The 475,813-nt window shown below is 45.9% G+C and overlaps 1 protein-coding gene across 1 annotated transcript; it reads right to left on the bottom strand.

The window, feature by feature from the left end:
* Positions 1–114,190: 114,190 nt before the first annotated feature.
* Positions 114,191–443,394, bottom strand: LOC138467755 (neuroblast differentiation-associated protein AHNAK-like). Its single transcript, XM_069607984.1, has 6 exons — positions 443,298–443,394; positions 280,357–280,475; positions 217,348–217,403; positions 206,860–207,013; positions 124,252–124,430; positions 114,191–124,161 (listed from the first exon to the last, which is right to left on the bottom strand). The coding sequence occupies exons 3-6, from the start codon at positions 217,360–217,362 to the stop codon at positions 116,368–116,370; spliced, it is 8,142 nt and encodes a 2,713-aa protein (XP_069464085.1). The 5' UTR covers positions 217,363–217,403; positions 280,357–280,475; positions 443,298–443,394; the 3' UTR covers positions 114,191–116,367.
* Positions 443,395–475,813: the final 32,419 nt, after the last annotated feature.

Raw genomic sequence — 475,813 nt, 5'->3', positions numbered from 1 at the left:
AAATCAAACCCTTCATTCAGCCGCAGGACTTCCAGAACATAGTACAGGCCATTGTGGTCTCACACATCGATGGGGGAAATGCCCTCATGACGCTCACTTGACTCCCCTAAAAGCAGTCCACCACGATGCAGCACGTCTTAATGTGGGTGTATGGAAATTTGACTTAATCACCACTGTCTGAAGCAAACTACATTTGATTCCTCTCCAGGCCAGGATACTGTTCAAGACTACATGTATCATCTACAAAGCAGTCACAAGTAGCACACCAGCATACCTGGCGACTAAGCTCTACATATCTGATGGCACATGCTCCTTGTAGAGCAAATCGACCAACCGACTTGAATCACAACGTGTCTGCAGAGAGATGACCTGCAAACAATCCTTCTCTTGTCACACACCCACTCTCTGGAACTCGATCTGTTGTCGACTCTGAATGCCCTCACAATTCTCCAATTTCACAAATCTCTCAAAACATGTATTTTTCAACAACACCTGACCAAGGACTAATCCAGTGGATGCAAATAGCAACTCACAGACCTCAGCTCACAGTACTGGGCTCCTATTTAAAGATGCCAGCCCAAATGCTGGCTATCCACACTCTGTACAGCGTTCCGCTGCTCTCGAGCTAGGTCCGTACTTTAAACAATGAAATATAAAATAAATGTGACGTTACCCACAGTGCTCCTACCTGCTTGATTAGCTTCACCTCTGTGAATGTGATGAGCGTGTGCTGTGATTGGAGCAGTCGCCATGCAAATACTAATTTCCCATCTGTCAGATGGTGGGCAGACCTGTGTGTATCTTCATGATCAGAGATTATTTCTACACAGTCTTCCATCCTGGATTTGCAATCTTTGGCGTGGAAGCCAAGTTTGCTCTGCAGCTTTGGAGATCCTCTTTGGTTGTGATGATAAGGAGTGAATTCTTGCAGTCTGCAGGGAGGTGAGCCTGCTCAGCACAACCCTCCCTAGTGGTGTAGGAAAAGGGGATCTCACTGGGAGTGACTCCCTTCAAGGGGACAAGGACTCCCGTTCCCATGGGGAACTCCCTATAACTAAGGCTTTATCTGTATACATGGGAATCCGAGAAGATGAAGTTACATTCAAAGTAATGCTGAAAATGCCTTTGGAGGTGTGCTTCAAGAGCTAAACATAGACAACATGCCCCTTTTTGGTCCCAGAGCGAGAATAAAGGCACGATCACCCTTGAATGAATGAGACAAAGCAATATTCAGAGGCGAGCCTCTGATGTGAGCACGTCACTGAGGGGCGGAGCCGCCCTGCACAGCTTAGCTGGCTGTTGCACAGAGAGAAGTAGGAGAAGGAGAGAGAACCTGCCGACCCGGCACAGAGCTGTGCAGAGTCGGCTAGGCCAGAGCAGAGCAGAGCCGGCCTTATGTGAAGGGATGTCCATGCAGAGGACGCATTAGGCCCGGGGCCCGCGAAACAACGCTGAACCCAGAACGCGAGGGAGGAACAAATCCTCTGCTCGCAACTATGGAGCTGAGGAGCAGATAAACGCTGAGACGAGCGATACAACATTTGCTCATGTCCAGATGGGAATGCCAGAAAGCGGTGGAGAATGCCACTGCTATATAGCAGTCGCCACCTCACTGGAGCAAACCCTGCGGCAAAGAAGGTACCCGGGTTGCTCATAGTGCAGGGGGGCGGAGAGACCAGAGAGCGAAAGGGGAAGAAATTCAGCCAAAAGGCTCACTGAAACTATTGTGAACCAAGAGAGACATATGGAAAGAAGGGTTATGAATGACCCTGGGAGATATGTGAGACATTGGGACAGAGAAACCCAACGGAGCCAGAGGGGCCCAATAAGACAAGTGAAGAACACATTCAAGAGGGACACAGAGGCTACCAAGAGGTGAGCCCAGTGGGGAGAAACCCACCCAAGTTGTGGAGAGGGTTTAAGGAGGTATCACTCCACCTACGACAACTTGGGCACTTGATCTTTTTACAGGAACTTGATACTTTATTTTGTAAACTTACTTTTGCCACTTTGACAATTGGTTGGGAACTGTTAAACAAAGGAGAATTGTACGGATAAGCACTGGATCCGAAACCAGGAGGGCTTCCTGGAAGCCAAGAGAGATTGTGGTGAATAATTCTGAAGGCAGGACACTCTGCCTAGTTTTCTTTTCATATTACTTCTGAGTGGTAGGGCCAGTTTAGAGGATAGGTTTGGACAGAGGCCCATTTTTGTATTTCAAATATTGACGAGCACCTTAGTATAGTTTGCTAGGAACGGAATCCCCCTTAAAGGCGTTTTCTTTGGGTTCTGGTCAGAGTCCTTCTTCTGGCTTGCCACAGAAGGCACCCTCGAATGCTGACTGGTCGGGTTTGGGCAGGTGTGTGCAATCAAAGGAAGCGCTGATATGTGTCTCCCATGTAGCCATTCCTGCATAACATTGTTCTTTACTCTGCAGACACCCACGATTATGAGTTGTAGGCCCGCTGGGGTCAGTGTATCAAAGTTCCTTTGTATAGCAAACATGTAATTCTCTCCATGGGAAAATGCAAGGTCTCTTTGACCTGGACCAGATTCCTTCTCAATAGTGAATCCACCACTTAAAGCATACATGGATTTTTTGTTTGCTAGTGGGAGAAGTGCTTGCCAAGTTGCTCAAAGTGGTTTAGCTCTTTCCCTGCTGAAAGCTGCACTACGGCTGACCTACACACTTCCTGGGGTTTCATAGGGAGTCAGCACATGCCACGTAAACTACCTGCTGGCCCGGGGTCATAACATTCTCTCTTCCCTGTAGTTTGGCCCCTATAGATACCGTCTTTTTATCCTTTTGAGGACCATTTTTTTGGCATATCCTCTTTGCCCTATTGGCCACCCTTCTAAGTGTATCCCTACATATTATCCCCACCAAAAATATCGCCGTACATATGGTCGTTTGTCTCGCCATAGGCGATATTTCTTGGGGGGATCATTTGTAGGAGCGGGGTTGCAGGGTTGTCGCCCACACATTTAAAAATAATGCAGGTGTTGCAGGGGTGTCCCGCGCAGGGTCCATGGCTCAATATCGCCGCAAAAATATGGCAATATTTTTACAGGGATGTTAACACATGGAACCCTTCTAAGCTCAGGCAGGGGTCATTAATTGTAATTGGTTATTTATAACGCACTTAATACTCAAAGCGCAGACCTGGGATCGAACCTGTGTTGCCCCCTGTCGTCTTGCTTCCAAGGCGAACGCATTGCCCCTGAGCTATCCTCCTGGTCCAAGGTTCTTGGGGAGCATTATAAACATAAGTCCGTGGTGGCATGGGAGCTTGGGATATCCTCCATGTGCTGCCAGTACCCAGTCATTTTACCAAAAATAAAACAGGGTGATAAGTTTTACCGAAAGACAAAATACCCAGAAAATGTGGAAGATTTTAATTAAATATATATGATAGTGGGCGAGAGGTTAAAATGGGCGGGGATGGGGTTGGGTGTGGTGAAAAGGATAGAAAAACTAGGGGGTTGGGGGAAAACAATTCAGTATTCTTTCGGTATTTTGACCACTCTGAAATGTACCACTCTGATTTTACCTTTGGTAAAATCACATATATCTGTGCTGCCTCTAGGGACTGTATCGAGGTGCGGGTGGTGGCTCCCGGCCCCCAAGTTCTTTCTGTCCTCTGCTATGAGACTTTATCACAGTGTCCCAAAGGCTAGTTGCTCCATTAAACAGAGCATAAACCTTGTTTCATTGTACTTCTGGGTGGCGATGCTAACTGCCCAAAATATATGTGTCTGCTTTCATTAGCAGGACACTAATGCAATGCTGTATTTGCTTTGGAGTAAGAGTACAAAAGATTATAGTTCATGGTCTCGTTGCGAGCCCCCCTATCATCCCATTCGGCAGTAACCTGACTTCAGGTTAATACAAAAATGTTGCCCTTCCAAACCTAGCCCTCATTGGGGTGGGAGGCTGTGTCATCATATCCAAAATCTATTTTTCACCACTCTTACCTCCTTCACTGACTATTCCTTATTCTTTAATTTATTCATGTTCTTGAATTGCATTTTTTGGGAACTTACTCTTAAAATGCAAATTGGTAACATGAAATTTGGATAAGGCCTGCATCCTGTAGCGGGCCTGCCACTTTAACTCTAGCATATAAAAGAATATGATTATTGGACTTAGAAAAAGAGTACTCAATTGTGTAATAAAGGTCAGGTGGCATTGATGGCAAATATGCATAGGAAGACAGGACCTGGTTTGGGGTAGTCTACAGCTCACCAGTATATAGAGTGTGCAGTACATGTGTATTTTTTCTATCATAGTCCTCGGTCTTGAAATACCCCTGGGATTCATATATATTTAGGAATCTTTTATTTCCTTTTCCAATTGAGAATTGGAAGGAAAGAGCCTGGAGAAAAGTGAGAATAGAGAGGTGATCGGCTACTAACAAGTTTCTTCCAACATAACTGTAGTTTGCTCCATGATTAATAGTCTTTATGGATCAGTACCTAATGACTCTTGTAGTGAAAGGATCGCTGCACTGTGCAGCATACAAAATACAGCACAGACCATACCATTTTGATTATGCTTCAAACTCAAAGTAACATAAAACCAGTACCACCACAGCTCAGTGTTGGGCTATGACAAAATCCGTTTCTGGGGACATCTAGTGGGTTGACCACAGGGACCGGTAGCTAGTGGATGATAGAACCAGAACAGGTACATGGGGTAACCCCTGGTCACCCTCACTTAGCCCCTCTGGTATGTTAAGGATTTCAATCAAACACACACACGGGTCTCGCCTAGCATGAAATGCACAAATCAAATACTTCTTTATTATGTCTTTAGGTTCAATATTCTGAGTGATATACCACTCATATCACACCCGTCTCAAAATACCCCTCAGGTCACACTGGACCAGGAATCAGGCTAGTTGGTCAAAGTAAATATTTATTTATTTATTTAATATTCAAATCAAACACAAATTTTGATATATATATATTTCTGAGGCTTGTGGAATCTGCTTAGATCACATGCTGTGCATAGGCCGACATCTAGTGGAAGCTGCGGAGTATTACAGTTTGTTTTTCGAAAGTCGAAAATGGGCGTCGACACAGGCGTGCCAGTAATACTATCCCTAGTGTGACGTCCACTGTACCCAAGATCCCTCACGCGTGTAGGATCCTCAGATTGTTTTTTTCCGCCATACTGGTCGGAAGCATCTTGCGGAGTTCCCTGGCCTTAGCCATACTTTTGCTGTTATTATAATTTTAATTCTTATTCATTCCCTTCCCCACCCCAACGTCGACCCTCAACCTCGACGACGGCTGGAGAAGTCATCGACCGTCGACTGCTGCACGACGGATCTGGGCCTCGGTAGGCCGCTGGCCTCGGCCCGGGCCTAGTAGGCCGCTGGCCTCGGCCCTTACAAGTAGGGAGAGTGGGGGGTGGTACATACTCTTCACTCTTGATATATAGTTACATTTATATATATTCCTACACTTAGCAGCCCGCTGCCTTAAGGTGCGTATGGAGGGTACCCCTTTTCAATTCTGCCCCAAGTGCAATCGCAAATACCCTTGGGTCGACAGGCACGCCACGTGCAATCTCTGCTTGCCGAGGGATCACCCCGAAGCGAACTGCAGAGCGTGTAGTAGGTTTAAACCTAAGACACTTAAGGACCGTTCGACAAAGCGTTGGGCCCACCACGCCAGGCAGGAGGCCATGGCAGCGGAGGGCGCCTTCAGCGATGGCAGCGACGCCGTACTTTCGGACGGCGAGGGCATTACGGCGTCGAAAGACAGCCGACGAGCGCAGGTCCCCGACCTCGGAAGGTCGTCCGGCAGGGCGGCTATGGGGAAGACCCCCGGCGACGCAAGCGCTACACACCTAACACACACTAAACACACTAAGACCAACCGGACCTCGACGACGTCGACTTCCCGGAAAGAGGCACAAAAAGAACGGTCCGACTCGGTGTCCTCTGGGCGCTCTCGATCGAGATCGCCTCACGACGCAAGGCAATCATCCACTCTTGCCAAGAGTGCCTCGCTACACACACTAACGGAAGTTCGATCGTCGGGAGACGAAGACGACTTCCACCCCCAGGCCGCGCTCCAAGATACCGAGACCGCGGTTAACATCAGTGAGGCCCCACGCCCGAAGCACACAGATACCTCTCCAGACCCTCGACGCCAGGCGTCGAAAGTCTCTGGGGCCCCCAAGGGACAGGGAAAACATTTTTCCACGCACGGAGAAGGGGGGAAACAGCGGAAAGCACAGCCTTCCACCCCTGTAAAGCCTAAGCAGACAAGCAAACACAAGTCTACCCTTGAAAATAAATCACCTGCTAAAGTAATACCCTGTTCCAGGGAATGGTCCAGTGAGGACATAGACAGGGTTATGTCTAGGATGTCTTCCTTGGCTGATTTTTATGATAAGAACCCAGAACACTTTCTTTCATATAACCCTCAAGGGGCCACACCCTCAGGCTCCTCCGATCCTATCCCGCTAAGTAAAGAGCCCCGGGTCGAAAGACCTGAACCCTTCAAGGTTCAGCCTTACTCCACTCCATATTCTACTCCACTCCCCAGTTATCAGGGACAAGTTTTCCCTGAAGAGGACCAGGAGTTTGCATTTATGGAAGAACAAACCGGGACAGATTACTATGCAGAGGATGAGGACCTGGAGGAGGGAGAAGATGAGCAGGAAATTTACAGAGTAGATTCCCCAGTACAAAGCGAAGCCCCAGTTACTGACTCTCCAGTTGATAACCAGCCCCTCCTTAACGAGGTTCTCGCTCGAGCAGCGGAACACTTCCACATCGACACCCACGGTGTACAGGAGGAAAGGGACTTCGCGGAGGAGTTTGTAGGAGAGAGAAGACCGGTCGCTCAGACCATCCCTATCCTCAAATCCATCCAACGAAGAATAGATCCTTCCCTGGTGAATCCTAACCTCACCAGAGCTGTCAACCCCAGAATTGAAAAGATTTTCCGGGCAGCCCAGTCTGACCCTCTGTATATAAAGGGACATCTTAAACCAGATTCCCTAGTGGTGACCAACACTAGAAAGAGGGCTGGCACGCCCTTATCTTCATCAGAAGCTCCTCCCGACAAGGAGAGCAAAAAACTTTACGGGTTTGGCAGAAAGGTAGCCTCAACGTCCGCCTACCAAGCAAGGATTGCGAATTCCACCACCCTGTTGGCTAGTTACAATTGCCATCAATGGGAAGAAGTCGCGGCGCTCATTGCCTCTGCTCCAGAACCGCTAAAGGGCCAGCTGGCTCGGATCTCGGCAGAGGGGAGAGCCGTGTCTGGTTGCATTTTAAAAGCAACTTTCGACGCCGCTGACAACGCAGGGAGATTGATAGCAGAAGGTACTGTTATCAAGAGACATGCGTGGTTACGGCAGTCGGGATTCAAGACAGAAACCCAGGCTTCTTTAATAGACAAGCCAGTGGAACCCGACCTATTGTTTGGGAAAGCGGTCGAAGACGCACTTAAAAATGCCAAAGATGAATATGAGACTCTCAAATCCCTTGGCCAGCTTACCAACAAACCCCCTAACCAGAGGGGGAACAATAATTTTCGTCGCCCACGCGGCCAAAATTCACAAAGAGGCAACTATGCCCAGGGACAAGGTACACAATGGAATAACAACCAGCAGTCTACCCAGAGTTACGGCAGGGGTAACAAGAGAGGTCGTGGAAGAGGCAGAGGCAGCCCCAACAAGGGCGGGGGCACGCCTCCACCAAAACAGTGACGCTCAGTTCAGGGTCCCTTGCCACGCAACCCCAGTAGGGGGACGCATTTCCACCTTCACCCAGGCTTGGGAAGGGATCACCTCAGACAGATGGGTGCTGTCAACAGTATCCGCAGGATATTGTATAGAACTACTGCAGCGTCCCCGGAATCATCCTCCACGACAAAGAGTGCACTCCCTAGAACATCAAAGGATCCTTCTCGAGGAGATCGCCATTCTGCTAGAAAAGGACGCGATAGAACTCGTCCCAGGACACCAGGTAAACAAGGGTATCTATTCAACTTACTTCCTTGTGCCAAAGAAAGATTTGACAATGCGCCCAGTATTGGACTTACGGCCTGCCAACAAATATGTCAAGCCCCAAAAATTCCGTATGACCACGCTACAAGAGGTAATCCCCCTCCTAAAAAAGGGGGATTACATGGCAACCTTGGATATGAAAGATGCTTATTTTCATATTTCCATGCTCCCAGCGCACAAAAAGTACTTGCGCTTCAAGGTGGACAGTCGCCACTACCAATTCAAGGTACTGCCCTTCGGGATAGCTTCAGCACCAAGGGTATTCACCAAGGTACTGGCGGTGGCGGCTGCACACCTACGCAGGGAAGCAATCCCGGTGTACCCTTATCTGGACGACTGGCTCATAACGGGGGAAACCCCAGGAATTTGCAGGTCAAACATTCAGAGGACTATCGACCTCCTCCACGAATTAGGCTTCTCCATCAACGAGAAAAAGTCAAGTCTGGTGCCAAGCACCTCAAAACAGTTTCTAGGAGCTATCCTAGATACTCAGAAAGGATTGACCTTCCCTTCGGAAGAGAGAATTCGGAATATACTTCTGCAAATTCCGCATTATCAGTCAGGTCAACAGATAACAGTACGCAAAGCTATGCGGTTACTGGGCATGATGGCGTCATGCATTTACCTGGTCCCCCACGCGCGTCTGCGCATGCGTCCCATGCAGGAATGGTTGGCGAAACAGTGGTCTCAGGCAAGTGGTCATTGGGACGATCTAGTGGTCGTTTCGCCAACACTCGTACAGAGCCTACACTGGTGGACAAGAGAGAATCTCGCAAAGGGGAAACCCTTTTACGATCCCGAAGTACAAGCCGTGGTGACTACAGATGCATGCCTGACTGGGTGGGGAGCTCACCATCTCCACCACACAGCTCAGGGTCTCTGGTCTCACTCAGTAGCCAAGAACCACATCAATCTGCTAGAGCTTCTGGCAGTATTCCGAGCGCTAAGGGCGTTCGAGCCCCATCTACTGAACTTGTCGGTGCAGATCAGGACGGACAGCACGACAGCCATGTTCTATCTGAACAAGCAAGGGGGGACTCGTTCGCCAAATCTGTCCAAGCTTGCCCAGAAAATATGGATATGGGCACTCAGACGGAACATCTTCCTGTCATCGCAACATGTTCCAGGGGAGCTCAATTCCCTAGCGGATGCTCTAAGCAGAAACTCCCTCCCGGAAGAACACGAATGGGTCCTTCACAGAGACGTAGTAGAAGATCTCTTCTCTCAGTGGGGTTTCCCCACTATAGACCTATTCGCCACAAGCGAAAACAAACAATGCCCAGGATTTGCATCCAGGTTCCCCCAGCCGGACTCCCAAGGGAATGCCCTGTGGATGAACTGGTCAGGGATGTTTGCGTACGCTTTTCCACCAACTCCTCTCATCAGGAAGGTGGTGTACAAGATGAACAAGGAATCTATGACGCTCATCCTAGTTGCTCCCATGTGGGCGAGACAACCATGGTTTCCACACCTACGCAGGATGGCGGTGTGCGAACCCATCAGACTCCCAGCCTGGTACAACCTACTGTCCCAGCAACAGGGTCAAACAGTGCATCAGGAACCCAACTCTATGAACCTAGCAGCATGGCTCCTGAAGTCATAGAGTTTGGACATCTCAAATTACCACAGAGGTGTATGGACATTCTAAAGGAGTCCAGGAAACCAAATACAAGGCACTGTTACTTTGATAAGTGGAAAAGATTCGTTATCTGGTGCCAGAATAAACAAATCAACCCGGTTGATTGCACTCCTTCCAACGTTGTGACATACATGCTCCACCTGCTGGATGCAGGGTTGGTTTTTAACTCGCTGAAAGTACACCTGGCAGCCCTCTCGGCTTACACCACATCCCATAACAAGGTCTCGTGGTGGAAAGTACCAGTGGTTAAAGCCTTCATGGAAGGAGTAAAGAGACTTCACCCTCCTATTTCGAACCCACCGCCAGGATGGGACCTCAACGTGGTGCTAGCTAAGCTCATGGGACCCCCATTCGAACCCATGCATAAAAGTAGTCTCAAACACCTGACTTATAAAACGGCCTTCTTAGTAGCCATTACCTCCATAAGAAGGGTCAGTGAAATTCAGGCTCTGTCAGTGCAGGATCCTTTCTTTACTATCCACAAGGACAAACTGGTTTTACGCACACACCCTAGGTTCTCACCTAAATTCATATCCAAGTTCCATGTAAACCAGTCCATCGAGCTTCCGGCTTTCTTCCAGAACCCGCAAAGCTCGGCTGAGGTGAAACTACACACCCTAGATGTGCGTAGGGCGGTCCTATACTATGTAAATAAAACCAGACCGCTAAGGAAAACAGATCAACTGTTTGTCTCCGTAGCTACAGGCAGAGAGGGGGATCGCGTCTCTAAGGGCGCTATCTCGAAGTGGATTATCAACTGTATACAGCTGTGTTACTCTCTTTCTGACAAGACTCTGCCTTTTACGCCAAGGGCCCACTCTACTAGAGGCATTGGTGCCACTCTGGCTTTCATTGCAAATGTTCCCCTCGACACCATTTGCAAAGCGGCTACTTGGAGCTCTATTCACACTTTTACTCAGCATTACTGCATTGACACTCATTCCAAGACAGATACACAAGTGGGACAAGCGGTTCTAAGACACCTGTTTGCTCATGACCCTTCTCACATCCCACCTCCTTCTTCTGGTACTGCTCGCTAATCTATGCACAGCATGTGATCTAAGCAGATTCCACAAGCCTCAGAAGGGATACATTACTCACCGTAATCGTATTTCTGATGCTTGTATCTGCTTAGATTCACATGCGACCCACCCTTCCTCCCCTCCGAGAGAAGGCGCATGATTGCTTGTAGTCTTACCTTTTCTGTCTATCTGCTTGGATTATCTGTACTCACGCTACTCCTCATGCTTCCTCATGTCAGAAAAAATACAATCTGAGGATCCTACACGCGTGAGGGATCTTGGGTACAGTGGACGTCACACTAGGGATATATTACTGGCACGCCTGTGTCGACGCCCATTTTCGACTTTCGAAAAACAAACTGTAATACTCCGCAGCTTCCACTAGATGTCGGCCTATGCACAGCATGTGAATCTAAGCAGATACAAGCATCAGAAATACGATTACGGTGAGTAATGTATCCCATATATACAGGGCAGCAATCACCAAATGGTAATAATACAATTCAGAAAATAAGTAAAGCAATTGAATTCACTTATAGTAATGTAGAATAGAAAATACAGGAAAAAGAACAGTTTTAGTTGGTGAACAGATAGCGTTTAGGTTAAGGTCTCCCCCTGCAAAGTTCTTAATGCACAAATGAGCAATTCTACACAGATGTAAGTAAGCAGCAGGTATTCAGGAATGAAAGAACAATGTCTAGAGTTTGAATGCAATCCTCCCTCCCTAAACAAGAGAAAAAAGCTGTTTTGGAAATTGACACTTTTTAAACTGACAGGTGAAAATAGCTTTGTGAAAAAATGAAAAGTGTGCAAAAATGCATACATTGATAAAAATTCTTATGAGAGCAACACTAAACAGGTCCTAACAAACATGAGCTACAAGATGAACAACAGGACACACTTTAGATCGGAATGGAAGTTAAGAAACAGTTTGAATGGGAAAAAGACACGTGGGAAACTTGCAAATGCGAATTCGCGGCAAACTTTCACTATGCAATTTTTTAATAAAAATAGGTCAAATACACTGTTCCCCAATGCGGTATTTAGTTGTGGACGTAGCTACAGATCTTAGGTTTAACTGAGAGTTGAAATTAGGTTTCTATTTATAAAATTGAAGAAGTAATGTACGTTTTAATAAGAGGCGTTTTTGAAAAAATAGGTGCAAAAATGAAAACAGAAATCAGTTTCTACAATGACAATTATGCTCTAAACTAGGGTATTCAGGCTGGTTACCAGTTTGAAACACAGTAAGCCCCAGAGTGGTCCGCGGAAACCAACCCCAGCACCTCCGTTTCCGCCTTGGAGGACTCAGTCCGATTACCTGTGGGATGATACTAAGGGTTTGGGATTTTCAAAAGACAAAAGGATTTTCAAGAAATGATTACTATTACAAGAAATCAAAGCAAGGTTTCAGACCGGTGTGACACTACTACAAGTTCTTAAATTAAAGAGAGGATGAGTTGAGATTGGGATAGGACCAGGCAATATACTATGGGTTACTATTATTCCTGTTGATACTTACAGTCCACTGTAATTAAGATTGGACTATCAGGGTTCTGGTAATCGGATCAGGTCTACTGACAGCAGGGTACCTCAGGTGGAATTGGATCAGTTGTGCGGTTGTGGTCAATTTGGACTGCACCTCAGACTGGATTTGGATTGGCCCTTCTGGTCACTAGACACGGTAGATTAGCGGGATGGTAAGTTCAGTAGGGAAGTATTAATGGTAGCAAGCCAGACTGGATCAGAATGAATTTCCCTTAAGTCTGGGATGGTTGGATCTGGGCCTAGCTGCAAAGAGTTCAGCAGTTGCTGAGGGCTGGGTTTTGCAAAGAAGTCTGGAATCAGCTGCAAGATGAAGAGTTCTAGAACAAGGGGCTGCATGAAAATCAGGATGTGGTCAGGAAGCAGTGTGTCTATGTGTGGTGAAGTTCTTATATTTATCCTACCAAGTGACATCACAAAGCTTATTGTAGGGGCAGAATTTCAAACCACACCCCTACGGCTGTGAGTGGTCAAAGGCACTTGCATTGTTCTGGTTGGAAGTCAGAAAAAAGCTGTCATCTTTATGATATAATTTGGGAACTCCCACATTGATTTGAACCACAATTTAACTTTTGCACAAATGTACATTTTTAAAATTATGTCCCCTAATAAAATTGGACACATACATTGCATATTTGATGGGCTAATTTTACATTCAATTCCCATCTCTGTGAGAGCTGTCTTTGTTATTCTGTGGAATTTTATCAATTTTAATCATAACAGTTTGGCCTAATAATTTCTAATTCAGGACATATCTGGGTGATTATCACTAAAGCATGAGTATACAATATTAGACTTGCAGCATTAATAGTTTTGCTACAATTAGGGTTCTCCTGTAACTTTGGTTCCTTATGTAGTACAGGGTTCATTAACATCTTCAAAGCAAGGGCCTAAAATTAGATTAACAACTACCAATTTTTAGATTTGTCCTCCTTCATGTTGCAAAGTTAAAGAGTTTCAAAACATAATCACAAATAGGTATTTAAACAGCAAAAGTTCTGGCCAGTTTTTTTTCTTTGTAACTTTCCTTTCAACAGGCAACAGCTGTCACATTCCTTTGATCAGAGAGGGGTATCCTCTTCCTTGAGGGGGAAGCTCCCCTATAGAGATCAGTAGGCAACCTGCCATTGTCCTTGGCTGACCAGAGACGAAAGTCTGATGATCTCATTGTTGTCAATATGCGAGAACCTCCAGCATCCATTAAGCCTTCCTGTAGCAGGGGAGTGTCAACCTGAAGTGTCATCTTTCCCAGGCTCAGCACTGTGAAGTCAGAATTAACCAATTAACTCCAAACTGGGTTACTTTAAAATTCACTTCAAGGTCTTTCATTTAAAACATATAAAACTGAACACAGTTTATAAGGGATTTGGACATTTAAAGAATTTCTGTCCTTGAGTGCCGGAATTTGTTTGCAGCCTGGAAATAAGCATTCAGCCTATGCTTGGAGTTTTCTCTGCACAGCTGAAATTGTTGCATGTTGTCACTTTTATCCGCATTGTTCCCGTGTAACTGAAAACAGACTGTTGCTGGACTGGTTTTTCATAAAATACATTTCTTAGCTACTGTCAGTCAGTGAGGCCCGGTTGCTCTGACCTTTAGGAGATCCGGGGTGAGTCAACATACTTAGGATGTATGGCAACCACGGAACGCCAGAGGTAGCATTTTTACCCTGACCTCCTCCAAGCCCATTAAATGATTAGTTCTCACATTGTTTATCTTTTTCATTAAATGCATGTTATTATTACTAGTTGCCTTAAAATGTCCAGGAAGGAAACACGCAATACTAAAAGGGGATTTATTATTTATTCTTTCCTCTTTGGTTTTTGTAACAGGGGCTGTTTTTTCACCCTGAAGAAGGCGGCCACCATGAACAGCTAGGAATCATTTTGATTCGGTTGAAATGATTATGGAATTGCTGCCGAAACGTAATTCTCTGCAAGGGGGAACACTGAGCCCAACATTAGCGTTTACAGACTGGCACTCGTAAGGTGATCCATGTTCACCTGTTGGTTGCACTTGAATCCTACTCCCTGCAACCTCGGCATATGTTGATCAGTATTTTCACTGCAATAGATACTTAGCATCTGTTTTTCAGAATTTTGCCATTTGTTTATTAGAATTTTCACTGCAATAGATACGGCATCTGTCTATCAGAATTTTGGCATATGTTTTCTGAATTTTCACTGCAATAGAGACTTGGTATCAGTCTATGAGAAGTTTGGCATATGTCTATCAGAATTTTCATTGCAATAAATACATTGAGTGAGATACATGTAGCACTATTTTCTCAAAATATAGGTTTTAAATTATCATTAATATATGTGTGCATTGAATCTTCTTGTTTTCTGCTTTTATGTTACTTTTTTGTTTCCATAGAGAACCAAACTAGTTTAGGAACTATTGTATTTCCTCTGCTTCTCGGTTTATGACAATAATATATTTTTTTGTTCAAGCAAAAACTTAGTTAAATGTGCAAGTGTATATAAAATAACCCTTTTTTCATTTCAATTAATTATATTCACTATGCAGCCCCTCTATGTGTGTTTCTTTCTGGACAATACTATGGGCTATATACCTTGGGATGTGTTCCACTAGTAATAGAAAGGGTTCCCAAATTTAAGACTTTCTTAGAACAAAACCTATATGGGAAGAACCCTTGTGTAGCAGTACTTCCTTCTTTTTGTTTAGGGTTATGATTGCCCGAGTCTGCTACCAGTCACTATGGGCAAACCGAACTTTTGTTGCTGGTTGCTCTGAGCCACCTGGAGGATCTGTGATTTCAGTACACTTTTAATTTCAATGGTTCACTTGAAAAATGACTGAATTTAGTGCCAGAATAGCACTTTGAAGGTTGCAATTGATTGGGGAAGCTGCATTTTAAAGGGCATTTTTGCTTTTTAGCCCACTTCTGTGGACTTGCTTCATGTAAAGCACCCAGTGGCATTCTTCTGCAGTGAGTTCTGTTATTACACCAACTTTGACTGTGTGTTGCAGTGGTATGCAGCCTTTGATGATGGTGGAATATGCACAGTTTTGCAGCTTTTCTGCACTCACATGGGTTAGCGCGTCCATTCATGTCTGTTTGTTTCCCCATTGGCAAAGGGGTGTAGTGGGGCGCATCGGCATGGGTAAAAATATCCCACAAACCACCCCCCCCTATATCGGCTTGACTTCCAGTAATGGGGAAGTCGGGCATGTGGGATTTTTCTTTTTGTCCATGTGAAGAAATCCGGTTGTGCTTCTCCGGTCAGCGATTGATGCGACACGCTCTCTTCGCCGGTTCTGGTTGGAATGGGAAGATACTCTCGTCTTCTCCCCTGCTTTCTTTTCCAGTGTGGAACGACACTCCGGATCTCCTGGGTTTTTCCTCCCGGGTCAACGAGGAGGTCCTCATAGGTGCTTAGGTGTAGTTGGTGCAGTACTAGAAAACAGAACATAACGCAGTTATGAAAATGTTCCCACTACTGTTCCCAGGGGGATTTCAGCAGTGGGATAGACGCATGCATTTTAAACAATTGACAATATTCCCTGCATGTATTAAATGACCATCTTAACAATGTCCTCGCATGTAATCAATAATAATTTAATAATTTCCCTAGGTGTCCGGATTCTCACCCTCTGGGTTTCTGCTAGGCTCTTCTATTTGCCGCAAAGTATGCCTGGGATGGCAACTCTATAGCTGGTTTATGTGGACCCACTTGCCTTCCCCATCTGTCAAATTTCCCCTGGGAATGCGGATTCTGTAGGTGACTGGTGAGATTCTGTCCACAATTTCAAAAGGACCCCGCCAGCTTAGCAGGAATTTGCGCTCCTTGGATTGGTTCCTTTGGAAATTGTACAAGTAGACCCTGTATCCTACTTGATATTCCTTTTTGGTTGTCTTAAGGTCATGGTGGGTCTTCATACTGTCTGCAGATCTTTCTAGATTACGCTGAGCATACGCAAAAGCATGTTGAAGGTGTCTTCTCAGATTCTCAGCATACTCATGAGTTGTGGAGGCATTTATCAAGGTCTGCTCCTGGGTTCTATAGAGCAGATGCTGGGGTAGCACCATCCTTCGTCCAGTCATCAGCTCAAATGGAGACATATTAGTTGCAGAAGAAGGGGTAGATCTGATGGCCATAAGGACAAGGGGTAATCGAATATCCTAACTTGGCCCAGAGCCTGCCACAAACTTTTTTAATATGCTCACAATGGTTTTATTGTACCTCTCAACTCCACCACTAGAGGAATGGCGGTATGCAATGTGTAATTTCCTTTTTACCCCGAGTATCTCCCACATCTTTGTCATCACTTCGCTGGTGAAGTGACTATCTCTGTCTGACTGAATCCTTTGGGGTAGTCCAAAGCACGAGAAGATGTGATTTAACATCAGGGCAGCTGCTGTTTCTGCCTTGCAATTTGGGGCCGGAGACATTCCACCCATTTAGTAAACAAGCATGTTACGGTTAAGATGTACTTGTTCCCCCTAGAGGAGCGAATCACAGGCCCGATGAAATCGACTTGCAAATCTGACCAAGGCAGTGTCATCCCCCTCTTTTGGAGGGGGCATGGTGTGTGAGTGATGTTGGCTGAAATTGTGCACACACAAGACACCCCTTCAGCTATTGGTCGAGGTCCTGCACCATGTGTGGCCAGTATGAAACCTCTCGCAAGATTTCTAATGTCATAGGAAATCACTGATGAACCGCTTTGGCTGCATCATGGGTGTGACTTAGCATCAGGCTTCGGAATGAGGTAGGGACCACCCACTGGTCACAGCCAGATATGGATCTCCTCACCAACAAACCGCCTTGGATTCGGAACATTTTTGGACATTTCATCAACACTCTGAGGTCCTCTTTCCCAATGCAATTGTTATCCGTCAGGGGAAAGTTCTTAGGGTCCTCAATGTGTTGATAAAACTTACCAATTTTTGGAGTGTAAACAAGTGTGAGTAACCCCTGATGGCCCATAGAATCAGAGCTCGCTCTCAAATACTTTAAGACAAGATAGCTGCACCTTGAGGTGGATGGGGGTGCAGGTTTCTTACTCCAACACCAATCAATAAGGGCAACTCAATGGTTTGGCAAAGAGGAGTCAGTTTAATGACAAGTACAAAAAACGGGGAAACATGGAGATCAACAATGGTGCGATGGCCCGTCTCGCCTCAACTCCCAACAATCTTCATTCAAACAGTAACAGTTATACTCAAAATTCATCATCATTGACGTGTAACACTCATACGTTTGTCATACAATTCTATTGGTTGGAAAAGGTAACTTAAGTATAGGTGCTATATCTGTATATGGTAATGGAGTGTGGGGACTGGATAACTCTTATCGGGTAGGCGTCTACGCCCTTCCCTCTAACATTACTCATGTAAACGTCACTAAAAGTACAACGTCTCATTGGTTCTACTAGCTATAGGACCCTAGATTATGTAGTCCACTGTGATTGGGTTAGCTATAATCCCAAGCATAAATCTCCACTTTAATTAGCAGCTTGCATAACGGACACACAGATACAGGATGCCCCAAGATTCACCCAGCCACCCTTTCATCAATCAGTACTCAGATGGCTATGTGTCAATTAGTTAGCTGAGGTTGGCCTAGAAACTGTAGCTTCTTGTCAGGAAACATTATGGTATCTTCTGCTTTGGGTGACATCAGACGTTGGTACCTCTTCGCGCTTGTCTGGTCACGTGTTACCACACAGTGAATTTGCTTCTCTTTCCTTTTATTTGCGCATTTAATTCTCATTTTCGGCCGCCACCTGCCTGGGCTTCCTTATCTCGACCTTCACGGGGCATGCTGCTCTGCTCCTTAAGTTTCGATTCTCCGAAGTTACCATCCGCCTCCCATTCTTGGTTTGACCTTGATTTCCCAGCCACGGCCTGCTTCTCGCTGAGTTTCGATTCAGCCCTCTCTTCTTGCTTTGAGCTGGAATACGAATCCTGGCCGGTTTGACCCTTAGTAACCTGGGTTAGTTCTGCTTTTGTATAAAGTGGACTCGCACTTATATAATGTGCTTCGTTGAGATAGATATATAGTTGGCGCTTGCTGCTCTATTCTTCTACTAAGCATAGCAAGCCGCACTGTTTTCTTAGCTTCTTGCGTTAGAAGCATATGTACAGGCGTTAGCTTTTTGAATATATTCATCCTGCGTTACAGTTTAAATTTCCATCTGGTTCAGCATCGCCTCTCCTTCTAAGTTCCTTACATCCTTATTCATAACATTTTATCTTTGTGTGTCATCTTTTGGTTGTCATCTCTTTCATCTGTGAGTCTGTCCGGGCCTTTGCGACGTCACCATTCGTCTTCAATTAAGGCCTTTTGAGTTTCTTCTGGGACAGTGTTTAAGCAATCTTCATTTCGTGTCATTTGCTGGTATGGTTGTTTCAATGGATACCTTACTGGACATGGTTGTCTGGTTATTGGCACTTCAATAGGTACTGCTCTTCTGATGGGCACTGGGCAGAGCCCTAGTGTGGCTCTCTGCTGGTTTATTTGTTCATCATACGTCACATATCTCGGTGTGAATGTTCCTGGTACTTCAAAATGGGCAACTGGAGTGCAGGGTACATTTGGGTGCTCCTCTACACTCCCCCCTCTGGTCAGTTTATCCTTGGGATTCATTTTACTTGGTTCTTCTGTATTCATCTTTTCTTCATCTTCTGGGTTTGTACATGATGGGTTGAAGGAATGTCTCTTTGGAGTCCATATTTTTATCACTCCTTTTAGGCTTCCTGCTGTCTTTATGTGTTCATCCTTGTTCCACGTCATTAGTTGACATTGTCCATTTGGGCTGCAATATATCAATTTTCCTTCATAATTTCTGTGTTTCCTGGGATACAGAAACTTTGTTCCTTCTGGCGCATATTCGCTGGCCTTCACAAAGTCTCTTATTTCGTCATCAGTTAGGACTCTGGGCTTCCATCCTGGTTTGACATCAATCATGATCTTAATCCCTATGGCTTTCTTTGCAGTTTTCTGGCATTGCGAGATTATTATCTTGATAACACAAAATCCTAGTAGTATCATCACTAGCAGGGCTCCCAGGATCTTGAATGCGTCTGCCATCCATTGTGGGACCCATGAAAACAGTGATCCAAACCAGCTGTCATCATCAACTTCGTCAGCTTCATCGATCATCTGGTTCTGTAGCTTTGTAAGCATATCTATGGCCTCTGTCAAGGTTCCATTTTCCTTGTCGTGAGATGGTATGAATGTGCAACATGATTCTCCGATGTTTGCACAAACTCCTCCATCCATAGCTGTAATGTCAAGTACATATCTGTTCTGGAGAGTCATCAGCCGGATTGCTCTTAACTCTTCTTTAATCACATTGAATCCTTTTATGGTCGTCTTGATGGTCTGCAGTAACTCCCATCTGGTTATCTGCAACCATTTAATATTTACTCCAACTTGGATCCTTGGCATGAAAATCGTTGTGAATACTGATGAGGTTAGGCTGAACAGCCTATTTTCATATGGGATTGCGTGAAATGCTTCTTCTGATTTAGCAGAGAAGTAATTTTCTCTCTTCATTCGCGTCAGCAGCTCCACAGATCTCTTCTTCGTCAGGTGAGCATCTGCTTTCGGGAAACTGTCAATGTTCAGGTCATTCTTTGGGATCACTAATGCTGGAACGTAGACATTCAATATCATGCATATGCCTCCCCAGTTCTTTGGCAGTCTGATGTATGCTTTGGATCCACATGCCCAATAATGATCCATAATTACTGCAGTCGCATGCGTCATTCCTGGAGCCTCAAAAATCTGTCCGCAGTTCTGATTCTCTCCCATCTTCCTCGTGCCATTGTTCCTGAAGCACAATTTTGGGTTTTCCAGTGGCACTATCTGCAGGGGTCCTCCTGTGTCAGTAATTTTGTGAGTTTCGGCCATAGAGGTCTGCACAATCTTTGTGAGTTTTCTATTTCTTCCTTACAGGCTCAAAGGACCATCCATGCTCGGAAGATCACCACTCCTTCTTCCCATCCATTTGGTGAAAGCACTGTTCCCCAAATCTGCATTTGGCCTCTGTTTTTCGAAATTCAAGCCTCTTCCGGGGTTTTCCCTTGGACATTCAGTCTCGGGTTTATTTCCCATCTTGTTCCTGCTCCTTTAACTTCAGGCTTTTCATACCTGATCACGTGATTCCTAGTATGAGCTCTATTTCTCGTCTAAATGTCCTGAAAAATAGTCATCTTCATCAGGGTAATCTGTTTCAGTTGCCCATATCAATGAGGCATCCCTCCCCATGAACTGGCCTCTGGTGTTGCACATTGCTACATGTGACAGACAATGTACTGTTGGGACATCAATTTCTACAGCCACGAAGATCTTGGATTTCCCCATGCTGCATGGTAGAAGTGCACAATCGAAGCATTCTCTTTCTGAAGGTCACCTTCCAACTTCTTTCATGTGCTGGTACCAGATTTTGTTCCCTAGATGTGCTGTGCTGTCTAGGTAGTCATTGAGTTCATTATTATCTTCATGCATGCTTCTCTTGATTCTTAAGGTTTTCCTGTAGTTTGCTATAACTACATCCCTAAATGCATCTGTATGGCTTTTCCTTGTGGGAAGGTTCTCAGGTATTCTGGTCCATGGTGCAGGCTTCTTCATCTGCGCCATTTGAGTAGACAAGTGTCTGGCATCTCTTTCCTGATCCTTCTGCATTTTATCTCTACTGCGTGCATGTGCCCATTCCAACCAGCCTAGCACTGGTCTGGTATATGGTTGTATTGTAGGCCTGGTACTTGTCCCTTGTGTTGGAATATGCGTGCTGGGTAATACAATTTCTGTTGTTCTGTTCTTCAGTTCCTCTTGTCGTTTTATCGCTCTGCTCAGGTGTGGAAATAAAAGGTCTACTAACATTTGTGCCCTTGCAGAGAGTCTTTCTGCGACCGCTTCTGTTTTCTTTAGGGCTTCTGACACAACTGCTTCTGTTGGCTCTCTGCTTAATTCTTCTCGTTTCTTCTCACTATCTCCTGTGAGCGTTCTTTCGGTCGGCAGTCTCGTCTTTTCTGCTGCTTTCGTTTGAGGTTCTGTGATTCTTGCCATCTGGCCGGGTTCATCTGCATTCAGTGTGTGTGTGCGTGTAGTTGTCAGTGCTATGTTTTCATTCATCTCGTTCTGACCCTGTCTCCAGCTTTTCTCTTCATTCATTACCTCATGTGTGTGTGTATCACTGCTAATTACATTCATTTCCAGTTAATTTACTTTACCATCAGATTTTCTCAGGACTGGAATTACTATATACGGTCTGGGTGCTTTTGTGGGTTTCATGCGTACATCATCAGGTGGATGCACTGAAATTGGAACGCTTGTGCACCAATAAAGAATGCAGTTCTGATCGTCAATGACAGCAAAATAATGATAAACACAATGCATAAGTACATTATAGTTTGATATGTAAGGCAACAGCATTTTCATCCATAGAAGCGAGGGTGCCCCTCTGCTTGTGGGAGGACCAGGTTACTGCTCTGGTCCCCCATATTGATCATTCGCCAAATGTCACTGTTATCCCCCTCCCCAAATATCGTTCTTTAGACAGTTTTAGTGTCAGAAAGTATCAAGTGCTTCACACGTGTCCCCCTCTTGCATAAGCTAATTGTCTCTCGATACAGGATTCAGTTCCTTTGCTACTATGGGAAAAAATAGATTAAAATAACACTTCAGTGAGATACCTTCTCTGTGCAAGTTCAAAGTGTGCGAGTTCTCGGTTCACTCCTTTAATCTGTTTCAGTCCTGAGGACGTGTTGGACACTGGTCAGTATGGAGAAATATGGGAAAGATGCCAACAAATATAACAAATAGCGTTCTTGACTCCGCTCCCTTGATCTGTCCCTCGGCGGAATGTTTCTTCAGAATCTCCCCAGATAATCTCTATGGTGATTTGAAAGTTCCACTTCGAGGATTATTCCATGCAGGAGCATTCCCAATTGTGCGATATTAGCTGGATCTCGGATGAATGTGGGGATGTCAATTTTGATAGGTCTCCCCACTAATTCAGGAAAATCAGCAACTATGCGAAAAAAGACACTGTGCACTAATCTGCTGTCTTCTAGTTATAGGGACATTTGTCCAGTCTTTATTGAGATTCGGGATGATGTGTTCTTTCCTTGACGTGAACAATGTTTGCACTGCAAAGTCACATGGAGTGCGACCAAGATACTGATTTTGTTTAACAGGTGACTCAACTTTTCAGTGTTTGCTGGATCTCAAAGAAAGGTCAACGTGTCTGTGGTTCTTCCGACAATAGATGGACACTCTTCGATTATGTGAAAGAAAAGTGTATTGATGAGTTAATCTAGTATCACCTGTGGTGGAAGCATTTGTGTCCTTATCACTGTACTCCGGGAGTACGATGAAGGCTTCCTCAATGACAGTAAGCAGGTGTCTGATCACTTTTTCGTTGTCAGGATCTTGAAGAAAGTCTGTGACACTGGTGACCCTCCCTACCAGCGACGGATAGGATATTAACACTATGTGGAAGTATGTAACCACGTCCTTTATGATGTCTCTACTGTGGGACACCATAAGTGCTGCCAAACAAAGTCTTGGTTCTGGATAAATTGAGATGCTGTATTTGTTTCCACTTTGGCTATATTTGATCAAAAGTTTGTTATAGTCTTTTCCTCATCAAGACTTGAGTGTGACTTGGTTCAAATGTTTGCATCATCAAACGTAGTGTGGCTTATGTGCTCAATTGTCTTCTTCACCCTGCAACTAGGATGCATAGAGTGTCAGTTTTTTATGTCCTTATCCCCTTTTTTCCTTAGAGGAAGTTTCCAAGTTAAGCCACAACTTGTAAAAGGGTTCTTTGTCTTTGCTTTGCCGGTCATGCGTCCTTCTTCCTCGACATGGATCTCATCTGCACGTGCTGTGGTTCTTCCCCGTTGTCTGTAGATTCTTCGCGGTGGGGTGCAGGCAGGGGGCTTTCTCCAATATAGGGCTTAATATCATTTAGGAAAATCCATGCTCTCCTACCCTTTAGCTTCACTGCTGACGGAGTGCAGTCCTCCACAATGAAACGACCATTGAATTTTGGCTCGTCCCACCTTTTCCTCGTGTGATTCTTCACCAACACAGTATCTCCAGGGAAGACGAGTGGAACATGTAGACCTTGAACTGAGTCTGTTGCAATGTCTCCTTCTGTGTTCTGTGCTGCGCTGCACCCTTTTTGTCGTTGTAGCAGCTGTTCTGAAACTACAGTAAGGCTGGATGTCATGCAGTTCAGGTACTTTTGCATTTCGGATCCTAGGACCTCTCGGGTTGACTGGGCATCACATCTAGCTCTGTCTCGAGGGGTTAGGGCGGTCCTCATTCTTCTTCCTGTGACTATCTCGTGTGGCGTAAGATGATGGAGCCGGGTTGGTTCCGAAGAGCATACAATGCCAGTGGAAGGCAGTGCAACCATCCCCTCTTTAGAGTGAGCTTCAACTTGGCTATCCTTTCTTTTAACAAGCCGTTGAGCCTCTCACCAACCTGTTACCTTCTGGAGGATATGCTGACGAGAACTTGTGCTTTATACCAAGCAACAAGCTAATCTGATCAAAGACTGCATTTACAAAATGAGCCCCATTATCTGATCTCATTACTTCACACACCCCACCTAGGGAACACTTCCCCAACTAGGAATTTGGCCGCACAGGTAGAGTTTGGGTGTGTACATGGACCTGCTTCTATCCATCTAGATAATGGACACACCACAACAATTAAGTATCTGTACCCGTTGAATACTTGAATTATGTCGACTTAATTGCCATGCAGATGCTGAAAGGGCCCATTTGGCCTGGGGATGACTCCTCTCATTACTTTTAATGTGTGCCCAGCAGTGAACTGCTGGCGGATTATGCAGTTCACTATAAAAAATGCAACATGCTCAGGTAAATTTGGTATGAACCAGTCTTCCGCAAGTGTTGCTGCTAGATTATCCTTTGTCATGTGCATCGGGAAATGTAATTGCTCCAACACTATTTTTAGTAGGGCTACAGGCATTACGGGTTTACCAGTGCTGTCTTGTCGCCACATGCTGTCAGAGGGGTTTAAAGAACACCCTCGACGTTTCCACAGGTTTCTCTCTTCCTGCGGTGCCTCCCCTTGGAGCTCCATTAGTTGCATTTTCCCAAGATTGTTATAGGCTTCCGGTGTGGTTCGTGCGACCATCATTCTCTCATGGGTGCATGCCACTTTCACTTCCATAACTGTCTGATTTTTGGACGCTTGGCTTCTGTGTCTGCTGCGTGGTTTCCGCGTGACACAAAATCCGTCCCTTTTGTGTGGGCGGCGCATTTCACGACTGCTATGCCCACTGGGAGCTGTAGTGCCTTTATCAGCCTGTCCAATAAGGCTGCGTGCTGTGCTGGCGTACCGTCTGCTCGGAGGTAGCCCCTCCTTTTCCAGTGCGCTAAGCCTGCATGCACTGTTGACGTCACATAGGCGGAGTCACAATACACCATTACTTCCTGGTCTGCGTGATTCTCAATCGCGAGTATCAATGCCAATAATTTTGCAGCCTATGCTGAATAATGAGATTGTATTCATGCACTGACGAGTACTCGAAATGTTCTGTTTGCTATGTGTTTCATCACAGCGATGCCTGTGTATCTTTGTCTGTCATCTTGATCGATTCTCGATGAACCGCCAATAAAGACGATCTCCCTTCTTGCCAGGGCATTTTCCTTGACCCTGGGGATTTCGTCATAGAATTCTTCATCATTTGCACAGTCATGTATTGGCTCTCCTTCAGTGACTGGCTCTGCTATGAACGTAGCTGTGTTCACTATTTTACATCAGACTATTTTAATCGATGGATTAGATATGATCACTTCATACGCAGAAGCTCTCTGAGATGTCAATGTCCCCTTTGGTTTCTCTAGAATGGCAAACAATGAGTGCTCGACATACAAAGTCATGGAGCATCCCATTCCAATGGTTGTCGCCTTCTCTATGGTGAACGCTGCGGCAACTAAACTTTGTTCGCATGGGAAGTGTCCCTTCATTACTGGGTCCAGATTCCCACTATAATATGCTAGGGGCTTGTACCCGAATCAAGTTTTTTAAGCGAGCACTGCCATCATAACGCTGCCATCCATGTGTGAAAAAAGGTAAAATTCCTCTGCATAGTTAGGAATCCCGAGAACTGAAGCCTTACAAATCGCTCCCTTGAGTTCGGAAAACCCTTTCTCCATCGTCTCAGACCATTCAATTCTTTACTTTGTCACTTGGGCCTTCTTTAGGGCCTGAAGTAAAGGCTTAGTATACTAGCTGTAATCGAACATGCATGCCCTAACATAGTTGCACACGCCTAGAAAGCTCTGCATTTGCTTTATCGTATGTGGTTTAGCCGTGTTCAATATGTCTTCAGCCCTTTCTGGGGTCACCTTCTTGCCTTCATGTGAGATCAGTTGGCCTATGTATAGCACTTTCTGTTGACAATATTGTAACTTTTCCTTGTCTACTTTATAACCTTTTTCAGCCAGTATAGTCAGTAGCTGAACAGAATCATGCCTGCATTGTTCTACTGTGGTGCTGCAAATTAGGATGTCATCCACATACTGCAAGACTACACTTTCTAATGCAATATTGCTTAGGTCCATCTGTAGGACTCTATTGAAAATGGATGGGGACTCACAGTACCCCTGTGGCAGCCTCGTGCTTTTCAGACGCATTTGTCTGGATGTAAATGACGTCCAATCTTGTGAGTCACGGTGCAACGGGATTGAGAAAAAAGCATTTTTCAAGTCAATCACTGTGAAATATTTTGCCTCAACAGGTATATTACATAGGATAGTAGCCGGGTTAGGGACTAAAGGGAACTCGGCCTCAACAATATTGTTTAATGCTCGTAAATCCTGGATTAAACGCCAAGACCCTCCCTTTGATTTCTTGACAGGATACACCGCCGTATTACATGGTGACTCTGATGTCACTAAGATGCCCTGGTCCATCATGGCAGAGATTGTCTTGAAAATCCCTTCGTCTGCCTCTCTGGACATGGGATATTGTCAGACTCTTGGCAAAATTGCTCCTGGCTTTAGTTTAACTTTCACTTCTCCCACGCCCTTCAAGAGGCCATACGTCATAGGGTCCTATAGTCCAGACTGAGACAGGCGCTTTAGCTATATCTTCATCAAAATATTCTGGACGCTTCAGCGCCAACATCATTCTCTAGGGCACTTCTCTTTTGATAATTTTTATACAAAAGATGAGACTCACTTCCACCCTTGTCTCTTCTGTGTCTGATTGTTCTTCAAACAGATCATCACCGGTGACATCAGTCACTCGATATCCCTCTTCGATGGTGATAATCGTGCACCATCGTCTGCCTTCATCATCGTATCCGTCAATCAATGCTACTTTCCCTCGCACTGCTGCAGTGTGTATCATAAAGGGAAATACGTGTCCCTCCTCCTCATGCATGGGTATTCTTAGTCTGAATAAAAACTCATCAGGGGTTCTCATAGTTCTATCTGCAAGGCCTGACAATCCTGCCATAAGCACACCCATGCCATATGCGAAAATGTCTGGCTCCAATGGTATGGCCCTCATGGCCATGTGTCCTGAGTATGCTCTAATCATTTTGCAAACATCTGAATAATGCATTCCTGGAGTGGAGCATATTATGCCATTCTCCGTGAACGAAATCGTAATGTTCATTTTTGTCATTAAGTTTCGACCGAAAATGTTTACTGGGGTCTGACGTGAATATAATAGAGGTACATTCATTTCGCACTCTCCTATGGAGACTGGGAGTGCGTCTGTAAAGGGAACTCGACTGTGAGCTCCTGTAAAACTCTGAGTATCTATGGCCTCGCCGGACAAGGAAAAGTTGCCTTCACGTATGCACGAGCGTGTTGCACCCGTGTCCACTAGAAAGGAATATTCTTTACCCCCTATAACAACATCCACCCTAGGTTCCCTATGAGGGTCTGGTGACACCGATAGGATAGAACACATCAGGGTTTTCAGTGAGCTGTCCTAGTTTATGGCAGTTGTGGTGGAGCCTGTTGGGATTGTCCTTGTGGAAAATTCCCCATGTTCTGTGGTTGCAGCCTTTGTTGCGCCCCTTGCTGCACGCCTGGCGCTTGCCGCTGCTCTGTGTGTTTCTGTGCAACGCCCTGTTGTGAGACTGCAGGTGGATTCGCTGGGCCTGCTCCTACTCCTTGGCTATTCTGCCACATGCCTTGGCTTCTGCCCGTGCGCACCAAATGCCCTGTCATTCCACACAGCCAACATACTGGCGGTGGTCGGATTATTTGTCCATCTGACATATCCGAGTTACCATTCTGCACGTTTTGAAAGCCTCCTTGATTACTTTGGAAACCTCCCTGATTGCTCTGCCATCCTCTTCCTCTAAATCCTCTTCCCCGTGGGTAAAACCCTACGTTACCCTGGTTGTTCAGTTGTGGGTTAGCCACTTGCTGCACGTGTTTTTCAGCTGCGTTAGTTAGCATGGCTTCCTCAAGAGCATACTTTCATAATTTCTTTTGCACCAGCTTCGCTTCCTCACCCTTTCAAGTTGCCTGCTTTTTTCGATTCTTTTCTTGCAACAATCTACAATAATGTGCGATAGTTAACTGTATTTCAGCCCAAGGTTTAGCCTCTACTCCTACCAATTTCTTGAGCTGTTTCTGCACTGGTTCTGGCAATCCTTGGCACAATATGTGTTAGAATACGGGTATAGATTTTGTCCAAGATTCATGCATTTTGAGCACCCACACATCTTGGAAATTCTGGATATAAATTAACAGATCTTCCGGCTCCTTCATTTTTTGAGTCATCATAGCTCCCATATCAGAGGTGTCTGGGTAAAGCACTCGTAGCGCCTACCATACTGCTGCTCTGCAATTATTAAATGGCGCGCCGTCATGTGCAGTGTTAATTGTGGTTATCCCAGGGTAGCCTACCCGTGTCCACACATTGTCTGCTCTCTCACCAAGTATGGTGATCAGGAGACCTTTAATGTCCCCTATAGCTAGCGTGTTTTCTCCTGTCATTTTTTCTAACTCATGCACCATTTTCCGGCTCCCGACGTCAGCATTGGAAGCTTGTTCTTCAGGTTTTCTCGATCCATGTGTGGCCATAGACTATACTGTGGTCTTGCTCCCCCGTTTTCTAGTAGCGGGAATTGGAATGCGCAGCCTTCTTTCTCTTCTCTCATAGCTCTCCTCTCTATCGCAGGGGTAATATTCCTGCATCGCCGTCTACCTGGCAATGTCCTTAGTCTGTCTACATAGGGCGGTGATGACACCCCCCTCTGACCATGGGGTGTTTCTTCGTGCCGGTCAGACTGTGCGGCAGACTCTGATGCCCTCTGTGCGGACTCGCTAGCATCTGACCATCATACCCCTCTTGCCCTTGGGAGGCATCTTTCACGCCCTCTCCCTTCTTCATTTGCCTCACGCGCCTCCTGTTCGGAGTCGGACATTGATTGTTCCCAATTCACGCAACTCCTTGTGTCATCATCATTTCTACTGATTTCTAATCTATCCAGAGACAGTTTCCTACCCCCACTACTTCGGGTGACATCCTCCGTGTCATATAGCTGAGTCCTCTCCAGGCGCTCATCCTCTCCCTCTCCTTGGGGTGTTTGTTCTAGCCCCATTTCTTCATATATTTTGTCGATCCTTTCTCTGATTCTTCTGGTGTTGAAGTCATCATCAGTATTTGCCCTAGGTGTACCTGGTACTGAATCGTGTTCAGGGAAGAATTCTTCAATGTCTTCCCAGTCTACAACTGGATCGGGTGTTTTGACTTCCCTCTCCAAATATTCGCGATCGCGTGCCCTCTGTCTACGCTTAGGTTCAATATCATCATCAAATTCCTTGTGCTTCCTCGCCTCTTCTCTGACCCTATCTTCTTCCCTTCCCTTCTCTTTTCATTTCTATGTTCATCTACCTTTCGTATTTCCTCATCTCTTCGTCTCCTTATCCTTTTTTGCCGTACCCTTTGCTCTTCTTCGAACCTTTGCTGTTTCTGTCTGTCTTAGTCATAGGCTGCTCTCTGTTTGCGATCAAGCTGCTTCTCTTGCTCTTCGCGATATAGCTGTTCTCGCCTCAGCCTATCTTTCCTTCTTATCCTTTCATCCCTTAAATCCTTTTCTTTCTCCTTTCTCAGTGCCTCACCTAACCTCTCCTCACATCATCACTTCCTTTCCCATCGAGTTTCAATAAGATTTGTCCTCCCATCCATTTGTCTTTTGCGAATGCTATCTCATCAGTTCTTCACTTCCTTTCCACTTCTTTCCCTCTCTCCCCTTGTTGAGAGATGCTCTTGTCTGTGCCTGATCCTTTCTTTCATCAACACGTCTCCCCTTGTCCCTCGGGACTGCAGAGGTAAGATTCTTGTCCTTATCCTTCCCTTGATTTTTGTCACTACTGTATGTAGGTGACTCATAAGTGGGGTAGCTGTACCCTGTGGCTGCTTTAAGCTCTCTTAATGGGTAGAGTCCCTCAGCCTTACTTTCTTCTATTTCCAGTTCAGGTGGCGCGGTAGGCGTCTCACCCCCCTATGTGCATACATTTAATATCCAACCTGCAGGTGGCTCTTACTCCATTTTCCAGAGTTCTAGAACAGCAAGCCGTTTCTCTAGCTTCTTGCCTGTATATGTGGCATTCACATATGTCGTCACATGTTTTAAGATGGCTTTGGATAAAGACCCATTTTGTGGCCATGGCATTAACATCTTGTTGGCGGTACCCTTAACCCACTCGGTGCTATATTTCTTAAGCTTGGGTGCGTGTTTCAGTAGTTGCTTACATAAGTGTGCTAATGGAGTAATGTCCTCCATGCTTAAATCTGTTCTCTTTCTTCTTATACAACACTTTTCAATGCTTTCATGCAACTTTAACACATCCAACAATATGAGCAAGCACCAAACACCACAAGCTCCAATCCAATTTTTCCCGCCAAAATCTTTTATATCACCAATTTACTCACAAACATCAATTTGTGTGTGATTCTATCTCAACTATCGAATCATGCAAAATCTTAATCAAAAACAAAAGAAATTTCCTTCACATGTGATGGTACAACAGAACATGTAAGACAGACACTTAACAGACTAAGCAGACACCAGCTGGACACAAATATCTCTGCCTCTACTCATTACCCCTACATGGAGTTTAAATGAACCCTGTTCACAACGTCTTTAAACGTGGTGGTAGCCTAATCGTTCCCTATTATGTGGGACTCTGAGTTCACGTTTCTTCTGACCGCCATATTAAAGCGCAGGAAAAGGGCAAATCCTTTCACTTCTCAGGTGTCCGCCCTGGTATCCTCTCTCTTCTCAGGTGTCAACCCTATTATCCTATATTTATTCAATTATTCTCGAGTCATTATCCATATATATATATACGCGGCTGTGAAATCCAAGGTAAAGAAAACAAATTTTTTAAAAACCTGCTGGGGTTACCGACCAGCGCCCCCGGAATAGCTATTCACAGAGAACTGGGGGCAGAGTTCTGGGAGGATCAGTGGGCGATGGCACCTTTACTCTTTTGGATTCGGCTGTGGGTTAATGAACACGCAACTCTGTGCCATTTTATTTTACGTACTGTGTTGGGCAGATCAGGATGGAAAAAAATCCCATGGTTAGCCTATGTTTCTGCTAAATTGGGGGAAGTTAACCTAAGTGCCCTGTTTCCGCCTGAATCTTTAATCACTAAGCCTGAGGGGGCAGCCTACAAGGTTAAACTGGGAGAAATTGTAGCTAGGAAAAAAACTCTCCTGGGATACACTCAAAATGTGATTCTTTTCACTTTAGCATCAGCAATCTCTCTGGAATTCAACCATATCTGATTAGGAGCACTTTTAAAACAGACAGGTGGCTGATTACGAGGGCCCGCTTTGACTGTCTTCGGCTACAGGGAAACACGTGCAACTGGAAAAGTTTTCCAAGTGATGCCGGCTGCCCAGTCTGTGGCCACAAGCGTGAGGACCTTTTGCATTTGTTGTTCTTTTGCATAGGTTATGCGGGTATCCGCAGAATGACCTTGGTCCCCGCCCTCAAGAAAACGGAGATTCGTTCACACAAGGTCGCACTTGAGTTTCTTCTGAGTGCCGAGTCAGTTTTTACATCCTGGGCTCTGTTGACCTTTTTAAAAAGAGCGATGTATTTTAGAAAGAACTTATTAAATTTGCAAGGTGGGGTTAGTTAGTGCCACTAATTTCTACAATGAACTGTGCATGGGGAAAAGTGGTTGAGTTTTGTCTTATGCTTGATTATAATGTATAATTTTTTTTTTATTTTTTTTTTTAAATATCCCCCCCCCGATTGGCAAGCAAGTGCCAGTTATTTTTTTTATTGTAGATTGTGATTTGTAATTTTCGGTATCTACTTTTATCTGTCTTTGATATAATTGGTGTCTTTGCAATGTTGAAAACATGTAATTTATCTCTTTTTGTCGTTTAATGGAATTTTTTATACTTCCGAATAAACTTGTTTGATTGATTGATATATATATATGTACACAGTCTTCTCTATTTCTGACCACTTTGTTTTTTCCACCTCCCTCCATTACCTTTTCCCTTTACCCTTTCCCTTTACTTGTTCTAAAGCCTATTAAATTTGCCAAAACACTAAATTTTTTGCTTCACTCAGCGTTCCCATTGTTCCTCTCTGGACCCTCGGGATCACCGCCTCCGTTACCGCCTCCTTCAGTTTTTTCATCTGATCAGCTGCCCGTAGGAATGGGAAGGGATATGGCTTTTTAAAACGGGTCCCTTCAGTCCCCACTGCAGTTTTGGATCAATTATACTACCATTGTTCACGGGAAGCTTCACAGTCTACTCAGCCGAATGGCGAAGCACTTGTGATGTTGCTGAAGACCTAGAGTTACTTTGTGTCGACGGTCAATAGGTGTCTTATCTTAATCAATAATCAATAATCAATGGTTTCCAACCTTCCTCTGCTACCACGAGTGCGAATAACCCCTGACTGGCCCATAGAATCAGAGCTCGCTCTCGAATACTTTAAGACGAGATAGCTGCACCTTGAGGTGGATGGGGGTGCAGGTTTCTTACTCCAACACCAATCAATAAGGACAACTCAATGGTTTGGCAAAGGGGAGTCCGTTTAATGACAAGTACAAAAAAAGGGGAAACATGGAGATCAACAATGGTGCGATGGCCCGTTTCGCCTCAACTCCCAACAATCTTCATTCAAACAGTAACAGTTATACTCAAAATTCATCATCATTGACGTGTAACACTCATAAGTTTGTCATACAATTATATTGGTTGGAAAAGGTAACTTAAGTATAGGTGCTATATCTGTATATGGTAATGGAGTGTGGGGATTGGATAACTCTTATTGGGTGGGCGTCTATGCCCTTCCCTCTAACATTACTCATGTAAACATCACTAAAAGTATGACGTCTCATTGGTTGTACTAGCTATAGGACGCTAGATTATTTAGTCCACTGTGATTGGGTTAGCTATAACCCCAAGCATAAATCTCCACTTTAATTAGCAGCATGCAGAACAGACACCCAGATACAGGTTGCCCCAAGATTCGCCCAGCCTCCCTTTCATCAATCAATACTCAGATGGCTATGTGTCAATTAGTTGGCTGAGGTTGGCCTCGAAACTGTTGCTTCTTGTCAGGAAAAGCTATGGCATCTTCTGCTTTGGGTGACATCAGACGTTGGTACCTCTTCGCGCTTGGCTGGTCACGTGTTAGCGCACAGTTAATTTGCTTCGCTTTCCTTCTATTTGCGCATTTAATTCTCATTTTCAGCTGCCACCTGCCTGGCCCTCCTTATCTCGACCTTCACGGGGCAGGCTGCTCTGCTCCTTAAGTTTCGATTCTCCGAAGTTACCGTCCACCTCCCATTCTTGGTTTGACTTTGATTTCCCAGGCACGGCCTGCTTCTCGCTGAGTTTTGATTCAGCTCTCTCTTCTTGCTTTGTGCTGGAATACGAATCCTTGCCTGTTTGTATAAAGTGGACTCACACTTAAATAATGTGATTAGTTGAGGTAGCTATATAGTTGGTGTTTGCCGCTCTATTCTTCTACTAAGCATAGCAAGCTGCACTGTTTTCTTAGCTTCTTGCGTTACAAGCATATGTACAGGCTTTAGCTGGTTGAATATTTTCATCCTGCGTTACAGTTTAAATTTCTATCTGGTTCAACATCGCCTCTCCTTCTAAGTTCTTTTCATCCTTATTCATAACATTTCATCTTTGTGTGTCATCTTTTGGTTGTCGTTTTGTTCATCTGTGAGTCTGTCCGGGCCCTTGCGACGTCACCATTCGTCTTCAATTAAGGCCTTTTGAGTTTCTTCTGGGACAGTGTTTAAGCAATCTTAATTTCGTGTCATTTGCTGGTATGGTTGTCTCAATGGATACCTTACTGGACATGGTTGTCTGGTTATTGGCACTTCAATAGATATTGCTCTTCTGATGGGCACTGGGCAGAGCCCCAGTGTGTCTCTCTGCTGGTTTATTTGTTCATCATACGTCACATATGTCGGTGTGAATGTTCCTGGTACTTCAAAATGGGCGACTGGAGTGCAGGTTACATTTGGGACCTCCTCTACAGGATCCCCTTTTTGAGCCATGATTAAATCAGCATCTGGCGTCTCCTTGCTCCACTGGGCAGTTGAGAGTTCATTGTGAGCATTTTTCTGGGACCTAGTGATAGGAGTGACCTGGATTTCCCCCAACAGGGACTTAATCTCAAGTAGATCCCCTTGGATGGCTCCGGTTTTGGCCAGCTGATCAGCTAAGTCATTTCCAGTTTTGTCTGGTCACCTCTACTTTAGAATGACCCTTGATCTTTTTTGAGTAGATGGTCATCCCACAAGAGGTGACCAGATCATCAATATTCTATATTCGTTTTCCATGTTTTAGTGGTTTATTGTTAGCACATAGCATGCCTCTGGTTTTCCAATTAACCAGGTGCTCCACGAACCCGTTCCAGACATAATCTGAATCAGTGATTATGATCAATTCGTGGAGTTGGTGTTGGACAGCAGTGATGATGGCTTGATGCACAGCCATCAGCTCTGCTACTTGACTACTATGGGGACCCATTTTATACCCAGCGGAGGGTTCTGGGGCATCATTCACCCAGGCATTCACCACGCCGGCCACTAGTTCCTTTTCCCCGTTGTTGTCAACATGGTAGGAGCACTCCTGCACATAAACCGTGGGCATTCCCTCACACTTGTCTTCTTCATAGACTTTGTGTGGGGAATTGAGGTACACCTCCATGTTGTCCTTGATTTTAAGACTTTCGTCCTCACGACAGTTTTCTCTGGCACAATCATGCAAGTCAGCCAGACCTTGCGCGAGGGGACTCTTCTTGTTTTGGCAATATCTGACCTCCACAGGAAAGCCTTGCATTGACAGAATCCAGGAAGTAATTCTGGAATTACTCACATTTCCAGCCCGTATTCTGTCACTTTGAAGATATTGCAGAGGCTGGTGTGGCGTCTCCACTATGATGTGTTCCCCCTGGATGAACGGGCGGTAATTCTTCAATGCCCACACCGTTGCCAGGAGTGCCTTCTCACAATCGTTGAATTTTTCCTCCACAGAGGATAAAGTCTTACTCGCATAGGAGATGACTTTATTGACCTTGTCATGCTTTTGGTATAATACTGCGGTCAAACATGTATTTGAAAACCCTGTCTCCAAGAAGAACTCCTTGTTTTTGACAGGGTAAGCTAGGCAAGGCGCTTGTGAGAGGCTTCTTTTGAGTTGTCTTACTGCCTTGGCTTGTTCTGCACCCCACTCCCACTTGACCCCCCCTTCAACAGATGGATCAGGGGTCTCGTGATCTCTGCGTAATCCTCAATTAACTTTCTACTGTAATCTGTCCGGCAAAGGAGGCTCCTTAGCTTATGCAGATTTGTGGGGTATTTTAGTTTCAGGAGTGCTTTTACTTTCTTTTCCTGGGGACAGAGACCCTCAGGAGTTATCTCATGCCCCAAGAAATTGACACGGGCCGTGCACCACTGTGCCTTTTGGAAAGATAGTTTTGCTCCGGCAGCCCTCAACTGTGTCAGAGCATAACGGATCTCTGCTATGTGTTCCTCCACAGTTGAGCTTTTGGTCAGAACATCATCTACATAGGCCAGTTTACCCCTTTCACCCAAGTCGGGCATGGCCTTGTGCAAGAAGATATTAAATTTAATTGCAGGAGTTGATGTATCCGGAGGGAGTCCGGGTCCAAGTGTACTGCTGCCCCCTGAAGGTAAAGGCCAGCTTGTATTGGTCCTCCCTACTGACAGATACGGTCCAGTACCCATTGGTCAGGTCAATGGCAGTGTATACCTTTGACCCCTGGATCTGGGCCAGCCCTTGGTCAATGTAAGGAAGAGTTCTATCGGGAAGTGTGGACCTGTTTGTTTTGTTTAGCTCCCTTAGGTCAGCACAGAGTCTCCACTGGCTGTTTGGTTTTAAAATCCCCAGTACTGGATTATTAAAGGTGCTGTTGACTGGATGAATTATCCCACGGGACTCAAGGTTTTTAATTATTTCTGTGAGGGACTCCATGGATGCGAGAGGCAAGCGGTATTGCTTCACAAACACTGGAGTCATACCAGGGTCCGTGGGAATTGTTGTAGTATGGATTTAGGTGCGACCACAGTCATATGAGTCCACCGCAAAGAGATCCTGAAAATCTAAGAAAACTTGTTTCAACTTTAGCTTTTGCTCCAGAGTCTCACAGGCATCAGCTAGGTTGACTCTCTCTTCAACCATTTGCCTGAAGCCCGGAAAGACTTCTGGTTTGGCTATCTCAGCGGCCTCCTTCAGCTGGGTGAAGTCCCTGGTTAAAATACAGACTTGGACAGATGGCTTCAGGTGGGGAAGGCAGTCCTGGTGGAATTGAAAGATCACCCCATCCCTCCTGAAGTCACAGGTCACCTCTTCCTTACCGTAAGGGCAGGAAGAGTACACCAGGAAATTCCCCCCATGCCGGGTGAAGATCCTGTCTGGTGTTGTCTCATTGTCGCTATCACTATCAAAGCAGTCATTGGGGATTGGTCCTATCAGTTCATTACCTAAATCTATGGAAAAATGTCGGTCATCAACCGCCATTTAAATAATGGTGTCTGCGCCCAGAGTGATACTCCTAAGGTCGCTGTTATCCACCACTATTTGAATGGTGTCGTGTTCTGTATTGACTAGTGGTGTTGGGTTTACCCCCAACCCTTGCTGTTGGAGATGGGTGTTGAGGTGAACATATGCATCAGGATTTTGCAGTTTCCGGCCTCTTTTAATTTTTACTTTAAGTGGGAATAGCCGGGTCTGTTCTGGGATGGTGACTTCCTCTTCAATCGGAACTTCAACTCATATGGCAGCAGTTGAGCTGACAAAAATACTTTCTCTGGATCATCAAAGTCCATTGGATTACCCGCTAATCGGGACCAGGCTTCGAATTTTATCAGGTCCAAACAAATGGCAAAGCGATTGAGAATGTCACTGCCTAAATAAAATGCAGCAGGGACATCTCGCACGACCCAACAATTATGGACTATGCTCTTGTTGCCTATGGAAATTTTGAGCAAATCACCTGCTAGGCAGGAGATGTTTGGAATTGGGAGTTTCCAGATCCATTTCCCATTCGTCTATCAATTTAAAGGTGGGAATGGCTGGATCTTTTGGGAGTTTTCGGATCATGGCTTCGCTGATGAAGCTCTTACTGTTGTTCATGCACACTCGGGTGAGAACAGAGTCCTTCCCCTCATTTAACTGAATAGGGATGAACAACTGTTCTCCAATTTTCTGAATGTCAGCTAAACTTTGAGCTGGTTTCTCATCATTTTGGACCACGGAAGTGGGATTTTCTGATTGTGAATTGGTATAGAATTTCAGAGTATTTCCTTCCAGTGTGGAATGCCACTTGAGACTGGAAGGAAGGTTGATTTTCAGAAATAGAGAGGAATTCCCATCACCAGTTTGTTGTCCTACTGCAATTACTGTCACGTCAGGGATTTGATTGTTTTGAAAATGGAATTCAATATAATCCTGTTTTTGTTCAACCATGTGGCATGTGCCTTTTAAACTAACATGGTTGACACTATGTTTTAATTTTATTTGTCGGTTAGTCTGGGTCCAGAGGACCTTGTTTACACAATCTATTAGGGAATTGTGCCGCTGGGCTGATGAGAGACAGAGACGAGTGAGGTTGTGCCAACACAAGCCGGACAGAGCTCTGTTTGGGGCTTTTTGGACTCTTGATCCAGTGCCTGAGGCAGAAGACGTTCTATCTATCCTCGCTGCTTTCCATCGTGGCAACTATCGGAGAGCGGGGGCGCGGAGGACACGTGTGGTTTACTGCATGGTTTGCTGCTATCAGAACCCCTGCTGGAACCCCCCCCCCGACTCCACTGCAAGACTTCATTCCATAGACCTCTAGGTACGAACCTGTTGTGCCTTTTATCGCTCATAGATATTATCCACACAACTTTGTTTTACACACTAACGGCGCCCCTCCCTTGTGACTCGCTTTTCGTTGGCATGAGGGCAGTTACTATATAAAGTGTGGTGAGGGGTTGGATGCTTCTCTGATTTCCAGGGGGTTCGAGTGACGACTGCAGATACTTGGATTGGCTCCTGGCTGCCATTTCTGCTCATTGTCTTTACCTGGGTTAGTTTCTGGAATCTGACGGCTGAACGCCCCCCCCCCCCCTCTCTTCTGCTCAGAGTTACAACAAGGAAAGGATCTGTGAGCTGCAGGAAAATCACAGCTCAGCGAGGATGGTCCCAGCGCCCTCTGATCAGAGTTTGGACAGTCTACAGCAGTCTACTCTGCCATTTCCTACAGAGCAGTCTTTCTACCTTGTTACTGGCTAGAGGCGGAGCCCTCATATCCCTCATATCCCAGGACTCCATGCGAAGCGGTACGCAGAGTTTGTACTGCCATCTCCAACGGTCCCACCTGCTTGATACGGCAAAGAGGGCCGACTCGACCACGGAGTCGGTCTTTGACATAAGCTTGAGCCCAATGAATCATCCTGCTGCGACCGAGCCCAGCCGACTCCAATACCATCTAGCCTGCTCTGGGGCCCCGCAACCAACCACGTCAAGCACAGGAGTCTCCGTCTTTGAGGACCAATCATGCGCAGTCCACGGAACTTCAATCTACCAAGAGCTACTCCCACTGGAAGTCCAAACTATATCGGACCAGGATGGCAGCGAAGAGATGTCCCCCGGCCGGCGGACCGCCGCCGAGGCAAGTGGTGCCCTGTACGCGGGTGCCATAGGGCACCCCCAGGAGGAATCCAGTTCACCGGTGGGGGGACAAGTCTCGCCGGACAATTCGCCCGGGACCGCGGTGCGAGATTTGCCTCAAAATGTCACAGCAAAATACAAGGACATGACCCCGAAAATCCCGCTGCCAACAACCAGCAACGAGCGGGAGCTGGCTCCTCATGGTGCAGCTATTCAGGTGCAGATTCACGACGAACCTGCCCGACAAGGCTACAGCTCCCCTGCAGACGGGCCCACCACAAAACGACCATCTGACCTGGAGACCTTTCCCGGTCTGGACATCGAGACCCCCGACATCCTTGCCCATCGACCCTCTTGGGTCGCGGACCCCTGGATTAGTAATGGTGGACCCAAACCTACCCCAGGCTCACGCTATTGCCCCCCAAATAGACCTGTACCAGCACAAAAGAGAGAAGGCACTAGCTATTTATAAAAAGAAAGTCCTGCACAAAAAAAGAGGAAAGGACACAGCAGAAGCCACGAACACAATGGTGCAATTAAAAAAACAATAGACCTCAAGTAAACTAACAGACTTGGGGAAAGTCCCCTTCCCAAACCCGCTAATGTCAATCGCCTTGAAGGACTTTTTCATGAAACAATTTAAAAGAAAATTGGAGACTGAGGTAGAACTCTCTGATGCGGAGACCCAGTTCACAACATCTCGCCTGCACCCAAACAACGGAAAACGGGGACTCAAGAAACTGACAGCGGTCATAGCGACCTAGAAGCCAGCAAACCATCACAACTAGCCGAAAGCGACACCATCGACAAACCTTCTAACAAGGACCCTAATGCAGAGCAGGGGCATAACTGGCAGAAAAAATCACCAACTCGAGGGACCACGAGGCCAAGAGACCCACGACCTCTCCCTTTGCAACACCCCCAAACAAGTCAGCTCAACCTCAAACAGTCTCTTTCAAGGATCGGCATAGCAACCGCCCTCAATCAGACAGACTCTTACTTAAACAAATATCCTGTGACCAACTTCAAGCCCCGTGTCTGCACGACACGGACCTGAAGGCATCAGATACCACAGATGCAGCTAACTCAGGTCCAACTGAGCAGCAGGAAAAATCCTACTCATCTCCGTAGCAGTCGCTATCTACAATAGATCCAAAGAAACTGAAAGACCAAGTAACCGGGTGTGACAGGCCAAGAGCTCACCAAGAACACCGTAAAGAGGACCACACTCCGAACAAAAATAGAAGAGCGAGAGAAATACTCACAAATGTACACAAAGATTCACCTACAAAAAAGCCAGACATGCTGTCAATAATGTCCGCAATCACCATCGCTCTGGCGCCTTTTGGAAAATTATACGAGTCCATAAACAACTCCATGAAGGACTCATTAACAGTAACAGCAATAATGCACACTAAATTAATCTTCCTGGAGGGTTTTATCACAGCGTTAGAACGAAAATCTGCAGAGCGTGAACGACACTGGGACTTCAGACTCATGACTTTGGAAGACAAGCTCAAGCTCGCCCCGGCAACCTGTCCACCCAAAATACACCAAACAAACTTAGTGAAAGGAAGGCAACCTACTACCCAAGACACATTCGCACTAGAAAAAAGGGTCACAACAAAAAACACCAAATCCCCACCACCACCCACAGTGTTTTCTGAAACTCAAACTTCCAACTTACTGAAAAATAAGTTTGTAACACCTACAGTAAGCGCAGAGCCAGAACTCCAGAAGAAGACAACCATAAGAACGCCAGCCATCTTCAAACTAGCAAGGACCTCAGCAATACCTCAAAGCACATCAGTGAAAATAAACCCAACAAAGCCAACAAATAGTTTGAAAACTCAATATCATAAAGACCAAGACGTGATCGAACTTGACAAATCACTAGGAACACTGAACGCGTCCACAAACAACTCGTCCCTAATGAACTTGACAGTTCATTTAGACTACGTGGAAGAGGTGGCAGTGTACACCGACCAAACACAAGGAGTAGATACCCCAGAAAGCCATGAGTCACACTCAGCCGAGCCTAAAACCTCGAACCAACCTTCAGTAATTTGAAACCAGTCAGACCTTCACCAGCAAAATCAAAAAATTCAAGAAAAGAAGAATCCGATCACTCAATAAGTGCAAATGAGCTGTCACCTAATAAGAACCATGCAAAACAAGCGATAAAGAGACCTCAAACGACATTCAATGAACAAAGAGACCAAGCAAGAGAAACAAAGTCATCAAAAGTGCAAACGGACCACACCTCCTCACCGAATCCCTTGAAGACAAACCATACTCGTACTTTTAAGATGGAACAGCTAGCACCCGGTAGAAACTACATGGTGCTAAACAGGAAATCAGTGCTGGAAATACTGGGAAAAGTGGGAAAGCTAAGCACACTAAAAACTGAAGATTCCGTCCTGATTGAGCCCTATCATAACGACAAAAAATCCAAAGCCTACCTCCATATAAAAACGTCAGCTCTCCAGGACATCAAAAAAGAAATATATTCCGACTTGGAACACCTAGGCTTCAAAATATCAGAAGTCCCACGTGATTCATCTTCAAACAGTAAAAGATCCTCTAACACACAAAGCAGACAAGGTGTAACAATCCGTTACAGGTCCAAGACAGAGGCTTACCACAATAATAAAAAAAGGAGGACTTTCGGGGAACATGGAGTCGACCATACACAAACCGAAACTACTCCGATTATCACGGTCAGGACCGCCTCCACCATTATCGAAACGAAAATGACGAAAACAACAGAAGAGGCAGATTGAGGTCTGACAGACTATTCAGTTAGAAGGACCAGACAAACAAGAAGACGCCAGACGCTCGGAGAGCGCACTGCGCAGAAGGCCCAACTTCACCTCGCAAAACGTTAGTCCGACACGAAAACATCTCGGACAAGAGATCTGACATCGACCAAGACCAAACCGGTCCATGGAACTGGTTGAAAGGTGTCTTAAAACCAAACTCGACAAAATAGCAGCTAAGGCACAAGGCGAAGAACAACGTAAAAAACTCTGTTTTTGACAGCGACTGGAAGCCCACAAAACCGTAACCATGTGCTCTTGGAACACACGAGGACAGGAACACCTAGCCAATCCCGAGACACAAGACCTGGAAACTCTGGACATAATATGCCTCCAAGAGACTTGGCTGCAGGAAAAACTGGCCCTCGACAGCTACGAAATACAGATATCACCAGCCACAAAAGGAATACTACGACGACCATCATCGGGTCTACTGACGGCAGTACGTTCCGGCTCAGGAATAACTATCGGAAAAAAATAGTCAAGGCATACGCCATTTTGGCGATCTCAGCCTCTTGGAACATATCAATCACAAAGAAGACGACAAAAACCGCAACAAAGCTGGGAATAACAAACCTATACTGGAACCTGCAAAAAACTACGAGCGAGAACTTCTTTAGAGAAGTAGCAGACACACTGGATAAATTCCAAATTGAACTGGAAATTAACCACATAATCATCTGCGGGGACCTAAATGCAAACTGTGACACATCCTCCGAGACGACAAACCAGATGCTCCCAAGCTCTAACGTGGGGGTAAGAGGAAAGAAGTGGCTGAATCTTATGAAGCAAAGAAACATCTACAATGTAGCAGCATCCTGTGGAAGTCACCCATGCCTCCCAACCTGGGAAAGGGCAAACTCGGCAGCAACTTTAGATTATATCTTTGTGACCAACAACTCATTACCTTACATCGACCAATTCGAGGTCCATCGTACGAAAGAAAGTGATCATAACCTGCTTCACATCACCTTAAACACCACCTGTCCCCAAAAACTACTCTACAAGTCAAACGTAGAACAAGGGGGACACCAGATACGCCTCAAATTAACAGCGGCAGACATAAGACATATCACAAACAAGTACAACGTCGAACAAGACCCGAGAAAAGGCACAGAAACTAAAACCAAAGGACTTCACGAATGTGACAAAAAGAAGAGAACTAAGAAAACTACAACGATCTAACTTTTGAAGGACTCCGAGGATGGGAGAAGGACGCTGAAGGCCTTAAATAAGAGCTACAAAACCTGGTTAAGAGGACACAGAGCGACCCTATACCAAAACGATGTGGATCATATGCTAACAACTCTAAACAACAAAAACTGAAGAGACTTCTGGGCACTGATAAAGACAAAAGACCCCCTATCCAACAACCGGCTAATTAACGCCGTCCCGGAAACAGACTGGATAGTCCACTTTCCCACCCTCTTCGCCCCATTAACAACGGATGCAACGAAGATACCCTTTCCGGCTGAAAACAAATGGGCAGACGTGACGGACATTGAAGACATCAGAGCACAAATATCGAAACTTAAAAGATCAAGAGCCCCGGGCCCGGATGGTCTTACCAACATCGACCTCAAGTGTAACCCGGACGAGTGGGTGTGCTTTATAAGTAACATTTTTCAGCATTGTAAAACATCAAAGCAAATCCCGACATCATGGATGGACGCAGTAGTCGTACCGATTTTCAAAAAAGGAAAGAGAGAGGACCCGCTAAACTACAGACCAATCGCGCTGATGGACATAATTGGTAACATTTTTGCCACGCTACTACTAGTCAGATTCCAAAAGTGGGCCAGAACATCTCCAAGCGTAGACTATCTTCAAACCGACTTTCTGAGAAACGCTAGCAGTAGCATTAACATCCTCCTACTCAACATACTAAAAGATCATATCAAGTCGGGTGAGCCACGAGTATTTCTAGCATTCATCGACATGTCGTAGGCCTTTGACAAAATCGACCGCAACAAACTCTGGGCTAAACTCAGCACATGGAATTTTCCACCAGATATCCTAGAACCAGTTATCGCCCTACACACCAACAAAAAGATAAGAGTACGTCTCAGCCAACAGGGCCAACTCTCGGAAGAAATTAGATCAGAATGAGGAGTCAAACAGGGATGCCCTCTGGATCCCTCTCTATTCATTGCATACATTGGTGACTTCCAATATTCATAAAAATCTGTTAGATCTTCCCCCCCAAATAGGCGGCCAACCAATATCTCGTATTTTATAAGCTGATGGCTTAATTCTCCTAGACCAAACTCAAATTGGTCTACAATGCCAGATATCCAACTTGGAGAAATATACCTAAGAACACAACTTAGAAATCAACACAGCCAAGACCAAAGTCCTAATTCTGGAGAAAAAAACAATCGCAAAAGAAAAAAAGAGCAAATGCCATTGGTTTGTCAACAACACAAAAATAGAAGTAGTAACAGACTTCAAATATTTAGGAATAATGGTGGACTCAACAAACAACGAGATAGCAATGACACAAGCACTTTGGAGCAAAACAAAATCTCTGACCAGTCAAACCAGACTCGTCGATAGAAGATACGGCACATTTTCGTTATCACCAGCAGTCCTCTTTTACAAATCCAAAGTGGTCCCCGCACTCATCTATGGGATGGAGGCAGCACTCAGAATCCCACCATCGCTCTGGCTAAAGATTGAAGGATACGTATGGCAATCAGTCTTGGGACTCTCGAAATCTACCTCAATGGCAGCGATCAGGCGAGAACTGGTTCTACAGTCATTGGGAGCCTTAGTGGAACAATGCCAAATGCAATTGTTACGGAAAATCTTAAGCCCCGATAACTTGGCCATTTACAAAATCATCTGAAGTGAACTCCAAAGTGGTAGATCAAAAGCGCTCAACCAATGGATGCAAAACTTAGACAGTAAGCTGAAAGAAATCGCCTGTTCCCAAGAAGATGTGAATACAAACCCAGAAAGAATAAAGACAAAACTGGGGCTTAACGACTGGATAGCAACTTGCGAAAAAGCAACTGCAAACAGGTTATTGAAGCATTTGCCACCAATAACTAACAAACTGCAAGTGCCATTAGCTTACTGTTCTAAATTCCCAAACAAAGCTTTACAGAGATCATTTATGAGAATGCAACTGAACTTGGAACCCACACAAGAAATCCACGCAATTTGCGCCCTCTCAAAGTCAGACAAATGTAGACTCTGCAAAGATAAAACAGAACCGGAAACGGTAAAACACTTACTAATGAACTGCCAAAAGACTATTCACCTCTGGAACGCCTAGCTAACCCCACTGTTTGGGGACGCCACGATTAGAGAAAAGGAAATCTGGTGGTGCCGTTTGATAGCAGGGGAAGCAACTAGATTCACTATAGTGGCAGTGAAAATGTTTGAAGCCGCCCTGAAATTGATTACAGCCAAAGTGCCAATTGCTTAATCGCCACACCAAGCTTCCGCCCCCCCTTCACTACTTTTTGTTCAACCTAACTAAACAGAAAAACCAGGAGGAATCTTCATTGCTTGGCTGTTCCCGGGAACAGAACATTCTCAATTTGACTGTGTTTGTGACCTTTTTTCCTTTTCTCTATCCTACGCAACTGTTTTTACAAAGACATTGCACAAACAAAAACACGTCCTTGTAAAAAAAAATTTTAGATTATAAACAAACAAAAGAAATGTTAAAGAAATTAGGGGAGAAAATGTACGCAGGATGTAATTTCCTAGTAAACATGGTGTGCCCTCTGGAGTCACAACTAAGACCGGGTGTTTCACCTTGTGTCGCCCAATTTAAATTTCCAAATCCACAGTCCCCTCAACAGGAATTTCATTCCCATCGAAGTTCTGAAGTTGTCCAGGAAGTTGGGTGAGAGGGATCTGCTATCTCTCCCCCTTCCTGAATTCATCTGATCAAAGGCCCTCTTTGACAGAAGAATTGCTTGAGATCCAGTGATCCACTTTTAATTTCAATGGTTCACTTGAAAAATTACTGAATTTAACACCAAAACAGCACTTTGAAAGTTGCAATTGATTGGGGAAGCTGCATTATAAAGGACATTTTTGGTTTTTAGCCCACTTCTGTGGCATTGCTTCATATACAGCACCCACTGGCCTTCTTCTGCAGTGAGTTCTGTTTTTACACTCACTTTGACTGTGTGTGTGGCAGGGGTGTGCAGCCTTGGGTGATGGTGGATCATGCACAGTTTTGCAGATTTTCTGCGTGCACATGGGTTAGCGCGTCCATTTTTGGCTGTTTCTTTCCCCATTGGCAAAGGGATGCAGTGGGACGCATCGGCCTGGGTCGAAATATCCCAGAGGTATGGCTGAGGACAGTCACAGTGGCAAACATACTCAGACGTTTGTCCCTGAAAGAGAAATCACTATATACCCTCTGGTGTACCCCATGGAATTCACTCCTCTCAGCCACCAGTCCCGCCCCCTCAGAGTCCAGAAGAACCTCCCTACCGAGCAGACGTATGGTGATGACGCTGTCCCTTTTTAAGAAACCAGGACAAGCAATAGGGATGTACATAGAAGTATAGTGATGACACTGCCCCTTTAGAAGACTGAGATAGTAAGATATGCAGACACCCTCCTGATATTAAAGAGCCTGAAACTCCCAGTATCCAGACCCTAATTGACAGAATAAAATACACTCAGACCGCTTCAACAGCATTCAGCTTTACAACAAAGGAGCCATCAAATTGCCACTGTTTCTGTAGACGAGAGCTCTGAAAAAGATAAAACCCTACTTCAAGGGTTGAGAGATATTGCACCTGAGACATGCTTTTCCACAAGTGATACAATGTTGCCAAATCATTCTTTACCTGCAGCTTTACTACTCGTGTGAATGACACAAAGTTGAAATTTCACCAAAGGAAAGCACTTCTTTAACACACACAGACAAGAATGACATAGCAGCCTGAACAGGCCATTGTGCTGTAGCCCTCTTAGGTAGTGGTCTGCACCAACCAGGGAGTGCAAGTTAATTTTAAAATGGCAGACAGACCAAATAAAGACTTTGAGGCCCCATAAGCTTAGACCATGCTCAAGTGAGCCAATTAATGGCAGCCTATCACACCCCCTCACCAGTCCCAGGTCCCAGCCGCAAATGCTACATGAAGCCCAGTGCAGGGGAGGAGACATCGCTGTATCAAAGCAAACATGCACAGTCTGTCAGTGGGGGTGTTTGGAGCATCTGGAGGGTGATTGGAGAAGAGCTACAGATTGTAGTTTGGAGGCAATCAGTGAGAGAAAGAAGGTTAGACAGGAGAACACTGGAAGAAAAACAGCTTTGACTAGAGAATGTAGTTTGAGTCCAGAGGAGGAGGTAGTTGTAGAGGTAAGGGAAGAGGTTGGAGGCTAGGGAAAATCAGGAGGAGGTGGATAGAGAGCTAAGGAAGGATGTCAGAGAACATTGTTTGGAGAATGTCAGGAGGTAGAGGCGGGACAGATAATGGAGGAGGTTGAAACATGAGAAGCATCAACAAAGGAGGTTAATGGACCACAAGAGGAGGTGGAGGCTGAAACACGTGTATGGGGTTGCTGTTGGTACTCTTGTTCAGAGAGGAATTGCCATAGCATTTCGGTGCTGGACTGCCCGTGTGGGCGGGACAAAGACTGATCTGCAAATGGATATTTCCCATCTGTGAAAGGTACAGTGAGCAAAAAGCAGATAGCTGCCCACTCTCAATGTGGTTAACAACCACTGAACAGGTTATCACGCCTTGTTCTTCCGAGAGAGGGGCGCCTGCTACCTTTGTTGAATTCTTTGAAGGAACTTGGGGTTGGTCTCCCTAGGTTACCTGGGGGCAACCAGACGTGGACTCCCTGCTCACTGTGCTTAGAGAGGCTCAGCTTCACCTCACTGATGATGCCCAACAAGGCTGAAACACGTCTATGGGGTTGCTGTTGGTACTCTTGTTCAGAGAGGAATTGCCATAGCATTTCGGTGCTGGGCTGCCCATGTGGGCGGGACAAAGACTGATATGCAAATGGGTATTTCCCTTCTGTCAAAGGTACAGTGAGCAAAAGGCAGATGGCTGCGAACTCTCAATGTCGTTAAAAACCACTGAACAGGTTATCATGCCTTGTTCTTCCGAGAGAGGGGCGCCTGCTACCTTTGTTGAACAGTAAGAAATGTCCTACATACAGTAGTAAAAGAAGAATGAAAATAAACAGGGAACCTTAAGTGTATAACTCACTGAAAACATACCAAATGTCCGAATATTTACCTGCTTTTTTCATGACTTGATAAGTTACCCTCACTCTACAAGAAAGAATCGACTGGTCATGTAGCTAGTCGTCTACTGAGGGGCCAAGGTCACCCTTCCAGCATTTTAAAATCTGTTTCTTGGGCACCAGTAGTGCTCTTTACGCCCAGAAGAGTAGGCCAACTGACAGATGAAAACCTAACTGAAACAACCCCAGCAGGCGCAAGACAAAGGAATACGGGAAAGACCTAACACAAGGTTCATACTCTGTGAGACATCTTCCCAGAAACGTCTGATAGGTCTGATGGGTCTGAAATTAACTGGTGTGGTCAGTCTAATGCTGGGTTTTTTAGCAGCTAGCATTAGTTGGTTAAGTGATGCATCTGGAAAGAAAAAGGCCCAGAATTTGGGTCAAAATTCAGCCACAGGCAGGATCCATATCTGAATTGATCGGTTTCAGGTTTGTTACGCAAATGTCAATCTCGGAGGAATCAACTGAGGATAACAAGAAGCCTGATGGAAATGAGAAGAACAGAAAAACGAAGGGAAGGTAATGCCATCTGGGTGCCTATAAATCACGGCCAGATACTGTTTCTTTTTTTAAATCATTCTTTAGTGGAAATCGGTTCAGAGTGACACAAAGCCAAAGAAGGGGTAATGTCAGGTAAATAAATAGAAGGTTTGGTGAGAGAGTTGCCAGGATTAAAGAGAGCTTTACTTTTATTTGCTTCATCATTCATTTTCTTGCCAAGAAGGAGTTTGTTGCTGCTAAAATGGCTTTGTTTTAAAACAAGCTATGGCTGCAACATATAAGAGTTTATTTTCAGGGTTTTGTTTTTAATCCAATAATGTTCCACTCTTCTCTTTGCTTGAAATCTATTTTGTTTTTTTGAAAGGCTCTATCAGTTTTTAAAAATGACCTTAACACAATGAAATAATAAACAAACACAACAAAAACAGAGTGCCACACAGGAGGAACACAATAATAGAGGATGCATATCATATCAGACTTGGAGAGGAATTTATAGCAAATTCGAAGAACTCATCCCTACCCTCCGCCCACTCCCTCCTCCAGGAGCACTTGATCTGACGGACCTATATCAAGGACAAATAACGTAACAATTTGTGGTTTGACTGGACATGCAGGATTTCTCACAAAATTTGTGCAAAGGAAGCCATGTGGCGACATGTCTGGAATATTTGTCTTGAAGCTACAGCCCCACCTTCTCAGCTGCTGCAACACCCCAGATCTTATACCACCAAACGTTAACTTCTGGTCCCTCCTTGTTCTTCCAAGATTTGGCCAGAGCTATGCAGGCCGCAAGTAACAGCTGCGAGATCAAGGTCGCTCTATGGACACTCATCAGGTAGGTCGACTCCACGAGTATCACCCCCGGGTATCACCCCCAGGTCTGAGCCTTTGATCTGCGATATGAAATCAATCACATCACTCCAGATGACTTGAGCTGTCCTGCAAGACAACCACATGTGGAAATAGTCCCCTTCCTGACCGCACACCCCTCCAACAACCCAGAGATACTACAGCATCAAATTTATGAAGGCGAGCAGGAAACAAATACCAACGATATAACACCATACAGACATTTTCTTTATTGGTGCTGCAATGTGACGAGGTTGCAGCCCTCTTCCAGTTTCACCCCCAGGACTCCAGTCCCGCTACCAATGGTCCATGCAAGCAAACCTAGAGCAAGAGTCGGATCTGTCCAACTGTCTTAAAAGTTTAGATATTTTCTTAAACGCACAGCCGTCTTGCAAGGTAAGTTTCCAAGCAGATCTCGTTTCCGGGCCGCGCATGTCTGCGGATTGGTGATCCAATGACAGAGTTGACAGTGCCTAAAGCGCTTCATCTCAGGGAGATAAAATGTGGCCTTGCACTCCTCGATTATCAAGGGGCACCTCCCAATATAAATGGTCTAAGCGCTCCAAGCAGCCCCTCTTCCACTGCGTAAAGATGCCAGGCTCCATACGCGGAGCAAAATGGGGATTACCAATTTCCGGGGAAGGGGACCCAGACCACCCCTGGCTTCTTGTTGCCTCATCTCATTATCCCAAAAAGATAGAAAGGTCCTAGTGGAGGACACGAGAAGACCCCTGAATGGTCTGTCCGCTACAGCCATATGTGGAAGAGCCAGTAATGGGAAATCTGTCACTGCCTGCTGCATTCCCACCCAGAGCGCAGCCCCTTCCTCCCTTTTCCAGGAAAATAACTTAGAGACATTAGCCGCAGCTATATAATTCTGTACTTATTAGCCTGAAGAACATGCTTGCTAACCCGAGGATTGCAACACCCCCGACGCCCCACCAAATGAATCTCATCACGTCCTGGTGAAGTGTCTGAAGTGATGCTCTGGGATTGGGAATCGGAAGGGCCGAGGCATAATACAGCAATCTGGATGTATTTTCATTTTGACAGCGCTGCTCTGCCCCATGTAGGGAAGGCATGGTATCACAAGTATGACACTGACACAATGGATACAATTTGTAAAACCTTAGTTGAAAATGTTGGGGTCGCAGAAACTACTATTTTGCCCTATAACTAAGATAGTAGTCTCGACCATCAAACGAAAACAAAACAGTCCTAGTGGAGTCCGTCAAATCAAAATGGCCTTTGCTAACAAAAACCCAATGCTTGCCCTATCTCTTGTACAAAATGTGTAAAAAGGAGAAATGCATGCAAAGGAAAAATCAGTGTTCAAAAGAATGAAGGTAGTTCAGCCAGATCTCCTCCTCACTTTAAATCTCACGGAGTAAGGCTGTCCTTGCAGGCAGGATGACAAAGTCTGACTCGGTTTCTAATGCTATAAGCAGTTCCAAACTGTTTATTGAGGCCCACCTGGCCTTCCACATTAAAGTCTCTTTCTTGACTTTCAGAATTGTATTCCAATGTAAAGTTCACAAAAGTCCCCCTCTGCCGGGCTCAGACCTTACAGCACACAGTTCACGTAGGTCCCCCTCTGCCGGGCTCAGACATCTTACTTCACAGTTCAAAAAAAACTTGCCGGGGGCTCTCTTGCCCAAGCTTATTGTACTTTGGGTCTCCCTCAATCGGGCCCGGGCCCCTTTCGGATGTTGAAGACATTTGAATGTGCGTGGCTGTCTTTACAGACCACCGCAGGACCACTTCGACTCAAAGGTCACGTTTACTCTTGCTTAATTCACTTTTGCTGTTCGTTCGCTTTAAAACTTCAAACAATGTATCTTTCACAGAGACGTTCGAATGGGCTGCTTCCTTTCTCCGGACCACTCCGTTACTTAGTATCGCTGATCTCACAGCTGCCTTTTACTTCAAAGTTCATTCACAGGTCTTCCTTTCTCCACGTCTCATCCACACGTGTGCAGCCTTCACTTGTGATATAATGTTACTACTTCATTCGGTTTAACACACACCGGTCTCTCAGGTCGCTTGCCAACACACTGGCTGTGTGCGCTTCTTTCTTGTTTTGCTATTTCCAATTCACGAGTCAAGGTAAGTGCCACAGGCTTGGCATCACCTCCCCAACTCTGCCGTTCACCCGGGAGGGTCGCTGGCGTCCTAGAAACACAATGCTATTTTCACTTGTGGGATCTGGCCTTCTCCACGTGTCTTTTGCAGTCTGTCAGAGGCAATGACCTCCAGTAGGGAACGCTTGGGGTTCACGACCGGCTGCTCTCATCCCTTGGTCTGTTGCACTGCTCCAGTAGGTGTGCCTTCGTCCTGGAATTTCTGCTCGTACTCGTGTTCTGCCTCGCTCAGAGTGTGTCTTTAGGTGTTGGCTTTTATTCGTGTGAGGAGAGCTAACTGGTATCAGGTGGATGCACTTAGTGTAAAGTGCCTGACTTTGCCTGACCCGATTAACGGGACATGTCCAGTACGATGTGAGAGAGTTAGTCTGCTTACTCTCAGTCACCCTCTTCCTCGGCCCAGTGGTTGTATAAAAAAGGGGGAGGGGGAGTTGGGACTTTGGTAAATCCTACAAAATAGGATGGGATAGATGAACAAAAAGGGTGGAATACCACATCTCACCATCGGATGTCTCACCCCCACTCCCTGAAGACCCCTCACCGAGGTGATCCTCCCCCACTGGCCCACCCCCAGGGTCTGCATCCAAAGGCGATGGCTGTGCCCTGGCCACCTGGGAGAGAGATCCCCGGTGACTAGTGGGTGAGACACCCTCTGGTTTCTCACACCCAACCAGGAAATCTCCTGTGAAACCCATCTGGACAGGTTGCCGGCCAATGCTCTGAAAAGTGGTGCAAAATTAACTTTGTATCTTCTGTCACTGCTGTAGTCAATGTTATCCCTAAGTCATGTCGTATGAGGGCCACATTTCTCTTAGACCCTGATATATTTAATCCTTTAGATTTCTCCATGTTAACCGTAAAGCCCGACATGGCTTTGAATTTATCTAGCACCCCCATGAATGCTCAAAGAGTTTCCTGTGTGTCTGAAATTATTAACAAGATATCAGCATATGGGGCAGCCTTATGTTTCAGCCCCCCAATGTGTATAGCTCTGATTCATGTATCTGCCCAGATGTTAGTCGCCAAAGGCTCCATTACCAGCATGAAGATTATAAAGGAGAGAGGGGACACCGCTGGCAGGTTCCCTCAAGAATTAGGTTGAAGCGTGAGTAGCGGCCGTTGATGGTGATTCTGGTCCTAAGAGAGCAGTAGCAAGCCATCAACCTATCGACAAAATTGGGGCCAAACCCCAATCTTTGTCAAGTCAACCTGATAAAACTCCAGTACACCGTGTCAAAGGCCTTGTTGGCATCTAGCGTCAACAAGGTCAACAGGGTTGCATGCGGCCGACCAAGCTCAGTCGCGTTAATGGCCTATCGGATATTATTGTGCACACTGCGTCCTTCTATAAATCCTGTCTTATCAAGGTGGATCAGGGAGAGAAGAGACCCCATCAGGCTCGAGAGTAGGACCTTTGCATAAATCTTTGTGTGCGTATGAAGAAGGGATATCGGTCAGTACGAGACACGAAGAATGGCCTCCTTTCCCGGCTTCAGCATTAAGGAAAGATAAGATTCACCCACTGTTGGTGTAACCACCTGTGAGTCCAGTAACGTGTTGAACAGGGAGGTGAGGGGACCCAACAGTTGTGCCCGGAAGGTTTTGTAGAAGACAGGGGAGAAACTGACGGGACCAGGGGCCTTCCGATTGCGAAGAGAGCCAATGGCCCTTCCCACCTTTTCCTGTGTTATAGGGGCCTCTAGTAAGGCGCGTTGATCCTCCGGAAGGCAAGGAAGCGTGGACCTAGCTAACAATTCTGGCACTAAGTATCCATTTTACTCGGTGAAGGACGCACATTTCTCCCACTATGAATATGTAAGTGCTCTATTATCATCCCTAATCACTTGGACACTGTTCCTAGTTTTCTGGTTCTTCAATTTATATGCTAGATATCTGTTAGCCTTATTTGAGTGGGAATAGTACGATTGTCTAATGCAAAGCAGTGAAATGGCAGTCTCTGAGGCCTTAACGGGTTCCAGGTTAGATCTGACGAGCTTCAGCTCCTGCAATGCCTTCCCTGATGGAACGCGAGCATGAGTTATCTCACACTCACTCACCTGAGCCTCCAATAAGTCCTTGTTGCAATTCTTAGCGGCAAAATTCGCTGATGAGTGACTAATGAATTCCGCTCTGGCCACCACCTTCATCGCATCCCATACCGTCTACGTTCTAGTGCCCTTATTTCTCCTTAAAGTAATTAGATATCACCTCTGCCATTTGAAGCAGAATGTCCTGAAGGAGTGGGTCATAAAGTCGCCACTCACACCTGATCATTTGTTGGGAACTCGTGAGGCGTAGGTCTAGAGAAACCTGAGAGTGATCTGAGAATAACTTAGGACCAATGGTTGTGTTAGACGTGCATTGAACTAGTGAAGAAGAAACCAACTAAAGGTCGATTCAGGAGGACCCTTTATTGACATGTGAATAAAAAGTAAACTCTTCCTCTCCTTCATGAAGGAGCCTCCTGATGTCCACCACATCCAGCTCTCCTAAAAACCACATCATGGCCAAGGAGCATCTATAATCGCCCGTGGCCGGGGGCCAAAACTTGCCCATTACTGGGTCTGGGGTCAGGTTGAAATTGCCCCTCCCCAAGAGTAGGTCCCCTTCTGCAAATCCCACTAGAACCAGAAGCAGGGAAATCAAGTAATCATGCTGGTTGTCATAAGGCAGGTATTATGAAACCATGGTTACAGAAGTGGACCTCAAATTGCCTTTCACCAGCAAGTATCTCCCTTCCAGATCCCTCAGTATCCTCCAGAAGAAATGGGACATCTCTAATGCTCAATATATCCACCACCCTCAGTTTAACCCCAGAAGATGCATAGTACTGCTTAGGAAAGGATCTATACTTCATGCGGAACTCATCCGTGGGAAGCAGGTGGGGCGCCTGAAGCAGTCTCAGACATCTGGAGCCTCCATAGCATCGCCCCCACCCCCTGTTTGTCCGGAGAATTCAAGCCCTGAACGTTTAGTGTTGCTATCTTGTACACTTCAATCCCCACCATAGACCAAAATTGAAAGCATCATCTCTCCTGCAGCAACCAAAATGTATACAGATTTAAGTTCCTTGTAGCAAATGTAAAGCACAAAGAACCTCCCCACTTAACTACCCAAAATTGAACCTCAAACCAGACATCCTCACCTCCCTCTCCCCCCCAAAGTGAACCCACCCCTCGTTGCCACCGGGCCATGTGGAGACAGTGGCAAGGGGCTTGTCGGGATGGAACCCATGCAACCATAACATAGAACATTGCATCTGTCGAGCATCAGCACTGCCCAGATTATAGTCAGAAGAGCTGATGAAGTCTCTTGCTTACGGTCTCATGCCGTCCATGGCTCCTTGATCTCGCAGCCTTCACCCAAGCTGTAGCGCCCCTCGGACAAGCCTATGTCAGCCCACCATCACCAGTCGAACCAGATGGCGAGGGCGGACGAGAGGGGGGATTCATGATAGACATAGCATCTTGCATTGTGGAAACCGCTCACCTTCCGACGTGAAGAACACTCCAAATGGGAACCCCCACCGATATTTGATGTTTTTACTCTTCAGCCATTGGGCAAAGTCCCAGAGTGAGCGTCTTTTGACCAGGGTGGAGGGAGCCAATTCCTGTAGGAGCACAATCCCAGATCCCCTAAATTCAAAAACTGGATGAGCACAAGCAGTCTTCATAATATCCTCCTTAAGCCTATAAAAATGAATTCTGGACAATACATTGGGTGACCAGTTATTCCGGATCTGAACAGAAGAATAGACCCTGTGAGTCCTGTCAAGTTCCTTCTCCTCAGACCAATGGAGTAACTCCTTGAACAGAGCCTCGACATGGGCTGCCAGGTCAGGATCCTGGATCTGTGTCGGGATCCCCCGGAGCCGTCTGCTGTTCCTTTAGAGTAGTTCTCTCTGTCCTCCAGTCATAGCTGTATGCGTTCGTTTGTAGATTACAGCTCCTCAACCCTGCCTATTAATTGTGATAGATCATAGGAGTACTCGCAGGCACCAGTTTTGAGCTCCTCGATGCGAGGTTCAGTAGCTCTAACTCGTTTGTCAATTTTTGTCACCTTCTGGGGGAATTCCCCAACAGCCCCTTGAATCTCCTTTTCAATATCCATTTGCATTTGACATAGGGTAGCCCTGATAGCCACAACTAAAGGGACAAACTTAGCCTCTCCAAGACCCGCTGCATGCACCTCCGCTTCCATCAGGATTTCACGAGATTTGGCCTTCTCCTGATTATGCATAAGTGACAGCAGAGTTGGCAGCAGAGTTGAGTAGCTGCAGTCTGTGGCAGTCTACCCTGTCAGCCTCTACAGAGACCCGAGTCTCTCTTCAGTTGCAGTTTCCAGTGTGTGTGGGAGGTCCATAAAACCCCACTCTAACCGCAGAGCGGCGGCGGAGTTGGCAGCAGAGTTGAGTAACTGCAGTCTGTGGCAGTCCGTGGGCAGGACGAGCAGCCCCCCAACTATGGTACTGAAACCTCCGTCGGACCAGGAGGAAGACTGGCGCTGGTTGCGGAGTACCAGCATATCCCATAACAGATCAGAGCCAACCAGGGGCTCTTCGACCCGACTAACCCCAGGCTCTCGAGGTTGCCCGCCTCTGATTCTATCCCTCACCAATGAGCCCAAGGGTGTTAGTACCTCAGGAACAATCAGCGGGCTATCACCAGCAGAAACATCGATCGTCCAAGCGGGGTCTCCTACCCCCTTTGTCCAGTCCACATCTGTTCCAGAAATCTCAGCCTTGGACTCTACCAAGTCGGGTACCCCGACGAAGATCGAAGTTACATCGAGCGGCATATTGACCCCTGCAAAGGACGGGCCTCCACAGCCGGTGCAACCCGTTGCGGTGCAAACTCCCGGCTCGCCCCCAGTGCAGCCTGCCGAAGAGTGGACTGCGAGGGACTCGCCTGCCGGTCTGAGTTGCTCCGCCGGGGCTGCGCACGAGCTGCGTCAGGGTCACGTCATGGAGCCCACAAACCGACCTCCACTCCCCGTTTCTTCGCCGCCATCAACGGGTGCTCGTGATTCGCTGTCTGAATCCACGGAGGCCCCGGACAGAGTCCCGGGCTTCGACTTCACCGTCGCGCCAGTGGTGCTGGAGGGAGCGGAGGGGCAGGGATCATCATCGGAACGAAGGCGGACGGCGGCTTTATTCCACGCCTCCGAAAATGCAACTCCGCCTCCAAGTGAAGGCGGAGTCAAGTGGGGCCCAGAAGAAAACAAGCTGGCAACGTCGGAAGGGCGAAGGCCACGCGCTCCGATCTCGGAATCTAGTGTCCTAATAGACGACTCCAATGTAAATTGGGACATTATGGAGTCTTCCATCTCGCCTTCTGCGACTCCCCCTCCAAAAAAAAACTATAAATCAAGATCTGGACATAAGGCGGCACACTCAGCAGTGTACCATCCAGCAAAACGCCCAGAAAAAAAAAAAAATCATCTGCTCTGAAGACTTTGTCTAAAACAGTGATAAGCAATTCCCTGAAGGAATACTTTGTGAGCCCAGGGAAAAGAAAATACGACGTCCTAAATGAACTCACGGACGCAGAGATACTAGAAGTCACCATTGAGCACTCAACAGCTCCAATTCAAAGCATGCCTGCCTTAACTGACTTCAGTAATTACAACAAAGTAAAATGTGCGCCTAATCTTCCGTGTGCAGGAGGGGCAAATCAGTCGCCCTTGCGCCCGATAACTTCACCAGCCCCCGAAAATCCATCATCTCCAATTAATTCTACGGACCACACAATCTGTAAAGCCCTGGGGCTAGTCACCCCCAACTTTCTTATACAGAACCCTTTTCCATTGCCTACTCTGGCTGCATCGTTGCTGCCGCAATTTCTCTCGCCTAATATGGCACAAGCAGAGAGCGGGAGGGAACTTCTATCTCCAACAGAACACCCCTCCGCGTCCTTAAATCAGGGAAACGCAAAGGGAAACCAGTCCAGCTCCCCCAAAAGCCTCTCCCCACAACAAGTGAATTTATCTCCAATCGCTAAGGACTCAAGTTGGAGAGAAAGGAAAAAAAGAGTCGGGAGCAACCCCCCCCTCTTGACACTGCCCCTAGCGACACCAAGAAGAAAAAGTAAACCAGGGGAGCGGGAACAGGATGAATCTCAGAAAGAATCACTGCCTAAGCGCCTAGACATAGAAACTCTAATGTCGGCAATTACCATCGCCCTTGCCCCGTTTGGCAAACTATACGAGGCAATAAGTGACTCACTCAAAGATCAAACAACCTTGCTTGCAATGACTAATACGAAACTGATCTACCTGGAAGGTTATATTGCAGCAAAAGAAAAACTGGACTCCGAACTTTTCAATAAAATTCTGCTCACGTCCACTAGATCGACCCCCATATTGAAGCAGTCAACCCAGAGACCCATTGAGATCAAAGATTCCATAGATCAAGGCTCCCAAACAGAAACCGCCTTCCCATCTGGGCAACAGTTGACATCCAACCAACGACTGGCGGCCAACAAGTTGTCTTCTGTCAACTCTCCTGTTCTTCAGAACAAACAAAAAAGAGCCTGTCCTTCCCAGCTCTCCCGGTCTTAACTAACTTACCTTTGACGGAAACTGGGTTACGGGGGACCACTACCTCGCACCTACAATCAAAAGGGCAACCTGCTAAGCTGCACAAATCCCAGAACCACAGGAAAACTGTGGATGGTGTGTCAACATCTCCAAAGAAAGTGGAGACAGCAAAGTTGTCGCTACAGTCCGACAAAACCACAGAGTACCGTGAACGTAAGGATTCAAATCCCCAGTCGCTTCAAACGGGCCCTTCAGTCAGGCCTAAAATGAAAGTCCACAAGGAGGACGAACTTCCGAGACCAGTACCATCTGGTGTTTCTCAAGAAGAAACCTCTAACCAGGCAAACCAAAGAAAGTCCCCAATCACAACAGAGAACTTTATGAGAGATGATAACCTTATGAACCTAACCATCCACTCATCGCCGACGAGTGTAGTCGAACCACAGAACTGGCACTTTGAAAAGCAAAAAACAGCATCAAAAAGCAACAAGCCCGTCTCTCCTCTCCCGAAAAAACGTAGACGACAGAGTGGCCCCCGCAAGGAACAGTCCCAAGCTAACACCCCCAGAAACCCGAGAGGCCTGCAAGAAATGAGAAACCGCCTATCTCCAACAAAATACCGCCAAAAAGAAGCGGAATCAATGGATAACGACTACCACAAGCAAAGAAGCAGAAGAAGTCCTGATAGTCCAAGAAGACGTTACAGCCCAAAAAAACAAAATAGTCCCAATAGACCAAAATTTTCCTCACGAGTCCACAGACCTCAGCAAAACTTCCCTCCGTCCATCATTTTCAAGATTGAACAGATCCCACAAAACTCAGAAGCAATAACATTGAACAGAGGAACGGTCTTAAAAATTCGGAAACACTCTAAAAACTTAAAACACTTGACAACAGCAGACCTAACGCTAGTGGAACCTTACCACAAAGGACACAGGGCTAAGGCCTTCCTCCACGTCAAAATCCACGCGGTGAGGAGTGGTTCAAGAGACGACTCCAGCGACCTCCGCAAATGCGGGTACACCATCACAGAATAGACAAGTACAGCAGAAAAAGAAACCAATCCTGCGCTGAATTCGCGGTCCACTCAAAATCAATCCGCAACAGAAACCAACTGGAGCACCCGCGATCATGTCAAGCCTACAAGCCAACGGACGGCCTCCTCACTTGACTTCGGCAAAGAGGGCTCAGGTCCGAAAAGAAAACCAAAATCCCGTGGCGATGGAAAGAGAAGAAAGAAACACAAGCCCAGTTCCACAAGGTTTATCTAAAACATTAAGAAATGACACAAACGTCATCTCAAATGAAGAGACGAGCGTGAGGTCACCCCCAGAATCCTCAAACACTTCGTCATCATTTGCTCCCATAAAACAACTGCTAGCATGGTTGCCCAAAGCGCTGAAGTCCTCGATGAAAAAATAGCAGTCAACACCAGTGAGTCTGCTAAACAAAGAAACGATCCAATTTCCAATTTCAGCAGCTTCACAACACACAACGACTCAAGATCGCTCTGAGATTACAATGATGTCCTGGAACACAAGAGGATTCAACCACCTTACAAAACCAGGTGAAGTCAACCTTGCGGAATACGACATTATAATGCTACAAGAAACATGGCTCCTTGACAAACCAGGAATCAATGGCTTTTCTGTCATGGTTGCGCCTGCCAGCAAGGGTCGTCTGGGACGTCCGTCCTCCGGCCTTTTGGTAGCAGTCCGGAATGGAGTTCATCTTACAATCAAGAAACGACTGGTCGCTTCCCAAAACTACCTAGCAGTGCTTGTTGAATGGGCTCCCTCTTCTGATGCAAAGACCGAGAAACACATGAACAGAAATTAAAAACAAAAGGAGACCCAATGGCTGGCCATAATCACTACGTATTGGAACCCGCAGTCTATCATGGATGAGAAATGTCTTAATATCATCGAAACAGAGATCGATGGAATTCTAGCAGCCCAAGAAGAGGCACAAATTATAATAAGTGGTGACCTAAACGCGATGTGCCCAAAAAAGGGACAAAAAACTATCCGCCTGAGAGAAAAAATCAAAGCCGAGTCCCGAGGGGAGAAATGGCAGACACTAATGAATACCAGAAACCTTCATAACATCGAGGAGGCCCTCCACCCAGCAAACCTTATCCCGTTTTGGGAAAGAGGCGCGCAAAAGGGGACTATAGACTACATCTTTACATCAGAGGGCATGTTAACCCGGATGGCTTCATTCGAAATATTGCGGACCACTGCTAGCGACCATAACATCCTGAAAGTCCGCTGGCCGTCGGAGCATAGCACAAGAGTATTCCTGTCTGAAGCCCCGGAACCTACAGCTCAAGGAAACCCACTCAGATTTACGAGGGAAAGGATCAGAGAACTGACGAGAAACTACGAAATGCAACAGTACAGAGAATCTGGGCCTTTAAATTATTTAGCAGACTACCAACCTCTGCTAATTCCATACTACTCAAATACACAAAAAAAGCAGGGTTTTTAGCCAACCCGCTGCACGAGTACAACTTAGAGCTAGTACTCAAAAGGCGAGAACTCCGGAAATTGAAGCGACAAGCGGCAAATTTAAAAACAAGTGACGCAGTGAAAACCTACTTGCTAGAGCAAAAAAGCTACAAATCCTGGCTAAGATTCCACCGATCAGCCTTATACCAACAAGACGCTGAAGAAATGCTAAAGAAATTGGCAGATAGAAATTCGGGAGCCTTTTGGCAATTGATAAAAAAGAACGACAACCACATGCCCACTTCAACATCAAACTGTTTCGCAGAGGTTGCCTGGACAACTAATTTCTCCTCTATTTTCAAACCCCCCGAGGCGAATGCTCTCAATACAGTCCCGCCATTGGATCATACTGTTTGGGAGGACTACTCCGACATTGAAGACATCATGTCAGCTATAAAAAGGCTAAAATCATCAAGAGCTCCGGGACCCGACGGAATTACCAACATCGACTTGAAAATCCACCCGTCAGAATGGGCCTCCTTCATTAGTCAAGTCTTTAAGAACTGTACCCTATCCAGAGCAATTCCAGCCTCTTGGTCCACCTTAGTTGTCGCCCCCATATACAAGAAAGGAGACAGGTCGGCTCCTGTAAACTACCGCCCGATTGCTTTGCTGGACGCCATCGGTAAGATCTATGGCTCGTTTCTACAAAGGAGCTTCCAAACTTGGGCTAAATCGGCTGAATGCAATGACCCTTTCCAAGCGGGCTTCATGAAAAACTGCAGAACTCAAGTCAACATTCCGATCCTCAGCATTTTGAAGAGCAAACTCATGGAAGGTTCTGGGATGGTCTTCTTAGCCTTCATAGATCTTACCCAGGCTTTCGACCAAGTGGACAGAGAGATGCTATGGTCCAAATTGTCCTCCTGGAATTGCCCGACATCACTACTGGAACCCATCAAAGCTCTTCACACAGAAACCTCCATGAGAGTTAAACTGAACCACCAAGGCTTACTCTCTGAAGTTATGCCAACATTCCGAGGGGTCAAGCAGGGATGCCCCCTGGCCCCGGCCTTGTTCATCTCTTTTCTGGGGGACTACAAAGAAAGTGCAAACCGAATAAGATCTTTCCCACCAAAAATCGGCCAAACACCATTAGCACGACTTCTTTACGCCAATGACATTATCCTCCTTGACCAGACAGAAATAGGTCTCCAAAGACAACTAGATAATCTGGCCTCCTATATATCCGCAAATAATCTGGAGATTAACAAGGAAAAGACGAAAATCTTGATAATGGAAAAACCACCTGGGAAGAAGTCCAAAAAAAAAATCGAGTTGGCATATCGAAAAAGCAGCCTTGGAGGTCATCAAAAACTTCAAATACCTCAGTGTGATGATTGATAGCTCCAAATCAGAAGTCGCAATGCAGAAACACCTGTGGGAAAAAACACGAAAGTTAACTACACAGGCGCGGATCATCGACAGGAAGTACGGGCGGTTTTCTCTGTTACCGGTCCTGAAATTCTACAAAGGAAAGGTGGTCCCCTGCCTGGTCTACGGAGGTGAAGCCCTGCCCACTCTTCCAACGTCGATATGGGGAAAATTGGAGGGTTACTTCTGGCGGAGGGTCCTCCAATTCCCGAACTCGACATCGATCGCAGGCATCAGACGAGAACTAGGCCTCCGATCCCTGAAAGCAGCTAAAGAGGCTGGAGAAACATCACTCTTCAGGAAAATACTTATGCCTGAATCGCCCCAGCGTTATAACCTGATAAATACAGAAATGAACAACGACACCTGCAAGATGCTGACCACATGGGCATCCAAACAAAGAACTACCCTAGATAACATCCCATGCACAGAAGAGACACTGATCAGTAATCCAACCAAAGTAAAAAAGAAAATGGACCAGGATGACTGGATTGAAACCCAAACAACTGCGGAAAAAAACAAACTTCTAAAACACCTGTCCTCTCAACCAAAAAAATTGGATGCTACGCACGAAATAATCAAAAGATTTCCGGACAGAGCTCTACGTTCAACCCTCCTCAGGGCTAGGCTGAACTTACTGCCAACCAACGAATTCCGGGCCATAAGGGGCCTTTCTGCCACAAACCATTGTCGTCTGTGTAAAATTCAATCTGAAAAGGAGTCAGTGAAACATCTCCTCTTGAACTGCCCAACGACCATCAAATGGAGAAGAGCTTTTCTCTGCCATCTACTGGAACCTTTCCCTCAGTATGACGAAGAAGTGTGGTGGTCCCGCTTAATGAGTGGGTCAAGGACTTCGTGGTCCATAGCCACAGCAAAAATACTAAAAGCCGCCCTGGACGAATGCGAAAATAAGGAGACAGAACTCCTAACAGCAAACTCGACCGCCTAAAGTAATGAGGGCGAAATGTTAAACTGAAACTAAAAGAACACAGAATTAAAGAGAAATGAAATGAAGTAAACCACTTTGCAAAATCATAAAATTGATAAAAGCAAAAAAAAAAAAAAAAAAAAAAAATAAGTGACAGTACATCACTCCTTTTGCCCCCCTTGGAGGCCTTTCCAGCCATGTTGAAATAGAATGGCCAAGCAAGCCTGCTGCGCACCAAGTTTGCTGAGCTTGAAGGGCCCTTGCTGGTGGAATTCCACAGCCCTCATCAGGATGCTGGCGCGGGGGCCCCCAACTAAGTAATTCCTCACAGCAGGGCTAACACTTGTCATCGAAAGTCAAAATCAGCTCTCGAATCCTGCTCCACCCGCCCCCCGGTAAAGTCTTCCGGTGCAGAAATAGATTAAATTTAAATTTAGCTTCTCCCAGTGGCTAGGCCATTCGCACCAGTAAGCCACCTGCCACGTGTTCTTTGCTGGATCAAACACAGCAAATGCTGTTCACTCACCCGCCACTTGCTGATCTCCACAACGGATTCCCAGCTCTGCATAGGCCGTCAACAACTGAGAAGCAACCTGCCATGAGAAAGGCCACCAGAGGCCCCCATCAGCTTCATTCCGCTTGCCAGTGCAGCGGACGCAGGAACGGCTGCATGTAAGGCTCACTGCATGCTCCCAGCCAGGGGAAGAGTGATGAGTCAACCTGAGCGAATCCCTGCGCATTAGGGCAGTACCGACCCCAGTGGTGATGATGCCACGGTATGGAACACCTGATAGAGAGAGGATCTCACAGTTACGGCACGCTGCAGCTCTCCCATCCGTTTTGGCCGTCAGCCATTTAGAGGCACCAATGCAGGCTCAGCATTCACTTTCATCCCTTTCTACCAGCGTGCAGTTTCTCTCACCGGACCACAGGGTAGCGGCATTGAGCTGGGACAAACCCCAAGCCATCTTCAGCTCACAGAGCCATCAGGAGTTGTGACCGCTCCAGCGCTCGGCCAAGCCATGCCCCCGGCTTGAGATTTGTAAGAGTGGAATTAAAAGGGGGAAACACATATTTATTTCCCTATTGACTTTGTTAGGGCAACAGCCCATTCTCATGGTACCTAAAAACCTCTTTACAACAATTAAGATGTGATTGTGCATGATTTGCATGGGAAAAAGTGAATCAATCACTGGTCTAATTACAGATTATGTAACCCTCACCTTGAAGTCTAAAGGAAAGATGAATCTCTTCTTCTAAGAAAGCCAGAACAAGGGAGTGGAAGAGAAAAGGAACATGGAATTAAGAAAATGGTGTTCCGATCAAATGGCAGGCATTGGGATAGACACATTGATGTTACCAATCAGGGATTAGATACACTCTAGAGCCAGGTTCTCCAACCAGTGGATTGTGAGCTACTGGTAGCTCACATGAGGCTTCTGTGATAAACCAGAAGGAGTCTCACCCACTAGTCCCCAGGGATCTGTCATCCAGGTGGCCAGGACACGGGCATCGCTTTTGGATCCAGTTCCTGGGGGTGGACCAGTGCGGGAGGATCACCTGGGTGAGGGGTCTTCGGGGAGTGGGAGTGGGACACTGGATGGTGAGACGCGTTATCCCCTTCCCTGTAACATCTTTATCCCATCCTACCAGGTAGGAGATTTAGGAAATCTACCCACCCGGCCCGCCCCTTTTACAACACAAACACTTTCTCACAGGCACCTGGCTATGAGAGATAACAGACTAACACCTGAGAAGTGGCAAAAAAGAAAGTGAGAAAACGGTTATATCAAGAAGAGAACGAGTAATTGTGAATCGAAGTGGTCCTGCGACAGGTCGAGCAAAATCCCACGCACAGTTGAAAGTCTTTGATTTTAATTAAGTAGAGAAAGTTTGGAAAAACAGATAAATCTGGTCCAAGAACGGCAGAGGGAGACCAATTTAAGGTTTTGTTTTAAAGTGAGTCTGAGCCCGGCGGAGAGGGACCCGAGTTGAACAGTAAATCACCTGAGTAGTTGTATATGTGAAATACTAAGAAGAAAGGAACTTTAATGTTTGTCGTGTTGCATCAGGCCCTCTGAAATAAGAGACTTTGAATGTCAAAGAGACTGGCACAGAAGGCTCTGATGATGAGGTTTTGAACTACATCCTTGTGCTAGAGAAGCCAGAGAGCGTGCTAAGCTTGAGTGTGCTGCCTTGTCCCGTGCTGAAAACGTGGGGAAGGGAAGCCAATGGCTTGAATATCCTGACATATCATTTCTTCAACACTTTTCTTTTGTATAACATTGCTTCCCATACTATTTTGTATTTAGAAGTAAGGATTGGCAATACGTTTATTAGTACAGGCCCTTTTATTTTGACAGAGTCAAATAAGACTTTGTTATTATAATTTGATGGTCATAGCTTGCTCCCATCTTTAGGTTTAGGATTAGGTAGGCGTTTTTTCAAACCCAATTGAAGTTCAATAAACACCCTTGAACTGTGATCACTTGTGTCTGTCTTACTGTTTGATACCATGCCTTCCTTATGCAAGTGATTTCAATCTGGCACTTCACCTAAATCAATGCCTAGCGTGTAATGCACAACTGAGATCCTTATTTATTTTGTGTCTAAAAGTTCTTTTATTCTGAACGATGTACCACTTATATCACGTCCCTCTCTTGGAACTCCCCTGGTCACACTGAACCAGGAATCAGGCTGGTTTGCAAAGTTAACATATTTATTTATGTATTCACAATATAATCACACTAGGTTGAATGGGTATACAATAATCACCAATGGGGTGATGTCACACTAAGCAATCTCTTTAATCACTAGGAGTAATAATGAGCAAAAACAATGCAGCACAGCCATAATACTTTTGTGGGTGTGTGTTCAAATCAAATAGCAATGTGGTTACTCTTTCCCCCTGCACACCCCTCAACCCCGCAATGTGCAATGTAGAGAGATAGGAGGAGAGAGAACAGGTTTCAGGAATACAGAATCCAAGCAGATGTCAATACCAATTCCTCCCCCAGCAAACACAAGAGAGAAACAGAATTGATTGGCAAACTGTCAAAATGGTTTTAAAGTTGTCTTTGAATGGAATGGGTAAACACTAAATATGGGCTAAATTGCTGAAATTGTTGAAATTCTAATGGGAGCCACTTTATATGGTTGCAGGCAAACACTAGCAATGATTTGACACTAATAAGCAATGTGAAAACTGAAAAGTGAGGTCGGGTGCAATTGAATGCTGTTTTACACGTTATAGAAATTTCCTAAGACAAAATTTGTGGCAAAGTTTTCCCTGCACGGTAATCGCAATTGCGGGAAAACTATCATGGATTTGAGATGGTTCTTGGCTCTATGGAAAGCTGTGGATGTTAGCTACAAGCAGATATTTAGATTTTGTTTCTAGCATGAAATTTGAGGAAGTTACGGATGTTTTACTGGCGGCGTGAGGATGGAAAAACAGGGATGCACTTTCAAAAGACAAACAGGATTTCTTTACACTAGGGAATGACTATGAAGAAGCAAATACCACACGGAAGCACAGCCACTAGACCAGGGCGCCACTGGATCAGGGCGATTGCCTGCTTACGAGCTTGCCTTCTTCAGATGAAATATATCAGCGCAAAGATATTTTTAACAATGCTAGTACAGAAGGAAGATAATAGGGATAAAATGGAGAGTTCAGGCAATTCAAAAATACTTCTAACAATGCAGGTTCTGAAGACAAGATAGGATGGATCTAGACAGGGATAGACTATGGATGGTGTTAGGGAGAATTCTCTCTTTAGGCTGAATTTCCTAACCTAGTGAGTCCCCCAGCAGCTTTGCTGGATTTCTGGAGTTTGTTTTTTTCTCCTGCCAAGAGTGAGACTCTTTTTCTCCCACTCTTGGACATGATTTATGGTGTTCCTTTGACTGTTAATGTGTTTTATGGGCTATGGGGTCCTTTACTCCATAGGGTCTCATGTGTTTTTACTATGTGTGTTACACAGCACCCTCCGTGCAGTAACACAGGGGTGTCATAGTGACACCCCACCATAGACTCCATACCCTGGGACTGACTACTATCTCCCAGGGCATGTAATGTCACCATTGGCTTTACTAGTCCCAAATTATTAACAGAAACCAGTACAAACCATCATATTGTGGACGTACTGGTCGGGGCAATTCGATTGCCCCGGGGTCTGTTAGTCGAGGGGGAACGTCTCCGTCCCCCCTGATCGAGTTTTGGCTGGTGGCAGTGGAAACTACTTTTTATATTCGACCGCGAATATTTCCCTATGGGATTTTCCCATTGTTCGAGGCTACCAACTTTAATTATTTAATTCTCATAGCCTCGAACATACCGCCGGTTTATTTAATTAATATTAATTCGCCGGTTGGTATTTTTTGCCAAGACTCGATTCTAGAATGGCGTTTGTGTTCACTTCTGTGACTCCAACCCAAGTCGAGCCCTTTGTTCCACTTTTTGGCGGGCTTCTCCACAGAGGCCTCCAAAAGTGGTGCCACTCTGTCTGGGTACCACAGGGGGCGTGGGAGGGGGTTTAGGCACCCTGGACTGAGTTACCTTGGTAACTCAAGTAGCACTCTTGTGTGATTGGCCCAAGTGGTGAGCCGGCCGGCTCACCACTTAGCATGTTTGATTGACAGCTAGGCAGAGTGAATGGGGGTATGCTGCATAAAAGCAGGGCTTTGGGAACTGGAACTTCAGAAGTCACCACAGGACCTGAGAATCCGATGAGGGAGAAGCTGAGCCGACCTACCACGACGACACCACCGGTGGACTCCTGCGGAGCCGACTCACCACTTCCCGACGACAGAGAAGATCTCCCGGCTGGAGAGGCTTCTTCCCCTGACTGGTGGGCACAACCAGTTTACCTTCTTCTCTTCGCACCCCAGACCGGTTTGTGGTCGAATTGCCAGTGCCAAGCACCCCGGCAGCCGGATAGCCACTTACAACTGGACCGCAAATCAACGGACCGCTCCTTGTACCTGAGAAACTCCGTGGCTGGTTTCTTCCCTGGCAGTGCAACGGACTCCTGTCTTCCTCCCCGACAAGATCCTCTCTTCCCCCGGACAAAGCACTGACTTGCATCCGCTGCCAGGAACAGCTGCCCCCGCTGGAGTATTCTCACCACTTTAAGGTACCGTGTCCGCCAGGCCTCCCTTTCTAAAGATTGCTACAAGGTAATAATAACCCCTTAACCTTCTGGACTGGGCTGGCCGCCTTGACCCTCTAACTGGTCCCTTTCTTTGGTCCAACTCCTTTTTGAACCGTTTCAAGACTTTTGTGCACTGCAAACGTGTGACCTTGGACACATTTCGTTTTGATCCTCTTAAAGCGGATCCGGCCTACTGACTCTGAATTCAGGTTGTTACTTTGCCTTCCTCTCTTGTGTTCATGAAAAAGTGTTGGGATCTGTTTCAATTTATTCTCTGCTTTTCTCTCCCTTTTTAAAACAAATTATTAGAGTGCCATCTACGTTAAGCGCTCACCGCTGTCTGAAAATAAGTGGGGCTTTACTTAAGACTTGTCTAATATTCTTTTAAGGGAGTGTATATCTTTTAGTGACCTCGTTTTTGAATTGCTTACTATTAGTGCCTGCGTGTTTTTCTAGATGTGGTTTTAAATAAATAATTATATCTCTTTTACACCAAGCCCTGGTCAGTGTTTATTTGTTCTATTGTGTTCTCTTGACCTATTGTGAATACTCTGTATACTGCCTAACTCTTCTTGAGGGAAGTCTGACTGCTCAGCCACAGCTACCAAGTGAATCTGTGTGGTACAGACTGCTACCAAGTGGGTTTACTGCCAAATTCTTGTAGTCCTAAATCTTTTGCCGTGGTCCCAGAGGGAACTGCACAGGTTTCCGCCTAACACTGGTGTACAGCGGTGGGATTTGTATTGAGTATACACTTTAGAGTGCTTGTTGAACACTTTAGGACAACTAACCACAGAGCTTAGCACTAAAAAGCTGATTTTCTAACTATGTCTGCTATAGAGAGTTATACCCAAGAATCATTGTCTGCCAAAACTGCTGATTGCTTAAAAGTATTGTGTAGACATAAGAATCTCTCTGAGAAGGGCAAGAAAATGGAACTTGTAGAAAGATTGTTAGAAAACCAAAGTCTGGGTGGTACAGAGGAATCTTCCCCCCAGAAAATGTAGAAAACAGTGATGGTATTGATCTGAATCAAAGTCTTGATAATGAGTCAGAAGAGGAAAGTGAACCTAATGAAGTTAGCCACCCTGAGCCTCTGTCTGTCTTACCTACTGTACCTAATGGGCCTATACCAGGTCCTACATGTAACCCTGCTTATTTTGAACTTGAAAAAAAGAAGCTTGAATTAGAGTACAAACGTTTTATTGCTCAATCTGAAAGAAACCAAGAGCTAGAGTTAAGAAGAATGAATGCCCAGGCTGAGCAGAAGCAAGCTGAGTTAAGACTCAGAGAAATAGAGCTTAATCATGAACTAGAAATGAAAAAGTTATCTGTGGAAAATGCTTCTCTCTCCTCTGGTTCTTCTAAGAGTTCCAGTCCCAAAAGACCCTGGATGCCTAAGTAATTAGTGGGTATGTATGATCCTAGGTTGGATGTGTTGGATTGGTTAAAAATGTTTGAGTATAATCATGGGCTCCAGGACATCACAGGGATGAGTTACTTCCCTGGTTGTTCTCTAGGCTTCCCCCTGTTGCAACTGATTGGTAATGGAGTTGAGGGAGGTGGATAAGAAGGATTATGAATGTGTGAAACTAGCTTTGATAGCTAGATTTGGGAAGACCCCTTCCCAGTACCTTAAGAGGTTTAGGACCCTCAAAAAGCATGATGGTACCCCTTGGGCTACCTGGGTGAGTGAAAGTTTGAAAAACTTAGAGGGATGTATTAAGGGTTACAGAGTTAACACTTATGAAGGAATGAAGAATCTTGTAATGTTGGAGTCAATTTATGATGCCTGCTCTCCTGAGCTCTGACAGCACTTGGCTTATTCAAAGGAATTAGATTCCAGGAAGTTAGCTAAGGCTGCTGACTTGTGGGTTGCCAACAGGGCAACTCACAAGGATTCTGGGGCTACTCAGAAAAAGGATGAGGGAAAACAACCAAAGAAGGACTCCAAAGAGAATTCTAATAATTCCAATTCCAAAGAGGGCCCCAAACAGACCCAAAAGTGTAAGCCACCAGGGAAACCAAATCAGGCTAGTGTACCTCCTGGTGCCAAACCAGAAGGAGGTCAAAACAAGCCACCATTCCAGAAAGCATTTGGTAAATGCTTTGTTTGTGGCTCTACTGACCACGTGAAAGGAGATCCCAGATGTAAGGGTAAATCCTCAGGGGTCCAGCTTGTCTCCTTAGCCTTCGCTCCAGAGGAGGAAGTAGAAATGGCAAGTGGAAACTTCCTATTACTGGCTGATGAACCCATTGGAGTCTCAGCCAGTGTTTCTTTAGTGTCTCTGGGTCTGTGGGAACAACAGAACTTAGATGTCTATAATTCTATATCAGATAATACTAAAGAGTATTATAAGGACAGTGTCCAGGTGAATGGTCTGGAGACTCCTGCCATTAGGGACACTGGGGCCAGCATAACTGTGGTGGACAAATCATTTTTTCAGGCTGAGGATGTTGCTAAGGCACCCAAACGCCTCACCAAGTTAGCTGGAGGGCCTGTGCGGATGCTTCCCCCATTACCAGTTCTCATTCAGTGTAATGACATGACTGTGAAGATACCTGTCAGCATACAAAGTGAGGTACCAGGAAGGGTTCTGCTGGGTAATGACCTGAAAACTCTTGGAGTAGTGTCACATACCCCCAGACCTCCTAGTAAAAGGTTACAGGAGCTTGCCAGACCTGCAAGGGAGAGAACCATGAGAGGTACTCCCAAGGAGATGATGAAGAAAGCGATCACTCCTGCTCCACTGGAGATGTCAGCTGGTGTCTCTAAGCAACAAGAAGCAAAGGGGAAACCTAAGACTTCTAACAAGAAACCAGCAGTCAGCACTCCAGTTCAGCCAACACGGAATTCCCCTAGGTTGTCCAAAGTTACACCAGTAACTCCCCCTCCAGCTGAGGCTGAGAGGGGTACAACCCTGTGTGGTTGAACTAGACTCTGAAGAAGAGCTAGTGGAAGGCCAGGAACTCATTGGAGATCTGGATCCTGTTGACCATCCTGAGCTTCAGTCTTTACTGGCAGAAGGTGGACCCAATAGGGCAGACATCAGTAAGGGACAGAGAGAATGTCCAACTCTGGAAGGTCTTCGCCACCAGGCAGATGCTCAGGCTGAAGGGCAAGAGCCTGGAAAATATAGGTTACACTGGGAAGATGGCCTCTTCTACAGTGAACCAACAGAGTCTGCACCTGGGGACAACAAACGACTTGTAGTACCCCAAGAGAACATACCACAGTTCTTGCAGTTAGCCCATGAGATTCCTTTGGCTGGTCACTTGAGTTTCAAGAAGACTAAGGAAAGGCTCTCACTCTACTTTTATTGGCCAAAGATGGGGGCTGAAGTAGATAAATACTGCAGGAGCTGCCACACCTGCCAGACTTCTGGTAAGGTTGGCTCCAAGAATGTGGCACCTTTAGTGCCTCTCCCAGTTGTGCGAGTCCCATTTGAGAGAGTAGGGATTGACATTGTTGGTCCCCTTGATCCTCCAACCTCCTCAGGCAACAGGTTTATACTTGTTGTAGTAGACCATGCTACTAGGTACCCTGAGGCAATTCCTATGAGGACTGTTACAGCTCCGGCTGTGGCTAAGGCCCTCCTTGGTATTTTTACCAGGGTTGGGTTTCCTAAGGAAGTAATCTCTGACAGGGGGTCAAATTTTATGTCCCACTACATGAAAGCCATGTGGAATACCTGCGGGGTTACTTACAAGTTCTCAACCGCATACCACCCTCAGATAAATTGGCTGGTTGAAAGGTCCAACAGAACCATGAAGAGCATGATAGGTGCTTTAGAGGACCCCCTTAAAAGAAAGTGGGACCTTCTACTGCCATGCCTTCTCTTTGCTTATAGAGAAGTCCCTCAGGAGGGAGTAGGTTATTCTCCCTTTGAACTTCTTTATGGTCATCCGGTCAGAGGTCCATTGGCCCTGATCAAGGAGGGGTTGGAGAGTGCTCCTTCCCCCAAGCCAGTCAGAGTGACTGACTATGTGATAGGTCTCTGAAGGAGAATGTCACAAATGATGGCAGAAGCAAATGATAACTTGAAAGCTGGACAAGCATTGGTCAAGCACTGGCATGACCAAAAGGCTAACATGGTTGAGTTTACTCAGGACCAGCTAGTTCTCGTTATGATTCCAACAAGGCAGAGGGCCTTGCAAGACAAATGGATGGGACCCTTCAAAGTTGCGGGTAAACTTGGAGAGGTCAACTATCTGTTGGACTTGGGAAACCCCAAGGAGGTTGCAACAGTCTTCCACACCAACAGACTAAAAGCATATGTCTCCAGACCTGATGTAGGAGCTTTGCTTCTAGCATCATCAGGGTAAGAAGAAGAGAGTGAAGCTCTTCCTGATCTCCTCAGAGGCGTACCTTTAGACGAAAAGATTGAAGGAGTAAATCTCTCTTCAAATCTGACACCTGAGCAACAGGAAGAGTGCAAATCTATGTTGAATCAGTTTGCCTCGCTGTTCTCACTTTCACCAGGCTTGACCCCTTGGGGACAGCATGACATACTCACTGGTGACTGTCTGCCAGTCAAAAGTAGAGGATATCGAATGTCAGAAAATGTAAGAACCCACATCAAAGGTGAGGTCAACAAGATGCTTGATCTCTGGGTAATAGAGCCCTCTACTAGTCCATGGTCTAGCCCAGTTGTGTTAGTACCAAAGGCAGGATCTAAAGAACTTAGATTCTGTGTGGATTACAGAGCTCTTAATGCAGTCACTAAGACTGATGCCCACCCTTTGCCAAGGACAGATGAGTTGGTGGATAGACTTGGTGCAGCCAAGTTCCTCGGCACATTTGACTTGACGTCAGGCTATTGGCAAATAGCCCTGACAGCCCATGCCAAGGAGAAAACTGCATTTTCTACCCCAGTTGGCTTATACCAGTTTAAGGTTATGCCTTTTGGATTGAAAAATGCACCTGCTACATTTCAAAGGATGGCAAACCAGGTTCTGAATGGGATGGGGGACTTCTGCATGGCATACTTGGATGACATAGCAGTGTTCAGCAACTCCTGGGAAGAACATGTGGACCACCTGAGGTATGTTTCGCAGGCTCTTGGAAAGTCCAATCTGACCATAAAGGCAAGTAAATGCCAGATTGGACAGAGTAAAGTGGTCTACCTTGGACATGAGGTAGGAGGTGGAGAAATAAGGCCTTTGCCCAGTAAGATTGAAGCTGTGGAAAATTGGACAACACCTACTACTCAGACCCAGGTGAGAGCCTTCTTAGGTCTCACTGGGTATTACAGGAATTTCATTGAGAACTATGGGTCCATAGCTTCTCCACTGAATGTCATCTCCTCTCCTAAATTCCCTAAAAAGGTTAGGTGGAATGAGGAATGCAATCAGGCCTTTGAAACCCTGAAAAAGGCTCTTTGCCAAGCCCCAGTACTCAGAGCTCCTGACTACCACCAAACGTTCATTGTGCAAACAGATGCTTCAAATGTAGGAATAGGTGCAGTCCTCAGTCAACTGGATGGGTAAGGTAGGAAGCACCCCATTTGCTTCATCAGTAGAAAACTGAAGGATCCTGAAACAAGGTGTGCAACCATTGAACGAGAGTGTTTGCCATTGTGTGGGCTCTGAAGAAGTTTAGGCCATACTTGTATGGTTCTACTTTTGTCATTCAGACTGACCACCAACCCTTGAGATGGTTAATGCAAATGAAAGGGGAAAACCCAAAACTATTGAGATGGTCAATCTGCCTGCAAGGGTTTGATTTCACCATTGAGCACAAGTCAGGGTGTCACCACCAAAATGCTGGTGGTCTCTCTAGGATGTATGTCATCAACTAGAGGTATGAGATTCATCCAGGAGTGGATTAAATCCTCCTGTCCCTTAGTCTGGGGGGGGGCGAGTGTTAGGGAGAATTCTCTCTTTAGGCTGAATTTCCTAACCTAGTGAATCCCCCAGCAGCTTTGCTGGATTTCTGGAGGTTTTTTTTTTTCTCCTGCCGAGAGTGAGACTCTTTTTCTCCCACTCGTGGACATGATTTATGGTGTTCCTTTGACTGTTAATGTGTTTTATGGGCTATGGGGTCCTTTACTCCATAGGGTCTCATGTGTTTTTACTACGTGTGTTACACAGCACCCTCCGTGCAGTAACACAGGGGTGTCATAGTGACACCCCACCATAGACTCCATACCCTGGGACTGACTACTGTCTCCCAGGGCATGTAAAGTCACCATTGGCTTTACTAGTCCCAAATTATTAACAGAAACCAGTACAAACCATCATATTGTGGACGTACTTTTCGGGGCAATTCGATTGCCCCGGGGTCTGTTAGTGGAGGGGGCACCTCTCCGTCCCCCCTGATCGAGTTTTGGCTGGTGGCAGTGGAAACTACTTTTTATATTCGACCGCGAATATTTCCCTATGGGATTTTCCCATTGTTCGAGGCTACCAACTTTAATTATTTAATTCTCATAGCCTCGAACATACCGCCGGTTTATTTAATTAATATTAATTCGCCGGTTGGTATTTTTTGCCAAGACTCGATTCTAAAATGGCATTTGTGTTCACTTCTGTGACTCCAACCCAAGTCGAGCCCTTTGTTCCACTTTTTGGCGGGCTTCTCCACAGAAACCTCCAAAAGTGGTGCCACTCTGTCTGGGTACCATAGGGGGTGTGGGAGGGGGTTTAGGCACCCTGGACTTAGTTACCTTGGTAACTCAAGTCGCACTCTTGTGTGATTGGCCCAAGTGATGAGCCGGCCGGCTCACCACTTAGCATGTTTGATTGACAGCTAGGCTGAGTGAATGGGGGTATGCTGCATAAAAGCAGGGCTTTGGGGACTGGAACTTCAGAAGTCGCCACAGGACCTGAGAATCCGATGAGGGAGAAGCCGAGCCGACCTACCACGACGACACCACCGGTGGACTCCTGCGGAGCCGACTCACCACTTCCCGACGACAGAGAATATCTCCCGGCTGGAGAGGCTTCTTCCCCTGACTGGTGGGCACAACCAGTTTACCTTCTTCTCGTCGCACCCCAGACTGGTTTGTGGTCGAATTGCCCGTGCCAAGCACCCCGGCAGCCAGATAGCCACTTACCACTGGACCGCGAATCAACGGACCGCTCCTTGTACCTGAGAAACTCTGCGGCTGGTTTCTTCCCTGGCAGTGCAACGGACTCCTGTCTTCCTCCCCGACGAGATCCTCTCTTCCCCCAGATGAAGCACCGACTTGCATCCGCTGCCAGGAACAACTGCCCCCGCTGGAGTATTCTCACCACTTTAAGGTACCGTGTCCGCCAGGCCTCCCTTTCTAAAGATTGCTACAAGGTAATAATAACCCCTTAACCTTCTGGACTGGGCTGGCCGACTTGACCCTCTAACTGGTCCCTTTCTTTGGTCCAACTCCTTTTTGAATCGTTACAAGACTTTTGTGCACTGCAACCGTGTGACCTTAGACACATTTCTTTTTTGACCCTCATAAAGCGGATCCGGCCTTCTGACTCTGAATTCACGGTGTTACTTTGCCTTCCTCTCTTGTTGTGTTCGTGAAAAAGTGTTGGGATCTGTTTCAATTTATTCTCTGCTTTTCTCTCCCTTTTTAAAACGAATTATTAGAGTGCCATCTACGTTAAGCGCTCACCGCTGTCTGAAAATAAGTGGGGCTTTACTTAAGACTTGTCTAATATTCTTTTAAGGGAGTGTATATCTTTTAGTGACAGTGTTTTTGAATTGCTTACTATTAGTGCCTGCATGTTTTTCTAGATGTGGTTTTAAATAATTATATCTCTTTTACACCAAGCCTTGGTCAGTGTTTACTTGTTCTATTGTGTTCTCTTGACCTATTGTGAATACTCTGTATACTGCCTAACTCTTCTTGAGGGAAGCCTGAGTGCTCAGCCACAGCTAACAAGTGAATCTGTGTGGTACAGACTGCTACCAAGTGGGTTTACTGCCAAACACCTGTAGTCCTAAATCTTTTGCAGTGGTCCCAGAGGGAACTGCACAGGTTTCCGCCTAACAGATGGTACATATGCTAGTGACACAGTCATATACTATGGATACTCACTATATATGTTTGAACAGAACCGTCAGGAATTCTGGTCCGTCAAGATCAGGGATTATGCTCAGAAATTCTGCTGGGTACACTGGACTGGGACAGGCTGCTGGGCACACCGGACTGGACTTGATCGGCAATGGCTCTGGTTACAGCTATCTTGTCACAGCACGGCACAGCACAGCACAACTGGATTGGGTCTTTTGATTAAGGTAACCATTATTTTAGCAGGAAAGCAGTTACAGCACAGCCCGGCTGTTTCTTTTGTTCCCCTTAGATTTTGTGGGATTCTTTGTGGTTTTTGAAATTCAAGACCTAGTTGAAAATGGTTCAATTATAGAATGGGCCTTTCTGCTTGCCAAGTTTCTGGAATCTGGAGCAAGGAAGATGTAGGGTCCTCTCGCAGGGTGCTCTTCCCGCAATCGGTTAGTGGGTGAATCTGTGTGTCCTTCTAAGTCCTCAGCTGTCTCTTTTTATGCATTTAGTAAAGGGGTGTGTATGCTGGCTTATCTTAAGTGCGCCCCCTAGGTAGGCTATTGGCTAGAGTCTCCTCTCTCCCTTGATTGGAGGAGAAAACAGGGTGTCACATGATGATGTGGGTTTATGAGTCAGAAAATCCTCCCCTTGCCTCTTTGAACATAAAATCCACTTTTAGTACAAAGCATATTTACATGTGTGCAATCTTTATAACAATAACATATATAAATCACATATGTTGTGTGGCAGATGTTCTTCCAATCCCCATCGTTGTAGGATCTTGTGTTGGCTTTTGACAGAATTCTGCCCTTTTTGGCCGGAACACAATATCTAGTTTATCCAAAAATGTGTACAACTGTGTGCATTGCATATGGGCATAAGCGTGTGAAGTTTCATGCTTTAGACATAAATACATTTGGAGTAAGACCATAATTTCCACTACTACTTCCCAGAACATCTCACCGAGTTCTGGCGTCTCTTAAAATGTGCATCCAAAAATCACATTCATAAATCTGTTGTTGACATATTTTTCACAATTATATACAGTAATTTATCAGTCTTTTTAGAAATGTGCTTTTTGTCCTTGTGAATCAACAACTGGTTGTCTGTCCCCACCTCCTTCCTCTTCTTGCAGCTCAGAAGCAAGCTTCGCCCCTTCCTTCTGGCAGAGGCCATTTACGATCCTTCCTGATTAGCATCTCCTTGAGTTGGAGGAGGTCCATTGTGCTCTTCCCACAGCAGCCCAAGTTCTCCTCCCACCCCTTAATCATAACATGTGTGTGTGTTCCTTGGGAAGAGAGAGGCCTGGCCTCTTGGGGGAAGGTTGTTATACTGGTTTAGTGGCTTTGAGTCCAGCTTAAATTCAATGTCCTTTTGTTACATTTTTTGCTTGGTTTAAACAAACTTGCAATTTCCAAACAAGCAGCTAGACCACTTATTCCAGCTTCTAAACCATGGGATTTAAATAGTTACAACCTAGGTTACTCTTAATAACAGGCCACTTAGTTTTCAGAGATTAGATTTCAATGGTACAAGTTTACAGTTTTAATGCAGGGATTTGAAAACAGTCATTCAGGTGGCTGAGGTTTCTGCACCGATTTTGACAGATCCCACAGGCAGGCACTCTGGCTGTTGATGTTTTTATGACAAATTCAGCTTTTCAGGATACTGCAATTTCACAAGGATTTCTTGTACTCAGTGAATTGTGACACCCAGCAAGAATATTGGATGTTGGTGGGTGTTTTGTACTGGCATTCTGCAGTTTCAGCAACCAAGAAAAAGGATTTAAATGCAAGATTTCGGATTTCTTTCAGTAAAGCATTGCTTCAGTGCTCCATTTTTACTGGTTGGGCCGCCCAATGACATGTTTCAGGAGTGAGCTCTCCATTCCACCACTGACAACATGCAAGGTAGATTTGGCAGCCATCTTTTTGTGCTTTGTAGAGCGCTGTTTTCATAAGGTTTTGGCACGGCCAGGGGTTTTGCAGCCATTTTGATAATTCTGGCACCATCAGCACACAGGGATGCCGCAGGGCAGAGCATAAGTGGGTTAATACATCACACACTTATATATGGTGTCCGGGGTGGGATGTGACTCAATTGAGACAAATTGGGAAACCCTAAAATTCCCGAAACATAGTCATAGAGCCTCAGATCCCTTTATTGCCACAAATGAATCCTCAGGCTTTGATATCTGTAGCAGCAGAGAAGCTACTATCCCTCCAGGGAAAAGAGGAATGATTCCCACAGCCTTAGTCACAATAGCCCCTCCTGGGTGTTATGAAAGATTGGCTCCAAAATCTGGCATGGCCTGGAAGTTCGGTCTGGGTGTTTTAGCGGGTGTCATAGATCCCGACTTCTGGGGAGACAAAGGTTCTCCTACAGAACCCTGGCGAAACTCCATTTGAAGTACATCGTGGGACAACATTGCACAGGGAATTCTTGAAAGGGCTCTATTACCCTGTTTTATAAAGAGTGAACCAGAAGAAACTGAGAGAGGTACCTTAGGCTTTGGGGAAGCTGATGAACCATCTACCACTGAGGCAAAGAGGGAAAAAGACCCTACCATTCTTCCCAATCTAGCCTTCACCCAGCGAAAATATCCAGCACTCGCAGAGGTTTTCTTGCAGGTGATTCCCTTTGTCTTCCTAAGGCAAGGATTGTTGTATAGAAAGGAAATCTCCAGAGAAGGCCTAAGTAAGTAATCCCAAAACCCATCAGAAGATCGTGCTAGAAATTGCACATTTCTCATTTAACAGGGGGACGCTTAGGACCATCTAATAGCCTAGTGCACTTTGTGGGAAAGTTTAGAGGCCAGCTATCTATGTTGATATAAAGAACTTCATACAGACAAGTGAAATATGTCAGAAAACCAGTACGCATATTCCCTTGCCTGCCCCTCTGAACCCTTATATCATTGGTCCGTTGAAAACTTCTAGACTGGGTAGCAAATATGTCCTTGTGATCGTTGATTACGATACCTGATACCCAGAGGCGTTCCCCATGCAGAACAACGCAACCCAACATTTTTTAAAATATCTATTGCCATATTTTTCCTTGGTTGCTTTCCCCAAGGAAATTCTAACGGGACAGGGATCCAATTTTATGAGCAAACTCATCGGTGAAGTCAAGGAATTGCTCCATATTTCCACCTAAGAACCTCAGTTTACTACCCCCAAACGGGCAGATTGGTAGAAAGATATAACAAAACACTTAAGATGATCCTAAGAAAGTTGTTAGACAAGGACCAGAAAGACTGGGATCGCATAATTCCCTGGGCCCTATTTGCAGTAAGAAAGACACCTCAGACGGCCACCGGATTCGCTATTTTCGAACTGCTTTATAGTAGAGAACCAAGAGATGTCCTAGACATGCTCTGGGGGACCTGGGAAGAAAGAGAAGAGCCACCTATTCCCCTCTCACACAGCTATCCGATTGCGAGAGCATATGAAACTTGTTAGGAATCTAGTTTATACTCACATGGAAAAAGCCCAAGCACAACAAAAGTCCACCTACTACAAGAAGATAAACTTATTTATTTATTTTTTTAAAGCAATTTTTTGTTACGCTCACCTGGCTGCCACAGGGGCGTCGATCGGACCCGGACAGCTGCGACCTCCTCCAACGTGAAGCGTAGTGCAGAGATGACAGACTGGACTGGACCGCCTAATCTCGTCTGCTTAACCCGTAGAAGTATTCTCCTGCAACTGGAGAAAGGGATTTAGCCACCCGTGGATTCTAGTAATGGCACCCCACTGTTCTCCCCACTAATCACCACCAATATTCACTTTCAGTAAGCTCACCTTATGTTTTTAAATGATGAGCTCTCCATCCTGCGTGGAATGCAGGGGCGCGTAGAAGGAAGAGTTCCGGATGAATATTGACTCCGAGGTTCCAGGCAAGAACCCGTAAGTATAAAGTTCAAAGAGATCAATATGTCCGATGTTCAGTCTTGTGCATTCATTTCTTGTGTTGCAGCTGGGTCCAAGGGAAGATTGTCTTGTGGCAGCTGATGGTGTTCAGGTAAGAGTCTGTATTACCCAACACTGTCCGGTAAAAGATGCGTGTATTAAAATTGCTGGTTTCTGTCTCCTTACAGGTGCGGCGTAAGAAGTTGCAGTTTGTTACAGAATAATGCCTCCGGTTGTTAATCAGGTAAGTCTATGGTGGAAAGGTTGTATTTGTTGGCTCTCTCGGCTCACCTTATGTTTCTTTTGTCCCCTAGATGGTGGAATTCGGCGAAGAAAATGTTGGAGGCTGCGCCGGATCGATCGAAAAATGCTGTGAGGACTGGCGAGTATGGCGCAGCGCTGCAGCTGGCAATGCAACGCGAGTAGAATAATGTACTTTTCAAGTTTGAAGACGTGATGGATCCGGAATTCAGGTAAGGAGTGAAATAGTATCTGTATTCTAACCTTTCCTTCCTCTTTCTTCTATTGCTAGAAGCTCTGGATTCGAGACGGGCGTGGCTGAAGACTGGATGCTGACTGCAGGCACGGTGAGCGTTACGCTGCTGGATGCAGAATAACGCGAAGCATGTGCTGCTGTTCGGGTGTGGTTTAAATAGCCTCCAAAGTAGTTCCAGGTAAGAAGTCCCTAGAACCACACCCAAGTAAAAAATAGTCCCTGTAGTAAAATAGTCCCATCCAGGCCTCACGTTGGCTTGGATTCATTTGCAGCATGGTCTGCATGAGGTAAGTAAAGTCTATGAGCCTGGCGCCTATGGCGCCAGGACTGATTTCTATTATGAGCCGGGCGCCTAAGGCACCAGGACTGAACCCAGACAGCCCCCAGCCAGGGCTGTTGGGGTTTTATTAAATATCTGGATGCCTGCTCCCGGGGCTGATGGGCTTGATCCGGATGCCCGGGGGTAGGCATCATGACAGCACTCCCCCCCAAGGCCCCTCCTAAAGTTGCTCTTCCCCTTGGTCCTTGTTTTTCTGGGAAGTTCCGATGGAATTTCTTCATCAACCGAGGTCCATGAACGTGGTCACTAGGCTCCCATGACCTTTCTTGTGGTCCGTAACCCTTCCAGTCAATTAAATTAAAAAGTCTTGATTTAACCATCTTAGAGTCCAGGATATTTTTTACCTCGAATTCAGGTTCTCCATCAATTAGGATGGGGTCAGGTGGTTTGGTTAACCTTGTCCCAGGTTGAACTGGTTTTAGAAATAAAACATGAAAGACAGGATGAATCCGCATATTAGATGTAATTCCAATTTGACGGCCACTGGGTTGATAATGGGCTTAATGGTGTAAGGTCCCAAATATCTAGGATTGAAAGTTCGAGTTCCCTTTAGAGGTATATGTTTTGTCGCCAGCCAAACCTGATCTCCAATCTGGTATTGTGGAGTTTCACTTCTATGTCGATCAGCATTTTCTTGTATTTCTCCTTTGCTTGTTTCAAGTGTTCTATTGCTTTCTTAAAGGCTTGTGTAATAGTAGAGTGCAGATGAGTCACTGCAGGCATTTCTAAGTGCTGAGGCGAATCGAGTTCTGTGGTTCGAGGATGATGTCCATATATGTTATAAAAGGGGCTTTGTCCGGTTCCTGAATGTACGGAGTTACTGTATGCGTATTCGGAAATCCATAAAATATCTTTCCAATTGCTTTCGGTTTGGTGTAGCATACAACGTAGGTATTGTTCAAGAGTCTGGTTGGTCCTCTCCGTCTGACCATCAGTTTGGGGTGGTGACTGGTTGATAGCCTTACGTCGATTTGCGCCAATTGACAGCATTTCTTCCAAAATTGCGAAATGAATTGACTACCTCGGTCAGAGACCAATACGGAAGGAAATCCATGGATTCGAACAATGTTTGAGAAATTCCTTGGCCAAAATCGAAGCGGAAGGTAATCCTTTTAAAGGAATAAAATGGGCCATTTTGGAAAAAAGATCGACAATAACTAGAATGGTGTTAAATCCATTACACGGAGGTAGATCTGTAATGAAGTCTAAAGACAAGGTGTGCCATGGTGTAGGTGGAATATCCAAAAGGTTGTAAAAGGCTAGCTGGTTTCTTCTTCTGACTTGTTTTGGGCGCAGATACCACAAGACATCACAAATGACTTTACGTCCTTTCGCCAGGTGGGCCACCAGAATTGTCTTTTAATTTTAGCTTCAATTTTTGCGATACCTGGGTATCCTTCCATAAGGGCGTCATGATAATTGGAGATAACTAGTTCTTGTAGTTCCTTGTGTGGTAGAAATAGACGTTCTTGATAGTAAGGTAGGTCATTGATGACTGAATAATCTTGGCCTTTCTTTACCCAGTCCTGCAGGGCTGCTGGATCGAAACGTTGTTGGATTTTTAAATGAATGTCTTCTAGAGTCTGTAGAGTAGTTATGCCAAGGATTCTTTGTTCTGAAATTATAGGCACAGGTTCCGGGTTCGAATATACTTCTCCCATCCCTATTCGGGATAAGGCATCTGCCTTGCCGTTTTTACAACCTGGTCGATAAGTGATCACGACATCGAATTTGGCAAAGAATAATGCCCACCGAAGTTGACGCGATGATTGGGCCTTGGCTGTTTTCAAATACTGCAGATTCCTGTGATCGGTGATTACAGTGATGGTATGCCTGGCACCGAGAAGATAATGCCGCCACGCCTTGAAGGCGTTCTTGATGGCTAATAACTCCTTATCAGTAACCGCATAGTTTAATTCGGGTGCTGAGAACTTTCTTGACTAGAATGCTACTGGATGAAGTTGACCGGTTTTGGGATCCTTCTGGGACAGGACAGCTCCCATGGCTAAACTGGATGCATCGGTTTCAACTATGTGTGAATGCTTTAAAACAGGTGCAGATGTGAATTTCGATTTTAGCTCTTGGAAGGCCCTTTCTGCCTCTTCTGTCCACAAAAAACGTTTGTTTTGTCGCAAAAGTGCTGTGGTGGGGTATACAATATGTGAGAATTCAGGAATAAATCTGCGATAGAAATTAGCAAATCCAAGCATGCTTTGTACCCCTTTAACTGAACTGGGTGATGGCCACTTGAGGATTGCGTCCACCTTACGAGAGTCCATTCAAACTCCTTTTGGAGTCAGGATAAATCCAAGGAATTCAACGTCTGTAGAATGAAAAACACATTTCTCCAATTTTGCGTATAACTTGTGCTGGCGTAGTTTCTCAAGGACTGCACGAATGTGCTTCACATGGTCTGATTCGGAGGAGGAGTACACTATAATATCGTCTATGTATACGACAACACAGACGTCAATGAGTTCACGAAGGACATTGTTCATAAAATACTGGAAGGCTGTAGTAAAATAGTCCCATCCAGGCCTCACGTTGGCTTGGATTCATTTGCAGCATGGTCTGCATGAGGTAAGTAAAGTCCATGAGCCTGACGCCTATGGCGCCAGGACTGATTTCTATTATGAGCCTGGCGCCTAAGGCGCCAGGACTGAACCCAGACAGCCCCCAGCCGGGGCTGTTGGGGTTTTATTAAATATCTGGATGCCTGCTCCCGGGGCTGATGGGCTTGATCCGGATGCCCGGGGGTAGGCATCATGACATTTTTATTATTTTAAAACATCACACCAAACATTACTTTTTTAAACGTCCATAATCAATGTTAAATCAACACATTATACATTTCCTGTCCTCCTCCCTCCCCACAAACTCGAGCCGTTTCATCAGAGTCATCCTCGTAAGCATTTTAGGGGATCTCAGTGCTTATTGACTTGTCTGAGTTCTCTGTTTCGTGGCTGGCCTGGTGGGGGGTGGCCAATGAGGCCACCAGTTGCCTCCAGGCCATAAGGGGACGCACTTCCCCTCCTCCTCCTCTGGTGATGGCTTCAAACCAGACCGCAGTTTCTGCCTCTGCCCATCTCAGGAGGTCCGCCCACCATGTCTCCACTCTAGGCCTGTGGGCCGCCTTCCAACACATTGCAATCCTACGCTTGGCCAGAACATATGCCAGATCTTTCATTTTATTAACATGCTTTAGATCACATGGCCTGGGGAAATTCCTGTGCATGAATGCCCCCGCAGCCCCCACATCCAACACCACACCCACCTTGGCCATTTTCATCTTTATTTCCTCCCAGAATCTATGCACCTCTGGGCAAGCCCAGAACATATGCACCAACCCTGCCTCCTCCTCTCCACACCTGGGGCACTTCTGTATGCCTGAGCACCCAAACCTGGTTATTCTTCCTGGGGTCAGATAGGCTCTGTGGGTAATGTACAGCTGGATCTGCTGGAGTCTCGCATTCCACAAGAAGATAAACTTAAGATCTTTTTCAATAGGACATAAGGTATTAGTCCTCTTACCTACCTCTGAAAATAAACTTGTCTCAAAGTGCCATGGGCCATATGAAGTACTAGAGCAAACAGGGACCTGTACCTATAAAATAATCCAACCTGACAGGAAACAAAAGACCAACCTCTACCACGTGAATCTCTTAAAAGAGTGGAAAGAAAATCCTTCCACAGCCACCGCCTTGATATTGTCTTGTTTTGTGCCGAAGGAAATAGATAATTTTGAATTAATTCCCCAAGAGCTATCTAGTCAACAACAAGAAGACTTAAAAGATTTAGTGACGACATTCCCTGATGTATTCTGCCAGAAACCAGAGAGAGTGCAAGGGACTTATCATTATATCAGAACGCCAAAGGGAAAAGTGGTTCATTTGAAAACATATAGAGTCCCGGAAACCTGTAGACAGATAGTGATTGAGGAAGTGAACTAAATGCTAAGGGCAAATATTATCGAACCCTGTTCAAGCCCATGGCCTTCCCATATTGTTTTGGTCACAAAACCTGATAATTCCTGGAGGTTTTGAATAGACTTCCGACAGGTCATCGCGACCTCCAACTTCGATGCCTATACTATGCCGCGCATTGACGAATTGAATGATAAATTCGGAAATGCCACCTTCCTACCCAGCCTAGATTTAACCAAGGGGTACTGGCAAGTCCCAGTATATGGGCCTGATAGGAAAAAGACTTCTTTCACGATGGCCCTGGAACTATTCCAGTTCAAAGTCCTCCCTTTTGGCCTCCACGGGGCCCCCGGTACCTTCCAGCAGCTTATGGGCAGGATATTACAGCCCTACTGCGATTTCTCTGGGGCTTATATTGACGACATAGTCATTTATAGTAAGTCTTAGGAAGACCCTCTTTTCCATCTCTTTACTTTTAAGAGAGCCCTCAGATAAGCCAGCTTAACTGCCAATCCATCCAAATGTAAGCTGGCTCAATCAGCTGTGAAATACCTCGCCTTCTTTGTAGGGAATGGCAGTGTTGCCTCAATGAGAAAAAGTGAAAGCCGTCCTAGATACCCCCACGCCTAAGACCAAGAGAGACCTCAGCCTTCTTAGAATTAATCGGTTATTACCGTAGGTTTATCCCTAATTTCTCGGACAGAACAGCTAGGTTGACAGACAAATTAAAGAAAGCCGAACCCCAGAAGATTCATTGGATTGATGAGGACGATGTATGTTACAATAGCTTAAAACACACCCTGTGCCAGAACCCGACCCTTAAGGTAGTAGATTATTCGAAAGAGTTTGTGTTATAAACGGATGCCTCTCTTACAGGGTTAGGAGCAGTTTTGTCACAAGTTTGTGATGGATTAGAACATCCTATCCTAGTCAATATTCGAAAACTATTCCCATGTGAAAAAAACGACTCAGTGTTAGAATTGGAGGCCCTTGCCATCAAATGGGCCATCACCCATCTAAGATACTATCTCCTAGGAAGGAAGTTCACACTCGTCACATATCAATGTCCATTAGTGTGGATAAGCCAACGAAAGGACTCTAACCCTCGAGTTATGCAATGGGTTTTAGACTTGCAACGCTACTGTTTCACTGTGGAGCACCGGAAAGGTAAAGACCAGGGGAACGTTGATTTCCTTTCTCGGTTTCCCTTTGAAACAGATGCAGCTACATCGCATAGGGGAAGGTCATGTGATAAACCAGAAGGTGTCTCACCCACTAGTCCCTGGGGATCTGTCCTCCAGGTGGCCAGGACACGGCCATCGCTTTTGGATCCAGTTCCTGGGGGTGGACCCGTCCGGGAGGATCACCTTTGTGAAGGGCCTTCGGGGAGTGGGACACCGGATGGTGAGATGCGGTATCCCCTTACCTGTAAACATCTTTACCCTATCCTACCAGGTGGGATAGTTAGGAAATCTACCCCCACGCCCCTTTTATAACACAAAAACGTTCTCACGGAGAGCCCGCTATGAGAGAAAACAGACTAACACCCGAGCCGTACACATGACGTGTCCCAATACAATGGTCAGGTGAGGTTTGGCAATTACGGACCATCACACACACCTGACTTCCATTAAGCTTCCCCACTCGGATAAAAGGCGGAGCATGAAAGTACACTCTGAGCGAGGCAAAGCACACGAGGAAACATCAGTTTCGAGACGGCAGCTGAATGACAGAAGAAAGAGGGCAAAACAGAAGGGGATTGCAAGGAAGGAAGTTCCCTTGACCTTTTCGACAAGGAACCGTTACTTTCCAGAAACCTCAAGAATAGGTAATGCAGTGGTAATTTTAAAAAAAATTCTGTTGCATTGATAGCAAAGTTACTACTGCACTTTTTGCCACACCGCCGTACGTAATGAGGCCTGTCCGGCTCCTTAGCTCTCTGTGCGGATTCGTTCCTAGTTTTACCCTGCTCTTCTCCCCTGTTTTCCTGTTGTTGATTAGGTGTAGAGTGGGTTTCATGTGTTTCTTTGCAGCAGTATGAATGCCTCTATTTTCCCCTTTTCCCTGAGAACACTACTCCTATTTGTTTGTGGGCATTTACTCCTCAAGACTGTCGTTAGGGTTCCTTACACAATGCAGTCCAAGATGTCAGGCCACATACTCTATCACTACCGGTCCAATTACTGGACATAGCACAGGCAGTACCAGTGTCACCCGCAGGCGTTCCGACTGGCGGTTTCTTCCGCGCTGGGTTTTGGGACGTAGGTACGGGAGGTACTAGTCCCTCCTTTGTGTTCGTTACTTTTTCCTCCTTGTAGCGCGGGGCCGCTGGGAGTATATCTTCTCTCCCGGCCCAGCGGTCCCTGCGTTGCAACTATCCTTTGGAAGCTCTCGCTCTTCCGGGTTTCTTCGCTCCTGCCTCGCTCTGTCCAGGCTTCAGTCACTCGCGCCCTCCTGCGAGTGTTCTTCTTACCTTTTCTCCCCTCCAGTTTTCTCTGCTGCCGCCGCGCCTCGGCGGTTTCTGTTTCTCTTTTCTTGCGGCCCCGCCCCCACAGATAGGCGCCGCCCCTTTCCCTGCGCTTTTCTTTTCTCTCTCCGCCACTGGCCTGGCGCCTTTCTCCTTTGCTTACCTCTCCTCCGGTCCTTGCCCCGCTTGCGGCCTTGGCTGGTGGGTGTTCCGGCTCCCACGACAGGACTCCCCTGTTCCGCTGCAGTGTTGCCTTCAGTTACGCATACGGATCCAGTCTACTATCTACCTCCTACCCATCTTAAAGTCTATCTTCTGCTGAAACTACGCCTTCCAGGCTACAGACCAGAGGAGTCCAAGGGTTTTTCCCCATTCAGGGTTTTTTCCCCTATTTCGGCTTGGTTCCGGAAGGGAGGTCCTCGGACAGCTGTTCTCTTCAGCGGTCATGGTGGCCTCCCTCTGTGACAAGCAAGCTCATCGGAAAAAGGAGAAGGATTATCTACTTCGACGGCGTCTGCAGGACCCCGACAGCGATTCTGGCAGTTCAGGTGAGGAGAGTTCGACAGAAGGGGGAGAAAAGGGAGACCAGGCATTTAAGCTGTTACAGATTGCAACGCCAAAGAAAGACACCATGTCAGCCGAAGGGCAAGTGCAAGAACTTTGGAAGGCAATTCAAGCTATGTCTCAGGAACTTCAGGGAGTCAAAGCTGAGAACGCCCTCCTTAGACAAATGGTATCCGCCCGGTAACCTCCTCCTCCAGAACTACCGCCTACAACACTATCCTCGGGTAAATTTGATGGTGCCCCCAAGAAAGTGAAGGAATTCCTAGAGGCGTGTACCGTCTACTTTACTTTCCGACCCCGCACTTTCTCTACAGACCAAGCGAAGGTCGGCTTCCTAATCTCGAACATGGCAGGCAACGCTCTGACCTGGGCCACTCCCCTAGTCACAAGCAACAATGCCATTCTCCAAGATTACGCAGCATTCCAAAATTCTCTGAGACAGACTTTCGAACGCCCAGAGTTGTCATTTACTGCTTCTGAAGAGTTGTTGGATGTAAAGCAAGGTTCTTTGGACGTCCTGTCGTATATCTCTGCTTTCAAAACAGTAGCTTCTGGCACAGGCTGGCCAGAACCGGCACAGTATGCCATTTTCAGGAGGGGTCTAAAAGAGGAGATTAAGGATGAGTTAGCCAGATCGACACGCTCACCTACTTTCTCGGACCTGCTAACTGCTGCACTACATATCGAGTATCGCCTACAGGAAAGGAAGATGGAAAGACGCAAACAACAAGGCTCAGGATTTCTCCCGGATTCTCGGACGCACTCTCCCCCTCCTAGTCGTTCTCCCGCTGCCGCTTCAGAGGAACCGATGTAGATTGGCTTCACAAGAGCACCTCTGACTGCTGCCGAAAGACGGCAAAGAAGAGAAAAAGGACTTTGCGCTTACTGTGGGTCGGATCAACACCTTCTAAAAGACTGCACAGAACTGCCTAACAAGAGGCAGGGAAACGATCACCCTCGGCATTAATAGGGACTAGTGTCCGGGGGTTTCCAGTTCTGTCTACTCGTCCCTATGTTTCTCTAACAGTTTCTTCTTCTGACTCCAAGGAAGATTCCAGACTCATGGTAGTTTCAGCTGTCATCATGATAGAAGGCGAGAAGGTGGAGACTCTCGCATTACTGGACTGCGGAGCAGCAGGAAACTTTGTTGATACCCTATGGGCCGATAAGGTCGGTCTACGCAGGATACCCCGGAAGGAAGGTCAGAAGATAGAAGGAGTTGACGGCTCTCCACTATCATCCGGACTCATCACCCATACCACTGAAGAGCTATCCTTAACAGTTTTTCAGCACTCGGAAGTGATAAGGTTCAACATCATCCGGGCTGCACATTTTCCAATAATTTTGGGAATCACATGGCTTTGCAGATACAATCCCCAAATCGATTGGACAAATAACCAGCTGAGTTTCTGTTCTGCATACTGCACCGAACACTGTCTTCCACCGAAGAGTCAGAAGGGCTTTCAATCTATTACGGCTCACACCTCCAACTGTGTGGGGGTTTTAGCACTACCCAATTTTTGTTTGAAATACTCCGAAGTATTCCAAGAAAGCCTTCACTCCAAACTGCCACCCCACCGGCCCGAAGATTGTACCATAGATCTGGTACCCAATGCACTAGTTCCCTTCGGCAGAATGTTCTCTTTAACACTTTCGGAGAAGCTTGCGTTACGTAACTATTTGGACACAAATATGACGAATGGGCTGATTCAGCCTTCAAAATCCCCTGCAGGGGCTCCCTTATTTTTTCATCAAGAAAAGGGATTCCACAGAACTTAGACCCTGTATAGACTACAGAGGTCTAAATAAGGTGACTATCCGAGATCGTTATCCCATGCCATTGATCTCCGATATTATCGAGGCTGTACAAGGAGCCAGAATTTTTACCAAACTCGACCTCAGAAACGCATACCATCTGCTCAGAATCTCCAAGGGTGACGAATGGAAGACGGCATTTCGCACTCCATTCGGCCTGTACGAGTATAAGGTGATGCCATTTGGACTGGTTAACGCTCCTGCAGCGTTTCAAAGATTTATGGACAGAATTTTTTCCGACATGCTTTCCACTTCTGTCATCATCTATTTGGATGATATCTTGGTCTACTCCTCAAACTTACAGGAACACATTGTTCATGCCACTCAAGTTCTTGAACGTCTACAGAAGAACGAGCTATTGGTTAAAGCCGAGAAGTGCAAATTTGCGGTACCTTCTGTGCAGTATCTGGGTTACAAGTTATCAGAAGAAGGAATAGACATGGATCAAAGGAAGGTTCAGGCCATTCTCGAATGGCCCGCCCCCACTTCTGTCCGAGAGGTGCAGAGGTTCCTGGGACTCTCCAACTATTACCGAAGGTTCATCCCCAACTTCTCGGAAGTGGTGTACCCCATCACTCGCCTACTCAAGAAGGAGGCCTCTCTGTTCCGCTGGTCAACCAATACCGAGAACAGTTTCAAGTTGCTCAAACATCTCTTCTGCTCAGCTCCGATTCTCCGACACCCGGACCAAACTCAGCCCTTCATCCTGGAGACCGATGCCTCTGCAATTGCCATCGGAGCGGTACTACTTCAGGCTGTCGGTGGAGTGGAACATCCGGTAGCTTACTTATCCAAGACACTCTCACCCAGTCAATTGAATTATTCTGTCCTAGAAAAGGAGCTGTTGGCAATGAAATTGGCTTGCGACGAATGGCGCCATCTGCTCATGGGGGCCCGACATCCCTTCCTTATCAGGACTGACCACAAGAACCTGAAAGCCCTCCAGGAAATGGAGTGTTCTAATTCCAGGCAAGCACGTTGGGGTTATCTTTTCTCGCAATATGATTACCAGATTTCTTACATTCCTGGGTCACTAAACCGTCTGGCAGACGCCCTATCCCGCAAGGACTCCAGCAAGGAAAGGGCTTCATTATCCGCCGAACCCATGTTTCATCGCAACCGGATATTAGCCCTTGTTAGCTCTTTCCTACAAGAGGTTAAAGCCGCTGTGGTTCAGGAACTTTCCCAATTACCGCTACGCTCCGACTCTCCTTACCAGGAGAAGGACGGCTGGCTGTTCTTCAAGAAATTACTATATGTTCCGGAAGGCATGCTGCGGAAGAAGATTCTGGATTGGTGTCACACTTCTCGCCTTGCAGGTCACCGCGGGGGAATCAACACCCTGGAGCTCATCTCGAGGAATTTTTCCTGGCCCACCGTGAGAAGAGATACCCTGGACTTTGTGAAGACCTGTCCTATTTGTGCTCGGTCTAAATATCCCACAGGGAAACCGTTGGGGTTACTCACCCAAGTTGAGATGCCTACTCGCCCCTGGGGGTTGGTTTCTACGGATTTCATTGTAGATCTACCGGTATCTGAATCCTGTACCTGCATCATGGTCACGGTAGATGCGTTCTCCAGGATGGCACATTTCTCTCCTCTTTCTGGTGTTCCTACAGCCACCATGATGGCTGAGGTGTTTGCACGAGACATCTCCAGATTTCACGGTTTACCTGACAAGATCATCTCTGATCGGGGTAGTGAGTACACCTCGAGATTCTGGACAGCCCTGTGTAACCGATTGGGGATTGAGAGAGTACTCTCTTCGGGATTCCATCCCCAATCCAACGGGATGACGGAACGTCTGAACGCTACTCTCGAACTATATCTGAGATGTTATGTCACTCAGCATCAAGACAATTGGGTTTCTCTACTGCCTACTGCAGAATTCTCGTATAACAATACCAGGCACGCTGCCATTGGTCTCTCGCCATTCTTTTGTACTTATGGGGTCCACCCTAAGTCCATTCTTCCTGAGGTTCCCAGTTTCACCAACTCCCCAGCGGCCGAAGAGGTATTGGATCAGATTAAGGATGCCCATGCCACGGCATTGCGGAGTTTAGAGAACAGCAGGAGACGATCGAAGATCGGAGCAGATAAACACTGCAAAGAATGTCCAGATTGGAAGCCAGGCGACAAGGTGTGGTTGTCCACTCGGTTTTTACCCAGATGGACAAGGCCCTCTAAACTCTCCCCTCGCTTTCTGGGTCCCTTTCCCATTCTTCTCAAGATCAATCCTGTGGCTTACCGTCTTCGGCTGCCTCCTTCTCTGAATCGCATTCACCCTGTATTTCATTCGTCTCTCCTTAAACCTTTCTATCCCGATTCTCATCACAGACCAGTGCCCAGACACACTCCCTCACAGACACCCAATCAAGCTGAATTTGAGGTCTCCAACATTAGAGACTCTAGGTTCTACCAAGGGAGGTTGAAATACCTTTTGTCCTGGAAGGGTTATCTGGAGTCAGAGGACTCTTGGGAACCTGCTTCTCAGGTGCATGCTCCTCGCTTGCTCGCCAGGTTCCACCGCCTGCACCCGGGGAAGCCTGGAGTGGTGCGGACTGGAAGGGGGCATACTGTCACCCGCAGGCTTTCCGACTGGTGGTTTCTTCCGCGCTGGGTTTTGGGACGTAGGCACGGGAGGTACTAGTCCCTCCTTTGTGTTCGTTACTTTTTCCTTCTTGTAGCGCGGGGCCGCTGGGAGTATATCTTCTCTCCCGGCCCAGCGGTCCCTGCGTTGCAACTATTCTTTGGAAGCTCTCGCTCTTCCGGGTTTCTTCGCTCCTGCCTCGCTCTGTCCAGGGTTCAGTCACTCGCGCCCTCCTGCGAGTGTTCTTCTTACCTTTTCTCCCCTCCAGTTTTCTCTGCTGCCGCCGCGCCTCGGCGGTTTCTGTTTCTCTTTTCTTGCGGCCCCGTCCCCGCGGATAGGCGCCGCCCTTTTCCCTGCGCTTTTCTTTTCTCTCTCCGCCACTGGCCTGGCGCCTTTCTCCTTTGCTTACCTCTCCTCTGGTCTTTGCCCCGCTTGCGGCCTTGGCTGGTGGGTGTTCCGGCTCCCGAGACAGGACTCCCCGGTTCCGCTGCAGTGTTGCCTTCAGTTACGCATACGGATCCAGTCTACTATCTACCTCCTACCCATCTGAAAGTCTACTTTCTGCTGAAACTACGCCTTCCAGGCTACAGACCAGAGGAGTCCAAGGGTTTTTACCCATTCGGGGTTTTTTCCCCTATTTCGGCTTGGTTCCGGAAGGGAGGTCCTCGGACAGCTGTTCTCTTCAGCGGTCACGGTGGCCTCCCTCCGTGACAAGCAAGCTCATCGGAAAAAGGAGAAGGATTATCTACTTCGACGGCGTCTGCAGGACCCCGACAGCGATTCTGGCGGTTCAGGTGAGGAGAGTTCGACAGAAGGGGGAGAAAAGGGAGACCAGGCATTTAAGCTGTTACAACCAGTAACAGAATTGAGAGTGAAGAGCTTACTGAATTTCTGTGAAACCATAAGAAGCTTCTGAATTTTTACAGCACACCCCCATTTAATATTACTGTTATAACTGTTTGTGTTGAGTACCTAGGTGTTCCTGCATATGGGCCTTGGTTCCTGAGTGCATGCTGGTTAGTATTACTTCCTGTGTAATGTTTGGGGCATTTACCATGACAATATCCTCACTGTCTGCCTCCGCTTGAAAAAAGCTGCCTGCTTTAATTTCCTCCAGGTCATTGTGTACTTGGAAATAAGGCCTAACAATCGTATCATATAGCTGAACTACAGATAAGGATTGCCTGTGTTAATATAAGGTAAGGTAAGATAACGATATACTACTATTCAATACATGCCTTGCCACGAACAGTGCCAGGTAGGGCCAGATGCGAAAGACACACTGGAACAATGTCTTCAAAAGAGGAGATCAAGAGAAGGTGTGGTCCTGATCTGGGAAACTGATCCTCCACAATGCTCTCACAACCAGCAAAAAAGATATGTTCTATACAAAACAAGAAGCTGTGTTGCTGTAAATCACAAACAGAATGTTTCAATTGTAAGTCATGAAGGCTGGATTAAAGACACGTATCATTAACAATTCCTGCACTGCCTGACCTTCTGTGGCCATACAACCAGAAACCCGAATCCACCACTTGCTCCTTCACACCTCTTTGAACCCCCTTCTTGTCCAGTAGGAAGTCAATTTCTCGAAATCCTAAATCTTGCAATCCTGAACCGTGAGCCCTTGTACAGCGCTTTGTCAGCAGGATTTGTCATTTCTTCCAATGCATGATTACCCTTTTGCCTTTTGACAAGACCCATTGGGCCTTATTCATGGTAGTGTTTTATAATGATGCAATACCATAGGAAAACGTTGCATGAATCACGCCCATTGTTTCATTGCGTTACCCCGGTTGATTTATTTGTTTTCCCCATCATCGATATACCTAAAGAAAGATTGATACCACCGCTCCACCCTCTCGAGTCTGTGGCGCTAAAGCAAAAACCCTGCTGCCCCTGTTCAACTCTATAGCCTATATGGGCATGTGTCAATGCTTAGCTAAGCTTCCATGGGCTTCATGTGTGCAGTATTAGATTGTGAAGTGGTTAGGTCAAAAGCATGAGAAGCAGTTTGTGAAACCTTGGTTCAAATACCATCTCCACGAAAGCCTTTTTAATGGGTCTTTCATTTCTTCATTTGATTGTATTTTATTTTGTTTTTGTTTAGTCGTTCACAAATTAAACAGAAAAAAGTGCTGTTGGCAATGCAAGGCAATAAAGTCCTGTAGGGTCATCCAGCTCCATGGTTGATGGACCCTGCTTACTCACTGTTTTTCTGACGAAAGCCACTTCTTTTGCCCGCCCTCCACCCTCAACTCTAACCTCCCATCAACTGTAACCGCAGGCGTTATCTCAGACCAGATCTATTAGGCAGTAGATTGGAGATGACTAGCAACCATTGGCAACCACAGCAACTGTGATGCCTTTGGGGACAGGGGCTGGGCAATGGTAGAAATGGTAACGATCGCCTTAATGGGAGACCAGATTAAATGTGCTGGTCTGATAGCAGCCGGAGCCAGAGGGGCGGGGCTTAGTCTTTCGCATCTGGCCCACCATTGTCCACCACTAATGGCACGTTAAAGGGACATTAGTAAAGTAGATGTCAGGGGGGGCGGTGTAAAGTAAGATCAGTTGTAGGTGAAGAAGGATTAAGAGTGGGGACTAGGGGTGTGGGTGGGGATAACAAGAGTCAAAATGGGTGTGCCCCCTCCTCCTCCATGCTGTAACTAAGTACCGTGATAATGCATAAAATGGCGTTGAATGTGTTGCTTATAGGGGCATATCTGGGGAGTACCATAACATTGAGCACTGAAAAAAACGGTGCTATTATTATTATACATATTACAAGTACCACTTTACATATATTTTACTTGTCAATATCAGCCATCACATGATGCATCCTTTGCCTCAAAGCCAGACTCTTTCGGAGAATAACCACTGGTTTGGGGCCAGGGCCAGGCATGGTGGTGGAAACTGCAGTGGCACGGAAGGTTTTGCCTGTGCCAAGGTTTGCGTTGCTTTTGTAATAGTATAAACAGAAACAGACAGGAACGGTGTAAAACCCGGAACAGGCCGGAACGAAACAGACATGTTTGGAGTGGTAGTGAGACCTGCATACTATAGTACAGTGGGGAACGTATTGAAATGTCGCACTCATTTGTGCGCCCCCGCAGTCACTGCGACTTTGGGGGCAAACAAGATAATGACTGCCATTACTACGCCCAAGCAGAGCGGAGGTTGTGGGTGTGTCTCCTGCTGTACTCGGGTGCAGTAACGGGAGTCGGCGGTTGCGGGAATGTCCCCCGCTTACCACCATTGTGGTAAGCGAGGGACATGAAACTAAAAAACAAAAAGAAAAGCACCCTGCGGCGTCAGCTCTAACCCAAGTTAGTGGGAGGATCTGACGCCACAGGGATAGCAGGGTGTAGGAGGCACACAAAGAAGTGTGCCGCGGGAAAAGGTAAGTGGGGTGTGGTGATGGGGGGTCGGGAAGGGAAATGCGGCCTGGGGGATGCAGGCAAAGTGATCTATCTGATCACTGCGCCGCGCCGTAGACATTTTCATCTGCGCGGTTACAGGCGGCACAGTGATCGCATAGATTCGTACAGTGCAATGTTATTGTCACTTTGTGACTGGCACATTGTGATGCTCTTCTATGCTTCTCCAGTCTTCACCTTCTTGGCCTCAATTGTAAAGCAATGAGAGTGTTCACCTCTGGTGGAAAGAACTCAGCAGAGCTTGGTTTGACTCTTGCCTCCTCCAACCACTTTCGGAGTTGTAATTTTCCTTCATTTTTGATATATCCCGAAACCCAGAGCGACTGCTGTGAACCACACCTGAAAAGAGACAATATCTGGTACCATTGGCACATTGAGAGGCAACGTATTGTGCTAATAGGCCAATTTATTTATTGGATATTTGTAAGGAGCCTATAAAACAAATGGTGTTTCAATAATAAAAAAAAAACCTTAATTCTGAGTGTAAATTGAATAGTTCCATTTTATCTAATATGTTGCAGTGATTTGTATTATGCAGTACAAATCTTGCAATTCAATTTGCTATACAGTTCTCCATCCTATTGCATCAGTACCTTCAAGGAAACTTTGTCGTCTAGCGAATTTTCACCGCATTCACTTACCTGACAGGCCGCTTCCGCAAAACAGCGGCCTGGTGGGGAACAGTGCATCCAGGAAGTGGGGCTGGCTGTTGCCGCATGAAAAATGAGGCAAGGAGGTGGTTTGGGAAGGAGAAGGGGTATGCATGTAAATGTGTATGTATGTGGGAGGGTGGGTGGCAGCTGGCGGGGTTATCCCCCTCGGAATACGTCATGGTGGGGTGGAGGGTGGGAGTGGAGAAAGGGGGTTGCAGGGTTTTCCCCTGTATAGGGAAGTAAAAGGGAAGGGTGCACTGAGAGGGTGAACTTTTCCCCACAGTGCCATAACGGAACCCAGCAAAACGAGTTTAGTCAAAAACGGTCTGTGGGGAAAGTTCATACAACCAACTTTATTCCCCGGATTACAAACATTTTTAAAACATTGCAACACTTTACTTTACATTTCTTCTTCAGGGCCTCTTTTCACCCTTAGCTGGTCACTAACAGAAACCCCTCCTTCTAAATACTTAAGAGGTAAAGCCATAATTGCACATCCTTCTCTATGACAACATATGCTAGCCTCTGAACCACATGACTGTTTGCAACAAATAACCGTAAAATGTATTTTGCAACATTCTACCACCTTTGTCATATATCTGATCTGGAGCCTCCAAACCCCCAAATAGTTTCCTTCTTAATTAACAATCTCTCTGTGCACCCACAGGAGATCTCCAAGCTAATCTCCAAAATCATTGTTCTTCGTGACTTCAGTATCTGGGCAGATAAAATCAACAATACGTTTTCCAGTGAAGTGTTATCCACACTTGGCAACCTCAACTTCCACCACAATTCAATTGCCCCTACCCACTTCAAAGACTTTTTCTAGATCAAATCGTTTCACTGAAAATCGAAATCCACAATGTTGATTAAACTTCTTCTCTAGTGACCGTGGCATTTTCTTTCTACTTCTTCTACTACAAACCAATTAACAGCATTTCTTACAAATAACTCCTTTGCATCCCAGTCACAGTGTATCTCTGGAATCTTTTGTAATCTGCTTCACATCCATCAGTCTTCAACACGAAGGTCTCATGAGTCACGGCCATCTACCTACTCGAATCACACCTATCAGAAGTCAATAAAGACCTCATATCCAGGCCTCACTTAAGCCAGAAGAATCTGTAGGAATGCTGATGTAGAAATCAGGTTCTGTGTGTGACAAAGGTTCCCATTGCATTCAACAAAGGGGCCTCAAATGAGCACATAATCAGGCTAATCACACAAGTTACAATCAGGCCATAGAGAAAACACCAAACAAAATTACCAAGCTTTTCAAAACATATTACTCAATTGTTATACCCAAATGGGCCACCCATCAAATTGCTGCTTCATGAAACCTCTGTAACGAATGCCCAATTATGTTCATTATATATTGTAAAATCTGATCCAAAATATAAAGCTTTCAACTCTTAGCTGGCAAGGAATCAAGACCCTCCCACTAACCCATCAATCTTTGACCAACCGTGGCCTTTTTTGCGACGTAGGCATCCAGAAAGGTATCAAGCCAGCATCACTGACTTAACAGATATTGTTCCACTTTGTATGATGTATTCTTTCCACAAGTAGCGTCTCAAATGAATCAGGAATATCATGTCTGGTTGGGAGCTGAATTTGATTCTGAGGTTTGAGGTTTGGTTTTGGATGTTTGAAGTGTTGATAAGAGTATTGTTGGATTCAATCATAGTGGTTTTGCCGACACGTAACTGCTAATAATGTCTTAATTGGTCATTGGTAAAATGCTAATGCAAGATCTGAAATCGGTCCAGAGCGTGCAAGGCAAGTGCCCAGCTGAAAGGAAAGCATTTGGAGTGGAAGGGGGGCGACAGGGGAACTGATAATGTGAGACATATCTTGTAACGTAAAAGGTATATGAATGATGTAGACTGAGAAGTGGAACAACTCTCTTCTAGGATTTGTCTCTGAAAATTGAGTAGGCATCTCCATTTCCGAGATGGGGAGATAGTTCCAGATGACATAAATCAACTTCGGATGCTTTGATAGAGTTTCCTTGATATGTTGTGGAGCAGAAAATTGGAATATCAGATGGGTCCATGATGTCTGTAATTTCATGGAGATTTAGAGTAGGTAGAACCTTTGTAGTGAATTGGTCTGTGAGTGAAGCAACAGGTCTTCACCATAATGTTTGGAAAGATCTCAAGATATTGACATGTTTGCTAGGCCTGTGTGGCATGATCACACAGGTTCAGGTTGAAAATGAGTCTTGCAGTTCTTTTTGAGACTGACAAATCTAATACAGTCAGCAAAAAAGTAAGTATCATCACATCACATAGTCACTGGGTGCTAAATAGCCTTCATTAAACCTTCCACAGTCTGAGCTTCTATCTGGAATGGTGAAAGCAACAAACACCACCCAGTTCTATCAGATCTTTCTTTCATATACCAAAGAAGATGTAATGACAACAGGAGAAAGTGACAGTCAAATTAAGTAGGAAAACAAGTCACAGGTTGCATGCTTTAAGATCATGTTCTTTTACAAATATCTTACCCCAAAAAACTACAAAGTTCAGCAATGTGTATCCAAATTTACTTAATATCACGGACCCAGCAAAGCACACAAAATTTACTTTAGGGCTAAATCATGCTTCACCCAATCCAAACAAAGCAGTACCATTTCTATACACTAGCTGTTCCTGGCATAAAATACGCCATTCTAGCATATCGTAAAAGTCAATATCGGTCAGTAATTCATAGTCACTTCTGTCCCCTTCTTAAATATTGGAATTACCACTGATCGCTTCCAGAAAGGGGGCGTAAGTCCCTGTGACTTATTAATGGTCATTGAAAAGGCTAAACGTAAAGGCAGCCGCCAAGGAAACTGTTTTCTTTTGAATTTGAAAGGCATATTTGTATTAGATGGAGTGAGAGGTATGTGCCGTATATGATGTTTCTTTGTAGATACACAGTTGGCAACATTATTCCATTGCTGAGTCCCCGTGATGGCATAAGATTGCGTAGTAGCATAATTACAGCACCTACTTTCAGTTTTAGCTCCTGAGTAGGAATTTGTCCTACAGCGATTCGCTCTTTAGAGACAGAAACGTTGAGCTTGTAATTAACTGTTCATTGACACGGGAACCACCGTGCCCTGTGTGGAGAGAAGTAGGGGTGGAAAGAAGTAACTTGAAATTATTTTGAATATTTGTGACAGTGGAAATTGGAGGTGACCGAGTAGAACTGTGTTAATTGTTTTTGTCAAAATGATATCTGCTGTTGAAGTGGAAGGGGACACAGACGTGCACTTTGCCATTCTGGACTGCTGAGGGCAACCCAATACTGATAAATGGTATCAGCTGTTTGTTAAAATGATGGCTGTTGTGGAAGGGCACACAGAGCTGCTCTTTGCCATTTGGACAGAAGAGGGCAACCTAACAGTGATAAATTGCATCAGCTGAGCATGGAAACATACCTAAGCATTTGATATATGTAGACATGTTTACAAGCTACAAGGCTATATAAGGTTACGTCATTGGACTGCGATTTGCATAGTCCCTTGGTGCAATGTGATCCGCCTAAAAAAGAAGGTAGGTTTTGGTTAGTAGGACAGAGCGGACAATGCACGATTTGTTTGCTATTGTGTTGATGCACACAGATCAAAAGCAAACAGTTTCTGAGCACATGTTATTTTCATAGATAGTTTGTGTTGAGTGGACTTGAGGTATGTGTATCGAGAAGAGAGCATTACATGGTTTTATGGGCTGGGCCTGTGTTATAGAACTATGCTGGGAGGGATGGACATTTCTGATGGTGTTTAATTGCCATATCCCAATGGGTAAGTGGATGCGCATAGTATGTGAGGGAAAGTAGTCATTTTCAGTGGGTTAAAGAGGGGGACAGACAGCCGGGCCCAGTGGGCACTCAAGGTATCATAGCAATATCACTCTGCAAACATCTGTCACACGTGGTATGTCCTGGCACTTATAGAACAGATGGCAATAACACTGTCGCGTTCCGAGGGATGTGGGAAGGAACCACAGGCCCTAGGAGACAGGTTGCTCAGGGGGTGTCCGGGGTCAGGGAAACCAATGACAAAAAGACTTTCCCCCCAAGAGCGCAGCCTGCAGGACTGTAGAACACCTGACAGGCTAGGGCCTTGAGTGAAAAGGCAGATGCAGCAACAGAGCTAAAGAAAGATACAATACAATGAATACAATGAGTATCAACAGCAAACAAGAGGTCCCAGCCGCACTACCCTCAGCAACCCCACTCTTACCTGCTAGGTAGTGTGGATAGTCCAGAAACCTACTTGATGCCAAAAGGTAGTTCACCACAATTGATGAATGTAGTGCCAGAAGACCCAAGTCCCAAGAAGAGTGTTTGTTTGAGTGAAGCCTGACCCGAACGGCATGATGGCGCAAGCTAAGGGAATCCAGAAGTCCTGAAGAAAGCAGCAGAGCTTCTCAAAGAAAGTCGAACAAATAATCCAAAGTAGTGACCTGTGTTTGATCACAGCAGAGCGTCCAACAGGGCCCTAGGAGTGGGAGTGAAGAGCAGCAGAGCGTCCATAAAGAAAACAGTGTTTGGATCTGTTGGTTAAACCCGTGTGGATGTGCAGAAAAGCGTCCTTGAAACAAAACCAGTGATGCGAGGAGCGATAAAGGTAGGAAAAGAACTCTTAATATCTGCAAGGTAGATGTGGCGTTCGGAGCAGTGCCCAGCGTCGGAATGCAGCGCTGACACTGGAGCAGAACTTGAGGCGGGGATACGGGATCTGGGATGAGGCGTCGTAAACGTAGGACAAGACTGAAGAATAAGCACTGGACTTTGCCAAGGGTCGAATAGCCAGGGGGAGGCAGTCAGAGGGAACCAAAAGTCAGACGCCAAAAAGGATAAGCCAGGGGCAATGTCTGTGAAAACAGTCCTAAGTTCAGTAACCATGATAAATCCAGGAAACCAGCAAAACACGAGAGGCAACTTTCCAAGCTCATAAGCAGCAACGGTTAAGGAGCACCGAACCGTGGCTGTCAGCTGTGTCAAAAGCCATGGCACTGGGAGGCACGGTGTGCACGTTGCAGACGCACCACGTGACTAGGTGGTATTGGGCCTACTGGGAACTGTAGTTCGTCTACAACCGCTGTCAATCGATGCTGTAAAAGGTGCCAGGGCAACCTCCAGGAACTTGTAGAGGAACCCAGGGCATGACAATCACTCTGCAAACATCTGTCACATGCGGTATGTCCTGGCGCTTATTGAACAGATGGTCACTCCGCCATTGAACCAGCACATCACGTTAGCTTGGAACGTGATGTGCCGGTCTAGTCGTTTTCAAGATGGCCACCGCAGCTTCTGATCTAATCATTCTGAATCTGGAAGCCGGTGTGTTGCAACCCATGCTTTCTTGCCTTATAGATAAGATGCTGTCCTAGGTTCCTTCGCTCCCTCTTTGCTTGCCGCTTTGCCCTGGCTTTGTTTCTGCTTTTTCGCTCATCCTTCTTGCTTGTCCTTGCAGATAGCAAAGTCGGTGCTCATTTCTCTCTCTCCGTACCTCCACTCTCTCTGCCTTTGCTCCCAGGCTGTTCTGCTCATTCCAACAGCGCTCGACCGGAGCCCTCGGCTGCGGTTCTTCCCCCTGCTTGGCTTCCCTTTCCTTGGGCTTTTGTTTAGTCCTTTGGATCCCTGGCTCTTTGGACTCTCCACTCCATTTTGGGCTCCCATTGGATATCCCTTCCCAAGGATTTCCTTTGATCACTCATGGTTTAGTGAATCCTAGAACTTCCGTTTCGCCTGTGCATCACTCTCATGGGGTTTTCTGCCTGCCCAGGCTATTCCCCTACTTGGCTACCTCGGGGAAGGGGCCACTAGCCTGCCAGTTCACCAGGCAGTGGCTTCCCTTTGAGGTACGCCATATCTCTTCAAATAGAAAGAATCTACTGGAAAGAAGAAAGGAAGGAATATGGAGTCTGCCTCAAGTCCAGAAGTATCAGATAAGGAAAGAGGATTCCTGTCTGATTTGAGTGACGAAACTGACAGCGTTGACAACATCACAATGGACTGCCTTTGGGTGTAGATATTACAGTAATGGTTATTACAATGGGAGTATCACAATGGAACTCCCTGGAGCACACATTAACAATACCCCTTTAACAAGACCGCACCTAAGAGCACAAATCACAATGCGAAATTTAGAGATGACACCTCCCAGGAGCAAACAACCTTGTTTAGATATCTAACAGCAGGATACCTCTTGGCTCCCACTGGACCCGGTGCAGATGTTCAAAACTAAATTAATATAAGACTAATTTCTACACGCACATTTCATTTGTTTCCAGTAAATATATATTTAGGAGAACAAACTGTAATTTAAGATTGACGACTCAAAACAGTAAAACTCACCTGAGGTAAGTAAATTATATTTATAGCCATGATTACTGGTAGACTGTTGAGTTCAGGGTTTGGCCACAAATGACTCTGACACTCCAGTGAACTGTTAACTTATTTACTTAGGTTCAGGTTCATCAAATACAGTTCTTAGAGTCAGGTAAGTAAAAGGGAACATAGGACACCCACTGGCATTTTCTCTCAGGGCTTACATCCTTGCAACTGACAAACCTGGAACACACTCATAGATAAACATTCTAAGCCCTGCATTCCATCTCAAAATTCGAGTCACTTGCACCAGATGTATGCAAAGTTAATCACAACATAGACTGATGTTTGATTGATTGTGACAATGAGCTATCATCTGGGATGGGAAGCTCCAACACTGTAAAAATTGATTAATTTTGGAGATCATATTGAAATGAATGGATTAGCAGCTACCTGTGTGAGCGTCTTTCATACTTTGTCAACTATTCCTGTTGATTCATAATTGTTTATGTTGCATTCATTTATTTTGTATGCCGCACTAGGTGCTTCTTGGTCATATTTGTGTATTTATGATATGAATCCTTTTATGTTTTACGCTTGTATTTTTTCAGGAACTGAAAGGAGCTAGTTGCTTTGAAATATTTTGTTGATCTTGGAGTTCCAATGTGCATGTCTTAGAAAGGAGAGCAGGCTCTCCTACCTTTGTACAATATGCATGCAAGTGCCCCTTCCTATCAGTAGGAAGTATAATATAAACGAAACATCAATGTTGTGTGATTACTTGTACATTTCTACCTTTAGCAAATAAGACCAGGTAGGGAGACGTAAGCTCGGCTATTTGGCCAGAACATTACATTTTCACCATGCAGAGTCCCTCACATTTTGGACATTTCTCACAACCTGTTTTTCATAATTAATGTCCCCCTACTTATCAGTTAACCTTTTCAACACTGATCCCCCACACGAAAAGCTGATTACATCCACTTCAAATATCTTTTTCAATGCTCTTGAAGTCAACTGTCTGGCATGTTGAAACAACACACATACTTTAAATCACTCACTCACTCATTTCACTGTTGTGTGGTTTTAACCTGTGATTCACCTCATGTGACTTTCTACAATTCCAACTTCTTTCCTACATAGGTGAAATGAAAAATGTGATTTGTCAAGTTTGGTTGTGCTTAACGAACATTTCACCAGAAAGATGATTCCAACACTAACCCACCCATTCCCCTGTGATACCCCACTATGTGCTGTTCATTAGTACTTCCCTACTAGGGACAAGGATGAAAAAGCAGGTGACGTGATGTCAGGTTAGAGCCCTGGAAAATAGAGACAAAAAGCAACATCAGTAAAACACCAAGAACGTTGCCTAACGCTTACTAGATAATTGAGAAACCCTCTCCAGCTATCATCTAGTTCAATGTTAATAGACTTCTTCAACCAACTGGTAGCCTCCCACTCTGGTAAATGGAAAGAACACAGCCAAAAATTGCAGAAAGAATCTCTCCCTCAAGTGATAGGAAAAGGCAACAGCGTCTTTGTAAATTAAATGGATTTTTATAAGGCATCATTACATACCACAAGTTTCATGAAATAATGAGTCCTTAATAAATTGGGATCAGTCTAGATGTACCATAGCCATTAAATGTAACATACACACAAATGAATGCCAGAAAGACCAAAGGTAAGGAGAGTCTTGTGTGCTGGAGAGCCCCTCAGGAGAACATGCTACGTAGGGGTGCATGCAGAAAGGAGAATAATTAGAACAAGGAAATACTGAGCGTTTAGAGAGCAATGCGGCCCAGAAGAGAGGAGTAACTGGCAATAGGGAGAAAGAGAGGAACTACTCCAACCAGAGGAAAACATTGGTAGAGCGAGACAAACTCAGCGCAGCCCAGAGGCGAGGCGGTTGAGTCTACCCAAGAGCAGTAGACAAACAAATGAGAGCGATGAAAGGCAGGGGTAAGGAATATAGCAATCACACCTGCGTACGGAGGCGTCCAGGTCTGGCAATGACCTGCCAGTCTGAACTTACACAGACCCAAGTGAAGCAGGGGCAAGGGGGTGAAAGCTATTTGCACTCCAGGGTGCCCTCCGGGGTGTGAATGGTGTAAATATTTGTTTTTAAGGATGGGACGTATTTTGCGATTCTTATCCCCATCAAAAAAAGAGAAACAAAGGTGGTCACTGCCACAGTACACAGAAAAGAGGCCAAGTCCCTTTTCTATTTCTATGGTGGGCACAGCAAAGACAAGGAAGGAGCGGGGAGCCCTGGCTCAGCGGGGAAGTTGGTGGGGCATGGAAGGGGGAGTGCATGGATGGTTGGTATGACATGGGGGCTGAGAGGGTGAATAGGGGGGCGTGGGTCTGGGCTCTGGGGCCAAGACACCGAATAAAACATGACAGCACCTGGGGAAGGAGCTTGGGTGACTGGTGGACGGCGAGTGCACACTGGCAGCTTTTGCGAATATTTCCAGCAACCTGATTGGCTGAGCACTCTTTCCTGGGTGGGAATGAGGGGTAACCAGTGGCAGTATCAGTTGAGATGGGAACGAAACTACCAGGGAGACAGCCAAACAAGTATGTCTGAAACAATGAGCGCGGGGAGATGTATGAGTTAAGGGGGAGGAAATGCTTACTTAAAAATCAGCAATCAAGTAACAAAGGTCCAGACAAGTTAACAGGAAAGGTTGTAAGGCGACCAGATCTACTTTACTGCTGCTTATAAAAGGAAGTTGTGACACGGAAGTGCTGGTAATGCTAGACTCCAACTATTAGCCTGTGCCCCTGTATGACATCTTGGGAAGGAATTCGAAGGTGCAATATGATACCCTAGATGTGTTATTTTGTTGCCAATGGGGGTCATTATAGGTTTGGCGATGCAATAGAAATGCTGATAAAAGTGCTGATAAATCTGTTACCGGCACTTTTACCACGCTGCCAAACCACAAGTTTGCCAGTGGAGGGTCACTGATTTACTTCGAGCCAAGAGCCGGAGGTAAATCAGGATCCCACTGGCAACAAAATGCCAGTATTACCGGCACTGATATTACCGGTGCCGTTAATACCGGCAGTCCCCTCCATAGAGTCCATCGAATGGGGATTTACTGCCCTTTCTGCCTCCTGTAATATCCCGGCAGTACCGGGATATCAGGCAGCGGAAAAGGTAGGTCAGTTTGCCAGTATCCCGGCGGTATTACTGGTGGGATACCGGCAAAATTATCCCCCATTGTATCCACCGATCCTACAACATCCAAGTCTTTCATTGTATTGTCTCATTGATTTTCCTGATTCTTTGTTGTGTGTTATTTTGTGTCATAACATAAGTTCAAAGGTAAACTTTTAGCAACGTTTTCTGTTGCAAAATAGTACCAAAGATGTTTTTTAACCTGTATCTTGGGTTATAGGGAGAGTAATCTTTTGGTAGTAGTGTTTAAGAAGTGTTTTACTCACTTGATCCAACTCCTGTTGATACAAAGGAAATACTTGTGAAAAAAGTTTATCTTTTCAGTTGCTGATTTAAATTAATATTTTTTCGGCATAAAACCAAAATATTGTTGATCAGAAAGCTGTTTAATAAATGTAAATACATTTGCCAGTAAATTTGCCTTTGTGTAGCATTTATTGAGAGTGTATTACAATATCAATGTTAATGTTAATGTTAAAGGATATTTATACCACGCCCTATCACCACCGGAGTGGTCCCCTGGCGCTCTGGCGGCTCTGAAAGAGGGAGGGGGGGAGTGAGTTAGTGGGAATAAGCTGGAAAAGTGCCAGAGAGCAGTGATTTGCTGTTGGCAGCCTCAGCCCAGTGGGTCCGTTGGTTGGGCTTGGGGTGTTCGCAGTCCTTAGTCATCGTGTGAGGTTGTGCAAGTCTATGTGCGGTTTGTTTTGTTGTTGCAGTGTAGTGAAGTTTGTGCGGATTGCTGCGTATTAGAGTTGTGGTTGTGTTTGGTTAGAGTTTGAGCGGTGTATGCAGAGAGAAGATATTGTTAGTGGATTGGTTAGTTGGCCATTCAGTCCTTGCAATTGTGTCTAGGTGTGATGTTTGCTATCATTCACTATTCCTTCTGAGTGTGTGGCACTTGCTAATTTCAAAATTCTGTCTAGATGTGAGGAAGGCTAGTGATCATGATCGTCATCATTCACAGTTTCATCTAAGTGTGGCGCATGCTAGCCTTCATAGTCCTGTCTAGATGCGGCCAAAGCAAGGGTGCATGTGTATGTCTAAGCCTCTCTCTCTCTGCCCCTGGAACACTGGACCAACACCTGAATGGCCAGGGGTCCATTGGCTCCATCCTAGAAACAGAAGCGCAAGCCTCTTCTCCCCAAGCCTTTCAACATGTTTGCAGTGACGCCTTTCAGGAAGACAGAGCTGAGAGAGAGCCCCTTCCCATAACCTAAAACCCCTGTGCCATTGACACCAATGGTGGTGGCGAGGTCACCTGATACCCTGGTGGACCCAGGCAGATGCCTGCAGGCTTACGATCTGTGAGTCAAGCTGAAGCGCTTCGCCTGGAGCACAACTCACTCCCCCCTGGCCCGATGAGTCGGAGATGATGCGAAATTCTACCTTGGCAGAACCAGACAACCTTAGGAAAAAGGGTTTTGATATTAAACCACATCAGCAGCTGGGAAATATGGAAGAAGTAGCCTTGCTGCAAACACAAGGGGACTACCAACATCCCTATCCTCAGTTGCAAATATGTATGGATGTAAGATTGGATCTGCCGAGACAAGTCCATGCCTGTGACCTGGGTAACCCAGGTGCGGATTGGACCTGGCTGCCTGGCTGGTTTGAAAAAGGAGGTTCCCATGAAGGGTGTAGCAGACCCGGCTTCCAGTAAGATCAAGCCCTTAAAGATTCTTTCCTGGAACCCTTGTTGTCATAAACAACTCTTGCAGAATGTGCAGCTAGGTGCTAAATTCCAGAAGGCCGGTATCATTTGCTGGAAACTTTGTCGACAACACCGTTGATGATGGATGTTTTAAGATATATTTTGGGGTTATACCTATCACTTTGTGGTATTTTTATTATGGTGATAAAGAGTGGTATTTTTGGTGGTAGTATATTTTGGTAATTCATTGGGGTATTTCTATCGTAGTAAGATTATCTTCAGATTATTACCTGACAATTGTTTTTACCAGAGTCACTCACCATAACAGTATACTGGACTTGATACAATGTGGGTAGAAAACATATACCTCCTTCTCATGGTATTTTAAATACAATACTGCAATATGCCCCTCTGGCTGAGTTTCAAAACATTGATCATTTCACAACCAAATAGTTATACACACACACACTTAGCACTTCTGAAAACTCAATTCACAGGAAAACAATGTATCTTATGTTTTAACACATGTGGTAATATGAATTACCGCCTGCAGTAAAATACGCTTACCACGTGCTGGACCTCAGTCTATGTGCTAACAACAATTCAGAAAGTATCCAAACAGTTGCATTATGCTGTGTCATTTTACAGTGGCTTATACCTGGATATGGATAAAATGCATTTCATTAGCGAACTTGCATGCATTAAACGTCTTTTCTAAGAATAAGCTTCAATTACACATTTGTCATTGGCTGGCCTGTGCACAATCTGAAGTAACCTCGAATGTTTCACAATCTTTAGCAGTTAGGAGCCTGTCATTTAACAAAGGCTCAATTCATAAATGGAAATCCCTGTAGAATATAAATCGTTAATTACTTTAAAAAAAACATGTTTCTATCACAAAACCTGTAAGTATTTCTCAAGCACACTACAGACATCTCAATTACTGCATAATTACCTACATATGTTGGCGATATTTCTGTCCCAACTTGGCATGGAAAAATTCCACAGCCTGCTCGCCAGTTGCACCCCATGGTCGCGTAGATAAGCACTCGCTCCACTCTAAACGGCCCCAGGCACTGGAGTCTGTCTGCCTTCCAGCTAGCTGTTACCTCGTCCCAGCCTGATGATGCTGGCACCTCCCAGCTCTCGAAGGTGTCTGACTTGACAACACCCACTCACAGCCTTTTTAATAGGTTCTCCTGTCAGTCAAGGCAACACCTCCCCCTCTAGATCCACCCACATCACCCGATCTGCTCTGTGTATTTTCCCCATTGTGCTAACTGCATTTCGGAAAAATAAATGTTACATGTATTTTTCTCCTTCCTGATTCCACAAGCTTCACCTCAGCAGAGCGGAACTTCATATTTGTTCAACTTACTGCACCAACTCAGTCTGCACAAAACTCCATTTTACAAAGCACCATGCATTTTCCAAAACTTTCCAGGTTATTTCCACATAGACTAATTTGCACTGAATGTTATTAAGGGACATGTTACATGTTACTGGGATTGGATTAGTATGTTACTATATTAGTATTAGTGCAATTCAGTCAATTGAAATATCATCCTGAAATAATATGCACTTTTAAGCTTGTGATCTGCATTTCTGTGCTCTGTGCATTTTCCATCCTGCGTGCACCTTATGCACTGGCAACCATGTGCCTTGCGCATTTCTGCATTTCTGTCTGCAACTCACACTACAGCTACATAAGCTACATGTGCACTACTACAATGATATGCCCCTGCAATTCCAAGCCCTCCAATTCCGAGCCCCGATTCCTACAATGGATTTCTTTGTATTTCCCAAAATGCAGTTAAATCATCTTGTGGGAGACCAACATGAGGTTTATTAATTGCAGTAAAGAACGTAGGGACTATGAAAATACGGAAATATATGGAAACAGTAGAAGGGCTGTCCTGAAAATAAATGTATATTGGGACCATGTAAAAATGTAACTGGCTTCCTTTCTTGATCAGCTTGAGCAGATGCTGAGTAATTGGCAAGGGGAATTTGATTCAGCCAGTTTGTTAATCATGGGGGATCTTAACTCTAATTGTTTTGGGGGAAAAAGAAGTGTTAAAGGGTACGATACGGCCCTAATCTGTGTACCTGCTCAAGCAGATCAGGAGGGGAAAACAATGGATGAGAATTCTGGAAGACTGGGCTATGGTAAGGTTCAATTGAAATGTGGAAGGAGCTTTGAGAGGGGAGTTTACTTGAGGGCAGGGACGTCACCATTCCCGGATCGACTACATCTTTGCGGATGAAGTGTTGTTCCAACTCTGTATAGCATTTGACATTACCCCTATGGAGCTAAGTCATCAAAGTATGCTTAGTGCAGTTTTTAGTATCTGGGCTGGTTCGGAGAACGATCTCCAGGATAGAAGATTCCATAGGGGGATGGTAAATGATAAAAAGAACCAAGTCAGCTGGCACCCCAAAGCCATAGCACGGTTTAATGATAACGTCCTACGGCAGCTAAATATGCAAGAGCGGGCCTTTGTTGATATTCAACTTTGTCCAGACCTCTTTCCATCTTTTCTACGTAGCTGCTCTAGAGCATCACAGTTGAAGTGGAAGAACCAGGGACCCTTCCAAGTGGGATTTGAGAAAGCTATCCAACAACTCAAAAGGGAGAAGAGGGTGGCTATTAGAGGTATTAAAAGAGCTGACTGCCCAGCAACGAAGAACCAAAAAGCCACAAGATGGCATTGCCAACCATTTAAGAGTAGGGTAAAACAGGCAAATAATCGCCCAATACCAGCTCAATGGGGAAGAAATGCTAAAAAGTGTGACCAAAAAGTCAGGGGTTAATTATTGGAAGTTGTTGAAAGATCAGGAAAACTTCCAAGCTGAAGTACAGCGAAATCCAATTCAGGCAGCAACCTGGGAGAATCACTTCCACACCATATACCGTCACATTTCGAGTGAAAGCTTCTCAGGTAGCTTTCCCCAGTGTGCCCTGGGTGATTTATTTTGACCAGGATGATGTGTACCTGATCATAATGAAAAACAATAACTCCCAGTATCGTTGTGCAATATCGTTTTTTAAAGCAGCCCCCAAGCAATGGGCAACATTTCTGTTTTGTCTCTTTAAGAACATTCTAAGAGAGCAAATATTTCCATGCGCATGGCATCAGGGGCACATGGTTACCAGCTTTAAGAAGGGGGACCGTTTGGAACCTCTGAACTATCGGCCCATAACGCTATTAGATGCTGATCAAAAAATCTTTGCAGCACTGATATTAAGGTACCTAACAAAGTGGGCTGAGAGCAACTCCATTCTGAAAGACTCCCAGGTTGGTTTTAGACGTAGTGTGGGAACGACCCTGCCTGGAGTAATAATGGATATGCTCCAGCACGGAGAAGGTTACGAGGGAGGATCGATACTACATGCTGTAAGCATTGACCATTCACTTGCGTTTGACACCACATGCTGTGATAGACTAAGGTGGAAATTACAACAGCTAGGAGTCCCGCCAGTTCAGCTAAGCATCCTGATTCAGCTTCATGAGGATTCTTCCATTATGGTTTGGTTGAATACGCGAGGCAACCTTACAAATCCCATAAAACCAGAGAGGGGTTTATGGCAGTGGTGAATTTTGGCACCCCTGCTGTTTAAGCTCTATATGGTTGATTTGGGAGATTCCCTACCGAAGTCTTCACTGATTCCCCAGCACGTTTTTGGACAAAATATCCCCTTGATCCTGTATGCTATCCTGTATCTTACTATCTTAACGGACCGCTCTAGATTTGGTCTCCCGAGATTTTGCAGACTATGCCAGACAGAATCACCTAATCATTAATGAAAAGAAGACGAAAGTAGTATCTTTTCTGGGGAATAACAAAAGGAAGCCCATGGTGTGGCAATTGGCTGGGAAAATATTGGAAAACAGAAGATTTGACATACGTAGGATTCAAACTACTGATTCTTCCAAATCGCCAAACATTGGTGGATATGCTGAAGGCAAAGGCTAGAGCATTTGGATTCCAGATGAGCCACTTTTTAGAAGGTTTGCGAAATTCACTGTAATCTCAGTACGAAAAGTCTATTTGGCTAAGGTACCTCTTTTACGGAGTGGAAACGTACCAGTCCATAAATCAATTTGATTTTACAATTTTTGAAGGACTGGTATGGAAGACAGCTCTAGCACTCCTGAGGAACGTCCCAATGGCAGCATTCCCATTTGAATTGGGTTCGGCCTCTTTTTGGAAAAGTTTGATATTATTTGAGAAATGTATTAATCCACTTTCACAATCCTTGTTCGAATTAATAGGGAACAGAGCAGGGGAGAGGAGAATCCATTCGTCAAGGTCTGTGCAAGGGCACTGGTGGAGAGGGCAATCGACTTGGCGGTGGGAATCTCTGACCGCCGTACACTGAAAAAGAAATTGTTTTGCAAGGATTGGTGCGATACGATCTGTGTAATAGCTAGGTATAAACGTTTGGAGAGTTTCGCAAGAATGCATAAAAGGCTTGGGGAGCCCACCCAATACTTGCAAATGTTTCCCTCCCCTACCACACGAAAGACTTACATGCGCTTCCGTCTGAATACGCTTAGTCTAGGGATAACCCATTGAGCAGGAAAAAAGATCTGGGTGCCCCGTTGTGCTGCAGATTTTGCATGAATGATCCTGAGTCATTAAAACATGTGATTATGAACTGTCGAACTCTAGATAAGAAAATAATTGTATATTTTTAGCGTTTTGTTGGTAACATTGGTTTTGTTTTAAATGATGTACCGCTGGGTCGTTTTTTAGTACTTCGTCAGTGGCTCTGATTATCGCACTGTTGAACTTTATGAAAGATATAGGTCTAATAGAACGAGTTTGAAAGGAACTGCTGAATATGAGCGTTTGGGATCTTTTTTAGTATTGTAACAGTACTTTTGATGATTAGACTTGGCTTTTTAAGAAAGTTATCAGTAGTTATGAAAAGGACTGGAAAGGCACCATTCATCATGTGTGGTGTCTTTTCTCTTTTTTCTTCTTCGTTTATTGATTTTTTAAATTGTGAGGGGGAAAAATCTATTTTATATTGTGTAATGTTTGTTTAAAACCAATTAGTCTTTTCCTTTTACAATTTGCACAATATAAAAAATAATAATAAATAAACAAGTTGCTCTGATGGAATCTTTAGAAGACCAGAACCAGGGTTCCCCTTCAGTTACCTCAGTGGCTCCCTTTTTGCCAGTCTAGCACTCAACAGGTAGTTGGCCTGTGTGGCATGAAATTCAGAGACCTTCTGCATCATTTCCTGCTTCTTGGCATGCCTCCCCTCAGTCACCTGCCCCTGCTGGAGAGTCCAACTCTCTTCTTTCCACATCAACCAGCATGCTGTATCGTGTAGCGACTTTGAGACCAGTGAATCAAGGGGCACTGATAGGAGGAGGCTTGATCTAAAGTGACATTTTCTCCAAACTGGCAACTTTCTATTGTTGGGAAACAATCATTGTGGGCTCCATTGGCTCCCATCCCACCGCTCGTCTCAGATCCTCAAATTCTGTTCCCTGTGAGGGCATAAATGAAGCTAATTTCACAAGCACACCATGAGCCTCAAGGGTTTACCTCTTCATTGACCCCTGGCAAGGCTAAGCCCCCTAAGCACTACATTTTATAATACTTTATGTGGTTTGTTACTTCTATATAAAGTAAAAGGTATATAAAGTAAAACATTTTACAGAGACCATCAGTAAAAGGATTGTGAATTCAATGTCTAAAATAAAAGACATCTAAGGCGCCATACTTATCATCCCTTGTTAGTCTTCACAGATTGACAGCCATTGAGAAACAAGTGAATTCCATGCCATGGAGAATGAGGGAAGAATCTTGCCTTCTATAATACCATGCTTGTCTTATTCATTTCAATGCATGTTTTGATACCAGGCCAGTGACATTGACCTAAAATTCCATTTGGCTATATTTGATTATCATAGAGAAAACATGTATTATGACCATAAACGTATATATCTAAATATCAAGGTATTTTTAGACTTAATATTCGTAAACTGACGTTATGATAATGATCAGTGCGCTGGTAGAGTATGTATCACGATTGTCCAATCATCATCTTTTAATCTAATGTCCATACTTACAGATGGCCTGAAAATATTTTGCCATGATTGGCAAACTACATTACATGTTTCCTTATACAATATATGCTCCAGCTTTCACCAGCATCAAACGAACTGTAAATAATGAACACGCGTACCGTGCTTTCTGCGCAGCTATTTTAGCCGTTTGCATATTCGCTGTGGTGTTTGTACCTCGGCCGTTTTTTGGAAAAATAAATAAACGTGTTGTGGGTTTGGAGTAGGGGTTTAAGCGGGTGGGTGGGGAGATTTGAGGTGGTGGGGTTGGGTTATAGGGTGGCTGGGGGAACCCCCTCATTACCGCCATTAAAAAGAAAATACGGTGAAAACACCACAGCAAATATGCAAACATCTGAAATAAGCATGAGAAAAACACGGGACAACAAATAAACATAAATCCATTGGCTCTATTGGAATGATTAAATGGTTGACTATTCTCTCTCTCGCACTTACCCATGCACCTTCCCGTGCACCTGCCACATGCTGGGCATTATTTATTTACTTGTTGTTATCATCTTTCCCATGTACTGCACTGTGCCTGCCCCCCTTCCCACGCACTTGAGTGATCTGAATGACACCTGGCCTAGTAGGATCGTTGTCCGTCCTCCCTTGCCTCCTCGTGCCTTGAAACACTTGCCTCCTCGTGCCTTGAAACACTTGTGTATAGGCGCCTCTCTCTCTCTCTCTCTCTCTCTCTCTCTCTCTCTCTCTCTCTCTCTCTCTCTCTCTCTCTCTCTCTCTCTCTCTCTCTCTCTCTCTCTCTCTCTCTCTCTCTCTCTCTCTCTCTCTCTCTCTCTCTCTCTCTCTCTCTCTCTCTCTCTCTCTCTCTCTCTCTCTCTCTCTCTCTCTCTCTCTCTCTCTCTCTCTCTCTCTCTCTCTCTCTCTCTCTCTCTCTCTCTCTCTCTCTCTCTCTCTCTCTCTCCCCCCCCCCCCCCCCCCCCCCCCCCCCTGAAACGTTGAGCATTTTACACATTGCTTTACTATCTTTTCATAAATGCCACTGTTTTCCTGTGACTGATTCCTCTTTTTGAAATTACGTGATCTAGATTTTCTTTTGGAATATTTCTAAAGCCACGAGGATGTGCTTGCAGTCAGGAGGAAACGTGCCAGTTGAGTCCATGTTAGACGGCTTGAAGATTACAAACTATACTTCTCCACATTTGCGCACACTGCATATTGAACGGCTGAGGGCTTGTTATATAGGCATTGTTGTGTAAAATAGAAAGTAGCATATCAAAAACATACACGAGGAATATAAATGGAATAAAACATATATGTTTAAAAAGATTTATTTTGTACAAAAAAAGAGTGTTTTCCCAAACAACATGTTTATAGACACTTAACATAATTGTCCCTTGTTGTGCATATTAGTAGCTTCATGCCAACCCCCCAAGATTGTTTTTAGCACTGTAGCTGCAACTTGGTGTACTTGCCCTCCTGCTAAAAAACCCATTCATGCATGTTGACAAGTGCTATTCTCTTGACTACAGCGACAATGTATTTGGCATTTCAGTAAACCTGTTGTAGGCCCCCATGCCTTAGGCATGCATATACATTCAGGTAATATCCAATTTAATTACATAAAATAATATAAAAATATATCAGTGAATACATCAATGTCCTATAGTAATACCATTACACTCAGAAGCTATAAGCAAGGATGTAAAAATAAATGCAGAGAGGTTTTTCAAAGATTCCATCATGTGTGCCCTATAACAAAACTATGTCAACAAATGTACAAAATAGTGGATGAGGAAATTAGCACAAGTGAGCAGTTGCTATGGTTAGCTGCCACAATGTCCATGAGCACGACTAGTGGGGCTGAATCCACCGAAAACAATGCTGTGTCCCCATCCTGTGAGAGACACATTTAATGGTTTCCCAGGACCCCTCAGTTGCCCTATGCTGCGGGACTGTAGTTGTTGTAAGCCATTCTAGATTGAGCAGAGGTAATGCTTGCATGTGTTGGATGAGGGTGTTGCATGCAGGCATAGAGTGTAGTGGTAGTTTTTGAGATCGTCTAGCATGTGGCCAATATTTGGCCCATCTGAAGACCCGTATGGATCACGCTAGAGAAACCACCTGAGGTGGCCTTTTCCTTCAAAACACCTAATTCCCCAGCTCTAGATTCATGAACACGAAGCTGCACAACCTTCCGCGTTATACAAAGAAAATCCCTGTTAATTGGGTTTTTCGATTTTGTATCTGTTACTAATTTATTACAGATTGTTTGTTCTAGAAGAAGCATTCCGCTTTCTGCTGCAACTGAAGCACAACTGGGAACAGTTAACACAATTATGTTAATACAATTATTCCGATAGCTTTTCTAGATGTGAATGACTCCCTAACAGTATCCAAAGGCAATAGAATTCAAATAAATCAGACCACAAATTCGGTACGCACGCTGACATTTTAAATAATGATGTTCCTCCCCCAAATCGCCTTGGCTCAAAGAATAAATAATTTAATAATTTACAATATTTAAAAGAACAGCGTAATATTCTATTTGTATGCATTTACTTAGCTTTAAAATATGGAGCAGCAAGTTGCTAAAAAATAATATAGTAATCTGTCAATGTTTTAACCCTTACTTTACTAGTTTGAGTAAACACTGTATTTTAAGCAGGACACGTATTGTACAAATACTGGTGTGTGACCCATCCTTCCTGCTCTACTGTGAGTTAAACGACCATGTGGAAGGCAAATGCTCAGAGCCAATGTCGTGGCCACCTTGTAAATGTAATGTCACGCGCCACTCCTGTTCCTCCCTTCTAAGAGCATATTGTAATTCCGCTTTGCATTTTTTAAAAATTAAATCTGGCCTGCTTCCTAAATTTAGCACTTAAATTACCCTAATTATGTGGACAATTGTCTTGTCACTTAGAGATGCAAAGTTGACCTCTGTTTAGAAAAATACAAACAGGAATTTTAAATAGGTTTCTCAGTATTGGCCATTGCTAGATTAATCATCAGCGACACCTTAAAAACTCCACTTTTTGCATATATACAGGGTATAATTACACTCATTGTGTGTTATCTACATGGCAGTTTTGCAGAAATTAAACATATATTGACAAGGGGATAGTTTAAGAAAGGATTCTTGCTGCATAATAATGAAACATTTGGCCTGCATGATAGTATTATGACAACGTAAGACAAAAGGTTACATTGATACCACAAGATAAAACCTTGCAACATTAATGTGCCTGTGGGATTTTTAAAGCAGACTATGAGGTTGATATATTCCACATGGCGTTACACAGAAGATGTGGCAACCCAGTGACAATGTCAACAAACAATTTTGATACATTAGGCTATATGTAGTAATGTGTTTAGTTTTGGATGAAGCAAAGCCGTTCAATATGCAAATCATGACACATGATTTACTGCTTCTCCTGGTATGTACAGGGAAATCTTATTTTACAAGTGAAATATGTTGTCAGTTCTCTTTCAAGTTGTACTTAGCTTTGGAGCTGAAAATCCAAAATCTAATTCTGGAAGAGAGAAACTGGAGTCGCTCAAGTCAAATGGGAACTTATGGGAAGATCCTTTTGCTTTTCTGTTTTGTGAACTGAAGCTCTGATCCTCTTTTGGAGAATTAATATCAATTCCTGTCATAGGAAGTTTGCTTTCATTTTCCACTCTTGTGAAGCCCACCTCTGGTGTCTTGAGCTGCGCATTGATCTCCACATCAGGTCCCTTCAGGTCTGGAATGTTTAACTTTGCTCCTTGCAAATCTATATCTGCTTTGCCTGAAGGCGCAATGCCTGTCTTCGATCTTGAGGTGTAGTTATCATTGGCAACATCAGGCTTTTTTCCTCCAATTTCAGATTGTAAAGACTTTGTCATTTTTTGGGGTGAGCTCTCTAACTTTGGTGTCGTCGTCTTATCAGTTACATCAATTTCAGGTGTCTTCATACTAAATTTTGACTTTCCAAACAAAGGGCCCTTAAACCATGGAAAACTCTCTTGTTTCTCTGGAGCCTTAACTTTAGCCTCTGGCCCATTAACATTCACGTCAGTGTCACATTCCAGGTTTGAAGGATCCAACTTTAATTTAGAATTAGGGAGATTGGATTCAATATGAACATCCTGAACAGACGGCATTTTCAGTGATGCATCTCGGACACCTACCTTTGGCAAATCCATATTCATTGTAGGACTCTTAAAGTTGCCTTCCACTTTCGGCACTGAAATGCCTATGTTTTCACTTTTAATGTTGATGTCTGGCTTCAACTCGGGGGTCTTTACCCGGGGACCAGAGAACCCCAAAGAAGGAAACTTGAACTCAGGGCCACTTATTTTTTTCTCTGAGTGTTTAGCATTTTCTTTCTGGGAATTAACATCTAGTTCTGGAGCCGAGAGGTCAACTTTACCTTTAACTTCTGGAGCTTCCAAATTTAAATCAATATCTGGTACCAGAATTTTCTTTTGAGGCCTCCCTGGGGAAATACTGACTGAAGGTGATTTCATCTTTGGAACAGCAATGTCAACATCTGGTAGTTCAGCATTCACTTCAGGACCTCTAAGTGAGTTTTTTACATTAGGTAAGGAGGCATCCACAAAAGGAGTGTTCATTTTCCCACCAATCTTTACTTTTGGCATTTCTATGCTTGGCATACTGAACTGCGGTAAATTCATATTTTTCTGAGATCTTTTCAAGCTGAAACTTGGTTCTTCAACATCTACATCAGGCACTTCAGCATTAGCCTTCAATTTAGGAATGTGAAATTCAGAATTTCCACTAATATCAGGAGCATCCATATTTAAATGTATCCCTGGTACTCCTTTTGTCTGTGAAATATTCGGTAAGGCCATGTCAATATGTTTACCCCTTGCATCAACATTAGGGAGATTAGCATTAGCCACAGGGCTCTCCAATTTCCCTTCCACTGTTGGCAATGAAACATCAAAATCTGCTTTAGGGACTTTAAACTTTAAAAAATTTGTGCTTGGCTTAATTTGATTAAGAGTGATATTTGGATCATCTATGTCCACATTTGGACTTGTAATATTGGCATTGCCTTTCAGTGTTGGAGTTTTCACATTTACATGACCATCAGGAGCAGTATAATTGTCCCCTGAGATGTTTAATGAAGGCATTTTCATTTTTGGATCTTTAATATTTGCATCTGGTAGATCCACCTTTATATCTGGGCCTTTAAATGTACCTTTTGTCTCTGGCATTTCAACGTCTATGCCACGCTCATTCACTTTGCCACCTACCTCTAAATCAGGGGAGTTAACATTGGGACCTGAATTTCCAAACCCAGGCAACTTAAAGTTAAAAGAATTGCTCTTTTTTTCTGATTTGCTCACATTGATGTTTGGCGCATCCATATCTAGCTCAGGGCCTTGAACCGTACTTTTCAATTTTGGTCCACTAACATCAGCACTTAGTTGTGGCGTTTTCAAACTCAGATCTGCAGCAGGAACTTGTTTCTTCTGGAAAAACTTTGGCATTTTAAATTTTGAAGGTTTTATATCTGCTTTAGGAAGATCCATGTTAATTTCAGGATTTTTCAATTTTGGGACTGATACCCCTATATCAGGTTTTTTAATTTTACCTTCTATCCCTAAGTCTGTAGAATCAATCTTGGGTCCAGACACATCAACTGACGGCCCTTTGATATTCGGCGCTTTAACATCAATATTTTGTTTGAGGTCCGGAGCCTTAAAGCTTAAATCAACATCCGGAAATGATGTTTTTGTATTAAACATTCCAAATGAGGGCATTTTAATCTTTGGACTTTTCGCATCAACATTTGGTAGATCCACCTTTGCTGATGGGACTTTGAAATCCCCTTCAACATTCGGCAGTGACACATCTAGCGATGGTGATTTTATGTTGCCATCCAGCTCAGGGGCTTTCACACTTGCCCCTGACAGTCCAAAGGAAGGCATTTTGAAGTGTGGTGAACTTGCCTTTTTGTCAGAACCTTTTATGTTAATATCTGGTGCTGTTACGTTCAGATTGGGCACTTTAATATCCCCTTTCAAATTGGGTGTTTTGTTATTTAGGCCACCTTTTAATTCTGGAGCGTTCACAGTTAAACCCCCCTCAGGTAACGACACATTCCCTGAAGTCAAATTAATTGATGGCATTTTAATCTTTGGACCTGTGATATCAGCATCCGGGAGATTAACACCTCCGTCAAGGGTTTTAAAGTTACCTTTCACCTTCGGCACTGAGACATCCAGGTCAGGTACTTTCATTTTCCCAGGGATATCTATGTGGCCTTGCGCATTCGGAGCTTTTAAATTTACATCCACATCTGGAACTCCTACCTTGGCATTGAACATATCGAATGAAGGCATTTTAAACTTTGGACTTTTCACATCGACATTTGGAAGATCCACTTTTGCTCCTGGAGCTTTGAAATCCCCTTCCACCTTCGGCAATGACACATCTAATGATGGTGTTTTTATGTTTCCATCCTGGTCAGGAGTTTTAATGCTGGGTCCTGATAATCCAAAAGAAGGCATTTTGAAATGTGGTGAACTCAGCTTTTTGTCTGAATCTTTCATGTCAATATTTGGTGCCTTTATGTCCAGATCAGGCACTTTAAGATCCCCTTTAAATTTGGGATTTTTGATATTTAGGTCACCTTTTAGTTCTGGAGACTTTACATTTAAATCAACATCTGGATCTGACGTTTTTGTATTAAACATTCCAAATGAAGGCATCTTAAATTTTGAACCCTTTGCATCAACATTTGGAAGATCCACTTTTGATGTTGGACCTTTGAAGTCTCCTTCTACATTTGGCAATGAAACATCAACTGATGATGTTTTTATGTTGCCATCCAAATCAGGGGCTTTAACGCTGCCTCCTGATAGCCCAAGAGAAGGCATTTTGAAATGTGGTAAACTAATGTTATGATCTGAACCTTTCACATCAATATTTGGTGTCTTTACATCCAGATCAGGTACTTTAAAATCCCCTTTCAGTTTGGGATTTATTATATTTAGGTCTCCTTTCAGTTCAGGGGCATTCACATTTAACCCCCCCTTTGGTAATGAAAGATTCCCTGAAGGCATGTCAATAGATGGCATGTTAATCTTTGGAGCTATGATACTTGCATCTGGAAGATTCACTCCTAGCTCAGGACCTTTAAATGTGTTTTTTACCTTTGGCACTGAAACATCCACGTCAGGTCCTTTCATTTTCCCATCTACCTCTATTTCAGAAGTTGTCAGGCTCGGTCCTGGCATTCCAAAGGAAGGCATTTTAAAATGGGGAAGTTTCATCTTATTGTCTGGACCTTTCACATTGATATCTGGTGCACTGATGTCGAGATGTGGTCCTTCAATGTTGGTTTTCAATTTTGTGGAGGGGATGATATCTATGTTGCCTTGCAATGCTGGAGCTTTTACATTTAAATCCACATCTGGAACTGCACCTTTAGCATTAAACATATCGAAGGAAGGCATTTTAAACTTTGGACTTTTTGCATCAACATTCGGAAGATCCACCTTTGCTCCTGGAGCTTTGAAATCCCCTTCAACCTTCGGCAGTGACATATCTAGCGATGGCGTTTTTATGTTTCCATCGAGCTCAGGTGCTTTTACGCTGGGTCCTGATAGTCCAAAAGAAGGCATTTTAAACTTTGTCTTTTTTGTGTCAACATGAGGAAGATCCACGTTTGCCACCGGAGCTTTGAAATCTCCTTCTACCTTTGGCAGCGAAACATCAAGCGATGGAGATTTCAAATTGCCATCCAGCTCTGGTGATTTTATATTTGGTCCTGATATTCCAAAGGAAGGCATTTTGAATTTTGGCCCTTTAACTTCTGCTGCAGGAAGATCCAGATTAATATCTGGACCTTTTAACTTTGGTGATAGTGTCATGGATTTTGGAGATGATTTCAAGTTTACATCTGGTGCTCTGTAGTCCAGACTGGAGCTTTTCAAATCTCCCTGTAATTTTGAAGTAGGAACATCAATTTCTCCTTTTAGCTTTGGGGATTTTAAACTTAGATCAGCATCGGGAATGCCTGGTTTTGCATGGAACATTTTTAGTGAAGGCATTTTAAATCTTGGACCTTTTGCATCTACATTTGGAACATCTATTTTTGCTGAAGGAGCCTTGACCCCTCCTTCAACATTTGGAAGAGAAACATCTAGGTCAGGTGATTTCATGGTGGGCATTGACATTTTAAAGGAAGGCATTTTGAAATGTGGTGAACTCTTTTTCTCTGTTTTTTTCACGTTGAGATTTGGTACCCCAATATCCAGATCACCTTTCAATTTAGGATTTTTAATGTTAAGATCACCTTTTAGTTCTGGACCACTCATGCTTGCACCCCCCTCAGGTAATGAAAGATTCCCTGATGGCATGTTTATTGAAGGCATTTGAATATTTGGAGCTTTGATGTCTACATTTGGCAGATCTATACCTACTTCTGGGCTTTTGAATTTGCCTTTCATATTCGGCACTGAGATGTCCACATCAGGTTTTTTTATTTTCCCATCTACCTCAATTTCAGGAGTTTTCAGACTGGGTCCTGAAATTCCAAAAGAAGGCATCTTTAAATGCGGGAGATTTATCTTATTTTCAGAATCTTTCAGGCTGACATTTGGTACCTTCAGGTCCATATCTGGTACTTCCATGTTGGTATTTAATTTTGGAGAAGGGATATCGATGTTACCTTTCACTTGTGGTGATTTTATTTTTAAATCCACATCTGGAAAGCCTGGCCTGGAATTGAATGAAGGCATTTGAAACTTTGGGCCCTTTGTATCAACATTTGGAAGATCCACTTTTGCTGTCGGAGCTTTTAATTCCCCTTCAACTTTTGGCAGAGACACATCTAGTGAAGGAGTCTTTAGGTTACCATCCAGCTCAGGGGCTTTTATACTGGGCCCAGAAAGTCCAAAAGAAGGCATTTTAAACTTTGAACTTTTAGCATCGACATTTGGAAGATCCACTTTTGCTGTCGGAGCTTTTAATTCCCCTTCAACTTTTGGCAGAGACACATCTAGTGAAGGAGTTTTTAGGTTGGCATCCAGCTCAGGGCCTTTTATACTGGGTCCAGAAAATCCAAAAGAAGGCATTTTAAACTTTGAACTTTTAGTATTGACATTTGGAAGATCCACTTTTGCTGTTGGAGCTTTTAATTCCCCTTCAACTTTTGGCAGAGACACATCTAGTGAAGGAGTTTTTAGGTTGGCATCCAGCTCAGGGCCTTTTATACTGGGCCCAGAAAATCCAAAAGAAGGCATTTTAAACTTTGGACTTTTAGTGTCGACATTTGGAAGATCCACTTTTGCTGTAGGAGCTTTTAATTCCCCTTCAACTTTTGGCAGAGACACATCTAGTGAAGGAGTCTTTAGGTTGCCATCCAGCTCAGGGGCTTTTATACCGGGCCCAGAAAGTCCAAAAGAAGGCATTTTAAACTTTGAACTTTTAGCGTCGACATTTGGAAGATCCACTTTTGCTGTGGGAGCTTTTAATTCCCCTTCAACTTTTGGCAGAGACACATCTAGTGAAGGAGTTTTTAGGTTGCCATCCAGCTCAGGGGCTTGTATACTGGGCCCAGAAATTCCAAAAGAGGGCATTTTAAACTTTGGACTTTTAGCATCAACATTTGGAAGATCCACTTTTGCTGTAGGAGCTTTTAATTCCCCTTCAACTTTTGGCAGAGACACATCTAGTGAAGGAGTCTTTAGGTTGCCATCCAGCTCAGGGGCTTTTATACCGGGCCCAGAAAGTCCAAAAGAAGGCATTTTAAACTTTGAACTTTTAGCGTCGACATTTGGAAGATCCACTTTTGCTGTCGGAGCTTTTAATTCCCCTTCAACTTTTGGCAGAGACACATCTAGTGAAGGAGTTTTTAGGTTGGCATCCAGCACAGGGCCTTTTATACTGGGCCCAGAAAATCCAAAAGAAGGCATTTTAAACTTTGGACTTTTAGTGTCGACATTTGGAAGATCCACTTTTGCTGTAGGAGCTTTTAATTCCCCTTCAACTTTTGGCAGAGACACATCTAGTGAAGGAGTCTTTAGGTTGCCATCCAGCTTAGGGGCATTTATACCGGGCCCAGAAAGTCCAAAAGAAGGCATTTTAAACTTTGAACTTTTAGCGTCGACATTTGGAAGATCCACTTTTGCTGTTGGAGCTTTTAATTCCCCTTCAACTTTTGGCAGTGATGCATCTAGTGAAGGTGTTTTTATGTTGGCATCCAGCTCAGGGGATTTTATACTGGATCCTGACATTCCAAATGAAGGCATCTTAAATTGTGGCACACTAATCTTGTTTTCTGAATTTTTCAAACTGATATTTGGTGCATTGATGCCTATATCTGGCCCTTCAATATTGGTTTTTAATTTTGGAGAAGGGATATTAACGTCCCCTTTAATTTCTGGACCTTTTATATTTAAATCCACATCTGGAACTCCTGCCTTGGTACTGAACATACCAAAAGACGGCATGTTAAAGTTTGGACCTTTCACATCTACACTGGGAAGATCTACCTTTGCTGCTGGAGCTTTGAAATCCCCTTTAACTTTTGGCACTGACACATCCAGCGATGGTACCTTCAGGTTGCCATCCAGTTCAGGGCCTTTTACATTGGGTCCTGCCATTCCAAAGGATGGCATCTTAAAATGGGGTGCATTCATGTTTTGTTCTTGTCCTTTCAGAGTGATATTTGGTGCATTAATGTCTAGATCCATCCCGTCAATATTGCCTTTTAATTTTGTGGAAGGAATATTAACGCCCCCTTTCATTTGTGGACCTTGAACATTAAAATCTCCATCTGGACCCCCTGCCTTGGCACTGAACATATCCATGGAAGGCATTTTAAACTCTGGACCTTTCACATCTACACTGGGAAGATCCACTTTTGCATCAGGAGCTCTGAAATTCCCTTCAACCTTTGGCCGTGACATGTCTAGTGATGGTGCTTTCATGTTGCCATTCAGCTCAGGGACTCCTACACTAGTTCCAAAGCCAGGCATTTTGAAATCTGGTGAATTTGCCTTTATTTCAGGACCATTCCAGTTGACTTTTGGTGCCTCAATATCAACAGTTGGGGTTTTAACAGTTTTGAAGTCTCCCCCTTGTATGTCAAGAGTAGGTCTTTCTAGACTGGCGCTTTGCTTGCCAGCAAACTGCAATATTGGCATTCGATTGGCACGTTTGTTGCTGGCTTCATACAAATTTTCCAGTGACTTTGCAGCTTTAAGATGCCGTTTAATCTTATTGTTGAAGAGGCTCTCGTACACATGATCTCTGGAACCCTGAAAAGGAAATCACAAAAAGAAGGCATAAGTAAACAAAAACCACCCCTCAGGATGATGCTAAGAATGAAAGGTTTGGGTAATGCTCACCATGTCATTGGAAGATAGGTTAAATGAAGGTGAAGAAAAGGTCATGTCTGGTGATTTAGCATCATTTTTTACGTGAAGTTGTATTCCTGTTTTGTATGGCTCAGTGGCCTTCAGAATGTCCATAACATCATTCTTGTTCATATTGTCAAAAAATATTGTGGCACCAACCAGCTCATCTCCTGCAAAGGTGAAGAACATGTGCATTACTTTATACACTTTTGTTTGGGGCTAGTTTACACTTTTGAGCATCTGCTACAATACGATAAGACAAGGTTTTGGGAAATAACTAGTGGAAGGTGGCATACTACAGATAGTTAAAAATATGATACAAAATGTAATTAACTTAAAAATAAATACCATTATCAGTCGAGGAACAAACAACACAAATGATTAACCATTCATACTATTAATGGTAAGCGAGAACTAACTGTTGATTAAAGTGCAAGCGATAGCATAATTATTCATCATTCATGTAATCGGGGAAAAAGCAGATCCGAGCTAATTCCTAAATCCCTACGCAGCCATTACCTGTGTATATATATTGCCACATTTATAAAAGCGTGTTCATGTATTGATGATTTACACAGTGACATAGCTTTGTTAATGGTTCTAACATCTTTTCTGTTAAGGATGGGCTTTAAATAGACCATTCTTAAATCAAAATACATTGGGCACAGGAATAGAAGATATTGCATCATTTCTATTGTTCCAGGGCAGTAAATACATAGATCTGAGTGCTCTGAATTCCAACACTTCTTTACACAACAGACCGGGAGAGTCCCCAGTCTGAATCTAATGTATATCGATCTCATGTATTGCGGCTGAAAGAGATCCAAAATTTTTTCGTAGCAGATCACTTCTGTTGTTAACCAATATGTTCTTACAAGTGCGGAACCCTGATACTGGATAAATAGTTGATTATAAATGTATCTGCTGGAGGCATCTTTCACCAAGGCCTTAGACATATTACTTATAGATTTGGTTAATTCCGAAGTCCTCTAAGACCTAGTGAAGTGAGAGTAGATTTCACATGCCTCAACCAGGGAAGTGATCTGCCGCCATCTTGCATGAGAACATCTAGAAGTGTAACTCTCAATTTAGCTAGCACGGGAGATGTCCATACCCATATCCAGTAATAAACTGGTTTAAAAGCTATATCATATTTTATGCCACACAAGTTTATTTCCAGTTGTGATGGGGACATTTGATGTCCCCTTCAGTAGGCACAATAGCTTCTTTAGGAATGCATTCTCAATGGTTGCTAGTTTCACAGTCTTCACATGTCCCATAACTCTGAACCATATATAGAGGCTGCCTTGGCTTTACAATTATATGCCTCAAGCCAAGGCCTTATAGCTCCGTTGCCATTAGCCTTAGCAAGCCCTGTTACTGCTTTATTTGTCCAATCTAGTCCTATATAGTATTTTCTCAGCCTTGGCAATTTGCTCGGACCACCCACATTTGCTCTCAAATCTCACTCCAAGAAAATCAAACATGTGAACCTGTTCGATCATCTTGTCATCCACCAGTTTTAGATTCCAGCCCTTAGTATGTGGTGCATGAAAGACCATTGCTTTCGTTTTTTGCTTATTAATTTACCATCTGGTTTTGGTACAGAATTGGTGAAAAAGTGCATATTGCTTGATCAGGTACATGGTAATCAAAGAAATTAAAATGCATAACCAGCAAGTAAAAGCAATGGAATCTTATAATTCCCTAAAACAGGCGCATCTGTTGCCTCCTGATAAATAATATTGAAGATTGAATTGATAAACAGAAGGAGGTGGGGACTAGGACACACCCCTGCTGCACCCCTTTGTGTACCAGAAAGTATTAGCTCTAATCACCCGCTAGGCTCCATCGAACACATGCTTTATACTCACTGAACAATGTGCTTATTGCCTTCAGCAAATGCAGTGGTACTCCAATTGACACTAATTTCTCCCAGGGTTTAGGCCTAGGACGCTATCAAAGGCACACTTAAGATCTACAAACAACACTGAGTTTCACCTTTCTCAACAATACATATTAGATTATGAGTAGAGAAAGTCTAAATCACTGATCTATAGCCTTAACACCACGTTGAAATACCGCCTGGTGGCAGACTACTGCTTTAGTCACTTCAATCCAATAAAGCAGGCGGTCAAGCAGAACCATAGCATGGATGTTTCCAGCAGAGTCAAGCAATTAAGGGGGTAATCCATAGAATTCAGCGCGCAAGTGGTGCACGCGGCTGGCGCATAGTGTGCGCGTGCGAATTTCTGCGCCAGCCGCGTGCGCTAAAATCCATTTCCGTGCACAGTGTATTCATGGATTTTAGCTTCCAAAACCAGCCGTGGCGCAGAGTGGCCCAGCGACCCTGCAGCAGCGCCAGTTACGCCCCCAACCGCTCCCCGTGCGCCATGCACAGCGCACAAATCCCGTACATGGCGCACACGCCCAACCATGAAAACGCCTGTAAAACTCCCCGCGCACCCCTCCGAATACACGTACCCCGCTGCATGGGGAGTGTCACACGCAATTGGAGCGGGGTACGTGTATAACAGGGGTTCACTGGAAGTTTCACACGCGAAATGCCCTGTGAGAGTGGGGTACATGTATTCCTGGGGTGTGCGGGAAGTTTCACACGCGATAGGCCCTGTGCGAGTGGGGTACGTGTATTCCTGGGGTGCGTGGGAAGTTTCACACGCGATTGGAGCGGGGAACGTGTATTTCGGGGGTGCACGGGAAGTTTCACACGCGAAATGCCCTGTGCGAGTGGGGTACGTGTATTCCTGGGGTGCGTGGGAAGTTTCACACGCAATAGGCCCTGTGCGAGTGGGGTACGTGTATTCCTGGGGTGCTCGAGAAGTTTCACACGTGATTGGAGAGGGGAACGTGTATTTCGGGGGTGCGCGGGAAGTTTCACACGCGGAATGCCCTGTGCGAGTGGGGTACATGTATTCCTGGGGTGCGCAGGAAGTTTCACATGCGATCGGCCCTGTGCGAGTGGGGTACGTGTATTCCTGGGGTGCGCGGGAAGTTTCACACGCAATTGGCCCTGTGTGAGTGGAGTACGTGTATAACTGGGGTTCGCAGGAAGTTTCACACGCGATAGGCCCTGTGCGAGTGGGGTACGTGTATTCCTGGGGTGCTCGGGAAGTTTCACACGCGATTGGAGAGGGCAACGTGTATTTCAGTGGTGCGCGGGAAGTTTCACACGCAAAATGCCCTGTGCGAGTGGGGTACATGTATTCCTGGGGTGCGCAGGAAGTTTCACATGCGATCGGCCCTGTGTGAGTGGGGTATGTGAATAACTGGGCTTCGCGGGAAGTTTCACACGCGATTGGCCCTGTGCGAGTGGGGTACGTGAATAACTGGGCTTTGCGGGAAGTTTCACATGCGATTTTGCTGTCAGAGCAGGGTACGTGAATTTCAGGGGTGCGCGGGGAGTCCTACATGTGCATTGGCAGTGTGGGTCCTCCCAGGTGTTCCCTCTACATCCTACACGGCCCCTGCAGGCAGCCCACACCACAGGGGACTACCTTACACCCCTGGTCATGTCCCGCAGGCAGCCCAGCCACCATGGGCATGCCCCCCAGCCAAGCCACATGTCACCTTGCACTAGTGATCACCAACTCATGTCCCCCAGCACCCCTACCCCTCAGCAGTGAGGAGCACCTGCCAGCAGGCCTCCACTCATGTCCCACACATGTCCCCTAGGACCCCCACCGCCCATCAGTGAGGGGCACCTGCCAACAGGCCCACACTCATGTTCCCCAGCACCCCCACCCCCCAGCAGTGAGGGGCACCTGCCAGCAGGCCCCCACTCATGTCCCCCAGCACCCACACCCCCCAGCAGTGAGGGGCACCTGCCAGCAGGCCCCCACTCATGTCCCCCAGCACTCCCACCCCCCAGCAGTGAGGGGCACCTGCCAGCAGGCCCCCACTCATGTCCCACACATGTCCCCCAGCACCCCCACCCCATAGCAGTGAGGAGCACCTGCAAGCAGGCCTCCACTCATGTCCCACACATGTCCCCCAGGACCACCAGCCCCCAGCAGTGAGGGGCACCTGCCAACAGGCCCACACTCATGTTCCCCAGCACCCCCACCCCCCAGCAATGAGGGGCACCTGCCAGCAGGCCCCACTCATGTCCCCCAGCACCCTCACCCCCCAGCAGTGAGGGGCACCTGCCAGCAGGCCCCCACTCATGTCCCCCAGCACTCCCAACCCCCAGCAGTGAGGGGCACCTGCCAGCAGGCCCCCACTCATGTCCCACACATGTCCCCCAGCACCCCCACCCCCCAGCAGGCCCCCACTCATGTCCCCCAGCACCCACGTGATGACGATCCTCAATCATGTGCCTCATGGCCACCCACATCACACCCCACGCCACCCCAGTCCAAAGACCCAACCAAGTATTGCATCCACCCACAGAGAAATGGCCATTACATGATACAACCCGAATGGAAAGTATGTACATGAACACATGTCCGTCACACACACACAATGGGTGCAAGTGAATGTGAAAACCCATATCATGACATGCATGAAACCAATGAGAGAATACCACAGATCGAAGTATGAAACAAAAATGTATTGAACACAACATGAATGTAATGAAAAAAAAACACTCAATAATGGGAATAAGAAATAAAATGCAGCATGTTCGGATAAGAATAAAAAATATGAAATCAGAATCCAAAGAAATCCAAATGAAAATGTGTCCAAAGTCTCAGTCCAACAAAGCAAATCCAAGGGAAAAAAAATATCTGAAATCCATTGCGCCATGGGGAAATTAAAATAAAAAAGAGAAACATCCACTGTTCAACTAAATACAAATCACCAATCCAGGGTCCATGAGCCCAAAAAAGGAAATGAAACCTACAAAAAACACTACCTAATAAAGAACTATATACAAAAATGTGGTGCATTGTCCAAGCGGCCCAAAATAAACAAAAACAGAAAGGAAACCTAACACTATCTAACTATTTACAATGGCAGCGGGCTAGTCCGACGGCTCACTTTTTGATGTCCCGGGCCAGGGCATCATCGAACTCCCGCTCAATGTCCTGGAGGTGGTCCTCTTCCATGGCCCGAGGGTTCGCAGGGACGACGGCATGTTCACCTCCAACTCCCTGCGAATTGCCTCGAGGCACTCGGCCCGCCTCAGTGCCCTACGCATGGAGTTCTGTGCCCTGACCATTGTGAGCCGTGCCTCTTCCGCCCACTGCCGCTCCTCATCTATGCCGTGGCCCAACCGCTGCCACACGGAAGACACTTGGAATCCTGGGTCCTCCTGCCCTCTGGCCAATGCCTGCCCCTCCGATGTTGAAGGTCCCGAGCCATCATTGCTCCCACCATGTTGCTGCTGCTGCTGTGCCTGTGCCTGCGCCGTGGCTCTTGCTGCCTTCACGTCCTCCTCCGGCTGGGGTGCAGTTGTCGTGGTGGCCACCCCTGCTGGACGTCCGACTCCCGACTGTGGCAGGGATGTGTCCTCCACCAGCCTGGCCACTGGGTCAGAGGCAGCTCCACGGGGTACCCAGTGATACATGGGTGGGAAGATGGCATGGAGGACGACTGGCGCGTAGGGGGTTCAGGTGAGGAGGGGGTCGCAAGAAGGTCCAGCACACAGAGGAATCCAGCAACGGTGACCCGTCCCAGCAGGTCAATGTGGTCAAAGAGGCATCCGAGATGACGTGCAGTCTCTTCACGAAAAGACTGCAGGTCACCTCGCATGCCCCATTGACGCAACGCTATCCCGGCCAGGACAGGCTCAACACGGTCCCGGATAGCCACGTCTGTAGGGAGAGGAAGGCCAGTTGTTCTGTGCTCATCCCCTCCCTGAAAACGGGTCTGGACGTAGGCCTGCTGGTGCCAGATGATGCAGTGACAGGATCAGGGACAGGATTGCACACAGGCACCTCCGCGGTGGCCTGTGCTGCCTCCTGTCCCTGCCCCTGCACTGCACCACTAGCACCAGTGGAATCCCCACCTCCAGACCCCGTGTGTGTCCCTTCCGCAGTCTACTCCTCCACCAAACCCCCCACCAACCTGGATGACTCCATGCCATCTTCCTCCGTTGGTCCCTGTGGGGTCTCAGCTGCCCCTTCTGCTGCCGAGGAGTCCACCTCCGACCTCCGCCTCTTGGACCTACACTCGGCAGCTGCGGCGTGGGACGCGGCACCAGACTCCTCACTCCCCGACGAGATGACAATCTGGGAGGGGAGCCGGGCCTTGCATCTCCGGCTGGTGGTGCGATCCCTGCCGCTGTGCTCCACAGCACCCTCTCCGCCCTCTTCATCAGTTGACGCTGCAGACAGGGAGAGATAAAACACAGACATCAGGGCACTGTACAATGGACTGATAAACACATGACAGTTGCACATGAGTGGCAGTGTCAAACTTCAGACATGGCATCACTCCACGACACACATGTCATTTCAACTCACACACATGAGCATTTCCACAGCAATATTGCACCAGGCAGCAACATCCATACACATGCAACAGCATGAACAGCCGAAGGTGAGCCTGACATCACATGAAACACAGGGAGTGCACTAGACATGCACACACGCCACCACACTTACATGCATGTCTGCATCTCCTCCAACTGTCGCAGTGATGCGATCGCCATACATGTCACATCTGGCATTCAGCCTTCTACAAATCAGTGTCACGTGCATCCATGTTGCATCACAGTTGCACACTTGTCAAATACACACACATGCACATGTACAGAGTGCAGATACATGCAGCAGGAACCACCATCCATGTGTGACACCACAACCATGCCAACGTACATACACAGAAATTCAAACGTGTGCTCCCACACTTGCATTTGCACAGCATGCTTACCAACACATACACCATCGATGTGTCTCACACCTAAGAGGACTCACATGTGGCAGCCTCACGCCCCTGTTCATACACATCCCTACATGGCCCTATGAAAACACATGTGCAACCTGCACACTACTGGCACACCACCACACGCACAGCGTCCAATCAGTATGCATGTACACTTACCGCTCGACTCCAGACGGGTCTGCCTCTCAAGGACCTGGACGTGGAGTGCTGGGCATATGTGTTCCAGGACCCTCATTTGGTGGATGGACAGGTGGCCCCGGCGCCCCTTGGCATCCGCTGCCTTCAAGAGGCGCCGGGCCTTGTTGAGGGTCCAGGACCTGAAGTACTCCCAGTGCTTCTTGACATGTTGTAAGTCGCGGACTGCCACCTCCTCTGTGTTGATGGCAGTCATGATGTCCATCCAGATCCTGGTCCGTCCTTCATTGTCGGCGTGCAAACTTCCAAAGAGGGCATCATACTGCCCCAGGACTTGCTCCACCAGGACACCAACTTCCCTGGCACTGAAGCTGGTGGCCCTCTGCCTCTCTGGCTGGGGGTTGCCAGTGGTGCCAGATGGTGTTGTGCCCGACATGGCAACCCCAGAGGCAGGAGTGAGTGGGCAACTGGGTCCTGGGGCTGGGCTGTGGAGCAATGGTATCCCAGTCGGGAGTCTTCGGTTCCAGCAGGGGTGGTCACAGCAACTGCACCCCTGGCTGACGTGCAGGCAGCAAATAGCAGGGCACGTGGGCAGCAGGCAGTCAGGCAGCAGCAGATGGCAGGTGGGAGCGTGTTCGGGGCTCTGGGGGGCAGTAATTCGGCCTTCTGGGCAGGAGCGTGGTCTTCCATGTGTTGTTGTGTGGCCAGCTTGATACGAAGTGATTTGGCACATGAAAATCTTGCACGTCAGAGTGTAGTTCGAGGAAAGGCTCTTTGCGCGTAAGCGCATCAGCACACGTACGCGGTTTCATTGGACCAAAGGCCCTTAGCGCGTAAGCGCTTCTGTGACGTGACTCGCGCATGTGTTTCCCTCGTGATGTGGGCATAGTAGTTCAGCGCACGTGAAAAAATTGCACGTCCGCGTGTGAATGCGCGTAATCCGAGGAAAGGGCCTACGCGTGTAAGTGACGTGACGCGCACGGGCGTTTCCATCAACATGGGTGCATGTTCATCGTACACGTCCAAAAACTGCACGTCCGAGTTTCAGCTCGTGTAATTGGAGGAAAGGGCCTTAGCACATACACGCGTAAGTAACGCTGTACGTGTAGGACCCCATTCCCTTGTATGTGCTTTTCGTGGAGAGCGAGTGGGTGAATTCTGTACTGCTTGTCGGTTCACACGCGATTACTTCACAGCGTTTCAAGTTTGTACTCCCTGTTACCTCTGACAGCATTCTTTATTTTTTTTGGGCCTGTTTCCTCAACCAGCGTCCACTTCTTCTTTTGTCCTGTCTGTCCTGTCTCCTCAGACAGCGTACAGTTCTTCTTTTGACAGGGGTGTTGCCTACGCGCACACGCGCGTTTCTTTCATGTTCTTTTTCCAGGCAGACGGTGAGTCACGCACGCATTTACCAACTGTGCTTGCCCTGTGTGTCGCGTACCCCTTCAGAGGTAATTGTGGGCTGCGTGTAACACGCGTACGCTTGTTTTTGTGTTTCTGGGTGCCACAGCGTAGTGCGGGTTCATGTTTCCATGCACGTGGTCTACAAGGTGTTGTGTTCACGTTACTTTTTGTTTTTGGGGTGCCTGTGCATTGCGTGACCCGTCATCTTCCCCCAGGGGTCACAGACAGCCTTGCTAGAGCACTAGGGTACGAATTTCATCTAGTACCCTACCCCTTTCACCCCCAATTGCCCAGGACAATTGTTTACTGCAACTCCCATACGCACAACAACATCAGTGCCATGGTTGGGAGGCGACCAAGCAGTAAGGGAGGCAAAGGTGGCCGACCTCCAAAAGGTGGGCGTGGTGGGCGCGGTAGGGGATGTGGCCATGATTTGCAGGGTGCCCCTGGACCCCCATGTGTGGAGGACTAATCAGGGACACCCATGCCCCCCCATGGTTGAGGGAAACGTGGCTGACACCATCCCAGCTCAGTCCTTGTTGGACCAGCCCATTGTGGCACCTGACCCGGCACAGGATGACTCCCAGGCTGCTGACTTCCAGGTCAGCAAGTCTAAGCCACGTGTGCCGGTGCAAGTTGGTGTCACCAGGCCACGTGGATCTGGGGCAGCAATGTGATCTGCTGCCCCAAATAGGCAGGGTGGGGAGGCTGCAGGGGCAGCTGCAGCTCTATCCACCCCAGCTCTGAGTCTCCCAGCCGGGACAGTGTCGGTCCTGGTCCATCAAACTGACGTTGCCCCTGCCAACATCACACTTCAGCCAATGCCTGCACCAAGACCTATGGTCATTGTGCATTCGCACACTCCCAGTACCCATTCCACCTGCGCTTCTGCCCCTACTGACCAGAGCAGCGCAAGCCACTCGGGCTCTGCTCCACCTTTGAAGAAGAGGAAGAAGGGTGCTCTGGCACTACAGGTTAAGACCCCAGACACGGCTACACAGTCCGGCACGTCAAGGAAGCCTAGCTTTAATGACACCGAACTTGATGCACTTGTGACCTATGTGTCGGCACATAGCTGCGAAATGTTGGTGACTGCAGGGTGCAAGACCACACCTGGTCAACGTAGGGCACACTGGCAGACCATCGCGTACCGCATAAGTGACCTTTGATTTGTGAGTCGCACAGCTGATGATTGCTACAAGCGGTGGAATGACCTGAAACGCAGAGCAAAGAACAAGTTGGCCTCAAATCATGCTGCTACTCTGGTGACTGGCGGTGGATCTCCACAAGAGGACAACAAACTCACTGAACATGAGTCTGTTGCTGGGACCTTCGCACAGAGGAACAGATCCAAGGTGTGGGAGATCTACCTGATTACGACGCATTGTCCGGTGAGTGCCCATGCGTGTGTGTGTAATCCATGTTTATGTTGTTTGGGTGACGGGTTCTGATTGAGTGCCAGGTGAGGGCGTGTACTCCTGAGTGTTATGGGTTACCCATTTGCTTCCTCCCATACATTCACGTGCCTTGGATTTGGGTATGACTGTATCCCTTCTGCCCACAGTTGCCAATTAGGCCCACATTAGTGCCGTTTACCTTGAACTGTCATCTTGCAACTACAGTGTTCAGATTTTGTAAGTGTTCATTCAGGCTGATTGTTTCCACTCTCCCATTTTTACTACGCATTTTTCTGCCCTATTGCAACATATGTAATATGCTTCGGTCATTGTTTACAGCCCACACTGGGCCACTATTTTTACCTGGTTATGTTAATGATTACACCATTCAGGCCGATGAAGTATTGGGCTGCAGACATTTTTTATTGGGGCCTGTTTGCATGTGGAACATGACAGATGTTTCCTGTAATGTTAAAGTGACCAACCATTGATCAGCCCACAATGACGGTATTATTGGACACTGGATGTGTTTCAGTGTGTGGCACATGCATATTTAGCAACACTATTCAGCATTAATCTTCGCATCATGTCGATGTGACATGGATGTGTGACAGTACTCATTCACTGACATATTGCTGTAGTTTTGTAATTTACCGTGGCTATGCTACATGACATCTGTGTGGTGGCATGTGTCATGTATGTGTATTGGACATGCCACTCACAGCCTGATGTGTGATGCCAGTGCTACCCAACATGCTGCAAATGTGTTGCTTTTCCAGATTGCTCCCCCCAGTGTCTGCCTTTTTGACTCCACTTCCAACTCTTTGACAGTGCATGCATGGCAGGGTTATAGTCATGTGGGACATGTGTAAATCATGTACTGGATCTCTGGCTTGTCACTGCCTATGTGTGTGCTATGGTGCTCATGCCTGTTTCCATTTGTTGTCTTTCATGTTTTTGCAGGTGATGACGCACTTGATGCTGTTGAGGTTGAGGAGATGGTGCAGACCCAGGAGGAATCACAGGCACGACCAGGCACCAGTGGGGGACGTGGTGTGGTGGTGGGTGAAAACCCAATGTTACTGCAGACCATACTGTCCAGGGGTGCCTCTGGGTGCACCTCCCCAGGCCTCTATTCAGGTGCTGAATCGGATGATGAGACTTATGTGCCGTCGCAGGTAAGTGTTTCTGGCAGGGATTCTGTTCTGTCCAACCCACCTGCACCAGGGGTAGAACCCTCTATGGGATGTCAGTGTTGGTAGGTCCGCCTTTGGCAGTTACGGATGCAGGGTCACACTCCACAGCATCTGTTCCTGTTCCTGGGCCAGCAGATCAGAGGGGGAATGCAGTCCTGCAGCCTCAGGCAGTGCCAGCACAGCAAGGTGCAGATCGCCTTGCCCCAAAAAGGTGTGGTGCCCGTCGACGCAGTGGCCGTGCGCCACCAGGCAATACTGTATGGGAAAACTCCATGTACGGTATGGCAACCCAACAGGCAGCATCAGTAGAAATGATGGCTCAGGCAATGTAGAGGGTGGCCACTTCCATTATCCCCCCGGGAAAGGCAGATGGAGCAACAACAGCAGGCAACAGACTCCATTTGCCAATCACACAGGGAAGACATGTTGGTGTCCAACAGGGACCTACGGGCGGCACTGGAGACTCTGCACAAATCCCTATCAATAGAGTCCCAGGGCCACAGGGAAGCCCTGAGGGTAGAACTACATAACCTCAGGCAGACTCTGGTTGAACTTGAGGCTTCCAGTAATTTAAGGGCAGAACAGCAGCTGGAGCAGCTCACACGTTCGCTCTCAGCTGAGCTGCATGCAACACGTGAGGAGATCCGGGCATCACGTGAGGCCATGCATGCAGAAATGCAGGCAACCTGTGATATGCTGCATGGGGATCTCCGCACTTTAATCCTCCACAATCAGACCTTCCAGACCTGCATGCTTTCTGCCATGGAAGACCATACCAGGGCTTTGCGTGGGCTGCCTCCCATAGTGCCACCACCTCCTGATGCAGCAGCAGAGGGTGAGCAGAGCGACAGCAGTTCTCCCACAATGGCATAGCCGTGCAGGCAATGAGCCCAAGGAGGTATTTTGTTTTTCACAACATCCACGCAGGTGGGTGTTGGTGTGCACCATGTCCTCGAACCTCCTGGGTGGCCTCCTCACCTCCCCTGGCCCCCACATGACCATTTTTGATTTTTTTTTAGAGTGTGTTGCCGTGTGTCGCTCCCGTGGGCATCCACTGTATTCCGGCTTGGCACATGCAGGCTTGTCCTGAGTTTGGGTTAGATGCTTGGGTTCGTGAGACACACACCCCTCCTGCTTCCCGTTTCCATGGGCTTGCAAAGGGTGTGACCAAGTGACAGTGAATTACACAGTGACGTTGGGCTCCCATGAGCTGTGTGGGCAGTCTGTAGTCAATACTGTGTAGACATCCCTAGTGGATATTGTTGTATTGTACACTGCATGGTGTATTGATATGTGCTTGTACATCCATATCTTCCTCCTAATTTGCAGGTTCCTTCCTCATGTCTTCACAAGGCCGTCTACTTTGCAGATGCAGTTCATGTTGCATGCAATACACTGAGACATTTGCGTGGCAGCAACACTCTACAGTTGGAAGGGGTCGATGTGCTGGCGTATTCAGGTTGTAAGACTACCACTACTTGAACTTAGTACTGTCATGTTATTGCATTTTTCCATGGTGTGTTGCAGCATTGTGTTGGTGGTAAGTATTTGGTAATGTGTGCTGTTAGTTATACATTACTGGGAGCATATTGTGTGTGGGCAGTTTCCATTAGGGACAGTGTACTTTGTGACACTTGTGTCAGGTCTTGTGCATTGCTTTGCTTGCTTTCACATTGCATGACAGGCCATGGTGTGTTTGGTGGTGGAGCTGGGGAGGGATTGGGTGACATGGCGCTGTTCTCATGTTGTATTTAGAAAGGGGGTAATGAATTTATCAGCATAGATGTATGTCTTTTGATGACACAGCATTGGTGGTGTTTGGGTAGGTAGGGATGCACACAATGTAACACTTCCAGGTGACCAATCTCAGGCTGGTATTGTTGTGACAGTTGACTGTCCCTTATGTCATCATCATTGATTGTCAGCTGGTATGTGCCAGGGCTGTGTGCACTCCACAGGGGTGTGATTTTATGTGAAGTAATTAGCCACCAGCTGCGTACGGGCTGCCTCACCACGTGCCCTTTCCCCTCCCATGCGCAGCGGGCGTGCATGTGGTTGGGGGTGTGGGGGCACCACCATGTCCACCGGCAGGCCCCGGTGTGTTGCAACGTGGTGCAGGACATATGCTGCCACTATGATCCTGCACACTACTGGGGGAGCATATAACAGCTGCCCACCAGAACGGTCAAGGGAGCAAAAGCGTGATTTGAGCACTCCGAATGTGCACTCCACTATGCCCCGGGTTGCAATATGGGCTGTGTTGTATCTTACCTCGGGTGGCGTGGTGGGGTTCCGAATTGGCGTCATCATGTGGGTGCTCAGAGGGTAGGCACTGTCCCCTGGGGAGGTGGTGATGGGTATCATTAGTGGGGTTGTGACATTACTCAGTATCTGACATGCATGCATGTGCAGTGGCATTTATACTCACCAAGCAGCCATGTACCGCCATGCCGCCCAGCTTCTAGGTCCCGGTTTAGGGTTGACATTCTGTAAATGAAACTGTCGTGGGTGGACCCTGGATAGTTGGCATATACTGAGGTGATGATTCCCTTGGCATCACATACTACCTGCACGTTGATGGAATGCCAGTGCTTGCGGTTTCTATAGATGTGCTCAGATGCCCTGGGGGGACGTAGAGCCACATGGGTGCAATCAATGGCACCTAGCACTTTGGGGAATTGTGCCACCCCGTAGAAATCCTGGGCGGCAGCCTGCCTTTCTGCAGGTGTTCTGGGCAGGTATATGTCCCTGCGGACTGATGGGCGTGCATTCATGATGGCCAACACCTAGTGTAGGCAGCGTGACTGCGTGGCCTGTGAAACCCCCCCCACTATAGCACTTGTCCGCTGAAATGATCCAGTGGCCAAGAAGTGCAGTACATTGAGGACCTTCTCCAGGGGGCTGAGTGCTTGGGAGCACAGGGTGGGTGATGTGAGGTCATCCTCCCACTCACTCACCAGGTCGAGTATTATGTGAGGTGGAAACCTGTACCTCCGATACACCTGGTCATCAGGCATCCCAAAAAGGCTGGTTCTGGGTGTAAAAATTCTTGGCCTGACTATCCTCCTCCTCCTCCTGCGGTATCCCACGACCACTGCTGCTAGGAACGGTATATTCACCTTGGCGTCTGAGCTTGTTTGTTGTTTGCGCGCACTTTTATGCTGCGCGGGTCCACGCACGCCTGCTTCCTGCTGGCGTACGTGTTTCCGGATTAGCGCATCTTTTTTGGCGCACGCATTATCCCCGTTCGATTCCATGAATACGTGTTGTAGACGCGCGTTTGGGCATTCTGCGCATTTGCCTCCTGTACTTCCCCCGTGACGCCCACATTTTCATGCGTTGTTCCCCATTCCACGTGTTACGCCCCTTGTTCCGCCTACTTTTGTTGTGTGCGCTGCGCTATGTGCGCTTTCGCTGTGCGCTTAGCGCACGCTGTTTGGAGACGTGTGTGCCAGCGTGCGCCACGCAGAATTTTAGTGCAAATCCAGGGATTTACACGCGCACGGACTTCCATGAATCGCTGTGCGCAGGTTCCGCTGCGATTTTTGCACTTGCAATGCGATTCGCAAGCTTTTGCGCGCTTGCGCTGAAAATTTCAGCGCACATTAATTCCATGAATCTGCCTGTAAATAGTGTACTTCTGCCAGGCCACAAGATTTCGTGACTACCAATAGAGTAGTTACAGCATTAAATAGATTATGTAAGAAAGCAAGCCAAATTGCACTTTCACTCTTATACTGGTCCACTAGTATTTTGTCCACTCTCAGGGCCGTTCCCCATTTCTGAGCTCCAAGGGCCAATTCCATCTCCTCTTGATTGGGTTGAAGTGAATCAATAGATTCTATGCCAGAAGATCAACATTACGGGATAAAAAAACTTTGTGTATCCTCATACATGGAACTGAAATGGGTCAACCATTTATCCTCACAAATGCTTGCAATGATAACACTGTCAGGTTAATGTACCCCAGCGTTTATCAGTTTCCAGAACTTTGTATTGTCTCCCTCGTGAATGGACTCTAACAGACCTCTCCATTTAGCCTCTGAGAACAATTTCTTTTTACATACAAAAATATTGTTATATTTGCGGCCTCATAGCTGTACTTCTTCTCTCGTGCGGTTCTCTGTGTCCTCAATACAGATAATTAGTGCCTGCATGGCTGCCCTGCACTCTGTCATACCAGGAGCTACATGTTACACTATATTTTCCCACATGGGCAACATGCTTAGGTACTATAGGGTATATGATACAGTTCATCCTATTGTCTAACCTTAGTATCTCTTCCTTGCTGACCGCTGGATCGAAGAGCATTCGCTCCAATGGCATCAGAATTGCAGAATATATCACGTGGAATATTACCTAATTCCAGGTTCTCCCATTTGACTGACGTTCTTGCATGGCCATCTATCCTCAAAGAAGTATTTCAGGTCATTCCTGCTGTGCAAGAAGCAGTTATAGAGATAGGGGTTGATGATCACATTCAGTTCTAATCAGGACCTGGAATTTATTTACAAGGTTCCATTTATCCACATCAATCAATATATAATCAATATGCGAGCTCTTGTTACCTGTCACAAAGGTTGGCAGTCGCGGGGTGTCATCAAGGGCTCTACCATTACATGCACGTAGTTCTAAGTTTAGATCCAAGCACAGTTCCGCGGCAGTGCGCCTATATTCTACGATTAGGGTAATTTGTCCTCAAAGTGGGGATATCCCAAGCCTCATCCTCTTCTTGCACAATGCTGCCAAAAACAGCATTAGGCTCGAACTGGAGATTAAAATCGCCCAGAATGATGACATGTAAATTAGCCGGGCACATGATCGTTTTTGCATCTAAGATGGTATTCATGATGTTATAAATATTAACTGTTAGAAATGTGGGGCCAGATTTCAGCTTAATCGCCCGCCAGAACTTGAAGGTCTTGGGACCCTGTATTGGTTTCAATTGCTGATGCACAGAGGGCCGATTAAACCCAGAGCATGAGGCCCCCGCTAGGTCTCCCATGTGCTGCTTTTGTGGCTGGTATGGTAGAAGTTGAATAACCCTAGATGTGTGAGGGTTATTAGGCCCAGGTCTCCTGAAAGCATGCAATGCCATAAAATCTTATCAAGTCACACCAATGATCATCTACTAGATTATTTTCCATCCCTGCTATATTCCAATTTAGTATACTCACAGCATCTGTGTGTTTACATTTACTTCCAGTCAATCCCCTCCTTCTAGGCCATCCCGTGTTATACCACTATTTAATTTAGTACCCAGTCAAATATTATTAATTGCCCTACGCACCCTTTCCAGCATACTACTGTGCCTTAGAGCTCTGACACTGCGCCTATTGTCCACCCTACTCATTGGGTATGGATTCTTAACAGGGTTCTGTTCTGGGAGGATTCCTCTAAGTTCTATTCTCGTGGATGAAGGAGGATATTTAATAGATAACATGCTCTGTGCCAGGTGAGCTAATGCCTTTAACAACGGACAATATCATCCCTTATGATTGCAGTGCTTACTGTAACTATGTATAATTATGAACACGCATATAAAAGCCATTGCTGGTATGGCACATATGTCTACCAGCATGTATTGATAATGTTTTTTTTTTAAATATATTTTTATTGATTTTATACACACACTGCATAACATGTGGCATGTACGTTGAGAGAGCTGCAAGCAGCATAACAGTGCTTATAAGTGCATGTAATAAACAGAAAGAACATAAACGACAAGAACAGGTCAGAGAAATGTTCGTGGGAAAAAGCCAGGAGGGGAGGGGTGCAAAGATAGTAGCTATTAGTTGAGTGAAGGTGGTCAAGGGGAATTGTTCATGCTTAGGGGTCAGGGCAAGGGGCGGAAAAAGGGAACACCGGCGTCCTGGGCTTACATTGTTTCATCTCTGGACTTGCAAGCAGGGGGGGAGCTCCCCCAGTCAGTACATCTGCTGTGCCCTGCCACCCTTATTTTTCAGTCAGCTTTATCTATCCATCGTAGAGAGGGTGGTTGTCGGGCCAGGCTTGGGTATTTCTGAGTATAGTCCAGGAAAGGGGCCCACGTCTGGAAGAATTTGTCTCTATTCCCAAACCGGAGGGCGGTTATGTTTTCTACTGCAATTATGTCCCAGCATTTCGTCCACCACATTTGTACTGCCGGGCCCTCTGGGTTCTTCCAAAGCCTAGCCACAGAGATCTTTGCCGCCGTCAGCAGGTAGGAGCATAGCTCTGCTCTGTGCTCGGAAAGAGGGAATTGCCCCTCCCTGCTTGCTCCTAGTAAGACAATGCCCGGATCCCATGGGATTGTCAGGCCTGTGATCCTGTTGATGTGATCCAGCACAGATTTCCAAAATTGGATGGCTTTGGGGCATGTCCAGAACAAATGGTAGAGTGAGCCTTTGTCTGGGCATCCTCTCCAGCACGACGGTGGAATTGTCGGGTTGCACTTATTGAGTGTTTCTGGGGTCCGGTACCACCTAAAGCATACCTTGAATGCCCCCTCCTTGTTGGATACACATTTCGAGCTTCTGTGTGCCCTCGTCCAGATGTGGTCCCACTCCTCCAGTTCAATGGACCTCCCAATGTCTTTATCCCATTTGAGCATGTACGGCTCCTTGCTGGTCGGGTCTGTTCTATCCAGGATCCTGTAAAGGGATGATATTCTGCCCTTTGGGGGGGATGCTGTGAGAGTGAGTTCCAGGGCTGTAAGGTCTCTGCTTCCGAGGTGCTTCATGTCCCTGCTCACGAGCCAATGACGAAGCTGGTTATATCTGAATCTCTCGCTCTCCGGCACGTTAAATTTCGCCTTGCATGCCTCGAAATCCAGGGGGTTTCCCTCCTCATAAAAGTCTTGCACCCTCTCCAGCCCTCCTTTTTTCCACCTCATGAAATTCTTGGGGTTATAGCCCGGAGTGAATTCCGGATTCCTCCAGACCGGGGTGAGTTGACCCGTTGTGCTGCAAAGTTTCCACATCCGCGCTGCCTTCCTCCAGCTCGCCACCATTTTTTCGGTTGCCGTCAAGGGGCCCCTGCCCTCGCATACGCTGGGTCGTTTCAGGTGTGGTAGAGAGTTTATTGGGGCTGGGCTCCAGGCCTCTTCCAGCTCCAGCCAGCGGGGCTTTGGGATGGAGGGAAGCCACGCAAACGCGTACGAGAGCTGAGCAGCCAGGATATATCTGGCCACATTGGGCGCTCCCAGTCCTCCCATCGCCCGTCCTCGGAGCATGAGTTTCCTCGGGATTTGCGGCTGTTTTCCTCCCCAAATGTAACTCATGATGTTATTTTGCAACTTCTGGATAGCCTGCTTCGGGATGGTGGTTGGTAGGGCTGCGCACTGGTAAAGTAGTTGAGGAATAAGGTGCATCTTCAGGGCCGTGATTCTCCCGAACCAGGAAATCTCCTGTTTCTGCCAGCGTATCAGGTCACTCTTGAATTCTTTAAGAAGCGCCGGAAAGTTGGCTATGTATAGTCTGCTGGGCACACATGGCAGCTGGACCCCTAAGTATGGGAGATGCTTTTTCGCCCAGGGTATGAAGTATTCTTTTTCCAAATCTGACATTAGGGATCGAGGCAGATTAATGCTCAGTGCTGTTGATTTGGATAGGTTGACCTTAAATCCCGATGCTTCCCTAAATTCGAACAGTTCCCTCCATAGGGCCTCATGGATTCCCTTGGTTTGATCAGCGTAAGGAGGACGTCGTCGGCGTACAGGGCAGCTTTGTATGTTTAGGCCTTGATTGTCAGGCCTTGGACCTCTACATTTTGACGTACCCTGTTCGCGAATGGCTCCATGGAGAGGGTGAATACCAGGGGGGACCGGGGACATCCTTGCCTGGTGCCTTTTGAAATTTTGATTATTTCGGACCTGACCCCATTGATCCTTAGTCTGGTGGAGGGATGCTGATAATTCGCTAATGTACATTTTATAAAATTCGGACCAAAGCCGAAATGACATAGTGTTTTTTGGATGTAACACCAATCGAGCATGTCAAACGCTTTATGAGCGTGGAGGGATAGTACCATCAGTTCCCGCCCCTTCCTGCTGGCCGATTCGATGACGTTTATGGTTCTCCTTATATTATCATGGGTGCTGCGGCCAGGGATGAATCCGGTCTGGTCCGGATAGATAATGGCTGGAAGCAAGGGAGCCAGCCTGTTCGCTAGGGTTTTGGTGAAGATTTTTGCGTCATAGTTCAGGAGGGTGATAGGTCTCTAGAAGGCACAATGGCTCTGGTCCCTTCCAGGTTTCAATAGCAACAGAGTTAGTGACTCTTCCATCGAGGGGGTGGTCGTTCCTGTTGATAGGAATGAGTTGAAGAGGGCTGCCAGATGGGGCGCGAGTATGTATGAAAACTTCGTATTGATAATGTTTTTATATTAACGTACATGGTGGATTTTCTCCATTTTAGAAGCTCTGTGACAATAGGTGCAATTATTACCATATATTAATGGTACTCAATCCCAGAAGGAAGAAGGTCATAGTCCTCTCGCCTAGGATTCAAACTATTCTGAACACACACAGGTGTCTGTGGAGAATGCTTAACATGCTGTGCTATCTTGCCGGCTGTGTAAAATCCGTTGTGTTGGTGGACTGTAAATTACAGACCAAGAAGCTTCCGTTTCTGTTACAACAATGTGTGTATAAATTAAACCAAATGACTAGAAATTACCCCAGTGGTGCCCAGTTGAACTCCCCAATTTTTGAAGGAGATTGACGTGCCTCACCGTATGGCACCAACAACCATAGTTATAGTTGACGTGTCAAATGCTGTGGTGTCTAGCGAAGAAGGTAGAAGGTGGTAGAAGCCGTTGGAAGGTGCTGGACCCCTAGCGATCCCTCCAAGGCATGGCAGTGTGGGACTTGAGATGCCCTCCCACCCATCAGCAGCAAGAGCGCTGAGAGGTACTTTTTTGTCAGTCATGCACCAACATCCTAATGTTCCAGCTTCAATGCCAGAGCCTGGAATGCTTTCTGTCAGTTGTGGAACTCATCCTCTGCTAGCCTCAAGCTGCCTCTTGGGCTCCCCCCTCATCACCTTAGCTTTAGAGGATTTCTGGTTTAGGCAATTCCTCGCCTTCTACCCCACATTATTTATCAGGCAGTCACCAGGCTCTTAAAACGTATACCAAAGAATTCCCAGGAAACCAGTGTAGACAAGCGCAATAGCAGACACATTGGAATGAATGGCTATTCCTTCCATCCATTGCCCTAGAGTTGAGGTGAAATTGCGTAAGGCACTGGCCCTTCATCTTGAAACAACAACACCCTGAGGGTTAAAGAAAACGGACAAATAAGCACGACAAGAGCTGTCAAGTTTCATCTGTGAATGTAGAGATGGCCATCTGGAACATGCACCAAAGCCAACTCTGAACTATGCCAGAGCCCTCAACCTTAAATCGTAGATGAACTGAAAGAAAGTTGTAGTTGATGTTGACCAACATCTCCCTTCATAGCTCATGGATTTGACAAAGAGCAGGTTGAAGGTTGATGGGGTAGCAGTCTAATATTTATTCCTGGTTGTGTCAGCTATGGTCTAACTCATGATGTCCAACATTTGAGAACTCTTAGAAATAGGTTTTGGATGAGCAAGAAGGTGGGCCGTTGTTTCCCACTGACTTGCATTGGTGTAAATGTTTTTAGGATCTGCTGTCGACGGACGGCGTCCATGGGTGATTCCTATCCGCTCCCGAAGCGAGTTACAACCGGTCAACAGGACCAGGACCAACCCATCTGATGAGAAACCCGCTACTGTGAGACACCCGCTGGACCTACACAAAGGAACAAAGGAAAAATTAGAAATGGAATTGAAAACCTTCCCCCTAGCTCTCAATCCCCCAGTAATATAGTTACCCTGCTTAGTTCCAGGACAGATGCAATCAATCCAGAAATGGGAGGGAGGGGATGCCAAACTGTGGAAACGAGGACGCAAAACAAAAGGAAATGCAAGGAACTCCTGGGCAGCCCGAGGGAGCAAGTTAGGAGGCAGGGGAAAGCAACAATCGAGCAAGATATCCAATGAAGTTAAAGAAATCCACAAGAAACCAAATCCAAGTGCATAAGCAGTATACGATAAGAAGATCCAAAACACAGCAAGAACAGTACTACTGGAGTTCTTGGTTGCGGGAAACAGAAGTTAGTATCAGAGTACAGGTACATATTTATTTATTTATGACATTTTTGTGACACCCAAACCCAAAGGTATCATGGCGTTTGTACCGGAATGTGATGCAAAGACAAAGTAAGGACAAGTACAAGCACATTAGAGGAGAGACATGAGTCAAAGGATGAAGTCTGACAGTACTGCAGGCCTGACTGGTGTGGTTAGTTGTATTTGTTGAAGAGCCACGTGTTTAGTAGCCTCTTGAATGCAGCATAGGAGGGTTCATTCCTGATGATCGGTGATAGGGAATTCCAAAGGATAGGTGCAATGACACTGAAGCTTGTGCCACCAGCTTTGACATGTTTGAATCGAGGAGTGACCATCGAGATACTGCTGGAGGATGGAAGTAGCCGCTCATGTTGTTTCCTTGTTATAGTGTTGTTCAGGTAGAGGGGGCTTTGTTATAGATGTAACTATAGGGCAATAGAAAGCGTCTTAATGTCGATCCGGGCTTTGATGTGCAGCCAGTGGGATTCGTGGCAAGCTGCTGTGATGTGGTTCGAGTGGAGGAGTTGGAGCTTGCGAGATGGGAAGCTGATGAGCCTTTGAGCACTGTGTTGCAGTAATCAAGTTTACTGAGTATAAGGGCCCTTGAGAAAGTGTGAGGCAGTTGTTGGTGGAGAGAAATTTCTGCTCAAGGAAATGAGCTTGGATGTGTACGCTTTTGAGGAGGCAAGGGTGTAGATGTGCTTCGTCATGGTGAGCTCAGCGTTGAGGTATCCCCCAAGTGTTTTTACTTCTTTGAGGACCGGAACAGTGACACCATCAATATGAAAGGAGGAGTAGGAGGAATCCAGAGATTTAAGGAGATAGGAAAAGCCAACAATTCGACATTTGGTTTTCTCACATCATTGAGACAGAGGTTGTGTGAGGCCCTCCAGTTTTGTATGGCACTTTAGACATTTTTTATGGTGGTGGTATCCTCAATGTAGTTGCCTGACATAGGGATGAGGACCTGAGTATAATCTCCAAAGTTTGTATAGGTGATGCCAAGGGAGTCGAGGATATCAAAGAGCGGTTTTGTGTAGGTGTTGTACAAGGTGGGGGAAAGGCATGATCCTTGGGGCATACCAATGGGGACTGGAATAGGGTCGTGTTGAGGCAGTGTTGTTAATAGAGACCCTTGAGGTGTGATCGCTGATGAATGACCGAACCCAGGTGGTGGCTTTCATGGCGGAAGTGGAAGTGGGAGCTGAGGTGCTGAACGATTGTGTCGTGGTCTACCACATCAAAGGCTGCCGAGAGGTCGAGGAGTAAGAGTGGTGCTGTATTGCCAGCATCAGGGATCCTGTCCAGCTGTATTTTATGGTCGAGTAGGGCAGTTCTGGTGCTGTGCTTGGGGCGAAAGCCAGATTGTCTAGCTCCGAGAAGGCAGTGATGCTCTAGAAATTGTTGCACTTATGCGTATGCAATGCAGTCTAGAACCTTGAGTAGGAAGGGCACAGTAGTAATGGGGTGGTAGTTTGTAGGCACGGCGGGGTCCAGAGATGTTTTGTGATTATGGGAGCATGATTCGAGAAAGGGCAGTGCAGTAACAGGCTAGTTGTTCAGTACACAGTAACAGGAGTAACAGGAGTACAAACAGAATCCAAGAGCAATCCTAGAATGGGCAGAGGTCTAGTACACAGGAGGAGAATCGGAGTATCTACAAGAGGACTGTAGGAAGGAGGAAAATCAGGTGAGACCCAGGGTGCAGGGCACAGAGACATGGATACCTGGGAAAACAGGGAAGCAAGCTTGCAACATGGACTTAGGGGAAAGTTGTCAAGTGCTGTGTCTCCTAATGTTCTTCCTGTCTAGTGTTAGCTCCTTGGGAGTGGGGGGGCGACATACTACGTGGCGTGCAGGACCCGTAACTTAACTGGGTGTGATCCCGGGTGCTGTAGTCCTAGTACCCAGCCGCCACGGAAGACTCCAGTGTCTGGCCGGCCCATGTGTTTGCACTGAAGTGCAGCTCGGAACTGTGACAAATGTTATGTTATTGGGATTTATACAGCGCACCACTGGCATTTTCATCTTCTTTAGGCGCTCTGTTGGATCCCGAAGAGTAGGAATTGGGTTAGGTTAGTGGGGGGAGAGGGAACATTTAAGGTAGCTTCGCTTTTGTGTTGATAGGTGCAGACCGGAAGTGCCCTATGCTCTATAAATAGGTTGGTTTTGAAATGTGTTGACAGCATTAAGGCATTGGTGTCCTACATTGAGGCTTTGTTTGGCCGTGGAGCTACGATGCATTGCCCCAGACTGGGATTGTACAGCTCTGGCGTTTTGTTGTTGGATGTCTTTGGAAGGGTTGTTCAAGTGCCCTGTGTGAGTGGTATGGTATTCTCTCTTGCCGGTGCGCCGGTGGAAGAGAGAACGTGTGAGGCCCCGCGTGGGAGGCCTGGCCGGGAAGAGCAGTAAATCACACACATGCTTAGTATGGAACCTTGCCCGGAACTGCCCGCGCTCCTGGCGGGGCGGGGCCTTTATTTACTTGTGCCTTACACGTAAGGCGTACACAACATTCCTCCTTTTTCCCAACAATTTCCAACAGTGCATACTAGATATGATTATCTTAACTAAGGCAAATCAAACCCAACTGTGTGCTCTAGTACAGCACAGACTAGTGTTCTTTCAATTAGTGTCCTTCTACCACTCATAAGACATCATTACGAGTCCGGCGGTAACCGTGCCTGAAATTCCGGCATGTTACCGCCGGACTCGTATTACCATTCCCCCTCTGTGATTCCCGGAATTATTAGTTCCATAGGACTCAATGGGAATGGGGAAGTGGGAACACCGGCACCATCTCATGATATGTCGTTGGGGTCGTCTCTCAGCTGTTGGCAGTTGGTGATTTGTGCTATCATCGCAGTTGTCTGCGTTAGTTAGAGCTTTTGCAGTGTGGTGCTCGTGTGCTGCCCTCGCGTGCAACAGTTCTTTTTGACACCCATATTCGAGGATTCTAGCTAGGGAGATACCTTTTTCGCTCAACACCATCCTGTGTAATTTTTCAGAGTGCATGCCATTGATGACTTGGCATCTGATCTCTTTTTCGACGTTGTCGAACTCACACGAAATTGCGAGCTTTCTGAGTCTCGTGTGATAAGTGGCGAGCGTTTCTTCTTCGAGCTGGATGGTGGTGCAGAAAACGAAGGTCTCATAGTCCGGGTTTAGTTGTGGCATAAAATGGGCTGAGAGAGCGTGTTTTGCTAGTTGGTAGATGTCTGAGCCATCTCCGATCACGAGCGAGTTGAAGATGCACAGGACGTTGTCACCCACGTTAAGTAGAAGGTGTAACCTCATTTTCCTCGGCATTGTGATGTCTTTGCAGTCCATTGCCATTTTGAATTTCTGGATCCACAACAACTAACCGGGCCCCACTGAGGATGGGTCAGTATATGGGTCGAAAGGTCCAAATGCCATTATTGTTCCTCCCTGCGGTCGCGGGGGTGGTGTTGCGAGTGATAGTGTCGCTGCAATCCTTGATGGCGTGCCAGGTCTGGGTGTGGATAGGCCCGTCGTCATGTTGTGCAGATGTGTGTACTGCCACAGATGACGTGCAGGTGTGATGAATTCTTCTCACCTTCGTGAACTTGTTTCAGGTGGTGTGTCAACGTGCCAATGGCTCACCACTGTATTTGCTTGTGCCGATGATGAGTCTGTTGGCGGGCTCATGATATGCATGCGTATGGAGTATGCATTGATTTGCATGTTTGGCCGTTGGTAAATTGTGTTCAGGAGATGAGGTGGGCCAACACCGTGTTCCCAAAAATGTGCCTGTGTCAAGGGCTTGTTTGTTGATTTATGGCTTGCACAAGCGATGCTTTATAGTCCGTTCCTCGTTGCCAATGTGGTATTCTCTCTTGCCGGTGCGCCAGCGGAAGAGAGAATGTGTGAGGCCCCGCGTGGGAGGCCTGGCCGGGAAGAGCAGTAAATCACACACACGCGTAGTATGGAACCTGGCCCGGAACTTCCTGCGCTCGTGGCAGGGTGGGGCCTTTATTTACTTGCGCCTTACATCACTGCATAGCGGGACGTAAGGCGTACACAACAAGTGGCTTAGTTAGTGGTTTTCTACCGGTGAGATACTTATGAGATGTCCTGAGGCACTTTTTAGTGGGCTGGTATATCTGGCACCGGTATGTTTTATCGTGGACAAAGTTAAACAATTTTGTAAAATGTCTGCATCTTGGGCTGAAATATCTGGAGTCTTCTTTTAAAGCAGGGAGAGTTGCTAGGTGTGGCCTTACCAAGCTATTTTTGTTATAATTAGTTTATTCCATAACACAAAAATTAAACATGCACCATGAAAGAATTGATATTAGGCATCAAATCGATGTATAGTTTTTAATTTAGAAGTTCACACACTCATAATGTTATGTGGCTATCAAACGTGCACATTACTTGGTTCACTCGGCAAGCAGCTTAGTCTGACAAGATTTTCATTGACATATATGGACATGTTTCAGATCAGTGTGGACACCAGGGAGGCACCAAATTACGTTTGAGAACATTGGAACTCCTGACCTGTCATTTATGTTGTGAAACGTGAGACATAAGTGTATCTGGGGTATTGGATTAGGCCATGACTTGCAGTTAATGCACCCATTGGTATTACAAGCAAGTGATGATGCACCAGGGGCATAGCTGCACTACAGATGGGGGCCTACAGCTAGGAACGTGCACAGCCATGGCTGGGGAGCTAGGAACGTTAAAGAAATACCCTCTTGCAAAGGTTTGTCTTCCATTTCATTGGCAAGAAGACAGACAGCAATAAAGGCAAAGGCGGAGTGATGCACAGGTATGCTCAACGCAGTTCCTATGGTGTGAGGAATCCTGTCTAGGCGCCCGGTATTCAGTGCTCACCGTCACTCTCTTCTTTTATCTTGGCGTTAGGCGGTCTGTGCATGAAAGCTACCTAGAAGGGGCCGCTTTTGATTCGATTCTGGTTCCAGTATGCATGCGCAGTGAACTTAGTTTTGCTTTTATGGCGCATGTGCGCAGGAATACTGTTGCCTCCGTCACAGCCTTGTCACTGCGCTCGCGCACCTGGAATGCTTCCCAGCTCACCTGCAGGTAATTAAGGGTTCTTCCTATATGGGACCGACACTTACCTTATCGCTTCGCAAAGAAGTGTGTTTCCCAAGCATGAAACTACATATAGTCTTCTGAGTTGCCCATACCATCCTGCTGACTACAGGAGCTGGTCTCTTTGGGGCCTCTACTCTCAGCTTGCGACTATCCTGCAGAGGGTTTAGGTCTTTGCCTCCGACTCTGCTTTTGGTAGAGACCCAATTCTCTGCTCGATGTCTCTACAGCAGCGATTCACTTGAGTCCTCCTGGCTGCAAAGCACCTGCACCTCTGAGAGGTCTTGATCACTGGCCTCATTGGCCCTGTTGCTACATTCATCCCGTGCTCTAGAGTCTTTGGGTTCTGACACATAGTGACTCTGACAGTGGCAGCTAAGTGGTACCTGAAGACTAATGAGCCAGGATGCTGAGTCCTGCAACGCTGAGACACCATATGCCAGACATCAAACTCTGAGACTGAGAGCGCGGGTGAGTAGACCTGCATCAGTGTCAGTTGTGTAAGTGGGACAGAAGCCCACAGTAGACTCAAAAGTGAGAAATGCCAAGTTGAGGTTGTGGAGCCTAAAGACCCATGACTTGAAAGATGTCCAACCCAGAGAGACACATTCCTGGTATCGGTGATGTGCTAGAATCTGAGCTGATGAAGAAGCCTGTGAAACTGAGAGGTGTGAGGGAGCAGATGGAATCTGATGAGAGGTCCACTAAGCCGGGGAGAGTGAACGCAGGAGTGGAAATGAGAAGGGAGTTTATGAACTAGAGGCGCATAGGGGAGATGAAAGAGCCAGAGAGAGAGAGCACAAGATACAAGCCATGATGTTGTATCCTAGCATAACATCTGCTATGTGTGCTGGGTGTCTATGTGAGTGAGCAGTGGAGCTTGGAATGTTGGTGCGAGGCCTGGAATGGTGTGAGTGTAAGGGTTCCAGGAAAGGACGGGTAGAGGACTGGCAGGGAGCGAGCCAAGGGAAGCAGAAGCACATCACCTGATCTCCTGTCTCACTTTCCCACAGTAACTGGAACAATAAAGAAGACTTTACCTTTTTGATAACCCTGGCTCTTGTGTGGTTCCTGAGTATCCTGCCTGTGTCCTAACCACACCAAGATACATCATTTGGCGACGAGGAGCAAAAGAACCTGAAGGACAGTGGGGAGCAGTTGAATATTGGAGGAGATGCAGAGAGAAGAAGTAATGCCTCAGAGGAGATGTCGGACCAGGTGAAAAGCAGGGTCCATAGAAGTTGAAGCGGAGGCCGTACCATGTGGAGAGCAGATGGGTCCATGCTACCTGGAAGTCTAGGGAGGACTTGGAGCGGTGTAAGTCTTGCAGGGCACAAGGAACTGGCTCAGAACATCCTTGCAGGCAGCCAGAAGAAGCTGTTGATGCTGGCATGCAAACGAGAAGATGGTCAGCACCAAATGCAAAGAGCGCGATGTGGCGGTGAGAAAATGAACAAGAAAATGTAGGCGTTTGAGAGCGGCCAGCCCATGCTGGTAAGGAGTAGCACATAAGGTACTGTGGGGAGTGTTATGCCTGGCTGGACGTATTTGGGGCCATGGAGAGGGTCCATCAGGGCTGTGGGTGGTGCACGCGCCCAGCAGGCCCTCCCGTAGTTGCGTTCCAGCATGTCCGTTGGGCTGGAGCACAGGAAAAGGGGCCCGGCACCATTATTCTCCATCTCCGTGTTCGGAGAAAGTATTAGAGGAAAGGACATCGGATTGAGCACTTTACGTGATGACGTTCACGGATATGTCAAACGTTGATTCGCAGCGATGGAACGTTGAAGATATCCCCGGCCTGCGTGGGTGAATTTCGTTCGTGCTAAGGCTGGCAACCAGGTAATGGAAATGAACGTTAAGCAAACAGGAGCGCCCTCTTCAATCAGGAACATGGGGAAGTTTTGAACAACATTTTGAATTACAGTGCGCTTTGATGGCAACAGTGACTGCATATAATTTGAACGACTATGTGACTGCATCTAGGTGTGAGGAGTTCAGTTCTGCATATGGGAACTGTATCTGGAGTACGTCGCACCGTTTTTTAAAATTAAAGCATTCTGGCTATTTGGACACAGCAGCGCTGAGAAGGGGTACTTTGTTTTCATGCAGCCTGACTGGATTTATTTGGAATGCCGGTTTGGAGACGGCAGAATACACATGTTTTTAATGGCAACGGCAAAAGCCAGTTGGTGTTTTGCCTACTAGATTTATGTTTGTGTTTTACATGCAAGTATGGTTTACATGGTTATGCAGCTAGTATTGGGAAATCAAAGGAGATATTGTAGGACTGTAATGATATGTATTTGAAGCAGTTTGTGTGTGAATGCTGTGAGTGAAGCAGTGCATGCAATTAAGTGTGAAGCTGCAGTGAAGTGCTGATTAGCAATGGTATTCAAAAGAGTCAGTTTATTATTGAATCGATACATGCACAACGGTTGTTTGATCCTGTACGGCATGAATAGTGTCATGCGCAGGGTTTGAAATGCTTTGCAGATTTCTAAAATGAGGTTTTTAATGACGATAAATGAGGCTTTAATGCTCAAATTTTCTTAAATGATGTTGGTGAAATGTCCACTGGATTTTAAAATGCAATTGCTGGGGAAATGTTTTTTTTAAAATAATGATTACGCAGAGTTGGGAGCCAGAGTTTGGAGCAGTCTACGGCAGTCCCCGTCGTGTTTCACAGTCTCTCTAAAGTGGCTGCCATTATCGAGGGAGGAGCAGTTAAAACCCTCGACCAGACGCGAAGCGGTACGTGGAGTTGGGAGCCAGAGTTTGGAGCAGTCTACGCAGTCCGCGGCCGTTACGGCCGAAATGGCATCTCCGGCTACTCTGAAACCAATACCGCAAAGAGAGTCTTGTGTATCAACGGCCCTACCATCAACCCCCCTGGGCCGTGTTCTACGTAATCAATACACCCGCCTGGAACGTCTCGAGCGGCGTAACAAAAAATGCAAAGGAAATCTTCGCCTACAGCAGAAAATAAGAACGGGAACAGGAAAGGGGGAGAATAAATCCCACCCAACCTCCTCTTCCTCCTCGTTGTCTGTGTCAAGCCAGTCGGAAGCACTTATTCCGACGCCTGCACGGTCCTTCTCAGACGACGAAGTGGGGAGTGCTGGGCCCCCTGCCCATGACCCTGGAGCGGACCTTCTGAACGATGATGTCTTCATTCAACTCCCCGTTGCGACCCAGTCCACTTTACATGACAACTTTGACTTACCTGACCGCACCACACAGAGGTGCTCAATGACGGCTGAGAGCATGGGCCACGAAAACTCACGTTCACCTACAGGAAACCTGGGGATGATTCCTCCAGACTGGACCGCCTCCGCCGAGGCGAGTGGGACCACTCTTGACGGTGCCGAAGGGTGCCGTCGGTCTGATCCCAGCGACCCGGTCCTGGAAAACCCACAAAATCCTGATACTTCAGTGAACCACCACGTGCGAAAATCGTGCGAAGGACGAGACACTAACACATCTTTACTACAAATTGTACACCAACAGAACGATTCAGCAATTTCTTTAAATAGAAAAAACATCCTTCAAGCGGAATCACACGAAAAACCTTGCTCTTTAAAACCACTTTATGACGGTCAATCTACAGAGGCTTTGACCGCCCAACCATTACACCTGCCTCTAACTATCCCTGTATCAGAGGGGAGGGTAAGTTTACCAACTTCAACCTCAACGGAGGTCCACTCTGCAATTCATTCTGAAGTGAAAATAACATCACCGTCCCTGAATGGACCGCCACCAGAGCCTTATGCTCAACAAAGACAAATTGCCATAGCAAGACTCAAAAGGAAAGCCTTGCACCAAAAGAAACCACGTGAACACGGTGCGCAATCGAGTACCAATTACCATCAAAGAAAACGCAGTGTAAACACGAAGAAAGCCGAGTCTGGGAAAATCCAACTTCCCAAACCCTTAATGTCGTATGCGTTAAAAGACTTCTTCGCCCGGCATTCAAAGAGAAAACTGGAGACAGACGTGGAACTCTCGGACGCAGAATTCCTAGACGCGGTGGTTGAAATCCCTTCGGCCCCCAACAAAGGTGTTTGACGCCCGATGTAACACAGACCACCTTCAGTCAAACCTACCAAACGGGACCATACCAGCAGCAGTACTGCCTTCGCTGCAAATAGTTGTTGAGCCACCCGCTGCACAACCATCAGGTATGACCCGTCCAGACTTAGATAAACTCAACTTATCTAACATCGCCACACACAAAGAATTATCTCGCAGAACCAACGCAAATCAAATCACCCTAAATCCACGGCTCCAACAAGAAGGCCAAAAATCGACCATAATCGACCACAATCCACTGCCGTACCCAAACCAAAAAGCTTCCCCTAGAAGTACCTCCACTCCGGTAAAAGACAGACATTTCCACGTATCTCTATTAAATCAAGACCACGGGTCAAAAAAGCAGACCCTGGACATGTTCGCAATGATGTCAGCAATCACGGTGGGCTTGTCTCCCTTTGTGAAGCTCTACGAATTACTTAATGAGCCGATGAAAGACCTGTTTTCAATATCAGCAACCACACATTCAAAAGTGATCTTCTTGGAAGGTTTTATTACCGCACTTGAACACAAAAGCATCGGGCGAGACCGCCTCTTGGAACAACAAATAGCCTGTTTAGAAGATCAAACAAGACTACGACCACCACTCATTGCTCTTCCATCACAAAATTCATACGCATTTCCAACTACTCAGGAAAAGGTGGATAAGGGTCGAATCAACAGAGAAACGCAAACTAATCCTGTAGCTGAGTTACTAAAGACAGGTGGTCTCCAGAATGTACATGATCCAAAAAAAAACGCGCCTCTACCCAGAAAAAAAACGGCAACTTGCACTGACAATGAGAGTCACAAAACAAAAAGTAAAGGTGGCAAAGATCTTCAGCTGTACACTAAATCAGTACTTGCTCCACAACCAAAAACAGTGCTACCCCAAGTGTAGGTACCGATTACATCGAAAGATGCAGGACCGTTGCCAAATCAAACAATAATTGAGCTGGACAACTCACATTCAGCCATTTAAACTCAACGGTAGATTCATCCTTAATGAACCTAACATTCCATCCGGAACAAGAGGAAGTCAACGATCCTCATTCTACCTCGAATCATTCTTTAACCACAAACCCAAACAGCGCTCTTAGCTCCTTAAATACACTGGGTCTTATAAAAGTGACCTTGCCAATCTCGAAACCAGTTACACCGACCACAACAAACTCGGTGAAAGACCCATCTTCCGAGGCAGTGTCTGGTAGCAAACAACTTAGAATCATGGACAAACTGTCCCCCCATGAAAATAACTCTGAGGCAACTACTACAGAGCATACTAAAACAGGCTCTAAATCAAACTTGCAAGATCATAAAAGATCAAACTACACATCACCACACTCCCATATCACGAGACAAAACCGTCTTCTTAAAATGGAACAACTATCGGAAGGAAAGAACTTCCTAATTCTGAATAGAACAACAGTATTAACTATACTGGCCAAAGTGCCCAGTCTGAAACACTTCTCCACTACAGACTTTGGGCCTCATTACAAGTACTCCGGTCCGGAGTTAACGCCACCGGTAAAACCATACCGGCACCGTTTCCACGTCCGCCCAATCATGACCCGCAGCCCCGGAAATAGCACCTCCCCCAACTGCCACCGCAGAGTTAAGGGTCCCGTAAAGTCCACCTGCACGGAAACCCCTCTGTTACCGGTAATACGAAACACTGCGAGCATCACAACTAGCGTGGACATGGAAACACTGCCAGAAAAATGGCATTAAAACCGTGATCATGGTGGTGGTACCGACGCCACCGCAAACATGACGTTAAACAGTGCCTGCTGAACTGAATCAGGGCACAGGTGCACCAAATCAGCACAGCTGGACCCAGCAGCACACTGGGAGCCTACAAAAGGGCCACACACAGCCCAACACAACACAGAACCATGCAGGCAGCAGCTCTAGTAGCACTTGGACTGGGCCTACTCAACCAACAGGCAGCACTGCACATGATGGCAGAAATGGTGCAGAGGAGGAGGCGGAGAAGGCGCAGGCGCCAACCAGCCAACCCTGCACCTATGGCAAACCCCATTGTCCAGCCGGCACAACCCCGCAGGCAGCCTCCAATACCACGCATCAGGGCCTCACCCTGGAACCTTACCCCAGGACAGATCCACACACTATACCGGCTGGACCGTCCAACAATCCTGTACATCACTGCCATGATTGAGGACAACATCAGCAGCCACATAGACACCCCCACCGCCACCCCCCACTCCTGAAGGTTGTGTCTGTGCTGCATTTCCTTGGCACTGGCACCTATCAACACACGGTCGGTGAGCTGCACGGCATATCACAACCCTGTTTTTCTAAAATCTTGGTACAGGTACTGGATGCCCTGTTGCGCCATGTGTCGGAACACATAGCCCTAACCCGTACCCTCCCCGAGGTCATTGCCACCAAGTTGGCCTTCCATGCCATAGCAGGCATGCCAAATTGCATAGGTGCAGTTGACTGCACCCACATTGAGCTGACAGTAGCACGTGCAATTGAGATGGTGTTCCGCAATAGAAAACAGTATCACTCGTTGAATGTACAGATGGTATGTGATGCCACGCTACTGATTACACACTGCTGCGCACGTTTCCCAGGCTCAACCCATGACTCAATTGTACTGCGGAATTCCACGTTGCCACGGTACATGGAACGCTATGCTGGACAAAACACATGGCTATTAGGTGAGTACAGCTGACATTGCTCTGACCCAGTTGAAGTGTTGTGTGTGTCTCCAGGCCAATGAGCAATTTGAGTGTGCCGCTGTGACCGCACATGCATCACCCCCCCTGCCATCAACCAAATAGACAGCGGATCCCAAACATCATAAAGGAAGACATGACAGGTCAACACAGTGTGCCCGTACACACCCTGCCACATGACACACACAGCCGATACTGTCACTGTCCCATACACCTCGTGCCACTGCAAACACCCACCCACAAATGGAACACTGCCCTCCCAATGCACATGATGCCTGTAAATGAGACGTCCTGCATTAACTACTTCATTACAGTGGAGTGACTCTGCCATGTGTGCAAATCACTGCACTATGCCATACTCACAATCAAATGTCACCCGCAGGGCAGAGTACACATGCACGTAAATGTGTAGGTCAATATCCATTTGGCTACATCCACTGTGATGGCCAATAAACACTTCCAAGCACTGCATGGCACACATGCATGAATGAAAAATGATACAAAATAGCACAGCATCAGATGAAGACATGATACAACAAACACTGACATGTCCCCCCATCTACATCCCATGTAGGTGATGCTGGATATGCACTCACGCCATGGATGATGACACCTGTGCGGAGACCAAAGAACAGGCATGAAGAGGCGTACAATAGGGCACATATCCGCACACGTGGAATGATTGAGAGGACATTCGGACTGCTGAAGGCCCGGTTCCGCTGTTTGAGCAGATCTGGCGGATCACTGCTGTACAGCCCAGTGAAGACGGGAAAAATCACGCTCGTATGTGCCATGATGCACAATCTCTGCCTGCGCAGGAACATCCCACTGCCCCCAGACGCAGAAGAAGAAGATTGGGATGGGGATGGAGATGGAGATGGGGATGGGATGGCACCACCTCCCCCTGAGGGTCCACTTGATGGCCAAAGAGCACGGGATGAACTGATTCGCATTTACTTTTGAGACACAGCACATTCACAGCAATGCATGGACATGGTGATGACAATAAATGATTTGTTGTACTGCAATTGAAATGATAGATGTTCACACATGTATGTTTTGATTTCAAATGAGGATATATTGATGAATTAACAACAGGGAAGGAGGTGCAATGGTTAGGGAAGCTGTACACCCGTGCCCACCCACCACCCAAATGTACCCACCCCCACCCAGGCCCCAATGTTCAAACACCCAAAACAACCTCCCACACCACCCAAACGTACCCACCCCTCACACCTTCAAGTCCACGTGTGTCCTGCAGTGCCCCACACACATGCCATCACTTCCCTGTGCGCTTCTGTGCCTGTGCATCCTTGCCCGAGAGCCCCGTTAGCCGACTCGAGCGCCTCCTTGGACTGGCAGTAGTGGAGCTGGATGGGGTGGTGGTATTGGATGGCAGGGAATCAGGTATAGATGGCATACGTGCAATATTTGCCTGTTGCCCAATCAACATGGACTCTATGAGCCTGGAGGTGTTGTCATTACCCTCCCGCACATGGCGTGCCAGGGTGACAATAGTGCTGGCAAAGCGTCCAATGGACCTTGATAGGCGACGCACTGACATGCTGTAGCACTCCCTCTGCAGCCTAGATTCCTCGAGCTGCCTCTCCACCAGCTGGGTGACGGTAGCTTGCTGCTCCTCCATCCGCTTCATGCAGGAATTAAGCTCTGCCATAGATGGGGTGGGTGACCTCATGGGACTTAGGAGTGATGTGGGACTAAACTTCAGATGATGGAAGGATCCCAGGTCATCAGATGTGGGCATCTCCCCCTGTGGCCCAGTATCAGAGTGCTCTTCCGGGGCACTGTTGTCACTACAGGCCGCCTCCTCTGCAGTGCAGCTGCCTTCTGTGTTGGTTTGGGTGGGCACGATGGGTTCCCGTGGCACCTGTGTTAACTCAGGCAGCGTGGAGACGCTGGGGATGTTGGTGGTGGTGGCCGGCACATTTGTTGCAGTTGGTATTGGGGGCAGAGATGCCGAACTGCTGGCAGCATCCTCTTGTGCAGGGGCGGTGGCTTGGACACGTGCAGGTGCAGATTGCCTGGCCTGTTGTGCAGTATCACTGTCATTTGATACGGCTGTGGGGACACAGAGGACATGCAATTAGTGTTGTGGTGGTGGTGGCTGATGGGTGCATCACATGCATCGTACCGGTTGATCATTCAATAGTGTTAGTTACATGCATCTGATTGTTGGGGTATGCATTGTTGTGATATTGGTTGCCATACGGATCATGATGGGTCCTTTGGCCCAGTCATGCACTGCTTGCGGGGGGGGGGGTTGTTAATGGGTCCTTTGGCCCAGTCATGCACTGCTTGGGGGGGGGAGGGTTGTTAATGGGTCCTTTGGCCCAGTCATGCACTGCTTGGGGGGGTTGGTAATGGGTCCTTTGGCCCAGTCATGCACTGCTTGGTGGGGGGTTGTTAATGGGTCCTTTGGCCCAGTCATGCACTGCTTGGGGGGTGGGGGGGTTGTTAATGGGTCCTTTGGCCCAGTCATGCCATCAACATATTCTCATGTGGCATTCATGTTTCACCACTTACCAGCATCTGCAGGTGGGCTCACTCCTGCCTCAGCCTCCCCGATCCCATGGATGCCCTCAAGGTGGAGGACACTGCTGCAACATCCTCCCATGCTTGCAGCCTCAGTGGGGAAGGGGGTCCTCCACCTGTCCCACTGCTGCGTTGGCGGTGTGTGGAGATCAGGTTCCGAACCCTCAGCCTGAGGCCGTCCTACCGCTTGTGGCAGTCCTTGACGCTCCTCACAGTCACGCCCACAGCAGTGCACTTGCGTGCTGCTTCCGCCCACACTTCCTTCCTCCGCTGCTGTGTGGCACGCCGTTGATCGGCACTGAGCAGCATCTCTGCATGCTCCACTATATGCTCCACCAGAACAGTTAGCTCTGCCTCACTAAAGCGCTGTTTGCGCTGCCTCTGAGCTGGAATCCTGGCAGACATGCTGGTGGTCCCTTTTGCCTTCTCACAGTGTGGATTCTGCTTGTGCTGACTCTGGATGGCAATGGATTGTGCTTTATATGATGGCCGCCTCTCTGTTTCCTGTTTTGGCGATCATGGTATTTTAGCGCTACTTGTGGCAGCGCTATGTCCATTTCCGTGGCTTTTTACGTGATAGCGGTAACAACGTTTCCGCGTCCGTGTGGTGCGCACGACCAACAGCACGTAATCGGACGGTCTTTCTGCAACCTTGCGGACACGGAAACTTTGTTACCGCCGTCACGGAATCACAGCGGTCAAAACCTGACAGGTTGTAATGAGGCCCTTTGTCTTAATTGAACCTTATCATAGTCAAAAAAAGGCCAAAGCTTATCTACACGTGAAGAGACTACCATCACACGAGCCAACAAGAGACACGCTCGAAGCTCTGAAACTATTCGGCTTTGTCCTTTCAGAAATGCAATTTTCTCAATTCTCGCCAACAACAAGTTCAACAACACATAAGGCAAACCTACCAAGCACAAGTTACAAACATTCGACTCAAGCGCAACAGACCAACAAAAATCGAAGCCTGCACACAGACACGGGAAAATACCAGCGGGATAGATCCCGACCCACTCCACGTGCTTGGATGGGAAGAACCAGGCACCTCAGAACCGAAGAGGGGGAAAACTGGAAAAAAACACGCCAGAGGTCAGACAGAACCTACGCAGGAGATGGTTTCTCCAAACATAGAGAATCGTCGACCCAATCCTAGACACGAGCTCCAACAGGCCCTTGTTCCTGGCTAAAAAAAGTGCTAAAACCTAACCCCCAAAATTAGCAATGAAGCAATAAAAACTCTCGCTCTACAGACTTCGTACCTCAACTATCCACCGAAGGGGCCTGCAAATCCATCTCAATGTGCTCCTGGAACACGAGAGGCCACGACCATCTGCTTAATTCAGAAACTCAAGACTTAGCAAAATTCAACGTAATGTGCCTTCAAGAGACCTGGCTGAGATTTTAGATGGATACAACACCGAAATATCACCAGCGGTAAAGGGTATCTTAGGCAGACCATCATCAGGCCTTCTAACCGCAATCCGCATTGGCTCTGGAATCACTGTTAAAGCAAAGATAGTTGAATCCTACGGAGTGCTAGCTCTTCAGACGGAGTGGTGTCACCCAAAAGCAACTGGGAAGGGAAGCCGAAAGTCAAACCTTGCTATCATAAACACTTACTGGAATCCTCAAAGGACTACCAATAATGAATTTTGTGATACAATGTCGGTCCTGTCAGACAAACTGACTGTGGACCTTTGTATTGACCATATCATCATCTGCGGCGATCTAAAAGCCAAGTGCAACTATTGCTGTCACACTTTATCCACTACTGCAGCAAACGTGAGAGGTGACCCCTGGCTAAACCTGATGGACACCAGAAAATTCCACGACGCCGCAAGTGTCAGGGGCCAACTTCCTTCGTTCCCTACATGGGAACGTAATTCAGCCATAGCGACGCTTGATTATATTGTTACACACCATGCCCTACTACCATATGTAAGTGCTTTTGAGGTCCACAAAACGGAAAAAAGTGACCACAACCTTCTGGCAATGACTTTTGAATCCATAATCGTTCAAAGACCGACTTATGCAGCCAAGGTGGAACTGGCAACGAATCAAACGCGGGTCCAACTTACAGCAGAAAACATCAGAGATCTAACAGAGAAATATGACGAAGACCGGAGAAACTCCAGTGATGATCTCACAAGACCGAACTACCTTCCTCTCCTTTTTCCACATAGACTTAAACAAAAGAGCTTCACTACCAAAGTAACAGCTGGCCAGCATAAATACGATGAAGCTTTAGTCCAAAAACGAAGAGAGTTGAGAAAGTTACAGCGGGTCTGTAAAATAAAAAACAACGACAATCTTAAACATCTGTTGAGTTCGGCCACCAGAGCTTATAGAACCTGGTTAAGACATTGGAGGGCAGGAATTTACCAGAAAGACGCAGAACAGATGTTGAAAACTCTATCCTCAAAGAGTGTAGGAGATTTCTGGGCCCTAATAACAAACAAAGGCCACCGCAACGATGACAAACTCGCTAACTCTATATCTGAATCAACCTGGATATCTTTCTACTCTGCGTAATTTGCCCCTATGTCCTCGCTACCTTCCGCAACTACACCCCAAAATGAAACACCATGGGTAAATTTAGCGGTTCAAGAAGACGATGAGTAAGTAATTTCAAAATTAAAATAAATCGTCCAGAGCGCCGGGGCCTGATGGTTTGACCAACATTGACCTGAAGCAACACCAACGTGAATGGTCCCTTCTGATAACAAACATTTTTGAGCATTGCAGAACCACCAAACAAATTCCTGCTACATTGACCGAAGCGGTCATTGTACCCATTTTCAAAAAGGGAAACAGAGACAATCCGGCAAATTATCGACCAATTGCCCTTTTAGACATCATGGGAAAAATATTTGCAACTCTACTCCTTTCAAAATTCCAACAGTGGGCAAGAATCTCTCCATCAACAGACCATTTTCAAACAGGATTCCTAAAGACGGCTTCTACTACCATAAACATCATGATCCTGAACATCATTAAGGAAAACGTAAAAAAAGGGGCACCAAAAGTTTTCCTGGCGTTCATCGACTTATCCCAAGCCTTCGATAAAGTAAGTCGGCAAAGGCTATGGTCTAAATTGACCAATTGGAAGTGTCCAAAAGAAATCTTGAACCCAATAATTGCCCTACATACAAATACAACCATTTGAGTCCGTCTGAATCGGCAAGGCATGTTATCTGAAGGTTTCAAATCGGAAAGAGGAGTCCAACAAGGCTGCCCTCTAGCACCGTCCCTGTTCATCGCCTTCTTGGGTGATTTTCATTACACCCAACCATTAGTAAGAGCATTCCCGCCTAAAGTAGGAAACATCCCAGTAGCGAGGCTGCTTTACGCAGACGATATGATTCTGATGGACCAAACCCAAGTAGGTCTTCAGCGCCAATTGACAAACCTGGCCAACTATATATCTGAAAACAATTTAGCAATAAACACTGAGAAATCTAAAATCCTGGTCCTGGGAAACAAGCGCTCAAAATCGAGACAAGAAGGTTGCTGGTTCCTAAACAAAGCAAAGATTGAGACAGTTACAAATATAAAATACCTGGGCATAATGATCGATGAACTAAGAACGGAGAATTCAACCGACGTGGCCCTGTGGACCAAAGCAAAATCACTTACCACTCAAACAAGACTAATCAATCGCAAATACGGAAAATTCTCTTTAATACCGGCGATTCAGTTTTACAGACAAAAGGTGGTGCTGTCACTAATTTACGGTATGGACGTGGCCCTCAACATAAAAGGCTCAATATGGCCGAAATTGGATGGTTACCTATGGAAAGCGGTTCTAGGCCTCCCTAAATCTTCATCTATCTCAGCTATACGGCGAGAACTCAGCTTACTATCACTGTCAGCTTCGATAGAACAAAGCCAAATGAGAACACGGAGGAAAATCATTCATCCAGACGCGCTTCCCGTCTATAAAATGATCCAGAAAGAACTCCGTCCGGGACGCTGTAATGCTTTTAACTCCTGGGAAGAGAAACTTATGTTAAAACTAAAAGAATTGGCATGCACACAAGAGGACCTTATTCAAAACCCGGAAAAAATCAAAACCAAAGTGGCGTAAGAAGATTGGATCAATACATGTAATTAGGCAACCACAAACAAACTTCTTGGTCATCTACCACCTACTACAAACAAACTGAATCTTGTGTGAACTACTGTATCAAATTTCCGAATAAGACTCTGCAGAAACTCTTCATGCAAGTAAGACTAAACCTAACGCCAATTCAAGAAATTTGGGCTATTCGTACCCGAACTGCGCTTAAAACATGCAGACTGTGCTTACACTCAGAGATGGTAGAAATAACAAGACACCTGCTTTTGAATTGTCCAAAAACTGATTATGTACGTGAAGCATATTTACTCCCGCTATTTTACGACTCATCCCTCAGAGAAGAATCTACATGGTGGTGTAGACTGATCGCAGGCGAAACGACCAAATGGATAATAGCCACCGCAAAGATAATTGACGCCGCTTTAAAAAAGGCCACCAAGATTGAAACTAACCATTCGATAGGCGGAAGCCAGGAGGCCGAATAAACCGCTGCAGAGACATCTCACACTACTAAAGAGATACTTCATTTTTTATCTTCACTTTGTAAAAATCAATGGGGGTCATTCTGATGTTGGAGGTAAGGAATTACTGGCACCGGCAAGGGTGCCGATGCTGGTAATCCCTTACCTTAAGTTAAGTACGGGACCCGCAAAGGTACATCGGAGGTAATTACGGTACTGTAATTTACGGTGCCGTAATTACCTCCTTCCCCATTCCCATTGAGCCCTATGGGTCAGAAATCGGAATGGGGAAGGGCAAAAGGTGAATGGGGAAGTACCGGTCCCTCCAACCCTCGAATGGACCGGTAATTACTCCATTCACCATGCCGGATTTGGGACGGTTTCGGAGGCAACCATGGAGCTAATTACTCCATGGTTAGCTCCAAACCCGGAATGAGGCCAATTTCTTTGTATTGGTTATAATCAAGTAAATAAAAAATAAATAAAAAAATAGTAATGATTACGCAAATGGGGGATTGTGTCAAAACGAATATTTTATGTCAAAGGTGACACACTTCCAGAATATTGCCTGATCAACACCATGGGCCTCATTCCGGGTTTGGAGCTAACCATGGAGTAATTAGCTCCATGGTTGCCTCCGAAACCATCCCAAATCCGGCATGGTGAATGGAGTAATTACCGGTCCATTCCAGGGTTGGTGGGACCGGTAATTCCCCATTCACCTTTTGCCCTTCCCCATTCCCATTTCTGCCCCATTGGGCTCAATGGGAATGGGGAAGGAGGTAATTATGGCACCGTAAATTACGGTACCGTAATTACCTACTAAGTACCTTTGCGGGTCCCGTGCTTAACTCCTGCTAAAAGCAGGAGGTAAGGAAGGACCCGCAAAGAGACCTCGGAATACGGAGCCAAGGGATTACCGGCATCAGCACCCTTACCGGTGCCGGTAATTCCTTACCTCCAACCTCAGAATGACCCCCATGTCTGGAAGTGTCATTTTTTCCCTTTATAATGTGTTATTGTGCATATATTTGTGTGCATGTGTGATGTTTAATGCAATGTAGTGAATTTGCATGTTAGTTGAGGTTGCATTGATAGTATGCATCTGGATGTGAGAGTGCATTTGAGGTATGTTGTGACATACGTGTGGAAGTGTAAGTGTGTGAGAGGTAACACGTTTGAAGTGAGTGAGATTGCATTGGGTGTATGCAATTGTGAGTATGTACGTTAGGAGGAGAAAGCGTGTGAGAGGTAGCACACATGTAGTAGAGGGTGAGGATTGCATGCTGGCCAGGTGTGATGCTTTGTGAAAACCCTAGGGTGACCAGTGATTGGAGGATGAACGCAACAGAGGAGTTGTGTTTTGTGGAGGATCTTAGGATAGAAAGATCCTATAGTAGGACACTACGGTAGGAGACTAATGAGGCGTAAGAGTAAGCATGAGTTGTAGGAGTAGGCTCTACACAATTTTGGTAATATGCGGTTAGTGTTTCCGCATTTGTCTCCAGTAGGAGGTTAAAGTGTCGGTTTAGGAGTGATGAGTTAGACTCCTAAAGTCTGTGGTGCCAGGTAGTGCAATCATTGTAGGATATTGTTCCTGAGAATGCCTAGTTGGGCTGTGGTTGCTTGGAGTTCGGCACACAGACATTTTGCCAGCGTTGGTTCTAGTGGATTTAAGTTGAGTTTTTGAGTGTCATTGGGGACACAATGTATTGAACTGTTTATATAGAACTGCTGATGGCATTGGTTGATGAGTTGTACATTTAGAATACATTTTTATCATCGTAGAAGCACTACATTTTCCATCTTGTTGTGCTTGCAGTGAGTTTTTTATTTGTAGCTGGAACTTTCAGCAGGTGCCACATTTATTACATCTTGTTGGTGATTGGGCAGAAGATTTGTTTTGCACGGTAGTGGCTGTGCACTCTTTACACTCCACGCCTCTTGTGGTTGTGTCGTGTTTTTGTGATCTTTGTGTTGTGAGTGGCTAACCTAACATTTTCTTTTCTGTTATATGTGAGGAGAGAGATGGTGGTGTTGATAGAGGCTAGGAATGTTACAAGCAAGGTTAGTGACATTCAGACCTTAGTTATTCTCCATGTGTTTTGTTTTTGATTAATTTCATAGGATGCTTGGATGTAGTGAGTTTGCTCGTTTTACAGAGACGGTAGTGTCCTGTATTAGGGTGAGGTTGTGCCGGGACGTGGCAGGTCCAGGGTTTGGGCGTGGCAGCCCCTTACAGAAGGAGAAGAGGTTTTGTACTGAAATTGTAGGTGAGTTAGATGTTGTTTGCTCAGCGAGAGCAGGTTGTGCTTGGGGGTGGCAGCCCTGAGGTCCTGGGGGCAGACAAGGACAAAAGGTGTAATTGTTTCTTGAGGGTAAATTCCTTTTTATACACATGGGTGGTTATACTTGTCCTTTTCATCAAAAGAGGGGGATGTTGTTGTATCCTAGCATAACACCTGCTATGTGTGCTGTGTGTCTATGTGAGTGAGCAGTGGAGCTTGGAATGTTAGTGCGTGGGCCGGAATGGGGTGAGTGTAAGGGTTCCAGGAAAGGACAGTTAGAGGTCTGGCAGGGAGAGAGCCAAGGGAAGCAGAAGCACATCACCTGATCTTCTGTCTCACTTTCCCACTGTAACTGGAACAATAAAGAAGACTTTACCTTTTTGATAACCCTGGCTCTGGTGTGGTTCCTGAGTATCCTGCCTGTGTCCTAACCGCACCAAGATACATCACATGAGTACAGGCTAACAGAATGCAAAGAAGGTTTAGGAAACCTGGCAGTGCTGGACAACAGAAACACTGACATGTTGCATGATCAAGACCAGGGATGGACACTCCTGAACGGAGCGTAGGGCACGACACAAGCAACGTGGCACAGTGATGCTGCATTTAGGAAGACAGAGTCCAGTTCCACAACATTTCTGAAGTCACTGTAGGATCATTAAAATACTACACTATACTGTGGTGGATAATGGTCCCGTGAAAGAGAGAAAGTGCTGCAGACATTGCATTCTGGGAAACAGGTTACTTCCTAAGTGTCAGGTACCCAAGAGAAAGAACATTGAGACAATATGCGTTGGTGGCATAGAAGAGTCCAGTGAGCGAGAGAAGGTTATTGTGATGTATCTAGAAAGGAGAGGCAAATCCCTAAGCGTCAGGAGACCAAGAGGAAGAAGACTGAAACTTTGTACTCAGATGTAAAAAAGTCCATCATGAGAGAGGGAGAGATTAAGAAGTTGCATTCAGGATCCAAATAGAACATGTGCACCGTGGGAACATGAATGAATTCGGAAACCCTAACCAGACAGTAACTAACAGAAACTATGGAGAGAAATAGAGAGACATAGAGATGGACAAGTGCCCCAAAGTGGCTTAACAACTGTTAACAACAATGACCCAATTCTGGCCAGACAAAGTTTTATTAATGAATCCTTGAATGTATTATTTTGAGTTTTGTTTTATTCTTTGGTACCCCATGACACGCTCCAGAATAGGGGAAATGCTGCACATCAAGTGTTGATCTTCTTGATGTCAAACTCCTCAATTATCCCTTTTACAATTCTGGGACTGTAAAATATCTCCAGGAAACGTGCTTGAGTCCGGGGAGTGCCAGGGCAGAGGGGGAGGGTTTACCTTAGATGTAAGGTTAGACACAGATCATATGTCCTGTTAATGTGATTTATACTGCGCACTTGTGGATCTGAAAAGAAAGAGAGGAGGAATGGGTTTGTTAGTGGAGGTAGAGTGCAAGAGTGCTTTTGCTGTTCTGTTAGTAGTTTCAGTTTGGAACAACCAGTCACTGTGTGTTGGGCTTGCTTTTATGTGGTATGGGTTAGAGGGTGTTCATGTTTTGTAGTATTTATGGGTTGTTTTTGTGCCTACTGGGTGGGGTTGGCGTTGAGTATGTTGCATGATTGTGTGAGTTGTTGGAGGAGGAGTGCATTGTACAGCTTGATGTTAGAGCTGTGTTTGGTAGTTGTGTGTGTCTGTGTTGTATTTGGTAGGTGTGTTTGCAGGAATCTGGAGAATTGTAGTAGGGGTAATGATTGGATGGATAGATCCTTATGCTGATGTTGCATAGATTGTTTGGTATTTAGACTGAAATCTCTTGTGCATTTGCTTCATAACATCAGAATACATAGAGGCAGCTGGGCAAAATGCATTGTACTGAAATAAGGGGATTTGTTCTGTAGACAGATGGCATGAATTGTGGTAATCAAGCTCTGGTTCATGTAACCTCGATACCATTTTTTTTATTCTGACATAACTCAGTAAATATGTTAACAGAGGTGTCCCAGCGTGTTTGGAACTCTGTTGTTCCCTCCTTCCCTCTCCTTCCAGTTCCTTTGTTTGTTCTCTTTCGATCACAGTGCTGTAAAGCACCGTGTTTATATGTGATGCATTACAAAGCACCAAATAAATGTAAAAATATGGTGATTCATGAATAGTGATTATTTCCATCAGGGTCCAAATTCCCCTAAATATGACAACAGTTGGTTTTTGGAACCGTGATGGGAAGACAACACTGTGTTTGCAACGAGAAGAGTGTGCTTTGTTTAGGAGGGGAAGAAGTTACTGACGGGCACATAGGTCAGCGCTCACCCTCCAGAACTTGTAAGACAAGATAGCTGCACCATGTGAGGACAGGGGGTGCAGGATTCACTTACTCCAACACGACTCAATAATGAGGACTCAGTAAATTGGCAAAGGGAAGTCCGTTTAATGACAATTACATCAAACAGAGAAACAAATGGAAATCAGCAGCATTGTGATCACCTGTCTCGTTCCGACTTCCTCGAACTTCAGTTGAACAGCAATTTTTATAGGCAAAATTCGTCATCACTGACGTCTAATTTCTATAAAAATCATCATGCAATATAATTGGTTAGGAAAGGTAATTTAAGCATACGTGTTATATCTGTATATGATAATAGGGTATGCGGATTGGATAACTCTTATCGGGTGGGCGTCTACGGCCATCCCTCTACATTACACGTGATAGACGTCACTACAACTACGACGTTCTATTGGTTACAATATCTATAGGACTCCAGATAACTTGGTCCATTGTGATTGGGCAGGTTACACCCGTAGACATAAATTTCCACTTTTAATTAGCAGCATGCAGAATGGACACCCCTGTGCCTGGTGTCCCAAGTTTCACCCTGCCTCCCTTCCATCAATCAGTGTTTTAGGGCGACATGTCAATTAGTTGGCTAAGGATGGCCTCGAAACTGTAGTCTCTTATCAGGAAAAGTTATGGCATCCTCGGGTCCTGGATGACATCAGGCGATGGTACTTCTTTGCGCCTGGCTGGTCACGTGTTAATTCACCATGAATCTGCTTCAGTTTCCAGCTTTTAGTGCATTTAATTCTGTGTCAGCCTAGCCACCTGCATGGGCCCCCTTATCTTGACCTTCCTGAGGCAGGCTGGTATGCTCTGAAGTTGGAGTCTTGTGAGCTGACTCTCTCCTCCCCTTCTCTGGTTGACCTCGATTTCCTAGGCATGAGCCGCTCTTTGTTGAGTTTCGATTCCGCTCCGTCTCTTGCCTTTGCCTGGGTTTCGAAACCTGGCCTGTCAGCCTTCTGGCCGCCTGGGTACATTTCTGCCTTTACAAAATGGAGTCGCACTTGTATAATGTGCCTTATTGAGGTAGATATATGGTTGGCGATTGCCGCTCTATCTTCTACTAAGCATTGCAAGCAGTATCGATTTCTTAGCATCTTGCGTTTCAAGCCTATTTACACACGTTTAACAGGATGGTTGCTTCCATCTTGTCTCGTAGCACTGTTTTCTCACGTTGTAACATTGTCTCCTCTCTGTGTCTATTCCATTCATTTTTGTAGTTACTCACACTGGCGTGTTATCTTCGATAGCTACTTTTATTCATTCACAGGTCTGTTCAGGCCCTTGTTTCATTTCCACTGGCCTTCCATTAAGGGTTTTGGGGTCTCTTCGTGGACCGTGTGTAGGTACTCCTCATTTCGTATCAGTGGCTGGTATGGCTGTCTAATAGGGTACCATGCTGCCCAGGGTTGTCTGGTTATGGGTGCTTCAACCGGTATGGATCTTCTGATGTATACTGGGCAGAGTCCCAGTGCAGCTCTTTGTAGGTTCATGTTCTCTTCATACGTCACATACCTTGGCGAGTACGCTCCTGGTACCTCAAAATAAGAGGAAGAGGTGCAGGCCATGTCTGGGACCTCCTCTACACTCCCCCCTCTGGTCGGTTCATCAACCACTTCTGCATCCTCCTTTGCATTCATTTCTTTTGATTCTTCGGTGTCATGCTCATCGTCCTCTGCGTTGGTACATGATGGTGTGCATGTGTGAGCCTTTGGAGTCCATATTTTTATCACTCCCTTCAAACTCCCTGCTGTTTTCACAAGTTCGTCTTTGTTCCATGTCATTAGCTGACATTGTCCATTTGGGCTGCAGTAGATCCATTTTCCTTCATACCTTCTTCATTTCTTAGGGTATGTGAACTTTGTTCCCTCGGGCGCAAATTTGCTGGCTTTCACAAATTCTCTTATTTCTTCATCAGTCAGGTCTCTGGGCTTCCATCCTGGCTCGACATCAACCATTATTTTCATCCCTATGGCTTTCTTCACAGTTTTCTGGCACTGTGTAATGATTATCTTGATACCGCAGAATCCTAGCAATACCATTGCTAGTAGAGCTCCCAGAAACTCGAATATATTTGCCATCCATTGTGGGACCCACGAGAATAGGTCTCCAAACCAGCTGTCATCGTCCACTTCATCACTTTCATCGATCATCTGGTTTTTCAGGCTTGTCAACATGCTTATGGCCTCTGTGTCATTCGCCGTCCTGTTTGGCGTTTGTGTCCGCGTTGGCGATTACGCGCTGGAAGGGCGTGCGGAGGTTCCACTACGTGATTTCTCTGTTACTCACCCTACGGTCTAGTGGTTTTCCAACATGGCATCGCTGGTAGTATTTCTTTCCTCCTCTCCCAGCGATCGCGGCGTTGCAACCCCCTTCACTGCGCTAGCTCGCTGCTTTGGGTTTACACGCTAGTTTTCCAGCCTTGACCTCCTCGGTCACTTTCTGTACTTTCGGTCCGCCCTCTCCGGACTATCTCTCTCTCCCTTCCTTCCCTCAGCTCTACGGTGCGCTGTTCTCCACGCCCGCCTCCTCTGCCTTACCTTTCGGCTGCGCTGTCATTCAGCCGCCCTGGTTCCTGTTGCTCCGGAGTTGTTTTCTCTGCTGGTACCCTTTCCGGTGGCTATCTTTCTCTCCGGAACCTTCTTTGCTTCCGATGTCCGGCTTTGCCTGCTCCCATGAGCTAACTGCCTCAAGAACTACAACTGCTTGCTCCAGATCCTCTCAAACCGCTGCACTCCTCGGAGGGTTTTTTCTGCCTGAACAGGCTTTTTTCCTTCGTACTGTCTCGCCTCGGGAAGGGGGTCCCAGGTTTGCTATACTTTAGCACTCACTGTGGCTTCCTCTCGAGACAGATACTTTCAACACAAAAAGGAGAAGGACTATCTCTCTCACAGGCAACTGCAACCGGAGGACTTTGAATCAGGTGAGGAGAGTGGGGAGGAACGGGAGTTAGCGGAATCTGCCAAATCGGACAGATTGCAACGCCCAGAGATGTCGGCAGAAGAGCAGATACAAGAATTATGGAAGGCCATTCAGGGAATCTCCCAAGAGTTACAAACTGTTAAGGCAGAGAATGTAGTCTTGAAACAGATGATTACTGCCCGCGAACCACAATCCCCAGAACTTCCTGTCATGGCTCTTTCGGCAGGGAAGTTCGATGGAACTCCTAAAAAGGTCAAAGAGTTTTTGGAGGCCTGCTTAGTATATTTTACTTTCAGGCCCCGGCTGTTTGCCAACGACCAGACAAAGATCGGGTTCATGGTTTCGAACATGACCGGCAATGCCCTGGCATGGGTCACTCCGCTGGTTACCGGGGCTAATCCCATCTTACACGATTTTGCTGGTTTTCAGACCCTGTTGAAGCAGACCTTTGAGAGACCCGAACTGACTTTCACCGCCTGCGAGGACCTGTTGGATATCTGACAAGGGTCATCGGATGTTCTATCGTACATATCAGAATTCAAGAGATTGGCTTCGGGTGCTGGGTGGTCTGAACAGGCACAATTTGCCATATTTCGCCGAGGCCTTAAGGAGGAAATTAAGGACGAACTCGCCAGGGCTTCCAGGCCACCATCTTTTTCGGATTTGCTTTCCGCAGCTTTACAAATTGAATACAGACTGCAGGAACGAAGGTCAGAACGCCGAAAACAACGAACAACCGTTCATTTTTCCGATTCCACCGTCTCCTCCTCTCCTTCCCATACTACAGACGAACCCATGCAGATTGGAGCAACTAGAGGACCTCTTACCGCGGCTGAAAGAAGAAGAAGGAAGGAGAAAGGTCTATGTGCCTATTGTTGATCGGATCAACATCTCCTCAAGGAATGTACTGAACTTCCTCAGAAACGTCAGGGAAACGGTTTCCCTCGGCGCCAGTAGGGACCTGGTTCCGAGGGGCTTCTGATTCATCCACCAGTCCCTATGTCTCTCTCTCTATTTCGGCTCCATACATTCCTGAGGATTCCAGGCTTATGGTTCTACCTGTTATAATAAAGATCAACGGCAGAACAGTTGAGTGTCTCGCACTCCTGGACTGCGGAGCCGCCGGAAACTTTGTCGATGTCATCTGGACCAAAAGGATGGGTCTCCGTACCTTGCCTCGCAAAGAAGTTCAAAAGGTAGAAGGGGTTGACGGTTCTCCTCTCTCTTCAGGGCCTATTACTCACACCACCGAGGATCTATCAGTTACCATATTTCAACATTCTGAGACAATCCGGTTCGACATTATTCGAGCTGCCCATTTTCCGGTCATTCTTGGCATCACATGGCTCAGAAAACATAACCCTCATGTCAATTGGGCGGACAATCAACTGCAATTTAGTTCCTCCTACTGCAAGCTCAACTGTTTTTCTGACGACGGTATTCCTCAGATTGTTACAGGGTCTACCACACAACTGGCTGGGGTTCATGCTCTACCTCTGTACTGTTCCCCTTACTCGGAGGTTTTCGTCGAAAGAAAGCCAGCGACCTTACCTCCCCATAGGCCAGAAGATTGTAACATTGACTTAGAACCCAATGCTTTGGTTCCATTCTGTAGGATGTTCTCTTTAACTCAAGCGGAAAGAAAGGTTCTTAAAGATTATCTTGATGCCAATGTTCAGAATGGGCTCATTCAACCTTCCAAGTCTCCTGCCGGAGCTTCTTTGTTCTTTATCAAGAAGAGAGACTCAACTGAATTGCGCCCATGTATCGATTACCGAGGCCTCAACAAGGTGACTATCCGGGATCGGTATCCTATGCCATTAATACATGAGATCATTGAAGCTGTTCAAGGTGCACGTTGGTTCACCAAATTAGACCTCAGAAATGCCTACCATTTGTTACGCATCGCCAAAGGAGATGAATGGAAGACCGCTTTTCGCACTCCTTTCGGTCTATTCGAGTACCGAGTAATGCCCTTTGGTTTGGTGAATGCTCCTGCTGTATTTCAACGGTTTATGGATCGGATGTTTTCAGACTTATTGTCTGTCTCCATGATCATATACCTGGACGACATCCTTATATATTCCAGCACCCTAGAGGACCACAAAACCCATGTCCAAAAAGTTTTGGAAAGACTTAAAAACAACCAACTTCTTGTCAAACCAGAGAAGTGTGTTTTTGCTGCTACTTCAGTGCCCTATCTAGGGTATCATCTTTCTGAAAGAGGCATCGCCATGGATCCCAGCAAAGTTTCTGCTATTCTGGACTGGCCTTCTCCGGATCGATCAAAGAGGTCCAAAGGTTTCTTGGGCTCTCTAATTTCTATCGCTCATTCATCCCAAACTTCTCTAAAGCAGTTCTCCCTATTACTTCTTTACTCAAGAAGGTCAACAATCCCTTTAGCTGGACTTCCGAAGCAGAAAAGAGTTTTCACAATCTCAAGAATCTTTTTTGTACTGCTCCCATTTTGCGCCATCCTGACCAGAATAGACAGTTCATCGTCGAAACGGACGCCTCGGCCTTGGCCATTGGAGCTGTTCCGCTACAAGTGTTCGAGGAACGAGAACACCCCATTTGTTACCTTTCCAAGACGTTGTCTCCCAGCCAACTCAACTACTCCGTACTTGAAAAAGAATTGCTGGCTATAAAACACGCATGTGAGACCTGGCGACATCTATTGATGGGAGCAAGGCAGACCGTTATCATCAGAACGGACCATAAGAATCTCAAGGTCCTTCAGAATATGGAGTGTGTCAACTCCAGGCAGGCTCGCTGGGCATATTTCTTTGCCCAATATGATTTGCGAATTACCTACTTGCCTGGTACCAACAATACTCTTGCGGATGCTCTCTCTCGGAAGGGTCCCAAATGTGAGGAGAAAAGACATACCCCAGAGCCGATGTTCCACAAGAATAGGATCTTAACGGTTGCTAATACCTTTTTGGAAGAGGTTCGAGCCGGTGTTGCTTCGGAAGGTACTGTTCCGCTACTCAGAGGAGAGACTTCCTACACCAACAAAGAGGGTTTGCTATTCCTCAACCATCGTCTATACATACCTTCCGGTCCACTACGTCTGAAGATCATAAATTGGTGTCATAATTCACTCACTGCAGGTCATCGTGGGAAGCTAAGTACCACAGAAACTATCACTCGTTCTTTTTTTTGGCCGGAACTCAAAAAGGATGTGGAGGAATACATACTCAGTTGCCCGGTTTGTGCCATGACTAAGTCCATTACCGGCGAGCCCTTGGGTCTTCTCACCCAACCTGAGGTACCCTCTCGCCCTTGGGGTTTGCTTTCTACGGATTTCATTGTAGAACTTCCTGTTTCTAACTCCTGCTCCTGTATTATGGTTACAGTTGACACCTTGACCAAACTGGCTCATTTTTCCCCATTGCATGGTCTTCCTACTGCTACCGAGATGGCTGAGGTTTTCGCCCAGGATATCTTCCGTCTTCATGGTCTCCCTGACAAGATCATCTCGGATCGGGGCAGCCAATTCGTTTCGAAGTTTTGGAAGGCTCTTTGTTCTCGCCTTGGTATGGAACGTGCTCTGTCGTCTGGCTTCCACCCTCAGACCAACGGTCAAACTGAGCGCCTGAACGCCACATTGGAACAGTACCTTAGATGCTACAGCAATCGTCTTCAGGACAATTGGGTTTCTTTGCTTCCTACGGCAGAGTTTACTTATAATAACTCATTTCATACAGCCATTGGACTCTCTCCTTTCTTTTGCACCTATGGGGTACACCCAAGATCTCTTCTTCCCTACATTCCGTCACCCACCAATTCCCCGACGGCTGAAGAAGTACTGCAGTCTATTTCTGATGCACACGTCACTGCCAGAAGGTGTTTGGAGAAGAGTCGTCAATACAACAAAACCCAAGCGGACAAACATCGTAGGCCTTGCCCTGAATGGAAGGAAGGGGACAAGGTCTGGTTGTCCACCAGGTTCTTGCCGCGATGGGTTCACCCTTCTAAACTCTCTCCTCGCTTTTTGGGTCCTTTTCCCATTCTTTCCAAAATAAATCCTGTTGCCTTTCGACTGAAACTACCTCCTTACCTCCGCCGCATTCATCCTGTCTTCCATGCCTCTCTTCTCAAACCTTTCATCCCGGACGTCCACCAGAGAGCTGTTCCTGACCAGCCTTTTCCTCAGGTGGATTCCTATAGGGAATATGAGGTCTCTGCTTTACGTGACTCCCGCCACTACCGTGGTAGGTTGGAGTATTTGGTGTCTTGGAAGGGTTACCCTAGGTCCGAGGACTCGTGGGAACCGGTTTCCAACATTCATGCCCCTCGGTTGTTGGCTCAGTTTCATGCCCGCTTCCCCTTTAAGCCGGGGGTCCTACGCTCTAGGAGGGGGCATACTGTCATTCGCCGTCCTGTTTGGCGTTTGTATCCGCGTTGGCGATTACGCGCTGGAAGGGCGTGCGGAGGTTCCACTACGTGATTTCTCTGTTACTCACCCTACGGTCTAGTGGTTTTCCAACATGGCGTCGCTGGTAGTATTTCTTTCCTCCTCTCCCAGCGATCGCGGCGTTGCAACCCCCTTCACTGCGCTAGCTCGCTGCTTTGGGTTTACACGCTAGTTTTCCAGCCTTGACCTCCTCGGTCACTTTCTGTACTTTCAGTCCGCCCTCTCCGGACTATCTCTCTCTCCCTTCCTTCCCTCAGCTCTACGGTGCGCTGTTCTCCACGCCCGCCTCTTCTGCCTTACCTTTCGGCTGCGCTGTCATTCAGCCGCCCTGGTTCCTGTTGCTCCGGAGTTGTTTTCTCTGCTGGTACCCTTTCCGGTGGCTATCTTTCTCTCCGGAACCTTCTTTGCTTCGGATGTCCGGCTTTGCCTGCTCCCATGAGCTAACTGCCTCAAGAACTACAACTGCTTGCTCCAGATCCTCTCAAACCGCTGCACTCCTCGGAGGGTTTTTTCTGCCTGAACAGGCTTTTTCCCTTCGTACTGTCTCGCCTCGGGAAGGGGGTCCCAGGTTTGCTATACTTTAGCACTCACTGTGGCTTCCTCTCGAGACAGATACTTTCAACACAAAAAGGAGAAGGACTATCTCTCTCACAGGCAACTGCAACCGGAGGACTTTGAATCAGGTGAGGAGAGTGGGGAGGAACGGGAGTTAGCGGAATCGGACAAATCGGACACTCTGTTAGGGTTCCATTTTCTTCATCGTGTGATGGTACAAATGTGCAACATGATTCTCCGATTTTTGCACAAACACCTCCATCCATTACAGTGATCATGTCAAGGACATATCAGTTTGGGAGGGTCATAAGTCTGATTGCTCTCAGCTCTTCTTTGATCGCGTTGAATCCTTTTATAGTGGTATTGATGGTTTGCTATAACTCCCATCTGGTTATCTGCAACCATTTAGTATTCACTCCAACTTGGATGTGGGGCAGGAGTAGTGTTGTGAATACTGTTGAGGTGAGGCTCAACAGCCTGTGTTCATACGGGATTGCATGAAATGCCTCTTCTGATTTGGGACAAAAGTAGTTTTCCCTCTTCATCCTGGATACCAGTTCTACAGATCTCCATCTTCTTAGATGAGCATCTGCTTTCGGGAAACTGTCCAACTTCAGGTCATTCTTAGGGATCACTAGCGCGGGAACATGGACGTTCACTAGTGTGCATATGGCTCCTCAGTTCTTCGGCAACCTTATGTATGCCTTGGATCCACACGCCCAGTAATGGTCCATAATAACTGCGGTTCCTTGTGTCATTCCTGGGGCTTCTAAGATTCTTCCGCAGTTTTGATTCTCTCCCATCTTCCTTGTACCATTGTTTCTGAAGTATAGTTTCGGGCTCTCCAGTGGCACTATCTGCAGGGGTCCTCCTCTATCTTCGACCCATGTTAGTAACTTTACTAGCTTTGGCCACAGAGGTTTGCATAACCTCTGCGAATTCTCTATTGCTTCCTTGCAGGCTCCAATGGCCATCAATGCTCGGCAGATTAATACTCCGTCCTCCCCTCCATCTAGGGAGACCACTGGCCCCCAGATCTGCATTTGGCCTCTGTTCTTCCAGATTTGAGCCTCTTCTGCATTCTTCCCTCGAACGTTCAGTCTCGGGTTAACTTCCCATTTTATCCCTGATCCTTTGATGACAGGGTTCTCGTACCTGATCACATGATTTCTGGTGTGCGCTCGGTTTCTTGTTTTAATGTCCTGGACGTAGCCATCTTCATCTGGGTAATCCTTTTCTTTGGCCTATATCAACGAGGCGTCTCTTCCCATAAATTGTCCTCTGGTGTTGCACATTGCTACATGTGACATACAGTGTGCTGTAGGGACATCAATTTCTACAGCCACGAAGATCTTGGATTTTATCATGCTGTATGGTAGGAGAGCACAGACGAAGCATTCTCCTTCCGACTGTCTTCGTCCTACTTCCTTCATGTGCTGGTACCATATGTTGTTTCCGAGATGGGCTGTGCTGTCCAGGTAATCATTAAGTTCATTGTTATGTTCGTGTGGGCTTCTCTTGATTCTCAGTGTTCTTCTGTAGGTTGCTATGACTATGTCTCTAAATGCATCTGTGCTGCTTTTCCTCTCTGGGTGTCTCAGTGGAGCAGGCTGCCTCGCTATGGTAGGAGACGGTTTTGTGTTTTCCTCCTCTCCTCTTGTTGGTTTTCGTCGTGGTTCTCTGGCCACCATTGGCTCACCATCTCCTCAGCGTGAGCTGAGTTATAGATCTGGTGCTTGTTTGCAGTGCTCGAGCTGGCGTGTTTGTCGTTATAGTCTCTGCAGTTCTATGTTCCAGCTCCTCGTGCAGTTTCTTTGCTCTGACTATGAATGGGAACAAATAGTCTATCACCATTTGTGTTTTGTCTGTGAATTCCTTTCTGGCTACTTCTGTTCTTTTGAGGGATTTTGCTATGCCCTCTCTCTCTAGTGGTTCACTTGGCTCCTCTTGAGTACTTCCAATATCCTTTGGAACTGCTTGTTCGGCAGGCAGTCTCGCCTTCTCTGCTGCCTTCGTTGGAGGTCTTGTAGCCATTGACATTTGCCCTTGTTTGTGTGCATGCCGTGGTCAATGCTACATTATTATTCATTCCATGCTGACCCTGTCTCCAGCCTTTTCTCTCATTCATCACCTCGTGTGTATACGTATCACTGCTAATTACATTCAATTTTAAATCATTTGCTTCATCATTAGCTTTTCTTGGAACTGGAATCACTATATAGGGTCTGGGTGCTTTCGTTGGTCCCAGATGTTCATTATATGGTGGGTGCACTGAGATTGGGGCACTTCGCGCACCAATAAAGAAAGCAGTTCTGATTGTTAATGACAGAAAAACAATAATAATAACTATACATATACACACAATCGTTCGGAACAACAATTTGCAGCATTTTCTTCCAGGGAAGTGGGGGCACCCTTCTTTTGGGGGCAAAACCAAGTTACTGTTCTGGGCCCCCATTTCGAATATGTTCATAGTCAGTAATGTATTCCTTCTTTTGCACTGGTCTCGTATTTCGAGAGTTCGTTACTATTAGAGGGACGAGTGCTTCTCCAGATTTCCCCCCCTCACTTGAGTGACGACGGTAGTCTCTGGGTACTCAGTACAATTCCTGTGCTAGACTGTGGAAAAGGGTTAGGCTAGCACCTTTGGTACATCACATTCATTATACATATCGATAATAGGTGAGGTCCCAATGCACGCCTCGAATTTGCCTTTGTCCTGAGGACATGCTGGAACTTCCTCAATGCAAAAGAAGGAGAAGATGAGAATCACACAAAAATAAAATGTTGTGAAAATAAAAACAAAAGTAAAAATAAAAGTGAACATATGAAAAAATGAGAAAAATGCAGAAAACTGAAAATAAGATGTTGAAGTTCTTGTGCCCGCTCCTTTCACTCGGACTCTCAGCGACAAGTTGAAGAACAGTGTCTCTCTCCTCGATCTGCTCCACGGCGGAAAGTTTATTGGAATCTCCTTAGGAATTCTCGCTGGAAGTTGGACAGCTCCACTTGGAGCATTATACCATGGAGAAGTGTGCCCATGTGTGGGGCGTTGGCCGGATCTCTAAGGAAGGTGATGACGTCAACATCTGCAGGCCTTCCTACCATTTCTGGATAGTCTGTGACTAACCTAAACAGAAAGTTCTGCGCCAGCCGGGTGTGCTCGGGTGATAGGGACATTTGTCCTGTTTGGCTGTGTCCTGATCACAAGCTTTTCTTTTGATTTGCACAGTCTTTGCACCTTCCCGTCGCGTGGATTACCACCAAATGATTTAATTTAGTCCACAGCTGGCTCAATTGAGCTAGGTTTCTTGGATCTTTGATATAAGTGTGTGTGTCAGTTGTTCTCCCGACAAGCCCTGGGCACTTCTCGACTATTTGGAAGAACAAATTAAACGTGAGTTCATCAATGTCTATTGGCGGTGGACGCATTTGTGTCCTTCTCACCGTACTCGGGCAGTACAATGAAGGCTTCCGTGATGACAGTCAGTAGTTGCCAGATTATTGTCTTGTTGGCCGGATCTTGGATAAAGTCTGTGACACCGGCTCCTCTTCCTATGAGTGATGGGTATGATAGCACCATGAGTTGGAAATAGGTTAGCACATCCCACTTGAGACTTCTGCTGGAATGTACCATAAGTTCTGTGAACAAAGTCTCAATACTGATTGCTTCAGGATACTGTGTTACACTCTCAGGTAATGTCTTAGTTGCAGTCTATCAGAGTCTTGATTCTTTGTACTAATTGAGCATGTCGTCCTTTCGAAAGCTCATTTTATCAATGTTGTTGTGGCTTTACCCTGCAACTGGGATGTACAGAGTGTTCGTTATGTCCTTATGTCCCCTTGCTTGGGGAACCCGTCCAGTTCTCTGCCACACTTTGCATCCGGGTTCTTTGTCTTGGTTTTCTGCTCATGCGTCCTTCTTTCTCGCCATGGATCTTGTCTGCACGTGCTGAGGTTCTTCCCCGTTGTCTGTGGTTTATTTACAGTTGGATGCAGCAGGAGGGCTTTCTCCTATATAGGGTTTAATGTAATTTAGAAAGATCCATGCTCTTCTGCCCTGGAGCTTGACGGCGGACGGGGTGCAGTCCTCTACGATAAAGGGGCCATTAAATCTTGGCTCGTTCCACCTTTTTCTTGCGTGGTTTCTCACCAAAACTGCATCACCCGGGAAGACGAGGGGCGCACAAAGGATTTGAGCTGCGCCTGCTTCAGCACTTCCTGTTGATTTCATGCTGCGCTGTCCCCTTTTCACCATCGCTGCAGCTGGCCTGTAATGACAGAGGTGCTGGATGTCATACAGTCTAGGTACTGTTGCATCTCTGTTCCCAGGACCTCTCTAGTCAGCTGGGCATCACAACTAGCTCTATCTTGGGGGGTAAGAGGGGCCCTCATCCTTCTGCCTGTAATTATCTCGTGCGGCGTGAGATGATGGTCAGATCCTGATTGGTTCCGAAGTGCATACAATGCCAATGGTAGACAGTGCAGCCATCCCTTCTTTAATGTGAGCTTCAACTTAGCTATCCTCTCCTTAAGCAAGCTGTTGATCCGTTCACATATCCCGTTCCCCTCAGGATGATACCACCACAATTAAATACCTGTACTCATTGCACACTTGAATCATGTCGACATAGTCGATGTGCAAGTGCTGAAATGGTCCATTTGGTCTGGGAATGATTCCTCTCACTACTTTTAATGTGTGCCCAGCGGTGAACTGCTGGCAGATAATGCAGTTCACCATGAAAAATGCAACATGCTCTGCTAAATTCGGTGTGAACCAGTCTTCTGCGAGCGTTGCAGCAAGATTTTCCTTTGTCATGTGGATGGGGTAGGGTAGTTGTTCTAAAGCTACCTTTAGAAGGGCGACAGGCATTACTGGTTTACCAGTGCTGTCTTGCCTCCACAACCCGTCAGAGGAGTTTAAAGAACACCCTCGACGCTTCGACAGATTTTTCTCTGAGGTGCCTCCCCCTGGAGCTCCATTAGCTGAGTCTGCCCCATATTGCTATTGGCTTCTTGTGTGGCTCGTGCTACCATCGTCCTCCCATTGGTACGTGCCACGTTCATGATTGTTTCAGTTTTGGATGCCATGCGCTTGGCTTCCTTGTCCACTTCATGATTTCCACGTGACATGAAATCCGTCCCCTTGGTATGAGCGGCGCATTTCACGACTGCTATGCCCACTGGGAGCTGTAGTGCTTTTATCAGCCTGTCCAATAAGGCTGCATGTTGCACTGGTGTGCCGTCTGCTCGGAGGAAGCCCCTCCTTTTCCAGCGTGCTAGTCCTGCGTGCACAGTGGACGTCACATAGGCAGAGTCACTATACACCGTTACTTCCATAGTTCTGCAGCCTGTGCCGAATAATGGGATGGCATTCGTGCACTAATGAGTACTCGAAACTCCCCGTTCGCCAGGTGTTTCATCACGGCCACGCCTGTATACCTTTGTCCGTCTTCTTGGTCGATTCTCGAAGACCCGTCAATGAAGAAGATCTCTGCACTCGCCAGGGCATTTAACTTTACCCTGGGGATCTCATCATAGAATTCCACATAGTTCGCACAGTCATGTATATATTCTCCCTCTGTGACTGGCTCAGCTATGAACATAGTTTACAGTTTTACATCGCACTATCTTGATTGATGGATTAAAGAAAATCACCTCATAGGCGGATGCTCTTTGACATGTCTGTGTCCCCTTTGGCTTCTCTAGTATGGCGAACAGTGAGTGCTCAACATACAATGTCATGGAGCACCCCATCACAATGGATAATGCCTTTTCAATAGCAAATGCGGCAGCAGCTAGGTTTTGTTCACATGGGAAGTGGCCCTTCATGACCGGGTCCAGACTCCCACTGTAATATGCTAGGGGCTTGCGAGCACTGCTGTCATAAAATTGCCGTCGGTGTGCAAGAGCAGGTAGAATTCCTCTGCGTAATTAGGAATTCCGAGAACTGGGGCCTTACAAATTGCCCCCTTGAGTTCTGTAAACCCTTTTTCCATTGCTTCAGTCCATTCGATATCTTCCCTTGTCGCCTGGGCCTTCTTTAGGGTCTGCAGTAAGGGCTTGGTATATGAGCTGTAGTGAAAGAGCCATGCTCTGACATAATTGCACAGGCCTAAGAAGCTTTGCATTTGTTTTATCTTGCGCGGCTTGGCTGTGTTCATGATAGCTTCAGCCCTTTCTGGGGTTACCTTTTTCCCTTCATGCGAGATCAGTTGCCCTATGTACAACACTTCTTGCTGACAGTACTGTAGCTTTTCCTTATCAACCTTTTATCCCTTCTCGGCCAGTATAGTTAGTAGCTGGACAGAGTCACGCCTGCATTGCTCTTCAGTGGTGCTGCAGATCAGAATGTCATCTACATACTGCAAAACAACACTGTCAACCGCAAAATTGTTTAGGTCCATTTGCAGGACTCTGTTGAAAATAGACAGGGACTCGCAGTATCTCTGTGGCAACCATGTGCTTTTCAGGCGCATTTGTCTGAAAGTGAATGACGTCAGATCTTGTGATTCACGGTGCAACGGAATCGAGAAAAACGCATTTTTCAAATCGATCACCGTGAAATATTTTGCCTCAGTGGGTATGTTACACAGTATTGTGGATGGATTAGGGACTAGAGGGAATTCGGCTTCAACTATATCGTTTAGTGCTCGTAAATCTTGGATTAAACGCCAAGACCCTCCTTTTGATTTCTTGACAGGATAAATCACTGTGTTGCAAGGTGATTCTGACGTCACTAGGATGCCCTGCTCCATCATGGCAGAAATTGTCTTCGCAATCCCTTCATCTGCCTCTCTGGATATGGGGTATTGTCGTGCTCGTGGCAAAATCGCTCCTGGTTTCAATTTAATCTTCACTTCACCTGCCCCCTTTAGGAGACCTACGTCATAGGGCCCTGTAGTCCTTACTGTGGCAGGCACTTGGACTATGTCATCATCAAAGTACTCTGGACGTATCAGTGCCAACATCATTCTCTGAGGCACCTCCCGTTTGATCATTTTGACCCAAAATTATGAGACTCACTTCTATCCTTGTCTCCTCTAGGTCAGGGTGCTCTTCGAACAGATCGCCATCGGCGACATCAGTCACTCGATACCCTTCTTCAATGGTGATAATCGCACACCATTGTCTGCCTTCATTGTCATATCCTTCGACCAATACCACTTTTCCTCGCACTGCAGCTGATTGTATCTTTAAGGGAAATACTTGTCCTTCTTCTTCGTGCATGGGTATTCTTGGTCTGAATAGAAACTCATCAGGGGTTCTCATAGTTTTGTCTGCGAGGCCTGGCAATCCTGCCATAAGCACCCGCACGCCATATGCAGAGACTTCTGGTTTTAACGGTATAGCTCTCATGGCTATACTTCCTGAGTATGCTCTGATCATTTCGCACACGTTTGAATAATGCATTCCTGGAGTGGAGCACACTATACCATTCTCAGTAAACAAGATGGTCATGTTTAATTTAATCATCAGGTTCCGACCCAGAATATTTACTGGGGTCTGACGCGAATATAACAAGGGTACATTCTTTTTGCTCTCTCCCACTGAGACTGGGAGTGTGTCTGTAAAGGGAACTCTACTATGAGCTCCAGTGAAACTCTGAGTATCTATAGCCTCGCCGGACAAGGAAAACTTGCCTTCTCGAATGCACAAGCGTGTTGCACCCGTGTCAACTACGAAGGAATATTCTTTCCCCCCTATGGTGACATTCACCCTTGGTTCCCTGTTAGGGTCTGGTGTCACTGATTGGATAGAGCACATCAGAGTCCCCCGTGAGCTGTCCTATTTTATATATAAGTTCAGCCCACTGTATACTTGTTGATTTCCCCCAGTCCCAGGGTTAACTCCCCCTCCGGAGCTAGTGCCCTGTGACATTTGCGGTGGTGCCTGCTGGGGTTGTCCCTGCGGCAAGTTCCCCTTGTTCGGTGGTTGAACCACTTGCTGTGCACCTTGCTGCACGCCTGATGTCTGCGGCTGGACTGTGTAATTTTGTGCACCGCCCGGTTGCGGGATGGCAGTCTGATTCACCATGCCTGCCCCCATCCCTTGTCTGTTTTGCCACATGCCTTGGCTTCTGCACATGCGCGCCATGTGTCCTGTCATTCCGCACAGCCAACACGCTGGCGGTGGTCGGGCCATCTGTCCATCTGGCATAGTTTGACTGCCCATCTGCACGTTCTGAAAGCCATTTTGATTATTCTGAAAGGCTCCCTGGTTACCTCGAAACCCTCCTTGATTACTCTGCCATCCTCTTCCTCCAAAACCCCTTCCTCTTGGGAAAAATCCTGCGTTACTCTGATTATTCTGTGATGGGTTGGTCGCTTGTTGTGCGCTTGGTTCGGCTGGGCTGGTGAGCATGGCTCCCTCGAGAGCATACTTCGAGAGCTTCTTTTGCACCAGCTTCGCCTCCTCGCCCTTACGAGTTGCCTCCTTTTTCCGATTCTTTTCTTGCAACAATCTATAGTAGTGTGCAATTGTCAACTGTATTTCGGCCCATGGTTTTACTTCTACTCCTACCAATTTTTTGAGCTGCTTCTGCACCAGTTCAGGCAAACCTTGGCATAATATGTGGTAGAATACAGGGATAGATTTCGTCCAAGATTCATGCGTTTTGAGCACCCACGCGTCGTGAAAATTCTGGATATAAATCAACGGGTCCTCTGACTCTTTCATTTTTCGAGTCATTATAGCCCCCATATCAGAAGTGTCTGGATATAGCATTTGCAGCGCTTTCCACACTGCTGCCCTACAGTTATTAAACGGCATGGGAGGTGTTAGTTAGGATTACCCTAGGATAGCTTGCCTGTTTCAATATGCCATCTGCTTTTTCACCAATTATGGCAATTAGGAGGCCCTTAACGCCCCCTAAAGCTAAGGTGACACCCCCCGTCATTTTCTCTAACTCGTGTATCCACTTTCCGGCTACCGAAGTCAGCATTGGAAGCTTATTTTTAAGGTTCTCTCTGTCCATTTGTGGCCATGGAATATACTGTGGTCTGGCTCTCCCCTTTTCTAGCAACGGGAATTGGAATGCATAGTCCTCCTTCTCTTTCCCCATAGCTCTCCGGTCTGTCGCCGGGGTGGCATTCCTGCATTGCCGTCTACCTGGCAATGCCCTTAATCTGTCTGCATATGCAGGTGCTGACGCCCCCCTCTGACCGTGGGGTGTTCCTTCATGACGGCCGGACTGCGTGGCAGACCTCGGTGCCCTACTTGTGGACCCGCTAGCGTCTGACCATCGTATCCCCTGGTCCCTTGTGAGCCGCTTTTCGTGCCGTCTCCCTTCTTCATATGTCTCATCCTACGTATCCCCTCCAGAGTCAGATTCTGAGTGCTCCCAATTCACACAACTCCTTGCATCCTCGGCATTCTGCCTTATCTCTAGTCTGCCTAGGGACAGTCCCCTGCTCCCACTACTTCGGGTGACATCCTCAGTGTCATATAGCTGAGTGCTTTCTAAGCGCTCATCTTCCCTTTCCCCTTGGTAAGTTAGTTCTAGCCCATCTCGTCATAGATTTTATCAATCGTTTCCCCGATGCTTCTGGTGTCTAAGTCATCCTCAATATTTGTTCTGCTTGTACCTGGTACTGCATCGCTTGCAGGAAAGAATTCTTCTATGTTTTCCCATTCTACAACAGGATCAGGTTTTTTAACTTCCCGTTGCAAATATTCTAGATCTCGTGCCCTCTTTCTGCGCTTACGCTCTGCTTCCACATCTATTTCTTTTCGCTTCTTTGCTTCTTTTCTAGCCTTATCTACTTCCCTCATCTGTTCATTTCTATGTTCTTTTGCCCTTCTACTTTCCTCATCTTCCCGCTTTTTTCCTTTCCTTTCATGCCCTCTCCTTTCTTCCTCCAACCTTAACATGTTCTGCCTGTACTTTTTATAGGCTGCGTACTGTGTGCGACTGAGCGGTATTCCTTGCTCTTCGCGATATAGTTGTTCTTGCCTTAGCCTATCTTTCTTTCTAGTCCTTTCATCTCTTTCTTCCATCCCTTTCTCTTTCTCTCCCCTTTGCATCTGTTACGCGCTGAGTTACCTGGCGTCTCTGGCCCTGCGGGCCACTGTATCGCCGGTAGTTTCCTTCCTGGTTCGGGTGTGTGGCACACTTCATCGCCGGTAGCAGACTTCCTGGTCCAGGTGCAGGTCTAGTCTTTTTCCCCTCGTCCTGTTCTTAACCCCTCCCTTCCTGTTTGGCGTTGTGTTGCAACTCACTTCGTTCCCTTTGTGAGTCCGATGCTTCGCTCGTAGTCCGCTTTTTCTCTTCCTCTGTTTCTGTACTCTCGCTCCTTCTCCTTTTTGTCTGTCTGCTGCTTCCTTTTTTCCGTGGCTGTTCCGTTTCTCCCGTTCGCTACGTACATTACTTTCTGCAGCTAATTTTTCTCTTTCCCTTCTTTTCCATGCCTCCTGGCTTCTTTCTCTTCCTGTTTACACCGCCCATCCCTGCGCTGGGGTTCTCTTCCTACTTCTTTTGAGCTGCCTTCCTCTGGAGTTTTCAAAGTGTTTTTTTTCCCTTCCGGAGGATTACCTGGACTTTCCTTCTTACCTGGAATACTTGGACCCCCACAGACTTCATTTACCGGAGCTATCTCCTGCCATTTCTGCTTTCTTATGGAAACCAGATCCTATTTACATACTTACCCCTGCTGTCCTCAAGTCTACCATCCTCAAGAGGTTTTTTCTGCCTGCTGGCTTTTTCCTCTTGTCCGGACTCCTACGGAAGGGGGCCCCTTCTGCGTGCCATCACCTGATAGGCTGCAGAGTGTCTTCCAACCGAGGGAGACCCTTTCTCTTCGACCGAAGACATAAAGGCAAAACGAAAAAGGAAAGACGGAGTAAGGACACCACTGTTTCAGGTGAGGAGGAGGAGGAGGGGGAATTAGACTCCATTAGCAGTACAGAGTCAACTTCAGACACCAGTCCTGACCTTTTTGAGAGTTTGCAACGCCACCAAGAGAGTATCACGATGGCCACTGCAGAACAGTTACAGGAGGTAGTTAACGCTGTACAGAACCTAACCCAAGAAGTCCAAGCTCTGAAAAACGAATATGCTAATCTTCGCCAAGCTATGGCTGCTCGGAAACAACAACGAACAGAGTTATCCCAATGCCGCTTACTTCCGGAAAGTTTGATGGTTCCCCCCGGAAATTTAAAGACTTCATAGAAGCCTGTATAAATACACTTTACTTTTCGTCCGCAGACTTATGTTTTTGATGAGGCCCCTATAGGTTTCTTAATCTCGAACCTTATGGGCAATGCATTGGCTTGGGCAGCTCCTCTGGTTACCAGCGGTAGACCTTTGCTTCAGGACTATGGTGCCTTCACCGCCCAGTTCAAGGCCGCCTTTGAAAGACAAGAGACAGCTCAGGTAGCCAGTGAAGAGCTGATGGATATACGTCAGGGCTCTACAGATCTATTAACATATATTGCTCAATTAAAACGAATAGCCACGGAAACCGGATGGCCAGACACAGCTCAATATGCTTTATTTCGCAGGGGCCTTAGACAAGAACTCAAAGATGAGCTGGCCCGAGCTCCAAGACCAGCTACCCTTTCCGATTTGATTTCCACTTTGTGTGCTCCAGATCGATTTCCTTCTTAGTGAAAGACGTTCCGAGCGTCGCAAGAACCGAGGAATGCAAATCCGGCTAGAATCCCCTGCTCCTAGCCCCTCCTCTCCTTCCACTGTACAAGAGGAACCTATGCAGATCGGAACCATGAGAGGCCCTTTGAGCAGTGAAGAAAGAAAGAGAAGAAAGGAAGAACAACCTTTGTATGTACTGTGGTTCTGAAAAGCACATACTGCGGGACTGCCCTCTAGTTCCTCACAGGCGTTCGGGAAACGATCGACCTCGGAACTAGAAGGGGCAGGTCTCCGAGGTATACCAATAAGCCCATATGTGTCTCTCTCCGTGACAACTACACTGCCGTCTGATGACAACCGACTCATGGTGATGGGTATACAGCTCCTTTCCAATAAAGAAAATCTAGAAGTGTTAGCCCTAGTAGACTGCAGAGCATCTGGCTGTTTCATGGACATCTCCTGGGCTAAGCGGATGGGTATCGAAACACTGGAAAGGATGAAAATCAAAAGGTGGAGGGAGTGGACGGTAAGCCCCTGTGTTCTGGTCTTATCACTCACTCCACCATTCCTTTGGTTATGACTATCACCCAACATGCAGAAACCATTCTGGGCATTACATGGCTCAGGAAACACAACCCGGCCATAGACTGGATGAAAAATCAGAGGGCCTTTTCCTCTGACTACTGTAATCAGACATGCCTCCAGAAGAAGAATTACGCTAATGTAGACACAACCACAGCAGAGCCTAAGGTTCGTACTGCTTCAGAAATACTCCCCATTCCAGCATTTCTAGAAGATTTCAAGGAAGTATTCTGCAGTGAAGGCCCACAAGATTTGCCCCCACACCAGCTGGAGGATTGCTCCATCGATCTGATTCCAGATGCCTTAGTCCCATTTGGTAGGATGTTTTCCCTTTCACTCAAGGAAAAGGAAGTCTTACGGAAATATTTGGACGAAAACCTTCAGAATGGCCTGAGTCAACCATCCCGTTCTCCAGCTGGGGCCTCTTTATTTTTTGTTCCTAAGAAGGACTCCCAAGAACTCCGTCCTTGCATCGACTTCCGTGGTCTCAACGTTGTCACCATTCGGGAACGATATCCCATTTCACTGATAAAGGATGTATTAGAAGCAGTACAAGGAGCGGTGATCTTTTCCAAACTGGATCTCCGAAGGGCATACCATCTGTTACGGGTCCGTTCGGGGGACGAATGGAAGACTGCTTTCCGTACCCCCTACGGACTATTTGAATATCGGGTCATGCCATTTGGCCTTGTAAACGCCTTGGCGGCATTTCAAAGATTTATGGACCGCATATTCTCTGATCTCCTTTTTCTCAATACCATTGTTTATCTTGATGATATCCTGGTTTTTTACACTTCCGAGGCTGATCACCGATCCCATCTCCGGCAGGTGGTCCAACGTTTACAAGAACACCACCTCTTAGTCAACCCTAACAAGTGCGTTTTTCAGGCCTCCACAGTTCCGTACCTGGGTTTTCTTCTGTCCCGTGAGGGGATACAGATGGACCCCAGAAAGGTCACTGCTATCCTGGAGTGGCCGATTCCCACTTCTGTAAAAGATATCCAGAGATTTTTGGGACTAAGTAATTTCTATCGGAAGTTCATTTAAGAATTTTCCAGGACTGTTTTGCCCATCACTGCTCTTCTAAAAAAGGGTGTTACCCCGTTTGTCTGGACAGAACAAGCCAATCAAGCTTTCGAACAACTAAAACATGCCTTCTGTTCAGCACCCATCCTACGACAGCCCGACCAGACCCTATCATTCATCGTAAAGACAGATGCGTCAGCAGCCGCGCTAAGCGCAGTTCTTTTGCTGGAACATAACGGTTTGGAACATCCCATAGCTTACCTATCTAAGACTCTGCCACCTAGTCAAAAAAATTATTCTGTTCTTTAGAAAGAATTATTGGCGATCAAGATGGCATGTGAAGAATGGCGCCATCTACTCCAAGGGTCCATCCGTCCATTTACCAGTAGAACAGATCACAAGAATTTAAAAGTATTACAGCAGATGGAGTGTGTTAATCCAGGCAAGCCACTTCGATTTTATCATCACTTATCTACCAGGAGCAAGGAATGTCCTGGCGGATGCCCTCTCACGGATACCTATCCAGGATAACGTTCCGGATACCACGCCAGAATACATGTTTGATCCTAGAAAGGTGATCAGTATGGTCTCTTCTTTTCTTCAAGAAGTAAAAGAAGCTACGGTTTCCGGTTCCCCCTTACCTTTTGCAGTCACCCAAGATCAGATTACCCACAAAGATGGTCTGTACTTTTGGAAGCAGAGGTTATTTTTGCCCGATTCATCTACCAGGCAAAAGGCCCTTCAGTGGTGCCATGACAGCCCTGTGGCAGGTCAACACTATTGAGCTGCTCCAACCACATTTTTGGTGGCCTGGAATGCAGAAAGAGGCCCAAGGTTACGTACAGTTTTGCCCCATCTGCTGTAGGTCTAAGTACCACACCAAGAAACCAATAGGCCTTTTACAACACAACCCTATTCCTGAGAGGCCTTGGAATACGATATCCACAGACGTTATAGTCAAATTGCCACCATCTGAAGGTTGTGCCTGTGTAATGGTTACTGTTGACTCTTTCACGAAAATGGCCCATTTTACCCCCTTACCTGGTGTACCCACTGCAACCGAAATGGCCAATTTATTCATCTGGGATACATTCCGTCTGCATGGTCTCCCTGCCAAGATAATATCTGACCGAGGGCGTCAATATACTTTGCTTTTTTGGAAGACTCTCTGCACCAAACTGGGTATACAAAGGGCATTATCATCAGGGTTTCACCCCCAGATGAACGGACAGAGCGAGAGGCTGAATGCCTCTCTAGAACAATACCTTCGATGTTTTATAAATCAACAACAAGACAACTGGGTTTCATTACTTCCCTTGATGGAATTTTCATATAATAACATCAGTCACACTGCCACCTCTGTCAGCCCTTTTTTCTGTTCCTACGGAATTCATCCCCAAGTCATTCTACCGGGCAATCTACAAGCCACCTCCATCCCTTCTGTAGACGAGTTACTGGTCAAAATCTCTGAAGCTCACAAAATAGCCTACCAGAGTCTTTCTGACACTCGTCGCCGATATTGCAACCAGGCCAATCCCCACCAACTTCCGTCTCCTTTATGGCAGGAGGGTGCTAGAGTATGGCTCTCCACGAAGTACTTACCTCGTTGGCTGAGGAGATCGAAATTATCTCCACGTTTCTTGGGTCCCTTTACTATTTCCAAACAAATCAATCCGGTAGCCTACAGATTGAATTTACCGGCACACATGAAACTTATCCATCCAGTATTTCATTCCTCATTGCTTAAGGAATGTATAGCAGATCCCTTCACTCGGCCCCACCAGACCACTAAGCCTCCCAAAGAAGCCTGCTCTGAAGAATACGAGGTGGCTTCTCTTCAAGATTCCAGGTATAGAAGGGGCAGGTTGTAATACCTCATTCATTGGAAGGGGTTTCCTCACACTGAGGACTCTTGAGAACCAGCATCTCATGTTCATGCCCCCATCTTGGTGCGGAAATTTCATCGATCCCATCCCGGCAAGCCAGGTGGGATCTCCTTGGGAGGGGGGCATACTGTCATGCGCCGACTTACCTTGCGTCTCTGGCCCCGCGGGCCACTGTATCGCCGGTAGTTTCCTTCCTGGTTCAGGTGCGTGACACACTTCATCGCCGGTAGCAGACTTCCTGGTCTGGGTGCAGGTCTAGTCTTTTTCCCCTCGTCCTGTTCTTAACCCCTCCCTTCCTGTTTTGCGTTGCGTTGCAACTCACTTCGTTCCCTTCGTGAGTCTGATGCTTCGCTCGTAGTCCGCTCTTTCTCTTCCTCCTTTTCTGGGCTCTCGCTCCTTCTCCTTTTTCTCTGTCTGCCGCTTCCTTTTTTCTGTGGCTGTTCTGTTTCTCCCGTTCGCTACGTACATTACTTTCTGCAGCTAATTTTTCTCTTTCCCTTCTTTTCCGTGCCTCCTGGCTTCTTTCTCTTCCTGTTTACACCGCCCATCCCTGTGCTGGGGTTCTCTTCCTGCTTCTTTTGAGCTGCCTTCCTCTGGAGTTTTCATAAGGTTTTTTTTTCCCTTCCGGAGGATTACCTGGACTTTCCTACTCACCTGGAATAGTTGGACCACCACAGACTTCACTTACCGAAGCTTTTTCCTGCCATTTCTGCTTTCTTCTGGAAACCGGATCCTCTTTACATACTTACCCCTGCTGTCCTCAAGTCTACCATCCTTCCACCTGCAGGCTTTTTCCTCTTGTCCGGACTCCTACGGAAGGGGGCCCCTTCTGCGTGCCATCACCTGATAGGCTGCAGAGTGTCTTCCAACCGAGGGAGACCCTTTCTCTTCGACCAAAGACATAAAGACAAAAAGAAAAAGGAAAGACGGAGTAAGGACACCACTTTCTCAGGTGAGGAGGAGGAGGAGGGGGAATTAGACTCCATTAGCAGTACAGAGTCAACTTCAGACACCAGTCCTGACCTTTTTGAGAGCGTCTCATCAGACTTCTCCCTTGGCCTCAAATCATCACTTCCTTTTCCATCTAACTTCAGTAATATTTGACCTCTCATCCATTCGTCTTTCGCGATTGTTATCTCATCACCTCTACCTTCATTTCCTTTATGTTTATTTCCCTCTTTCTCCTTATCTTGAGTTGCACAACTGCGTGCCCAATTTTTCCCTTTATCTTCGCATCTCTCTTTGTCCCTTGAGACTGCAGAGGTGATTTTGTTTTCCTGTTCTTTTCCCTTATTATCGTCACTACTGTACGTAGGCGACTCATATACGGGGTTGTTATACCCCGTGGCTGCTTTAAGTTCTCTTAGTGGGTAAAGACCCTCTGACTTACTTCCTTCAATGACTGGCTCAGGCGGGGCTGGTGGCATGGTAGGCGTCCCACCCCCCTCTGTACATACATTTAGTATCCAGTCTGTGGGTGGTTCTTCTGCCTTCATTTCTTCAAACATTTTCCACAACTCTAGAACATCAAGACATTTCTCTAACTTCTTGCCCGAATATGTGGCGTGTAGGAAGGTAGTCATGTGCTGTAAACAGCCTTAGAGAGTGACCCGTTCTTGGGCCACGGCATAAACATCTTATTGGCGGCACCCTTGACCCACTCCTGGCTGTATTTTTTCAGCTTTGGTGCATGCTTGGGTAGCTGCTTGCACCAATGCGCAAGCGGGGTAACTTCCTCCATTCTTAATTTCGTCACCACCAGTTTTTATACAATTCTTTGACCTCTCAATAGTATGAGCGAGCACCAAATACGCAAGCTCCAATCCAATCTTTTCCCACCAAATTTTGGGCCAACAATTTACTCAAAACCCATCAATTCAATGGCGATTCCCTCTTAGTTACAGAATCGCGTAAAGCCATAATGCATTTCAATCAATCAACAATACAATTATTTCACATTTGACATAAACAGGACCCACATGACAGACATTTGACAGACTAGACGGACACCAGCTGGTCATACGTATACCTGCCTTCTAATCAATACCCCGTCATGGGATGTGAACGAACCCCTTTGATGCCGTCTTTAATCATCACCGTAGCCTAAATTGTCCCCCCTCTGTGGGCTATGGGTTCACGTTCCTTCTGACCACTCTTTAAAGCGCAGGAACAAGGCGAATCCTTACATTTTTGTCTCAGGTGCCCCACTGGTAATCCTTACATTTTGTCTCAGGTGCCCCCCTGGTAATCCTTACGTTTTGTCTCAGGTGCCCACCTGGTAATCCTTACGTTTTGTCTTAGGTGCCCCCCTGGTAATCCTCTCTTTATTTCTTATGCTCGAGTCATTACCCCCTATATATATATATACAGTCTTCTCTACTTCTAACTACTTTATTTTTCTCTGCCGCCCACCGTTACCTTTCCCTTACTGGTTCTAATGCCTACACGACATTTGCCAAAGTAATGAGTTTTATTGCTTCACTCACCGATCGCATCTTTTCATCTCTGGAACTTCGGGATCACCGCCCCTTCCTCTTCCCGCTTTTAAGGTTTTCGTCCGATCCGCTGCCCGTGGGAATGAGAAGGGTTATGCTTGGAAAGGCGGGTTCCTTCAGACCCACTGCAGATTTTTGAAGTTTTACTCTATCATTGTCCACGGGGAGCTTCTCAGACTACTCAGCCGGAATGGCGAAAGGACTCGTGATCTTACCGTAGGCCTAGAGTTAGTTTGTGCCGTCGGTCTAAAGGTGTCTTATAACTATATCAATCGATAATCAATAATCGATGGCCGAAACCATCCTCATGGTACTAAGTGTTCAGGAGGGGAAGAAGTTACTGATGGGCCCATAGGTCAGTGCTCACCCTCCAGAACTTGTAAGACAAGATAGCTGCACCATGTGAGGACAGGGGGTGCAGGATTCACTTACTCCAACACGACTCAATAATGAGGACTCAGTAAATTGGCAAAGGGAAGTCCTTTTAATGACAATTACATCAAACAGAGAAACAAATGGAAATCAGCAGCATTGCGATCACCTGTCTCGTTCCGACGTCCTCGAACTTCAGTCGAACAGCAATTCTTATAGGTAAAATTCATCATCACTGACGTCTAATTTCTATAAAAATCATCATGCAATATAATTGGTTAGGAAAGGTAACTTAAGTATAGGTGTTATATCTGTATATGACAATAGGGCATGCGGATTGCATAACTCTTATCGGGTGGGCGTCTACGACCATCCCTCTACATTATGCATGATAGACATCACTACAACTACGACGTCCTATTGGTTACAATATCTATAAGACTGCAGATAACTTGAACCATTGTGATTGGGAGGGTTACACCGCTAGACATACATTTACAGTTTTAATTAGCAGCATGCAGAATGGACACCCCTGTGCCTGGTGTCCCAAGTTTCACCCTGCCTCCCTTCCATCAATCAGTGTTTTAGGGCAACGTGTCAATTAGTTGGCTAAGGATGGCCTCAAAATGGTAGTCTCTTATCGGGAAAAGTTATGGCATCCTCGGGTCCTGGATGACATCAGGCGATGGTACTTCTTCGCGCCTGGCTGGTCACGTGTTAATTCACCATAAATCTGCTTCAGTTTCCAGCTTTTAGTACATTTAATTCTGTGTCAGCCTAGCCACCTGCATGGGCCCTTATCTTGACCTTCCTGAGGCAGGCTGGTATGCTCTGAAGTTGGAGTCTTGTGAGCTGACGCTCTCCTCGCCTTCTCTGGTTGACCTCGATTTCCTAGGCATGAGCCGCTCTTTGTTGATTTTCGATTCCGCCCCGCCTCTTGCCTTTGGCTGGGTTTCAAAACTTGGCCTGTCAGGCCTCTGGCCTCCTGGGTACATTTCTGCCTTTACAAAATGGAGTCGCACTTGTATAATGTGCCTTATTGAGGTAGATATATGGTTGGCGCTTGCCGCTCTATCTTCTACTAAGCATTGCAAGCAGTATCGATTTCTTAGCATCTTGCGTTTCAAGGCTATTTACACACTTTTAACAGGACGGTTGCTTCCATCTTGTCTCGTAGCACTGTTTCTTCACATTGTAACATTGTCTCCTCTCTGTGTCTATTCCATTCATTTTTGTAGTTACTCACATTGGCGTGTTATCTTCGATAGCTACTTTTATTCATTCACAGGTCTGTTCAGGTCCTTGTGTCATTTCCACTGGCCTTCCATTAAGGCTTTTGGGGTCTCTTCGTGGACCGTGTGTAGGTACTCCTCATTTCGTATCAGCAGCTGGTATGGCTGTCTAATAGGGTACCGTGCTGCCCAGGATTGTCTGGTTATGGGTGCTTCAACCGGTATGGATCTTCTGATGTATACTGGTATACAATGTCCCAGTGCAGCTCTTTGGAAGGGGTGCAGGCCATGTCTGGGACCTCCTCTACAGCTTAGTGAGAGCAACAATGGCACGTGGGATACTGTAAATCTGTGATGACACTATGTGCAGAATCCTTTAGACATCAATTAAAACAATAATATATCATCGTTGATTATGCCTGCAGATCATGACAGTAAAAGATTCAGCAGTGTTTTGTTCATGGAGATTTTGGGTGCCACAAATCGACTTGGTCTTGCAGTTGGTGCTTTATAACTCAACAATAAGTAAATGGGGTAGTTCTGTTCAGCATTTTCAGTATGGAGGCGTGTGATTTTGGAATTGCAAAAGGCCCCCCTGCACTTACCCGCTAGGGTGTACAAGCTATTTATAATGTCTGATGATCATCTAGGGATAGAGGTCACACTCCCTTTTGTGCAGATGAGTCTGGATTTAACAGGCCAACTAAAGGTCTGCCAAGGTCTGTGAGGACGGTAGAAAAACATGTTCGTGGTCAGAGAGAACCGGACCATGCCCTCTGCATGCACAGTGCATCCTTAAGATGAGCATACTCGTCCTTGGCACTTAAGAGGTTAAACCATGCTGCAATTTAACCTAATTCAAGATGTTTTGGACTGCAACGCCCATCAGCCCTAACCACCACAGTAAATGTTGAGGGTTTCCTGGGAGTCATGGTCAAAGATATCTGGAGATCAGGTTGCAGACCATTAGTTGTACTATTTCTTTGCCTATAGTTATTGAATAAGAATGAAATGAGTAATCATGGCAGTTACGCAAATGGTGACTTACTAGTTGGGACTGAGTGAGATTGTATCCAGACTGTAGTTCACTGTACTTGGGTTGCACAATGCATTTCCGTCAAGTCTACTTTAAATCGGGACTCCCACATCCAGTAATCTTGAACATCCACCGGCACACCCTCTTTCTCAGCCAGCCTCTCTCCAACTGTCACCCAAGGAACATTCAGCAGGAAGCACTCACAACATTCCACTCTCAGAGTACTCATGACATCACATTCATGCAAGACAGACAAGTCGTGAAGAAAGCACATTATAACACATCTACCCTCGTATAAGAAATCAGAATCTGAACCATAATAAAAGAGACTTAAACCTAAGAGATAGCACTGGGAAAAACAACCATCTCTCTACAATGCACAGCTCCAATACCACTACCTCTACATGGACCATAGTCCCCATCTTACCTCCACAGTGCATGTAGTGGTCACCGTCCACACTGGGGGTATACTCAAACCAATATGCCACTTGAACCTTGGCGTTTGCATGACTAAGAGACTATCACCCTCAGGCCATCCTCACATGCCACACAAACACACGCCCACATGACAGCAAGATGAAACAACAACAAACCCTGCTACCCCATCAAATTACAAAAGATAAGAGGTGACAACCCACAACTATGAAAATGGATACCATCACAGATCTCTCAAACACACTTAAACCATCTGACTGAAAAGCTTACTGTCCAGTAGCCACCCATAAAACAGCAAGCACTTGTGCAACTGAAACATACACATGAAACAGTTGCACGATTATGACCTTAGAATTTGATCTAACACCAACAGCTGGGATGACAAGCATACCCTCCAAGTCATTCCACACTACATGCATCCACTGTGTGAGCGAAAGAACTCAATGTGACCCCGTCTCTTGGTGTACATCCTCGACTGCAGCCCCTTTTAAATAGTATCCAACACAACCTTAAATCTACCAGTGTCCAACACCTCATGGACTAAACACAGCTGTCCAACACTCACATGCCATAAATAGGTGTACTACACCACCAACCCAACAAAGGTATCCAAAACCTCGCCTGCATAGCCCCCAATACCAACAGCCATGCCACTCCGGCAAGCACTCACCTACCGCCAAATAACATACCGCCCCCAACTGGACCCATGGTTTGCTATGCGACGGCCCCAGAATGAAATAGTCAACAACATCTTTCTACCATTAAAGATATGCATTTCGCATCTAACAGTTGGTTTGCAGACATACACACTCAAAGTAGCTCCACCAGCACAATGAGCAAGAAGCAGACATTAAAGGACATGGTAATTGTAAGCATTTACATCAGCACTAAACAAGTCCATAGCCCAAGCCTAAAGTTTGCTAATCTTGGTTGCTCCTGTGTAAAAACATTGTTACATAGATATCATACCTGAGCCATAATAGTGTCATTTCGGTAGACACTAATGATTCACCTGGAGGATGAAAAAACAGACAAGACTACTTCCCATCTAGTGCCACCATTAATGGGTGAGAAAGAGGAGAAAGTGGAGATCAGATGTGGAGTCCATAGGTCTGGATAGGGGACAGAAAAAAAGGATATCAGTGACAATCTCTCTGGAAGTGGTGCTGACATAGGTGTCTGGGAAAGGTAGGCCAGGGTTAGAAGAAAAGTGATGTTGTTTGAACTTCCTTCTTCCAGACTTCGCGAGGGAGGTAGTATAGGTGATAGAATAGCAGTTAGAGTAGATGGAAGAGATGGAGAGGGCCATAGCGATATAAGAGAGGGGAGTAAAGGGAAAGAAGGAGATATTGCAGAGGCACGAGACGGCTCACTAGATTTGACTTTACCAAAGAGCAATAAAATAGCACAAAATGGAGGGTGGAACAATTTAAAAAGCACAACAAACAGCAGCAGTTAATTTACAAAATCAAAGTCCCAGCCAAATTCGAATTTAAAGCAAACAACCAGAATGCAGCAGTTTGGAGAAGCTAGCAGTATTATATCAACCAGATATTATTTTGAAGCATTGGGAAATGCATCAGTTTAAAAGAATCAAGGATTAGCACAACCAGAATTGACTTTAGACTTACAGGGGAAGAGCACAGCAGATATTGAGCGGGCAAATAGTGAAGCGTCCAAAGAGCCACTTTACGAGAGGCAGGTGGGAGGTGGGAAGGTTGCAGCAGAAGTTCATAGGCAGTCAGGAGGGCCAACCAGGCAGTAACGGGAGCAATAGTGTAAGCGACCTACTGTTATCGGAGAAATGGAGCTCAAGAGTGAGGAAACGGTGGGTGATATGAAGATCAAGGACCCGAAGGCAGGGAAGGGTTGATCCGATAGTCGATTAGATGGAACGCATCAGGTGGCACAGTAATGACAAAAGGGTCAGATAGGGAGGATTGAAAGGGGAAGAGGGTGCGAGGAGGAGGCCGGCTAGGGAAACGAAAGTCTTACTGGCACAGTGCAGTATGAGGGGCAGCCTGCATGCTGCTGATGGCGGTCATCCAATCCAGGCCCGGACAGGGCCAGACAGGGCAAGTTCTTACCCTTTGAACGAGGCCCTTCGATGGGGGCTGGCGTTCGCCTGCCAGCTTCCGGGCCCTGCAGGGATTTGTGATTGAAGGCAGCCAATTCGGGGGCAGAAGGGAGGTAAGTGGAAGCCTCAATGGAAGGTACCTAGTAAGTCGCCTTATTACAACCCCTGTGGTTCTGTAGCAATAAAGATTTGCACCCCATTGTTCTGTCTCAAGACTTCAGTTTATTCCTGGTCCTGTGACAGCATATACCCATCATCTCTTTTAACCTTTCTGTAAAAGTCATATTGCCTTCCACAATCCGGGTATTCATCTGTATATTGTTTTGATTTCTGAGTGTTTGTTCTTGGTGAGGTCTGACACCCTGTGTAGTCTTGGTTGGTCATATTTCCTTTGGAATTGTATTGTGCCTGGAATCTTCTCCTAACAGAATGCCAACCAACTCGTCCCACTCTAAGGCTCAATATCCTTGGATTCAAATAGTCATTAGCACCAGGGAGATCTCTTGCTCAATCAGGAAGCACAGAACGAGGGTTTGAACTGCCTCTCCCCGGAGCCCATTTGGCCTGAGCCCCTCGCCCCCTACCACTCTAATCTTCCCCCACCCCATTCCTCCACTTACTTGCCTCCAAAGTCTTCCTGCTTCTGTGATGTCTCAACTGTTCCGGGCACCCCATGCTAGACATACAAAAGGGACAATATCCCTTTCCTGCTTTGCGGACGGCCATTTTAAGTTTATAGCATTTTTTAGGAGGAATCAGGGACACACAAAATGTGTAGCCGGTTATCTCTTAAAAGAAAAAAACATTGATACCCTAGGACCAAAGGCTCGGGTTGCTAATGGCGTTAACTAGCCAGCTGGGTGGTGAACATGGCTGGCAATGGGGCTGAGCCCTTGCATGGCCCTGGTTGCTCTTGGGCTTACTTGGCTTGGGCTGGAGGGCAGTTACCAGCCATGTCCGCTCCCCAAATTGGTAGTTAACACTTTTATCTATAACTTTGCAACGGATTTTGTGTGTTTATATTGGACAGGAAGAAATTCACTAATGCCTTTACAACATTCGTGTATATGGTTTCTCTAATTTTTAAATTTTTAAATGTGGAAGTCTCCAGTTCTGACACAATAAAACTTGATCTGAAATGAGCATTTTCACACTATATGTCAAAACAGTAATTGACAGACCCTAGTTGTATTGGTTATCCTGAAACCGATTCCCTTGTAAGGCAAACAATGAAAGCAAACCATTTTGCTTTGATGTGCTTGCTTAACAAAAAACGCTTCTCTTAGTGAAACCTAGGGATCTCGACCTCAAAGCAGTTTTGAAATCCAAAATGGCTGCCGGACATTATATGACCTTCAGGGCCCTCTTCATTTGACATAGAAGAAATTCTAAATTATTCAGGGAACGAAGGCCTGGTTGAAGGCCCCAAAGCCAATCACAGGTGAAAGTAAAAATAGAGGACTGCCTTGGCAATGGGAACACAGATAGTAAAGGGAAAAAGGTGAACACCCACCAGTGCAAAGGAGTCAGCCATTGGGAAGTAGCTCCGGAAGCCCATCTCGACCATAAACACTAGACCATGAAAGAAGTTGGCTGATGATGGTCGGCCGCGCTTGTCTAAGGATTGAGACAGGTCCTGTGCGCGGCATGCTGTGCTAAGGTATGGCAGGTCTTCTGCCCTTGGCTTGTAAAAGTTGTGGATGTATGAAAAGTGTAGTACCCTAACGTCGCATGATTGTGCCAGTCGATCTTATGCGTGATGTGCCGGCCTTCTACGCTATTTTGTAACTCCATTCTTTTACTCCACAAGCTGATCTGGGAAACCCCTGTTTGCCTCCTTAACATGGGGATGCATGTGTTCAGCTCCAGAGAGGTCTCTGGTGCGTATGCAGCCACCACTTGCATTCTTGCCTTAGCTGCAGGGCATCCTTCAACCTCTCTGCCTTTAGCTTGAAAGCTATTTATTATTTGTTAGTGACCTCACTTACAAAACCGCTACAGTCATTAGGGCAGAGAGGAGGGTAGGAAACAGAAGCGTAAGGAGGGAAAGCAGTGAGTGCTTCGAAGGAAGTGTGAGTGCTTCGAAGAGAGAAAGGGAAAAAGAGTCCAGACAACTAATCTAACGGGCCTTATTCGATTTCCTCAAGGTTAGTATATTTACTTTCTTTGTTTGTTTCTTTCTTTCTTATACAAACTAGGATTGTGAGTGGATGACTTTTTTTTAGGATTCATGGTGAGGGTACACTTGAAGAGTGTCGTTGTTAGATATTGCTTGAACATGTAGGTATTTCATGTTTTGTGACAAGGAATTCCACATTTTGGGTCCCAGGATGACCAGTCATCTCCTATATTTCACTTACTTGATAGGTGTTTGACCAAGCCTAGCAGTGTGTGTGATGAATTGTTGGGCCCTAAAGTGAGTACCAAACTTTAAGAAATGTTGATAGGTGTATTGGACCCTTTTCCCAGATAGATCACTGTGTTACACATAGGCGTGGCAAGCAAGGCTTTCCATAGGGAGTAAGGGGAGGGAGTTTAATGCTGAGGTTATGGGGTACTGTCTTTTAAGGTCTGGGATTGTCTGTGCAGCCGGTGTCTACACCAGATGTAGTTGTTTCAATGGCTTTTTTGTCATTCCAGCGTAAGGGTTTTGCAAGTTGTGTAAGTACAAGGGTTTCCACCACTTCTATCACATGACCGTCCAGCAGAGGAAAGACTTTCTTCAGCATCCTCAGCTGCTCTGAGACTTTTGGGTCACTGAATTGATTTTACGGATAAAGGCTATATCTTAATCTGGAACTACTCGGCATTTACTAGCTTTGTAGGTGGGCGTTTAAGGATGGCAACTATTTGAAAGGTAGAATTCTCACCTCAATTTTACCAATATGTATTGATTTATTTATTTTGATTTACTGACATTTCAGGCACTTCTACTCCTGTATCCTTTGTAAGTACGTTGTGATTTCTTGAGTGGCAGGAGTCCAGATGGGTTAGGACCTAAAACCGACTTTGTAGAGTTGGGAGTGCACCCAAAAGTTTTCTAAAAGTAAGGTTAAGGATCTTGAGTAGACACTAAATAATGAAGGTTACAGGGCTAAGTCTAAAGGGATGACAAAGGAATTGATAATGTGGCCGACAGGAAGAGGCATGTTTTCACCTGTCATATGATCATCTGTCAAGGATCAAGAGATCTATTCGAAAGGCAGTGCAGTATAATGGTATGGTTGATGTAGGCTGTACAGAGATTTAAAAGTCGTGGGACTGCTGGGCTGGGTTTCCTACCAAAGGATGTTAGTAATTGTTGTCAAATGTTGAGCGGTGTGCATTCCTTACCTGGGTTAAACTCGGATTGGTGGTCGTGGAGCATGGTATTTACTGCAGTGAATTGTTGAGGTAGTGTGGTCACTGGTTTTGTCACGATTTGGCCTTGAACGGGACATTTGCACTAGGACAAGAGCTGCAAAGATTGGACGGATTAGCATTAGTTTGGGTGGACATTGCTGTGATAGTGCCTGTCTAAAGAGATATAAGTTCCACAAGTCCTCTGGGCGTAATACCAAAGAGTTGATGTTTTCTTTTAGGATGAATTCTGGACATAGGTAGCTCTGGGCAGATGACGCCTTCATTTTCTTAAATATGTTAGGTAAACCCTCCTCCGAGAGGGTTGTTAAGATGTTAAAGGATACTTTTTTGTTCAGGAATTCTTGGAGATGTCTTGGAGGAATTATGAGTGTTTATGCTGTGCATGATGTCTAGACTATTTTTGAGAACATGCTAACAATTCCTCTGCTAAGAGTCTCAAATATCTAGTTATATTATTTATCTGTACTGGATTGGATTGATTAACTACCGGTAGATATTATTTTAATAGTTCGTTGGCACCATTGCATCTGCAGCAGGTGCCAGTTTGAGATTTTCTCATTTTTTGGGTGATGTCTGCCAAACATAGGAAGACTGAAGAAGTTCTGATGCCAATATGAGGTCCTTGGACCTCATATTGGCATTAGTGTGGGCTTCCATTGGAGAGACTTTTGTAGAGGATAAAGAAGGTCTTCAATGCGATTTTCTCCACATCCCACAGCCATTTCAGAGATTCCAAGGTCGGTGTAGTGGTATCTCAGGTTCTGTGAGTTTACTCTAATCGCCTTCCATTTCTCATCAAATATATATAAAGCCATTAAAAGACTTAAAAAACCTAAATTGCATTTTAGAGGTTATAGCTAGGTATTGATTCTTATTTCTTTGTTTAAATGATCCTAGAATTATCTTACAGAGCTCGGTTTCAGAGGTGAGGTCTACTGAGGGTATGGAGTATTTAACTTTAGTGAGGCTGCTCTGATTGGAAATTGCAGAAGGCGGTGCCTCACTATTTTGATGACACTCTGTTTTATCTTAAGTTGGCCGCCACATAGGTGTATTGAGGGGCTAGCAGGAAACGTGAATGCAAGTCTCATTGTTTTTCAAGATGACGGAACCCCAGTGAAATTAGATTGTAGTTACAGTATATAATGATGTAAACCATCAGAATATACGCTTCTTTTAGGTGGTAATTGCATACTGTTACAATCCCAAGTATGCGCTTTCAGTCTGCTGGCCCGGAAGGCATGTGAATTAAATGTGGATTCAATGGGAAGCTTGACCACTTATGATGACCAGGTTTCTGCTCTTGAGTGCATGATCTAATATGGCCCCTCGGTACGTCAAGGAGGACAAAACCAGCAGATATCGGAGCTAATTTTTAGCATGTTCATTGGCACGTTTGAGCAGTGAGAATGTATGCCACTGCAAGGATTTAACCGCTTGTTCCCATGGTCTGCTCTTTAAACAGTATTATGTCCCACAGCACGCAGCCATCCCTTCCAGCCCATGGTCAAGTATTAAGGATAAGGAGGGTAATGGCCAATGCTTAGTTCCTCTGGTCCAATCAGGACTCCATTCACAACAATTTTCTATGAGAGTGTGGGTGATGATATGTGTTATTTGCTTGCAAAGTAAAGTAATGTGCAATTTCTCGCGTAAATGCATGACCCACTACTACATATCAGTTGCTTTGGTTAGATAATAAACTCGATTTGCTTTCTCCACCCTTTAAGGCAGCATCATCACAATAGATTGCTCATGACCTAATTTGGTTCTGATGCCAGCAATCACTAATTACTGACTAGCCAAACACACTGGACTTCCTACCCAACACATATCAAGTGTTAAAGAAAATGTTGCAGTTCTAGTCAGATTTCGTTGTTTAGATCCTGACTGTGGCAAGTGTGTTAAAGATCTGCGTCATTAAGACATAGTGCTGATCAGTCACGAGATTGCAAAATGTATGTAACATGGGAATGTACGGTTGTAGCAAACGTAGTATCCTGCCTCAGCAGATGTTTTTTAATAAGCGGAAGGGATGGCAAATGGAGAGGCCTTGGGAGCGAGCAGAGCCGTAGGTGTGCAAAAGCAAATGATCTTACCAAGTCAGTGGTAGCGCCTCCACAGTGGAGGTGCGTACGTCACTGGTGATCATTAGTTCAAGAGTATGGCCTCTGGCACGAGTAGGGCCTGAGGTAAAGGAGAAAACGGATCACAAACTCAGTTCAGAACCGAGGTTAGGGTATTGTCTCGGAAGCAGCAGAGTCCATTGAACTCTCGCATGATAAAAGGGGGATTTGAACAAGTGCAAGTCAGGAAATTTGTTTTTTTGAAGAGGAAACATATCAAGCAGGTAGGAGTGTGGTGTGACTGTGGCTTGATTTTAAGTCGAAAGAGATTGACTGTGGTTTCAGCTGGAAAAGTGATTTCTTATACGATTATAGATTTATGGAAATCAATGCTACTCCCCCACCTCTACCCAGCATCCTGTTCTTCCAAGGGATAGATTCGTTTTTAGGGACATAGATGCGCAGAATGGGAAGTGATTGGTCGCTGGGCCAAGCTTCAGTTCATACTAGGATTTACAGTTTGTGGCCAATGCCCATATTTAAGGTGACAAACAAGCAATATTTGTATTTAGACTATAAGAAGAATCACTGATACAAGAACGTTGCAGACATAGGGCCTCATTACGGCCATGGCACTCCCGTAAAGAAGGGTGCCGGTACAGGACCGGCACCCTTCATTACGGAACGCCCTATTATGAGGTTCCCTTGCGGGACCCGGTAAGGACGCTTGGTAAAACCAGGCGTCCTTAGCAGGTCCCGCGAGGGGACCAGGGAGCTAATAATGGGCCTGTTATTACGGGCCCGTTATTAGCCCCCTCCCCATTCCCATTGATCCTTATGGGGGCTCAAATGGGAATGGGGAGGGGTTTTTCCAATGAGGTTTTACCGGGTCCTCCATGGTTGGAATAGCCTGGTAAATCCTCATTGGAGGAACCCGGTACTGGAATCCAGTATGGAGGCAGCCATGCCCTTATCGTAATGAGGCCCATAGTGTACTTAGATTTATGAAAGCAACACCTGTGGCCTCATTTCCCAAAGGCATTCATTTTACTGGTTGTGGTAAATGGAATGAAACGCTGGTTGCATATTACCATGAATTCCAAAAAGGCCAAATATTGCCTGAGAAAAGAAAATACGTCAGTGGTAATATTACTGTTTGTGATAAATATGATGTCTTAAAATTATGGTAATTAAAACCGGAAATAAGATCAGCTCTAAGCTGGTCTAGCTGGTCTCGAAAAGGCGAGTACCTGTGAGCAGACGCCATAGTACAGTCTGTGTTATGTGTTTTCATGCAAAGCTCAAGTAATCTTATTTATATATTTACAAACTTGTTGCTGGGGGCCATCATGTATACGAAGAAATGTGGTGGTATTTATGATGGCAAAGTATTTGAGGTGGTGTTCTGCTAACAGTATTCTACCACTGGCAGTCATGGCCACCAGTAGTATTTAACACTGTTGTTATACCACCAAATACTGAAACCATGGCCAATAACACCCAGTGGAGGGGTAATGGCGGAGAGCTGTAATTTACAAGCAACTATTTCTTGTGGACTGAGTCCCCAAAATTAACCAACCCTAGTGAAACTATATATATTTTGACTGCACGCTTCTTAAAGGATCCACGTGCTGCAGGCTGGTCCACGTTGCCCACCCAATGGTTGGCCGGCCAGGTGCCTCAAGTGAGAATGAGGCTTATAAGCATTGCAGCTTCTTTTTTACTAAAAGCAACACTTCTATTGTGCTTTTCCCTCGCATGATCATGCCAGTACGATGCATTGTAAATTCATGACCAACTCTCCCCAATATAATCTCTGTAGATGTATGCGCATGTTAGGTACCTTTACTCAGTCCCAGGTTCCTCAAAACAGTGTTGTCTTTCCGGATGTCCTTCACGACAACATTTCCATGTTCGTTTTCCAGAGTGATATCATCTGAGATACTCCCTCTCAGTCCGGGAAGGAGCACTTTTTTACTGCCAGCGCCAAAGATATTCTGGGGAAATTACAATACAAATTATACGTGAGATTCTCACAGCTTGTTGATTTCATGATCTTTGCAAACCAAATTCTTCATTGCTATTTTTCTCCATTATATATATGTACATTTTTCTCCATTACAGCACACAGCACATTACGATATTTTTCAAGTAAAAATGTATCCTAAGAAATCCTCTTGAAATTCAGTATTTCACAGGCACTCGCTGTTGTGTTCCTGGGCTGGCGAGCAGGAGAGAGTGATAAGGTGTGAGATAAATTCCATGTTTAATGCATGCCCTATATGGAAACATCCAACCCATCCTCTGCTCGTGATAACTAGTTCATGGTTAAAAATATGGGATGATTCTGTTAGACTGGACCGATTAAAACACAAGGATTACAAAGGGCATACTACAAGCGTAAACTAACATGGAAAGAAGTCATCCGCATCACATGATTGTTACCAGGATGAATAGCTCACGAATTAAGTTCTCATCTGAAACAGAATTTCAGATCGCCCGTGTGAGAACTTAGCCATCCATCCTTCCCAGGTTGTTAAATTGAGTACCATTTCATTGGGTGATAAAAAGACCTTTTCGCAAATAGAGATCATTATTGACCCCCTTTCAGCCAATCAGAATGTTTAGAGTGCAATCCATAACTACTGTTATTGACGGCATTCTGAACATTCTGTCTTCAGGAGCAGACAGGGAAACAACAAGGTAATTTGTATGCAAGATTATTTTCAACCAGACTCTTCCTCTCTGTAAGGACCGTTTTTTTTTTTTTTTTCTTCTTCTAATGCCGTAAGGACCGTTTTGTTTGCTGTGACATGCTATTTAAAACACGAATAAGAAAGAGAAAACAGGGAAAAATGTTTTCACTTTCTTATAGAGAAACCGTTTACTTTGACCTGGCACTCAATGCATGGTGACGTCAATTCAACTAAGTTACAATTAAAATGCTTAACTTTTGAAGTCAAGCATGTTATTTAAATACTGCAAAATAGGATCACATTTAATTTACTTACTCAGTTTGTCTATTTACTGTACTCGCTCATAAGGTAACATTTTTTACTTCACCTCCAAAACATGTCTTGCCACTATCACCATGTGCTAATAACTTTATAGACCTTGGGAGGGGTCATTATCATTTGGCATAATGAAGTGAGGTGTTTAAATCGAGGTAGGAGACTGTGTGTGCCCATAGTGCTGGGATGCATTGGCTGGCAGCTGCGTTATGCAAGTTATTTGTGGAGGTTTAATGTTCTGTTTTTTGCCATGGTGTAATATGGATATTAAGAAACCCTGTGTTAGTGGGCTTCATTTGTTAGTGTGTGTCTAGAGTTTGCGTGGACCTTTTGAGTGGTTAGTAAATAAGAGTAGCAGAGACTGAAGTGAGACATAAGACACAAGAGAGTGGTGGATGGTTTGGCACTTGGGCAAGTTGCCTGTGTAAGGTAGTGTAGAGCTCAAAACCCTCCTTGGGGTGGCTAAAGTCTGGTATGCATTGGACAGCCTGGGGTGAAAGTCTGATTGTCCGATTGTCACACAGGTTGCATAGTTGCAGTGGGTGAAACCAGTATAGCATTCTCCTGAAATGATGGGGTTGGCTGGGGCGGGCAGTATCTATCAATCAATTTTAGCAATCTGTTTCATTTAAATAATAAAGGAAAAGGCCTGTCTATCGATAATAGTTTAGTGTTTGCCCTACCTAACGTAAATCTAACTAGGGTGCTCGTCGTCAGTGAGAGTGTGCAAAGTAATAAACTGTCCTCTGTCCCAAAACTACCCTATTGTGTCCCTACCACTGTTCAAAAACGCTCAAAGAAATGAAGAGCCCAGGATAATGACTCCCTTCTCCTAGAAGACTTTTATAGCTTCAGCAAGTCTTTCCTGGGATGGCTTTTAGTAATTCTGTGAACCAGTTCCTTTAATTCTTCAAAGGGGCTCTTGTCCCTCTAGTGCTTCCCCTCCTCCACTACTGGTACAGTTCCTTGTTGAAGTCCAAGCTTTCGTAGCCACTGATCCTGGTCTTGGATATCCTCCAAACCAGTAAATGCCTCTCTGTTAACTTCTGAAATACTTGGGATCATCCCCTGTACTGTGGGTTTAGATGCACATACAATTCTTCCAGTGTCTGTGGGCAATCCATCCCCATCCACTCCTCACTCTTTCTCAGTGTTTCCTGAATTGCATACTTTGCAATACTGCCCTCTTGATAGTTTCCTTTCTCTTCCCAACCTTGACTGGCACTGGAATGTGTTTGGCTACTCCCTTGGTAGCTTATGGTATCTTTACACTATTTACTTGTACTGAGACAAGTATGAGTGGTCCCTTGGAGAGCTCTCCTACTCTTCCAACATTCCCTTGTACTGGGACGAGTATGATTGGTCCCTTGAAAATCTCTGTTCAGTTCACACCATTTACTGGTACTGGGCCAAGTATGATTGGTTCCCTGGTAATATTCATTAGTCTTCCATTATTCACTGATACTGGGACGAGCAGCATTGGTCCCTTGGTAATCTTCTTTCCATGCATACCACTTCCCCAACCCGGATGCCCCGCCATTCCTGTTACCTCTCTCAGACAGGATAGACGTCACTGGTTCTTCCCGCGGGGTCAGGTTTGCTCGTTTGACATAACCTGCATGGACTTCCTCTTCTTCCTTCTTCCTTGCGTGGCTCTGTGGAGCCCTTACTGAAACGGTCTTGGCATTGTTCATGGACCACTTGGTCCACCCTGTCTGGGTTAGGCCACCACCTCCAGGCCTTCCTTTGATGTTCAGTTTGGGCTTGCGCTTCCCAAAAGCTTCTCTCTTCTCTCGGTCTGGGCCACCCACTCCACAACAGGCAGCTTTGAGTTCGCCGACTGCTTCCTCAGCTTGGATTCGATCTTGTGGGTTCTGGGAACGAGATTGCTTTCCATTGGTTCTTCCTTGATTTTTCTGAGGAAGTGTTGTGCCCTCTCCAGCATAGGCTCAAAGTCCCTTGTATCTTTCCATGGTGCAGTCATCATGATTTACCATATCTTCTTCGTCTCAGTGCGGTTATTGGCCAACCACTTATTATTCTTCATTGTTCTCCCATTCTTCTTTTTCACAGTATGAGTGGTTTGTGAAGGTTGATTTTTAATAACATTACAGTTGCAAATAGTGACTGGTTTGGAGGAAATGTTTTCATTCTTTGATTTTATAATTACTGCCGCAAGAGAGCTAATGGGGAGTTCCTGGACGGAACAGGAGTCCTGTTCCCAAGCAAGGAGTCTCTCCCTGTGAGATCCGGCTGAACGCCACCCCTACGGGGACTGTTGGGTAGCCAGCTCACCTCCCTAGCCTCACAGGGAAGGGCTTCTCTCTAGGGAGAAGTGATGAGATCCTATGATCTTCTATCGAGGTTTGCAGGCCAATTGCATGAATTGCTGCATTATATGGAGCTGAGCTTTTGGCATGCTCCTCGTTGGAGGAGCTAGAATTGGCTGAGAGGAAATTTGTGAAAAGGTTACTGGCTCTATTGTGTATGTGTCATCTATGTGCTCTGGCTATACCATTATATGTTGAATAGGGCTTTTATCCGATTAATTATGATGTATTCATCAGGTTTTTTAGCTTCTGGTACCCCTTGAAAGAGAATAATGAATTAACATTCCAGAAAAGGATTCTATAGAATTTGATTACGGACCATGATGGAGGAAAGTGGAAATTGATCAAATGTTTTAAATCCTTCTTATTTTATCTCGGGGTTGACTTTGGATTGCTAACAATACATTTACTAAGAAGACATTGTCCGACCTAAAATCTGTTTTTAATTTTTGGACGACATTACATATTTTGTCAGAAGGTTTTAAAGCACAAAAATCTAGAACCTATCTGTTAATGAAGGAGACGTGGGGATATGAACCCAATTTAACTTAGATTATTATATCGGCACATAAGTCTCCTTTAATGACATTTCTTCTAAATGTTTTTCCACTTCATGATTTTTCTTCAAAATGCAAACATGGTTGCTTAAAATTACTGCTTTTACTGTTCTGTAGAGATTGTATCAATTACCCAGTATTCATTATGTGCCGCATATATAAATCTTCAAGAATAAAGTGCCTCAACCCCCATTTGAAAAGACAAGGGATTAGACATGTCCTACTGGCACTTGTATTCCTTAAATCTTGTAATTTCATCAATTTAGCACTTATGGTAATGAGAATTTTAGCTACTCCCTAAGCTATGAGAAAAAGATTTTTTAAAATAATGATCTGAACACATAGTTTACTTATTTATTGAATGCATGCATCAGTGTATTTTGTGTCAGGGATGCTTCCAGGCCCTGTCAGAAGGCTGGGGGTGGGGGCGACCCTTACCCCTCTTAGGTGCCTGAGTGTGGTATCCTCCCAAGCCCTCTTTACCTGGGATTCCCATCCCCGGATGGGGGACGAGAGCCGCACAGTACGTGTGCATGAGTACGGTGGGGGGCGTTATCGGAACAGCAGAAGACCGCCAAGTGGAGAGAACAACGGGAGGCCAGCGCTGCACCACACGGAAACAGCAGCCGAGGCCGTCGTCACCGTTGATGAGCACAGCCTCAGTAGCGGGGCCTCGTTGCAGCGTCAGTGGCGTGGACTTCCAAGGGCCTAGCCCTCCCGCACCTCATGGAGAGACTGCACCTTGGAAAAATACACTACACCACCAAGGAGCTTCCCTTATTTATTTATTTATTTATTTATAAAGGAGGCCCACAGGAAGGGAATAACAGGGGAGGGGGCAGCCGTCCCCTATGGACTATCTTGCCTCTCATGCCCTGAACGTGGCTAGACGTGAAGGTCAAAGGAGTGGGACCTTAGGCCCCTTTTTGAACTTTCCAAACCCTACGCTAACAAGCCCCTGAGAAGTAGGTAAGTGCATTGACTAGGGAAAGCTAACCAATCCAGGGAGGAGAGTGATATAATGAGGAAACAGGAAGGCGTTAGTGCGGGTTCCAAGGATGAGGTCAGAAGGTGGAAGGAGGTGGGCCAAAGCATCATCAGGAGGATGGCGAGAATGAGTGTGGAGGTGGTTGGAGAGAGGGGTACTGCAGAGTGTATGTGCGTGTATGAGAGGAGTGAGTGGAGTAGTGGTTATCAGAGGTAGTGGTAGCGGTAGTGGTAGTAGTAGTAGTGGTAGTGAGAGGAGTGGGACGTATGATATGATTGGTTATTTATAACGTGTATAATACCCAGAGGTTTCTAAGCATCTAAGCACGGACCCGGGGATCAAACCTGTGTTGCTTCGCGTCGTCTTGCTTCCAAGGCGAGCGTGTTGCCTCTGAGCAAGCCTCCTGGGACAATTGTCCCGGGTAGTCGCAGTGAGTGGTAGTAGTGGTGCAGTGGTAGTGAGTGGAAATAGTTGTAGTGTTGAGGAGGTGGTGATAGTGATAGTGAATTGTAGTAGTATTGGAGAGGTAGTAAGTGGAAGTAGTAGCAGAGAAGTGATAGTAGAGGAGTGGTTGTAGTAGAGTAGCTGTAGGATTAGAGAGAAGGTAGTTGTGCAGAGGAGGTAGTAGCAGTGAGGAGAGAGGTGGTATGAGGACCAGAGGAGGAGGAGTAATACGTGAAAGAGAATGTAACATCTAAGGGTAAAGGTAGGGAGGCAGAGTGAAAGTTCTGAGGGTCAGAAGCGTGGTGGGCAGGAGAGCATAGGAGGAAGACAAAGTAGGCGGGCAAGGTAAAACCGCGTGTGACAGGTGAGTGATTCCGACAGGGTGAGAGCAAGGCACTGTTCCCTAACTCCCCCATAGAACACCAGGTGGGCCCAGAGTAGGAGCAGTTAGAAGACCCCTAGGGAGGTAGTGTGCCAACACCTCAGGCCAAACACTGCAGCTTTAGGACAAAAGTGGAAGACAGTAGGGGCTACCGAGCCCTAGTAACCACCCCAGCCCTAAGGGTTACATACACCTGGGCTTGGGTGGGAGTAGCTCAAGGGAAACGAGAGAGAGAGAGGGAAGGCCCTGGCACCAAATCAACCCGCCCCCCCTCCCTTCTGAATAAATAGAAGTACTATGATTTCCACTAACCCTGCAAAAGCCACCGCAATAAACAATCCTGAACCGTCTACAGGAGTCAGAGTGTGTTCTTTTGGTGATGCCTGGTCACAAAGTATTCTGTATATACCTGTACGTAGTGAATTTCGTTGTTTTATAACAAAGTACGTCTGATGATTAATTTGGGTATATGGGAATATTTATGTTTTAATTGTTCTCAATGATATTGGTAGTGTTGCAGGTTGTTATACTCTGGTGTTGTTACTGTATTCTCGAATCATTGATGTATAAAGAATACGTTAATCTATGACTTGGCTACTCGGACACTTGCCATGCTATAGTCAGACACCCAACATGGCCTCCACTACCTCACTGCTCCACATAACACCTATGTTTAGGGTCCTGCGGTACCGCAAGCACAGCAGTCAGCCGGTCAGTGGGTGCGCTGCCACATATCTCAGGTCCAAGGGGCTAGTTTACACACCACACTCCCAGAGCCTACTTGAACACACATGTAACTCAAAAGAGGTTGCAAACCTCGAACGTGCCCTGATGAAGTGCCGATGGTACGATCAGCCTAGGAAAAGGCTTTTGGAAAGCAGCTTGGTTTAGGCGGGCCTCACAGAAACCTCAGATCTAATGGTGTACCCGCTAGGAGATTTATTCCCTGAAGTCACCTCCAGAATGGCTGAACCCCTTTGAAGGGCCTTACTGATAAGTCCTAATCATATCCAACATATGACCACCATGTGACCACCTGCTAATGAGTAATTACAGAGAGCAATGTGACTGGGAACTCTTGGTACACTATCTGTTCCTGTTCATTTTTTATTAAAAAAAATATTATTGCCTGTACAGTCTGTGAGTTTTTAAATCTTGTTTTTCTATTGAGCTTTTTTACGGTAATGTCTCTGGTCAAACTTAAAACTTGCTCAAGCACACCTATATTGGGCGAAGGTATTACAGCTGATTTGTGATAAACGAGGCCATTGTGCAATATGGAAAGGAACGGGTTCAGCAGAGTATTGGCGTGTAACAATCGGATAGGTAGGCTGCGACTGTCCACTAGGGCAAGGCCAAGGGTCTGTCAAACTGGCTGTGTGGACCAATGTCACCCAGTTTCATGAGTTCATGCACTGTGCAAATGGCAGTTTTGACAAATATTATTGTGTCAGAATGTATTCAAATGCACAATCTACCACACATTTCACTAAAGCTGAAATCCGTGCACTACACTAACTATTTGGAGTGGAAAGTAACTAATAGATTTCACAATTGTCAATAGAAGGAAAAGAAGTGTGTAAGGCATAAATTCACCCCTGTGAAAATTCTGCACGCAATATGAGTTTTGTTTCCCAATTGCCAGTTCTAGAAAGCCCACTCGTGTTATAGAAGGGTCTCAAGAGATGGCTCCCTTGGAAGCTTGGGTGATCAAGCTTGTGGGGGTTGCAAGGTAAACCATAGGCATCCCAATTGACCCATAAACGGACGAGTCTCATATAATATGCACAGTCCAACCCTACTGATGGATGTGTTCAGTAGACCTTGGTATGGTATGGTATTTGTAGAGCACAAACTAAGGCCCAAAGGGATCTAGGACCTAAGAAACAGCTAACCGATCAGCCAGAAAAAGTCAGCTAGAACAAATGAGTTTTCAAGACCCTACGAAACTAGACGTGATCAGGGATCTCGCGCAGCATAAGAGCAAGAGCATTCCACAAAGAGGGGGCAAGAACCGAGAAGGAACGTCCTCCAAAACGCGCTCTCCGATAAAGTGGAATTCTTTATACATTTTGAGAGGCAGCGTGTAGGCACCTAGTGAGGTGATAACGGTTCAGTTTTTCTTGTAAATACTCTGTGCCTGTATGTTGGATTGCATGAGGAGTAATACACAGAATCGTAAACTTAATCCGTGGGTTGACAGGAAGCCAATGGAGCCGATGCCGCATGGCCTGTGAGGAAGTGAGGCGGGGGCATCCAGAGCCAGCCGAGCTGCAGAACTTTGAAGAGTTTGCAGTCTCTGGATCTGAAAAGCAGGTATTTCAAGCATATTCCATCACAGTAGTCAAGCGAACCCATAATGGATGACCTGACCACCTGTGCCTTGCAATCAGAAGGAAGAAAAGGAAGAATGTTCCTGAGGAATTTTTGGGATCTTTCCCTTCTCGACATGCCTATATGAGTCATTGTGAGTGTGAGATTGCATATTGGCCAACTGGCCCAAGTCACTCTTCCATCTGAAATAAGTTAATGAATATACTTTGTTCTGCATTAGTTCTTTGACCGCTCTTTTGACCTCCTATCAGGTCAGCCATATTGGTTCGATGGTAAGTGATACCAGTGCAGCCATCCACATGGGCGGCTCTCCTTCTCACTACTACCCTGCCAGTATCCTCACAAACTTCTGTCACACACACTCAACCTCCCCAACCCTTGTGAAGCAGAGACTGGTGACAGACATTAAATTGGAGGTGGGACGCATTGATACCAAAGGGCTCAGGGGAAGGCTGGAGCAGGAGGTCAGAGAGGGACTGGACCAAGAGTCCCAAAGCCTAAAAGAGTTACTGGGTCAAAGGACAAGAAGGGTGAGAGGGTTAGCCAAAGAGTGAGACCCTAGTAAGAAGAGGGGTGGTGCTCAGAGCAGTGAAGAGGGTGCCAGAGGGGTTAAGATCTTGAGGGTGAGAATAGTACTAAACTCTACTATGCATATGTATGTAGTGCCTACGGCCGTGGCATCTGATCGGTAGCATAAAAGAAGGTGGTTCCTAGAGGTGTGATAATCTTAGGAATTATACTAGTACAGAGGGGGATGGCGCTCAAAGGGAAGAAGTTGAAGACAGTGACAACAGTGTCCAAACAAGGGAAGAAGAAGGTGAGGATAGTGAAACTAGTATCAAAAAGGGGTGCAGAAGTTGAAGACAGTGTCATTAGTACCCAGAGGGATGAAGGAGGCAGGAAAGAGAAGTTGGACATGAAGTAGATAGACCAGAGGTGGCTACGGAGGGAGAGAGCCCTGGCCAGGTGAGACAGGAAGTTCACAGGGGTATTAATAGAGGAGTTTAGCCTTGCAAAATAGAAAGGGGGCATTCAAACTGAGGGTGGTTGCAGGGGGAGAAATAACTGGGAGAGGAAACCAAAGAAAATGCAGAAGAGGAAGCCTAGCAGATCGAGTTTGGGAGAGCGTGACTGGGGAGAGTAGGAGGGAGGCTGAAGCACTAGGGATAAAGGTTGTGATTACAAGCCAACAAGGGGTCAGTAGAGCAGTTGCACTCTCTGCCCTGCTATCCCCCTTCGTCCACATCCAGGACTGCGGGAGTACTGTCACCTGGACTCAGGCCCATCCCTTTGATATGGAACCCCGACATTCCTTCTGTGGTTGACCATTGGGAGGAGCACCTGAATAAGAATAGACCAGAGAAAAAGGACAAGTCTCAGAGGCGAAGGCAGCGATAAGGGGAGATGTCTCTGCGAGAACCAGTGCCAGTGAAGGGACTGACTGGGAATACTGGGATAAGGCCAATTCCAATCACTGACAAATCCAAAGACTTTGTCTGTTGAAAGAATTTGTTGGATAGAGACTTTCTGGTGAAATAATTTGTTTTGTATTAGCCATTACTTCCCCGGGAAGGGAACACAGAACATCACACGGCTGAGGTAAAGCCTGTTTGGAGCTCTTACTTTCCCTTGAGTGTCAGTTAGCTACAGCTGCCAGAATAACCCAGATTCTTTTGTAGCACCTTATGCCTTTCCCTTGAGTTCCCTGATAAAATATTTCAATGTTACTTTTCCAAGTCCTTGTCATGGATGTGGCATAGCAGCCCTCCACCCTCCACTTCAGAAGATACCTGAAGACCAGTCACTTCAAAGAACATCTCGCCAATTGCTCATCACTCCCTTCATCCCTAATCCTCCCCCTTTGGAGCGTCCCCGCTCTTGATCGCACATCAATCTCAGCTCCCCAACTACACAGTTCCATTTCGATTTTTAACATTTTTTTTTATTTGGGGGTGGAGGGGGATGCGTCTCCCTGTTTCTGCATCCTTTTTACTCTCCCCAGCTACCCCAACACTTTTGGATCCCTTATCCACCACCCCATATATACCTTAACCAAAAAAATCGACTTTTGTCATTATTTATGTGTCATTTAAAATGTGTGCTGTTATTTGTTTTGCGTTATTAACACTGCATACTGACCACACCTGCACCCTTGTACCCCTACACGTGCATCCCCTATGTATAGTGCTTCGTTGCTTCCCAGATAGGTTGCCGCTTTATTAATCCATACATGCCTCCATGTTGAACTCAGCATATAATATTAGGTACTTCTGTTATGCTCTTACCACATTAGCATCCATGTTCAAACGGGTACAAGTTCTCTGCAGTCTCTTTCATAAACCTACATTAAAAATGGAAATAATTAGGATTCTACGCAAAAACTGAAAAATATGACATTGTCATTAAATTATAATGGCCCAGATCAATCATGCTGGAATAGACAGAATGGGTGAGTAGAGGCGTAGGTTGCTGCAAACATGCACATCATTAACAAACCTTAATTATATATTTGTGAAATCACGTTATGACGATTCACATCACACGTTAACCTTAACCCAGGCCCGCTTTCACTAAGTGCAAATGGCGTGAGTGGGGCCGTCCAAACCATAAGTATGCTCGTCCTTTCTGCATATACTTGCATAATAGCCTGGCACTTATTAATGCACAAAACACAAGCTGTAAAATGTACATGTGAAATATGCAATGCTTTCTCTGGTGAGGAATGTGTTACATTCGAATGCAGAATTCACAGGCATATTGTGAACTGTGTCCCCCTGTAAAATGTACATGTGAAATATGCAATGCTTTCTCTGGTGAGGAATGTGTTACATTGGAATGCAGAATTCACAGGCATATTGTGAACTGTGTCACTTGACAGCAATGTCTTTAACCGCAATTAAAACAACAGAGAGAAGAAGCATTAACTTGTAAACATTAAAAAGCGTATTGTTTTCCATCATCACTTTGCAGGCATCTTGATTATATTTATTTATTAGTGTTTTTTTCAACTGCTGCATGCCAACACCAGAAGACTCGGGGTGTTTGTGCAGTTCATCGGGTTGCAGCACTGGAAAGATGGAGGTGCATCATAATTGCGGGACAGAGGGGTGCAGGAAAGCATATGTGAGTCCGGCTAGGGGTGATAATCATCTGATTTTTTTGTGTCAATGATTTGTCATTTATATATCACTTTTACCAAAGCACTGCACATGGAACATATATTTGGCCACCTGGCCTTAGCGCACTGGGGTGCACTACGAGCTTCCTCAATGTGTTCCTTTCTACTGCTGCTGTTGGTCCCCTGGCCGACTGAAACTGCCCAATAGGGAGCCGGCAGGCAAACGCCGGCCCCCCACCAAAGGCCCACACTCAAGGCCCTGATTGTGCCTGTTCGTGTCGACGTGGAGTCCGGAGACCCCCAACACTGCGGCTAAGGTAAGCAGCCTGCCTGACAAGTTGTAATCATCCATAGTCAAACCGCTTATGATAGTTCCCTGCCTCCCACCCACGCCCTATCTTTGAAGTTGGCCTGTACCGCCTAACCTCACCATTACAGACCATCTAAGCTATAGCCGCTCCGCCATCTACTCCGCAAGCGGATGGTGAATATTTGCTAATTCGCAACCGCCCCATGCTAGGACCAAGTTGAACTATATCCGGACCTTTGTGTCCCGGACCCCTTATTGACTCCCAGTACGCGCATCCTGTGCTCGCTGTACACGTGCCCTATACTGGTGCATGACCGGTCACTCTTGTTCACACACTATGTCTACCTTCCAGCCTCTGTGCGTAAAACGTTGTGCATCGCATTTAGCCATTGTGGCACCAAACATTGAATTACACATTTAGCCTCACGTGTAAAATGTTGTGCATTACATTTAGCCATTGTGGCACCAAACATTGAATGAAGCATTTAGCCTTCCGTGTAAAACGTTGTGCATTGCATTTAGCCATTGTGGCAACAAACATTGAATGAAGCATCTAGCCTTTCCGAGTAAAAAGTTGTGGTATTGTAAAATATTTTGTGCACCAATGCTAGGCCCCTGCCTGACTATCGCAGATATTGTACCTAACTACTATTGCGGGTGATAAGTGGGTGAGGCTATTAGAATATGCTTTGTGATGTTAGTGACATATGTTTTGTACCAATGCTAGGCCCCTGCTGACTGTCACCTCTCGAAGATTTTGCTCCAAAACTCTGTTACTGCACCTGTATTGCTTATTTTTGCTCAATATATAGCCACAGAGGTTACACAATCTAGGTGCCCCAACCTAACATTGCCTGAAACCTACTGCCTCTAATACTATCCGCCCTATGTTCTGCCCTGATCAACACTGCTTCAAACACACCGCGGAAGCTATATATTTTGAGTTAGCCCACCTGCATTAGCAAGCAATTGATTGCTGCACCCCCAGCCTGCCTTACCCCCATTACCCAAGGCAATATCGAACACCCTTTACCCCCTAAAATAAAAGCACAACGATTACCTACTCCACCCATCTAGCTATGTATAATCAACATCAACCCACCATCTGCCACCCCAGGCGACATCACAACCCCTCACCCACCAAAACAACTATCATCCCAACTATCCACCAGAGGAATGAAAGCCTCTGCAATCAAATTAAATTAATTCCTCACACTAGGAACACACAACAGTCTAAGGAAAGCAACCCCCTTATACCTAAAGCAAACAGGACACCTAACAGGCACAAAGAGAGAGGCATGCTCCCCGCTATTAAAGGAGTCCTCGTCAATTCCAGATCTCTCCCCGTGCACGGCCAGGACATATCAGACCTAATCACCTCCAATGACCTAGATTTCATCGCCATAACAGAAGCCTGACTACATGCGGCAGCCGGCCCATCTCTTGCTCTCGCCTTAACAGATGGCTACTCCATCATCAGAAAAGATAGAACCATCTCAACGGGATGCGCAGCCGCCTTCATTTCCAAAAATAATTTAAACATAAGAGAAATACCAAACCAAACCTTCCATCAGGAGAATCATTGACAGCTAAAATAACGCTTTCTGACACAGCATCGCTCCTCGTCCACCTAATCTACAGGCCCCCAGGGCCCAACCTCATCCTTTGAAGAGGACATTATTAACCACAGACCTCAAGCCCTCCTCCAAGGTTATCATCCTAGGAGACTTCAACTTAGGCCTCAACGATAACACTGACACCCAAGCCACAGCTCTGTCTAACACCATAGAAGCACAAGGATTCTCCCTTTGATCTGCAGGCCCTACCCGTGCCAAAGGCTGCACTTTAGACTGGATGGCCGACCACAACTGCACCATTAACATTTCTAACAAAGACCCCTGCCCGTGGTCAGACCACAACACAATAGTGTTCACCATCAACACGTCCACACACTCAAGCCCACCCACCATCATCGCACCCACTACCCAAGCTCGCAACCACCTTAACATCACACCAGCCACTATGCTTCCCTTGCTCTCTACGATTACAGAACACAATGATGAGATCACTAACCCCACATGCCTGGCAGCAACCTATAATCAGACCATGGAGGCAGCCATCAACAAAGTGGCCCTCCTCGGCACTCGCAAAGCTAAACCCAAAGCTCACATCAATCACTGGTTCACCTCAGAGCTTAAAGACCTTCGCAATAGAAAAAGAAACGCAGAAAGTAACTGAAAAAAACCAGCCACAACAACAAACTCCAATTCATCACCTTAGTCTCTGAATACAAAGCAGCCACCTTCCAAGGCAAGAGCAACACGTACAACATGCCTATCGAGAATGCCAACTCTGGCTCAAAGAGCTCTTCTCTGTCCTTTGAGAACTAGAATCACCCTCTCAGACTCCTGGTCTTTGTATCAAAGAGCAAGATTGGTGTGAAAGCATTCAAAAAGCACTCTTGGACAAAATCACATCCCTACAACATAGGATTAACCTAATAAAAAGAGAAACTCGCCCAACCGACGACCGAGAAACTAACCCCCCGAAAAAGGCACCCTTGGTTTGAATTCTCACCTGTTATGGTAGATGAGACCATCAAAATCATAAAGGCCTAAAACCCTCAAAATGTTAAGGAGACATCTGCTGATCAAAGAATGCGCAAACAACCTTGCCCCGTTTATCACATCTTTAATTAACAACTCCTTTGGCTCCAACAAAGTGCCAGAAAACCTGAGGGAACCGTGGGTACTTCCCCTATTGAAGAAACCCACACTGGACCATAATGTGCCAACCAACTATAGACCCTTTACGACAGTAAATTTTCTATTAAAAATATTAGATATAGTGCCATATGTACAAATCCAGAACTCTCTCGAAAAGCATAATCTTTACCATCACCAGTCACATGCGGAGTTCCACAAGGATCTTGTGTCTCCCCCATGCTTTACAATGCTTTCACAAAACCGCTCTTTGACCCACTAGACAAACTGGGTGTCACATACACAAACTATGCTGACGACACCCAAATACTCATACCAATCACGGGCGATCATGACTCTGATTCCAAATCCCTGAATGCCATTTACGCTACTATCCAAGCCTGGATGGCTCAACACTAACTCTGTCTTAATGACGATAAACCAGAGAATCTGATCATAGGCAGCCCCTCCAGGCTGAAGAACCTCCCATCCACCTACACATCCTTTGACATTTGACATTGATGGGAACAACATCACAGTTGCCAAAGAAATCAGAACTCTAGGGGTTTATCTAGACTCAGCACTAACTCTCTCCTAACAAGTCAATGCCATCACATCAGCTTCTGCATACACAGTTAAACTCATTACCACCTGCAAACCTCTATTAATAGTAGAGAACCACATCACATTGGCCAGAGCCTTGATGCTCTCCAAGATCGACTACTGCAACGCCATCTTTGCAGTCTCCTCAGCAAAAAACATCAATAAACTTCAGATTTTCCAAAATAATGCCATCCGAGCGGCTCCCAGCATCCCCAAATCAGCTCACATAACCACTACCAGAAGAAATATCCATTGGCTCCCAGTCTGAGACCGCATTAAATTCAAAATACTTTCGCTCATACACAAATGCCTGTCCAACACCGCCCCACGCTACTTCTCTAACCAAATAACCAAAGCGCAACCATCTAGACCAACCAGATCAGTTTATCTGGGCAGCTGACCACACAGAGATACAAAAGACAAAAAGCAGGAGGTTCCAGCTTCCCTGTTATTGCAGCCAACTACTGGAATGCCATGCCCCCGGAGCTTAGGAAAGACCCCTGACTCTGGTCATTCTGCAGAAAACTCAAAACCTGGCTCTTCAACCAAGACATCAAAAATTACCCCCAGTCCTCTCCTGAGTTGCAAACACTCTCCTAGCCCCCTCAGATCAGGCATTTCTAAGGGTTCATCAATGATCATCAATGATGCTGTATTATGCTTAAACTGTTAGGACTTGGACCAAGCTTGAAAAGTAACTATAGTACAATGTAACTGCAACTGTACTTGCATCTTGTATTTGGACTAAGCATGAACAGTAACAGGATGTAACCACTATGTATTCGCATTCTCCATTTGACTAAGCATGAAGAGTAACTGGATGTAACCATCTCCATATGCACAAGACTAAAATGTAACTGGTTGTAACCATATTCTTAAGTTCATGCGCCCATATGCCTAAGGGCTAGGTCTGCTATATAAATGTAATAAATAAATAAATACATATGCATACAATGATCACCCAAGCGTAGTTGATCAACCTCGGTGGCCGTGCTGGGATTCAAACCTCCGACCTGTAGATCACACACAGATTGCAACTGTGCTGAGCTACGTTACCAGCAATAGTGAGTCTTCATAGCAGGTGGTCTTAGGCACATCTGACTGTGCCTAACTGTGTGGCGGAAGGAAACGAAGTCAATGATGGGGAGTTAACAATGTGCCTATGAGACCATGTTTTGGGAGAAAAAACGGTGCTACCGGTTTTCCAAAGGGCTGCAGCTGCAGAATGTGAGCAGCACTTTGCCTCTTGCATTCGGTGCCCTCACCCTCCTGCACACGAATCCCATGATTCACAAACACGATGGCAGCAGGATGCAGGAACTGGGTGCAGACGCAGAGCGTGCCCAACCATCCAGTGTATGCATAGCTAACTGGCGGGCACAGTCTGCACACCTCGTTATGCAGTGGCCTCCAGCACACACAGGGATGCAGAGCTGTGGACAGCCTTCCGTTTGCTAGTGGGAACTAGTGCACACGTGCACCACAAGAAACCTAGATGAAGAAGTGAGAGCTCATGAGTGCAAGTTAGCAAAGTTGCAGCCATCAATACTATGAGAACCCGCCATGTGACTCCTGTGGGAGATGAAGATCGAATCAATTAGCACGTGCAGGCCGCATTAGCTGAGCCTCATTGAAGGCAGAACTGGAGGCCATGATAGACTACATTCGCGTGAAAGACACCAAAAAAGGTCCTGCAAAGGCTAATGCAAACAAATCATGTGTCCTATGGGGCTAGTATGGCAGCAATCTGGCTCATGACAGTGCCCGACCTGCAAGAGTGGATGTACTCTGCCGGTGGGAACCTCAATCAGTTTGCCAATGAGCAGGTCGTTGGTGTGCAAAAAAGAAAAAGCCACAACAAACAAAGGTAGACATTGAGCGAGCAGAAGCTGAGAGGATGATACTCGGATAACGGTGCATCCGGCGGAGGCTATGCAGGATGATGAAGGTATTTATATCAACTCATAAAAAGAAGACCCATCAAGAAGAAATGCCACTCGCACCCCAAATGCAGGTAACTCATCCAGGCTTTGGAGGTGCAAGGATCCTATTGAAACAGGAGTGTTGAGCAATTACATTTAATCTGACATTGCGCCTCACATCCACCAAAATCTTTGCTTATGTCACCATGACCCTGATCATACTGGAAGGCACTTTTTACACTGAGGTTAAGTGCAAAGAACATGAGGTGATGATGAAGATGTTTGCCACTTAGATCACAAATGACATGCTCAATTCGTCGCTTTTGCAAGTAGCATCCACACAAGAAACTTTTGCTTAATTCTAGATTAATCTAAAAGACTCCTTTAAGTTTTGTCTGTCTAAAAGACAAAATAGTCCACTTAATATCTATTAAGACTGCGGCACTGCAATGCCGTTGCATCCTCTTTCACATCCGAAACTACAGAATCTGGAGTAGGTTGACATTATTGAACATATGCAATGTTCATCCCTCTGGTTCTCCCCTTTAATGATCACCACAAAGGCAAGAGGCTGGGGGAAGTGAGGCTATGTGTCAAAATGAGGCTGACGTCAATGGAGCAAAATGATTCTTCAAGCTTGATCTCAGCAAGGGATAACAACAGCTGCGCCTGCACCGAGAGTCCAGATATATGACAACCTATCAACACACATTGGGCTTCAGAGCCACAAAAGGCACAGCTTTGGGTTCTATGTAATTGCCCGAAAAGATTTGATCGCAGTAGATTTCGTTGATTTTTTTTTTTTTTTTAAAGATTGCTTTTGCTGCAAATATTTGTCAGGCATACCCCTAGATCTCCCCTACCCCCTTAAAACCCCAAAATTAATTATTAGCCTAGACCCACGCCACACATATATTTGCAGCAAAATCCAATGAAAGAAATGTGACGAAATCTACTTCGATGGAATCTGCTGCGGCCAAAACTCCCGCTACCCAGCTTTGGGGTACTGATAGCTGCAGCACCGTTTCAGAGCTCCATTAGAGTGGGGATTTCAGTCTTGCCTGGATAGTAAACATCAGTGATGACTTCCTCACATTCACAACCACTGAATGACAACACAATGAAAGGCAATATGCAGTGCCAAGTGAGTCCAAGATAAGACATTGACAACTCATCGTAAGAAATGTGACTTCCATAGGGACAAGTTCGACAGATATGGTCTGAACCAAGAAAAGTAAGAGACATCAAGCCAGCTTCAGCCCCACAGAATATTCAAGAAGTGTGAAGTTTCCTGGGCATGGTCCCATAATGTGAGGGTTTATTTAGAACTTGCACACCCTCGCGGATCCAGTGCAGAATTGATTTAAAGATTATGTGGTATAACACTGGGCACAAATGCACCACAGGGTTTTCGAAGAGATAAAGAAAGCATGATCAGTGGACGGCACCATGATGTATTACGATCTAAAAAGAGAAGACATGGTTCCTTAGCATCGATGCATTAGTGCAAGGGTAGGAAGCCTGTGCCCCTCAAGATGTGTTGGCCTACAAATAACATTATCCCTCACCATTGAGTATACTGGGCAGAGCTGATGGGAGCTGTGGGCCAAAACATGTGTTGAGACTCAGGCTGCCTATTCCACCAATATTGAAAACAGAAATGGTTCATCCTGTGCCAAGTGACTAGAGTCTCGACACAGCGGCTCCAATACTGTGAACTCAGTAAGAAACCGTGAGTAGATAACTACTAGTGATAGTGGCTGCATATTGACGTGATCTAGGGGAAGACATAGTTAACTTACTAGCTGCCACCGTGGTGTTCCTGAAACTAGAAGAAATGCTGGCAGTGTAGGGTCTATCACTATCACACCAGGTCAGAACAGATGGCTGCTGTTCCAATGTCAAGAATGGAATGTGCAGGAGCTGGGGAACAAGCATCACTGTATCACCCCAGATGGCTACAGGCCAATGGAGAGGTGGAGTGGTTCAGGTGCCCCCTAAATAAGATGCTACAGATAGCAGTGCATTAGCAAAGAGATGCAGAAATATATATAGATCAGTTCCAGAAGAAATGTTGTAATCCATGTCAAACGTTGTCAGAATGCTCCCCAGCCTCCACAGTGGTTAGACGAATTACTGCAAATATGACAGCATACTGCACTCGAGTGCCATTAACCCAGTTGTCCGAGGAAATGGAACAAAACATAGAGAGGGAGAGGCAAGAACAAAGGTACTGGAGAAAGGCCACCATAGTAGGAAGATTCAGAAGAGCGCACAGACAAGCCCCTTGCTGCCACATACAGAAAAGAAGCCATGATCACTGCCAACAATGAGGAGACGATATTTACCAGGAACATGTAATGGTTTCAAATGATTCAAGAGGTGAGCAATTGGGATCTCACCCGGGGCTAATGGTGATCCCCCACTCCCCATCTGGAGCTATTGGGGAGAAGCTCCTGGGGTACTACGCTCTCGATATGAAGTACATCAGCAACTGCCCCCTTCAGACCGCAAAGAGATTATGACATTAGACAATCCAGGGCTCTCATTCAGTTTTGGGAGGGGTGCAGTGATAAAAAAAAAAGGTGGGACTCTCATTTAAGGGAAACTCCACGCACTGACGCACGCACACACTCACTCTGCATACGCATGCGTGCATTCGTTCATCACCTCCTGGATGGAAAATTCAAAGGGGAATGATGAAGAGCAAAGGCTCACTCTTCAGGCAGGAGCATCGGGCGCAACAAGACCTACAGTTTGGGTGGGCTAACCCTTCAACTGTTGGGAGAGGCGCTACCTTTACGGTGGGGAGGGGCAAACATATTTGTGGGGAGGCATCGAACTTCTTTATGCCTTCTAATGAGACTATTCTAGTGCAGTCTCGATGCTACAAGCAGTTAACTCTCTCCTTTAAGTCAGAAAGCACCCACTTAAGGACTGCTGTGAGAATGAGCTGTCTCTGGTCCCCCTCTACCATTCCAATCCCTCCCCTGGCATGCAAGTACTAACCCCACATCATGATTTCAATTGCCTAAAAATGTATGCACATGAATGCAGGTGCTAACAGTGAAATGCTTTACATTAGTAATTGCAGGGCCTTTGTTAACAGTGAAGCCCAGGCACCAATTAACTTCTGTGTCCTGTTCTGCCCGGCCACGGCTTTGTAGGTCATCCAGGTCGAGTCAACATAGCCCAAACTTTCAGGGGGAAGGACTGAAGTCAGGTCAGCTCATTGATGTTGCACCACTGCAGGAGCTTTGCATCAATATTACAACTGCGTGTGCTGGTAATGCTAGGTTGTATGTGGTAAACCGTTGCTCCTTCCTGCTGATCTGGGTAATTGTCAGAACACATCAAAGCCGTCTTCAGGCTGTTGCAGCCCTTTGTATCGTCCCAGTTGCAGGGTGCTCAGCCTTCTGTCACTCTGTGTGCATCACACAGCCTTGCCCCTTAGGCCCTGATTCATAGAGCCTTTTCCAATGGGGCTTTGCCATTATAAAACGCTTCTGTGAAATAGGCCCTACGTGTGGTGGGGACTTAGTCATCAAATCCCATTAGAGAAATGATTCCTCCTTCGTGGTATCATTCACCTAACCTATCAGGGCTTCACCAGAGAACTTTGTCTGGCAGGCACATTCTGGGCATCGTCTTGGTAGATTACCAACAGTTTGGGATATGGGTGACATCCATGTGGCACAGCCAGGAGTCAGCGCAGACAATTAGAGGACTGTGCAGAAGGCCAACGGGGTTTACAGGAAGAGTTCAGACTGGAGGGGCAGCAAGCAGGGCACCGCAGGCAAAGCAGGGAGCAATCAATCCAGTGAAGGGACAGCACGCCAGTCGCCAGAGTATCAAAGGCTTGCACCACTGCTAACACATTCAGCAAACGCACTTGGCACCACTGTTTCTGCTTGTGTAATACACAGCCATGTTTTAGACCAATTCATGTGACATGCAAACTATTGCACCATGGCAAAATGAAGCAGTTTAATGTCTGCAAATATGTTTGCTGCAAGTCATACACACATACAGATCTGTCTAATAACAGATAGCCATCTATCACATTGGAAAAGTGGAGCAACATTGTTTTAGTCCTAAAAATTAAAAATCGGGTTGTGTGTGAAGGTTTCTTCCTTCCTTTTGGTTACAATGTGATATTTTAGACACACAGCTAAATTTGGAGCACGCCCTAATTGCTCGATTCCCCATCCCGCTTGCAGAAAAGATGGGCAAAGCCGTATCGGTCATTGCAAGCATCTTTATGGAGTTTGCAATGGGGCATCAGCTCCCTACACACAAGCAGCCAAGCTGAGGTCCCTCTAGCGGCGATCCACAGTAGAGCAGGCGGAGCTCCAGAACGCTGATGTCAACGGAAAAAGATGGCGTTCAAAAATAGGAAGGGGAAGAAGGACCAGTGTGGCACCAATGGTGCCCAGGGTTACAGAACAGTGTTAAGTCTTCAGCACAGGCAGCCAATTCAGGAGGTATAGGGCCTGATTCATGGATTTTTTTGTGATGTGTCACTGGTTCAAATTGACTTTGCACTGCCAACAAACACCCTGGTTTGCACTGCAAAAGTACTCTTTGCACTGGGCTAATTCACGGTGCAAAGAGTATTTCTGCAGTGCAAAGTGACTCTGTACAGCAAAAATACACTTTGCACCGCTCTGTGAATCAGGGTGTTTGTTGGCAGTGCAAAGTCACTTTGCACTATGCTAAAAATTCAATGAACCAGGCCCTTAATTGCGACCTCTGACTATTTCGTGTTTTTTTTTTACCATTCATGCACAGTGCGCATGCGCACGGTGTTTGCATGTTTATGTTACTGGAATATCCGGAAACACTTCTGTATCATGTAGTTGCCACATACACATTCCCTGGAACCAGATCAGATAACACCTGGGATATTTTCCAGGTAAAAAAACTGATTCATCACAATAAGGGCGTGTGTTTGTGCTGCAGAGACACCAACGCGGATTGTGTATTAATGTATGCGCTCCCACACCCAGTGGTCGAAGTGTACAAAAAGAAGTAGTGTAACTATGTTCCCTACTGACCTGCCCATGCTCCCCACAAACCCCATCACCACGCCGCCCCCCCCACACAATACAAACACCCAAACACATGTGTATACTGTTTAAGGGAACGTTCAGTCCAATGCACTGAAATTGCAAGTTTCAATTCCTTCCTACACTTTTATTTTAAAACTAAACCATTTCAGAACAGTTTCTTTTTCAAATAAAAGTATAGGAACGGTAAAACTTAATTAAAAAAAAGTACAGGAGCACTGCTCCCAACCGCTCTGTCCCACTTCGACCACTGCCCACACCACATTTTCGCTGCCCCTTCCTCACGCCAGGGAGATCTTAAACAAAGGATTATTTTTTTTTCCAGGCATGGGCCTTACCAAAATACCAAAGAGCTAACAATGGGGTGCTCTTAAAGCAAAAAGAGTTTCCTACAGCACCCCAACACCACATGCACCTACAGTCAGCAGCTTTCCACTCGCCTCACAAAAGACCGAACACACAACTAAAGAGAGATGCGCACCGAATGGGCGCACAGTAGAACAAAGGCAATTACATCACAGGACGCTTTTTCCCTTTTCCATTGAGGACTTTAAAATAAGATGATGGCGGATTTGCAGCAAGCATAGTCATTGATCTCCTGCTGGTTATGTGCCACACCGAATCTGCTTCCAGGGGAATCTTAACTCTCAGCAGGGACGGCGCCAGGGCCTTTCAACCTCTTCAAATGAAAGGGACCTCGAGCCTCAGGGGGACCCCCAACCACTGCCACCATGTTGCCAGTCAGTAGTCTTGTAACATAGCAATATACTCCTTTCTCTGTTTTCGTTCTGGGGCTTAAAATGTGCACTGTGCAGCGCTCGCTTTACCAGCTGTGTTTCGTGGAGCCCATCCATCCGTCACTAGCCACGGAATGTGCAGAAGTGTTATCACCTCATTGCCTTCTAACTCTCCTCCCTCCACATCAGCCACTTGGAGACAGACAATGGCTTATAGCCATTTCAGTGGGCATTTAGGGCCTGATTCCTGTCATTTTTTGCATGGTTCAAAGTGACTTTGCACTGCTGAAAAGTGACTTTGCACTGCCGACACAAACCCTGATTCATGGAACTGTGCAAAGTGTATTTTTGAGATTTACGATTGAAAATTAATGCTGACAAAACTACCATCATACATCTGGGTAAACCTATGAAAAGATCCTCAAATCTAACTTGGAAAGTTGAAGGTAAAAAGATAAACTGTCAGTGTGGCTTCAAATATCTGGGTTACTTATTCTCTGGGTCTGGTTCCCCTGACACTACAAAAAAAACACTTAAAGATTAAAACTGAAAGTATCTTACGCCAAATGCGAAAATTGGAATCACTATATTGTAAATTTACCTTAGTGCCGCTTAAAAATGTTTACAATATGAAAGGAATACCAGGCTTGTTGTATGGGATGGAACTTCATGATTTAGAAGACTCTGATTACTTGAAGCAACTAGAGAGCATGATATGGAAAGGAATTCTCTTCTTTCTACCTAAATCTGTCCCAATCGAGGCGATAAGATACGAATTGGGATTGCAATCTTGGAGGTCGATTATAAAATGGAAGAAGTTATGTTTATGGAGGAAGTGTCTTACTAATCCTGCAGATACGTTATACTCGATTACTGCCAATGACACTAGAAACATATTTTATATCCACCAAAGTGAAGCAATGCAAACGTACCTCCAGGATTTAGGCCTATCAGTAGATATTCTTATCTCAAATCCTTTAAAAGTGAAGAAAATCGTAAAAGGGCAGGACTGGCAGAAAACTATGATGTATGTGATGTTATCGAAATCTATGTATCACATGTATTCATTCTGGAAGTGCTATCCAACTCTTGAAGCCTATCTGGAGACATATCCTGCGCGTGAATTACGCAATGTTTTCATGAGATTCAGATTCAATGTTTTAAAAACTAATTACATATTGAAAAGATGGTGGATTGCGGATAAAGAATGGGGGTGGTGTCGGTTTTGTAGAGAGGAAGGAATCGAAGAGACACTGCAGCATCTGCTGTTAGTTTGCCCAGCCCTATTGCAACAACGTATTTTATATTTTAAACAATTTGTGAATCAACTACACTGCGTCAATAGAGAACTATTGTGGTATCAGATACGGCATGGTAACTCTAATGTGTTAAAAATAAGAGTCATAACCTTCTTACATATTTTTTGTAATTTGTCATGATACTAACATATTCTTACATTAAGAATCGTGTAATGATGCCTCTTATGATGAGCCTGTTTGAATACGAAATAAGGAAAGCTATGATTCGAATTGACGCTCTGAAACTAGGAAATGATTTGTCTCTTCTTAAGCTGTTAAGTTATGATCTGTTTTAGATAAATTTTATGCAGTTGGATGTCTAGGATGATTGCGAATGATTTGATAAAAGAAATGATTGTTTTTATATTTTTCTAATACGAAATCTTTTATGTACTTTTGTAAAGGTTTAACACAAACCAAAAACAATAAACAATAATAATAATAATAATAATAATAATTTTTGCAGTGCAAAGTCAGTGCAAGTGGTCATTTTGTATGGCAGAAATGACTTTGCACTGACTTTGCACTGCGAAAACACACTTTGCACAGTTCCATGAATCAGGGTTTGTGTCGGCAGTACAAAGTCACTTTGAACCGTGCAAAAAATTCCATGCATCAGGCCCTTAGTGCAGAGGCGTTGCTAGGGGGGGCTAAAGGGGCTATAGCCCCGGGTCTTTTGGTTGTAGCCCTGGATAAAAGCCCAGGGGCTCTAAACAAGAGGCTACAGCTAGCCTCGAATCCCACCAGCCCAAACATTAGCTTAGCCCCTGATCTTTTCCAGATCTAGCAACACCCCTGCCTTAGTGTTTAAGATCCCTGTGCTGGCTGACTGGTCATCTCGTGATAATCGGCGGCTATTAACCTTACCTTTGTTGCCACTGTAATGTATGCATCCCAGGGGTGCCTCAGACTGTTTTCCGCTCTAAGCAAGAGGAGGGGCTCCAACCATCAAGTTGAAATGGGCCCCCACACATCTTCTGCCCAGGCCTGACTCCCAGCACCATATTGCCACAGTGTCAACTTGCAAGTCACCATTTTTCCATGTTCATGGATCTGCCTGCACGTGGCTCGCTCGCCTGCCACCGTGGAACCACTTGCAGAGGCCTCAGGCGGTCATTGGATTGCATAGTGCCGTGTTTGCGCTTCTGTGTGAAAGCGCCTGCAACTGAGTGCCAGAGGGAAAAACATCCCTGGTGGCAATGCTCCATGTGTCTGTTTGTGTCGTTGCTTACCTACCCCATAATCCTTGGCCATCTCTCCCACGCATGCAGTGGCGTCGCCAGGAATTCAATTTAGGAGGGGCACAGAGGGGGCCAAAGACAAAAGTAGAGGGTGCACAGACAAAAGTGGGGGGCCGCCTATGAAAGTTAACGTGTGACGTCCCAAGCACTCCTGTTTGTTTGTTTGTTTATTATATTTCTATAGAGCTCCGGACCCGGGAGTATAAGGGCGCTTAGTACAAGTTACAAGGCACAGTACATGGTAATAATCAATAGTAGTAGTAGAACAACAAATGTACATTATATATATATATATATATATGTATATATATATATATATATATATACACAGAATATACAGGCAGTAGCGGTAATAGCAACCAATAGTGACAGAAATGAGACATGTGCAATATGTACAATTTGTAGCTGAGGTCTAACTTGAAGGTTGACTTTTAGTCAGAAGCCACCTAATGGCAAGCTTTCAGAACGATTGGAAGGATTTGGCCGACTTAATATTCAGTGGCAGGGTGTTCCAGAGTTGGGAGGCGAGGACAGTGAAGCTCAAACCTCCAGCTCTTTTAGAGGTAAATCTAGGTACTGTGAGACATAGGGTATTGGAAGATCTCCTAGTTCTAGGGGAAGATTTCAGAGTGAATTTGTTAGTAAGGTAGGGAGGGGCTAGCTGGTTGAGGGCTTTATAGGTAAGGCAGAGGGTTTTTAGATCGATTTTATGTTGGATGGTGAGCCATTTGCACGAGATTCTAGATGCAAAGATGTGCTCACGCCTGGGAATGTTTAGCACTGCCCGTAGCGCATTATTTTGAAGGACTTGGAGTTTGCTTATTATCGCTTGATTGGCACCTAGGTAGAGGCTATTACAGTAGTCTAACTTAGATGGTATAAGAGCTCTAGCTAGTGTGAGGCAACTGTTAGGGGAAAGAAATGGTCTACAAGCTCTAATTAGTTTTCCTGTATAGGCAGTGGCTGAAGCGGTCGACTTGACTTGTTTGGCGAGGTTGGTATTAGCATCGAGGTAGAAGCCAAGTGTTTTTACATTTTTGGCAACCGCGGTAGTGTTACTATCAATTATGATGTTGGAGTAGTTGGAACTTTTTGTAAGTTGTTGGGTGAACCAACAATGAGCAGTTCAGTCTTCTCGTCATTCAGGCAGAGGCCATGTGTGGCCATCCATGCCTGAATGACGGAGAAGATTTCATTGATCCTGGTTACATCAGTTTTGTAGTTGCCTGAGATAGTGAGGAGTATCTGGGTGTCATCCGCGTAGTTTGTGTAGGTGACACCCAGACGGTCCAGTTTATCAAAGAGGGGCTTTGTGAAAATATTGTATAAGGTCGGTGAAACACATGAACCTTGTGGGACACCGCAGGTAATGGGGATAGGGTCTGCTGCTGCCACCGGAAAGAAGACTCTCATGGTTCTACTGGCCAGGAAGGACTGTATCCACGCGACAGCAGAGGGGGAGAAGTGTGCGGCAGAGGAGAGGTGATTGCAGAATATCTTATGGTCAACCAGGTCGAAGGCAGCTGAGAGATCTAAAAGGAGTATGATGGCAGTCTTACCCTTATCTTTAATTTCGTCAATCTGGCTTTTAAGATCAACAAGGGCCGTTTCTGGACCATGCTGAGGCCGGAAGCCAGACTGACGCAATCCAAGTAATTGATTAGACTCTAGGTAATGCTGAATTTGCAAGTAAGCAACTCTGTCAAGAATTTTTAACAGGAAGGGAACGGTTGTGATAGGCCTGTAATTAGTAGGGATGGCTGGGTCCAAGGTCTGTTTTTTTAGTAGCGGGAGGACCCATGACTGTTTCAAGTTTTTGGGTACCAAGTTAGTGGCGAAATACATGTTTATGAGCTTGGAGATGAAGGGGGCGAGATCTCTTGCTGCGTCTTTTATAATCTGTGCAGGGCAGCTGTCCCCTTTGCAGTTTGACGGTTTGAGGGAGGTTATGATTTTTTGCACTTCTAGAGCAGTGACTTTTTTTAAAGGTGAAGTCATGGTTAGTGTTAGGGGTGGTGGGTGGGCTGGGGATAGGGGGGCTAGGGGTGGGGCTGCTATTAGAGAGTTGTAGTCTTTTGTTTTCAATTTTAGTTTGTAGGCTAGTGATTTTGTTCGCAAGGGCATCTTGGATGCTAGCGCACCAGAGTTGGTCCTTCACGGACGTGTCCGTGGGTGGATTAGGGTTTTCTAACTCCTTCAGGATGATGAATAATTCTTTGGTACTGGAGCTAGCATTACTTATTCTTGTGTTATAGGCTTCCTTTTTAGTGCAAATTATTTCTTTTTTTATAAAGGGAGGATACATTTGTGAGATTGATTTTATGTTCCTCTGATGGGTTCATTTTCCAAAGGGCTTCCATTTTGGACTTTTTATTTCTTAGTATTTTAAGTTCAGGTGTGTACCAGGAGTTGAGATGTGCTTTAGGTTTACCTTTACGTAGTTTTATAGGGGCGACAAGGTTGATAGCTTTGGTCATGGCTTTGTTGTAGGTGTCTACTAGTAGGTTAAGGTCTGCTGAGTTGGGGATCATATTTAGGGTGGGTAGAACCAATGGAATGAGGGCTTCAGCGGTGATGTTCCGCTTATTTCTCGTCAGGCATGCTGGTGCAGGTGGGCACGGTATATGGTGTGGGTTATTAGTGATAATGTCAAATGAGAGTAGGAAATGGTCGGTCAATATGAGCGGTTGGGGGTCCTTACAGATAATGTTGCAGTTATGCGCAGCGAGCCAGTCTAAGGTTCTGCCTTTGTGATGTGCGGGTAAGGTGTTAAGTTGAATGTAGTTCTGTTCGCCAAGTGCATTGGCAAGGGCAGATGCTGGAGTGTCGTGAGAATCGTTGTATCCCAAGTTAAAGTCACCTAGAATAATGTTCTGTGATGAGGGTTTGGATTTTTCAGCTATGAGGGACGTTAAATCTTCCTCGAAGGAGCCTATGGGGCCAGGAGGTCTGTATATTAATTCTACGGTGATGGTATTTTTAGGGGCAGTTTGAATTTTAATGGATAGGTGTTCACAGGAGTTTAGAGGAAGGGAAGTCACAGATCTAATATCCAACGAGGATTTGAATATAAGTGCTACACCTCTTCCACGGGCATTAGGTCTGTTGGCCCTGAGGATGGAGTAGTTGTCTGGAACCGTGAGGGTTAGGGAGGGACCTGCTGCGGCATGAAGCTAGGTTTCTGTGACGGCGAGGAAATCCAAGTTTGCTGAATGGATGATGTCGGCGATTTCCATAGGGTGGGCCACAAGGGATCTGACATTGAGTAAGGCTCCTTTGAGTGGCATAGTGTTTGCAATGATGTTTTTTTTAGTGGCTTTAGATGTATGATAATTGTACTTACTTTGTTAAGTAAGGTAGGGAGTCTACAGCCTAGTCTGTTGTTGCGAGTCCTAAGGTTGGGGTGGGCTGTAGGGCGAGGTTCAAGCAAATTACGTGCGTTCAGGATATTGTCAGAGTGGTTGTCTGTGACAAGGTTACGTGGAAGGTTACCTAGAGTAATGCTGATTTTAGTGCTTTGGTCTTTTGGAGAAATGTGGGGGAAAGGAGGCTGGGAGGGCAGGAAAGGTGTGGGGCAGGGAATGGGGTGGTGTCTTGGACAGCCAAGCTTGGCGAGTCCATTGCTAAATGGGATATAGCTATTTCTGCTGCATGGTGTGCAATCGGACAAGATGCAGAAGGGTAACATGATGAGTACTAGCCAGGCTGACATGGTTCAGATATGGGATCGGGGCGGGATACTAGAGGGATGATGGAAGTTGTAGGCTACGCTAATGCTTGTGGGCCCAGGGGCAAACAGGCTAGTTTGAGGTATCGCTAGATTCGGGATTGAAGCACGATTACAGGTAGCTTGTGAATGGCACGACTAGTAGGTAGGTTTAGAGTAGCAGCTAGCTAACGACCATGAGGCATAACACAATCGAGTGTGGTCTACTAGTAACCATAAGGCATAACACAATCAAGTGTGGTCTACAAAAGCCTCTCCTGGAGAGAGGCTTTTGTGCACACCAACTACCCACACCCCACTGCACCTCCCCTCCCATCCGAATGCAGGTACGAAACCATTCAGTGATTAATGGCCCATCATTAGCAGTTTCCTGGCTACATTCTGATGGGAGGGGCTGCAAGCTGCTCTGCACACTTTGGAGGTCACTGTGCAGAAGCCGGGCAGGAACACCTGAGAAGTGGCTCGTGCTCATGTTCATACCGACTCCAGAATGCATCCCAAGATCACTGCTAGCTTTCAGACAAAAGGAGAGTATTTGCAGTGTGATCTGCAGACATTTGCCTTAGTGAGTGTCACAAATAACACCAGGAACAGAGAACACGGTCACTGCACGCCTTAGGTTGGGGGGGCACAAGGGGTAGCACAGGATTTCAGAGGGGGGCACGCCCCCCTAGCGACGCCACTGCAGACATGTACCCCTCTGCTCTTTGCCCCATGTATCGGGGTGAAAGAGAATGCCACCACTGGTGTTTTCACCACTGCCATTGACCTTGTCTTATTGGTTTGTTTTCTAAAGCAACGTGTATGTGCAGTGGTGGGACAGAAGAGGGGAGCCACCATCAGGGTGTGTGTGGCTGTGTGTGCTTGCGCGTGTGCTCGCGTGCGTGCGCACAGGCGCACTGGCATAGAAATAAAGCCAGGCTAGTGTATTGTAGCCATACCAATTCACAGTTTTGAAATGAGAGCATGAAATCTTCGCAAGAAGGCGGACATATTTCAATCAGTTGCCACCCATTGAAGAACTTCTTTGGGCAGCTTTGCATCCCATTGCTTTTCAGCCAATCTGTGTCCTTACATAAGGGGCAAAAGAAACCATGTGCCAATCAACCTGGGCGCTACACAAAAGGGGCAGTTCTGCCCAAACGAGCAGAGCTTCTAAATACTGGACGAGACAATAAGACAATAAACTACTTCAGACATGTTTCGGCCTCTTTGGACATCATCAGTGACGTGTAGCTTGGGAATGGAGCAACAGCAGGCTCCAAAACTTGTTTGTGCAAATTCGTGTCCTTAGGGCAACTATAAAACAACCAGCAATGCTAGCTTTCCATTAAATTGTGTTTAGTCTATGCCAACCTTGCTGCTGACAGCAATGTGTGTGCCTACCTAGATAGGGTGACCAGACGTCCCGGTTTTGCCAGGACTGTCCTGGTATTTCCGCTTCCGTCCTGGGGTCCCAAGATTTTTTAAGTTTAAAAACCGTGTCCCGAGATTTGGGGATCAGGTGGATACCATCACCGTTTTTGGCCCAATGTCATGATTTTTCCACAGGTTAGGCCAAAAAACGGGATGGTATCACCCGATCCGCAAATCCCAGACGGGTTTTTAAAACTTAAAATAGTCTCGGGACCGCGGGCGCTCTCCTCACTCGATAAACATGGCACGGGACAGGCCACCCACATAGAAGCAGGACTAGTTTCACAGCTGAAGCTGTAGTCCTACTTCTGTCAGTGACCTGTCGCGGTTTTTTATTTTCAAAATATGTTCACCCTCCACCTAGAGATGATTTTCTTCATGGTTGTACACTGACTGTGCAAATGTTACTTGACACTGGCTTTGCATCTATTTCTGCTCGATGTGGTCAAGTAGGCTGTTGCTCAGGGACGTCATTTGACCAAAATGCCAGGGGTAGCGGAAGTGACATCACATGACCCTTGACCCCCTGATGACATCACAGCAAGTGATGTCAGTTGACCCCACCTGAAGTGATATCGCGGGAAGCGATGGAACACAACCTTTCACCCGTTGACAAAACAGGAAGTGGCATCACATAACATTGTACACTACGAAAAATATGCTTACGATATCACTATAATGTGATGTGCATTTCATACAAGAATGGATCGCCAAATGTATCGTTAAGATCAGTGTGTATAGGCCCATATTACCAAATTACTGTGAATGCAAGCAGACGTCCATGACCAAATAATAACGGTGTGTTATTATATAGCACTTACGCTTAAGAGCTTTATATAGAAAAAATATACACCCAATATCACCCAACCTGTGTTGGTACTCATTTATCGACCTCAGAAGAATGAAAGGCTGAGTTGGGGCGTTTAAGAACAGACTAAATCAATGACTCACACCCTGAAGTGTGTCTGAAATAAACCTTTCATGAATCTAGCAATTATTGTATAGAATTCCAGAAAGACACAGGCCCTCATTACGACCCTTGCGGAATAGGAAATACGATGGCGGAAATGTAATACCCCCATCGAATAGCGCCCGTTGCGATCATGACCCGTCACCGTAAAGTACGATGCCATTAGCGACACCGCAGTGAACGCCAACGCTAACTGCACCAAGTACGCGCACGCGCGCCTTGCAAAACCGTAATTACCTCCATGTCGCAACGGTACGCGAATTCCGACCCTAGCGTACATGTACTTTACGCCATCAAGCATGGCGGAAAGTACCATTCCGCCATGGTGAGAAATACGGCATCGCGAACCAACCGTAAATGGCCCTACTGAGTGCCTGTACTCCACTCCCTGCCCACATTGCACAACTCCTCGTAGGCGCAATGCAGTCACACCATGCAACCAGTGAAATGCACAAGTCACCCAAGCATGCCAACGAACAAATGCATGCAGGGGCCCCAAGTGCCCTGTGAGTGGCCACCCACAATTGGTAACACACCATTGCCGTACCGATGCAGCACAGGCATCTGAAGGTGCAAGTACACCAAAATGAACTGAAGATACCATCATGACACAAAACAACAACTGTCCCCCATCGCCTGCCACCAGTGCAAATCAACATCCAAAGCACCAACCTGAGGGAGACTGCACCAGCCCTGTACACATGCCAGTAGTCAAACCGACCATCAGCATAAGCAGGTACCACACAACTGTACCCAGGAGCCGGAACCCAATGCAGAACACCTCACAAAACATCGCGCCACAAAACGGAATATGCCACATTACTAGCAAAGAATAACGCCACACGGTTAACATCTGAATACAAATTTAATGCACATCGAAATCACCAAGGCCATACAGCCATTACAACAGGAACTCACAAATGATCAGCATTACTGTGGGCTGCATCCGCAATAAATGACCAGCTACCCCAAGTGTGACGCCCTGTACCCCCATGGCACACAGGGGCAACATCAACCTCCAAAAAGGCAACATGGAAGCGCCTAGGACCGCAGGGCCGTCCCATGAGGTAGGCACTAGTCCAGCTGGAAGCTAGGTATGCTGCACCTAGCCACAAGTACTGCGTAAGGGCATGTGGGCCATTGGCGATCGTCCCATAAGATCGTAATGGTGCTCCACTGATTAACTCGAAGATGCAGGTGTCGACTGTAGAAGCCATCTGCAGGAGTGGCGTACAGATGGCAGCGGCAGAAGGGGAGGAGATACCTGTCACCCAAAAGAAAAAAGAAGATAGAATGGGCATCCGAACTTCTTATGTATCACTCACATCATTCAACACACCAAACCTACAACCACATGCATGTTAGGCCACTCATAAGGACCAATTGCACCCAAAAACCACTAGCGAATCATAACGACCCAAATCGATGTGAATACTCCATCACAAACGAGTGTCTGTGTGCATGCGCCTGTCAGAACAGGATGCATCAGATGGGATAATCAACGTGCATAGACACAAGTGATTGAAGGCGCGTCGAGACAGGGAGGGTACAACAAGGGCAGACAGACGATCGTCCCACCATGGCAGCCTTGCATCACATAGCGCAGGGGAAGGGGATAGATTCCAAATAGCCATGTACATGGCAGACTCCCATTTAAAATAACTGTCCATGCATCCATTCATCAATCCCTCATCCCGTTATGAAGACGCCTGAATATTCACTCACATCACCTTCGAAATTTCCATTGAGTCTGTGCGTAATGCAGCCTTCAAAATCCACTGTGCTCCTGGCCGGATTCCCTGTGTAGTGAAGTCACATGTATTTGGGAACGTCCTGCCTTATCGTCCACTACGCTATAGCGCATCCCATTCAAATCATATCATTCATTGCATTCCCGTCATGGGCCCTGTCCCAAGGACATTCAACAATAGAACGTTACTTTTCCAGTCAGACCTGTGGGCGTCTCCACGCCACTAGTCGAAAACCGAAAGCGCTGCCCTTCGAATTCCTATTTTGCAACATCACGTTCAAAAGGCAGCTGTGAACGCTTGCATCCACAAATACATCTATGCAGTGCGGCTGTGTGTGAAAATGGTAACTGGCCACAATCACTGATGGGAGTCCCCGCCGTCGGTTAACATCGGTGCAGTGCTGCATGAGGGTCCACCGCTGATCGGGCACTACATTCCACCGACCCTTCAGAAGTCTGCTCGCAAATGCAAATGTAGTATGTGCAACAATGTGACCATAGCAGATTTAGCGTATAAACCAATATTCCACTGCCATCGGGATTAAGAACATGAATGCAAAAGCAAGATGCCATGCGTCTAATTGCAGCGTCGTGTGCGGGACGTGCTCGCACGAAAGGCATTGCAGCTGACACAGGTGGAATGAATCACCACAGGTGAAGGCAACACAGCCTGTAAACACATAAATTGCACACCCAACCCCCTCCCACAACCACACCCACTCCAGAATGCTACCGGCAGGACTAGCGATTTTGGGCCTGGGGAACCTGATTGCACTGCAAGTACTCCAACTTGAAGAAGAAGACGAACGCCAACTACTACAACAAGCGGCCGCACAGAGGAGACGCAGGAGGAGGAGGAGGAGGAGGAGGGCAAGGCATGGCCAGCAAGCCCCACCAGCACAGCCACTACCACCACGCAGGCAGCCCGCAATCCCACGCCTCCGAGCTAATCCGTTCAACCTCACAGCTGAGCAGATCCACACCCTCTACCGTTTGGACCGGGACACCATAACCGCCATTGTCGACATGACACACGCTGACCTTGTCAGCATGATAGATAGCCCAACCGCCATCCCACCCCTACTGAAGGTGGTGTCTGTACTCCACTTCCTGGCCACAGGCACCTACCAGCACACAGTCGGACAGTTGCATGGCATTTCACAGCCACTATTCTCACGGACACTATTCCAAGTACTTGATGCCCTCCTGAAGCACTCTGACGACTACATCACTTTACCACGCACGGAGCAAGAGCTTACAAACACAAAAGTGGGATTCCATGCACTTGGCGGCATACCGGGTTGCATTGGTGCCATCGACTGCACCCATGTGGAATTGGTTGTCCCACATGCCATGGAGGCCCAGTACCGCAACCGGAAGCAATATCATTCTATCAATGTACAAATGGTGTGTGACTCCAACAGGATCTTCACACATTGTTCTGCCCGATTTCCAGGATCAACACATGATTCTATGGTCTTGCGGAACTCTAGAATACCACGCTACATGGAGCGACACGCAGGGCGCCGATCCTGGCTACTTGGTGAGTCTCATTAAATGCATGTTTATGTGGGGTAGGTGATGCGTGAGTGACCTGGCAGGAAGGGGGGGGATGCGTACGTAGTAATGACATTCCACAAACATCCTTTGTTGTCCACATGCAGGTGATGGTGGGTATCCACTGAAGAGATGGCACCTTACACCAATCCGGAACCCACGGGAACAGCATGAGGAGGACTACAACCATGCCCACTCACGTACCCGTGTGGTCATAGAACAGGCATTCGGCCTACTGAAGGGTCGTTTCCGCTGCCTCAGCAGGTCTGGCGGGGCACTCCTGTACCGCCATGAGAAGGTGGCAAAGATGGTCATGGCATGTGTCATGCTACACAACATGTGCGTTCGTAGGAATGTGCCCATGCCCCCCGACGCAGAACTGCTAGCACCTGAAGATGGTCAAGATGAGGGTGGGGATGTGGCAGCACCTCAAGGGGTCCACGAGGCACAGGAGGCCCGTGAGATCCCTCAAAATCTCATAGATGTATGCTTCTAGCACTCACGCCTGGTGGCTGTTACCTGGACACGGGACTTGTGGCGCTGTGTGTGTCTGGAACATGCACAATGTGGACTGTACGCCAAGATAGGCCTCGTACACAGAGATCAATGTCCACGCTACTCATTTGATGGATGTGAAGATTTGTAATGCAGATGTGAAATGACATTACACACCCAATCGTCCCGCCACCCGATGAAGCACAACACACCCCCTCCACCTCCTACCCCCCCCCCACACACCAGTGTCCAATGGCGCTCAATGTCAGAGGGCTGACGCTATTGCAAGCCCCCTTTCCGGGTATCAGGGGCACCCCTGCCTGTGGAGCGGCGGGTCCTCCCAGATCTACGTTGGGGGCTGCCCTGGACGGAACTTGCAACGGATGATGTCTCTGCCTGCTCACGTCCATGCATGTCCCTGAGGGTTTGTGAGAGCTCAGTGAGCACACGGCGCACAGCGGCAAGTTCACCACATACGTCTTTGGACGTCGCATGCAGTTCCCCCCTCCATTTCTGCCCTAAGTGTCTCAGTAGAGGTTTCAATGGCTGCCTTGGTACCCCCACATTCAGCAGCATGCTCCTTGAGGAGCTGTTGCTCTACCATCTGCTCGAGTGACTGTTGCCTCTGCTGGGCCATGCCCATTTGCGGTGGTGTCACAGAGGGGCTGGACGCCTCCTGTTGCCTTGCAACAGGCCTTGTGGGGGTTGGCCAGTCGTCGTCTTGTGGGTGCCCCTGTGTGGTTTCCTCATGGTGTACGGGATGGAACAAACAGGGGGATTGTGACAGGTCATGGCTGTGTCTTGCTTCGACAGCACCGTTTTCTGTGTCGGAGCATGCTGGCATGTATGCAGTGTCACCTGGGGTGCTGCTGCCACCAGAAGCAGTGCCTTCTGTGGCATCCATTGGGGGTACCTGTGGTGCTGGTGTTGTGGACATGCTGGCTGCTGGGGTGCCTGTTGGAGTCCCCTCCAGTGTGCTGCCACTCGATTTGTGCAGCTGCCGTGTCTTGATCCGTGCAGCTGAGGTGGAGGGTCTTTGGCCGTTGGTCTTGGCCCTCTTTGCAGGTGTGCTGGTAGGGGTGTCCTGGAGCTCGTCGTTGGAATCGGACCCTGTGGTGGAGTAAAGGAGGGCGAGCGTTATTCATGGGTCTGTGGTATTGGAATGGCAATTGCATCACATGCATTGGGGTGGTAGCTGGGGGTGATTTGGGTCAGGGCCTTGGGGGTGGTCTCATTCCTGTGTGGATTGGGGATGCAGTTATTTTGCTGTCTGCAGTTAGGGTGTGCATGGTGCACATGTTGAGTGTGTGTGTTGGATTTTTAATTATTTATTTCTTTAATCTGGCTTTTAAGGGTCGCTGTCATGGCAATGTATGTGGTCGTTCTCCTGGACATGTGTTTCTGTTGCACTATGGGGACACGTGGTACTTCACATGGTTGGTAAATGCGGATTTGGCATAGTTTATTTTGGGCCACCTACCTGATTCTTCTGATGTCTGCACTCCTTTCTCCATCCCTCCGACTCCCTCTATGCTCTCCATTCCAATGGTGGAGGCACAGATTTCTTCCCAGGGGGTCAACTTGATGGGTGAATCCGATCCTCCCCCGGTAGCTGTGGCGATGTTCCGGTTGGCAGAGAGTATGCTCTGGACGCGTATCCGTAGGTCGTCCCATCGCTTTCTGCATTGCTGTGGGTTGCGGGGTGCGGTCCCCACCGCACTTACCCGCTGTGCCACCAGGGCCCATATAGCCTTCTTGTTCGCTAGTGCCGTCCTGGTCATTTGCGTGGAGAAGACGACGCCAGCATTCTCCTGGAGGGTCTCAGTGAGCACGGTGAGTTCCTCGTGGGAGAAGTGGACCTGCCGCTGGCGGTCGCACGCTTTTTTTGCTGCTTTGCCCATATTTATTATTTTAACTGGGGTGGCTGACGGGTTGGGATGTGTCTCAGGGTCGGATTTTTAATGGTTGTGTTGGGATTCTCTTTTATAGGTGTGCGGCGTGCAGTTTCCCGTTCCGGCCCCATGTTTTTACTTCCGTTTCCGTATATTTACGGTGACCGTATTTTGCGCTGACCGCTCATTACGGTGTCCGCTTGGATGGGTGGCGGAATTGCACCTAGGGCGAAGTACGACGGCGGTAAGGGGAGTTTTGGGGTCATTTCCGCCATCGCGGACTTTGCACTTCCACCATGGCGTGATGCTCGTGCCCGATGGGTCGGAATTGGCCGCACTTTCCTCCGTCGTGCCGTGGCGGAAACGCTATTTACGCTATGGCGGTCATGTCAGTCACTTTCCGCCAGGGTCGTAATGAGGGCCACATTATTTGTATTCCTATTCTTTCTTATTTAGGGTCAGTGCTAAAAGTGTTAGACTTGTGGCGCCCCTGTTCTTATTTTTCTTCTTTTTTTAAGGGGCCTGAATAAGAAAGCCAGCCACTCCAGAAGTAAAGTGCCACATGGTGCTGGCCAGAGCCCATGAGCTTGCGTTATTTGATTTTTTTAGAGGTTGCAAGGGAGATCACAGAGGTTGCAAGCGAGACCTCAGAGGTCGCAGTTGCGAACTCTGGTGACCCCTAAATGACGTCCCTGCTGCTGCTTGGTTGTGAGTGTGTAACTGTGATGCATGGGTTTGGGGGGCTACCTGGTACTGGTTTTGGGTGTGAGCTAATGGGAGTTACTGTGGGACCTGCATGAGGCCTTTATACAGCGTATTCATGCCGTGGGCTGCGGTCCATGTGTTCGGATATCCGCGCAGCACTTTATGGACAGGGGTGGTGGGTGATGCCAGTACTCACAGCTTGGCATACACGCAGAGATATAGACCTTCGTGGGGGTACCTGTCTCTAACGTGCTGTGCTCACACTGGGTGGCTATTATGAGAGGTCATTCCAGTTCATGTAGTGGGGGGGGTGGGCATACATTTTGTTTTACACAGCTGTGTACTTTAAATAATATGTATTTCTTTTTGATAATGGGTTGTGGAGGAATACCTGCAGTGATGGTCTTGTGTTGTGCCTGTACCTCGAATTTGTGTCTTCTGTGTACGTGAGCTCGCACCGCTTATTGCTCGTTTACTCAAGGGCAAAGTCATGGTATTTTATATATGTGTATTTAAATCTTTTTAGTTTGCTGGTTTTATGAATGTTGTCTCCCAATGCCCTAAAGGAACATTTCTTTTGGGGCTCCCTGTGGCCTGTAGCTCCTATTCCCAGTGTGTAATTCGGCGCTGCTGTTGTTGTGAGGTCGCAGTGTGTCGTTCAGTGTTATTTGCCATTGCATTTGATTCACACTCGGGCCCGGCGGAAGATATTTGGGGGCCTATTTCAATCGGATGGTTAGAGGGGGGGGGCCTTGCTTAGAGCGGAAAACAGTCTGAGGCCCCGTGTGATGCATATATAACATTGAAGTGAAATAAATATAGCCAGGGGTTAATAACCTCTGATTATCATGAGACGGCTGGCCAGCGGGGAGCTGAAACACTAAATGCCCACTGAAAAGCTATACATCCTTCTTTGTTAGTAAGTGGCTGATGTGGGGAACAAGTGTTAAAAGGCACTGAGGTGATAACACTTCTGTATATCCTCAGGGAAGTGACAGCTGGAAGGGCTACAGGAAACACAGCTTGTAAGGTGAGTGCTGCAAAGTACACATTTAAAGCTCCAGAACGAAATTAACATAGAAAGGAATATATTGCTGTGTTATAAGACTGCTGACTAGCAGCATGGGGGTTGTTGCTAGGGACCTCCTTGAGGCTCGCGGCCCTTTTAATTGAAAAGGGTGAAAGGCCCTATTGCAGTCCCTGTTCACACCGTGAACTAGGTAACTGTGCTAGAGTTGCAACACTGCATTCCAAGCTCACTCTCCACCTAACATTCACTGTTGGGCGTGTGCCCACCTAATACGGAGAACTGGGTGGATGTGTTTGCAGGCCAGAAACTGTCAGCGGTCTGTACTGGTTCCTATATAAGGAGACAAACGAAGGTGTGTGTAGGTTAACGAGCTGATGAGTGCAGGTGTGTCTGTGGGCACAGCTGTGTCACAGGTTGCCTTCGGATTTTCACCTAGGCAGTGGTAATCGTAACGTGTCTGCGCCGTCAGTCACCTCACATTCTAGGCACCGAACTGCATGATTTTAGCAGAAATGTTTTTTGCAAATGCAGTTCAGCAATCAGGTCGGAAGTATTTACAGACAGACGCCCCCTGCTTGCAATCATCCCGTAGTAATCCGCAGCTGGCGGGTCAGCAGTCACGTCACTTTGCTGGTGCCCTGGTCTAGGTAGAACAACATCACTGAACGGGTGTGAAAAGATCACTAGTGGCCCCGATTCATTGAATTTTCTGCACGGTTCAAAGAGACTTTGCACTGCTGAAAATGACTTTGCACTCTCGGCACAAACCCTGATTCATGGAACTGCGCAAAGTCTATTTTTGCAGTGCAAAGTAATTTTTGCAGTACAAATAACTTTGCACTGCAAAAATAGACTTTGCACATTTCCATGAATCAGGGTTTGTGTCGGCAGTGCAAAGTGACTTTTCAGCAGTGCAAAGTCTCTTCGTACCGTGCAAAGAATTAAATGCACCGGGCCCTAGTCCTGATTACAGAAACTTTGCACCAGTGTAGTGCTATCTATTTTGCATGGTACTGGCCCGCGGGCAAAAATGCATTGCGAGAACATATATCTGCCCGGGCAACTTAAGGCACTCATATAGGGCTTGATTCATGGAAACATTTTATAATGGAAAACGCTCCATCTTTCAATGCATTTTTGCATTACAGCAACCACTAGTTAAAAAAAAAACAAACAAGCATTTCTTTGCGCATGCTCGTGCCATGCACACTTTTTGCGACCGGAGCAGCAAGACGGCGCATGCGCAGGTAACCCACTTCTTTTAAATGACGCTGAAGTGCCTTCAAAGAAAGGTGTTCCATTCCTGTGTAGAATTTGCCCACATCCAATGTGTGTTCTGATTTGTGATAATAATGAAAAGATAACATAACTTCTTCCAGCGGCTTGCTACCCCAATTTACCAGAATTATAATGAATATAAACGAGCTCCCAGGGATGTCTACCAGTAAATGAGTGCTTGTGTAATGATGAAGCAGATGCGGTGCCCCCCCACCCCCCTGGTGTGAGATCCCCCCCCTTTGTTTCTCAGCTCCCTAACCTTGTTCTTCCCCCTACGATTGTGAAGTGCGCCATTGCTTCCCGAAGCTTGGCCCGCCCTCAAGAAATAGCACAATAATATTAATAATAATGAGGATCATTGCGTTTTAAAAAAAATAAATAGTATCGTTATTTACAACAACATTTGTGTTCTGTCTGGGACTGACAGATTCATCTGAAAATTACGTCACAATGTTTACATCTAACACGACGGGGATGTGGGTGCATGCGGACACCACCCACACTCTACACCTGGCCCGCCAGCTGGGCACGCAGCGCCCACAAGTGATGAGTGGCCCCTCTGCCCTCTCAGGGCGGACCCCTTTAGCAGCAAACCGGGCAGGATGCCTAAACCGGGGCTCCCTGCTGACTATACACACACCCCGGCCCCTTCGGATCTGCATACAGCAACACAAGGGCGAAGGACGTAGCCTTGCACGACTCCTTCTGATCCCACCATGGAAACCTAACCCATTTCTGCAGGTCCCAGAGTGCCACGAGACAGTGAAAGCGACAACACTGCGCTATATAAAACCCAGTAACTGATCTGATCTGTGAATGTCCAGCCTTGAGGTCGCTTAGAAACAACCTTCTTGGAAGCCATGTCAATCATTCTGGCTTACAACCCTGTGTATATTAATTTGGGAAACGGCTCACTCTGATTATTGTTCAAGATCTACATTGCTGGCTTTATATTCTTTATTAAGGAAACGGAATTTGTCTTAATATGAGTATTTGTTATATTGATTGAAATTATTTGTTTATTTTTCATCTAATTTCTTTTATCCTTTCTATGTCAAGATGTTTTATGTTACAAAGTTAACTTAAAGTGTTATGATGTATTGTTGATGTCTTAAGACCTATTTATTTAGGTGACATGACACAAACAAAACAATACCATAATATAACATGTCATGTCACCATTAATATTGAATCAGGATTGTACCCCATAGCTTACATCAAGTCCCATTAAACTGAAGAAACATTCTCTGTACGTTCTCTCCAATATCCCCTGAAATATGTCTCCTCCCGGTGACACCCTTCTCGGATGGAATCTTGAGAGACAGGCTGGATGAGCCAGGTGTGGCCACGGGTGCATCACCTGTTTTCTCCATGGGCGGGAGTCTAGCTACTCTCACTCTCTCATTCCGCCTGCTGGTAGACCACATTCATTCGCATGCAAACACAGGCCAGGCCTTGTATGTACCTCGAGCTAACAAAGGAAAAGCAGGCTGTCAAGTTTCTCTTTTCTTCCTAAGGATGACCTTTACAAAATCACTAGTCTGAAGTTATGGGAGGAGCCAGCTCTAAACAAACAAAGCTCCTGGAAACCAAGTTGGCCGAGAAAACAACCGAACCATGAAAGCATGGGCGTAATTTTAGGGGGGGACACGGGTGTTTGACCACCCCAAATTTCATGGTGCACAATTTTGTCCCCATTCATTTGGCTGGGGAACCTTTTCTGCAGATGCCATGTCCCCCCCAACATTTTCAGCAAAGTTACTCCACTGCATGAAAGGAGATCAAAACGGTGGGAGAGGTCCAAATGTTTTAAAAATAAAGAAATCACCAAAAAAATAAACGTTAATCAAAACTTAAGGTAAGGTAAGAGGTTAAGTGCTCTGCTATTTGGGGGCATCTCAGATCGTTATGGGAGGATAGCTCAGAGGCAATGTGCTCGCTTTGGAAGCAAGATGACACGAGCACCACAGGTTCGAACCTTGGGTCTGCGCTTAGAAACCTCTGGGTGTAAAGCGTGATATAAATAACCTATCATATCATATGGGAAATGCAATTCATAACTTTAGGACATTTCCGAGAAGTAACAGGTGTGCTGCCAGCATTTACTACATTAAAACACGTACTTTTGTAAACCCAGAACACAAAAAGAATTTTTTTGATGGAGCCAAATGTATATATTAGAACCATTGTGTTTTATTAAAAAATCGAATGTATTCATGATTAATTATTTCCCCCAGATTTGCACAGATGTTCCTGGCCCCCAAAAAAGCTGGTCCTCCATTTGAGACAGCGAAGTGAACTGGTGGCTGCAAAGAGCGTGGGTTGTGCATCACACCCAACCTATCAGTGCATATGTACAATTTGGTCCTTGAAAGATGAAGGATCGAAAACAGTGAAGGATACACGTAGTGCTGCAGCATTTCTTTCCCCACCCCCATTCACAATAATTAAATGCTGCACTGCCCCTCCTGGTTTGCCCTAGCTGCACTGAAGAGCTGCAATGGTAGCTAGCGGGTATGTTTTCTTATTTTCTCTTCTGTCGTTTTCTTTTCTCTTCTTTGTTGTTATGTTATGTTATGTTACTTTGCATTTATATAGCGCCTTATGTACCATTGGTATGGTCTGAAGGTGCTGGTAGGTTAAACGCCCTTGGGAACCGGAGTTCAAGTCAGTAGAGAGAGTAGAGAGAGTCAAAGGTGCCTGTGAGCACCGGATATGTGTGCAGCTGGTGTGGCATTCGTGTAATAGCTGCTTTCTAGCGGTAGGTGTGATGGTTGAGAGGTCAGGAGTATGTGTTTGTTCTGGCGGGATTTATCCAGACCGAATGTGGCTGCGTTAGGCCTGAGGAGAACGTCTGGCTGGGAGGGGTGTAACCAGCAGTGTTTACTTAGAGTGATGGAGAGTATGCGGCAGGTGTTGGTATGAGAACAGTTATACCGAATGGTGTCATAGTATCTCTGTGTTCTAGTTGAATGGTGGTGTAAAGAAGAGAGTAAGCGTGGTGATGTGATATGATGGGTTAAGTGCTCTTTCAAACATTCTATGCACTCCAATCCGTTCAACGCATTCCAATCCGTTCCACGCACTCCAATCCTTTCCACGCACTCCAATCCGTTCCATGCACTCTAATCCGTTTCATGCATTCAAATCTGTTCTATTTGTCCCGAATCCAGAATCTGTCCCGACATGCCCCTCTGATCTTTGTCCCCCGATTCCCACCCCACCCATCATCCATCGATCCAACTATCACTGCCCCCGCCTGTACTCTTTTTATAATTTTTCACTTGTTTTTATATGCTGTTTTGTACATTAAGGTCTTCATCATAACTCTCAATAAAGCCTAGATACCCAAGTGCTTTGTGCGCTGCAATAACATAAATAAATAAATGAATAAATAAACCTGAAACTTGAACTTGATTTCTTTGGTGAGTGCCTCTCTTATGGAAAGCTTGTTATGAAGTGAGATGGAAGAAAGACTGATTTCCATGGTACATTGGGGACGGTGCATCTATTGATGGGCGACCTGGAATGGAAGCCAGGAGGCCCCTGCGTGCCTGTCGGCTGTTCTGGAAGGTACCCCAACAATAGATGATCTGCTCAGAGCCCCAGTGCAGGGCAGTTGAAAAGAAAGAGGTTGTGTTGCTGTGACTGCGAGTATTGCAAGCAAAACTGACTGGGTTGTGTGGTGAACGAGAAGATGGACTCGGACAATTATAGGTAATTCTCAAGAGGTTTAATTTAAAATAAGAGCCAAAACATCTAACTAGCCCTATCGCTATGAGGGAAGCTGCCTGCCTAACAAAACAAAAGCTAAGGTGTGTTTTGAAGTCCAAAGTAAAGTTATTCAGTCAGAATGCTATCCAACTAACTGGCCCTGCCACTTTAGAAAACAAATTCTAACTAAAAGCCAAGTGGGATGCTTTGTTCAATAGACTCAACTGGGCATTTGCCTAGCCCAATTTATATTTGGTGTGCTTGGGGTTTCAAAAGTTCTTTTCTTTTTTAACACCACAGGGTATTCCTCCCAGTCTTTGTATCAAGTTAGGGTTTCACTTTCTCCTGTTAACAAAGAAACTGTATTATAATTGTTACTATCCTTGTTAGGTAATAAACCACAGCGGCCGGCGGTGGGATGAGGAGCAGGGCGACTCTTCCACTGGGCACCCCCCAAATTGAGTCCCGTCTCCGAAGGTTGGGATAGGGACAGTTCAATGTTTTTACTGTTGGTGGGTTGACAGATGCTTCTGAGTTGGGCGAGGTATGGGGTGGGACGGGGTAGGTTCAGGTTTTGTGGGGAGGATGAGTTGGGGGAGGAAGTCGAGGGGGTTCTGTAAGGGGGGAGGATGAGTTCTAGGTTTACAGCACAATGTGGAATACCCATAGGACAGTACGAGAGTTTTGGTCAGCCGGACAGCCCAGGGGCCTAGGTGCTACAGGTAGTGGGAATGCCAAGTAGAATGCTTCGATGCCTGATTTAGAACGTCAATGGCATGCTAGACAAGATAAAGAGAAGCCTGGTAATGTCCCACATAAGGGAACAGAAGGCAGATATTGTCCTGCTTCAGGAAACGCACCCAATGGGTTCAGTATGTGAATTCCTCGGGAGAGGTCAATATAAGGTGGTGGAACACACGGGTTACCACAGAGGGTCCCGGCGGGTGGCAATCTTGATACATAAGTCGTTATCCCTGCAGGTTAGTAAGTTAGTCAGGGACAACAGAGGGCGATATGTGGGTATTAATGGGACTCTGTGGGGGGAACATTCCTTGTTATCAGTGCCCATGCACCTCCGTCAATGCAGACAGACCTTTTTAAAAGAACTCCAAACACTACTAATGACATGCGGGCGGATTTCACACTGGTGGGAGGCGACTTCAATGATGTGGCAGACATGGGGCTGGACCGATAGTCCAGGGGAGCAATGTGCCCAGGGAGCGGGGGGAGCACCAAGCTTGCGTCTTTCCTGGCGACAAGCGGGTTGAGGGACGTATGGAGGAATGTACACGCGGACCCAATACATTTCTCAAACCACTCCGGGGCACACGATTCGCGCTGCAGGCTGGATTACATGCTAGTGCCCTGGACGGCTGGAGGTAGGGTGACAGAGGCACATACCTGCCTAGGGATTACCAGATCGCTCCCCACTTCTGATTTGCTGGGAGGAGAGAGAGAGAGAGAGTTGGGGTGAGGGAATGGAGATTGAATGTCTAAAACATGGCTATGACAGACAATTCTCAAGCAACCTCTGCGACTCAATAGCCACCAACCAATTAAACCATCCCACCCTCACACTTCTAGGAGATTTCAATATCTGGCTCGACATCCCAACCAACCCTATGACCCACTCTCTGGTCGACTGCCTAGACGCGATTAACCTCCGTACCCACATAAACGGGCCAACTAATTGTGAAGGACACACCCTTGATGCCATCTTCAGCTCCCACGACCAGATACATCTAAACCCCCGGCCCCTGTCATCTGGTCCAATCACTTCATTGTCCCTTTCAGCATTCGCTCACCCGCCACCCTCCCCGTACCCGAACCAGAACCTCCAAATCTACGCAAATGCTGGAAGAAACTAAAAATCCTTCCAGACCTTGCTGACGCTTCTTCAGTCTCCCCTCCACCTGCGCACGCAAAGTAAGCTTAAGCCCTGACACCTCTGACACATGGCTCAATACCTCACTAATCCCGCTCACGTCCACTTGCCAATCATCCGCTCGCCATGGCCCGTTTCCAAGATGGCTTACACCAGAACTGAAGACTGCAAAACAACTATATAAATCCCTCGAACGCAAATGACGGAAAGATAAAACCAAACTGAGCAGATCCACCTTAGCCCAGCACCACCGCCAATACAAAGCCGTAATCCGTGAAGCAACAAAAGCCCTTTACAACTCTTTAATCCTCAACTGTGGAAACCCCAGCAAAGAACTCCACAAAATCATCTCCGAATTCACCAAACCATCATGTACCACCACCAAATCACCCCCCCCCCCCCCTCAATCATTCTGGGACTCACTCTCTTTCCACTTCTACACCACTGCTCTCGAAAGAACAAACTCCCTAATCAACAAACTGGCCCTCGTGCACCCACTGCACAATCCACCCACCCTACCTGCCAACCCTCCGCCTGCAAGTACAACCCACCCAACCTTCAACTCGTTCACACCGATATCAACTGAACAATTTACCAAACTTCTCTCTGCCCGGAAACCATCTGGCTCCTTGCTAGACCCCTGCCCAGCCTCAACCCTCAAAGAAATATTCGCATCCACCTGTGCATGAGAATATGCGAGAACTATCATAAACGAGTCCCTCTCCTCTGGAATTTTTCCCAACACGTTCAAAACTGCTCACGTAAAACCCCTCCTAAAAAAACAGAGCCTCGACCCTCGCGACCCAAAAAACTACCGCCCCATCTCAAACACCAGGTTCCTTGCTAAACTCATCGATCGAACCGCTTACTTCCAACTAAGTGCCTTTGTCGAAGCCAACAATCTCCTAGACCCCACTCAATCAGGGTTCGGACCCCGACACGGAACCAAAACCACCCTGACCTCAATCTGGGATGACCTTAAAAACACTGAAGACTCTGCGGGAATGCGCTGCACTAATCCTTCTCGACCTATCCGCCGCCTTTGACACAATCAACCACTCAATCCTACTCGACCGCCTCCACTCCCTAGGAATCCGTGGAAACGCTCTCAACTGGATAGCATCCTTCCTTAACAATCGGAAACAAATAACCCTCCTCTCCTCCTTTGTCTCCACCGCCCGACCAGTCAATACTGGAGTTCCACAAGGAGCGTGCCTATCAGCCCTCCTATTCAACCTCTACATGTCCACCCTCCCACAAATAATCTGCTCGCACAATATCCTGTGCTACAACTATGCCGACGACACCCAACTAATCCTAATACTCATTAGCTCAAAATCCAACTGCCAGTCCGACCTCACTGCCTGCCTACTTGGCATTGATCACTGGATGACTACAAACCACCTCCTTTTAAACCCCACCAAAACTGAAATCATGGTGTGTGGCAACACCGATATCCTTCCTCACCCTCTACCCTGGCCATGAACCCTGGGCAATCCACCGACAACCTCTACTTCAGTAAAAAAACCTTGGATAACCCTCTCGCACCAAGTCAACAACATCTCTAAGTCCTGCCACTACCACCTCAAAATTCTCAGGCACATTTTTCCATACCTCTCCTTTCCCAACAGACTTGCCGCGGTCCAATCAATTGTAATGTCAAGACTGGACTATGCCAACTCCCTCTACCTCTGAGTTCAAGCATACCACCTGACTAAACTACAAAGAGCACAAAATGCTGCAGCCAAATTACTACAAGCACTTGGGCCGAGAGATCACACCTCCCCAGCTCTCAAAACTCTCCACTGGCTCCCGGTTGGATGAAGGGTCACCTTCAAAACCTTATGCATCTCGCACCGAGCAATGCACAAAACCGGACCTCAATACCTTCAGGACAAGCTAAAACCCTACCATCCATCGCGCACTCTAAGATCAAGCTCTGCCCACCTCCTAGTGATACGAAACACCAACTCTTTCAAGTTAGGTTGATCATCATTCTCAGCCTTGGCCCCCACTCTGTGGAACTCACTTGCACCCCACATACGACTCACCGAAGCACTCATGTCTTTCCGAAATTATTACTGAAAATGTGGCTCTTCCCTTAAAATGGGACTCTTAAACTCTTAGCACAAACAGAACAAACAACCACAATAAACAGAAACCAAGATTGTTGAATCAAAAATAACAACCCAGCATAGAGACCGATCGAACAAACACAAAACTAAATTGGCCAATGTAATTAAAACGGATAACCCTAGTGGAACGGATGAAGTGGATGAAACGGATGAAGTGGATGAAACGGATGAAACAGATGAAATGGACAAAACGGATGAAACAGACGAAGTGGATGAAACAGATGAAATGGATGAAAAAGATGAAATGGATGGAAGGGAGGAAGTGGGTGGAACGGATGAAGTAGATGGAACGGATGAAGTGGATGAACAGATGAAGTGGATGATCGGATGAAGTGGATGAGCGGATGAAGTGGATGGAACGAATAAAGCAGATGGAATGAATGAAGCGGATGGAACAAATGAAGCGGACTGAATGGTTGAAGCGGATGGAACGAATGAAGTGGATGGAACGGATAGGGTGGATGGAACGGACGAGGTGGCTGGAACGGATGAAGTGGATGGAAAGGGTGAAGTGGATGGAACGGATGAAGTGGATGAACAGATGAAGTGGATGGAACGGATGAAGTGTCCCGAACGGATGAAGTGGCCGGAACGGATGAAGTGGATGGTACAGATGAAGTGGATAGAACGGATGAAGTGGATGGAACGGATGAAGTGGATGGAACAGATGAAGTGGATGGAGTGCAAGGAGTGGATGGAACGGAAGGAGTGGTTGGAACGGAAGGAGTGGATGGAACGGAAGGAGTGTCTGGAATGGAAGGAGTGGATGAGAATTGAAGGAGTGTATGGGAACGGAAGGAGTGGATGGAACGCATGAAGTGGATGGAATGCATGAAGTGGGTGGAACGGATGAAGTGGATGGACAGATGAAGTGGAGGGAATGGATGAAATGGATGGAATGGATGAAGTAGATGGAACGGATGAAGTGGATGGAACGGATGAAGTGGATGTAATGGATAAAGTGGATGTAACGGAAGGAGTTTATGGAACGGAAGGAGTGGATGGAACAGAAGGAGTGGATGGACCGTAAAAAGTGGATGGGAATGGAAGGAGTGGATGGGAACGGAAGGCGTGGATGGAACGCATGGAACGGATGGAGTCGATGGAACAGATGGAGTTGATGGAACAGATGTGATGAACGAGTGGAATGAACAAATAAAAAGGATGAGTAGTTTTACAGAATGGAACAGATGGACTGAATCAAGTGGATGGAACAGATACTGCAGATGAAACGGACACAGTAGACTGAACTGAAGGAGTGGATGAAAGAAAAGGAGTGGAGGAACAGATAGAATGGATGGAACAGGGAGAGTGGATGGAACAGTCAGAGTGAATGGAATGGGCAGAGTGGATGGAACAGGTAGAGTGGATGGAACGGATGGAGTGGATGGAACAGATGGAGTGGATGGAACAGATGGAGAGCAAGGAACAGATGGAGTGGACGGAACAGATGGAGTGGATGGAGCAGATGGAGTGGCCGGAACAAATCGAATGGATGAACAGATGGATTGGATGGAACAGATGGAGCAGATAGAGTGGACGGAACAGATGCAGTGGACGGAACAGATGGAATGGATGGAAATGATGGAGTGGATAGAACTGATGGAGTGGATGGAACACATGGAGTGGATAAAATGGATGGAATGGACGGAACAGATGGAGTAGACGAACGGATGGAGTGGACGGAATGGATAGAGTGGACAGAACGGATGGAGTGGACGGAACGGATGGAATGGATGGAACAGATGGAATGGATGGAACAGATGGAGTGGAAGGAACAGATGGAGTGGACTGAACAGATGGAGTGGATGGAACTGATAACCACAATATTACACTACCACGCTTACTCTCTCCTATACACCAACACGCAACTAGAACACAGCGATACTATGACACATTAGGTATAGCTGTTCTCATAATAACACCCGCCACATACTCCTCATCATCCTAATTAAACATTAGCTAAGCACACCGCTAGTTTAAGCGTCTCCTCAGGCCTAACGCAGCCACAAATCAGTCTGGGCGTCATCCATCCAGAATGAACACATATACCTGACCTCCCAACCGCTACACCTACCGCTAAGAAGCAGCTATCATGCAACTACCTCACCAGCTGCACACATATCCAGTGCACACACGCACCTTATGACTCTTTCCTCTCTCTACTGACTTGAACTACGGTTCCCGAGGGCGTTCAACCTATCAGTTCTTTGAGATCATACCAATGATACATAAGGCGCTATATAAATGCCAAGTAACATAACATAACATAACTTGCATGCTCTTATTCACAATGTTCGTATTTTTCTCATTCCCCCTGTCATAGGGTGTTTGCACATTCAGGTTGCTCAGGCTCCAGTAACCTGGATAGCTTTCACAGCCATCAATCCCAATGTTTTTCTTTATTAACAGCAGGCACTCTGTCCGGTTTCTCAGGTTCCAGTAATCTCGTCGGCTCTCCATGCAGCTAGCTGTCCTTGGAGCTACAGTCTGATGTGTGCAGACCTGTGGGACTCAGGCTCCCTCTAAGGACCTCATCTCGGCATACGTTACAGACCTTCCAGCCCACCACAACTCGCTCTTTGTCACGCCACCAGATGAGATGCAGGTATTCCCATCCCTGCTCCTTCTCTGACCTCATTCCTTGGTCAGGTAGATCGCCAACCCTCAGGCGTTCGGCTTGCCGCTTGCTCACCCTTCTCGCTGCCACTGGCTCTGCGGCTGAGCGTGACTCCACCCCTCCCAGACATCAACAATGCAGAGGCTTGCCTCTGCGTAGCAGTTCTCCTTCTCCATAGGAGTTTCCTCTCTTATATACGTCACAGGAATAAACAAAACAGTGTCCTTCTTTGCTGACTATGACATTCAGGCTGTGGTCAGCATTGCCTGTAGCCAATACATGAAAAGAAGGAGCTTTGTGAACATAGTCGTTTCAGGAGATATTAAAGTCGTTTCCACATTCATCAATGCAGACAAGGTTGCTTGGACTGGGAGTTCCGCTCTGGAATGGGAGTCTTTGTCCCCAAGAGAGGCGTCAGCCCCAATCAGATCCTACTTGCCCAGACCCCTAGGAGGTTCTTACGTAGCGGGCTCACTTCCCTAGCCTTAAAGGGGGCTGGCTGCCCTCACGGAAGAAGGGATGAGTAGTGCAGATTCGTCACAGTTGCCATCACCCGCATTCTACTGTGGCTTGATGTTCTCCACCCTGCCTGAAACATGCTGCAAGTGTTCACATCCATCCTCGCAGCTAATGGGAGCAGATGATTCCCAGTTGCTAGCCACCCATTCTAAAACTCACTCCCATATAAAGCATGCCTTTCTTTCATGTAATTGGGATCATTTGAATGTGGTTGCTTACTGGAAGCTCATCAAAACCATGTTTTAATATTGACAGTTATAGAAATAGCAGCAGGTTGATTATAGATAAAAAAAATCAAACCTACTGATGGGCGAACTAAACCTACCGATAGGTGAGCTGTCAACAGAATTTAGCATAGCCTGCAATCCTTCCCTTCCAGAAACACTTTGCATACCATTGCAATCTGGTTGAATGGGTCTCAAATAGAATCATGTCTGTACAAGCATTAGTCACAATCCAACAACTCCACCTTTCAAGGGTTATGGATAATGGTTTTCATGGTCTGCCATCATATGCACTGTGGGGAAACGTCTTCCTCAAGCAGACTGGTGAGTGGCATGGGAGTGCCTCACACACATTTTCAGAGCCGCAGAGCTGCAGGCAATCTGCCAGAGAAGTGCCAGGGTGTGGGCTCACCCGGATTGTGGAAGAGACTGTTGGCAGGAGACATGCAAGCTACAGTTCTGTCTCTTGCACACCACCAGTGCACACACCACATCTCACGATAGAAGACAGCTGGTGACCAGGACTTTTAACTCTTCCTTTATCCACTTACTTTGGTGACATGTCACCCAGAATCCCCACAGCACAGGAGGGTGGTGTAAGTTCACAGGAACCCATGGAGAGCCGGAAAGCCAGGCAGGCTAGGATTAGATCAATGAGCCATGCAGAGGAGAAAAGGAGGGGACCATGTAAGAAAATATGAAGCCAGAGATACCCGGCAAGGCACTTTGAGTTTGGGATGCAAGTGGAGATGATGCTGGAACCTCTGAACCTTCCTCAGGGCCTTGGGAGAAGCTGCAGAGTGACAAGAAGACTGCTAAGTCTTTCCCTTTACAAAGTGCTTGTGAAGAGGCTGGAATGATCACAGATATTATTGAGCCTCACCCCCAATCTCAACAAAAGAATTGAGTCTACTGGAGTCCAGCACCTCTAACACCCCAGGAGATCTGAGGAAAGCTGCTGAACTACTGGAGTCTCACTCCTACCCATAAACCAAGAGAGAGCTGAAGACACCATTGAAACCCCTGCCCAAAGCCCGGGAGAACTGAAGACATGCATGGAGACTCCTGGAGTCAAACAGCTACCCCAGCAGCCTAAGAAGGCTGAAGAAACCCTTGAGACTACTGGAACCTCACGTTTACCCCAATGCCCTGAGTGAAATAAAGAAATCCATTGAGAATACTGAAGTCTCACACCTACCCATAAACCCAGAAAGAGCTGAAGAAATCCTTGATACTGTTGGAGACTCCCATTTACCCGAATACCCCGAGAGAAGAGAAGAAATCCATTGAGAATACTGTGGTCTCACACCTACCCAAACATCCAAGAGAGCTGAAGAAACCCTTGATACTGATGGAGACTCAGACGCACATCAACGCTCTGAGAGCTGAAGAATTCATTGAGACTACTGGAGCTCACTCTTAACTCAGCCCCCTGAGGCAACTAAGAAGCCATTGGGACTGAGCGAGGCTTACCTATACTAACTCCCTGAAGAGGCTGTCGTGAGCCTCTGAGGCCGGTGAAAGATATACCTCCAAGAAAGAGAGACGACGGAGAAATTGAGAATGCTCCTGACTCAATAACAGCTTCAGAATAAATATTGTAAAGCCGTATGTTCACTTCGCATGTGTGCATTCTTAGATCCGCCCTGCCAGATAGACACACTTGGTGGCCTTGTGGAAAAGTTGGATAGAAAAAGAAGAGGTTCTCTCTATTCTTTTTATTGGCTGTTTTGAAGCACTCACCCTTTGGTAGAAATAATCATGTTGGCACACAAAAAAGGAAGGCAATGGATGCAGCCTCAGCCAGTGCGTGCCGAGGAACTGTGGTCTCTATTACTACATGGCGTGTCACCTCTGTTCCTCAGTGCTCCACAGGATTCATACAAGATAGACACGCGGCCAGGATTTGTTTTCAATCCGTACATCGGGAGCAAAGGCTGCACCCTCTCAATCTTTCCTGCCTACTCAATTTCAAGTGGCAACTTTCTTAAAAGTTGAAACAAACTTCTTTAGGTGCAAGTCATTTTCTCTATCTTTGAAATCAATAGATTCCTGGAAATGGGCTGCCTGCTTCTCATGTTTTCTGCTGCACACTGGCCTCATCCCTTCCTCCAAAATGATCAAAATGGCGTAAGAGGCACGCTTATCTTGGGTCACCATCTGCATATTTAAAGGTCAATAAGAGTTGGGTTGTCCCTTAACTGACACTGTGAGAGAAACGTACGTGCACTACTGATTTTCTTCAGTGTCATTGCTGGTTGCTTTGATCTTGTGCTTTTCATTGATAACCTCAAAACTGTTAATTAACAGTAGTTATTAATTACAAAGGTGACCAACAATGCAAACTGTTAACATCTAAAAAGGTTGACATCAGAGATTCCAGTGAAGGAAATAAGACATCCAAGAATAGCGCATTCTGCATATCTATTGAGATATTACTCCCTATGTTGCAGCTTTTCCCACAGCATCAAGAGAATCAAAAACATATCACAAAGATTTGGGAGATTTGAAAGTAAATACCTGCATGCACTCTGCAGTCTAAGGATTTCTTTCCCAATTGGGTTGCTTTGCCCTAAGGTGTAGCCTGCAGGAACAGTAGAATGTTTTGTATTTGTTATGAAGGAAATGTATATCAGGAAGAAGTAAATTATTCAATGAACCATCTCCAATTGATTAGAAGAAACTTGCTTCAGTTGCTGGAAGGTTTAGAATTAATCTTAACCTTTGGCATTGCTCTGGGCAACCCTCCAGAACATTGTTCTTCGCCTGCCAACCCATTCCAAAAGTGGAAAGACCATATGCAAAACAGGCTTGGTCGCACCCCCAAGGGGGCAGTCCAGCAAATGCTTCCAGGTATGGTGTCCAGTTGAAGAGAAGAGCATTATACCAATTGATAGATGGACCAGTGACATTGGATGGAAATGCTTCAATGTTGCCAGAATAATGCCAGATCCCAATAAATGCCATTCCGGAAAGAACCAGAATTGGTGACTTGCCAAGAGAATCACAGGAATTGTGCCATCCAAAGGATTTTTCTGTCAAAGAGATGACATAAACATTCAAGCACGCTGAGTGTGATTTCAAGATCGACCTCATACTGTGGGACTGTTTACAATATGGGAAAATGAACATGCCCGCTGAAAGCCACACTCGAGGGATATACTTTGCAGCCTGAAGACTTCAAAACCTGTTTTTCATCACATGAGTCACTTCCATTGCATGTGTCTTCTTTTGTAAACAGAAGTGGACAGTAGCACCTTGATCATACCAAGTGCTGGACGGGATTACCACAATAACTGATTTCAGGCATAAATAACCAGACAGACTCAAATAATTTGGAAAAATACTACTTTATTATCAATTCAATAAAGTAGGGAGATCTGGCAAGCATAACAAGTCGCAGCTCACTCACTCTCCGAGCATTTCTGTTACACAAAAGACTTTATACTTTGATGTACGTCATCCTATGTGGCAAACAGTAAAAACCTATCAGGGGGAGGGATTGGTTAAGGGAACATTTATACCTATAGATCATGTAGGTGTTAATTATCTCATTGGCTGCCCCTTTTCAAGTAGGCACACCTTGAACTACCCCTAACTTCATATAATACTGAAAATAGTAAAGAAATAACAGCGGATTGGCTTCTGCAACAATGTATTCCCCATCATCACATTGGCCATCCTGGTTGGTTGGAATCTCCTCCAGCCGTGGGCATTCGGCTTGTTAGCAGCACGTAAGCAAAACGAAATCCAGGTGCGGGAACGACGTCAGAAAACTACCCACTTGCTAATTAGCCTACCATCTCTCATCAGTTAGGCCCTAAAACAAGACCTCTTCTTTGTAGTTCAACTTTCTGACTGTTCTCTTCCTCGGAACGATAAAGGGAGTGAAGGTACATTGTTATCTTTGTCTGGAGCCTTCATGAATAAGCCTTGTTTTCTGATCTTGCACTTCGTGTGAAGAGACCATGATTTTGTCCTCCTCTCCTTCTATTCAGTGCTATTTGAGTCAATTACATTGGATGCCATTACTCTCTTCGGCCTCTGGAGACTTGGTTGCTCCATTTTGCACCTGTTTTCTGCATCTTTGATTGTCCAATACTTGGCATTTGCAAATGTTCACTCCTTCACTTAATCTAAGACAAATATGACCTATGTACATGGCTTATCCTCTTTGACTCCTTTCGTGCCTTCTAGTTGCTTCTTGCTTGCTGCTTCATCCTGAGCCAAACAAATATCCTTTGTTCTTGCACAATTTGGTATTCCAGCACCTTTCAGCTTCGCAGCCTTGGTTTTTGTCCTCTGAGGCTTCTAGCTTACTATTATGCAAAACCGATGTCTATTTTCTCAGCATCACTGCTTTAGCCGTGTTATAATTCCTACGTTTAGCAAGCTTCTATATGTCTCATCTACCTTGCGTTTCTGCATATATACATTTACTGCATTTCTTCTCACTTATATTCTCAGCATATAACATTTCTTTGTATCTGCATATTTGTTCACTTTTTTTTCAGTCACATCTTCATTCTTTAAGTACTTGTATATCGTTTCAGTGCGCCCTCATCATTTTCATGGTGTCACTTTACACCTGTCAGACTTTACTTACAATTCTTCTATGTTCAGTGGTGTCTGCAGACTTCCTTCTAACACATCAGTTCGAGGGTACATTCCATACGTGTGTCTGAGCACATAACGTCTTTCATATCTTCGATGCGGTATTGGGATAATACCAGTTGTCATGCACAGTGCTTTCTTGCTGATCTTCCAATATGACGGAGGTGAGGGGGTGGCTCCATGAGTGATGTGTACATCAGCTTCTCTACAGAAGAAAGAATTGCTGACAAAATATATTTTTGTGAATTTCGCATGAAGTATGCATGAGGCGAGCCAGTGTTTAATGTTTGCAATTTTTGCCAGTAGCCTTACACTGCTTTTATTTATTCATCTTTTACAACTTGCCCACTGATTGGCAGATCAGCTACAGGTTGACATCATAGATGCTTTTTAATCGTTACGTGAATGAATGTTGAAGTACATTGTATTAAACATGTTTGTAATGGGATGTTCTTCCCTATAAGATTTAGTAAAGACTGTTCAAAGGGGGTGGGTCTACACCAAAGTGGACCATAATTCTAACTACATAAACTCAGCGGTGTCAGGCAGAGGACTCAGTGGTGTCAGGCAGAGGACCTTGCCAGTGGGAAAATGTTGGACCCTCAGCCCTACATTGCTGGCGGATGGCGACTGTGCAGGACCCCGGGGACATGCTAACAGGGCCCCGGTTCTGCTGACTCAGTAGCCATATTGTAATGACAGAGCTGGAAGACCCATTATGAAGCCCCCCAGGGGGCATCACAAGTCCTCACCTGTAAGGAGAAATAGTTTTGGCTGACAGCCTTATGATTAGCAGGGTGGAAATGACTGGTCGGGTCGGGTGGGAAAACGGATCTCTCGATGCCTAAAGTGAGTCACACGAGTCAGTCACATAAATTGCACTTTGTTACCACTATTTATAAATTAATGCTCGCCTCCTAGTCTTTAATAGAATGAATACTCGCTGCACAGTTAGCAGGGGTAATCTTCATTGTATAATGAGCTTTCATCTATCCTTATTCTTTCCAATTTCATGGCTGCTATCCACGAAGCTAATCTCTTGGCCATGTAGCAAAACATTCATCATTGGTTTCTTGGACTTTGCCATTAATGTGTTTTCTTATTCTATCCTGAAGCCCGCAGCCGCAGGCATCAGTGCCTTTTGTGGATGTCTGTTGGCTCTTGGCACGCTCTGTGGCCCTGCTCACTCTATTGTTTTGGCCGCCACCTTTACTTGCATTGAGCTCGCCCTCTGATGTGTCTTTCATCTCCCTGCTTCACTGATGCCATGTACTCTTGCTTGTATGCCAGCAAAAGATGGGACACCTTTTGGCTTCCTCTTAGCGTAGTTCTCATGCAGTGGATGCCCTCATTGTGCCTCTCCACTCCCTTCGTTCACGCCTTTGTTATGTAACCACCACACTGTGTGCCGTCTTAGGCCTAGATTCCCTGCACTGAGCGAGCTAGCACTTGTGTTGTTCGCTCATGCAGAGCAGAAAATGGCGTGAACCAATTTCCCACGATATTTTAAAGTATTCTCGATGCCGAAATGCGGAAAAGAAAACACAAGCAGAGTATTACCTTAAGCTCAAGCAGTGCAAAAGTACCAGTGCTTTAGAAAAAATAGAGCAGCTTGTGAGTAGCGCACGGGAAGGGCTGCCTTTTCCCTAAGGAGCTTTCCCTTTATTTCCCAGGTATCCATGGCAAGTAGAAGTCATTTGGCTTGCATGGAACTAATGTTCATTTACAGGACTGAGCTCCATTCACAACTTTCAGTAATTTGAATTACTGCACCTGAAACCGAAGCATCGGCTTAGACTACCACCTATGAGTTGTCAACAGTTTAATGACCTAATTTGCAGCACTTGTACCTCCTGGGTCTTACCTTGCCTGCTCCCTACTGATCGTGCCCCTTTGATTGGGTAAGATGTCTGTCACGAACCCGAAGTCATTAAGCAGCAAATAACTTAAAATGAATTACAAGATGTTTTAGCCAAACTGATTCAGTAAGCCACAAGTCCAATTCATTTTTCTTTTTCTTGTGTCTGCTTCCCCATAGGGTCAACTTGCCCCGAGGAAGGCATCCTTTGAAACCACTGCCTGGCAGGAGGCACTGTTGCCGAAATGTGTGGCAGATGTCGAATTGGACACCAGCACGTAGGCAGACCTGCCAAGAGAACTATGAATAAATGAGTGATGAAGGACAACTAAACTAAGAATTTAGAAGTTTAGAAAGAGAATGAATATACTCTTTCCTGACCCTATACCTTTCCTTCTAACTCTAAAATGTCCCCTTTTCCTACCAATTGTCTGTTTCACACTTTTTCTTGTTCCAAATTTACTTATTGCCTTAATACTGTTTATTTGCCTAAGTGTGATTTGGTTAAATTGTGTCTTAATATGTTTTTTCTCCTTTTTTTGAATACAAACTCACTCATATGCTGTTGATATATGTTTTGCTCTTTTCTTTAATTAATTTGTACCCTCATATTACAACAATCTTTTTTTCTATAATTGAATAAATGTACATATATTTTATGATATAATCACTCGATGGCTTACAGAATTCTGATTTGGCTCACATCAGAATTTCAGTGAAATAACTATAACACTGTAACACAAAGAACCACTTTTGAGATTTACTAAACCTTTTCTTTATCACGGTGGAACTGTCGTTTTATTGTATAAGATTTGTATCCTATTACGCCGCAATATACAAGACACGCCCCACTATTTGTATGGAACTAATGTTCTGACATTTAATTTCAAAAGACCTGTACGACAACAATATAATACGATAATTGCATTATAATTGCGCTATTGATCCACCTAGATCAGAATCCGCACAGGAGAGCCAGTGCAGGACGTCACAGGCTTTAGTGGGAAAGATTATTTTCTGCAACATGTTGCTCTTCTCCTGTTACAGAACTGGGTGCTGAAAGCACCATAAAAACAATGTGAGGGTGTCACTGCGGTTGTTTATGGTGTGGCGTCACATTCCTGTGCAAAGAGACAAGTTTGATCAAAATTAATTGCATTATCAAACAAGTGTTGGCAATGCCAACAGCTTATATTTTTCTGTAGTTATGGCAAAGACACCTGCCAGGCACTTCCGTGGTAGTATTAACTGCCCATTGATGGAAGCAGGTGCAAAAAGGAGCAAGTACCTGGGCAGCAGCAAATGCATAATACTTGCACACAAGCCAAAACTGTTGGCATTGCCAATGATTCTTTTTGGGAGGTGCCAATGATTAATTTTGGGAGGACTGCAGTGAGGGACAACATATTGCTTATAAATCGAGTGGCTGAAGGAAGACCTGGTTAAGACATTTTTATTACACCAGTAGCAGGCTTACAACTCCAATTAAGTCATTAGCTCTTAGTAGACTGCTTTGAGTGCAACGTTTGATGTTAACGTTTGACTAAAGCAAGCTTAAAAAGCTCCCACGAGGAGGTGTTTTGGACGGGGAGGGGCAGAATCTGGGTGGGAATGGCCTTAGGAATTAGCACGGCCATGGACAGTCAAGGGGTAGGTAAATAACCAAACAACACCTAAAAGCTCAGTGTCCCTCCTCACATGCCATTTCTCCCTATCTGTAATATAATGCAATGCTTTTGACTATGGGTGTCTCAAGGGACACCTAATAGCCCAAACTACAAAAAATGCACAAAACAAGTTAGTAGTACTGAAATAAAACTCGCCTAGAATGATAGCCAACACACGGATACATCACTACCCATCTTTTTACATAAGCAATATCACTGCAAACAATAGACAATCAGCTAGTCAGTGTGGTATACACTTCAATGGATTCTGTGTTTTGCAAATATATACAGTATCGCTAGGAACTACTTCAGATGTTACCATCACCTTACTAAAAGGGATCCTTTTTTCAGAGAGCAATAGTCTCAATATACTACTTACATATCTACCATACAACTAATGTATTCATTGTACCGTATAAGTATTGGCCAATAGGGGATACTAAGATCACAGATAGAATTACTGATTTGTTCAGTTCAGAGACGAATACAGTCTGACAAGTGTAGACCGATGGCCAGATTGTAGTCTTTCAGCCCACTTTAGTGGCAAATGAGAATTCATGGACCTGCTTCACATTTGGAGTCATACTTGTCATATTGACATCCCGGGACTTCATGAGTCGGCAAAGCATTTATTGGTTTGCATTCTGCTTTGCATGCTGGTGTCATTGACTCTTGGCAGTGTAAATGTTGGAGTAAATATACAAAGCGTATGAATGGCTCCAATCAATGGCTACAATCAATGCAGGCACCCATTATTACATTGTACCTGCTTGCCATTGAGAGGTGACAGTAATCTCACATTGAGATTTTTGCACTGCTATCAGGGTTGCTGCTACCTACAGCCTGACCATGTAAAGCGCAGACTATGAGATAATTTGAAACTAATGTCAGTAAAGGCAAGGAGAACTCTATGCAGAGATACAACTACGCCTACAAAAATGGAAGCAGTCCTAGATTGCACAATAGTATTATTTGTGAAATTATTAAATGTAGAGGTAATATTACAATTCTACAAACAGGCGTAATGAATTTGCAATAAAATCATTCCGCTATGACAATGACCAACTCAAATCAGAGAATTTTCCAATCACAAGGAAAATCCCCATGGAAAGGTAATTTATTAGTGGAGAAGTTAGCAACCAATTGGACACCTATTCCACTTCTGTCAAGACCTCTCTGACTAAGCATCACCCTAAAGCACTTCTCAACAGCTGAGCCAAGAAATCCTGTTTCTAGTCATTTCCAACACAGAAAATTAGGCACACATCACTCCCAGGCCCTCAACCACTCCTTTAAAAAAAAAAAAAAATGTTAAACTTTATTTTTGCATTTTAGTAAACATGAGTACCAACAAGCCCAAACAGTGGGCTCTTAACAAGCCGCAGAGTGCCCCACTCACGCCCGCCCTCCCACCCTCCGACAGTCCCATCACACAACAGGCAGTTAACGCATTTACATTTACACAAGAGAAGTCTGTGGTGGCTGATCAGTTGTCCCGGCTGGTGCTGCGCTAGAGAGGAGGTACGAGATGTACGGGCCCCATATATCTGGGGGTCTTGCGTGGTGAGGGAGTGTCTTTATGAATTCTGTTTCCATTTCTTGGCAGTATGTGATGTCCCTCTTCCAGTTCGCTAGGGTGGGGGGGGTGCCTCGTCCCCATGCCATAGCCACTCTTCTACGTGCCAAAACCAATAACATGCTTGCCAGTTTCCGGACGTGTGAAGACAGGGGTCTTGTTAGGCCGAGGAGCGCCACCAGAGGTGAGTGTCCCACTCTCTCGCCGATTATTGCGTCAGTTTCGTCAAGCACATCTGACCAGAATTCAGACACTCCACGCTAGGTGCAGGAAATCAGCATCCGGGGACCCGCAACGGTCGCAGGATGCATTGGACCCAGGGTGGTGTCTGTTTCTCTTGTTAGGGGTATAATAGGTTTGATGCAGATAGTTAAAGTGGATTTGTTTGAAGCGGGAATTGAGTGCCACTTTTTGTGTTTGTTGTAAGATATAACTCCAGTCTTCATCAGGAATGGGGGTTTGAAGCATAGTTTCCCATCTTGTCTTTGTTTTGGGGTTCGAGGGAAGAGTGTCCGTGAGCAGGGTTTTGTAGATGGATGAGACTAGTTTGCCCTCCCCTTGTGACTGAATGGGTCCATGCAGTATTTGCCAGGTGGGAGGTTGTTGTGGGAATGTTGGGATGAGGGCCTGCAAGGTGTATCGCACTCTGAAGTATAAAAAGATGTCAAGGGAGGACGTGCCTCCCTTTTCCCTCGCCTGCTGGGGTGTTATGAAGGTGTCTTGTATAAAGAAGTCGCCAAGAGTTTTTATTTTGCACTTATCCGCCCAGTTCAGGTACACTTTCTCGGCGGTGAGTGGGATCCCGGGGATGAATTTTGCGGGCAGCAGAGGAGAGTATCTAAGCTGAATCTTGTACTTTTGAGCTATTTTCCACCATATTGCGAAGGTGGATTGCACTATGTTCAGCGTCGTGTGTGGCACTGCTTGATTGCTGATAATCACGGCCCTTAGCAAGTTGGGTGAGGCTGGTGCCCGTTCAACCTGTACATGCGGTTTTACGAATTGTGGTTCGTACCAATGACTGAGAAACTGAGCTTGTGCCGCCCAGTAGTACCGTTCTAGATCGGGTAGAGCTAGGCCACCCTTATTGACAGTAAGCACGAGGGATGAGTAAGCCACCCCTGCAGGTTTGCCCGACCATATGAGGTCTAGAACTAGGCTTCTCAGATAACCCAGGAAGCGCCGGGACAGCAGGATGGGGATGTTGGCGAAAAGGTATAGGAGTTTGGGTAAGATTACCATTTTTCACTAATGAGGCTCGCCCCAGATGGTGAGCGGTAGCGATTTTCACCTGTTTACCTTGTCTCTTAATAATTTCAGTGTGCTTTCGTAGTTGTCTTTCAGTATATCTTGGTGGTTTAGGGACACCTTAATACCTAGATATCGGACGTGAGCTGTCTCCCACTTGAAGTTAAAATCGTCATGGACGATTTTGGTTTTTGTGTTTAAAGGAAAGACGATTGATTTCGATTGGTTAATTTTCAAGCCAGATACCAACCCAAACTTGATTATTTCCCGCATTATCGGATTAAGGTTTTCGCAGGGGTTTTGCATGAACAGAACTATGTCGTCGGCATAGAGTGATATTATTAGCCGATGAGGACACATTTTAAGACCTCTCTGGATATGGCGTTCCCTAAGGCCCACTGCCAAGGGCTCCATCACAAGGGCGAAAATCATAGCGGATAATGGGCATCGTTGCCTAGTGCCACGCTGGAGGTTGATCTGTGCCGAGCGAGTCGGCCCGAGCGTGATTGCTGAAAGGGGCTGGGTATAGAGGAGTAAGACTAGCTTGATAAACTGTTTCCCAAGTCCGAGCTGCTGTAGCACGACGAACATAAAGAGCCACTCAACAGAGTCGAATGCCTTTTCGGCATCCAGCAGCACCGCCACTGCCTGCTGATCGGGGTCAAGTGCTGCCAGAACCCCAAACATTCTGCGTATCCCGAATGTGGTGTTTCGGCCAGGCACAAATCCCGCTTGGTCGGCGAGTACCAGTGCAGGCATTAGTGGGAGAAGCCTATTGGCGAGGATCTTGGCCAGGATTTTGTTGTCCAGATTAATTAATGATATGGGGCGATAGGACTTACAATCTTCGGGGGGCTTGTCTTTTTGTGTAGCAGGATTACGTTCGCTTCTCTTAGTGTCTGTGTGAGAATGCCGGGTTCGATCGCTTCCTCAAAGACATTTAGCAGGAGAGGGGCAACGAGAGGGGCAAAGTATTTATAAAACTCACCAGTTAGCCCGTCTGGCCCCGGGGCTTTGGAAGATGGTAGATTTTTGATGGCTTCTTGAATCTCTTCCAGCGCTATGGGCGCATTCAGTGGCTCACAGAGTTCCCCCTCCACCCAGTAAAGTTCAGTGTCATTGAGGTAGTTGCGGATCGCATCAGAGTCCGTTGGTCCCCCGGCGCTGTATAGGTCCTGGAAAAAAGCCCTGAACACCTCGACTATATCTTCTTCTTTGTGCAGCATATTTCCCTGCGGTGTCCGGATACTGTCCACCCTTGTCGGCCTCCTGTCTGCCCCTATAAGGTGAGCAAGAAGGGCTCCAGGCTTCTGTCCTTCGCCGTATTGTCTAATTCTGTGGTTGTGCCCCAGAAATGTAATCTCCCGTTCAGCCAGTTTTCTAAAGTCCAGAAGTTCTTCTTTCAGCCTCACCTGGATTTGGTCTGAATTGTGTACGACTTGCTGCTTTTCCAATTCCTTTAGGTGCGTTTTGCAGGTTTCTAGTTTGCGTCTAATAAGTTTCAGGATTCCGTTTTCCTTGGCTAGGCAGACGCCTCTTACGTAGCATTTGAAAGATTCCCATAGCACTCCGGCAGAGTTGACGGTGCCTTGCTTAATGTCAAGAAAGGAGTTGATTTCCTTGCTTAGCTCGGTGGCGAATGTCGAATCAGCGAGGGATCTAGGTTTGAAGCACCATTGTGGAGGACGTGGCTTGGTGTTCGGCCGGTGGCATTCGAGTGTTACCGTGGCATGGTCTGAGAAGGTTTTGGGGAGTATTTGACATGCGCCCCATTGCCAGCTACTGTGAGCGGAGACTAACAGATAGTCAATGCGAGAGTTCGTATTATGAACACTTGAGTGGTATGTGTAGTCTCTGGCTTCCCAATTCTGGGTCCTCCAAATGTCTGAAAGGTCAAACGCTTTACAGATCTCCTGCACTTGTAGGCTGGCTTTGGACGGGTGAGCTGTTGTTAACTTTGATTTATCTTTCTGTGGGTCGAGATGGGTGTTCAGGTCTCCACCCCAGATTATGGTCGCGTTTCGTACTTGCGAGAGGCGGGATAGCACCCAGTCAAAGTTGTTTGCGCCGTCTGTGTTGGGGGCGTAGGAGTTGACGAACACCACCTCCTCACCCTCCACCATGCCCCGAACCATAAGCGCCCTTCCCTCGTTGTCCCTCTCTGTTTGGATCAGGCGAAACCCCAGCGAAGAGTGGAGAAGGATAGCGACTCCTCTGGCATAGGATGAGTATGAAGAAAAGTAGCGATGGCAACCCCAGCTGCGGGCCCACAGGTGCTCATTTTGCGGCAAGAGGTAGGTTTCCTGAATCATGGCCACCTCGACCTTGTGGCGTCTGAGTAATTGCAGGATCTTGCGTGTCTTAGCCGGGATGTTGCCCCCTCTAATGTTCCAGGTTGCTACTTTGAATGTACCATGTACCAGTGATGATTTAAATGACACCGGAATGAGGCAAGGCCGGAGTCGGAGTTCGTGCACATGGCAGCGGCGTTAGGCGGGAGGGCTCGAGAGGGGCAGCGGCGGGGCTCAGGGTGAGGCCTGCGATAGGCGTGGCGCTCTGAGCACGTTTCGAACGACAACAACAATCAAACAAATTTCCTTACACGGACAACCCCCAACTCGTCCGTTTGGAACCCCCCCAACTGGAACATAATGCGTGCTGTGCACAAGGTGTGGGTGGCTTTCCTAGGCACAGTCCCCAGCCTCCAGTTTGCGAAGGTTGTCCTGGTGGGTTGATTACTGCTTGCTTTGGGTCAGTAGCGCAGGTGTTTGTCACGGCGGAACTCTCTCTGCTCTTTCTCTGTTTGAGGCGCTGGGCGTTTGGTTTGCGGACTTGCATCCCCGCCTGTCGAGGTATAGTGAGGCTTCTTCTGGGGAGTTGAAGAAGTGGGTATTTCCCTCCATTTGAATGCGGAGCCTCGCCGGGAAGAGCATCGAGTATGTGATGTGGTTGGCGCGTAGTCTGTGTTTCACCTGGGTGAACGATCTCCTTTGGACTTGGACAGGCGGTGAAAAGTCCGGGAAAAACTGGATGTCGTCCCCTTCGAAGTGTAGTTTGCCCTTTTCCCTTGCCATTCTAAGGATGGAGTCCCTGTCATTGCAGCTCAGGAGCTTGGCAATGATTGGGCGGGCAGGGGCTCCCGGCACCGGTCTTGTTGAAGGGATTCTGTGGGCTCTTTCCACTACGAACATTTGCGCTAGGACTGTGGGACCAAAAAGCTCTGTGCATAATTTTTTGACGTGTTCTTCCATTCTGACTGGTAGTTGTCTTTCTCTGATTCCGATTATCCTGATATTATTTCGTCTGGAGCGGCCTTCCAAGTCCTCATTTTTGGCGAGTACAGTTTTCATTTGCCCCTCGAGCGTGGAGACCCGGGAGGTGAGTGCTGCTGTGCCGTCGTCCAGATCTGACACTCTCTGTTCGACGGAGTCGAGCCTGTCGCTGTGTTTGTCGAGCCGGTGTTGTAACAGATCTACCTTGGACGAGAGCGAGTCTATCTTGCTGTCCAGACCACCTATCCCAGCTTTTAATTCCATCAGGATTTCCCTGATGTCTGTTTGTTGCTGCAATTCTGCCTCTGACTGGTTGTTCGGGGATTCAGGGCGGTGTTCCGGCCTGGGTGTTTTAGGTGCTGGGCCTGCATCAAAGTTGAGTCGTTTCTGGGACTTGTCCGGCTTCCCCATCTTGAACTTGGGTACGGTGTCGGAGCGTCTGGTCAAGGCGCAGGCGAGGCGCCCAGACCTGGTGCGAGGGGCTGAGATCAAGGCGCGCGGGGAGACGCTGTGAGTCAAAATGGTGGGGACACCGTGGCCAACTCGCCTGTTTGGCATGCTTCTGTGGGTCTCCTCGCTCCTCCCGCCCCGCCACCGTCTCAGAGCTGGCTGTGGGCGCCGCAACTCTGAGCGATTTCCCCCTCGCCACTTTCCGCTGGAGGTGGCCGCGGCAGGTCCCGCAGATAGCTCTCGTCCGTCTACGAAGGATTTTGGGCAGGCGGGCGGGACTCCTAGGCCCCACGCAGGTCGCGGCAATGCAGGCCACACTACGCAGCGAGTTTCTCACGGAAGGCAAGTCCGATTCACTCAGAATTTTCGACAGGGATGAGATGCCGTGCTCGGATATATTATTTTTTCAGGTTTAGTAGTTTCGCCACAGGATTGCCGCGATTAAACAGGATTAATGCGGGAGGCAGCCGGGAGCTCACAGGGGAGCGACCATCTTGGTCTGCCCTCTAGCGCCCTCTCTCCCTCAACCACTCCTTATCATCGCTGCCAACTATGTATCCAATTGTGTCAGGATGTGGCTCCATTTTGGAACCTCTGTGCAAGTTTATAGACACTTTTCTACAACCATTGAGCAGGTTAACTGATACCTACTTTCACGACACGAAGCACACAATTACCATCTTTGAGGGCAAAGAATTTAACCCAGAAACAGATATACTGGTCACTATGGACATAAAAGCCCTGTACTCTAATATTCCACAAGAGGCAGCCATTGAGTGCACACGAGAATGGCTCACCAGTAACCCATTACAACAAAGGGTCCCTATCAACTTTATTCTCGAGTTGATGACCATAGCCCTCACAAAGAACTTCTTTACATTCGATGGACAGATGTATTTACAAACAAAAGGCACGGCAATGGGGGCAGCCTTTGCCCCGAGCATGACCATCTTATATATGGCCACATTTGAAGAAAAATATGTACTTTCACAAACGAACCTGTGGAGGCCACACGTAAGCTCCTGGTTTAGGTACATAGATGACATCATCCTAATATGGTGGGGAGATCAGACCAATCTTGTACAATTCTGGCAATGGTTAAACACCTGCAACCAAGATATCCAATTCACTATGGAACATAGCACGACCAAGTTGCCTTCTTGGATCTGATCATCCGACATAAGGACGGACAACTGGAGGGCGATCGATATTGGAAACAATCGGATAGGAACACCCTTCTGCACCACACCAGTAATCATCCCGACCATACAAGAGCCAATCTACCATATGGACAATACCTACGAGTAAGGCGGAACGTCACGTCCAAAGATGATTACAAAAAACATTCAAAAGACCTTACTAACAGGCTCAGAAACAGAGGATACCCAGCAGCAGCCCTCAAACAAGCAGCTAAAAGAGCCCTCAACACAAATTGTGAAATACTACTCGAACAGGACAATCAAACAAGACAGGATGGAGAGGATGAGGACCAGATGACATGCGTTATCACACACAGGTTCATACATCGCAAATGAAAAAAAACATACGCAAACATTGGCACATAGCCAAATTAAATTTACCAGACGCTCTTCCTCCTCGCTTTGCATACAAGCGAGGCAAAAATTTAAAGGAATCATTGGTACACTCCCTTTTTCAACCTGATTTAAGACATCAATCACAAAGAGTTCTACGACCACTACAAGGACACCACCCATGTGGTAATTGTACAGCATGCAAATTTACGAACAAACTCAAATCCTTTGAAATAGGACTGCGCGAATGGCATATCCGAGACCTTACTAACTGCAAGAGTGAATGTGTGGTCTACTGTATCCAATGCCCATGTGGACTTAAGTACGTGGGCCAGACAACAAGGGCAGTCAACCTACGAATATCGGAACACCGCTCACGGATTAGGTGTAAGCACTTAACTGCCCCACTGGTCTCCCATTACGTTGCAGCCAGGCACACACCGAACGACCTTACCTGGTGGGTACTGGAGAAGATCAAAGGAGGTCCTGACGTCTTAAAAAGCCTTATACATCGGGAATCAAGATGGATACACCGATTAGATACATACCTCCATGGCCTGAATGAGTCCTTCCAACCCAGCCTTTTTTGATCCTGGCGTATATAGACACACATACCCTACTCATGATCAGAGTGAAAAACATACTGGCGGTCGCCGACCCTCCCAGACTGAGGCAGGGAATGGCTCACGCAACATGATGCAGCTTTACACACTCCATTCCCCTGTCCTTATATTTCATGTCCCCCACCACAGGACCATGACGGCCTCCCATGTCACTTATCTTACATGTATTCCAGCTTCTGCCTCAGTGCCAGAGCCTACGGCTTTGTTCGAACAGCCACACACAACGAGCCCCGTAGCCCAGGCATCACTCGTTGCCGTGACAACATAGGACAGTGTATCAGGAAGTACGCTGCACAACGAGCCCCATGACGCATTACGCTACACCAATCCACGCATAGTTTGCCTTAGCGGTCGCCATAACTACCTGCTGGCGTCCGCTTCAGCAAGGCTGAGGAGAGACACTTGGAAGCAGACACCGGAGCTGCACACACGGACCACGAGAGGGACGCAGAGAAGCCCTCCGACCCAGGTGAGAGTCGGACACACAGTGTTATCGTCCACACCACATGCACGAGATTAAGGGTGAAAGGCACACGGAGCGCCAGCATCTTGCCTCACGCACTCCAGCCCTCGTGGCACAGTCCTATTTTAATATAGTAGATTTCTCGCATTCAAAGTACCCTTTCACTCCCGGACACAGGACTAAGGGAGGGAGGCATGCCTCACGACACTGCACTGCTCCCGTCCTACTGACCCCCTCTGGGCCAGACCCGCGCCACTAGAGCGGGCTACTTTCAGCACAAAACAAATTCCCGTTCCACTAACTTGCCCCTTCTTCTTTTTCCTTCCCCCCTATTCCCTATGCTCCCTCCTTCCCCCCCTTTTTTTTGTGAGTGCCCCTTCCAACCCGGACCCTCCAAGAAACTTGGGATTTTGTTACCGGCACAGCTTCAAGTACAGCTGGTAACCAGAGCTACTCTGTTAAATCACTAAATATAAGGCTGCACTTACAGCTTCATAAACCTGAGAACTTCACAAATCTCTCTTTGCTATCTGGTCTTTACACAGGGTCTACCTACTGGACGCTCTGAAGAAGGTGCCATAGACTTCCAAAGTATACAAGAAGCACCGAAACGTGTACACACTAAACAGCGTATTGAAGAAGATTCAGGACAGAATAGACCACCATTCTTCTCGCACTTAGTGTGTCTAACAAATGTTTTGTGAACACGTTGGCTAAAATTTAAGATACATTTTAAGTCCAAAGACTTAGGGCCTCATTACACGGATGGCGGTGAACCATGGCGCTATTAGTGCCATGGCTCATGCCGGTAAAATACCGGCACCGCCTTGGTGGAAAGGGGAATCACCGCCCTATTCCAAGGTTGGCGGGCAGTAATTCCCCCTTCCACCATTGCCCTTCCCCATTCCCATTTTTGCCCCATAGGGCTCTATGGGAATGGAGAAGGCGCTAATTATGGTACCGCAAATTGCGGTACCGTAATTAGCTCCCTGGTCCCTTTGCGGGTTGGTTTTTAACGCCTGCAAAAAGCAGGCGTTAAATTCCCCAACCCGCAAAGGGACCTCGTAGTAAGGCAGTAAGGATTTACCGGTACCAGTAAAATACCAGTACAGGTAAACCCTTACCGCCATCCGTGTAATGAGGCCCTTAGACCTCTTTTCAGCAAATAATTACTCTGAGCATTTGAAATGAGAGACCTGTCAATAAAATTCCTCTCAAATGACTAATCGTAAAGGAAACTGTTCCTCATAGCACTTACAACTTCCCGGATATGCTTTAATTGTTAAGTGCAATTGCATGTCACGAGGAATATGTCTTTCTAAGAATCACCAAAGCTAAATGTATGCTTCTCTCTATGTTGTACACCAAATCCTTGTCATTGAATATGTAAAGTGTAACATGGTTATATTTGATTTTTGTTTAGAACACTGTATTTATGTATCACTGTGAATGTGTCAGTATTTTACCACATACTTGTTCCATATAAATTATTATTTTTTCAATACACTTGGTTATATATGGTCATTTGTCTTCTAGTTTGGTACATACAGGGCCTGAATCAATAGGGGCTAGTACTAACTGCAGATACAGACATGGACCGAGACCAACGCAGAGGAATGTTGCAAGTTTCTCAGTAGTCCCCTTGACCAAGACTTAGTGTAGATTCAGACAGGGACAAGGTAGGAACCAGTTGATGCCCCCACCAATGTAAGGAGGGCAATTGATAATCTGTACAATGGGAAAGGGGAACTTTTTCTTTGTTGGCATATCAACTATGTATCAGTTCACATTTGTTTTATTTTTATTAAAAGAATTTCTAGAATTTCTAGAACGCCAAATTATTCTGAAAAGCAATTTCCAAGTTATGCTTAAAAAATAGATCAAGTCCTAAAAAGTAATTTTACAGTAAATCCCTTAAACAGTTTTTAAAATTGAGAAACAAAGTTATTTTTCCGCCACCTCCAAATCCTAAGAAGCCATGTTCCATAACCAAGCCTAAACATGTTTTCTAAATTTGAAAAAGTATTTGGTCGAACGTAATTCTTTTAGCAGGACATTCCATAGTTTTACAGCAACCCCAGAGAATGACTGGTTCATTGAAAAAGAATGTTTAAAACTTGCCACTTCCAGATATAGGGATTCTCGACTGAGCAATCCTCTTGAACCTACTTAAAATCTCAATTTGTTACACAGATATTCAGGAGCCTTAAAATAAACAGTTTTGTATACCACACATATCATCCTGAATTTGATCTTTTGTTCGATGGGTAGCCAATGCGACTCCTTCAAAATTGGAGAAATATGGTTAAACTTCTTAGCTCCATATACCAAACTTGCTGTAGCATTAAAAACAAAACTTAAAGGGGCAAATGATGATTTTAGTACCCCCATAAGTATAGAATTTCCAAAATCTATTCACAAGGAGACCAATGCTTGGATTAATGTTCGAAAATGGAAAGTGTCACAAAGGGTTTTACTGCTCTCAACAAACATAGATGAAATGTGCTTCTTTGACCTGATCATTTATCTCTGGGATCAGGGAAAGTTGCAAATCTATCATAAAACCCAAAGATGTTACTGTGGAGGTACACTGTCTAAGAGCTCCAGAAATATTTCCTTTTTGAAGCGTTAGATCAATAATGAATTGGGTTACCAATGTGCGATTGTCAGGAACTGTGTTTTATCTGGATTCAGTTTCAAAAAATGTGAAGCCATCCAACTCCCAATATCATGGAGACACTTGATTAAACGCTGTAGGTCTCAATTGGCCGAGATTTCTAGATACAATTGTGTATCATCTGCATATTGATGTATTGATATTTTATGTTGTTTTTTTAACCTTTATTTATAATTGCACACAGATAGGGCATACACACATTTTGTTTTGGGTACAAAACATGACACCATACTAAATTACATTCCATATCAGTCTGGGTCTCGGCTTCAGCTTTGTCTGACAGGTATTGTTGGTATCTGGCCCATATATTTCTGGGTCTTGAAGTGGGTTTTACTGAGTCTATATATAGTTCCTCAGTGTCATTTGTCCATATCATATCTCTGTCCCAGTCTGCCTTCGTTGGCGGTGTATTGCTCTTCCAGTTCAGCAGTATTGCCCTCTTAGCTATCAATAAACTCAAATTCAGGAGTTTTTGCCATGTTGGGTTCATCCTTCCACAGCCCCCAGGAGACATAGCAGAGGCGACCATTCAATGGGTTGATCAGCCATTTTGTCTAGCGCTGTACATATCTCTGCCCAGTACTCTTTTCATTTTATACATGTCCACAACATGTGGAAAATGTCTGCTTCTTCGGATTGACATCTCGGGCATGTACTTACTGCTGTAGGGTAGATGCACTTGAACCTAGCAGGTGTATAGTGTGTCCTATGGACTATTTTATAATGTATTAGTTTGTATCTGGCATTACATGATATTTGTTGGGTCAAAGTGCATATCTGCAGCCATTGGTGGTCCTATATTTGATGCCCCAGATCTTGCTCCCACTTTTTCTGTCTGAGCAATAGTCTTATACAGTATGGATGCCGTGATTTTCCTTGTCCCTTCAGTGAACATGTATCCCAGTCCCAGATTTATCACTGGATCTTCTGGAAAAGCGGGCCATAAATTCCTAATTGATGCTTTTATGCCCATACAGTGCAATTTGTGTCTGGCCGCATCTCCTACTATGTCTTTAAGGTTTTCCCAGGTCACAAAGCGTTTCTCTGAGAACAATTGACCCCATTGGGCGATACCCTTGGCTCCCCAGTGTGTAGCTGCCTCCTTGTCTATGGTAGGTGGTATATGGGGGTCGTCCCAGAACGGCATGCTCGGGTAGTATAGCTTATCTGTGCCGTATATGTCGGCAATTCTAGCCCAGGCTGTAGTTGTTACCTGATGTTTTATGTTTTAATATCAAATCACTCAATGGCTCCATGTAACTTAAAAATAGCTGGTGATAAAATAGAGCCCTTCGGAACCCCAAAAGGCATTGGACAAGGGTTTGAATGCTCTTGTTCCGGTTTAATTATTTGTCTCTGATTAGTCAGGAAAGATTGAATCCATTCTAAAACTAGTCCTCTAATGCCCATTCCTTGTGATAATATCGCCAGGAAGATCTCATGGTTAATGGTGCCAAATGCTGTGGTTAAATCAAGCAGCACCAATACAAATTAGCCTAAACTGTCTCTCTAATGACTTTATTATGTAATCTAGAATCTGGAGGGCTGGTGTTTCAGTATTGTAGCCGGCTCAGAATCTTGATTGAATGGTTTCTAGCAAATTATGCTTTTTTATCCAGTCATTTAATTGTAGGGCTACTAATCTTTCTAAGAATTTAAAAAGAAATGGGAGAGATGTGAATGGTTGGTAATTAGATAAATAATTGACGTATAGATTCAAATGTTATAGTAAAGGGCATGCATAACCAGTTTTTAAGGTGACATGAAAGCATCCTTGTGTTATGTAAAAATGGAGCACTTGTGAAAAGTAAGATGTGAAAACTGAAAAGAGTTCCTTTACTTTTCTTGCTGGACAAGGATCTTCAGCAAAGAAAGTAGCTTTTAAACTGAACACATTAAAAACAGATTCAAGATCAATCAAGGTAAATGATTCCCATACAAATGGTCCTTTACAATCCCACGATCCAGTTGCTAGTGGTAAGGGGACAGTTTAATTTTATATTTTTAAAATGTTGTCTGAAAAGAAGTTGGCAAACTCGTTAGATTTCCATTTTATGGGCTTGGGCTGATGATGTTTGCTGCTTTTGAACCTTTTAGCCAAGGCACTAAACAGAATTCCATAGAGCCTGAAATCATATTTATTATTGGCTGAATGCTTCTCCAGCAGCAAGGATTAAAAGAAATCCTGAAGATTATACAACAGGACACAAATGGAATCCTACATTTTGCATTACAGCATGGTTCAGAGTTTAGAGAAACAGGTGATATTCTAGCCACTACTGCTTCTTAGATCTACATATAATCATGAATAGTGACGATTTAGGCAATAACTCCAAGAAAATTTAAACTGAGAAAGTCATTTAGAATCAGATCATTATTATTTTTTTCTCAGATTACCTTGCTCTTCAATGTTTCCTTGTTTCTTGTAGTTTCTTGTTTTAAGTAGAACACGACATAAACTTTCACTGCTGATTGTTCCGGAGGTCACTTTTGCAAATATCTTTATATTAATTCTTCTAGGAAGGAAAGAGAAAAATATCAAGATTATTTTCAATATGATGATGATTCTGCAGTTCTCTCCAGTAAATGCACATCTCATTTTATGTTCTGTTTCTGTTTTCCATGTGAATAATAACAGTATTTCTTTCCTATCTAGAACAGTGTCACTTCCTTTCTCTAACAGTCTCAACAAATTAGACTGTAATGCTTCGGCCAAGAGAAGTGTCTGTATCTCTCACTGGGAAGGTTGATGGAGTTTGTACATTGATGCCTCTTCCATTTGTCCACCAGAGACATGGTGCATTTTCTTCTTATGTTGTATGCAAATTCAAGGCTAATGTATGTCAGGACCTATTTTCTTTCTCATTCTCGTTTTTGTAATTAACAGAGTAGTCACGCACAGAACGGTATAGTTCAATAGCATGACACAGTTTAATTTGCTGTAGGAGTTTAGTGCAAGAGAGCAGGAACTTCTCTGCATTGTTACTGCTTAGTCTGTCTATAAAACATGTATTGCTCTACTTCTATTGTTTGAAGCACCAAACACATAACATGAACAAAACCATGAACCAAGTTTTAAGGGGGGGGGGAGTTTCAGAATGATTTCACCATGGGGGAGCTTCAGCTGAAAGCACGCATACTTTACATTTGTGAAACCTAGTTCCTTATATGACATAAGTTATTTTGTTTTTCATAGATAAAGACAATATTAGGAAAATATACAAAAAAACAACCACCCCGTCCCAAATAACCACAATATGCTTTCCCCTCCCCTCATATCCAAACCCCATAGGCAGAAGAATGGTAAATTACATAACGAGGAAGGTGACATTAATTCACTCAAACACACTTTAAGGTCAGAGGCTACACAACACTCCTGATAATAGACCATCATCACATAGATTTCTTATTGTTGTGTTTGGGCAACACAAATTATTACACAACAGATTGGTCAGAAATTCAAGCCCCCATTCTCGTTGGGTATGTATAGCCCCTTTTTATGTACTCACAAGTGCTCAAGGGAAGGGGCCCAAAACGGATCACCCTTTATAGAGTAGGTTATATTTTTATGGATTATCAAATGATTTTGGTAACAACCAAAGACTTCAGGTATCGTTCTACTTCTCCAATGGCTTGCTATCAGGAGCAGCACTGTCAAAAGAAATGTAGTAAATGGAAAATGTGCAATAGAAAATGCCTAACCTGTATGCACTGTAACCTTTCTCGCTCTTTCACACCAAAAAGGACAATGCAGTGCAGGAAGGACATAATGGAAACATTTAAAACATAGGGGAGCTATGTTTGCAGCCGCCTTTTATCCAAACCCAAAATCGCTTAATCTGTAGAGGTGGATGAATTGGCATGGATAGGAGTTGCTGGGCTCCTGATGCATATATGTGATATCTCACACTAACATGGTAGTCTTAATCAAGGGGGGTTAATATCCAATAATGGCCTATCTTCTTTTGACAACCATAAAACATACTGAAGGGATAATCCCATGACTTTATCCTCAATAACTTTCCATCATTTGGTGGGTTTATGATAAACACAATCTACCAACACCCTGGGATGTGCAGCTTTAAAATAGCTATGTATGATTGGGCATTTTATACCACCCAATCAAAACATGAGAAACTCTTGGTTTATCTCCCCCCCTTTCCAGATGAACTGCATTATTTTCCTTTGTAGCGTGAGCAGCGTCGGATAAAGTATTTGGATTGTGCGCACCTGAAATGGATATAGAACTCTGGTTAAAATATTTGTTGTTACTGAAAAATGTCTACCCAAACATGATCATGTTACCTATGATCTCATACCTACCTTATTTTAGCTAATAGCTGATGATAGTTTTGTCATATCCATGGGAAAATACTGGGGCAAGGTGGACTCTTTGTTTCTATCTTAAATGGGGAGGCAATATTAAGTGAATCCCAAAGGTGGTTGGGTGGGTTACATTAAGGAGCTTAGTCTTTTATAAATCTACTTTAAAACCTGAGAAACCTTCAAACCCCTGAAAGACTGAAATGGAAATTTCTGGGTCAGTCAAAGTAAGCAAAATATCATCAGTGAAGAGTGATGCTATAAAAGTACCATACCTAAGACTGTGAGTTACCAAACTATCCTCTAATAGGTCTAAAGAAGACCTCCACAACTAGAGTGACAATGAGGGGTGACAAAGGACAACCATGAAGTGTTCCCCTGAATAGATGAACGTTGTTAAATGGATAAGCTTTGCACAGATCTGGGCCATTGCAATTACTGAATTCATAAAGCCACCCCACGTCCATCATCACCCCACTAAGAAAATTCCACTCATCCCTGTCAAAGCCTTCTTTTCACTTGTGCAAGACCAAAATAGAGTGTGACCTTGTTTTCATTACCTATGTTAATCATATCAGTTATTTTACAAACTTGTCTGCTCCATGCCTGGCCGGGATGACTCTATCTAGATTTTCTTTTATCTTGACTGGCAGTAAGGTTTCCAGTCTGTTTGCCATGACCTTTGTATTTAGCTTAGCATCTATATGCATAAGTGCAAATGGTCTATCTAAGGGGCAAAGTATCAGATCTTTACCTCACTTTGGAAGAACTGAGATCACTGAATCACCCATGGTATTTGGGGCTTCCTTGGTTTCTTCAGTTGAATAAAAGAGACTTGTAAGAATGTTTAGGATAGATATGTTAAATTTCTTATAAAACAGATTGTCCCCCAATGGTGGAGAGTCTTGTCTGAGGAAATCTTGACTTATCACTATTTCGATACAGTATAGATTGTTGTAGAATTACCTGAAGAGATCCAATTTTCTCTTCCATTAAAAAGATGTTCCTCTTTTTTAGACTACCATTTGTCTTGAAGCAGTCTTAAAGCTGAAAAATAATAATTTAGAGAGTTTATTATTAACTGTTGATTTGATTTGTGAAGAAGGAAATCAAATTTTATCGTATGGAGTGCCGACAATTGACTGCTAGCTGATTTTAGCTGTCTGCAAATCTTCTTCGAGCCACTCTGCCTGTGCTGTATCTCTTTTATCAGAGAAGAAGGGCTGGATCTTTCCTTATTCCTTCCTTTTCCAGATATTTTTTAACCTCTCTGTCTGTTTTACTAATGGATACTATAGAGAAACTTAGAATGCATCTTAACAAGTGGTCTCAGAGGGGTTCTATTAATGGACGGGGACTTCTCCTATCTTTTTCCAGCTCCCCAAGTAAGACTGGGTCTTGTAGTGATGTTGGAGGTATCTTTTAGCTCCTGGGTCTTGGCTCCTCCGGTACCCACTTGATCTCACAGTAGTTCTTGTCCCATAATGAGAGAATAAACAATGAAGTCTTTCCCATCAGGATTAGCCTGCTTCTTCACATCTTTTAAGCCCATCTTATTTAGGGCCTGCATTACATCTCCCACCACCTCATTGTTTTCTCATCTGTCGCATCTGGATTTGTCTTAATCTTTATCCCAAATCATGTTAAAGTCAGTAAGGTAGATGGGCCCTTTGGCACGACTTACAGCTTAGGAAGAAAGTCAGGGAAGAAGGAGTTTTGCCCTTCATAATGTACATATACTGTGGCAAGTGTCACCTTCACCCCCACCCCATATAGGGTGCCTGAGAATTAAATATGTGCCCTCCTTATCTGAGAGTTGTTCACTTAGTGTAAAGGGAAATCACCTGTATTTAAAATTCCCATCCGCCATTTTTCTCCTTCGCTGGTGTAAAAATTTGAGCAGGAAACTGTTTGGATGTCTTTTTAAGTGTGTCTAAAGAAGGTGGGTTTCCTATACAAAAGCCACCCGTATTCCCTCCTCTCACTAAAGCCTGAGCAAGCACATGTGTTTATGGGGTGTGCCCAAACCCCAAATATCAAGAGTTGCACCTTGAAAGGAAAAACAGAGCTTTATGCTGTCCCCAAAATCCCTCAAGGACTCCAGTGAACTACTGAGCAGCCATATCCCCATAGACTACATTTTTGAACGTGAGTGGCGCTTGCAATCCCTTCTTGCCTAAACACTGTTACCAAAAATTGAGCCATCTGCGAAAGACCACAACAAATAGACAGGGAGGGTAATGAATGCTCCCCATCTACTCTACGAGGTACCATGACACCCGCCATTCTCTGCCCATGGCAAGTATTTATTTCATGAAGAATATCTGTTTAGACTACAATGAACCCCAGGTCTGTACGTTGTTTAGCCTTTAATGTCCTCTCCTGGTAGAAACACGTCCTGGGTCATCCACTAAGTCATAAACTCCCCCCGACCGCCATTTTTGGGTCCATCCTTTCCTGAGAGGAATCTTCATCCTGAAAAACATATGGTTCGCATAACTATCCTGAACCAACTATGGATTTAGAAGCACGTGGCCACTTTTAATAATGTTACAGAGATCTAAAAGGGAGCCAGAGGAGAAGCTTCCATGCAGCTTAATATGTGTTACCTCCACCAAATCTATTAGTTTAACATGGAACCCCTCTACAGACCAATAAAAAGGTCCAATTTATACAGCCATTCAAGGGAACTCAGTACAGAAAGTAAAATCGTGAGATAACAGAGGCCCTCATATATGTAGTTGGATACTACTGGTGCATGCCTTATAGGCCTGCAACTGTTTCTTATCCACTTTCAGAAGGTCATCTACCCCAACCCTGCAGATTGATAGCTTTCTCCAGTGAGGCCACACTGTACTGTTTACTATCCCAGGTGAAAGCCAGTACAAAAGGGAAAGTCCACATGTAGTGTACAATGGGGGACCGTAGTCTATCTGTATTCTGCCAGAATTGAAGACATTTCTTAAAGGTCAAAGGGGAGATATCTTGGAAGTTCCTGAAATGCAATTCCAATACTCTCTCAGGCTTTCATAAGTATTCTTTCTTTAGAAATATAGGAATGAAACTTCATCCCAATGTCTCTTGAGCTAAATCAGGAATTCCTGCACAGACAGCTTACCCTAAGTGCCCTGTCCAGAATGATTCACTTCTTGTGTGTGTTTGACTCTAGGTAATGGAATAGTTGTTGGTTCTAAGCAGCTAGATCATTTCATTCAGTGCCCTCATTAAGTTCCTTAAGGTAGACCTTCTCCCTCATTTTACGATTATTGTATTCCTCATGGTATACAAGTGCCAGGTGATTGATCATTTGATTTTCTTTGATTTTTCTCCTTTATCTCTGATTGTTCCTACTGCAGATACCAAATAGCTGTTTCATTGGCTCCCACTCTTGTTGATGCTACAACAAGGGATCAGTGATTCTTGCTTGCTTGAGATCAGTGATTGTCTTGTTGATCACCTTCATTGTTGCTTGTACTTCTTCATTAGTCTTGTCCTCAATGTCGTCTTGTAACACAGAAAGTCATTGAAGAAGACCCTGTTTTGTAAGTGGTACTAGCGCAGAAGTTGAAACTAGATCTCTGGTTAGAGCTGTAGCTGGGGCTGCAGAAACCAGGTGCTCCTTACTCCAAGCCCTGCATTTATCTATGCTGATGAAGGTATTAGGATGTGAATCTCACAGGTTAGGCAGTCCTCTTTCTCCAAGCCAGTCCGAGAAAGGTCAAGATCCTAGAGACCAGATAAAAATCTAAAGTCTTTGACACCGTCGAGCACTCTTATCTCCTTAATAATCTCTTTCGTCTTGGGATTCACGATCGAGCCCTTGTTTGGATTGTTTCCTACCTTGCACCTCACCAATTCTCTGTCTCCTGGAGCAGCAACACCTCTCAACTCACTCCTCTTAACTGTTGGTCCTCTCCTCTTTACACTCTACATCTCTGCTCTTGAGGTACTAATTTCCTCCTTTGGGTTCTCGTACAACCCTTCACATACAACACCCAAATCTTCTTCTCTTTTCCTGAAATCTCCTCTGATCCCGATATCAAAATCTTTCTGATATTAAATATTGGATGACTTTGCAATATCTGATGTTAAACTATAACAAAATAGAGATGCTCTTCTTCCCTACGAAATACTCTCATCTCTTCCTCTGCTTATACAGTTCCCACCTCACACCCTACCCTACTCTTCTTCATCTAGAAACTTCAGCATCATCTATGCCCCTTTTTACACCTTCTCCACTTCCATCTCCAAAACTGCAAAGGTGGCCAGATTAAAATGTCTTCTCTTGGTTCACAAATCTATCCACGGTATGGAACCACTGTATCTATCTTCTCTTATCCAAATACACAATCCTTCTTGTATTCTCTGGTCTGCCTCCACGACTACCTTTATGGCACCCCGCCCTCCCTGTGCTTCCTCTCGATTCCGTTCTTTCTCCCTTCTTGCTCCACCTGAACAGTATTCTCTTCCGCAGGACATCTGAGAAACAGTCCCCATGGATTTGTTCAAACCAAACTAAATCCTACCTCCTCACCTCTGAGTTACCCTCTTAACCTACCTCTCGTCTGCCATCTAACTAACATTTTACCCTCGCCTCTAACCTGCCTCTGAACCTCACTTTCTTTGCCACCACTCTAACACATCATCCATCATGGACACATCCCTAACATACCTTGCTGTACTGCCTACGTGCACTTAAAATATCTAATGTTGGTTGTCCTTAATCTATGTATGTCCACCCATGTATTTTCCCCAGTGACTGTTCCATTTACTCCCCTCCACAACCTGGTCAGAATGTCACTCGAACTCACCCCATTGTAAGAAGCTCACTGCTTCCTTCAAATCTGATTCCTTATATATTCTAAATTCTTTTGTGATCAAAAGTGCATTGTTCCTCCCGGCATACAACTAAATATAAATGAATAGGCATCGAGGGTGTTGGAGGCGACCTCAGTATAGCTGTGGTGGGCTTGACACATTGAGCATACATCAACAGGTGTTACGAAGTCCTTTCCTCTAGCTTTTTCCTTGGCTCACAGCAGTCCGGTGCTTTTACACATCAGAGAGACATCGGAGACATACACCAGCATGCTGGATGTAGAAGCTGCTCATAGAAGGCTGGTTGTGCTTCCAACGGCATCCCAGTGTTAAGAAGAGATGGAGCCTGACCGCAACTTCAGGAAACTGAGGGGACGGCCTGCCTAAGTAACGGGGCAAAGGAGCAGAGGGGTGTTTGTGGTACATTGTGGTATATTCCTTCCACACTTCGACCTAATACCTTACAATTCCATACCCCAACTTGATCTGCCCCCTCCCCAGCCGTAGCCTTGGCCCGCATCTAGCAGTGAGTGCTACTGCAACCTGCATAAGGAAACATGTCCTAACATGTTTTTTTTTTTGTTCTGTGTCCGCGTGTTCCTTGCATCAGTCTCATTATATCTGGAAAAAGGGATTACTTTTGTTTTGAAACTCCTTACTCACTGTCATCCTATAAGTGCAGCGTTTGCAGGGTATACTACACTTTGAGCCACATGAAACTCTTCCTTCAAGCCCATGAAGGACAGCGCATTTGTGGTACCTGTCATATTATGGTGACTGCTGAGCAGCAATGCAAATAATTGACTGTGGTCCAAGAGGTGCCTTGCTACAGTGTTTCTAGGAGAGTTGGGAGTGTGTTGATGCCCATGTGAGAGCGGTTAGTGCACTACCACCACAGCGCAGCTTGCTTTCTAGGTCCTCCCGGAGGACCTTCCTTGCATCGCTCCCCTCCTCTCTTTCCCAAACACTGGTAAGCATTTACTGATAATCACTTGTTGACACACAGCTTGCTGTTATGAAGCCCCCTAAGCACCATCATTATGGCTTAAGGAGCGGGGCGTCCCACAATGGGATGCGTCCTCACAGCCCCTTGGCTCCAAATACTAACAGCAAAAATACCAAAAAGACCTTGTGTGCCAAGAAAGCCAAACTATTTCAAGTGGTTGGGCAGCCCAAAATCAGTGGCTTTTTTGGGCCCACAGCAATACCAGCTAACGATGGATGAAAAGGTGATACTTTTTCTTTGGTGGGCACTCCCAATGCTGGCATAAGTATACCCTTTACTTGCCAGCTCATTGACAATAATGAATCCCTTTTAAACTTATGCTGTACACTCCAGAGACATTCTTTAAGGATAGTTACCACGCCCCATGATAACACCATTGGCTTCAACTTTTCTGCCAGCCCTGACCCCGGAAAAGTTAAAACCGCTCTCTTCCTCTGAAGATGTATACAGGCCGTGAACGTAACTAATGCCAGTTCAATGGCGCATTCACTTGGTGGGGTACTTCTAGTGCTATGACGTTGGATGTTCTCACGTCCAAATTGGATGCGCTTTTAATGCTAGGCATTGCTGGTTTGCAGGTACTGATCTGCCCTCATCTTGCTTGCATAGAAGCCCGTGAGGTCTCTCTCCTTATGCCCTCATGAAACCTGAGGGCAATCGTTCTCCATCCATCTGATGAACATGATTTCTAGTCCTCTTTTCTGCCGAATCAACCCCTATGACTGTATCTCATAATAAGCACATGTATCCTGTACCGGAAACTGGATATTCTGGGACACAATTGTTGTTTCCGCCCCTTAGGTAGCCAAAGCCGGATTCCTCATCTCCTGCGGCTGCACTTTCTTGACAGTCAATGGCCGGGGTCGGGCCGTGGGGGGGGTTTGGGGTGCCCAATGCATACGGCCCCAGGCATGCTTGTAAATGATCCCCGAGCATGCGAAAAATGCATCGCTCACAATGCAGGAATTTAAAAAATGACCATACCACATTCTGTAATTCGAGAAAACAGATGCCATGCAGATTAGACATTGTTAAAAGAGAGGATCTGTATTGGTGGCCTGTTTCCCAACAAACAAGCACACAAAAAAACACATTATTCAGAGATTCCAAGTTCGCCACTGTGGGTCGAAGCTGAGGAGCAGACTTTAGTGGCCATCCGCCTCCTGCCCACAACCTGTATTGACTTTAAAACGTTCACCCTGGCACATCCATGTATTTGCAAGGCTGCCCCTCTCTACCTTAACTAGAGTAGTTCTCATAAACTCTATTCACGCTCTCTCCGCTCTGGCAACAGTATCTCTCTCGCCACACCACTCTTCACCAATTCCAGAGCGGGTGGTGTTAGCTTCACTGTTAATGCCCCCGCACTCTGGAACACTCTATCCCCACGTATCAGAGAGGCGCGATCCTACGCTACCTACAAGAAGTTGGTCAAAACCTAGCTCTTCAATATATATACGAATAATGTCACCCTTTACTGCTAACTACTACCGCCAAGTTGCCATGGAACTGTTACCTCATGCACCTGCTGTTCCCATTGTTTTGCCATGTTGATCCGGTACAAATGCCCTGATACCCCTGGGTTTGGGCGTTACACCATTTTTATAAATATAAAAAATACATACACATCCTCCTGAGAATAGCTACCCGCCTGGTGGTGAGACGGGTTCCTCTGTAGGGGGCGCCCCTGCACTGAAATTGGGCAAGTATTGCCCAGGAGATAGCAGAGTTTCCTCCTGTTGGGCTGCATTGTGGCACGCCACCGTGGTGTTCGTGTTCGCTCCGCGCCACCTTGTTCACTCCCTATGGTGGCTAAGGGTGAACGTGCTTCTGCTGAGGTCAATCCAGCGCTCCACGGCAATGTGACCAATTCTGTGCCATGAAAATAGCTCATTAAATGCATGAATAGTAAAGATAATTCCCGAGATTTCGGAATATAGTGAGATTTTAGGCTGAAGGTGTGGACCAGCTCCCAGGCCTTCATTTCGCCAACGTTGTAAGAGTAGCTTTAGTGGCATCACACATGTTCCTATGGACCTAAATAAGACCACAAGATCTTGGACCCCGTCATGGGCTGTTGTATGACCGTTTAACCCAAGTGAATTGGAGGGAGTGCATGTTAATAATCACAGATAAAAGGAGACTTGCCACTCGTGGGACGGCGGGAGCCATGCACCTGTTGTTTATAAGCTATATGCATTCTTGATAACATATTGTAATCCAATTTTTCTTTTTCTTTTGTTCTTATTTGTGATTCTTTGACTGATTATTAAGTTTGGTGAAACTTTAGCAAAGCAACATTAATACAAAGAAACGTTTAGAGAGAACTGGCGCAAACAACCAGATGCTAAAACGATCAAAAAATGAGGGGCGCTTCATTACTTTATATATCGGTATTCCGATTGGTGAAATCAAAACTCTAGAAAGCAGCAGCATGGGGGGTATCGATTGCTGTCCCCGGACACCACCAACTGATGCACATGACGTTTCCTGCCCACCTGAGCCCCAATTCGAGTAGTGTACCCTGAAAAAAAGGCGAATGGGGGCGATGCGAGCAGATTCCGCGGTACATAGGCTTCCTCAGAAGGATTTGACTAGCCTTTCATTCTTAATCTGAGGCATTTTTGACCCCCACACATTACGTGCGATTTAGAGGAGGGCGCGGGACAGAAAATCAGAAACCGAATCAGCTCTGCCAAGGAAAGGTCCCCAATTTCGGCCCGAGGTTGCCACCAGAAGATGGGCACCCTTAAGAGCGGGCTATTTAGGAGTGCATAGCGACAGTATCACTTGTGGCGTGTACTTCATAAATCCCCCAAACTCAGGGTATTCCCACGAACAAATAAACCCACCATCTTTTTTCTTAGTGGCGTACTTCAGGAAATTGGAGTCTGCCTCTGCTTCAACTCCAGATGTAAAGGGGAGCCACAGTATCAGTTACCAGGCAGAGGAGTACCCCACTCCTCAGGCTACTCGCCCACTAGCGTGACTCTAAGTATTCACGTGGCCTTACAAACCTGTCCTCGTTGTGACTGTGTGACGCTTGTACTATTACCCCGACACACGAACATCCGAGGAGCTACGCAGAGTGAGAAAAACACCTCAATGCTGCCAGCAGCCAAGGTTTGGAATCCAACCATTCCGTGGAGAAGTGCCTTTCCCTCCACCTCACCCCACCTCACGGAGTGCCTGCCTTGATGACTGCTCCATGGGACCCATGAAGGATGTTCGGTGACACAGCTGGAAAGGAGATTCAAATCCCTTGTCTATGCAGCAGCTCCTCCCCACCAGGGACCACACGCTCTAAACATAGAACTGACCATTCACAGTGGCCATTTTAGTGCAATAGGATTTTAGCAAAGTCTACACTGAACACATGAATTTGATCTCTGTGGCTCTGGGCAGGGGTGGACTGACCTATAGGGAACTCTGGGGATTTCCCAGTGGGCCTCTGCACCCTGGGCCTCTTTTGTGTGGTATTTCCAAATTTCCTCATAGGAAAAGCATTGGGCTTGCTGAAAATGTGTTTAGTTCCCAGTCCACCCCTGGCTCTGGGCTCCCTGCTTCTCTAAAATGCTTTTTTTTGGGATAAACACATTAGCCCAGAAATGTGCTTAAAAAATGGAACATTTCAGGTTTTTAAAAAAAAGAAAGTATATATGAATTCAAATTTGAGTTCAGCAAGATATGATATGATATGGCATTTATAACGCGCCTATACTCAAGTGTTTCATGTATGTTTATGTGCTCAAGCACCCGGTTCTTGTCACTCGCATGGAAGATGGCAATATTATGGGTGTCGTGATAAGTCAGTAAGTCGTGGAAGGTGCCGGCGTCAGGCGGAGAAAGGTGCAGGGAACATTGGGTGGTAGATACACATCAGTCTCCCCGTGCTGATCTGTTGACTGCAGGAGAATCTCACAGCTGCGTCATGGGATCCACCACACCAGGGCTTCATACATTTCTTCTAGAATATTCCTAAAGCCTGTATGCTCTATCAAGAGCACCTGAACACAGGCATGGGATTAGCGAAACTGAGGTGTGGCGAGCATTGGCTAGCTTAGCTTGTGATCAATCACCAGGCCCAGGTGACCTCAGTGTAGATTTGTTTAGGTTTTAGGGGATTTGAAGATACATTAATTCCAAAGGGAGGGAGGAATGTTTTGCCTAATGGAAGGTCATAACTTGGAGGGCTGTTTTTTTTTTTAGAGCACAAGTTAATGATTATAGTTAGAAGGGAAAAGGACCCAAAGTTGGTTAAAACTGCAACCCCACCCCACTAATAAATATAGAATGCAATTATAGACCAAGGTGCCAGCCATATGGACAGAATTACTTCTCACACATTTGATAAGTGGGTGGCTGGGGGTATCTAATTATGCAAGACTATAATGTAATCTGTAATGCGTTCGTGTTGCAGTAGATACTGGAGAGCCATTACATCGCCTCAAAGTGCCTCTTTGTTGAGAAGAGTTGCGCTGGCATGGGTTTGAAGAAAGCTTCATGATGCAATGACGATATTATATAACACACCGAGACCATACATCTTGACAAATGGGTTTATGTCCTACTTCTTTATATTGTGCTGTACAATGTTGCCCACTAAAGTTGTCAGTATTTGCGGCTAGCCCTTGAAACCTTTCTGGAGAAAATCATGACGTCTGCAAATGTCAAAGGCATTCAAATGGGTGGCGCAGAAGTAAAAGTGACGCTATGCTTCTGTTACTGAGGGATTTATTTTAGGCCCTTTTTATCTGTGAAACATCAATGCAGCATTGCTTTTTCTTCCTGGCTGATGAGGTTAACTGCTGCCCACTACCCTTCATTTCGCACAGCCTTATCAAGGATTGAAGACCTGAGACAATGATTGGACCCCAAACAAGAGCTCTGTGCTGTTTTCAATAAGAAAACAGTTGATTGGCCATCGATATCGCACGTTCCTGTGTGTCTTACCGCGATAAGACATGGCGCGCCTCAGTGCTAAACTTACAAGCAACCCGTCTGTGACATATTTGATCGAGTGTCTGCGTTTCCCGACTGCGTCCTATTCAAGCACTGAGCTTACACCTGGGGATAGTGTTTCTCTATTTATTGTTTGTTAAACAGTTGGTTATATTTCATCTGATTTTATACTACAACACTGTGGCCATACGTTTTCATGAAATATAAACCACCACCATCGCAGCCTGATTCATGGAACGTTTTCCTATGGGATTGCGCCATTATAAAACCCTTGCATGAATCAGGCCCTAAGTGTCTTGAAGACACTGTATACATTTCATGTAAATTATGTAACTGACGCCATATCTTTCTCCCCTCATTTCCATAGGGAATAGGTTCATTGGTGAGCCGTAAACAGCACATGGCAATCAGCTTTTTAACGTAAGGGCCCAAGAACTGGCATGTTTAGTCCTAGATGGTACTGCAGCACTTGGCTCCGCGGAACTCTATTTTGAAGAAGCTGGGGTGGAGACTCTTCACAATCCTTCTGCTTAGTGTACCTAGCATGTTACAGTTTACATAGTGTCTGTGTCCTGTATCCGTGAGTGCATCGTCTGGTGTCAGTCGTCCACCGAGGGAATTGGGTAACCATACCTTTGATAGTGTCTGTTGTGCAGAGACTTTTTCATGAGCTCTCTCTTCATGACTTGAATCTGTTGCTCCCTGCACTACACCAAAGCTTGGCCTTCTCTAATCAATGCCACACATACGTGCACATGAAGCAGGGGCAAAGGCGGAAAACACTCCAGCTATACATCATTTCCAGCCATACAATCAATAGTACAATTTATCTAACATGATCTGAATGTGTACTGCTTACATTGCATTGGCACCTCATGCCCTCTGGTGGTACACACAGGTGTGTAAGAAGCAAACAAAAGAAAGCAGTGCTCCGATCTGTCCCTCACGCACAACCCCTGACATTAACACCCTCAGGGGTCATACTCCATCCACACACTCTTCCACCCTTAATCTCAGACCTCGGTCTGCTGGAGTCCCGGAACTGCTGTGGAATGCACACCTACACAAGCCCATAGCCCTACGAGGCAGTTCCAATGGCAGCTTTGTGCTTTACAAGCAACAAGTGACACAACACAATGTAACAACTAATGTTCTGATCTTAGGTATCTCCACGTCGGGTTTTGCAATGTCGTATTAGCAGTCGCGCATTTGCATTAGAAAGGCAGGATTGTAAAAGCCCCTGAGAGCAATCAAAACAGAACTGGTTGAGCTAATCACTGCATAAATAGGACACCTTGAGCAACCTCACATTAACATATGGGTTTACAATTGGTACCTCTTTGATCCACTGCCCTATGCACCCTATGCATCGATCAGAGTCCCAACATGCTTCTTAGCTTTGTCATCATGGTGCTGGAAAGGGCTATCTGGTGTTAGACAGGCCTCATTACGACCCAGGCGGTAAGTTACCGCCTGGGTGGTACCCTTACCACCATGGTGTCAACTATGTTTACACCATGGTGGATGGCGGATTTACCGCCCCATTCCAAGGTTAGTGGGGCGGTAAATCCCCATTTCCCATTTTACCCTTCCCCATTCCCATTTTTGCCCCATAGGGCATAATGGGAGTGGGGAAGGCGCTAATTACGCCACCGTAAATTACGGTGGCGTAATTAGCACCATGGTCCCTTAGCGCCATGGATTTTAACGCCTGCAAAAAGCAGACATTAAAATCAACATGGCGCTAAGGGACCTTGTAATCAGGCGTTAAGGGTCGGCGCCGTTTACGGCGCCGTTAACCCCTTAACGCCTGACTCGTAATGAGGCCCATCTCCCCACCTGGTTGCACCCGACTCACCTAATTTTGCATTGGGTAGAGGCGTGGATTTGGTAAAACAGGTATCGTTGGTGGGTGGGTGGAGTTATTGGAGGAGAGAGAAAGGTTGGTAGATTGCCCAGGCGGCCATATGGGGGTGATCCGTATTGGATGTCCACGCATTCAGACAGTTCGAGTAGTTATCCACTCCTGGTGTTTGATTGCTGATATTTGTAGTTTCATTGGATTTAGGACCTCATTACCAGTAGTATGGTCATGGTAAAACATGCAGTATTCGGAACCACCACATGTTTTATGAGTTTTGAAAACGCAAATCTAAAAAAAATCTGCCTCCTTTGCTATGGCAACCGCCTCCACACAAAAGCATAAACGTGTGCAGTATTCCCCAGTCAGGGTTACCACTTGAGGCGATACCGTCTTTCTCCAATGGGGCTCCAAAATGAGGAATAACTTTAGACTCTATGGGACCCTTAATCACCTGTAAGATCACCTGGAGTTTGGCAGCATGTCAATATCGCTAAACTGGTAGCGAGGTCCTAGGTGTGCCTGAATAACAGAGACGGGTGGGCCAGGCACACCAGACATGAGACAGCTTAAGATCTCTTCACACCGGGGCAGCAAGATGTAGCACCTGTTTGGTCATTACAACGTGTGTTTCAGTCACGTTTTGCTCCTCGCAACCGGTAAAACCTGCTGTCAGTGGTCAAGTCTGAATGGCAGCGGTTGATGTTTGTACATCAGCACAAGCTCACCAGGGGTGTTGCTAGGTCTGGAAAAGATCCGGGGCTACGCTAATATCGGCACTGTCAGGACTCACTGCTAGCTAGCCTTTTGATTGTAGCCCCTGAGCTGCTATCCGGGGCTACAACCAAAAGACCCGGAGCTACAGCCCCCCGGGTTCCCTCGGCAATGCCTTCAAGCTCACGCTTGCAGCATGGCGTGGGGCATGGTAACTAGTGCAGCTGGAATCAAACAGCTGAATTTATGACAAATAATATGGAAGGGTGAATGTATTTGAAAATTGGACGCATAGTAAATTCCCATTTTCCACATGCATTTCACCATTCCACTCACAGCGATGTCAAGCAAAAGGCAGGTGCTTCATTTGTAAGCGCTTTGATTGGGGAGTTGGGAGGAAGCTTGTGTTCATGAAATTTCTCAAACCATGGATGTCACAACTGTGCTTGTTTTAGGGTGTGGCACTATTGTAGTGCAAGTCGTGGTTGTCACATTTTGTCTGCTTTTGTAGTGATAGCTTAATTCCGCTCCATCCCCCACTACAGCACGGGGTGCAGTTTATCGGGGCAACAACACTCTCTTCACTGGCAGCCCCTTTACACGGTGGACACAGTCTTGCACTGCACTACTACCAGGCCACGCCTGTGTACATTCTGTAGCTTCCACACATAAGAAAAGCGTCACAGCCCGCAGAATGCACTGGGCGTGTGAGTTTAAAACCACAGATGGGAATTTTCGACTGTAAGTATTGAGTCACTTAATGGTTGAATTCGAAATGCATTAGACTGTAAATGTTCTATCAGACCAGCCGATCATTGTTTTCTGACACTGGGTTTGATAAACGCGTTCCTGGCAATGCTTTTAATATTTAGCATGTGAGTCGTGATTTGCTCATGCATGTCCACTCACTAATCAATTTTAAGAAAACAAAAGCAAGTGGGTGTTTTTCACATTGCTTGCACTCAAAAACAGCTTCAAACTGGTGGGTCCATAGCTTCATATGGAAGGGCACCAATCACGGTTAAACCTACACAGGTTAAACCTACACATGTAGGATTCCGAAACTGCAGGAGGAGCACCGGCAAGCACGCAGAAACCTCTCGGCAGCTCCTTAACTGAGATATCAAATCGTTGTCCGTTAATGCTTTCCCGCTGCAGAAATGGCACGCTCAAGAAAACTAACCTCTGGACCTTTGGTGTTATGCTTGTGAACTGTTAACTATCTAGAGTGAAGGCATGCAGGTAGTGGGCAAGAGCACAGCCAGGTTAGAAATAACTCATCTGATGGTTTGTGCTTCTGGTCATTCATTTCGTTATTGTACTTAGTGCTTTCTTGCATCCAGTGGAGGCTGATCCATAAGAGATGAAGGGGCACCGACCCACCAGTACCTTCTTCCCTTATGGAGGAGCTGATAAGCCAGCCAAGGGTGAATAATGAGAACTTCCTGTGGGGTACATTTACCCACCCTGCAGAATTCCCCTCCATCACCAATCTGCACTTCAGCAGTTACCAGCAAAATGTCTGTGCTGGCTCTGCCGAGCGCCTTTCCCTTACATCAAAACTGCATTTTGCAGCTACAAAAATGATGGCTGCGCTGTCGTTGCCAAGCACCTATTGGGCAAGATGAAACATGGAACACACCGAGAAAGGCTGCCAGTGTGTTCCTTATGTGCACCAAGAAAAGAATTGAAAAGCAGTGCTGCTCTGCTGCTAGCTCAAAATTTCCCATTGAAGAAGGAAATATTTTGCATTTAAAATGATGGCGCCCGGATGACTTTTTCCACCGTTTCAGTAGTACACAATTGGTTCCAGTGAGACTCAGCTATGTCCAGCCATATTCAGATTGTGCTCCAGAAAAAGAAAGCATTTTTCACTGAATGATAGGCTGTGTCAGGCAAGATCTGGGAAATCGCAAAGAACTTTAATCCCAGCCGTACGGAAAAATGTTTTACGTTGCAACAAAATATCAGAACTGAACTCTTCAAAAGAAGCCCTATTTCTCTGTGCTTATGTTATTGTCAGTGGACCTTTGCCTTGAACAGATTGCTGTGTATGAGAAATTGACTAAGGCTGCAAATAATATTAGAATCTAGATGTAAGAGAAAAGCGCATTTGAAAGTGACATCCCAGCTGAATTAACCCATGTGTAAAAGGGTGCTTTACCAACAAGAAAAATATCTGCTTGAAAGTAAATGGTTTAGTTAAGGCCCTATCCCTGCCTAGAAACGTAAGGGGCGGTTGGTTTGAAAACATATATAGGATGTTTTATTTCAACAGACTTGCTTCTGATTCAGAAAAAAAGTAAATAAATGAGTGCATTCACTGTGGAGCCACAGAAAAGATTTTCCTTCCCTGGCTTCAATGGACATTTGCTTTCCTGGAACAGGATTTGCCTTCCCCCAAAGGGCCAGCCCCTTGGAAACTATAAATGGACCAAGAGGAAGCTTCTCACACGCTCATCAGAGTTTGTGGCTGGGCTTTAGCCTGGTACAACAGATTTCTGGGACACTTAGGTGTGAAGTCTGGGTAACACAGGTCCTCTGCTGCAACTGCCAGGATCAAAGAAATTGTCATGACAACCCTTGTGCCAGTGGGCCAGAGGAAGACATTTGGCTTAGAGGATTGGAAGACTGTCCCTCTTTGGGGGTAGAGCCGGCCCACTTGGTTTTAAAGACATTTCTTTTTAAAACTTGTATTTTTGTAACTTGAGTACATAGGAATGTGAAATTTTGACAGTATGAATGTAGATTTTATGCTTTTAAAATAAGACTATGTAGACCTTTCTGACAGGTTGTGGACTCAAATGCCGGAAAAATGACATTTCTGGGAAAAGTACAAAGGACCAGGTTATGAAAGTTGGATGAAAATATGACCCACATTAATGTGCTTCAGTGTACCGAATCGTGGAATTATAAGTGAACTATTCTCCATGGAAATGGCAAAAGATTGCTAGAATGACTAAATAGATCTGTACCATCTTGGGATTTGGATCAGCATGTGTATAATAAGATATGTAATCTGCCTGTATAAGTTTCCTGATGATGACATGTGTGTTTTGCTCCATAACCGATTTTGGCAAAAAGTAACTTGATAGAACAAAGCACGTTGTAAAAACACCCCACAAAACTGAGTCATCTCCTTCAAGCCCAATCTGCTTCCAGGGAGGAGGCGACATATATTGGCTGACCTATCCGATTCTTGGGGGTAGATCTAGCCAAAGACTTCCCCCATTGTATAATCCTGTGATGTCACCCACCTTATAAAAGGGGGAAGCTCACAGAGACAAGGGACACAGATTCTTCAGAATTTTCCAGCTCCTGCGTATACAGACATTTCATCTTCCAAGATTCCAGATTACCTTGCCAGACCAGAGCATAGCTGATCCTATCCAGGCAGAACCACCCTTCAGATCTAAACCCCACAACAAAATCCCAGTAACTCAGGGAGAAAGGGGGAAAAGCTGTGGTACCCTTTTTGAGAGTATCCTGTGACCAGACCAACTTTTTGCCCCACTACCTGCATGCCGCTCTATTGTGACCAGACAGGTTCAGCTGTTTTCTGCTAGGAGAGCCCCGCTGTGGTGCCATGACCAGATCCTTGGAGTCCAGAAACCTGGTTGGCTGTCCCAAATGCCAAACTCCAGCATTGATTATGAGTATCTCCCCATCTCATAGCAACAGATAGTATACCCTAAGTTGATACCTTGTCTTGGTTCCACCTTCTAAGTAATCCCATCCATACCCTGATAACTTGTTTAAGATAGTCTGAATCCTCTGTGTATTCTGTTTTTTTAATTTCCTAGCGCCATTCTTCTACTCATTTCTGTCATTTGTAAGTCCTTAGTCCTATTTTGATTAAATAAATTAATTTTCCCTGAAAAGAGGCACACTACATGAAGGGTTACAACTGCAGCATAACTTTTCTATTCGCGGGTGGTGTTTCTCTTTTCTAGCCATTAAAATATAGTTTCTGTCAGAATTGTTCTTTCCTTTGTAAATCAATGTTCTCTGTCAACTGCTTTAATTTTTAAAACCAAATTTCTTTTCACATTGACAATCCCATCCAGTTATTCAGCTAGAGTCATTCTTTCACTTTTAATATTATCCCTGTGATGTGCATCTATCCCCCAGCCTGAAAAACGCATTCCTGTTGTGCCTATTTCACCAGTTTTTCAAACTGTTTTGACATTTAAACCTGCAAAAGGAAAAAATGTGTGTGATTTTGGCTGCACTATGTTCTTACTTCAAAGTTGATTTTTGAATTGTATGCCCTTTGTTGATACCTTGCCTTGTAGTTGCTAGAGTTCTTACAACCCTGACACTGTCAGAACGCATATTTACCTCATTTATTCAACCACACATTAAATTAAATATTTAGTAATTCTGAGTGCTATTTCTGCAATTGCAAAGGTTTTATTTCTGTTTGCTGCCTAGCATCCCTGACCCATTGCTGCTCCTTTCTATCCATCTATCCACTCAAAATTCGATTAATAGGGGTTTGAGGGAGCATTGCAGGGGGAAATCTTAACTCTGTGCTATCTACCGGAACAGTAAAATTGCTCCCATTCATCTGTGCTTTGGATATGTTATAGTAGATGGTCAACCAAGTGTATTTAATCATTTTACATTGCAATTATCTCCCCATTGGTGATTGCTGCTCAATATAAAAGTGTGTGATTTTCTTTGAATTTAAAATAAATAAATATTGTATTTCCACCCGCTGGCCTGGTTCATGGTCCATTGTGACCCAGGGTATTTGTAAAAGGGGGTGTGAGACGGGTTGGGTGCCAGCTCAATCCAAATTCTAGGAAATAAAGAAAAAAATATTTTAATTGTGCGCTACATCCTAGGCTAAGAGCAATAGTCCTGGTTTGGTGTGTGATGCCCGATTGGAATCCTGAACATTCCCCAGCTGCTACTCGGGAGTGAATTGGATTCCGGATAACACAAGGAAGATGCCTGGTGGAGCAGACAAGCCCTGGTGAGTGCAAGACAGGGGCCACTCATACAAGGGTGCTCCAGGGGCAGGAATTAGGCATTGGCTTTCAGCGATCGACGTGAAACTTATTAGAATGGGGTTTGGAACCTGAATGAGAGAACATTGAATCCTGAACATTTTGTCAAGTATCTTGTGAAATGCAACAGTATATATTGAATACTGAACTAAAGAGAAGGCATGGAAGTAATGTGAAATCACAGCATGAGCGGAAGCAAATGATGTGCTATTGTGGAAATGGTGAAAACCGCTAAGAAGCGTTGATGAGAAAAGTTAAAGCCTGTAAAGGAATACTGATAAACTAAGTAAAAAACAAGTGTGAAAGACAAGTTGCTGAACCTGAATGGACAATGGGAAAGCAAGGTGGTGGAAGCGGATACATACCAGAGAATAAACAGAATACAAGTTGTGGCAAGCCAAAATACTGGCAAGGAGAAATCACAGCATATGTTTGTTACTGACACTGCTGCAAGGTGGAAATCCTGTGTTAGACAATGAAAACCAAGAGTGGGTGGACGGTGTGCTCTGACAACTGCGCCTAGACTGAGTAGCCCGACTTGAGAAAGAGTCAAAAGAAGCCAGGAGACAAAGGCTGTGTGAAATAAGTATTGAAGTAAAGGAAAGCATTTGTTTCAACTGTTGCAAACTCTAAAAAACTTCCAAGTGAAACTGGAAGTATTTTTGAAAGTCAAGAGACTTGAAATGGATTGAACTTGGGGAAGGGAACCCTGAGCCTTCTTTTGTGGAACTGTATTGAACTTGTACAAGGGAACCCCAAGGTAGCCTGGAATCATGTTGCACTTGGGGAAAAGTAAACCCCAAATCTTTTTGTGGAACTATTTGAACTTGGGGAAGAGGAAGTTAAAACAAACCAGAGTTGGAAGAAGCTCACAACTTTATTTTGAACACTGTTCCTTTTGGTGCTGATATCCCTACACATTGTACATCTTTAGTTGTGAGGGCAAGCATAGGTTTTTGATGCAGACTTTTTGAGTTGAGCTCACAGACACAACACAGACTATCCTTAGTTTCTTTAGGTAGGGAAATCCCACCTTAGTATAGGGCAAGTTAGGCCTTACTCCATCCTGACATTTAAAATAAAATACTTTTGTTAAGAAAAGTGAATCTGTTGTCTTTGTCTTTCTTCATGATGCCTTCACAAATGGGATGCAGCTAAACCGATACAAGTTGGGGAACCCTCCAATTTAAAGCAGTAGCAACAAGATTATTCCCCCAAGGCAAAGAAGACAAACACCCACTGATGTGATTCTAATTCCACCCCCTGAAACCTGTATTAGGCTAGCTCTCAAATCTGAGCTTGCATGGAGGTTTGGGATTGGTGTCTATGTGGGGTTATAGACCCAGACTTTAGAGGGGACTTTGAAGTCTTGCTCCAGAATCACAGAAAAGATCCCTTGCACATCCATCAAGGGGATACAATTGTTCAATGGGTGCTTGAGAGGGCAATGTTCCCCAATAGAGGGAACCAATAGAGGTACACAAGGTTTTGTGCAGGTGGATGAAACACCTGACGCCCCTACAGAACCTGAGCCAAGAAAAGTTAGAGCGGAAGAAACTGAAACCCTTACGACCTATCCTTTGCTGAAAGGAATGACCCATTTTTGGACGAAGCCTTTTTACAGATTATATCCAAACAAGAGGGCAGAGAGAAAGGAGGGCCTTTTTATTTCCTGAGCATGAGTTTATGTATCGGGAAGACACCACTTCAGAAGGTTTAGAAAGAACCCAATTGGTTCTCCCCAAGACTAATAGGCAAGTGGTCCTAGGAACAGCTCACTCACATCTGACAGGAGGCCATTTAGGGCAGACAAAAACACAAGGCCAAATTTTTAATAGGTTCTGCTGTACAGAAATACATGCTGACATTAAGAGCTTTTTTTCAGGCTTTTGAGATTTGCCAAAAGACTAGTGCTCATGTGCCATCCCCTGTTCCCCTAAATCCGTTACCAATCATTGAAATTCCATTCTCAAGAATTGGTATGGATATTGTGGGGCCGTTAGAAACATCGAAGTTGGTGAACAAGTACATTTTGGTAATTGTGGATTATGCAACACGCTACCCGGAGGCCTTTCCCCTGAGAGCAAATACGACCCAGCAAATTTTGAAACACCTCCTCCCTTTCTTTTCTTGAGTAGGGCTTCCAAAGGAAATATTGACAGATCAAGGTTCTACATTTATGAGCAAACTTATGGGGGAAGTGAAACAGTTATTGCATATTACCACTTTGAGGGCCTCTGTATACCACCCACAGACAGATAGCCTCGTAGAAATATTTAATAAGACCCATAAAGCCATCCTGCGGACGTTAGTGGAAGAAGATGGTAGAAACTGGGATCCATTGATTCCATCGGCGTTATTTGCAGTTAGAAAGACACCTTAAACCTCAACAGGATTCTCTCCTTTTGAATTGCTTTATGAACAGTAACCCCGGGACATCCTAGATATGCTGAGGGAGACCAGGGTAGAAAGAGAAGAGGCCCGATACCACTCTCCCAAACTGCCACTAGACTTAAAGAACACATGATGGCAGTTAGAGCTTTGGCACAGACCCATATGGACAAGGCACAAGAACAACATAAAGCCTCCTATGATAAAAAGGTTTTTTAAGATAATTTTCCATATGCCAAAAAGTCCTGTTGTCCACTTCAGAGAACAAGCTAATATCTAAATGGCATGGACCATATGAGGTAATAAAACAAATGGAACCCAACCTGATTGCCGCCCAACCACACAATTCTACCACGTAAATATTCTAAAGGAGTGGAAGGAGAATCCTTTAGAGTCTAATGCCCCAATTGTGTCATGTTTGTTACTAGAGGATTCAGATAATACTGCTCTAGTTCCACCCGAGCTCTCTAATAACCAGAAGCAAGACTTATATGATTTCTTGAGACAATTTACTGACATATTTAGAGAAGAGCCAGTAAGGGTGAAGGACATTTATCATCATATCTGCACTCCAGAAGGCAAAGTAAAGGAGACTGCTTCAGAATCTAATGCCACCATTTTGTCATGTTTGTTACCAGAGGATTCGGATAATACAGCTCTAGTTCCACCGAAGCTCTCTAATAACTAGAAGCACGACCTATATGATCTCTTGAGTCAATGAATTAACATATTTAGAGAAGAGCCAGGAAGGGTGAAGGATAGTTATCATCATATCCGCACTCCTGAAGGCAAAGTGAAAGGAGAATCCTTTAGAATCTAATGCCACCATTTTGTCATGTTTGTTACTGGAGGATAAGGATAACACTGCTCTAGTTTCTTGTGAGCTCTCTAATAACCAGAAGCAAGACCTATATAATCTATTGAGACAATTTACTGATGTATTTAGAGAAGAGCCAGGTAGGGTGAAGGATATTTTATTTATTTATTTATTTTTACATTTGTAAAGTACCCAAACCCTGGGGCACCAGGGCACTGTTGCAACCAGTTATATGATACAAGACTTAAATGTGGCAGAATAAAAACGTGTTGTGGACATGTAGAGAAAAATCACATCAGCGCATGTAAAATGAACAAGAGTCAGCTTTTAGAAGCGTGATGGGAATATGTCTGTTAGGCAAAGAGACAGCCTTTCAGCGCCTTGCGGAAGGTCCAGTATGAGTTCTCTGCTCTTAGATCTGTGGTAGTGAGTTCCAATGGTTAACTGCTACCGAAGGGAAGCTCACGCTACCTCCTTTGGCTTTTTTCACTTTCGGTAAGGTGAGTTGATGAGCGTATATAGACCTAACTGGTTTGATTGATTTTTCTCTCTCAATTTTCTGGGACAGATATTGTGGGGCGGTGTTGCTCAAGCATTTATGGGTAATAGATAATGTTTTGAAAATGATTTTTTCCCTTATCGGGAGCCAGTGCGCCTTTTTTCTGGCAGCTGAGATATGGTCTCTTCTGGGGATGTTTAATACTACTCAGAGGGTGTTATTTTGGATTATCTTAAGTTTGCTAATGTTTTGTTGGGATGTCCCGGCAAAGAGGACATTACAATAATCCAATTTTGCGCTCGTAGTAGCTCTAGCAATGGTCAAGCAGCTCTCTGGTATCAAGAATTATCTTGCAGCAGTGATGAGTTTGGCTGTGTAGGCTGTTGAGGATGTCACCATGCTTACTTGTTTGGCGAGGGAAAGGGCTGAGTCCAGGTGGATGCAGAGAGTTTTTACCGTAGCTGAGACAGTGATCTGGAACCCATCTATCGCAAAGGCGGAGTATTTGGGGTTGAGTTTCTGTAGCATGGCAGGTGTGCCTGGCAGCAGGATCTCTGTCTTATCGTTGTTCAGCCACAGGTAGTTGGAAGCATTCCACTATTGAATAGTAGAGTAGATATTGTTGAGCATGAGGGATTCTTTTTCGTAGGAGCCTGACAGGGGTAGGAGGATTTGTGTGTCATCAGCATAGTTAGTGTAGGATATGCTGATGTCATCCAGGATGACGCATAGCGGTTTGGTGAATATATTGTAGAGGGAGGGGGATACACGGGAGACTTGGGGATGTCACAGGGAATAAGGATAGGAGGAGCACTCACAGTGTCTGAGAAGACTCTCATGGTTCTTCCTTGTAGGAGGGAGGCTATCCAGGAAGTGGCATTGGCAGAGATGTTAGCTGATGTGATAAGGTGGTGACATAAGGTGATGTGGTCTACTAATTTGAAGATGACTGATAGGTCTAGTAGGAGAAGAATGGCTGGTTTGCCCTCATCTCTGAAGAGTCGAGTTGGATTTTTAAATCTAGTAGAGCCGATTCCATGCCATGGCCAAGTTTGAAGCCTGATTGCTGCATACCTAGGATGTGGTTCGCCTCTAGGTAGGCTTGGATCTGGTTGTAGGCTGCCCTGCCCAGGATCTTAAGCAAGAATGTTAGTGTAGTGATGGGGCGGTAGTTGTTTGGTGCTGTGGGTCGAGTGAAGGTTTGTTCAGTAGGGGGCGGACCCACAATTACTTGAGGCTGGCTAGTACTAGGTTTGAGGAGAAGGATGCGTTGATGAATTTAGTGATGAAGGGGACCAGGGCTTCAGAACAATCTTTAATTATGGATGCTGGGCAGGTGTCTCCCTTGCAGTTTGAGGGTTTAAAGTTATTTAGGATATTTGCTGTTTCTAGTTCTGTGATTTCCCTGAATTGGAAGGCGGGTGTAGGGTGTCCTCTGGTGAGGAGTGGTAGGCTAGAGGGGGTGGTTTTACCTTGCTTGAGTTCCATTTATTTCTGTAGTAAACATATTTTCTCTCACATGGCATTCTGAATATTTGTGCACCAAGTTTCATCTTTGTCAATGGAGTTTGGGGCTGTGACGGGTGTCTCAAGCTCTATAAGGATTTTGAATAGTTCCTTGGAGTTAGAGTTGGCTTTTTCTATTCTAGTGTTGTAGATTTGAACTTTGGCAGCTGTGATAGCTTGTTTAAATTAATTGGCAATTTTGTGAAAGGTGGTTTTGAGTAGATTCGTTGGGTCTTTTTTCCACAGGGCTTCAGCCTGTCGCTTCTTAGTGGGCAGTTCTTGGAGGTCTGTGGTGAACCACAGGTTGCGGTGGTATGTTGGTTTGGACTTTCTCAGGAGGAGGGAGGGCCACAAGGTTGACTGCATTGGTTAGAGTTCTAGCATATAAGTCTCCTAGGCCTTGGGGGTCAGTAACGCCCAGAGATTCTGAGCTGAGGGGCTTGAGTGAGGGGGAGATGGAATCTTTTGTGATTTTCCGGGAGCTACTGGCTGAGGTAGGTGGTAGTGTGGAGGGGAGTGCAGGGGCTTATTTCTGTCAGGGGAATGAGAAACCAATGATGTAATGGTCCATGGACAGGGGGTGTTAGAGGTGATGTTGATCTGGCTATTCAAATCAGCTATCCAGTGGAGAGTTCTGCCTTTTTTGTGGGTGGGAGACAAGATGCATTGCTTGATTCCAAGCTCTGCGAGAGCATTAGCTGCAGCAGAAGCTGCAGTGTCAGCTGGGTCTTGAAGGCCTAGATTTAAGTCGCCTAGTAGTATGACTCTAGAGGTGGGTTTGATATTGTTACCTATTGTGTGGATGAGGTTTAGTTGAAAGCAGCTGTGGGTCCTGGCTGCCTGTAGAGAATGTTTGTTTATTTGTTTGGTAATGCGCACCAAGCCCTTAGGTAGACGGCACAACAGAAACAAGGAGTCTTAAAACTTAGTTACAGTGCAAAGGTAGCAATACATAGAGCAGTGATTGCAGTAGGAGCAAGATACGGGTACAGGATACATTAAATACAAAGCAATGGTCTTGGTCAGTCAGGAGGCATTGTCATGAATATCAGTATATGCACACCTACATGTACATATATGAATATAAACCTTACATGTCTACATTATAGTATAACCATATTGCATGCAGATATGACATAGTGGAGCGACCTACTGTTAACCAGATTACAGTGTAGTGGGCAGACGCAAGGTCGTGTAGGGAAATAGGGGTGCAGTTCGTCAGTTAGGTGTCATTGGTGTGTAGCCAGTTGAGTATCTTATGTCTAAATTTGGGGTAAGGTTGTTCTAGCCTGAGGTCAACTGGTAATTTGTTCCAGCATTGTGCAGCTTTGACAGGGAAACTAGTTCCTCCTGCTGTTGAACGTTTGAAACTGGGGATCTCCAACATAAATGAGTTGGCGGATCTCGTAGGGTGGATGGCTGTTCTCCTAGTAATTTTATCCATTAGGTAGGGAGGTGCTAGGTTGTTCAGGCATTTGGAGGTGAGGGAAGCTGTTTTGAGCAGAATTCTGTCCGTTATTTTCAACCAGTTTACCTCTTTCCTGAATTGGGTAATATGCTCTCTGTAGGGGGTGTTCAATGCTGCCCTCAGGGCGTTATACTGTAGTCTTTGGATTTTGTCTATAATATATTTATTGGCTCCTGAGTACAGGGCATTACAGTAGTCTAATCTTGACATAATAAGAGCATTGGCTAATGTGGTGTAGCTCGCTCTCGAAAGCTATGGTCTGGAGGCTCTGATGAGTTTGCAGGTGTACGTTGTAGATGAGGCAAGGGAGTTCACTTGCTTTTTAAGAGTGAGAAAGGAGTCCAAGTAGAATCCTAGGGTTTTAACTACAGACATCATCTTGATGGGATTGTTATCAATGTTAAAGGATGTGTAGTTTGGGCTGAGTTTTTGGATATTAGCTTCAGAGCCTAAGATTAGTAGTTCCGTTTTTTCGTCGTTCAGGCAGAGGCCATGGGATGCCATCCATGCCTGAATGAGGGTGTATATTTTGTTCACCAAGGCTGAGTCCGCCTCAAAGTTGCCCGAAAGGGGTATGAGGATCTGTGTGTCATCTGCATAGTTAGTGTAGGTGACACCCAGTCTATCCAACTTGTCAAACAGAGGCTTGGTGAAGATATTATACATAGTGGGGGATACGCAGGAACCTTGTGGGACCCCGCAGGTTATTTTGATAGGGTCGGCAGAGGCTGAAGTAGAAAAGACTCTCATGGTCCTGTTGGCTAAGAAGGATTGGACCCAGGCTGTTGCATCATTAGTGACATTGGCGGCAGATTGGAGGTGGTTGCATAGCACTACGTGGTCCACCAAGTCGAACGCTGCCGACAGGTCCAGTAGGAGTAGCAAAGCTATTTTTCCATTATCCTTTAGTTCTTCAATTTGTGTCTTAAGGTCTAGCAACGCTGTTTCTGTACCATGGAGGGGGCGGAAGCCCGATTGTCATGAGCCTAGTAGGTGGTTGGCCTCCAGATAGTCATGAATTTGTATGTAGACAGCTCTATCTAAAATTTTAAGAAGAAATGGCACAGTGGTGATGGGTCTGTAATTGGTGGGGATGGTGGGGTCCAGAGTTTGTTTTTTAAGTAGTGGTAGGACCCAAGATTCTTTAAGGTTAGTTGGTACTGTATTGGTTTTAAATGAAGAGTTTATCAATTTGGAGATAAAAGGGGCTAGGTCCCTAGCTGCATCCTTTATTATCTGTGCTGGGCACGTATCACCTTTACAATTGGAAGGTTTGAGGAAAAGTATTATTTTTTCTGTTTCAACTATGGAAATGGTTTTGAATCTAAAGGGTGTGGTTATCCTAGTCACCAGGGGTTGACTAGTATGTAGGTTAGAGAGTGGTAGTGAGGCCTTTTTTTTAGCAATTTTACATTGCAGGGTCACAATTTTATTCGATAGAGCATTTTGTATGTTGGTACACCATGCTTTATTCTTTAGGGCATTGTCTGTCGGTTGGATTGGGGATTCTAGTTCTCGGAGGATGGAGAATAATTCTTTAGTGTTGGATTTAGCTTTCTCGATCCTGTCATTGAAGGTGTTCTTTTTGGCTTTGGTTATTTCTTTTTTTTTTGCAAATTCCGTTATTTTTGTTATTTTCAGAGGGGGAGTGGCGCCAATTAGACTGGAGTTTCCTTTTTTGTAATCTTACGGATTTAACCATGCATTCAGGTGCGCTACTTGCCTTGCTCTGCACAGTTTAACAGGAGCAATCATGTCCAGTGCCTTAGTCATAGCATTGTTGAAGGTATTTACCAATGCGTCAGGGTTGCTGTTATTTTCCATTCCAGAGATGGCAGGGAGGAGAAGTGGGATATGTTTTTCAGCAGTAATATCCTTCTTACTTCTGGTAGGGAGAGGCGGTGCCATGTTATTAGGTTTGGGGCTGAGGAGGTCTAAGGTGGCAGAGAAATGTATTAAGTGATGATCTGTCCAAGATTGTGGGACAATGTCAGTAATATTGATGTTGCATTTTAGGTCAGATACCCAGTCAAGGGTCCTTCCTTTGATATGCGTTGGTGAGAGGACTTTTTGTATAAAGCTGTGGTCATTTAGTAAAGTTGCAATGGATTCAGCATGTTTGTTGTCAGTATCATTAAAGCCTAGATTGAAATCTCCCAACAATAGTGTTTGAGAGTGATCTTTGGTATTGTCAGCTAGAAGACTAGTTAGGTCGTCCTTGAAGGTGCCTAGAGGCCCAGGGGGTCTATATATCAAGTGGATAGTTAGAGTAAGGTTGTTGGAGAGGGACAATTTGGCAGTTAGTACTTCACAGGATGTGAACGGAGCAGAGGTGGCGAGTCTAATAGGGTGGATTCCGGAGCAGAGGTGGCGAGTCTAATAGGGTGGATTCTTTTGAAAATGATGGCGGAGTCTGTGGGGGCCGTAGTCGGTTTCATGGCAAGGTGCTCACAATATTCATCTGTAGAGTTACTGCAGGGTCTGATTTGAAGAGTGTCCCTGTAGATAAGGGTTACACCTCCCCCTCTGGAGTCTGGTCTATCGCACCTAAGGATGGTGAGGCCCTCAGGAAGGTTTCTGTGATGGCCAGTAGTAATCAGGTCATTGATGTCTAGGGCATGCGCAGGGAGTGTCCTAGCATTGATGAGGGCTCCATAGAGACAGGGGTATTGTTGGGGATCTTGGGGGGTTGTGTTGAGATGCCTGATGTCTGATGGTGTGTTAGACGTGGGCCCAGGTCCTGGCATGGGTTTGATGATGGCACTAGCCATATCTTGGGGAGGGCAAGGGAAAGTAGTGGTGTGTGCCAAAGCTGGTTTTATCTGGTGGCTGCGTGCAAAGGGGGGGTGCAAGGAGAGTTGGTGTTTTACTGGGTGATATGGTATGGCCATTAGATGCTTTGGTGGGTGTGGGGGGATTTGCACAGGATCTTGAACGCAGGTGGATGTTCCTGAATTGGCTGGAGGCTGGGAGGTAGGTGGGCAGGCTGGTGTTGGTCCTTGAACATAATCTAGCGTTCCTTACTGCAATGTGCAGTCGGGCTGGAGTGTCTGTTTGGAAAGGGAGCGGTCTGGAAAGAGAGCTGGGGCAGAGCAGAAGTAGATATGGCTCTCGAGGTGTGAGACAGTGGAGACAGGTTGTGTACAGCGGTGGCGGTATGGATTATCTGAGTGCCTTGGCTATGCTTGGATTGGGGAGAGAGAGTATTGGTTTCTTTTGTTGGTATGTGATTAGTGTGGTGACCATTATTGGGTCTGTTGCTGGTGGTGCTATGCACGTCTTTGCGTTGCAATAGAGCCGGCCGACCAGGCTAATGAGCCGGAGAAGCTGGCATGGTGTGGTCAAGCATAGAGATGAACAGGTCAGCGCTGGGCGTTTTAGACTTGCAGAGATGTGCTGGTCGTCCATAGAAGTGACCTGAAGGGGGAGGCATTATGCAGGGCCGGAACAGGATAGATTCCAAGTTGAGAGGCCGTGGGTATACTAGAGGGGCTTTCGGTTACGCAGTGATCTGGATAGGGAGGGTGCAGCTAACTTGTGTTGGGGAGGTGGTGGCGCGGGTTGCAAGAGCTTCTATGCTTGACACTAGTGCAGTAGCGGGAGGGAGAAAGGGTGTTGGGTAGGGTAATGGACAATGCTGTGGGCAATGTGGCGGAACAATACTTTTGCAGGATACATTGTAAGTGCCGGCAGTACATTTAGTACATCGGGCTTACCTTCAACTTGGATGATGTTTGGTGCCGTAAAGTGGCATTCGGTTACGGGCAATAGCGGCAAGCAGTGGACAGCAGCAGGCAGCTCATGCTGCCTTAGATGCCTGCCTTGGGATGATGCCAGCTCCACCATCCGGCAGACCATAGGGGTGTAAACAAGAAGCGAACCCAACCAATCACAGGAAGGCCATGATGGTGTGTGCCTCCTCCAGGAGGTAGTTTCTTTCCTTTCCAGCTGCGCCCATCTTAGAAAGGGGTATATCTGACCCAAAATGGGCCATGTCTCGGGGGTGCTGGGTAGATTCCTTAGTGGGATGTTGACACAGCACAGCTGCAGACAGCTCCTGCTGCCTTAGATGCCTGTTTTTATCATCATATCCGCACTCGAGAAGGCAAAGTGGCACATTTAAAACTCTACAGGCTCTCTGAATCACGCAAAGAAACCATAATTCAAGAAGTAAAGAAGATGCTGGAGGCTAATATAATCGAACCATCTACTAGCCCCTGGTCCTCCGCTATCATGTTGGTGGCAAAGCCTGATGGGAGTTTGAGGCTTTGCATCGACTTTAGAAAGGTGAATGCTATCTTCGCCTTCAACACTTACCCAATGCCACATATTGACAATCTTATTGACCAGCTGGGTAATGCTATCTATCTTTCCACTCCCTTGCATGAACCTGATAAATAGGAAACTGCCATTGCTACTCCTATAAGCCTGTTTCAATTCAAAGTATTACCATTTGGTCTCCCGCAACATTCCAAAGATTAATGGACCAAATTTTACAACCCTATTTGAATTTCTGCAGAGCCTATATAGACAATATTGTGACAGAGCGTAAAACTTGGGAAGATCATTTGTACCACCTTTACACTACCATGCGGGCACTTAGGAAAGCAGGTATAATCGCTAACCCCAGCAGAAAGTGCTATCTGGCTCATTCTGCAGTTAACTACCTAGGGTTCTTTGTGGCTAATGGTACTGTTCAACGCCAGCACGAAAAGGTTATGGCTGACTTAGACAGCCCCCCACCGAAAACCAAGAAAGACCCAAGAGCATTTTTGGGGATGATCAGCTACTACTGCCAGTTCATCCCACATTTTTCTAATAAGACCTCACGACTAACTGACAAACTGAAAAATGCAGAGCCCCAGAACATCAGGTGGGAAGAAGAAGATGAGATCTGTTATAACACTCTAAAGCAGACCCTATGTCAGAGCCCCCTTTTGAGAGTAGCAGACCTTTCCAATGGTTTCTTTTTGCAAACAGGTGCTTCCTTAATGGGTGTAGGGTGTTGGGTCTTGTAGCCCCAAGTAAAAAATATACAATTGTCTAGTCCTGAGTTGATCAATGAGGAAACCATTGTGACGCTTTGTGTAGATGGAATATATGCAAAGGCTATGCTTAAGGTTTGGCAGTGGTGAAATGCTGACTTTCTCACTGGATTGAGCTCCAATGCCAAGGACAGTTGATCATCAAAGAAAAACCCTAAGCTTCAGTCTGTACACTCTAGGTTAAGTCAAGAGCCCATGTTTACGGGTTAGAAATTAGATGTTTATGTTATTAGGTTTTCCCAAAGACATGCTTTGGGAAAACCTAAGATTAAGATTATGCTTTGCCTGTATTCTTTTTAAGTTGTTGTCTCAAGCAGAGATCGGTTAGGGAGCATTTGTGTGAATGCTGGCTCCTACATTGCCACCATGTAGATGAATGAAGACCCGACAATCATCTTCATAGTGATATATGGAAGGTACAAAGGGCAGCCAGGGTACATACAGACATATAAATTGAATGGGGAGCCATAGGAAAGAGCATCAGGTGTACATGAAATGGAAGGTAGAAACCCTGTCTAATGGCAATCTCTCTGCCGTGTTATGAATTTGGGGATGCATAGACATTCGTTGTTGGGAATGCTGGCGATTAGGTTCAAAGGCACATGTGTGAGGTGGGTTTATAGGCCTCTGTGAATTCTTGAGGGGCCCTCTCCCAGAGTAAGCTATAGAGGAATGAATTCCAGAGACTAGAGACTTGTGAATGGAGGGCTCCTTTCCCCTTTCAATAGTTTTAATTTAGCAGGATGAATGGCTAGTAGGTTCAGGGTTGCCAATCTTAGGTGTTTGGCCAGCATGCAATGGGGGGACCCATTGAGACTGGCTGGATGAAAGAAAGGACTGAGGGGTCAGTTGAGGCCCATAAAAGTATCACTGTCATGGAAACGTTGATTGGTTATGACTAATCTATCGCAGAAATTGGGTCAGGAAAGTTGCTTTATGATTCCTGTGCGACAATATCTCACAAAGTTTTAAATGTAGCAGAGAGTCACCCGTGTACCCGTAGTACGCCATGTGTTGTATTTTCTGAGTTCTGCCAAGGGGTTATGCTCAGTGTTAAATGCACTGTGGTTGGTCTGCAACTAATGGTGGGGGACGGCGCGAGGAAGGTCTTGAGCTTTACCTGTTGTTATCCAGAAAAGATGCAGACCATTCTAATGTCTTGCCTGTAACCCCTGAAGCCTCTCTGTTCCTAGGTCTTACATATAACATATTGCAGTACAGCCTTCTAGACCAATTATGGTGATAAAATGAGGTTGTTGGCTCCAAAGGAATTTTTGAATCATTGTAGTCCTAAGAAGTTTTGATATTGCCCCCCCTGTATGTATAATAGCCAAGCTGAGGGTTATATGTTACATTACCAAAGCAAATTTCAGAGTGGTACATTTCATTGCGACCAAAATACTGAAAAATACTGATTTTTTTATTTGGGGCCGCCCCGTAAGCCCCCTGATTTTCTATCCTTATAACGCCATCCCAACCCCATCCCGACCCATTTTAACCCCTTTTCCCACTACCCTATATATATTCATTTAATATTTTCAGTATTTTTCGGTATTATGGTTGCAGTGAAACGTACCACTCTGAAATGTTCTTCGGTAAATTGACTGGGTACCAAGCTGAGTAGTGGCCTTCTGTCCCACTGCAAGTGTCTCCGGCCTGCTGAGGTGTAGAAAGCCTGTCCCATTGAAAACACAGCAGTTCTCCTCAGAAGTGCCAACAATGTACCACTTAGAGTGCAAAAGCCTTGCTGAGAAGGCTGGCAGTGTTCCATTAAATGTACAACAATCGTGGCGAGAAGTGACATAACGACCCCATTGCCAATATGGCGGACTTGCAAAGCAGTGGCAGAACTGCTCGGCCGAAAGCTTCGCAGTTCTCCTGATAAGTGCCTATAAGGTACTACTGAGGGTATAGGAGCCTTGCTGGGGAGATTTGGTGGTACCCCTTTCGAAGTACAGCTGTTTCAGTGCTGTCTGATTAAGAGTATACAAGCATGGCCGGGAAGCTCGAGCAACGGCACATTACACATATAGCAGCCAAAAGAGAAGAGCTGTAAATAATGGAGTAACCGCAGAATTGCCGAGAGATGCTCGTGCGGGCCCATTTCCATGATCACAGCCCTGATTGGAAGCGCTGCTACTGTCCCATGTAATCAGTGATACGTGCTGCTGCCAGCTTCTATCAAACCCCATTAAGGAGCATTACACCCGCTCAGGAGGGCACACGCAGGGGCCAGAGTGCCTGTCCTTTGACTCCCTGCCCCTCACTGTTGTGACCACCAAAACGCGTGCAGCGCCTGCTTCACAAAAACAGTTTTACCAAACGATACACCGCATCTTCATGTGTAACACAAAAAGAATCATTTCACTGCAAAGCAGGCGTTCTGGGAGACGAGACATCAGCCTCCCTTTGCTGGTTGCGGTTGTTGGGCTGGCCGGCTTCCTGGGACTATTAGTACTGGGCTGCTTTCGGTTGCCAGCCAGGGCCCTCAAAGCATGTTTCATATACATATAGTGGCCAGGTTCTCAAAAATGAGCGCACATGAAAAAACGCAGAGGATTTGCTTATTTCCTTTGTGATCTTTGCAGAAAAGCACACACCTTACGCTCGACAGTGACCTGTCCGTTTCAGGTTGGGCTGATTCTGCTGGCAAGACCACCTGAACACATTAGTGTTCTCCCGATACTAATGTATTACCGCCTCCCAGCACCCAAGTTGTTGCTGGAAGCGCGTTTCACAGTGACGGGTCCTTTAAAAAATAAAAAAAAAAGATTTCTGTCCTTTTTGTGAAGGATAGAAATGCAAGCGAGAGCGCAGGGGCTCGCCCCGCGGCTCTCCCACTTCAGAGGCAATGCATGAAAGGTTCAGAATCTTTTCATGCATTGAATCGTCTCCTGCGGCCACTCACGCAGGCGCAGTGGCGGCCTTTCATTTGTGTGCATTTCAAAGTGCATCCTATTTGTGAATGCGGGATGAGCATTGAAATGCGCAAAGAACAATTCGGGGGAAAGGCAGTAAAATAGGGCATCTGAATTTGCACAGCTTAGATTGGAAGATTTGAGCGCACCTTTTGTAGGTGCAACTTATGTCATGTTATGTTGATTTATACCGTGCACCACTACCATCCAGGGGAGGCCTCCAGGCGCTCCATTGACAAGGTACGCTGCACACCTCATCAACAGTGGCAAAAAAAGATGTGAAAATCTGCTCTTTATTTTCTCACTAAATTAAAATCCAATTACCTTTTCACAGGCGCGAAAAAGAAGTCAGTGGTGGTTGAGTTTTGACAAGAAGGTGCGCCCGTTTGCTGAAAGATAAAAAGTGGACCCAGAACAGGATTTTTGGAATCCTCGCGCTGTGTGCATTGCAATCTGATAAAATCTCCGAATACTTTACAGATTGCAAGCACAGTGGCGCTGTCTGTGAACACATAGTTCTGGTGACATAGAGCAAATCGTTCAATCTTCAAGTTAGTGTTACTGGTTGAGGAATGGGCCAAAACATGTTTCCCAGTGTGAGTGAGTTTGGGTGTGGCACATTCTCAAACGTGCAGTGAATGCTCTATTTCAGGGGGATTCCATCAGTCAGCTGATTCCACAGGTAGTTCCATGGGTTGAGATACCTGTAGCCAGGGCTGCAGATCACATTGTAAAGTGGGAGGATTGTATTCCCTATTTTTTGAAGTTGGGAGTAAAATGTGGGTATTTTTAGTTGAGTAAAGGTATATTTTGATTCTAAACCAGTTATCCTTTTGTCATGCATACATCCTTGCACCTAGTAATTCATGCACATCAAAAGAGGCTCCCCCCCCCCTAAAGTTCTTTTTCAGATCAGGCAGTTTTAATATTGGAGCTTCTCCATGTGGCACTGCTCTGCTGGAACCACTTTTCTAAACACATTTGTCGGGGTGTATGTGTTGGGACAGGTGGGTAGACTCTTATGTCTTCGTTATTTCCTATTTGTTTGTTGGGAGCATTTCTCTATTTTTAAGCGATAAAACGTGCCTATTCTGCCTCTTTTCTCTAAGGGGGGACCATTTAGCTCTCTGAATACAAAACCATATATGAATGAACATTAAATAAAGCATATTAGGATCTATGTAAAATAAATCATTCTGTATATGCCAACACAGGGTCACTGTTCACCAAATGTTGTCGAAGAGTGCTGCACACTCCTTCAGAAGCCCTGCAGTAGCGATATGTGTCAACAGGGGAAATCTGCAAACCCTTATTACACGTTAAATTTAGCAAATACATTTCACGGATATCAATATTTAAAAAAAAATGGAAGCCCTCCACAAAGTATAGTCACCAATAGTCAGCATGTTGCCCTTTGACCACAAGGTTCATAAACATGTTCCATCTTTTCAGGCCATTCTCTTTTTCTGCTTCTCACCTTGGATTTGGTATGACCCATGTTGCCTGTGAGATATAACGTGGCACTGAAATGTGTTAGTTGTATGAGATTTAGATTCTGGGGAAAAAATATTAAAATAAAACAAGCTTCTTGTGAGTTTATTTTCAACCATTTTCATCCCAAAAGCAAAGTATTTGTACTTGTTTAGGTGCAGAGGGACTATGACTCAGAAATGTTCAGGCGGTGCGGAGCGGCGATTTGCGCCACTCCTTGGACGCCGTGCATAAACATTTCAACCCCGGAGGAGGATTTTTCCCTACATCTCACTAGTCTGCCTGGGCTCCGCTGCAGTAGATGATATCATGTGTACCAGGGGAAAGCAGGAATATTCAGCCCTGATGACCAGCCAGTATTTCTTCTATCGAAAGGGCCCAAAGAAGTCAATTGCGAGGTGAGTCCATGGGAGCTCATGCATGTCAGACATCTTTAGAGGTTCTTGGTGATTGGGTCTTGAGGTGTTCTGCATTCGATCGTGCGTTCCACCATCTGATCTATTCCTGGGAGCCACATGGTGTCCCCGATTTGTCTCTTCATGGCCACCATCATGCAGTGACCTTCGTGTGCTAGATCTATTACTTGTTGTCGCAGGTCCATGGGAATCACTATTCCCCCCCCTCACTTTCCTTTTCCCCTTCCCCTGCACTTGTGTAATCTGAATGACACCTGGCCTGGTTAGATCGTTGTCTGTCTTCCCTCTATTCCTCTTCCCTTGCCTCGTCGCACCTTGAAAGACTTGTGTATAGGCGCGTTATAAATGCCTTATCATATCATATCATATGTCCCTGCATGAGGAGTCCCTGCACTGATATCAACAACTCTTCTCGTACATTTCTGAAAGCATTTAATTCTGCCGTGGAGCGTTCTCCACCTTGCATGCTAATGTAGTTTGTGTCTCTCCATCTTCTGGATCTGATTAGATCCTGCACCTTCTTTAGCATGACATCTTTCCTTGTGTGATCCAGTATAATCCTTGCCATGATTGCCCTTGTGGGGCCATGATGAGTAAGGAAGTTGACATATTCTTCCGCCATGGAGTTGTCAGTGACCAGGTCTGGCAGCGGGTGTCGAGACATGAAGTCTGCTGGGTTGTATTCCCTTCCCGGTTTGTGAAGTCAAAGTTTTGCAGCCATAAGATCCACCTTTCTATTTGTGGGGGCATTTGGCATTGAGAGCTTCCCTAGATGATCACCATGGCTTGATGATCCATCACAATTGTAAATGGCTTTCCCAGGAGGAACATTTGGAAGTGCTCACACGCTCACACAACAGCAAGACCTTCTTTCTCAGGTTGGGAGTATCTTGTCTCTACCTCTGATAAGCTGTTGCTGGTATATGCGATCACTATTCTGGGAGTTTCTCGCCCTGGCTGATGCTGCACAAGGATTTCCCCCAAGCCAACGGGACTGGCGTCCACATTTACCTCTGTGCACATGTTCGATCAAAGTATGCCATATGTTCTGCCGAGGCAATGCTACTTTTAATTTGTATGAACACCTCTTCACATCGTTGTGGCCATTGGAAGACCCTGCCTTGCTTGATGAATTCTCTGAGAGGGACGCAGGTGGTCACAAAGTCTCGAATGTACCGGCTGCAGTAGGTAGCCATTCCCAGAAAAAGATCTGACCTTGCTGATGTCTTTGGGGGGCGAACTCTCAGAAATGGCAGCAGTTTTGGTAGGATCAGGGCTCTTGCCTTCATTTGTCCATAGAACTTGAGGTGAGAATTGTGGAAGGCGCACTTTTCACAGTTTAGTGTCAGACCAGCCTCTACCAGTGCTGGGCATGCCTGTCAAAGGAGTGGATCATGCTGTGTGGTGGTGGCTCTGAAGATCAGGATTTCATCACTGTAATTAAAACAGTTGTTCACATGACAAATTACTCTCTGCACACTATCCTGGAATGCCAAAGCTAAGTCTCTTGTATCTAAAGAGTCCAATCGGTGTGGCAAACATGGTGATGTATTAGGATAGTTCATTTATCCTGATCTGATGATATCCCGTTTTCAGATCTAATATCGAGAATACATTCGCCCCGTTCAGTAAGCTGATCATGTCATCTAAATGCATTCCAGGGTGTTTTTTACACCCAATGGCCTTGTTCGCCTGTTGCCTGTCCACACATGTGCATATTTTGTCTGGTGACCCTCTCTTGGGAACAGCCACAATGGGGGACACCCATGGAGTCCGACCGTCAGCCGGTTCTATTATGCCTTTACTCAGTAAACATTGTATCCCTTTTTCCACAAGCGGCTGTAGATGGATCAGTATTTTCCTCGCATGTTGAGCCACAGGCGTTATGGGCTCATCGATTTGGAGTGTCATGGGGTCTCCTCTGAGGCACGCAATGCCTTCAAAAAGCGTTGGGAATGCTTGCACAATCGAGGGGCTGTGTTGCATGGTGTATGTCACTGCTGCGATCTTCATCTTGAGAGCGGTGGGGAGGCCTAATCGGTTATCCGCAGGAACCTCTCCTTGTAGTATGTGAAATTCAGACTGGGTGCACTTTCCTTTGTATTGTAGCGCTGTGGAGAACCTCCCATGATTTGGCACTGGCTCTCTTGCTGCCCACTGGAAGACATTCAGATCGGACAGTCGTAACTGTGGAGGAAATGTCATCTTGTAGTATTCTGACACACACATGATATTTAGGGTGGTGCCTGTGTCAGTGAGAAATTTGGCCTGGTGATTCCCTACTAGCAGGTTGATGCCACCTTCAGGTGAAGTTGTCACCTCATTCATCATGTAGGCGTAGTCATTCTGGGTTGTCTTTCTCACGGATGAGGGTGATGAACACGTTCCTATAACTTGCCTGACGTGTTTTACAAGGTCTTGCCTTGCACCTTGGACCAGTGCTGTGCGTGCTATGCTCTTGTTTGGGAGGCATGAAATTGCACCCTTGTGGCCATGCAGGTGGGGAGTTGCAGACGACTGCTAGGTGATTTTCCCTGCCACATTTAGTGCAGAATGTCCAAACCCAGGATGCTTCACACCTTCTTCATGAAGAAATGAGGGAATGGGAGGCTGCATCAATAGCATCTCCCGGGTGGAGCAGGTCCCCTGGACATATTGCCACTTGCGTGTTCACTTCTCGTTGCTGGTGATACTTGATATATTTGTTCTCTTCCAGATGTTTCAATCTGCGAGGGCTGTGCATCTGCTCTTGACTCCGTCCTGGCCATTTGGAGTATGGTGGCTAGAGCAAGTGGTTCTCTGAGCAATTTCTTCCTAAACGATAATGACAGGCATCCTCCTATGATCCTTAATCTGATTGTCTCTACGTTCGTGATTTTGTGGAATGCACAGTACGCCATCGGTCTGCGAAGACGAGTTGCAAATGTGTCCATGGATTCGTCTCCTATCTGGCATGCCGTATTCAAGGTGTGTCTCTCATGATCGATGTTGCGCTGTGGGTCAAAATATGTGCTCGCGCTTGTTTGAGGCCTGTGTATGTCTTGACCTCTTCTGGTGGGAAAGTAGGTATGAGGTCTTCTACTTCATCTCCAACTAGATTCACCAGCAATCTCCTGGGAAATTCATCAGAGGCGCTTCCATCATGGGCCTGTAGATAATTTTCTAACCTCCTTATCCATCTTTCCCAGCGTGATCCCAGGGCTTGTTGGTCACCCATATTGAATGGCCCAGGTCGGCAAAAAGCTACTGCACTGCATACATCATCCTCACCTGGCTCACCGCCTGACATCTCAGTGTCATAGGGTTCTTTATGGCACCCTGAGGTGTACCTTGCAGTGTATCTGTGAAATTGAAGCGGTCTTTAGTCAAAGGAATATCCCAGCCTTGTTGCCAATGTCTTGTTCCCCTCGTAGGTACACTAAAGACTCCACAGCCCCTGATAACCAGATGTATAACCAGTCTATAGCCTCTCTGAACATTTGTCCCAGTCACACAGTCCTTGTATCTAACATTAGTTTAAATATATTGATTGGGAAACCATGAGGCCCTGCCGCTTTAGCTGAAGCCAACCCCATGACCTCTTCATCAGTAAGAGGAGAATTTAGCAGGACAAGATCTTCTTGGGCGATCGTAGTGAGAGATATAAAGCTGAGAAAGGTAAGTACCTGGCCCATATCTCTGTCAGGTGGGGCTGCATACAGATCTTAGGAGTATTTTGCAAATCTTTGATTAATGCCATCATCGCCTGACAATATCTTGCCTTGTGTATCCCGAATCAATGAGATTAGTTGTGCCTGTTGTTTACTACTAAGGGCAAAAGCCATCATGCGAAGGGGCCTGTATCCTTCAGCAAAAAGGGTATGTGCACATTTGGAGAAGGCTTTTTGGGCTCAAAGTGTAGTGCTATGCAAAATTTCAGACCACAATTTGAGAATGTGGGAGTAAACCTGGGTATCCCGGGGGCCTTATGGGGCTGTGTTCCGCTGTCCGTAGTTCCGTATTCAGCTGGGATTCGTTTCAGACCACAGTCTTTTTTTTTTTGCCCAGCAATAAACAAATTTCCCTCTAAGTTATGCTTTATATGGATCCCAGCATATGAGTGTGTTAACGTTCCCTGATAAGTTATCCTGACATAATCTGTCAGAGTCCTGTACAAGAAGTTCCACCATATGGTGGTATTGTAATGCCATTAGGTTGAGATGCCACGGGGGGGCTTTATGCAGTAAATTCGGGAATGTGAATGTGCATTAGGACCCGGGCATGGTCGTATATTGTCATAGGAAGAATCAAACATTTATCCACCAAATATGAATCGTGTTACACGGAAGCAGCCAATAGTCAAGATGGGAATAGCATTGGTGATGATTAGAATAGAATGTGTTATCCCTCTGACCTTCGTGTAAATACCTCCATACATCTACCAGTCGTAGATCTGGTATCAGCGTAAAGAGAGTTTGAACCTTACACGGGAGGGGTCCGCTCTGCACCTGTGTAGGGTTAAACCTGTCTAGCTCAGGTGAGAGGGTGACATTGAGATTGACCCCCATGAGTGTAAAGCTTTGCATATATTGTACACACCTAGCAAACATATGTGTATAGAACCCTGGGGAATCCATTGTTGGGCCATATGTATTGATAAGAGTAAGAGGTTACTGAAAAAGAAGCCCTTACAAGAGAGCAAAACATCTCTCTTTATCACTTTTAGTGGCGAGAACTGTTAGGGGAACCCATTTGTGCACCAATATAGAGACCCCCGGTTCCCACGATATGGAGAATGGATGGCCGTTCTGACCCACCCCCTACGCAGCTTTACCGACTATCCTGCATCCAAATGCATTTTGTTTTTGGGAGATAATATCCCCCTGCAAATCCTGCAGGAGATTCAGAAAGCGGCACCATTTAATAGGGTGACCCAACTCCTGGATGTTGATTGTAATGCATGTAAGTGTAGTCATCCCCAACAATAGTGAGTGTGCATCAGACAGGAGTCCCTTCTTTGGTGCGGAAAAATACAACACAAAAAACGCCTGAGCAGGGTATCTGGATAAGTCCATGACCGAAGATGATTTGCAACCCCTTGACTAATGTTCCCCTAAAAACGTTACCCACAACAACAGCAACATTGGAACTTAGAGACGTGGCCCCAATACATCAGAAAAACCCATGCTGCTGATGTAAAGCAAAGTGTAGAGCTCCCCCTAAACACAGCAGCATATCGAACATTGTGAACATCAACACATGTCGATTGACATGACTACTAAGCAGAACCATTAGATTACACAGGAGGGGGTCGATAGACCGCAGGCATAGAGCACATGTATCCATCGATCTGCCATCACAATAAAGGATCTAAAACATATAGCCATCCGAGGCATGCAGCATAGCTGTGACAAAGGGCATGAATCCATGCTGAAGGAGATGATGAGAGAGACCTGAGAGTCCGCCTTGGATCTCCCTAGGCTCCCATCAAACAGGGGCTTAGGATGATTCGGATGAAAGACGACCAGACCCTGTCATCTCTTAGGCTGTCTGTGACATTTGCCGCCCGGGACCCTGGGCTGCTACGCCGCTTTCTTCCATCCTTGTTGTGTGCCACAGTGTGCCAGTTGCGTTTGTTGACTGCATTTTGTTTTTGGGAGATAATATCCCCCTGCGAATCCTGCAGGAGATTCAGAAAGCGGCACCATTTAATAGGGTGACCCAACTCCTGGATGTTGATTGTAATGCATGTAAGTGTAGTCATCCCCAACAATAGTGAGTGTGCATCAGACAGGAGTCCCTTCTTTGGTGCGGAAAAATACAACACAAAAAACGCCTGAGCAGGGTATCTGGATAAGTCCATGACCGAAGATGATTTGCAACCCCTTGACTAATGTTCCCCTAAAAACGTTACCCACAACAACAGCAACATTGGAACTTAGAGACGTGGCCCCAATACATCAGAAAAACCCATGCTGCTGATGTAAAGCAAAGTGTAGAGCTCCCCCTAAACACAGCAGCATATCGAACATTGTGAACATCAACACATGTCGATTGACATGACTACTAAGCAGAACCATTAGATTACACAGGAGGGGGTCGATAGACCGCAGACATAGAGCACATGTATCCATCGATCTGCCATCACAATAAAGGATCTAAAACATATAGTCATCCGAGGCATGCAGCATAGCTGTGACAAAGGGCATGAATCCATGCTGAAGGAGATGATGAGAGAGACCTGAGAGTCCGCCTTGGATCTCCCTAGGCTCCCATCAAACAGGGGCTTAGGATGATTCGGATGAAAGACGACCAGACCCTGTCATCTCTTAGGCTGTCTGTGACGTTTGCCGCCCGGGACCCTGGGCTGCTACGCCGCTTTCTTCCATCCTTGTTGTGTGCCACAGTGTGCCAGTTGCGTTTGTTGACTCAGGATTCTGACCCGCTGGCATGTCCGTTTCCAACACACCTCGAGAATTTAGAAAGCTCCAAGTATCCTCAGGTTAGTTGAATAAATGCCACTGCCGGTCCATTTGGATCGAAAAAATAGCAGGACATTTTAGGTAGTGACTATGGGAGGAGTCCTTCAAAGCCTTGAAGATCGGATTACAGCTTCTTCTGCACTTTGAGAGAGAGAAATCATTGAAGATTTCCACCGCCATGCCACTGATCATGATCGGGTCCGCAGTATGATAGGCTTTTAGGATCACCAACTTATATTGGAAATTAAGGAGGCGGAGCGTTATGATGTGTGGGTGCTTGCTGTGAGCAGGTTTCAGAATGGGGGCACTGTCCTCTCTCTCAATAGTATAGGGTCTGGGATCAGTGAGCTGGAGTTTGTCCTGAAAGATTTGATAGAGGAACCCTTCAAAATCAATCCCTTTCGCATTCTCAGGGATCCCCACAAGGCGCAGGTTGTTTTGCTGTGATCTGTTTTCTAGGTCCTCAACCTTGGCCCATGCCTTTGCACTTATTTAATCAAACCACCCATGTCAGTGAGCATGGTGTCTTTGTTGTCCCCCATGGCACTAATGTGTCTTTCATTGTCCGCAGTACGTTCCACCTAGACATACATTCACATGCTAATGTCTCTTAGCTCTTTCTCGATGTTCTGTATGGTGTCATGTGTCTAGTGAGTCCGCCGGCTGATGGTTTTCATTTCAGCCAAGATCAGTTGCAACAGTGCTGACATATCCATTTTTATTGGGTGTCACGATGACCAGCGTAGGCCAATCGGAGTAGAGCTTGACAGGTCTCAGAATTCTATGCCGTAGTCAGCGGGGGAGATCTGGGTCGTAGCCCCCATGCAGCAGAAGGCACAAGAACTGCGCCATCCCTCACTACAGAAATCGTATTCAGGCATCCATCCACTGCGATAGCTGAATTATGCTTATCACGGGTCCTTATAGCAACAGCCTAAAAAGGGGCGTAGTTAATCACATCCCAGCCTCTGGCTGTCACAAGCCTTCAATCAAATATTTGATTTGGATGTAACTTCTCATTTCCCCCACTGCCCATCCGTGTTAGGTGTATCATGCGCAGAGAGACATTGGTTGTAGTGTGCAGTCCTGAGCCATGGAGAGCAGTCCCCAGTGCTAGGCGCAGAAATATGCCACTTATTCCGTGCATGGGTTCAGTGTCGAAGAGTCGTTCATGCTAGCAGTGCCATTTTGAGGGACCGCTGGACACCGGATGAGTATTTCCCCACATTGAAGTCTGAAGCGAGCTGGTGGGAAAGACAACGGGGGTGCTGATATTACACGGCGAAATAAGACATCTGCTGACTGCCCGGGCCTGCATATATTAAAATTCCTCACCTGCGTTGTTTGTCATTGTCGTAGACACATGCCGGGAAGCTCGTTCACTGGTAAGCAAGCTCCACCGATCTGCCTCAGTTCGCTGCACCAGAGGCTGCCGCCAATGTCCCTGAGCGACTGGGGTGGCCGCAGCAGCCCACGGCTGTCTACGGGCCCACAGTGAGCCATATTTTCTCGCTCCAGAGAAGCCACGCACTGTCCCTCCAGCAGATCCCCAGGGCGGCCTAGTCAGTGGCGGCCGCGGAAGCAGCCCACTACGGACCTGTGCACAGGCAAAGCCCCGGCTAGCTGTATATCACACCAAAACGAGCCCAGATTTCATTGGGTGGTGCGCGGTGTCTGTGAAGCCCTCGCAGCGATGCCATCACATGTGGGAACAGGCCGCAAAGGGTAGAGAAACGAGCAGCCCTGCTCGTCCTGTACGGAGTACTCTCACCCTGTGGCCATCTTGCTCGGGCTCTCGAGCGCCTACCTATGAAAAACAATTGTTGAACTTTAAAGCCCTCTGCCTTGTCAAACCCTTGAGGCTGCAGGAGTCGGTTCTAGCCCTATCAAGCATGCATACTTCCTCTCAAAAACAAACTATCTCTATGCTAATGAAACAGCATTGGTTTGACAGAAGATCCCCTCGATGTACAATTTTCAAAGCGTGCAACACTGTCCCCCAACACTTTCATCTTTAAATGGTTTTCAAGAAATGCTGGAAGGGGCTGAAAACCTGTCTGGTTCAATGTGCATATAAATTCAAACTCAAAACGGGATTTTTGCAATGCCCTTCTTTTAGGCATTCCAGCTGGCAAGTTGCGCAGTTTCTAAGAGGTTCAAAACTCAACCGTCAGACTCCTTCTTTGCCTTCTCTGGAACCATGTCAATATCCCCTTTTCGCAGAAGCCTCCATTGGCTGCCAGTACAACAGAGGAACTTTCTAAGCTCCTCTGTTTGATTTTCAAGTGCCTTCGTGACCTGGCCCCTAGCTATCTTGCCTCTGTGATCTCTCTCCACTGCCCAACTCGCCTCTTCCGATCTGCTGGTCAGTTTCTTTTGACGATTGCATCCTCTCAATTCGTACACCGCGGAGACAGGCGTTTTTCTCTCTCTGGTCCTTGAGCCTGGGATTCGCTGCCTCCTGATCTTCACAAAATCAACTCCCTGTCTCTTTTCAGGAAGAAGCTTTAGGCCCATCTCTTCCAATAATTGTTAACTCATGTTTTGATTATACTGCTTTTATTGTTCACTACACTGTTGACATCTGCACCTAGACACAGTTTCTGCCTGGTTCCCTTGTGGATTTGCGTTTTGCAAATAATCAAATCAAACCAAATCAAATCATATGACCATCAGATGCAGGATTGGAACCTTGTTGATCAAGCAGTTTAAGAAAACTATTTGCACTTCTGCCTCTGCTAGCCTGTAACTATGCCTCTGTGGGGAAAAAGCTCTGAAGCAGTGCTGAGGTGGCATGAGCACTATGCACAGGCAGCAAACCAAGTGAAGTCTAAAGGGATTAATGCAAAGTGGCCTAAAGTGGTCTGCTCAGCATCACACAACACTGGTGAAGTGTGAAAAGAAGGATTAGAGCCCAAGCCTTATGGTCCAAAAGTCAGCAAATGAACCACTCGACAACAGTTCCTCTCTATTGACAGATACAATTGCACTTTATGCTAACAAGTATGTAAAACGCTACAGCAAGTGCTAAAAGTGCACCTAATGAGACAGAGAGATATTATAGCCAGTTGCAAAGAGATCAGCAAACTTCCTATGTACAGGAAAGACGGATCAGGAAAGGCGTCCTTCCAGTAATGATTGTATACGTTTCCGATGTCATTTTCAGGGAATCCTTGACTAACAATCCCGATGAAATCCCTTTCTTCCCACTCCCTTTCTTGACGTCTGATGTGCCCAGCCGTACCCTGGATTGATGGTCAGGTCATACTGTTATTCCCGTCTTGATCACCTACCTGACCTCTTTTTTCTCTCCAGGCCTGCCGGCGCTTCTGGGTATTTTGCTGGTTAGTGAGTTGGCTCTCAATGGCTCTATGGGGCTTAGACAACCAAAATCCGAGTACCTAACCGTTCCAATCTGAAGCTCTTCCAATTCGGCGGTGAAGCCTAATCTCAAATGTAAACGCAATGCACCCATGCTGTGCTCACAGCTGCATGGAACCACCCTCCAATGAGTAATACAAAAGAACGGGACCAGCGGCAGACTAGGAGAGTATTGTAACTGGATGCCAGCCCTAAGAGCCCGTCATCTGTGAACTGTCACAGTCCCATGTAAGCCATATGCTCAGAATCTTGGTGGGGTATCGAGGTCATGAGAAGTTTGCAAATATTTGCATATCTTGTGCCCTGAGACTTCCACTGAAGGACTTAATTGATGCTGACTGGCATGTGAAAGCAGGATGAGGATTGTCCTACAACACATTCAGAGGTGCTCCTCTTTCAGCTAGCTAGCTGCAGGACATGCTTATAGAGTTGGAGCTTTGCTCTTGGCTCTCATACAGGCAGCCATTGTGCCAGATGTTAGGGGAGAGGGACAAGTGTCCCCTAGTGTTTACTGAAAAGCGTGTTTCAAACTAAGAACAGTAGGCAAGCTGACACATCCCTACGTACAAACGTAGAACTTTTCGTGTTGGCGGTCGCGCTTTTTCGGTGAAACTCTAGAACTCGCTACCTCGTGGGCGACGGGTTATAGAGAATCATGTAGCTTTTCTTGGAGTTGTAAAAACCTTCCTCTTTTAGGTGAGGTTGGCTGATGGTCTATGTTCTGCTGGTTCTTATAGCGCCAAGATGCCTACGGGTGAACGTGCGCTTAATAAATATTGTAATCAATCAATCAATCTTACACTTCATGGGTGTGAGTTTGGTAAACCTGGCAGAGTTGCTCAAAGTGGTCCTACAAGGAGGGGACCATCTCCATAATATAGAAGATGCTTTTGCAAAAATAAAGGGAATTATTCTAGACATTTAAATCCTCCAGGTAAGTAAATAAAACCAAGGGGATTAAGTGTCCGGCAAAAGAGTTAGGGCCTCATTACGACCCAGGCTATCAGCACCATGGTCCATGCCGGTGTCCGCCATGGCGGAATGGGGAATTACCACCCCATTCCGAGGTTGGTGGGGCGGTAATTCCCCATGCCGCCATGGCCCTTCCGCATTCCCATTTTAGCCCCATATGGCTCAATGGGAATGGGGAAGGCGCTAATAACGGTACTGCAAATTGCGGTACCGTTATTAGCACCAAAGTCCCTTTGCGGTCCCTACTTTAACGGCTGGAAAAACCAGCCGTTAAGGTCGGGTCCCGCAAAGGGACCTCGTAATCAGGCGTTAAGGGGTTAACGGCGCCGTTAAACCCTTAACGCCAGGGTCGTAATGAGGCCCTTAGTCTGGTTATTAAGGACAGTGATAGCTATATATGGTAGAGGTACAGGAAATCATAGAGCAGAAATGTGTATTTGGAAAAGTAGAGTGAAGCAGAGAAGGCTGGTGGGAGGGAAAAGGTACAAAAAGGTACACATCCGTGACGCAAGGATGGAAAATATGTTGTGTCTGATATTGTAAGGATGAAATGCAGGGGCACCTCAATGAGGCTGAAAAGATGAGGTAAATGCGTGTGGAAGACTGGGAAACGATAACAGTGTTGCACCAATATTTGCATTACTGGCTACAATAGCACCAAGCAACATTAAATCGATCCATACAGAGAGAAAGTTGCAGAATATTGCAGTATGGTGGATGCATTCCCATTACGCAAACACGTGGACATTGAGGAGACTGTCAGCTACAGGCCTGGCAGCCTGGCAACAGTGATGAGAAATCAGTGGTGGTGACGTATAAAGGAAATACGTGTTATACACTTTGGAACAAATCAAGTCCACGAATAACAACAAAGTGGATTTAATAAGGGTTAAGTCATGTAACATATATTTAGTTACTTAATTCAGTGGCCAGGAAAATAAATAAAGGGGAAACATGTTGAGAAGTGTGTGGTCTACTGGTCTGCATAGAATTCAACCAAGCCCCCCAAACCATTGCGGGACAAAAACATGGTTCTATGTGAAAAGGTCCCCATGAAAAGATTGTCATGGGAAAAATGTAGCCAGCAAAAAGTAGTTTAAAGAAATGTAGTCACTCAATACACACAATGCAAGTGTGAAAATGTTGCCAAAAAGCTATTTTTAAATACGTAAAATTACAAGGCTGCAACCCTAACAATGACCCAAACCTTTAATTAAACCACACCAATCATCCGAACTCCGTTCCGAAACCTTCCCCCAACTCTAATCAGTACCGTGAACTATTACAGAACACAAACGATTCAGCGTACTAACGCATTTTATTTGCATGTTACTCAATACAAAATCAATGGAAAATGAACAGTGAACCTAACTCCAACTCCATCACCAGATCACCACAAATGTCATAGCCCTTGCCCTAACCCAAACCCTTGCTCTGATGCCATCCTTAGCCTTGCCCTATCTGCAACTCTAACACTTACCCTAATGCTTACTTTACTCTAACCCCTAGGTTTATCCTAACCCCTATCCTGCGCCAACATCACTAGCCCTCCCTAATCCTCCTATTCCTTTCTGTAACACTCAACCAAACCGTTACTGTACGAGCCCTATCTTTATCATAACCCCTACCCTAACACTTATCCTGACACTTAATGTACCCTAACGGCTAACAAAAAAATCCCAACAGGCGAAAAGCCGTCTTAAACTGTGGAAGCTCTGTCTCTGTTGAAGGGATTCATCCCGCGTATTGGTACTCTTCAACTACAACACATGCATTTCCAAGGCTGCTCTTTAAATGCTTTTGCATGGGTTATTCCCAGTGAATGCCAAGAACGTCTCTTGATTCTGACAAGCACCTATTTGTGATAACTAATTTTAGAACCTGTAATGACAAATTAAACCTGGGACTTTAACTAGAATTGGACTGGCCTTGAGGACGACCAAGCGAAGGTCGTAACACGTCGGCTGTACTGACCATACCATATGGAATTATTAAAACTTATTTGAATCAGCTGTGTAATTGTGCTCTACATTGAATGGAATTATGATTCCTTGTATTCAATTTATTACACTTTAGTATTTGTGTCTGTAAACATAGTAGGGTAGAGTGCTGATACCCTAGGACCCAATCACCTTTGTGTTTCCTTCTCAAATCCCAACATCACCTGCCCTGCCGCAACTGCTCTGACCCTAACACTTACCCTAGTTCTAACAAAACTCCTAATCCTAGCCTCTATACTAATCCTAAACCAGGCAATTACAAGCCCACACAATCCTCCTTAACCCTAACAATTACCCTAGCAGGACTACATTTGTGACTACTTTTCAGCTGCATTATTTGACAACTTTTTGCTTGGCAACTATTTCACTGGAGATGTATTTTCACCACGACCTTTTCACTGACTACATTTATTCTGACATGTTCACTGGATACCAAAAATATGACCTGCCTCAGAACTGCCCTGAGCAGTGCTTAAAGTGGGACTGAGCCGGGGCCCTGCCGGGGCCCCCGTCCTACCGCAACATTGCCGGGATGCATTATCCCGTCGCGGCCGCAGTCGCGACGGGAGATGCGCCTGCAATGAAGTCAGGCAAGCTGACAGAAGTAGCAGCCAGCCACAGCGACGCTGTGACTGGCTGCCACTTCCGTCAGTCATAGTAACTGCATCTGGTGACCCCTCGTGCAAGAGGTCACCAGAGGCAGTTACTGTGCCTTTGTTTCCCCAGGTCGCCGAGGCGTCTTTAACCCTCGGCGAACCTGGGGATTCCTCGACATATTTCGAGGTTTATAAAAGATGGCTTTGAAAGTACACATTTCAAGCCATCTTTTATAAAGCTTTGCCGACGGACAATTTTGTCCGTAGTCAAAGCTTTATAAAAGATGGCTTGAATTGTGTACTTTCAAAGCCATCTTTTATAAACCTGAAATGTTTAAAAAAGATGGCCTGAAAACTAGGCAAACCGTAGGGTATGCAAGATGGCTTGCATAGTACACAAACCATAGTAAGGTACGCACACAAATATCTAACATTTATATATATTTGTGTGCATACCCTACGATTTGCGTACTTTTTAGGCCACGCCCCTCCCACAAGCTAAGCCCCCAAATGAGGGCCCCCCCTCGATTTCTTACCCCACTTAAAGGCCTGGCCCTGAGGTGTGTGCCATGTTTGTAAGCTGGTCTAGAAGCCGGATGGGTGATGGCTGGCCGAGAGCTCTGCTGAACCAAGTCCATGCGAAGGAAGCGTATATCATAAATGGGTGCAAGGAGCGTCGGTTCTCTGTTGAATCAATGAATATTAATGACATTGCAGGGTTCTACGTGGTTTTATCGAAGCAAATTACTGCGTTGTAATTTATTTTGACAACATCACTTCCAATTTCGTTTCTTTATTTTTTAAATGGTGGTTGTCGTCTCCGTACCCGCTACCTCCCACTTCTATTCCTACCCTCACCTCAGCCTCCCCATGCCCCAACCCTAAAATACATATTTTATTTACTTCCCCACAAAGGGATTTTGTCGAAGTAAATTAGCACAGACAAATTGACTTTGATAAAACCACAGTATGTGACCTGAATATGGTGCTGCATTCTAGCGGCACATGCCCTGAAGAATATAGATTGGAGACAGGCCAGAATGGGGCTAGCAAACATTTAGAATGGCTTAAACAACAAGTTAGATGAAAAGATGGTCAGGAACTTAAAAAGAACATGTATGTGGTTGAGGAAAGGGAAGAAAAAGAGGTAGGAAAGATACATTCAGTTTGCAGTAGGCCAGCCGAGGGCTGCAACCTTTGGGCCACAAGATATTACGGACTACAAGTCCCATCAGCCATAGCCAGCAGAGCCACCGGTCAGGGCCGGTGCAAGGTATTTTGTTGCACTAGGCGAACTGTCTGATAGGCACCCCCCAACTTGACCCCACCCCAGCCTCCAACACCCTGTAGATAGAAAGAGATTTGCCATATGCTCAGAAAGCGTGCAAAAGAGGGGTTTCCACAATTAAGGCCGGGATGACAGAAAGGAAAGTAGTTACATAAAGTAATTACGAGAGAGATGTCAAGTATGTGCCGTCACCATATGCATGAATTGGTGATTGAGGAGATAAGGGTATGACTTAGTATACCATTGCGCATTGTCGGTCGAGGGGTGGGAGGAAGCTGAGATATTAGGGTAGTAGAGGATGCGAAACATGGGAAGGGAGAATGGGAACGTGATATATGGAGACCCTAGGTGTTCATCAAGTGGCGAGGGAGGCGATGGGGTATGTGTTAATACAACAATGAGGAAGGAGTGGATGCAGGGCTGGAGGGATTAGAGAAAGGGAGGAGAGAGTATATTAGGAGATGGAGTTAGAGGAACATGTACTGAGTGAAGAACTGCAAAGTGTTGGAAGAGGTTGAGGGGAAAGGAAGGGGAAATGATGGATAGCGGAAAAGAAGAGAGGCGCATGGTAAAGACAAGGAGGAAAACAGACCTAAGGGCAGAATCAGTGAACACAAAAGAACAGTGTTCAGACCTCTTTCATGTGCACATTTAACAACACCACTATGTCACTACCACATGTTGGTTCTGGATAGCAGCGATTTAGCGCCACGAAAGGTGCTTATTAGATCCCAATCAACAAAGCATTGGACGTCAGAGATGAAACATCATAAACAAAAAAACATACTTCCAAAATGAACACAGTTGTGAGCATCCCAAAGATGTAAATATATGTATAAACACAAAGTTTTAACTGTTGCCCTAAGTTGGACTACATGGCTTTTGGCTTTTGCCCAAAACATTGCACATCCAAAGACTGTCTTTTAAGTTAAGGCCAATCCTAACTGAGTGAAACAGAATAATTTAACTGAAAAACATTTGAATTATACTAGGATCAATCTGAACTGATCAGTCAAGCTATTGGAGGCCTGTTCCTCATTGGTGTCTGCCACTTGGGAAAGACCCAAACAATTCCCCTTTGAACTCTAATAGGATTGATAATAGGATCGAGCAAACAGACCTACAGTGGATATTACTGACGGCACCCCAGTGCTGGAGGTGTCCTGTGCGTACAGTTAAGGGTGCCTTTCCATCGTACCAGCCTTGCACACTTGCAAGAAAACACTGAACTATTTTGGAAAACCACAGAGCACGGATATTCGAGTAATATTTGGACTCAGAGAAGCTATCTGAGCAAGCTGTCGTCCCGTTCCATGATGAACTTTAAGCTCCTTTTGTTTATCAGACAAGGCCCCATTGGACAGGCGCCCCCCTGCCAAAGTTTCATCCTCAAGTTGCTCTCGTGGACACAGGGTGCATCCAGACTGAATCCTGCAAGATTTAACCTTTTGTGATTTGGCTTGCTTTACATTTCTATGTAAGGAGCAGAAACCGTGAACTGCCCGCCTCCTGAATTGCGGCAGCCAGAGCTTTCGGATGTGTTTCCTTGAAAACGTAAGCAGTGATCTTACTGCCAACTCCCACGTGAATGCTTGCCAGTCTGCATGTAACTTTATAATATTTAGTCCTCAATCGGCCATATCCTGAAAACGTTTTCGGGCACAAGTGATGAGACATGCTTTCACATCTCATTATTTGTGCCAAAAGTAGATGTACCCAATTCGAAAAGGGCATGTGAATGTGCCCGTAATAGTGCACCCATTCACATGCTCCTTTTTTTTTTTACCCATTTGTGCAAAGAAGGGGGTATTTCTGTGTATTTCGGTGGGCATCCTCAATTCACAAACAGAACGTGCACCTGTTTGGCGATGCGCAACACATGGCATAGTAATCATATATGTCTCAGTGCATGAAACACTGCTGTCACATATGCATTTCTATCCCCCAAAGAGGGATAGAAATGTTTTAATTGTTTGTTTGCATTTCACAGTAACAGGCCCCTGGTGAAATAGGACCCCAGGACCAATTTGTGTGCTCAGAGCCTGTCATACTGGTGTATGCAAGGGGTTGGTCTGCACAACTTTTGCACTGTTGCACAGTCTCCAGAAATGTGCGAATCACCCTTTTCAATAAGGTGACCTGCCCATTTCTTAAAGTGGTCTAAGTAGAAAAAAAAGCCCATTCTGTGCTCATTTATTACCTTGAGCAAAGTTATGGGAATCTTGGCCAAAGTCTGTAGCCACTACTAGGATGAGGAGGAGTTGGCATGAATCTGCAAAGAGGTGCATTTTCAATCTGTTTTGAAGTTCACTTCACTTTCATTGACATTCCTGCAGCCACTATGCTTACTTTTTCTTCCTGTGGAATAGCATTGTTTACTGAGCATCAGGGTTAAAGCAGACATGAGTGCTATTATAGCGCTATACTGCCTATATTGGTGCAGCTATTCGGGATATATTTTGTAACTGCCTCATGGCATTTTTTACTGGCAAAGCCAACAGGAGCATGTTCTAATATGGTAAATCTGGCATGTATCGGTGCAGCCAGCATGACATTTATTTTATACTGGAATATATTGTGGGCAAAGGCATCAAGAAAATTAGTTGGAAAATGCTCTGTGCGCTGTTGGTGACTTGCATCTATTGGATTTTTTCATTTGTCACCCTACAAAAGCAAATGTAAACGTTGTGGTTTTTGATCCAATCTTGCACAAAAAGTATGCTACAAAATGCACCATTTTAACCGAATATTTTTAAAATGTCCACTCCCCCACCTGAAAGCTCCTTGCTTGGTTCGGCCTCCATCGCTATACTTAGTGGCTTATGCACTTTCCTAGGCACATACACGTCATCTCCTGTGCCAAAGTTGTACTCATTCGGCCCAATTCTGCAAAGCAGCAACACTTCTACAATAATGACAAAGGTGGGATACATGCAAGCAAAGCAGGGGCTGAGGTGGAAGCGGGAGAGCACGAAGACCTACACCCAACAACGAGCTCGGAGCAAAAAGACAGCAGCAGGGCACAAAGACTAACACCACAGCTGGCGTTCCTGCCCACCCCCGCCACACTAGTGATCACATTGGGCCAGGGGAAGACCAACTAGAAAGTGTACCTTCAGCCACTAGGAGCAAAGGAGGCACAGGCAGGCAGAAGTGCAGCACTGCTTCTAATTGCTGTGGGCACTGAAGAGAAGAATATATTCAACACCCCCCCACCTTGAGAAAAAGACAGATGGCACAACTATACAGGACAAGTGTGAAGCGTCTTTCAAAAGAGTGCCAAGAAAATGCAACTCAATGGCGAATGCAACAAAATACAGCCTGAAATGCCACGTCATAAGACACGAGCTTGGGAGACTGTGTGTGAATCTTCATCCAAACTCGGGGAGTTAGCTGTTGCCTGCAATTTCGGAGGCAACACCAACAGCACAATAAGGGATTCATTCTGCACACATCTGAGCACTGCAAAAAGACCTGCTGTGGCGATCACCAGCCATCTCCTGCACACATTGAAGGACTGCAGCAGGAGCCTGCGCGAGCCAGCCAGCCCGAGGAGGACAGGGGCTGTTAGGCAAGTTCATAAACAGCAGCAGTTTCTGCGTGGGCCTGAACTGGCTCCACCACGAGCTCTGACATGACTTATTGATTTATTATGTTTCCTCCTCTCCCAGGGCCCCATGGCCTGCCAGTCACCTCCGATTCCCGACTGGCTAATTATAATATGCAGAGCTTGCCCTGCAAAGAAATTAAGCAATGTAACAAAAGAAAAATGCCTTAAATGCCACCTTAACGTTGTGCGCTCTAGGCAAATGACTAACCTCGCCTAATGGATGCACCGGCCCTGCCACCGGTGAAGGATCAATAAAGTTGTAGTCCAAAACAGCAGCAGATAGCAGACCCCTGCTCTAGGGGATAGCCACAGTGCAAGAAAGAAGCATTTCTCAGAGAGAAGGTATTTACATCATGATAGGAAATTGGAAGGAAGAGACTCAAGAGTGACATTAGAACAATATTTCTCAGAGGGTAGAGGATGCATGGAAGACACTAGTGCCTGATCTCCTGGAGAACCGCCAGGACATGGGTTAAATAAATAAACAGACAGATGAGCACTACAGCCAACACATGTTTGAACCTATTCCCAGGTCGTCCTCAAGTCTAAAGATGCTGGCCAAAAAATGACCAAAAAGATGGTTGTAATCTCACGGCCTGAATTTCCATATCATAGTCACAACACTGGGTGGTTTTGTTAGCTCACAATTGAAAACTGATAAAATACTTCATTGTATATAAACAGAGTTAATTAGACTCGGTCTGGCCCAATTGACTGTGCATGGCGTGCTGTGCACCGTGTGTGGGCCAGACTGAGTCTAAACAACTCAGTTTATATATGAATTTAGGACATATACTTATCCTTGGCCGAGACTTATCATTGGCCTCAAGCCCTGGGAACGCATCTCTCCAGCCCTAAAATCTCTCCACTGGCTCCCTGTTGCTGCAAGGATCAAATTCAAATCCCTCTGCATCATCCATAAGGCTTTCTGGGTCTGGGGACCACGCTATCTGCAACTGGCTCTCACCAAATACTCTCCCTCCAGATCTTTACGCTCTTCCGGCGCCAACTCTCTGCGTGTCAAGCGCTTCTATAAACAGCAAGCTGGTGGCTGATTTCTTTCCTCGTTGGATCCCTCCTTTGGAACAGCCTCCCCTTTCCTCTCTGTCTTGAGTCGGATCTCTTCAAATTCCGGAAGCTCCTCAAGACTTTCCTTGTCACATCCTAGTTTCCCCTCTCCGTCCCCTGCTAAACCCCTCAGTTGCTGAGATTGGTGACCAAGGCCATTATGCATCCTTCTGGGTCCTGGCCTCCCCCGGCCCCCCAATCGCCTTCGGCCTATGCCCACTCCCTGCACTTGCCCTTTGGCGCCCACTGGCCTGTCTCACTGGCCTGCACTTCTAGTACTGGCAGTTGACCAATCTAACCAACTGGATCTCTGCCAGGCACTTAACAGCTGCGTGCAAACATACTCCCTAGCACTTACCCCCCTCCCTCGTCCCTTCTCTCTCTCTGCACTTGCACATTCTGAATTCTCATGAGGCCTACTAGGACCGCTTCTTTCCTCCCTTCATTGTTATTATATTTGCCTTCCACTCCATTGATCCCTCCCCGTTGCCCTCTGGGGGCTTTGAAACACAATTTTCTTGATGTATAAATGCCTTACAAATGCACAATAAATAAATAAATATACGGTATTGAGACCCCTTTTGAGATACTGCTGACTGAGTAGCTTATCAGTTTTCAATTAGGAGCTAACAAGGCCACCCAGTGGTGTGACTATTATGTGGAAATTCAGTTCAGTAGTGAGATTACAGCCCTCTTTTTGGTCATTTTATGGCCAGCACCTTTAGACTTGAGGAAGACCTGGGAGTAGGTCAACACACATGTTGCCTGTAGTGCTCATTTGTTTTTTTAATATATAATAAAGAGCAACCAATGTTAAATCATTCATTTTGATCGGTTATCAGTTAAGAAGCTTGGGAATTTTCTTGCATTTAATTTAATACGACTTCATTATACTTTGTGGAGCGCATATTGGTCAGGACATCAGGCTTTACTATTTCTAATTTCGTGGCATTGGGCATTGCCACACCCTTGTCCAGACCAGTGCTGCCCATCTCATTATTGTTGGCAGAGCTGCTTGAACCTAAGGAAGCCCAGTTTGCACGTTGTTCAAAAATAAACAGTAGCGAGAAAGGAGACAATGGAAGGTGTGTCAAGCAGCGAAAGGTGACCAAGGGGCAGTGGTCAAGTCCTTAACGAAAAGTAGGGGGACTCATTAACATACCGATTGAATGTGGTGTCACCAGAAATTAGCATATCAAAGCGCCCTCTGAAAAAAAGTGGGGGGACTTCTGAAATAAGTGGAGGGACTTCACCCTCCCGTGTGTACCCTCGACTTGATCCCTGCCGAGGGGGTTCATCAAATTCAGCATGCTGTAGAGTAAACCCAGTAGATATCAGAACACCACACGTTGGCTTGAACAGAGGAACGGTAGTCACTTGGGCAACACATTCCTTTTAAGAAGAGGAGTTTACGTGGGGAGGAAACCAAAGAGCAAATAGAACTCTGACTTTGCAGTTCTTGGGTGGAGTAACTTGACTTGTGTCCTGCTTCTCCGGCAGCTGGGCATCACGAGTTGCAGGACTGCCTGGGTGTGGGTGGACCTTCTGCTTACAGATGTGTGCAGTTTTCAGAGAAGGGAGTTGGCTGTTTGAAGTTTGAGTGATTTGCAGATATACATGGCCAGGGGCGGCCTTAGGGCAGGGCTCCCCGGGCGACCAAACGGGGTGCCATAGCCCATTGCCACTCCAGCTCGGGGAAGTCTTTCAAGGTCCCCCTAGGGCTGGCGTGGTGGGAGAAGGCGCAGTAGGCTCTCAGGAGCAGAGTGCATTTAATAACAATAGGGGACTGATGCTTAGGGCACTGATGCTGTCGCATAGGTGCCTATTGAAAAATGTGGCGCCCCCGCATGACCAGGGGGCATGGGGCGCCACATTTTTGTTTGCCACCCGAGGCGCTGCCGCAGCTAAGGCTGACCCTGTACATGGCATTCTGGACACGTTTTGAAAGCCAGTGGAGAGAGATCATGGTGTGGGAAACGTGTTTTGAATGTCTGGCGCCAGGGGACACTTAGGGTGGCTTTGAGCGGAAACACAGCCGTTCCAGAGTCCAGGCCTGAGTCTGGCAGGCATGAGGGAGTGGACAATTATGTAGTCTGCGGCCATAGTTTAGTGTTGGCCTTTATTTAGCAGATAGTTCTGTCTCTGAGCGGCACCTGCCATGTTTTCAAGGTTTGTGCCCAATAATACACTTCTCTCAGAAATCCAGCTTCATACTGGGCGCTTGCTCGCCGCAGCAAACCTGTTTCGCAAGCCACCTTTGCACAGCTGGGCGTCGGTCCCGCATGCTGCCTGGTATGCCAAGACCGCAGGAGACGGGGTTCGTGCAGTTCCTCGGCATAGCAGGTGCCTTGGGAATGTGTAGAGAAGGAATTTGCCCCGGGGTCACCGTAGCTGCTTGTAATTGTTACATATAAACCTGTAACTAGCCAGAGATCCTGGTGGTGGGCGTGTCTTTGGCATATTCGGCTCTATTTTCTGGTAGAGATGTTTATATCCTGAAAAGGAGTTTTGAGGCTACGGGCTCTTCTGTTCGGAAATCTAGAACGCTATCTCATAGCAGCATATAACATGGCTTTAAGGCACATGTGCTGCTTTTCTAGGGTTCTGATTGTGAAAGGGGTGTTGAGGAGGTGGGTTGAGTTGTGGAGGTATTATTGACAGCGATTGCTGCCCATACACACCACTGTCTATGCCAACACCTAAGTGTGCCCTGTGTCTCTGGACAGAACAGTGGCCTCGAATTGTGAATGTTGGCTTGTAGGCAACCAAGCAGGAGCATTCCTTGCCAGTGGTGTTTTTATGGTACAGTACACCGATGTCTTTATAGAATCTTAGTTTCTACTTGGGTTCCTGAATATTTTTGAGAGCCTAAGATTTTGCTTTGTAAATCCATGATGAAAGGTTGTACCCCATTGATGTGGGCTCTTTTTTTCGATTTAATTAGTATTTCTTATGAAATTTGAATGAATTTGAATGTGAGCGAATGAGTTTGGTTGTGTATAATTGACAAGTTGGGCGCTGTGTGGAGTATTGATGTTGATAGTAAGGGGCGGTTAATTTCTTATTGATTGTGTGTCTTTTGAAAATGATGTATGATTCATTGCTAAATAATTTCTTTTATGTAAAAAGAATCTTGAATTAAAAAAGCTTCTTTCATAAAAATGGACCTAGAATTTCTTTCAGTGTTTCTTCTAATCCACTAATTCTAGGTGTGCTTGGGGCTCCCGCGTGTCTGTGTCACTCTAGAATTTTAATAGGCACTTTGTTGTTTGCTGCTTAAAGGCAAAAACAGTGTAAGTTAAGCCACTTACCACTTTAAGCATCCTCTCTCACTACCCCTCACAATGGTGTCCCATACCCCTATCTATATAAAAAAGAAAATGGAATCCGTTAGGACAGCCATCCATATGTACATGTGTTCCTTTACGTGAGTTGGCATCACCGGGCCTGATTCAGAATACCCTGCAGTAGAGCTTCTTAGGAGCCGCCTGGCGCATGGCAGATTGGCACCTGCTCCATTATACCACATTCACAGGAACATCTGCGGCTGCCTGGAGCACGCCCCCATCTCAAAGACTTCAGGCATTTCCAGATGTGCTCCCGGTTAAGTCTTTGTGAATGTGGCATAAGATGACAGGTGTACTTTTACAATGCTCCGGGCTTCTGCTAATTTGTTGAACTGCAAAGGTTTTGGAATCAGGCCCATTATATTTCACTGTACAGAGTGTTGAGGGTCATGTATATTTATGAACTTCCTTTGTGCGCATGATTAAGACTTTAATATTGGGGCTGGGGAGCACATTGTGAAAATATATTAAAAACATCTAAAGATATGCAGATGAAAACAGGGTTAGATTCGAAAAAGGGGTTGCAACTGGCATTGCAGATACTGAGAGCGAAGCTCGAGTTCTCTCCGATGTTACTCATACCCCCCATATGAATATATCCCAGCCACTGATAACTGGTATTACCCAAATTGTTTGTTTAGAATTGTTCGAATTAACAATTGACCGAATTTAAAGGGTCACAATTGACCGAATATATATATATATATATATATATATATATATATATATATATATATATATATATATATATATATATATATGGGTTTTGGGGGGTTTGGCGTTAGGTGGGGGGTTGTGGGGGGTTTCCCCCCACGTATATGGTACAATTGACCTTCACAATTCGGTCAATTGTGAAACGGTCAATTGTCATTCGAGCAGTTGTAAAACGAACAAGTCGTATACAACCTGATAACTACCCATCTACGATTTGATATTGCGTATGTTCCCTCGCCTTTGTCCCTTTCTTACCCACCGCACTATACCCATGGACCAGCAGTAAAAAATAACCTGGTACCCCACCACCCTCTTCAACCTCACTTTTGGGTCACCCGCACCTACCTTTCAAGACCAAAAAAATATCATTCCCTCTTCCTCCCCACCTGGAAAAAATCGATATACCTCTCCACCTGCCACCCTTCCTCACCACCTTCTCATTTTACTCACCACACCCTCTCCACCCATTTCTCCCATCTAAAAAGGAAAAGAAACAGCCATGCTGCCGTCCCCGCACCCTGCTTTCCCTTCCTCATTCTACCCAGATCTGTGGGCTTCTCCCTATGAAAGGTCTATGGCTCCAGCGCTATCAGGAAGTAGGCCATGCATGATTGACAGAGGGCCTGTGGCACGGACAACACACAGCTCTCCTTTAAGCCTACCTCCTCTACTTACTCTCTCATTCCCAACTGCCTGACTGCTATTCAGGCATGGCGTGCTTCTTATGATCTCTGCCTTAATGCCAGTAAGACCGAGATCCTTCTCATTGGGACCCCTGCCCTCTCCTTTGTGTGAGGCTAAAACGTGGGTGTCATCTTCGACTCCTCTCTCTCCTTACTACCTCATATCTCTGACCTTGCCAAGAAGGCCCAATTTCAGCTTCAACTCCTCAGAGGCATTCTCCCTTTCCTCACCTTCCCCCAGAAACTCAATGTCTCCAGCGCTTTGGTTCTCTCCAGGCTGTATTACTGCAACAGCCTCTTCCTTAATCTTCCTCTTTTCTCCCTCCCCCTCTTCAACTAATCCAGAATATGACTGCAAGACTTATCCTTGTCCTCAAGCCCAGGGACCGCATCTCTCCAGCCCTAAAATCTCTCCACTGGCTCCTGGTGGCTGCAAGGATCAAATTCAAGACCCTCTGCATCATCCACATTGCTTTCTAGGGCCTGGTACCTGCTACATTCAACTCTCTCTCCCTAAATACCTCGCTGCTCGAGTCCTTCGGTCCTCTAGCTCTAACTCTCTGCAGGTCTGACATTAAGCAAAGCGTGGGGGTAGATCTCTTTCTTCGGGAGGAGCCGCCCTCTGGAACGTCCTCTCTGCCCCTCTCTGACTTGAGCTGGATCTCCTTAAGTTCCGGCAGCTTCTCAAGACCTCCTTTTCTCCTCCTCCTTCATCTCCCCTTCCCCTGCTAGTCTCCACCTGACGCTGCGACTGGTTGCCTGTGCCCCATATGATCCTTCCCAGGGCCGGACCCCTCTCGACCAGTCTTCCGGTGCACCCTTTTTTACCAGCACTAGCCTACTGGCACCCTTCCCTGACTAGAGTACTGAGTCTGGTCCACTCCAGTCCCCTCACTAGTTGAACTCCACCCCTTTATCTCCTGGCACTTTCCCTCCTTGGCTCCCTTCAGCACTTGCCCAGCCCCTGGAGCCCCCTCCCTCTCCCCCTCTCCATATCCAATCCCCTCGCCCCGATCAGCCCCTACCCCCTGTCATTCTAGTTACTGCACTTGCACGATCCGAATGTCACAAGGTCTAGTAGGACTGTTACTGTTATTTTCTCTGCTGTCCTCGCACCCTTTTTAGCTTGTGGCACCTGGAAACACTTTTTCTGAATAGGCGCCATATAAATGTTCAATAAGTAAATAAATAAAACAGTCCAGCGTGGTGAACCTTTCTAACAGCACAGGAACTACGGTTCTGGTACGTGGACAGGCCTGTGCTCTGTAATTGGCCTGCCACTGTCACAGGCCTGCCTGCCAGCATGGCAGAGGCCAAGGGGTCGTTTACCTGATACTCTGCTTCCGTTGGGTCTGAGGGAATGCTGAGAAAATGCTGAATTCACCTGCTGCAGCAGCGAGCCACTAGAATATGGCGCCCTTATTTCACTGGCCTGACACCACTTTGATAAGATAAGGCATTCACACACCAATTCATAAGATAATGGATTCCGGTGGAAGATGACGAAATATTTTTATTTATGTACAAATGGATAATTATACTGCAAAAGGTAATGGTCTCTACTGAAGGAGATGAATGCAGGATGTTAAAAATGGGAATTTCTGGTTTCTAGTATTTTTCATATACAATGGGACTCATCACGAGTTTTGCGGTAGTCCTTAATTGCGGAGGTAAAGCTATTACCGCTGCATTTAAGGGTCCGCCCAATCACGAGTTTGGCCGCATCTGTGCTGGGGGTAAATGCACCAACTAAATTCCCATTTTCGGGCGCAATTAGCACAGCCCTATTAGCACACGCTAATTGCGCCTAAAATGCCCCATTCGGTCCATTACCGGCCAACCCTTGATCCGGACCGGGTGGCAGTACCGCTATTCACCCGGTATACCACCCAACTCGTGATGAGGCCCAATGTGTTTTGTATATTGTTGACGGGCGATTAGTTTCCTATCCATAAACCAAACTTGAACTTGATTTGATTATAACATTTCATGCAATAAATAAATATTGCGCAGCTTTTGCAGCGGCTGACACATGATCCCAGTGGCGAGCATAGTTCGGGCGTCATTCCTTCAGAGCCAAGGATATGTGCCTGGTGGTGGCAATCTCAGTCTAAAGTTGTACCCATGCTTGTCTCCATTTTTTTTAAACACCCCCTTTTCTTGTTTTCAACATTATTTTTAAAGACCCCTTATTCCTCAAATCAAGGAGTCAGTAAAACCTTTGCAGCACCCTTATGCTTGATAATATTTTACCTTCAAAAAGACAACCAGAAATCTCTCTATACTGCCTTTTTGTATTCACAACACAGAGGTCACTGTTTCACACAAGTAACTTATAAATAAGGGTTTATACAGGGAAGGCATTCTCTGTGGAGTATGCACAGGATGAGGGGCTTTGGAATGCTAATGCCCCCTTCCCAGTGATATGTGACTTAACAGAGAAGGGGGCATTAGCACTTGTGTCTGCCCCATCCCTCCAATAACAGAAAAGACTTGAAAGAAACAGACCTGGTGAATGGCCTGTGAAGCTCGCTATGACTTCAGCATCAGCCCTTGGTGGGTGCTAGCCTGCTTATACAAAAATAAAAATAATCCTTTTGTTCGTATTTCATGGAGATAGACCTCTGTATTTTACACTTCCAAAAGGAGCCCCTTTCCTCGTTTTCAGGGAGGAGGGTGAGTACCACTTAGCAGGTCAAGTGCCACCACCGGGGGGATATGTGGATGCGATGGTGCCTTGCGATAGTGCATTAGGTGGCTATTGATTGTTGCCATTGGTGTTAAAGGCTGTTAACAATGTGCACCATTTAATATATAGTCTATTGACACGTGGTGAACGTCCACTAAACAATGCATGTTAAGAAATGGGGCTCCAAAGACACCCTCGTGATGGCAGAAGGGCTGGAGGAGATGACCAGACTGGAGACCTTTGAGAAACATAGGTGGACTGGCCTATCGGGACTCTGGAGATTTCCCGGTAGGCTTCTGTACCCTGGGCCTTTTTTGCGTGGTAACCTATTTACTTATTTCCAGGGCCTATTTTGGTTCCCACTCCACACCTGGACACGTTTTAATCCCTGCAAGACACGGAGTAACAAGTAGAACGCATAATTTGGCCAGATGCCAAATTCCAGGCGAAGGTCATTAAGGGAATTCGCTGAGGAGAGAATCATAGAGGCGACTGCCCCTGTGCCCGCACCGCTTAGAAGACCAGCTAGAGACGTTTACCTTTCTTTTTGTTTTTTTACCAGGAGACGTACTTCAACCTTTCTTAGAGAACGTGTTCGGGAAGAACAATGTGAAGTTCAACAAAGACAGACTGTGGGGTTCATTACAGTTTTGCCGGTCTGGAAATATTGTCGGTAAAATTGCAGGTATTTCCAGCACCAGCAATTGTTCCTGGACTAGAAAAACACAAGTTTTCCAATGGGGGCACTGATTTACCTTCTGCCCTGAGCTGCCGGTAAATCAGGCCCCCACCAGCAGCAAAATCCTGCAATTACCTCCATGGAGTCCCTCCATGGAATGGCGATTTACTGACGTTTCCGCCAACTAGAATATCCCGGCAATACCGGGATATCAAGCGGCGGGAACTGTAGGGTCAGTTTGCTGGTTTACCAACGGAATTACCGGCGGGATGCCGGCAAACTCATAATGACCCCCCATAGCTTTGAAATGAAAGCAAACGTGTTTCAATTACTGTGATTAGGCTATTCGTTTTATGAGTTAAAAGTCATTCTGATGTCACTTTCACTTGCGTGCATTGCCTTAATGACCTTATCCGACATTTAGTGCATATTGTAACCCAAACCCAAAATAAGTAGTAAACAACCCTCCTGCAACCTTATTTGCCTACTTGGAAGAATCTGCTGTACACAATTTATAAAGATTACACTCTACAGTCAGGTGCAAACATCAAACATATGTTCGGTAAAATAGTTCAGTGGGTTAAGCACTCACTGCTGCGATCTGTGTGTGAGCTGCAGGTCGCAGGTTTAAATCCCGGCATTGTTGACTTAGCCTTTCATCCTTCAGTGGTCAATAAAATGAGTACCAATTTCTATGTAAAGTGCTTTGGATAAAATTGCTACATAAATAACAAATTATTATTATAGCCAAAAAGCTACCGAACAGTCACTGCAAAGCAGAGCAAGTGTCTTAATCCAGTGAAGCACGCATTAACGACAGGTTGAGGTGATCCAGGGCGGGTAATGCCTTTTGAGCCAATTTTCACCACCTCAGAGAGCGCCTCATGGGTCTTTTTGAAGTCTTTTTAGTATGTTTATTTTCCCTATTCCCAGTACATTCTTTGCACAAGTGGGCAGAAGCCCGGCTCAAAATGGGATGCGGTTATGCAGAAGAATGCGACCAAAAACCAATTTCCATGACTGGATGTTGACGATATGAATAGTGTATTGCTGCACATAAGACCAAAGGATTGGTTGCCTCTCTTGCTGCTGCCATGCATCCAGGGGTGAGTCAATCAAGGGAGAGCCAAGCCAAACCATATTTGATAGCGATGACGCGTAAATGAATTCGCAAGAGAGAGTGGAAGCCCATGTGTGACAGAAGCACGAGCAGCGTATTGTACATACACTGGACCCATCCGCTTCTGGTATTCATGCAGGGCCGGACTGGGAACGAAAAGTGGCCCCGGAAAATGTTTTCAAAGTGGCCCCATATTCCGCTGAACGAGTGAGCACAGCGTGTGAGCCCAACCCTTCTATGAGGGTATTGGCAGTATCCTCCAAGAAAATGCTGAGTAAAATTAGTCAAAAGGAGTGCATTTAAAGCATGTTTTAAAGATATATGGATTAAAAAGTTAGTTTTAAATAAGTTCATGATCTCTCAAAGTTGATCTTCAATGATAGAGGGGCCTGGGACATTACACATTTTGCAGATGTGAAAAACTAATTCTGGTATCAAAGGTGCCCAGACAACATGCATCCCTAATCCATTTCATCCTATTCCCCTGCTGGTAAGTGCACACAGATAAAAAGACATTCTTAAACGAGCATTGGCAATGCCATCAGTTTTGGCTTTTGTGTAGGCATGGCACTTTCGTAGTGGTATTAACTGTCCATTGATGGTAGCAGCTGCAAAGTGGTAAGAGTACGTGGGCATATAATAATAGCACAACCTGGTGAATGGCTAATATTGATACACAAGCTCAAACTGTTGGCTTTGCCAATGCTTGTTTTTAACAGGACTTCAGTGAAGGACAGGCATAGTGCTTATAAATCGAGTGGCTGAAGGCAGACCTGGTCGACATTTTTATTTCACAAATAGCGCTTTTACAGTTCCAATAAAATCATTAACTCTCAGAAGACTGATTTGAGAAAACACTGGCAGGCAATTTAGGCACACAGTTTGATGGTAAGGCTCAAAAAAGCTAGCTCAAAAACACCATAGGAGGATTTGGGCGAAGAGGGGCAGAAAGCGGGTAGAAATGGCAATAGGGATTAGCACAGCCATGGGCAGTCAACGGGTGGGTAAATAACCAAACAGCATATGCAACCTTTGTGTCCCGCCTCATATGCTATTTTTTCCTAGCTGTACTCTAATGCAATAGTTTCAGCTTATAGGTGGAGCTTTAGCCAAAACTAACAAAAGGTTGACTTGGTATGAGATCAGTGAGTCATGCCAATGAAGTGCCCACAATGTTGCGACAAAGTGGCTCGGCAACTGTGCCTTCAACCATAGTGGTTCTCTTTTCGGTGGCTCCACTTCGCCAATGCCAATGTGTTTGGAAAGTTTGGGGCCTCATTCAGCACCATACATGCGGCAAAGGTTTTTTTTATTTTTTTTTACCTGTGCCCGTTTCACCTTTTTAATTGGAATCACTGTTGTTTTGTAGAAGTGAGAGGGCTGAGTAGATGGGTTAGACACTACTCATCCTGGTACTTCTGCGGGACAGTAGTAATGTTGTCACTAGCGGGTGGAACGAGTGGTTGTAGAAAGGTCAGATGCACAAAGCAAGGTGATGAGTGAAAAGGTCCAGTACGAGGTCGTTCTCACCACCCAGCAGGTGGACGGCACAGAATGTGACAGCTTGCTGACCACAAAACCCACATTCAAACAATAGCTACATTTTTCATTACAAAAAAATGTATGTTTATTGTATTTGTATTTATTATTCTTATATAGCACTTTACTACAAAGCGCTTATAACTGGGGCAATTTGGCAGACTGTCACACAAGACATCTTGGTTTGTGGTCCTGGCTTCAAGTCCACGCTATTCTGCCTTTACCTATATTTAGCAGGGATTTCACCAACTACAACAGCAATGAGACAGGAGAATGATGTCAAGTAGCTACAAGAATACATTGATAACGTTAGGCCTAGCACAAACGTAACTCTTTACTAAGTCAGACAACTCAAGATACAAAAGATGTGCACCGATGCTAGGTCCACTATAGTGGGTAATTACACAACTCACTCCATCAATCTCCAAAGCCCACTGACTCATGCCTGCATTGTACACAGCAGACAAATCAGTGCATTGCATGCCGCACACTCGCAAATTGTAATTCCCTGCACAGGACACAACGCTCCCTGTGAAGACTCTTCCCTGTTCAAAGTAAATCATCCACGTAAGAATAATGCGCAGTGTCACCAGGCCAATAACTAGCATGGGGTCCTTCCACTTGACTGCAGTTGAAAGTACCTACGCCTTAAAGTACCTACGCCTTCTCTGTTAATCACTTTGCTTTCCATCCCATTGGTTTCAGATTGCCTTTTGTTCCCCGCCTCCCACTGCCAATTGAAACGCGTGGCCCAATTCCTTGCTCCTGTAGAATGTGCCCAAAGGTTGCCGCTCATCGCCCCAAGAGCCGGCCCTTTAAACCCCAAGTCTGGCCCCTTGCTAATATACATAAATTGACCACAAAGAAAACCAATAACAGGACACAACGAGTCATAAAGAAAACAGATGAGAAACACCATATGATAATCAATCAGTCCACCCAATTACCAATCGGTCATCCAGCAATGCACTGCAAGAAATGCCAGAGGAATAGGTGGCCTGGCTACCTTACCCTGAAACAGCAACATGACCGACTGAGCTATTCCTTGAACGTGACAGAGCAGGAAAGTGCACCCATTCATAATGCCTTTCTCATCATCAAAAATTAAATAATATAAATAAGTATAAAACTGCTACTATAAAAGGCCAATGAATGATCATACCATCTCCCACTAAAACTTCGATCTATGTGTTTGCTCTGGCATTTGTATTTAATTTATTTGTATAGCGCAAACCAGGCCCCGAGGCTACCGGGCGCATATCTTCAAACAGTGGTTACATAACAGTATGGCATTACAAATAACATTTAAATTAACAGTGGTTACATAACAGTATGACATTACAAAGAACATTAGATTAAGCAGTGGAGTGCGCTCACATTACAGGCTAGGCTAGCAATACAAAGTAATCAGGTTTTCAGAGTGTCAATTAGTCGACTGAGGTGACTAGCCAAAGTTTGGCTTTGTGTTTGAATAAGTTCAGGGAGGGCAGGTTTCTGATAGTGAGAGGCACAGAGTTCCACAGTTTGGCTGCCAGAACTGGGAAGCTAACTCCTCCGGCTGTTTGGAGCTTGTATCTAGGGATCAGTAGGCTCTGGCAAATGGCAGACCTTAGCGACCGAGGTGGAATATATTGAGTGAACCGTGAGGAGAGGTAAATAGGTGCCTGGTTATTCATGGATTTATAGGTCAGGGCAAGAGATTTTAGTGAAATCCTTTGGGAGACTGACACCAATGCAGATTCTTCCTAGTTTCCGAGATGTGAGCTGATCTAGGGATGTTGAGGGCTGCTCTGATGGCGTTATTTTGTATGATCTGGAGTTTGTCAAGGTTACATTGGTTAGTGCCTTGGTACAGTGTGTTGCAGTAGTCAAGTTTGGACATGACCAAGGTCCTAGCAAGGGTTATGCAATTTTGAGTAGAGAGGAAAGGGCGACATGCTGTGATCAACTTGCATGTGTAGGAAGAGGCGGCTGCAACTGCATTCGTTTGTCTGTGAAGGGAGAGAGTGGAATCAAGGTAGATTCCGAGGGTTTTAGTATCTTTGGAGACTTTTATGGAGTTTCCGTCGATATTGAAGGAGCTGAACATTGGGTTCAGCTTGTTAAGTCTTTGCTGTGTGCCTAGGATGAGGAGCTCTGTCTTGTCGCCATTAAGACAGAGCTCATGTTGTGCCATCCAGGCTTGAATGACATGGTAGATGTCATTTAGGGATTTCGAGTCTACCGTGTAATCACCCGTAATGGGGATGAGTATCTGGGTGTCATTGGCATAATTAGTGTAGGTGACACCCAGATAGTCAAGCACATCGAACAAAGGTTTAGTGAAAACATTGTAGAGGGTAGGGGATACGCACGATCCTTGAGGGACCCTGCAAGGGACTGGCGCAGGGTCGGCTGAGGAAGTTGGGGAAATACTCTCATATGTCTGTTGTCCAGGAATGATTTAATCCAATTAGTGACATTGCCAGAGAAGTGGGCTGCAGTTTTTAGATGATGACAGAGGATTTGGTGGTTGACCAAGTCGAAGGCAGCCGATAGGTCTAGTAGTAGTAGCAGGGCTAGTTTACCTTTGTCTTTAAGATCCTCAATTTGGGTTTTGAGGTCTAAGAGAGCTGTCTCCGTGCCATGCTTGGGTCTGAAGCCGGATTGTCTAGTGCCTAGAAGATTGTTGGTTTCCAAATAGTTCTGTATCTGTAAGTACGCTGCTCTGTCTAAGATTTTTAGGAGAAACGGGACAGTGGTGATGGGCCTATAGTTGGTTGGGACCTCAGGATCTAGGGTTGTTTTTTTTAGAAGAGGGATAACCCAAGCATCCTTCAAATTGTTAGGGACCACTCCCGATTGAAATGAGGAGTTGATAAAGGTTGTTATGAAGGGAGCGAGGTCGTGGGCCGATTCCTTAATGATCGGAGCAGGACAGGAGTCCCCTTGGCAATTGGAAGGTTTTAAGTTACAGATGATCTTTTCAACCTCAAGGGTGGTGAGCGGCGTGAAGCTGAAAGGCAAAGGAGAGTCTAAGGTGGTTATTTTAGGTGGCAAGGTTTTGCTTAGGAGGGAAGTATGGAAAGAGTTTTGTTTAGCGTTAATTTTAGATTGCAAAGTGGTTATTTTGTTGAGAAGTGCATTTTGTATGTTGTTACACCAGGTGCTGTCTTTACTACATGAGTCGGGGGCAGGTGTAGGAGATTCTAATTCTTTGAGAATTTTCAATAATTCTTTTGTGTTGGATTCTGCTTGCGTAATGCGTAGGTTATACGTCTCTTTTTTGGCTTGAAGGATGGCTTCCTTATAATTGAGTGAGGTGATCAGGAGGGAAGCTTTGTTAGTCGTACTAGGATGACTTTTCCAAAGAACTTCGGCCTTGCGCTTTTCTTTGCGCAGAAAGTTAAGCTGCGGGGTGAACCAAGAGTTCAGATGGGAGTGTTGTTTGGCTTTACGAATTTTTAGCGGGGTTATGATCTCAATGGCTTTGAGCAGAGTGCTGTTGTAGGTGTCTACTAAGACGGTAGGGTCCTCGTGCTGCGCGGCACAAGTGTTTAACATGGGAAAGATGAGAGGAAGCAATTTCTCCCTGTTATTTTTATTTCTAGTAGGTATAGCAGGGGCTATAGAAGGTATGGGCGGAGGGTTAGTGGCTGGCACGAGGAAGGTAATGACGTAATGGTCAGACCAGGCACAGGTAGTGTTAGAGCTGACAGTGGTGTTGCAAATGAAGTCTGCTAACCAGTCGAGCATTCTGCCCTTGATGTGGGTAGGATCGCGAATGCGATGCTGGAAACCTAGGTTGGCGAGGGTGGAGGCAACTTCGGTGGCTATGTGATCCTTGGGATCGGAGAGGCCAAGGTTGAGGTCACCTAATAGCAGTACCTGGGAGTTAGGCTTCGTGTTGGTGGACAATGTAGCTGTAACCTCATCAGTGAATGAACCAAGTGGCCCTGGAGGTCTATATATAAGGTGGAGTGTTGCTGTGTTAGTGGGTGAGAGGGATAGTTTGACTGATAGGGATGCTGCAGAGCTAAATTGGGCATTGGCAATAGTTCTCATGGTGATCTTGTCGCTGTGTATGAAAGCGACTCCTCCTCCTTTAGACAAGTTGGATTGACGATCATTTCTAATAATGGCACATCCTTTGTGCCAACTCAAGACCACGCAAATTAAGGCACCACGTGCACAACAGATTAAATAAGCACTACCACACCATTAATACATTACCATTCGTATGCTGCGTTATATCTGCAAAATAAATAACTAACGAGTGGTAGTCGTGATTGTGTGGCGGGCGCGACTCGCGCTGGCGCCATGGCAGCGCATGGCAACTTGCCGAAGTGAGCATGCCCTCCCTTCCCTGTAACAATGTATAACCATTTGCTGTTGTTGCTCTACATTCATGCAGTGTTACAGCCTGCACAGGCCCTTCTAGTACCATTATGGCACTACCTGGCAAATGCCTATCCCATGCCTACACAAAAGCCAAAACAGTTGGCTTTAACAATGCTTGTTTTTAAGGCATACTTTTAATACTTTTACCAGTTATGCATTCATATGTTCCCATCGGGGCTTTGTGTCTGGGCCGCATCACTCTTATAAAAATATGAAATTTAATGAATGGTATTGAGCGAGCGAGAGCGACCCCAGGTGTAGGATAATGTGTGGTCCAGTATGAGGGTCAGAGGAGGGGTGGACAGAACCCAAACCCTTTTTTTGTCCCGGTTTTGGGACCACCCCACAGAGTCTACTTCATGTTCTCGCTCCCTCTCCCATTCATCCCTTTGGAGGCGAAGCAACGTTATCTTCGATACGTTGGGCCTTTAGTACATAGCACGCGCCCCTGTGCTAGCTCTGTGGCAGAGGGTCTTAGTAGCTATGTCTCGTAGAGGAAATCCTTAAAAAGGGCATCCGCCATCTTGGATTGTATTCTGGAAATGTCTTCCTAGTAGCTGGGTGGCGGCTACTGCTCGTTTACCCTCCCTGATGCTGTAAGGCTCCCCTCTCTCCAGGAAGCCATTTTTGCTCTCTCCTGTTTTCATCAAGTTAGTCTGGGGGCTGGGGGATCCTTTCGGGTTGGGGGCCATCGAGAAAATTGTTCCTTCTGAATGTCCATTTAGTGCATTTGTGAGGGCTCTTCATCCCTCTGCTCCCTGAATATTAAATGGGCCAGGAGTGTAAGTTCCCTGCGACTAAAAAGCACTTCTGTGAAGTGCTTTGGTCTTTCCCACAATCTTCCAGGCCCAACTCTATAAATGTGTTACCTTAGTCTGGTTCAGGTTTACATCCTGGAGTAAAGAGGGATTATGGTACATGCAGTTTTTTCTCCAAGGTCTGCTGACAGGGATCTATGATATTCTGTTGAGACCTGTTCCTTAGCAGCCCTATTGGGGCACTAAGGAATACGCTCCTCTATGGTTGGGGGAACATGGCACCAACGTCTTGGGGGACGTAGTTAAGGTTTCCCCATGGTCTTCCTCACTCTGAATCCAACGTCGACCCTCCTGGATCCGATCTAGGTGTTCCCTCCGACCAAGGCGGAAACTCTGGGCTTCATAGTCCTTGATTTCTGGCTTTTCAGAAATGGACTTGGTGGCTTTGCAGAGGGATATCACTGGTCTTGAATACCTGGGGATGGCATCTCCAGGCACATGTCACCATGACCGGGAGATCCCTTCGTCATAGACCCTACTGGTGCCACGGTATTGGTGGGTTGCCAGGGTTTAGTAAAACTAGTGGCGGTGGCACGACTCCTTGCATGGCTGCTAACACTCCCCTAATAAGTATTTCTCTACTTGGCTGTCTGTCTCATGTGGGGTCCCGACTCGTCGCCATTGTGGTAAGCTAACCTTTTTCAATAAACAAGATACACCATTAGTATATGTATCCGTGTACATATATCTTTTCTCCTTTCATCTTGGTTATGCTGTGTTGGATTTAACAGATGAATCAGCAATATGTTGCTGTGATTCACAGTATGAGAACAGAAGTTGCAGCATTATGGACCTTAAGCATGTATGCGTTGGTCAGCAATGCGGCATGCAGTAAAGGTCTAGACTATCACTACCAAAAATAAGCTCTCGCCCCATATTGCACTGGTCTACGAACATGGACGCACACTTCTTGCTGTAGAATTGGAGTTCCTGCTAGCCACCAATCCCAGGAAGCTCCAGCCGCATTTTCTTACAATCAGACCAAGGTTTACCCCTGTTTTCATGGGGACACCTTTTTCCAAACAATGCGTCTCTCAGTCTTTCCGTTTTTTGCTGCAGATATCATTATGTGTGCCGTTATAGTGTTTTCTTTTGCTCGCATTTCAGTTAAATATTCTTTGTAGTTATAATGGCCATAGTAAGTGATGTGACAGCATAGGAAAGATCAGACATATTTTGGACAAAAAGCTATTTTTCTGCTTTTTATAAGGACTTTTTTCCTGCCCTTTTCCTGTCACCAGCAGAGGCTTAGCTTGGACACTGTGAGATGTGTTTGCCATATTTTACTGTGTGGAAGTCTCTGTTCTCTGCCCGTGAGAGGTCCCAGTTTACAGGTTTGGTTTGCACGTGCCAAGAAGCCTGCTGTTCTCATTCAGCATCAGAGAGAGGCCTTCATCCCGCATGTGTTTGGAACGGGATTATGTTTTACATATGACGTTTACATGTGTCAATGAATTAAAAACAACCATGTTGCCCTATTTATTAACTGTCCACTGCATCCGCCTTTTCTGGAATACTTGAAAGAAAATAAATAATCGCATAGTAAACATCCATGTGAAAAAAGAGGGGATGCGCTCAGGGAACAATTACACAATATCAATCACTTTCATTCTTATGATATCACAATGTAAAACCCATCCTGTATCATCCAACATGATAGTCAGGGGCAGCGGGTTAGGATACACCAGACACATTTCACTGCAACCGAGCTTTGTCGAGGGTAATTTCATTGCTTTCAGCATCCATACTAGAAGGGGCTGACAGAGATCCACTTTCTGTTTTTGTCACTTGTTGTGCAATGGTGTGCTGTGTCGCCATATTGAAAGGAAGTCCAAATCTATACATGTACATATACTTTCTCGCCATATTCGGTTATGTGCTTAGTTTTTAGGGCTTCCCAGGAGCACAGGATAGAGAAACAGACCCGGTGATAGATACAGCAGGAGTCAAGCAACTCTCAGTGCCCTTCTATTTCAGACCTTGCACAATATTTCTTTTAGAAGGATGAATACAATGTTCTTGATACACTTTACTCGCCAGAATTGTTTTCTAATAACTATGTGGAGCTGTTGCTAGCTGGGGAAAAGATCAGGGGCTAAGCTAACGTCTGGAATGGCGGGACTCAGGGCTAGCTATAGTCTTTTGGGTGTAGCCCCTGAGCTTCTATCCGGGGCTACAACCAAAAGACCTGGGGCTATATCCCCCTGAGCCTCCTCCCCCAGCAACGCCTCTGGTGGACAGCCTAAGGGAGAGCAGAAGGGATGCTGCGGAGGGAGCGCTTGGCTCAGGCAGACCTCGTGTGAAATTTGAGCTCTGGACACACGGGGTGGGGGAGGGACAGGAATGGTACAATCTTCAGGTTTTAAACAAAACATTTGGCAGGAGAGTTTGGCAGCAGAGCTCCAGCGCAGGGGAACATGGTGGCGACATTTTAGGAGAAGCACACAAGACAAGGGAAAGCACAAGACAGTGCAAGTCAAAGAGAGATGGAACCGTAGAGAGGGAGAGAGACAGAGTGAGAAAAAGAGCGGAAGAGGTAGGGGGTGGGGGTGCAGAGAGAAAGAGGGGGCAGAGCGAGAAAGTGACAGTGTGAGGCCCTGAGGGCCGGATTGTGCCCACACCCACGGCTGTCACGAGGGGAGCCTGAAGCGTCTTGCAGCTTACCTGAAACTCAGTCTTCTTGACTTGCGTCTTGCAAGTTGCTTTTAGGCCTCATGCAGCCTGGGCCAGCTCCTTGCAGTCTGCCCTGCTGACCCCTGCGCTGCCGGTGACACAGTGCACATGACGCAGCCTGAGCTGCAGCAGGGGGCCAGAGGCACGTGCCGTTCCTCTGGTGCCCAGCACAGGAGGCCCTCGTACACAGGTGCTGGGCGGGCCCAGCCCAGCTGCTGGGAAGAAAAAGAATTGCAGTGCCTGCCTCGGTCGCACTGTGGTGGCATCCAATTTAAGGTAAACCACCCAGGCGGAGCCGAGGCAAAATCAATGCGATGTTCTTAATGAAATGTATCCTTCCGCTCAAAAAGAGGACCTACAGGCCTGAGGCCTACCGGGGGATGTCCCGGTGTCCCGGTGGGGCAGTCCAGACCTGTATTCATGTATTTATTTACTGAATGATGTTCCACCCAGGCGAGTATCCAGCATTGCAAGAGTATTGGGGCGAGCTACGAAAAAGGTCCTACTACTTTCCCCCCAAATGAAGTGCGTGCAATTCCATACGGTCTCATTCACGCCCCCAAGCCGCCCACCCCTTCCAATCCACTTTTTTGGTAACATTAGTGGCAGATGGCATTTTGACACCAAAAAAAAAAAACTGCAGAACCATTACAGACGCAGGGAACTCAGCTGTTAGAGCTGTGCACAGACGTTCTGGGGCAAAATACATGCACATCTCCTGATTTGCATATGGATTGCACCAACAGAAGGGACTTCACAGAAAAGGACATCACAAGTATCAGTCTTTGATACTTGGAGTCACCATGGAAGTGACTTCAGAATAAGTTGCCATAAGTAAGCCAAGTGGCAAATAACTTTGTGGTGCAAAATACCTAAATGGCACTATTTTTATATATGGAGCAACTCTATAGTCAGGCTTTTTTAAATAACATCATGATATATTAACATAAGATCTGAAGTGAATCACTTACAGAACTGCAGATAAAACAGTGTGATTACATGATCTGCCCAGGATCACACACTTTGGTTAAATGGTGAAACCGGGATGTGGACAATTTAAGCAACTGAGCACATCTTCACTGGTTTAGTTGATATAGATATTTTTTAAGGGTCCCCTTTGCATTTCATGTGCTTCAAATAAGACTTTGTTTATAGCAATGCCTTTTAAGCAAAGCACATTACACAATAAACTATCGGATTTTGTTTTATTCTCCCCATACCATCCTACAGGCAAAGTCACAATTGCACCATGCAGATTAATGTTAGCCTGACAAATCCCCCTTGGAAGCCACAGTCATTTTAGAAAAGCCTGCACCATTATGCACCCTTCTCACTGCTGATCACTCCCTCTCATGCACATTTTTAAAGGAACAAAAGTCCCTGCTAATAGTCCCCCTCCCTACCATCAGTTCCTAATGGCTCCCATTCTAATGCTCTGTTTACACAGAGCAACGTGTGAGAGCTTCTCTGCTGCCCGGAACTCCTAGGGGCATTGTCCTGGCAGCGGGACACCTATCCCGTTCAGAAAGAGTAAGGTGTCTCACTGCCAGAACAGCGTGATGAGCAGGAATTGCTCAGCATACATTGTCCTGCAAGCGGGCCACCTTTCCCGTTGGGCACTCATATTGAGGTGCCGAACAGGAAAGGTGTCCCTCTGACAAAAGTCCTGCTCAGGCTCTCAAAAGAGCCTGTGGGGGGAGGTTTGCCCAGGGATGTCATTTGGAGGTAGCCAGGGATAGCAACTACTACCCTTGACTCTTACTCTGCTACCCCTAGGCCTGTCCTTGCTACCCCTGGACCACTGGAAAATTTAGCAGTGCCAAGAGCAGATATGTGTGTTGTAAATGCACCTAAATGTGCCACACCTTTTTTCACCTGGAATCTAGATCTCATTAGCTGGAGAAATAACAGGGATGCAGCAAAAACCATGAAGCCGCCATCACTAACAGGTTGCCAGTCAATTAGTGAAGAATGCCTGAAAGGGTACAGAGGTGGGGCTGTCTGTGCAGCTCATACCCAGTAGTGTAGCAACAGGAAGGGCATGAGGGCTAGGTCTGGCTAGCAGGGAATGGGTGAGAGCAGCCTGCAGTACTCAGTGACAGCACAGCATGTAAGAAAATCTCATCACTGTTTCTTGTTGTCTGCTTTGCACATCCAGGGAGCCACTGGGCCTGTGATGAGAGGGGTGTGCCCCAGTGGATTCTGCCACCAATCCTGCCTGAGCACCGTGTGACCTGACCCAGAACTGCCAGGCCTGCATCACAGGCACGCTGTAGATAGACGCAAGATGAGATAATTAATGTACATGATGTTGCCCTCCGCCTTTGAAGTAAACCATCTGTTGTTTCCTCAAGCAAAACAAATATATGTATTTTGAAGGATAAACCAGGGGCAACACACTTGCTTTGGGAACAAGAGGATGCAGTGCAACATGGGTTCAGTTCCTGTTCCAGTGCTTGGAAGCTGGAGGAGGCTGGCATTAAGCAAGATATAAAGGACCAAAGAAAATAATAAAACTGTCCTTTTCTAGAGGTGATGTCACGGAGCTGCTGCTGATGTTTACATTTTAAAATAAAAAAACACGCTATTACTGTGACCTGCAGCACATCCTTCCCCTCTATCTCCCATCTAACAAAAGAGACTGTGGGTTACTTAAAAAATAAGCAAAACAGAAAGGCGATGGCTGGAAAGTTTCAAATCATTCATAACTACTGGCACAGCTTTGGGCAACCGTCCAGACCATTGTTTTTCTGGTTGGACTTGTGTTTGTCAGTTGCTGTTTCCAATCTGTTGGCAGGCACTGGATGTCTGCTTTTTCAGGGGGTCTGTCCACTTCGAGGTACTATGTTTACAGTTTAGCCCGAGTGATGTACAATAGTCCAGATTGTTGTGTTGGACGTCTCCTTACTTTCACAGTAATTTGGTAATATGGGCTTATAACACTGATATTAAAGCTACATATGGTGATCCATTCTTGTATGAAATGTACATCGTATTACAGTGATATCGTAACCATATTTTTCTTAGTGTACTGAGGAACAATGGTATGTGATGCCACTTCCCGTTTTTTCAAGTGGTGAAGGTTGCGTGCCATCACTTCCCATTATGTCACTTGAGTGCAAGGTCAAATGTCATCACTCCCTGTGATGTCATCAGAGGTTAAGGGTTGTGTGATGTCACTTCCGCTACCCGTGGCATTTTGGTGAAATGACGTCCCTGAGCTCCCCCCGTTCCCCTGCTCGGTACGCCACTGCCTCCCACTACTCCTTCATGCTGGTCAATGGCTTTGGGGAACGGAAGCCAGATGAGTGGAGCTTGAAGAGAGAAGGGGAGCACCAGTGGGAAGCGGAGAGAGATCAGAGGCGTTGTTGAAAAGCAAGAGAGAGCATTAGCGTCTTGAGGTGTCATCAGATGTGGCAGTAGTTATCCTTGTGTGGAAGCTGGGAGCCAAAAAGTTCCAAAGGGTGGCCGCTTCAGAAAGAAACGGTCAACACTGAAGCAGTGCTTTGAGAAATTCTAATAGTTAGGAAGGCCAAGTCCCGGGTGTGTGGGGTCTTACTACTTGCTAGATCTTGATGAGTGTCCTACGTTAGGAGAGACCTTGGACCTGGCTTGCTTTGGGCTCTACAATTCACTTTATGCAGCAGAGTGGTCAGCTATTGGTCATAATGACAAATCAGGGGAAGGAATAACATTGTTATATAGGGATAAAGTCCCCACCTGTCATATGTTATAAGGATATTGAAAGTCACTGAGGAGTTCTGTGACCAAATAGAGGAACAAGCCTGAATTAGGAGTTCCTATATAAGGTCACAGAACTCGGAGGCGACTTGCAATACCCTTTTTACAGATCGTAGTGGGTATTTTATTCCTCATTGTGATGTCCACGTGACCATGGTCACGTGCACATCTTTGAATAAAGAATACGCAGAGCCGGCTAAACAGCAGTTCCCGCTCTAGCCTCACACGCAGTGTCTGTGTCTTTCTTTCTTCTCATGTGGAGCTGCGCACATCACAGGAATAGGCCGGGCCTATTCTAACACACACAACATTTGGCGACGAACGATGGGATTACCCGTGGACCCATCAAGCATTTTATTTTTATCAAGATAACGCTTCCCCGGCAGCCAGGCTCACAGAGTTACTCACGCCAGGCAAACGCTGGGGAACGTCTGAAAAAAAAAATGAAGATATAAGTCTGCCGTCGCAGACTCTGACAGTAAGTGCGTGCTGCGCTCCAGATTCCCGCATAACGGTTGATGACAACCTTATGCCGTCTTGACCCCCAGCATGTTTAAATAACGCCACAAGTGGGGGAGGGGCCAGAAAAAAATTCCAAAAAAACTGACAAACACCAATTTTTTTCTACACAAGATCATATAGAGATTATGTGAGAAGAGAAAAAAAACACTGTTTGAGGAGGAAATTCACACAGAGACTTTGTATTAGCCAAAGCTTTTCCAACAAATAAAATAAAGGCACTAGCTGAAAAAAAAAAGTCAACATAAGCTAAAAGAAGCAATCCAATACATTTCTTAGCAAGAAGTATGCCATCACATGGACAAGGACAGAACCAAAAGGCACAAACCTGCTATTTAAAAAGGGATCTGGCATCACAGCATATGTGAACATTTGAACAGTTCATAACCCCCACAATGAAATTTATAAGAGTGCAGATTTAAATTGTTCACACAGAAATCATAAGCATTTCAATTTTTGTGTGGGAAAAATATACTAGAGAAAGCATACACGTGGTGATCCCACTGACCTTTCCCAAATCAAACTGTTTTTGACAAGAGAAGGAAAAAAAAGTGTGAAACATGGCAGATGACATAACAACACCTCAGAAAGCGCAAAGCCAAAGTCGGAATCCAGACACCAGCACGTGGTTGGATGTTGCACAGGGCACATTTATGCAACCTTTTGAACCGTTTGGGACCCGCACTGGCCTTCGGTGGGAACTGTGGTTGCAACAGTTTGAACTTTCCCTTCACACCCGCAAGATTGTAGATGAAGAAATGAAGAGAGCTTTTCTCATGCTTAATCTAGGCACAATGGCTCTTCGCATTTTCAATGCCCTACCAAACCGAGGTACAGATGATGACTACGCAACTGCCAGAGATGTCCTGACAAGAAAGTTAAACTAAAAGCCAGTCATGATTTTGAAAGATTCAAGATGAGTCAAGCCAGACAACGCCCACAAGAAAACATAGATGATTTTCACAGCCGGCTGAGAGAGATGGCACTGTCATGTGATTTTCCAGATTAAGGGTTTGCAGTCCGGCAACAGGTCATACATGATTTGTCCTCAGAGAAATTAAGGCGCGCAGTCCTACCTGAAGAAGATCTCCCGCTTGACACTATTCTGACAATGGGACGATTACGTGAAAGGACAGAGGAACATGCGGCAGAAATGGAGCAGATTATAAGCCGTTTACCATTAGATGCTGATACATCAAAGAATAATACTTCAACTGTAAATGCCTTGAGGCACCAGAGGTCACAAGGAAAACATTCCAACAAGAAATCGAAAGACTGCATATGGTGTGGAGGACAACACAGCCGAAACGAACCATGCCCTGCCCATGGCACCACGTGTCATAAATGTGGTAAAGAGAATCATAATGCATCAGTATGCTTAAGTTCAAGACCAACTAGAGATACTAGTCGGGAAAAAGCACCACGACACAGAGATGGTGCAGGAAACCAAAAATTCACTGCACGTTAAGAAAAGCAGCAGCACCGCTGGGAAAGACAGAAAGACAAACCTTGGCAAAGTAAAAGTGGGCGCGCACGTGCCTTTGGAGGTGAAGAGTCTGACAGTGCTAGTAGCAGTGAAGAAAGTCAATCCAGCAGGGAGACATCTCCAAGCAACACCAGATGGAACTATAATCAGAAAAAAGAGAAAGTACATATGATATCAGCTGTAAAACCAGGAAGCAATGACAATCATAGTGGTTCCAAGTCACGACGGTGTACAGTGCTAGTGGAAAACATTGCAGTCACAATGATGATAGACACAGGAGCGACTGTAAATGTGATGCCAGTCACCAGATTCGACAAACCACGACCACAGCCGATTCTCAAACGACGGTCAGTCCTGTTATATGCGTATGGTTGCAAAAAGCCTCTCCCAGTAACTGGATATTTTAAAACAACACTTTCACATTGTGGTGTCAGCTGCAAGACTCGGATCCATGTCGTAGATGCTGGCATTGAGACTCTGCTCAGCTGCACCACATCTGAACGCCTAGAAGTAATACAATTCAATCTGTCAGTACAACCTGAAAACATTAAGACACTTCTTAAGAAACATAAAAAGCGTTTAATTGGCATTGGGTGTCTCAAAGACCGCTTAGTAAAGTTACACATCGACCCAAAAATTGAACCTAAAGTAGTGAGACATAGGAGGGTCCCTTTTCATATGAGAGCTGCTGTAGAAGCCGAACTGAATAAACTGGAAGATCAGAAAATCATTGAAAAAACAACAGGAGCTACTCCCTGGGTCTCTCCCATGGTAGTCACAGCAAAACCAAAACAACCAAAAGCTGTGCGTATCTGTATTGATATGCGTCTATCAAATGTAGCTATTGGTTGAGAACGACATATTACGCCAACAATTGATGAACTGATTGTAGACCTCACTGGCGCAGCCATATTTAGCAAACTTGATCTGCGATCCGGCAATCATCAGATTCGTCTGGATAAGGAATCGCGCTACATTACTACTTTTTCAACGCATTTAGGACTCCGGCGATATCGTCACTTCAACTTTGGTATATCCTCAGCAGCAGAGATTTTTCAGAATGAAATTCGATGAGTGCTTCAGGACCTGCCAGGAGTCACTAACATTAGTGACAATATTTTAGTCTATGGAAGAACTGAAATGGAACATACAGCTCGGTTAGCAGCAACTTTGCAACGACTAGAAGAATCAGGACTCACACTTCATGCGGAAAAATGTGAGTTCGCAAAGAAGTCTCTGAGTTTCTTTGGATATGTGTTTAATGAAAATGGCGTCTCGCCAGACCCCAATAAAGTAAGCAACATCAAAAACACAAAAGCACCATTAACTGTGCCAGAAGTAAGATGTTTTTTAGGCATGGCTACATACTGTGGCCGTTTTATCCCCGGTCTTGCCACTGTTGCGGCTCCACTACGAGAACTCACAAAAACTAACACTACGTGGCATTGGGGCATAAAAGAAGAACAAGCATTCCTGAAAATAAAAGAATCACTTTCCAGAAACACCACCATGGCATTTTTTGACATTCATCGCCAGATGGAATTGCTTGTGGATGCTACTCCAGTTGGATTAGGAGCAGTACTGACCCAAAAAGACAAGAATGGACTAATTCACAATATCGCTTTTGCAAGCAGGACACTTACGCAGGCAGAACGAAACTATGCTCAAATAGAAAAAGAAACGTTAGCCATCATTTGGGGAAGTAAACATTTTCAAGTGTACATCCTAGGACACCCAGTAACTATACTGACAGTCCATAAACCACTTATCCCTATTTTTGGAGGCACAGCTCCACATCCACCTGCAAGAATTGAACGGTGGTTACTGCAAGTGCAACAGTTTGATTTGAATGTACAATATCGTGCAGGAGCCGACAACTCGGCAGATTATTTATCACACCACCCACGAGCGGCCACAGCATCTGAACAGGAAGCTGAAGAGATCACAGAAGAACATGTCTGCCAAATCATTGAGCTTGCTAGACCAAAAAAAATGACGTTAGAGGAAATTCAATCTGAAACAGAAGCTGATCCATGCCTACAGTTTGTGAAAGCTGCCATTTTGACAGGGGAATGGAAGACATTCTTGTCAGCAGTTGCAAGAAGGACACAATCAGCACAAGAATTCTTAGAGGCACTATTTGGGATATGCCATGAACTATCCATATCCACAGAAGGGTTCATCCTAAAAGGATATAGAATTGTGCTACCACTATCACTACATGAGAGAGGAGTCCAATTGGCACATGAAGGACACCAGGGCGTTGTTAAAACTCTAGCATACCTAAAGTCTCGCATCTGGCTACCCCAGATGCAACAGAAAGTATTGGCCCTTGTAGAAACCTGCAGCGCCTGTCGTTCTACTCGTCGTCCAGAACCGCCAGAACCCATGGAATATTTACCAAGAAGCACTTGTAGGTGGGAGTCTATCAGCATTGACTTTTGCACTGTCGCTAATGAAGCCTACCTGTTAGTGGCAATTGATGAGCACAGCAGATATCCTGAAATAGAACTGGTCTACTCTACGGAAACAGAAGAAGTCACCACAGCTCTAGAAAAAATGTTTGCTACACATGGCATCCCGTCAAAGATTCGAAGCGACAATGGTCCACCGTTTACAAGTAAAGAATTTCACCGTTTTGTTAAAGAAACAGGAATACGCCATCATCACATTACACCATACTGGCCTCAAGCAAATGGAGATGTAGAACGATTCATGTCGTCTATCAATAAAACCATCCGAATTGCAAAGGACAAAGGCCGTAGATGGCTTCCTGAACTTTACAGATTTCTACGCACTTACCGTCTTATACCACAATCCTCTACACATGTTAGTCCAGCAGACATAATGTTCCAAGTGCCCATTCAAGGAGGTTTACCTCTGCACCATTCTTGGAAACCGACCCAAGTTAACTGGGATGACAGTGAGTCAAGGAGAAGATTACGAAATGCAAGAGAAGATCTATCCAGGAGAGCAGTAACCAGTAAAATACAAGTTGGCAACACAGTATTAGTGAAAACTCGAAATCGGAAAGGAAAAATGTCACTGCCATATGAATCAGAACCCTGGACAGTAACTCAAAGAAAACACGGCCTAGTGTCAGCCACACGTGGGCAAGAATCAGTATCAAGGAATGCCTCCTATTTTCAAAAAATACCACCAACACTGTGGGAAGAAGGAAAAAGAATAAACAGTGTAAGTGAAGATCAACCAACACAGAACAACAACTCTCAAGAAGGGCGAAGTGAAGAGACAGACTGCATATCTCCAGTTGGCCTGAGGAAAGAAGAAGAGCCTGAAGACACGCCTCACACTCCCCCACGGGAGAGGAGTGAGAGATACACATTAAGGAGACCACCACTACCGTCGACGAGGCTAAAAGACTATGGGCCTCATTACACGGTAGGCGGTAAGGGTTTACCGGTACCGGTATTTTACCGGTACCGGTAAACCCTTACCGCCTTACTACGAGGTCCCTTTGCGGGTTGGTACATTAACGCCTGCTTTTAGCAATTTGCGGTACCGTAATTAGCGCCTTCCCCATTCCCATTATGCCCTATGGGGCAAAAATGGGAATGGGGAAGGGCAATGGAGGAAGGAGGAATTACTCCCTTCCTAACCTTGGAATAGGGCGGTAATTCCCCTTTCCTCCAAGGCGGTACCAGTAAATTACCGGCATGAACCATGGCGCTAATAGCACCATGGTTTACCGCCTACTGTGTAATGAGGCCCAATGTTCTCAATAGTATACACACGAGGTCACAGTGGTAATTGAGGAAGAACGCACAAAAGATAACAGAGATTGAAGGACTATGCTAGTACTTTATGAATGCCTTTAGTTCACTATGAAGTTTTTAAGTTTGAACAGTTTCTTGAAAGTTAAAAGTATTTTGTTTAGATACTAAAACATCATCTATGGTTGATTAGTTATCATAAAGTTAATGAGGAATGTGATGTCCACGTGACCACGGTCACGTGCACATCTTTGAATAAAGAATATGCGGAGCCGGCTAAACGCAGTTCCCGCTCTAGCCTCACACGCAGTGTCTGTGTCTTTCTTTCTCCTCATGTGGAGCTGCGCACGTCACAGGAATAGGCCAGGCCTATTCTAACACACACAACACTCATAATACATGGCTATACTGTGTGGCCACTTTAATTCCTAGCCTGGCCTAATGTAATGTAAAAGATCTTCCAGTAGCTGATAATTTATATAATTATTGCATAATCTTGATTAAATAACATACACAGCTTCTGACATATTGCAGAAGAAATTGTTTAAGCAGTTGAATAAAATGCATGTACAAACGTTTACTTTGGTGCTTTTAAAACAAGTATTAACATGCAGAATTTTGCTCTCATGTGTGAAGCTCCGGCAGTGAACAAGCTAAACAGACTAACATATAGCCTTATACATTGATGGCTGTCAAGTGTCACTGAAAGCTATTTTACAAGAAAGTAATTGCCACAGCTTTATTTAAGTGCTGTGGTGACAACTGGAATTCTCCTCTTTGCTGGCTCAATCAGTAGGCATTGTGACATCACAACTGAGGCGTAATCACTGATTACAGAGCAGTGGTGATGTCAATTTCTTATAACAGGTCAGTAGTGAAGTCACAACTATCCTGTAATAGGAAACGTATTTACAGGCCTTTAAAAGGGTATTACAGGCTGCCATGTATTGTAATGGTATAGAAACCACTATGTTATATGCTGGTGGAAGATCAGGTCCTGTCTGCATGATCTGCATTGAAACATACTGTATCCCTTATAGCCCAATGACATATTAAGGCCACCGGCTACAGAAGCAATATGCGTTTATATCAAGAATGCATTTACTGCAAGTCTCTTTGGTCTTCAGAGAGGCAGCACTAACATTGGTTTCATGTCAAATTATGTAGCAAAAGAAACATTTCAACGGGAAAAAAAATAGCCAGAGGCAGACATTGATTAGCCAACATATCAATAGAAATACCAACAGGCAATATGGAGCAGAGAGTATCTGGGAATGTGAACGTATGACACATTTTTAAAATGTAGATGAACATACCTACATTTTTAGCTAAACAAGAAAGTACATACACTCATATTTATAATCATAAAAATAACAGAGCCGATATTTACAAAGTTACTCTGACTTACCCTTGACTTGAACCTGCAGCCGGACTTTAGATTCACAAAGGAGCTACCATGAGTAACTCTTATGCCAAGTCCAGTATAACTCAGTTATCCATAGTAAATTCCTTGTGATTATGACAAGGAAAGTAACCTTGTCAAGGTGGGTGGGAGCCCTTCTCAGCCTGTGGTGGGAGGACTACTACGGAGCAATCCAGTGCCAGTCCTACCCCAAAAGGGAATGGAGGAAGTTTAGAGAGAGCCAGTTCCTGTCCCTCCACAAGTGGTAGTTTATATCTGAGCAGTATCCCTTTGTCTCAAACCATGCTTCTTAAGCACATTTCTTGCTGTTAGGGAGAATTGACATTTTAGTGCTTAATTCCTCCCACCTTAGAGACCCCCAGCTCTTTTGCTGGACTTTAGGACTTTTTAATTTTAACCTTGGAGTGAGTGAGACCTTTTTCTCACTCTCTCATGTGTTTTGATCTGATTTGGATTATCTGTTTCCACTGTTTTTGGAGTCTGACGAATTCCAAAGGCATCTGCTTTTTGTATGGTGACACACAGCACCTTCAGTGCAGTATCACAGGGAAATCCTTTCAGATTCCTCATAAGGTTTAAATACGTTTTCTTGTGTGAACTACAGGTCCCGAGAATAGTAAAATGAAATTGACTTTACTTACCTTTTCCCTTTGTAGGTCCAGCACACCCCATCTTATGTGTAGTGCTGCGGGGCTACCTAGTAGCCCCTTATCCTACGTTGTCATGTAACATTTTTTATGTTACCCTCACTTCTTTCAATGGCTGGTGGCAGTGGTTTAAATGTTTCTGTTTGTGAGGTCTTTCTTGTGGTTTACTCTGTGCGTTGAGCTAGGTTTGAGCCCTTTGTTAATATCGCCTTTGGCGGGCTTCCGCCCTTAAACCCGCCTCTGGCTCCAGTGTGTCTGGAAAGGCAGGATGTGAGGGAGGTTCGCGAAACTCAGCTGTCCATTGTCTCTAGGTGTGTCTGAATGCAACCAGTGCTGATTGGCTGGTTGGCTGTCCATTTAGGACAGCCACCCTGCTGTGTGTTTGACAGCCTAGGATGTGCATGAATGGGAGAAACCTGCTTAAAAGGCGAGGGTTTTGGAACTAAAGGCAGAGTCGACCACTGCGAGAAATACCAGATGAAAAAAACGTGAACGAAACTTGCTGCATCCTCCTGGACCTTTGAATTGCCCGGTGAAGCCCTGCCGCTGTGCTGAAACTCCTTTTTTCGATACGACAGAGAATCTCCGGAAGGGACGACTTCTTCCCTTGGGTTAGTGGGACCAACTAACCCTGAGACGAACTCCACTGGACCATCTTCCCTGACTGGCTGTACTTCTTTGCTGCTGCAAGAACCGAGTGCCAGGGGTTGAGAAATCCATAGTCGAGTGCAACGTCTGAAATCCGGCCAGAAGCTCCAAGAGTCTCCTAAAGACCCTCCAGAAGCAGGACGACCAGAGCTCGAGTCCCCTCACCAGAGTGCAGGACCCAAGGAGTGAAGGAAGCACAACCGATATCCGAGATCCTCGACGGTGCTGTTTACTAAACGCTGAAACGGCAAAGTGCCGCTGAACCAAAAAGAGCCTGTAGCTGCCGATAACCTCCCAACTACCACTGCAGGAGACCTCCAGACGTCCTCCCTCTTAGCCCCATGACTGAGGCTCAGGAACACGGGGTCTGCACCGCTGCAACAGGACATAATTCAGCTGGACCACTGTTCTTCAAACCAGAGGCACTGTTAAGACTTGGGTACTTACCTCATTGTCTTTTAGCTGTGCTTTTCTCAGTTGGGAACTGCATTGGCTTAACTTTAGAGTTAATTCCAACTCTGCTTTTCACAGTCTTAACAGCTTGTGACCCTACAAGAGATGTTTACAAACTCTCTAACTTTGTGCAAGACTTTTATCTAAGAAGTGCCTCAGCTCCACAGACTGTTTAAAATTGACTTTGGCTGTCCTGGCTCCCTGAAGACTCTTCTAGCCCATTGACTTTGACATTGCTGTCCCTCATAGGTGGTAACTTATTTTAGACTGGTATTGCTGGGAAAGTCTTGTCTAGATTTCATTGGAAGATTTAAGTTTCCTCACATATACTGAGAACCTGTTTACCGTTTTTCCTTCCTTAAACCTTTCCTCCCTGCAAACGGAGTATAACTAGTGTGATACATAAATGCCATTACTGTCCTTGTGAATGAAGTCACCTCAGGGTGTAGGAATTGTGTATGAAGCATATCCAAAGATTATCCACTGACTTGTGCTGATTCTGATAAGTATTTTGAAAGTATATTTTTATTGTTACATGAATTACCTTTTTAACGAATGCTTATTTAAAACTGATGTTAAATAAATACATAATTGTTTATTAGTAAAACCTTGAGTGTTACTTGGTTAGTTGTATTTACGAATTTCATTGCTTCAGCTCTACAGCTCACATTTACCCCTCTTGAGATAGGCCTGGCTGTTCAGTCACACTACCAACTTGTGCAGTACAGACCTATACCAAAAGGCGGGTTACCTAATACCAAGCAGATACGGGTTGTGAAGTCTCACACAGTCTGACTGCATCAATTCTTACCTAACAGTTGCCAGGTTTTTTTCTCTTCCTCCTAGATCCTCTGTGCAGAACCTATGTAACGACAAGAACCGGCGGATAGAGAGCAGCCCTCCAGCGCCACACGCTGTCTACATCCCAACGCTGGAAAGCTGGATGAGGCAGAGTGAGAACAACTGTTGGGAAGGAGGGACGATTGTCGCAGCCCCCAAAGCGCTTTGAGATGGGACAAAGGCCTGGAATCGAGTAGTGGGGGCTCACAATGTTTACCGGGGCCAGGGGGTGTTAGTAGAGGCTGCATTGTGGTAAGGGTAGTGCATGTTTTAGCTTTAAAGTATAGTGGGAATCAAACGCCATCTTAGATAACCTTCACCATAGGTTCCTTAATTTGTGCTGTGAGCTGCTGGAAGTGATGAAACAACATAGCCAAAATGAGGGTGGGGAGCTTTGGAAGGGTGTCAACGTGTCTCGGATCGAAAGTGCATGCAATGGTATAACCTTGAAGTATCTTGTTAGCTCTTGTCTGCAGTACGGTGCACATTGAGTAAGCGATGTAGTGGGTAATGTTTATTGTTCCTAATTGGTAATTATTCGTAACAGTTTAGTAAACGTGGGACTATCAGGTGCCAATGAGAGCAAACTTTCCCCAAGGGCTTCACCATGAGAGCTCTAACCTCCCTGCACTCACACTGCAGTCTTTGCTATCCCAGCACTAGCAGAGTGATCCTGGTTTCCTGTTTGCCTGTGCACTCGTGTTTGGTTTGTCACTCTGTTCCCCAGGTGCATACCCCAAGCACATGCAAGATGCATTTCTTCAAGCTCTGCTTACTACACGCTTGCGGAGTCTGCATGCAATTCACCTTCATCGGAACAAATGCAACATGTTACCTAGAGGCACTTTGACCGCTCCAAACAGCCTGCTCTGCCAGTCTACCTACTAGCAACCAGAAATGCCCACCGCCTTATTGCTCTCCTTGTGTTGTACTCTACTGGGTCTTTCTGAGGAAACAATAGTGTTAGCCTCCACCTTTGAGAGCTGTTGGTATATGTTTGATATTTATGACTTCAACCTTTAGTAGCATTGTTGCTAAGCTTGCCTTACCCCAGTCTGACATATGCACTACTTTACTCTATGGACATCGTATTACAAAGGAGAGCTCCTAGTTCGCATTTGGGGGAGGGATCATATCCGCCCCCATGCTCCTTAAGGTACCTCATTTCTCTTTAAAGTCAAATTATTAAAACACCTTCAGCATAGATGCATTCTCCTTTTCTGTCAGGGGTCTGCAACCTTCGACAGACCCCTGAGATGTTTGAACTACAACTCCCGTGATCCCTCACCATTGACTGTGCCATCTAGTGCGGATGGGAGTTGTAGTCCAAAACACCTGGAGAGCCAGCGGTTGGAGCCTCCTGCCATAAACACTTCAGTGGCCCTTATTCACAAAGAAATGAATTTGCGGGTGAACAAATGTAGGTAAACTGTGGAACAGAGGCAAACTGCTATAGTGACACATTTCATTTCTTTGTTTTGTGCATCAGTTTGCCCCTCATTTGAATTAGCCAGTCATAACCATTGCCACGCCTCCAAACACACTTATTTTGCATATAGAAAGTGTATGTGTATGGAGGCACACACATCCTGCCCATTCAGTCACAGGTAGTTAAAATTTAATGTTGCCTGGTCACAAATGGCCTTTTGCACAATTTTGTGATTCAGGCATAACTGACACATGTTTCTATATGCTTTTATACAAAGGGCATTTGTTTTGATTACAAGCATTAGGTTAAGTGTTCAGAAGGTGTCATTCTCTACTGCCATTGTACATCAGCCTATTCATTTACGGTGTAAAGATTTGTGGATTCCGTAACATGCTTTTCCCAATGAAGATTGCGTGAGGCAGTGGCGGCTCATCCATAATGGATTGCTGGTACATTGACCCGATAGAAGCCTTGCCCATTAGGTAGGAACCGATGAGACAGCTCAGTGTAAACAGTGAGCACTCCCTCCGGTGCTTTTTGCAGCTGAGGGAGCAATCTTGGGCTGGCTTAAACTGTCAAAGGGAAACGTGCTTTCCCTTTGACAGTTTTGGCTCCCCGGCACACATACCCAATGGACTATGTAAGGCCGGGGGCGTTTTGCTTCACTATCCTTGCCTGGCCCGTTGGGGATGTAGGCTGGAGAACTGCACATTTGTATGTGCCAGGCAACACTCCAGTGCCTCCATGCACATACAAACAGGTTGGGGGCTGCATCAGAAATGCTCTGGCTCCTGCACGCATGCAGGAACCAGGAACTAATCTTTGCTTCCTGCATTCTGTTAATTCTGCGTGGGAGCTGGAGCACATCCAGGGAGCTGCTACAGTGAGAAGCATCAGGAAAGGGGCAGAAGGTAAGATTTAATGTAAATGTTATGTTTGTGTATGCATGCGTGAATGCTTGCATAATGACTGAGTGAATGTATGATGATTGGTGCAAGTGTAAACGAGCGGGTTCGTGGTGTATGGGTGCACATGTGAATGAGCGAGTGAATGTTGTGTGAATGTGTGTGCACAGTTTTTTGTGCTAGGCTGGTCAGTGGAGCCAATTTTGGCGGGGGAGGAATGGTGGGTAGGGGTTGTGCAAAAAAGGGATTTATTTTTTACTGGACATCTGTTAGAGATGTCCAGCAAAAATGCTGCTGCAAAAGCAAAGATGATGGGTTATTACGTTGTTAGACTGGCATGTTGATACAGCCAATCTAGCCATTTCTTACTGTGTCATGACATTGTTTGCTGGGCATCTTTGATAAAGCAGGCATGATAAGTTATATTATGTGGCTAGACTGACATGTTGCTACAACCAGTCTAGCCATTTCTTACTGCGACATAATGACATTTATTTACTGGCCATCTTTAATAAAGCAGGCATGATAAGCAAGATTAGGAGGCTACACAGGCATTTTGGTACAGCCAGTTTGGATAGGTTTTCATATTGTAGCATGGCATTTTTAATGGCAACGCCAACTAAAGTATGTTCTTACATGGAGATACTGTTGTATATTAGCAGAACCAGAATGGGCATGTTTTCTTATAATATCATTATTGGCGCAAAGCAAACATGAGTAGGTTCTTATATGGGAATACTCGCACATATTGATGCAGCCAACATGGAAATATATGGGCACTGCCAGTGTGAACATGTTTTTGTACTGGCATACATTGTGGGAAAAGGGATCATGGAATCGCATTGGAGAATGATCCTGTGCACTGTTGGTGACTTGCATCTATTGGATTTTTTCATGAGTTACCCTACAAAACACTGTCAGGGGTAAATTCTCCCGGGGCCGGCTGGGCCGTCCGCGGACCTCCGGGCAGGGAGGCCCCAACTCCTCCCGTATATCCCAAAGAGATAGAGTATGAGACACACGCAAGAAGCAAGGTGATTGTGCTGTTTATTAAACAAAATGGCAGGGATGGCCAAGGATCGTACGCGTCCGTCCTGACACTCACTCAGCAGCGTGGGGCTCGCAGGCCCTTTTTACCTTAGCATGACGCGCTGACGTCACCTTAGCAAAATTAGCAAAAAACCTATCGCCACTCTGGATTGGTTCCCCGAGTGGTAGGGTTAGTATAGCATACATATAGAGGACGTGGTTATTGGTTAAGGGTCAGTCAGGTGGTATACTTGGGTTGTCCCTTCAGTTTGATACATAAAAATTGTTACATGAAGACCCCTGAGGATTGGTCAATGTTAATGGCGTCAGTGATAAGGGTCCCATGTTCTGATTGGTTCACCCGCGAGCCCCCCAGTCTGGGACCATCGCTGTTCCCAGCTCGCGGTGCACCTGTCATTTGCAACAATGTTTCACTATGGGTATGTGCAGACAATGTGAGGATTTATTCATAAGCAGGAAGGCCGACTACTCCCACCGCCGCAGATGTCCATTGAGTCGCTTAATTGTATCTGCCTGTGTCTTGAGACGGGGGGATCGAGATGCCTTCTTCCTCCTGGGCTTGGCACCCTATCAAGTTTGGCTTGGTCACGTGAGGTGGGGACCGTGGTTGAGGCAGAATTCTGCACAATTAATATTGCATTTCTCACTGTGTGCCTGGCTTATCTTGCAGGTGCGACCTTGGCGTTGGCTTGCGGAATGAGAGTTTGCAATGTTGTGCCCTTGACTGTCTGCTTTCACTGGGCTCATTCTGCAGGGTCAGCAACCGAACCCTTGCTCATTTAATGTTCATGGAAGCTTTTGCTTGCGGCCTACTTGGGCCTGGTGCATGGGTGGAACCATTTGATGCAGAGCGCTTTAGGTTACGGTATCATATTGCTCTATCCCCAGTATCGTGTCTCCGTTATATTCCTCATTATGGTACATGGTTTTAGAAGAAGCGTGAGCAAGCCTTTTTAGATAAGTTCATTATGCGTCTTGCGTTTCTGCATTTGAAAAGCCTATGTTAAAAATAATAAAGATGCACGTCCGTGGGTGTGTCCGTCGCCTACGTCATAGCACTGAGTATGTTCTTCGTGTGGATTGGTGTGGGAGTGTCCGGTGTGTATGTTGCACGAGTGTGCTGACCGTTAGCTAGGTCGTCATGGCATCTCTAACGATGTGTTGATTTGGCGCTGGATGGTTTAGTCGAGTTCATCCATGCCGCAGGTGTCGGCATGTGCAGGGCAGGCAGGTGGGCAGGCAGGTGGGCATGCGGGTGGGCATGCGAGTGGGCACATCCGTATGTTCTTGTACCAGGGTATTTGGTCGTCTGGGAGATGGGCAAACTCCTCTTGTGGCGGGTGTCTGGGCCGTGATCCTCTAGGCCATGGTTGAGAGGGGATTGGTGGGAGCCTTTTGTTCACTTTTCCCACTTCAGTCCCCCCTCTGGTCGACTTGTCGACCACAAACATATCCTTTTCCTTATCTCCTCTCACTCTCCATATTTTAGTTACTCCTCCCAAATGTCCATAGTTGTTGACATGGTCCTCAAACAACCAGTACATATATACACAGGTTCCTCCAGGTGTGCAGTATACCCATTTCCCTATGTAGCTCCTTAGGTTTCTTGGGTTTTCGAGCTTCACAGATGGTGGGTCCAGGTGGTTAGTGATGATCTGGTTGCGCAACCTCTCTCTCTCTTTTATTATTGTGCCTGCGTGTTGGCCATCATCTGCTGGCATCAAGGGGTGCATACCGACCATTTCGATCATCTCGTCTGTGGTGCGTGCCTTCCGGGCCTTCCAAAATCTTATTATGATAAGTGCAGCTCCAGCCAAAATAATGCATCCAACTATGATCTTCAGTCCATCTGACAGCCAAGATGGCATCCATGACCATAGCGTCGAAAACCAGCTCTCATCCTTTTTTACACCTTTACTTTCATCCATCATTTTGGAGTGCATCTGGGCCAATTGTGATACTGCTTCTGTCAGTGTACCATTGTCAGCATCGTTAGCAGGAATGAATGTGCAGCATGATTGTCCTATCTTCGCGCAAACTCCTCCTTCCATTGCTGTGAGGAGGTCCAGTACATATCTGTTCTGTAGTGCTACCATCCTCACTGCTCACAATTCCTCTTTTATTGCGTTGAATCCATTTACTGTAGAGTTAATTGTCATCATTAGTTCCCACCTAGTTATCTGGAGCCATTTTGCGTTTGCGTAGGCCTGTAGTCCAGGATGTATTATTGAGGAGAAGAACATAGCTGCTCTGCTGAATAGTCTGTGTTCTAGCGGGATTGAAGTGAGTGCTGTTTCCGACCTTCCCCACAGGTAATTTCCTGTCAGAGGTTCTCCTTGTCTTTTCCTTCTGTTCAGGACGGTGTTGTTGCCGTTGTTTCGGTTCTCTGGCCCTTTCTGAAGCTGTGCAGATCTCTTCTTCCTTTTGTTTCCTTCATCCATTTTGGGGAAGTTCGCCACATTCACATGTTTCTGGGGCACCACTAGTGATGGTACATTAACGTGTACTATTGTGCATACACCATTCCACAGAGGGGGCAGTGTGTGGTATGCCTTGTCTCCACAGGCCCAGTAATGGTCCATTACTACTGCTGTTCCTGCTCCCCCCTCAGGTAGCTCTGTCACGCTTGCACAGTTGGTGTTGTATCCTACGTCCACTTCTCCTTTGTGTTGGTAGCATACCTTAGGTGCAGTCATCGGCAGTATTGTTATTGGGTCTTCATCCTTCTCTATCCACGTTAGCATGGGTACGTACTTGACCCAAGTCATCCAACATCTGTTGTTGTGGTCTGCAATAGTTGTAGTATCTTCTCTCGTTATCATGTTGCTGCCAACCACTCCTGTGTCCCATTTGTCACCCAGGTACACCTTCCCTGTTATTATTATCAGTGGTCTTTCCCAACATCCTTGTTTACCAGGAGCTTCGGTGGCGCACCAATCACATGGTAGGTACAGTAGTGTAACTTTCTTCGTTTCTCCTTTTTCAGGGCCACTTGTTATGTATCTGAATGCTTCGGCATGTAAACTGGCCTTGTGGTAGCTCAAATAACTCTTAAGGAAGTTATTTTCGTACGGGTATGTGTCTCGTGATTTCCATACCGGTGCACCGTGTTCCCTTGAAATCTCCCTTTTGTTTGGAACAGTGCCAGGTATATTATACACCGTGCTGTTTTTTCATCTATTTCCGTGGCAACAAAATTTCGGGAAGCACTCATGGCGTATGGGATCAATGAGCAGACGTAGCAGCTGTCTTCTGTTGTTTGTTTGCCTATTTTGGTCATGTGTTGGTACCACATGTTGTTAGAGACGTGTGCTGAATTTTGTATGTAGTTGTCAATATCTTTATTTTCTGAGTATGTGCTGCGTTTAACTCTATTTCCCTTGTGTGGAATTTTGCTAGTACCACCTGACGTAACACCTGTTGCAGCTGGGGGTGGGGGTATATTAGGTTTGGGTACAGCAAAAATATTGATAGCATAACTGTTCCGCCATACAGAGGCAGCCACAAACCCGGTGATCATCAAAATCCCTATCATCTTTATTACAGAGGCTAGTTTCACCGGCATTTTGCTCTTACCTTGCTGCAGTCCGGCAGCTAATTCTTGCGACGTTAAAGTTGCCCGCCTGAAAATTCTCAATATGCTTGTTATTAGTGTTAGTTGTTGTTTTCAAGCTCTCCCTATCAAGTAGTCGTTCAGTGCCCAGGCGAAGAGCTGTTCCCACGCCAATCTAAGCGATCTATCTCTTAGGACAGGCAAGTATGGTTGGATGTGGGGCATTGATTGTTCTATGGCCAAGAGAAGTGCTGTGTAGTAGACACGTACCCTCCTCCTTTTCAGGTGCTTTGGCCTTTTTATGTAATAGACAAATTGGTGCGATAATTCTTCAGGGTAGTTATTGTCTGAGGGTATCATCTACTCCTCCTGGGCAGTGAACTTTGTTAGTTATCTGTTTTCTTAACAGTGCAATAATACACCGTACCTGCATGTGCGAGAGAAAAAAAAGATAACATTCAAGTGTTTACATGTGTATGTGCAAAACTATGTCCTTCAGTTGGGTTATTATTGCAGTGGGTAGGGGGTCAATGGGCAGAGGGTTTGGGGTTCAACTGGTAGTGGTTCCTTTACTCTTTGAACGTGTGACCATGGGGTGGGCGGTATGGTAATTACCCCTCTTTATTTCGGTAGTTGTCTCTGGGGAATCAGGGGGGTGGCAGGGTATGGGGACACTTTGGCTGTTAGTTGTGGTAGAAGTCCCTTCCTCCGTTGGCGACGCTGTTGCTGCTCTTCCAATAGCCCTGTCGGTGACCCTAGGGCGGGTCTGGAGTTTGCAGATCTTTACGTCGTGTAGGTGGTTCCAAGCACGTTTGTCCTGTAGCTTTACTGCTCTCGTTGATACCTCCTCTACCAGGTGGGGCCAGTGAAGCGTGGGCTGTTCCACTTTCTGTTGAAATTGCGGAGTAGTACGTGGTCACCTTTGGCAATTTTGCACAGTTTTCCCTTTTCCAATTCTTCATCCGCGTCTTCTTGTTGATCACTCTTAGACCCGCCCCGCGTGCGCTCGAGCTGTTGAGACACAAACACTACACTAGTAATCAAAGAAGACACATATTGGTACATTTCATCACCAAGGACACTTGCAGTACTCTCATGGTCGGTAAATGCTCTTGATGTTGGCATCAGAGGAAGGCGCATTTGGCGTCCGGTCACCACCTCGTGAGGGGTGAGGTGGTGGTCGGAGCCTGGTCTATTCCTTAACTCAAATAGGGCTAGCGGAAGGCAATACAGCCAACTCTTCTTTGTTGTTTGCTGTATTTTTGCAATTGCCTCTTTTAATAGGCCATTCAGGCGTTCGCATATACCGTTGGCCTGTGGGTGATATGCACATGCAAATTTATGCTTGATGTTCAGTAAGGACGTGATATGCTGGAACATTTCATTGGCGAAATGCGGCCCATTGTCTGACCGCAGTATTTCGCACACTCCCCACCTGGGGAAGACCTCCCTCACTAGGAATTTAGCTGCTCGGAATGCATCTGGGTGTGAGCAGGGCCCTGCCTCGATCCACCTCGAGAATGGGCACACAACTACAATCATATACCTATTTCCTTGACATACGTTGATCATATCAACATAGTCAATATAGATGTGTCGGAAGGGTCCCTCTGGCCGGGGTATAGTACCTTTTATCACCTTCAGCGTGTGACCGGCCGTGAACTGCTGACATGTGAGACAATTGCTGACAAAATTTGACACATGGGAATTTAACTCGGGGCAGAACCAATCTTCCCTAATTCGTGCTGCGATGACTTCCTTGCCTGTGTGGGCTGGGTGGTGTAGTTGGCTCAGGGCGATGTTCAATAGTGCCAGTGGCATTACCGTCTTTCCAGTGCTACCCTGGCGCCATAGTGCGTCAGTTGGCGACATTGTACATCCTCTTTTTACCCATATTTCTTTTTCTGTCATTGGTGCAGCCGCTTGTAGCTCCATAATCTGTGTGGCTGGGAGATGGATGTACCCTTCTCTTATTAACAGCTCCTTAGCTATTCCCCTCCCTCTCCCTCTCTCTGACTCTGGGGGTTCCATAGCTCGCCAAAATATGCATCATACTTCGCGTGTGCGTCTGCTGCTGCATTCCCTTTTGAAATATGATCTTCTCCATTAGTGTGTGCGGTGCATTTGGCCAAGGCTAATTCTTGGGGGTCATTTATTACTTCAATTAGTTCAGCTAATAAGAGGGCATGTTGCACTGGGGTGCCGTCAGCTCTCCTAAACCCTCTTCTCCTCCACTTGGACAACCCGGAATGGACAGTAGATGTGACATATGCACTGTCGGAATATATGGTCACTCGCTTGTCAAAGCTTTCCTTCAACGCCAAGATCAGTGCGACCAATTCCGCTGCTTGGGCAGAGTAATGCTGTGGTAATTGTACGCATTTCATCGCCACACACACCGGTACCTCTGTCATTTTTACCACTGCTGCCCCAGTTCTCCTAATCCCGTCACTTTGGTCAATTGTTGATGACCCATCAATGAACAAGAGATCACCTCCGTCTAGTGCATTCTCTTCAACCCTTCTAGTGCATGAATACATTTCAGTAACCTTTGTACAATCGTGTGCATACTCTCCTTCCTCAATTGCTTCTGCTATAAACCTTGCAGGGTTGACCGTGCTGCATCTAACAATTGATAGTTCAGCTCTAGATAATATTATCTCATAACCTGACGCCCTCTGCGTTGTTAGTGTGGACTTAGGCTTGTTCAATATTGCAAATAGTGCATGTTCCACAAATAGTGTGGTTGGGCACCCCATGGTGATTGATGATGCTTTCTCTACCGCAAAGGCAGCTGCGGCGAGACCTTGTTCGCAAGGGAAATGACCTAGCATCACGGGATCCAAGTGGCCGCTGTAAAACGCTACTGGTTTGTAGCCCATGCTTGTTTTTTTGAGCCAACACTGCTTTCATTACTGTTGAGTCGCAATGTGAAAATATAAAAAATTGTCGTTCATAATCTGGGGTGGCCAGTACTGGAGCGGTTGATATTGCATCTTTCAGTTCATCAAAAGCCTCTTTCATTTCCATTGTCCACCCCAACTTTTTCTCCCCTTTGTTAGCTTCTTTTAACCCCTCAAGTAGGGGTCCTATGTATGAGCTGTAATCAAATACCCATGCTCTGCAGTAGTTGCACAGGCCAAGGAACTGCTGTAATTCTCTCACTGTTTGTGGCAATGGTGTTTTTAAAATTGCCTGTGCTCTTTGTGGTGCAATCTGTCTTCCATATTGGGATATGAGCTGTCCAATGTAAAGTACTTGTTCCTGACAGTATTGTAGCTTTTCCTTGTCCACCTTGTAACCTTTTTCAGCCAATATTGTCAGCATCTTTAATGAGTTCTCTCTGCATCTTTTTTCGTTTGTGCTGCAAATGATTATGTCGTCAACATACTGTAACACTGTGCTTTCTACCTCAATGTTACCCAAATCCATCTGTATTACTCTGTTGAATATTGAGGGTGACTCGCAGTACCCTTGTGGCAATCTGGTGTGTTTCCACTTTGTGTTTCTGTAAGTGAAGCTTGTCAGATCTTGTGAGTCTGGGTGCAGTGGTATTGAGAAAAAGGCATTTTTAAGGTCGATCACTGTAAACCGTGATGCCTCTTCGGAATGCCGCACAATATTGTGGCCGGATTTGCTGCTATGGGGTATTCTGCTTCCACTATGTTGTTCAAAGGCCTGAGGTCCTGTATGAAGTGCCAAGATCCACCTTTAGCCTTGCGCACTGGGTATACGGCTGTGTTGCATGGAGATTCTGATGGGACCAATATGCCATTATTTATAAGGGCCGTTATTGTTTCATATATGCCCTCATCTGCCTCTTTTGATAGTGGGTACTGTTTTACTCTGGGGAGTATTACACCCTTTTTTTAATTTTATTCTTACCCCCCTATGCTTTTTATGCACCCCACGTCATAGGGGCTAGTAGTCCATAATGATGTGGGTACCTTTGCCATGTCTTCCTCAAAAAAGGGAACTGGGGTGGACGTGGGTGCCTCAAGTGCCATTGCAATTTTCTGTGCCACTTGTTTGTATGTCACCCTTAGCCATATTTCCACACTCATCATAAATACCATTTCACCTTCTTCCTTTTCTCCTGAGAAGAGCTCCTCATCTGACACCTGGGTGAGTCTACATCCCTCTGCTAGTGCTATCACTGCCCTCCACGCTCTTCCTTCTCTGTCTTGGGCATGCACTGCAATGTAATCAGCGGTTGCTATAATGCTCTCTATGTCCACTGAAATCACCTTTCCTTCTGGTTCGTTGGCTGGCGTTTCTGGTCTAAACAAGTAGGCTGCTGGCCTCCTCCAGATCTTTCCCTCTATCCCTGGCATCCATGCAAATGCCATGTCCGTCCCGTACTGGAACAGTTCACCATCTACTGGCTCAGCCCTAATCACTGTCTGTCCACAGTATGCCTGCATGATCTGTCGCGCAGTGAGCATGTTAATTCCTGGAGTGGAGCAAATTATGCCGTCCTCCGTAAAGGAGATCGTCATATTCAACCTGCTCATTATGTCTCTCCCCATTATAATTACTGGTGAGGCCCTAGAATATAAAAATAGGACTGACATGTCATAATCCCCTATTGATAAGGGAATGTTATCAGTAAAGGGAACCAACCCCCTAGCCCCAGAGAATCCTTGGGTGTTCATGGCTTCACCTGACATCTTAAATTTACCTTCCCTTATGCAAGACCGGGTCGCCCCGGTGTCAACAAGGAATGATAATTTTTTGTCACCTAGCGTTACCTCTATGCGTGGTTCCTCCGCACTATTGGGTGTTACCGACAGGATGGGACACACCAAGGTCGTCTGTGGGCTGTCCTATTGGGGGTATAATGATTGACCACTTCCCGTGTAAGGGTTGTGTCCCAGCACTGTCACCCTACCCAGTTGTGTTTGCTGTAGTTGGGTATTGGTTGAGGTTATGTTATGATCTTGGACTTGTGCAGGTGGCTGTACTTGCTGTGCTAGGGGTTGTTGTGTAATCGCTACCTGTTGTTGAGGCGGTGGGTATGTCCGTGGCTGTTGTTGTGTTACTAGTTGTTGCTGTCCATTTCCCTGTTGCAATGTCTGCTGTTGCTGGATGCCCTGCTGTTCCTGTGGGAGCTCTTGTTGTCCCTGTTCATTCCACAACGGTGTGCCTGGTCTGACTCTACACGTACGTGACATGTGGCCCACCAATCCACAAATCCAACACACCAGTGGTTCCCTGTTCTGCCATGGAAAGCTTCCTGTGTTGTCCTGGTATACTGGGTGCCCGGTGGGGTAGGAATTTCTAAGTCCCCCCACCTGTTGTTGTGTGTTAAATCCGTATCCTCTCCCTCTCATTACTCCTCCCCTTCCCCTGTTGTAATTATAATACCCAGCTCCTGGCGTTGAGTATCCTCCTCCCATGTTAGTCGTGTATGGTTGGAGTGGCGGCATCTGTTGTGTTACAGTCTGCGATGATTGTATTTGGGAGTGGTCTTGTGCAGCCACTACTTGTGTGGGGCTTTGAGTTATTGTGGCAGGTGTAGTTATTAGTGCGCCTTCCATCGTGTATTTAGTGAGTTTCTTCTGTACTAGTTTAGCCTCTTCCGTTTTCCTACCCTCTTCCTTTTTTTTCATTTTTTCTTGCCATGTCCTGCAATGATGCACTATAGTCAGTTGTATTTCTGGCCATGCTTTTGCTTCCATCCCCACTATTTTCTTCAGTTGTTTCTGGACTGCTTCTGGGAGCCCCTGTACTAGTATATGATAGAATATTGCTGGTGTTTTGTCCCATTGTTCTCTAGTTTCCATACGCCACTTCTCTTGAATTTCCTGGATATAATCAACAGGATCTTCGTTCTCACGCATCTTGCGCGAGGTAATAGCTCCTATGTCCGATGTGTCCGGATACTGTACCCTCAGTGCCTGCCATAATGCATGTCTGCAGTTTGCGAATGGTGCCCCATCGTGAGATGTGTTTGTTATTGTTACCCCGGGGAAGCCCGCTCTCTTCCAAATGTCATCCGCAGCATCCCCTAATATTGATATTAGAAGGCCCTTTACATCTCCCACTGCCAACTTCTGTCCTGCGGTGTGTTTTTCCATTTCATATATCCATTTACCCGCACCTCCACTTAATGATGGGAGTCTGCATTTTATATTTTCCTTGTCTGCATGCTTCCAAGGGACGTATTGTGGTCTAACCCCTCCCCTCTCTAGAAGAGGCATTAAGTTGTGTCCCGTTTTACCCCCTGGGTTCCACAAAATCGAGTCCTCACACCCCTCCTCTTCTTCCGTCTCTTCTACATCGTCAGCTTCGTCCATATTTCTCCTGGTCTTTACTCTTTCTCCTCCACCACTACCCCTTCTTTCATTATTTCCTTTATTTATTGTGGGCGTGTGTATTCGTTCTCCCTGCCTGCGTCCAGGGAGGTCTCTAAGCCTTCCTGCATAGGGTGTCAGTTCGTTTGTGAAGGGCGCGAGTTTAGATGGGCATGTTGCACGCAATGGGCGTGGGGTGGTGGAGCATGCATGACGGGACGGTGACGGCGTGGCTTCACGTGTCTGCCCCTCCGCCATTCCATGCTCCTCATCCTCACTTCTCTGCAGTTCTTCCTTTCTCCTGCAGATCCATGGTGAGTCTTTATTTGTCCGGGTGGTGTATAGTTTATCTAGGCATTCCCTTTCACTGTTTCTTCCTTCCTTCTCCATTTCTTCCTCTTCCTCACTACAAAAGTCATTCATAAATGGCAACTACCAAACTGTCTTTTTCCCCCCAATCGTTACTGTTCTTAAGTCTATTAGGTCCGTTCCTCCCTTTTCTTCTTTGCTAATTGCTCCCCTTTGTGCCGATGTTGTTGCTACTTCTGTGCCTCTATATACATTCCTCCTTACTTCACTCTCCCCCCTCCTATCTTCTCTTTCCCCTTCGTTTCTCTCCGCTATTCCTCTACCAATTTCCTCTCTTTTCTTTTTTAATTCTTCCATTACTTCACAACTCATTTTTTCCAATATCTTTTCATCTTCTTTCTTCCTTTCCCATCTCTCCCTCTCCCTTTCTAATATACTCTCTATCATCCTCCCTTCTTCATATTTCCTTGTCGTTTCTGACAGTAATCTCCTCTTCCATATTGCCATTTCTTTTTCTTTCTCCTCTTCCTCTTTTTTCCTGTCGCGCAGTGCTGCTCTTGATACCCTTTCTGCCGCTGCCTTTAACCTTTCGGCTTCTCTCCTTTGCTCCTCAGTTCGTTCTCTCATTTTTCCCAAATCATTCTTACCTTCTTTCCTTTCCCGTGCTCTCTCTCTTTCCTCCCTCTCGAGCTGCTTGATCAGTGCATTCTGTTCATCCCTTAATTCTGCTAATCGTTCCTCCAAGGTCTCTTCCTTTTGTCTTAACGGCTCTTCCCCCTTTCCTTTCCCCTCTTCCCCTTCCATTTCACTCTCCCTGGCATTATCCTCCTCCATTTTCCTCACCACCTCTCTTCTCCTGTTAATGAACCTCGTAATTTTAATAGTATCTGCGCAGCTACCCACTCATCATTTCCTATGTCCATAGTCTGCTCTTCTTCAGTCCTCCCCTCCCCTACTAGCATCTTCCCATGGGTTGATCCCGTTGTACTAGTCCGCTCCCCTCCCGTATGGCCACCTGTAACTGTATATGGAGGCGGGCTGTACGCCGGGTTCGAGTACCCCTCAGCCGCCCTTAATTGTTCTCTTTCCCCTAGTTCTCTTAAAGGATACAACCCCCCTCCCTCTGTTTTCACTATCTTCGCTAGAGGTATATTGTCGCTCTGTTCCTTTTTTATTTCATTTTCGGTTGAGTTGTCACTCTTTTCTCCTCCCTCTTGTCCTTTCCCCGTGTTCTGTGTTCCTTCACTTTCCTTTTCCCCATTCTCTCCCTCCTCCTTAATCTCCTTATCTCCCGTTGTTTCCCCTACAATGAATATTCTGTTCGGTCCTGTTCGGGACCCTTGGAACATCCTCCATAAGTTGAACACCTCCACGTGGTGCGTTAACTTCTTCCCCTTGTATGTATTGTGCAGATGGTTTAATAGTGAGTATTGGGTATATGGATCGAAGCTACCATTAGGCGGCCATGGTGTCGTCATTTTGTTGTCCGTCCCCTGTGTCCATTCTATGCTGTACTTGATCAATTTCTCCCTATGGGGTGATAGTGTTTTACATATGTGTTGCAGCGGGGTAGTGAGGGTGTTCCCCCACCCCCCCGATCCTGTCCCGTATGACATAGTAGTGCTCCACTTGTTACCCTTCCCCTATTTGGTAGCGGTTATCTCACTAGCAGTTTACAATATACAGCCTTGTATCTTTACCTGGCCCCGTAAGTTTGGGGACTTGTGATAGTCCGCTAAGGAAAAATTAGTAAAATATAGTATTTACATTTGTATATTCTTTTCTTTCGTTTCTTCCTTTATACAACACCCTTACGGCCCCCTGCGGCCGGGGCGCACGCAGCCCCCTGCGGCTGCGTGCCCCTTGTTACGTTCTTATACCGCCGTCCTACTTTCACTCGCTCCTCCTCCCTCCTCTGCACTTGCCGTGGCCGGCGTTCTCCGTGCGCAGCCACGTACCTCCTTTCGCCTTCCCCCGATCAACTCATTACCGTGTACCTCCGTTTCCACGCCCTTAACACAGCTCTCCTCCCCGCCACTCAAAAATAAAAGATGCCTGGTTCTCGAGATGTCCTATGTAAGCCCTGCTGATGACGTCACCGATCCCTTCAGACTACTGGTAAGTTCTTCATATATTCTTTAAGTCCAAAATACACTTGCAATCTACCCCCGTTACCCCACAGCTGTCTTCCTGTCACTCCTGGAACAAGGTAATCAATAATATAATCGGACTGCGCACACTGCGTCGCCTCGCGTGTGATACGCCCCTCGACAGGAGGGCTTAACCAGCCAATTATCTTCCGTATTGGCCAACTAGCTAGCTACCACCTACAGGGAAACGTCATCTATCTATCGAGTTTCCTGCTCGAACAATAGGGATCCTCATCTACTCATTGATCAATAATTGCCAAATCGTAGGAAACCGCACACACACACCCTTACACGTGGTCGCGCCCTAGGCCAATCAGTGTCTATGAGCGGCCGCACGTGATGTTTTCGTGCTCCGCCCCCTTCTCTCCCGTAACGTAGCGGACTGCTCTCGCACTCGTCCGGCTACCATTCATTTCATTGCCAACACTAAATTATCAAACCTTCGCCGCGCACCTGTGCAACACCTCCCACCTCCCGTATTCAATTCCTCCCCCCTCCCTCACAATTTCACATTGCTTGTTGGGCGTGGCATACTCACCAAGTTCTCTTGATGCGGGGCCGCTCGACTGCGTGCACCCCTCCAAGCGGCTCGCCACCTCCCCTCGTCTGGACTACGTCTGGACACTTGCCAACCGCGGGCGGGATACTTCTCAACCGGCTGCCGAGGGCCAATATCCGGATTGCGCTGTCCAGTCTTCTCGCAGTTCCGCGATGGTCCTGTAGTTCTCAAAAGGGGGCAGCGGCAGAGGGGGCCGCGCCGCCGGGCCTCCTCGCAACGGGAGTACTTGGAAAAATAAAAATAAAAGCGGACCTTAAACAGATCTCAGCAGTGCCTCCAACTTGTAGGGGGGTAAATTCTCCCGGGGCCGGCTGGGCCGTCCGCGGACCTCCGGGCAGGGAGGCCCCAACTCCTCCTGTATATCCCAAAGAGATAGAGTATGAGACACACGCAAGAAGAAAGGTGATTCTGCTGTTTATTAAACAAAACGGCAGGAATGGCCAAGGATCGTACGCGTCCGTCCTGACACTCACTCAGCAGCGTGGGGCTCGCAGGCCCTTTTTACCTTAGCATGACGCGCTACTTGCGTCACCTTAGCAAAATTAGCAAAAAACCTATCGCCACTCTGGATTGGTTCCCCGAGTGGTAGGGTTAGTATAGCATACATATAGAGGACGTGGTTATTGGTTAAGGGTCAGTCAGGTGGTATACTTGGGTTGTCCCTTCAGTTTGATACATAGAAATTGTTACATGAAGACCCCTGAGGATTGGTCAATGTTAATGGCCTCAGTGATAAGGGTCCCATGTTCTGATTGGTTCACCCGCGAGCCCCCCAGTCTGGGACCATCGCTGTTCCCAGCTCGCGGTGCACCTGTCATTTGCAACAATGTTTCACTATGGGTATGTGCAGACAATGTGAGGATTTATTCATAAGCAGGAAGGCCGACTACTCCCACCGCCGCAGATGTCCATTGAGTCGCTTAATTGTATCTGCCTGTGTCTTGAGACTGGGGGATCCAGACGCCTTCTTCCTCCTGGGCTTGGCACCCCATCAAGTTCGGCTTGGTCATGTGAGGTGGGGACCGTGGTTGAGGCAGAATTCTGCACAATTAATATTGCATTTCTCACTGTGTGCCTGGCTTATCTTGCAGGTGCGACCTTGGCGTTGGCTTGCGGAATGAGAGTTTGCAACGTTGTGCCCTTGACTGTCTGCTTTCACTGGGCTCATTCTGCAGGGTCAGCAACCGAACCCTTGCTCATTTAATGTTCATGGAAGCTTTTGCTTGCGGCCTACTTGGGCCTGGTGCATGGGTGGAACCATTTGATTCAGAGCGCCTTAGGTTACGGTATCATATTGCTCTATCCCCAGTATCGTGTCTCCGTTATATTCCTCATTATGGTACATGGTTTTAGAAGAAGAGTGAGCAAGCCTTTTTAGATAAGTTCATTATGCGTCTTGCGTTTCTGCATTTGAAAAGCCTATGTTAAAAATAATAAAGATGCACGTCCGTGGGTGTGTCCGACGCCTACGTCATAGCACTGAGTATGCTCTTCGTGTGGATTGGTGTGGGAGTGTCCGGTGTGTATGTTGCACGAGTGTGCTGACCGTTAGCTAGGTCGTCATGGCATCTCTAACGATGTGTTGATTTGGTGCTGGATGGTTTAGTCGAGTTCATCCATGCCGCAGGTGTCGGCATATGCAGGGCAGGCAGGTGGGCATGCGGGTGGGCATGCGAGTGGGCACATCCGTATGTTCTTGTACCAGGGTATTTGGTCGTCTGGGAGATGGGCAAACTCCTCTTGTGGCGGGTGTCTGGGCCGTGATCCTCTAGGCCATGGTTGAGAGGGGATTGGTGGGAGCCTTTTGTTCACTTTTCCCACTTCAACACATTTTAAACTGTTTGGCTATTTGTCCAATTTTACACTTAGGTGTGCTGCAAAAAGCAACAGTTTAACCTTTATCTCAAAGATTTCTTGGGGGCAACTCCTCCCCACAAACTCTGCTTGGTTGGTTCAGGCTCCCTCGTGCACATGGTTGCTCTGGCATATTTGTGGGGAATGTTTACGCCCCTACAATAAAAAAAAATCACCAGCCAGCACTGGTGCGTCCACCAGTCAAACATAATCCATGAATATGGCATATATTTAGGGAAGGGCCAACACTGATGTTTGCACTAGGATGGCGACGTAAAGTATAGCTAACCAACATTAGCATTTTCATCTTCGCTCTTTGAGTCATTCTTTCTTTAGTCACGTACGATTTTAATCCTATCCAGTCAGGCCGGTTTGGTGATATATGTACTTGTTTTAGTCAGGATTGGAATCAACTGGGATCTCCCATATGAGTTATTGCAGGTTGTTTTGCACATTTGCACTTAAGCGCCTGCTGACACTTTCTATGAACGATCAGCATGTACTTTAAGAACATAATCCTGTATTGTTAATCTCTGGAGTATACATTTTCAAATGCTTTAACATGGGTATTTCAGTTTTTGAAAATGTAGAGATTTTGAAAATGAATATTTTGTACATAAATATGATTTCATTTGCGCTTTCAGGTATACATGCTTGGCTGAGTGACTGAACACCAATGTGCTACTACCACTTTCAGGATTTTGTGATTTTTGCAAAACAAATGAAACATTAATTATGATATAGTATACAGCTGCCTTCCTGTGTAAGTGGGACAAAAAAAGAAAACAGTAGTGTCTTTTAATCAAACATACCCTCTTAACATTTGAGCAACCCACAATTCTTTGGTTTAAAATAACATGAAACAAGCGCTTCTTCAAATGTTCTGCCTCACTATCCGGTAAGGAGCAGCAGCAATGGCTGGGTGGCCGCCCTTACTGTCAAGAATTGTGCTCCATTGCATTAGCAGCCCTCTCCGCTCAGTTAAGAGAGGGTGGGAAGAGCTCAGGAACAGAAAGGGCCACGTGAAACCACGGCTAGGGTCTTACATTATGTGTGAGGCCCAGTTGTCAAAGTCTATGCAAGGAACTAGTGGAACTATGTTGCCTGCTGGCCTGTCCATGCTCCCCACATATCCCATCGCCACGCCCCCTCCCACGCACAATACAAACCCCCAAACACACCTGCTCTTTAAGGGAATGTTCGGTGCAGTGCACTGAAGCACAAGTTTTAACTTTTTCCTACACTAAACCGTTCCAGAACGGTTTCTTTTTCAAATAAAAGTATGGGAACAGTAAAACCTTTTTTTCAAAGTAGAGGCGCACCGCTCCCAAAGGCACCCACCCACTTCGACCAATGGTGAGGCCATTAGACGGTGTCAGTGCCAATATCGGTTGTGCCTGCTGTCCCTTCAGCCCTGTTGGAAGTCTTGCATTCTGTATGATATACATCCAATCATGTATGTGTGTGACGCCCGCCCTAAGCAAATGTCAGCTGTAGCAACCTTTCATCAAGCCAACCCCAGGGAAATGGAAACCCCACCTGCCGCTACAGGTCACTCCTGCTCAAGACGGCAACATTGCTGGTGATGGTAAATCCCCAAGAAAGGTGCTCGAGGCAGAAGGCCATTCCAAGCCCACCCCTGAGGGTGCCAGCAGTGGATCTGGTTATGCGATGATGCAGCGGAGAGTATCAGACCGCCCCTCATTCATTACGTTCTTGATGAGTTTCGCCACTTCTGAAGGGAATTCATCTCCTTTTGAACCTGGGTTTCAGCAGCACGTAAGAGCTGCCATGTTCTGCAAATGCGCGTTATTTGTTGGAGTGCAGCAATTGTTTTTTCAGTACTGTTCAAGGGTTGACTGGAAAGCAAATGTGGCCCTGGACTGACTTTATAAAGGGGTCTCAGATCACACCGTACAAGAAAACTCCGCCCCATTAAGCAGAGCGTGGCGGTTCTCTGCCCAAGAAAGTTTGGAAAATGGGTCCAAACAATGAATGTCAAAGCACGTGTCCCTCTGTACGACATCAGAAATAGGTGAACATAACAAAAAAAGATATATAACATTTGTTAGGATTGAGGAATAACTGGCTGGAAGATTTATAACAAACTATTTGCATAAAGGGGATGTGGGGGATGAGGAGAGATAGAAAGAAAGGGTTTTGGTGACTGGTAGAGACAGTAAGAGGAGCAGTAAATCAGCGTACCCACACAAAAAAAACTATGTGGTCGAAACCCTCCAGTAAATCTCCAGAGTTCCCTGTAGGTGTGTTCCCATCTGGTATTGTTTTGATCATGGGTGGAATCTAGCCAAAACAATGGTCTTCATGACCACCTCCTCAACAGCTTTCATCTTTTGGTTTATCTGCATTGGGTGGTGAGAATCTAGAGGTACTGCCCAAAGCAGTAGGATGGCACTGATTCCCTTTCCCATCTCCTTGCGCAGTCTACTGGAAGGGTCTGCTGCCAAGCGCATCAAGGCTTCCAAACTTGCTATGGAAGCAGACAACCAACGGAAAGTGTTAGCTCGTCCTGGCACAGTTCTGCATCGTTTCATGGGCTCGAAGGTAACCGAGCTGCAAGCCTCCCACCCCATGTAATATGGGGGAATGTGGAGCCCTCGCCCCGGAAGGAAATGAGAGTCTTAGAACTTACCCTCTAAGCCCATACCTTAAAGTAAGCAACAGATCTGGTGAAACCCAAACGCTCATGCCAAATTTGGTGAATTTTCATGATCCTTTTCATGAAGAAAAAGGAAGTTAAAAAAAGCTGTTCTTTTACATTGTGTTTTCCAGACCTACCTTCAGGATGCCTATCTTAATGCTGAAGCTCCCTTAGGATTTGCTTACTTCATGCTGATATTGCTTTTCTTATACTTATGCACATTGTATTGTTCTACGGTTTTATTTGCATATGTTTTAGTCTGTATAGCGCTCTGGTGCATGTCATGCCTGGTTCACATTTTATTTTGTAAACATGTAAAATAAATAAATAAACAAATAAACAAACAAACAAATAAATAAATAAATAAATAAATAAATAAATAAGTACAACTGTGGAAAAGCTGGAAGTATACATTTCAAAACCATCGAAATTCAGAGCCAAAAATCAAAAACATTGTTAAAGGGAAGTTATGCTGAAGTTTTGAGGGCTTTTTAAGAAGTAACGTTTAGTGCACAAACATTCTGAAACATGCTCAATCATTACTAGTGCTCTGCCATACACTGGCCATAGTGACATGCTCGATATCACAGATGACATTACAACTGGCATCCTCGATGACATCACTGACTGCATTTTATGGATCCAGTGACACTTTAAGGATGATATGATATGATAGGTTATTTATAACGTGCTTATTACCCAGAGGTTTCTAAGCGCGGACCCGGGGATCGAACTTGTGGTGCTCCGTGTAGGCTATGCAAAGAGCTTACGCAATACATTTGTCTCACACAGTGGCCATGCATGTCGTATGAGGTTCGTCTTTAGTGACAGTAAGCACTGACCTTGGCCCGTAGGTCAGCATTGAGAATATGTAAAAAGATGTACTGGAAGTGCAGTAGATGAAGGTCTTCACTTTGAGGAATGGATTTAGGCCAGTGTCCTTAGGAACTGGCCTGTGTTCATTATTCACATACACTGAACATGTAATCAGTAGCTCAGCCTGTATTCATGCTCTGGTCATCATACTCATTTCCACGCTACCAGATGTTACCCGATGTGATCAAATGTGTATGCACCAATGATCTAAATGTACCCTCTATAGCCACACACAGGCCTAATGCCTGATGTATATTTAGACCTTGACCCCAGGCTCAACTTTAGTCAGAGTTCTGATAGTCCTGGATGTGCAATGAGACTGCCCAAGTGCACCCTAAGAGACAAGTTCGACCTCCATACTCCATGCCAAATAGTATGGCTTATAGCAAAATTAAGAGGTTGCCATATTCTCCAAAGAACCTCACTAGACAGTTCATCTCATGATAAAGGCATTTGGTGTTGTACGGTCTAGTTCATAAAAGGCCTTCCTGTCACCCTGCCTATATTTAGACCTACAACTGCAATAATCCCCCGCCACTGACTGGGCGAGTTGGTGCTAATGGGAGTTGTAGGCCAGAGAATCTGGCGTTTGAAAGGTTCAGCCCAACTACCCAGCTGAATCCTGAACCATCTGGTTTGATGCCCCTAAGAAATGACCAAAGCACGTGGATTGTAAGGCTGACATGCCCTAAACACAACCCCAAGTAAGCACAGTCAGAATGTCTACAGATTGGTGATGTCATGTGTAAAGCCATCAGTGATGTCAATGATTGTGCCATTTGTGATGTCATCTATAGTATCATGTGTGTTTGAATGAGCTGTGCATTGTGGGGGTTGACTTGTGGTTGCGTAGCTTACCGTAATTGACGATTTATATGGTTTTTAGATATTTACCTGCAAGCATACTGTCCCTACATCTAAAGTTATTTCAATGAATTTGGTGTGTGAGGTCTATGGGAAAACACTGCACCTACTGAACATCAGCCAGTGTTAAAGAAGAAACTATGGTTTATAATCATCTCACTATACAGCCCAAGTGTTAAGGTGGAATTTGTAGTGGTATGGAGTGAGTGTTTATCATTCAAGTTTCATGGTTGAGTTTATAGTGGTATACATTGAGCGTTTCTACCTTGGCGTTGTTATTCCTACTCTTTGTAGACCAATTTAGCACATGACGTGGTACATTGCAACGGTTATAAATTTTGACTTCATATGTGTGCGTTTTTTTTGTTTACATGTTCACTCAAGGTGAGTATGCATTGACTACACATTAAAAAAACAAGCATTGGCAAGTCAAGAGTTCTGTCTTTTCTGCATGCTTTTTATGGGTATTTGCCAAACACTGCCATAATGTTAGTTAGTACCTAGCTATAGGATGGCTACAGCTGGACAATGGTTTGGGTACCTGGCCAACGCATATCTTATACCTATACAGACACCCCAATATGGATGGATCTGCCAATGCTTGTTTTCAACAGAACTTCAGTGCTTATAAATGAAGTGTCTGAAGGCATGCTTGGTTAAGCTATTTCTCTTACACCAGTAGCACATGTATAGCTGCAATTAGGCCTTTAATTCTCAGAAGATTGCTTAGAAATACACTTGCAGGTCTTTACTGCACAAAGTGTGATGTTACTGCTTGATAGAACTAGCTCAAAGCGATCCTAGGAGGATATGATTTTGGGCAGGGAGCGGCATGAAATAGATGGGAATGGCCGTAGGGTTTAGGGTAAACAACCAACCAACACTCACAAGCTGTGGGTCCCTCATACGGTACGATAGGTTATTAATAACGCGCTTAATACCCAGAGGTTTCTAAGCACGGACCCGGAGATCGAACCTGTGTTGCTCTGTGTCGCCTTGCTTCCAAGGCGAGCATGTTGCCCCTGAGCTATCCTCCCGAGACACATCACATCCCATCTCCCTTCTATATGTACTCCAATGCAATAATGTTGCCCTATAGGTTAGTGCCACCTGATAGGCAAAGCTGATAAAGGAAATACACATGAAAGATGCAACATGTCGGTCAGAGCAATTTACCACTTCTATGGGTAGTATTGCTTGTGCAATATAGCACCACTGAATCGATCTAACACAATTAAATATAGAACAATACTATAGAATGCAGCCTTCGTTCTCTTTATGCTATTATTATTGTTTATTGTGTAACATAAAAGATTTAATGTGCATTACTGGTGAGAGATGAAATAAGGGGGCAATTATCATGAATTGCACCTTCGTCAGCCATTTCTGCACCAGTGCCTGACATTTGTACACCAGTGCCAGGGAGTTTTGGAAACATGTTTGCACCAATCCACGTGTGTAAAATACATGTGACATTTTGCATTAGTCGGTCGCTACAAATTTGACTGCCAAGTTGCAGAGCACTGATGCAGTATTTCACGTCACTGCAGCTATTTCTGGGGCCTACCGCAAGGTTCTCTGGGCACGTTGTAAGTTTGAGTGCAACATTATTCGTAGCGCTGCTACAGCAATGCCCACACCCATTACATTCCGTCTTCATTATCCACTTAATCTCCTCACACCCACATTACATCTTCAAACTGTTTGATTTGTCAGCGTCACAAAATTGCCTGTCAGTTTACCCCAATTCCTAAGTAAGTGTTGCCTTTCCATGACTAAGTGCTCAAGGGATGCGCTGCGTAGTGGTTACAGAATGTTCACTTTTAATAAAGCGTCAATATAGGGCATTGGCAAAAAATTTTGTCTATAGTTTCACAAAATGGCGACGAGTGTAGCGTAAACAACAAAGTATCACTTCAGCTGCGGGAGAGGCGGTTCTCCCACCGAAATACCGATGTTCTGATGTTAACTTTGGTGTGGTAAACCCTCCGGTGTGCATTGGCATTTTAGGGGGATGTGTCCCATCCCCTTGCATTGCCCTTTTAAGATGGGCCATGACTAATAAAAGGGACCCTGCAGGCACGTGCGTTAGAACGGCTGCACGCTGCAGACTCCATAAGAGGAACTCCTGAGTCCGTGTCTCATTTGTTATGTAGACTGCAGGCCTACACAGGGAGGTACAGGCCTGCAGGCCCTGATTCCGTGGGACCCTCGTGCCAGGACGGTGGCAGAGGTCTGCATGGTCAGGGGCATGGCAGGCTGTGCCCCCCACAAACCCCAATGCTGCTGGTGTCCCAGAGTACCATGGGGCCTGCCGGATGTCCAGGGCAGGGGGGCCTGTGGGGGTTGCTGAAGAGAATAGCACCAGGGGTGCCTGCCGGATGTCCATGGCAGGCAAACCCCACAATAATGGCAACGAGGACGACGAGTCCACGTGGCCCCCTGCTGCCAGTGAGTAGTGGGGGGGTGAAGAATAGCGTCCGACCCCACCGCAATCCGCCGCAAAAGGAACGAAGTGTGTGCCCCGAGGGGAGAGGTGGCAGCCCTCAGCGTAGTCAGAGGCGAGAGCCAGCCTGCAAGGCCCCCCCTGCGAAGTCCATAGCCGCAGGAGGGAAGGAAATGGTGCACACGCAGAAGGCAAACATCGCCCACTCGGAAGAGAAGAAGCGGCCGAGGGCAGGCGACGCATTCCCCGTCGGGAGATGCTGCCCCACTCCCGGACCCGCCGGAGGCAAAGAGAGGATCCACCCATGTCCCACAGTGGTATGCCGCAACAGGAGCAACATCCAGCGGGAGGAAATGGACCGGGCCCCAGCCGAGGCCGTGGGGCTGGAGTGCCCGCCTCCATGAGTGCCAAGGCGGCCTAGTGCTGCCGTGGAGCGCCCACCTGCCCGCTCCCAACAGATGCAGGGGCAGCTGTCTGTGCCTGGATGAGCGGCACCCGCCGGCCGCAAGGAAATGAGGGAGCCATCCTGCCTCATGTGGCATCCGTGGTGATGGGAGAGGGGCGGACAGCGATCCCCTGCAGCATCCGCTGTGCGGTGCCGCCGTGTCATGCCTGCGGCCCCGGCACATCTGAAAAGGTGAAAAGGGGACATGCCGGAGCCCCCATGGTCATCCTGGCCCCCGGAAACAGTGGAGTCTGCTCCGATCTGGAGCAAACAAGAAGAGGCGGCAGCTGATGTACGACGCGACTGCAGCGGTGTGGCGCCCCCTCCCGGGTGAGTCATGCTGCTGTCCCTGGCGGTACTCCCCGCCGTGAAATAATGAAGTGTGCACCCCCCTGGCAAAGAAGTAATGAGTGGCGTCTGCTGCGATGAGAGAAGCCAAGCTGCCCCCCCCTTCTCCGCAAAGAAGCGAAACGGCTGCTGCTGCGACCAAAGGAAGGGCGGAGATGCCCTTGCGCAGCCGAAGACGAGGCAGAGGAGCCCTGTCTGCGATCCTCCCTGGCCGCGGCCCTCTGCAATGAGGGTGCTCGTGTGGATGGGGAGGGAGCCAACATGCACACCTCCGCGGTGTCCGCCGCAACAAAAGAAAAAAAAAGTGAACGGCTGTGTGAGTTCCCGGGACGCTGGGTTGTGTGTGATTGATGTAGGCCCTGCAATCACTGGAAAGATGGGTGCCGGCACCCCTGTTATATGATCCTGGGCCGCCGGCGGTGAAAACTGCAGTGCTCCTGTCATCGGAGCGGACGTGCAGGGAAGTGAAGGCCCTCACTGAGATCCCGGGCCCGGCAGTGGTGAAAATTCAAAGTGCTCCAGAATCGAACTGGTGAGGAGTAAAGGCTCCCTGTGTAACTCCCCGGCCGGTGGCGGGGAGTGGTGATGTGCTCCATGTCGGGGCAATGAAAATCATTATTGTGGCAGCACAGATTTCTGCAACCACTCAGTGCATGCAGCCCCAACGGTGATCCCAGGCCCCTGATGGACAAAGAGAAAATAACAGAAAGATGGTTCCCGTGCGTTTCGTGAGTGGGGTTTTATGCCAAAGAAAAACTAAGCGCCCATGCTGCAATGAGGAGGGTATAGAAAGTGACCCCTACTCAGCGAAGGTCCTGGGTCAGTCAGCAGAGTTAGCCCGATGAGTGGCCTCAACACCTTGTGAGCCACTACGAATACCCAGGCTGCCCCACAGGTGGCCCTGACAGCCTGCCACAACCCATCCCACTGGCATCATCAGGCCTGGGGTTATGCACGTGCAGTGCATACGAGGACCCTCAAGCACTGGACAAGAGGCACTGTCAATTGCCAGGTAGTCCCTGGAGGGCCTCCTATTGCCATGGAGAGAACCAGGCAGCTGGCGGCCCAACATTCTGATACCAGCGTCACCCAGTTGGCCATGCAGGTGTCCCTGACTCCCTACCACTACAGCCACCCTGCCTGCCCACAGGTGGCCTTGACACCGAGCCACAAAGGTTCCTGGACTGCTGACACTGGTGTCACTCGGCATGCCATGCCGTCATGAGATCAGGTCAACGTGGGTTTGGGGGAGGTACCTGCTGGCCCCCTGAGCTCCGCCAACAACTTGGGTCTGACCAATCCAACTACCAGAAGCAGTGCAACGGGCACGGTATGGGTTGCAGCTCATCATGAGTGCTTATGTGCCCCTGGAGGAAAGAAATGCTCCTAGCTGGGGGGAGCATTGTGAAGAAGGGGGTGAGTGATGTCCTGTCACCCTGTGCCTGACCGACAGCACCGCCCCTTATCAACAGCATCAGGAGCAGCCTAGACGCCCTGTGACCTGCGTCTCGCTACCCTGCTCTGAACAACAGGGGACTATGCCGATGTGGCCCCTGGTGCCCGCCAGGTGCGGCTTTGCCGGTTTATTACGGTACAATCAGTGGACCTGGTCCCGGGGAGGTGACTCCTGAACAGACGCTGATGGAGGATGAACTGGTTTCCTGCATTCCTGCCATTGCTTAAAGAGAAGTCAGTAAACATGTGTTTTGATGCTGTGAGCTTGCATGGTATTTACATGCTTAGAGTGGTCTCAGTAGAGGACGGGGATGTGAAGCTGTGCTCCTGCATTTGGTAGGAGTGCTCTATATGGTACCAGTGGCTGTCCGTGAGCGTCATGCAATGGTGGCAGGTCCGTACCCCTGGTTAATAAAGGGTTGTACCGTGCGGTCCAAATGCCAACCCTCCACCAGGGACGTACCCCTGTGACCGTCACCTGAGGGTGATGGGTTGGTAGGTGATGTGTATATAAGTATGTGAGACCACATGGGTGTCATGAGCATATCCTGTGGGTAGTTCGTCCCACGATTTTGAAGTAGTGTTGTTCTGTAACGGGAGAGGGAAAAATCAGTTACGGTGTAATATAGTTTGTTTTGTTTTTATGAAAAAGGAGGGATGTGGTGTGCTGAACCCTCCGGTGTGTAATGCCCCTTTAAGGGGATGTGTCCCTCCCCCTTGCATTGCCCTGGCCCAAGCTAATAAAAGGGAGCCCTGCAGGCACGTGCGTTAGAACGGCTGCAGACTCCATAAGAGGAACTCCTGAGTCCGTGTCTCATTTGTTATGTAGGCTGCAGGCCTACACCGGGAGGTTCAGGCCTGCAGGCCCCGATGCCGTGGGACCCTCATGCCAGGACGGTGGCAGAGGTCTGCATGGTCAGGGGCCTGGCAGGCTGTGCTCCCCCCCCCCACAAACCCTAATGGTGCTGGTGTCCCAGAGTACCATGGGGCCTGCTGGATGTCCAGGGCAGGCCCCAACCCCCACAGGCACTGGGCCTGTAAGGTGCTGAAGAGAATAGCACCAGGGGTGCCTGCCGGATGTCCATGGCAGGCAACAACCACAACATTAACCCTTGAGGAAATCCTAAATTACTTTGTAAATCAAGCAACTGTACGTTTATGATCATGGTCCCTATTAACAAGCGGTAACTTTCATTGCGTACATTTACTGCTGTATGCATGTGTGTATCGAGTTTCTATAGCATACGCCTAGTTAGAAAGCAGCAGTCAAAAGAGAGGCTACAACGTGACGCATGTGGTGAAATTGTGAGTCCCTTCTTTGTTTGACTGGGTTATTTCTTTTACAATGGTGCACGTGTGTTCTAACTCAGCAGGTGACGTCATAACAGGGTGACAATTGTTCAATCATAACCAAGCCAGCTATGGCTTCCTCAGAAACGCAAAGGTTAATTTTGCATCTATTTTCAGAGGGCTCTTAATGAGGTTTCTGGGTGTATTCCAGGTGTGGCTTGAAAAGGTGCGTAGTATTCTGCAAACAACTAAAATTAGCACTCTGAGAGTCGCTGCTGTCAATGCCAGGCTTAAAGGTTTAGAACTCTTTTCAGAGGAGTCGGCCATGCGTGATAGGGCTGGATTCAGGCCGTCTCAGAGTGTTAAGGAGTGCAGCTAAAGCACAATATAAACACAGATGGACAATCGAGTGTAGCAACGTATTAAATATACTATTTAACATAGCTACGTTTAGGCGACGCATTTCTTCGTGAGAAGGTCCGGAAACAACAATGTTGCCAATGGGACACTCATCTTCACCTGCAATGGTCCAAAGCAACTCCACTTTGCAAGAAGAGAAACGTGGCCCACTGCACATTCTTGGTTAATCGTTGGCATGGACCAAGATATTGATGGTTACTATGTACATGTTTATTTGGTGAAGACCACATAACAACTTTCCACAGCTTTTGGGGCTCTTAATTGAGAATCATGCAAACCAGCAAAATATATAACAAAATCATACGAATACATAGAAAGAAGACTAAGCAACCTGACCTTTCAACCAAATCAGTACACAGAAACCCTGCTATTTTCAAGGTATATCGAGTTGAAATGAGATGATTGGCAACTGCAAGCCAAAAGCAAGCAGAAGGAGCCTCCTCAAGCACATTGCTCTGGGACATCACAGGAAAGTACTTGCTGGGGATAGCGGCACAGTTCTCGGCGGCCGTCTTGGCATAAACTGGCCATGCACAGAGATTGTGGTACAGAATATCCCCTACTCCGCACCTGTAGATGTTTGGATGTGTGGAGAGTATAATATGTGAGAGGCACGAACGAATGATGCTTGGTCATGCCCTGTTGCAGAGGTGAGACAATGTCTACCCTCATTGAGTCCCAGCAGACTGCGTGGAAAGTCTAGTGCAGTGGAGGAGGGCTCAGATGAGATGCCTCTTGGTGCGCCTTGCCATGATATTAGAGGTGAGGATCACACACCACCAAAGCCGCTGATGGTAAATCTTGAACCCACACATACTGCCCCCTGCTTCATCCTATTGGCAAAGGCTGCTTTCTGCGAATGACAGTACTAACGGCTCAGATATTTTAGCGTCCCAAAGGCACAGAGTTCGGAGGTCAAGATGAGCCCATGCCTTAACACATGCTTCTGAAATTCATACGCCAAACAGTGACAAGCATGCCAATTAAACGAGCCTAAAAATAATCTAAGTGAACATAATGTTCAACTCTTGTGGCAAATAACACTCTTGTGGACATATAGAACAAAGAACTGGTCTGCTTGGACATGACAAGACCCTATAGATTGCTCCAGAACCAAATACCATAAATCCTTGGAACAGAGGATTTAAAAATGGGGGTGAGCATTAATGATCTTGAATGCACATATAGCAGAAGGTAGTGCAGCGGTCTACATCACTGATGGTACTAGCTTGGGACCCAGGCCTTTCATGTCGCATTGCAATCAATGTGCTGAACCTCCACCAAAACAACTCAAGACCCAGCAATCTCGCTAGCAGTCAGGCCACAAGCAATGCACAACATGCACAAATAACTTGAGGATAACATAAGGTTACCAGCTAAGGTCTCAGAGAACTAGACCCGCTTCCCCGGGCAGAAGATAACAGAGAAACTCTAAGAACCATGGTATCCACATTGATGCCAGAGAACCTCAGTGAATGAGGCAACCTTACTCAAGGGTTGATCAATATGTAACTAAGGGTGGTGCATTTTCAAAAGAGGAGGCGCTGGGTAGGACCATGGAGTTGTCCATTGAGGAATGAGCAGCAGGAACTTGGGCTCATGAATCCTCGCCCATATTTACAGAGCAAAGAGCAGACAGAGTGATCCTTCTAAGATCTGTTCCCAGCACACCCCGACCAGTCACAGAGGCTCCATGCATGCAGGGCTATAATTGTCAACCTACAAAGCCATAAGTGCAGAGATGAAATACCAGAGAGTGCTCGGAAGGAAGCACGGATGAAATTGCAAGTGACCGCGTACGCACTTTCCCAGCATACACTGTGGCAGATGCAAGCAACATCTACAGATAAGCATGCATACTCATACTTCCTCCTAAATGAAAAATAGAAATATTTTCAATGCTGCAAAAAACCTGAGACTGGCTGTAGATTGTTAAGGTTAGATGTCCAAGCAATGTCAGGAAAGACACATCTCCAAGAAGAAGAACAGAACCTTAAATATTGGAGTATGAGGACGAAGGAGAAAAAAACAGGAAAACATGGTCACCGGGGAATTTATGAACAAGCTCATACTACGCACATTTTGATATAGGAAAATCATGATGCAGAACTGCAGGAGTGAAAGGGTTGCTACTGCAGCTTAACTCCAACACACATCGTACACTTATAATGCGTAACTGCATGATGAGTAACAGTTGGTAGTGGAATGAACACCATGTCTGCAAGTGGAAATAATGTACCCCTTCCCCACATAGAAGGTACAAGGACTGGATCAGAAGAGAAGTAGACGACATTGCAGCTAGTCTCCTTAAATACGTGGGCATTATGATCTGATATATTGGACGTAGAAGTTTATGGTTAGATGGATTCTGGATTACGCATTACGCCATGCGCAATCCTGACAAATAGGAAGGCAGGAAGATAGAGGCAAACTTTTAATTAGGTTTGAGAGGAATTCTGGGTTCTGGTGAGGGACCGGATTAGGAGGTACAAGGAAAAATATGAATATGGACAGAAGGCATGTTAGGGATAACACTCAGATAAAGCACAGCTGATTCTTCAAGACTTTAACAAAGGATTGTATGTCTCGAATAATGAAATATATAGAACCAGATAGAATCACACACTGAACTGCTTTGCCAGACACAGTCTACACATGTCTAGGGGACAGTTGGACACAACACTGATGGAGGAGACTCTTCCGGCCAAGATGCCTTTTTTAACCCTGAAGCAATAAGTGTAATGATTTTGGGTGTGATCCAATCAGTACACATGGTCCCCGTTCATATTCAATGAGAACTGGGAATAAACACAAATTGATTGGGATCACCATCCAAAATCATTACGTTTATTGTTGTTTTCCAGCAATCCTCCCAGTGACAAGATCAAGCATCGTATTCCTTTACCGTTGCATTTTGACCAGAACCCACCACTAATTCTAGAGTGGATTCCCATAAAATACCTTGTCGAACAAGCTATATATGGTAAGACAACCACCCCTCTCCTTTTTGGAGGTTGCTTCAGGTAAAATAAGGAGCATTACATTCCTCATCAATTAATATTAACAAATGTATCCAAGTGACTACACATGCCCTTATACACTCTCCTCTGTTTATTTCTTGGCAGAGCACGATAGGATTCTACGTTCAATGTTCCACCACCAAACTCTCCTGTGTGTCCTGATGAAGGCCCCCTGATTCCAATCACACTAGTCCAGCTATCAGTGGCCGAAACACACCTGTCTCGACATCCTTTTCTCCACTGTTTAATTCCAACACTGGCCCTATTCGTAGTTGTTTAAATCAACTTGTTTTATGTGAAGCAGATTACATGATCCCATAACAGTGAGGGGGACTTTTTACTCCATGTTTGTCTTGTACAAAATGTATTGACAACAATGTACGTTGATTCTATCTATCACGTGTACAGTTACAACACCTTTTGTCCTGTTTAACATTAATTTGTCATTAATTTAATGTATCTAACAACCTATTTAAAAAACTAAAATTAATTTGCAAAACACTAGAAGAGTGGCATGTGTTATATGACTCACTGAATATATGGGTGGGGTGTTTTCACTTGGTCATCCTGATCTATTGTGCTTTCACTACTAGCACTGTATGTGGACACGTGTTTTTTCTAGAATGTTTATGTATGTGTCTATTCATTGTAAAAATGCACCAAAGCAATCTTTGTGTCTGTGGTGTGATGTTTTATCATGTTATACATAAATGAAATTCCATTACTAAAGCAATTTGTTGCTTTTTTATAGGGCTTTTTGTTTTTGCAGACACAAGAGACTGGTCCTCTCTTGTTTGTACTCACACACTGTGCAACACAGTGTTTAGTTGTCTTTGGAAATGGCCTAAATGACTCTATTACTTGCTTCTGTGCTACCTTCTTTGATGTTATTGCAGTCAAATGTTATCACCTTTATCTTACAATTGTAATCGGTTGACCGATTAATCTGATTTTGAAAAAAGTTATCATGATTGCACTAGGGCAAAAACTATCATTTTCTATTTTTCCTGCTTAGACTATAAGCCTGGCAGTAATTCCTGATTCATTACCTTTAAACTCGATTACTGTTTCTGTCACTTGCAATCGGACTACAAACACTAAATACAAGTGGCAAAATGGTCGTGTTTATCCGCTTTTTTGATGTCCATAGGAATCCATGGTGATTTTGGTGGAATTACTGCAGGTGGTAGTTTGGTCTATGGTAATTCCTCACATATGCTGAAGGTATCTGTTTCACTTTATTTCCGATCTCGAAATTTGGCAATGTGGTAAAAGTGGTGGTAAATATGTTACGCCAAACAATTTCAGTAATTGGATTTTTCCACCACATTTTTTACTGCATCACCAAAACTGTAATGAGGCCCTTAGTCTTGCCGATGTGAGGATGGCAGATGATTCCGATAGCTCTTTAGCCTTTAACAAACCAAGAATATGACTAATCCCCAAACACTGCATTTTGCCACACTGACTGGCAATTCCATCGTTGCAATGTTAATGAGCCCTACAAGTAAGGATAATGCCAGGGCCAAGTTCTTTGACTGCACCTGGATGAGTCAACAGTCAAGCAATCAATGGGCGATTAGGCTGGGCTTTCAAATGCCAAACCACAATTTAAATTAGCCCCATTTGACTTCTACCCAGAAAAGCAAGTGCATCGCTCAGGCATGCGCTGCTTCTCTAAACCTAAGTGTACTGAAAAGCCAGAAGATGGAATGCAGCATTCAATATGGGAATTGCAGCAGCAAGATAAGGCAACGTGCCATATTTAACATTCTTACTAATCCCCCCGATCAGCCTCGTGGATAAAATATAATTTATTTATTTATTTCCATTTTTTTATTGAAATTGATTTACTTTTTCAATATAGTGCACCAATTTTGGAAATAGGTAACATTTTAAAGAAATCAGCATGAATATAAGGATGATAAAAGCATATTTAACATGAAGTCGTTTACAGGTTTTAAACATAGTGGTGACAGAATGCACTAATATGGATAATTCTGATTAATACAGTCTTGCTGAACTGAAGGGATTACCTCAGTAGATTGAATATTAATGACAATATTACAAAGGATCACGTAGAGTGTCATGGAATTGTATAAAATATAAAACATCAACATTGCCGTTGCTCACAAGTCTCCTGTTGTCTGAAATATTTGAGGTTTCGTGACGTGTAAGCATTGGTCATAGGCCTGAATTGGCAGAATGAGAGAATGGGAAAACCATGGCACATGGTAACCACAGAGTTTCGGTGGCTGGATTGTCTTCCAAAGCTTGGCCAATAAGCAAGACTTTGAGGCTCTTCAAGACCCCATTTTTCAGGTTCCATTTTATGAATGACTGCAATAGGGTTGCAGGGGTCAAAGGCTGTAGTGTGGAGTCTCATCCCAAACTTTCATTGTTTTTGAGGTACTGAAAAAGGGTTAGTTTCCTTTTATTTGTCATGTCTGGAATCGTAGTCAAATACAGTCAAATGCACATGACGGGAAACCTTCAACTTTACTATTTCCCTTAGAGAATGACAGCGGGGGGTGGAGGGGGTCATATATTGTCGAGGATGCACTTTTTCCTGTGTTGCAACTCTGAGCACACGCGCTCAATTGGAAAGTTACAAGTAGAAAAACAAGTGGTTCAGTCAAGATGTTCCATTAGGTGGTGGGTAGCCACTGCAGGCTGTGTGTTTAGAAAGAAACTTACTCAAGAGCCGTGTTCAGACACTGCACAATAGCTCTAAGAATTTTGTCATAAAACCGTATTATATGTATCTGCTCTCCCAATCGGAAAAGAGTGCATATGTATGAGTTTGGAGGTTTCTTAGGGCGTTTAAGGGAGAGTTGAGGTGGGATACAAATGACAACCAAGGTGTGAAATAATATTTTTTTAATAAAATCTGAACAAGTGCATCTGGGGTCTCCACCCAGAGGGATTTTATTACTTGTTTCTAATCTATAGAACGAGCAGACCCATACCTATATTAGGACAGAACAATCACTGGATGATATGATATGAGGGGTTATTTATAACGCGCTTAATACCCAGAGGTTTCTAAGCACGGACCCGTGTTGCTCATGTCGTCTTGCTTCCAAGGCGAGCATGTTGCCGCTGAGCTATCCTCCCGAGATATTTAAGGGCCTCTAGGAATTTGGTGTCATTACCTCTCGTAATATCGCCAAATGCAATTACAGCTATGATATATGTCATTTATAACGTGCCTGTACACAAGTGTTTCTAGGCGTGACAAGACAAGGGAGGGAAGACAGAGGGAGGACAAGACAAACGATCTTACTAGGTATTGTGTCATTCAGATTGTGCAAGAACGACAACGCAAAGTGCAGGGAGAAGGGAGAGGGAAGGGGGAAGTGCAATCAGGGCAGCAATGCACTGAGTAAGTGCAGACATGGCAGCACGGCTCTGGGTAAGTGCAAGTAGGCAGGGGAATGTAGAGGTTACAGTTACAGCTCCTACGTGCGCGGGAAAACCCAGAGTCAGTGCAGGGGAGACCGATCATGGAGGAGCCTGGTACCCATGGAGACTTTGAGGGTAGCCAAGCAACCAGTCGGTGCCGCAGACAGGTTGGTCAGCAAGGGAGGCAGACAGAGAAAGCAGAGGAGAAAAGGAAGGTCTTGGGCTTCTTCCGGAACTTCAGGTGGTTCAGCTCAAGTTTGAGAGGGGCAGGGAGGCCATTGCAGAGGGAGGCACCTGCAGAGTTGAGAGAGCTACCCCCCAAGTCTCTGCGTGGAGAAGCGTCTGACCCTCAGAGAGTTGAAGGTAGCTGAGTGAAGGGCTTGGGAAGGAATGTATTTTGGAAGAGAGTTGGATGTAGTGTGGGTTCAGCCCCAGAAAGCCTTGTGGATGTGATGCAGCGGGTCTTGAACTGACCCTCAGAGAGTTGAAGGTAGCTGAGTGAAGGGCTTGGGAAGGAATGTATTTTGGAAGAGAGTTGGATGTAGTGTGGGTTCAGCCCCAGAAAGCCTTGTGGATGTGATGCAGCGGGTCTTGAACTGACCCTCAGAGAGTTGAAGGTAGCTGAGTGAAGGGCTTGGGAAGGAATGTATTTTGGAAGAGAGTTGGATGTAGTGTGGGTTCAGCCCCAGAATGCCTTGTGGATGTGATGCAGCGGGTCTTGAACTGAATCCTTGCAGTAACGGGAGCTAGTGGGGAGATTTGAGGGCTGGAGACATACAGTCCCTCGGCTTGAGGCCAAGCATAAATCTTGCAGTGCTGTTCTGGACTAGTTGCAGAGGGCAGAGAGTAGAGGTAGGCAGATTGAGAAAGAGGCTGTTGCCGTAGTCCAGCCTAGAGAGACTAGGGCTCTAGACCCAGTGAGCTTCTGGGGGAAAGTGAGAAAAGGAAGGATACCTGTGAGGAGGTGCAGCTGGTAGAGTGCTTATCGCTTGCAGTAACAGTAATTTACCTTTCAATTTAGAGTAAATCTAGGGTTACTGTAACTCCCCATTCAAAAGTTCCTTAGGACTTCATTGTGGAGTCGCAATAATACCATGTGTGGTAATTCTGCATGCCGCATCACCACTTTTCAGGGAGGTCCACCAAAAAGTAGCCAGAGTTTTTGGTTTTGGGTACCAAACCTATAACGAGGTAGAGTGATAAAACATGTGGCATTTCCGAATATCACCTGTTTTACCACTAACTCGGAATGAAGTCGTAAATCAGAAATGGAGTCAATCACATCAGTTTAGTGATTTTCAGACACATAGCGTTTATTTGATGTCACCTACCTGTAGGTTGGTCAGGAGACTGGCCCCCAACCAAATGACTTTTGGAAGTAGGGGGGCTGTGTGGGTATTTGACAGGAGCTATTTTCACTTTATTTGACCTTTTCTTGTGTCGGGCTATCTGACTCACTTACCACAGAGCTCTACGGGTGCCAATAAAGAATGTCAACGTTCATTCGATGCCAAGTGAAACTACAGCACATGTGCTGCAGCACACCGCTGCTGCGTATCTTGCAAATGAACGAGGAAGTGCAGCTAAAGTGAACAGTCCCATTTCAGAGGTTGTTGGAGTCGCCAAATAAAGTGCACAGTTTTAGAAAAACGCAGACCAACGGTTCAATGAAAAAACTCCCACTTCTGGATGTGGTGTGGATTGATATTGCAACAGTCACTGCTATCATTGCATAAAGTGCAGAGGTTTACAGAGAGGTGACACATGTCAGGCATAGAATAATGGACAAGGATGGCTACCTAGCCCCAGAGACTTCACACAGCTTGGTCCTAGTTCCTCTCTGAGATTGGTTACATCAATACGAGTTTAAGAATTCAGAGGGCAGAACTACTGGTCATTTTCCTGCCAGACCTGTCACTCTGTATCAAGAATATTTAGGACACATATGGACTATGCGTCTTTGCCAGAATATGCCTCACTGAGAGCCTTTTCTCATTGGAGAATCATTCTCCTGACTGATGTAAACCTTTGCTGGGTACTGAATATGGCGTCTCCATCTGCACGCGGGCACAGGCATTGATGATTATCGACCAAGCTGTTATTTAGGGGCTGATAAATGCTTCCAACATAGCCCTTACATTGTGGCCCTCAGTTTCGACGTGTCACAATGCAGACAGGTGCATATCCAAAATACAATTGTCCGCACCTTCGATATATTGCATAAGGTTCACACTCTGGCAGGGTGTGGAAGACGGATCCTGTCAATTGATGCAGAGCTAAGCTACAATCAATGGGCCTCATTACGACCCTGGCAAATGGGTTTAACGGCGCCAGTAAAGGTGCCGGCGCATTTAAACCCATTCCGCCCTATTACGAGGTCCCCTCGCGGGATCCGCTCTGGACGTCTGGTCAGACCAGACGTCCTTTGCGGGTCCCGCGAGGGGACCAGCATGCTAACAAAGGGCCCGTCATTAACGGGCCCGTTGTTAACATGCTCCCCATTCCCATTGAGCCCTATGGGGGCTCAAATTGGAATGGGGATGATCCGGCTACGGGTTCCCTGAATGGGGAAATACCGGGCCCTCCAAAGTCGGAATGGCCCGGTATTTCCCCATTCAGGGACCACGGACCTGGACCCGAGTTTGGAGGCAGACCTCCAAACTCGTAATGAGGCCCAGGAGGCCCATGGGGGTCATTACGAGTATGGAGGTAGCCATGGTGCTATTAGCGCCATGGCTACCCCCACACCGCATACCGGGTCCGGGTTCCCTGAATGGGGAATTACCGGGCCATTCGAACCTTGGAGGACCCAGTATTTCCCCATTCAGGGAACCCATCCCCATTCCCATTCGAGCCCCCATAGTGCTCAATGGGAATGGGGAGGGAGCTAACAACGGGCCCGTTGATAACGGGCCCGTTGTTAGCTCCCTGGTCCTTTAGCAGCTCCCGCTAAGGGCGCCTGGTAAAACCAGCCGCCCTTAGCGGGACCCGCTAAAGGACCTCGTAATGCGGCGGTAAGGGGTTAACGGCACCGGCACCCTTACCAGCGCCATTAACCCCTTACCGCCAACCTCGGAATGAGGGCCATAGACATTCTTCCTGCTTTTGTATGCTTTTCTTATCATGTTATCATAGCAACAATGGATCTTATTTTCTTTTACCATGATAATAAGTTCATTAATGCTCAAATACTTCCAACATCAACCATTTGAGGGATTACAGTGAGGTAAGCTATGCACCAGCATCCCTATTCGGGTGCAAGCCAATACTAAGGTAAGCTACAATCACACAGGATGTAACTCATCACTCTGCTGGCAATATATTTTCCGGGCTTACCTTCAAAAACAATGTTATATGAGAATAGAGGGGCCTATTTCCTTAAAACGTAGGTAAATGCATTATCCTACAATAGGTTTGATCAGATCTGTTAGATATAGAACTGTTTTTAGGAGCAAGCGTTTACTTTCCTGTTATTCAAAACCTTTTCCTTTAAGGTATCTCATTAAAAGCTGAGCAACATTTCTTCACTAATTTCCTGAAGTAATACATTTCTGCATGACCTGTAAACCAATAAGGAAGCACATTTGATTTTATTTGATGTGCATAGGGCATTCAACCTAAACAGGTAGCTAACCGCTGGATAATCACTCAGAAAGCAGAAGATCAGACAGTAGATCAGCTTTTAAAAATAAAGGTCAGGAAAACAACACATGTTACTTGTCAAACATGCGCGATATAATTAATAAGGTGAAATAGGAAAGCACAACTAATATCGATTAAACCATATGTCTTAGAAATTATTAATCCCGGCGTAAAACAATTTTCACCCGGGAAGACAATGGGCCTGCGATGAGTACAGCAGTGTGGCAAAAAGTGCAAGTAAAGTGGCAGCAATGCTGTTACTGACGCTTTGCCGCCACATTACTGCACCGCTGTATATTGAGTTTTGGCGGTAAAGTGGAAGATTTATCTCCAGCAAAAAGCTTGTGCGATTTTACCCACCTTACTGCCAAAAATGGTCAAATTTACTGTGTGGAATTGCCACTTGCAGTAAATGCGCAGAACATTCTCATGTAGTCCTATGAACTCCAAAAATGGTAGCTAACACCACTCTGCCCCACACATAATCTCATGGTAAATCCAAGGGGAAGAGCGGCGGTAACGGTAATCGATTTTGGTGGTAAATCAGAAGGTTTACCGCCAAACTCATAATCAGGCCCAATGTCTATAAAGTCTTCGTTTTCTGAAGGGAATCAGGTAAATTACTCTCTGCACACACTATCAGAATGCAGTCCAAAGAGCCCCATTCAGAAATGTGAATCCTTTTTAAGGGCTTCCGATCTTCCCTCAATATGGTTGAGTTGTGGACTTTTCCTCTCAGCCATGCTGGAGTCTTATTTCCAAGAGCCATCCAAGGCTCATGACCACAATGATGTGGAACATTGGTCGATGCCTTTTAACCCAGAGTCCAACTTTGAAAATTTTAGGTAGGCAATATTAAGTCACTTTAGGAGAATCAAACAATCCTCACTTTATAGATAATATCTGCAACATATGCCCATTTTATTTACTAAAAGTGATTCATTTTCGCATATGTTTCCATAGGCTTAGATGTTGCCGGCCTTCCGGGCTAAAGGGTAGGGTAAACACATCATCTTCATATAGCATAACAAGTCGTTTGAATGTCCCTTTTTTAAAGTCATAAATGTCCTTTGGTATGAGCCTGCTCATGGAATAATGTATTTTCAATGGGACCTTGCAGTTGTGGTTTAATACATGGAATGCAGGTGCTAGTTTGGGTAGCTTCATTCAGTTACGGAAAGGTACAGTAGGAGGATTTAATATGTTTTCGTCCGCAGGAAATAGAGGATAGATTTTGGGACTACCAAGAAACCAAAGGCCCTGGCTTCTGCCAAGGCCTTTGGCCACATATCCTCAGCATAATATATGTAGCTAGTTATTTGATGTGCTATACCACATGTTCTGTGTTCTGGTATCAGTTAAATGGGGGCATAGATATGAATCCAAGTTATCTACGTATATTGCCCTCTATGTTATGTTGAAGGATATTTAGATTGCGCACTTTCACCACCAGAGTGGTTCCCTGGCGCCTTGGCAGATCTGAAAAGCAAGAGTGTAGGGTAAGTTAATAGGACTTGGTGGGAAAAAAAGTGCACGAGAGCTGTGATGTGCTGTTGGCAGCTTCAGTTCGCTTTACACAAATGGCTGAGTGTAGGTGTGATTTGCGGTCGGTTGTCATGTGCTGTTGTGTGAGGCTGTGTGAGGCTATGTGTGGTTTGTTTCATTGTTGTGTTTTTGTGTGCTGTATAGGTATGGTCGTGTTTTAGTTTAGAGTTTGAGAGAAGCAGAGGGGCGAGATTTTTAGTGGGTTGGTTAGTGGTGGCGCTCCATCGTACCCCCTCTGCTTTGGCCACCATGGTACGCCACCCTGCCAGTGTCACACCTTGTGGTGTGCTAGAAGGGGTCTCCCTTCTATATTCTGTGAAGAGTGTGGGTTGCATGTAGGGATATTTAGTGATGATGCCCCCCCCCACCGCTGTGCTCAGAGTAATGGATCGCTTTGGCCCTGGCATATCCTGGTGTACAAGACACTATTGCCTCCCTGAGCCCCTTGGGGGAGGGACCTCTTCCTGTACCGTAGAGCTCCCTGTGCACCAGGGTTTATTTGTTTGGTCGCCACTCTTTCCCCTTCAACTCTAATGCCCTCTGTGGTTCAACCTAGGATGCTCCCATCTCTCTACCTAGCCTCCGGTTGGGCCCTCCATGGGAATGGGTGCACCCGGGACTCCCTCCCACTCAGACATCTCTCCACCTCCCTGCATTTTGTCGTGGTATGGTCTAGTCCTCTGTCTTGCCATATGTGTGTTCATTCCGATGGGTGTGTGTATGGCTCATTCGTTTTTGGCCGGTTCTCCATTGAAGAGCCAGGTTTTCTGAATTTTGATGGTCCTTCATGTTTCGTATTTCTCTTGGGAGGGAGTTCCACATTTTTGCGGTTAGGCAAGAGAATGCTGATCCATCAAGTTTTTTCCTTGTGTATGGTTTAGGTTCCAGGCAGATGCCATTGCTGGATATGAGTGTTCTGGTCGGCTGGTAAATGGTGATTTTCTTATGTAGAAATTCTGCTCCTTGGCCGTGGATTGCTCTATGCATATGCATACTGTTTTGAATATGATTCGTTTTTCGACTGGCAGCCAATGTAGCATCTTTAGCGCAGGGGTCCCTTGTGAGAGTTTGAGGAGAAGTCCGGCCGCTGCATTCTGTATATGTTGCAATTTCTTCAGTAGATAACCCGTCATTCCGAGGTATAGGCTGTTGGCATAGTCTATCCTGGACACGATGAGGTAGATGATGGCTAGTGTTTTGTGCATGAAGGAGAGGAATGCTAGACTCTTTTTGATTGTGTGTCGGTGGAAGAAGAATTTCTTGATTATTGTGTTTACTTGCAGTCCTAGGGTTAGCTCATTGTCCATTGGGATTCCAAGGTTTTTTACTGTTTGATGATGGCGTGGGCGCTGTTCTTAGTTTTGTCGACCATGGGATCTATTGGTTGCTTCCTGGTTTTTGGATATAATCATGATTTCTGTCTTGCCTGGGTTGAGGCTCTTTGTGTTCATCCATTCGCAGAGTTCTGCCGACGGCCGGCGAAGTATTCAAAATTGCCTGAACTTTCATTTTAAGTCTCACAGGCTCCCCCTGGCTCGAGAGAGCTCAGGAGACTTGAAAGGAAAGGCACAGCAATCATAAATACGACAACGTTGTATATATAATTGCCAACACTTTTGCTTTAAGTCGCCCGGGCTCCCCCGAGGCGGGGGATCAGGGAGACTTAAAAAGAAAACCACAGCAATCATAAATACAACTCCGTTGTATTTATAATTGCCAGTACTTTCACTTTAAGTCTCCGAGGCTCCCCCGGCGTGGGGGAGTACGGGAGACTTGAAATGAAAGGCACAGCAATCATAAATACATTTTATTTATAATTGCTGGTACATTCTTTTTAAGTCTCCCGGGCTCCATCATGCTGGGAGACTACAAATAGTAACAAATGCCACAAGTAATAAATGTACGATTTACTGAATGCTTTAAAAGTAAGAAAGGTGGGGCATTTTGAATTTGGGACCCAGGTAATTTAGGGGTCACCCAGTTGATGAGGTTTAGACCAGTTTTGAGCCCTGGTCTCCAATCTATCATGGGTGCATCAGTATGCTTTCAACCCCAAAGCTGCTTCTGCTGCAGAGAGTGATGGTTGCTTGAACTCCTATGTGTTTGAAAGCACACCTTCATCACACTCTTGTTCCACTCCCATTGTCTGCTGGTCAGGGTCAGTGCATGAGGTTGTGGGTGCTTCCCCCCCATTGAATGCTAAGGGACGACCTAGTGTTGAAATCATAAACAGCCCATTGCAAGGCTTCAGAATCAAAGAACTATGGGTGCCCCTAAAGAGTCCAGATATGTGGACTATGTGGCTGAGTCGGGGGATTAAAAAAATAAATGTGCACAAATGTCAGTCTCAGGGCCTATAGATTAAGAGTTGCGTGCAGTCCTGTCCATGGTAGAAAGCTCATTTTTGGACTCTAATTGGACCAATCCCTCTATTGAGGGGATTGGCCCACAACACCAATGCATCACACTTCCCAAGCATGAATACAGGACACTTAATTATGAAAGTGGCAGTTGTCAGCTAGCTGGCATTGAGCTTCTGGAGGTGAACTTGGATGGACCTGGAGGGACAAGAGATTTAGGATCCAGACTAAAAGGATCTTTTAGTAAGTTCAGACACTATAACGCCAAGTTAGGATCTTTTAGGAAGACTAACTCCACAACCCTCATTAGACTAACTTCATAAAGTTGCATAGTGAGAAGACTTTGCTGGAGCAGATCAGATCTTACTTTTGCATGCAAATCCAATAGGACTGTATTATGTGTTCTCAATTATGATTCTGAACCAAGCCCTAAGCCATTTATTCTGGGATTGGGAACTAGGCATGGGTCTGGATGCATTGAGAAAACTGGGGTGCTATCGAAGAGCAGGTTACCAAGAGGTAGAGAGCCAGGCGTCTTGTGATAGGGTGTTTGAAAGTGCAAAAGCACATTTGAACAAGGGAAACCTAACTCCTCATAAGTAACAGAGGTTTAGAGAAGATGCAGATAGAAGCACTAAAGACAGAGAAATAGAGAGACCAGGTTATTGGTACTGTACCAAAATCCACTTGAAATTCAGTGTAATGAAACAGAATGAAATGAGTTTGCATCACAAAGATGAGTGAACAGAGCTGATTGTTTAGTTCACTTTAATGGGAAGAGGAGATCACTTCCCTTTCTCAGAGGTTTCCTGTGTCTGCTTGGTGCAGGAGAGGGATTAGACATGGGGGTGGGGGGAATGCGTTTCATCCAGTAGTTCTAATATAGGGGGCTGTTCCCATGTATTGGGGGAAATGTGGAGTGAGCGGTCCAGGCTACCACTGCATAGGCGTCAGTGCCCTGCTTTACCATGGCCAGGCACCACTGGCAGGTGGAGCTATCCTGATAGTGAACATTGCTCTATCTGACACGCTGCTCCCATCCATCGTCTTATAAAGGGGCTGGAACCATTGCGCTTCCTGGCATGGAAAGATCTTTCACTGAGTGCACAGTAGGCCTCAGGTGGGACGACACTGAAGCAGTTGCTGATTCCTATCTGCTCCCCACAGCATCGAGCTGAGCTGTGAGCAGGACTGCATCCACACTACACCAGGTGGAAATTCCAGTTGACGAACTACAAATATGGGCTCATTACGGGTCTGGTGGTAACGGTGCTGGTGCTACCGGCGGGTTGCCACCGGACCTGTAAATATTTACTGGTGCCTGACATCCCGGTGCCACAGGGAGATTACAACCCCAGCGACCCGGAAAGTCAGGCGCCGGTAAACTTTTAGTCCCCATTGGGGACACAGAAACACTGACATGGTTGCTAATGGTGCCGGTGCTTCCGTGACTGATCTGCCTACCGTGGCCGCTGTGCCTGGCAGGGTCAAAATTGTTGGGCACAGCGGCTCTGGTAGGCAGACATGTAATATGCCCGTCCGGAAACAACAGTTCCGGTAAGCTTACGGCACTCTTGTTTCCGGACCGGTAGGGTCATAATGAGGCCCATAGTTTCTACTTGATCCAGCTGGGACACATGTTTTTTCTTTACATTGGACCCCATGTGTTTCCAGTGGAAAAGTAAGGGAAAAATTACAATAGTTAAATCAAAAAGCCAAATGCAAGAAAAAGACACATAGGGGCAAATTCTCAAAAATTAGTGCAAATGTAAAAAGTGCAGAGGACGTGCTTTAATTCATTTGCGCATATCACAGAAATGTGCAGGTCACCGTATTCTCAAAAGTTGCATGCAATTTTCAGGAATGCCTGGAGAGTAGCACAAATATGCGCCCTTAAAGGACCTGTAGCTGTAAAATGCCTGCAAAATAAAAAAACATGTTCATCCCTGTTTGGGGAATGTAAATGCAACTGTGAACGCTGCGGTTTAAACCACGGCTGTCACAATTAACAGAAAATGCCTGACAGGATCAGAAATGACCCTGTCATGAACTGCTGCACCCCAAGCACCTGTTTCCCACAGGCACAACAATATGGCCCTCATGTCTTTCCATTTAAAAGGACATCCCGTTTGTAAATTTGGGATGCATATTTACATGCAAAGAAACGCACCCTGATTTACGCAAAGGGGTATTCAGTCTGAATGAGAGATCTAAGATACACTCATTCAGATGCCTTTTCAGAACCAGGCTGCTCCTTTTTGTGGTGCAAATGATGTGATAATCACTTGCGCCAAAAAAGGTTTTGAGACTCTGCCCCAGAGTTTCCAGACCGCCCGCCACGCCTTCATCTGCTTGGCTCTTAGATATCACCCTTTGGCCTCCTAGCATGATTAGGTGTTCCTAGGGACCCCACCAGGACTCTCCCCCCTCAGGATTCCTTTCCCTGAACTTCCCTGTGGAGCTCTTCTCACCCACCACCGTCTGCTTGATACCCACTGAAACATGCTCCCTAAGTCTTCCGCTCTTCCCTCTGCTCCTGCACGCTCATAAAGGGCCAGTGGCTGCACCCTGCCCATTGCCAGAGATGCCAGCCCACTGCGGGGCGCCTCTTGTCATCTCCTCACACTTACCCAAAGGGCACCACTACTGCAAAGTCTCCATGGCAACACCTACCCATACTAAACTTCTATTCTCAAACACACTATACGCATATCAACTAAACCACTCGCACATGGCACTTGAATCCCAACAGATAGTAACCAACAGAACCCTGCACCTTTACAATCAACTTACATTTCACAGTCTCTGCCAATTCATCATGACAACAAGGGCACACATTTCTCCCATTGGGACACAGATGCTCCTACGCTCTCGACGCAGCACACCTAGAAACAGACCCGCGAACAAAGGTCAGGGCACATTCGTTCTGCACGCATCAACAGAACAGCTAATTCACCTTGCATTTGACCTCTCTTTCTACAAACCCAACCAACCCCCTCTTTTTCATACCTGCCAGAGTACCTGGAGAGCATGCAGTGTGCAGTGCAAATTCCAATGCCATAACATAAGGCATAGGGGTCCCCAAAATGTAGCTGGGATTAACTGGAATTGTCTACAGAGCAGATTGGTAGCTGTCTGAAACCCATATGCCAGATCCAATCAAAACCATTGTTGACTAGGTACCTGGAGTGTCCACCGCCAACCCTCAAACCATTATCGACTAGATAACTGGAATGTCCACTAGCAACCCTTAAACCATTATCGACTAGATAACTGGAATGTCCACCGCCAACCCTCAAACCATTATCGACTAGATAACTGGAATGTCCACCGACAACCCTCAAACCATTATCGACTAGATAACTGGAATGTCCACTACCAACCCTCAAACCATTATCGACTAGATAACTGGAATGTCCACCGCCAACCCTGAAACCATTATCGACTTGGTAACTGGAATGTCCACTACCAACCCTCAAGCCATTATCGACTAGATAACTGGAATGTCCACCACCAACCCTCAAACCATTGTCGACTAGATAACTGGAATGTCCACTACCAACCCTCAAACCATTATCGACTAGATAACTGGAATGTCCACCGCCAACCCTCAAACCATTGTCGACTAGATAACTGGAATGTCCACTACCAACCCTCAAACCATTATCGACTAGATAACTGGAATGTCCACCGCCAACCCTCAAACCATTATCGACTAGATAACTGGAATGTCCACTACCAACCCTCAAACCATTATCGACTAGATAACTGGAATGTCCACCACCAACCCTCAAACCATTGGCGACTAGATAACTGGAATGTCCACCACCAACCCTCATAGCCCTTACCTTTAGATCACTGTATTGTTATTTGAGGGTAATTGCTTTGTTGTCTGTAACTGGCTTTATATCTTATTTTCTGCAGAACATCCTTTATGCCCTAACTTTCTCTCAAAGTAAGCTCTATGAACTGGTGTGACAAATTCAGACCGGTACCATTAAGAAGCCTTCACCAAGCATTGACAAAACCAATAGGTGTGATGGATCTGAACACTTTGCATAGGTGTTTGTCAAGCATAGTCCTCGTACTGACGCCATTTTACAGCTATTGGCAGTAGGTATTATTTTCCTGATATGCTCTGGTACCCTTATTATATCTCAGGTACTGGTATCACACAACAGCGGTTGTCATCAAAAGTGAATGTACCCATGCCACGTGTAGATTTTGTCATCAAAAACCTCAATACTCACAGACTTGCTAGCTAATGCCGCTGTTCATACATAAGTTCTGGATATGGCAAGTTCACAAAGCTGTGCTGGGTTACATTATGTCCAGTTAGCATATTGATGCCAAATTACATTCTGGCCAATTAGGACAGCAGAGCCAGGTTGCAATAAATCTGTTTATCCTATGTACTGCACTTCCCCTGCCCCTCGCCCACCACACCCCCCCTCCCTTGCACTTGCGCAATTTCAATGTCACCTGGCCTAGTAGGATTGTTGTCTCTGTCTTCCTTCTCTTCCCCCTCCCTTGCCTCGTCGCGCCTTGAAATACGTGTGTATAGGCGCGTTATAAATGCCATATCATATCATATCCTAAACCAACTTAGCAAAGTTTATTATTAGTAGTAGAACACCTTATTCACCTTTTGTCATTATAAAAACATGAGTTCATCAAAACACATTTTTAAAACAGAAATTAATTTCCATCTTCAGCTTTAGGAGTCACATCACACATTAAGTACAAGCGTCACATCACACATCAAGTACACACGTGCTTTGTTGCGTTCTCAGTCCACCCCAGATCATTAGACGTTAAAGTGCATTGTGCACTGACAGCCGGGGCGAATGGATGCCGAGAAAAGGTGTGTTAGCACATCACAATATCTCGCACAGATCTTCTCCACTTTGGAACACAGATATTCCATCTCCAAATGCAGGAGCCTTGGACACAGACTGCGCAAGCGTGACGCGTAGACTCTCTCAGGCATTTAGGAGGAACGCAAGTGTCCCATATCTACCTTCTCTTCTTTCCCATTGGTAGGATCCGGGCCCAGCTTGTGTTATCAACCTACAAGACTGTGAAGCAAGCATCAATTCCAGGTGGCATGGCATAATGTGAACATGTATCGTCAGGAGAAACTGAGCTCGGTCTCCTAAGCTATGTGTAATGCTATGCCAACCCCTGTTGACATCAGTTCTACACGGTCCCATTCGGGCAGCATCTTCAGAACCTGCCTTTAGCTTCACTGCCTTGCATCTCACTTGCGACACAATGCAGGTGGGACTCCCTATGCATACAGAACACCGAGTGGGTGCCGACACAGCCAACACAAGTATGGACAGAAGGGTCGCCTCCCCTCTCAAAGCTCAAGCAGGAGTGTGCTCTGGAGCACACAGAAATGTGTTTTGGGTTTCGGACTCGGCCCCACAATTGGCTGCCTCAGAGTAGGACCGGCAGGACCGTTGCTTTAAAAACATTCAGGGAAGCAGATAGCATTGTCTGAGAAATGATATGATATGATATGGCATTTATAACGCGCCTATACACAAGTGTTTCAAGGCGCGACGAGGCAAGGGAGGCGGTACAGAGGGAAGACAGAGACAACAATCTAACCAGGCCTAGCGACATTGAGATCTCGCAAGTGCATGGCAGAGGGGAAGGGGTAAGTGCGAGGTGAAAGGGGAGGAGCAAGTGCAGTACATAGGAATAACAGTAAAATAAATAAAAACCAATAAACACAATAAATAAGAAGTGCAGCCGGGTGGTGGCAAGTGCCGCGGTAAGTGCAGACATCAGGTGTCAGGTGTTGGTAGGAGGCTGTAGGGATACAGAGAACAGCCCTGAGTGCAGGGAGGCAGTGCAGGTGTGCAACTGACGGTTAGGGAACCAGGGCCCGAGAACAGGGGGTAGCCAGGTGACCAGTGCAGTTTGAGTTTCAGCCAGGAGTTCAGCAGGGGAGAGGAGGAGAGAAAGCAGAAGCAAAGAGGAAGGTCTTGAAGTGCTTCAGGAACCGGAGATGGTTCTCCTCAAGTTTCAGAGAGGCAGGGAGGCTGTTCCAGAGGGCGGCCCCAGCCGAGGAATGAGATGTACAATAACATCTAAATGGCAGCCTAATAGCAGTGTAGATGGATTCAACTTCTCTGGTTACGTGTGGTGTCCAGCTTCATTAGCTAGAAACTGTCACATTCAGGTAGTTATAGAAGGTGACACTCTCTAGTTATGCCACATTCCTTTGCCACCAGCCTTTTGAACTTAGACGATCAAGCTGAATGACGCCCATCTTGCCCAGCATTATGATTAGATGTTTGCTTAAAATACTCATAGCTTAGCACAGCAAGGCCAAACGCTATTATGCCACGTTAGAACAACAATACCAGATTACACAGGAGTTCCAGGCTGCATTATGCCCAGTTATCTCATCGTGACCAATTCCATAGTGCCCAGCTAGAAATAGCAGTGCCGCCTTCTGTAATGCCCAGTTTGCACATTATTGCCATGCCCTATTAGTACATCGGTGAAAGGTTCCATGTTGTTTACTTAGCACAGTGATTCCGTATTTCATTATACCCAGTTACAGCAGTAAAGCCAGGTGGCATTATGCCCCCTTACAAAAGTAAGGCCAGGTTGCATAAGCCCATTTAGCACAGCTACGGCTTATTTCCCCTTAGTCTTTTCGGACATCAGCACCACTTTCAATTAAACCCAAATAGCACAGTAAAGTAGGATTCCATTATGTCCAGATAGCAGAGGAAGGCCAACTCGAAGCATGCCCTGTTACCAGAGAAAGAACGCATTCTATTAGCCCAAAACGAGAGGTATGATTCCAGTGAGCACAGAAAATACAGATTCCAGTTAGCACAGAAAATGCAGATTTCAGTGAGCACAGAATATAGAGATTCCAGTGAGCACAGAAAATAAGGATTTCAGTGAGCAGAGAATATAGAGATTCCAGTGAGCACAGAATATAGAGATTCCAGTCAGCACAGAATATACAGATTGCAGTGAGCACAGAATATAGAGATTCCAGTGAGCACAGAATATAGAGATTCCAGTCAGCACAGAATATACAGATTGCAGTGAGCACAGAAAATGGAGATTCCAGTTAGCACGGAAAATACAGATTTCAGTGAGCACAGAATATAGAGATTCCAGTGAGCACAGAAAATAAAGATTTCAGTGAGCACAGAATATAGAGATTCCAGTGAGCACAGAAAATAAAGATTCCAGTGAGCACAGAATATAGAGATTCCAGTCAGCACAGAATATACAGATTGCAGTGAGCACAGAATATAGAGATTCCAGTTAGCAGAGAAAATACAGATTTCAGTGAGCACAGAATATAGAGATTCCAGTGAGCACAGAAAATAAAGATTCCAGTGAGCACAGAATATAGAGATTCCAGTCAGCACAGAATATACAGATTGCAGTGAGCACAGAATATAGAGATTCCAGTGAGCACAGAATATAGAGATTCCAGTCAGCACAGAATATACAGATTGCAGTGAGCACAGAATATAGAGATTCCAGTGAGCACAGAATATAGAGATTCCAGTGAGCACAGAATATAGAGATTCCAGTCAGCACAGAATATACAGATTGCAGTGAGCACAGAATATAGAGATTCCAGTTAGCAGAGAAAATACAGATTTCAGTGAGCACAGAATATAGAGATTCCAGTCAGCACAGAAAATAAAGATTCCAGTGAGCACATAATATAGAGATTCCAGTCAGCACAGAATATACAGATTGCAGTGAGCACAGAATATAGAGATTCCAGTGAGCACAGAATATAGAGATTCCAGTCAGCACAGAATATACAAATTGCAGTAAGCACAGAATATAGAGATTCCAGTGAGCACAGAATATAGAGATTCCAGTCAGCACAGAATATACAGATTGCAGTGAGCACACAATATAGAGATTCCAGTGAGCACAGAATATAGAGATTCCAGTCAGCACAGAATATACAGATTGCAGTGAGAACAGAATATAGAGATTCCAGTGAGCACAGAATATAGAGATTCCAGTGAGCACAGAAAATAAAGATTCCAGTGAGCACAGAATATAGAGATTCCAGTCAGCACAGAATATACAGATTGCAGTGAGCACAGAATATAGAGATTCCAGTGAGCACAGAATATAGAGATTCCATTCAGCACAGAATATACAGATTGCAGTGAGCACAGAATATAGAGATTCCAGTGAGCACAGAATATAGAGATTCCAGTCAGCACAGAATATAGAGATTCCAGTCAGCACAGAATATACAGATTGCAGTGAGCACAGAATATAGAGATTCCAGTGAGCACAGAATATAGAGATTCCATTCAGCACAGAATATACAGATTGCAGTGAGCACAGAATATAGAGATTCCAGTGAGCACAGAATATAGAGATTCCAGTCAGCACAGAATATAGAGATTCCAGTCAGCACAGAATATACAGATTGCAGTGAGCACAGAATATAGAGATTCCAGTGAGCACAGACTATAGAGATTCCAGTCAGCACAGAATATAGAGATTCCAGTCAGCACGGAAAATACAGATTGCAGTGAGCACAGAATATAGAGATTCCAGTCAGCACAGAAAATACAGATTCCAGTGAGCACAGAATGTAGAGATTCCAGTCAGCACAGAAAATCTTTTCGGACATCAGCACCACTTTCAATTAAACCCAAATAGCACAGTAAAGTAGGATTCCATTATGTCCAGATAGCAGAGGAAGGCCAACTCGAAGCATGCCCTGTTACCAGAGAAAGAACGCATTCTATTAGCCCAAAACGAGAGGTATGCCCAGATTGTAGCATGCCATTTTAGAACAGCGAGATCAGATTCCAGTGAGCACAGAATATACAGATTCCAGTGAGCACAGAAAATACAGATTCCAGTTAGCACAGAAAATGCAGATTTCAGTGAGCACAGAATATAGAGATTCCAGTGAGCACAGAAAATAAGGATTTCAGTGAGCAGAGAATATAGAGATTCCAGTGAGCACAGAATATAGAGATTCCAGTCAGCACAGAATATACAGATTGCAGTGAGCACAGAATATAGAAATTCCAGTGAGCACAGAATATAGAGATTCCAGTCAGCACAGAATATACAGATTGCAGTGAGCACAGAAAATAGAGATTCCAGTTAGCACGGAAAATACAGATTTCAGTGAGCACAGAATATAGAGATTCCAGTGAGCACAGAAAATAAAGATTCCAGTGAGCACAGAATATAGAGATTCCAGTTAGCACAGAATATACAGATTGCAGTGAGCACAGTATATAGAGATTCCGGTGAGCACAGAAAATAAAGATTCCAGTGAGCACAGAATATAGAGATTCCAGTCAGCACAGAATATACAGATTGCAGTGAGCACAGAATATAGAGATTCCAGTTAGCACAGAAAATACAGATTTCAGTGAGCACAGAATATAGAGATTCCAGTGAGCACAGAAAATAAAGATTCCAGTGAGCACAGAATATAGAGATTCCAGTCAGCACAGAATATACAGATTGCAGTGAGCACAGAATATAGAGATTCCAGTTAGCAGAGAAAATACAGATTTCAGTGAGCACAGAATATAGAGATTCCAGTGAGCACAGAAAATAAAGATTCCAGTGAGCACAGAATATAGAGATTCCAGTCAGCACAGAATATACAGATTGCAGTGAGCACAGAATATAGAGATTCCAGTGAGCACAGAATATAGAGATTCCAGTCAGCACAGAATATACAGATTGCAGTGAGCACAGAATATAGAGATTCCAGTTAGCACAGAAAATACAGATTTCAGTGAGCACAGAATATAGAGATTCCAGTGAGCACAGAAAATAAAGATTGCAGTGAGCACAGAATATAGAGATTCCAGTCAGCACATAATATACAGATTGCAGTGAGCACAGAATATAGAGATTCCAGTGAGCACAGAAAATAAAGATTACAGTGAGCACAGAATATAGAGATTCCAGTCAGCACAGAATATACAGATTGCAGTGAGCACAGAATATAGAGATTCCAGTTAGCAGAGAAAATACAGATTTCAGTGAGCACAGAATATAGAGATTCCAGTGAGCACAGAAAATAAAGATTCCAGTGAGCACAGAATATAGAGATTCCAGTCAGCACAGAATATACAGATTGCAGTGAGCACAGAATATAGAGATTCCAGTCAGCACAGAATATAGAGATTCCAGTCAGCACAGAATATACAGATTGCAGTGAGCACAGAATATAGAGATTCCAGTGAGCACAGAATATAGAGATTCCAGTGAGCACAGAATATAGAGATTCCAGTCAGCACAGAATATACAGATTGCAGTCAGCACAGAATATAGAGATTCCAGTTAGCAGAGAAAATACAGATTTCAGTGAGCACAGAATATAGAGATTCCAGTCAGCACAGAAAATAAAGATTCCAGTGAGCACAGAATATAGAGATTCCAGTCAGCACAGAATATACAGATTGCAGTGAGCACAGAATATAGAGATTCCAGTGAGCACAGAATATAGAGATTCCAGTCAGCACAGAATATACAGATTGCAGTAAGCACAGAATATAGAGATTCCAGTGAGCACAGAATATAGAGATTCCAGTCAGCACAGAATATACAGATTGCAGTGAGCACACAATATAGAGATTCCAGTGAGCACAGAATATAGAGATTCCAGTCAGCACAGAATATACAGATTGCAGTGAGCACAGAATATAGAGATTCCAGTGAGCACAGAATATAGAGATTCCAGTGAGCACAGAAAATAAAGATTCCAGTGAGCACAGAATATAGAGATTCCAGTCAGCACAGAATATACAGATTGCAGTGAGCAGAGAATATAGAGATTCCAGTGAGCACAGAATATAGAGATTCCATTCAGCACAGAATATACAGATTGCAGTGAGCACAGAATATAGAGATTCCAGTGAGCACAGAATATAGAGATTCCAGTCAGCACAGAATATAGAGAGTCCAGTCAGCACAGAATATACAGATTGCAGTGAGCACAGAATATAGAGATTCCAGTGAGCACAGAATATAGAGATTCCATTCAGCACAGAATATACAGATTGCAGTGAGCACAGAATATAGAGATTCCAGTGAGCACAGAATATAGAGATTCCAGTCAGCACAGAATATAGAGATTCCAGTCAGCACAGAATATACAGATTGCAGTGAGCACAGAATATAGAGATTCCAGTGAGCACAGAATATAGAGATTCCAGTCAGCACAGAATATAGAGATTCCAGTCAGCACAGAATATACAGATTGCAGTGAGCAAAGAATATAGAGATTCCAGTGAGCACAGAATATAGAGATTCCATTCAGCACAGAATATACAGATTGCAGTGAGCACGGAAAATACAGATTCCAGTGAGCACAGAATGTAGAGATTCCAGTCAGCACAGAAAATACAGATTCCAGTGAGCACAGAATGTAGAGATTCCAGTCAGCACAGAAAATAAAGATTCCAGTGAGCACAGAATGTAGAGATTCCAGTCAGCACAGAATATAGAGATTGCAGTGTGTCCCATTAGCAACGAAGGCGCCCTTCCACGTGTCAAGTTGATACATCAGCGGCAGATTCCAATGCAACCACAGTTTGCACAGAAAGAGCAGGTCCCAGTATGCACAGTCAGCACAGAAAGACACATTTTCTAGCTCCAGTTACCAGGTTTTGGCAGATTTAATTATGCGAGTAAGCAAAGAAGAGGAACACTCCTGTATGGCCAGCTAGCACTGTAATTCCAGTTTCTAATATCCCCAGATATCACAGCCAGACCCGAGTCCATGCAGTCAGTTGGTAGAGAGAGGCTAGATCCCAGAGACCCCAGTTAGCAAAGCACGGCGGTCTCCTCGGGGCCCATCATCACAGTCAGGGTATGTTCCATGGATACCCCTCGCCCATCGGGATCTACCCCTTCCGTCTCTCAGGCAGCACAGTGAAGTGGGCGCCACAGGTCCCAACTGGCACAACAGGGCCAGCTTCCATGATGCCCAGTTACCGCAGTAAGGCCATCATCCATTAGAGACATAGTCATTCTGCCCACCTAGCATATGGCATTATGCCAACTTGAAATATTATGGGCAGTATCCAGTATAGCAAGCTGGCACAGAAGGAGTGGGTTCCAGTATGACCAGTTAGCACAGTGAGAATAAAACGCCCGCATAGCGCAGGAAGGGCGGATGCCAGTCTTCCGAGCTATGATAGGAAGGGCGGGTTCACGTGTGCGCGTTCAGTCTTAACTGCCTTCCTAACAGGTGCCAGGCTGAACCCACACCTCTGGAGGGAGCTGACAGGAGGGCGGGAGGGGATCAGGAGGCCCCTCCCATGAGGATAGCTCAGGGGCAACACGTTTGTCTTGAAACTCGCCAGCTTTGACAGAAGGAGGGCTCACTTTGACAGGTGCAGCACGTCAACGTCACCCGCCTGGCAAAGTGGCAGCCTATGGTGCCAAAGAGAGTGCTGCCCTTTCTGCGAGACTGGGCAGAGACGGCCAAACAGGTGGTGCTGCAGCGAGGGCAAAGGTTTAAACCCAGTCAGTGGTCTGCTAGCGCAGGTGCGGGCGGCTATTAATCAGATCGGGCATTCGCCCGGCGTGCCGGCTGCATGGAAAGGCACCAAGGCTGCGCTCGTGTTTGGTTGGGGCTGCCTCCCTGTGTCTGGTGACTACCCACCCACCCCTTCCCTCTTTAGCCAGGGGCCGCTTAAACAATGAAAAATCTCGCATTAGCACAACTAAAGGCTTGTGAGATCTTACAGAGCCGCTCCCTCCTACAGATACCCGGATACACGTTCAAGGCGCTGCCAACAATGAGTAATGCTGCGGACCGCTCACTTGCAGCATGGCACGAAACGCCAGGCGCAGCTGCTTATGCAGACGCTTAAGCATGACAGAGGCTGAGCAGGTGCATAAGCTCTATTGCTGACACACATTCATTGCACAACCTGGTGAGATAGCTCCGTGAGTTGAGTGCTCGCTTTGGAGGCCTTTGTGTGACCTGCAGGTCAAAGTTCTGAACCTCAGCATAGCAGATTCAGCCTTTTAACCATCTGAGATTAGTGAATTGAGCGCAATGTAATTGGATTAGAAACATACCTTTTTATTTAGCACTGCGCCCCAGAGAATGTGCACGAAGACATTATCCTGAAATACAGCAGCTGTGAGGGTAGACTGCGTGCGGCGATCTCTTCCCTGGCAAAGGGTTCTCTTCTCGCCTCTAGCCTTAGCTGATCCCAGAAGAAGGATCCCGTGTGGAATTCCAGGCTAGTAGTCTTCTCTCCAGGGCTCAAGTCGAGGGTACACGCGGGTGGACGGAGTCCTCCCCACTTTTTTACAGAGTCCCCCCACTTGTTAATGAGTCCCCGCACAGCGCACTTATTTGTCTGGGACTTGACCCCGCCTTCTATCATAGTGATTGACAGATCCAGGCTGGGACTGCGATATATAGTCACCTGCACACAAAACAGTTGTCCCACACTCACAAATTACAATTCCTGACAAAACATTTTAGGGTATTTTTGGGGAAGAATTTTGGGGGAAATATTTGCAAGATCGTGCAATTAAGGCACACTGTGCCATTAACATTGGCCAAACCTACCACCTGGGCAGTGAATGTAGAGATTCCTGCGGCCCACATGTGTCTAGCAAAGTAGCCCAGACTGACCTGTGGGGCTGGCCTTTGGGAACGGCCCCAATGCCCTCTGGGCTAGTCTGAGCCTGGATAGACCAAGATGTTGCCATGTCAGGCATTGGATACAGATGTTTATGGTGTAGCAAACAAGTGTGCCACACACTAGAGCAAAAGAGTAAAATTGTGTGAAATAAGGCCTGTTTCAAAAAGACTTTTGGTTTCAATGAATCCAAGCATTGGCAAAGCCAACGGTTGTTGCTGTTGCCAACGTGGTGAGTTGGCTCCTGAGTTTTTTAGGAGTGAACAATAATGCTGTCCCGCTAGCTATAAGGTTCGGATTGCTCTGGAACGTAGTGACACTGCTCCCTAGTTCGGCCTTGTGACGCGGCTTGTCACTTGACGAAAGTGCTGTTACTGAAGTCATTTCATTTAGTGAATTTCATTTAGTGGAAAAGACCACAGCAACACTACTTGCATGAAGCTGCTGGTATGAGCATGGACATGGGAGGAACATGGCCAACACATCTCAGAAGTGTATCCATCCATTGATCAAATCCTCCCCCCTACACTCTGCATACCATTAGTTTTAGGCACCCACTAAGGTGCAACACATGAGCCAAAGCTAAGGTTTCTTCGGCCACATGAAACACTGAAAGTTAACCCGTGTGATGTGCGTTTTCTGTTTGTTCTCACTAATGGGTTACAAAATCACATTACTATTTACAATAAACATTGCCAAATTGGAACACCTTCTTCACCACGGAGGTGGGTAGCAGAAGTCATCCACTCTCCGGTGGAGAGCGGAAGCGATGATTGCCAGTGACCAGACAGCCTCTTTTTGGTACCTTTCCACCTTCCTTTGCTTGAGATTGTAGCATCCCCCACACTGCCCCCATATAGGTGGCACATCCCTTCCACTATCACCTTGCACCCTTATCTATCAGCCAAACCTCTACTGAGGCATGCAAGCCTCCCAATGATAAGATGTCACAGGATAGAATGGGTCTCAGTGGAGGGGCAGTACCCTTTCTTCCCTCACAAGGCTGTAATCTTGCCTAGCCGCTAGCTGTTTTCACACATCATATCCAACGTCCCCCAAGCCCTGGCCCGGTAGAATTGGTGCTATACTTGCAGGCTCCTTCTCATTTTGGCAGTCCACCTGCTCCGCCATGGGCCCCATCCATGTTTTTTAAACTCCACCAGAGCAAGAGCAAGGATGAACTCCACCAGGACATTTAGGAAGGATTTACACGTGCATTCATGACGCCGCCCTCTATCATTCGTTGTGGTGCACAGATTCTCCCTTGGAGATGGGGCAGCGGCCTCCAAGTCCAACCCCACCCCATTATCAGGGTATCCACCGACTATGCAAAAAGCTCACTGGTGCCTTTCCTGTATTGACATGCGCGTTACGTTGCTATCCGAAAAGCCTGGTGTGGCTTCAGCTCGTTAGGAGATCTCTGAGCTGGGCTAGGAGTACTCTGACCATTTCAAAGATTTACTACTGTCAGTTGTCGAAGTGGCGAGAGCGGCTGGGAGCAGTACACCACTACTTTTTTAAAGTTTTACTGTGCCTATAGTTTTATTTTAAAAAGAAACCATTCCGGAATGGTTCCTTTTTAAAATATAAGTATAGGGAGACATTGAAACGTGTACTTCAGTGCGCTGCACTGAACATTCCCTTAAATCGCAGGTGGGTTTGTTTGGGGGTTTTGATTGCACGTGGGAGGGGGCGTGGCGATAAGGTTTGTGGGGAGCTGGGGCAGGCCAGCAGGGAACGTAGTTCCACTACTTCCTTTCCACACTTCGACCACTGCCTACTGTTTATAAGCCTGAACTCGCTCTTAACGAGGTGTTGCACACACTTGTTTTTAATTGGGTGCGAGAGCAATGGTGCTTATGATGTCAACTCCCAAGAAGCCATGCACGGCAGCGGGCAGACTACTTTTGACCTGTTTGATCCAATTTTGTTTCTTAGAGGAAGTTGTGGTCAACCAACAAAGAAGGTAGTGAGAAAGTGCTGTCTATTGTGCTGGGGTCAAGTGGAAATGTCAGTGAGTCTGTCCAAACCTACCTCAAAGGATCATCTGCAGGAAAGGCCAATAGAAGTTGCCAACGTCAAAGGGAAAAGATCGTCCAATAGCAACGAACCCTCCGCACAACAGGCACTGGTGTCAATTTCCCCGCGCCTTCCCACCTGGGGCTCTGTCATCAGCCCCCAGGTGCCATGTGTGGGCTTGTGTCATCACAACATGCACCGGGGAGTCCAGAGCCTGCTGCAGCGCTGGATGTATTCAAAGTTCAGTCTGTGGTCTTAGCCCCCATGAGTCAGGTGCAATCACTGTCACTGCAAGCGGCAATCTGGAAAACACAGCCCCATTGAAAGAATTTCCGCATGCAGCTTTTCAGAAAATCTGCATGTTGAAGGTTTTACTATTTTAAAAATGCATTCCCATCGCTGGTTGAGAATGGATTGTGTACAGAAGCAGATAATATCGCTTCTCTACAATGTGATAGGTGATAGAAGGGTAATCACTGATCGATCCGCCTCTTCGGCGCATGGCCGAAGGCGAAAAGGGGTGCATTTGAAATGACCTTCCATGCCTACTTCTTCACAGGCTGGGACTGGCCTATAGGGCAATGCCCGAACCAGAAACGCAAACTGCTAGTGTGCGCCAGGTTTTTTGAGTCAAAGTGGGCAACTTTTCTGGCCAATGTGGGCCAGTTTGATGAGTTACTTCACCATGGCTAGTAGTTTTGACCAGTGTTACTGAATACATATTCTTTAAAGTGCACAATTTACATCACATTCTATCAACTCCTCTCCTCACCCCCTTTGGGTACTACTCAAGCAGTCTGCCACAAAAGGAATGTATTGCCATTTGCAACTGTGGGCCACTTTTCCATTGGTGCCTGAGACCATTTTATGCTCAAGTCCGACCCTGCTTCTCGTGGGGCCCTCTACTGATGTTTTTCCTTGCTGGTGAAGGGATGTGCATATGCGACCCTGCTTCTCGTGGGGCCCTCTACTGATGTTTTTCCTTGCTGGTGAAGGGATGTGCATATGCGACCCTGCTTCTCGTGGGGCACTCTACTGATGTTTTTCCTTGCTGGTGAAGGGATGTGGATATGCGACCCTGCTTCTGTGGGGCCCTCTACTGATGTTTTTCCTTGCTGGTGAAGGGATGTGCATATTCGACCCTGCTTCTGTGGGGCCCTCTACTGATGTTTTTCCTTGCTGGTGAAGGGATGAGCATATGCGACCCTCCACTTCAGAATTTTTTTTCGACCATTTGTACCTACACCTCTTGGGTGGAGATAAAAGTTGGGGGACATATAATAAGGTATTGCATGTCATAATCAGTCAGTGGTGAAAGTGAGCTGGAGCAGTTGGGAGCGGTGCTCCTCTACTTTTTAAAATAAGTTTTAATTTTCCTATACTTTTATTTTAAGAAGGAACTGTTCCGGAAAGGCTTCGTTTTGAAATAAGTGTAGGAAGAAGTTGAAACTTGCACTTTTAGTGCACTGCACTGAACGTTCCCTTAAACAGCAGGTGCATGTGTTTGGGGGCTTGTATTGTGTGTGGGAGGGGGCGTGCTGATGGGGTTTGTGGGGAGTAGGTGCAAGCCAGCAGGGAAGATAGTTCCACTTCTTCTTTTTGTACACTTTGACCACTGGCCAGCGTTACCACATGCTGTATTCAAAGCACTAATGCATATTGTAAATGCGGTCTGGCCCACAATTAGGGGCCCAGTAAAAGAGGCACCTTTTGCAAATACCACCTGTTTTAACTGTCATCACCAACCTCATAATGAGGGCCTAGGTGTTGGGTTGTTAGAAGTAAGACTAGGCAAAACATCTGTGGCATGGTACAGCTCTTCCCCAAAAAGACCCTGCCACATACAAATACACTGCAACATTACTTGCTTACAGTGTTATTTCCACGGGTCTGTAGTGTGGTCTTCATACAAATGAACAGTTTGTAAAGCATACAGTGAAGTTTACAGTAAAGTTTACAATATAGTATGCCGCAGTCAAACATTGGAGGATGTTCTAACTACGTGGTCATGAATGGGCTCTGCTTTCGGATATGGTACACTACTGATAGAAGCTAACCTTTTCCGAGCTGTGCTTTCGTTTTGAGGTCCAAACCTGTTTTTCCATAAGCCAGTGAAGAACATAGAGGAAAGCACATTGCATCTGAAGTCTGCCCGTGAATGGTTGTATTTATTGTGAACAATCAACAGCACTTATGTGCAGTAATGTACATTCACATTCGAGTTCAAAGACTGGCATTAATATATATTTGGAATTCTCATTATAATTGCAAGTCATGATCTTGTGCAGGGAACAAGCTAAAGTGGGGGCGAACCTGTGTAAGCAACACAACCAAAGTGCCAAACCCTTTGTTGGGATGCAGATGGATACGTCATCCATAGCTTCTGCTCCTCCCCTGCGTCAATACCGCAAAGGTGAGAGACATTACTCACTGAGACAAATGTTCTCCCATTTTCCCCAGCAGGTAAAGCAGGGGTTGGGAACAATGTGAGCGGAACATGGCAAAAGCATTCCAACTAATGTTTTAACAGTAGAAAAGCATGCACTAGACACGAAGCAAATATGCACTCCACACGAAGAACACATACAATAGGTACTATATGCATTTAGACACGAAGAAAACCAACATAGCATCCACAGACATGAAGAACGCTAAAATGAGCAATGTATAAAGTGAATGCAACATGAACAACACACAAATATAGTTCATTAACACAGAAGCAAGAGTGTAGTTGGGGAGCCATCTTATTGAAAATCGAAGCCACAGCACGTCTCTGAATAAACACAGGCCTCAAACCCTCAGGAAAACTCAAAATGCTGAATCCACAGATATACATATCTGTGCAGAGCTCTGACCATGGCTGGCAACTAATGCCAAGGTTAAGGTGGAATTAGGGAGGATTGGAACGACAGAGCGAAGGCGAGAGATAGCAATTCCCAAGACACAAGCGGTATGCTCCCAGATTAATTAAAGTATTATAGGAGCACAAACAGCCTTTGTTAGCCAGGTGCAGTGCAACAGTAAACCAAAAGTCTCCATGAAGAATAATTTAAGAGTATCCCCAGTGATAATAGAAAGCCCGACAAACATTATTATTAGCTGAAATCTCAATAAATAAGAGGTAAATCTACTTCAAACACTACCCATTGCATGTGACCCATAATGAGAGGATACTGGCTATTCATTAGAAGCAAACACAGATAGGACACCTGCCGTACACCCTACATACACACGTAGGCATGAGGCGCCACACAAGACCAAGTACAAAGGGATTGCCCTGACTCATGGCCTGAGAATGAGCGATGATAACTTTTAATTGAAGGAAGAATGTTCCATGGACCTCTCTCCCCTACTCAATGTCTGGCTCACATCCTGATGACCTGCCAAGTGTCCAAGGTTGGTAAGAAATATGCCAACCTATCGAAATCCCTAGAGACATGCTGTCCATCAAGTAGTATGCCAACCATCCCCTTGGCGTGAAGATGATCTAGATAACCCTTTATCAATATAAGGGTGGTTCTAGGTGGAGCCAACAAATACTTGTAACCCAAAGAACTGTTTAACCTGTATGGAATCTATATGTAGCCAACCCCACTAACCTATCCCGGTTCCTCAAAGGTTTTGTAAACTGATATTATGTTATGACATCAGGGATGACGAGTTTGTATTATTTAAGTAATTGGTTTTGATAAGTATGTCTAGAGCGTCAAGATTGCAATGCTTGTATGTTGTCCCAGCTTTGTTATGTTGTTAATAAAGTTGGGTTTTGTCATGCACTGTGTCCACTCGATCATTGAATCTTGGTTTGATTGACTCTGATTCCCTGTGGGCCTATTTGGGATTCTGCCACCTCAACAACTTGTTTCTGTACTGACAGTATGCTAACATAGAAATTAATTGTTTTTTTTTTACTTGGCACGTGATTTATTTTCTAATTGGGAGATGTGGGTCTCTGCAGAGACGAGGTATTAACTTGTGGGTACTCTCTGTGGTGCAGCTGTTGACCATGTACTCCAGTGCAAAATGTTCCCATGGTATCTTGGTAGTAGCACTTTATGCCTGATCGCGACCGCTTCTAAGCGCTTGAATAATACTCATTAACACCCAACTTAATGGTACATTACATTGTTTTCAGGAGGGTTTATGTGGGATGTTCTTTTCCATTTGCAGCACAATATTTAAGTAATCTGTCCCTTAGTAATTATTAATGGATATCAATATTGAAAAATAAATATCGGGTGATTCATCAATTTCATTTTTCAAAGTATATGAAATTATCTAAGAGCAGTAGACACAGATGCATGTACCAGGTGTCCTTCTTTTATTAAAAACATAATTTCCGTGCTTTCTTTGACCACCTCAGTATCCTATATTTTTTGACATTCCTTTTATTAGTCAAACATTTAATACAAAATAAAATGAAAACTTGTTTTTTCAATGGTGCTGATAAACCAACACATTTCATTTACTTCAGAAGGTCAAAAAGCAAGTTACCATGGTCATGGGGACTGTCATGGTACATTGTTTAGAACTTTTTGGCCTTGTACTAGGCCATGCTCTGACTTGGAGTGGCGTGGAGGTGACGAAAGACTTGGACATAGTTTTATTCTTCAACATGCATAACCAGACTGCGGTGAATATATGGGGCAAATCCATTATTGTACTGGCTCAATGAATTGTGCAATGGCCGTGTTAGAGCCTCTGCAAGATTAATAATACAACGTAAACAATGGTTTAAAGCTACCTCTATGTAGAAGGCTTTAACGGTAGGCCTCCCACTCTGGGGACGGGGCGCATGCTACTCCCAGTATGAGCTCTCTCCGCCTATGGTTGCATAATGCTTTGAGGAAGTGTCTGGTCTTGGAACCTGAAGGCGTGGCTTTGAATCCTCGATTCATGGTCATCTCGCTTTGGCACAGGCCTAACCTACACTCACTGTTCCCTTTAAAGGGAGCATAGTAGCTTTCTTTGACTGTGGCTCTCAAAAACACACAAGAGGAACTGGGCATGTGCGTCCTCAACTTGTGTGGCCTGTAGATCACAGACTCAGGGCTTTTCCAGTCAGTGGCCATTTTCGGGTTTGGCGGCATTTATTTAATAGAACAAGCAGGCAGCAAACACAACCTTAAGTCAGCATTGCTGGTTCTGACATGTAGTAAACAGTCCACACCGATTTGTTCAAAACCAAACTAAAAGCCTACCTCCTCACCTCTGAGTTACCCTCTTCGCCTACCTCTCATCTGCCTGCTAGCTAAAATGTTTCCCTCTCATCCAAACTGCCTCACTTCCTCTGCCTCCACTCTAGCACTGCACCCATAATGGTCACATCCCGAGCACAGCTGGCTGTACCGCCTACCTGCACTTACAAATTCCTAGTGTTCTATGTCCTGTATCTATGTATGTCCAGTTATGTATCATCCCCAGAGACTGTTCCATTTACTCCCCACCACAACCTGGTCAGAATGTCCCTCGAATGCACCCCATTGTAAGAAGCTCACTGTTTCCCATAAAATCTGATTTCTGATGTATTGTGTGCTCTTTTGCGATCAAAAGAGCACTGTGCCTCCAGTATAAAAACTATTAATAATACATAAATAAATAGTGGCCAGAAGCCTCCAATATTACACTGAACTCGAAACATTTCTTTGTCAAAACTCAAACAATTTCAGTCTGGCCTATGAACTTTGGAAGACCTGTTTCTCCCTGCAACAAAGTGTTGTTATCTGGCCTATGATTCTATTTGATATTATAAATCATTGCTCCCGCACAGTTCCAGTGTAGCATAACGCTGGCGCTTTGGCTGGTATTAAGACGGGAATCGCTGCTGTGACTGGGTGATGCTTCTATCCCCCTCCCATTTATTTTTTCTTATTTTACTTCATCCCTTGTTTGGGCCTCTGGAACTTTATCTGGATATCCCCTTCAGAGTTTAAATCCGTTTTTTTCCTGCCATCAATTTTCAGCTGTAACCAATTTAGAATGTATTTTTTGGGGGGTGGTCTGGGGAAGAGGAGTTCTTTTTGCACCTATATTGGGATCACCTGTGTCTGTGGGGGCTGTATTAGGGTCCACCGAGGGGCTATGCGTGGGTCGGTTTGAGGTGGTGGGACAGTATGTTGGAGTTATGCAATGGTCCGTTTATAGCTATGTACGGCTTTGGGACTATGCCAGCGCCTTGTTTGATATTTTGGCAGGGTCTATTGGGGGTTGCGTGATGCTCTGATGTGTGATGTTATGTTATAATGCTTGTTTGTTGCTTGCGCACACTGCGATTTCAGTTGTCCCTAGGTGCATTCTCCAGGAGACTGAGGGGTGAGGATGGAAGCAAGATGGGGTAATAGAGGGAATGGGATTCCCGGTGGATGTGTGAGGAGTGGTGAATATGGATCTCTACTATGTCGGTGGAGGGGGGAGAACCCATCATCAAAAGGGATAGTTACAATTATGAGTAGAGATGCTGGGTCGGTCTTCAATCTAATTCGGTGATGGGCATCTCTCCGGATGTTTCGGCCTACAACTCCCATGATCCCTCACCATTGACAATGCTGGTAAGAGCTGATGGGTGTTGATGGCCAAAACCTCAAGAGGGCTGCGCGTTGCCCACCACTGATCTTATTGAACATTGGGCCACATTTAGTTGGTTGAGTCTGAATGGCATGACTAGAGGGTTTCTGGTATTAGGGTCGATGTGTGTGCACGGGTTGCCTGTATTTGCAGGATTAACATTGAAACAGTGACTTCCACCCACCTCAAAAGTTACTTGGTGGGTGCACACCAAATGGCCGTTGCAGCTACTCCACAACAATATATGGTAGAACTGCGCAACCACAACGCGAGGAGAGTTTATTTGACTTTTATTCCTGCAAATTTACCCTTATGCAGGCTCTGGGAAGCGATACCATGTGTGAATAAACACGTCCGCTGTGCCGTGATTTGGTGCAGAATCTTAAACAAGTTTTGCTTGTTCGAAACTGATATTCTATAGGGAATTACTTTTAAACCCCATTTTCCTCAACTATAGAGTTTGGGTTGTACTAGAAACCAGGCTCGGACTGGCCTACAGGGCAATAGGCCATGCCCGAACCAAAAAAGCTACGGCCGTGCTGTCTGTTGTAATGTGCCACTCATGCCACTTAACAGAGTCACTCACCTTCTACTGCACATTTCCTGAGTGTTTCATGTTGGCAATGGGGTCCTTGGTATCAGAACGTGCTGTCGCAGATGTACACATGGTATCTATTGATCAGGCCCCTGCTAAATGAAAGGTGAATTACTGCTACAACCAGTGCAGGAAACGAAAAAAAAATATTCTGGGATCCTCATCTCCCCTTTCGTGCAGTGCGGGTGTGAGGGAGGGATACGTGGGTGGGGCTGAGGGACGGAGGCACAGCCCAGGTTGAGCAGTGCCTGATCTCTTCAAGTAACCCAATCCTGGTGATTTGCATAAAAGCAAAGAGCACTTTGGGAACCTAATAAGGAGCACAGGATTTTACATTTGAAATATGTCTCGGCTAGTGATTCAGCATTAAACCTTTCTGGGCATGTAACACAAATTGGGATATCTGCTCTTTAGAGTTATCACAGCACTCACCCTAACAAAGGCATGTCTGTAAATCGCAAGACTTGTATACTCATTTGGTCAGCTTGGCAACAGGTAATGATGTTTGAGCTGTATCAGCAGGGAGCTCATATGCTCCTCTCCATTACCCACCAGTCTGTACTGTATGGACTTTTCCCCCAGACCCTCACAATCCAGGACTGTTGGTGGAACCTCATCCTCTGCTGCAGGAGCCTGATTCTTAATGGGGAGCTGCTACAGAAGCCTGTCCCAGGATCATCCATGGTCTGCTAAGGGACTATGCAATCAAAGACAGCCTGGAAGATGGGGGATCTGAGTAAAACCCCCATCCAATCCTAAAGAAGACTTCCCGCGTACCCAGGCAAAAACATGAACTTTGCACAAACTACAGACATTCTGAACGAAATTATATATACCCACGACCCAAAGTAAATTGAATATACCTCTTCTGCTTTGAAATGGAATGTAAACTTCCCAAAATGTCTTTAATTGAATGTATTACCTTTTGTACAATCTTGTAAGCACTTCAAGATATTTTTACCCAGAAAAAGCTCATATATTTTGAGAATAACACCCTTGGCGGTGTGCTAAATGAGCAGGTAACAGCTCAAGGCTAAGGTTTTAGGCTCCAGCGAAGTGGCATTATCAGGCGGATCCTGCCCACCGCCGCCGCAGGTGTATTATTGCTATTAGTACCTGGGGGCTGAGCTCCAAGGCACCAATAGCAAGTTATCATTATTTTTTTGTTTTAAAGAATTGCTTGCACTGCGCCTGCGAATCGCTCGTAACCCATCTTCCATTTCTATGACTTGTTAGTTAGGACGGGGTGGGCGAGGAGAGGAAGGAACATTTAGGAGGAAGCAAGTGGGTGGGGGAGATTTAAGAGGGAGCCGGTGGTGGTGAGGCCACAAGGGTTCTACGACGTGGAGGAGTGATGGGGACTTGGGGAGAAAGGCGCCATCCACAGGATCGAACTCAGACTTGGATCATAAGATTCAGCCCCCTTTCAACAGGACCTGATTGGCTGATGCCTTCCTTTCGGGTGCTAATAATCATTTAGTCACTGTTCACCGGGAGTCTCCTGAAACACTTCTTGTGGGTAACAGAGTGAGCCTCTGCTTGGGAGGAGATCTTGGAGAGCACTGGCCTATTGAGCCCTGGGGATTTGGGCATGCACAGAACGTGGCTGCGGCAAAACAAACTTAGCTGGAACACAACTCTGTCTTGTGCCATCCTATTTCCTACCCTGGCTACAACCCTCATGCCCGTTACAATTCTTACTAAGGAGATCATCCTCTGGAGATTGCACAAATCTGGAACCGTACTCTGCCAACCAAGCACCCCCACATGAAGACTGACATCCTGCACTGCTGTAGCCTACGGAAAGCCACTAAATAAACTCCCTGAACCCCTGCACAGGATGCTGCAATTCTCCTACTTGCCCTCCCCTTCATCCCTTCCACGAGCTATGCCTGAGTTAAGCAAAAGACTAAAATAATTATTGACCAAATGCACCTGCTTGAGGGGTGTGACCAATCTACTTCCGGGCACCAGTGGTCCAGGGATGAAAATCGGTTTCTAAAATGTTAAGTCAGCCCCATATCTCTAGTACACCAGAAGGGATCCGAACAGATTGAAAACACAAGCAAATGATAAATCTCCTTGTCCAATTTTGGTAACGTGGAGGGAAGGGCAGGCTTGTCTCCAAAAGGTTGTGGATCGTTGGTTAGTTACAAGACACCGAAAATATAATTATTACCCAATGATAAAAGGGACTATCCAGTCAAGGTTGTATAAAAATATCTACTTTAATATTATCACAACAGACAGTTGTAGCAGCACTACGAAATACAACCTACAACCAAAGGAATGTAGAGAACAGACATCTAGAAAGGAGGAAAAGGGATGTACTCTGGATACTGACAGGAGGGTAGTTGGTAAAGAAAATAATCACAACAGTTCAAGGATACTTGGCTTTATCATAAGGAAGCAATGGATCTTAAAATGTCTCTAAGGGCTTTTGGAGAAGGGGAAGGGGGTAAGAACCACAATGTAATGGACAGACATCTGCAGGCTGGCCTACACAGTGGCTCTGGGTCAGGAATCTTTGTCTCAATGCTAGTCGGCAGTTCCATGTACTTTGCTATTCTAGACACAAGGCCAAGTACATAGTCCACTACATCTCGCGTAGGGGATGAGGGGTTGCCCTCCCAAACTTCTTTCACTAGACTGAGGGGACCTCGTACAGGGTGTCCAAACAGAAGCTCAAATGGGCTAAACCCTACTCCGTTCTGTGGTACCTCCCTGTAAGCGAACAGCAGGCATGGCAGGAGGCTATCCCATTTTCTCCTCAGGTTCTCTTCCAAGCCACCTTATCATGCCTTTCAGGGTCTTGTTTAAACACTCAACAAGCCTGTTTGCTTGTGGATGGAAGGATGTGGAGAACCGGTAGGTGACTCCACACTCTTCCCACATAGCCTTCGTATACACCGACATAAAGTTTGATCCCCTGCCAGAAATGAGTTCCTTGGGGAATCCAACATGGGAGAATATCCCAATCAGAGCCTTCGCAACCACAGGGGCTTTGATGCTCCTCAGAGGGACAGCCTCAGGGTATTATGTGGTGCAGTCTACCACCACCAAGATGTATCTGTTCCCTGAGTTGGTTTGAGGATCCAAAGGCCACCAGGTGATGCAAACTCATCCAGCTTGGGCAGGCCCTTCAGATCTGCGACCACCTGGGCCTCCGCCTCAGATTCCTGCACTAGGCCAGGCAACTCTGAAGTCACTGAGTAGGGTCCTCGGTGGCTACTGGCCCCTCTCCTGCAGGAGTATCAGTCTTCAGAGCATGACCAGGTGCTACTGGCCACGCCGGTCCCCCCAACAAGCCCTCAGGAAGCATTCCAGGCCATAAGGCTCTGAGAGTGTTCAGTCTAGTGATCTCTTGGAACCTCAATTGAGTACCTGCCGTGAATATCTCAGGGTCAGGAAGAGCATTACCCAACAGACATGGGACAGGGATGGAGTCTTTCACCTCTACACAGCGCTGGGTCGTTTCACCTTGCCAGCTGAACTCTACTATCGCCAAGGGGCACTGTCTCTTTCCATCAAACCCACTGATGGTACAGGCTGGCCATGGCAAGGGGAAGATTTGGTCCTCCCCTTCTGGCGATTCATTGTCTACTCCTGCTGTCATATCCCAGCTAAATATGACTGGGGGGACTGCGCCTGTTGGCTTTGTCCACCCAGAGCACACAGGTCTATGCACATGTCACGAAGCTAGCATAGGAAAAGGTGTGTGGATTAGCCCCACACATTTCCTGAAGGTTGATCTACCATCATTCAATTTCATTTAACATTTCTAAAAATCCCAGGCAAGCCCGCACCCACCGTACGGATGGTCGAATTCCTCACAAGGGGATAACAGAATCCATCTGACATTGTCCCAGAGAAAGCAAAGCATCCAAGATGTACACGTGCCCTGTTCTGCCTCTGAGATTACATGTCATTCTTCATCAATAAGGACAGTGGCAAGAAAGTCAAGAACCGTGAGTAATGCAGATCACTGATACATACTGTGGGCAATAAAGGGTCAATACGAAAATAAGCCAAATGGAAGCAAATTGGAAATTGGATCTTTTACCAACAATTTATGAATTCCTTCTGAGAGTGTGATCACACCTATTTTACACCTCCCTCCACCAATGTAGTGAAACCCTTGCGATTTGACATATCACAGAAAACCCTACAAGTGTCAGTGGAATTTGAGGATATTCTGCCAAAAACGTCTACCACAGAATAGATAATCTAAAGCATGAACAGTGTGATGTTTGTTTCTATTTGTGATTGTTATTAGCAGCAAAGGCCTTAACACCATGGCATTAATATGCATTTGATCAGAGTTTTAAAGGCATTCAACAGCTGTGCCTGGGCATTAGCTACAGGAGAAGGCACTAACCGAATTATTATTATATATTAACAATTATCAAATTAATTGTGTTTTCTGTCAAAGTTTGATAATGCATGACTGTGGTAATCTCGCCAGAAAGAAAATCCAGATCAGAGATGTTGATTTCTCAAGTCAAGTATGTCTGACTCCTCTTTTTTGTTGTGGTTATTATGTGGCACTGTAAGCACTACCTATAAGACAAAACTATTGGCATGGAAAGTAAAGATAGGAGAGAGGTGGGATGGGAAAAGGGACACACACTGAATATGTTGTTTGACTGTTCAACCCCCCATCGTCCACCTATAATCATTTTAGCCCCTATGATAATTCCCTCCAGTAGCCAGCCAAAACACACACCCATGAGATCTCTTTGAGCCTTGTATGTGCTTTTAAGGGTATGCCAATGCCATTTCTAAATAGTTTTCTGAAATGCTTACTTGCAGCTGGTGTCATATAAATGTCTTAACCAAGTGGACTTTTAGACAGTTGATTTATATGATATGATATGATCGTTTATCTATATAGCGCCTATACACAATGTGTTTCAAAGCACTATAAGAATTACTATCAAAAACAAGTATTGAAAAAGCTAACAGTTTTTGTGCCTACATATGCATTAGTTAAGAATTTTCCATGTGCTGCCATGACATGCCCCGGTACTCACACCATTTGCCAGCTTTTCCTGTTTTATGGGCAGGTAGTAATATTATGGCAGTGAAAGGAAAATACCTAGCTCATGTCTACGTTAAAGCCAAAAATGTTGGCTTTGCCTTTGCATGTTTTCCTTTGCATTTCAGTATTTGTGGTACTGGTTTTAAATGGAGTAAATGACAATTACTGAGAATGCAATGACAACCCGGAAGTGGATGAATCACTTAAACCCAATACAAATCAACCTAAGACCTTAAAACGTATAAAACCACTCTCCGCTACCTTTCCCTCCGGTAGTGGAACCATTCCAGGGTAGGTTCACCTGGGCCCCCCAAGCACTGCTCTTTAGGGTTCAGGAAAAATTAGTGGGAGCTTTCCTGAGTGCTTTCAAATTGTCCCATGTCAGCTGTGAAAAGATATTCAAGTCCTGTGTTTCTCGTGGCAGGCTTTGCTGGGTCCATTTTAAACACAGGACCACCAGTTCCATAATGCAAAGGAACATTCAGACCTGGATGACCTACTCCCACCTGGCCTGGAACAACTTGAGATCCTTCTTCCTTTCCCTTATTTCAAGCTGTATTTCGAGTGCAAGTTAAGTAGTTCCATTGGCGTATAGTTAATCTAATTCAATGGCTACATTTAAGAATAATATTTAGTACAGGGGGGTAGTCCTGACCTCATACATTTAAACTACAGTGGTTTGCTGTAGTGAAAAATTCTAACACATCTCCATATTTTGTTTAATCCATCTTCATAAGTATGCATCATAGGAGGAAAGTACAAATCCAAATTCTGGAAAAACTGAAAAAACAGTTGTTGAGACCTTTATTTACTTAGGTCGCATATTTCAGCATAGGTAATTCAATATTGATGGCTGAAAAAATTACACATAGAAAGAATAAACAATCAACAATTAACCTGATCACCAGCTCAGTGAGTTTTGTAAACAATACAGGACATATATGTTAACAATGTTTAGTGCATCTTTGAATAGCATTACATGTCCACTGGTGACAGGAGGTCACTAAATGAAGCCTGTTTTAGTCCATACAGTGCAGAATTCAAAAGTGACTTTTTAACAATGTGCCTACGTTTCCAAAACGGCACGTTTTTAAGATTAGTATAGGGTGTTACCTCCACACTCCTATACTGGTACTGTGTTATATTGCCTGTGTGCAGTGTTACCAATTATTACTTCATATTTGTTAACCTAATAATGTCTTGTCACAGTTACAACCCATATTTGCACAGTACAATGTTATTTGCTTCAAGAAACCTAAAAATAGGGTCTGGTGAGAGGTGACGTCAACATTGAAGTGGTAATAAAGATTCAGGTCATAGGTCTGTATGATGTGAGGGCCAGACGTGATGACGTGGGACGTTTCGGCTGTAAGAGGGTGGCAACCTTCTACTACATTTAAGAATAAAGCAATTTCTTTGAAAAGCATGAAGGACTGTGGAGCACTATTCAACAGGTATACAACATCAGCAGGGCCCCCTTTGTCCTGCACTGGCTTTTGAGCTTACAGCCACTTGCGTGTTGGCACTAGTAAACTCATACGTATAATGGAAGGAATCTTGTGCCATGTTTTACACTTGGACAAAATGGAACTCATCCTCAGACGCATTCTGAGTGTGTATAGAAAGCCGCTTGAGTGATCGAGATGCTGCTGTGTTACTAGTTGTTGGCAACACAGGCTCTCTCAAGGGTATTTTGAGGTTTGGGTTCTTACGTGCCGCTTTGCGGAGCAAAACCTATGGGTCAGGATAGTGGTAAAAGGCAAACATTTGTAATGTATCATTATTCCCTCCTTGGCTATGTTTGTGACATTGTGATTTGCTAACCGATGTACTAACCAATGCCCCCTTCCTGCTCCTCCTACATAACCAACGCCACTATACACGAACAGGAGCTGGCCACACTACACATAGACACACGGAGAACTAACAATCCTCAACCTCAACCAACTCTCTGAGACTGTGGGAGTAACCTTCCAGGGAACACACCCTTGCACGTAGTCCATAAATCCATCGACACTACACTAATGAACACCAACACAATACAATACAACATTGAAGCGTCATCTGTGACTCTGCACTCCCACGCGAAAGACAATGCACACAGACGGCATTTCCTCCTGGTTCTGAACCTATCCTATCATCCTATCCTAACTACCAAACCCCGCCCTCATCTCTTGCAGAGCCACGTGAGCGCCTGGAGGCTGCCCTTGGGTGGTAGTGGTGCGCGGTATAAATCAACATAACAACATATAAATAAACACTCTGTGTCTCAGTTGCAAATAGTTGTCACTGTCTCTGCTGTCATGTTAGTGGAAAGAGTACCAGATGTCATAGGCTTGACTGACCAGTATTGGATTTGTTGTACTTTCTTTGTGTGTCTATTTTGTGTGAAATATTCTAATGACTGTTGCGACTTCAATGGTGCAAACGTGATTGCTGCCCTTTAGTCCCGGCATTTAGTTTATGGGGACATTTGCGGGTGAGCTTCACATATGACAGCCAAAGCATATTCGGTTTGCCAACTCTTCTTTAACATGTCCTTGTACATCAGTGCACGTATGTCTGTTCATATGGTTCACGGTGCATTGCGCATAAAACAAGCACGCATTAAGCAAGGTCAGCTCGGTATTGTACATGTGCTTCAACAGTGGCTTGCAATAGGCCGACCAAAAGAAAGTAAAAACGCAAACAACCTATTGGAACATGGCTAGTTTACAAACATGTATTATTCATGCCATTAATTAAGACATACGTAAATCTGGAGTAAACTGCTCATTTCGGCACCTGGTGGCTCTCACAGCGTCACTCCTCCCGCCCCCATTCCCCAAAAGCGATGGTGGTGGGAGACCCGCGGAAGCCCTGCATTTCTGTTCACAATTACAACTATGAACCAGCCCTTTTCATTACACATGTTGCCGTATCCGGCCACAAACATCCCCTGGGACTCCTGTCCTCTGTCACGCATCCCGAGTCTAAGGTCACCAGCCCACACCCCTCTGCCCCCTCCTGTACTGCCGCGTGCGTGTGAACCACCGGTAATCATAATAACATCACGGCGTCACGCAGCCTCCAGCAGGCCACCCTGCAGCTCTGACAGAAAACCCGCGGGCATGCTGGCAGACGCAGCCCCGCATACCTCCCAACAGATCACCCCGTGTCCCTAACAGGTTGCCACACAGGCATAGTCCCCCGGCACGGCCCCTCGGTGGCCCCTAACAGAGCCACACACACAACAGTGTCAACAGTATTCTAATATAGTGGCAGAAGGAGCCCCTGCCCCCCTCCTTATGCCCTCATCTCTCCCTATAGTTCTTCTAACACCTGTAAAGGAGGGGGGGGGGTACACATCTGCCATTCAACCAACTGTAAAGGCGTCGCTGCCACTCACACCTTCTGCACCAACAGAGTTGCACACTACCCTGCCAGGGTGTAGCTAAACCAAGGATGCAGTGGGCACATCTAGCGGGAGGGGACTACTACATCGTTGACAGCATCTATAGGTCAAAATACATGGACTACGCATTTGCGCCTTCATGAACGCATCTGGGTCAGAAAACTGCGGGTTTGCGCAATTTAGGAATACTTCCGTCGGAGCACCAAAGCTACGCCCGTGTGCCCCCCACCACCCGGATTTCCCTGGCTGTTCAAACGCAAACCCGCTGAAACCCCTCACAAGCGGCATCCCTGATAAATCGACAGTTAACGCAGCTGCCCGTGCACGGCGTTTAGTGTTCTGCCAACGAGCGCGCGCCCTCCCGGAGAAGAGACCCCGGAGGTGCTTCGGCCTCCGCGTGAAAGCTCGTGACTTACCTATGCCAGCAGCGCGCCAAACCTTGACATTCTGCGAGTGAGCCTCTGGCTTCTGACACAAAGCTATTTTATCTTCAGGCCGCCGAACTCGTTTTTCCACTGGAAACTATGCTGGGCGGTCACTTTTAATGACTGAGAAAGATGGGCTAGTCGGGCCCGGCGTTATTTGCATGCATTGTTCCTGGGTGTATGTGTGCAGGCTGAATCACAGAAAGTACCTTCTAGCTTGAACAATGGCAGCCATGAGCAACTCACTGCCTGGGTGGGGACCTGGAAGCCAAACGCTGTGCTCCAGGGCGAGTGACAGGTGTGATGGTTGTGCTCTGTGAGGCAGGATGCGCCAAATTAAAAGCACATCGGTGCAGATATTGATACAAAAAAACATTCATTCTGTTTGTAATTCTATCTGTCAAAAGATCAGAGAAGTAATAACTAATTGTGTTTTTGTTATGGGTTGGGGAATTTGTATAGTGCACGCCTGTCATTTACACAACCTTGTGGCGCTGATGCTCCTTTGAGTGAGACGCTCCATGGAGTGTGTGGTGAGTTTGTGGGCTGTAACGCAGAGGTTGAAGTGAGTGGGAACTATCAGGGGCAGAGGTCCACTTCTTTTATTTGCCACTATTACCAGTTCCACTACTACTTTCAACCATGTTCGCCATTCTGAAACTAGACTTTTTGAAGTTAAAGCATACCCCTTCGTGTTACTGCTCTATAGCAGTTAGTTGCAGCTAAACCGGAATCTGTTTCACTGGAAAGTGGGTGACATCTCTGCCTGGATGGACTCCAGCTGGCTTCAGATATTGGAGGGATGCCAGCAACTGGCATCTTCACAGAAGGGCCTTTCTCCGCTTACAGTATCTGTAGAAAGATCCATCCTTCCATACGGATCTCTTTGCCTGCTGTCTCAAAGCCGGCCCGATAGCACAGTGAGTAGAGCGCTCGCTTCGAATCCCGGCAGGGCCAAACTCAGCCTTTTATCCTTCCGAGGTTGATAAGCAGCGCTCAGATTCCTGCGGGTTTGTAGCGCTATATAAATGCTAAAATATGTATTATTATTATACCTTTGCAGGTATTGCAGTTAGAGGCCAAATCTGTACACTGGAGCTACTGATGAGTTCTTCCATTCATTATGCCTTTGCCCCATTTCAGTGATTGCAATAGTATTTCAACGGGCTCACAAGCAAGAGATCACCCCTTTTTGGCCATCTCAGGCGTAGTTCCTGCTAGCGCTTGCATTGATTGTGGACCTTCCAGTTCAGTTGCCAGTATTCAGAGAAGTGCTTCTGAACCATGCCAGGAAGTCTCACCCCCTTAATCCTAACAGAGTCCCTGTATATGGTGGCATGACTGATTTCAAGGGTGGATGGCCCCCAAAAGACCTTTGAAAAGCAGCTTCAGAGTTCGTGGATTAATCATGGGCATAAAGTAACATCAAGGTCCATGAATCCTCCTGGAAGAATGGGGTTCACGGGCACTGCAAGAGGGCTATGGATTAGTTCCGAGCAGATGCCATTCAGTTAGTACATTTCTCAGCTGGCATTCTTTTATTTATTTATTTAGTATTATACAGTTGACAAAACAACTTCTAATGCATACCACATAAATAGAACAAACAGTACCATTGTGGTGACACTATTAGATACTAAATGCCCATCGCACAAACCCCTGAACGTAAAAGACTTATGAAGCCTTCAGGCCTCAGATTCTGCAACATTAATAAGATCTGCTTCCAAAAAATAATCTTGTATAAAATACAAGCAACATTTTTACCACTCATGAATGTGGTCCACAATTCTTCCACAAAGGATTTCCCAACTATGCCAGCTGATCGGAGCGCTTGTTGTCTAAGCCTACAAGGGAGTGCACACTCTGTCAGGAGATGCTTCACAGTCTCAATGCCGGGACCACTACATAGGCGAGATACCCTCTGGTTTCTAGGAATATTTTGCCAAAACCCCATCATTTCTCGAGTTCTCACTGCGTCTAACCTTGAGGTACTCCCAGAAACAATCGTTTCCCAGGCATTGCTTTATATAGCATGGTACTCCGGTCCAATAGCTGATGTAAGTATGATACAGTGCAGTGGGATGATTTTGATGCGAGATTCACCGCCATTTGTTCCCTTCCCTGTGGAAGCAGTAGTTCCTTCATGGCCTTCCTAAAGCTAGGGAGGGTCAAAGACAAAGGATGGACGCCAGGCTGTATCCACCAATAGCCTGCAGTCCTTTTCATTTGTGCAATATAACTTGTATTCATTAGGCCACTTCTGGACATGAGATTAGCGTACAGTAGCCCAGTAAGTGAAACAGTCAGTGCATTGACTAATCTCCCATACGTGCAGAGACAGCTCAAATTCACTTGGGCCATCATAGGATAAATGCCAAACTCCAAATAGATGGCCTCAGCCGCGGTGTAAGTTGGCAGTCTAAGAAGTCTCTGCAGGATACTGTGTTCCAATTTAGACAAGGTTGAAAGCCTCTCCAAAGCCCATATCTCTACCCCATAAAGCAGAATAGAGAGTATCTTAACTGCATACAACCACATCATTATCCCCACAGAGTAACCACCTCCCCTAAGTGTGAATGAACGAACGGCACCCGCTCTCTGGGCGATCTGGACCTGTAGCTGTTCCACATGGTTGGTGCTGCTAAATTTGGCGTCAAGCCAGATGCCCAGATATTTTTTGTACCTGGGTGTAAAGACCATCATTTTAGTCTAAGAGGTGTTAATTATAAGCAAATTAAGGGCAGAATAAGTGTTAGACAGATTCAATATTTCCTGCAAGCTGTGAGGGGTGAGGTCAAATAGGGCCAGGTCATCTGCAGACGCCAACCACTGTAGAGGTGAATTGCCTAGATTGGGTGGCAGGGAGTTGGCGTTCTCAATAGCCCCTCCACCCTTAAAGGCCTTCTAAATACAGGTTAAACAGCATGGGTGCAAGAATGCGCCCTTGCTTAAGACCCCTGTGCGTGGCAATCCAACCCGTCATAGAGCCCAGCTGGTCCAACTGTACTTGGACTCTGGTAACTGTTATTGTAATTGGTTAATTTATAATGCGCTTAATACCCAGAGGTTTCTAAGCGCAGACCCGGGGATCGAACCTGTGTTGCTCCACGTCCTCATGATTCCAAAGCGAGCGCGTTGCCCCTGAGCTATCCTCCCGAGGTTTTATCGTGCAGTTGCACAATCATCTCCAGCAAACACAGGGAAATGTGCCAACTACTCAACTTCAGTCACAGCCTATGCCTGTCCATGGTGTCAAAAGCAGTGCTGAAAATGATGATGGCGACACAGACTGCTCGATTGTGGATCATCCAAGCCTGCTGGACAGTGGTGATGAGCACAAGACTATTGATGGTGGTACTATGGCCTTTCCTGAAGCCCGTTTGATTGAGGGGAATGATGTTAAATTCCTCAATCCAACTACTGAGCTCCTCAAGAAGCACCATCGGAAATAATTTTGCTGGAACATCCATCATGGCTAATAACTGGTAATTCCGTGGGTCCATGCAACAACCCTTCTTATGGACCGGAACAGTGATACTTTCCCTCCATGAAGAGGGCAGGGTTTGCGTCACACTGATCAATGGAACAACCAATACAGCCCCTCAGCCCAGATATTGCTGTCCAGCTTAAGAAGCTGATTACACAACCCATCGGGTCTGGGTGCTCTTGATGGTTTACTTGCTGAGATTCATTTCACAATGTCCGACAGATCTCTACGTAAGATCCAGACATCAGTCAGGCAGTCATGCATGATGTTCTTGGGTGCACCATCACCCAAAGTTGATTGTATATGGATAACCCATTCTTTTTTGGGGACCCCCCACAACACATTATCCTGCCCTTCATCGCCATTAACAATCCTCCAAAACTGTCTGTGGCCATTAGTGATGGAACAATACACCAAATGGCGCCATTTTGCGTGTTCCAACCAAAACCTATGCCCCTTACGCCAATGATGATAATTGGCCTTGAGTGTTTTTACTTTGTCGACTAAATCACCTGGACTAAAATATGACCAAGTTGTCTTCGATAGGTACTTCCAAAGAAGCCTTTTCATGTTCTTTATGTCTTTGTCATACTTGTGTCGGTGACCAGTAGTAGAACCAACGCCTTTCCTGGTGAAGCCCCCGGCCTTGACAGTAATACTGGCTTTAATCTTTTTAACACATTGCTCTAAATTTTGCATAGCAGCAGTCGCACTGCCATGATTGACCAGGGGCTCAACATTCATACTCTCTTCACAAAAGGTAGGCAGCAGTTTACATGCAGCAGCCCAGGGACGTCATTTAGGGGTCGCCAGAGGTCACAACTGCGACCTCTGAGGTCTCCCTTGCGACTTCAGTGGTCTCCCTTGCGACCTCTAAAAAAATAAAAACGTTTTTATTCTGTAATGCAAGCTCCTGGGCTGTGGCTCTTTACTTCTGGGGTGGCTGGCTTTCTTGTTCAGGCCCCTTAAAAAAAATAAGAACACAAGTCTAACACTTTCAGCACTGACCCTAAATAAGAAAGAATAGGAATACCAAATAATGTGTCTTTCTGGAATTCTATACAATAATTGCTAGACTCATTAAATGTTTATTTCAGGCACACTTCAGGGGGTGAATCACTGATTTAGTCTGTTCTTAAACACCTCACTCAGCCTTTCATCCTTCTGAGGTCGATAAATGAGTACCAACACAGGTTGGGTGATATTGGGTGTATATTTTTCTATATAAAGCGCTTAAGCGTAAGTGCTATATAATAACACATCATTATCATTTGGTCATGGACGTCTGCTTGCAATCACAGTAATTTGGTAATACGGGCCTATACACACTGATCTTAATGATACTTATGGCAATCCATTCTTGTATGAATGTACATCACATAGTGATATCGTACCTATATTTTTCGTAGTGTACAATGCAATGTGATGCCACTTCCTGTTTTGCCAACGGGTGAAATGTCGTGTTCCATCGCTACCCGCGATATCACTTTGGGGCGGGGTCAAATTACATCACTTCCTGTGATGTCATCAGGGGGTCAAGGGTCATGTGATGTCACTTCCGCTACCCCAGGCATTTTGGTGAAATGACGTCCCTGCAGCAGCCAAGGCCACTTCCAGCTTGTTGGTATTCCAAGAGATACGATTACATTGTGGGTTCCCCATCAAGGTGCCCCATGTACTCGGGGTGGTGGACACTCTTGTGCTGTTGAAAGATGCATATGCCTTCAATCAAGGGAGCAGTGCTTGACAAGAAGACATAGTCAATGATGATGGCTGTGTTATTGCCCACCCTAGTAAATTGAGGTGGCATATCTGAGGGACGATCTCAATTTATCATAGAGAATAAAAGAGAGTAAAGCAGATCTGCCCAGCTTACCCCTCGGGTGCAAGATTTATCTAATCAACTAGGTGGGGCTAGGGTGTGCTCTAAATAATGCTCCCTCTGAGACAAGTCCTGTAGAATCCTGGACTTAATGCCTCCGCAGATCCAAATAGGAGGACTTCCACCAATGTCACTAATCAGAGACTCCATCTCCAGAAGGATTTCACCATGAGGTGCTCTGTAGGGAGAATCATATGCAGCTAAAATTAACACTTCTCCTGCATGTTGTGGCTGGGAGGATAGCTAAGGGGCAACACGTGTGTCTTGGAAGCATGACAACGCAGAGCAACATAGGTTTGAATACTGATCCCTCACTTCACTTAGAGATTGGTCTCCGGTGTTAAGCACGTAATAAAAGATTAATCAGAATTGTGCATGTACAGGCTTACCATTTCTTCTTTCCGTTGGACGGAGGACCTGTGGCTTCTCATCCACTGGTTTGTAGGCTACTAAATGGTATTCAAGTTTCTATAACTTCTGGATGTAAATATTCTTGTCTTTGGGATGTTAACATGGTACTGTCAATGTTTAGAAATTGGCTAGATAGTTGTGGTCTGTCCTTACACAAGTTGTCTGCTAAATTGTGATATTTAGCTACCTGGTATCTTTCAGAAAGGTGTCAGATGTTAGAGTTCTAAATGTATATATGGTAGGAGCTTCATAACAGATGGAATTCAATTTAGTAGATCCCATACAACACAATTGGATTCTTCTTGTATTTAATTCCCTTGTTTTCAGGAACTACCTTCTTTTTGCGTTTTTTGACGTTTGAAAGAATCCAAAGATCACACCAATGATCTTTTGTTCATATCTTTTTTTTGTAAATCTTACCGCCTGACCCGTCCTCACATTAGCAGGATGGTTCAATGGGTGATGTCTTTAGCCAGTACTGGAATTTTCTGTATTCGAGGTAAGCTCTGCTGGGGGTGCAATCCCATCCAGCGGTTTTTGGTCTGGTGCCAGATTAGAGGATATTTTTAGGTCTACTGATTGGTCTCACATTTTGATTGTTCATAGTAAATTGCGACAGAGATTCAGTATTCCTTTAATGGCAGAGACGAGTATTATCCTTTCCGATGTTATATGACGCTCCTATATATCTTCTGGGGCTTTTCCCAGACATACGTTCTTTGAGCTGGGTTTCTGAGAGCAGATGACCAGATGGTAATAAGCAGTGTTTGGAATTCTTGGTTTTCCCTCCAAAGATGGTGGAAGCGCTTGAGGAGGTCCAAGCGTGAGAAAAGGAGGAGCATTGGGGTTGGGCTGATTATAATGAAGACAGACTTTAAGGATTGGGGGACGGACAATGACTCACTGATGCACGGTGATTGAGGGTGGGTTTAAGAAAAACATTTTGTTCTGTGTTTCACTTTATAACTGTTTTAGATACTACATAGAAAAGAGACTGCATAATACTCGCCTTCATGTCATCAATGCTGGCATTGGGCTGGATTTTCCCGGATCCAGCAAAATATGAATCCAGCCGGGATTCAAAAGGTGGTCACTAGAATCACGAGCAAGACCCCTACTCTCGAGACTACTTGTGACTCACTTACCCTCGAGACTACTTGTGACTCGGGCAGGGATCCCTCAGAAATCTATTGTTAAGATTGCACTTTGCAGGAAATGGTTAAGTACAGGTTTGTAGGTTGAAAAGTTGTGCACCTTTAATACTTTGCTTGACACATTATAGGAAACCCCCCTCCCTCCTTCTATTGAAAGGTTTCCATTATTATCTTCTGGGAGACAAATGTTTATGTGGAGGGTGGGGTGTGGTGTGCAGGGGAGAAGAGCACCCCAGACCCACCCTTTCCCTCGTTGCTGCTGCCTGGTGGGATCCCACAGTTAAACAATAACATTTCCAGCACTGCATGCCATTAAAAGAAGCCCAACTCTCCATCGGGATTTGTTAGGCGCCATCAACGTTCATTTCAGAAGTGTAAAATGGCGGATGAGCCTGCCAATGGGCTAATGCATAAATTAGCCCTTGTATGAACATTCAATATGGATTTGAGTTCAAGATGCCCCAAATACCACATAGTATTCCGAATATGTGTCACATTTTCAACAAAAAAGGCCAAAGGTCAGGGTTTATGCATGAACACGAGTGACCCATCCCTAGTTATTGTCTTAAGGTTGAGGTACATGTTTGCCTGCAGGTGATGACGGGAATCTACCTCGCTGCTGTAAGGGTGTGGTAGGCTAGCATTCTCCACTGAACAAAGCAAGACACTGGTTCGCTGTCCAGGGCACAGCATTCAACCTTCCCATGGCAGAAAGGTGGCAGGCCCAGGGGTATCTTGATGTAAATGCAGAGATACAAGTGCAGTGTACCCCAGTAGGCGCCGTCCCTCGACTTTTCTTGTTTCAAAAAATCACCTCACTTCTTTTTTCGAGAGTCACAGACCTCTTTCTTTTCAGTCAGTTCTCTTTGCAGTGCAGGCTACTTAAGGCCTGCTGTAATCACTTCATCTAACGTGAACCTGCCTATGCGAGGCCCTGAATGGGTCACTTTGTGAACCATTAAAGCACCCCTTGAGCCTCAGCAGAGCACTGGAACACAAAGGGGGTGGTCACATGCATTAGCAGCTACCGCCAGACTCAGACTGGCCTATAAGGCAATAGGGCAATGCCCGAATTACATGCCTGACATGCTATTGTTGGCCAGTTATTTTTTTGTCAAAATAGGCCAGTATTATGGCCAAAGTGGGCCACTTTGATTGGTTACTTTACCATGCAGCTAGTAGTTTTGAACAGTGCTACTGAGCACATATCCGTTTGCAACGCAGAGTTTGCAACAGAGCACCAAAAAACGCCCTCTTGGGTAATAGTCAGTCTGCCATAAAAGGAATGAATGACTATTTACAACTGTGGGTCACTTTTTCATTTGTGCCGGGGCCGATTTTATTCCCCAGTCCGACTCTGTCTGCTGCTGAATCACATGAGCGTGGTAAAAAATGTTTGATCATTTCTGCCTCGAGAAAACTTGTTATTTATTTATTTTATATTTGTTGGTTAATTGTACGATCAGCCAATTGGATGGTCATGCACATATTGTGCACGTGGATTCACTGTCTTTGCTGAGATGTGTTGGGATGCATGTACAATGCCCAAACAAGGAAAAGAAGTTTACGCCACAAAAATGGTATTACTCTATGGTATGGCTTGTTTAAACGCGATGTTGCAATCAACATATGTTCGGTAAAGTTAGAGGAATTGATCTAAGTCTTACTTTGTGTCTAGTTTTAGATACACTTTAGATTGCATTATGCAGCAATATAACAGGCGACAGTGTGAGCAGAATATCGTGTGCAATTCAACTTTGTAACTTCTTAGCGCCTAGAGTCGGGTGGCGAGAAGCTATGTGCTTGTTAGAGAAGGGGGTCTGCTAATAGAGTAAGGGATTGCAAGGGGATGCAGTAATCCATGCAGTAAACTTGTGGGGACTCGACAGGATGTAGGTTGGAGATACTGTTAGAATGTTACAGTGTTATGAGTTTTGCCGCATACACATAAGAACTTTGCAGATTGCAGTCCTTTCGTGTGTAGGTCGTGGAATCTTTGGTTTGCAAAGGCTGACATTCTTTAGCTCTGGGTGTTTGGTTTGACGACCGGGTTAAGAAGCGGAGGAGGAAGCGGACCGCGGGTTAAGAAACGGAGGAGGAAGCGGACCGCATTGGGCAGATGGCGTTCGTAAGTAAATGGTCATTAGAATTAGAGGCGAGGATAAAATGCATTGTTGTTAAGTGGGAATTTTATGGCCGGTTGGGTATGTAGGTACAAGGGCCATTCTTATTGTAAACAAGTGGTTCATGCTACTAGGGTGATGATTGCAAGGCTTTGAAATTGCATAATAGGAAACCTCCTTGCCATGCCATAGAATATTGAAGGCTCCTTGTAATTTAGAGGGAGAGTCAGGATTCTTCTAATAGCATATGCCACCCTCCTTTCCCTCCCTCTCTCTTTTGTTTTGTACTAGAAGCCGCTGCAGAGACCTTCTCAGGCCAATTATTTTTAAGACACGGATCCACGTGTGGCATAGTGTGCCAGTGCTTTTGGGGTGCAGTGGCATTCTTGTTGCTCCTTAATAGATTGGTGGCATGGCGGAGCAGTGGTGAAAAGAGAAGGAGCCAGGAGATGGCGCAGTCTTTCTAATTTAAGAAATGCATGAATTGGCTAAGGGGCTGACCACTAAGGAGTTGTTGGGGCATAAGGGACATAGAGAACGGACTGTAATACGTTTTCTTTTTCTTGTGTGTACTTCATGCTGATGGTTAATACACTGAAAAGAGCTATATGCCTAAAACTCACCTCCATGCCACTAACAGAATCCTGACTCTCTTTGATTAATTACTAAGAGCAATCAACATTCTCTTGTTATAACAGGAACAGTAAATGATGAGACACCTTTGATGTTAAATATGCATCGCTTATCCTCAGGTGGCATCTTATACCAGATGCAACATTGGCATACGTGGTCCCATCCCCACGATAGATGCAGAGAACATCCAAGCATCCCTTTTGTCCTTCTGGGGACAAGTGTCATTTAGTTGGTATCCAGTCATTGCATAGAATACAAAGCATTGAATGCCAAAGCATCTAAAAAAATGCATTCGAAAAATAAAGCATCAAATGCATTTTTTTCAAAGGTAAAGGTTTTATTTGAATTATAATGGGTTTAAGGGGTAAAAAAAAACAGGTGTTTTGGGTGGACAGCCCCATTAAAAAAAATGCATTCAATGCTTTTTTTTCGTTGCTTTTTTTAGATGCTAAGGCATTCAATGTTTTGGCATTCGATGCAATCACTATAAACCCAATATACAGTGAGCCCGGGGGAGGGGAAAAGGGAACCACACATTCTAACATACAATTAAAAAAAAACCTCCACAACATTAGTACCACCTTTTTTCCAAAATGTAAGTGCTTCATGGCTAAACCTCGTAAGCCTTTTGCACTACACATCATATGCATTTGTTATTACACATAACATAAAAGAAACGACAAATTAATATAACAATGTTCCAACAGCAGAACCATTCTAAAAAGACTTACACTTGTACAAAACCCATATCATATAAAAACAAATACTATAAATACCACATTTTAACATATTCAATCTTCTAACTGTACCGTCTTCCTGGTCTTTACTGAGCACTAGTGAGTATAACCCTTCAGACCTCTAACTTATATATTCTTCAATTAACAACTTCAATACTCTTTTCCAAATATGTTACCCCGCTGCTGTTAGGACGAATGACTCAGCAGAGTATATTGCTGCACACAACTAATCCGAGCCAAGACCCAAGTGGGAACTCAGAAATTTGCCATAACCTAACAAGTATAATCCGGTCAACCTCTGGCAACTAGTTAGAACATGCCTGGTTGTCTCAATACAATCTCCACAAATGCGGCATAACCTTTCTGAACGGGGAGTGCCCTTCCAAGCTCAACTATATTCTCAAACTGGTAAGATGTTGAATCGCAGATAGAGAATAAAACAACACATATCTGAGCTGCATATCTTTACAAGGTAGCCGAGCCGGAGGAGCCTGAGAAACTTAGAAAGAAAAACTGCAGCGTTTTTGAAACACAACCGCGTTGTGTTTCTGCCTGCCGTGGCTATCAGCCCGGGAGACTCAAAGTGAAAGCTGCTGCAGGCAGAAACACAACGCGGGTGTGTTTTGAAATGCCGCAATGCTTCTCACTACGGCGGCTTTCACGTGGAGTCTCCTGGGATGCCCCAACTCTGAGGGAGTCCAGAAGAATCCAAGCGAAAGTTGCCGCAGTGAGAAATACAACATTGTTGTATTTGTAAATGCTGCGGTATTTACAAATACAACAATGTTGTTATTCTGACTGCAGCGGCTTTCGCTTGGAGTCTCCTGGACTGCCTCAGGGTTGGGGGAGCCCAGGAGACTCCACGCAAAAGCCGCCGCAGTCAGAATAACAACATTGTCGTATTTATGATTTCCGTGTTTTTCCAACCACGGCAATCACAAATACAACAACGTTGTATTTTTAATTGCTGCGCCTTCTCTTTTTGCCTTCATTTTACGTTTTCTGTGCTTCCCGGGGCTTGGGGAGCACCGAAAACATAAAATGAAAGTGAAGGCAGCCCCCGCAGCTCTGCTCTGGCTGCAGTAAGTAAAAGCTCCCAGTAAGGGGCTTTTACTGCTTGTTTAGTGCCGCCAGAGCAGAGCTGAGGAGGCTGCCCGAAATCGCAAAATAGATGCTCCCATGTAAACGCTTTGAGCCTCGTTTGCTCAAAGTGTTTACATAGGAACTTTCATTCAAAATATGTTTAAACTATGTTTTAGACTATTGCCCATCGTTTTAGCCAATAATTGTTTTGAGCACACCATTCCTTTAAAAGCAAAATTAACCCTAGGACAGTTCAGAGTTTATAGTGCCAGTAAGGTCCAGGGCCAAAATCTTCTTTGATCATCATATGCTAGCTGGAAATGGAGAGTTGTCAGCTGTTTTTGAAAATGCAGATGATTGCCCAATGGCCTCAGTGCAATGGAAAGGCTGTTCCGTGGAGAAGCTGCTGTAGTACTCATTAGTTGGCCACCATATTTCTTTTCCTTAGCACGTGCCGGCCTGAAGGAGAAGGCATTAACAGACCTTAATAGCCTAATAGGGCAGTAAACGCTGAGCATGTTGAATGTAGCCAGGAGCAGCTCTCCAGTGAGCAAGTTGGATAATGCAATGAGTTTTAAAATATATGTATATGTTTCTACGGGTTCTCCTGTTGCTTCTATTCCCATGGGTTCATTATGAGGCGATCACCCTGAAATGATAGCATCTATTGCTAGGTTACTGATTAGCTGTGAGTAGGTAGAAGTAGGTGGGCATGGGCTGGTCATTTGCAAGGTGGGAGGGTGATGAATAAAAGACAACTGGTAGTGCATGAACATGATTTGGAATTTCTTTCCGCAATCCCTTTTTTACTTCTGATGAGAAGTGATAGAAGTTGACTTAAGGGTCTTCAGAGGATAGGAGGTATATTGCTGCTTAGTTGCCCAGTAAACAGGCAAAGGTCACATACACCAATTGAGATTGAAGTCTGATTCTAAGCAAAACATATAGAGATGCCATTTTACAAGTCAAACTACATCTCAAACGTGCCTCCACCTAGAATTGTGCATCAGAATATATGGAACTACTAGGTGCCCGCCTGAATCATATTCATATAATAAAGAGGTCACTCTTTGACGAATTATGCATACCTTCAAAGATAAGGAACTCCCGTCTGAATTCCAGGATTTCAATTAATCGTGTTTAATAACAATACTGGCTCACACTTGGTCCATAATCTTGTACACAAATCAAACTGTAAACATAAGCAAGTGATGATGATTTGATTTTGTTATTTATATAGCAGGGAACACGAACAAAGCGGAGCCGTGCCGCATGAGGGAGGAGACTCTTCTCTTTGCGAGCTAACCTGCATCTCCGGACAGAGTCAACATTGCCACAGAATACGACGATGGTGGCATAAGAGAATTGGGCAGAGCACATATATCTGCAAGGGGAACATACCCGGGCGATTGGAGCCAGAGACACATTAACACAGGAACCCACAGATGGGCGATTTCAGTCATGTACCTCTACCAGTCAGTACCTCTACCACGAATCATGAGAACGATCACGGTCAGCTTATCCTGATCCAGAAAGTAATCAGGACCAGTGCGCTCCAAAAATACATCATCCAATCCAGACTCTCACCTCCCCTACCACCATGCTCACTTTCCACTATACACCAACAAACAATCAAATGCAGTTATATCCCTCGATCAATTTCGGCCTAGCTGCACACATACGAACAATTCTCCATGAACACCTCAGCAACCTGCTTGAATGCAGCTATACCCCACGAAATATTCAGCCTAGCTGCACACATAAACCTCCTGCAAAGGTCTACATCTGCCAGAATGCAGTCTAAGAGACCAACCACCTGACTGCACACATTCGACTGATCTCTCACTACCACCACACCTAATGTTAGGATGCTGCCTACATCACACAAGTCACACTGCCTGCACACATTTTGAGTGCACCCAAGCACTGTATTCTACCCTACTCTCTCGACTGACCTGGACTGCGGTCCCCAAGAGCTTTCAACCTAGAAGCGCTTTGAGATCATATCAATGATATATGGAGCGCTATATAAATGCCAAATAACAATAACAACAATAACAATGTTACAGTCCTGATGAAGGCTGTTTACACCTGCAGGGTGGAGGGGCTTGTTAGGACGGAACACTGGGTGTTGACTTCTTTGTTAAAAATTGAAGAAAATACCCACGACAAAGTAGATGTGGGAGACTTGAGTATAAGAAATAATGGGCCTCATTCCGAGGTTCGCGTTAAATTTCTGACTTTACCCGCATGGCGGAAATACCGTATCCGCGTTGGTAGCAGGGCGTAATTAGCACCATATTCTGACCTCGCAGGCACGAGCTTTCCGCCATGCCGGTAAACCCCCTAGCGCCATACCGGTAAAGGGCGCGTCAAACCCCTTACCGACAACCACCGAGATGTAACTAACACCATCGCCCTCCACGTAGTGCGTAAATAGCGGTGCCCGTAAATAACGATGACCGTAAATTACGGGCACCGGTAAAAACCGTAGACGGAAATTACGTCATCGAACAGGAACTGGAAGCATCATGGCGGCCATCTTTAAAATCACAATCCATTGCAATCCTCTCCATACAGGACTCGTGGGCATATTGTGATAGGCAAAATAGACTCCAGAGACCAGCATCATGCCAAAAGCATTAAAAAAGGGTGCTGCGCGCATCAGGAAGTAGAAATTCTCCCAGGATGAGCTCCAGGTACTCGTCAATACTCTGCATGAACATGCTGAGATTGTTTTCAGCAGCGACATGCGCAGGCCCACCATCCTCAGGAAGAAGGAGATATGGGAGCTGGTCTCGCAGAGGATGAGCGCTGTCGGAAACACCCCCCGCAGCACGACGCATTGCCGCAAACGCTGGGATGACCTCCGTCTGAGGGTGCGGGCCATCCTCTCAGCAAACCGCAATCTGGCCCTAGAGACAGGAGGAGGCCCAGCCTCACCCATAAAAATGATGCCCTGGGAGGAAACATGTGCGGATATGATGGGCACAGAAGCCATCGAAGGTGTTGGCGATATGGATTGCGGTGATCCTTCATCAGCTGACGCAGGTGAGTGCCATGAGTGTAAACAGTACATGCATCCCTAATGCAAGTCATCGCCAAGGGCTGGTCAAGCAGTCACGTCATGTTTGGGTAAACCCCCCCCCCCCTCCAATGATGCCGTAACAACTGGGACCCAGGGTGATGTCAGGTGCAAGGCTGACACCCATATTGGGCATGCCACACAAAAAGCTGGTCAATGTCAGTCACCACAGTACTCCGCCAACATGAGTGACCCTGCCAACAGTATGCTTTTCCCATTCAAGCAAAGATCACAGTCCCACTCAGCACCCAAATGTCACCAAAACGCTGCTATCCCATCGTAATACCATTGTCTGGAAGTAATTCTGACCCCCAGATCATTGCTCATGCCGTCTCTCTCTTGCCCCCCACAGGCACCGGTCATGAAAGTGAGGACCAGGAAGGCCCCCGGACAAGTACCTCCCGGGGCACAGGCAGGGGAAAGCACACCTGCAAGCAGGAAGAAGGCACATGCCACACCACCTGCCCCAGCAACCCCCATGGAGGGTACACAACCCCCATCCGCGGCCCTGGACATGCCTGCAGTTCTGCGGGACACATGCCCCACACTGCACCATGAGGAATCGAGTGCGTCAGGGGAGAATGCTGCCATGTGCATCCTCGATGTGCCAGGCAGCACATCACCAAACACCATTGACAACGTGGAGGAGCCCAATGACTATGTACAGAGCCCAGACACTCCCTCGTACAGCCAGGTTGCCCATAGCGACCCTGGGTCGAGTGACGGCCCAGGGCTCACAAGCGAAGGGGATACACCTGTCTGTCATGTGCCCACTCCCCCTGCAGGAAGTCCTGAAAGTCCTGCAGGCACAACAACACGAAGCCTGCCGACCACATCGCCCACATCGGCTGCAGAAACAGTGCGCTGCCAGCACCTCACGGGCATGATAGAGGAGTTTCTCCGGGACAACCGGGAATCAGGGTTGGTGCTTCATAATGACCTTCAGGCTCTGGGCGAGATCATCAGTACCAGCACAAACCGCATCTGTGAGATGCTTGGTAGGATTGCTGATGCCCTGGAGGCAGCACCCCCCAGACCACAGCCCCAGCAGGAGGTGCCACCCTCCCAGAGCTCCTCCACGGAGACCAGCCCGGTCCGTAGGTCACTGCGCACGATGCGCCGGAATGGAAGGGATGCCCCAGGCTCTGGCAGTGCCCATTGACCGTGCAGCCACACACATGTGGCCAATGCTGCACTGATGGGAACATTGTGGGGTTGTTGTGGGGGGAGGGTGAGGGGGTTGAGGGTGTGTGTGGGAGTTGGGGGGGGGGTGAGGGGGTGAGGGTGTGTGTGGGAGTTGGGGGGGAGGGTGAGGGGGTTGAAGGTGTGTGTGGGAGTTGGGGGGGAGGGTGAGGGGGTTGAGGGTGTGTGTGGGAGTTGGGGGGGAGGTGGAGGGGGGTGAGGGTGTGTGTGGGAGTTGGGGGGAGGGGGAGGGGGTGAGGGTGAAGGATCTGTTGTACACGTTTGGACATCATCATACAATACACAGTTTGGTCTATCCTACAATACAGAGTGGACATTCATTATTGTGCATGTGTCTTTTAATGTCTCACAGTGCATGTAGTACATGTATCCCCACACCCAGTGCCCAATGCCCTCTCATCCTCACCCCCTCAGCTGACTTGTGATTCAGAAATATTGCTCGATCAATGCTTGTCGCACGGAACGTCCCTCCCGTGCATCGGCACCGTGTTGCTGTCCTGCCATTCCTTCCTCCACCTCCTCCTCCTCCTCATCTGGTGGTAGCAGTCCCACGTCAGGGGGCAGTGGCACGTTCCGACAGATGCACATGTTGTGCAGCATTACACATGCCATGGTGATCTTGGACACCTTCTCGTGGCTGTAGATGAGGGCCCCACCTGACCGGCTGAGGCAACGGAATCGTGCCTTCAGAAGGCCGAAGGCCTGCTCTATGACCACCCGTGTACGGGTATGAGATCTATTATAGTCCTCCTCGTGCCTGTTTTGGGGGTTGCGGACCGGGGTCATGAGCCACGGTTTCAAAGGGTAGCCAGCATCACCTGCATGAGAGTGGAATGAAGGTAAGTGATAGTACATTCATGGTGGAGAACTGTGCTAGTCTTACATTGCAGCGGGTGATGACTGGCCATGCACACATGTCCCTGGATACAGTCAACCCATTACTGGTCCGGCCATGTGTGCTGGCCAATGGAATGATGGAGGGGGTAGCTTCTCCCTGATGGGTCATCGTGCGCACTCATGTCTTGTTGCATGTGCATCGTTTATGCATGCAGCAGTGTTGGACTGCATTAATTGATGACTTGCGTAAGACCTGCTGTAAGGGTGTGTTGGTAGTAGTTGGTAGCATACCCTTCATTCAGCACTGATCACTATCATGGTGATTGGCAGCTATCCTATGGAGGTGCCGAACCAGTCACACGCAGTAGGATCCCTGTTAGACTAACCTCTATGCACTCCCATGGATGACTGTCCTTTGTGTTGAGATGCAGGAGTCAGCGACATGGTGCTATTGCACTGCATGGTGCATGATGACCTTACGGTGTGTAAGGTCCACCGATGTGTGGTGCATGTGTCGTGGTCTTTGGCCAGGGTAACTGTTTGTCAGGTACCATTAGGTGTTGGCTCGTATTCACAACTGTGTGGTTAGGTGGTAATGTGGCGTGCCACTTGTCATGGGGCACAGTGTTCTGTGAGGTGCACAACGTACAATGGCGTTGACATTCCCTCCCGGGTGGAGTATGCATTCCCCCCCCCCACTTTCCCTCCCAGGTGGAGTATGCATCCCCCCCCCACTTTCCCGCCCAGGTGGAGTATGCATCCCCCCCCCACTTTCCCTCCCGGGTGGAGTATGCATCTCCCCCACCCCCTTTCACAGTGGGGTATGCTGACAACCTACTCAGAGCCCCAATGCACTGCCATGGCCCATTACGGTTACTCACCAAGCAGCCAGGTACGTTGTCCGGCATGTCGGTCCATGTAGCCTGGTAGTGTTGAGTTCCGCAGGACCAAGGAGTCATGAGTTGATCCGGGGTACCGAGCATTGCATTGTGTGATGGCTTTACTGGCATTACACACCATCTGGACGTTGATGGAGTGGTATTGCTTGCGGTTGCGATACGGCACCTCCATGGCATGAGGAACCACCAATTCTACGTGGGTGCAGTCGAGGGCACCTATACAATATGGCATGCCTGCAAGTGCATGGAAGGCAGCTTTAGTATCATATATCTCCTGTGGAGTCCGGGGGAGGCATATGTAGTCCCTTCTGTGCTTGAGGAGGGCATCCAGCACTTGGTTTAGTATCCGGGAAAATATTGGCTGTGAAATGCCATGCATGTGCCCCACTGTATGCTGGTAGGTGCCTGTGGCAAGGAAGTGGAGCACGGACACTACCTTTAGTAGAGGGGGGATGGCAGTGCTGATTTCTATGAGGCTCACTATGTCGGTATGTATCATGGCCACTATGGTGGTTATGGTGCCCCAGTCAAGCCGGTACAGGGTGTGGATCTGCTCTGGTGTGAGATTGAAGGGGGTGGCTCTGATGCGGGGAATTGGGGGCTGCCGGCGTGGTAATGGTGGCTGCACCGGTAGGGCATGCTGGCCCTGTCTCACCCTCCTTCTCCTCCTGTGTATCCTCTGTGGTGGGGGCTGTGGTTCCTGTGGTTGCTGTTGTTGCTGTTGTCGTAGTTGCTGCCTTGCAAGCAGGGCCTCCAGCTCCAGGAATGCTGCTACAATTGGTATCATCTTGGTGTGGGAGGGGGTGTGGTGTGTGGGTGTGCTCCTTTTGTGCTGTGCCAGACTCTATTGCCTCCACCTGTGCTGATTGGGTGCACCTGTTCCTCTTCCAAACACTGATCAGGGTTGTTAACACCTTCCCCGCGATGCCGGTATTAACGCCATGACGGTAAGGTACTTTGCGCCCTTGTGGAGGTCGTTATTTCCGTGTTCGCTTTGCTTGGAATCGGAGATGGTTTACGCCTTCCCGTTATTTCCGCGATGGTGTGTCGGGCGCGCGACACTGGTCCGCTATTTACGCCATCGTAGTTTACGGTGGCGTAAATAACGGTGTGGTGGGTCAGAATGGCCCGTAACGGTAAAGGAAGTTGTTATTCCTTTACCGGCCTTGTTTTTCCCTTAACGCCGGACTCGGAATGACCCCCAATGTGTTTGCCCTCAAATATTGAGGGTATATGAGAGAATACTAATGGCTGTTAGCAGAAATGAATATGACTAAAGGATGTTCCGTTTCCTGCGTACAAAACATTTTTTGTTAAAAATTGGTTTCCAAATGTTCTCATTTTGTTGGGCAGATAAAACAATCTCCAAAGATATGCACTGATTAGGATGTAAGATTGTACAATCTCAGCATCAGGTTGTATTAGTAATGCATGAACTTTATTAGTAAAATGTGTATATTTGATGTATTGATAGTTGAGTAATATTTATGTGTCTGTTTCACTGGGATAAGCACTTTATACGTATGTACATTATATATATGGTAACGTTTTCTTAAAAATTGTATACATGAAATTGAATAATATTTTCCAATGAGGAATACCACAGAATTTAGGTCATTTAATAGTCTATCTGAAGCACTCACCCTGATCCTTTTCTATTGTTGTTTGTCTCCTATAAGAACAATGCCGTTCTAACTCCTGTGCTTGTAATGAAGGCAAAGTGCCAGGAGTTTTCTTCCCCACAGCGAAGCTGTACATGTGAAAGGGAGAACTATTGTGGAATTTTGGTGCCATCACACCACCTTTCCTACTTCAAGTTTTCATCCTGGCAGCACCTGTAGGTTCTCTGATACAAACACTAGTATGGTACCTATAGGGGTCCAACCCCATTCCTCAGCACCCATATATTTGTGGAGCACAGAGGAATGTACACTAAAGTAGCGCTTTTGCAACAAACACGCTTTTTTCTCGGGTGCACTGGCAGGGAACCCAGGAAGCGCTGCCATTGTCTCACAGGAGCACCACAGAAAACTCATGAAGTGGTGCTATATCACCGCTCTAAACACCATTTGTGCTTCAGTAATATACCCAATTTTTTTGCTGACGCCATTTTCTCACAGGAACACTTGTGGGGCCCCAGGAAATGTGCCAGAGAAGAGCTTTAGCAGTACACCACATGTTTTAATCAAGCACCACTTTCTCACAGGAACACTGGTGGGGCAGCAGCAAATGTGCCAGAGTAGTGCTTTAGCAATACACCCCATCTTTTCATCAAACACCAATTTCTCACAGGAACACTGGCGGGGCACCAGCAAATGTGCCAGCGTAGTGCTTTAGCATTACACCCCATCTTTTCATCAAACACCAATTTCTCACAGGAACACTGGCGGAGCACCAGCAAATGTGCCAGAGTAGTGTTTTAGCAATACACCCCATCTTTTCATCAAACACCAATTTCTCACAGGAACACTGGTGGGGAACCAGCACATGTGCCAGAGTAGTGCTTTAGCAATACACCCCATCTTTTCATCAAACACCAATTTCTCACAGGAACATTGATGAGGCACTAGGAAATGTGCCAGAGTAGTGCTTTAGCAATACACCCCATCTTTTCATCAAACACCAATTTCTCACAGGAAAATTGATGAGGCACTAGGAAATGTGCCAGAGTAGTGCTTTAGCAATACACCCCATCTTTTCATCAAACACCAATTTCTCACAGGAACACTGGCGGGGCACCAGCAAATGTGCCAGAGTAGTGCTTTAGCAATACACCCCATCTTTTCATCAAACACCAATTTCTCACAGGAACACTGGTGAGGCACCTGCAAATGTGCCAGAGTAGTGCCTTAGCAATACACCCCATCTTTTCATCAAACTCCAATTTCTCACATGAACACTGGCGGGGTACCAGGAAATGTGCTAGAGTAGTGCTTTAGCAATACACCCCATCTTTTCATCAAACACCAATTTCTCACAGAAACACTGGTGAGGCACCCAAAAAGCGGGGCTAGAACATGAGCAGTATTACGGAAACCTTGGACATGTGCAAGTGCATTTAACACTAGGGCACATATTGCCCTAGGTCAACAACCTGTATCTTCTCAAAGCATTTTTGTACTCGAGCAAAGGGCTAGGGTGGATATTGTCGTGGTGCAAAAAGGAATCGAAAAAATATGTTTTAAGCACTAGGGCAATTTGTGTGCTAGAGGTAACTGCAACTGCACCGGTGCAAATGTTCTGTAATACGACCCTAAAAGTGCATGCATTACAGTAAGAACTCTTAAAATTGGTCAAATTAATATAGTTATCCTGGGGCACATAGAAATACTACATGCTGTAGTTTTCAGTTATTTACACTGTGCAGTACTTTCTATGTGCCCGCCTGTCCTAAATATCCCATCTGATCCTAAGTGTGTGGTATTTCAAAAATAGGATGTATGTAAAATGCGACTTATTTTACCTTTACCTCCACAACCTTGACACAAGGCCCTTAATACCACCACCCCCTTCCTGGGCAAACTCTTGGAGAAGTTGGGCATCTCCCAATCAACCCGCCACACTGAATCTGTTGGCTGTCTCCATGACCACCAGCCTGGCTTCAGAGCATCCAGAGGCATGGAAACTGCTCTCTTAAACATCTGTTAAAACCTGCTCTCAAACCTTGATTCCAACTCTACTTCTGTCCTCATCCTCCTTGATCTCTCCTCTGCCTTCGACATGGTCAATCATGTCACCCTCTTAAAACGGCTCCACGGCACCCTTGGTATCACGGACCGTGCACTGGATTGGTTGGCCTCCTTCCTTTCTACTAGACATTCCCAGGTGCAACTGGGACCCTTCCTCTCCTCCACCTCTCACTCTACCTGTGGTGTCCCTCATGGCTCTATCCTATCACCGTGGCTCTTCAACATCTACCTTGCCCCTTTGGCCCATCTGAATTCCTCTTTCTCTCCTCATTTAGAGTGTTATGCTGATGACACTCAGCTCTCCTTCATGTTTCCCTCCTCTTCCTACTCCTCCCTCATTCCTGACTGTCTGACTGCTATTGAGGCATGGTGCACGACTAACAATCTCTTTCTTAATGCCAGCAAGACTGAGATCCTTCTCATTGGAGCAGGGCCTCCTGCTCCCTCCCTGCTTCCCTCCCTCTCTCTGGCCGCCCTCCTTGGGCCCTCTCCACCACCATCTAGTGAGGCAAAACACATTGGTGTCATCTTTGACTCTTCTCTCTCCTTCTCCCCTCACATCACAGACCTTGCCAAGAAGGCTCACTTTCAGCTTCACCTCCTCAGAGGTATTCTCCCTTTACATACCCCCAGAAACTCAATGGGCCTCATTACGACCCTGGCGGTACGGGGTCAACGGTGCCGTAAAAGGTGCTGGCGCCGTTTAGCCCGTACCGCCTCATTACAAGGTCCCCTCGCGGGACCCACGAAGCAACGCCTGGTCAAACCAGGCGTGCTTACCAGGTCCCGCGAGGGAAGGAGGGAGCAAACAACGGGCCAACTCGTAATGGCCCGTTGTTTGCTTCCTCTCCCATTCCCATTCAGCCCTACAGGGGCTGAATGGGAATGGGGAAGGACCGGGTCCGGGTCCTTGGACGGAGGAATTACCGGGCCTTCCGAACTCAGAATGGCCCGGTAATTCCTCATTCTGAGGACCCGGACCCGGACGTGATTTCGGCGGCAGCCATGCCGCCAATAGCGGCATGGCTACCGCCGAGGTCGTTATGAGGCCCAATGTCTCCAGAGCTCTAGTTCTCTCTAGGCTAGACTACTGCAATAGCCTCTTCCTCAATATACCTCTTTCCACTCTTCGCCCTCTTCAACTATTCCAGAATAGGACTGCAAGACTTATCCTTGGCGACAAGCCCAGACACTGCATGTCTCCAGCCCTTAAATCTCTCCACTGAATCCTGGTGGCTGCAAGGATCAAATTCAAGACTCTGAATCATAGACAAGGCCTTCTGGGTCATGGGACCCCGCTAAATCCAACTCTCTCGGCCTTGATACCTCCCTGCTAGAGTCCTTCGGTCCTCTAGCTCGAACTCTCTGCAGATCAGATGCTTTTCCAGGTAGAGAGCGGGGTTTAGATCTCTCTCTTCGGCCAGTGCCTCCCTCTGCAATGGCTTCCCCACCCCTCTCAGACCTTCTTAAATTCCGGAAGCTTCTCAAGACTCTGCTCTTTTCTACCTCCTTCCTCCTCCCACTCCCTTGCTAACCTGTCCCCTCCTGCCGCTGTGAGTGGCGGCCTGGTTCACTTATGAGTCACACCGTACACCAGGCCCTCCCTGACCAGTCTTCCCCAGCACCCCCTAACTAGCACTGCCCTCCCGGGCAACTTTCTTGACCAGCTTCAAGGGATGGGTTCCTACGCCCTTGAAGCTGGTCCACCCTCTCGCACTTAGATTGTTGCGCCCCTGCTATCCCCTGGCACTGTCCCCCGTCCTCTGTCGTGAGCACTTGTCTAGCCCCAGGTCTGGCCCCCTGAGCACTTGCCTGGCCTCTGAGCTGGGCCCCTCCTCACGCCTCCCTGCCACCTGCATCTTATTCACTTGCATTATGCCACCCTTTAACCCCTCTACCCCCCCCAGCACTTCTTCTAAACTTGCACACTCCGAATGTCACAAGGCCTAGTAGGACCGTTACTCCCCCCCCCTCCTTGTTGCCTTGTGGCGCATAGAAACAATTTTTGCTGTACTGTGCGCCTTATAAATGCTCAATAAATAAAAAATAAAAAATATGGTGCAATTTTATAGTCACGGCAGCAGTGAAATTATGAAGGTTAAACCTGCAGCTCAACAAACTAATCGAAAGCCCAGCACTCATGTTCAGTGACCAACTGTACTAAGATGTTCCTGGCAGGGGTCTGAGAGACCCTTCCTCTCTACCCACTGATAGAAAATGGGCCTCATTACGAGTATGGAGGTAGCCTTAGTGCTATTAGCGCCATGGCTGCCTCCATACCGGGCTCCAATACCGGGTTCTGTGAATGAGGAATTACCAGGTCATTCCGACCTTGGAGGACCCAGTAATTCCTCATGCACAGAACCATTCCCCATTCCCATTTGACCCCTAATAGGGCTCAATGGGAATGGGGAGGGAGCTAATAACGGGCATGTTAATAACGGCCCGTTATTAGCTCCCTGTTCCCCTCACGGGACCCGCTAAGGACGCCTGGTTTTACCAGGCGTCCTTACCGGGTCCCGCAAAGGGTACCTCGTAATTGTGCATCCCGTAATGAAGGGTGCCGGGCCTGTACCGGCACCCTTCATTACGGAAGCGCAAGCCTCGTAATGAGGCCCAATGTCTCACATGCACCCATGCTGCGTGTGCAAGTGTGCTCACATGCATCCTTGCTGCCTGTGCAAGTGTTCACATGCCCTCTTGCTTCCTGTGCATGTGTTCAAATGCCCCATACCCTCTTTCTGCCTGTGCAAGTGTTGACATACACCCTTGTTGCCTGTGCAAGTGTTGTCATACATCTTTGCTGCCTGGGCAATTGTTCACATGGTTGCTGTCTATGTAAATAGTAGCATTTGCATTGCTAGGAAGCAAGCCACTGCAAGCGCTCCCTGCTCTAAGAACTACAATCCCCAGAAGGATTGTAGTCCTAGAGCACTCCTTACCCACAAACCCGGCGCGAACGAGCCGGCGCGCACGGGCAGGCACAGTCTGTTACAGTATAAAAGACTGTGTGCCTGAAAGGAAGTTGGTTAGTCTTTGTATTTTAATTGTGCGTTTTATTTTGTGAAATACGGGTTTTTAGCCAGGTTCGTTTTTAAATTACTTTAAAAATGATTTGTATTGTATTGTGCTATAGTGTGAAGCCTCTGCTTCACTGAAGTAAGGTATAGCCAGATTCACAGCCTTAGTGGTAGAAGTAAAACGAATTGCAGCATTTGTAAATAGTAGCATTTGTATTGCTAGGAAGCAAGCCACTGCACGCGCTCCCTGCTCTAAGAACTACAATCCCCAGAAGGATTGTAGTCCTAGAGCACTACTTACCCACAAACCCAGCGTGAACACGCCGGTGCGCACGGGCAGGCACAGTCTGTTACAGTCTGTGCAAGGAGGTGCACGGGGGCCACAGGCGTAAATACAGTTTCCCTATCACTACTCTGTCCTCCACCCAATATGCGCCAGTGAGCGGCGGCGGGAAAAAACTGAAAGTAGACTCTGACTGGGTGATAAGATAGACCAATTGAAGTTAGAGAGAGCAAGGGGGAAGAAATAAAGGTTGCATCCTCCAGTAGCTTAACAATAAAGAGGAACCAAGCACTGAACAACAACCCTTCTAGACAAACAGAACGGGAAGGTAGTGAAAAGAAAACATATCGCCTTGACAAGTTGAAGAGTCTCAAAGTGGGACTACTTAACACACGATCTTTGAACAAACACGCACACAATGTAAGTGATCTGATAAAGGAGAAAGCTCTAGATATTTTATGTTTATCAGAAACATGGTTTAAAGATCCTATCGGCCCAGTATGCGAAGCTGCGGTTCCCGAAGTTTACATCATGTATAACACAAATAGAGAGACTGGAATGGGAGGAGGTGTTGCTGTTATAGCTCGCGAAACATTGAACCTCTTCAGAGCCAATTCTGAATGCACAGGCTGTGAAACCATTCAACTAAAACTCACATATACCCCAAACGATAGTTCAAACATTATTGTTATATACAGACCACCTTCATTAATTAGTGATTTTGAGAATGAAGTTACATCTCAAGCCTCTCGACTTATATCTAATAAAACATCTACATTGGTAGTTGGTGACATGAATAGGTGGAGAGGGAATAAATGGGACAAGGAGGCCATAATGCTGGAAACAGCAATGAATAACTTGGATTTCCCTGTATTAAACAACAAACCTACAACCCCCCAGGGTGACCAGTTAGACTGGCTGTTTACCGACAAACTGAAAGCATATAATGTTGTCAAGGAACCATGTATCTGGTCAGACCATCACTTGGTTACCTTTGTAGTGCAATTGAATCAACCGGCATCTTACATTGAAAATCCCCATACTAAAGTATGGAGCAGAAATGTTAAGAGTATTGGTCCCAAGATTCTGAAACCATGCCTACAGAGCATCACTGACTCCTTCTCAGAAAAGGACAACTGTGAGACCTTGTTGGAAAAATATAATAAACATATGCAAGAACTGGTAGAGGAGAAAGCCCTACTTAAACACAAACTGGTGAGAAAAATAGTAATCACCAGCTTTGGTATAGCGAAGAACTAAATAAACTAAAACAGGAGAAGAGGGCCAAAGAAAGATCATGGTGCCAAAATCCCACTTTAGCAAACAAAGATGATTGGAAAAAGGCCGTTTACAGGTATAGGAAAGGTATCAGGGAAGCAAAGAAGAATCATTACAACAGAGAAATAAAGGCAGCGACCAACACATCCAGTACAATCTTTGAAATACTTAAAGGGATTGAAAAGCCAAAATCACTCTCCCCTCCACATACTCCCACTAGGGAAGAATGTGATAGGGTACAAAAAGCTTTCGCTGCCAAGATCTCTAAGGCTCGAAATAACATCATTATAGCCAGAAGAGAAGGAGAGCCCCTTATCCTTCGAGAGGAAACTAGTAACCAGGAAGGAAGAGAGAATTTCAGCTTCCTCCCTATGTCCGTGGAGGAGCTATGTAGAGTGTTGGCTAAAATGAAACCCACCTCCTGCGCAGAGAATATTCTGCCTTCCAAAATCATACTGGACAATAAAGACATTTTTGTTCCAGTACTGACAAAGATAGTTAATGCCTCCTTTAAGGAGGGGGTAGTAACAAAGCAAATTAAGAAGGTGACTATTACCCCATTAGTGAAGAAACCAGGGCTGGATTCGAAGGACCCCAGTAATCTGAGGCCCATAACGAATTCAAATTTTATCCTGAAGTTCCTAGATAAAGTTGCCACGAACCAACTACAAAAGCATGTAGAAGACTGGAACCTACTGCATGAACAGCAATCAGGCTTTCGAGCCTCCCACAGCACAGAATCAGCTATGCTCGATCTTCAGACCTACATGTTAGACCTGATAGACAAGGGCAGCACTGGTATCCTTATGCTGTTGGATCTCAGCGCGGCTTTCGACTTGGTCGATCACCAACTCCTGCAGGAAGCACTGGCTAAAACAGTTGGTTCCACACCTAAGGCTTTGGAGTGGTAGCATCATTTTTGAAAGACAGGAGTGCTAAGATCCACTGGGGTGACACATTCTCTGAGGCTGCCCATATCTTGTTTGGTGTCCCCCAGGGTGCTAGCCTTTCACCGCTGCTATTTAATTTATATATGAGAAGTCTACGCGAGCTCCTGGAACAAATCGGCTTGTTCTTTATTAACTACGCCGATGACACGCAGCTCATCTTTGAACTCAAGGGAGAATGCAGTATCGATATCGCAAAAATATCAGAGGTTTATCGCATTATTGACATTTGGATGCAACGTCATTGGATGTGTAATAATGCGAAAACCGAACTGATGATTTTTGGGATGCAACAGGCCAGATCCAAGTTAGGGACAGAATACCAGACCTTTACTATCAAACAGGCTAAAATCCCAGTGGTGCCCCACGTAAAAACCCGAGGGATGGTTGTGGAAGCATCAGTAGGATCCGAGGCTCAGGTTAACTACCTGCAGAAAAACCATGCCTACTACATGTGTTTCATGAGAGCCATAAGGCCATTTATTAATGAAGCGAATGCAGCAACTATAGCAAGAGCGGTCATTCTGTCACACCTTTACTATGGTAACGCCTTACTGATGGGAGCCACAAAGAGGGATATACAAAAGTGTCAGGTCATGGAAAATGACGCAGTTCGAGCTACCAAGAGAATCAAAAAAAGGGAGCATGTGACTATGGGGAGAAGATCCCTACACTGGTTAAGAGTGGAAGAGAGAGTGCACTTTAAGGCAATGACCATAGTTCACAGATGTCTGTATGGAGAAGCCCCAAGATATTTTAAGAAGCAATTTTCTTTGTACCTGCCTCAAAGACACCTTAGATCAGAGGATAAGGCTTATCTGAATATTCCTAGAGCTAAACGTGTGCAAGGGCGGGGGAAATCTTTCCCAGTGAAGGCAGAAAAATGCTGGAACGAATTGCCACTAACTCTACGACTAGAAGAGAACTACCAGAGTTTCAGGAAATCGTTGAAAACCCACCTCTTCCAATGATAATCTCATTGTCCTTCCGCAGACCGCTCTCTACAGCCTATAATATCATGTGCACTGAATTACCCCGGACACTGTTGCTGGGGAAATGTATCCAGTCACGGCTAAGCAACAGGAAGGCCTGGGGAGCCTTGGCAACATTTCTCAACTGCATTTTTCAATGAACTATGGAATCTGTCACGATTCATGCAGTCCAGTGCACACCATTCTTCTAATGCTACTTACCACAATACAGATTAGTAACTCAAAAGAAGACACTCTCTTTTTTTATCTTTTGCATACTGTGGCTGGAAAGATAACGCCTAAAAGCAGGCTCCTGGCAGGACATTCACTGCCCTCCACTGGTGTTAGGATCCCGGGTGGACCCGGACTCACCCGCTCTTTCCAGTGCGGTTCTGGCACTGTCCACTGTACCCTGCCCTGAGCACTTGTCCGGCCCCTGGTCTGGCCCCTCTGAGCACTTGCCTGGCCTCTGAGCTGGGCCCCTCCTCATACTGCCCCGCCACCTCCATATTATTCCCTTGCATAATGTCCCCCCCTCATTGTTGCCTTGTGGCACCTAGATACAATTTCTGCCGTACTGTGCTCCCAGGACACTCTGCGCATGCCATGTTTCCCAAGTCAGAGCCACGGGGAGGCCAGGAACCACCTTGCAGCGTTACTGGCTCCCGTGGCAGTTGGGGAACTCCAGCAGGCGTTCCTTAGGCCCGGCCTCCTTTCCTTCGCTGCTTGCAAAAGTGGGCAGTGTCCCAAGTCAGCTGACTTTTGACACGCACGAGGGTCCGCTCCTCTAACCTGCGACTCGAGCACCGAGTGAATAGATAAAAGCCCAGTTATTTCATTTACGCTTTGTTCGTGCAACGGTCGTAGACACGGCCAGAACCTGTGCATCCAGTTGTTCCAAGTTACCAGGTATTTGATTTAAGTAATTAGTTGAGCCTGGATCATTCACTAGAGTTCCAAGCTAGGCGTCATCCACTCTTGGGTAAGCTTATGTCTAAATGGTTTTCATTAGGTAAAGTTGTTACCAATTGTCAGTTGGTCTTTTCTAAATATTTCTTCATGTCTCCACTGCAGCTCCTGATCCTTTCACAGACTGAAGGGGGTGTGTCAAGTAGCACCCCTGCCTTAGTCAATGGGTCACATAGGTTATATTTTAATCTGTGGGGCTGATTGAGGAAGGAGGTAGCAAAGCATCCTGAATTCTGAGAAATCTTCTTGTTCTTCACGCAACTCTGGCAGATCTGACAACTGACTAGCGAAAGGGCAGGCAAGGCTCGCTACCTTCTCATCAAGGATCATAATCATTTTCATTGTGTTATCTACATACATGCATGGGCCTCATTACAAGTTGGCCGGTGCAGTATTAACATGCCAGTAATAACATTTACTGCCATGTTACCGCACCAGACAATTACAGGTTTGCTGATGGGGCACCTGAGTTACCTCCAGCTAAAAGCAAACCCCCCCATGGAGTTCAATGGGACCGGAATTAGGATTTACAACCGTTGCCGGCACTCGTAATCCGGTGGTATCGAGTGGTAGTAATGGCAATACAGTTTGGTGGAATCCCGTTGGATTTACCGGGGGTACCACAAAACCTGTAATGACCCCTATTGTGTCCTCCATGTTCTGGTCAGTGAAATGTACTACACACCTTCACTGTCTGGTATACAATCTCACTGCATTTCACATTAGTCCTTCTCTTTTAATCTCTTTTTTTCCTTACTGTTTATGGGTTTCTCAGGGGCTTTAAGCTTCACCCCACAATGGTTTATAATGTTGGTGAAAGAGCATTTCAGCCTTAGGGTATTACTTAAACAAACTTTCATGCTTAACTATACTAACCATTCCTTGTTATCTCATTTTCATTTGTTTATCATGTTACATTAGGGCACTTTCACTTTCAACTACAATTTGTATTTCAACTCAATTTAATGTATACCTTTTTTTTCGTCTAAGCAATGAACAAAAGGATAAAAACAGTACAATTGCGAGAAACAATACATTTGACATAATAAGCAGAAGCAGTGGGGAATGAAGCTCAGTTGTTGGAAAGAGCGGTAAAGAGATGAGATTAGATTAAAAAGTATGCAAAAGGAAGGGGATTGGATGTAGAGAGTGAGGGTTTTCCAGTGTTGGGTGCGAGTAGAGCAAAGGATAGAAACCAGGAAGAGGCAGAAGGTGGTTTGGGGACAGAAAGCAGGAAGTGGTTCTGAGAATGCACAAGCGATTAGGAGAATAGAGCGATTAAAGTGAGGAAAGTTGGAGAGGGGCGAGACCATGGATACACTTGAAGACAATAGACAGTGAAAGAGAAGACAAGACTCAAGGGGAAGGAGAGACATGTAGAGAAGATAGGAGGAAATAGAAGAGAGACTAAGAAGGGAAAAAGATGACCAATAGAAAAGTTAGAGACAGAACTGAGAGGAGCCAGGTGAGAGGCAGGAAGATCAAGTAGAAGAGCAGAGTAATAATAAATATGAGAGAAAATCAGAGAGGTTATAAGGAGTTAGGTGGCATGAAAATGAAGGTAAGAGCATGCACAACAGATGTTAAATAAGGCATAGCAGGAAAAACGAGCTATGTTATAAATATGGAGTGAAAAGGAAAGAGAAGGGTCAAAGGTGACACTCATTACAGGGAGATGAAGAGAAGGGAAGAAGGGAAGGAGGAAAAGAAAGAAAGGAGATGGGAATTGGAGGGGGAATGGATGGAATGGGGAGCAAGAGAACCTCAGTCTTAGCTGGATTAAGGTGAAGAAAGGTAGAAGACATCCAGACGTGGACAGCAGAGAGACAGCTAGAAACAGTACAGTGTAAAGACTCCAAAAAGGAAGAAAAAGAGAAAAAGATTTGGGTGTTCTTCACTTAAAGATGGAATGAGAGGTAATAAGAAGCAATGAGAGCAGAAAAGGGAAGAGTGTAGGGGAAGAATAACAGAGGCCCCAGGACAGACTCTTGTGGGAGACCATAGCATCAAGGTAGACAAGCAGAAGTCCTACCAGCCCAAGTGACAGAATAGGAACGATTAGATAGTTAAGAATAAAACCATTTTAGAACAGAACCAGAAATACCCAAAGAAGTCAGAGTGGAGAGAAGAACCGTGTGGTCGACAGTGTCGAAAGTCGCAGAAAGATCGAGAAGGAAAAGTATAGAGGAGAGCTTAGAGTGGCAAGCAGAGAGAACAGAATTGGAAACATGCAGAAGAGCAGTCTCGGTTGAGTGAGATGGACGAAAACCAGATTGAAGTGGGGGAAGCAGTGAATGAAGATTTAGATAAGAAGATAAAGAGAGGACCGTTTCAGGTTGGGAAGAATAAGAGTGTGTTTAAATGCAGAGGGAAAAAGAGTATTCGAGAGAGAAGAATTGATAAGAGGAGTCAGATAAGGAATGAGATGAGGATAGACTTGGGGAATAAGAGCAGAGGGAAGAGGGTCGAGTGGGGAAGCGGTAGGATGAACATGGGCAAGAAGAGCCAAAGTGTAGATGACAGAGAGAGTAGAGAATCAGGTTAGGAAATGGACAAGGGCAGTAGATAAGAGGGGGATTGGTCAAAGGCAGATGGGAAGGACGCACGGAGAGCAGCAACTTTAGAAGTAAAGTTATTTGCAAGATCTTAGGAAGAAAGAGAGGAGAAGAGGGAAGGATCAGGCGTGCGAGAAGTGAGAATTGTGTGGAGAAGCTAAAAGAGACAATGGTGGTGATGAGAAAGAGAGCGTAAGGTCAGAAAAATTGCGTATTTTAGTAGAGAACGAGGCTGACTCATAGGATGAATGATGTGAAGATAGTGCAGAGAGATCAGAAGAAGACTGACACTCTTTCTCATGCCGCTCTGCGTAACCCAGAAAAGAGAGAGGTTAGAATAGGGGTGAGCCAAGGTTGGGGTAGTCACTGTGTCAGAGTAAAGGAGTGTAAGGGGTGGATATGATCAAGAGTAGACACAAGAGAATACTGAAGAGAGTTAACAGCCTCCTCAGTAAAGGGGAAGAGAAGGAATAAATGGGGGAAAGAGAAGAAGAAAGGAGGAAAGAAAAGTAGATTAATCAAAGGAACAAGGATGACATTAATATTATTATTATTATTATTATTATTATAAGTGGCACTCGAAAATTGGGGGGAAGGAAGGCCAGGCATTGCAGAACAGGGGTCCAGTAGAAGTGTTAAACAATCCCAGTACCCCCTCCCCAGCTAGAAGGGCGAGGAGTGTGAGAAAAATGAGAAGCAGAAGTATGGATAGAGGCAGGGATAGCTGTGTTATTTGGCGTGATCCAGGTTTCAGTAAGGTAACAAAAAAGCAGATTAAGGCAGAAAAAGAGGTCAAATGGGTGGCTTAAGGGGAGGAGGAGACAGGGGAGGACAGTGGCAGAGCGCAGATGTGAGTTCCTCAGAGCAGTCACTCCGACCACCAGATAGGCACAGAGGCACCACAGCAGCGTCCGCACTGAGCAGAGATGGCATACTACTCAAGGTGGTCACATGATCCTTCACCTGACCTCACCGGCTAGTGTGCTGCATCGACAGGTGGCCTCGGGTGAGAAGGAGGCAGGGGAGGACAGGCGGTGGAGCCACATATGTGAGGGTCCTTGGAGCAGTGACTCCAGTTACTCCATCCACTAGGTAGGCACAGGGGCACAGTTATAGGTGAAAGGATCGAATCAAAAGGATAGAATGACAAAAGGGTCGAATCAAAAGGACCAAAAACAAAAGGATCGAAAACATTTTTTTAAATATTTTTTTTGGTTTTTGGGGGGGTCTCCCCTCCACCCCCGTTTTTGTGGTTAAAACC

This window comes from Ambystoma mexicanum, chromosome 4q, assembly GCF_040938575.1.
Source record: "Ambystoma mexicanum isolate Mex_15411 chromosome 4q, UKY_AmexF1_1, whole genome shotgun sequence".
NCBI lineage: Eukaryota > Metazoa > Chordata > Amphibia > Caudata > Ambystomatidae > Ambystoma > Ambystoma mexicanum.
This window is presented reverse-complemented; position numbering and strand designations above follow the sequence as displayed.

Bases quoted from the DNA above. Each gene is read 5' to 3' on its own strand.
- LOC138467755 (XM_069607984.1), bottom strand. The intron at 124,431-206,859 runs GTACCTAACATG...TCACCTTTGCAG, and splicing joins GAACCTGGGACTGAGTAAAG to GAGATGAGCTGGTTGGTGCC. The intron at 124,162-124,251 runs GTGAGCATTACC...TTTCCTTTTCAG, and splicing joins ACCTATCTTCCAATGACATG to GGTTCCAGAGATCATGTGTA.